Here is a 576,716-nt window from a genome sequence, read left to right as displayed (position 1 = left end):
TACTATTTATCCTATTACATCTCCTATCAGTGTCAAGTCCTAGTAACACTGTGATGGCCGCTCTGGATTACTATTCATCCTATTACATCTATTATCAGTGTCAGGTCCTAGTAATACTGTGATGGCGGCTCTGTATTACTATTCATCCTATTACATCTCTTATCAGTGTCAGGTCCTAGTAATACTGTGATGGCCGCTCTGTATTACTAGTCATCGTATTACATATCTTATCAGTGTCAGGTCCTAGTAATACTGTGATGGCCGCTCTGTATTACTATTCATCCTATTACATCTGCTATCAGTGTCAAGTCATAGTAACACTGTGATGGCCGCTCTGTATTACTATTCATCCTATTACATCTCTTATCAGTGTCAGGTCCTAGTAATACTGTGATGGCCGCTCTGTATTACTATTCATCCTATTACATCTCTTATCAGTGTCAGGTCATAGTAACACTGTGATGGCCGCTCTGTATTACTATTTATCCTATTACATCTCTTATCAGTGTCAGGTCATAGTAATACTGTGAGGGCTGCTCTGGATTACTATTCATCCTATTACATCTCTTATCAGAGTAAGGTCATAGTAATACTGTGATGGCCGCTCTGTATTACTATTCATCCTATTACATCTCCTATCAGTGTCAGGCCATAGTAATACTGTGATGGCCGCTCTGTATTACTATTCATCCTATTACATCTCTTATCAGTGTCAGGTCCTAGTAATACTGTGATGGCCGCTCTGTATTACTATTCATCATATTACATCTCTTATCAGTGTCAGGTCCTAGTAATACTGTGATGGCCGCTCTGTATTACTCGCCATCCTATTACATCTCTTATCAGTGTCAGGTCATAGTAATACTGTGATGGCCGCTCTGTATTACTCGCCATCCTATTACATCTCTTATCAGTGTCAGGTCCTAGTAATACTGTGATGGCGACTCTGTATTACTATTCATCCTATTACATCTCTTATCAGTGTCAGGTCATAGTAATACTGTGATGGCTGCTCTGTATTACTATTCATCCTATTACATCTCTTATCAGTGTCAGGTCATAGTCATACTGTGATGGCCGCTCTGTATTACTATTCATCCTATTACATCTCTTATCAGTGTCAGGTCATAGTAATACTGTGATGGCCGCTCTGTATTACTATTCATCCTATTACATCTCTTATCAGTGTCAGGTCATAGTAATACTGTGATGGCCGCTCTGTATTACTAGGCATCCTATTACATCTCTTATCAGTGTAAGGTCATAGTAATACTGTGATGGCCGCTCTGTATTACTATTCATCCTATTACATCTCTTATCAGTGTCAGGTCCTAGCAATACTGTGATGGCTCCTCTGTATTACTATTCATCATATTACATCTCTTATCAGTTTCAGGTCCTAGTAATACTGTGATGGCCGCTCTGTATTACTTGTCATCCTATTACATCTCTTATCAGTGTCAGGTCATAGTAATACTGTGATGGCGACTCTGTATTAATATTCCTCCTATTACACCTCTTATCAGTGTCAGGTCCTAGTAATACTGTGATGGCCGCTCTGTATTACTATTCATCCTATTACATCTCTTATCAGTGTAAGGCCATAGTAATACTGTGAAGGCCGCTCTGTATTACTATTCATCCTATTACATCTCCTATCAGTGTCAAGTCCTAGTAACACTGTGATGGCCGCTCTGGATTACTATTCATCCTATTACATCTCTTATCAGTGTCAGGTCCTAGTAATACTGTGATGGCGGCTCTGTATTACTATTCATCCTATTACATCTCTTATCAGTGTCAGGTCCTAGTAATACTGTGATGGCCGCTCTGTATTACTAGTCATCCTATTACATATCTTATCAGTGTCAGGTCCTAGTAATACTGTGATGGCCGCTCTGGATTACTATTCATCCTATTACATCTCTTATCAGTGTCAAGTCCTAGTAACACTGTGATGGCCGCTCTGGATTACTATTCATCCTATTACATCTCTTATCAGTGTCAGGTCCTAGTAATACTGTGATGGCGGCTCTGTATTACTATTCATCCTATTACATCTCCTATCAGTGTCAAGTCATAGTAACACTGTGATGGCCGCTCTGGATTACTATTCATCCTATTACATCTCTTATCAGAGTAAGGTCATAGTAATACTGTGATGGCCGCTCTGTATTACTATTCATCCTATTACATCTCCTATCAGTGTCAGGCCATAGTAATACTGTGACGGCCGCTCTGTATTACTATTCATCCTATTACATCTCTTATCAGTGTCAGGTCCTAGTAATACTGTGATGGCCGCTCTGTATTACTATTCATCATATTACATCTCTTATCAGTGTCAGGTCCTAATAATACTGTGATGGCCGCTCTGTATTACACGCCATCCTATTACATCTCTTATCAGTGTCAGGTCATAGTAATACTGTGATGGCCGCTCTGTATTACTCGCCATCCTATTACATCTCTTATCAGTGTCAGGTCCTAGTAATACTGTGATGGCGACTCTGTATTACTATTCATCCTATTACATCTCTTATCAGTGTCAGGTCATAGTCATACTGTGATGGCCGATCTGTATTACTAGTCATCCTATTACATCTCTTATCAGTGTCAGGTCATAGTAATACTGTGATGGCCGCTCTGTATTACTATTCATCCTATTACATCTCTTATCAGTGTCAGGTCCTAGCAATACTGTGATGGCTCCTCTGTATTACTATTCATCCTATTACATCTCTTATCAGTGTCAGGTTATAGTAATACTGTGATGGCCGCTCTGTATTACTATTCATCCTATTACATCTCTTATCAGTGTCAGGTCATAGTAATACTGTGAGGGCTGCTCTGTATTACTATTCATCCTATTACATCTCTTATCAGTGTCAGTTCATAGTAATACTGTGAGGGCTGCTCTGTATTACTATTCATCCTATTACATCTCTTATCAGTGTCAGGTCCTAGTAATACTGTGATGGCCGCTATGTATTACTATTCATCCTATTACATCGCTTATCAGTGTCAGGTCCTAGTAATACTGTGATGGCCGCTCTGTATTACTATTCATCCTATTACATCTCTTATCAGTGTCAGGTCCTAGTAATACTGTGATGGCCGCTCTGTATTACTATTCATCCTATTACATCTCTTATCAGTGTCAGGTCCTAGCAATACTTTGATGGCTCCTCTGTATTACTATTCATCCTATTACATCTCTTATCAGTGTCAGGTCCTAGTAATACTGGGATGGCCGTTCTGTATCACTATTCATCCTATTACATCTCTTATCAGTGTCAGGTCCTAGTAATACTGTGATGGCTCCTCTCTATTACTATTCATCCTATTACATCTCTTATCAGTGTCAGGTCCTAGTAATACTGAGATGGCCGTTCTGTATCACTATTCATCCTATTACATCTCTTATCAGTGTCAGGTCCTAGCAATACTGTGATGGCTCCTCGGTATTACTATTCATCCTATTACATCTCTTATCAGTGTCAGGTCCTAGCAATACTGTGATGGCTCTTCTGTATTACTATTCATCCTATTACATCTCTTATCAGTGTCAGGTCATAGTAATACTGTGATGGCCGCTCTGTATTACTAGTCATCCTATTACATCTCTTATCAGTGTCAGGTCCTAGTAATACTGTGATGGCCGCTCTGTGTTATTATTCATCCTATTACATCTCTTATCAGTGTCAGGACATAGTAATACTGTGAAGGCCGCTCTGTATTACAATTCACCCTATTACATCTCTTATCAGTGTCAGTTCCTATTAATACTGTGATGGCCGCTCGGTATTACTATTCATCCTATTACATCTCTTATCAGTGTCAGGTCCTAGTAATACTGTGATGACCGCTCTGTATTACTAGTCATCCTATTACATCTCTTATCAGTGTCAGGACATAATAATACTGTGATGGCCGCTCTGTATTACTATTCATCCTATTACATCTCTTATTAGTGTCAGGTCCTAGTAATACTGTGATGGCCGCTCTGTATTACTATTCATCCTATTACATCTCTTATCAGTGTCAGGTCATAGTAATACTGTGATGGCCGCTCTGTATTACTATTCATCCTATTACATCTCTTATCAGTGTCAGGTCCTAGTAATACTGTGATGGCCGCTCTGTATTACTATTCATCCTATTACATCTCTTATCAGTGTCAGGACATAGTAATACTGTGATGGCCGCTCCGTATTACTATTCATCCTATTACATCTCTTATCAGTGTCAGGTCCTAGTAATACTGTGATGGCCGCTCTGTATTACTATTCATCCTATTACATCTCTTATCAGTGTCAGGTCATAGTAATACTGTGATGGCCGCTCTGTATTACTATTCATCCTATTACATCTCTTATCAGTGTCAGGACATAGTAATACTGTGATGGCCGCTCTGTATTACTATTCATCCTATTACATCTCTTATCAGTGTCAGGACATAGTAATACTGTGATGGCCGCTCCGTATTACTATTCATCCTATTACATCTCTTATCAGTGTCAGGTCCTAGTAATACTGTGATGGCCGCTCTGTATTACTATTCATCCTATTACATCTCTTATCAGTGGCAGGTCCTACTAATACTGTGATGGCCGCTCTGTATTACTAGTCATCCAATTACATCTCTTATCAGTGTCAGGACATAGTAATACTGTGATGGCCGCTCTGTATTACTATTCATCCTATTACATCTCTTATCAGTGTCAGGTCATAGTAATACTGTGATGGCGACTCTGTATTACTATGCATCCTATTACATCTCTTATCAGTGTCAGGTCCTAGTAATACTGTGATGGCCGCTCTGTATTACTATTCATCATATTACATCTCTTATCAGTGTCAGGTCATAATAATACTGTGATGGCGACTCTGTATTACTATTCCTCATATTACACCTCCTATCAGTGTCAGGTCCTAGTAATACTGTGATGGCCGCTCTGTATTACTATTCATCCTATTACATCTCTTATCAGTGTCAGGCCATAGTAATACTGTGAAGGCCGCTCTGTATTACTATTTATCCTATTACATCTCCTATCAGTGTCAAGTCCTAGTAACACTGTGATGGCCGCTCTGGATTACTATTCATCCTATTACATCTATTATCAGTGTCAGGTCCTAGTAATACTGTGATGGCGGCTCTGTATTACTATTCATCCTATTACATCTCTTATCAGTGTCAGGTCCTAGTAATACTGTGATGGCTTCTCTGTATTACTATTCATCCTATTACATCTCTTATCAGTGTCAGGTCATAGTAACACTGTGATGGCCGCTCTGTATTACTATTCATCCTATTACATCTCTTATCAGTGTCAGGTCATAGTAATACTGTGATGGCTGCTCTGTATTACTATTCATCCTATTACATCTCTTATCAGTGTCAGGTCATAGTAATACTGTGATGGCCGCTCTGTATTACTATTCATCCTATTACATCTCTTATCAGTGTCAGGTCATAGTAATACTGTGATGGCCGCTCTGTATTACTAGTCATCCTATTACATCTCTTATCAGTGTCAGGTCATAGTAATACTGTGATGGCCGCTCTGTATTACTATTCATCCTATTACATCTCTTATTAGTGTCAGGTCCTAGTAATACTGTGATGGCCGCTCTGTATTACTATTCATCCTATTACATCTCTTATCAGTGTCAGGTCATAGTAATACTGTGATAGCCGCTCTGTATTACTATTCATCCTATTACATCTCTTATCAGTGTCAGGTCCTAGTAATACTGTGATGGCCGCTCTGTATTACTATTCATCCTATTACATCTCTTATCAGTGTCAGGACATAGTAATACTGTGATGGCCGCTCTGTATTACTATTCATCCTATTACATCTCTTATCAGTGTCAGGACATAGTAATACTGTGATGGCCGCTCCGTATTACTATTCATCCTATTACATCTCTTATCAGTGTCAGGTCCTAGTAATACTGTGATGGCCGCTCTGTATTACTATTCATCCTATTACATCTCTTATCAGTGTCAGGTCCTACTAATACTGTGATGGCCGCTCTGTATTACTAGTCATCCAATTACATCTCTTATCAGTGTCAGGACATAGTAATACTGTGATGGCCGCTCTGTATTACTATTCATCCTATTACATCTCTTATCAGTGTCAGGTCATAGTAATACTGTGATGGCGACTCTGTATTACTATGCATCCTATTACATCTCTTATCAGTGTCAGGTCCTAGTAATACTGTGATGGCCGCTCTGTATTTCTATTCATCATATTACATCTCTTATCAGTGTCAGGTCATAATAATACTGTGATGGCGACTCTGTATTACTATTCCTCATATTACACCTCTTATCAGTGTCAGGTCCTAGTAATACTGTGATGGCCGCTCTGTATTACTATTCATCCTATTACATCTCTTATCAGTGTCAGGCCATAGTAATACTGTGAAGGCCGCTCTGTATTACTATTTATCCTATTACATCTCCTATCAGTGTCAAGTCCTAGTAACACTGTGATGGCCGCTCTGGATTACTATTCATCCTATTACATCTATTATCAGTGTCAGGTCCTAGTAATACTGTGATGGCGGCTCTGTATTACTATTCATCCTATTACATCTCTTATCAGTGTCAGGTCCTAGTAATACTGTGATGGCCGCTCTGTATTACTAGTCATCGTATTACATATCTTATCAGTGTCAGGTCCTAGTAATACTATGATGGCCGCTCTGTATTACTATTCATCCTATTACATCTCCTATCAGTGTAAAGTCATAGTAACACTGTGATGGCCGCTCTGTATTACTATTCATCCTATTACATCTCTTATCAGTGTCAGGTCCTAGTAATACTGTGATGGCCGCTCTGTATTACTATTCATCCTATTACATCTCTTATCAGTGTCAGGTCATAGTAACACTGTGATGGCCGCTCTGTATTACTAATTATCCTATTACATCTCTTATCAGTGTCAGGTCATAGTAATACTGTGAGGGCTGCTCTGGATTACTATTCATCCTATTACATCTCTTATCAGAGTAAGGTCATAGTAATACTGTGATGGCCGCTCTGTATTACTATTCATCCTATTACATCTCCTATCAGTGTCAGGCCATAGTAATACTGTGATGGCCGCTCTGTATTACTATTCATCCTATTACATCTCTTATCAGTGTCAGGTCCTAGTAATACTGTGATGGCCGCTCTGTATTACTATTCATCCTATTACATCTCTTATCAGTGTCAGGTCATAGTAATACTGTGATGGCTGCTCTGTATTACTATTCATCCTATTACATCTCTTATCAATGTCAGGTCATAGTAATACTGTGATGGCCGCTCTGTATTACTATTCATCCTATTACATCTCTTATCAGTGTCAGGTCATAGTAATACTGTGATGGCCGCTCTGTATTACTAGTCATCCTATTACATCTCTTATCAGTGTCAGGTCATAGTAATACTGTGATGGCCGCTCTGTATTACTATTCATCCTATTACATCTCTTATCAGTGTCAGGTCCTAGCAATACTGTGATGGCTCCTCTGTATTACTATTCATCATATTACATCTCTTATCAGTGTCAGGTCCTAGTAATACTGTGATGGCCGCTCTGTATTACTTGTCATCCTATTACATCTCTTATCAGTGTCAGGTCATAGTAATACTGTGATGGCGACTCTGTATTACTATTCCTCCTATTACACCTCTTATCAGTGTCAGGTCCTAGTAATACTGTGATGGCCGCTCTGTATTACTATTCATCCTATTACATCTCTTATCAGTGTCAGGTCCTAGTAATACTGTGATGGCCGCTCTGTATTACTAGTCATCCTATTACATATCTTTCAGTGTCAGGTCCTAGTAATACTGTGATGGCCGCTCTGTATTACTATTCATCCTATTACATCTCCTATCAGTGTCAAGTCATAGTAACACTGTGATGGCCGCTCTGGATTACTATTCATCCTATTACATCTCTTATCAGAGTAAGGTCATAGTAATACTGTGATGGCCGCTCTGTATTACTATTCATCCTATTACATCTCTTATCAGTGTCAGGTCATAGTAATACTGTGAGGGCTGCTCTGTATTACTATTCATCCTATTACATCTCTTATCAGTGTCAGGCCATAGTAATACTGTGATGGCCGCTCTGTATTACTATTCATCCTATTACATCTCTTATCAGTGTCAGGTCATAGTAATACTGTGATGGCCGCTCTGTATTACTCGCCATTCTATTACATCTCTTATCAGTGTCAGGTCATAGTAATACTGTGATGGCCGCTCTGTATTACTCGCCATCCTATTACATCTCTTATCAGTGTCAGGTCCTAGTAATACTGTGATGGCGACTCTGTATTACTATTTATCCTATTACATCTCTTATCAGTGTCAGGTCATAGTAATACTGTGATGGCCGCTCTGTATTACTATTCATTCTATTACATCTCTTATCAGTGTCAGGTCCTAGTAATACTGTGATGGCGGCTCTGTATTACTATTCATCCTATTACATCTCTTATCAGTGTCAGGTCCTAGTAATACTGTGATGGCCGCTCTGTATTACTAGTCATCCTATTACATATCTTTCAGTGTCAGGTCCTAGTAATACTGTGATGGCCGCTCTGTATTACTATTCATCCTATTACATCTCCTATCAGTGTCAAGTCATAGTAACACTGTGATGGCGCTCTGGATTAATTTTCATCCTATTACATCTCTTATCAGTGTCAGGTCCTAGTAATACTGTGATGGCGGCTCTGTATTACTATTCATCCTATTACATCTCTTATCAGTGTCAGGTCCTAGTAATACTGTGATGGCCGCTCTGTATTACTAGTCATCCTATTACATATCTTTCAGTGTCAGGTCCTAGTAATACTGTGATGGCCGCTCTGTATTACTATTCATCCTATTACATCGCTTATCAGTGTCAGGTCCTAGTAATACTGTGATGGCCGCTCTGTATTACTATTCATCCTATTACATCTCTTATCAGTGTCAGGTCCTAGTAATACTGTGATGGCCGCTCTGTATTACTATTCATCCTATTACATCTCTTATCAGTGTCAGGTCCTAGCAATACTTTGATGGCTCCTCTGTATTACTATTCATCCTATTACATCTCTTATCAGTGTCAGGTCCTAGTAATACTGGGATGGCCGTTCTGTATCACTATTCATCCTTTTACATCTCTTATCAGTGTCAGGTCCTAGTAATACTTTGATGGCTCCTCTGTATTACTATTCATCCTATTACATCTCTTATCAGTGTCAGGTCCTAGTAATACTGGGATGGCCGTTCTGTATCACTATTCATCCTATTACATCTCTTATCAGTGTCAGGTCCTAGCAATACTGTGATGGCTCCTCTGTATTACTATTCATCCTATTACATCTCTTATCAGTGTCAGGTCCTAGCAATACTGTGATGGTTCCTCTGTATTACTATTCATCCTATTACATCTCTTATCAGTGTCAGGTCCTAGTAATACTGTGATGGCCGCTCTGTATTACTAGTCATCCTATTACATCTCTTATCAGTGTCAGGTCATAGTAATACTGTGATGGCCGCTCTGTATTACTAGTCATCCTATTACATCTCTTATCAGTGTCAGGTCATAGTAATACTGTGATGGCCGCTCTGTATTACAATTCATCCTACTACATCTCTTATCAGTGTCAGGTCCTATTAATACTGTGATGGCCGCTCGGTATTACTATTCATCCTATTACATCTCTTATCAGTGTCAGGTCCTAGTAATACTGTGATGACCGCTCTGTATTACTAGTCATCCTATTACATCTCTTATCAGTGTCAGGTCCTAGTAATACTGTGATGGCCGCTCTGTATTACTATTCATCCTATTACATCTCTTATCAGTGTCAGGACATAGTAATACTGTGATGGCCGCTCTGTATTACTATTCATCCTATTACATCTCTTATCAGTGTCAGGACATAGTAATACTGTGATGGCCGCTCCGTATTACTATTCATCCTATTACATCTCTTATCAGTGTCAGGTCCTAGTAATACTGTGATGGCCGCTCTGTATTACTATTCATCCTATTACATCTCTTATCAGTGTCAGGTCCTAGTAATACTGTGATGGCCGCTCTGTATTACTAGTCATCCAATTACATCTCTTATCAGTGTCAGGACATAGTAATACTGTGATGGCCGCTCTGTATTACTATTCATCCTATTACATCTCTTATCAGTGTCAGGTTATAGTAATACTGTGATGGCCGCTCTGTATTACTATTCATCCTATTACATCTCTTATCAGTGTCAGGTCATAGTAATACTGTGAGGGCTGCTCTGTATTACTATTCATCCTATTACATCTCTTATCAGTGTCAGGTCATAGTAATACTGTGAGGGCTGCTCTGTATTACTATTCATCCTATTACATCTCTTATCAGTGTCAGGTCCTAGTAATACTGTGATGGCCGCTATGTATTACTATTCATCCTATTACATCGCTTATCAGTGTCAGGTCCTAGTAATACTGTGATGGCCGCTCTGTATTACTATTCATCCTATTACATCTCTTATCAGTGTCAGGTCCTAGTAATACTGTGATGGCCGCTCTGTATTACTATTCATCCTATTACATCTCTTATCAGTGTCAGGTCCTAGCAATACTTTGATGGCTCCTCTGTATTACTATTCATCCTATTACATCTCTTATCAGTGTCAGGTCCTAGTAATACTGGGATGGCCGTTCTGTATCACTATTCATCCTATTACATCTCTTATCAGTGTCAGGTCCTAGTAATACTGTGATGGCTCCTCTGTATTACTATTCATCCTATTACATCTCTTATCAGTGTCAGGTCCTAGTAATACTGAGATGGCCGTTCTGTATCACTATTCATCCTATTACATCTCTTATCAGTGTCTGGTCCTAGCAATACTGTGATGGCTCCTCGGTATTACTATTCATCCTATTACATCTCTTATCAGTGTCAGGTCCTAGCAATACTGTGATGGCTCCTCTGTATTACTATTCATCCTATTACATCTCTTATCAGTGTCAGGTCATAGTAATACTGTGATGGCCGCTCTGTATTACTAGTCATCCTATTACATCTCTTATCAGTGTCAGGTCATAGTAATACTTTGATGGCCGCTCTGTATTACTATTCATCCTATTACATCTCTTATCAGTGTCTGGTCCTATTAATACTGTGATGGCCGCTCGGTATTACTATTCATCCTATTACATCTCTTATCAGTGTCAGGTCCTAGTAATACTGTGATGGCCGCTCTGTATTACTAGTCATCCTATTACATCTCTTATCAGTGTCAGGACATAGTAATACTGTGATGGCCGCTCTGTATTACTATTCATCCTATTACATCTCTTATCAGTGTCAGGTCCTAGTAATACTGTGATGGCCGCTCTGTGTTATTATTCATCCTATTACATCTCTTATCAGTGTCAGAACATAGTAATACTGTGATGGCCGCTCTGTATTACAATTCATCCTATTACATCTCTTATCAGTGTCAGGTCCTATTAATACTGTGATGGCCGCTCGGTATTACTATTCATCCTATTACATCTCTTATCAGTGTCAGGTCATAGTAATACTGTGATGGCCGCTCTGTATTACAATTCACCCTATTACATCTCTTATCAGTGTCAGGTCCTATTAATACTGTGATGGCCGCTCGGTATTACTATTCATCCTATTACATCTCTTATCAGTGTCAGGTCCTAGTAGTACTGTGATGACCGCTCTGTATTACTAGTCATCCTATTACATCTCTTATCAGTGTCAGGACATAATAATACTGTGATGGCCGCTCTGTATTGCTATTCCTCCTATTACATCTCTTATTAGTGTCAGGTCCTAGTAATACTGTGATGGCCGCTCTGTATTACTATTCATCCTATTACATCTCTTATCAGTGTCAGGTCATAGTAATACTGTGATGGCCGCTCTGTATTACTATTCATCCTATTACATCTCTTATCAGTGTCAGGTCCTAGTAATACTGTGATGGCCGCTCTGTATTACTATTCATCCTATTACATCTCTTATCAGTGTCAGGACATAGTAATACTGTGATGGCCGCTCTGTATTACTATTCATCCTATTACATCTCTTATCAGTGTCAGGACATAGTAATACTGTGATGGCCGCTCCGTATTACTATTCATCCTATTACATCTCTTATCAGTGTCAGGTCCTAGTAATACTGTGATGGCCGCTCTGTATTACTATTCATCCTATTACATCTCTTATCAGTGTCAGGTCCTACTAATACTGTGATGGCCGCTCTGTATTACTAGTCATCCAATTACATCTCTTATCAGTGTCAGGACATAGTAATACTGTGATGGCCGCTCTGTATTACTATTCATCCTATTACATCTCTTATCAGTGTCAGGTCATAGTAATACTGTGATGGCGACTCTGTATTACTATGCATCCTATTACATCTCTTATCAGTGTCAGGTCCTAGTAATACTGTGATGGCCGCTCTGTATTACTATTCATCATATTACATCTCTTATCAGTGTCAGGTCATAATAATACTGTGATGGCGACTCTGTATTACTATTCCTCATATTACACCTCTTATCAGTGTCAGGTCCTAGTAATACTGTGATGGCCGCTCTGTATTACTATTCATCCTATTACATCTCTTATCAGTGTCAGGCCATAGTAATACTGTGAAGGCCGCTCTGTATTACTATTTATCCTATTACATCTCCTATCAGTGTCAAGTCCTAGTAACACTATGATGGCCGCTCTGGATTACTATTCATCCTATTACATCTATTATCAGTGTCAAGTCCTAGTAATACTGTGATGGCGGCTCTGTATTACTATTCATCCTATTACATCTCTTATCAGTGTCAGGTCCTAGTAATACTGTGATGGCCGCTCTGTATTACTAGTCATCGTATTACATATCTTATCAGTGTCAGGTCCTAGTAATACTGTGATGGCCGCTCTGTATTACTATTCATCCTATTACATCTCCTATCAGTGTAAAGTCATAGTAACACTGTGATGGCCGCTCTGTATTACTATTCATCCTATTACATCTCTTATCAGTGTCAGGTCCTAGTAATACTGTGATGGCCGCTCTGTATTACTATTCATCCTATTACATCTCTTATCAGTGTCAGGTCATAGTAACACTGTGATGGCCGCTCTGTATTACTATTCATCCTATTACATCTCTTATCAGTGTCAGGTCATAGTAATACTGTGAGGGCTGCTCTGGATTACTATTCATCCTATTACATCTCTTATCAGAGTAAGGTCATAGTAATACTGTGATGGCCGCTCTGTATTACTATTCATCCTATTACATCTCCTATCAGTGTCAGGCCATAGTAATACTTTGATGGCCGCTCTGTATTACTATTCATCCTATTACATCTCTTATCAGTGTCAGGTCCTAGTAATACTGTGATGGCCGCTCTGTATTACTATTCATCCTATTACATCTCTTATCAGTGTCAGGTCATAGTAATACTGTGATGGCTGCTCTGTATTACTATTCATCCTATTACATCTCTTATCAGTGTCAGGTCATAGTAATACTGTGATGGCCGCTCTGTATTACTATTCATCCTATTACATCTCTTATCATTGTCAGGTCATAGTAATACTGTGATGGCCGCTCTGTATTACTAGTCATCCTATTACATCTCTTATCAGTGTCAGGTCATAGTAATACTGTGATGGCCGCTCTGTATTACTATTCATCCTATTACATCTCTTATCAGTGTCAGGTCCTAGCAATACTGTGATGGCTCCTCTGTATTACTATTCATCATATTACATCTCTTATCAGTGTCAGGTCCTAGTAATACTGTGATGGCCGCTCTGTATTACTTGTCATCCTATTACATCTCTTATCAGTGTCAGGTCATAGTAATACTGTGATGGCGACTCTGTATTACTATTCCTCCTATTACACCTCTTATCAGTGTCAGGTCCTAGTAATACTGTGATGGCCGCTCTGTATTACTATTCATCCTATTACATCTCTTATCAGTGTCAGGCCATAGTAATACTGTGAAGGCCGCTCTGTATTACTATTCATCCTATTACATCTCCTATCAGTGTCAAGTCCTAGGAACACTGTGATGGCCGCTCTGGATTACTTTTCATCCTATTACATCTCTTATCAGTGTCAGGTCCTAGTAATACTGTGATGGCGGCTCTGTATTACTATTCATCCTATTACATCTCTTATCAGTGTCAGGTCCTAGTAATACTGTGATGGCCGCTCTGTATTACTAGTCATCCTATTACATATCTTTCAGTGTCAGGTCCTAGTAATACTGTGATGGCCGCTCTGTATTACTATTCATCCTATTACATCTCCTATCAGTGTCAAGTCATAGTAATACTGTGATGGCCGCTCTGTATTACTATTCATCCTATTACATCTCTTATCAGTGTCTGGTCATAGTAATACTGTGAGGGCTGCTCTGTATTACTATTCATCCTATTACATCTCTTATCAGTGTCAGGCCATAGTAATACTGTGATGGCCGCTCTGTATTACTATTCATCCTATTACATCTCTTATCAGTGTCAGGTCCTAGTAATACTGTGATGGCCGCTCTGTATTACTCGCCATCCTATTACATCTCTTATCAGTGTCAGGTCATAGTAATACTGTGATGGCCGCTCTGTATTACTCGCCATCCTATTACATCTCTTATCAGTGTCAGGTCCTAGTAATACTGTGATGGCGACTCTGTATTACTATTTATCCTATTACATCTCTTATCAGTGTCAGGTCATAGTAATACTGTGATGGCCGCTCTGTATTACTATTCGTTCTATTACATCTCTTATCAGTGTCAGGTCATAGTAATACTGTGATGGCCGCTCTGTATTACTAGTCATCCTATTACATCTCTTATCAGTGTCAGGTCATAGTAATACTGTGATGGCCGCTCTGTATTACTAGTCATCCTATTACATCTCTTATCAGTGTCAGGTCCTAGTAATACTGTGATGGCCGCTCTGTATTACTATTCGTTCTATTACATCTCTTATCAGTGTCAGGTCATAGTAATACTGTGATGGCCGCTCTGTATTAATATTCATCCTATTACATCTCTTATCAGTGTCAGGTCCTAGTAATACTGTGATGGCCGCTCTGTATTACTATTCATCCTATTACATCGCTTATCAGTGTCAGGTCCTAGTAATACTGTGATGGCCGCTCTGTATTACTATTCATCCTATTACATCTCTTATCAGTGTCAGGTCCTAGTAATACTGTGATGGCCGCTCTGTATTACTATTCATCCTATTACATCTCTTATCAGTGTCAGGTCCTAGCAATACTTTGATGGCTCCTCTGTATTACTATTCATCCTATTACATCTCTTATCAGTGTCAGGTCCTAGTAATACTGGGATGGCCGTTCTGTATCACTATTCATCCTATTACATCTCTTATCAGTGTCAGGTCCTAGTAATACTGTGATGGCTCCTCTGTATTACTATTCATCCTATTACATCTCTTATCAGTGTCAGGTCCTAGTAATACTGGGATGGCCGTTCTGTATCACTATTCATCCTATTACATCTCTTATCAGTGTCAGGTCCTAGCAATACTGTGATGGCTCCTCTGTATTACTATTCATCCTATTACATCTCTTATCAGTGTCAGGTCCTAGTAATACTGTGATGGCCGCTCTGTATTACTAGTCATCCTATTACATCTCTTATCAGTGTCAGGTCATAGTAATACTGTGATGGCCGCTCTGTATTACTAGTCATCCTATTACATCTCTTATCAGTGTCAGGTCATAGTAATACTGTGATGGCCGCTCTGTATTACAATTCATCCTATTACATCTCTTATCAGTGTCAGGTCCTATTAATACTGTGATGGCCGCTCGGTATTACTATTCATCCTATTACATCTCTTATCAGTGTCAGGTCCTAGTAATACTGTGATGACCGCTCTGTATTACTAGTCATCCTATTACATCTCTTATCAGTGTCAGGTCCTAGTAATACTGTGATGGCCGCTCTGTATTACTATTCATCCTATTACATCTCTTATCAGTGTCAGGACATAGTAATACTGTGATGGCCGCTCTGTATTACTATTCATCCTATTACATCTCTTATCAGTGTCAGGACATAGTAATACTGTGATGGCTGCTCCGTATTACTATTCATCCTATTACATCTCTTATCAGGTCAGGTCCTAGTAATACTGTGATGGCCGCTCTGTATTACTATTCATCCTATTACATCTCTTATCAGTGTCAGGTCCTAGTAATACTGTGATGGCCGCTCTGTATTACTAGTCATCCAATTACATCTCTTATCAGTGTCAGGACATAGTAATACTGTGATGGCCGCTCTGTATTACTATTCATCCTATTACATCTCTTATCAGTGTCAGGTTATAGTAATACTGTGATGGCCGCTCTGTATTACTATTCATCCTATTACATCTCTTATCAGTGTCAGGTCATAGTAATACTGTGAGGGCTGCTCTGTATTACTATTCATCCTATTACATCTCTTATCAGTGTCAGGTCATAGTAATACTGTGAGGTCTGCTCTGTATTACTATTCATCCTATTACATCTCTTATCAGTGTCAGGTCCTAGTAATACTGTGATGGCCGCTATGTATTACTATTCATCCTATTACATCGCTTATCAGTGTCAGGTCCTAGTAATACTGTGATGGCCGCTCTGTATTACTATTCATCCTATTACATCTCTTATCAGTGTCAGGTCCTAGTAATACTGTGATGGCCGCTCTGTATTACTATTCATCCTATTACATCTCTTATCAGTGTCAGGTCCTAGCAATACTTTGATGGCTCCTCTGTATTACTATTCATCCTATTACATCTCTTATCAGTGTCAGGTCCTAGTAATACTGGGATGGTCGTTCTGTATCACTATTCATCCTATTACATCTCTTATCAGTGTCAGGTCCTAGTAATACTGTGATGGCTCCTCTGTATTACTATTCATCCTATTACATCTCTTATCAGTGTCAGGTCCTAGTAATACTGAGATGGCCGTTCTGTATCACTATTCATCCTATTACATCTCTTATCAGTGTCTGGTCCTAGCAATACTGTGATGGCTCCTCGGTATTACTATTCATCCTATTACATCTCTTATCAGTGTCAGGTCCTAGCAATACTGTGATGGCTCCTCTGTATTACTATTCATCCTATTACATCTCTTATCAGTGTCAGGTCATAGTAATACTGTGATGGCCGCTCTGTATTACTAGTCATCCTATTACATCTCTTATCAGTGTCAGGTCATAGTAATACTGTGATGGCCGCTCTGTATTACTATTCATCCTATTACATCTCTTATCAGTGTCTGGTCCTATTAATACTGTGATGGCCGCTCGGTATTACTATTCATCCTATTACATCTCTTATCAGTGTCAGGTCCTAGTAATACTGTGATGGCCGCTCTGTATTACTAGTCATCCTATTACATCTCTTATCAGTGTCAGGACATAGTAATACTGTGATGGCCGCTCTGTATTACTATTCATCCTATTACATCTCTTATCAGTGTCAGGTCCTAGTAATACTGTGATGGCCGCTCTGTGTTATTATTCATCCTATTACATCTCTTATCAGTGTCAGGACATAGTAATACTGTGATGGCCGCTCTGTATTACAATTCATCCTATTACATCTCTTATCAGTGTCAGGTCCTATTAATACTGTGATGGCCGCTCGGTATTACTATTCATCCTATTACATCTCTTATCAGTGTCAGGTCATAGTAATACTGTGATGGCCGCTCTGTATTACAATTCACCCTATTACATCTCTTATCAGTGTCAGGTCCTATTAATACTGTGATGGCCGCTCGGTATTACTATTCATCCTATTACATCTCTTATCAGTGTCAGGTCCTAGTAATACTGTGATGACCGCTCTGTATTACTAGTCATCCTATTACATCTCTTATCAGTGTCAGGACATAATAATACTGTGATGGCCGCTCTGTATTGCTATTCCTCCTATTACATCTCTTATTAGTGTCAGGTCCTAGTAATACTGTGATGGCCGCTCTGTATTACTATTCATCCTATTACATCTCTTATCAGTGTCAGGTCATAGTAATACTGTGATGGCCGCTCTGTATTACTATTCATCCTATTACATCTCTTATCAGTGTCAGGTCCTAGTAATACTGTGATGGCCGCTCTGTATTACTATTCATCCTATTACATCTCTTATCAGTGTCAGGACATAGTAATACTGTGATGGCCGCTCTGTATTACTATTCATCCTATTACATCTCTTATCAGTGTCAGGACATAGTAATACTGTGATGGCCGCTCCGTATTACTATTCATCCTATTACATCTCTTATCAGTGTCAGGTCCTACTAATACTGTGATGGCCGCTCTGTATTACTATTCATCCTATTACATCTCTTATCAGTGTCAGGTCATAGTAATACTGTGATGGCGACTCTGTATTACTATGCATCCTATTACATCTCTTATCAGTGTCAGGTCCTAGTAATACTGTGATGGCCGCTCTGTATTACTATTCATCATATTACATCTCTTATCAGTGTCAGGTCATAGTAATACTGTGATGGCGACTCTGTATTACTATTCCTCATATTACACCTCTTATCAGTGTCAGGTCCTAGTAATACTGTGATGGCCGCTCTGTATTACTATTCATCCTATTACATCTCTTATCAGTGTCAGGCCATAGTAATACTGTGAAGGCCGCTCTGTATTACTATTTATCCTATTACATCTCCTATCAGTGTCAAGTCCTAGTAACACTGTGATGGCCGCTCTGGATTACTATTCATCCTATTACATCTATTATCAGTGTCAGGTCCTAGTAATACTGTGATGGCGGCTCTGTATTACTATTCATCCTATTACATCTCTTATCAGTGTCAGGTCCTAGTAATACTGTGATGGCCGCTCAGTATTACTAGTCATCGTATTACATATCTTATCAGTGTCAGGTCCTAGTAATACTGTGATGGCCGCTCTGTATTACTATTCATCCTATTACATCTCCTATCAGTGTAAAGTCATAGTAACACTGTGATGGCCGCTCTGTATTTCTATTCATCCTATTACATCTCTTATCAGTGTCAGGTCCTAGTAATACTGTGATGGCCGCTCTGTATTACTATTCATCCTATTACATCTCTTATCAGTGTCAGGTCATAGTAACACTGTGATGGCCGCTCTGTATTACTATTCATCCTATTACATCTCTTATCAGTGTCAGGTCATAGTAATACTGTGAGGGCTGCTCTGGATTACTATTCATCCTATTACATCTCTTATCAGAGTAAGGTCATAGTAATACTGTGATGGCCGCTCTGTATTACTATTCATCCTATTACATCTCCTATCAGTGTCAGGCCATAGTAATACTTTGATGGCCGCTCTGTATTACTATTCATCCTATTACATCTCTTATCAGTGTCAGGTCCTAGTAATACTGTGATGGCCGCTCTGTATTACTATTCATCCTATTACATCTCTTATCAGTGTCAGGTCATAGTAATACTGTGATGGCTGCTCTGTATTACTATTCATCCTATTACATCTCTTATCAGTGTCAGGTCATAGTAATACTGTGATGGCCGCTCTGTATTACTATTCATCCTATTACATCTCTTATCAGTGTCAGGTCATAGTAATACTGTGATGGCCGCTCTGTATTACTAGTCATCCTATTACATCTCTTATCAGTGTCAGGTCATAGTAATACTGTGATGGCCGCTCTGTATTACTATTCATCCTATTACATCTCTTATCAGTGTCAGGTCCTAGCAATACTGTGATGGCTCCTCTGTATTACTATTCATCATATTACATCTCTTATCAGTGTCAGGTCCTAGTAATACTGTGATGGCCGCTCTGTATTACTTGTCATCCTATTACATCTCTTATCAGTGTCAGGTCATAGTAATACTGTGATGGCGACTCTGTATTACTATTCCTCCTATTACACCTCTTATCAGTGTCAGGTCCTAGTAATACTGTGATGGCCGCTCTGTATTACTATTCATCCTATTACATCTCTTATCAGTGTCAGGCCATAGTAATACTGTGAAGGCCGCTCTGTATTACTATTCATCCTATTACATCTCCTATCAGTGTCAAGTCCTAGGAACACTGTGATGGCCGCTCTGGATTACTTTTCATCCTATTACATCTCTTATCAGTGTCAGGTCCTAGTAATACTGTGATGGCGGCTCTGTATTACTATTCATCCTATTACATCTCTTATCAGTGTCAGGTCCTAGTAATACTGTGATGGCCGCTCTGTATTACTAGTCATCCTATTACATATCTTTCAGTGTCAGGTCCTAGTAATACTGTGATGGCCGCTCTGTATTACTATTCATCCTATTACATCTCCTATCAGTGTCAAGTCATAGTAATACTGTGATGGCCGCTCTGTATTACTATTCATCCTATTACATCTCTTATCAGTGTCTGGTCATAGTAATACTGTGAGGGCTGCTCTGTATTACTATTCATCCTATTACATCTCTTATCAGTGTCAGGCCATAGTAATACTGTGATGGCCGCTCTGTATTACTATTCATCCTATTACATCTCTTATCAGTGTCAGGTCCTAGTAATACTGTGATGGCCGCTCTGTATTACTCGCCATCCTATTACATCTCTTATCAGTGTCAGGTCATAGTAATACTGTGATGGCCGCTCTGTATTACTCGCCATCCTATTACATCTCTTATCAGTGTCAGGTCCTAGTAATACTGTGATGGCGACTCTGTATTACTATTTATCCTATTACATCTCTTATCAGTGTCAGGTCATAGTAATACTGTGATGGCCGCTCTGTATTACTATTCATTCTATTACATCTCTTATCAGTGTCAGGTCATAGTAATACTGTGATGGCCGCTCTGTATTACTATTCATCCTATTACATCTCTTATCAGTGTCAGGTCATAGTAATACTGTGATGGCCGCTCTGTATTACTAGTCATCCTATTACATCTCTTATCAGTGTCAGGTCATAGTAATACTGTGAGGGCTGCTCTGTATTAATATTCATCCTATTACATCTCTTATCAGTGTCAGGTCCTAGTAATACTGTGATGGCCGCTCTGTATTACTATTCATCCTATTACATCGCTTATCAGTGTCAGGTCCTAGTAATACTGTGATGGCCGCTCTGTATTACTATTCATCCTATTACATCTCTTATCAGTGTCAGGTCCTAGTAATACTGTGATGGCCGCTCTGTATTACTATTCATCCTATTACATCTCTTATCAGTGTCAGGTCCTAGCAATACTTTGATGGCTCCTCTGTATTACTATTCATCCTATTACATCTCTTATCAGTGTCAGGTCCTAGTAATACTGGGATGGCCGTTCTGTATTACTATTCATCCTATTACATCTCTTATCAGTGTCAGGTCCTAGTAATACTGTGATGGCTCCTCTGTATTACTATTCATCCTAATACATCTCTTATCAGTGTCAGGTCCTAGTAATACTGGGATGGCCGTTCTGTATCACTATTCATCCTATTACATCTCTTATCAGTGTCAGGTCCTAGCAATACTGTGATGGCTCCTCTGTATTACTATTCATCCTATTACATCTCTTATCAGTGTCAGGTCCTAGCAATACTGTGATGGCTCCTCTGTATTACTATTCATCCTATTACATCTCTTATCAGTGTCAGGTCCTAGTAATACTGTGATGGCCGCTCTGTATTACTAGTCATCCTATTACATCTCTTATCAGTGTCAGGTCATAGTAATACTGTGATGGCCGCTCTGTATTACTAGTCATCCTATTACATCTCTTATCAGTGTCAGGTCCTAGTAATACTGTGATGGCCGCTCTGTATTACTATTCATCCTATTACATCTCTTATCAGTGTCAGGACATAGTAATACTGTGATGGCCGCTCTGTATTACTATTCATCCTATTACATCTCTTATCAGTGTCAGGACATAGTAATACTGTGATGGCCGCTCCGTATTACTATTCATCCTATTACATCTCTTATCAGTGTCAGGTCCTAGTAATACTGTGATGGCCGCTCTGTATTACTATTCATCCTATTACATCTCTTATCAGTGTCAGGTCCTAGTAATACTGTGATGGCCGCTCTGTATTACTAGTCATCCAATTACATCTCTTATCAGTGTCAGGACATAGTAATACTGTGATGGCCGCTCTGTATTACTATTCATCCTATTACATCTCTTATCAGTGTCAGGTCCTATTAATACTGTGATGGCCGCTCGGTATTACTATTCATCCTATTACATCTCTTATCAGTGTCAGGTCCTAGTAATACTGTGATGGCCACTCTGTATTACTATTCATCCTATTACATCTCTTATCAGTGTCTGGACATAGTAATACTGTGATGGCCGCTCTGTATTACTATTCATCCTATTACATCTCTTATCAGTGTCAGGTCATAGTAATACTGTGATGGCCGCTCTGTATTACTATTCATCCTATTACATCTCTTATCAGTGTCAGGTCCTAGTAATACTGTGATGGCCACTCTGTATTACTATTCATCCTATTACATCTCTTATCAGTGTCAGGACATAGTAATACTGTGATGGCCGCTCTGTATTACTATTCATCCTATTACATCTCTTATCAGTGTCAGGTCCTAGTAATACTGTGATGGCCGCTCTGTATTACTATTCATCCTATTACGTCTCTTATTAGGGTCAGGTCATAGTAATACTGTGATGGCGACTCTGTATTACTGTTCATCCTATTACATCTCTTATCAGTGTCAGGTCATAGTAATACTGTGATGGCGACTCTGTATTACTGTTCATCCTATTACATCTCTTATCAGTGTCAGGTCATAGTAATACTGTGAGGGCTGCTCTGTATTACTATTCATCCTATTACATCTCTTATCAGTGTCAGGCCATAGTAATACTGTGATGGCCGCTCTGTATTACTAGTCATCCTATTACATCTCTTATCAGTGTCAGGTCATAGTAATACTGTGATGGCCGCTCTGTATTACTATTCATCCTATTACATCTCTTATCAGTGTCAGGTCCTATTAATACTGTGATGGCCGCTCGGTATTACTATTCATCCTATTACATCTCTTATCAGTGTCAGGACATAGTAATACTGTGATGGCCGCTCTGTATTACTATTCATCCTATTACATCTCTTATCAGTGTCAGGACATAGTAATACTGTGATGGCCGCTCTGTATTACTATTCATCCTATTACATCTCTTATCAGTGTCAGGTCATAGTAATACTGTGATGGCCGCTCTGTATTACTAGTCATCCTATTACATCTATTATCAGTGTCAGGTCATAGTAATACTGTGATGGCCGCTCTGTATTACTATTCATCCTATTACATCTCTTATCAGTGTCAGGTCCTATTAATACTGTGATGGCCGCTCTGTATTACTATTCATCCTATTACATCTCTTATCAGTGTCAGGTCCTAGTAATACTGTGATGGCCGCTCTGTATTACTAGTCATCCAATTACATCTCTTATCAGTGTCAGGACATAGTAATACTGTGATGGCCGCTCTGTATTACTATTCATCCTATTACATCTCTTATCAGTGTCAGGTCCTATTAATACTGTGATGGCCGCTCGGTATTACTATTCATCCTATTACATCTCTTATCAGTGTCAGGTCCTAGTAATACTGTGATGGCCACTCTGTATTACTATTCATCCTATTACATCTCTTATCAGTGTCTGGACATAGTAATACTGTGATGGCCGCTCTGTATTACTATTCATCCTATTACATCTCTTATCAGTGTCAGGTCATAGTAATACTGTGATGGCCGCTCTGTATTACTATTCATCCTATTACATCTCTTATCAGTGTCAGGTCCTAGTAATACTGTGATGGCCACTCTGTATTACTATTCATCCTATTACATCTCTTATCAGTGTCAGGACATAGTAATACTGTGATGGCCGCTCTGTATTACTATTCATCCTATTACATCTCTTATCAGTGTCAGGTCCTAGTAATACTGTGATGGCCGCTCTGTATTACTATTCATCCTATTACGTCTCTTATTAGGGTCAGGTCATAGTAATACTGTGATGGCGACTCTGTATTACTGTTCATCCTATTACATCTCTTATCAGGGTCAGGTCATAGTAATACTGTGATGGCGACTCTGTATTACTGTTCATCCTATTACATCTCTTATCAGTGTCAGGTCATAGTAATACTGTGAGGGCTGCTCTGTATTACTATTCATCCTATTACATCTCTTATCAGTGTCAGGCCATAGTAATACTGTGATGGCCGCTCTGTATTACTAGTCATCCTATTACATCTCTTATCAGTGTCAGGTCATAGTAATACTGTGATGGCCGCTCTGTATTACTATTCATCCTATTACATCTCTTATCAGTGTCAGGTCCTATTAATACTGTGATGGCCGCTCGGTATTACTATTCATCCTATTACATCTCTTATCAGTGTCAGGACATAGTAATACTGTGATGGCCGCTCTGTATTACTATTCATCCTATTACATCTCTTATCAGTGTCAGGTCCTAGTAATACTGTGATGGCCACTCTTTATTACTATTCATCCTATTACATCTCTTATCAGTGTCAGGTCATAGTAATACTGTGATGGCCGCTCTGTATTACTATTCATCCTATTACATCTCTTATCAGTGTCAGGTCATAGTAATACTGTGATGGCCGCTCTGTATTACTATTCATCCTATTACATCTCTTATCAGTGTCAGGACATAGTAATACTGTGATGGCCGCTCCGTATTACTATTCATCCTATTACATCTCTTATCAGTGTCAGGTCCTAGTAATACTGTGATGGCCGCTCTGTATTACTATTCATCCTATTACATCTCTTATCAGTGTCAGGTCCTAGTAATACTGTGATGGCCGCTCTGTATTACTAGTCATCCTATTACGTCTCTTATTAGGGTCAGGTCATAGTAATACTGTGATGGCGACTCTGTATTACTGTTCATCCTATTACATCTCTTATCAGGGTCAGGTCATAGTAATACTGTGATGGCGACTCTGTATTACTGTTCATCCTATTACATCTCTTATCAGTGTCAGGTCATAGTAATACTGTGAGGGCTGCTCTGTATTACTATTCATCCTATTACATCTCTTATCAGTGTCAGGCCATAGTAATACTGTGATGGCCGCTCTGTATTACTAGTCATCCTATTACATCTCTTATCAGTGTCAGGTCATAGTAATACTGTGATGGCCGCTCTGTATTACTATTCATCCTATTACATCTCTTATCAGTGTCAGGTCCTATTAATACTGTGATGGCCGCTCGGTATTACTATTCATCCTATTACATCTCTTATCAGTGTCAGGACATAGTAATACTGTGATGGCCGCTCTGTATTACTATTCATCCTATTACATCTCTTATCAGTGTCAGGACATAGTAATACTGTGATGGCCGCTCTGTATTACTATTCATCCTATTACATCTCTTATCAGTGTCAGGTCATAGTAATACTGTGATGGCCGCTCTGTATTACTAGTCATCCTATTACATCTATTATCAGTGTCAGGTCATAGTAATACTGTGATGGCCGCTCTGTATTACTATTCATCCTATTACATCTCTTATCAGTGTCAGGACATAGTAATACTGTGATGGCCGCTCCGTATTACTATTCATCCTATTACATCTCTTATCAGTGTCAGGTCCTAGTAATACTGTGATGGCCGCTCTGTATTACTATTCATCCTATTACATCTCTTATCAGTGTCAGGTCCTAGTAATACTGTGATGGCCGCTCTGTATTACTAGTCATCCAATTACATCTCTTATCAGTGTCAGGACATAGTAATACTGTGATGGCCGCTCTGTATTACTATTCATCCTATTACATCTCTTATCAGTGTCAGGTCCTATTAATACTGTGATGGCCGCTCGGTATTACTATTCATCCTATTACATCTCTTATCAGTGTCAGGTCCTAGTAATACTGTGATGGCCACTCTGTATTACTATTCATCCTATTACATCTCTTATCAGTGTCTGGACATAGTAATACTGTGATGGCCGCTCTGTATTACTATTCATCCTATTACATCTCTTATCAGTGTCAGGTCATAGTAATACTGTGATGGCCGCTCTGTATTACTATTCATCCTATTACATCTCTTATCAGTGTCAGGTCCTAGTAATACTGTGATGGCCACTCTGTATTACTATTCATCCTATTACATCTCTTATCAGTGTCAGGACATAGTAATACTGTGATGGCCGCTCTGTATTACTATTCATCCTATTACATCTCTTATCAGTGTCAGGTCCTAGTAATACTGTGATGGCCGCTCTGTATTACTATTCATCCTATTACGTCTCTTATTAGGGTCAGGTCATAGTAATACTGTGATGGCCGCTCTGGATTACTATTCATCCTATTACATCTCTTATCAGTGTCAGGTCATAGTAATACTGTGATGGCCGCTCTGTATTACTATTCATCCTATTACATCTCTTATCAGTGTCAGGTCATAGTAATACTGTGAGGGCTGCTCTGTATTACTAGTCATCCTATTACATCTCTTATCAGTGTCAGGTCCTAGTAATACTGTGATGGCCGCTATGTATTACTATTCATCCTATTACATCGCTTATCAGTGTCAGGTCCTAGTAATACTGTGATGGCCGCTCTGTATTACTATTCATCCTATTACATCTCTTATCAGTGTCAGGTCCTAGTAATACTGGGATGGCCGTTCTGTATCACTATTCATCCTATTACATCTCTTATCAGTGTCAGGTCCTAGTAATACTGTGATGGCTCCTCTGTATTACTATTCATCCTATTACATCTCTTATCAGTGTCAGGTCCTAGTAATACTGAGATGGCCGTTCTGTATCACTATTCATCCTATTACATCTCTTATCAGTGTCAGGTCCTAGCAATACTGTGATGGCTCCACTGTATTACTATTCATCCTATTACATCTCTTATCAGTGTCAGGTCCTAGCAATACTGTGATGGCTCCTCTGTATTACTATTCATCCTATTACATCTCTTATCAGTGTCAGGTCATAGTAATACTGTGATGGCCGCTCTGTATTACTAGTCATCCTATTACATCTCTTATCAGTGTCAGGTCATAGTAATACTGTGATGGCCGCTCTGTATTACTAGTCATCCTATTACATCTCTTATCAGTGTCAGGTCATAGTAATACTGTGATGGCCACTCTGTATTACTATTCATCCTATTACATCTCTTATCAGTGTCTGGTCCTATTAATACTGTGATGGCCGCTCGGTATTACTATTCATCCTATTACATCTCTTATCAGTGTCAGGTCCTAGTAATACTGTGATGGCCGCTCTGTATTACTAGTCATCCTATTACATCTCTTATCAGTGTCAGGACATAGTAATACTGTGATGGCCGCTCTGTATTACTATTCATCCTATTACATCTCTTATCAGTGTCAGGTATTAGTAATACTGTGATGGCCGCTCTGTGTTATTATTCATCCTATTACATCTCTTATCAGTGTCAGGACATAGTAATACTGTGATGGCCGCTCTGTATTACAATTCATCCTATTACATCTCTTATCAGTGTCAGGTCATAGTAATACTGTGATGGCCGCTCTGTATTACAATTCATCCTATTACATCTCTTATGTGTCAGGTCCTATTAATACTGTGATGGCCGCTCGGTATTACTATTCATCCTATTACATCTCTTATCAGTGTCAGGTCATAGTAATACTGTGATGACCGCTCTGTATTACTAGTCATCCTATTACATCTCTTATCAGTGTCAGGACATAGTAATACTGTGATGGCCGCTCTGTATTACTATTCCTCCTATTACATCTCTTATCAGTGTCAGGTCCTAGTAATACTGTGATGTCCGCTCTGTATTACTATTCATCCTATTACATCTCTTATCAGTGTCAGGTCATAGTAATACTGTGATGGCCGCTCTGTATTACTATTCATCCTATTACATCTCTTATCAGTGTCAGGTCCTAGTAATATTGTGATGGCCGCTCTGTATTACTATTCATCCTATTACATCTCTTATCAGTGTCAGGACATAGTAATACTGTGATGGCCGCTCTGTATTACTATTCATCCTATTACATCTCTTATCAGTGTCAGGACATAGTAATACTGTGATGGCCGCTCCGTATTACTATTCATCCTATTACATCTCTTATCAGTGTCAGGTCCTAGTAATACTGTGATGGCCGCTCTGTATTACTATTCATCCTATTACATCTCTTATCAGTGTCAGGTCCTAGTAATACTGTGATGGCCGCTCTGTATTACTAGTCATCCAATTGCATCTCTTATCAGTGTCAGGACATAGTAATACTGTGATGGCAGCTCGGTATTACTATTCATCCTATTACATCTCTTATCAGTGTCAGGTCCTAGTAATACTGTGATGGCCGCTCTGTATTACTAGTCATCCTATTACATCTCTTATCAGTGTCAGGACATAGTAATACTGTGATGGCCGCTCTGTATTACTATTCCTCCTATTACATCTCTTATCAGTGTCAGGTCCTAGTAATACTGTGATGGCCGCTCTGTATTACTATTCATCCTATTACATCTCTTATCAGTGTCAGGTCATAGTAATACTGTGATGGCCGCTCTGTATTACTATTCATCCTATTACATCTCTTATCAGTGTCAGGTCCTAGTAATACTGTGATGGCCGCTCTGTATTACTATCCATCCTATTACATCTCTTATCAGTGTCAGGTCATAGTAATACTGTGATGGCCGCTCTGTATTACTATTCATCCTATTACATCTCTTATCAGTGTCAGGTCCTAGTAATACTGTGATGGCCGCTCTGTATTACTATTCATCCTATTACATCTCTTATCAGTGTCAGGACATAGTAATACTGTGATGGCCGCTCTGTATTACTATTCATCCTATTACATCTCTTATCAGTGTCAGGACATAGTAATACTGTGATGGCCGCTCTGTATTACTATTCATCCTATTACATCTCTTATCAGTGTCAGGTCCTAGTAATACTGTGATGGCCGCTCTGTATTATTATTCATCCTATTACATCTCTTATCAGTGTCAGGTCCTAGTAATACTGTGATGGCCACTCTGTATTACTATGCATCCTATTACATCTCTTATCAGTGTCAGGTCCTAGTAATACTGTGATGGCCGCTCTGTATTACTATTCATCATATTACATCTCTTATCAGTGTCAGGTCCTAGTAATACTGTGATGGCCGCTCTGTATTACTATTCATCCTATTACATCTCTTATCAGTGTCAGGCCATAGTAATACTGTGAAGGCCGCTCTGTATTACTATTCATCCTATTACATCTCCTATCAGTGTCAAGTCCTAGTAACACTGTGATGGCCGCTCTGGATTACTATTCATCCTATTACATCTCTTATCAGAGTAAGGTCATAGTAATACTGTGATGGCCGCTCTGTATTACTATTCATCCTATTACATCTCTTATCAGTGTCAGGCCATAGTAATACTGTGAAGGCCGCTCTGTATTACTATTCATCCTATTACATCTCTTATCAGTGTCAGGTCCTAGTAATACTGTGATGGCCGCTCTGTATTACTCGCCATCCTATTACATCTCTTATCAGTGTCAGGTCATAGTAATACTGTGATGGCGACTCTGTATTACTATTCATCCTATTACATCTCTAATCAGTGTCAGGTCATAGTCATACTGTGATGGCCGCTCTGTATTACTAGTCATCCTATTACATCTCTTATCAGTGTCAGGTCCTAGTAATACTGTGATGGCCGCTCTGTATTACTATTCATCCTATTACATCTCTTATCAGTGTCAGGTCATAGTAATACTGTGATGGCTCCTCTGTATTACTATTCATCCTATTACATCTCTTATCAGTGTCAGGTCATAGTAATACTGTGATGGCCGCTCTGTATTACTATTCATCCTATTACATCTCTTATCAGTGTCAGGTCATAGTAATACTGTGAGGGCTGCTCTGTATTACTAGTCATCCTATTACATCTCTTATCAGTGTCAGGTCCTAGTAATACTGTGATGGCCGCTATGTATTACTATTCATCCTATTACATCGCTTATCAGTGTCAGGTCCTAGTAATACTGTGATGGCCGCTCTGTATTACTATTCATCCTATTACATCTCTTATCAGTGTCAGGTCCTAGTAATACTGGGATGGCCGTTCTGTATCACTATTCATCCTATTACATCTCTTATCAGTGTCAGGTCCTAGTAATACTGTGATGGCTCCTCTGTATTACTATTCATCCTATTACATCTCTTATCAGTGTCAGGTCCTAGTAATACTGAGATGGCCGTTCTGTATCACTATTCATCCTATTACATCTCTTATCAGTGTCAGGTCCTAGCAATACTGTGATGGCTCCACTGTATTACTATTCATCCTATTACATCTCTTATCAGTGTCAGGTCCTAGCAATACTGTGATGGCTCCTCTGTATTACTATTCATCCTATTACATCTCTTATCAGTGTCAGGTCATAGTAATACTGTGATGGCCGCTCTGTATTACTAGTCATCCTATTACATCTCTTATCAGTGTCAGGTCATAGTAATACTGTGATGGCCGCTCTGTATTACTAGTCATCCTATTACATCTCTTATCAGTGTCAGGTCATAGTAATACTGTGATGGCCACTCTGTATTACTATTCATCCTATTACATCTCTTATCAGTGTCTGGTCCTATTAATACTGTGATGGCCGCTCGGTATTACTATTCATCCTATTACATCTCTTATCAGTGTCAGGTCCTAGTAATACTGTGATGGCCGCTCTGTATTACTAGTCATCCTATTACATCTCTTATCAGTGTCAGGACATAGTAATACTGTGATGGCCGCTCTGTATTACTATTCATCCTATTACATCTCTTATCAGTGTCAGGTATTAGTAATACTGTGATGGCCGCTCTGTGTTATTATTCATCCTATTACATCTCTTATCAGTGTCAGGACATAGTAATACTGTGATGGCCGCTCTGTATTACAATTCATCCTATTACATCTCTTATCAGTGTCAGGTCATAGTAATACTGTGATGGCCGCTCTGTATTACAATTCATCCTATTACATCTCTTATGTGTCAGGTCCTATTAATACTGTGATGGCCGCTCGGTATTACTATTCATCCTATTACATCTCTTATCAGTGTCAGGTCCTAGTAATACTGTGATGACCGCTCTGTATTACTAGTCATCCTATTACATCTCTTATCAGTGTCAGGACATAGTAATACTGTGATGGCCGCTCTGTATTACTATTCCTCCTATTACATCTCTTATCAGTGTCAGGTCCTAGTAATACTGTGATGTCCGCTCTGTATTACTATTCATCCTATTACATCTCTTATCAGTGTCAGGTCATAGTAATACTGTGATGGCCGCTCTGTATTACTATTCATCCTATTACATCTCTTATCAGTGTCAGGTCCTAGTAATATTGTGATGGCCGCTCTGTATTACTATTCATCCTATTACATCTCTTATCAGTGTCAGGACATAGTAATACTGTGATGGCCGCTCTGTATTACTATTCATCCTATTACATCTCTTATCAGTGTCAGGACATAGTAATACTGTGATGGCCGCTCCGTATTACTATTCATCCTATTACATCTCTTATCAGTGTCAGGTCCTAGTAATACTGTGATGGCCGCTCTGTATTACTATTCATCCTATTACATCTCTTATCAGTGTCAGGTCCTAGTAATACTGTGATGGCCGCTCTGTATTACTAGTCATCCAATTACATCTCTTATCAGTGTCAGGACATAGTAATACTGTGATGGCCGCTCTGTATTACTATTCATCCTATTACATCTCTTATCAGTGTCAGGTCATAGTAATACTGTGATGGCGACTCTGTATTACTATGCATCCTATTACATCTCTTATCAGTTTCAGGTCCTAGTAATACTGTGATGGCCGCTCTGTATTACTATTCATCATATTACATCTCTTATCAGTGTCAGGTCCTAGTAATACTGTGATGGCCGCTCTGTATTACTTGTCATCCTATTACATCTCTTATCAGTGTCAGGTCATAGTAATACTGTGATGGCGACTCTGTATTACTATTCCTCATATTACACCTCTTATCAGTGTCAGGTCCTAGTAATACTGTGATGGCCGCTCTGTATTACTATTCATCCTATTACATCTCTTATCAGTGTCAGGCCATAGTAATACTGTGAAGGCCGCTCTGTATTACTATTAATCCTATTACATCTCCTATCAGTGTCAAGTCCTAGTAACACTGTGATGGCCGCTCTGGATTACTATTTATCCTATTACATCTCTTATCAGTGTCAGGTCCTAGTAATACTGTGATGGCGGCTCTGTATTACTATTCATCCTATTACATCTCTTATCAGTGTCAGGTCCTAGTAATACTGTGATGGCCGCTCTGTATTACTAGTCATCCTATAACATATCTTATCAGTGTCAGGTCCTAGTAATACTGTGATGGCCGCTCTGGATTACTATTCATCCTATTACATCTCTTATCAGTGTCAAGTCCTAGTAACACTGTGATGGCCGCTCTGGATTACTATTCATCCTATTACATCTCTTATCAGTGTCAGGTCCTAGTAATACTGTGATGGCGGCTCTGTATTACTATTCATCCTATTACATCTCCTATCAGTGTCAAGTCATAGTAACACTGTGATGGCCGCTCTGGATTACTATTCATCCTATTGCATCTCTTATCAGAGTAAGGTCATAGTAATACTGTGATGGCCGCTCTGTATTACTATTCATCCTATTACATCTCCTATCAGTGTCAGGCCATAGTAATACTGTGATGGCCGCTCTGTATTACTATTCATCCTATTACATCTCTTATCAGTGTCAGGTCCTAGTAATACTGTGATGGCCGCTCTGTATTACTATTCATCATATTACATCTCTTATCAGTGTCAGGTCCTAGTAATACTGTGATGGCCGCTCTGTATTACTCGCCATCCTATTACTTCTCTTATCAGTGTCAGGTCATAGTAATACTGTGATGGCCGCTCTGTATTAATCGCCATCCTATTACATCTCTTATCAGTGTCAGGTCATAGTAATACTGTGATGGCGACTCTGTATTACTATTCATCCTATTACATCTCTTATCAGTGTCAGGTCATAGTCATACTGTGATGGCCGATCTGTATTACTAGTCATCCTATTACATCTCTTATCAGTGTCAGGTCATAGTAATACTGTGATGGCCGCTCTGTATTACTATTCATCCTATTACATCTCTTATCAGTGTCAGGTCCTAGTAATACTGTGATGGCCGCTCTGTATTACTATTCATCCTATTACATCTCTTATCAGTGTCAGGTCCTAGCAATACTGTGATGGCTCCTCTGTATTACTATTCATCCTATTACATCTCTTATCAGTGTCAGGTTATAGTAATACTGTGATGGCCGCTCTGTATTACTATTCATCCTATTACATCTCTTATCAGTGTCAGGTCATAGTAATACTGTGAGGGCTGCTCTGTATTACTATTCATCCTATTACATCTCTTATCAGTGTCAGGTCATAGTAATACTGTGATGGCCGCTCTGTATTACAATTCATCCTATTACATCTCTTATCAGTGTCAGGTCCTATTAATACTGTGATGGCCGCTCGGTATTACTATTCATCCTATTACATCTCTTATCAGTGTCAGGTCCTAGTAATACTGTGATGACCGCTCTGTATTACTAGTCATCCTATTACATCTCTTATCAGTGTCAGGACATAATAATACTGTGATGGCCGCTCTGTATTACTATTCCTCCTATTACATCTCTTATCAGTGTCAGGACATAGTAATACTGTGATGGCCGCTCTGTATTACTATTCATCCTATTACATCTCTTATCAGTGTCAGGTCCTAGTAATACTGTGATGGCCGCTCTGTGTTATTATTCATCCTATTACATCTCTTATCAGTGTCAGGTCCTAGTAATACTGTGATGGCCGCTCTGTATTACTATTCATCCTATTACATCTCTTATCAGTGTCAGGACATAGTAATACTGTGATGGCCGCTCTGTATTACTATTCATCCTATTACATCTCTTATCAGTGTCAGGACATAGTAATACTGTGATGGCCGCTCCGTATTACTATTCATCATATTACATCTCTTATCAGTGTCAGGTCCTAGTAATACTGTGATGGCCGCTCTGTATTACTATTCATCCTATTACATCTCTTATCAGTGTCAGGTCCTAGTAATACTGTGATGGCCGCTCTGTATTACTAGTCATCCAATTACATCTCTTATCAGTGTCAGGACATAGTAATACTGTGATGGCCGCTCTGTATTACTATTCATCCTATTACATCTCTTATCAGTGTCAGGTCATAGTAATACTGTGATGGCGACTCTGTATTACTATTCATCCTATTACATCTCTTATCAGTGTCAGGTCATAGTCATACTGTGATGGCCGATCTGTATTACTAGTCATCCTATTACATCTCTTATCAGTGTCAGGTCATAGTAATACTGTGATGGCCGCTCTGTATTACTATTCATCCTATTACATCTCTTATCAGTGTCAGGTCCTAGTAATACTGTGATGGCCGCTCTGTATTACTATTCATCCTATTACATCTCTTATCAGTGTCAGGTCCTAGCAATACTGTGATGGCTCCTCTGTATTACTATTCATTCTATTACATCTCTTATCAGTGTCAGGTTATAGTAATACTGTGATGGCCGCTCTGTATTACTATTCATCCTATTACATCTCTTATCAGTGTCAGGTCATAGTAATACTATGAGGGCTGCTCTGTATTACTATTCATCCTATTACATCTCTTATCAGTGTCAGGTCATAGTAATACTGTGAGGGCTGCTCTGTATTACTATTCATCCTATTACATCTCTTATCAGTGTCAGGTCATAGTAATACTGTGATGGCCGCTCTTTATTACTAGTCATCCTATTACATCTCTTATCAGTGTCAGGACATAGTAATACTGTGATGGCCGCTCTGTATTACAATTCATCCTATTACATCTCTTATCAGTGTCAGGTCCTATTAATACTGTGATGGCCGCTCGGTATTACTATTCATCCTATTACATCTCTTATCAGTGTCAGGTCATAGTAATACTGTGATGGCCGCTCTGTATTACAATTCATCCTATTACATCTCTTATCAATGTCAGGTCCTATTAATACTGTGATGGCCGCTCGGTATTACTATTCATCCTATTACATCTCTTATCAGTGTCAGGTCCTAGTAATACTGTGATGACCGCTCTGTATTACTAGTCATCCTATTACATCTCTTATCAGTGTCAGGACATAATAATACTGTGATGGCCGCTCTGTATTACTATTCCTCCTATTACATCTCTTATCAGTGTCAGGACATAGTAATACTGTGATGGCCGCTCTGTATTACTATTCATCCTATTACATCTCTTATCAGTGTCAGGTCCTAGTAATACTGTGATGGCCGCTCTGTGTTATTATTCATCCTATTACATCTCTTATCAGTGTCAGGTCCTAGTAATACTGTGATGGCCGCTCTGTATTACTATTCATCCTATTACATCTCTTATCAGTGTCAGGTCCTAGTAATACTGTGATGGCCGCTCTGTATTACTAGTCATCCAATTACATCTCTTATCAGTGTCAGGACATAGTAATACTGTGATGGCCGCTCTGTATTACTATTCATCCTATTACATCTCTTATCAGTGTCAGGTCATAGTAATACTGTGATGGCGACTCTGTATTACTATGCATCCTATTACATCTCTTATCAGTGTCAGGTCCTAGTAATACTGTGATGGCCGCTCTGTATTACTAGTCATCGTATTACATATCTTATCAGTGTCAGGTCCTAGTAATACTGTGATGGCCGCTCTGTATTACTATTCATCCTATTACATCTCTTATCAGTGTCAGGTCATAGTAACACTGTGATGGCCGCTCTGTATTACTATTCATCCTATTACATCTCTTATCAGTGTAAGGTCATAGTAATACTGTGAGGGCTGCTCTGGATTACTATTCATCCTATTACATCTCTTATCAGAGTAAGGTCATAGTAATACTGTGATGGCCGCTCTGTATTACTATTCATCCTATTACATCTCCTATCAGTGTCAGGCCATAGTAATACTGTGATGGCCGCTCTGTATTACTATTCATCCTATTACATCTCTTATCAGTGTCAGGTCCTAGTAATACTGTGATGGCCGCTCTGTATTACTATTCATCATATTACATCTCTTATCAGTGTCAGGTCCTAGTAATACTGTGATGGCCGCTCTGTATTACTCGCCATCCTATTACATCTCTTATTAGTGTCAGGTCATAGTAATACTGTGATGGCCGCTCTGTATTACTCGCCATCCTATTACATCTCTTATCAGTGTCAGGTCCTAGTAATACTGTGATGGCGACTCTGTATTACTATTCATCCTATTACATCTCTTATCAGTGTCAGGTCATAGTAATACTGTGATGGCCGCTCTGTATTACTATTCATCCTATTACATCTCTTATCAGTGTCAGGTCATAGTAATACTGTGATGGCTGCTCTGTATTACTATTCATCCTATTACATCTCTTATCAGTGTCAGGTCATAGTAATACTGTGATGGCCGCTCTGTATTACTATTCATCCTATTACATCTCTTATCAGTGTCAGGTCATAGTAATACTGTGATGGCCGCTCTGTATTACTAGTCATCCTATTACATCTCTTATCAGTGTCAGGTCATAGTAATACTGTGATGGCCGCTCTGTATTACTATTCATCCTATTACATCTCTTATCAGTGTCAGGTCCTAGCAATATTGTGATGGCTCCTCTGTATTACTATTCATCATATTACATCTCTTATCAGTGTCAGGTCCTAGTAATACTGTGATGGCCGCTCTGTATTACTTGTCATCCTATTACATCTCTTATCAGTGTCAGGTCATAGTAATACTGTGATGGCGACTCTGTATTACTATTCCTCCTATTACACCTCTTATCAGTGTCAGGTCCTAGTAATACTGTGATGGCCGCTCTGTATTACTATTCATCCTATTACATCTCTTATCAGTGTCAGGCCATAGTAATACTGTGAAGGCCGCTCTGTATTACTATTCATCCTATTACATCTCCTATCAGTGTCAAGTCCTAGTAACACTGTGATGGCCGCTCTGGATTACTATTCATCCTATTACATCTCTTATCAGTGTCAGGTGCTAGTAATACTGTGATGGCGGCTCTGTATTACTATTCATCCTATTACATCTCTTATCAGTGTCAGGTCCTAGTAATACTGTGATGGCCGCTCTGTATTACTAGTCATCCTATTACATATCTTATCAGTGTCAGGTCCTAGTAATACTGTGATGGCCGCTCTGGATTACTATTCATCCTATTACATCTCTTATCAGTGTCAAGTCCTAGTAACACTGTGATGGCCGCTCTGGATTACTATTCATCCTATTACATCTCTTATCAGTGTCAGGTCCTAGTAATATTGTGATGGCGGCTCTGTATTACTATTCATCCTATTACATCTCCTATCAGTGTCAAGTCATAGTAACACTGTGATGGCCGCTCTGGATTACTATTCATCCTATTACATCTCTTATCAGAGTAAGGTCATAGTAATACTGTGATGGCCGCTCTGTATTACTATTCATCCTATTACATCTCCTATCAGTGTCAGGCCATAGTAATACTGTGATGGCCGCTCTGTATTACTATTCATCCTATTACATCTCTTATCAGTGTCAGGTCCTAGTAATACTGTGATGGCCGCTCTGTATTACTATTCATCATATTACATCTCTTATCAGTGTCAGGTCCTAGTAATACTGTGATGGCCGCTCTGTATTACACGCCATCCTATTACATCTCTTATCAGTGTCAGGTCATAGTAATACTGTGATGGCCGCTCTGTATTACTCGCCATCCTATTACATCTCTTATCAGTGTCAGGTCCTAGTAATACTGTGATGGCCGCTCTGTGTTATTATTCATCCTATTACATCTCTTATCAGTGTCAGGACATAGTAATACTGTGATGGCCGCTCTGTATTACTAGTCATCCTATTACATCTCTTATCAGTGTCAGGTCATAGTAATACTGTGATGGCCGCTCTGTATTACTATTCATCCTATTACATCTCTTATCAGTGTCAGGTCCTAGCAATACTGTGATGGCTCCTCTGTATTATTATTCATCCTATTACATCTCTTATCAGTGTCAGGTTATAGTAATACTGTGATGGCTGCTCTGTATTACTATTCATCCTATTACATCTCTTATCAGTGTCAGGTCATAGTAATACTGTGAGGGCTGCTCTGTATTACTATTCATCCTATTACATCTCTTATCAGTGTCAGGTCATAGTATTACTGTGAGGGCTGCTCTTTATTACTATTCATCCTATTACATCTCTTATCAGTGTAAGGTCCTATTAATACTGTGATGGCCGCTATGTATTACTATTCATCCTATTACATCGCTTATCAGTGTCAGGTCCTAGTAATACTGTGATGGCCGCTCTGTATTACTATTCATCCTATTACATCTCTTATCAGTGTCAGGTCCTAGTAATACTGTGATGGCCGCTCTGTATTACTATTCATCCTATTACATCTCTTATCAGTGTCAGGTCCTAGCAATACTTTGATGGCTCCTCTGTATTACTATTCATCCTATTACATCTCTTATCAGTGTCAGGTCCTAGTAATACTGTGATGGCCGCTCTGTATTACTATTCATCCTATTACATCTCTTATCAGTGTCAGGTCCTAGTAATACTGGGATGGCCGTTCTGTATCACTATTCATCCTATTACATCTCTTATCAGTGTCAGGTCCTAGTAATACTGTGATGGCTCCTCTGTATTACTATTCATCCTATTACATCTCTTATCAGTGTCAGGTCCTAGTAATACTGAGATGGCCGTTCTGTATCACTATTCATCCTATTACATCTCTTATCAGTGTCAGGTCCTAGCAATACTGTGATGGCTCCTCGGTATTACTATTCATCCTATTACATCTCTTATCAGTGTCAGGTCCTAGCAATACTGTGATGGCTCCTCTGTATTACTATTCATCCTATTACATCTCTTATCAGTGTCAGGTCATAGTAATACTGTGATGGCCGCTCTGTATTACTAGTCATCCTATTACATCTCTTATCAGTGTCAGGACATAATAATACTGTGATGGCCGCTCTGTATTACTATTCCTCCTATTACATCTCTTATCAGTGTCAGGACATAGTAATACTGTGATGGCCGCTCTGTATTACTATTCATCCTATTACATCTCTTATCAGTGTCAGGTCCTAGTAATACTGTGATGGCCGCTCTGTGTTATTATTCATCCTATTACATCTCTTATCAGTGTCAGGTCCTAGTAATACTGTGATGGCCGCTCTGTATTACTATTCATCCTATTACATCTCTTATCAGTGTCAGGACATAGTAATACTGTGATGGCCGCTCTGTATTACTATTCATCCTATTACATCTCTTATCAGTGTCAGGACATAGTAATACTGTGATGGCCGCTCCGTATTACTATTCATCCTATTACATCTCTTATCAGTGTCAGGTCCTAGTAATACTGTGATGGCCGCTCTGTATTACTAGTCATCCAATTACATCTCTTATCAGTGTCAGGACATAGTAATACTGTGATGGCCACTCTGTATTACTATTCATCCTATTACATCTCTTATCAGTGTCAGGTCATAGTAATACTGTGATGGCGACTCTGTATTACTATGCATCCTATTACATCTCTTATCAGTGTCAGGTCCTAGTAATACTGTGATGGCCGCTCTGTATTACTATTCATCATATTACATCTCTTATCAGTGTCAGGTCCTAGTAATACTGTGATGGCCGCTCTGTATTACTTGTCATCCTATTACATCTCTTATCAGTGTCAGGTCATAGTAATACTGTGATGGCGACTCTGTAATACTATTCCTTATATTACACCTCTTATCAGTGTCAGATCCTAGTAACACTGTGATGGCCGCTCTGTATTACTATTCATCCTATTACATCTCTTATCAGTGTCAGGTCCTAGTAACACTGTGATGGCCGCTCTGGATTACTATTCATCCTATTACATTTCTTATCAGTGTCAGGTCCTAGTAATACTGTGATGGCCGCTCTGTATTACTATTCATCCTATTACATCTCTTATCAGTGTCAGGACATAGTAATACTGTGATGGCGCTCTGTATTACTATTCATCCTATTACATCTCTTATCAGTGTCAGGACATAGTAATACTGTGATGGCCGCTCCGTATTACTATTCATCCTATTACATCTCTTATCAGTGTCAGGTCCTAGTAATACTGTGATGGCCGCTCTGTATTACTATTCATCCTATTACATCTCTTATCAGTGTCAGGTCCTAGTAATACTGTGATGGCCACTCTGTATTACTAGTCATCCAATTACATCTCTTATCAGTGTCAGGACATAGTAATACTGCGATGGCCGCTCTGTATTACTATTCATCATATTACATCTCCTATCAGTGTCAGGTCCTAGTAATACTGTGATGGCCGCTCTGTATTACTTGTCATCCTATTACATCTCTTATCAGTGTCAGGTCATAGTAATACTGTGATGGCGACTCTGTATTACTATTCCTCATATTACACCTCTTATCAGTGTCAGGTCCTAGTAATACTGTGATGGCCGCTCTGTATTACTATTCATCCTATTACATCTCTTATCAGTGTCAGGTCTTAGAAATACTGTGAAGGCCGCTCTGTATTACTATTCATCCAATTACATCTCCTATCAGTGTCAAGTCCTAGTAACACTGTGATGTCCGCTCTGGATTACTATTCATCCTATTACATCTCTTATCAGTGTCAGGTCCTAGTAATACTGTGATTACGGCTCTGTATTACTATTCATCCTATTACATCTCTTATCAGTGTCAGGTACTAGTAATACTGTGATGGCCGCTCTGTATTACTAGTCATCCTATTACATATCTTATCAGTGTCAGGTCCTAGTAATACTGTGATGGCCGCTCTGTATTACTATTCATCCTATTACATCTCCTATCCGTGTCAAGTCATAGTAACACTGTGATAGCCGCTCTGGATTACTATACATCCTATTACATCTCTTATCAGAGTAAGGTCATAGTAATACTGTGATGGCCGCTCTGTATTACTATTCATCATATTACATCTCTTATCAGTGTCAGGTCCTAGTAATACTGTGATGGCCGCTCTGTATTACTTGTCATCCTATTACATCTCTTATCAGTGTCAGGTCATAGTAATACTGTGATGGCGACTCTGAATTACTATTCCTCCTATTACACCTCTTATCAGTGTCAGGTCATAGTAATACTGTGATGGCCGCTCTGTATTACTATTCATCCTATTACATCTCTTATCAGTGTCAGGTCCTAGTAATACTGTGATGGCCGCTCTGTATTACTAGTTATCCTATTACATATCTTATCAGTGTCAGGTCCTAGTAATACTGTGATGGCCGCTCTGTATTACTATTCATCCTATTGCATCTCCTATCAGTGTCAGGCCATAGTAATACTGTGATGGCCGCTCTGTATTACTATTCATCCTATTACATCTCTTATCAGTGTCAGGTCCTAGTAATACTGTGATGGCCGCTCTGTATTACTATTCATCATATTACATCTCTTATCAGTGTCAGGTCCTAGTAATACTGTGATGGCCGCTCTGTATTACTCGCCATCCTATTACATCTCTTATCAGTGTCAGGTCATAGTAATACTGTGATGGCCGCTCTGTATTACTCGCCATCCTATTACATCTCTTATCAGTGTCAGGTCCTAGTAATACTGTGATGGCGACTCTGTATTTCTATTCATCCTATTACATCTCTTATCAGTGTCAGGTCATAGTAATACTGTGATGGCCGCTCTGTATTACTATTCATCCTATTACATCTCTTATCAGTGTCTGGTCCTATTAATACTGTGATGGCCGCTCGGTATTACTATTCATCCTATTACATCTCTTATCAGTGTCAGGTCCTAGTAATACTGTGATGGCCGCTCTGTATTACTAGTCATCCTATTACATCTCTTATCAGTGTCAGGACATAGTAATACTGTGATGGCCGCTCTGTATTACTATTCATCCTATTACATCTCTTATCAGTGTCAGGTCCTAGTAATACTGTGATGGCCGCTCTGTGTTATTATTCATCCTATTACATCTCTTATCAGTGTCAGGACATAGTAATACTGTGATGGCCGCTCTGTATTACAATTCATCCTATTACATCTCTTATCAGTGTCAGGTCCTATTAATACTGTGATGGCCGCTCGGTATTACTATTCATCCTATTACATCTCTTATCAGTGTCAGGTCATAGTAATACTGTGATGGCCGCTCTGTATTACAATTCATCCTATTACATCTCTTATCAGTGTCAGGTCCTATTAATACTGTGATGGCCGCTCGGTATTACTATTCATCCTATTACATCTCTTATCAGTGTCAGGTCCTAGTAATACTGTGATGACCGCTCTGTATTACTTGTCATCCTATTACATCTCTTATCAGTGTCAGGACGTAGTAATACTGTGATGGCCGCTCTGTATTACTATTCCTCCTATTACATCTCTTATCAGTGTCAGGTCCTATTAATACTGTGATGGCCGCTCGGTATTACTATTCATCCTATTACATCTCTTATCAGTGTCAGGTCATAGTAATACTGTGATGGCCGCTCTGTATTACTATTCATCCTATTACATCTCTTATCAGTGTCAGGTCATAGTAATACTGTGATGGCCGCTCTGTATTACTATTCATCCTATTACATCTCTTATCAGTGTCAGGTCCTAGTAATACTGTGATGGCCGCTCTGTATTACTATTCATCCTATTACATCTCTTATCAGTGTCAGGACATAGTAATACTGTGATGGCCGCTCTGTATTACTATTCATCCTATTACATCTCTTATCAGTGTCAGGACATAGTAATACTGTGATGGCCGCTCCGTATTACTATTCATCCTATTACATCTCTTATCAGTGTCAGGTCCTAGTAATACTGTGATGGCCGCTCTGTATTACTATTCATCCTATTACATCTCTTATCAGTGTCAGGACATAGTAATACTGTGATGGCCGCTCTGTATTACTATTCATCCTATTACATCTCTTATCAGTGTCAGGACATAGTAATACTGTGATGGCCGCTCCGTATTACTATTCATCCTATTACATCTCTTATCAGTGTCAGGTCCTAGTAATACTGTGATGGCCGCTCTGTATTACTATTCATCCTATTACATCTCTTATCAGTGTCAGGACATAGTAATACTGTGATGGCCGCTCTGTATTACTATTCATCCTATTACATCTCTTATCAGTGTCAGGTCATAGTAATACTGTGATGGCGACTCTGTATTACTATGCATCCTATTACATCTCTTATCAGTGTCAGGTCCTAGTAATACTGTGATGGCCGCTCTGTATTACTATTCATCATATTACATCTCTTATCAGTGTCAGGTCCTAGTAATACTGTGATGGCCGCTCTGTATTACTTGTCATCCTATTACATCTCTTATCAGTGTCAGGTCATAGTAATACTGTGATGGCGACTCTGTATTACTATTCCTCCTATTACACCTCTTATCAGTGTCAGGTCATAGTAATACTGTGATGGCCGCTCTGTATTACTATTCATCCTATTACATCTCTTATCAGTGTCAGGTCCTAGTAATACTGTGATGGCCGCTCTGTATTACTAGTCATCCTATTACATATCTTATCAGTGTCAGGTCCTAGTAATACTGTGATGGCCGCTCTGTATTACTATTCATCCTATTACATCTCCTATCAGTGTCAAGTCATAGTAACACTGTGATGGCCGCTCTGGATTACTATTCATCCTATTACATCTCTTATCAGAGTAAGGTCATAGTAATACTGTGATGGCCGCTCTGTATTACTATTCATCCTATTACATCTCCTATCAGTGTCAGGCCATAGTAATACTGTGATGGCCGCTCTGTATTACTATTCATCCTATTACATCTCTTATCAGTGTCAGGTCCTAGTAATACTGTGATGGCCGCTCTGTATTACTTTGCATCATATTACATCTCTTATCAGTGTCAGGTCCTAGTAATACTGTGATGGCCGCTCTGTATTACTCGCCATCCTATTACATCTCTTATCAGTGTCAGGTCATAGTAATACTGTGATGGCCGCTCTGTATTACTCGCCATCCTATTACATCTCTTATCAGTGTCAGGTCCTAGTAATACTGTGATGGCGACTCTGTATTACTATTCATCCTATTACATCTCTTATCAGTGTCAGGTCATAGTAATACTGTGATGGCCGCTCTGTATTACTATTCATCCTATTACATCTCTTATCAGTGTCAGGTCATAGTAATACTGTGATGGCCGCTCTGTATTACTAGTCATCCTATTACATCTCTTATCAGTGTCAGGTCATAGTAATACTGTGATGGCCGCTCTGTATTACTATTCATCCTATTACATCTCTTATCAGTGTCAGGTCCTAGTAATACTGTGATGGCCGCTCTGTATTACTATTCATCCTATTACATCTCTTATCAGTGTCAGGTCATAGTAATACTGTGATGGCCGCTCTGTATTACTATTCATCCTATTACATCTCTTATCAGTTTCAGGTCATAGTAATACTGTGAGGGCTGCTCTGTATTACTATTCCTCCTATTACACCTCTTATCAGTGTCAGGTCCTAGTAATACTGTGATGGCCGCTTTGTATTATTATTCATCCTATTACATCTCTTATCAGTGTCAGGTCCTAGTAATACTGTGATGGCCGCTCTGTATTACTATCCATCCTTTTACATCTCTTATCAGTGTCAGGTCATAGTAATACTGTGATGGCCGCTCTGTATTACTATTCATCCTATTACATCTCTTATCAGTGTCAGGTCCTAGTAATACTGTGATGGCCACTCTGTATTACTATTCATCCTATTACATCTCTTATCAGTGTCAGGACATAGTAATACTGTGATGGCCGCTCTGTATTACTATTCATCCTATTACATCTCTTATCAGTGTCAGGTCCTAGTAATACTGTGATGGCCGCTCTGTATTACTATTCATCCTATTACGTCTCTTATCAGGGTCAGGACATAGTAATACTGTGATGGCGACTCTGTATTACTGTTCATCCTATTACATCTCTTATCAGGGTCAGGTCATAGTAATACTGTGATGGCGACTCTGTATTACTGTTCATCCTATTACATCTCTTATCAGTGTCAGGTCATAGTAATACTGTGAGGGCTGCTCTGTATTACTATTCATCCTATTACATCTCTTATCAGTGTCAGGCCATAGTAATACTGTGATGGCCGCTCTGTATTACTAGTCATCCTATTACATCTCTTATCAGTGTCAGGTCATAGTAATACTGTGATGGCCGCTCTGTATTACTATTCATCCTATTACATCTCTTATCAGTGTCAGGTCCTATTAATACTGTGATGGCCGCTCGGTATTACTATTCATCCTATTACATCTCTTATCAGTGTCAGGACATAGTAATACTGTGATGGCCGCTCTGTATTACTATTCATCCTATTACATCTCTTATCAGTGTCAGGACATAGTAATACTGTGATGGCCGCTCTGTATTACTATTCATCCTATTACATCTCTTATCAGTGTCAGGTCATAGTAATACTGTGATGGCCGCTCTGTATTACTAGTCATCCTATTACATCTATTATCAGTGTCAGGTCATAGTAATACTGTGATGGCCGCTCTGTATTACTATTCATCCTATTACATCTCTTATCAGTGTCAGGTCCTATTAATACTGTGATGGCCGCTCGGTATTACTATTCATCCTATTACATCTCTTATCAGTGTCAGGTCCTAGTAATACTGTGATGGCCACTCTGTATTACTATTCATCCTATTACATCTCTTATCAGTGTCTGGACATAGTAATACTGTGATGGCCGCTCTGTATTACTATTCATCCTATTACATCTCTTATCAGTGTCAGGTCATAGTAATACTGTGATGGCCGCTCTGTATTACTATTCATCCTATTACATCTCTTATCAGTGTCAGGTCATAGTAATACTGTGATGGCGACTCTGTATTACTATTCATCCTATTACATCTCTTATCAGTGTCAGGTCCTAGTAATACTGTGATGGCCGTTCTGTATCACTATTCATCCTATTACATCTCTTATCAGTGTCAGGTCCTAGCAATACTGTGATGGCTATTCTGTATTACTATTCATCCTATTACATCTCTTATCAGTGTCAGGTCCTAGTAATACTGTGATGGCCGCTCTGTATTACTAGTCATCCTATTACATCTCTTATCAGTGTCAAGTCATAGTAATACTGTGATGGCCGCTCTGTATTACTAGTCATCCTATTACATCTCTTATCAGTGTCAGGTCATAGTAATACTGTGATGGCCGCTCTGTATTACTACTCATCCTATTACATCTCTTATCAATGTCAGGTCCTATTAATACTGTGATGGCCGCTCGGTATTACTATTCATCCTATTACATCTCTTATCAGTGTCAGGTCCTAGTAATACTGTGATGGCCGCTCTGTATTACTATTCATCCTATTACATCTCTTATCAGTGTCAGGTCATAGTAATACTGTGATGGCCGCTCTGTATTACAATTCATCCTATTACATCTCTTATCAGTGTCAGGTCCTATTAATACTGTGATGGCCGTTCGGTATTACTATTCATCCTATTACATCTCTTATCATTGTCAGGTCCTAGTAATACTGTGATGGCCGCTCTGTATTACTAATCATCCTATTACATCTCTTATCAGTGTCAGGACATAGTAATACTGTGATGGCCGCTTTGTATTATTATTCATCCTATTACATCTCTTATCAGTGTCAGGTCCTAGTAATACTGTGATGGCCGCTCTGTATTACTATTCATCCTATTACATCTCTTATCAGTGTCAGGACATAGTAAGGGTGCATTCACACTGAGTAAACGCTAGCTTATTCTGAACGTAAAACACGTTCAAAATAAGCGGCGTCTAAAGCAGCTCCATTCATTTCTATGGGAGCGGGGATACGAGCGCTCCCCATAGAAATGAATGGGCTGCTTCTTTCACTCCGTGCAGTCCCATTGAAGTGAATGGGGAGTGCCGGCGTGTACGCTCCGGCATGAGCAGAGCTTGCCGTATACGCCGGCACTCCCCATTCACTTCAATGGGACTGCACGGAGTGAAAAAACCAGCCCATTCATTTCTATGGGGAGCGCTCGTATCCCCGCTCCCATAGAAATGAATGGAGCTGCTTTAGACGCCGCTTATTCTGAACGTGTTTTACGTTCAGAATAAACTAGCGTTTACTCAGTGTGAATGCACCCTAATACTGTGATGGCCGCTCTGTATTACTATTCATCCTATTACATCTCTTATCAGTGTCAGGTCATAGTAATACTGTGATGGCCGCTCTGTATTACTATTCATCATATTACATCTCTTATCAGTGTCAGGTCCTAGTAATACTGTGATGGCCGTTCTGTATTACTTGTCATCCTATTACATCTCTTATCAGTGTCAGGTCATAGTAATACTGTGATGGCGACTCTGTATTACTATTCCTCCTATTACACCTCTTATCAGTGTCAGGTCCTAGTAATACTGTGATGGCTGCTTTGTATTACTATTCATCCTATTACATCTCTTATCAGTGTCAGGCCATAGTAATACTGTGAAGGCCGCTCTATATTACTATTCATCCTATTACATCTCCTATCAGTGTCAAGTCCTAGTAACACTGTTATGGCCGCTCTGGATTACTATTCATCCTATTACATCTCTTATCAGTGTCTGGTCCTAGTAATACTGTGATGGCGGCTTTGTATTACTATTCATCCTATTACATCTCTTATCAGTGTCAGGTCCTAGTAATACTGTGATGGCCGCTTTGTATTACTATTCATCCTATTACATCTCTTATTAGTGTAAGGTCCTAGTAATACTGTGATGGCCGCTCTGTATTACTATTCATCCTATTACATCTCTTATCAGTGTCAGGTCATAGTAATACTGTGATGGCCGCTCTGTATTACTAGTCATCCTATTACATCTCTTATCAGTGTCAGGTCCTAGTAATACTGTGATGGCCGCTCTGTATTACTTGTCATCCTATTACATCTCTTATCAGTGTCAGGACATAGTAATACTGTGATGGCCGCTCTGTATTACTATTCCTCCTATTACATCTCTTATCAGTGTCAGGTCCTAGTAATACTGTGATGGCCGCTCTGTATTACTATTCATCCTATTACATCTCTTATCAGTGTCAGGTCATAGTAATACTGTGATGGCCGCTCTGTATTACTATTCATCCTATTACATCTCTTATCAGTGTCAGGTCCTAGTAATACTGTGATGGCCGCTCTGTATTACTATTCATCCTATTTCATCTCTTATCAGTGTCAGGACATAGTAATACTGTGATGGCCGCTCTGTATTACTATTCATCCTATTACATCTCTTATCAGTGTCAGGACATAGTAATACTGTGATGGCCGCTCCGTATTACTATTTATCCTATTACATCTCTTATCAGTGTCAGGTCCTAGAAATACTGTGATGGCCGCTCTGTATTACTATTCATCCTATTACATCTCTTATCAGTGTCAGGACATAGTAATACTGTTATGGCCGCTCTGTATTACTATTCATCCTATTACATCTCTTATCAGTGTCAGGTCATAGTAATACTGTGATGGCGACTCTGTATTACTATGCATCCTATTACATCTCTTATCAGTGTCAGGTCCTAGTAATACTGTGATGGCCGCTCTGTATTACTATTCATCATATTACATCTCTTATCAGTGTCAGGTCCTAGTAATACTGTGATGGCCGCTCTGTATTACTTGTCATCCTATTACATCTCTTATCAGTGTCAGGTCATAGTAATACTGTGATGGCGACTCTGTATTACTATTCCTCCTATTACACCTCTGATCAGTGTCAGGTCATAGTAATACTGTGATGGCCGCTCTGTATTACTATTCATCCTATTACATCTCTTATCAGTGTCAGGTCCTAGTAATACTGTGATGGCCGCTCTGTATTACTAGTCATCCTATTACATATCTTATCAGTGTCAGGTCCTAGTAATACTGTGATGGCCGCTCTGTATTACTATTCATCCTATTACATCTCCTATCAGTGTCAAGTCATAGTAACACTGTGATGGCCGCTCTGGATTACTATTCATCCTATTACATCTCTTATCAGAGTAAGGTCATAGTAATACTGTGATGGCCGCTCTGTATTACTATTCATCCTATTACATCTCCTATCAGTGTCAGGCCATAGTAATACTGTGATGGCCGCTCTGTATTACTATTCATCCTATTACATCTCTTATCAGTGTCAGGTCCTAGTAATACTGTGATGGCCGCTCTGTATTACTATTCATCATATTACATCTCTTATCAGTGTCAGGTCCTAGTAATACTGTGATGGCCGCTCTGTATTACTCGCCATCCTATTACATCTCTTATCAGTGTCAGGTCATAGTAATACTGTGATGGCCGCTCTGAATTACTCGCCATCCTATTACATCTCTTATCAGTGTCAGGTCCTAGTAATACTGTGATGGCGACTCTGTATTACTATTCATCCTATTACATCTCTTATCAGTGTCAGGTCATAGTAATACTGTGATGGCCGCTCTGTATTACTATTCATCCTATTACATCTCTTATCAGTGTCAGGTCCTAGTAATACTGTGATGGCCGCTCTGTGTTATTATTCATCCTATTACATCTCTTATCAGTGTCAGGACATAGTAATACTGTGATGGCCGCTCTGTATTACAATTCATCCTATTACATCTCTTATCAGTGTCAGGTCCTATTAATACTGTGATGGCCGCTCGGTATTACTATTCATCCTATTACATCTCTTATCAGTGTCAGGTCATAGTAATACTGTGATGGCCGCTCTGTATTACAATTCATCCTATTACATCTCTTATCAGTGTCAGGTCCTATTAATACTGTGATGGCCGCTCGGTATTACTATTCATCCTATTACATCTCTTATCAGTGTCAGGTCCTAGTAATACTGTGATGACCACTCTGTATTACTTGTCATCCTATTACATCTCTTATCAGTGTCAGGACATAGTAATACTGTGATGGCCGCTCTGTATTACTATTCCTCCTATTACATCTCTTATCAGTGTCAGGTCCTAGTAATATTGTGATGGCCGCTCTGTATTACTATTCATCCTATTACATCTCTTATCAGTGTCAGGTCATATTAATACTGTGATGGCCGCTCTGTATTACTATTCATCCTATTACATCTCTTATCAGTGTCAGGTCCTAGTAATACTGTGATGGCCGCTCTGTATTACTATTCATCCTATTACATCTCTTATCAGTGTCAGGACATAGTAATACTGTGATGGCCGCTCTGTATTACTATTCATCCTATTACATCTCTTATCAGTGTCAGAACATAGTAATACTGTGATGGCCGCTCCGTATTACTATTCATCCTATTACATCTGTTATCAGTGTCAGGTCCTAGTAATACTGTGATGGCCGCTCTGTATTACTATTCATCCTATTACATCTCTTATCAGTGTCAGGACATAGTAATACTGTGATGGCCGCTCTGTATTACTATTCATCCTATTACATCTCTTATCAGTGTCAGGTCATAGTAATACTGTGATGGCGACTCTGTATTACTATGCATCCTATTACATCTCTTATCAGTGTCAGGTCCTAGTAATACTGTGATGGCCGCTCTGTATTACTATTCATCATATTACATCTCTTATCAGTGTCAGGTCCTAGTAATACTGTGATGGCCGCTCTGTATTACTTGTCATCCTATTACATCTCTTATCAGTGTCAGGTCATAGTAATACTGTGATGGCGACTCTGTATTACTATTCCTCCTATTACACCTCTTATCAGTGTCAGGTCCTAGTAATACTGTGATGGCCGCTCTGTATTACTATTCATCCTATTACATCTCTTATCAGTGTCAGGTCCTAGTAATACTGTGATGGCCGCTCTGTATTACTAGTCATCCTATTACATATCTTATCAGTGTCAGGTCCTAGTAATACTGTGATGGCCGCTCTGTATTACTATTCATCCTATTACATCTCCTATCAGTGTCAAGTCATAGTAACACTGTGATGGCCGCTCTGGATTACTATTCATCCTATTACATCTCTTATCAGAGTAAGGTCATAGTAATACTGTGATGGCCGCTCTGTATTACTATTCATCCTATTACATCTCCTATCAGTGTCAGGCCATAGTAATACTGTGATGGCCGCTCTGTATTACTATTCATCCTATTACATCTCTTATCAGTGTCAGGTCCTAGTAATACTGTGATGGCCGCTCTGTATTACTATTCATCATATTACATCTCTTATCAGTGTCAGGTCCTAGTAATACTGTGATGGCCGCTCTGTATTACTCGCCATCCTATTACATCTCTTATCAGTGTCAGGTCATAGTAATACTGTGATGGCCGCTCTGTATTACTCGCCATCCTATTACATCTCTTATCAGTGTCAGGTCCTAGTAATACTGTGATGGCGACTCTGTATTACTATTCCTCCTATTACACCTCTGATCAGTGTCAGGTCATAGTAATACTGTGATGGCCGCTCTGTATTACTATTCATCCTATTACATCTCTTATCAGTGTCAGGTCCTAGTAATACTGTGATGGCCGCTCTGTATTACTAGTCATCCTATTACATATCTTATCAGTGTCAGGTCCTAGTAATACTGTGATGGCCGCTCTGTATTACTATTCATCCTATTACATCTCCTATCAGTGTCAAGTCATAGTAACACTGTGATGGCCGCTCTGGATTACTATTCATCCTATTACATCTCTTATCAGAGTAAGGTCATAGTAATACTGTGATGGCCGCTCTGTATTACTATTCATCCTATTACATCTCCTATCAGTGTCAGGCCATAGTAATACTGTGATGGCCGCTCTGTATTACTATTCATCCTATTACATCTCTTATCAGTGTCAGGTCCTAGTAATACTGTGATGGCCGCTCTGTATTACTATTCATCATATTACATCTCTTATCAGTGTCAGGTCCTAGTAATACTGTGATGGCCGCTCTGTATTACTCGCCATCCTATTACATCTCTTATCAGTGTCAGGTCATAGTAATACTGTGATGGCCGCTCTGAATTACTCGCCATCCTATTACATCTCTTATCAGTGTCAGGTCCTAGTAATACTGTGATGGCGACTCTGTATTACTATTCATCCTATTACATCTCTTATCAGTGTCAGGTCATAGTAATACTGTGATGGCCGCTCTGTATTACTATTCATCCTATTACATCTCTTATCAGTGTCAGGTCCTAGTAATACTGTGATGGCCGCTCTGTGTTATTATTCATCCTATTACATCTCTTATCAGTGTCAGGACATAGTAATACTGTGATGGCCGCTCTGTATTACAATTCATCCTATTACATCTCTTATCAGTGTCAGGTCCTATTAATACTGTGATGGCCGCTCGGTATTACTATTCATCCTATTACATCTCTTATCAGTGTCAGGTCATAGTAATACTGTGATGGCCGCTCTGTATTACAATTCATCCTATTACATCTCTTATCAGTGTCAGGTCCTATTAATACTGTGATGGCCGCTCGGTATTACTATTCATCCTATTACATCTCTTATCAGTGTCAGGTCCTAGTAATACTGTGATGACCACTCTGTATTACTTGTCATCCTATTACATCTCTTATCAGTGTCAGGACATAGTAATACTGTGATGGCCGCTCTGTATTACTATTCCTCCTATTACATCTCTTATCAGTGTCAGGTCCTAGTAATACTGTGATGGCCGCTCTGTATTACTATTCATCCTATTACATCTCTTATCAGTGTCAGGTCATATTAATACTGTGATGGCCGCTCTGTATTACTATTCATCCTATTACATCTCTTATCAGTGTCAGGTCCTAGTAATACTGTGATGGCCGCTCTGTATTACTATTCATCCTATTACATCTCTTATCAGTGTCAGGACATAGTAATACTGTGATGGCCGCTCTGTATTACTATTCATCCTATTACATCTCTTATCAGTGTCAGAACATAGTAATACTGTGATGGCCGCTCCGTATTACTATTCATCCTATTACATCTGTTATCAGTGTCAGGTCCTAGTAATACTGTGATGGCCGCTCTGTATTACTATTCATCCTATTACATCTCTTATCAGTGTCAGGACATAGTAATACTGTGATGGCCGCTCTGTATTACTATTCATCCTATTACATCTCTTATCAGTGTCAGGTCATAGTAATACTGTGATGGCGACTCTGTATTACTATGCATCCTATTACATCTCTTATCAGTGTCAGGTCCTAGTAATACTGTGATGGCCGCTCTGTATTACTATTCATCATATTACATCTCTTATCAGTGTCAGGTCCTAGTAATACTGTGATGGCCGCTCTGTATTACTTGTCATCCTATTACATCTCTTATCAGTGTCAGGTCATAGTAATACTGTGATGGCGACTCTGTATTACTATTCCTCCTATTACACCTCTTATCAGTGTCAGGTCCTAGTAATACTGTGATGGCCGCTCTGTATTACTATTCATCCTATTACATCTCTTATCAGTGTCAGGTCCTAGTAATACTGTGATGGCCGCTCTGTATTACTAGTCATCCTATTACATATCTTATCAGTGTCAGGTCCTAGTAATACTGTGATGGCCGCTCTGTATTACTATTCATCCTATTACATCTCCTATCAGTGTCAAGTCATAGTAACACTGTGATGGCCGCTCTGGATTACTATTCATCCTATTACATCTCTTATCAGAGTAAGGTCATAGTAATACTGTGATGGCCGCTCTGTATTACTATTCATCCTATTACATCTCCTATCAGTGTCAGGCCATAGTAATACTGTGATGGCCGCTCTGTATTACTATTCATCCTATTACATCTCTTATCAGTGTCAGGTCCTAGTAATACTGTGATGGCCGCTCTGTATTACTATTCATCATATTACATCTCTTATCAGTGTCAGGTCCTAGTAATACTGTGATGGCCGCTCTGTATTACTCGCCATCCTATTACATCTCTTATCAGTGTCAGGTCATAGTAATACTGTGATGGCCGCTCTGTATTACTCGCCATCCTATTACATCTCTTATCAGTGTCAGGTCCTAGTAATACTGTGATGGCGACTCTGTATTACTATTCCTCCTATTACACCTCTGATCAGTGTCAGGTCATAGTAATACTGTGATGGCCGCTCTGTATTACTATTCATCCTATTACATCTCTTATCAGTGTCAGGTCCTAGTAATACTGTGATGGCCGCTCTGTATTACTAGTCATCCTATTACATATCTTATCAGTGTCAGGTCCTAGTAATACTGTGATGGCCGCTCTGTATTACTATTCATCCTATTACATCTCCTATCAGTGTCAAGTCATAGTAACACTGTGATGGCCGCTCTGGATTACTATTCATCCTATTACATCTCTTATCAGAGTAAGGTCATAGTAATACTGTGATGGCCGCTCTGTATTACTATTCATCCTATTACATCTCCTATCAGTGTCAGGCCATAGTAATACTGTGATGGCCGCTCTGTATTACTATTCATCCTATTACATCTCTTATCAGTGTCAGGTCCTAGTAATACTGTGATGGCCGCTCTGTATTACTATTCATCATATTACATCTCTTATCAGTGTCAGGTCCTAGTAATACTGTGATGGCCGCTCTGTATTACTCGCCATCCTATTACATCTCTTATCAGTGTCAGGTCATAGTAATACTGTGATGGCCGCTCTGAATTACTCGCCATCCTATTACATCTCTTATCAGTGTCAGGTCCTAGTAATACTGTGATGGCGACTCTGTATTACTATTCATCCTATTACATCTCTTATCAGTGTCAGGTCATAGTAATACTGTGATGGCCGCTCTGTATTACTATTCATCCTATTACATCTCTTATCAGTGTCAGGTCCTAGTAATACTGTGATGGCCGCTCTGTGTTATTATTCATCCTATTACATCTCTTATCAGTGTCAGGACATAGTAATACTGTGATGGCCGCTCTGTATTACAATTCATCCTATTACATCTCTTATCAGTGTCAGGTCCTATTAATACTGTGATGGCCGCTCGGTATTACTATTCATCCTATTACATCTCTTATCAGTGTCAGGTCATAGTAATACTGTGATGGCCGCTCTGTATTACAATTCATCCTATTACATCTCTTATCAGTGTCAGGTCCTATTAATACTGTGATGGCCGCTCGGTATTACTATTCATCCTATTACATCTCTTATCAGTGTCAGGTCCTAGTAATACTGTGATGACCACTCTGTATTACTTGTCATCCTATTACATCTCTTATCAGTGTCAGGACATAGTAATACTGTGATGGCCGCTCTGTATTACTATTCCTCCTATTACATCTCTTATCAGTGTCAGGTCCTAGTAATACTGTGATGGCCGCTCTGTATTACTATTCATCCTATTACATCTCTTATCAGTGTCAGGTCATATTAATACTGTGATGGCCGCTCTGTATTACTATTCATCCTATTACATCTCTTATCAGTGTCAGGTCCTAGTAATACTGTGATGGCCGCTCTGTATTACTATTCATCCTATTACATCTCTTATCAGTGTCAGGACATAGTAATACTGTGATGGCCGCTCTGTATTACTATTCATCCTATTACATCTCTTATCAGTGTCAGAACATAGTAATACTGTGATGGCCGCTCCGTATTACTATTCATCCTATTACATCTGTTATCAGTGTCAGGTCCTAGTAATACTGTGATGGCCGCTCTGTATTACTATTCATCCTATTACATCTCTTATCAGTGTCAGGACATAGTAATACTGTGATGGCCGCTCTGTATTACTATTCATCCTATTACATCTCTTATCAGTGTCAGGTCATAGTAATACTGTGATGGCGACTCTGTATTACTATGCATCCTATTACATCTCTTATCAGTGTCAGGTCCTAGTAATACTGTGATGGCCGCTCTGTATTACTTGTCATCCTATTACATCTCTTATCAGTGTCAGGTCATAGTAATACTGTGATGGCGACTCTGTATTACTATGCATCCTATTACATCTCTTATCAGTGTCAGGTCCTAGTAATACTGTGATGGCCGCTCTGTATTACTATTCATCATATTACATCTCTTATCAGTGTCAGGTCCTAGTAATACTGTGATGGCCGCTCTGTATTACTTGTCATCCTATTACATCTCTTATCAGTGTCAGGTCATAGTAATACTGTGATGGCGACTCTGTATTACTATTCCTCCTATTACACCTCTTATCAGTGTCAGGTCCTAGTAATACTGTGATGGCCGCTCTGTATTACTATTCATCCTATTACATCTCTTATCAGTGTCAGGTCCTAGTAATACTGTGATGGCCGCTCTGTATTACTAGTCATCCTATTACATATCTTATCAGTGTCAGGTCCTAGTAATACTGTGATGGCCGCTCTGTATTACTATTCATCCTATTACATCTCCTATCAGTGTCAAGTCATAGTAACACTGTGATGGCCGCTCTGGATTACTATTCATCCTATTACATCTCTTATCAGAGTAAGGTCATAGTAATACTGTGATGGCCGCTCTGTATTACTATTCATCCTATTACATCTCCTATCAGTGTCAGGCCATAGTAATACTGTGATGGCCGCTCTGTATTACTATTCATCCTATTACATCTCTTATCAGTGTCAGGTCCTAGTAATACTGTGATGGCCGCTCTGTATTACTATTCATCATATTACATCTCTTATCAGTGTCAGGTCCTAGTAATACTGTGATGGCCGCTCTGTATTACTCGCCATCCTATTACATCTCTTATCAGTGTCAGGTCATAGTAATACTGTGATGGCCGCTCTGTATTACTCGCCATCCTATTACATCTCTTATCAGTGTCAGGTCCTAGTAATACTGTGATGGCGACTCTGTATTACTATTCATCCTATTACATCTCTTATCAGTGTCAGGACATAGTAATACTGTGATGGCCGCTCTGTATTACAATTCATCCTATTACATCTCTTATCAGTGTCAGGTCATAGTAATACTGTGATGGCCGCTCTGTATTACTAGTCATCCTATTACATCTCTTATCAGTGTCAGGTCCTAGTAATACTGTGATGGCCGCTCTGTATTACTATTCATCCTATTACATCTCCTATCAGTGTCAAGTCATAGTAACACTGTGATGGCCGCTCTGGATTACTATTCATCCTATTACATCTCTTATCAGAGTAAGGTCATAGTAATACTGTGATGGCCGCTCTGTATTACTATTCATCCTATTACATCTCCTATCAGTGTCAGGCCATAGTAATACTGTGATGGCCGCTCTGTATTACTATTCATCCTATTACATCTCTTATCAGTGTCAGGTCCTAGTAATACTGTGATGGCCGCTCTGTATTACTCGCCATCCTATTACATCTCTTATCAGTGTCAGGTCATAGTAATACTGTGATGGCCGCTCTGAATTACTCGCCATCCTATTACATCTCTTATCAGTTTCAGGTCCTAGTAATACTGTGATGGCGACTCTGTATTACTATTCATCCTATTACATCTCTTATCAGTGTCAGGTCATAGTAATACTGTGATGGCCGCTCTGTATTACTATTCATCCTTTTACATCTCTTATCAGTGTCAGGTCCTAGTAATACTGTGATGGCCGCTCTGTGTTATTATTCATCCTATTACATCTCTTATCAGTGTCAGGACATAGTAATACTGTGATGGCCGCTCTGTATTACAATTCATCCTATTACATCTCTTATCAGTGTCAGGTCCTATTAATACTGTGATGGCCGCTCGGTATTACTATTCATCCTATTACATCTCTTATCAGTGTCAGGTCATAGTAATACTGTGATGGCCGCTCTGTATTACAATTCATCCTATTACATCTCTTATCAGTGTCAGGTCCTATTAATACTGTGATGGCCGCTCGGTATTACTATTCATCCTATTACATCTCTTATCAGTGTCAGGTCCTAGTAATACTGTGATGACCACTCTGTATTACTTGTCATCCTATTACATCTCTTATCAGTGTCAGGACATAGTAATACTGTGATGGCCGCTCTGTATTACTATTCCTCCTATTACATCTCTTATCAGTGTCAGGTCCTAGTAATACTGTGATGGCCGCTCTGTATTACTATTCATCCTATTACATCTCTTATCAGTGTCAGGTCATAGTAATACTGTGATGGCCGCTCTGTATTACTATTCATCCTATTACATCTCTTATCAGTGTCAGGTCCTAGTAATACTGTGATGGCCGCTCTGTATTACTATTCATCCTATTACATCTCTTATCAGTGTCAGGACATAGTAATACTGTGATGGCCGCTCTGTATTACTATTCATCCTATTACATCTCTTATCAGTGTCAGAACATAGTAATACTGTGATGGCCGCTCCGTATTACTATTCATCCTATTACATCTCTTATCAGTGTCAGGTCCTAGTAATACTGTGATGGCCGCTCTGTATTACTATTCATCCTATTACATCTCTTATCAGTGTCAGGACATAGTAATACTGTGATGGCCGCTCTGTATTACTATTCATCCTATTACATCTCTTATCAGTGTCAGGTCATAGTAATACTGTGATGGCGACTCTGTATTACTATGCATCCTATTACATCTCTTATCAGTGTCAGGTCCTAGTAATACTGTGATGGCCACTCTGTATTACTATTCATCATATTACATCTCTTATCAGTGTCAGGTCCTAGTAATACTGTGGTGGCCGCTCTGTATTACTTGTCATCCTATTACATCTCTTATCAGTGTCAGGTCATAGTAATACTGTGATGGCGACTCTGTATTACTATTCCTCCTATTACACCTCTTATCAGTGTCAGGTCCTAGTAATACTGTGATGGCCGCTCTGTATTACTATTCATCCTATTACATCTCTTATCAGTGTCAGGTCCTAGTAATACTGTGATGGCCGCTCTGTATTACTAGTCATCCTATTACATATCTTATCAGTGTCAGGTCCTAGTAATACTGTGATGGCCGCTCTGTATTACTATTCATCCTATTACATCTCCTATCAGTGTCAAGTCATAGTAACACTGTGATGGCCGCTCTGGATTACTATTCATCCTATTACATCTCTTATCAGAGTAAGGTCATAGTAATACTGTGATGGCCGCTCTGTATTACTATTCATCCTATTACATCTCCTATCAGTGTCAGGCCATAGTAATACTGTGATGGCCGCTCTGTATTACTATTCATCCTATTACATCTCTTATCAGTGTCAGGTCCTAGTAATACTGTGATGGCCGCTCTGTATTACTATTCATCATATTACATCTCTTATCAGTGTCAGGTCCTAGTAATACTGTGATGGCCGCTCTGTATTACTCGCCATCCTATTACATCTCTTATCAGTGTCAGGTCATAGTAATACTGTGATGGCCGCTCTGTATTACTCGCCATCCTATTACATCTCTTATCAGTGTCAGGTCCTAGTAATACTGTGATGGCGACTCTGTATTACTATTCATCCTATTACATCTCTTATCAGTGTCAGGTCATAGTAATACTGTGATGGCCGCTCTGTATTACAATTCATCCTATTACATCTCTTATCAGTGTCAGGTCATAGTAATACTGTGATGGCCGCTCTGTATTACTAGTCATCCTATTACATCTCTTATCAGTGTCAGGTCCTAGTAATACTGTGATGGCCGCTCTGTATTACTATTCATCCTATTACATCTCCTATCAGTGTCAAGTCATAGTAACACTGTGATGGCCGCTCTGGATTACTATTCATCATATTACATCTCTTATCAGAGTAAGGTCATAGTAATACTGTGATGGCCGCTCTGTATTACTATTCATCCTATTACATCTCCTATCAGTGTCAGGCCATAGTAATACTGTGATGGCCGCTCTGTATTACTATTCATCCTATTACATCTCTTATCAGTGTCAGGTCCTAGTAATACTGTGATGGCCGCTCTGTATTACTATTCATCATATTACATCTCTTATCAGTGTCAGGTCCTAGTAATACTGTGATGGCCGCTCTGTATTACTCGCCATCCTATTACATCTCTTATCAGTGTCAGGTCATAGTAATACTGTGATGGCCGCTCTGTATTACTCGCCATCCTATTACATCTCTTATCAGTGTCAGGTCCTAGTAATACTGTGATGGCGACTCTGTATTACTATTCATCCTATTACATCTCTTATCAGTGTCAGGTCATAGTAATACTGTGATGGCCGCTCTGTATTACTATTCATCCTATTACATCTCTTATCAGTGTCAGGTCATAGTAATACTGTGATGGCCGCTCTGTATTACTAGTCATCCTATTACATCTCTTATCAGTGTCAGGTCATAGTAATACTGTGATGGCCGCTCTGTATTACTATTCATCCTATTACATCTCTTATCAGTGTCAGGACATAGTAATACTGTGATGGCCGCTCTGTATTACTATTCATCCTATTACATCTCTTATCAGTGTCAGGTCCTAGTAATACTGTGATGGCCGCTCTGTATTACTATTCATCCTATTACATCTCTTATCAGTGTCAGGTCCTAGTAATACTGTGATGGCCGCTCTGTATTACTATTCATCCTATTACGTCTCTTATCAGGGTCAGGTCATAGTAATACTGTGATGGCGACTCTGTATTACTGTTCATCCTATTACATCTCTTATCAGTGTCAGGTCATAGTAATACTGTGAGGGCTGCTCTGTATTACTATTCATCCTATTACATCTCTTATCAGTGTCAGGCCATAGTAATACTGTGATGGCCGCTCTGTATTACTATTCATCCTATTACATCTCTTATCAGTGTCAGGACATAGTAATACTGTGATGGCCGCTCTGTATTACTATTCATCCTATTACATCTCTTATCAGTGTCAGGACATAGTAATACTGTGATGGCCGCTCTGTATTACTATTCATCCTATTACATCTCTTATCAGTGTCAGGTCATAGTAATACTGTGATGGCCGCTCTGTATTACTAGTCATCCTATTACATCTATTATCAGTGTCAGGTCATAGTAATACTGTGATGGCCGCTCTGTATTACTATTCATCCTATTACATCTCTTATCAGTGTCAGGTCCTATTAATACTGTGATGGCCGCTCGGTATTACTATTCATCCTATTACATCTCTTATCAGTGTCAGGTCCTAGTAATACTGTGATGGCCACTCTGTATTACTATTCATCCTATTACATCTCTTATCAGTGTCTGGACATAGTAATACTGTGATGGCCGCTCTGTATTACTATTCATCCTATTACATCTCTTATCAGTGTCAGGTCATAGTAATACTGTGATGGCCGCTCTGTATTACTATTCATCCTATTACGTCTCTTATCAGTGTCAGGTCATAGTAATACTGTGATGGCGACTCTGTATTACTATTCATCCTATTACATCTCTTATCAGTGTCAGGTCCTAGTAATACTGTGATGGCCGTTCTGTATCACTATTCATCCTATTACATCTCTTATCAGTGTCAGGTCCTAGCAATACTGTGATGGCTCCTCTGTATTACTATTCATCCTATTACATCTCTTATCAGTGTCAGGTCCTAGTAATACTGTGATGGCCGCTCTGTATTACTAGTCATCCTATTACATCTCTTATCAGTGTCAGGTCATAGTAATACTGTGATGGCCGCTCTGTATTACTAGTCATCCTATTACATCTCTTATCAGTGTCAGGTCATAGTAATACTGTGATGGCCGCTCTGTATTACTACTCATCCTATTACATCTCTTATCAATGTCAGGTCCTATTAATACTGTGATGGCCGCTCGGTATTACTATTCATCCTATTACATCTCTTATCAGTGTCAGGTCCTAGTAATACTGTGATGGCCGCTCTGTATTACTATTCATCCTATTACATCTCTTATCAGTGTCAGGTCATAGTAATACTGTGATGGCCGCTCTGTATTACAATTCATCCTATTACATCTCTTATCAGTGTCAGGTCCTATTAATACTGTGATGGCCGTTCGGTATTACTATTCATCCTATTACATCTCTTATCATTGTCAGGTCCTAGTAATACTGTGATGGCCGCTCTGTATTACTAATCATCCTATTACATCTCTTATCAGTGTCAGGACATAGTAATACTGTGATGGCCGCTTTGTATTATTATTCATCCTATTACATCTCTTATCAGTGTCAGGTCCTAGTAATACTGTGATGGCCGCTCTGTATTACTATTCATCCTATTACATCTCTTATCAGTGTCAGGACATAGTAAGGGTGCATTCACACTGAGTAAACGCTATCTTATTCTGAACGTAAAACACGTTCAAAATAAGCGGCGTCTAAAGCAGCTCCATTCATTTCTATGGGAGCGGGGATACGAGCGCTCCCCATAGAAATGAATGGGCTGCTTCTTTCACTCCGTGCAGTCCCATTGAAGTGAATGGGGAGTGCCGGCGTGTACGCTCCGGCATGAGCAGAGCTTGCCGTATACGCCGGCACTCCCCATTCACTTCAATGGGACTGCACGGAGTGAAAAAACCAGCCCATTCATTTCTATGGGGAGCGCTCGTATCCCCGCTCCCATAGAAATGAATGGAGCTGCTTTAGACGCCGCTTATTCTGAACGTGTTTTACGTTCAGAATAAGCTAGCGTTTACTCAGTGTGAATGCACCCTAATACTGTGATGGCCGCTCTGTATTACTATTCATCCTATTACATCTCTTATCAGTGTCAGGTCATAGTAATACTGTGATGGCCGCTCTGTATTACTATTCATCATATTACATCTCTTATCAGTGTCAGGTCCTAGTAATACTGTGATGGCCGCTCTGTATTACTTGTCATCCTATTACATCTCTTATCAGTGTCAGGTCATAGTAATACTGTGATGGCGACTCTGTATTACTATTCCTCCTATTACACCTCTTATCAGTGTCAGGTCCTAGTAATACTGTGATGGCTGCTTTGTATTACTATTCATCCTATTACATCTCTTATCAGTGTCAGGCCATAGTAATACTGTGAAGGCCGCTCTATATTACTATTCATCCTATTACATCTCCTATCAGTGTCAAGTCCTAGTAACACTGTTATGGCCGCTCTGGATTACTATTCATCCTATTACATCTCTTATCAGTGTCTGGTCCTAGTAATACTGTGATGGCGGCTTTGTATTACTATTCATCCTATTACATCTCTTATCAGTGTCAGGTCCTAGTAATACTGTGATGGCCGCTTTGTATTACTATTCATCCTATTACATCTCTTATCAGTGTCAGGTCCTAGTAATACTGTGATGGCCGCTCTGTATTACTATTCATCCTATTACATCTCTTATCAGTGTCAGGTCATAGTAATACTGTGATGGCCGCTCTGTATTACTAGTCATCCTATTACATCTCTTATCAGTGTCAGGTCCTAGTAATACTGTGATGGCCGCTCTGTATTACTAGTCATCCTATTACATCTCTTATCAGTGTCAGGTCCTAGTAATACTGTGATGGCCGCTTTGTATTACTATTCATCCTATTACATCTCTTATCAGTGTCAGGTCCTAGTAATACTGTGATGGCCGCTCTGTATTACTAGTCATCCTATTACATCTCTTATCAGTGTCAGGTCCTAGTAATACTGTGATGGCCGCTCTGTATTACTATTCATCCTATTACATCTCCTATCAGTGTCAAGTCATAGTAACACTGTGATGGCCGCTCTGTATTACTATTCCTCCTATTACATCTCTTATCAGTGTCAGGTCCTAGTAATACTGTGATGGCCGCTCTGTATTACTATTCATCCTATTACATCGCTTATCAGTGTCAGGTCATAGTAATACTGTGATGGCGGCTCTGTATTACTATTCATCCTATTACATCTCTTATCAGTGTCAGGTCCTAGTAATACTGTGATGGCCGCTCTGTATTACTATTCCTCCTATTACATCTCTTATCAGTGTCAGGTCCTAGTAATACTGTGATGGCCGCTCTGTATTACTATTCATCCTATTACATCTCTTATCAGTGTCAGGTCCTAGTAATACTGTGATGGCCGCTCTGTATTACTATTCATCCTATTACATCTCCTATCAGTGTCAAGTCATAGTAACACTGTGATGGCCGCTCTGTATTACTATTCCTCCTATTACATCTCTTATCAGTGTCAGGTCCTAGTAATACTGTGATGGCCGCTCTGTATTACTATTCATCCTATTACATCGCTTATCAGTGTCAGGTCCTAGTAATACTGTGATGGCCGCTCTGTATTACTATTCATCCTATTACATCTCTTATCAGTGTCAGGTCATAGTAATACTGTGAAGGCCGCTCTGTATTACTATTCATCCTATTACATCTCTTATCAGTGTCAGGTCCTAGTAATACTGTGATGGCCGCTCTGTGTTACTTGTCATCCTATTACATCTCTTATCAGTGTCAGGCCATAGTAATACTGTGATGGCCGCTCTGTTTTACTATTCATCCTATTACATCTCTTATCAGTGTCAGGTCCTAGTAATACTGTGATGGCCACTCTGTATTACTATTCATCCTATTACATCTCTTATCAGTGTCAGGTCATAGTAATACTGTGATGATGAAATCATTGCTGAATCAAGTGTCCTAAAAGGGACACATAAAAAAGTTAAATAAAAAGTGAAAAATAAATAAATAAAGCTTTTGAAAAAAATGAATAAAGTTATAAAGCCCCAAAAATCCCTTTTTTTCTATATAAAATGAGTTATGTAAAAAAAAAACAACTAAAAATTAATTAAATTCAATACATTTTTGGTATCGCCGCATCCGTAACAATCTGTACAATAAATCTGAAGTAATATTTAATGTATACGGTAAACGTCGGGGAAAAACATTGGAAAAAACCTGCTGAAAGTAGTGATTTTTCGCCATCTCACCTTAGAAAATATGCTATAAAAAGTGATCAAAAAGTCATATCCAACCCACAATAGTACCAATAAAAAGCGCACATTGTCCCGCAAAAAATAAGCCCTCAAGCAACACTGTCAACCGAAAAATTAAAATGTTACGTCTCTCAGAAGATGGCGATGCAAAAATCACTGATTTATGTCCCCAAATGTGTTTTTGTTCTGCAGAATTAGTATCGCATAAAAAAATACTATAAATGAGATATCACCGTTACCGTACCGACCCGCAGAATAAAGGTCACATGTTAATTATACTGTACGCTGCATGGCGAAAAATTTAAATGGGAAAATTCAATGCCAGAATTGATTTTATTTTTTTAAATCCAGCAAAAAGAGAGTTAATAAAATGTATTCAATACAGTCCTATGAAAAAGTTTGGGCACCCCTATTAATCTTAATCATTTTTTTGTTCTAAATATTTTGGTGTTTGCAACAGCCATTTCAGTTTGATATATCTAATAACTGATGGACACAGTAATATTTCAGGATTGAAATGAGGTTTATTGTACTAACATCAAATGTGCAATATGCATTAAACCAAAATTTGACCGGTGCAAAAGTATGGGCACCCTTATCATTTTATTGATTTGAATTCCCCTAACTACTTTTTACTGACTTACTGAAGCACAAAATTGGTTTTGTAACCTCAGTGAGCTTTGAACTTCATAGCCAGATGTATCCAATCATAAGAAAAGGTATTTAAGGTGGCCAATTGCAAGTTGATCTCCTATTTGAATCTCCTCTGAAGAGTGGCATCATGGGCTACTCAAAACAACTCTCAAATGATCTGAAAACAAAGATTGTTCAACATAGTTGTTCAGGGGAAGGATACAAAAAGTTGTCTCAGAGATTTAACCTGTCAGTTTCCACTGTGAGGAACATAGTAAGGAAATGGAAGACCACAGGGACAGTTCTTGTTAAGCCCAGAAGTGGCAGGCCAAGAAAAATATCAGAAAGACAGAGAAGAAGAATGGTGAGAACAGTCAAGGACAATCCACAGACCACCTCCAAAGAGCTGCAGCATCATCTTGCTGCAGATGGTGTCACTGTGCATCGGTCAACAATACAGCGCACTTTGCACAAATAGAAGCTGTATGGGAGAGTGATGAGAAAGAAGCCGTTTCTGCACGTACGCCACAAATAGAGTTGCCTGAGGTGTGAAAAAGCACATTTGGACAAGGCAGCTTCATTTTGGAAACAAAAATTGAGTTGTTTGGTTATAAAAAAAAAGGCGTTATGCATGGCGTCCAAAAAGAAACAGCATTCCAAGAAAAACACATGCTACCCACTGTAAAATTTGGTGGAGGTTCCATCATGCTTTGGGGCTGTGTGGCCAATGCCGGCATCGGGAATCTTGTTAAAGTTGAGAGTCGCATGGATTCCACTCAGTATCAGCAGATTCTTGAGAATAATGTTCAAGAATCAGTGACGAAGTTGAAGTTACGCCGGGGATGGATATTTCAGCAAGACAATGATCCAAAACACCGCTCCAAATCCTCAGGCATTCATGCAGAGGAACAATTACAATGTTCTGGAATGGCCATCCCAGTCCCCAGACCTGAATATCATTGAACATCTGTGGAATGATTTGAAGCGGGCTGTCCATGCTCGGCGACCATCTAACTTAACTGAACTTGAATTGTTTGTCCAAAATACCTTTATCCAGGATCCAGGAACTGATTAAAAGCTACAGGAAGCGACTAGAGGCTGTTATCTTTGCAAAAGGAGGATCTACTAAATATTAATGTCACTTTTCTGTTGAGGTGCCCATACTTTTGCACCGGTCAAATTTTGGTTTAATGCATATTGCACATTTTCTGTTAGTACAATAAACCTCATTTCAATCCTGAAATATTACTGTGTCCATCAGTTATTAGATATATCAAACTGAAATGGCTGCTGCAAACACCAAAATATTTAGAACTAAAAATGATTAAGATTAATAGGGGTGCCCAAACTTTTTCATAGGACTGTAGATTGTAGGCACCCAAAGATGGTGTCATTACAAAATGCATCTTATCCCGCAAACAACAAGCCCTTATATGGCTGCATCACCAGAAAAATAAAGAAAATATAGCATCTAGTAATGTGAAGACAGAAAAATCCCAAAATCGCCAAATCATTAGAACACAACTGGCTGCGGCAGGAAAGGAATATATAAGCTGTGCGAGCGAATATCAGGGGACACCCCATATTTACAGCTTATGAGGGAAAGGACACCAGAAGTGACCCCCAAAGTGACCCCCAGAGTGACTCCCGAATCATAGGAGCTCCTGGGACATAGTAGGGAATTTGGTGTCTGCAATGTCCTCCGCACAGCTTACATATTCCCTCTTCGCCATCCGCTGTGCAGTCACGTCTGGGATACTAATACTCACTACACCCCCTGATAAATTCTTTGAGGGGTGCAGTTTTCAAAATGGGGTCACTCCTTTGGGGAATCCACTTTTCTGGTACCTTACAGGCTCTACAAACATGACATGGCGTCCAGATACCAAACATCTGAATCTGTACTCCAAAAGCTGCTCCTTCCCTTCTGCGTCCTGCTGTGTGCCCAAACTGCAATTTATGCAACATATATGACACATGTATGACACTGGTGTACCCAGGATAATGGACGTAATGTCATATGTGAGTATTAACTGATATTAGGGCACAGCCGGACACAGAAGGGAAGAAGGGTTATTGAGTTTTTGGAGCACAGACGGTTTGGTTTTTGGATGCCATGACACTTCTGCAGAGCTGAAACGCCAGTAAAGTGGAATCCCCTGATATGAGACCTTATTTTGGAAACTACACCCCTGAAGGATTTATCCAGGGGTACAGAGAGCATTTTTAACCCCCAAGTGTTGCTATAACTTATTATCCATAAATGAATACGAAGCTGATTGTGAGAAGTGAAAATGACCATTTTTCCAGGAATCCGTCATTTCAGTGCCTAATATTTTGTGCCCAACTTGTATCAGAGATGAACGCTCTGAAAGCTGTTGTGCCCGGGATACCCGTTTACCAGTTTTTGGAGTGTCTCTGCTGACATAAGTTGGGCACAACATATCGGGCACTAAAATGGCGATTCTCTAGAAAAATTTCATTTTTAACTTCTCATTATCAGTTGCGATTTCATTTCTGGAAACTAAATAAATGCAACACTCAAGGGTTAAAAACACTCGCTACGCCACTTGATAAATCCAATGAGTGGGGTAGTGTCCAAAATGGGGTGACATGTCTGCAGATTCCACTTTATTGGCAATTCAGGGTCTTTGCAAAAGTGGCGTCCAAAAACCAAACTGTGCGCCAAAAGCCAAAATAGCGCTCCTTCCCTTCTGTGCCTGGCTGTGTCCAAATAGTCGATCCTACCCACATATGTCATTAAGTCTGTTATCCGGGGTACACCAGCGTCATACATGTGGGCATACACTGCCATTTGGGTACACAGCAGGGCGCAAATGTGAAGGAGCAATATGTGCCTTTGGAGTGCAGATTTAGATTGTTGGTGTTTGGACACCATGTCACATTTGCAGAGACCCTAAAATTGCCCCTACAAAATGGGGTCACTTCTTGGGGAATTCCAGTTTACTGGAACCTCCAGGGCTCTGCAAAAACATCATGGTGCCCAGAGGGTCCCTCTAAATCTGTACCCCGAAAGCTAAAAAGCGCAGTGCTCCTTCCCTTCTGAGCCCTGCTGTGTGCCCAAGCAGCAGTTTACACCCACATATATAATTTTTGGCCCCTCGGGATGGCCCCTTAATAGTTTTAGGAGTGAAGGTCTCTGACAACACAAAGTGGGTGCAACGTATTGGGCACCGAAATGGCAGATTTCTTTCAAAATTTAAATTTTCATTTTGTACATTAATTTTTGGGAAGCATTTTTAGGCTCAAAATGATAATACCCCTTGATACATTCTTTGATGGGTGTAGTTTTTAAAATGGGGTCACATTTGAGGGGTTTTCCATTGTATTGATACTTTAGGGGCTCAGCAAATGCGACATGGCACCAGAAAACTATTCCAGCAACATCTGCCCTCCAAAATCCAAATAGCGCTCTTTCCATTCTGAGCCCCACTATGTACCCATACAGCAGATTTTGGCCACATATGGGGTATTGCCGTGTTCAGAAGAAATTGTGTAACAAACTGTGGGGGGCTTTTAATTCTTAAACTATTTGCAAAATTAAAACTATGGCGCTAAATGGACGATTTATTGGGGAAAAAAGTAATTTTTCATTTTCATGTCCCAATGTTAATAAAATCTGTGAAACACCTGTGAGGCCAAAATACTCACTCTACCCCTAGATAAATTCTACGAGGGATGTAGTTTCCAAAATGGGGTCACTTTTAGGGGGTTTCCACTGTATTGGTACTTTAGGGGCTCTGCAAATGCGACATGGGACCTGAAAAATATTCCAGCAAAATCTGCCCTTCAAAAGCCAAATAGCCCTCTTTCCATTCTGAGCCCCGCCATGTTCCCATACAGCAGATTATGACCACATATGAGGTATTGCCGTGTTCACGAGAAATTGTGTAACAAACTTTAGGGAGCTTTTTCTCCTTTATCCTCTTGTGAAAATTAAAAATTTGGGGCTAAATTGACAGTTTATTGGAAAAAAAGTAATTTTTCATTTTCATGGCCCAATGTTAATAAAATCTGTGAAACAGCTGTAGGGTCAAAATGCTCACTCTACCCTTTGATATGTTCTGTGGGGGGTGTAGTTTCCCAAATGGGGTCACTTTTAGGGGGTTTCCACTGTATTGGTACTCTAGGGGCTCTGCTAATGCGACATGGCACCTAAAAATTATTCCAGCAAAATCTGCCATCCAAAAGCCAAATAGCGCTCCTTCCATTCTGAGCCCCGCCATGTTCCCATACAGCAGAATATGGCCACATATAGGGTATTGCCGTGTTCAGGATAAATTGTTTAACAAACTGGGGGGGGGGGGCTTTTACTCCTTTAACCCCTTGTGAAAATGAAAACTTTGGAGATAAAGTGACATTTTAGTAATTTTTCATTTACACATCCCAATGTTAGTAAAATCTGTGAAACAACTGTAGGGTCAAAATGCTGACTATACCCCTTGATGAATTCTGTGAGGGGTGTGGATTCTAAAATGGGGTCACTTTTGGGGGGTTTCCATTGTTTTGGTACTCTAGGGTCTCTGCAAATGAGGCATGGTGCCTGAAAATTATTCCAGCAAAATCTGCTGTTCACACACCCAGTGTCGCTCCTTCCATTCTATGTACTGCCGTGTGCCCAAAAATCAGTTTACACCAGTTTACATCAGTTTACACTCACATGCACGGGAGAAATTGCACAATAAACTGTAAGATGCATTTTCTCCTTTAACCCTTTTTGAATGTGTTAATTTTAGGTCTAAATGAATGTATTAGTGAAAAAAAATGAAATGTCTAAATTTCACTGCCATATTATTTTTATTCTTATGAAATGCTTAAAGGGTTAACAAACATCCCAAATGCTGTTTTGAATAATTTGAGGGATGCAGTTTTGAAAATGGGGTGATTTATGGGGGTTTATATTATATAGGTGTTTATAATTCCTTTCAGAACTGAAGTGGTCCCTAAAAAATTGGTTTGGGGAATTTTCTTGTAAATCTGGAAAATCGCTGTTACACTTGTAAGCCTTGTGATGTCCAAAATAAATTAAAAGACAATCAAAAGATGATGCCAATATAAAGCAGAGATATGGGAGATAATATTTATTTATGTATTTGGATGGTTGACTATCTGCCTGAAAAGTAGAGAATTTCACATTTTGAAAATTGCAATTTTTTTCAAATTTCCTAGTTTTTTTTAATAAATAAATACAAAAATATTGATTAGTGTTTACTAGAGATGAGCGAACACTAAAATGTTCGAGGTTCGAAATTCGATTCGAACAGCCGCTCAATGTTCGTGTGTTCGAATGGGTTTCGAACCCCATTATACTCTATGGGGAACAGATACTCGTTAAGGGGGAAACCCAAATCCGTGTCTGGAGGGTCACCAAGTCCACTATGACACCCCAGGAAATGATGCCAACACCTCTGGAATGACACTGGGACAGCAGGGGAAGCATGTCTGGGGGCATCTAACACACCAAAGACCCTCTATTACCCCAACATCACAGCCTAACAACTACACACTTTACACACTCAATACCACCTCTCTGACAGTAGGAAAACACCTTGAAACATGTGTATTTGGCACTTGCAGTGAGGAGAGCTTGTCACCAGCAGTGAATTTGGCCCTTGTAGTAAGTTGAGGTTGGCACCAACATTTGTTTTGAAAATCAGGGTGGATTGAGCCTCTAACCAGCAGAGTTTGGGCAAATTCATGGTGGAGGGAGCCTCTAAACACCCCAGTTTGGGCAAATTCATGGTGGAGGGAGCCTCTAAACACCCCAGTTTGGGCAAATTCATGGTGGAGGGAGCCTCTAAACACCCCAGTTTGGGCAAATTCATGGTGGAGGGAGCCTCTAACCAGCCCAGTGTGGGCAAATTCATGGTGGAGGGAGCCTCTAAAAAACCCAGTTTGGACCAATTCATGGTGGAGGGAGCCTCTAACCAGCCCAGTTTGGGCAAATTCATGGTGGAGGGAGCCTCTAAAAAACCCAGTTTGGACCAATTCATGGTGGAGGGAGCCTCTAACCAGCCCAGTTTGGGCAAATTCATGGTGGAGGGAGCCTCTAAAAAACCCAGTTTGGACCAATTCATGGTGGAGGGAGCCTCTAACCAGCCCAGTTTGGGCAAATTCATGGTGGAGGGAGCCTCTAAACAGCCCAGTTTGGGCCAATTCATGGTGGAGGGAGCCTCTAAACAGCCCAGTTTGGGCAAATTCATGGTGGAGGGAGCCTCTAACCAGCCCAGTTTGGACCAATTAATGGTGGAGGGAGCCTCTAAACAGCCCAGTTTGGACCAATTAATGGTGGAGGGAGCCGCTAAACAGCCCAGTTTGGACCAATTCATGGTGGAGGGAGCCTCTAAAAACCCCAGTTTGGACCAATTCATGGTGGAGGGAGCCTCTAAAAAACCCAGTTTGGACCAATTCATGGTGGAGGGAGCCTCTAACCAGCCCAGTTTGGACCAATTAATGGTGGAGGGAGCCTCTAAACAGCCAAGTTTGGACCAATTCATGGTGGAGGGAGCCTCTAAAAACCCCAGTTTGGACCAATTCATGGTGGAGGGAGCCTCTAACCAGCCCAGTTTGGGCAAATTCATGGTGGAGGGAGCCTCTAAACAGCCCAGTTTGGGCAAATTCATGGTGGAGGGAGCCTCTAACCAGCCCAGTTTGGGCAAATTCATGGTGGAGGGAGCCTCTAAACAGCCCAGTTTGGGCAAATTCATGGTGGAGGGAGCCTCTAACCAGCCCAGTTTGGACCAATTAATGGTGGAGGGAGCCGCTAAACAGCCCAGTTTGGACCAATTCATGGTGGAGGGAGCCTCTAAAAACCCCAGTTTGGACCAATTAATGGTGGAGGGAGCCTCTAAAAAACCCAGTTTGGACCAATTCATGGTGGAGGGAGCCTCTAACCAGCCCAGTTTGGACCAATTAATGGTGGAGGGAGCCTCTAAACAGCCAAGTTTGGACCAATTCATGGTGGAGGGAGCCTCTAAAAACCCCAGTTTGGACCAATTCATGGTGGAGGGAGCCTCTAACCAGCCCAGTTTGGGCAAATTCATGGTGGAGGGAGCCTCTAAACAGCCCAGTTTGGGCAAATTAATGGTGGAGGGAGCCTCTAACCAGCCCAGTTTGGACCAATTAATGGTGGAGGGAGCCGCTAAACAGCCCAGTTTGGACCAATTCATGGTGGAGGGAGCCTCTAAAAACCCCAGTTTGGACCAATTCATGGTGGAGGGAGCCTCTAAACAGCCCAGTTTGGGCAAATTCATGGTGGAGGGAGCCTCTAAACAGCAGAGTTGTGGGAAAGCAGGGTGGAGGGAGCCTCTAACCAGCAGAGTTGGTGGAAATCAGGGTGGAGGGAGCCTCTAACCAGCAGAGTTGGGGGAAATCAGGGTGGAGGGAGCCTAGTATTAGCAGAATTGTGCAACGCTTATGGTGGATGAGTATGAGGATGCGGAGGAATTGGAGAGGTTGAGTACAGACATGGAGTTTCATGTTGGGGTGCTTTACACAGGTGGGCACAAAAATGACGGCTCTACCCAGTGGTGGTTCATTTTTATCAAAGTGAGCCGGTCGGCACTCTCAGCTGACAGACGGGTGCGCTTGTCAGTGATGATGCCACCGGCTGCACTGAACACCCTCTCAGATAGGACGCTGGCGGCAGGACAGGACAGCACCTCCAAGGCATATAGGGCAAGTTCAAGCCACAGGTCCAACTTCGACACCCAATACGTGTAGGGCACAGAGGGGTCGGAGAGGACAGGGCTGTGGTCGGAAAGGTATTCCCGCAACATGCGCCTATACTTCTCACGCCTGGTGACACTAGGACCCTCCGTGGCGGCACTTTGGCGAGGGGGTGCCATCAAGGTGTCCCAGACCTTAGACAGTGTGCCCCTCGTTTGTGTGGACCGGTGAGAACTTGGTTGCCTACTGGAGGAACTGCCCTCCCTGCCGCCAACGTCACATGCTGGAAACATCTCCATCATATTCTGCACCAATTGCCTGTGGCAAGCATTGATGCGATTGGCCCTCCCCTCTACCGGAATAAAAGACGAGATGTTGTTTTTATACCGGGGGTCAAGGATAGCAAAGATCCAGTACTGGTTGTCCTCCATGATTTTGACAATACGCTTGTCGGTTGTAAAGCACCCCAACATGAACTCAGCCATGTCTGCCACAGTGTTAGTTGGCATGACTCCTCTGGCCCCACCGGAAAGTTCAATCTCCATTTCCTCCTCATCCTCCATGTCTACCCATCCGCGCTGCAACAATGGGACGATTCGAAGTTGCCCGGAAGCCTCCTGTATCACCATCACATCATCGGACAACTCTTCTTCCTCCTCCTCCTCCTCCTCCTCCTCCTCCATTAAACGCAGTGAAGCGGACAGATGTGTGGACCTACTCTCCAGCTGTGACGGATCGGATGCTATCCCTAACTCCTCTGTGTGATCTGAGTTATCCCTGATGTCAATCAGGGATTCTCTCAGAACACACAAGAGCGGGATTGTAAGGCTCACCATCGCATCCTCAGAGCTCACCCTCCTTGTGGACTCCTCAAAGACCCGTAGGATGTCACAAAGGTCTCTCATCCATGGCCACTCATGGATGTGAAACTGAGGCAGCTGACTTTGTGGCACCCTAGGGTTTTGTAGCTGGTATTCCATCAAAGGTCTCTGCTGCTCAACCACTCTATTCAACATCTGAAACGTTGAGTTCCAGCGTGTGGGGACGTCGCACAAAAGCCGGTGTTGTGGCACATGCAGGCGTTGCTGGAGAGATTTTAAGCTAGCAGCGGCTACTGTCGACTTGCGAAAGTGGGCGCACATGCGCCGCACTTTCACCAATAGCTCTGGAACATTGGGGTAGCTCTTTAGGAAACGTTGCACCACTAGGTTGAAGACGTGGGCCAGGCATGGAACATGTTGGAGTCCGGCAAGCTCCAGAGCTGCTACCAGGTTCCGGCCGTTATCACAAACGACCATGCCTGGGCCCAGGTGCAGCGGCTCAAACCATATTGCCGTCTCATCGAGGAGGGCATCCCTCACCTCGGAGGCAGTGTGCTGTCTGTCCCCCAAGCTGATCAGCTTCAGCACAGCCTGCTGACGTCTACCAACGCCAGTGCTGCAACGTTTCCAACTCGTAGCTGGGGTCAATCTAACAGCGGAGGAGGAGGCGGTGGCGGAGGAGGAGGCGGTGGCGGAGGAGGAGGCGGTAGAGGAGGAGGAGGAGGGGGGTGTTCTTCTCGTGTCCCTGCCAGGAATGTTAGGCGGGGAGACGAGGTACACCGGGCCAGTTTGGGAAGCAGTCCCAGCCTCAACTACATTCACCCAGTGTGCCGTCAGTGAAATGTAGCATCCCTGTCCGCATGCACTTGTCCACGCGTCGGTGGTCAAGTGGACCTTTGTGCAAAGCGCGGAACTAAGGGCCCGCCTGATGTTGAGTGACACGTGCTGGTGCAAGGCGGGGACGGCACACCGGGAGAAGTAGTGACGGCTAGGGACGGCATAGCGAGGTGCCGCAGTTGCCATCAGGTCCAGGAAGGCGGGAGTTTCAACAAGCCGGAACGCCAACATCTCCTGGGCCAGCAGTTTAGCGATGTTGGCGTTCAAGGCTTGCGCGTGTGGGTGGTTAGCAGTGTATTTCTGCCGCCGCTCCAATGTCTGAGAGATGGTGGGTTGTTGTAAAGAAACGCCTGATGGTGCCTTTGATGGTGCAGGAGAAGGAGATAAGACAGGACCAGGGGAGGATGAGGTAGAAGTCAACAAAGTGGCGGAGGCAGATGAAGTGGTGTCCTGGCTCGTCCTCTGGAGTGCATCGCCAGCACAGTCAGCAGTGGCAGTGGCAGAGGCAGAGGCAGTGGCAGAGGCAGTGGCAGTGGCGTGAACGGCAGGCGGCCTTTGTCCTGCCGTTGCTGCCTGCCACTGATTCCAGTGCTTGGATTCCAAATGACGGCGCATTGAAGTGGTGGACAGGTTGCTCTTCTCAGAGCCCCTAATCAATTTCGAGAGGCAAATTGTGCAGACAACACTATATCTGTCCTCGGCGCATTCCTTGAAAAAACTCCACACCTTCGAGAAACGTGCCCTCGAGGTGGGAGTTTTTCGGGGCTGGGTACGAACTGGAACATCTTGGGAGATTCCGGGTGTGGCCTGGCTTCGCCTAAGCTGCTGACCTCTGCCTCTGCCTCTAGCTACCCTTTTTGGTGCTGCACCTGCCTCAACATCCACACTACTTTCCCCGCTTGACATCCCCCCTGTCCAGGTCGGGTCAGTGTCCTCATCATCCACCACTTCCTCTTCCAACTCCTGTCTCATCTCCTCCTCCCGCACAATGCGCCGGTCAACTGGATGCCCTGACGGCAACTGCGTCACATCATCGTCGATGAGGGTGGGTTGCTGGTCATCCACCACCAAATCGAACGGAGATGGAGGAGACTCTAGTGTTTGAGCATCTGGACACAGATGCTCCTCTGTTAGGTTCGTGGAATCGTGACGTGGAGAGGCAGGTTGAGGGACAATGAAAGGAGCGGAGAACAGCTCTGGGGAGCAGGGACAGTTTGGGTTATTGTTCTGTAAAGCTTCGGAATTTTGGGAGGAAGGAAGACAAGACTGTTGGGTAATAGGAGGAGAGGAGGCAGAGTCTGACTGGCTGCTGGACAATGTGCTGTAAGCGTTCTCTGACAGCCATTGCAAGACCTGTTCCTGGTTCTCGGGCCTACTAAGGTTTGTACCCTGCAGTTTAGTTAATGTGGCAAGCAACCCTGGCACTGTGGAGTGGCGCAATGCTTGCTGCCCCACAGGAGTAGGAACGGGACGCCCTGTGGCTTCACTGCTACCTTGCTCCCCAGAACCATTCCCCCGACCTCGCCCACGGCCTCGTCCACGTCCCTTTCCGGGAGCCTTGCGCATTTTGAATTCCTAGTTAGAAATTGGCACTGTATACCAGTAGTAAAAATTGTGGGTGCACGTAACCCCAATATATTCTTTGAATTACCAGTCAGAAACTGGCACTATATGGCAGTAGCAAGAAATGAGGGTATTTATAACCCCAATATATTCTTTGAATTCCCAGTCAGACAATGGCACTGTATACCAGTAGTAAAAATTGTGGGTGCACGTAACCCCAATATATTCTTTGAATTCCCAGTCAGACACTGGCACTATATGGCAGTAGCAAGAAATGAGGGTATTTGTATTCCCAATATATTCTTTGAATTCCCAGTCAGACAATGGCACTGTATACCAGTAGTAAAAATTGTGGGTGCACGTAACCCCAATATATTCTTTGAATTACCAGTCAGAAACTGGCACTATATGGCAGTAGCAAGAAATGAGGGTATTTGTATTTCCAATATATTCTTTGAATTCCCAGTCAGACAATGGCACTGTATACCAGTAGTAAAAATTGTGGGTGCACGTAACCCCAATATATTCTTTGAATTACCAGTCAGAAACTGGCACTATATGGCAGTAGCAAGAAATGAGGGTATTTGTATTCCCAATATATTCTTTGAATTCCCAGTCAGACAATGGCACTGTATACCAGTAGTAAAAATTGTGGGTGCACGTAACCACAATATATTCTTTGAATTACCAATCAGAAACTGGCACTATATGGCAGTAGCAAGAAATGAGGGTATTTATAACCCCAATATATTCTTTGAATTCCCAGTCAGACACTGGCACTATATGGCAGTAGCAAGAAATGAGGGTATTTGTATTCCCAATATATTCTTTGAATTCCCAGTCAGACAATGGCACTGTACACCAGTAGTAAAAATTGTGGGTGCACGTAACCCCAATATATTCTTTGAATTACCAGTCAGAAACTGGCACTATATGGCAGTAGCAAGAAATGAGGGTATTTGTATTCCCAATATATTCTTTGAATTCCCAGTCAGACAATGGCACTGTATACCAGTAGTAAAAATTGTGGGTGCACGTAACCACAATATATTCTTTGAATTACCAGTCAGAAACTGGCACTATATGGCAGTAGCAAGAAATGAGGGTATTTATAACCCCAATATATTCTTTGAATTCCCAGTCAGACAATGGCACTGTATACCAGTAGTAAAAATTGTGGGTGCACGTAACCACAATATATTCTTTGAATTACCAGTCAGAAACTGGCACTATATGGCAGTAGCAAGAAATGAGGGTATTTATAACCCCAATATATTCTTTGAATTCCCAGTCAGACAATGGCACTGTATACCAGTAGTAAAAATTGTGGGTGCACGTAACCACAATATATTCTTTGAATTACCAGTCAGAAACTGGCACTATATGGCAGTAGCAAGAAATGAGGGTATTTATAACCCCAATATATTCTTTGAATTCCCAGTCAGACACTGGCACTATATGGCAGTAGCAAGAAATGAGGGTATTTGTATTCCCAATATATTCTTTGAATTCCCAGTCAGACAATGGCACTGTATACCAGTAGTAAAAATTGTGGGTGCACGTAACCCCAATATATTCTTTGAATTACCAGTCAGAAACTGGCACTATATGGCAGTAGCAAGAAATGAGGGTATTTGTATTCCCAATATATTCTTTGAATTCCCAGTCAGACAATGGCACTGTATACCAGTAGTAAAAATTGTGGGTGCACGTAACCACAATATATTCTTTGAATTACCAGTCAGAAACTGGCACTATATGGCAGTAGCAAGAAATGAGGGTATTTATAACCCCAATATATTCTTTGAATTCCCAGTCAGACAATGGCACTGTATACCAGTAGTAAAAATTGTGGGTGCACGTAACCCCAATATATTCTTTGAATTCCCAGTCAGACACTGGCACTATATGGCAGTAGCAAGAAATGAGGGTATTTGTATTCCCAATATATTCTTTGAATTCCCAGTCAGACAATGGCACTGTATACCAGTAGTAAAAATTGTGGGTGCACGTAACCCCAATATATTCTTTGAATTACCAGTCAGAAACTGGCACTATATGGCAGTAGCAAGAAATGAGGGTATTTGTATTCCCAATATATTCTTTGAATTCCCAGTCAGACAATGGCACTGTATACCAGTAGTAAAAATTGTGGGTGCACGTAACCACAATATATTCTTTGAATTACCAGTCAGAAACTGGCACTATATGGCAGTAGCAAGAAATGAGGGTATTTATAACCCCAATATATTCTTTGAATTCCCAGTCAGACACTGGCACTATATGGCAGTAGCAAGAAATGAGGGTATTTGTATTCCCAATATATTCTTTGAATTCCCAGTCAGACAATGGCACTGTATACCAGTAGTAAAAATTGTGGGTGCACGTAACCCCAATATATTCTTTGAATTACCAGTCAGAAACTGGCACTATATGGCAGTAGCAAGAAATGAGGGTATTTGTATTCCCAATATATTCTTTGAATTCCCAGTCAGATAATGGCACTGTATACCAGTAGTAAAAATTGTGGGTGCACGTAACCCCAATATATTCTTTGAATTACCAGTCAGAAACTGGCACTATATGGCAGTAGCAAGAAATGAGGGTATTTATAACCCCAATATATTCTTTGAATTCCCAGTCAGACAATGGCACTGTATACCAGTAGTAAAAATTGTGGGTGCACGTAACCCCAATATATTCTTTGAATTACCAGTCAGAAACTGGCACTATATGGCAGTAGCAAGAAATGAGGGTATTTATAACCCCAATATATTCTTTGAATTCCCAGTCAGACAATGGCACTGTATACCAGTAGTAAAAATTGTGGGTGCACGTAACCCCAATATATTCTTTGAATTCCCAGTCAGACACTGGCACTATATGGCAGTAGCAAGAAATGAGGGTATTTGTATTCCCAATATATTCTTTGAATTCCCAGTCAGACAATGGCACTGTATACCAGTAGTAAAAATTGTGGGTGCACGTAACCCCAATATATTCTTTGAATTACCAGTCAGAAACTGGCACTATATGGCAGTAGCAAGAAATGAGGGTATTTGTATTCCCAATATATTCTTTGAATTCCCAGTCAGACAATGGCACTGTATACCAGTAGTAAAAATTGTGGGTGCACGTAACCCCAATATATTCTTTGAATTACCAGTCAGAAACTGGCACTATATGGCAGTAGCAAGAAATGAGGGTATTTATAACCCCAATATATTCTTTGAATTCCCAGTCAGACAATGGCACTGTATACCAGTAGTAAAAATTGTGGGTGTATATAGCCCCAATTCTATTGCTAGGGGACTTGCAGGGTATTTCTGGGGTGAAGGTGGGGGGGCACACCGTTGGAACGGGTATCGGGGTATATATCGGGTATACGGGAATACACTGACAGTGTATTCCATTCAGGATCCTGGGAAAGCTGGGTTGCGGCGATTGAGCCCGTCAGTGCCACGTTACACTGACAAGCTTCTCCCTGGAATTTAGCTCTTACAAGAGCTGTTGGTTGTCTTCTCCTTCCTATCCTAGCCTGTCCCTGCCTACCCAGAATCTAAGCCCTAGCTAGCTGGACGGAAACCTCCGTCCTCGGTGAATTGCAAGCTCAGAATGACGCGAACCTGGGCGGCGCTGTTCTTTTAAATTAGAGGTCACATGTTTTCGGCAGCCAATGGGTTTTGCCTACTTTTCTCAACGTCACCGGTGTCGTAGTTCCTGTCCCACCTACCCTGCGCTGTTATTGGAGCAAAAAAGGCGCCAGGGAAGGTGGGAGGGGAATCGAGTAATGGCGCACTTTACCACGCGGTGTTCGATTCGATTCGAACATGCCGAACAGCCTAATATCCGATCGAACATGAGTTCGATAGAACACTGTTCGCTCATCTCTAGTGTTTACCACTAACATGAAGTATAATGTGTTACAAGAAAATAATCTCAAAATCACTTGTGTAAGTTAAAGCGTCTCAAAGTTATTGCCATTTAAAGTGACATGTCAGTTTTGAAAAAAAAGGCCTGGTCTTTAACATACTTTTGGGCCCGGTCCTTAACCGGTTAATCAGCAATTAATTATATAATAATAATAATATGCATGACTAGGCCCTATACGAGGGCACTGGAACCCCCCCCCCCCCCCCCGTGTGTTAATACAAGAGTATAAGATGAATAATAGGGAGGGAAGCCTTGTGCTGCTGTTATGACTAAGCCAAGCTGATGGCCTCTCTGACCCAACGCGAAATCGCAGATTTAGAAGCCTTCAGGCCCCTCGATTTCCCTGCTACATTAATCAGGAGATTTCCAGATCTCCTGAAAGCTTCCGTGTGTACTAGGTAGATGCGCAAGTACCTACCCAAATCAAGTGAATGAAGCCTTACCTCCTCAGGCGAGGAGGGAGCGGGAACAAAGACTGGCAAAGATATAAGCTGATTTAGATTTGCCAGTGAAAGGACTTTGGGTCTGAATTCCGGCAAAAACGTAATTGTACCCTGTCTTCAAAGAAAGAGGTATAGGGTTCCTCGGTAGAGAGCTCTTGAGAGCTTCACTCTCTTGGCTGAAGTAATTGCAAGCAAGAAGGTCGTCTTGTAGGCCAGGAATTTCAGATCTACCTGATCTAGCGGCTCAAATGGGGAGTCGCAAAGACCCGAAAGAACCGTCCCCAGGTCCCACTGCTGAATCGGAGCTGAGACAGCAGGTCTGATCTTCGTTGCGCCCTTTAGAAAAGTACTAACTAAAGGGTGTTGAGTTAAACGCCTCCCCAGATAGGCGGACAGGGCTGCCACAAGTACCTTTAGGTGGAGAGGGCTAGTCCTCTGTCTAGGCCGTCCTGTAGAAAGTCCAAAACTGACCCCGAGGGGTTAGTAGAAACAATCCTGCGTTCAGAGCACCAAGCTTCTAAGATCCTCCAGATCCTGCGATAATTCTTGTTGGTGGAATCCGCTCTTGCATGGGCAAGCGTTCTCAGGATGACCTCTGACAGTCCACTATTCGTTAATAGGGACTGGTCAACCTCCAGGCTGTCAGGTTGAATCTCACCAGATCCTGGCACCTCTGTCCACCTTAAGTGACCAGGTCTGGAAGAAGGGGAAGCCTCCAATAAATGCCTTGACTCATCTGTATGAGCTGGGCAAACCAAGTCCTTTTTGGCCAGAACGGAATGATGGCAATCGCCTGGACTTGGTCCTGTCTTATTTTCATCAATACGCTGGGTATGATGGGAACTGGAGGAAATATGTAGACCAGCCTGAACCTCCATGGGATGGACAGGGCATCCACTGCCAAGGGATCGTCCTCCTGATTCAGAGAGCAGAAACTTCTCTACCTTGGCGTTGAGTTGGGTTGCCCTGAGGTCGACTTCTGGATGCCCCCACATCTGGACAATACATTGGAACACCTCTGGATTGAGGGACCATTCTCCTGATATGGTAATAGCTCGACTCAACCGATCCGCTACTAGTTCAGAGAGCCCTTGATGTGAACAGCGGTCAACTGGGTTAGGTTCATCTCGGCCCAAGAAAATATCAGATTCGTCACTCTCAGGAGAAGTCTGGACCTGGTACCTCCCTGTTTGTTTAGGTACAACACTGACGTCATGTTGTCTGTTCGCACTTTGACAGCCTTCCCTTTGAGGTATGGGGCGAAGTGCACAAGTGCCAGGTATATCGCCTTGAGCTCCCTCTGATTGGAGGGTCCCTCTTTCGGGCTGCTCCAGTACCCTTGAACAGTCCTCACGTTCAGATGGGCTCACTATCCTGTCTGGGATGCATCCGTTGTCAACAGAGTCCAAACTGGTTGGACTAAGGACCTTCCGGCTTTCAGGTGTATTCACCATCTGAGGGAAAGACGGGTACCAGGAGAAAGGCAGATCTTTTGTGCAACCCCTGTGGAGACCTGGTCCAGGCGCTCAACACTTCCGTCTGGAGGGGTTGCATGTGCACTAAAGCCCAAGGGACTGCTCTGGTCGAGGATTACATTAGGCCGAGGCCTCTCCTGGCAGTTCTTTTTTTTTTTTTTTTTTAAATGTAGATTGTGAGCCCCACATAGAGCTCACAATGTACATTTTTCCCTATCAGTATGTCTTTGGAATATGGGATGGAAATCCATGCAAACACGGGGAGAACATACAAACTCCTTGCAGATGGTTTTATGCCCTTGGTGGGATTTGAACAGCAGGACTCCAGCGCTGCAAGGCTGCAGTGCTAACCACTGAGCCACCGTGTGGCCCCCTCTCTCCTGGCAGTTCTGACAGATACACGCCTTGTTTTGTAGAGAAAACGGGCATCAGCCTGAATTCTCAATCTCCTTGGGATGGAAAGTGAGATCTACAGAGTCTCTGTGTCCAGATGGAAACCTATAAACTTCCTCCGAGTGGATGGTGTCACCTTTAATTTCTCCCAGCGGATGAAATGCCGAAGGGTAGAGCGGCAAACTGCTAATGCTCCCTGTGACCAGGAATCTGAATGGCAATCCTGAAGAATTTCCTGTGTGGTTGAACAATGGGTACATGCAAGTAGAGATCTTTTGATCTAGTGTGACCCTCACCTCGCCTTTCCCAAAGGAGAGACCTTTTCCAAGGCGCCCTTCTGAATATACTCCCGAATGGAGTTCTCCAAGATGGACTGTCGAGCGACAGAGAGAGGGCGAGTTGACACAAAGCGGTCTAGAGGTGACTGAGATAATTTGATGGCGTAACCACTTTCAATGACTTGAAGTACCCAGGGGTCTTGAATGGACGTTTGCCATTAAGTGGGAGAGTCGGCCTCCGACAGGGATGTCGGCCACAGGGAGCGAGCACCCGTCAAAAGTTAGGCTTTTTCTTGGGGTCGTCTCTACCACGACCATGTCCAGAGTCTCTTGGCAGAATCTTGAACGCCTACCTGGCTGTGGTCTGGGACAGGAAGAGCCACAACCTCTACCAGAGGGCCCTCGTCTTCCTCTTGCAGCTTGGGGTAACAATTTGCCTTTGTTGTCCACCAAACATTCCATCAAATCATCCAGGGCATGCCCAAAGCCTGCAGGCTCAAATGGAAGGGCACGCAAGTCGAACTTCGAGGTTGTGTCTGCTCTCCAGGGCTTAAGCCAGAGGGGTCTCCAGGCGGCAGTGGATAGTGCTCCAGGGAGCTGACTTTGAGGAAGCCTTGGGTTTTGGAGATGGTACTCCATCAAAGGTCTCTGCTGCTCACACACCCTGCTCAACATATTGTATGTTGAGTTCCAGTGTGTGGTGATGTCGCACAACAGCCGGCGTTCAGGCAGATGTAGGCATTGCTGGAGGGTTTTCAGGCTAGCAGCGGCTACTGCAGACTTACGAAAGTGGGTGCACAAGCAACGCACTTTCACCAGTAGCTCAGGCACATTGGGGTAGATTTTTAAAAACTATTGCACCACCAAGTTGAAAACGTGGGCCAGGCATGGAACATGTTTGAGTCTGGCAAGCTCCACAGCCACTACCAGGTTCCGGCCATTATCACTCACGATCATACCTGGGCTCAGGTGCAGCGGCGAAAACCACATTGCTGTCTCATCTAGGATGGCATTGCTCACCTCGGGGGCAGTGTGTTTTCTGTCGCCTAAGCTGATGAGCTTCAGCATGGCCTGCTGACGTCTCTCCATGCCAGTGCTGCAGTGTTTCTAGCTGGCAGCTGGGGTCGATGTTACGGTGGAGGATGAGGAGGAGGGTTTGTGAAAACCTCTGCCAGAAATCTTGGATGGGGAGAGGAGGTAGGCCGCCCCAGTTTGCGACCTGGTCCCAGTCTCCACTACATTCACCCAGTGTGCCATGTGTGAGATGTAGCATCCCTGTCCGCATGCGCTTGTCCATGCGTTGGTGGTCAAGTGGACCTTAGTGCAAAGCACAGAACTCAGGCCCTGCCTGATGTTATGGGACACGTGCTGGTGCAAGGCAGGGACACGGAAGGCTTGAGTCTCCACAAGCCTAAACGGCAACATCTCCAGGGCCACCAGTTTATGAGATGTGGCCGTTTAAGGCTTGGGCATGTGGGTGGCTTGCGGTGCACTTCTGCCTGAGATCAAACGCCTTGGAGATGGACAGTTGCTGGCAAGAGGCACATGATGGTGCAGGTGAAGGAGCAGAGGCAGGAAAAGGGGAAGATGAGGGTGAAGTCCTCAAAGTGGCAGAGACAGATGTGGAGTTGTCCTGGCTTGTGGTCTGGACTGCAGCGCCAGCACTGGAAACAGTGGAAGAGGCAGTGGTGGCAACGATGGGCGACGATTGTCCTGCGTTTGCTCTCTCCCACTGAACTGAGTGCTTACCTTCCAAATGATGGCGCATGCCTGAGGTGGCTGAGATTGCTCTTCTCAGAGCCCCTACTCAGTTTTGAGTTCCACAGTGTGCAAACCGCACTCAGTTTGTCCTCTGCGCATATGTTGAAAAATCTCCACACCATCGAGGAACGTGGCCTCGATGGGTGAGCTTTTCGCGACTGGGTAGGACAGAGAACATCTTGGGCCTTGCTGGGTCTGCCCAGGCTTCTCTGAAGCCTCTGAACATGCCTCTGCCTCTAGACACCTTTTTTGGTGCTGCGCTTGCCTCCACATCTAGACTGCTTTCCCTGCTAGACATCACCGCTTTTCAGGTCGGGTCGGTCGCCTCGTTGTCCACCACCTCCTCTTCCAATTCCTCACTCTGCTCCTCCTCCTGCACACCACACAGAACAACAGCCTGCCCTGATGGCAACTGTGTCTCCTCATCATCACTGAGGACAGGTTGCGGGTCCACAACCACAAAATTGCCAGGAGATTGCGGATGCTCCAGTGTTTGGGCATCAGGACACAGAAATTCTTCTGTTAGCTCCTGGGATTCGGGAAGTGGTTGTACAAAGTCCAAGAGTGGAAAAGGACCCGAAAACAGCTCCTGGGTGGGGGCAAGGGTGGGATGACTCTGCTGGGAAGATTGGGCATGTTGGGAGGAAGGAGGGGCAGACTCTTGGGTAGGAACACGACTGGAGGTAGTGGCTGACTGGCTGCTGGAAAAGCAGCTGGAAGTATTATCCGCAGTAGTAGAACCGTGGTAGTTTTGGAAATAACAGCTTGTCCACACCGTGGTCTTTACCACAAAGTGGGCATGGGATTTGCTAGAATCCCATCCACTTTGCCCTGACTGTAAAACACGATTTTTCCCACAGCGTAAAATCACAGCGTTTATGCCTGTGAGGCCCCAGCCGTAGAGAGATTTTGAAAAAATCCATGTATAAAGAAACAACCCAAATAGATGTACCAAACCAAATTTCAGTGACAGAAATTTCTGCAGCAAATTTGTATATGTATATATGTAATATGTGAACATACCCTTGCCAATTGCAAAAATGGGCTGTCCATGCTCAGCGACCATCAAACTTAACTGAACTTGAATTGTTTTGTAAAGAGGAATGGTCCAAAATCCCTTCATCCAGGATCCAGGAACTGATTAAAAGCTACAGGAAGCGACTAGAGGCAAAAGGAGGATCTACTAAATATTATTGTCACTTTTCTGTTGAGGTGCCCAGACTTTTGCACCGGTCAAATTTTGGTTTAATGCATATTGCACATTTTCTGTTAGTACAATAAACCTCATTTCAATCCTGAAATATTACTGTGTCCATCAGTTATTAGATATATCAAACTGAAATGGCTGCTGCAAACACCAAAATATTTAGAACTAAAAATGATTAAGATTAATAGGGGTGCCCAAACTTTTTGCATAGGACTGTATACTTTACACAGTTTCTGTATTTGAGAGAAACAACTCCTCATTCTATATCACTTTGAATTATTAACTTTAATCTGCAAATAAGAAAAAAATACATCAGATTATGAGAAAATAAATTGAAAATTTATACTCATGTACACAATAAATCAACACACCAAGTTGTAAGTGATTACAATATTATAGCAAGAAGAGAATTTTATTAGTAAAAACTGTACAATTGATAGAAGGTAAGCTGTTGGGTTATTGGAATACAAGGTGAGATTATGATTGGTCATTTGTCCATAGATTTTACAGCTGGGCTTGTAGCTCATACATACTTGTAGGTTGCTGAAGCTGATGTCCTAGCTGATCCCATAAAAGCTGAATTGGTGATAAATCTGTAGATGGGGCAGGCCAAGGAAGTGTTGATATCTGGCAGATACATTCCTGTATAACCCTTGCTATGTTTGTGTGGGCGAGCATTATCCTACAGAAAAAGGATAGCTGAAAGCCCTGCCATGAGAGACAACAAATGTGTCTGCAGGTTGTCCTTCACATATCACTGAGCTCTTACTGCCTCGGAGTTATTAAAATACAATACCAAACAGGAAAACAATCGGGTGCCCCTGGTTGTCACATATAACCCACACCTGGAGATGCTGAGAGGAAACACACGCAAATTACATCCACTACTGCAAAAAGACAACCGTCTAAAATCCATAATTCCAGATCCCTCTCTCCTGTGCTATAGACAGCCACCAAACCTCAGGAATATGGTTATTAGCAGCTCACTGTCACCTCCAACTAACACAGAAACATTTCCATGTGGACAGATGAGGTGCAAAACCTGCCCTCACATACTGACCACGGGCAAAATAAAGATCCCGTCCTATGATCAACACTACAAGATCCCAGGTAACTTCACCGCAGCACACCTAATATGGTGTATTTAATAATGTGTACCAAGTGTCATTGGGGCCTGTATGTAGGTGAGACAGGACAGTCACTTAGGATGAGGATGAACTCACACAGACATACGATTAGAGAACAGAGAATGGACCTCCCTGTGCCAAAACACTTCTGCAATGAAAATCATGATATGACCAAGGATATGAAGATCCTGGTACTAAGAGGAAATTTCAGAAACAGAAAGGATCACAGCATATGGGAGATTAAACTCATGATGACCTTCAACACTCTCCAAAGGGGGTTAAATCAGGCCCAGGGTTTTATGACGTTTTACAACAACTAGACACCACGTCACTGATCAAAAGAAGCCATAAACCCAGAAGACTTTCCTGTGAACTGATATATATTTCTTTTAAACTGTGTATTTACATGCTCTGATTTCCATCTATTTTGCATCTAACACTCCATTCCTGTATATATATATATATATATATATATATATATATATATGCCTACCTTCAGAAATTGTGTTATACCATTCTGATGAAGGGACCTTTATAGCAGTCCCAAAAGCTCGATATCTCATCAAAAAAAAAATTTAAGTTAGCCATTAAAAAAAGTATCAACTACTGAGGACTTTTCTCAAAAAAATGTTTTAACTTTATTAGGACTGACAGTGTTGTACGTGATGCCTCCCCAGATCATCACACAAGCAGTTGAGAAGTATATTGCTCCTCAGAAAAGGCAGGATTGAAGCGCTGAACACAAGGCCACCATACTCGAGCCAGTCTATCGTTGAATACCAAACAGAATCTGAATTTGTTGCTGAAGATAATACAGTTTCTTGTTCATTACATCACTACAAATGAAGGCACTGGCGTCTGGCTGTCAATGACAAAACAATGATTGGGCACTATGACACCAATTTCCTTCTGCTAAACTCCTGAAAATTGTCCAGGCAGAGAGAGGGGTGAGTAGTGAGGCTGGCAAATGTGTCTTGATGGTGGACAAGGAAACCATGGGAGCTGCTTGTTCTTGTCAGGGTATCATATGATCCTTTCTACTGGTGGTCTATCTGGGTTGACCAGAGCATGTGTGCTGTCACATAAGCCCTGCTCCCAATACCTCTTAACAGTTAGGGTGCGTTCACACGGAGTAACGTGCCGCGTGATGTGGCACGTATACGGCGTGTGAGACTTTGTGCGCCGTAAACGCTCCCATTGATTTCCCATTGTACGCCGCGTTATTTTGCGGCCGTGATTTAGCGTAGCGCAGCGTATACGATCCAGGCTCCCATTGAAATCAATGGGAGTTTTTACATCGCGCTAAGTCTCACACGCTGTATACGTGCCACATCACGTGGCACGTTACTCCATGTGAACTTACCCTTAGGCCTACATGGCAAACTATTAGTTAAAAGGACAACCTTGCTAATCTCAGTCCAATGATTCTCCCCCTCATAAAGGCATGTCTAGCAGTCAACAATTTCTCACCCAAAAGTAGCCTCTGAGAGACCTTTTATAGGACAGCAGAAAAGTACTTTTTCAGGTGCGTTATTTTTTTGTGTTCATTATTTCAAATTTTTGGGATTCTGCTCAGCATTTTTAATACTGTTGATAAATCATCTGGTGGTTACGGCTGAGTATTTGCTCTTTTGCAGGACTGCCTTAATTTGCTTAGTAAGACCTGCCATGGCTTTGGGATGTTGGTTTTTGTTTTTAAATGGATGCAAAAGCTGGCCCATCTGAAAAATAAAAAAAAGTCACATGAAATGTTTTACATTCTATATGCAACTAACCAAAATCAAAGCTCTGAAAATTCTGACAATTTATTAATCTTACAATGTGCTGCTGTACAGATTCTGACGGACACCATGTGTACGAAGATATGTCAGTGCTTTTAGGGAAAATATGTTCATGTAGAGTCTGATCAAAAAAATCTTTTATTTGACGTAGTCATAGAGAATCCTACAGAAAATATAAATCTCTGTATGACCCTGTGCAATGGAGGCATATAATGGTAAGCTTAGGGTACGTCCGTAGGATTCCTATTACAGTTCAGTATCATAAGGAGCTGCAATATGACTGTGTGCCAGAGGAACTTAGAAATGTATTGTCATTGTAAAATATTTTTTAATATTTTAAACTTTTTTTTGTAAATATTAAATATTTTAGAAAGAAATATAAAGAGAGAAAAAATAAAGAAACCGAGTACAAGAGAGATTCGATAGTAGTAGTTCACGCTGCAATGCACGCAACCACTTTTCCACCCAGAATCATGATCTTCATGCCATACTATTATAGTAACTACCCCAGTTCAGAATCACTAAATATATTTAGACCCCTTATATTAATATTAGACCCCAAAATTAATTTTATACTCTTTACATGACCACAATTTACTTTCTCCTCCCCATATCACACCCACTGCAGTTAGGAAAAAAACTGCCGCCTGAGGCAAAGTGTACATGTATGCAGATTGTCCATGACTAAATAAACAGGCAAAATAGCGTTTAACTCCTGAAACAACCACCATATAATGTATTTTTGATGCACTGCCTTTTTACATAGGTGCTGCAGAAGAAAAAAGCAGTGTTATAGTTGCAGAATATTGATGCCCAGACTGCATGTAGTGAGTATAAGAGAAAATTCTGTATTCGGGCGTAATGTCTAAGGGAGCGTTCACACTACCGTCAGTGTCCGACAGGTAGTGTCCGCTCCTAGTGTCCGTTCAAAATCTGGCACGGACAGGGGCGGATCCAGGGCCGGGCGAGTCGGGCAACCGCCCGGGGCCCCGCGCCATACGAGGCACGACACAGGCCGGACAGGCCTCAGCCAAGCACACGCTGGAGCCGGCCTTCATGAGATCCGGGCCCGAGCCGGCCCTGAAGCGCCCTGCACCCTCCCTCCTCCACCTCCGAGCAGCCCGAGGCCCCGCGGCATCAGTCACTGACAGTCAGCTCATCAGCGCTGCCTGCAGATGCCCACCGTCGGCCCGCTCCAAGTATCTGATGCACAGCGATACCTAGAGAGGGGGGAGGTGGTACAGCACTGACTGCTGCCTCTTGTCTGTGTACGCGATAGGCTACACACAGTGACAGGAGGCATGTCATGCAGTGGCGTAACTACCACGGAGGCAGCAGAGGCAGCTGCCACAGGGCCCGGGACATCAGGGGCCCGGTGACAGCTGCTACTGCTGCTATCATTATTCTCGGGGGTCTTTTCGGACCTCCGAGTACAATGATCGGGCCCCCTGTTGGTGGAATACTTTCCACCAACAGGGGGCCCCGAAGCTGCAGCAATGACTGGCACACAGGAGCTGCAGGTCTGGCTCCTGTCAGCGCTTCAGGACGTTCCCCCTCTCTCCCCCCTCCCTTTCTCTGCCTGTCCTCTGCCCACCAATGAGAGGAGGAGGCGGGGCTTACCCCTGCCGAGCTCCTGCCGTCCTGCAAGAGAAGAAGAGGAAGAAGAAAGGAAGAAGGAAAATGAAACTGAAGAAATAAAACAGGTCCACAGGTACATTCTGGGGTTACTATACTTATTAATATCAGGCATTTGGGGTGATTACTTTTGTTTTAGTAACTCCATGTGCCTCATATTAATAGCAGTTAACCCCATCATCTCCCTCACATTAACCCCTGTTTGCCTCACCATAAGAGTTACTGATATGTGAGACATATAGGGGTAATAGTAATGAAGATACTTTATTATTACCTCCATGTCTCTCACATATCAGTAACTCTTATGTGAGGTACACAAGGGTTAATGTGAGGGACATGATGGGGTTAACTGCTATTAATATGAGGAACATGGAGTTACTAAATTGTAATGCACATTACCAGATTTTTTATCCACAATTGTCCTGGTATAGCGGTCAGTGGGTGACGTGACAGTATTTAGTCCTGTAGGGGCCACTATGGGACATAATACTGTGTGCAGGGGCCACTATGGGGGATAATACTGTGTGCAGGGGCCACTATGGGGGATAATACTGTGTGCAGGGGCCACTATGGGGCATAATACTGTGTGCAGGGGACACTATGGGACATAATACTGTGTGCAGGGGCTACTATGGGACATTATACTGTGTGCAGGGGCCACTATGGGGCATAATACTGTGTGCAGGGGCCACTATGGGACATAATACTGTGTGCAGGGGACACTATGGGACATAATACTGTGTGCAGGGGCCACTATGGGGCATAATACTGTGTGCAGGGGCCACTATGGGGCATAATACTGTGTGCAGGGGCCACTATGGGACATAATACTGTGTGCAGGGGACACTATGGGACATAATACTGTGTGCAGGGGACACTATGGGGCATAATACTGTGTGCAGGGGACACTATGGGACATTATACTGTGTGCAGGGGCCACTATGGGGCATAATACTGTGTACAGGGGCCACTATGGGGCATAATACTGTGTGCAGGGGCCACTATGGGACATAATACTGTGTGCAGGGGCCACTATGGGACATAATACTGTGTGCAGGGGCCACTATGGGACATAATACTGTGTGCAGGGGCCACTATGGGACATAATACTGTGTGCAGGGGCCACTATGGGACATAATACTGTGTGCAGGGGCCACTATGGTGCATACTACTGTGTGCAGGGGCCACTATGGGGCATAATACTGTGTGCAGGGGCCACTATGGGACATAATAGAGCGCGCAGGAATGCGTAGGAGGGACTCGGTCGAGATCTTCGGTGTCAGGGGCCCCTATGTCAAAAGTTCGCCACGGGGCCCCGCCATTCCTAGTTACGCCACTGTGTGGATCGCTCACTAAATAACAGGGAATCCGATTTGATTCCCTGACAGTGAGCGGATCGCTGCTGTGCTTTCAGTTCTATGCACAGACATAGAACTGAAAGCTGTCAGTGTAGCCAGGCCGACGCAGGTGCAATGATGTCATCGCTCCAGTCCTGCAGTGCAGTCTGAAGGAGGAGGACGCTCGGCTGTGGCCTGTGGCTCTTCACATGGGTAAGTCAGTGTATGACAGTATGATGTGTTTGTTGTACTGAGGACTGGAGTATATAATACAGTGGGGGGTACTGAGGAGTATATAATACATTGAGGGGGTACTGAGGAGTATATAATACAGTAAAGGGGTACTGAGGAGTATATAATACAGTGAGGGGGTACTGAGGCGTATATAATACAGTGGGGGGGGGTACTGAGGTGCATATAATACAGTGGGGTGGGGGGGTACCGTACTGAGGAGTATATAATACAGTGAGGGGGTACTGAGGCGTATATAATACAGTAAAGGGGTACTGAGGAGTATATAATACAGTGAGGGGGTACAGAGGCGTATATAATACAGTGGGGGGGGTACTGAGGAGTATATAATACAGTGGGGTGGGGGGGGTACCGTACTGAGGAGTATATAATACAGTGGGGGGTACTGAGGAGCATATAATACAGTAAAGGGGTACTGAGGAGTATATAATACAGTGGGGGGTACTGAGGAGTATATAATACAGTGGGGGGTACTGAGGAGTATATAATACAGTGGGGGGTACTGAGGAGTATATAATACATTGAGGGGGTACTGAGGAGTATATAATACAGTAAAGGGGTACTGAGGAGTATATAATACAGTGGGGGGGGTACTGAGGAGTATATAATACAGTGGGGGGTACTGAGGAGTATATAATACAGTGGGGGGTACTGAGGAGCATATAATACAGTGGGGGGGGGGGTACTGAGGTGCATATAATACAGTGGGGTGGGGGTAAAAAAAAGCCTCAAAAACGCATTTATAGGGCTAATTTTTTCAAAAAATCCTGGGGGAGGACCCCCAGACCTCCCATTGCCCTAGACCCCCCGGTAACTAGGGCCCCGCAAAAGTCAATTGCCCAGGGCCCCGCAAAGCCTGGATCCGCCACTGGGCACGGACATTTGGAGCGGACACTAGCTGTGTCCGTGGCACTTGTCATTCACTTAAATGGCGATCGGGTGCGTTCTTTTGCACTCCGTGCCTGTCCTTCACTGTCCGCATGTAAAGTTGTCCGACTTTTCAAGCAAACCTGACATGTCGGGTTTTTCTGTCCGCTTGAAAAGTCAGACATCTTTACATGCGGACAGGGAAGGACAGGCACGGAGTGCAAAAGAACGCACCCGATCGCCATTTAAGTGAATGACAAGTGTCACGGACACAGCTAGTGTCCGCTCCTAATGTCCGTGCAAGATTTTGAGCGGACACTAGGAGCGGACACTACCTGTCAGACACTGATGGTAGTGTGAACGCTCCCCAACAAAACAAGATGCTAAGAATATTCAAAACACACATAGTACATACCTTATATTGTGAAGTTCTAATAAATGGGTTTTCATTACCTCCATCAAATCCATTACAGCGATATCAATGTTCTTTCTTGCCTAAATACATATTATTGGTTTTATTTTTTATTTTTTTACAATTTTACAAGTACTAGTCATCTTTATATAGTAACAGCCTATTTCACAGTGCTTCGCAATAGGGGCAATTGAAAATACTAAAATGACAAGTAACCAAGGTATGAACAAAAAAAATGAAACTAAAGGTGAAAAATTCCTGCCCAAAAGAGCTTACCGTCCGAAAAGGATTGGATTTTTTTTTTTTTTTAATGTAGATTGTGAGCCCCACACAGAGATCACAATGTACATTTTCCCCTATCAGTATGTCTTTGAAATATGGGATGGAAATCCATGCAAACACGGGGAGAACATACAAACTCCTTGCAGATGGTTTTTTGCCCTTGGCAGGATTTGAACACCAGGACCTCAGTGCTGCAAGGCTACAGTGCTAACCACTGAGCCACCGTGTGGCCCCTCGAAAGGATTGGATTTTTATACAGTAGATAGATAAAAATAAAGCTGTATGAAACACCCAGCTAGTATCCAAGTCAACACAGATATAAAGTGGAGAGCGATGCGACAAGGGTAGCTATGTCATTCAGGATGGAAAGTCTATGGCCTATCTGATTAGTGGGGGCCAACAAGCAGACCCCATACCAATCAGATTCATGGGGCCAATTCTGATTCCCATACCATACTTAACATGGAGCCAGAAGCAGTTGACTGAATGCCCTGTATAGTAGCTGAGCGCTAGTACCGCAAACCAGCTGCCATTGACTATCTGCTCCATGGTCTGTATGGTATGGGCACTGAAAGCGCTCCTGTATAGTGCGTCATGTGGAGACCCTCTGTCGGCTCCCACTGATCAGATGTTTAGGTATAGGTCATATATTTAGATAGGTCATAAAAATAAATCCTAGAAAACCCTTTAAAAATAGTAATAATAGGAGTAAGTCTAATGAGGGAGAAAGTTGTAGGTCATGAGTGGGTGAATCAATGATAGTGACGTCAGAGAGTCATAGGCCATGGTGCGGTGCTAAAGTCAAGGAAAGGAGAGAGGACCCTGCACCCAAGGACTTACAATCTTTAAAGGAAGGTGGAAGGAAACAGTAGTGTGGGGTAGCAGCTGGTGGATGGTGTAATGGCAGCAGAGTTATTGAAGGTTTTCTGAGGAGGTGGGATTTCAGGATGCTTTTGAAGGATGCAACTGTGATTTACAAAATATAGGAGGTGAATGGGAAAATTCAGAGAGGGAAAGTAGTGGGGAGAGGAAGATGAGAAAAAAGATGTGGATTAACCATGCAGCAGAGTTTAAGATGGATTAGAGAGGAGCAAACATGTTACATGGAAGGCCACAGTATGTTGCAGTAGTCTAGGCAGGAGAAGAGTGCGGGTGCGTGGACTAACATGTTTGTAGACTCTGTAATGAGGTAAGGGTAAATTTGATAAATGTTTTTAAGTTAGAGGTGGCAGGAGGTGATAAGGACTTGGGTGCGTTTTTGAAGGACAGGGCAGGTAGAGGGCAAGTAAGATGAAGGAAAGATATCTTCTCCATATCGAGTTTGTGAACGTAAGAGGAGAAGAAGCAGCTGGATAGCAAATAAGTAATATCAGGGCAAGAGCAGCATATTTGAGTATCCTCAGCATCACAATTGTTTTGAAAGCCATGGGAGTGTAGAAGTTGACCCAGGCAGAAGGTAAAGATGGAGAATAATAGGGGTTGCAGGAAATAACCTTGTGGGACAGACGGAGGGCACAGTGAGGGGCTGGTGTGTTAATGTGCAGTTGTTAAGGTAGGAGGAGATCCTGGAGAGCCAAGTCTTTAATGGCAAGGGAGTAAAGAGTTTGTAACAGGAGGGAGTGATCAAAGGTCTATACTATCTGTTTGTGCTGTATGCAGAATCTCCAGTGTATTCTCCAGTGCTGTCCTCTCCCTTCTGCTTGAATTATCTGAAAAAGTGTAAATGAGTAATAATTACCAGTTGTTTTGCAAGATTCACGTCAGTCTGGTTGTATGCTGGTATAAGAATGTGCTTTCTCAAGATAATCTTCTTACTTTCTTTTAAGTATTTTTCAACTGTATTTCCATTGATTGGTTTAATCTGCCGGCCAATATACCTGCATAAAATTGAATATAAATGTCAGTCCACTCCGACAGTGAATTTTTATTATAAATTCAATTGTAGTTCATGTTTATCTAAGTTATTAGCAAAATCATAAAGACTTTTTTTTTTATAACTGTGGTAACTCAAGTTTACAGCTTAATACAAGCTATTTGTAGCCAAAATCTTGTTTAGAATGACAGTTGTCTCCCCAGCAGTTTCCATATCCTCCTCTCTTGGGACAGGGTCACAATGAGACATTTTGTAATGACTGGTTTTTATACGTGTCCACCTTTACCTTAGAGGAGATTTCATTAAAGGTTTACTGAGTAAATATCACAACATATTAGAGAAATTCTCGACAAACTGCAATTTACAACACAACAACTGGATGACAATGGCACATGTACAGGGCTCCAGATGGCGACCGAAATGACAAAGAATTTGCAAATGGCACCAAAACATTTTAGTCTTGCCACCATTTGCGACTTATCAGCATGTATTGATGTTTGTGAATAAAATGGTGAAGCAGGAAGGCTTCACTTTCTTGTTCCATCATTCAGGTAGCATCTAGTAATGTCTGTGACTGAGTACAGGCCTGCTAGATCAAGCCAAAGACAAGAATAGACCTGCAGAAAACTATGTGAGAACGGGACCAGGTAAATATTATGTTTTTATGTATATATTACTACTATGGGAGCAGGGTATGGGGGCACTCGTCCACATTAGGGAGAGTGTTCGCCTACATAGGCAGTACGGAGACTTACAAGTCATTCCTGCTCCGCTAGGGATTATGGGTAAAAAATATGCAATTACTACTATGGGAGCATCATATTTACTATGGGGTGGCCACTGGGGATTGCATTATAAAGGGTGGGGACCACTGTAACTCTGTGTTTAGCAGAAGCGTAACATGGAGATCCTAAACCAGAATGCAGAATCTCTACTGTAGCTCCCAACTATAATGTATTGTATATAGTACTGGTCTCCTCTGTATTGGGAACAGATACCGTATGGGCCCCATTAAGGTTCCTGGGCCCTATGGCAACTTCACCCTGTGCTCCCCTTCAAGTTAGGCACCTAATGGTTAACACTGTTGCCTTGCAGTGCTGGGGTCTTGGGTTCAAATTCAGCTAATATCTGCCTAAATAGTGGGGGCTACTGGAGACAGCATTATAAAGGGTGGGACCACTGGCAAGAGCATTATAAAGAGTGGGGGCAACTGGAGAGAGCATTATATATACTGTGGTGGGAAACTGGGTAAAGCATTATATGTACTGTTGGGAGAACATTATACTGTGTGGGGGGAACTGGGGGTAGCATCATACTGGGTGGGTGGGGGTTGGGGAGAGCAATATACTGTGTGGGGGGAACTGGGGGTAGCAGCATACTGGGTGGGTAGGGGTTGGGGAGAGCATTATACTGTGTGGGGTTTTACGACTAAAAATGTTTCTGGCTCCTAAATCGAGCGTAGGAGACAATTTAGATTGGATCACTCATATAGAATCGATATCTTGTGACAGAATGTTGCCAGATTATGTGATTTGAAATGCTATCTTAGGATAGATATATATGAACATGTGTAACTTTTCTGTAAAGGGTCTATATGCTAACATAGTGCCACTTACTTAGCAGTGCTCTTTCCACCACTATGCTTTTTCATGACAATTGCTGGCCACTGCTCCCCAGTTCTGCTTGACCTCTGTCTTTTTGCACTTATCTAGTCCATAATATGGCAGCCGATGGAGGAATACTGACTGCAGAAGTCAGTGTCTCCTCCATTGTGCTTGTGCTTCTTTCCAGAGCGCAACAGGGTACTACAGAGGAACATATTATCTTCAGCTGCTGCCATGTTATGAGCAGGAGCAATGGCCATCCACAGAAGTCATGGGACTGGCAAAATGCTGGGGGAGCATCAACTGTAATGAAAAGGCACAGTGATGGATGGAGCACTGCCAGGTAAGTGGCACTACATTAACATATAAACCCATTAGAGAAAATATACAGCAAACCAAATGGAGGATCAATGGACCTACAACCTAAATATATCCAAGCAAAGTCAATGTAAATAGTCTGCAAAGATAGTCAAAAATAAAAATTTACATGTATTAAATATGCGTTAAAAAAACAATAATTAGGCTATTACTAGAGATGAGCGAACAGTACAATGTTCGAAGTTTGATATTCGTTTCGAGTAGCCCCTCAATATTCGACTACTCGAATCGAATATCGAACCCTATTATAGTCTATGGGGGAAAAAATGCTCGTTTCAGGGGTAGGCAACATTCGATTAAATTACACTTACCAAGTCCACGAGTGAGGGTCGGGCTGGATCCTCCGAGCAGTCTTCTCCTTGCAGCGTCCCTGCGGCATCTTCCGGCTCTTCATTCACTCTGCCAGGCATCGGGCCTGGGCAGAGCCGACTGCGCATGCCGGCACTACAAGCACTACAAGCGGACATGCGCAGTCGGCTCTGCCCAGGCCCGATGCCTGGCAGAGTGAATGAAGAGCCGGAAGACACCGCGGGGAAGCTGCACGGAGAAGACTTCTAAAGGTAGGAGAAGAACCAGCATTGATTGGCCAACTGTATAGCATTCGGCCAATCAATGCTGGTTCTGCATCGAACTTTTACATTCAAACAGCGAGTGGTACTCGATCGAGTACGAGTATTTCGAATACCGTAGTATTCGATTGAATACCTACTCGATTGAGTACTACTCGCTCATCTCTAGCTATTACCATACACGCATATATATATATATATATATATATATATATATATATATATGTTGTAAACCTGTTCAAGGATATACATAACTCATGTCTTGAAATATCCTCTTGTACTACACAGGCAACTGATGAATTACATAGAAAAAGGAGCGATCTTTCCACCACGCTGAGCGTGCAGCAATTAGGGTAACAGGAACTGATGTTGCCAACTAGCCCTATAGAAACCCTACAAACAATCCAAATATCTCCTGCCCTTGCAAGGGTAGTCCAAAGCTAGCCCCATGGAAAAGCCCTGTTAGTCCCTATATGCCTTTCTTCTTGAGGGCAAATAAGATTCTTCAGGGGACAAAGTGGCTAGCTGTATTCTGAAAAGCTAATGCTACCCAAGCCAAAAACAAAGATACATTATCAAAAGTTGCCTGAAGCTGTCTGCTACTAACTGTTGTGAATCTTGTGGTAACTCATGTGCTGTGCTTTTCTACACCCTTGAAAATGACTAATACTAATCAGAAATGGAAAACGTGGTTTGGAGAAATAGATATGTTAGCACAAGTCATATAGGTGTGATGTTATGCGTTTCACCCGTGTAGCATTCCCATGTGACCAATGGACATGATGTCATTTCCTGAGACGAGAAAGTGAAGCTCATTATCATCATCTTAGATACCTCTTATAATGGCAACATCCAATACCATATGAGCACATTGCTTATACCTAAAGTGGTTGTTAACACAACTTTCACTATGTATGCACTCCCCTATAACTTTGTATAAGCCTCAACATTTAATGGCTCTCGGGGCCTATAGGACTTTTTATATGGTCATGTCTTGATTTATTTGGTTTTGATATGTCTGCTCATAGCTTATTGTATGTAAATACCTGCTGTATATTAGTGACTTCCATTGGGATATACATATTGTTTTGTAGATATACCAATTGTTTCTTGTTACATTTACCATTGCTGAGCCTCGGTGATCACATCTTGAATGGACTGTCTAACAAAAATCTTTGTATCAATGTTTTTGTATCCGCGTATTTCAAGCACAGACTTCAATTCTTGGGCAAACAGTTCAATTACATTTATCTGAAAGAAAATGAGTATGTATTATACAGTACCATAGCAGATGAGGTTAAATAAAGACCCAAGTCCATCAAGTCCAACTTATACACCTACCAAGTTCATCCAGGGGAAGGTAAAAAAGCCCACAAGGCTGACGCCAAGTACCCTATCAGATGACAACATTTCTTCCCAATCCAAATATAGCAAATAAGTCCAACTTTCTATCCCAAAAAATTCTAGCTCTCATAACCTATGATATTCTTACTTTCAAGAAAGGTCCCTATTGAACTTTTACAAGTTATCATTCAATAGCATATCAGGTGTCAGTGAGAACAATAGTCTCACCCCTCTTACTGCAAAGAAGCCTGTCTAGGACTATGGGATTATCTTTAGATGTAAAGGAAGAAAGATCTCTCTACTGTCCATTCATATATATGTACACAACAATTAGGTTACCCCTAAGCGAAGTTATTGATAGATTTATAATTTACTTAAATGGGTTGTATAGGAATTGGAGCAACCGTTGTGGAGGCCAGGGGAGGTGCAAGAAAGCAGTGACATATGTGAATGACGTCACTGGTCCCTGAATATCAAACCCTATTATAGCCTATTGGGGGAAAATGCTCGTTTCAGGGGTAGGCAACGTTCGATCAAATTATACTTACCAAGTCCACAAGTGAGGGTCGGGCTGGATCCTCCGAGCAGTCTTCTCCTTGCAGCGTCCCCACGGCGTCTTCCGGCTCTGAATTCACTCTGCCAGGCATCAAGGCCTGGGCAGAGTCAACTGCGCATGCCCGCACTACAAGCGGACATGCGCAGTCGGCTCTGCCCAGGCCCGATGCCTGGCAGAGTTAATGAAGAGCCAGAAGACGCCGCGGGGGCGCTGTAAGGAGAAGACGTCTAAAGGTAGGAGAAGAACCAGCATTGTTTGGCCGACTGCAGCGCCGCACCTCCCATGAGGCGACCTGAAGCGACCGCTTCAGGCGGCGCTATGCCAGGGCCCCGGGGAGGGCGGCATTTTTGCTGACCTAAGCCAGTCCAAGACAAGCTGTCCTGGACTGGCTTAGGGTCACTGTCACTGAGCGGTGGATTGGGGAGGCCGCTGGAGCAGCGCTGCTCCAGCGGCCGCCCCTCACGCTCAGGCAGAGAGCAGGTCCTCTCCGTGGCTGCTCTCTGCCTGCTAAAGACGCTTGCTCCGCTTGGCCCCGCCCCCTCCGTGCGGCCCACCCCACCCCCTTCCGCTCGGCCCCACCTCCTCCGCTCTGCCCCCTCCTGCGGGGGGGGGGCAGCTTTCTGACGTCCGCCCCAGAAACCAATGGTTCACCCCTGGCCGACTGTATAGCATTCGGCCAATCAATGCTGGTTCTGCATCAAATACTGTATAGTCAACATACAATGGTCTTCTCTGGACCATTATACTTTGTAACCATACACAACATACAATGCTTGGCTGGAGTTTCTACTAAATTTAGCATGGACATTTCAATGATAAAACCCCTGTGTTAGTGAGGTGCAAATTCACCACCAAATTCTATCCAGATCTGCCACCCACTACTTTGAATGGATCCCTTTAAAAAGAAAAAAAAAATCTTAATTCATATGTCATGTATTGGACCAGTGGAAGGAGCCTTTTTTTCTTTGTTTGTTTTTTGCTGTTGCCATCCAAAAGCAATAACTTTTTGCACCACTTTTGCTGATATAGATGCTTAAGGGTTTATTTTTAGCAGGATGTGTTGTATTGTTTGTGTATATGGGGGCTATTGTAAATGGAGTTCACTGTCTGGTATAAATAATATTTCAACTTTCTTTTATTAGTAATTGAGAGTATGACAATGTCCAATCTTTTTTTTACAAACACATCCCTTTACGCACACACACATACACACTGTCATAAACATGAATATATATATATATATATATATATATATATATATATATATATATATATATATTCAGCCACACACAAACCCTGTGTCTCATGTACTGCATCTACACATGTACTATACAGTTACATGCACATGCACAGACCTGAAACGCGTAGCTCCTACATGACATAATCAAATCCACTAGTTAAGCTGTAACTTTTTTACTAGTATGGAATAAAAACTATATTTTATATTCACTCTTGAATGCATGCAGATGCTTTCTGTCGGCCGCAAAATAGCGCAGCGCATAAGATCCCCGCACCCATTGAAATCAATGGGAGCGTGTACGGCCCGCAAAAGTTCCCGCGGTGTAGACGTGCCACATCATGCGGCACGTTGCACCATGTGAACCCGGCCTTATAGCAAAGCACTTTGCACTTGCGTTTAGTATTCCATTCGGGGGGGTCCCCATGCGGACTCCCCTGGACGGAATCTAAATGCTGATGTGAACGAGGCATAAGTGTTCCCTTTATTTTTTTTGGGCAGCGTATGTATCACACACACATACACACTTGAGATTTCTCTCATGGAGTGGAGACAGCAGGAATAGCTGTTCTAGACAACAGTGATATGACGATATGGGAGCTGTAGGTTCTTCAAATCTTTCTTCTCTCCATCTAGATTTCCATCTGGTGGTGAAAAGCGAACATGGACGATGTGATGTTCACTTTTAATAGCTGATAGTAGAGAACCATTATTAGGGAAGACAGTAGCGAAGATGAGCCTGGCAGAGTGAGGGCATGGGGATGAAGTTTTAACACTATATGCTATCCTGCTCTTCCAAGGTGTATGCTCTTGAGATGAGTGCAAGATAAATAAAGTCAATATATTTGCAATGTTTCAGCAATGATACCGGACGTGTCTTTAATTCTACTGCACCATTGGGAAAATGACATAACAACATGCCTATTCAAATCAATGGCTGACTACAGTATGTAACTCATAGATGTGCCACCGGTGCTTATTGTAGATGTGTCAACTATAGTTACTAGATAAATGTGCTGAACAGAAGTTTCCTTACAAGTAACTTAGATTTCACTTATCTAAGAAATAGAATATATTATTTACAGATATCTAAGGTGTAAACAGACAAATAACCAAAAGGGTTAATACTCACTTTAAATAATTTTAGCAGTTCAGCTATTTTCACCTTAAGAAATGCAAAGATTTCAGATCTTAACTTTTCTGTGTCGTTTAAAATAATCTTGGATAATTTCATCTGAAATAAAATTGAAAATATATCCGAAAAATAAGACTAGCAATTCACATAATAGTTAATTTTAACAAATCTGACAGACTTCAGTAGCCATTCATTCAGCATAGGCTACAAGCAGGCAATGGGAAAACTGGATGCAGTAATACATTCTACAAGCCATATAGTCATAAGAAAAGCAAAGTACACACTATGAATTCTATGGTTGTTATGTATAAGGAAATATTGCAAATAAAAGGTCCTTATAAGGTCATAAAAATAGGAAAATACATATGTGAAAAACTAAGTCCACTCCATGAATCAATAGCTAGTAGAAGCAGCTGTAGCAGCAATAACTAAGTATTGATTTTCTATATGACTTTACTATTCTGTATGTATTTTTGCCAATTCGTCTTTACAACATTGCTTCCGTTCATCGAGGCTTGTGGGCATTGTGTGCACAGCTGTCTAATGGCCCACCAGAGTATTTCAATTGGGTTGAGGTATGTACTTCGACTGGCCATTGCAGCACCTACAATGTGTTCTTTATTAGCCGTTCCGTTAAAGTGCTGCTGTGTTTGGGCTCATTGCCATGGTGCAGTTTTGGCCAAGCTTGAGCTGTTGAATCGATGGACTCAGATTTGATTCAAAAATTATTTTTTTTTATTAATGTAGATTGTGAGCCCACATAGAGCTCACAATGTACATTTTTCCCTATCAGTATGTCTTTTTTGGAATATGGGATGGAAATCCATGCAAACACGGGAGGAACATACAAACTCCTTGCAGATGGTTTTTTGCCCTTGGCAGGATTTGAACCAAGGACCCCAGCGCTGCAAGGCCACCGTGTGGCCCCTTGATTCAAAAATACTTTGTTATGGTTGGCTCAATGACTGCAATCACTGTGCTTGACAGTGGGTAGGAGATGTTTGTGCTGATAGGCTGGTGCTGTGCAATATTTGCAAACTTAACGGGGTTTTCCAGGCAAAATAAATAAAAAAAAAAATATATATATATATATATATATATATATATATATATTAAAAAAGGTCTGTTACTGCTATTAATGGGTTAAAAGTGCACCCATACACTTTTAGCAGTGTTTTGATTGATTTCTAGGTGTCCGTTGGAGCTCCTGATATCTTCTGCATTTGTTTACATGTTGTTAGCTTCCTAATATGTAACTTTCTGTGTACCTTCCAAGTTACCTTCCTGTCTCTCCTCCCCCCTCCTCTCTCAATGCGTTACACCCCCCTCCCTTCTCACTAGCTAAATTACGCTAAGCTATCCAACTGACTACTAGGCCCCACCTCTCCCTTCCTATCTCCCTAGCTAAGCTATGATAAGCTATCCTGCCCACTGCTAGCCCTTCTCAAGTAACTAAGCCCACCCCACCCCCATCCCCACCGTTGCATCATACTTGCCTAGCTTCCAATCTATGACACAACTCCTCCTTTCCACTTCACTGTGCACAGGCTAGAGACGCTGCATACAGACAAGAAGGACCTGTGAGGCCTGTGCAGTAGAGGTGGAGTGCCATTTCTACTGTGCATGCCTTGCAGTCACCTCCAGACAGCACAGGTGCTTCAAGAAAGGAGGAGAGGAAGAGCCATCCCGGACACAGGAAGACATGTAAGTATTGATGCGATTGGGGGTGAGAGTACTGGTGACATTCTGTTTTGGAAGCGGTGAAACGGAACATCACCGGATTATCAGAAACTGTACCTGGAGCGGTCACATGACCTCCTCAAGGATTGAGGTAATTATACAATTTTTTTTAATACAAGTAAATTAGAAGTTAGGCAAGGGAAGGGGGTTTAGTTTAGGGGAAGAATTTAAGTTCATCCCTTTAAGCTGATTTGTTATTTTAGAAAGCAGAGGCTTCTCCTGGAAATCCTTCCAAACAAGACATAATTGTTTGCCTACTTTTCTAATGGAAGAAAATGTCCTGCCTGCATGACTTTGTGTTCTGCCAAAAAAGTATAAAACATGATGGAAGTAAGATTCTGTCCTGTTTTTTTTATACTGTGGTGAATTCAGGCGGATCTCCAACGGCGGGGTGCTTAGTCTGGATCTGTCATTTAAAGTCTGTTGCCCTAATTTTGTTACGGATAAGAGCAACAGACATTAAATAACAGTAGTGTGAACCTGGCCTAAGGCTGTACTTTGTAAACATTTTTATTAATGTAATAACAACACAGCATAATCTGTCATGTGTCTGAGGTCATATTTGCCTAATTTTAAATTATTAATTGAAAATTATTATTATGTCCTGATATGTAAAATGTATCAGCTGAATAATTAATGTGAATTAAACAAGACTGAGCAACATGGACGTCCCTTTGCTTGCTACCCCAGTCATGTTCTTCTAGATATATCAAAAAGTAATGGGGTTACATACATGTGCTTGGATAGCACACAGGACACATCCATGGGATAGTTAATAGAACCAATGGTGGAAACAGGTCTTTATTATAACTTCAATGTATCTGTATTGATGTTGTGGCCTGTCTCTAAAAAATATAAAAAAATATCAACAAAACAATGGAGACTCAAAGCATGTAAAAACTGCTTTTCCATACACAATGACAGACGTAATATTGCTGTAGTAATATTGTACATACACTGACAAACATGATGATGAAAAGCTACTATAGTAGTAATGCAGGGCCGGCCTCAGCGCATGGCATAGTCGGGCAAGTGCCGGGGACCACAGAGCCTCTCCGACGGACGCCGATGAGCTGAATACATAGGCGATTAAAGCAGGAGCTGTGATAGCTCAGCTCCTGCTTTAACACTGCAGCGTGTGTAGGCGCGATGTGATGACGTCACATCGCGCCTACAACTATGTGAATGGCGTGAGAGCAGAGGGAGGAGTGGCGGGGGAGCGATGGAAGGTGAGTGTAAGTGTTTGTTTTTTGTGTTAAACATTATCCCACATTTTATCCCTCTTTCTACTCTTCAAAAGTTGGGAGGTATGGCGTTGGTGACGCCACACTCCTGCGTGACGTCACTCACTTCATCTGCGACGTGCAGTGTCCCGACTCCCCCGCCTCCTCCACAAGGGGGCCCACTGAGGCTCTGTCGCCCAAGGGCCCATAAAAACCTGGAGCCGGCCCTGTAGTAATGTATATACACTAACATGCATGAAGATGAAGTGCAACTACAGTTGTTCTATGTACCTTTGGCTCTTCAATAAACTGCTATTCACCTGTAATATATCTGGACAGTTAAATGAATTCACATGACAATTGTGAGGGTCACTTCAAACAAGCAATGGAAAAAGTGGATAAGCAGCCAATGGGACAACTAGAGGCACAAATACATTCCATAAGCTATGTAGATAGATAGATTGATCGATCGATCGATCGATCGATAGACAGACAGTTAGATAGATAGATAGATAGATAGATAGATAGATAGATAGATAGATAGGAGAGTTACCTGATATGAGGGGTGATTGCCTGAATAGTAGGGATTAAACACACCAATTGAAGTGATGCATTCTTCACTTTTATCCCACATTTGTAGTGCCTCTTTTGACATTTCAGCAACAATATTTGCTACCTGTTAAGGTTAATAGAATAATAGAACATGTTTTATATGCACAAATAACATATGGTTGATCCTGAGCGTAATGCACTGATTAAGCTTTTAAAAAGTCCCAAATGAAAAAATAACACCAAAACACTTCATGAAATACTCTTTCTACCCCACTGCTGCTATGGTGCACTTGAGATGAGTGAGTAGTATTCGATCAAATACCTCCCCTGCATAGATATTGGTGTACTCAGTCAAATACCACGCGGTAAAAGCAGTAAAAATTCGATTCCCCACTCACCTTCCCTGGAGCTTGTTTTACCCCAATATCTATGCAGGGGAGGTATTTGATTGAATACCACAGTGTCTGAACATTATTGTAAAGGATACCACCTCACCAAAGCCGCTTTGGCTCACCTGGCCATCACCCTTCTTCCTTACTTTCCACTCATGCCTTGTGAGTTTGTCCAGGTGTTATAGAATAATACAAAAGGAGCTTTATACATTTTATATATTTATTAACCTGAGTGGGTTGGTAGTAGCCACTTAACATATACAAAAATATATATCAGTGGATGACAAGCGAATACAGTTAAAAGCATAATATAATACATAAAATAAAATGGAAATAAAAGATAGAAAAGGAACAATACCAACAAGAATCTGTAGTTGGTTCGCTGGGACCTCGCTTCAAGGCCTCAGGGAACATGTCAGTCAGTAAGGAGGAGCTCCAATCTGCTCACATGGCATCCAGAAGTACAACTATCTCTGTCTCCTTAGGTGAGACGATATAACTCTCCATAGACTCCTCCCAGAGTGATATCATTAATGATAGAAGTCCCACCCTCCATCCTTGAAAACAAATAACTAAGAACAGTCATACTCCCTTGCCAGATGATCATATTGTCAAGCCAGTGGATAATTCTGCTAGTGGAAAAAAGCTAGTAGAACCCATTGAAATCAATAGGAGGCTTTTTTTATAGTGTGGAAAATTTCACACCAAATTCCTCACCATTTTCCTCCGTGTGAATGGACCCTTTATCTGCATGGGAGGTATTTCTGTACTCCGCATGAATTGCTTGGAGTGTCAAACTGTGGGTTGCATTTTCTTCTTCAGCCCCTTGTGAAAATAAAAACATTGGGGCTAAAATGATGTTTGATTGAAAAAAAGTAATTTTTTATTATCATATGCCAATGTTAGTAAAATCCACGAAACAACTGTGAGATCAATATGCTCACTATACCCCTTGATAAATTCCTTGAAGGGTGTAGTTTTCAATATGGAGTCACTTTTTGGGGTTCGCCATTGTACAAGTACTTTATGGGTTCTGAAAATGCACCATAATAGAAAGTCTCTAATTTGGATTTAAATAGCTCTTGTGAAGGTGGTGCATATTTTTCATGGAGTTGAGGAAACAGAATAATAGATTGGTTGTAGATTATATTTTTGACATGGCGTATTCCACAGACGGACCATGAAGATAGGGAGATGTTACGGATATGGTGTGACAGGGCTTGGATGAGGATCATAAAGTTTATCTTGGGGAGGGAGAAATTTTGAGATACGGTGGAACATCCCACCTTCCAGGTTTCAATGGAGTTCCAAACTGAAGGGTGAGTCAACGCAGATGATGAGATTAGTTTAGAAGGATATAACAGGAGTGCTTTGAAGTTGGAGATATAAGCTACGCAAGCTTCCAGAGGTGGCCAAATTTTGGCATAGGAAACGTTCTACCAGTATTTTACATAGCTGAGGATAAAAGCTAAATGATAGTAATGTAGATTAAGGAGTCCCATTCCTGCGTGGCTGGGAAGCTTTGCCATGGTGGTGAAAGAGACGCATGGTCTCATACACTGCCAAATAAATGCATTCATCTGTTTGTGTAGGGATCAGAAGATCTTTTCAGGAATAGGGATCGTTAAGGATCGTTAAGGAAAGACAAAATGCATGGAAGGATGAGCATTTTATAAATAACTATCCTGCCCATCCAGGAATGTTCAAACTTGGCCAATCTAGTTAATTCAGTTTGGATAGAGGAGATTAAAAGGGGGGGAAGTTGGCCGAAACTAAAGATTTCACTGAAGGCGTTAGTTTGATGCCTAGATAACGAATGGAGTTATTGTTCCATTAGAAGGGAAATTGACTGTTTGATAGATGTCGGGTTCGAGGAGAAATGTGTATATCTAGTATCTAGGATTTGGATTCATTTATTTTATAGGAAGAAATTTGGCCAAAGCAGTTCAGTACATCCACCAAGAAGGCGGGTCAGCATGAGAATCCTATCGTCTGCAAAGAGATTCAATTTATGGGAGTGGTGGCCATCGTGAAGACCATATATTCCCGGGTTTGATCTAACACTTTTGGCCATAGGTTCCATAACTATAGAAAAAATTAGAGGGGAAAGTAGGCATCCCTGGCGAGTACCATTTGTTATTGTAAATGGTTCTGAAGGAAAGCCATTAACTAAGACAGAAGCTGAGGGGACCAGGTATAGGGCAGAAATCGCTGAAAGGATAAGTCCAGAAAAGCCAAATCTCCGGAGAGTTTCAAAGGCATAACCTCAATGTACCCTATCGAACGCCTTCTCCGCATCCAGAGATAAGAGCAGTGAAGGCGTTCGACGGGACTCTGCAAGAGCGATTAGGTCAATCAATCGTCTTGACTGGAAGAAGAAAGCATGGTAGCTGGAGGAGTAGTGCCCATAGTAATTGACAGTTGAGTTATATCAGCTGGAGGATGAAGTAAGTCTGTAAGTTATTGGGTGGACCTCTCTTTTCCCTGCGGGCTATAGTCTTGAAGGTTATAGGATGTGAGCAACAAGAGGAGCTGGAGCTGAAGTCAAGGATTGCAGGGTGCCGCTTATGGCAGGATGGATGTGTGTTCAGGTTGATAGCATCAAGAAATCTAGCCGGGCATTGCCTGGCTCAGGAAACTGTGCTGTATGTTGTAAGTAGAGCCAAGTGAGGCACAGCTTCTCGTCAACAAGTATATATAATGCAATCACCTCTCAGATGGATAAAGCCAGGCACAGCAAGTACCTGGGAGGTTGTCGCTTCCAGAGTGACCACCGGAGAGCCTCATAGGGGTAAAAGATAGCAGATTAATGGCAGTAGTTCCTTTGATAGCAAGAGAAGGTCAAAGGGAGGGTGGGGAAACCCCCCTGATGGTAGTGTAGGAGCTCAGCATTCTCCTCCCCTAGACCATTGCCAGGAGGTGCACCAGAGGCACAGAGGGCACAAGAGGTTAGGGTTGGTATAGGAGGTGATGTTCTGCTGCTGGGGGATGATAACCAAGGGGGGCAGAGGGTAAGGCCCACAGAGCAAAGTCACTGATTTGACGAGAGATTAGCAGCCAGCTAAGATTACGGGCTGTGAGTTGAGATTTATTCACCCAAGATGGTGGACTCTAGCCCAGGGGCACAGAAGATCTCAGTCTCAATCTATATCTCCTCATTCACCACCTCCTGTCTCCCAGAGCCCGCAGCTGGTAAAGCGTTACCCACCTCAGTCCTTCCTTCCTCCAGAATGGCTCCAATTTCTTACCCATCCTCTAGTGGATGAAGTTACAGAAGCCTGCCTTAGGGAAATTTGTACGGAAATTCGTGCTGAGATCTCTGCACTGTGGCAGATATTCATCACATTGCAATTCGAGTAGATACGTTGGAGGATGACCATGATCAAACCAGGGCCTATGTTACCAGCTTATAGGACTCGGTTTTGTCTCAGCATCATTTGTCTCTGGATCTTCAGCGCCATGTGGAGGATTTGAATAACGAGGCAGACGGAACAATATTAGGGTTAGGGGGCTCCCTGAGGCTACCCAAGATGCAGATCTTCATGTCAGTCTGGAGGCCATCTTCAATTCTATTCTTCAAGAGCCTCCTACTCATAAAATCAAATTGGACCGTGTGCACAGAGTGTTGCGCCCTGCAGGCTCTGGGCCCTCTCCATGGGATGTTATCTGTTGCATGCATAACTTTGCTCTCAAGGAGACTATTTTATCTAAGGCCAGATCAATAAGGGAAATTGACTTTGATGGGGCGAAGATCCAGCTCTACCAAGGTCTTTCCTGGATCACTCTGCAGAAACAACGTCATCTCTGCCCACTTCTTCAACTTCTATGTGAGCGTCAGATCCCTTACAGATAGGGTTTCCCCTTTGCTTTGACCACTTGATCTAATGGTTGATCTGCTACCCTGCGCTCCTTCTCGGATTTACAATCCTTCTGCTCCATGATGGATATTGCTGCTCCTCCTCCGCATCTCTCTGATTGGGAATTGTCTACCCCTCCTCTACCGCCTGTGTGGTCCCAGCAGAAGGCAAAGAAACGTCCGTCGCCCTCCATTGGTGAAACCTCGGGATGCCACAGAGCGGTTCCTCCACCCCAACGTTACTGAATTCCCTGTCTTCTAATTGACTTATTTCCTCAGGTTTCGTTTTGGAAGCCCCCCCCCCCCCCCCCAGTCTTTCCTATGAGTGGTTTATCTTCCTTATGATTTCTGTTGCAGTAAGTTACTGGTCTGTCTACTAATGATCTCAGCCCTCCTTTCTATGGTTGGGGCTTTATCCAGTTGTGGGTCCTGGTTTTGGACTCTTTTGGTTGTTATGTTAATGTAGGTTTCAGTCTTTGCATTTTGCGCCCAGGCAGGAGAGTTAGTCCTGTCCATGATACATTTTTCGTTTTTCATTATGGTTTTGCTCACTGGTTGTATGTATTTTGCCCTCCCTCCCCCTCCCTTCCCCTCCCTTCCCCTCAGGTCCAAAGTCCATCAACTTCTGTGGATGTCTACCAGGATTTCTTGTCCACCTTTGCTCCTTCCGGATTGGGTGAGATCTGCATTTGTTTGTCCCCTTGCTCATTTGCTGGTTTATTTAATCTTGCTTCCCCATGTGGGTACTCAGGTCACCCAACACCTTCTTCTGTATAGCCGTCAATGCTACTATGAAAGGGGTAATAAGGCTCACACCATTCTTGCCAATACACTGCGGGACCACCAAGCTTCATCCACCCCTCATGCTATCCAGGACCCTCATGGAGTAGCTTCATTATCACCCTGATTCCATAGCGTACCTGTTTAAATATTATTACACTAAACTATATAACCTCCCTTCCCGCTCGGGTGTTGACCTGTCGTCGCGGGCTGCTGCTTTGCGCTCATAGTTGGTGGATTGCCCCCTCCCTAAACTCCCTTCCTCAGCAGTAGCCTCTTTGAATGCTCCTATCAAGGTGGATGAGATTAGCACTACCCTCAAGGTACATTACCTAATGGTAAGACCCCTGGCCCGGACGGATTAACATATCTTTACTATAAAGCATTTCAAGATGACCTGCTCCCTCATATGTATTGCCTCTTTAACACTAGCAGAACAAGGACCAACCCGAAGACCAGGTAAAAGACACAGCGCTCACCCAAGCAATTGAAGGCAGTCTTCTTTATTGTAATTTGTAGGCACAACGTGTTTCGGACAGAAGCATGTCCTTTTTCAAGTGCACAATCACCTTGCCTGTGTTTCAGCGCCTGAGCCAGTGATGTCAATGATCAGCCCCATTGACTAGTCATCTTTAACACTCTGATGCAGCAGAGCTGAGTGTGCAGCAGGGTTCAGTGCACACTCAGCTCTGCTTCATCTCCGGTGTAGCAATGCTGAGCGCACGGCCAGCACTGCTACATCTCGGCATAGGAATGCATTGACCAGCGCTGATTGGCCAAATGCCATACAGAGTACAGCATTCGGCCAATCAACGCTGGTTCTGCCGGAGGAGGTGGAGTCTAAGATCGGTACACAGCAGTCTCCATTCTGGTCCGATCTTAGACTCCGCCTCCTCACAGACGAGCCTCCGGCAGAACCAGCGTTGATTGGCCGAATGCTGTACACTGTATGGCATTCGGCCAATCAACGCTGGTCAATGCATTCCTATGGGAAAAAGTCAGCTCGCACCTATCGCAAGCTGACAGGGATCCCAATCAGATAGAGCCCCAAAGAGCTGGGTGAGTAACATTCCCCCCTAAATAAAGGTAATCCCTAGCTAACCCTGCCTGTACATCTATCCCTGTCTCACATTCATATAGTTCACAGTCTCATATGAACCGGATATTAAATCCACTGTTCGTATAAATCGGAGGTCACCTGAATTAGCCAGCCAATTAGTTTTTCTGATTTTTTTTCGATGCTCTCATTGTTGTAGTTCCTGTCCCACCTCCCCTGCGCTGTTATTGGTGCAAAAAAGCACCAGGGAAGGTGGGAGGAGAATCAAATTTTTAGTGAGTTAGCCACCTGGTGTTCAACTTGAATCGAACATCTCCTAATGCACTCCTGTGGTCCCGTACTCCCCCTTCCTCCCATTCCTCTTTTAGGGCCTATTCGCTTCACGCGAGCTATTTGGCTTACTTGCTCTAAATTCTTTCCCTTGGATTCCCAGTGTTCTTCTATGATTTCCATTTTGTATAATCCCCTCCTCCCGGAGGGACTCACATCGGCTATGGCGTGGCCCTGGAGTAAGCTGGGTCTTTTTCACATTGCTGAGACCTGATTGACCCGTTGACCTTGGAGCTCAGGCCTTTTGATTATTTTATGACTGATTTACACTTACCTGCTTCTGAGTGGCTTCATTACCAACAAATTGTTCATTTTGAATTTACCCAGTTTGGCTTCCAGAAGGTGTCCACACCAACTGCTTTTGAAACACTCTGTTGAGTGGGCACCTCCACGGCTGGCCTCATATCTGGCATTTATAAGCTCCTCTCATCCCCTGAGAAATGGAGCCTCCTTTCTCATAAGTATATGAATAGATAGTCTGGGGCGCTGAATAGGCAGATCTCATCGGGTCAATGGCAAATTATTTGGTCTCAGGCAGCCAAATCCTCCACCTGTGTCACGTTTTGCGAGACCCAATATAAATTGCTTACGCATTGGTACCACACTCCTGCCTTGCTTCTTTCTCTTTTATTATTTGCATTTATAATCTATAATCCTAGTCTATAATCCTAGTCCCCATTGTTGGCGTTGCCGGGCGGGGGTGGGTACCTTGTATCATATCTTTTGGGAGTGTCCGGGGATCTGTCCTTTCTGGTTAGAGGTTATGTCCCTCATCAACGCTCGTTTTATCCAAGGGGTTCCCCTGGATCCTCTCACTTATTTGCTCAATCTTCCTCCTACGCACTTAGGCAAGAAGTCCTCTAAATTGTTTCTTTATCTCTGTACTGCCGCTAAGACGCTTATTGCCCTTCATTGGAAGAGAGCCTCACCTCCTTCTTGCCCAGGTCTCATGGCTCAGGTAAGGGATGTAAGTAGTATGGAGAACTTGATGGCCTTGCTTAATCATACCATTGAGGCATTTCAAGCTGTGTGGTCACCCTGGGATGCATATTGCATCTTAAATGGTCTCTGACTCCTTTCCCTTCCTCCCCTCCTTGTACCCCTTACCCATATTTGGTGCTGTGTATATGTGCCCTGATTGTTTGGTTGTGTATGCACTGCTATCTCTTGGTGTATTTTATGCCTGTTATGTTCTATTGTTCTGTATTTTGTGAAATCTTTCAATAAAAATTACAGTTTAAAAAAAAAAGATGGTAGGCGGCAGCTATATTAGGGGTAGGCTGCAAGAGAGTTCGTACCAGTTATTGTTGCGGAGCGCAGCAAAGAGCCATTCAGCAGATGTCAGAGGGATGGTGAGAGATGTCTCAAGCCAGATGGAGAAGATATGTTGGGGATTATCGGATTCGGCCGAGAGAGCACAGGATGGTCTGTCCACTTGCCTGGCCTGCTAGTCATGCCCTCCTTATTAGGTATTTTCATGTTAGGGATAAATTGTGTTCCAAACTGTGGAGGTGCCCTTCTCTTTTAACCCTTTGTGAAAATGAAAAATATAATTTTTCATTTTTCACATCCTAATGTTAAAAAAAATCTGTGAAACATCTGTGGAGGCAAAAGGCTACCATATACCTTGACATGTAAAGATTGAGAGTCTTCAGTAGTTGATATCTTTTTTTAATGGCTAACCAAAATGATGACAGATTGCAAGCTTTCGAGACTACTAGATATATTTCATTTCCACTGGCTAATACGGTACAAAGATATATTTTTCCTTATACATATATCTTGATAAATTCCAAGTCTCGCCATGTATCCATACAGCAAACAAACTTTTCTTGGAGTCACCATATTCTGACATCCGTAACTTTTACACACATGGACAAAATTGTTGGTACTTCTCGTTTAATGAAAGAAAGCCCCCACAATGGTCACAGAAATAACTTGAATCTGAAAAAAGTAATAATAACCAAACTACATGTTGACAAGTCAAAAAGCTTCTGGGAGAATGTCCTATGGACAGATGAGACAAAAATCAAACTTTTTGGCAAAGCACATCCGCTCTATGTTTATAGATGGAAAAATGAAGCATATCTTGAAAAGAACACTGTCCTTACTGTGAAACATGGAGGAGGCTCTGTTATGTTCTGTGACTGCTTTGCTGCATCTGGTATAGGGTGTCTTGAATCTGTGCAGGGTACAATGAAATCTCAAGACTATTAAGGGATTCTAGAGAGAAATGTACTGCCCAGTGTCAGAAAGCTTGGTCTCAGTCGCAGGTCATGGGTAATGTAACAGGATAATGATCCAAAACACAGCTAAAACCACCCAAGAACGGCTAAGAGGAAAACATTGGACTATTCTGAAGTGGCCTTCATAGAGCTCACAATGTACATTTTTCCCTATCAGTATGTCTTTTTTGGAATATGGGATGGAAATCCATGCAAACACGGGGAGAACATACAAACTCCTTGCAGATGGTTTTTTGCCCTTGGCAGGATTTGAACACCAGGACTCCAGCGCTGCAAGGCTGCAGTGCTAACCACTGAGCCACCGTGTGGCCCCTCATTGTGGGTTTTTCTTTCATTAGATGAGGGGGACAACAATTTTGTCCACGTGTGTATATTCCGTGTACAGGGATAAATAAGGCGTCTGTTTTTGCAGGGTCAGATATGCTTTTTTTTATACCATTTTGAGCAATGCCTATTGCTTTGATAGCTTTTTACGCAAATTTTTATGAGAGGCGAAAAACAAGTTTGTAGAAAGGTTTTTTTTTCCAGACACGGGAATATCAGATGTTTATGTTTTTACTTTATTTAAGTACTTTTATGTGTGTTCTAAGGAAAGGGATTTGAATTTTTTTTAAAAAAATTTTCAAACATTTCAAATATTTTTTTCGCTTTTCTTTTTTACTATTGTGATTTTTAGTTAAGTAATTGTAAAAATACCAGTACTTCTACTACAGGCTGCATAGTTAAGCCTTCGATAGAAGATATACAATGACAATCCTGAAAACCTTCAATAGGCTCCCGGCTTTCATTGTCAGAAATTGCCAGCCCAAGTATCACTCCCTGGCCTGGTGATCCATCCTAAAATGGTGATGCCCATGGGACACAAGGCAAATGGTGCCTTAGTCAGCTTTGACTGAAGTGTCGGGGGGGGGGGGGGGGGTTAATGCCCAAGATAAGATTTTGGGTATTACCACCTTACAGCACTGGAGTCCTAGGGTTCATTCAAACAGAGTTTTTGGGCGAGGATTTTGGTGCTGAAAATCCACGTGGAAAAAAAAATCCTTCTATTGACTTCTATGAGTTCTTTTTTCCGCTAGCAGAAAAAGGAACCCATTGAAGTCAATGCGAGGCTTTTTATCCACGTGGATTTTCAGCACCAAAATCCTCGCCCAAAAACTTAGTGTGAATGGACCCCTAAGAAAATATTTGCAAGGAATTTGTATGTTTTTCCTGTGTCTCCGGGGACTCCCATTTCCTCCCACACACGAAAGAAATTCTGATAGGGAATTTGGATTGTGCGTCATACTTGGGATAGTGTTGACAATATAACTGTAAAGAATATAATGGCAATATATACCGTAACTAAACAAAATAAAAATTAATAATGTTTAAATATCCAACATTGGCCACAATAATATGGTGGATGATGGGAAAGGGATAAAAGAATATTTTCTTGAGGCACCACAACCAAATAATTTTTATCAAAAGAAAAAAAAATGTCCTAAGGCCAGAGACAATGTTGCAATAAGGTATGCAGTCATCTTCCCAACCAGAGTGCTGTGGTCCCCTGGCTTATTTCTGATATTTAAATTGTTCAATTTCTGGTAAAAATATCTGAAAAGTAAATGTAGGCATTTGTTCTAGTAGAGATATAATTTTGAAATACCATATACATTACACTTACCTGTCTATCAAGTTCTCTTCCATAAAGTGATTCCAGACTATGAAGCAGATTATTTAAGTGACCATCATATTGACGACAGACTGTATTTTCCCGAATGGCTTTCACTCTGAAAGTAAAATATAGGGTTTCAAGTGTTTACCGCAGCAGAAAATGGATACAATTGCAACAAATCTGATGCACAGCTCTGTAAGGAGTCTGCACTGAAACTGACCCCATAGAATAGGTGGTACAGAAGAATAATAGAACAAAAGGGAGGGGGGGGCAAAAAAATTATATATATATATATATATATATATATATATATATATATATATATATATATATATATATATACAGTGACAATTGGGGGGTAGTTTAGCATCAAAGGTAGCAGTTTCCTGGACTTAACAGAGGTTTTGGTGGCACTGGGTGCCAAATAAACAGCAGATCAGGTAATACTACCCAAAATAAGTGGTTTTATTCAGATTATACAGGAACAAAAATAACAAACCTGCCTAGCCCCCACACAAGGCACTACCTCACTTCTTGAACCTTGTCTATTCTACCAAGGGCAAGATACTCTACTGAGGTTTCTTCTCACCAGCCTGGCTCGCACTGAGCTTAACCAAGTCCCTTTAGGATTCCAGTTCTCTTGGAACAGACCTCCTATCTGTCTCTAACTGGTCCAAGATCAATCTGCTCCTGCAGGTCACCAGCAGCCCCTTCCTCTCCGGTATGGGTGTGGTCAGGGTCCTTTTCAACCCTGTTTTTGCTCGCTCTACAGTGCCCTCTAGGTTCACACCATATATATATATATATAATATATATAGGACTTTAATGATTGGTTACTTATTTGATAATGTAAACTTGTTAAATTGATACAAATTTAGTTGGTAGATATGATGTTATATAATTCAGTTCACACGAGGGCAAAGATTGGCAAACATTAAGGCTGGGTTCACGCAGAGCATTTTGGACCAGAATTTGACACGGAGGCCGCCTCAGATTCTGGTTCAAAATACGGGTAGCCACGACTGGATGCCGGCCCAAATGAATGGGCCTAGTCGGGAGGAAGGTGTCTTCAGGCGGATGTCGCAAGGCAAATCCGCCTGCAGAATGAGCATGTCGCTTCTTTTTTTCTGGAGCCTCAATATCCCGATCAAAATACTCTGTGTGAACTCAGCCTTTATTCGTCGTTTCCTAAAGTTTCAAAAATACAAACTGGTGATTCCCATCCACACATTGCAGAAAAATACCCAAAACGGAATTGCTGCGATTTTCAAAACCGTCACGTTTTTTGGAAATCGCAGCATGTCAATTATACCTATGGAAACGCAGAAAGCGGAAAGTCAGCAGGGGAAAACTCTGCGGGCTTTCTGTGAAAAGCAATGTGGGGAAAAAAACTTTTTTTCTGCAGCCCGCTATGTTGGGCCTGAGCCATAAAGCTTTGAGGTAGTGCCACAAGTGCAGTAATCCAGTAAATTTAGGAAATTCAAGTGTGACCCTTTAGCTCTGGCCTATTCACAAGTATATTTTTAGGGCTCGTGCACACTGAGTTACCGCGAGCGTATTTTAGCATAATACATGTGTATAGAATACACGTGTAAAAATAACACTCCCATTGACTTCAATGACATCTTTTACACGTGTAAAAAAAACGCGCCTTTTTTGACGCGTTTTTGCACATGTATTATGCTAAAATACACTCTCCTTAGCCCTAATTCTGCTTATACTATAGGATTCTTAGAACCAAATTACACAATACAATAACACAACACTTACTCTCGATTTTGATACATTTCAAAGAGTGCTTTGGCATGGTTTGCCAATAAGTCATTAGTCTCATTTAAAGTCAGTGTTTTTTGCACCTGCATGTGTTAAAAAAAGAAAGCAAAATTAAAACCGTAACTGTAAAGACAAATGTATGATTATATATAAATTTATGTGTAATTTTCCTTTTAATTACTGTAATTTTTTTATGGAATAAAATTGGAGATTTTACATAATATACACACATGGGTAAAATTCTTGGTTCATTTAATGAAAGAAAAACCCACAATGGTCCCAGAAATAAATTGAATCACTCACGTCTCCCCTCCCAGTACCCGCCCACACTCTCCTAAGCCCCCCCTTCTCTATAATACTAGTCAGGGGAGAGGGGGCAGGGCACTCTGAAGACCGGACAGAGGACCGGACCGGACCAAGAAGATCAGGGAGCTGCAGGTAAGTGGACACCGGTAGGGGGGAGGGGGTTAATCACTACACAATGTAGGGTCCAAAAATTTAAACAATTTTTGGGCTACATGCTGTGTAGTGAATAGGATCATCTTTAAAATCCCAGCTCTGCTTCATCTTCAATGTATTAGTGTCCGATGTCTGATGCTACACACTCAGCTCTACTGCATCAGACTGCTACATCGGACACTGCTACATCGCAGATGAAGCAGGGCTGGGCGTGCGCTCTGCTTGGCTGCATCTCTGGAGTAGTTGAGCTGAGCGCACGGCCCGATGTAGCAGAGCTGGCAGATGTAGCAGAGTTGGCCGATGTAGCAGTCCGATGCAACAGAGCTGAATGTGTAGGTTGAATGAGTGGCAAAAAAATACTGCCTGGCCCACATGGAATTTGATACAAAATATTAGGAAATTTATTGGCGGATTCAACAGTGGATTTGGTAAAGTAGAAAAATTCTGCCCCTGAATTCCTGAAGCAGAATAGATCAGCTTCTACAATCTGACCATAACCTAATTATTCCAGACATTTCAGTTACAATAGGGTAAAGTTATTTGCAGAGACAGTAGCTTTACTGCATCATTGATTGACGTGTAAGTATTGATAGAGAATAACTTACTCGCTTAAAGTCCGTTTTCCTCGAGGAAGAAATAAATTCATCAAGATGAGAAATCAGTTTATGTATTCCAGTGAATTTCAGAAAACAATCATGTTCATGAATGACTTCATGTGGTGCCCCCTGGGGAAAAAATGGCAGTTTGTAATTTATGAGAATGAAATAATTGTAGCTTTATTAGCATGACCTTAAATTGACTCTATGGCCTCCCACAAGTATATTCCACCGTCACCACCGCATCACAGAGTATATTACAGTGGGAAGATCAAGTATGACTGCACAGAGTGGCACAGAGAAGAGATGATAGGGGTGCTGCCAGAGCTGAAGGCCCACCCCCAGTGCACCGACTGCCTTATTTGCATAAGATTTCTAAATCTACAAAAGTGATATAAATAACAAAGGTTTGATGGATCACTGTTATGTTCTCTGTAACATAATTGTGACAGTTAAATGGGTTGTCCAGGCTAGAATTTTATTTTATAATTAGGCCTGTGGAGGTGAACAAAATAAATCAAAATCATACTGACCTGTCCCCAGTGCTCTGATGCCTCCCAGTGCGGTCCAATTCTCCCAGCAGGATTACCCACTGCAATGAATGGACTCAGCAAAGGACATGGAACTGTGATTTCCCCGGGTCCGTTCTTCAGGCCATGAATTGGCTTCAGTCATCTGACCGCTGAGGCCAAGCAGTGACTTCAAGGTAAGGGAATTGGGGACATCACAGCTGCAAGGAGTTCCACTGCAAGAAGACAGCGGAGCGACAGGACCGGACCTTGCTGGGAGGACATCGGTGCACTGGGGCCAAAAGAGTAAGTTTCATATATATATATATATATATATATATATATACAGTATATATATATATATATATATATATATATCAATCTATCTATCTATATATGTATACATCACCTCTCCTGTCCTAATTAAAAAATGTAATTTAAGCCTGGAAAGCCTCTTTAACCACTTCAGTACCGGGCCAATTTGTGGTCCAGGACCAGACACATTTTAGGTTTATTTTGTATGTGCGGTTTTGAGGTCTGTAACATTTTTCTCGTATGTCTCAGTCAACTAATTTTTGCGTCTTTTTTCGGGGACACGGGGCTCTATTTTTATCATGTTTTTATTTTCAAATGTGTTTTATTTATTTTTTATATCTGGGAAAATATAAACAAAATAGGAGGGAAATTTTGTCTGGTTTTCAGTTTATTATCTTTTTTTTTATTTAATAACACAAAGTGTCACTGAAAAACTTTATAATATAGTTTTTCCTCTCCGTTACGGTAATTTTTATTTTGTATGGTGTTGTCGGGGGTGGGGCTATAACCTTTAATAACGGTGTTTTATTAGCGTATTATTTATTTATTTTTTATTATTATTTTATTTACATTTTTTAAAAACTTTTTTATTATATTTTTATTTTATATTTTTTCCAGATTGTGTCCCCATAAGGTGATAAGAGACCTTTGGGGACATCTGATCACTTATTTTTTTGTACTTGAGGCTGATTTCTCCTATAACTGAGGCTGCTACATTTAACCCCAGTTGCAGGAGAAATACAGCCTGCACACTGTATACACAGCTTACTGAGCTGATCTGAGTCCTGTAGGACCCAGCAACTCTGGTAAGACTCTGCTCCCGGTGGATCACGTGTCCGCCGGGTCAGAGGGCAGCTGAATTATGGCTGCGTCCATAGCCGTGTATACAGCACTCATTGAGCACTGTATTATACACAGCGATCGAGATAGCAGGGGAGGTAATAAATCTTCCCTGCCATCTCTGTGGGAGCTCTGGCTGAAGTTACAGCCAGCTCCCAGCTTCAGTAGTTGCACGATCTCCGTGCAGCTGCTGTGTTCTGACTGGACGTACAGGTACGTCCTGTCAGAACTAGGCAACCACTTCCAGGACGTATATAGTCTATGGGCGGTCCGGAAGTGGTTTAATATACTTGGAGGACGTTGGTAAACTCTCTTTTAAAGGAAGTCTGTGAGGTGATTTATAGCTACAGGGCAGGGAACTAAAATACATGTGCAGACATACCTTTGAGGCTGCAGACAGACATAGCAGTGTAGAGAAAAATATTCTTTATCTTTTATAAAAATTAGGTCATAAGTGCCTCAAGGGCATTCCAAGCGCTGCTAAGTGTAGGTCTCCTGAGTAAACCCAAAGAACTTGCAGAATAGTGAAGTTGTCGATCAAGACAAAGGAGATATTTGGCAAGGTGTGGCCATGACAGGTAGGGTAATAAAACTAAGGTTATAAGGGTGATGAGTTGGGAGGTCGTGGTTTGTAGTAATCTGAAAAAAAAAGTCCTGATTCTACAATGTCTCTTCAAGAATGACAGAGAATAATTTTGGAAATTAAGTTAAAATTTAGATCACTGACAAACATCATAGTAAATTGCCCCCAAAGAGTCACTTAAATGTATATACTTAAACTGAGCCAATTCTCTTTAATATCATGTGGGTGGGATAGAAAGTTAATTGTCAGTGTTTGCCAATGATACAAATGGTATAGAATACTTAAAACTGAAGTTAATAGGAAAATATTACAGGATGACCATGATAAGCTAACAATATGGCCAAGAACATGGGAGAAGGATTTTACTGTTGTTAAATGCAAAATGATTCTCTTTAGGTCTCAGTTTTGGTATTACTGCATTTACTGAGCAAGACAATCACTTGGCTGTTCTTATTACAAGAAAGCTGAGTAGGAGTAGTCAGTGTTAAAGGGGTATTCCCATGTCCCTTGCTCACCAGTCTTCACTGCTACAAAGACTTCTTTCTTCCTGGTTTTCGACATCAATTGGTGGGCGGGGTTTCATATGCAAAGCCATACTGTCCGACTACCTCCAGTTTAGCTCTGCCCCTAAATTAGTGTGTAGCTCCGCCCACCACAGCGTGATTCTATGGGACGACTGAAAGGCCTGTGATGTCATTAAAGGTCCTATAACACTTGGATTTAGCTTGTTCTATATAGAGTCGGCTAAATCCTAGTGGGCTAAGGGAGCAGGTCCTTCTATCCACTAGCTTTCAGCCTGCTCTATATAAGAAAGCTCAATCCTAGTGAGCAGAGGGACAATGTCCTTTAGCCCACTAGGATTTAGACTGTTTTATATAAGAAAGCAGCACTCATTTCCCCCCTCCTTTATCTGAGAGCAGGAAGCTAGGTCACGTGTGGTGCAGACATAGGAACAGCTACAGACACAGGCTCGCTCCCATGCACTTAGCCCCTCCACCCTGAGAGCAGGAAGCTAGGTCACATGTGTGGTGCAGACACAGGAACAGCTACAGACACAAGCTCGCTCCCATGCACTTAGCCCCTCCACCCTGAGAGCAGGAAGCTAGGTCACATGTGTGGTGCAGACACAGGAACAGCTACAGACACAAGCTCGCTCCCGTGCACTTAGCCCCCCCTCCCTCCCCCCCTGAGAACAGGCAGCTAAGCCACTTAACATTTGAGCAGATAATCCCAAGGGCCATAGAAACACTGTGTCAACAATGAAGTGAATAAATTAAGATAGTGGAAAAACAAAGCAGTTTTGCTGAAACAGAGTATTTAGGAAAAGTATTAAATCCACATTAGCAAGCAGTATAGATAGGATTCTTGTTATGGGAGAACCCCTTTAGCATCAGCTGCAAATGTTAGATTTCTATTGTCAGTAGTTGTTACAATGATGGGTCATTGGTGTTATCTTCTATTGTAACTCTGTTTATGATGTCAATGAGGTGACTGCAGAAAAGAAAAACCCCTACTAGGCTTCACAACTGCCCTGAGTCCCCTATGTGAATGGATGGGTGGTGTGTACAGGTGTGGCTTATGCTCTAGGTTTCTAGAAGGCAGGCAGAGTTTAGTGGTTTGACCCCAGGCTTCAGCCCGTGAGTTACAGGCAAGCGCTGGCTTAGGATCTGTAATAGCATTTGATGATTGCCAATAACAACTGTGACCAGGGTAGCCATCATCTTAGGCATTTACCAACTCTGCCATCTCCACACTGCTGTGTCACGGGCCATTGTAACTACATTCTCATTGGGCACTAGGGATACTTTCATCTGACTACTGGGACCCCTAGCAAACAGGCACTTTTCCCTATACTGTGGTAGGGAATAAGTCTCTATACTGGGAAAAACCCCTTGAACTCCGTTTTTACAGAAAACTTTGATAAAAGTAAGGATGACCAAATGTTAGTATGGTCCATGTTAGATGGTTACTAATTATTATATAATTTAGAGAGGAATTTCCATTTGTGTAATTCATAAAGATAGATAGATAGATAAAAGATAGATAGATAGATAGATAGATAGATAGATAGATAGATAGATAGATAGGAGATTAGATAGGAGATAGATAGATAGATAGATAGGAGATAGATAGATAGATAGATAGATAGATAGATAGATAGATAGATAGGAGATAGATAGATAGATAGATAGATAGATAGATAGATAGATAGGAGATAGATAGATAGATAGATAGATAGATAGATAGATAGATAGATAGGGAAAGTCTGATCTGACGAAAAATTACAATTGTGGCATTGTCAAAAACAAAAAAGTAAATTTGTCATTTAGTATATACTGTCATTTCTACTGAATGGAAATTAAAAAAAAAAATTCAAATTTCTTTACCTCTTGAGCATGGATGGATGTATGTAGAACTGGCAGTATATAAGAAGTAAATATTGCAGAGTCCATGTTTTGTGGCAGCGATTTCTAGAGGAAGCACAACATTTTGTAAAATTAGTTCTGGAACATCAGAAGCAACACAGTGAAAACCCAAGCAGAGCAGCTTTAAAAACAACCTCCCATGATAAAACAACTTTCCATAAATAGTACAAATGAATATAACAAAAAACAGAAACATATGTTATTTAAGAAAAATGCCTCTTTCTCCATTTATCAAGCAGCTTTCCTCCTCCCTCCAATTTCTTAAAAGGATATTCCCATCTTACACATTTATAGCATATCCACAGGATAAACAGTATAATATTCTCCACAGAAGCCCCCACACAGTATAATATGTTCCATATTGGACCCACACAGTATAATATGCTCCACTGTGGCCCCCATACAGTATAATATGCTCCACTGTGGCCCCCATACAGTATAATATGCTCTCCTCAGACCCCAGAGTATTGGTACAGGCCTAGGGGAGGTGATTAAAAATAACAAACACATACTCACCTTGCCTCACCTCCCTCTCTGTCCAGCTCTCTTCTACAGTCTTCTTCTGCCTGCGCATGTGCTGACGTCATTATGCCAGTGTGAACCACTTGACCGCCAGAAGATCCCCAAAAAGGATGGTGGGGATCATCAGAAGCCCAGGAGAGATATGTATAAGTATTTCCTACTTTTAATCATCTCACCTGGGCAGACTTCTATTGGCCCAGTTGCATGTACAGACATCACATAACGCCTTTCCATTGAGAAAATATATAGTGGTTGGGGAACCAGGCTTTCCCCAACCACAATCAAGGTGGTCCGGGGCCCTGGCTATCTCAATTCCCCTCTGTATCCAGTTGCAACCCTGAAACCACGATCGTTACACCCGATTCTTAATTTGTCATTGACAGAGCTGTAGGAAGAGCTTGTTTTTTGTGTCAAATCTTGCAAGATTCCATTTTTTCATGGGAATGGTCAGCTACTTTGTCAAACCCATACCAAGGAATGAAACAATTCTATATACTGTATACCATTGTCAATATTTATGACTCCAATACCAGAGACGCCCATTTGCTTCATTGTACAATGAAACAAGGAAATTTCATAATCTGTGATTTTAACAACAACATTGAGGATAGTGTCCATGACACTACTATCCCTAGAGAACAATCGTCTCATACAATCTCCTACTTTATTTAGAGAGACAAATTGTTTGAAGATTGGTAGGGATAACATGGTTCCGAGAGAGACTTCAACTTTTTTTTCCATAGTCAATTGTAAATACTCACATATTAACGTATTTTTGCTGAACGGAATATGATATTTCAAGCCAAATCCCCGACTATTGAATGAATCAAGTGGTTGGACCATGCAGCCATCACTCTAGAGCAGGGGTGCCCAACCTTTAGTTGACTATGACCTGAAAGTCAGTACTATAGGAAGGAAACCAATCACTGACTTGTAGATAATGTATCCTCTTAGCTCAAACTAGATTCACTGACTCCAAAAAGCTAGAAGGTTCAAATACTGTATAAAACAGTACCTCCGCGCCGCCGTTCAGTATATAAACCGGTTTTTTGTCTGTATGCAAATGAGTTCTCTCAGAGCACTGGGGGCGGGCCACAGTACTCAAACAGCAATGGGGGCGTCCCCAATGCTGCGAGAGAACTCTCCAGCGCCGCCTCCATCTTCTTCAGGCATGGGTCTGCTTCGCGTCTTCTTCTGGCGCTTCAAACTTCTAGGCCTCAGGCCTAGGGCAAAGCCGTCTGCGCATGCCCACTAGCATCAAGCAAATGGCCGCTTACACAGTATTGTAAGCGTTCATTTTCTTGTGGCCGCCGGCATGCGCAGTCTGCTCTGCTTGAGGCCTAGAAGTTTGAAGCCACAGCCAGAAGAAGACGCAAAGAACATGCGTTCCTGAAGAAGATGGAGGCGGTGCTGGAGAGTTCTCTCACAGCATTGGGGACACCCCCAGTGCTGTTTGAGTACTGAGGACCACCCCCAGTACTGCGAGAGAAATCATTTGCATACTGTCGAAAACAGGATTATATACCAAACGGTGGCGCTGAGAAAACATCTAAAGGTAGGAGAGTAGCCTTTCATAAGGCTATTCCTACGTGTTAGGCAGAAAAAAAAAATTGTTTTAATGATAGAATCCCTCTAATGTTGCTGGATCAATGAAACTCTTCCTATGTAGTAGTGTTAACCTGACTTTCTACAGTCATTTTTTCATTGACTTTTCACTGGTGTTTGTGGTCTTCTGAGATTAGAGATATGCTTCTGGTTCTCTATTATAAAGTATAACCATGTTGTTGCCGTACTCATTTGTATAATGTTGATGTTCACTCGTATCTACTTTTATTTATACCATTTAACAAAACTTAATAAAGATCACTAAAACAGAGAAAGCTATTTTTCATAGATTTGTAAATTTTTGCAGAAAAGGGCAATGCTTAGTGATATAAATTTGATATGTAACACGTCTTACCATTCCAATCAATTTACATAACTCTTTCAACTCAGCTGATCTTTTCTTCTTCTCTGTATTCTCCAAGATTCCGATTTTCTCTCTCTCTCCATTTCTAAATTGAAATTGTAAATCCTTGGAAAAACGATATCGTAATATAAATGTCCAAGTTGCAAGGTGAAGTAAATTCAGTTTCTTAGCTGCTTTGTTAGTCTTACAAGATTTATTACATTGGAACATAGGCATGGTCTGCCTGCTGGAATCTTTTGCAATCGGCTGATGTTTTTCATTAAAGGGGCTCTATCATTGGAAAACTTCATTTTTAGCTAAGCACATACCTGTAAAGCCTTTAGAAAGGCTATTCCACACATGCTGTACCTTTTGTATGTCAATTGCCTCAGTAGTTTTTGAATAAGTCTGTTTTTATTCATATGCTAATTAGCCTCCGGAAGTGTCTGTGTGCACCCTCTGCTATTCTCTGGGGCTCCCCATTGCAGAAACACGGCTTTTTTTGTTGCAGATTTATTTATTTATTTGATTCAAAGCCAGGAGCTTCCTATATATTTCCTATTGTAGCCATTCTTGGCTTTGGCTCAAAAAACCACAAATGTTTAACAAAAAAACAACATGGTGCCTTAACCTTAGGGTAAGTTCACACAGAGTTTTTTGGTCAGGATTTTGAGGCCGTATTCAGGTTCCGGTCCAAAATACCCCGTGTGAACCCGGCTTTAGAGTTACTGTTTCACCTGCACAAATCTGCTTTAACTATCCTGCTCAGCATCAAGTAAAGCTTTGTTCACACCTGCACTCCTCCTGGGGATTCCGTTCCCATTCCTCTTGAAAAATGCAGAGAGGAAAAAGCTGCAAGGTTTTGAAGGTAACCAGTTTTTAAGAAGATTTAAGTGGACCCCCCTGAAGAGAAACCGAATGCAAGTAACACTAAGGGTGCATTCACACGGAGTAAACGCAGCGCGCAATGCGCCGTGTTTACGGGACGTTTGCGCCGCGTTTTTGACGGTGCATGTTTGCGTTCGCGTTAACGCTGCACCCTTAGTTTAAAACTTCATCTGAAACTTATGCAACAAATAAACTTCTTGAATTATCTTTACTGTCCATGAGAGATTTCTCAGTGGTTTATAGTTAGTTACCTTCTCTGGATATGCAAGAAACATTAAAGGGAAACTTTCAGGAAATTTCTTCCATTTCTTTAGGAAATCACTGTTGACCAGAATATCTTTGACTTCCTTTTCACCAATGTTGAAGGCAAAATCACTCAATACAAATACACCATCAACCTGGAAACAAAGAGTCATTTTCATTTCAAATGGAAATTGCAATGTAAAAAAACAGTGACAATGCCCAAATACATAGAAATGTATGTCCATGGTACACGCAGCAATTTTTTTGCAGTGTGGCAATTACTCAGCAGCAGATACGAGTGCCATAACTGTATTACACAGCAGAGATTTGTCAGTAATGCCCAAAATGAGAGTTCTCTCTGATAGCCCCTCTGCCTTTGCCCCGGTATAGCTGACGTGATAAAACCATATGAGCCGTCCAGTTTATTTGGCAGCCGGGAGCCTTGTGAAGGCTTCCATGCCTGTTAAAGTAATATAGCAACTGTTAATTCACAAGTGTCAGTAGTTATACAAGAATTCTAAATTGCTGATTGGTGTGGGTAAGACCCCCATGGCTCCTAAGAACAGGGGTGGATAGGGGATAAATAGTTGAAAGATCACTCTTACTTATTCATTTCAGGAGGGGGGGAGGGGATAATGTTATATACACTCCAGACACTGTATTGTTTGCACAATGTAGGTTGTAATCACATTCTGGTGAAGTTGTTCCAGGGAGAGAAGGTTGTCCAACCAGAAGGTCCACGGGGAGTGCAGCAGGATGCTCTTGCAACAGCTCCAGGTGATGGTTCAAGTGCAGCTGCTTGTCGCTCTCTGCCTTCAGCTCCCGCCGGCACGGACCCATGGAGAGTGCCATCTTCCTGTGGACCCCGGCAACATCGTCCCTTAACTGCACAGAGTCAGCAGTTTTGGCGGCATGGTCCAGACCCACGCGGAGCACCATCTTCCTGTGGACCCCGCCAGCATTGTCACTTAACTGCGCAGAGTCAGCAGTTTTGGCGGCAAGGTCCACGGGGAGTGCAGCAGGATGCCCTCACTGTCCGGCTCCTGCGGCAGCTCCAGGCTGGTGATGGTTCAGGTGCAGCTGCTCCTCGCTCTCTGCCTTCAGCTGCCGCCAGTCCAGACCTGCGGGGAGCACCATCTTCCTGTGGACTCGACACCGAAACTGCTGACTCTCTGCGCAGTTAGTGACGATGCTGGCGCTCCCCGCAGGTCCGGACCGGCGGCAGCTGAAGGCTGAGAGCGAGGAGCAGCTGCACCTGAACCATCACCAGCCTGGAGCTGCCGCAGGAGCCGGACAGTGAAGGCATCCTGCTGCACTCCCCGTGGACCTTCTGGCTGGACAACTGCAGTAGAATGTGAGTGCAACCTACACCGTGCAAACAATACAGTGTCTGGAGTGTATATAACAATATCCCCCCTGCACTTGACTTGAGTATAAGACGAGGGGGACTTTTTCAGCACAAAAACTGTTATAGTCGAGTATATACGGTATTTGAGTCGAATCCTCCTTATAAAAAAATTGGTTTGCTCATCTCTTACAGTAACAAGAGTTCAGATTTAATTTCTAAAAGTACACTAAGATACAGAAAACGGGAAATTGCTTGGACAAATTTGTAGTGAAACGGTTTCAATCTAGCAGGCCCATTGAGATTGCCAGATATTATATACAAAAAATGATATATACAATGTAATAATACAATGTTTCCTCCTACTTGTACACTACCTACATTTTGCACTACCTGTAATTTACCCTTACCCTTTCCAACTTACCATGTTGAGAGCCTTATTGATAAAATCCAAAGCAAGAGGGTCTGAATCATCTGTTCCTGGCATCTCCAGTATTTCTTTCCCGCCATACAGAAATTTGCTTGGTACATACACTACAATTTTTTTTACTGCAGCAACTTTGTATTTCCAGTTGCCCTTTTTACTGTCTGAATTCTGAGGACTTGTTAAATCTTTCAAAATAGCCTGTAATACAGAAGAGTAAAACCTCAGATAATTCTGATGTCAGTTCACTGGGTATACGAATGTGACAAATGTAGCAACTACCATAGATTTAAGTTCAAGACGTAATGGGGGAGTTTACTAAGGTAACCTCTTAGGCTGAAGTGCCACGTTGTGAAAATACTGCATTTTACAATAACTGCAAAAGTGAATGGGATTCTGGCATGTCAATTATGTCAAATATATCTGTGGATGTGTTGGCATTTTCCAAATAGTATAATAAGGGCAGATGAAAACTCTGTGAAAATGCAAGGAAAAAACTGTTTCACTACATGGGGCCTTAGCCTTAGACACATTTATGACTTGCATGGCATTTTATGGGCATAGCATACTGGAAAGTGGTAGCAAAAGGGAGATTGTGGGTCCATTGTATAAAATGACTGGAATGTTGTCATGCCATCAGTAATAAATCAAATTGCTCTATATCTTAAAGTAAGCAATTCCAGTACACATACCTCCTAAACATCCCGATTTCCAGGGGACACTTACGATTTCGGTGTCCTGTCCCGCGGTCCCGGTCGGCGGGAGGTATGTGCCGATTTCAATACACAGGCAAAGAGGTATGTCCCGATGAGCTAAATACATTTGGCAAAGAGGACCTTTCATGGTCGGGGCACAGGCAGTTCTATATACTGCTGGAAAGCCGACAGTGCGCTGAATTCAGCGCACTGTCGGCTTTCCCGATCTGTGCCTTGGTTAAAGAGCTAGCGGTCCCGGTACCGTAGCGCTTTACAGTCAGAAGGGCGTTTCTGTCTGTAAGGAACGTCTTTCTCCACAGCAGCGCCTATCGCGCTGTACAGTGTGAGCAGGGAGGAACACCCCCTCCCCTCCTGATAATACTCGTCTATGGACGAGCACTGTGAGCAGAGGAAGGGCGTTCCTCCCCGCTCACACTGTACAGTGCGATAGGCGCTGCTGTGGAGAAGGACGTACCTGACTAACTGTCAGTGACGCCCTTCTAACTGTAAAGAGCTACGGTACCGCACCGCTAGCTCTTTACCCGGGGCACAGATCGGGAAAGTCGACTTTCCAGCAGCATATAGAACTGCCTGTGCCCGACCTTGAAAGGTCCTCTTCAAAGCAGGAGCTGTCACAGCTCAGCTCCTGCTTTAACGCTGCGCTCCGGCATTTGTAGCCACGATGTGATGATGTCACATCGCGCCTACAACTATGTGTATGAAGGAGCGAGCAGCGGGGGAGCGATGGAAGGTGAGTGTTTGTGTTAAACATTAAGGTGGAACATAATGTAGGGGGCCCATGAAACTGGGGGCAGATGAAGGGTGGGAGAACGGCATGACACTGAAGCAGATGAAGGGGGGGGAGAATGGCATGACACAGGCGCAGATGAAGGGGGGGAGAACCACATGATACTGGGGCATATGAAGGGGGGAGAACAGCATGACACTTGGGCAGATGAAGGGGGGAGAACAGCATGACACTGGGGCAGAGACAGGGGACATGAAGCTGTGGGCAGATGAAGGGGGGGAGAACGGCATGAAACTGGGCAGAGACGGAGGGACATGAAATTGGGGGGATATGAAACTGGGGACAGAGATGGAGGGGGGACATGAAACTGGGGACAGAGATGGAGGGGGGGACATGAAACTAAGGGCAGATGAAGGGTGTATATGAAACTGGGAGAGAGATGGAGGGGGACATATAATTTACGGGTGACTGTAGGAGTATTATACTGTGTGGGGGCACATGAAAAATGAATGATAATGGGTGGAGTCAACATAAAAGTGGGTGGGGCTTAATTTGCCACAGCACGCTGCGCTCGCTGCACATTTTGTCCCTCTTTATGCTCTTCAAAAGTTGGGAAGTATGAGTACATGTTATACATTAGAGAATTAGCACAGCTCTTTAATATGATTTAACGTATAAAGTGATTAGAAGCTTCTGTACTGCCATATTTTAGAATACTTAAAGAAAACTAATTTGATTACTTTAATAGCAAGACGATCCTCAGTTGAATTTCTCCCAGATCCGAAATATAACTCCGTTCTCCCTGCAAACTGCTCTACTTCCTGGCACAGTTCAATATCACTGTATTTCTTAAAATGTTGAAGAACCTTCAAAAAAGTAAAATTAAATTAATAACATATACTAAAAGTACATTGTGCATAGCTTTAAATCAGACAAGTGTACAATATACTAAAAATAAATCCTTTTTTTCCTTAAAATTTGTATAACAATTGGACTAGATTTTAAATTTTAACTGAAAAAAAATACACAACATGTTCTGTTATACATGTATATACATAAATATATAATGGAACTCACATTGTACTTTTGTACCCATCTGGAAGCTGCATCTGCTTTCTTTGCAATTTCACCAGTAAAGTCCCACCATTTGTTTAACTGCAACTGATGTCTCCTACTGATAAGGTCAAAGCCGTGTTTATGACTAAATGACCAATAACCCTGGGTAACTGTCCTCATCCTAATTAATTAGGCTGAGTGCCAGCAGTAAGGAAATGACACCAGGCACACAATGTTGGTATTAGTTCCTCTCTCAGAGGAAGAGAAAGTACTGACAAACTTCTATTTAAGACAATGGGCGTTAAATAGTAGCACAGAAAGGAAGAAAGGTAACAACACTGTAAGTTTTCCTATTCATTCCTGATTGGTATGATACATCTCAATCTAACAGAAAAAGTTTAAGGAGTTCCATATATAGCCAGCTACTCCCGGTCCTGCGTGGTAACCTTGGGGCGCTGTTGGGTTACAACAACTACTAGACTACTACCTTGCTCAGTGACAACAACCAGGCCTTGCTGTGCAGCACTGCTTTGGCACTGTAGTTCTCAAGGTCTCTGTCTCTAGCTCATATCCTTGTTCTCATGGAGGCTACTTGCCAGGCTTCATTGCGTTGATTTGCCCATACTCACAGTCACTTGCTTTTGCTATTTGCTCACAGGCATGCTTTAAGAAAATACATTTTTTCAAAGTGGCATACACACAATTTTACCAAGAAGGAGTAATATAAAGTTCACCCAACTACAAGAATGAAGAATATTACACATATGTGTTAAAAATATGCAAATCTATTCTCCGGGATGTAATTAGAAGAACAGTGCACTCTGTGTGCCGCCCTCTAGAGGGCAGCATCCTTAACATCATGCATGACTCAGTTAAAAAGTCTACTATCATGATGCAGATTTAATTGCCAAATTAGTATTTCTATTCCAAAAGGAACAGATTCCCAGCTATGGACAGCGCTGTTTCGGTCTATTGGGCCTCCTCAGCATAGCGCAGGGATACTGATTTGGCAGAGTGAGAGACTATAGACCAGGGTCAGGGGATAATCATACACATTAGGGAGAGTGTGTGCCAACATAGGCAGTACGGAGACTTACAAGTCATTCCTGCTCTGCTAGGGATTCTGGGTAAAAAATATGCAAATCTATTCTCTAGGATGTAATTAGGAGAACAGTGCACTCTGTATGCTGCCTTCTAGGGAGAGCCCCCTTAACATCATGCATGACTCAGTTAAAAAGTCTATTTAATCATGATGTGGATTTAATTGCCAAATTAGTATTTCTATTCCATAAGGAACAGATTCTCAGCTATGGACAGCGCTGTTTCGGCCTATTGGGCCTCCTCAACATAGCGCAGGGATACTGATTTGGCAGAGTGAGAGACTATAGACCAGGGTCAGGGGATAAAACTAACATATGTGTTAGTAAGCGATATGCACTTTGCCCCTATTTTTTAAAATTGCTCAATTGCCCCTATTAATGGGCTTTTTTCACTGCGCATTTCCTGGAGTAAGTCATAAGAATAGAGTGAAAAGGGTATCTACCTTGGCCATACCTTCTTTAATTCAACAAAAAGAAAAAGTGGCAAGAGAAGCCTAACATTTGAAAAAAAAAAGACATAAATGTGTCATAAGTAAAGTGCAGAGCTCAAGTAACTTAACAAATGTGTCCCAATGGGAAGACAGTACAAGACACAGGAACTTAACATACAAAGCAGGATTAAGGATAAAAGGACACAGAGCAGAATTCTACGCTAACTGTACAGGTAAGGATACAGAATCTGGATTCGGAGAAGGACACAGACTTAAACAATAATTTACCTTATTATTGTCAGAGATGTCATAATCTGTCAAAATGGCAAATCTAGCCTGTAAACACTTTATCTGCTCACTGATTTTTTTTTCATCATCCTTTGCAACGATATCTGTACAATAAAGTGAATAAATTATATAGCCATTTATTCATTTTTTTAAAACTGTAGATTGTGAGCCCCATATAAGGAACAAAATATAGAGCTCACAATGTACATTTTTTGTAGAATGGGAGGAAATCCATGCAAACACGGGGAGAACATACAAACTCCTTGCGGATGTTCCTGGCAGAATTCGAACCCAGGACTTCAGCGCTACAGTGCTAACCACTGAGCTACTGTGTTGTCCCACCAATTATTAATTTTTGTCTAACAGTGAGTGGTTTTTATGGTTTTCTCCAAAAAATGACCTGTAAATACAAATCCTCCATTTGTCATGCTGAATTACAGAACTTATGACTAGAAAAAGATGAGCAAATAACATGGCTGCCATTATACAATAGTTGACATCTTCCTGGCACCCTTAGTGGCTGCCTCGATACAGGGCTCCAAGCTGGGAGCAATCTCTATCTTTCCTTTCTCACTCTTTTTCTCTGTATCTTCAAGAATCGTGTAACTAAGCAATCTAGCACTATGAATTAGCAACTATAAATCGAATGGAAGACCCTGTGGAGTATTTTGTTTCTATTGTAAAGCATGGACAACGACAAGACCTGGTTCAGCTGGTTTCCACATGTGCCTGTTACCATCCCCCCAGCTAGGACAGCATGGCTCACCATGCGGCAAGGAGGAGAAACCTACATGGAAATGTGAACTTCTTCCTTCAAGGAGATGATTTTTGGAGTCTATTGCTGGTGTGTGAAGATGCTACAGCTGACTGGTATTTCTATCTAATACTGTGGACACGTGGGACTCTGCTACAGCCTGGAAACCTACCATCACCCACCTACCCCAGGAGTTATGGAAGCTTGGCAAGAGAGCAGCACCATGTATACCTGGATGGCTTCAGACCTCTCTGGGCAGTAGAACACAGTGGTAAGAAGAACGGAGGAGGAGGGCTTGTGATGAAGGACATTTGGGGCATTTTTTGTGGTTAATGGACAATAGCGCTGATACAAGATACCAAACTATCAGCTGTGAGCAGGAGATCTCACCACCTACCAAAGGAACTACCACATGTTATCATGATAGCTGCATATGTCCCCCACCTCTGCAAAAATGTTTTCTGCTTGTTATATCCACATGCTGTGACCCCTCCTCATGTCCTCCAACCATGGTCGGGCTGTATTATTATTATTAACAACACTCCACACAGAGAACTAAATGATCCTGCAGTGTGTCTGTGTTTCTTTCCTTTTTAGTTGCTATGATTCCTAGGATTTCTCTATCTGCCATGAGCTTGTATGTGTTTCTCTCTTGCTATATACTACTGTACCATCTATGAAACTGTATCACTGAAATTTCCCCATTGTGGGACTATTAAAGGATTATCTTATCTTATCACTAAAGAGGGTTTTCAAGGGTAACCACAAAACACAAAGGGAGGTGTAATATAATATTAAGAAACATTATGTTCACCTACCCCAGTCCTCAATTTGAGGGGCGCCTTCCCTATTCCCTGGGTGTTAGCCCAAGGCTGGTAATGGTAAGGACACTATGAATCTGCTGCAAATCCTTGGCCTCAATTGTGTAGGGTACCAATGATGTATAAGCATTCAGGACATAAGAAGGTATGGCTACTATCATTACTAATGGGGCACTGGAAGCGATAAGTTACTTTGTTTGCTACCACTTCACTGAAAAACTGTGCCAGTGTGGGGAGTACTGCTGAGTGGGCACAGATGGCTTGCAACAGTGCAGTTTAGGACACCAAACCCCTGCTCCATATGGACCTATGTTCCCAAATTGTTCTGACTGGTTCCCTTTAAACAAAATAATTATGAATATTCTATTTACCGATTTTGCTCAATGAGACAAGTTCATACAATTGTTGTTTTAAATCTTCACTGCTAAAATAATCCACTTTTATCTGATAACATGTCCCATATCTCAGATGTATGATGCATTTTGTTGTAGATTCATAGCTGTGTTCCAGATGTTTCCTTGTAAGAAAAAAAAAATACAGAATACATCTACAATCCACTGCTAAATAATACAAAGCTTAATTATGGCATCTCAGCCAGAAATGGGAAAACCTTTATATAAAGTATACTCAGGGGTATCCGGCACTATGCTTCATCTTATGCTATGGTTATGATAATGTTATGAATCTGGTTCCTCATCAGCACAATTAAATTAGAGGGGACCAGAGTTTTCATGAAAAGTTGAAAAATGCGCAGAGTTTTGCTTGGCAGCCTGTTCTAAGACTGTACAAGGCTTCATACAAGGTGTCCTATCAGGTTTTTTGCTGCTAAGAAATACATTATGGCTAGAACACATTTTACACTTGTCTCTGAGGCTGTGGACAGGTATGACAAGGAGGAGTCTGCTCCCTGATCCATTACTGATAGGCTCCTCCCGGGGGTTATGGAGCACTACCAATGCGGTGGGCAGTCATGAAGGGGTTAAATGAATGTGGGCTGGCTGCTGATTGGCTGCGTGCATGGCATTATGGGTGATCCCGCATTCCCAGAGTTCCTAACATGTCGCAGCCATTTTATAAAAAAAAATGTGAAAAAAAGCATGAGGAAATCTTTATTGGATGCAAATCGAATATTTCCTGAAATCTGAATTGAATTCCGCTTCATCGGCTTCGATTCGCTCACCTCTCATCACAATCTTCAACAGAATGTAAGGTATCGAAATGTGAAAAAAATCAAGGGATATGAATACTTTTGCAAGCCACTGTACTTTGCAAGTAAGGCCAAGTTGTGCCCTTTGCATATACGTTTCCTTTCCCCTCTTTTTTCGCCAAGCAGCAGCTGCCTGTGTTACAGACCTGATAACCCTTGATGCATAATAATTAGTATTAAGAATGTTGCAGATTCTACCATTCCTGAACCTACTGTAACTAATCCCATGTACTTACTGTGGCAGTATATATGGCTCAGCATTCATTCTTACACCATACTTGAAATAATTTGGCCAAGTTAAAAGCTGTTTTTTTGACTGTTCTGCAGCCTGTGCACAAGAGGGAGAACAAGTCAGATTACCTTAAGTGGAGAAAATAACCTTAAGTAGTTTGTTTATTGCTACATTGGTACTTACATGAGGGTCAACAGACTTCAGCGGAATACACACGGGCTCTATTAAGGCTTTGAACTTCTTTTGTGTATTTTGATACGTTTTAAGAAAGTCTTTTACCTATAGCGAAAAAGAAGAGTGTTTCTTAATATTAAGGCTAAGGCCCCACGGGTCAAAACCGCCAGGCTAAAGCGCTGCGGGAACAACCGCGGCGTGATCGCATTGCAGTTCTTCCCGCAGCACTTTGAACAGAAAGTTCACAGAGTTTTCCTCCGCGGACTTTCTGTTAAAATTATATCTATGGGAAAGTTGCTGGCGTTTTTGTAGATATAATTGACATGCTGAGATTTTCAAAACCGCAACGCTTTTGGAAATCGTAGCATGTCCACGCTGCGATTTTTTTCCGCAAAGTGTGCCTGGGATTCACATGAATCCCATCCACTGTCCAAATCGCGGCATTTGCGGCAAGTGGGGCCCCGGCCTAAAAGTAATTTTTTTCGTGCTTAAGGCTAAAGTCCCACGTTGTGGAAACAGCTTTTTTTTTTTTGTTGCAGATTTTGTTGCGGCTTTCGAGCCAAAGCTAGGAGTGGATTGAGCAGAAGGGAGAAGCATAAGAACTTCCTGTATTGTTCCCATTCCTTTTGTAGCCACTCTTGACTTAGGCTACATTCGGGTTTTCATTCAGGGTGTTCACTTGTACCGGTACGTCCTGTCAGAACTAGGCAACCACTTCCCGGACGTAAAAAGTCTATGGGCGGTCCGGAAGTGGTTAAATATTTTTCTAGATCCTTGGAACTATCACTATGCAGTATGTGTTCTCAGGAATTTCCGCTGAACTGGATTTCTAAATTCATACTAACCCCACAGGTGGAGGTCAAAGAGAATTTTTACAATAATTATCAAACATTACAAGGCCACATATCAGCTTTACCGTATAGTACTGTACATTAACATAGAGTTCTTACCACATCTGGAAGTTGATTTATAGCATCTCCAAGCTCTTCAATGGTTGGATCTCCAGTAATATCCTATCACAACATATTATTATATATCAGTAAAAAGAAATTGTATTCAATTCAGAGATATAAGTATTTCATCATGTCAATATCAGATAAATAACGTATATATATATTGCACCTTACTATATTAGCAAACTAATGACTCACAATGCTGTCTAATTGGGAATATAATAAAACATGTTCCATAATTCTAGATGACTGAAATTACAGATGGACCATAGGAATGATACTGTTAACTTCACTTGTAAAAAATATTATTAAAACTGCCCCTGACCAATTCTAAGGATAATATATTTTCCAGAATTTTTCTGGATTGTTTAATTGCTGTGGGTATCCCACTGAAATTACCATTTGCATTTCACGGGGTGGAAGCAGTGATGAAAACCTGCAGTAGATATTGACATGCTGAAGCTTAAGACCACACGTTGCAGAAACGCAGCTTTTTTTGTTGCAGATTTTGTTACGTTTTTTTGAGCCAAAGTCAGAAGTGAGTTGAGCAGAAGGTAGAAGTATAAGAGCCTCCTATATATTCCCCATTCCTTTTGTAGCCGCTCCTAGGTTTGGAGAAAAAAAAATGCAGCAAAATCTGCAACAAAAGAAGCTGCTTTTCCGCAACATGGGGCCTCAGCCTGAAAACCTTCACTGTGGGCTCATTTGTGCTGCATAATTTTTGTGGAGAGTGTAAACGAGATCTGTCTAAAGCTCAGAAACTTTCTAACTAGTGGTATGTTTTGTTTGGACCTATCCTTAAAGTTAGGCTATACTAAGTTCAGCTTAAAGTTAGGCTTTACTAAGAAACTAGCTGCCATTGGCTGGTTTAGATCAGGTATACTCTTAGTCACTGAAAGTAGGTAAATGACTGATAGTATTGGCCTTTTCACATGGTTTAATACCACCTGTCCAAAAATATCTAGTAGCAAATCTGGGTCACTGACCTATAGGGTAGAGCGATCGGGATCGGAAAAGATCGGATTTCGATCGGCGATCGAGTAAATTTCATGATCGCAATCGGAATTCCGACCCGATCTTTTCCAGTGGGATCGAGATCGGAGGTTATCTCAAGATCGGCTCAACCCTAAAAGTGACTTTTTCCCATAGAGAAGTATTGACTAGGGTTGAGGATCGGGTTCGGAAAGGATCGGATTCCGATCGGCGATCGAGCAAATTTCACGATCGCGATCAGGATCGAGATCGGCTGGAAAATGATCGGAAATCGGATTTTAAAATCGATCTTGAAATCTCAAGATCGGCTCAACCCTACTGACCTACTTTCAATTGAGGTTAACCCATATTGCATGATCTAAACCAGCCAATTAGAGTGGCCTAGAACTTACACGCCACCCCTGGAAGAAGACACGGTGAAAAGCTTGTTGCAGAAGAAGATGGAGGCGGTGCTGGAGAGTTCTCTGTCAGCATTGAGAACGCCCCCAGTGCTATTTGAGTGCTGGGGCCCGCCTCCAGTGCTGCGAGAGAACTCATTTACATACCGACAAAAAATGGATTTTCAAGCAAACGGCAGCGCGGAGAAGACAACAAAAGGTAGGAGAAGAATAGCCTTTCTTAAGGCTATTCTGACGTGTTAATGAGAAAAAATTGTGATTGAATGATAGGATCCCTTTAAGTTTTCCATAGCCTTGTACTGTTGGGGGGCATTCCTCATAGACCATCGATGACGCTAGGTTGTAAGGTCCGCCCTTGTCACCACTGAAAGCTGACTGTGCGCTGAACTCAGTGTAGTCAGCTTTCTAATATGTGTTAGAAATGTATTGTCTATAAATCAGTACATACCTTTGGTAGTTTTAGTTTTTTGTTGTTGTTCTGATATTCCTCTTCATTGTCAATTGTCAAAAGGAACAGCAAATTAAGCAAATAACTTTTTCCTTTCCCTGAAATAATAAAATACAGCATGGAATTCCAAAATGACAATCAATATCTTTATTAAAATGAATACATTAACTAGGTGTAGGTTTTTAACACTCTCAGGCTAAAGCCCTAAGTTGTGAAATGCAGCTAACAAAAAAACTGCAGTGAAAACGCGTTGTGTATTTTTTTCGCATCGTTTTTCATTGCATTTTTACTGAGAGTTTCCCTGCGTACTTTCTAATCTTATTATACTTGTAGGGAAAACTGCAGCATTTTAAGGGCTCGTTCACATCTGCGCCCGGGACTCCGTTCTGCAGGTTTCCGTCTCCTGCACAAAACAGGGGCAGGAGGCGGAAACCTGCCGGAATGTTTCAAGCCCATTCATTTGAATGGGCTTGAAAAGTCTCCGGCCGTGTGTGCCGGTGAGCGTTTTATGGCGAAACCGTTTTTTTAAAAAACAGGACACAGAGTCGGACATGCAGTACTCTGTTTCCGGTTTAAAAAAAACGGTTTCGCCGCGGAGCGCATAAAATGCTCACCGGCGTTCACAGCCGGACTCGGCATGACAAGTTTCCATCTGCTGCATGCAGAAGACGGAAACCTGAAAACGGAGTTCTGGCGCTGGTGTGAACGCAGCGTCACAGGTATAAATGAAATGCTACAAAAATGCAGCTTTTCCGCAGTGGATTATTTTCTGCAATGTGTCGGTATAAATGCAGCATTTCTTGCTGTAATGTTTCCGCAGCAGCAAAAACACTGCGTTTTCGCAACGTAGGGCTTCAGCCTAGAAGTATGTACATGGCCATGAGTATAAGACCTTAGAGTACATGCACACAACAATAAAAAACCGACCTTAAAAACTAATGAAATTGTTAAATTCCAGATTATCATTCTACAACATGGAGTGGCCTGTGAAAGCAAATGAACATACCATTTTGGGAGAGTATGGCGATCTTTGTGCGTTTTTCTTTAAATTCATCCAACATTTTCTTAAGGTTATCCTTTATGAAGGACACTCCATCTGCTTCCTCCAAGTCTGGCTGGGTCTTAGAAAACATCTTGTAACATGACTCCAGATAGTGAATTTCAAAGTCAGGTTCTGAAAAAAAAGAATATATATATAGCTGTTTTTTTGAGCGACGCAGTTTTTGACTCGTTTTTTGACAAACTACTGGTGTCATCCTACAATAATAAATGCTTTCCCCTCCAAGCTGTCTTGGCCACTGCAGCCCTGGTCCCTGTTTGAGCTCTGTCCTTTCCATTCACTTCCTTGTTAGCTAGGTCTGCCTAAGGTAATGCCACGGTGACATGGTCATGCCATCTATGCCCGTGACTTGCAGCAGACAACCACTTTGAGAGAGCATGTAGTGTGTAATGTGGATGATTTGTTGTGATGTACTTGCACTATATTGAATGCTTATGTCACTTTAAAGGGGCTCTATTAGCATACGCAGGTGCATGCGCAGTAGCAGTAGCAGCAGTAGTAGTAGTAGCAGCATACTACTGTGCATGCACCCGCACCATTTTTTATCAATGGCAGTTTGCGAGCACCGGAGGAAGACGGGACCCGAGGACATCGCTGGAAGAGGAGAAGTGGCTGAAGATGACGTTGGACCTTGAATACCCACCCACCGTGCACGATAGATAAGATTAACATATTCTTTTTTTAGGGTTTTACTTTAAATCGGGGGGGTAGTTTAATATAGCTTTAACGGTGCCTGAATAGTCTTTTTAAAGGCTATTCATGCATATGTAGGGATCTATCAGCATAATTTTGCTGATAGAGCCCCTTTAATAGTCGGCTTGACAACCTCAGGTCTAGATTTCTTGCCAGGGGTTACCCGATTATGTGTTACGCCAGGCATATCAATTTGCCCTATAGAGTGATCATATACAACTGTTGACTCCTAAGAACAAGACCCCCTCTGAAGGCCTCATAGGACTTATTGCTACCTTTGATGGGGCCGCCAGGGTAGTAAGAGATATCATTGACAAACATTGGGGTATTCTCTTAATGGACCCAGATATTGCTCCAGTGGTGGGTCCGAGGTCACAGATCACGTTTGGGACCCTGTGGTTAGTAGCCATTTTGCTGAACCACCTACAGTCTCTGATTGGCTCTCGCCTTAGACCACGGGTTGTTTTTGCTGTAGTGGCTGTGTTGCTCGTCCACATGTGATTTGTGGGAAGAACTTCACCAGCAATGTTACTGGTACCACTTATGACAATCAGCATTTTACCAACTGCCGCACCAGAGGTGTGACTACAGGGATTAGAATATATAGGCAAAACAATTCAGGAGTTCAGACAGCGGGTGGGTGAACATCTGGGGGACACCCGCAATACACGTGATACCCCTATTGCACGGCACATAGGCACGGTACATGCGGGTGACTCATCTGGCTTGAGATTCATGTGTATTAGGTCTCCCATGCGGAAAGGTGATTGGGATCAACTTGTGACACAGATAGAGACCAAATGGATTTTTCGCTTACAAACTGCGAATTTTGGTCTCAATGAACAATTAAGTTTCACATCCTTTATTTAAGTTTTCTGTGGGTGGTATAGTTTCTCATTTATTATTTTGTAATTAGTTTGTCAGAATGGTGTATGACCTCATTGGTTGGCTCATTGATTGTCAGTGTCCTCGTCCATTTGTAGGATTATACTGGTTTGAATATCTACTTATTCCCACTTTATTATTCATCTATGTTCATATGGTGCGTTTTATTGTAGCGGTTTTTATGGGATTGTCCTACCGCTCCCGATCGTGTCATTGTGCCAGTGGTATTGGTGTGCACTTGGACACTTTTTGGGCTTTGCTAGTTAGTAGAGATGAGCGAGTAGTGTTCGATCGAGTAGGTGTTTGATCGAATACTACGGTATTCGAGATACTCGTACTCGATCGAACACTACTAGCTGTTCCAAGTTTAAGGTTCGATGCAGAACCAGCGTTGATTGGCAGAATGCTATACATTCTGCCAATCAACGCTGGTTCTTCTCTTACCTTTAGAAGTCTTCTCCGTACAGCGTCCCCGCGGTGTCTTCCGACTGGAATTCACTCTGCCTAGGCATTCGGCCTAGGCAGAGCCGACTGTGCATGTGCGGGCATGCCCTCACATGCGCAGTCGGCTCTGCTCAGGCTCCGGGCCGGGCAGAGTGAATTCCCACCGGAAGACGCTGTGGGGGCGCTGCGTCGGGAGAAGACTTCAAGGGGAATCCAGCCCGACCGTCACTCGAGGACTTGGTAAGTATAATTTTATCGAATGTTGCCTACCCCTGAAACGAGCATTTCCTTCCCATAGACTATAATGGGTTTTGAAATCCGTTCGAACAGCCGAACAGTGTGCGGCTGTTTGAATCGGATTTCGAACCTCGGACATTTTAGTGTTCACTCATCTCTACTAGTTAGCTTTGATAATGATTGCTGACGTTTTTGGAGATATACTTACCTTTCCGTGGCTCCTGTATGTATAGAAGAAGCGCTGGTGTGGAGATGGTATCGCGCGCATGTGCTCTACATGCTCATTTACCCTGGTTAAATCACACATGTGCGGATGTAGCTAGGGAGTGTGTGTATACAGGGAAAACTTTAAAAGCCCTCATTTGGTGCGAGACAAGTGTGGAGATTACAACAGATAGGTGGGCACTTGCAGGCACTCCGGAGTGCGCCGACCGGGCAATGGTAACAGTGGCCTTAGTCTTTTTTATGCCTATCACTATCACTTCGCTTCAGTCTCCTGTAATAGTACTTGGGTTGTATGCCTGTAATATGTGAGCAGGATGTGACTGATGAGTTCTTATTACACTTTATCCCTACACCTCGAATGCTTGATGTAAATGCCGTATTAAGGGCATTTTTTGTATGTGTGGCATACAGTCATGGCCAAAAGTTTTGAGAATGATACAAATATTAATTTTTACAAAGTCTACTGCTTCAGTTGTTCTAATGGCAATTTGCATATACTCCAGAATGTTATAAAGAGTGATCAGCTTAACAGCAATTACTTGCAAAGTCAATATTTGCCTAGAAAATGAACTTTATCCCCCAAAACACATTTCAACATCATTGCAGCCCTGCCTTAAAAGGACCAGCTAACATCGTTTCAGTGATTGCTCCATTAACACAGGTGTGGGTGTTGATGAGGACAGGGCTGGAGATCAATCTGTCATGATTAAGTAAGAATTACACCACTGGACACTTTAAAAGGAGGCTGGTGCTTGGCATCATTGTTTCTCTTCTGTTAACCATGGTTATCTCTAAAGAAACGCGTGCAGTCATCATTGCACTGCACAAAAATGGCCTAACAGGGAAGAGTATCGCAGCTAGAAAGATTGCACCTCAGTCAACAATCTATTGCATCATCAAGAACTTCAAGGAGAGAGGTTCCATTGTTGGCAAAAAGGCTCCAGGGCACCCAAGAAAGACCAGCAAGTGCCAGGACTGTCTCTTAAGTGTTTCAGCTGCGGGATCGGGCTACCAGCAGTGCAGAGCTTGCTCAGGAATGGCAGCAGGCAGGTGTGAGTGCATCTGCACGCACTGTGAGGCGGAGACTCTTGGAGCAAGGCCTGGTCTCAAGGAGGGCAGCAAAGAAGCCACTTCTCTCCAGAAAAAACATCAGGGACAGACTGATATTCTGCAAAAGGTACAGGGAGTGGACTGCTGAGGACTGGGGTAAAGTCATTTTCTCTGATGAATCCCCTTTCCGATTGTTTGGGACATCTGGAAAACAGCTTATTCGGAGAAGACGAGTTGAGCGCTATACTGGCCTATGAATTATTTGTCTTTCATTACTGAATCACGGTAAGTCCCATTGGTTTTGATACATGGGACCGCCATGTTACATTTGTTGTATTTGGTCGGTTTTTTACATTGGCGTATTTGTTTGATTCAATTGGCCTTTAGCATTTTCTGAGGGACTTTTTAATATTTATGGTATATGTGTTTTATCATATCTTAGTAAAAGTTATATTTTATATTTTTTGCTCTTTTGGAATTTATTGGTTTGCTTGAGCAAATTTTCCACTTTTTGTGTGGTTGTTTTGGATTACACTTTAATAGTTACATGTCATTGTGTCAGCAGTATTCTACTCTTTTCTAGAAGCTGTATTGCACGGTAACTCCTTAGAGTCAGAACATAGTTGCAGAAGAAGTTGTTGTTGCTGACCCATAATGTTACCGAGGTGTTGCCCAGGTTATCCAGGACAGGAATGGCTCCCTATTTAAGGGTTCATGGTAAATTGGCTTCCTGTGAAACAACTGTCCCTTGTGTGTTTTGAGGATGAGCGCCTGTATACAGTGGCGTAACTAGGAATGGCGGAGCCCCGTGGCAAACTTTTGACATGCCCCCCCCTCCAACCGACACCGACGCCGAAGACCTCGACCGACCCCCTCCTATGCATTTCTGCGCATTCTATTATGCCCCATAGTGGCCCCTTAACACAGTATTATCCCCCATAGTGGCCCCTGCACACAGTATTATGTCCCTTAGTGGCCTCTACACACAGTATTATGTCCCTTAGTGGCCCCTACACACAGTATTATCCCCAATAGTGGACCCTTCATACAGTATTATCCCCCATAGTGGCCCCTGCACACAGTATTATGCCCCATAGTGGACACCCATAAACAATCATTATACTCTGGGGTCTTTTCAGACCCCAGAGTATAATAATCAGAGACCTGGGGGAATAAAAACATAAAAAACTACTGTTACTTACCTGTCCCCCAGCTCCTACGCTGCCTTCTCCGCTGCTGTCCTTGTTCAATGACGTCGGACGTCACATGACCCGGGACGCAGGTCGGGTTCATGTGACGTCAGAGACGTCAGGAAGGAGGCCTGGCAGGATCGTGGCGACGTAAGTAACATGTTTTTTATGTTTCTTACCTCTCCCGGTCCGCCAATCATTATACTCGGGGGTCCGAAAAGACCCCCGAATATAATGATAGCAGCGGGAGTGGCTTTCACCGGGCCCCCAATGTCCCAGGCTCTGTGGCAGCTGCCTCTGCTGCTATGGCGGTAGTTACACCACTGCCTGTATAGCAACCACTAACTCCCCTACTCCACAATGCTCCCTGCGCTTTAAGCCCCTGTGCAAATGTTTGTCATTTCATTTCAAGGAGGGACCCTTGTAGGAATGGAGGACAGCTAAGAGTAAGAGTATTTGTTTATTTAGCACTGATTCTGCAGCACTTTACAGATATTAACACTAGATAGTAACACTGTCCCTAGTATGGCCCACAATCTACATTCCATATCAGTATGTCTTGAGATAGGAGTGAACTGGATATCCTGAAGGAAACCTACACAAACACTGGGTCTCCCATTTTGTTTGTGAGGTATCTTTTCCCTTTCTATAATTATTTCCTCTTTCTACATTTAATGTGCATATATGTACAAAACCTGACACATGTTAATAGAGTGTACATGACCGTTGTATTTGTCCAAATTTCCTATTAGTCAGTCAATTCTTTGACCTCATTCTATTGTCAAACTTTGGCGCGTATGTGATAGTCTTTCCAAAAGCCTCACTCCACAAGTATATTGGGATGCTTGTCTCGTGAGGACTAGAGGTATATGGGACACACAATAATACGTTTAAGAGAAAGAGTCAATAAACATCGCTCTAATATAGGTAACGAATATTAGAAACACAGTGTGTCTAGGCATGTAGTGGTCACACAAAATAGTGACATGCAGTGGCATAACTGGTCTTGTGGGCCCCGGAGCAATCTTTTGTCCGGAGCCCCCTACCTCTTGATCGTGATGGTTACGTGTGCTAAGGAGTTTAAACCTCCTTATTGTGGTTAGGGGTAATCTGTGGGTCTCCTTGGCTTATGGGCCAGATGGAAGCTGCAATCTCAATACTGATGCCAGTGTTTATGGGCCCCCTAAGGCACATGGGTCCTGTTGTGTCTGCACCCTCTGCAACCCCTCAAGTTACGCCCTTGGTGTCTTGGGTAGTAGTCATTATTAGTAAGGGTTTCAACATCATCACAATTGATGAAACCTATATTTATTTATTATGTCTATGTCAATTTTATATTTCTGAGCTATGACCATTCACATTATATTATTACATTTAATTGTATTTTAATATTATGTATTTTTTACTATATCAACTATTTGTGTACTTGGTATAATTTTAATAAGTCCACCCCTATTTATATATGCCAGAGTAAATCTCTAGTATCTTTTTAGCACTTACCCCCTTGTTAAATATATTACTTCTGCTCTACATAGAAATAGCAGTACTGACCATGCAGGGCACATGTGTGCTCGTGTGTACGCATGGCTGCTCGGTCTGCCAATCAGAGCCACCTGCGCATGCGCAGACTGGGAAACCATTTTTCCATTGAATTCTAGCTCTCAAACTTGTGGAATTTAAACTAAACATGTGCATTTGCTACCAAGCGGACGCCAAAGAAATCAGCGCAACATTTAGTGTTTAATATTTACGCCCTGAATTTTCAAATACTATTATTGATCATCTAAGCCTATATTTTTATGTTTGACTAGAGACACGCCCAAGGGTGTGTCTCCTTGAGTTATGTGTAATTTTAAACTCTTGCGAGCAGGGCCGTCAGTCCCCTTGTGTGAAATGACTTTCTTTTTATAGGGAAAATGTTTGTTCTCGTACCGTGTTAGCCAGTGGGTAAGAAATGTAAAAATAAAACTTGATAGTCTTCACATACTGACCACTGACAGGATAGAGATACCAAACTCTAAGGGCCCCTTCACACGGAGTAAACGCGCCGCGCATTGTGGCGCGTTTACGGCGCGTGTACGCCGCGTTTTTTTCACGGTGCGCGATTACGCCGCGTTATCGCCGCGTAAACGCGGCGTTAACGCGGCGTAATCGCGCACCGTAAAAAAACGCGGTGTACACGCGCCGTAAACGCTCCACAATGCGCGGCGCGTTTACTCCATGTGAAGGGGCCCTAAGAGGGAATATCAAATCCCAGGTACGTTCACCTGTAACACACCTAATGTAGTGTATTTAATAATGTGCGACAAATGTCCCACTGAAAATCTGTATGTTAGAGAGACCGGACATCAGCTTAGAACGCGGATGAATTCATATCGCCATACAATTAGAGAACGAAGAATGGACCCACCCGTATCAAAACATTTCTGCAATGAGAATCATAATATCACCGATCTCATGAAAATTTTGGTTTTAAGAGGGAATTTTAAATCAAAGAAAGAGCGACGGATTTATGATTATAAACTTATGACCCTGCCTCAAACTCTGGAGAAGGGGTTAAATCTGTCACATGGGTTTATGGCATATTACAGAAATCACTGACCTGAGACCCTGAGAACTGATAAGAACCTGGAATTGTTTACATTGTTCTTATATTGTTTCTACCAATTACTAATAAGCCCCTACCCCCCTTCCTCCTAGAATTCTATCCCTTTGCGTCCTTTTGTACATAAATAGGCATCCTTCAGAAACGGTTTTTAAATTTACTTGAGAAAGGAGCCAAGAGTTCCGAAACGTTGTAATCTCTAATAATTATTAGTTAGCCATTAAAAAGGTATCAACTACTGAAGACTATCAAGTTTTGGGGGTTTTTTTACATTTCTTTTTATAATGTATCTTTTTGTCTGTATTTGAAGCCTACAAATTGTACAGCGCTGCGGAAAATGTTGGCGTTATATAAATAAAATGTATTATTATATTATTATTATTTAAAGCTTGTGTAACATCTCTGCCTGTTCGGGCCTCTGCGCCACCCTCTGATCGCATGCTGCGGCGCCGGAGGCGTGTGCAGTTTGACAATTTGCTTAAGGTTTTTAGTTGCACTGTGTGAACACGGCTCTAGTCCTTAATTGGATTTGCACCACACCCGTCTTCTGCCAAGGTTGCCTCTGTTCTTTAAGTGGTTAATCTGTCTTGCCTGTGATTGACAGCCTTTCTTCCTGTCAGGTTCTGGGCGGGTTCTTCCTTCCCTATTTAGTCTTGGCTCACAGTCACACTGGTGCCGGTTATTGCCCTTGCTTTCTGGTATCGCTTGCTGTTATTTACTTGTATGCTAATCCTTGACCTCTGGCTTTCCTACTGACTATTCTCTTGACTCCGATTTGGCACTGCATCATTCTCTTGTTACCGAACCCTGGCTACCTGACCTCCCTTTGTTGTTGTCCGTCTTGTCTGCGTTTTGTGTTTCACGTATTCAGGGAGGGATTGTCCTCGTGGTTGTCGCCTATCACCTAGGATAGGGTCTGGCAATAGGAAGGGAAAGCGGGGGGCTTCAGTTTAGGGCTCACTGTCCCTTGTGCCCCTCCCTCCAGGGTTCACCAGCAGCTTCTGGGGAATTATCATCTGGCTATTCCCTAACAGAATAACCGGCCTAAAACCTACATCCATTGCTTCCCTACAGATAAGCATGGATCCTATCCAGTGCTTTGCAGCCAAGTTGGAGGGATTGACAGGCCTGGTAGCTGAACTTGCTAAACAGGTTCAGACCCTAACTGAGGCTGCTGCACCATCCCCAGCTGTTTTGGCACCTTATAAGGTCAAGATGCTACTCCCAGACCGTTTCTCAGGGGACCGTACAAAATTTGAAACTTTCAGGGAGTCTTGTCGCCTGTACTTCCATGTGAATCCACATGCTACTCAGGCCCAAATGGTGGGAGTGGTTATATCTCTGCTACAGGGGGACCCACAAGCTTGGGCCCTTAAACTCCCTGCTGAGGCTGAGGAGTGGGTGGATCTGGAAAAATGTTTTAAGTCCCTGGGCTCTATTTATGCTGAACCAGACCACATTGCGCTTGCGGAAACTCAACTCCTCACCATGCGGCAGGGCAAACGCTCTGCAGAGGAGTATTGCTCTGAGTTCCGTAAGTACAGTGTAACAGCAGGTTGGTGTGAGTCCGCGCTAAAGGCTCACTTTAAGCAAGGCTTGTGTGATCGTGTTAAGGAGCTCTGGGTTGGTCACCCAGATCCCCCGACTCTTGAGAAGGCCATGACTTTGGCGGTCCGTATTGACCGCAAGATCCGAGAAAATTTAAAAGAGAGAGTAGGGTCTGTTGCCTCCAAGTTTTCTGTCTCTTCCTCCCTCTCCTCTGAAAAACCTACCTTTCCTCCCATCACTTCTGGTGAGGAACCCATGCAACTGGGAGCTATGGACGCCAAGACATGACGAGAGCATCGTCTCAGGAATAACCTGTGCCTGTACTGTGGTTCCTCTGGTCATGTCATCCGAGACTGCACTATCAGACCCCTGACACCTGCGCAAAGACTTCAGTGCCTGAGTGGTAATCGGAAGAACCACTCAGGCAACCAGGTATTTGGTGGAAATAACAATAAGATGATGTTATCTGTGTCTCTGTCCTCTGGGGACAGATCTGTTTCCGGCAAGGCCCTAGTTGACTCTGGGTCTGCAGCAAATTTTATTAAATATTCAGTTGTTGAATCTTTGGGCATTGAGCTTTTGCCACTTGACACACCTATGTCTGTTACTGGAGCGGATTCTACTCTACTGGCCAGGGGTAAAGTCAGTTTTAAAACCCCCTTGATCTCTTTGCAAGTGGGTTCTTCACATTCAGAGGTCATAAGCCTTTTTGTTATGGAGAATCTCTCTGCTGATGTTATTTTGGGGTTCCCCTGGCTGAAGCTCCATAACCCTATTTTTGATTGGGGTAAAAAGGAGTTGGTAAAGTGGGGAGATCAGTGCTCATCCCACTGTATTGCTTTACAGTCTGTTGATTGTGTCAGTGAGGAGAAGGTCTCAGCTACTAAAAGTTGGGAACGCCCCTCTGGTATTAAAACCTGGTGGTATCAGAAATGCCAGGTGAATAAAAAATGTTTGCCTGGTTCTCAAGCATCTGTGGTTCAAGCAGAACCAAAATACAAGGCAGGGAAAACTCAGAATCCCTCTAGAACTGGTTTGTCTGGTGAGGGTCCGGTGGCCCCTCATAAAAGGGGGGGTACTGTAACATCTCTGCCTGTTCAGGCCTCTGCGCCACCCTCTGATCGCATGCTGCGGCGCCGGAGGCGTGTGCAGTTTGACAATTTGCTTAAGGTTTTTAGTTGCACTGTGTGAACACGGCTCTAGTCCTTAATTGGATTTGCACCACACCCGTCTTCTGCCAAGGTTGCCTCTGTTCTTTAAGTGGTTAATCTGTCTTGCCTGTGATTGACAGCTTTTCTTCCTGTCAGGTTCTGGGCGGGTTCTTCCTTCCCTATTTAGTCTTGGCTCACAGTCACACTGGTGCCGGTTATTGCCCTTGCTTTCTGGTATCGCTTGCTGTTATTTACTTGTATGCTAATCCTTGACCTCTGGCTTTCCTACTGACTATTCTCTTGACTCCGATTTGGCACTGCATCGCTCTCTTGTTACCGAACCCTGGCTACCTGACCTCCCTTTGTTGTTGTCCGTCTTGTCTGCGTTTTGTGTTTCACGTATTCAGGGAGGGATTGTCCTCGTGGTTGTCGCCTATCACCTAGGATAGGGTCTGGCAATAGGAAGGGAAAGCGGGGGGCTTCAGTTTAGGGCTCACTGTCCCTTGTGCCCCTCCCTCCAGGGTTCACCAGCAGCTTCTGGGGAATTATCATCTGGCTATTCCCTAACAGCTTGCATGTACTCCTTATCACATCACCCCACAAGATGTCTTGGTGACAGCAATCCAGCAGCTGCTACAAACCCACCGCTATGTTATATAATTTCTGCACTTCATAGAGTTGGGGAAAGGGCAGGTTAGCAGCCATTTATATTAAATCTGTTTATCTCGATCACACGAGGTGCTGTTTGGTGCAGGTTTTTTCGTATTTTGTTATATTAGTACTCTAATAAGGGAACCTTCACACGGAGTAAATGCGCGTGTATTTTTGCAAAATACACGCATGTTTACTCCATGTGAAGGCTCCCAATACTGCAAAGGGATATAGCCCTACTGACCAAATACCATGCCAATGGGCTTAGCCTCCAGGAGAGTAGACCAGGCAGATGAACCAACAGCTAAAAAAGAACCATATGTGTTTCTATAAGAATATAGATCACCATTGGTCCGATAGACAAAACACACATCACTAGCTATACATAGCTAAGAATCAGTAACATGGCATCCACATTGATTTCAAACAACACACTATCCAGGTTTCAATAGGGTCGGATGCTCCTGATACCAATTAAGAGAATGTGGCCTCCTCTCCTGCCCAACCAGAAACTGCCACGTCAGTAAGGCAATGGCTTTCCCCAGATAGGCAACTGAGGTCATCACGTGCGTCAAGGGTCACATGGCCCTTGAGCCAATTGGTAAGCAGAGGCATGGTAATCACTATGGAAGCAGCTATAAGGAATCAGGACAGGTGGTACATACTGTCAAAAAAAGGATCCAAAAAACATATGGATGGCGAGATCTATTTATCTATTAGAGTTCATAAATGGAGCACAAACTGTAGCAGTAGAGACTGGCATATATTATTGTCCTCCCATACAAATTCCTACATATAAAATAATTATTTGCTAGTCTAATATTTTGACGCCTGACCTATATGACATTATTAATAAACATATCTAATACAGTCACATTTTTCTTACCTGAAACCATCGGCTGTGGGATAACATCTTCTGTACCACGCACTCGGTCAACTGAGATATTTCTCACTGTTGTATTCTTAGATAAGTAGAATCTGAGTCTTTCCCTAAAACGGTTCAGTTTTTCTTCATTGATGACATCAGGAGATACGCAGCGAATAAACAGATTGTCTTGCACATATTTTGTAGATGATTTCAATAATTTCATCTCTTGTGTTTTCATTCCAGTTTCATGGGATACTTTATGTAAAATATTCCTAAGAGTTCTTTCTTGTAGCGTGTAGAGCACACGGATTGAGGATTCAGCTGTGATGATAGGACAAATAAGATTTCCATCAGTGCGGATAAATGGATCGCACAGTCGTAACCAGACTTGGTGTTCAGTCTTCAACCTTTTAGATGGAGTAGCCATAATAATTAACCCTTCTCTGTTCTCCTGAGGTCCATTAACAGCTATAGGGTATTAGATTTTTTGTAGTTAGCCGTTCACTACAGTAATTCTTCGCAATGTTGTATGTATCCAAATAGAATGAAGTTTTAACACCTGAATCACTATTATAGCAAGCAAAGACATGGGAGTGTCTGTAGCCAGAGAGGAGGAAAAGAAACAGGTATGAGAAAACGAAACTTACTTGAAGAAAGGGCTCAGCCTGGGGCTATTCTGTTTATCTTTGAAGATTTATAGCAGTGCACGGAGACTTGTTCAGGTAATGTCCCCTGCTAAGAAAAATATGCAAAATAATTCATACCAGCTAAACTAGGGACACCGGTTTGTAAAGAGTTGTCTCAGGGTTGTTGGCCCTCACTAATAGAGAGCAGGGTTACTGGAGGTAAGAGAAACACTGGTGTGTGGAGACTTATTTTTTAGGCAATGCTATTTAAAAACCCTAAAAACGAATGCAGGAATATCAATTAGAGCATATTCAAATGACTGTGTACATCCTCTGTGTAGTGCCCAAGATCCCTGAAAAAATGCTTTATTTGCTTCACAAATAACCATCGGGACCATCGGGTGAATGGGTCCTTGAAAAATACAGGTGTTGCACATATACGACTTGGCCGTGTCTTGGGTCAGTTATGTGAAAAGAGTGTAAGGGTAAGTTCACATGGGGTTTTTTGGTCCAGAACCCGAGGCCGCCTCAGGATTCGGACATATGGGTAGCTGCAACTGGATGCCGGTGCGGTTGCGCACTCCGCTCCGGATTAGGCCCAAATGAATGGGCCTAGGGGGAGGGAGTGTCTTCAGGCGGATGTCACGAGGTGAATCGGCCTGAAAGAATGAGCATCTCGCTTTTTTTTCCTGGAGCCAGAAGAAACAGTTCCCGGAAAAAAGAACTGACCGGCTCCCGTCTTTTTGGTCAGGATTTTGAGGAGGATAACGCCTCAAAATTCTGACCAAAAAAACCCCATGTGAACTGAGGGTTGGTTCACACTAGTTCATGTATTCCGTCCGCAAGGAGTCCGCATGGAGACCCCCCCGGACGGAATGCAATCACAATTGAAAGCGATGTGCTTGCAAAGCACATGGAGCCTATTGACTATAATGGGCTCCGTGTGCTTGCCGCGCACTGTCCGCACGAATGAATTGTGCGGGCAGTGCCCGGCGAGCACACGGAGCCCATGATAGTCTATGGGCTCCGTGTGCTTAACTGCACAGCACTTGAATTAGCGTTGGTATTCCTTTCGGGGGGGTCTCCATGCGGACTCCTTGCGGACGGAATACAAGCGATAGTGTGAACCAACCCTTACCCTAACACTTGGTAGATTTTCACATCTTTTTCAGCATCCAGTTCAAATTCTCAAATAATTCCATTAAAAGTCCATTTTTTTAAACTTTGTGATGATTTAAGCAGGGTTCACACTAGCGTCGGTGTCCGAAAGCTAGTGTCCGATGCTAATGTCCACGCAAAATCTTGCTTGGACATTAGCATCGGACACTAGCTGTGTCCATTACATTTTGCATTGATTTAAATGGGACATCATGTGTGTCCTTTACAGTCCGTGTCTGTCCTTAACTGTCCGTTTGCAAAGATGTCCGATTTTTCAAGCGGACAGCTAAATCCTACATGTAGGACACCGACACTAGTGTGAACGCCCCCTTACTTAACGATGAAAGTTGTCTTGTGGTAATTCAGTCCACTGAAATAGGAGAGTGTTTAGAAAACAGGGGTCCAGAATAAAAAAGGAGCATTCCTCACAGATTTCCAAGTGCCTGAGTAAATTCTATGGCTTGGAACCTGTCTATGAACAGCCATTAGACTCTTCCACATATATAGAAAGAATGAAAATTCAATTAGCACTACAGTGGTTATCAGAACAAAGATAAGATAAGACAAAGAGATAAACAGACAATATCAATATGAGGTCTCTGATAAATTTGGAATTAGCACAAGATCCTAGATCCTCCTCCAATTATGTCTCTTCAATTAAGACACAAAATTGACACTCACACAAGACTCAAGATACTTTCTTCCTTTCGATATTGCATATTAACTCCAAACCACTGCCTAGATTAAAGGGGTTCTATCATTGGGAATGCATTTGCAAAATGCATTTTTGCATTTTTAACTAAGCACATACTTGCATAGCCTTTGGAAAGGCTATTCCACATGTACCTTTTGTATGTAAATCGTAAATCGCCTCAGTGTTTTTGAATGAGCCCCTTTTTTATTCATATGCTAATTAGCCTCTTGGTGCACCCTGGAAGTCTCATTGTGCACCCCGTGCTATTCTTTCCTATGTATGTGTACAGCACAGTCTGCACAGCACAGCACAGCACAGGCAATCTCCAACGACGCCTCTATCTTCTGGAACGCCCTCTCCCTATGTTTTCTTCCGTCCTGGGATTCAATCTTCTAGGCATGAGCAGGCATGAACAGTCGGGTCAGCCATCGGGCCTCAGGCAGAGCCGACTGTGCATGCCGGCAGCCCATAGCTTGCTTATTTTCTCTATGTTGGGTTTGAGAAAGTGGGAAGAGAGAAAGGAGGCAACAGCCGTTAGACACTTTGGAACTCTGGACAACAGAGAGGTAACGTCTGGTCCAGAGAGATTTGAATGTTGTCAGCATAGCAATGGTAATGAAAACCATGAGATTCTATGAGTTGGCCAGGCCGAGGAGGGGTTCTAGGATGGAGCCTTGTGGGACACCTACAGAAAGAGGGTGTGTTGAGGAGGTGGTATGTGAGTTGTAGACGCTGAATGTGCGGTTGGTGAGGTATGAGGAGATCCAGGAATGGGCCAGGTCTGATATACCAAGGGATGAGAGCGTTTCTCATAAGAGGAAGTGGTCAACTGTATCAAAGGCAGAGGAGAGGTCAAGGAGGAGGAGGACAGAGTAATGGCGCTTGGCTTTGGCGGTTAGCAGGTCATTAGTGACTTTTGTTAGGGCAGTTTCAGTGGAGTGCCAGGGTCTGAAGCCTGACTGTAGTCTGTCAAAGAGCAGGTTGGATGAGAGATAGGAGGAGAGTTCTGAGTGGACGTGTTGTTCAAACAGTTTTGAGGCATATGGGAGCAGTGAGATGGGACGATAGTTGGATGGAGAGGACGGGTTGAGGAACAGTTTCTTAAGTATGGGTGTGACTGTGGCATGTTTGAAGTCAAAAAATTACATGCGTTATACGCCTGTAACAATACATTGAAATGAATGGGATCTGTTTTGAGCGCTCACATTCTGACACGTGTATACGTGCCAGAATGCGCACGCGTTAACTCCGTGTGAACTCGCCCTTAAATATGAAACGTTTTAAATGAAAACATTTTATAGATAAGAATGTCATTTTCCATTTTCATGGCCCAGTTCTGTGAAGGACTTGTAAGGTCAAAGTACTCACTGTACCCCTTGATAAATTCCTTGAGGGATCTAGTTTTGAAAAAGGTGCAATATTGTAGGGTTTTCCACTGTTTCTTGTGACCTCAAGGGCTCTACAAATGGGACATGGTACCTGGAAATTATTCTGGTAAAATCTGTCCTCCAAAAGCAAATTAGCAATCTTTTCGTTCGAAGCACTGTCATGTACCCGTTCATCAGCTTACCAGCACATATGGAGAATTGATTATTCTTTCAACCTTTGTGAAGATGAAAAATATGGCGCTAAAACGATATTTTATTGGAAAAAAATTTCATGAAAAACCTGTAGGGTCAAAATACTCACTATACCCCTTGATAAATTCCGTGAGGGGAATGGTTACCAAAATGGGGTCACCTTCTTTGTGGTTAGTACTGTTTCATTACCTCCATTTTGTCTTGACTACTTAAAGGGGTTGTCCCATCACAAGGATCCTATCTATACTGCTTGTTAATGTGGATGTAAGACTTTTCCTAAATACATTGCTTCAGCAAAACTGCTTTGTCTACTATCTTACTTTATTCATTTTTTTTTGACACATCCCTTGACTTATCTGGTCAAAAGTCAAGTGATGTATCTATTCAGTGACCCAGAGCGGCCACTGATAGTGAGTTAGGGCCCTTGTGCGCCTGTGGCCAGTAGCTTACTCCTGGGCACTGCTTCCCAGCACCTCTGTGGCACCCCTGTCAGTATTTAGGCAGATGTATCTCTTTTATATAGGTTCTGATGTACTTTGCATTATAAATGTATTGTTATGTACTGTCACTTTAAGTTTCCTGTGTCTGCTAAACATGTGAGTTGTGAGCACCAATCCCTATCCAGTCCTCTCCCTGGGAGGAGCTTCCTTCCTCTCAGGCCTGCAGTCTAGACCTAGAGTCTAGGGAAGGCAGACACACCTGCCACCAGCTCTTAGCTCCTGTGTAGGCCTCGAGCCTGAGGTCTAGGCCTACTTGTCTTCTCTGAAGTTGCAGTGAGACTGCAGGTCTCAGCCGAGACCCCTGACAAGCTGAAATCCGGGTCTGGAAGATATAGCCCGCCGGTACAGCTGGGCTGAAGTGCCTGCACCCCTGAAATCTACTCCTGCACCTTCTACCTCTTCGGACAGAGCCCCGCGAGCTGCGGAAACTCTCCAAGGTCTCCTACCTCCCTAAAGTATTGTGCATACTGTTTGCCAGGAGGGGCAACTACTTCAAGGACCCTCCTGCCTTGCTAGTGGCCTTTCATCGGTCCCCGAGCCACTGCACCCCAACATCACCAAACGTGAGTCTTTATCCGTAACGAGCCAAGTTATGAAGCCGCAGTTATCGTTGTCTCCCACAAGGGCTGGCCTGTCCTATCATCTACTCTCCTACTGTATTTGTACACCTTCACATTGCTAATAGCAACCGTCCTCCCAACTACTGCTAAGGGACATAAGGATTGGTGATTGGTGCCTCTCTTAACTCTTCAGTGCCTGTACTGGACTCTGTCACGTTGCACTGTGAACCTGCTGCTGCTGCAAAGCACTGTAAGATTGTCGGCTTCTTCAGTAAAGTTAACCTGTTCACCCTAACCCTGTGTGGTCGACTGTTATCCTGCACATCGCACCTGGGTGAATGGAAGAGTGGAAAGGGTTGTGGATAATCAGGGATACACCGGGACCCCACTCTGCCCAAACGTGACAACACTGCATTGCCCGTTGCCCCTGGTTACCACAAGACCCCTTTTTCTGGCGTCACGAACAGGATATGAACTTTGTGAAAATTGGGCCCCAATTTATTGCTGGACATTATACTCCATCATCGCTACCCCTCCTGTGGACTACCAGCCATTTCAGAGTGAGTAACGAACTGTTGTGTATAAAGGGGTACTGTGCTTTTAAAACCGCCGCCATTGCTGTGTGGCCGGCGTGTCTGTGGACTGTATTGCCGCGGGCGCCAAAATCCTCAGGCTGCCCCAAAATCGCCCCCTGGATTGGCGCCAAAAGCCACAGAGTGTCGCCGCCCCCTCCACAGACTGTGTACTTGCTTTCTGCCGACTCCTCCTCTTGTGGCCTCCGCTCCGGCCACCATCTTGCTGAAGCCCTGGGCTTCCCCTCTAGTGTCGGGAGGCGTGCCTTCATCTCAGCCGGCCGCAGTGCACTCCTGGGAAAGGAGTGACGTCAAGACCAACCGCCGACTGCTCCGGAGCTCCGACCAGCTACAGGGACCACACCGGAGCGTCCACACCTGCCTCTGCATCCGCGCAGTGAGTAAGCCAGCAGCGCTGGTGAGAGGGAGAAAGAGTGAATTGATTGACCACCCGGCGCAGCGCCGCAAGCACGAGAATAATTTAAAGAGACAGTACCACATTAACCTACTATCATGTCTGACGCGGACAATGCTCAATTAAATGTTATTCCTGATGATGGATCAGCTGCTGCAGCTACCGGATTGAACTTTCTTCTGGGGGCTCCACACCTACCCAGTTATCGGGGGGACCCCCACACTATAACAGACTTTAAGGAACAAATACTCCGGGCTTTTCACTTGTTACCTTTATCCCCAGTGCATCAGGTGAATATGCTGCTGGGCCAGCTGGATGGAGTCGCCTTCCAAGAAGCTCGCTCCTGGCCCACAGCTGATAAAGACTCTGTTGAAAAGATCTTCACCCGGCTCAAGCGGGAATTTGAACCAAAATCTTCTACAGAGGTGAGACTGGGATTCTTCAATAGAAGACAACAACCAGGTGAGACGTTGAGAGACTATGCCTTAGCCCTGCAAACTGCTTTCCGGGCTGTACAGCAAATTGATTCCATTAGTGCGGTTGAAGCTGATAAGATGCTCAAGGACAGATTTATTGAAGGCGTAGACTCCCGGCTAGTGCAAAGCCAACTCCGCATGCTAGCGGTGCAGAATCAGGACGTTTCATTTGCAGATTTCAAGTCGCTAGCCATCCAAGTCTTAGGGACTGAGTCACCTTACAGCCCCCTCCTGTACTCTCACCCTTCCAACTTAGAAAGTGGACCGGTTGTCGCACCTACACCTCTGTTACCTGCCGCTCCAGCTGTTCCTGCTGTTGCTCAGGCGGCCCAAGTTTCTACACCTGATCTGGTGGCCTGTCTGAAAGATTGCATGGACAGAATAGTTGAAAGTGCTGTTAAAAAATTAGCGGGACTGACAGTGCAAGCCGCACCTCCCTCCAGGGAGCCTTCCCTGTCCCGCTCTTCCTCACCTGAGCCACGACAGTACTATCCACATCCCAGGCGTCCTCCGCCTGACAGGCCACCACCTGCTAATAGAACTGTTTGCTCTTATTGTAAGAAATTTGGCCACCATCGCAATCAATGCTTTCAGTTAAATGGGATGCCCCCGAGGCAGAGGACCAACCCTCGGGAGGAATATACAGAGGTCCCTCCAAGGCGCCCAAATTCATCGCCCCCTGTCCATACATCACTGTCCAAATCAATGGAGTCCCGTTTGAGGCCCTTATAGACACTGGCTCTCAAGTCACTACCCTAAAGAAGTTTGCTTATGTTCAACACTGGGACCTCAGAGACATATCCAAAGACATTGGCGGCCAAGGATTTAATCTCTTAGCAAGTAACGGTCAGCCTATTCCTCAAGTGGGTTATTGGGAACCCACCATCCAGATTGGCGACTGCCGTCTCCCTCAACAAGGTGTCATTGTCACAGGGGTAGAAGAAGAGGGCTCCGCTGCCTTAGTGCTAGGCATGAATGTCCTTAAGAACTGTTTTGATGAAATAATCAGTGCCTTGCACGTGTCTCTCTCCACTGCTTCTTCTTCCCACAGGAAAGCCATACAACACCATGTCAAGGTGCTGGTGGCACACCAATGGTTCGCTAACCGCAACGGAGAGATCTGCCGTGTCTGGATCCGGGACACTCACCCTGTGACTCTGTCTGCCAACTCTGAGACGATCGTCTGGTGCCACGCACGCCCCGGTGTAAAGAACGAAGATTATCAGGCTCTTCTGGAACCCATCCATCTGGAGACTCAAGCTCTGGTGAAAGCTGCACGCAGTCTTGTGACTGTCACCAACGGTAAGATACCAGTACGCCTCATCAACATGAGTGACACACCTGTGAGCCTTTACAAATTCACACCGGTCGGCCAATTGCACCAGCTGTGCCCTGCAGATATCCTTGCTGACACAGCTACGGCAAAACAATGGGCTGCTATCACCACACCTTCCACAGATAGGACCAGCCCTTCACCCTGGTGGATGGAGCTTAACGTGGGAGATGCTAACACACCTCCAGAATACATCAACGGTGTCATCAACCTGGCCAAACGTCATCACCACGCTTTCAGCAAACACCCCTCTGATTATGGAAAGACCTCCTTAATTCAGCATCGCATCATCACTGGCGATCATCCTCCCATCAAAGAGAGGCACCGGCCTGTTCCTCCTGCAATGTACCAACCTGTCAAGCAGCTGTTGCGGGAAATGAAAGAGGCCAATGTCATCCGAGAAAGTCAGAGCCCCTGGGCCGCTCCTCTTGTGCTAGTCAAAAAGAAGGATGGGACTATCCGATTTTGTGTGGACTATAGAAAATTGAATGCTGTGACCCATAAAGATGCGTACCCTCTGCCACGTATAGAGGAATCCTTGACTGCACTGGGCTCTGCTGCTTACTTTTCCACTCTGGACTTGACAAGTGGCTACTGGCAGGTCCCCATGGCTCCGGAGGACCGTGAAAAGACTGCCTTTACTACTCCCATGGGCCTGTATGAGTTCAATAGCATGCCATTCGGGCTTTGCAACGCACCAGCCACCTTCCAGAGACTGATGGAGAGATGCTTAGGGCATGTGAACTTCCAACATGTGTTGCTCTACTTGGATGACGTCATCATCTATTCCAAGTCTTACAAAGACCATCTACACCACCTTGCTGAAGTGTTCCAGGTGCTCACAGAGCACGGTCTCAAGATCAAACCCTCCAAGTGTCACCTCCTGAAACCTCGTGTCAATTACCTAGGCCATATCGTCAGCGCAGAAGGCGTATCACCTGACCCGGACAAAGTCTCCGCTGTCACGGATTGGAAGACACCCTCTACTGTCAAAGAAGTCAGAAGTTTTCTGGGTTTCGCTGGCTATTATCGCCGCTTCATCCCCCACTTCGCACAGATTGCTGAGCCTCTGACAGAGCTGCTTCGGGGGGTGCCCCAAAGAAAGTTACAACAGAAAGCTGCCAGTAGAGTGGTCCCAGAGACAAGAAACCGCCTTCCAGGCGCTGAAGGCCTTGCTCACCCAGCCTCCTATACTAGCTTACCCGGACTACAGTCAACCCTTCCGGCTGTATACTGATGCTAGTTTCCAAGGACTTGGTGCTGTGCTGTCTCAGGTGCAAGACAACTGTGAAAGGGTGATCGGCTATGCCAGTCGAAGTCTCCGAGGAGCTGAGAAAAACGATAACAATTATAACTCCTTCAAACTCGAACTCCTGGCTCTTGTGTGGGCTATCACTGAAAAATTCAAGGACTATCTTGCTGCATCGTCCTTCGTAGTCTACACTGACAACAATCCCCTGGCGCACCTGAACACCGCACGGCTGGGTGCACTTGAACAAAGATGGGCTTCTAGGCTGGCGAACTACTCCTTCACTATAAAATATAGAAGCGGAAAGACGAACACAAACGCAGATGCCCTGTCACGACTCCAAAATGGAGAAGAGTCTGCTGTCCCAGATGAATGGGAAAAAGTCGAGATGCCGCCTAGCTATAACAGATTCGCCCAGCAAAACGTCATTACCGCTGCTGTAGAAGCAGAAGCGTCACCATCTAACTCAATTGATCCTCTACAGGAACCTTTCAAATGGCTGCTGTTGCAGGAAGAGCCACAGCCTAGGTGAGATACACAACTACCTGCTCACCGGAAGAACTCCTGTCCGCCTACGTCAATCTTGTCCAGACCTCGAACTCCTTCGTTTGTGGCGGCAAAGAAAGCGTCTCTTCCTCCAAAAGGGGCTGATCCTCCGAAACACTCTAGATCCAGTGTCCAACCAACGACTTCATCAAATTATTGTCCACAGGAGAGATGCCAACATGGTGCTGGACGCCTACCATGACCAGTCTGGTCACTTCGGGGTCTATAAGACCGAAGCTACAATCCGCCGCCGATTCTATTGGATTGGGATGACATTCGACATCGAAAAGTGGTGCCAGGAGTGCACCGCCTGCAACTTGACCAAGGCAGGAAGAAGAGACCAGCGTGCACCACTTCACCCCATCCAGACTCAAAGGCCTAACGAACTCGTTGCCCTGGACCATGTAAAATTGGCCCCTACTAGGTCTGGCTACTCCCACGCTCTTATAATGGTAGATCACTTCTCCAAATGGACCGCAGTTGTCCCTGTCAAGGACCTTACTGCCCGCACAACAGCTGCTGTCTTCTACCATGAGTACGTGAAGCACTATGGCTGCCCGGAGAAAGTCCTGACAGATCGTGGTTCTGCCTTCGAATCCCAGCTGTTCCAGGAGTTATGCCAGTACCATGAGTGCAAGAAGTTGCGGACAACTGCCTACCATCCCCAAGGCAATGGGCTGTGCGAAAAGGTTAACCAGGTGTTCATCAACATGCTGCGCACAGCCTCAGTGGCGAAACAACAAGAGTGGCCTAATCTCCTTGCTGAGCTGGTGGAAATCTATAACAACACCGTCCACTGTTCCACTGGCTTCACGCCCTTCTACCTGATGTTCGGGCGACAAGGACAACTCCCAAAAGACTGAGCTCTTGGGATACAGATACCCGACTCTACAAATCCCCTGCCAAGGGATGACTGGGTTACAGAACATCAGAGGAGAATAACAGAGGCACAAGAAATTGTTAATCTCCGAATGGAAGAAGCTCGCCGACGTCAGGAAGAAGATTTCAACCAGCGAGCGCATGCTGTTCCCCTCCAGATTGGAGACAAGGTCTGGCTGAAGAAGGAGCACCGTAGCCACAAGCTAGAACCTCTGTGGGAACCAGAACCATATATCCTCACAGCTGTGCCTTACCCTGATGTATGTGAAATCTTTAAAGAAGGAAGAGCTCCCCAAGTCGTTCACCGAAACCGGCTAAAGCCCTGTCACAGGGAAGAACTGTACATTGCACCGGTGCTGCCACCGAGTGAAGTTCCTATCAGGTACCCTCTTCCTGCTCCAGAGGTACCTCCTCCTCATCCTCCTTCTACCGCCTTTAGAACTATCATTCCCATCAGTGAGCTGTGTCAGGAAACCCCTTTTCTCCTGACAGGGTACTACCCATCTGCTCTACAGCCTGCAGCCATGCCTCCGGCTGCACCAACCTTGCCGGCTACACAGCCACCTCTGCCTGCTCCAGAACCTCACGGACTTCCCCCTGCTGCGGAGATTGCTCTCAGGAGGTCTGAGAGAAGCACGAGAGGTGTGCCTCCTGCCCGTTTCAAGGATTAAATTCTTTATCTCCTGCATGGACTCTAATGCATCTGAGCCTGCAAAGACTTGCCCTTGTTATGGACCGTTTCTTTTTATGCAACGTTTAAGCTGTGTGCCTGGCTCTGCCATGAACGTTATACATCTACTTACCTTGCCCCCTTTTACACGGACTCTAAAGACTATGAGCCCCCTTGGATCGGCACTTTCATTCTTATGTTTTTATGTATTTTTCTATTGTTTACACATCTATGCCAATAGGTATATTTTTGATATTTAAAGCTGTATACCTTGTTTGCGCTACACCTGTTTACATATATTTGAGTGCCTAACTTCTTCCCTCCTCAGGTTCTCTTAGGCCTAGCCTGCAGGACCCCTAGGGGCCTGATGGTTGCAGTAAATCCTGAGCCGAGGTGACCCAGAACCCCTACCTTCTAGTTTGGGGACTAGACTGACCACTAGTCGCCCTCGAGCCCTGCGCCGAGGCCGGCTTTTGTCAAAGCCCGGGGGTGTGCAGTGACCCAGAGCGGCCACTGATAGTGAGTTAAGGCCCTTGTGCGCCTGTGGCCAGTAGCTTACTCCTGGGCACTGCTCCCCAGCACCTCTGTGGCACCCCTGTCAGTATTTAGGCAGATGTATCTCTCTTTTATATAGGTTTTGATGTACTCTGCATTATAAATGTATTGTTATGTACTGTCACTTTAAGTTTCCTGTGTCTGCTAAACATGTGAGTTGTGAGCACCAATCCCTATCCAGTCCTCTCCCTGGGAGGAGCTTCCTTCCTCTCAGGTCCTCAGTCTAGACCTAGAGTCTAGGTAAGGCAGACACACCTGCCACCAGCTCTTAGCTCCTGTGTAGGCCTCAAGCCTGAGGTCTAGGCCTACTTGTTGTCTCTGAAGTTGCAGTGAGACTGCAGGTCTCAGCCGAGACTCCTGACAAGCTGAAATCCGGGTCTGGAAGATATAGCCCGCCGGTACAGCTGGGCTGAAGTGCCTGCACCCCTGAAATCAACTCCTGCACCTTCTACCTCTCCGGACAGAGCCCCGCGAACTGCGGAAACTCTCCAAGGTCTCCTACCTCCCTAAAGTATTGTGCATACTGTTTGCCAGGAGGGGCAACTACTTCAAGGACCCTCCTGCCTTGCTAGTGGCCTTTCATCGGTCCCCGAGCCACTGCACCCCGACATCACCAAACGTGAGTCTTTATCCGTAACGAGCCAAGTTACGAAGCCGCAGTTCTCGTCGTCTCCCACAAGGGCTGGCCTGTCCTATCATCTACTCTCCTACTGTCTTTGAACACCTTCATGTTGCTAATAGCAACCGTCCTCCCAACTACTGCTAAGGGACATAAGGATTGGTGATTGGTGCCTCTCTTAACTCTTCAGTGCCTGTACTGGACTTTGTCACGTTGCACTGTGAACCTGCTGCTGCTGCAAAGCACTGTAAGATTGTCGGCTTCTTCAGTAAAGTTAACCTGTTCACCCTAACCCTGTGTGGTCGACTGTTATCCTGCACATCGCACCTGGGTGAATGGAAGAGTGGAAAGGGTTGTGGATAATCAGGGATACACCGGGACCCCACTCTGCCCAAACGTGACTACACTACATTGCCCGTTGCCCCTGGTTACCACATCTGCTGCTCTCAGGGGGAGGGAGGAGGGGCTAAGTGCAGGGAGCGAGCCTGTGTATCTAGCTATTCCTGTGTCTGCACCATGTGACCTAGGTCCTGCTGTCAGATAGAGGAGAGGAGCTGCTTTCATTTCTGAACTCTTCTTCTGTTCTCCCAGTTATCAGGCTAGCTAATTCAATTGTGTTCATTATGGCAGAGACAGGCAGTCTCTGTATGTAACACAGAATGGAGTTGCTGCTGCTTGTACTTCATAGTCCAATATTGTGCATATAGTGTTGTTTGAAGACCTTTGATGACATCACAGGCCCTTCAGCCGCCCCAAAGGATCACGCTATGTGGTGGGCGGAGCTACACGCTAATTTGGGGTGGAGCTAAATGGCAGGTTGCATGTGAAACCCTGCCCACAAAATGACGCTAGAAACCAGGAAGAAAGAAGATTTTACAGCAGTGAAGACTGGTGAGTATGCGACGTGGGAATACCTCTTTAAGGTCCTGAATGCGTTTATATACATCCCTCAATGAGAGTCTTTAAACCTTTGCATGGTGTTTTGCACCAGAGCTCCATAGCCACCATAACATTTCAGATGTTACTCTCACATTCAGTCTCCTGTTTGGTTATGGGTCAGCTCTCCCAGAGGGAGATGATTGGAGCCATTCCATTACTATGACAGTCAGGACCCCCTGAATGGACAACTGAACGCATTGGCTAGCGGAGTGCAGTGAAAGCACACGGACCCCATAGACTATAATGGGGTCTGTGTGCTTTCCGCACAGTCTCCGCACAGAACATGCGAACAGAAAAGTAGTTCACAATCTACTTTCCTGTCTGCATGACTCGGTCCCCCTATGGACTCCCCCAAATGGATTACCGACGCTGATGTGAACCAGGCCTGAGAATGAAATGGCTGTGCATGTGTGAACAAAGAGGTGTGAGCTACCAACAAATGCAGATGCTTGTTATGTAAATTGTCACCAGAATGGGTTGGAGTCTCCTCTTCTAAAGACGCACAGAACCTGCATCTATCAGATATTTATGGCATATCCAATGGATATACTACTGTATAAATGCTTAAGGTGGGAATAATCCTTTAAAGGGAATTAATCACCTATATTTCTATACTAATTAAAACCAGATACTGATAAATATTCTTTTTATAATCTGTTTTTATTTTATGATTATAATTTTTCCCATTCTATGTACTGTACATGAATTTAAGGGCACCATAATGGGTCAATCCCCAGTTAGCAGCATTCGGAGATATGCTTTATAGCAGCCATCCAGACCAATGGAACCCATAGTTTGAAGATATCCATTGAGTTGTATGAAAAAGTATTCTGGGTACGCTCTGTCTGCTGTGCATATTTAGGTCATTGTGCAAGTAGATGGAGAGATTGCAACTGGGCTTGTGATGGTAATAAGATGACTGGTAAGTAGGGTTGAGCGATCGTGTTCGGAAAAGATCGGATTCCGATCGGCGATCGAGAAAATTTCACGCCAAGCATTGTGGGAAAAGCTAACAATGTTAGCCTTCACACTGAGAATATGCTCCACTCATTCTGAGTGGAGCATATACTCAGTGTGAAGGCTCCGCTGCGGTTCCATAGGAATAAGTGGAAGCAGCTGGCACACAGCCTTAACCCCCTGCACGCCAGCTGCATCCATTCATTCTAATAGGATACTAGCTAACATCTCTAGTAGTTACTTACCTGCAGAGATGGCTGGTCTGGTGCCCAATGTTCTCGTTCTTCTTCGCCTTGCTGCCCCCGCCTCCTGGGTTAGTGTTTAAAGAGCTAGGAAGAAGGTGGGGCTTGTGGCTTAGGAGAGTGTAGGCGGGTACAGGGCGGGGAGACGTGATGTCTCCCCTCCCAGTACCCGCCCACAATCTCCTAACCTGGGAGGCAGGGGGCAGCGAGGCAAAGAAGAACGAGAACAACGGGCACCTGACCAGCCATCTCTGCAGGTAAGTGGACACCAGGGGGGACTAAGTAGCCAGAGGATTAATAAAAAAAATCCTCTGGCTACTTAGTGATTAAAAAAAAATCACTACACAGCGTGGATTCTAACAATTATAGCGTTAAATTCTTAGATTCCATGCTGTATAGTAAATAGGATTGTTTTTAAAAATCCGATCTCTGATTAGTAAAAAAATCCCATTGACTTGCACTGGGATCGGAATTGGGATCGAGATCGGGTTTGAATGAAAAATGATCGGAAATCGGATTTTAAAATCAATCCTGAAAAGTCAAGATCGGCTCAACCCTACTGATAAGAAGTAATCACAACAGAATTGGATGTGCCAGTCTACTATGAGGCTCAGTGCCCAGGATGAAAATGTGTAATTTCTTCAATATGTGTAACATAAAAACTTGAAGGAGAACTGAAGGAGACTGTTGCATACCACAGTAGAAGGAGAGATAACCCTGAGGTGATAAGCAGTACTGGGTGGGGTAGCTTGGTGTTATGTTGAAGACCAGAGGCTATAGGGCCATAATATGCACTTATTTACTTGTGATAGTTTGTAAATGAAAAATCGTGGGGAAAGTATGACTCAGTGATCACAAGGAATTGGGTGAGGTAAATCTTGTTCTTTCTGTTTTTTCTCGTTGCTCTTTTCAGGTGTGGGAAGTGAAACTGTGACACTTATTTACTACCTCATACTTGTCAATAATTGTTAGGAGTGGTATCTTGGTGACATTTACTATTAAGCTACTTTCGATATCTATTCCTTCCAGCAATCTTGTACAACAAAATATGCATAGTAGAGAGCTGAGGACTTGGTAGTGAAAAATAGAAAATATTTCGGGTGTAATGTTACCTAAAGCAGTTAAAGGTGTTTTCCCATGATAGCAAATGATCCTCGTCCTCTGTTCTTGGTATCAATAGGGGTCTCAGCAGTTGGTCCTCCACTGATTTCACGTTATCCCCTATTGTATTAATAGGAGATAAATTATTGCTTACATGGGAAATCCCCTGAAATAAAAAAAAATGGAGACAAATGGCAGACTGGACAGATATTTAAACCCCTGTATTAAGAATGGCAAGACCAGGACAAAAATTGACCAGCACAATTGGGCAGATTTATCATGAGGTGTATTCCAGCTTTCTGGTGTACAAGGCATAAAAAGTTGCAAATTTTGGTGCAAATTGAATGTTTGAGCTAAAAATTTGCAACAATTCTGCGTCATTCTCGTCATTTCATTAAAAGGTGGAGTGGAAAGGGCACGAGGGGAGGCAGAGCCATTGGACCAGCCAGATTTATTATCTGGTGTAAAAAGCTATGAACTGGTGTAGGTTTCACTCCAGGCACATGGCCAACCATGGCAGCGATGGGGCTATGAAGATTGGTGCTAATAATGCCAATCTCCATATATTTGCCCCAATATTTATAATCTTTTGAAATCTTCTATTACCTTTAAAGTAAACATGCCTTCAGTTAAGTCCTGTTTTTATCTAGACTATTAAATATAAGGATTAAGGATAAAGTAGTTATTATTCCTGTTACAAGGATATTAAAAGTGTGACTGGTCAAATATTGAGAAAAAAGAATATTCAAAATACACTGCTCAAAAAAATAAAGGGACCTCTCCAATAACACATCCTAGATCTGGATGAATGGAATATTCTCATTGAATACATTGTTCTGTACAAAGTTGAATGTGATGACAACAAAATCAGACAAAAATCATCAATGGAAATCAAATTTATTAACCAATGGAGGCCTGGATTTGGAGTCACTCCCAAAATTAAATTGGAAAAACACACTATAGGCTGATCCAACTTTGATGTAATGTCCTTAAAACATGTTGTCAAAATGAGGCTCCGTAGTGTGTGTGTGGCCTCCATGTGCCTGTATGACCTACCTACAATGCCAGGGCATGCTCGTGATGAGGTTGCGGATGGTCTCCTGAGGGATCTCCTGCCAGACCTGGACTAAAGCATCTGCCAACTCCTGGACAGTCTGTGGTGCAACGTGACGTTGGTGGATGGAGCGAGATATAATGTCCCAGACATGCTCAATCAGATTCAGGTCTGGGGAACGGGTGGGCCAGTCCATAGCTTCAATGCCTTCATCTTGCAGGAACTGTTGACACACTTCAGCCACATGAGGTCTGGCATTGTCCTGTATTAGGAGGAACCCAGGGCCAACCGCACCAGCATATGGTCTCACAAGGCGTCTGAGGATCTAATCTCAGTACCTAATGGCAGTCAGGCTACCTCTGGCGAGCACATGAGAGCTGTGCAGCCCTCCAAAGAAATGCCACCCCACACCATTACTGACCCACTGCCAAACCGGTCATGCTGAAGCATGTTGCAGGCAGCAGATTGCTCTCCACAGCATCTCCATACTCTGTCACGTCTGTCACATGTGCTCATTGTGAACCTGCTTTCATCTGTGAAGAGCACAGGGCACCAGTGTCAAAGTTGCCAATCCTGGTGTTCTGTGGCAAATGTCAAGCATCCTGCAAGGTGTTGGGCTGTGAGCACAACCCCCATCTGTGGATGTTGGGCCCTCATACCATCCTCATTGAGTCGGTTTCTATCCGTTTGTGCAGACACATGCACATTTGTGGCCTGCTGGAGGTCATTTTGCAGGGCTCTTGCAGTGCTCCTCCTGTTCCTCCTTGCACAAAGGCAGAGGTAGCGGTCCTGCTGGTGGGTTATTGCCCTCCTACGGTCCCCTCCACATCTCCTGTCTCCTGGTAGCCCCTCCAGCCTCTCTGGATGCTGACAGACACAGAAAACCTTCTTACCTCAGCTCACATTGATGTGCCATCATGGATGAGCTGCACTACCTGAGCCACTTGTGTGGGTTGTAGAGTCCGTCATATGCTACCACGACTATAAGGGTAACAATGGTTAGAACTTGTGACTTTCAGGCTTCATATCTCACCATCCACTTCAGCTTACAAAGGGAGACTACCATCATTTTATAGACAATCATATTGCATATCTCATACATAAACCTGACTTGCAACTATTTAGCATATGATTATTTATGCAGATACTCCTCATGTAACTACATTGTTACTGTTTTGCTCCTGGTTGTGGAAAAATCTTTTTCTTTTTGTATGCTACAAATTACAGCCTGGTCTCACATTCCCTAATAGATTAGTGTGTTATGAACTGGATTCCTAAGTGGAAGGTCACTGGTTCAGATTAAGTATCAGCCATGAAGAAGATTCCCAAGAAAAAAAAAACAGCATCTTCCAACTCATCGATAGCGGTCTCTCAGCCAAGAAAATTGCCAAACTGTATCATGTGAGTGCTATGACAGTTATGAAATTAAGTTTGTCCATTAATTCAAATGCCAAGAGGTGGATGTCCAGGCAAAATATCAGAATCAACAAGTTGGCTCATCACAAGGTCTATCAGCTCTAAGCATGACAAACAAGGCAGTGGAGGTGGCTCATATGCTTTGTGATATTGTGAGATCACAGACATCCATTCAAGCACTGTGTAATGCACCTTAAAGGGACTCTATCATTAGAATCCCATTTTCCACAAACACGTCAGAATAGCCTTTAGAAAGGCTATTTTTCTCCTACCTTTCTTGTTCTGCTCCAGCGCCGCTACTTCTGAGAATTTTTGTTTTTCTTCTTTATGGAAATGAGTCTTCAGAAAGCACATGGGACTTCCCCTATGCTCAAAGAAGATGCTCTTCCAAAGATACAGCGCTGCCTCTCTCTTCTTTTGCAGACGTCTCTCCACCGAGTCATCAGCAGCCGAGCCTCTGTTTGGATTCCAAATCCCATGCATGCTCAGTCAGCTCTGCCATGTCGCATTGGCCAGAGCCAACTGCACATGTCCATTCAGCCATTTTCCTGTGGCCTCTTACATGAGAATACTGCACCAATGTCCTAATCATCCTCCTCCAGTTCAGTCCCCACAGGGCTCATGTGGCCATGAGGTGCCACATCTCCAGTCCGGAGATTGAAAAGCATCTTTACCAGGAAATGAATAATTGGAATGATGTTGTTCAGATTGAATATATGGCCAAGTTCACCTCCCCCGGCGTTGTATCAAAAAATGGATGCAGGTCACTGATTTTGTCAACAGTCTCTGAACCAGGAGCCTGACCACTTGCAACATCAGCTCCCACATCACTTTCCTCATCATTACTTGCCCGCCTAACAGAGGAAGAGGTGGATGTCTCCTCCAGATCTTGGCTGGGCAGTAGCTGCTGACTGTCTTGTAGTAGCTCATTCTCACCGTATAGTGGATCTGAGCCCACAGCATAGAGTACTTCTCTAGCTGCAGGAACATAAAAGGACAAAGGCAGGTTCGGGACACCTGAAGGTACAGGGCGTTCTCCCAGGAACTGCCAACTAAGTGTCGTGTCTGATGAACCCAACCACTTTTGGCTCGGGGTGCTTGATATAACTTGAGATGAAGTGGATGATCGAGTTAATCAGTCTACAACCGTTGGGTTATTGGTCAAGACACGACCGTTACTTGACACTAGGAGCTCAGGCCTCTGTAAGTGACCCCTGATGCCATGCCCTCTTACTCTGCTGCGACCTGTTCCTGCACCATAAACATTTAAGCCTTTGCCTCTCCTCTGTACATGGCCTGTTGCTTCTCTGTCTGACATACTGTTAGATCAAAAAATGTGATTGCAAAGGAAATTAATACAGAGAAAAATGCCTGTAATTTTCTACTTTGAAAAGAATGGCAAATAAGCCCCTTATTTGTTTCCCCACTAATGAACACCTTTAAAAAAGCATGATAAAGGCAGAGATTACTGAATAAGAGTTATGATTTTTTTGGCAGTACTGTACTGTAAAATGGCCTGTAATTTTATACTTGGAACAGAACGGCGAATATGCCCCTTATCTCTTATCCCCACTAATAAACACCTTTAAAAAGGCGTTATAACAGATGACTGTAGAGATTTCTAGATAAGAATTCGGTTCTCTTTGGCACAGTAGTACCGAAAAATGGCCTGTAATGTTGTACTTTAAAAAGAACAGTGAATAAGCCCTTTATAATAAACGCCTATAAAAAGGCGTTCTAACAGATAACTGCAGATATTAGTGAATGAGAATTCAGTATTTTTGCTCTACTGCACTGTAAAAGGCTTGTTGTGTTCCACCTTGAACACACAGGTATGAGTAATGAGCAGCAGTACAATGGCAGCGAGCGCTGCAATGTGTTATGATTCTTGCTCTTAACAACACTGCAACCACCCCAAATTCTTCTCTAAATTCCTCCCTATCCTTTCTCTACACTTGTAATGCTCTTTCCCTGAACTTCTAACAGTTTTGAAATGTTTTCTGTTTTCCTAGGGCCTGCAGACATCTATCCCTGCAGTAAGAGCGATGTGAACTGACTGTACCTAAAACGGCCGAGGGTTTTTATAGGGCTGTGACATCACAGGGTGGCTGGCTGATGATTAGCTGCAGAGTGATCCCACGTTATCAGAGTTCCCTGCCACTTCTAACATGTGCAGCAGTCATTTTATTTTATTGTTTTAATAACTTGATTTGATGCATCGAAGCTTGAAGAAATCCAGCTTCTTGGCGAATGAAAGATATCCTGAAATTCAGATCAAATTCCACGTCTGCAGCTTTGAATTGCTCATGTCTAATGCAAAAAATAAATATATATATAGGCATTGGGAATGTGATAACTTTAATGTTACGCCTTTTGAAAAATGTTTTATCTTCAATTTGCTTAACTGTTCACAATAACAGTCATTTTGACCAGGGGTGTCCAAAATTTTGCATGTCACTGTATCAAACAATAGGAGTGAGGGCCTTGCTCTTTAAATAAAGGATCATGCAGAATGCATGACTGATGCTGGGATCACACTAGCGTTCAGCAGTCCATTCTCTGGTTTCTGTCTTCTGCATGCAGAAGACTGAAACCTGTCATGCCGAGTCTGGCCGTGACATGGGTTTGAAAGAGTCCTGCAGGTTTCCATCTCCTGCCTCTGTTTTGTGCAGGAAACGTAAACCTGCAAAACGGATTCCCAGGTGCAGATGTGAACGAGCCCTAAGTGGTAATAAGGAATTTGAGGTAATACTTTTCTTTCAGATTTTTGTTGTTGCTGTTACTAGGTGTGGTGAATGGAAATGTTTAGACTTGTTTAATACCTACAGTACATTCTTGTCAGTAATCTTTAGGAGTGGCCTCTTTACACAGTATTTTGTAACATGACATTGACTTTTGGTGACTTTTGCTTTAAAACTACTTACTATATCTATTCATTCCAGCAATCTTGAACAACAATACATGCTTAGTAGAGAGCTGAGGACTTATCAGATTGGCAGTGAAAAATAGAAGATCTGTGGGTGTAATGCAATCTAAAACAGTTTAGGCTGAGGCCTCGTTGCGGAAACGCAGCTTTTTTTTTTTTTGTTACAGATTTTGTTGCTGTTTTTTGAGCCAAAGCCAAGAATGGCTACAAATGGAATCGGAAATATATAGAAAACTCTTATACTTCTATACCTTTTGCTCAATCTAGTCCTGGCTTAGGCTCAAAAAAACAGCAACAAAATCTGGAACAACAAAAAGCTGTGTTTCTGCAACTTGGAGCCTTTGGCTGAGGCCCCGCATTGCGAAAAGGCAACTTTTTTATTGCCGATTTTAGCTGTGTTTTTTTGAGCTGAAACTAAGAATTTACAAAAGGAATGGGGAATATATAAGACGCTCTTATACTTTTCCAATCTGCCCAATCCACTCCTGGTTTTGGCTCTAAAAACCACAGCAAAACCTGCAGCAAAGAAAGCTGCGTTTCCGCAACGTGGGGCCTCAGCCTTACAGGGGCTTTCCCACGAAAGCAAGTATTTTCAACTTGCCACTTGAAAAATAAAAGCCCTCCATTCTTGGTATAAATGGGGCTTTCAGCAGTGGGACGTCCACTGATGGTCTGCAAGTTATCCCCCATTTTATGTTTCCAGCAAGCCCCTCTTTATCATTTGGAAAGTTGACATACAATAAAACAAAATTCTGTATTATAGTTAAAATAATAGATATGCTTTTAAAAATAGCAAAAAGTAGAACTGTAAGGGAAAAGTATAGCATCATTTTGGGTCACGTTCTAAAGAAGAGAGGAGACAAAAGTACAGGAGAACGCTAAAACTCTATTTTTATTTAATAATGAAATTCTTTGTATGCATGATATCTAGATGACATGAAATGCATATGGATATAATCAAATATCAAAGCATATATGAAAATGTGGCTATGGTTTGAAAGAACTATATACTGTAATGATGATATAAAAGACTATGAAAGTAAAGCTTAACAATTCCAGTTATACTTGTTTTTTTGTCATTTTTTGTGTACACATATAGTATATTATTATATATAATATTTTGCGCATATAGTAGTTCTTCAGGCGTTTTTAATGGCATGTTTATTTACCTAGAAAGAAGTCTATAGGAAAACGCCTAAAAAAGGTTAGGCCAGAAAATGCTGCATTTTGGAAAGAAAAAAGCCAAGGGAACAGAAAGGCAATATACTGCATATGTAGACATTATATGATTATTTACAGATTATTGACTGTCCTGTAACAAAAGGAGACTGTCTATTTGGCAAGAATGGGAGAAAAAAAGTGTCAATGCTACAAAAATGAAGAGTATACGTCTGTAGCCTTTATCTGTAGTCTCTTTAGGGCTCATAAAGACTTATTTAAATGGTCACTAACTTTTCAGACAACTCTCATTAGATAGAGCGTGTGATTCTGGATCACAATATTACGTTCTTTAATTAAAAATATGGATGTTCTCTGCTGGAAAAACCTCTCTGAATTCCTGCCAGTATGTGTCTCCCTTCAGTTCTGTCTTCAAACAGTGATGTACGTAGCTCATTCTCATTGCTGCCTCCACAAACATCTGCAAACTTCTTTTTCTATGCATTGGACTGAACATTCTGCACATATAACATCTTAAAATTTAAGAAAACAGGTGGGATATTATTCACAGACAACAAGCAACTTTATTAACTCCACTAATAGATGCTCTTTTCCTGTGCCAGGAGTCTTTTTAACTGCATGCCTGCATATATTTGTCCTATATTTGAGTGTTCCTGGACCTCCTCTATTATTCTCACTTAGGTTCTTCGTAGCTATTCTACAGTTACTCCTGGCAGAATTATATGGAAATAAACCAGTAGTAATTATAATGGATAGGAGAGGGGGTAGTCTGATCCTTATTGTACATACACATGTGAGGGAGAAATATAGAATGTGCTGCAGATATAATAATATCAGCAGCAGCAGAAATGCTGATAGGACACAATGTATGAAGGCTGCCCAGCAGATATTTCAACTTTTCAAGAAAACTCAGGTCGCCTTTAAGCTAAATTCTTACTAATGTAAATACTATTGCTTAGGTTGATTAAACTGTGTTTTTGCTGAATTTTACACCATGCTAAAAAAAAAAAAAAACGAAAAGGAAAGTGCACAAGTGTATCAAGCTGTCAACTGCTAGAGTATATGTATACAAATGCAGGAGGAATCTATGACGGTTCAATGTATCTTGATGAGGTTTGCAAAATCCACATACAATACGCAGAAACAACCCTGATTAGGCTGTATTCTCAATCGGCGGGTGAAACGGTGCTGCACAGATGACCTTTTTCATCTTCTTGATTTTTAAAGCACCTGGGTCTGTCGTCTTCTTTATGTAACTTCAATAGTAGCGGTCCATTTGTCCACTGATCAACTACTATGTTGTACCAGAACATCAGCTCAACGCAAGTGTGAATTTAACATTAGATGTATGGAACCAATGCTCAGTCATAGAAATGTCTGCAACTAATCTGCCACATGTGAATATACAGTCCTATGAAAAAGTTTGGGCACCCCTATTAATCTTAATCATTTTTAGTACTAAATATTTTGGTGTTTGCAGCAGCCATTGCAGTTTGATATATCTAATAACTGATGGACACAGTAATATTTCAGGAGTGAAATGAGGTTTATTGTACTAACAGAAAATGTGTAAAATGCATTAAACCAAAATTTGACAGGTGCAAAACTTTGGGTACCCTTATCATTTTATTGATTTGAATACTCCTAACTACTTTTTACTGACTTACTGAAGCACAAAATTGGTTTTGTAACCTCACTGAACTTTGAACTTCATAGCCAGGTGTATCCAATCATGAGAAAAGGTATTTAAGGTGGCCAATTGCAAGTTGTTCTCCTATTTGAATCTCCTCTGAAGAGTGGCATCATGGGCTACTCAAAACAACTCTCAAATGATCTGAAAACAAAGATTGTTCAATGTAGTTGTTCAGGGGAAGGATACAAAAAGTTGTCTCAGAGATTTAACCTGTCAGTTTCCACTGTGAGGAACATAGTAAGGAAATGGAAGACCACAGGGACAGTCCTTGTTAAGCCCAGAAAAATATCAGAAAGGCAGAGAAGAAGAATGGTGAGAACAGTCAAGGATAATCCACAGACCACCTCCAAAGAGCTGCAGCATCATCTTGCTGCAGATGGTGTCACTGTGCATCGGTCAACAATACAGCGCACTTTGCACAAGGAGAAGCTGTATGGGAGAGTGAAGAGAAAGAAGACGTTTCTGCAAGCACACCACAAACAGAGTCGCTTGAGTTATGCAAAAGCACATTTGAACAAGCCAGCTTCATTTTGGAAGAAGGTCCTGTGGACTGATGAAACAAAGATTGAGTTGTTTGGTCATACAAAAAGGCGTTATGCATGGCGTCCAAAAAAAAACCCAGCATTCCAAGAAAAACACTTGCTACCCACTGTAAAATTTGGTGGAGGTTCCATCATGCCTTGGGACTGTGTGGCCAATGCTGGCACCGGGAATCTTGTTAAAGTTGAGGGTCGCATGGATTCCACTCAGTATCAGCAGATTCTTGAGAATAATGTTCAAGAATCAGTGATGAAGTTGAAGTTACGCCGGGGACAATGATCCAAAACACAGCTCCAAATCGACGCAGGCATTCATGCAGAGGAACAATTACAATGTTCTGGAATGGCCATCCCAGTCCCCAGACCAGAATATCATTGAACATCTGTGGGATGATTTGAGGCGGGCTGTCCATGCTCGGCCACCATCAAACTTAACTGAACTTGAATTGTTTTGTAAAGAGGAATTGTCCAAAATACTTTCATCCAGGTTCCAGGAACTGATTAAAAGCTACAGGAAGCGACTAGAGGCAAAAGGAGGAGCTACTAAATATTACTGGCACTTTTCTGCTGAGGTGCCCAGACTTTTGCACCGGTCAAATTTTGGTTTAATGCATATTGCACATTTTCTGTTAGTACAATAAACCTCATTTCAATCCTGAAATATTACTGTGTCCATCAGTTATTAGATATCAAACTGAAATGGCTGCTGCAAACACCAAAATATTTAGAACTAAAAATGATTAAGATTAATAGGGGTGCCCAAACTTTTTCATAGGACTGTACTCTTGCATTGTAATATGTATGCTTTTATGTAAATAGGTAAAATATTAGCTAGTAGTTATCTTACACAGTTTCTGTATTTGAGAGAAGCAATTCCACATTCCTTATCACTTTGAATTGATCTACAATAAGGAAAAATAATATACATCAGATTATTACAGAATAAATTGTAAATATACGAAATATACATGCAAAAATAAAACAACAAAGTAACAAAAAAGGAGTTGTTAGGGTCTATTCACGTGGAGGAAAATAGTGAGGAATTTGGTGTGGAATTTTCCATGTGGAAAAAAAAAGCCTCCCATTGATTTCAATGGGTTCTGCTAGCTTTATTTTCCACTAGAGGAATTTTCCACAATGTGTTACGCGCGTATCGCATTGAAAGCAATAGGTAAAAAAGCCTCCCATTGACTTCAATGGGTAGCGCGCGTAAGAACGAACCCATTGAACTCAATGGGATTCTGTTTTACTGCGCTCACTCTGACACATGATTACGTGTCAGAATGAGTGGAGCATTACTCCATCTGAAAGCAGCCTTAAGCCTACATGGCGGACAATTAGTCGAAAAGACCATCCTGCTTCTCTCAGTCCAGTGATGTGCCCCTTTCTCAAAGTCTTTCATATTGGTAAAACGTCTTTGAGTGCATCATAGAGGCATGTCCACCAGTCTTTAATATTCCGTCAAAGGTACACTGCCCAAAAGTAGCCTCTGAGAGCCATTTTATTGGGCATTGGGGAAAGCACTGTTAGGGTGCATTCACAGGGAGGAAAATGGCGCTAAATTTTCAGCACTGAAAAAAGCCTCCCATTGACTTCAATGGGTGCCGCTAGCTTTTTTTTTTTTTTTTCACTAGAGGAATTTTCTGCTAGTGAAAAAAAGTTAGCAGATCCCATGGAAATCAATGAGGCTTTTTTTTCAGCGCTGAAAATTCAGCGCCAAATAAAGCGCCGTTTTCCTCCATGTGATTGGAACCTTATGCTCATTAGTCTAATCAGACCACACATGCAATGATTTACATATCTGCCTAAGATATACATACATGGAAAGTTTTTTAGGTGCACTATGGTGCATTATGTTTTTTGTCAATGAAAGAAATTGTACAAGAGTTTTTGGAATTTTACTCACCATTTTTAATACCGATATTTTGATAAGTCATCTTGTGGGGACGGCTGAGTGTTTGCACTATTGCAGGACTTCTTTAATTCACTCAGTAAAACCTGCCATAGCTTTGGGATGTTGTTTTTTGAATTTAAATGGCTGCAAAAGCTGTCCCATCTGGAATATAAGAATAAGAATCTAACATAAAATGATTTTTTACGATTTGTGTACGTACTATATGCAACTAACCAAAATTAAAGCTTTGAAAATTCTGTCAATTTACTAATGTTACAATGTGCTGCTGTACAGACGGACACCAGATGTATGAAGATATGCCACAATTTTTTGTTAGATTGTTACAGAATCCCACAGAAAAATCCTTGGGACACATTTATTAAGATACTTGTGCTTTTTTTTTTTTTTGGGTGTATATTGCGCCTTTTGTGGTCTTTTTCTGCTCTACAGTTTATTTATGAAGCACTAGCTTTTACCCGCGACTTCGTCTGCGGTGAGTTGAGTATTGGGCGGACACAGACGTGTGAAACTGTAAAAGTGCTTTAAAAAGTTTGGTGGGCTAGCAAATGTGATTTGATGTGTTATATTGTGTATGTTGTGATACAGACAATGTGATGTGTTATACAGCCTGTGTACAGGAGTATATATGTATCAGGTACTGTATATAGCAGTGATAGGAGATACATGTAATATATAGTATATACAGCCTGTGTACAGGAGTATATATGTATCAGGTACTGTATATAGCAGTGATAGGAGATACATGTAATATATAGTATATACAGCCTGTGTACAGGAGTATATATGTATCAGGTACTGTATATAGCAGTGATAGGAGATACATGTAATATATAGTATATACAGCCTGTGTACAGGAGTATATATGTATCAGGTACTGTATATAGCAGTGATAGGTAATACATGTAATATATAGTATATACAGCCTGTGTACAGGAGTATATATGTATCAGGTACTGTATATAGCAGTGATAGGAGATACATGTAATTATATAGTATATACAGTCTGTGTACAGGAGTATATATGTATCAGGCACTGTATATAGCAGTGATAGGTAATACATGTAATTATATAGTATATACAGCCTGTGTACAGGAGTATATATGTATCAGGTACTGTATATAGCAGTGATAGGAGATACATGTAATTACAATGTGATGTGTTGTATTGTGTATGTATAGTGGAAAGCTATATGTAAATGTGAGTGAGTAGAGTGAGGGCTACTCCTGAGGAGACAGTAAGGAGTGTGCAGGCAGGTTGAGGCAGGAAATGCCAGGCAGTGTGTGAGTCTATAGCTGGGGCTAGGAGTCCTGCTTTTGTGAGTCTCCTGCTAGGAAGCCATGTTGTTTAGTGGCACCAAAAGTAGCCTGTGACTCAATCCTAAGGGAAAACTATGTTTGTGGAAAATTGCATGCAAATCCGTCCAGGCGTTTTAGCGTGATTGAGGAACAAACAGCCAAACTCACAAACATCCAAACATCCAAACACACAAACTTTCACATTTATAATATTAGTAGGATTTGCCTCTTTTTTTATATTTACTTTTTTCTTGCTTTTTGTCGGGAAATCCGGGCGTGGCCATAATGGGAAATCGTTTTCATGCTGTATTTAAGACTAGTGCATTTTTAAAAAGGGCCAAAAAAAGTGCATTTCAGTGTGAAAAAGTCTGACAGGTCAGTTAGTATTAAAAAGGGGCAATTACACTTTTTTAAAAAAAAATAAAAAAAAAAAAGGGGGGGGGGGCAAAGTGCACATAGCTTATTGAGGTGTACCTAAAGTACCTAACACATGTACAACATCTGTCACGGAGGTGCACCCACATTGTAAATAGACACCACAGTAAAAGTAGTTTAAAAAAAAAAAAACACCCGTGAGAAATATGGCCAAAAATGAGACAGGTGCAAAATAACCCCCTGTAGGCCTCTGTGTAAAACTAAGTCATAGGGTGGTAAAGTCAGGGTACACCTGTGGGAGCCCTACTACAGTTCAGTACCAAAAGGAACTATAATATGACTGTATGTCATTGGAAAAAAAAGATTGCAATGTAACATTTTTTTAAAAATTAAAAATATTTTTGAAAAGATTTTTGTTATTGCTGAAAGATTAAGAAATATAAAGAGACAGAACCAGAGAAACAAAGAGAACTAAGGGGCAAGCAAGAGTTTAGTTTTTGTTTTTTTTAATAAAGAGTGATTTTTTTTTTTTTTTTTTGCATGTGTTTGTGCCTGAGTATACAATACATGGCATACACTGACCAATAGCAGTGCAATGCACACAACCAAGCAGAAACATGTTCTTCATGCCATACTATTATAGTCAGTGGCATAACTAGGAATGGCAGGGCCCCATGGCGAACTTTTGACATGGCCCCCCCCCTCCTGACCGACGCCAAAGACCTCGACCAACTGACCCCTCCCCACCCACAAGCACATTTCTACGCACACTATAATATCCCACAGATGCCCCTGCACACAGTATTATCCCCCATAGTGGCCCCTGCATACAGTATTATCCCCCATAGTGGCTCCTGCACACAGTATTATCCCCCATAGTGGCCCCTGCACACAGTATTATGTACCATAGTGGTCACCCATGAACAATTATTATATTCTGGGGTGTTTTCAGACCCCAGAATATAATAATAGGAGACCCAGAGGGATACAAACATAAAAAACACTGTTCCTTACCTATCTTCTGGCTCCCCTGCATTCTCCGCCACTGTCAGCCATCTTCCGGGACGTCATGTGACCGAGGGCCTGCGTTGCAACGCACATGGACGCAAGTCCCGGGTCATGTGATGTCACGCAAGTTGGCCCTAAGTAGGCCCGGATCGCGGAGAGGTAAGTAACACAGTTTTTTATGTTCCCTTACCTCTGCCGGGCCTCCGAGTATTATACTCGGGGGTCCGAAAAGACCCCCGAGTATAATAGTGCTTATGGGGCCCACAGCGTCACTTACCGATCTCGGTCCCTGCCAGGATCGATAAGTAAATAGTGCCCGTTAACGACTGGTAACGGCCTATTAAAAAAAAAATGTAGCGGTAATGGCTGTCGCCGGGCCCCCTAATGTCCCAGGCCCTGTGGCAGCCGCTACCCCTGCTACCCAGTAGTTACGCCACTGATTATAGTAACCACCTACCTCAGTTCAGAACTGTAAATACATTCACGCCTTACATTAATATTAGACCCAATATCAAACCCCTACATTTAATGTATATCACACACATGACTCCAATCCCCTTTGTATGTAAAAAAACAAGATGCTAAAAATCTACAAAAAACATAGTACATACCTTGTCCTGTGAAGTTTTAATAAATGTTTTTTCATTTCCTTCATCAAATCCATTACAGCGTTATAAATGTTCTCTCTTACCTAAATACATATTATTAGTTTTTATTTTTAATATCAGCTTTAGAAATTTTTGAAGTAAATATTAATTATCTTTATATAGTGCCAGCCTATTTCACAGTGCTTTACAATAGGGGAAATTGCAAAACATTAAAAAGACAATTAACCAAGCATGAAGAAAAAATAAAATAAAAATTACCAAAGCATGTACAAAAAAAAAAAAAAGAAACAATGGAAGAAGATGTCTGCCCAAATGAACCTACAGAATAATTTTATATTTTTATTAGCTATATATATATGGGGAGAGAGGGAGAGAGAGAGAGAGAGAGAGAGAGATGGTATCCAGGCCAAAATGAGTATAAAGTGGAGATATTTGTGACTAGGGTAGTTATGTTGTTGAGGACAGAAGAAAGTGCAGCTATCTGTCTGGTTGTATATGGGCAGTTAATATAGTTATATGACCTGCAGTCAACTGCAATCTGACTATCTGATCCTCCAGGAGGAGGAGGTGTGTAGGGAAATCAAGAAGATTAAAGCAGACAAGGCCGGAAGACCTGATGGTATAAGCATAAGAGTTCTTAAAATGTGCAGTGACCAGCTAGGTGGTATTATTACGCACATGTACAATATGAGTCTAAAGCTGGGAGTGGTACCTCAACTGTGGAAAACATCTTGTGCGGTACCAGTCCCAAAGAAACCCAACCCAATGGGCTACAATGACTACCGACCTGTAGCACTGACATCCCACCTGATGAAGGTCCTAGAGAGACTGGTCCTGACACATCTACGCCCCCTAGTGAGCTCCGCTCTGGACCCCCTCCAGTTTGCCTATCGGCCGGGCATTGGGGTAGATGACACCATCATCCACCTTCTTCATAGAGTTCTCTTTCATCTAGAGAAACCCGGGAACTCTGTGAGAATAATGTTCTTTGACTTCTCCAGTGCATTCAACACAATTCAGCCAGGGCTACTGAGGGAGAAGCTGAACCTTGGTGGTGTGGACCATCACCTGTCCAACTGGATACTAGACTATCTGACAAACCACCCACAGTATGTGAGAGCCCGGGCCTGTGGTGTGGACCATCACCTGTCCAACTGGATACTAGACTACCTGACAAACCAACCACAGTATGTGAGAGCCCGGGCCTGTGTGTCTGACACTGTGATCTGTAGTACTGGGGCACCACAAGGTACAGTTCTTGCCCCATTTCTCTTCACACTATACACTGCTGACTTTAGGCACAACTCATCCAGCTGTTACTTACAGAAGTACTCCGATGACTCTGCTATAGTAGGCCTTATCACTGATGGCGACGATAGGGAATACAGAGACTTAAACCGGGATTTTGTTGAATGGTGCCAGCAGAACCAGCTCAGGATTAATGGAAGACCAAGGAGATGGTGGTGGACTTTAGTAAACGGAGAAGTGCCCTGACCCGGGTGGAGATCCAAGGAACATGTATTGAGATAGTCAGGACCTATAAATACCTGGGTGTGCTCCTCAACAATAAACTAGACTGGGCTGATCACCTGGAGGCACTGCACAGAAAGGGCCACATCAGGCCCTACCTGCTCAGGAGGCTGAGGGCCTTCGGAGTCCAGGAGCCACTTCTTAGGGCCTTCTTCAACTCTGTGGTTGCTTCAGCCATCTTTTTCGGTGTGGCCTGCTGGGGGAGCAGTATATCAACCAGGGACAGAAATAGACTTGACAGGCTGATCAGAAGGGCCAGCTCTGTCCTGGGGAGCCCCCTGGATCCAGTACAGGTGGTGGGTGACAGAAGGATACTGTCTGTGGTGACCTCCATGCGGGAGAACAAATCCCACCCCATGTATGGGACCTTGATGGGACTTGGAAGCACTGTAAGTGACCGTCTGCTTCACCCCAAGTGTGAGAAGGAGCGCTATCGCAGGTCCTTCCTTCCAACCGCGACCTGGCTGTATAATCTACATCAGACCAAGCGAAGATCACTCTGCACAGAAAACTAATGATTATGATTATGAAGTCTTCCTTCTTTCTCTTCCGTTCCTTAGCTGCTATGGACTCCTAGTATATCTTCTCTTCTCAGCATATCTGTGCCTATGTCTGTAATATATTACTGTGTATTATCCTGTATCTGTATTACTATGCTGCTGTAACATACTGAAATTTCCCCACTGTGGCACTATTAAAGGATTATCTTATTTTATCTTATCTTATGACGTAGACTTCTGGAAGAAATAAGTTATTAAGACATGCTTAAAGGGGTTTCCAGGATTTAGTTTTTTTATGGTCTATCCTTAGAATAGGCCATAAACATGTGGTTGGAAGCTAGGCAAATAGTGAGTTAGGTGAGAGATGGTGGACTTGTTAAGATGGACATGTTACTTGACATAATGGGGAGTAATGAGATTGGGTGAGTTTGACGGAGAATATAGTCGAGGGATGGATTTTTAAGGATGGGTGTGATGGTAGTGTGGATGAAGGAAAGGTGTCACTGGTTAGAGATAGGATGAAGAGGTGAGGTAGGGCTGAGATAAGCCAAGCACACAGGAGTGAATATGAGTTTCAGTCGGGGAGCTTTTTAATGGTAATGGTAAAGAAACAGGTGATGGGGACGTGCACTGAAAAATTGAGTACAGTGGTTGAAGGAGTGTAGGCTGTAGATTTGATCTCTGTATACTGTCCTCAAACATGTGTACAATGTATTATATACTATATTCAGTGTAGACACTATTATATTCACTGTATATTGTCCTCAATGTGTGTACTGTATATTCTCTGTATGTAGGGAGAACAGTATATACAGTGAGGTACAGTATACAGTGAATATAACAGTATCAAACTTCACATCTGCATTGTTAGGTCCCTCTGTCTCAGATTCCATTAGAAAAGCCAATAAAACAGAGATTATAATCAGTAGGGTCCACCTGTCATTGTTGGTAGATGTGAATCAAACCTTATATTATCTCCTATCAAATTGCTTCTGGAAGTTCTCAAACCCTTCTCCATCCCATCAAGGTCCACCCTACTTCTTTCTATGACTACAGTACTGCTAAAGATAATAATTCTGTTTTATCTAGGGTACTAAAAGTGCAGTGATCCTACTAATATTACAAATGTAAAAGTTTGTGTGTTTGTTACGCAAAAACGGCTGATCCAATTTGGATTAAATTTGGCACATAGATAGTTTGTAACCTCGATTAAAACATAGGCTACTTTTTATCCCGGTAAATGACATGTCTTCACAACTGTTATGAATTTATGTTCACATACTATATTACACTGCACTTGGAAGCAGGCTGATAAAGCCAGGACTGTTATCTCTCTATGTAAACACACAGATAACACCGAGTCCATTGATAACAAGTATGTGCATATTATCTGATCTGCTCTAGTGCTGACACACTGGATGGCATAACACCTCTAATCCAAATTGGCAGTTTGCCAATTTTAAACATGCTGAGAAAAAGAAAATTAAATTTGTCCCAATATTGTAAAACACAGACTTCTCTCAAACAGAGCTCAGGAGGATTGAGCAAGCTAGGCGTCAGGTGGCTCTTAGAGCAGCCAGATCATCGATGCCAAAAACATGCTCATCATATGGCATCCCAGCCAGCTGCTCAGATGCTGGAACAATCACAAGAACGGCGCGAGGAACAAGTTCAGCAGCAGGACAGCTTGAGAACTGCCGAAATACCGGAGCAGGTGAATCATCGACACCAACAACACACTCATTTTATGGTGTTCCAGCCAGCTGCTGAGATGCTGGAACAATCACAAGCACGGTACGAGGAACAAGTTCAGTAGCAGGGCAGCTTGAGAACTGCCAAAACGCTGGAGCAGGCAAACCATCAACGGCAACAATTTGCTAAATATAGGCAGATCATCGATGCCAACAACATGCAGATGAAGTCGCGGGCAGAGGATAGTTTAGTATAAATCTACCACTGACATTGGCTGTCTATAATATTTGTGTGTGCTGTGTGCAGAATCTCCAGTGTATTTCTTTGAGCAGCAGCTTTATACATTCTGCTTTCATTCTCTGGAAAAAGTATAAATCATTAATAATTACCAGTTGTTTTGCATAATTCAGGTCAGTCTGGGTGTATGCTGGTATGAGAATGTGCTTTTTCAATATAACTTTTTTACTCTGTTTTAAATATTTTTCAACTGTATATTCAGTGATTGGTTTCATCTGTCTGCCAACGTACCTGCACAAAATCCAATATAAAATGTCAATCAATAGGTATATGCTTTTGTGAATTTTTTTAAAGCAATTCAATTGCAGTTGCAGTTCATGTCTTTCCACGTCATTAGCAAAATCATGAAGAGGTTTTTTGATGAGTGTGTTAGAGCAAACCCAAGAAGATTTGTTTCATCCTGTGTTTGGACGAAGCAAGCCCTCGGTTTTTGTCCAAACTTGTTGAAATAGAACCGGAACAACATGCATTTATGTTCGCTGTTTCTTTTTTTTAGAAAGTAACATATAACTACTGCAACTACTTGGGTGCATAATGTATACCCCAGAGTGGCCACTGAGGATAGCATTCTAAACTTATAAAGGGTGGTGGCCACTAGGGAGATCTTTGTATGTACTGTGGCAGCCACTGGGCAGAGCGTCATGTTTGTACTATGGGGAGCAACTGGGAAGAACATTTAAAATACTTTAGGGGGCCACTAATATCTATGGGGAAGGAGGACTAGGGATAGCTAGTGGGAAAAGCACTATATTATGTGGGAGGGCACTGAGGAGAGCATTATACTGGGTGTGGGCACTGCAGAGAGCATTATACCAGGTTGTGGGCACTTAATAGAGCATTATGCTGTGCCTGGGGAAACTGGGAAGCATTATATGGTTTGGCAATTAAAAATTAGTTTTTGCTCCTAAATTTTTCACTTTAGGAGCCAATGGATCCAAGATTTTATTATTATTTATTATTTTAATTTTGAAGAACTTGTATAGAATAGACATCTCATGACAGTAATTTATGAAAAGCTGGCCATCTCATGACATATATGAACATGTTTAGCCTTAAGGAAAGTTAAGAAAGCACACATTTGTTTACTGAGTGAGAGCTAGCCCACAAGATTGCATGCAAATCAATACAATTCTTAAATACAATTAATTATTTGAGTTTTGGATCAGTGCTAAAATTATTATTTCTTTGGCAATTATAACCTTTCTAGTAAGTAGGTCTATTCAAATTATATTTTGATTTCTTTATAATAGTTGTCAATTTGTTGTTCTGATGCAAATTTGCTGCAGTCACCACTAGATAAAGCTTAGGATCTAACTGCATACTGTTATCTGCAATGGACATGCTGGAAACTTGCATTCTCTAAGCCACAACATATTTGGCACTGACTAGACTTTGGTCTTCACCCTTTATCTCTGCAACTACCAGGATGGAGCTGGAGGATGGGGCTAGTAGTAGCTGTGTTGTCAATGTCATAATGTTAGATCAAGGACTTGTTTCGTGCCAAGTACTTCAATATTTACCATTGCTGAGCATTAGAGATGACATCTTGGATGGACTGTGTAACAAAAATCCTTGAATCAATGCTTTTATATCCCCGTATTTCAAGTACAGAATTCAATTCTTGGGTAAACAAGTCAGTTACATTTTTCTGGAAGAAAAGAAATATGTATTGATATTTTCATGTTTTATAGGTAATGATTAGGGATGAGCGAACAGTAAAATGTTCGAGGTTCGATATTCGTTTCGAGTAGCCCCTCAATATTCGACTACTCGAATCGAATATCGAACCCCATTATACTCCATGGGGGGGAAAATGCTGGTTTCAGGGGTAGGCAACATTCGATCAAATTACACTTACCAAGTCCACGAGTGCGGGTCGGGCTGGATCCTCCGAGCAGTCTTCTCCGTACAGCTTCCCTGCGGCGTCTTTCGGCTCTGAATTCACTCTGCCAGGCATCGGGCCTGGGCAGAGCCGACTGCGCATGTCCGCACTACAAGCAGGCATGTGCAGACGGCTCTGCCCAGGCCCGATGCCTGGCAGAGTGAATTCAGAGCCGGAAGACGCCGCAGGGAAGCTGTACGGAGAAGACTTCTAAAGGTAGGAGAAGAACCAGCGTTGATTGGCCGACTGTATAGCATTCGGCCAATCAATGCTGGTTCTGCATCGAACTTTTCCATTCGAATAGCGAGTGGTACTCGATTGAGTACGAGTATTTCGAATACCGTAGTATTTGATCGAATACCTACTCGATCGAATACTACTCGCTCATCTCTAGTAATGATTGCATATTTTACTTTGTTTTATTATTATTGTATATTTCTCCACCTTCACCCCATTCTGATTTTTTTCCAGCTTCCCAGAACATTGTACAGAATATTGAATGTTACCATTGCATAAGGTAAAAATTATAACTATGTGGCTCGGTTTCCAAACCTTGAAATTTTGTGTTCATGGCAAGAAAACTCCTTTGATCTGAATCCCATTTGAGAACCTGTGGTCAATCCTAAAAGCAAGTGGACAAATGAAAACGCAGAAAGTGTGATAACGCAAAGCATTGGTTAGACTAGAATGGATTGTCATCGATCCGGATTTGGCTGATATCCAGTATGCCAGGGTGAATTGCAAAAGTCTTGAGAAATAAGGGTGAACTCTGGAAATATTAGTATTTACATAAATTTGATGTATTTAACGTATTACATTAATGAATGTAACTCAATATACCATAGAAACATCTGACTAAATATCAAAAAACACCCTGAAAACCAAAATTAGTTTCAGGCTCAAAATACAGTCCTATGAAAAAGTTTGGGCCCCCCTATTAATCTTAATCATTTTTAGTTCTAAATATTTTGGTGTTTGCAACAGCCATTTCAGTTTGATATCTCTAATCACTGATGGCTAGCTCTGCTCCTTCAGAGCCGTACACGCGGGCACTTTCCATTCACTTCAATGGGAGTGCTCGTAGTGAAAAAAGCAGCCCATTCATTTCTATGGGAAGCGTTCGTATGCCGGCTCCCATAGAAATGAATGGGAACTGCTTTATACGCCGCTGATTCTGAACGTGTTTTACGTTCAGAATAAGCTGGCGTTTACGTAGTGTGAATTCACCCTTAGTCAGTAAAAAGTAGTTAGGAGTATTCAAATCAATAAAATGATTAGGGTGCCCAGACTTTTGCACCGGTCAAATTTTGGTTTAATGCATTTTGCACATTTTCTGTTAGTACAATAAACCTCATTTCAATCCTGTCCATCAGTTATTAGATATATCAAACTGAAATGGCTGTTGCAAACACCAAAATATTTAGAACTAAAAATGATTAAGATTAATAGGGGGGGCACAAACTTTTTCATAGGACTGTACAGTATTTGGCCATGACTTAGGCTAAGGCTCCACCTTTTTTTTTTTTTTTTTTGCTGCAGAATTTGTTGCATTTTTTGAGCCAAAGTCAGGAGTGGATTGAGCAGAAGGTAAAAGTGTAAGAGTTTCCTATCTATTTGCCATTCCTTTTGTGGTAACTCCTAGGTTTGGCTCAAAAAAACGCAGCAAAATTTGCAACAAAAGGAGCTGCATTTCCGCAATGTGGGGCTTCAGTCTAAATGCTTGGGGGGTTATTTATAGCAGGAAGTGTAATTGTCAGTGTTAGTTCTTCTGGGGATTTGGGTTTCAATTATATTCATGACAAAATGTAGCAATTCTTTTATTTTTTGTGTATGTGGGGGTTAATATTAATGGTGTTTACTGTCTGGTATATATAACACTTGAAGTTTACTTTACTACTCATTTACTTTATTCACTTACAATGTCCAATTTTGTTATAAATCTATACACACACACAAACTGTATAAATACTACAGTACATAAACACATTTATTCATCCATACACTGTCACACATACTGTACACATATGCATACAACCATGTGTGTGTGTATGTCTATATATATATATATATATATATATATATATATATATATATATATATATATATATTGCTAGGTGGGGTGGCATAGACACACAAGTCCAGTTTCTTTAGTCCAAAACAAAGGTAGAGTTTATTTTCACTCAAAAATATAGTGCAGCTACAAAAGGAAACAATACAAAAATAAATCCCTGCCCGGCTAGGCTCTAATTAATCATAGAATAGGTGACCTCACCTAGAATAACAGAAATCAAAAGCCAGTAGAATCATTCAGGACACAGCTCCAAAAATATGACCTCTCTGTTGGCTCTCCAGCCAAGCTCTGCCCAAAGTCTGCTGCTGGAGCTGGCTTCTTAAAGGAGCCCCACATATGCGTGAATAGCCTTTAAAAAGGCTATTCAGGCACTGTAAATGTTATATTAAACCCCCGTCCCGTTTTTAAATAAAAGCATTAAAACATATATGCAAAACTTACCGAACGTGCACCATGGGCGGGGATGCACGATGCGATGTCAGCTTCGGGCACGCCTACCTCTTCTGTCTTCTTGTAGTCACGCCCTCTGGTTCCATGTCTTCTTCCGGCTTCTTCTCTTCAAACCCTGCGCCTGCGTAGTAGTGCTTCCCTCTGGAGCGCTACTGCACAGGCTCACTCACGAACTGCCATTAAGTTAAATGGCGAGTGAGCCTGCACAGTAGTGCTCTGGAGGGAAGCGCTACTACACAGGCGCGGGGTTTGAAGAGAAGAAGCCGGAAGAAGACATGGAACCAGAGGGCGTGACTACAAGAAGACAGAAGAGGCAGGCGTGCCCGAAGCTGACGTCGCATTGTTTATCCCCGCCCATGGTGCACGTTCAGTAAGATTTGCATATATGTTTTAATGCTTTTATTTAAAAACGGGATTGGGATTTAATATAACATTTATGGTGCCTGAATAGCCTTTTTAAAGGCTATTCACACATATGTGGGGCTCTATTAGCATAATTTTGCTGATAGAGCCCCTTTAAGCCTCCCTTGATGAGCAGACTCTCTGTAGCTGAGTCGCTGCCGGAACATCCCCAAAGTGTGGACTGGAGGGGGGTGGACTGACAGGTCCCACTACCAACCTACCTGCCATTCCTAAAAATCCAGCCCAGTAACTGGAATTTTGAAATAACTCTCAGCAGACAATAGTTATCTGCTGAGAAATGTTCTTTCTGGAGTTTTCTCATCTCACCCACTTTAGTAGTCTGGGTGAAATGTACACCCCCTCCATTACCTGACCAGCTATCGGCTTACAATATATATATGTATGTTATGGGGAAGATAGCTTTGTAGCACCAATGTTACTTACTCAATCAGTCATAGACAGGGACACAAATTTGTAGCAAAACAGGTTTATTTAGAAAAAAAAAAACAGGATAAGGGGGCATTCACACGGAGTAACGCCAGCGTGTATCACAGCCGTACACGCCGGCGTTACAGCAGGGCTGCTGAACACTTCCCATTCATTCCTATGGGAGCCGGCATGCGAGCGCTCCCCATAGAAATGAATGGACTGCTTCTTTCACTGCGAGCAGTCCCATTGAAGTGAATGGGAAGTGCCGGCGTGTACGGCTCGGCATGAGCAGAGCTTGCCGTATACGCCGGCACTTCCCATTCACTTCAATGGGACTGCTCGCAGTGAAAGAAGCAGTCCATTCATTTCTATGGGGAGCGCTCGCATGCCGGCTCCCATAGAAATGAATGGGAAGTGTTTGGCAGCCCTGCTGTAACGCCGGCATGTACGGCTGTGATACACGCTGGCGTTACGTAGTGTGAATGCCCCCTAATAAATAAACCTTTACTTCGGGCACAAAATGAGCAAAATAAAATACAGCCTTAACTTCAGGCAAAAGGAGTGAAACAAAACCCTGCTCATCTGAGCACTAGCTTAAGAATAGAGTACTAACTGTACATGTGGCTTGCTACCAGCCACATGAATCAACAAAAAGAGCACAAAACATGCTCACCAGACTCACAGTGTCAGGACAGACCCAGGCACTTCTCACTCCCAGGATCTGCCCTGAAGTGCAGGCTCTGCAGCCTTTTATGGTCCAGGTAACAAGCTCAGGACCTGGGGCTGAAACTTACTCCAGACACACCCTGGACCACGTGATTCCAGCACTCTGCCTGTCACCTTCCCACAATATACATATATATAGATCTTATTCACATGTCAATGTTTTGGTCAGTGATTTGCATCAATGATGTTGTACCAAAATCAGGAGCAGAGAGAATACATATAAACAGGTGCAAATTATTGTATTATTGTCTACACTGGATTTGGCACACAATCACTGATGCAAATCACTGACCAAAACACTGATGTGTGAATATGCATACAAACTTGAGATTTCACTCATAGAATGGGCTGGACACATCTGGACAAGCTATTCCAGGAAGAAGAAGTGACAAGAAGATTTGGGATCTGTATCCCCCCCCCCTAGATTTACATCTACAAGTGATGTTCACTTGTAATAACTGATGGGAGAGAACCCTTATGTATATATACTAGGACGACAGCAACAATGATGAGCCTGGCAGAATGAAGGGATGGGGGTGCGGTTTTAACCCTCCACACTACTGTCCCCTTACAAAGTGTATGTCTTAGTCTTGAGTGCAAGATAAGTAAAGTCATATAATGTTACAGCAATGATCTGTAATCTGATGCTGGAAGTGTCTTTAATTCCACTGCAGCACCGCCATGGGGAAAATGACCCTACAACGTGCCTATTGAAATCAATGGCTGACTACAGTATTTAAGGACTTCCTAATTACATCATGGAAGACAGATTTGCATATTCTTCCCACGGTCCCTTGCAAAGTGGAGTGCTAAAGACTTAATAAGTCTCCACATACCTATATGGTGGTCTCTCCCCAAGGAGTGACGATATCCCCTTAACCCTGTCTTAGCCTCTCACCTCTACCAGGTTAGTCTTCTCTACACCGGGCTGACGAGATGCAATAACATCGAAACAGCCGTCCTCGGTTGAGAGACTATACCTGGTAATACTCCCAGCATCATTGCAAAACAAAGGCCTCTTGGAAGGTCGAGCATGATGTTAAAGGGGACAGCCTTTATTGGGCTATTTCACTGAGATTCTATCTTCCTAATTACATCAGGGAAGACAGGCTTGCACATTCCAGTGAGCGCCCTCTATTGGTTTGCAACACTGAGGCACCTGACTTCCTAATTACATCATGGAAGACAGATTTGCATATTCTTCCCATGATACAGTATGTAACTCATAGATGTGCCACAGGTGCTTATTGTAGATGTCTCAGCTATAGTTACTAGATACATATGCTGAACAGAAGTCTCCTTACAAGTAACTTAGAATTCACTTTTCTAAGAAATAGAATATATTATCCACAGTGTAATCAGATAAATAACCAAAGAGCAAAGGGTTAATACTCACTTTAAATACTTTTAGCAGTTCAGTTATTTTCATCTCAAGAAATGCAAAGATTTCACGTTTTAAATCTTCTATGTTGCGTAAAATAATCCTGGATATTTTCACCTGAAATAAAATTGTAAGCATACATATGAACAATAAAACTGTCAATTTACAGTTTTATAATAATCCATTTCTCAAATTCAACAGGTTTCAGTTTGGGAATGTACTCAAAATTTATAAAGTGTGTGCGGATCGGTCAGAAAGTCACTGACGCAATATTTATACAGTATTTTACACCATAAAAACACTTTGACAAGGGGCAACACAGTGGATCAGTGGTTAGCATTGCAGCGCTGGAGTCCTGGGTTCAAATCCCACCAACAACATCTGCAAGGAGTTTGTATGTTCTCCCCGTGTTTGCGTGGATTTCCTCCCATTCTACAAAGACATACTGATAGGGAAAAATGTACATTGTTTTGGTCACAATTTTTCAAATATCAAATGTTTTTGTAAAAATGACAGTGAGTGAAAAATCTGAGAGAGGGGGAGCGGTCTTCTTGTCACAAAGTTTATATTTTAACTCTTTTCTAGCTAGACGGGAGTCCTGTGTTTGTTTAGGTGGATAAAAGACGAGTTTTGTTTACACATACAAATGGCCATAACATTTAATTTTTATGTTGAACCATTTTCCTTTTATATAACTGTATGAGGCAAGCTGTATTATTTTTATTACTAAGTTCACTAATTACCATAATTAATATTTCCAGTAAGTTCAGAATGTTTCCTAGAAATCTCAAGAAGTATCATCAAGGTTAGTGGTTAGGGGAAAATAAGGAGGGACAGGGTTTATGAACGAGAAAGAAACCAACCTAAGAACCAAGAAAGAAGAGAGGAGCCATGCTTATGTCCAGGAGGTGGACCATACCTAAGAACCAAGAAAGAAGAGAGGAGCCATGCTTATGTCCAGAAGGAGGACCATACTCAAAGGAGTGGTTCCCTGTTCTTCAACTACAAGAAGTACTTTTCCATTGGGCTGATGGCCATTGCTGATCGTTTTTTGGCTGTGGACATTGGGGCATAGGTTGAAGCAACTCCAGAATTTTCACAGAGTGTGACAAAAGACAGAGAATATACTCTGGAAAATTTGGATTGCCAGCACCAAAGCAGTTTCCTGGACTGATTGACCTCCTAAACAGTTTCTGGTTGTTGGCGATGAGGCCTTCCAGATCTGTAGAAACCTTCTGAAACCATACTCCAGCCATGAACTTAACTAAAACAAAAGAATCTACAACTATAGACTGTCAAGAACCAGGTGACTTGAGTGTTCATTTGGGATCTTCACTTCAAAATGGTATATTTTCAACACTGTAATCCAGCTGAAGCCAGAATCTGGTGAATTTTTTGCTGACAAAAACGAACCCCTGCCAGTTGACACCCAGGAACTGAGGTCTGCGTTACATGGTCTGGACTCATCTGGCCCAAAATGAAAGGTTGCTGTCAGCCACATAAGGGACAATTTTGCAGCATTTTTCTCTTTCCAATGCAAGTTCGGGTTTTTTTTGACACTTGACTGTCCAAAAAAAGAGAAAAAATGTGAGATAATGTGAGAGGAACTGTGCTAAGGACCATGATTTAAAGGCATACCATAATGGTGACCAGGAATTATTTATTTTAACAAATTATTAATCCAATTAAGACCAATTAAGTCACATCAGTTTATTATATCAAAATCCACTCTCCAAAAAATATATTTCTTTAACCATTCTCCGCACCCTTTATATAATTCTTCAAGTAGGAAAGTCTAAACCAATCATTTCTCCCTACCTCCCATGAATCCTAGTACTGGATTTTCTAACATGATTTTCTAACGCTGTACGATGCTTAAACGTCTCAATGTTTAAAGTCCTAGGCACTGAAAATGAGAGACTTTATTCCTCAGCATGCTGACTGCTCCATTTTTGATGCTTGTAACAGCCACAGCTTTTAAAGAAACCATAATAGCCACCTCTGCCTCTGCTTGTGTTTCGTACAAGGTTTCTTTACAGAGGAGGATCAGTGGCGTAACTAGGAATGACGGGGCCCCGTGGCGAACTTTTGACATGGGGCCCCCCCGACCAACACTGAAGACCTCGACCGACCCCCTCCTATGCATTCCTGCGCGCTCTATTATGCCACATAGTGGCCACCACACACAGTATTATGTCCCTTAGTGGCCCCTGCACACAGTATTATGTCCCTCAGTGGCCCCTCCACACAGTATTATTGCCCTCCACACAGTATTATCCCCCATAGTGTCACCTGCACACAGTATTATGTCCCATAGTGTCCCCTGCACACAGTATTATCCCCCATAGTGGCCCCTGCACACAGTATTATCCCCCATAGTGGCCCCTTCACACAGTATTATGTCCCTCAGTAGCCCCTACACACAGTATTATGCCTCATAGTGTCCCCTGCACACAGTATTATCCCCCATAGTGGCCCCTGAACACAGTATTATGTCCCACTGTGGACACCCATAAACAATTATCATACTCTGGGGTCTGGACCCATCCTGTGCTGCTAACTATCGACCCGTCTCTAACCTCCCCTTCATCTCTAAACTCTTGGAACGCCTGGTCTATTCTCGTTTAATCTGCTAACTCTCTGCTTGACCCCTTACAATCTGGTTTCCGCGTTCTGCACTCTACAGAAACGGCTCTCACAAAAGTCTCCAATGATCTCCTAATGGCTAAATACAATGGCGACTTCTCTCTTCTTATTCTTCTGGACCTCTCTGCAGCTTTTGACACTGTTGACCATCATCTCCTCCTCACTATGCTCCGCTCAGTTGGCCTCAAGGACACTGCGCTCTCCTGGTTCTCCTCTTATCTCTCAGACCGCACTTTCAGTGTATCATTTGCGGGCTCTGTTTCCTCCCCTCTTTCCCTTGCTGTGGGGGTTCCTCAGGGCTCGGTCCTAGGCCTCCTGCTCTTTTCTCTCTACACAGCCCCCATTGGATAAACCATCACCAGATTTGTTTCAGGTACCATCTTTATGCTGATGACACCCAATTATACACATCTTCCCGTGACATCACCCCTGCACTCATACAGAACACCAGCGACTGTCTCTCTGCTGTCTCTAATATCATGTCCTCACTCTATCTGAAACTAAATCTCTCCAAGATTGAACTACTACTGTTTCCACCATCTAATAGATCTGTCCCTGATATATCCATTGTAGTCTCAGGCTTTACTATAACTCCTAGGCAGCATGCCCGCTATCTCGGGGTCATGTTTGATGCAAACCTTTCCTTCACCCCTTATATTGAATCACTCGCACATTCATGTCACCTCCACCTCAAAAACATCTCCAGAATACGCCATTTCCTTACCAGAGATACACTAAAGACACTTATTGTCTCTCTGATTCATTCTCGCTTTGACTACTGTAACTCCTTACTAATCAGTCTTCCCCTCACTAAACTCCCCCCTCTACAATCTATTCTGAATGCAGCGGCCAGGCTCATCTATCAGGCTAGACGCTACAGCGATGCCTCTGGTCTGTGCCAGTCGCTACATTGGCTGCCTATTCATTATAGAATAAAATATAAAGTTATCACCCTCATCCACAAGTCTCTCCATAATGCTGCACCTCCCTACATTTCCTCCCTCATCTCTGTCTACCGCCTAACCCGTGTTCTCCGTTCACTCAATAACCTAACACTTACATCCTCTATTATCAGAACCTCCCACGCTCGTGTACAAGACTTCTCCCGAGCTGCACCACTTCTCTGGAATGCTCTACCCCGGACAATCAGATTAACTCCCAATTTCTACAGTTTCAAACGCAAACTAAAGACACATCTTATCAGACAGGCCTATCACAATTTCTAACGTAGACCCTTCCATACTATAATTAGAATCCCCAAAATTTAACCCTCCTCTGTCGCCGCTCCCACATTTCCCCACATATGATGCCATATCAGGATAACTTTATAGGTCCAAGCTCCATCCACATGTTAAAGGACACGACTAGTGACGGCTCATAAAGTTTTATGTTTGTGTAATGACAGTAACCTCTATTACAAAAGTGTCTGACCACTGTATAAGCAATGCTGCCCCTGCTACCTCTTGTGTCACCCCCAATACCTCATAGATTGTAAGCTCTTGCGAGCAGGGCCCTCAGTCCCAGTGTGTGAAATGACTTTCTTTTGTAATGTATCTTTCTGTCTGTATTTGAACCCTACAAATTGTACAGCGCTGCGGAATATGTTGGTGCTATATAAATAAAATTTATTATTATTATTTTCAAACCGGACGCAGGCCAGGGTCATGAGATGTCAGACGACTAGGCCGAAGCCTGCCCGGATTGTGCAGAGGTAAGTAACAGTGTTTTTTATGTTTCTTACCTCTCCCGGGCCACCAATCATTATACTCGGGGGTCTGAAAAGACCCCCAAGTATAATGATAGCATCGGTAGCATCTGTCACCGGGCCCCTAATGTCCCAGGCTCTGTGGCAGCTGCCTCTGCTACGGCGGTAGTTACATCACTGAGGAGGATATTGGAGGGAATCTTGGTGGTCAAGGTGCATGTCAATACTTTAACCAACTGAGGACGCCTCCCTTAACACTAATTTTTATAATTATTTGGGTGTTCAGCTAATAGGTTTGACTGTAGATATATAAATACTAGCATCTGCCGGCGACTTCGTCTGCGGGTTGGTGTTGGCGCTGAGCTGCTTATATTTAGCCAATTGCTGTTGTGGATGATCAGCTTGCTCCCGCTTCTCGGCTCTGCTACATCGCTGCATATGCGCAGCATACTCAGTTGTATGTATATCTCTGCATATGGAGAGCGTTCTCAGCTGTACTACAGCGCTGCCTAAGCTCTGCTACATCCTATCTGAGAATGGCTCAAGGACCTGTGATGACGTCATCACAGGTCCTTTAGTGTTGTTTGAACCTAAATTCCTTCACTGCGGTCGTGTAGTGAAGTCGTTTACCGGGATTAAAAGTAGCCTATGTTTTAATCGGGTTCCTATCTATGTATGTGGAAAATTTCATGCATCCATTTTTGCGTGATTGAGGAACAAACATCCACACTCACAAACATCCAAACCCACAAACTTTCACATTTATAATATTAGTAGGTTATTCAACGAAAGAGAGAGATTTGAGACTTACCTTATATGTGGGGTGATTGCCCGAAAAGTAGGGATTGAACACACCAAGTGTAGTGATGCTTCCTTCATGTAAATCCCACATTCCTAGTGATTCTTGTGCCATTTTAGCTAGAGTATGTGCTATCTGTTAAGGTTAATAAAATAATAGAACATGTTTTATACATTATAAATACACACATACCGTATAGTTTGCCTTTAGCCTTAAATTGATCACAATAAAGTTTTATCAGTCAAAAATAGAAAAATAATAACTCAGCCGTGAAGCTCGGTCCATGTTTGAGCCGAATTTACCGCCCCGAACAGTTTGCTGGGAGATGAACTTATAGTATAATAAGTATATATGATACTAGGAGTCCCTGCCTCCCACAGACATATTGTCCTATACTATAATTGGTAATGCACAGTATGTTGCTGGGAGGCAGAGTCTCCACCTGCTTGGAGTCCCTATTACAGCATATTGTTCAGTCCAATAAATCCAGCCAACATACAGACCGAGTTTCACAGATAAAACTCAGTTACATGAATGCAGGGTGAGGGTAAGGTCACACAGAGTAATTTGGTCAGGATTTTGAGGCCATAAAGACGGCTCCCATTGAAATCAATGGGAGCCACTCAGGTCTTTTTTTCCGGGAGCCGTTTCTTCCAGCTCCTGGAAAAAAGAAGCGAGGTGCGGATTCCGCCTGAAGACACACCTTCCTCCAGACTAGGCCCATTGATTGGGCCTAATCCGGAGCGGAGTGCATGGCTGGATGCTGATGCAGTTCACCGGCTTTTAGTTGCGGCTACCCGGCTTTTGGTCCGGAACCTGAGGCGGCCTCCATCTCAGGTTCCGGACCAAAAGACTTTTCGTCTGAACTTACCCTAAGTTTTCTTTCACTATGGCCAGACTATTATGTACCCACTTCTACTACAGTGTACTCTGTGTGTACACATTAGAAAATCATTAAAAATGTCACAGAAATAAAATGGGGACAATTTACTAAACTAAATACTACAAAATAGATGCAGTACTCACCAGAGCAACTCTGCCACTTCAAACAACTGATCTGTAGGGGTCCTGGGTGTTGGATTTCTACAGATCTAATATTAATGTCCTATCCTAAGGATTGATCATCAATATTTTAAACCTGAGAAAATCCTTTAAAAATTGAGTTAATGCTACATTTAGAGATTGAACTTGTTCCATATCTGGCAAAAATAGACAAACTGAAAAGTAAATGTAAGCCTTTGTTCTTCTATAGATATTCTTTTGAAATACCATATACATTACACTTACCTGTCCATCAAGTTTTCTTGAATAAACCAATTCCAGGTTGTTTTTCAGATTATATAAGTACTGATCATATTGACGAAAGACTGTGCTTTCCCGAATGGCTTTTGCTCTGAAATTAAAATAAAAAAATTTGTGTATGTATTAGGGTACGTCCACACAGGCTGGATACACTGTATTTTCTGCAGTTTAATTGCAGATAGAAAATCTGCAGTGTTTACAGTAGCAGAAAATGAATATCATTTTACCAAATCTGATTTACACTCTGTAGACAAAATTTGGAATTTGCAATGAAATTGACAATAAAACAGAAGAGGCGGTTAGCTATTTTAGAATGTAATCCAGATCTAGAGAATCCAGAGAATGACAAAAATGACTTTTGGTACATGAATTTACAAAAAATCGTAACTGGTGAGGAATTATGTCATGGTTGTAAGTATTCAGGTAGTGTAATGGTTGCACTAATCCAGTAACTCTACGAAATTCAAGTGTAGGGTTGAGCCGATCTTGAGATTTCAGGATCGATTTTGAAATCCGATTTCCGATCATTTTCCATTCAAACCCGATCTTGATCCTAATGCAAGTCAATGGGATTTTTTTTTTCTAAGATCGTTTTCAAAAGCTATAAAAAGTTACCAAAAAAATACATAGAATGCATAGAAAGAGCAAGGGAACACTTAAATGGCCATTTTTTAATCACTTTGTGAGGACGACGGGGCACTCGCCATATAATAAGCCATAGCTGAAGTTCAGGAGTAGATAGATACTATCTACTCTTCTGTTTCCTCCTTGCTATGCCGTATACTGGACTCTGCTACATCTTCATTACTGTACATTGTAGTAGTAGTAGATAGAGATGAGCGAGTACTATTCGAATCTGCCATTTCGAATAGCACGCTCCCATAGGAATGAATGGACACAGTCAGCATGCAGGGGGTTAAGCGGCCGGATGCCGGCACAGGCTGTGTGCTGGCTGCATCCATTCATTCCTATAGGAGCGTGCTATTCGATACGGCAGTTTCGAATAGTACTCGCTCATCTCTACTAGCTAACATTGTTAGCTTTTCCCACAACCCTTGGCCAGTAGCAAAGCATTGTGGGAAATAACCTGTGACCTCGATCCCACCTAAAAAGATCGGGATCGGAATTCCGATCGTGATCATGACTTTTACTTGATCGCCGATCGTAATCCGATATTTTCCGATTACTCAACCCTATTCAAGTGTGACCATTTAGCTCTGGCCTATTGATACTTATATATATTCTAATTCTGATTATACTATAGAATTTTAACAAACAAAACTTCACATTGCAATCTTCTCAATTTTCTAGCCCTCCAGTAGAAAGCCGAAGCAGAATTTTGGCTCTTCGCAGTGGCTTTTAGTTGTAGATTAGCCCCAGATGAATGGGACTGAACAGGCGAGTGTCTCATGCCGCAGGTTTTATGGCTGACCAAGCATGGAATCCACAGCAAGATTGAGCAGGACACTTACTTATTCAGTATCTTGCTTTGATCTCTGCCTCCCATTGAAAACAATAGGAGGCAATTTCTCAGGACACACTTTGCCGCTGATTTTGGGGAAGACTCCAACTGAAAATCAGCGCCAAATTCCCCTGTGTAAATATACTATAACACAATACTTACTCTCGAATTTTATGTAATTGAATGAGTGCTCTGGCGTGTTCTGCCAATAAGCCATTAGTCTCCTTTGTTGTCAGCGTGTCTTGCACCTGTGTAAAAAATTTAAAAAATTAAATAAAACTTAAAGCAGTTTAAATGAAAGATATTGAAACAGCCAAATACATGGTTATATGTCAGTTTATTTTTTTTTTTCTTAATTTTAATAAATTTAATAAAAATTTAATAAAACAAAATGTGGAGAGCTTCATTACCCAAAAAATGTTATTATAGCCTGTGTTCTCCTCAGACCCCAGAGTATGGTAAGTGAAGTTCCAGGGGAAGTGAGTAAATATTAACTCAATGCTAGTAATACTCACCTTACCTGCACTTCCTTGTGGCATCTCACAATCCCCCAATTTCTTATACGGGCCTCTTCCAACCTATGGTTGAAGTTACATGCCCTGAGGACACAATCAGGGCATGTGATTGGGTTTAAGTGTCTGTCAGGACTTGAACCCAGGGACTTTGGTGTCCTAAGCTGTAGCTTTTCCAACTGAGCTATTCAGACTCCTGGGCAGCTCCTGGGCAGCTCCTGTGCAGTTCTGAAGCCTAGTTCCAAGTGCCTCTAGTTTCAGTTCCTGCCTCTCTGGTTTGCTCCATGTTCCTTGATTGAACTTCCTATTTAAACCCAGCCTTGCACTTACTCTTTTGTGAGATTACTGTGCTCTTTGCCTGTAATCTAGAGAGTCTCTGCTGCTGATACTGATGATATCTTGTGCAATGACCCCTGGCTTCCTCCTGACTATGACCTCCCCTCCTTGATCTCTGATTTTGTTACTGTGTGACCTCCTGATACTGACTCGGCTTGATGACTACTCTCTCATCTGACCCCTTTGCACTGCAATATCTCCTGTTGCTGACTAGGACCATACAACTATGTTATATTGGACCACTGCCACCTCCAGGAAACTACCTACTATTGCATCTTCCTCTGCTTCTGGATTTCCATCAGCCTCTGCACTTGCTCAGACAATTTCCCCAAGTAAGTTGCCGTAAAAGACTCTGCACCTGACCCAGACTATTACAGTGTCAATACATTAACGCACTGCTTGTGATCACTGAAGCCCAATCACAGGAGTCATAGGTGACCCTGGGGTGTATGACAATAGCCACAGATCACTGCTAGATGCCGAAAGGATGCTGAGGTATAGAATTGTTTGGTATTATTAATCACCTCTCCTGGGCCTCCACTGTAGGTTCTGAATAGCCTTCAAAGTATAATAATAGAAGTTTGGCCTGAAACGAAACAGAGGGCCGAACCTCTCTCTCTCTATATATATATATATATATATATATATATATATATATATACATATATATATATATATATATATATATATATATATATATATATACAGTCCTATGAAAAAGTTTGGGCACCCCTATTAATCTTAATCATTTTTAGTTCTAAATATTTTGGTGTTTGCAACAGCCATTTCAGTTTGATATATCTAATAACTGATGGACACAGTAATATTTCAGGATTGAAATGAGGTTTATTGTACTAACAGAAAATGCGCAATATGCATTAAACCAAAATTTGACCGGTGCAAAAGTATGGACACCCTTATCATTTTATTGATTTGAATACTCCTAACTACTTTTTACTGACTTACTGAAGCACAAAATTGGTTTTGTAACCTCAGTGAGCTTTGAACTTCATAGCCAGGTGTATCCAATCATGAGAAAAGGTATTTAAGGTGGCCAATTGCAAGTTGTTCTACTATTTGAATCTCCTCTGAAGAGTGGCATCATGGGCTACTCAAAACAACTCTCAAATGATCTGAAAACAAAGATTGTTCAACATAGTTGTTCAGGGGAAGGATACAAAAAGCTGTCTCAGAGATTTAACCTGTCAGTTTCCACTGTGAGGAACATAGTAAGGAAATGGAAGACCACAGGGACAGTTCTTGTTAAGCCCAGAAGTGGCAGGCCAAGAAAAATATCAGAAAGGCAGAGAAGAAGAATGGTGAGAACAGTCAAGGACAATCCACAGACCACCTCCAAAGAGCTGCAGCATCATCTTGCTGCAGATGGTGTCACTGTGCATCGGTCAACTATACAGCGCACTTTGCACAAATAGAAGCTGTATGGGAGAGTGATGAGAAAGAAGCCGTTTCTGCACGTACGCCACAAATAGAGTTGCCTGAGGTATGAAAAAGCACATTTGGACAAGGCAGCTTCATTTTGGAAACAAAAATTGAGTTGTTTGGTTATAAAAAAAAGGCGTTATGCATGGCGTCCAAAAAGAAACAGCATTCCAAGAAAAACACATGCTACCCACTGTAAAATTTGGTGGAGGTTCCATCATGCTTTGGGGCTGTGTGGCCAATGCCGGCATCGGGAATCTTGTTAAAGTTGAGAGTCGCATGGATTCCACTCAGTATCAGCAGATTCTTGAGAATAATGTTCAAGAATCAGTGACGAAGTTGAAGTTACGCCGGGGATGGATATTTCAGCAAGACAATGATCCAAAACACCGCTCCAAATCCTCAGGCATTCATGCAGAGGAACAATTACAATGTTCTGGAATGGCCATCCCAGTCCCCAGACCTGAATATCATTGAACATCTGTGGGATGATTTGAAGCGGGCTGTCCATGCTCGGCGACCATCTAACTTAACTGAACTTGAATTGTTTGTCCAAAATACCTTTATCCAGGATCCAGGAACTGATTAAAAGCTACAGGAAGCGACTAGAGGCTGTTATCTTTGCAAAAGGAGGATCTACTAAATATTAATGTCACTTTTCTGTTGAGGTGCCCATACTTTTGCACCGGTCAAATTTTGGTTTAATGCATATTGCACATTTTCCGTTAGTACAATAAACCTCATTTCAATCCTGAAATATTACTGTGTCCATCAGTTATTAGATATATCAAACTGAAATGGCTGTTGCAAATACCAAAATATTTAGAACTAAAAATGATTAAGATTAATAGGGGTGCCCAAACTTTTTCATAGGACTGTATATATATATATATATATATATATATATATATATATATATATATATTTTTATATATATTTTTTTTGAGGTTTGCTCATCTCTAGTTATCAGTTGGAAGTGGAAAAAATGGCAGCACTCCAACATTTAGAAAAAGTTATCAGTTGGAAATAATTTTTTTAGTATGATGGAGCTAGCATAGCAGGAGGACAGGAGTAATGTCAAGACGCCTTGACATTACTCCTGTCCTCCTGCTATGCTAGCTCCATCATACTAGATCGCACCCACCCCGTGCTTTTGCCTGAAATTCTACCTCTACACCATATAGATCATTTCTGAGGAAGGTCTAAGGACCGAAACGTCAAATGAGATTGCAGATCTAGTTCATTATCAGCATTCTTTTGCAATGTGTCAATGGCGTTAGCAATTTTTGTATAAATAAAACACTATTCTTTTCACGAATCCAAATAGTGTGTGCAACAAATTTATTCCTTACAGTCGTGAGAAGTTATCCAAACTTAGACTTTGCACCAGGGTCCATGAGCCTTTATTTACAGTGTAAGAAATAATTATTTGGTCCCTTGCCAATTTTATCATTTTGCCCACTGACAGAGACATGAACAGTATAATTTTAAGGGTAGGTTAATTTTAAGAGTGAGAGATAGAATATCAAAAATAAAATCCAGAAAATCACATTGTATAAATGTTATGAATTTATTTGCATTTTGAAGAGACAAATAAGTATTTGATCTCTCTGGCAAACAAGACTTAATACTTGGTGACAAAACCCTTGTAGGCGCGCACAGCAGTCAGACGTTTTTGTAGTTGATGAGGTTTGCACACATGTCAGGATCGAATTTTGGTCCACTCCTCTGCAGACCATCTCTAAATCATTAAGATCTTGAGGCTGTTGCTGGGGAACTCAGAGCTTCAGCTTCCTCCATACATTTTCTATGGGATTAAGGTCTGGAGACTGGCTAGGCCACTCCATGATCTTAATGTGCTTCTTTTTGAGCCTACTTTGTTGCTTTGGCTGTATGTTTTGGGTCATTGTCCTGCTGGAAGACCAAGCCACGACCCATTTTTATGTCCTGGCGGAGGGAAGGAGGTTGTCACTCAGGATTTTACGGTACATGGCTCCATCCATTCTCCCATTGATGTGGTGAAGTAGTCCTGTGCCCTTGTTTAGGGTGTGATGTAGTAAACTGTCAGTAACTAACTTTGGTCAGTAGGTGGCAGCCAATTGATAAATGCTCATAGGGAATTAATGCAATTAATTCTTGAGAATGTAAATATTGTTCTAGGTTGCATTAGAGGTAAGTACTGGGACATTTTGGATTCCTACAAGCCTGGCAGTGTGCTGGGATTGCAGTTTCGATGCCTCGCACTGGAGATAGGAGACTGCATCATCACTTAGCTGAAAACAGGTAGTGGGCTTTGTGTGAAGGAGGGTCCTGTGCTGCAGCAGGAGGAGATGTGCTGTGCTGGACGGAGGCCTGAGCTGGGCTGAGCTACTGGAGAAGCGGACATGCTGGCTGTGGAGTCTGGACATCCCTGAAGCTCAGAAGGTAAAGGAGACCACATGAGAGAAAGGCCTCAAGGACTTGTAAGTACGGCTTTGCCACGTCTACATGTTCTGCGTGCTGATATATAAGGGACTCTGACATTGACACCTTATCATCCGAGAAATTGGCCTGCCTGTTAAGTGGAGAGCTGGAACAAAGGATATAACTGTACTCTTAGTGAAGACACCATTTTCCTACGGATTACAAATAGTATAGCGCAATACTTAGAGTGCACCCCAACGAGGGACCGATCCAGGAGAACCGTGTTCTTAAAGGACTTGTATCTGTCACCTGTTAAAGGGATTCTACTATTAAAACCTTTTTTTTTTGTGGATAAGACGTCGGAATAGCCTTTAGAAAGGCTATTCGTCTCTTACCTTTAGACATGGTCTCCGCTGTGCCGTTCCTTAGAAATACGGGTATTTACCGGTATGCAAATGAGTTCTCTCACAGCGATGGGGGCGGGCTCTAGCACTCAAACAGCGATGGGGCCATTCCCACCACTGCCAGAGAAGTGTCTCCAAGCGCCGCCCCCTTTTTGTTCGCAGCGTCATCTTCAATGTCTTCTTCCGGCGCAGGCTCGTAACTTCTAGGCCTCAGGCAGAGCAGACTGCGCAGGCGCACAGGTCACGGGAAAATGGCTGCTTACACAGTATTGTTAGCAGCCATTTTCCCGTGGCCTGTGTGCCAGTAATTACATCTAATGCAACCTAGAACAATATTTACATTCACAAGAATTAATTGCATTAATTCCCTATGAGCATTTATCGATTGGCTGCCACCTACTGACCAAAGTTAGTTACTGACAGTTTACTACATCACACCCTTACAAGGGCACAGGACTACTTCACCACATCAATGGGAGAATGGATAGAGCCATGTACTGTAAAATCAGTGGCGGATCCAGGGTTTGCGGGGCCCTGGGTAATTGACTTTGGCGGGGCCCTACGCGCAGCACACCGCAGCAAATTAGGCCCCGCCCACTTTTATGTTGACTCCGCCCATTATCATTCATTTTTCATGTGATTCCACACAGTATAATCCTCCTACAGTCACCCGTAAATTATATGTCCCCCCCTCCATCTCTCCCCATTTTCATATACACCCTTCATCTACCCCTAGTTTCATGTCCCCCCCCTCTATCTCTGTCCCCAGTTTCATGCCATTCTCCCCCTTTATCTGCCCACAGTTTCATGTCCCCCCGTCTCTGCCCCAGTGTCATGCCATTCTCCCCCCCTCTATCTCTGTCCCCAGTTTCATGCCATTCTCCCCCTTTATCTGCCCACAGTTTCATGTCCCCCCGTCTCTGCCCCAGTGTCATGCCGTTCTCCCCCCCTCTATCTGCCCCAGTGTCATGCCATTCTCCCTCCGTTCATCTGCCCCAGCGTCATACTGTTCTCACACACACTCACCTTCCCTCGTTCCCCCGCAGCTCTCTCCCTCATACACATATTGTAGGCGCGATGTGACATCATCACATCGTGACTACAAATGCCGGAGCTCAGCGTTAAAACAGGAGCTGAGCTGTGACACCTCCTGCTTTAAACGCCTATGTATTCAGCTCATCGGCGTCCGTAGGGGCTCCACCCACTTTTATGTTGATTCCACCCATTCTCATTCATTTATCATGTGCTCCCACACAGTATAATCCTCCTACAGTCACCCGTAAATTATATGCCCCCCTCCATCTCTCCCCCAGTTTCATATACACCCTTCATCTGCCCCCAGTTTCATGTCCCCCCCTCCATCCCTGTCCCCAGTTTCATCACGTTCTCCCCTTCATCTGCCCACAGTTTAATGTCCCCCGTCTCTGCCCCAGTGTCATGCCGTTCCCCCCTCCCCTTCATTTGCCCCCCAGTTTCATGGGCCCCCTTTATTATGTTCCACCTTAATATTTAATACAAAACAAACACTTACACTCACCTTCTATCACTCACCTTCCATCGTTCCCCCGACGCTCCTCTCTCCCACTCCAGTCACATACGCTATGCAGGAGCTGTGAGATCAGCTCCTGCTTAGCTGCGGCCTGGCTTGCGTGTGTAGGCGCGATGGGATGACGTCATCGCGCCTACACACGCAAGCCGGGCCGGAGCTTTAAAGCAGGAGCTGATCTCACAGCTCCTGCATCGCGTATGTATTCCAGCTCATCGGCGGACGGACGCCGATGAGCTGAAATCGTGACAGGCAAGTGCCGGGGAGTCCCCAGAGGCTCTGTGGGCCCCGGCACTTGCCCGACTGCCGAGCTGACCGGGACCATTTTGTTAGGGCCAGGCCGCGGGGCCCCGCTAAGCGCAGGGCCCCGGGCGGTTGCCCGGCTCGCCCGGCCCTGGATCCGCCCCTGCGTAAAATCCTGAGTGACAACCTCCTTCCCTCCGCCAGGACATTTAAAAATGGGTCGTGGCTTGGTCTTCCAGCAGGACAATGACCCAAAACATATTGCCAAAGCAACAAAGTAGGCTCAGAAAGAAGCACATTAAGGTCATGGAGTGGCCTAGCCATAGAAAATTTATGAAGGAAGCTGAAGCTCTGAGTTCCCAAGCAACAGCCTCAACATCGTAATGATTTAGAGATGGTCTGCAGAGGAGTGGAGCTCTGCTCTGCTGGACGTTACGAGCCTGCGCCGAAAGAAGACATTGAAGATGACGTGGCGGACGAAGAAAGAGGCAGCGCTGGAGACACTTCTCTGGCAGCGGTGGGGACGACCCCATCGCTGCAAGAGAACTCATTTGCATACCGGTAAAAAACGGTATTTCTAAGGAACGGCGCAGCGGAGACCACGTGTAAAGGTAAGAGACGAATAGGCTTTCTAAAGGCTAGTCCAACGTCTTATCCACAAAAAAAAAAAGGTTTTAATGGTAGAATCCCTTTAAGTAACTGTGGGAACTAGGGGTATAGGGTTAGTACTTTGTACTATATTATTTTGTATTTCTTCTCTGTTTATACCTTGTTACATATTTTCCCAGATTTCTCTTCATTGATTTATTCAGTAAACTTTTTCCTGGGAATTAAGACGCTGTGTGTGTCTGTGTGGCTTCGTGTACCTTCTGAACCTGTGGGCCCAGCCCTTGGTGAAACACCCTCCAAACATAAGGTTTCCCCCTCCATGCTGGGCAGTGGGGACGGTGTTCTCTTTGGGTCATTGGTAGTATTTCTCTTCCTACAAACACAGCAGGTTGAGTTAATGCCAAAGAGCTCAATTTTTGTCTCATCTGACCACAGCACCTTCTCCCAATCACTCTCAGAATTATTCAGATGGGTCAGATGAGACAAAAATTGAGCTCTTTGGCATTAACTCAACTTGCCGTGTTTGGAGGAAGAGAAAGGCTGCCTGTGACCCAATTCTAACATCTGTAACTTTTTTATATTTCCATGTATGAGGCATCATAAGATGTCTTTTTTTGCGTGTCACAATGTACTTTTTATTTCCATCATTTTTGAGAATGTTTTAATGGTTTGTTATGAGAGGCGAAACAGCAAAAAAAAAAAATGGTGGCTCTGCTCTTATGATTTTTTTCCTGTTATCATGCTCACTGAATTGGAATAGTTTAATTTTTTTTATAGGTTTGTATAGGTTTGTATAGGTTTTATAGGTTTATAGACTAGGTGTTTTCAAACACATGGATGCCTAATATATACATTATACACTGTTTATTTATTTTGTTATGTGATCTAGGGAAATACGGATGATTTAACCCTTTTCTGTCATCTGCTGTAACAGTACAGCGGATGCCGGGGGTCTTTAAAGATGGCAGCTGCTCTCTAGCAGCATGACCGCCATAGCCAAATCCGCCACAACATTACACCCGCATATGGCTTTGAGAACCTGAAAAATAAAAAATAAAAATTATGGGGTTTGGAAGGTGAAATGCAAAAATTAAAACTTTGCAAATGTCACTGGCAGGAGAGGGTTAAACTTTTTTTTTTTAATTTATTTTTTTTTTAAAGTTCACTAATAGAGTGCTTTACAATGCATTTTAAAAACCCTATACCAGTGGTTCTTAACCGGGGTTCAATCGAACCCTAGGCCATATGCACGGTTCATTTTGTGTACCAGTGAAAAAACATATACCTGTGTCTTGAATTTGGAAAAAAATCATATTTGATTTATTACTAAAGAAGGGTTCGGTGAATGTGCATGGTGCATGGTGGGTTCGGTACCTCAAACAAGGATAGGAACCACTGCCCTATACTTTACTTACAGGCTATAATAGAAATCTGTTAGTGATAGGCCTGGGAGGCTTCAAAACAGTCAATGCCCGCGATCAATGATTCCAATAGAGAATAAGTAGTAAATATTAAACAAGAAGAAGTCTAAAGTGTGCAAGGTGCATACACTGCAATTCTACCTGAGACCTCCTCTTGAAGGAATAGTAAGCCGAAAAATACCACCTTGTCAGCATGGATTTGGTAAAATGAAATAATTCTGCTTCTAAAATCTTTAGGGAACCTTCACACGGAGTATACGCTCCGCTCATTCAGAACATAAAAGTCGTTCAGTCGTTCAGAACGTAAAAGTCGTATTGGGTGCCGGCAATACGAGCGCTACCCATGGAAATCAATGGGAGGCTTTTTTCCCTATTGCTTTCTATGTGATACGTGCATACGCCGGCACCCATTCCAGTCAATGGGAGCTGGTTTTTATGCGCTCATTCTGAATGACTTTAACGTTCAGAATGAGCGGAGCGTAACTCCGTGTGAAGGCTCCCTTAAGTAAATTTTTCAACCTCCACAAATTTTGCCATGTAAAAATACTCAAATTATGCCATACATTTCAGTTTCAATGGGGTAAAGTTATTTTCTCAGACACAATTGATAACTGTAAGTAGTAACAGAGAAGAACTCACTCGCATAAAGTCCGTTTTCCTTGAGGAACAGATAAATGCATCAAGATGAGAGATCAATTTATTTATTCCAGTTTTTTTCAGAAAAGCATTATGTTCATGAATGACTTCATGTGGTGCCTCCTGTGGATAGACAAAGCAATGCAGGGAAAAATAACTTAGCTTTTATGCAAATGATATCACAAGTACCTCGAGGGCAATCCGAGGTGGTATTAGACCATCAGATCAACAGCAAAAGGGTTCCGACCAACGAGAAACGCATTGTTCACTCATTTGCATCAGTATTAATAAGCAGACCAATGCTGCGAGTGTTCCTCCCCTATTTAGCTGCAATGCTTTGACTACATAGGGCAATGTGCTGCTTAACATGCTTAAGGCTACATGCACCCGTGGTGCAAAACTGCCATGAAAATCAACCTTTTACACAGCCATTTTGAATCCAAAGGGCGCCTTTTTCATGGATCCCTCATACATTTCAGTGTATTGAGGGATTTGTGAATATGGAACAATAACATGCACTACTTTTTGATTAAAAACACCATTGACATGCAATGAATTTAATGCAGACGTGCGATGGATGTGTCTAATGGAGACTCCAACGCATATGTGAACTTAGCTTTACGTGCGATTCACCTGAGTGAAACCATAGAACTTGCAGAATAACAAAGCTGTCAATCCTCCAGGTTTGCCCATGACAGATAAAGTACTGTTGTAGCTTTTATTTTTAGACTCTCTTAAAACAGGTTTATTGCCACAGTATGTTGTACCAACATTTATGAACGGTAAAAAGACAAAAATCTGCACTTATTGTCTGTGTGGTATGTAAAATATTCAAAAGCATTTTAAGAAATCAACTACAAGAGTATATACCATGTTTCCCCAAAAATAAGACACCCCCCCTTCACCTCCTGGACCACCTACAACCGGCAGTCATGCCAGCGCTCCAGCCGCTGCATAAGACATCCCCCGAAAATAAGACGGGTCATATAAGACACTGTCTTATTTAAGGGGAAACAGGGTATCAGCAAAACAATTCAGACCTGATAACCAGCATGGATTCCTGGAAATACAGGATGTGTAAAATAACATGCTTGGTTTCTATGAGGTGGTAAATGCACATCATGTTAGTCATCATGACTAGAAATGGGCAAACTTTTCAAATTTAGCTTCATGTAGGGGCCACACGGTGGCTCAGTGGTTAGCACTGCAGCCTTGCAGCGCTGGGTCCTGGTGTTCAAATCCTGCCAAGGGCAAAATACCATCTGCAAGGAGTTTGTATGTTCTCCCGTGTTTGCATGGATTTCCATCCCATATTCCAAAAAGACATACTGATAGGGGTAGAAAATGTACATTGTGAGCTCTATGTGGGGTTCACAATCTACATTAAAAAAAATAAAATAAAAAATTAGTTTCATGTTCGAGTTCTGCGGATTGGGTCCCTGACTCGTTGCATGTAGAACAAGTTTGGTACAAACCACATATTAAATTGGCTTAAGGCTAAAGGCCCCAAATAGCAAGCTGATACCAAAAAGAGCTACGGGAAAAACCACATTGCATTTTTTACCACAATGCTTTTCACAGAAAGTCCATAGAGTTTTCCTCTGCAGACTTCTTGTTCTTATTACACCTATATGGAAGATGGCAACGTTTCCACTGCAGATTTTTTTTTCTGCAATGTGTGGATGGGATTAGCCAGAAACCTATCCGTTTTGTAGGTACTGTGCTACATGGGGCCTTGGCCTCAAACATAATGTACGAACCTATCTAACCTATTTAACAACTATCCACACATAAATGCCAGTCACAGTGGGTCTGATTGCTGGAACCCTAATCAATCAGTACAACTAGGGTTCACAAGTTCCCTATGTGAACGGAACGGTGGTGTGTGCAGGTGTGTCTTGTACTCTAGGTGGGTGTAGTTCAGTGGTTTCTAGCAGACTCCATGCTTCAGCCAGAGAGTTACTTCCTATTCTACTGTTACCGTAGTTAGCCTTAGGGAGGGTTCACACGGTGTAACGTGGCGCGTGATGTGGCACGTAGACACCGCGTGAGCTTTTGCGGGCCGTTCACGCTCCCATTGATTTCAATGGGAGCGGGGATCGTATGCGCCGCGCTATTTTGCGGCCGTGATTTTGCGGTGAGATGCAATAGGATTGGAACGTCTTTACCTTTTGAGCGTGGATGGATGTGTGAAGAACTGGCAGTATATAAGAAGTAAATATTGCAGATTCCATGTTTCGTGGCAGCGATCTCTAGATGAAGCACAACATTTTGTAAAATTAGTTCTGGAACATCAGAAGCAAAATAAACGGAAAAGCATACGGATCAGCTCAACCTCTGATAATAAACAAAGTTCCATAATAGTACAAACAAAGATCAAAAAAGACAACTTATGTTATTTAACCCTTTCACTGCCAATCACGTAGCTCTACGTCCTCCCAGGGTGTCACTTGCATAGCCGAGGACATAGAGGTACGTGCTTAAATTCTGATGCCCATATCTCAGGAATCGTTTGGCCTATGAAGATAATTTTAGATTCATTTTAAAGATGAGAATCTCATCTTTAAAATGACACCAAGATCTTCATGTTAACCCTTACTGTGCCAAAGCGATTCATTGTTGAAAACGCTATTGGGGATTTAGATCTCATTGAAGATCTCAATTCCCGACAGCGTTTTTAACAGCAATTCGCTAAAAATCTGTAAGGGCTATTATGAAGATCTTGGTGTCATTTTAAATATGAGATTCTCATCTTTAAAATGAATCTAAAATTATCTTCATAGGCCAAACAAGTCCTGAGATACAGGACTTTAAAGTGCCCCCCCCCTCCTGTCTCGGGAAGTATTAGTGAAACAGGAAGGGGAGAAGGACTTGCAGCTGCAGCAGCTTGCACGGAGACACAGACAGAGAAGCTTTTTCTCTAATCTTTGTGGACAACCTCTATGTGACCCTAGGAGGAGGGGGGAGGAGGGATTTAGTCCCTATTTCCCCCCTCCTGTCAATCAGATAGCATACTGATTTGCTGTCTGTTTGTCACATACAGGTATAATATAATTCCCCCTGAGCTTTACTAGTGCGGTAATCTTATGTTATACCTCCTGAACACAACCAGGAAGGTTATTGGCGCTGAGACCCAGACATTTACTATTGTCCAGGTCGCAGCGCCAAAAAAAAAGTCGCACCAAACACTTACACAACACATACAAAGTCATGAATAAAGTTTACATTTCACCCAATCCCTGTCCATATCTGAGCTTTCTAGAGTAAAATATGCCTCAAGCGATATCCGTTACATGCTAAAATAATAGTAAAAACTATTATCACTAGAGATGAATGTATAGTTTGCTAAAATTTTTATAGGGGGATGGAAAATAATATTTTTATGTAAAGTCCTATTTAATTTGCATGCACAAAATGGAATGGCGCATTTCTGAGATTTTGGCGTTTCTTTAACACCCGCCCCTGTAAATATATACATGTGTGGTATGTATGAACTCCTCACATATTGCAGTTTTATGGACAGTACATTATGTTTGCAGAAAGGGATTGCTTGAGCCGCACTTTAGTGGCAAATTTGAATTTTTGTGCAATTTTTGCTTGCAATCTCTGTTTGCCGCAACATTGCATGAAGGTGGTTGTATATATGAACTATTAAATTGTGTTTTTATATACGGTATGCTGTGTAATCTGAAAAAAGTTAGATTTTGGTATCACAGTCACAGTTTGGTAGGTGCAGTATAGCTTTATAACATATTAGTGAATAACAGCAAAATCCTGCCTATCTTCTGTATTAGGGTTTTTGGGAGTCCGAGCTCTTGTTGTAGTTGATGTTTGCGGTACATATAGTATATATACACATTGTATACACCTTAACTATTTTAGATGTATTTTGTATATGAATCTGAGATTGAACATGAGTTTTAGGTGCAAATATGTGTTTTAGTGCATTTTAAAAAAAAAATGTTTTGTGTTTGTCACTAAGTTGCATGTAGGTGGCTGTGGCTATTGATGACCCATTGAGATATATTGTCTACTTTCAAAAAATATATAGGGTTTAGGGGTTCACTTACTTTTCATGGTGTGTAATCCCTAGATTTTATAGGATGATACTTTTTTAGCATTTCCAGCTTCAAAGCAGATTTTTGTTCCTTCCAGTTCTAGCAATTTTCTGAAGACATGTGCATGCGGGTGCAGGCCATAGTGATATGAATGAACTCTGCACATGTTGAATTCTTATTTTTAGGAGGTTTGGTGCATATAATTTATTGTTTGGTTTCCACTTTTAACAGCTAATATAAATTAATTTGCTTTTTTTCATAAAACATTCACTTTAAATCAAAATTGCATGAAGGTGCCTGTTCGTATACAGTACCAAGTTGCATTGAGACAATGCTGCAGGTGTCTACTTTAAGAAAATATATAGGTATGGGGGGGTTGGATGCTTTTTTAATGTTGCAATTTAGCTTCGATTTATCCATCTTAAAACTGTGAAAATTGCTCTGGCTACTGGAGGTGCAAAATTTCCAGAGACCCTTGGCAGCGAAAAGGTTAAGAAAAATACCTCTTTCTCCACTTATCAAGCTGCTTTACTTCTCCTTCCACTTTCTTAAAAGGGTATTCCTATCTTATTTATATATTTATATTTATTAGAATCATATCTTTCTTACTTTGTTGCTTGTCTTGGCTTATTTTTTGTGTCAAAGACATCTTTTTATTGCTTATATTTCAAAATATATTTAATATTTTAAGATAAATGATTTTATGAATTTATATGGTTTTCCAAAATGGTACCATATGTACCCCAAATGGAAACATTTGTGGGGGAGGCTTGTATAGTAACATTTTTTAAAGATGAGAATGAATGGTTTGTGATCACACATCACTGCGAACTGGGGACCAAACAGGTATGGATAAAAATTGACGGCATTCCCATACATCAACAGTTTCTCTATGTTGTGAATGCTGTTCTGCCTCTGTTAGTTTCTTACTGACTGACACTGGGTTCACACTAGCGCCCGGAGTCCGTTCTCAGGTTTCCGTCTTCTGCATGCAGAAGACAGAAACCTGTCATGCAGAGTCTGGCCGTGAGCGTCGGTGAGCGTTTTATGCTCTCCGCGGCGAAACCATTTTTTTTTTAAACCGGACACCGAGTACTGCATGTCCGACTCTGTGTCTGTTTAAAAAAAAAACGGTTCCGCCGCGGAGCGCACAAAACGCTCACCGGCGCTCAAGGTCGGACACCTTTCAAACCCATTCAAATAAATGGGTTTGAAAGAGTCCTGCAGCTTTCCGTCTCCTGCTCTGTTTTGTGCAGGAAACGGAAACCTGCAAAACTGACTCCCAGGCGCAGATGTGAACGAGCCCTTAGGAGATAGTAGAGATACTTTCAGTTTTAGACACCTCACTTAAAATTGTACCAAGGGCTACTGGACTGGAATCATCTACAAGGTCTGTAGACTTCAAAAGGTCAAAATGGGCCATGACTACATCACGTCAGGCTGGACTTCAGTGTGTTAAATGCTGATTGATGTTCACTAACCCATGACCAATAGTGGACTGATCAGGTATGAAACATCCTAAGTATGAGAACTGTCCAAGAAAATTTAAAATATCTGACACATTTTGGGGCTAAAAAAAAAATAAAAAAATTATATCCTGCCATTTTGATGGCTTTAGGGTAAGGCCCCACGGGATGATTCACAGCGCTAAAGCGCTGCAGGATCAACTGTGGCAGGAACACTTTGTGGTTCTTCCTGCAGTGCTTTGAACAGAAAGTTCACAGGGTTTTCCTCTGCGGACTTTCTGTTACCATTATACAGTCCTATGAAAAAGTTTGGGCACCCCTATTAATCTTAATCATTTTTAGTTCTAAATATTTTGGTGTTTGCAACAGCCATTTCAGTTTGATCTATCTAATAACTGATGGACACAGTAATATTTCAGGATTGAAATGAGGTTTATTGTACTAACAGAAAATGTGCAATATGCATTAAACCAAAATTTGACCGGTGCAAAAGTATGGGCACCTCAACAGAAAAGTGACATTAATATTTAGTAGATCCTCCTTTTGCAAAGATAACAGCCTCTAGTCGCTTCCTGTAGCTTTTAATCAGTTCCTGGATCCTGGATAAAGGTATTTTGGACAAACAATTCAAGTTCAGTTAAGTTAGATGGTCGCCGAGCATGGACAGCCCGCTTCAAATCATCCCACAGATGTTCAATGATATTCAGGTCTGGGGACTGGGATGGCCATTCCAGAACATTGTAATTGTTCCTCTGCATGAATGCCTGAGGATTTGGAGCGGTGTTTTGGATCATTGTCTTGCTGAAATATCCATCCCCGGCGTAACTTCAACTTCGTCACTGATTCTTGAACATTATTCTCAAGAATCTGCTGATACTGAGTGGAATCCATGCGACCCTCAACTTGAACAAGATTCCCGATGCCGGCATTGGCCACACAGCCCCAAAGCATGATGGAACCTCCACCAAATTTTACAGTGGGTAGCATGTGTTTTTCTTGGAATGCTGTTTCTTTTTGGACGCCATGCATAACGCCTTTTTTTATAACCAAACAACTCAATTTTTGTTTCCAAAATGAAGCTGCCTTGTCCAAATGTGCTTTTTCATACCTCAGGCAACTCTATTTGTGGCGTACGTGCAGAAACGGCTTCTTTCTCATCACTCTCCCATACAGCTTCTATTTGTGCAAAGTGCGCTGTATTGTTGACCGATGCACAGTGACACCATCTGCAGCAAGATGATGCTGCAGCTCTTTGGAGGTGGTCTGTGGATTGTCCTTGACTGTTCTCACCATTCTCCTTCTCTGCCTTTCTGATATTTTTCTTGGCCTGCCACTTCTGAGCTTAACAAGAACTGTCCCTGTGGTCTTCCATTTCCTTACTATGTTCCTCACAGTGGAAACTGACAGGTTAAATCTCTGAGACAACTTTTTGTATCCTTCCCCTGAACAACTATGTTGAACAATCTTTGTTTTCAGATCATTTGAGAGTTGTTTTGAGTAGCCCATGATGCCACTCTTCAGAGGAGATTCAAATAGGAGATCAACTTGCAATTGGCCACCTTAAATACCTTTTCTTATGATTGGATACATCTGGCTATGAAGTTCAAAGCTCACTGAGGTTACAAAACCAATTTTGTGCTTCAGTAAGTCAGTAAAAAGTAGTTAGGGGAATTCAAATCAATAAAATGATAAGGGTGCCCATACTTTTGCACCGGTCAAATTTTGGTTTAATGCATATTGCACATTTTCTGTTAGTACAATAAACCTCATTTCAATCCTGAAATATTACTGTGTCCATCAGTTATTAGATATATCAAACTGAAATGGCTGTTGCAAACACCAAAATATTTAGAACAAAAAATGATTAAGATTAGAGATGAGCGAACACTAAAATGTTCGAGGTTCGAAATTCGATTCGAACAGCCGCTCAATGTTCGTGTGTTCGAACGGGTTTCGAACCCCATTATAGTCTATGGGGAACAGATACTCGTTAAGGGGGAAACCCAAATCCGTGTCTGGAGGGTCACCAAGTCCACTAAGACAACCCAGGAAATGATGCCAACACCTCTGGAATGACACTGGGACAGCAGGGGAAGCATGTCTGGGGGCATCTAACACACCAAAGACCCTCTATTACCCCAACATCACAGCCTAACAACTACACACTTTACACACTCAATACCACCTCTCTGACAGTAGGAAAACACCTTGAAACATGTGTATTTGGCACTTGCAGTGAGGAGAGCTTGTCACCAGCAGTGAATTTGGCCCTTGTAGTAAGTTGAGGTTGGCACCAACATTTGTTTTGAAAATCAGGGTGGATTGAGCCTCTAACCAGCAGAGTTTGGGCAAATTCATGGTGGAGGGAACCTCTAAAAACCCCAGTTTGGACCAATTCATGGTGGAGGGAGCCTCTAAAAACCCCAGTTTGGACCAATTCATGGTGGAGGGAGCCTCTAAAAACCCCAGTTTGGACCAATTCATGATGGAGGGAGCCTCTAAACAGCCCAGTTTGGGCAAATTCATGGTGGAGGGAGCCTCTAAAAACCCCCAGTTTGGACCAATTCATGGTGGAGGGAGCCTCTAAAAACCCCAGTTTGGACCAATTCATGGTGGAGGGAGCCTCTAAAAACCCCAGTTTGGACGAATTCATGGTGGAGGGAGCCTCTAAAAACCCCAGTTTGGACCAATTCATGGTGGAGGGAGCCTCTAAACAGCCCAGTTTGGGCAAATTCATGGTGGAGGGAGCCTCTAAAAACGCCCAGTTTGGACCAGTTCATGGTGGAGGGAGCCTCTAAAAACCCCAGTTTGGACCAATTCATGGTGGAGGGAGCCTCTAAACAGCCCAGTTTGGGCAAATTCATGGTGGAGGGAGCCTCTAAACAGCCCAGTTTGGGCAAATTCATGGTGGAGGGAGCCTCTAAAAACCCCCAGTTTGGACCAATTCATGGTGGAGGGAGCCTCTAAAAACCCCAGTTTGGACCAATTCATGGTGGAGGGAGCCTCTAAACAGCCCAGTTTGGGCAAATTCATGGTGGAGGGAGCCTCTAAACAGCCCAGTTTGGGCAAATTCATGGTGGAGGGAGCCTCTAAAAACCCCAGTTTGGACCAATTCATGGTGGAGGGAGCCTCTAAAAACCCCAGTTTGGACCAATTCATGGTGGAGGGAGCCTCTAAACAGCCCAGTTTGGACCAATTCATGGTGGAGGGAGCCTCTAAAAACCCCAGTTTGGACCAATTCATGGTGGAGGGAGCCTCTAAACAGCCCAGTTTGGACCAATTCATGGTGGAGGGAGCCTCTAAAAACCCCAGTTTGGACCAATTCATGGTGGAGGGAGCCTCTAAAAACCCCAGTTTGGACCAATTCATGGTGGAGGGAGCCTCTAAACAGCCCAGTTTGGGCAAATTCATGGTGGAGGGAGCCTCTAAACAGCCCAGTTTGGGCAAATTCATGGTGGAGGGAGCCTCTAAAAACCCCAGTTTGGACCAATTCATGGTGGAGGGAGCCTCTAAAAACCCCAGTTTGGACCAATTCATGGTGGAGGGAGCCTCTAAAAACCCCAGTTTGGACCAATTCATGATGGAGGGAGCCTCTAAACAGCCCAGTTTGGACCAATTCATGGTGGAGAGAGCCTCTAAAAACCCCAGTTTGGACCAATTCATGGTGGAGGGAGCCTCTAAACAGGCCAGTTTGGGCAAATTCATGGTGGAGGGAGCCTCTAAACAGGCCAGTTTGGGCAAATTCATGGTGGAGGGAGCCTCTAACCAGCCCAGTTTGGACCAATTCATGGTGGAGGGAGCCTCTAAAAACCCCAGTTTGGACCAATTCATGGTGGAGGGAGCCTCTAAACAGCCCAGTTTGGACCAATTCATGGTGGAGGGAGCCTCTAAAAACCCCAGTTTGGACCAATTCATGGTGGAGGGAGCCGCTAAACAGCCCAGTTTGGACCAATTCATGGTGGAGGGAGCCTCTAACCAGCAGAGTTGGTGGAAATCAGGGTGGAGGGAGCCTCTAACCAGCAGAGTTGTGGGAAAGCAGGGTGGAGGGAGCCTCTAACCAGCAGAGTTGGGGGAAATCAGGGTGGAGGGAGCCTAGTATTAGCAGAATTGTGCAACGCTTATGGTGGATGAGTATGAGGATGCGGAGGAATTGGAGAGGTTGAGTACAGACATGGAGTTTCATGTTGGGGTGCTTTACACAGGTGGGCCCAAAAATGAAGGCTCTATCCAGTGGTGGTTCATTTTTATCAAAGTGAGCCGGTCGGCACTCTCAGCTGACAGACGGGTGCGCTTGTCAGTGATGATGCCACCGGCTGCACTGAACACCCTCTCAGATAGGACGCTGGCGGCAGGACAGGACAGCACCTCCAAGGCATATAGGGCAAGTTCAAGCCACAGGTCCAACTTCGACACCCAATACGTGTAGGGCGCAGAGGGGTCGGAGAGGACAGGGCTGTGGTCGGAAAGGTATTCCCGCAACATGCGCCTATACTTCTCACGCCTGGTGACACTAGGACCCTCCGTGGCGGCACTTTGGCGAGGGGGTGCCATCAAGGTGTCCCAGACCTTAGACAGTGTGCCCCTCGTTTGTGTGGACCGGTGAGAACTTGGTTGCCTACTGGAGGAACTGCCCTCCCTGCCGCCAACGTCACATGCTGGAAACATCTCCATCATATTCTGCACCAATTGCCTGTGGCAAGCATTGATGCGATTGGCCCTCCCCTCTACCGGAATAAAAGACGAGATGTTGTTTTTATACCGGGGGTCAAGGATAGCAAAGATCCAGTACTGGTTGTCCTCCATGATTTTGACAATACGCTTGTCGGTTGTAAAGCACCCCAACATGAACTCAGCCATGTCTGCCACAGTGTTAGTTGGCATGACTCCTCTGGCCCCACCGGAAAGTTCAATCTCCATTTCCTCCTAATCCTCCATGTCTACCCATCCGCGCTGCAACAATGGGACGATTCGAAGTTGCCCGGAAGCCTCCTGTATCACCATCACATCATCGGACAACTCTTCTTCCTCCTCCTCCTCCTCCTCCTCCTCCTCCATTAAACGCAGTGAAGCGGACAGATGTGTGGACCTACTCTCCAGCTGTGACGGATCGGATGCTATCCCTAACTCCTCTGTGTGATCTGAGTTATCCCTGATGTCAATCAGGGATTCTCTCAGAACACACAAGAGCGGGATTGTAAGGCTCACCATCGCATCCTCAGAGCTCACCCTCCTTGTGGACTCCTCAAACACCCGTAGGATGTCACAAAGGTCTCTCATCCATGGCCACTCATGGATGAGAAACTGAGGCAGCTGACTTTGTGGCACCCTAGGGTTTTGTAGCTGGTATTCCATCAAAGGTCTCTGCTGCTCAACCACTCTATTCAACATCTGAAACGTTGAGTTCCAGCGTGTGGGGACGTCGCACAAAAGCCGGTGTTGTGGCACATGCAAGCGTTGTTGGAGAGATTTTAAGCTAGCAGCGGCTACTGTCGACTTGCGAAAGTGGGCGCACATGCGCCGCACTTTCACCAGTAGCTCTGGAACATTGGGGTAGCTCTTTAGGAAACGTTGCACCACTAGGTTGAAGACGTGGGCCAGGCATGGAACATGTTGGAGTCCGGCAAGCTCCAGAGCTGCTACCAGGTTCCGGCCGTTATCACAAACGACCATGCCTGGGCCCAGGTGCAGCGGCTCAAACCATATTGCCGTCTCATCGAGGAGGGCATCCCTCACCTCGGAGGCAGTGTGCTGTCTGTCCCCCAAGCTGATCAGCTTCAGCACAGCCTGCTGACGTCTACCAACGCCAGTGCTGCAACGTTTCCAACTCGTAGCTGGGGTCAATCTAACAGCAGAGGAGGAGGCGGTGGCGGAGGAGGAGGCGGTGGCGGAGGAGGAGGCGGTAGAGGAGGAGGAGGAGGGGGGTGTTCTTCTCGTGTCCCTGCCAGGAATGTTAGGCGGGGAGACGAGGTACACCGGGCCAGTTTGGGAAGCAGTCCCAGCCTCAACTACATTCACCCAGTGTGCCGTCAGTGAAATGTAGCGTCCCTGTCCGCATGCACTTGTCCACGCGTCGGTGGTCAAGTGGACCTTTGTGCAAAGCGCGGAACTAAGGGCCCGCCTGATGTTGAGTGACACGTGCTGGTGCAAGGCGGGGACGGCACACCGGGAGAAGTAGTGACGGCTAGGGACGGCATAGCGAGGTGCCGCAGTTGCCATCAGGTCCAGGAAGGCGGGAGTTTCAACAAGCCGGAACGCCAACATCTCCTGGGCCAGCAGTTTAGCGATGTTGGCGTTCAAGGCTTGCGCGTGTGGGTGGTTAGCAGTGTATTTCTGCCGCCGCTCCAATGTCTGAGAGATGGTGGGTTGTTGTAAAGAAGCGCCTGATGGTGCCTTTGATGGTGCAGGAGAAGGAGATAAGACAGGAACAGGGGAGGATGAGGGAGAAGTCAACAAAGTGGCGGAGGCAGATGAAGTGGTGTCCTGGCTCGTCCTCTGGAGTGCATCGCCAGCACAGTCAGCAGTGGCAGTGGCAGAGGCAGAGGCAGTGGCAGAGGCAGTGGCAGTGGCGTGAACGGCAGGCGGCCTTTGTCCTGCCGTTGCTGCCTGCCACTGATTCCAGTGCTTGGATTCCAAATGACGGCGCATTGAAGTGGTGGACAGGTTGCTCTTCTCAGAGCCCCTAATCAATTTCGAGAGGCAAATTGTGCAGACAACACTATATCTGTCCTCGGCGCATTCCTTGAAAAAACTCCACACCTTCGAGAAACGTGCCCTCGAGGTGGGAGTTTTTCGGGGCTGGGTACGAACTGGAACATCTTGGGAGATTCCGGGTGTGGCCTGGCTTCGCCTAAGCTGCTGACCTCTGCCTCTGCCTCTAGCTACCCTTTTTGGTGCTGCACTTGCCTCAACATCCACACTACTTTCCCCGCTTGACATCCCCCCTGTCCAGGTCGGGTCAGTGTCCTCATCATCCACCACTTCCTCTTCCAACTCCTGTCTCATCTCCTTCTCCCGCACAATGCACCGGTCAACTGGATGCCCTGACGGCAACTGCGTCACATCATCGTCGATGAGGGTGGGTTGCTGGTCATCCACCACCAAATCGAACGGAGATGGAGGAGACTCTAGTGTTTGAGCATCTGGACACAGATGCTCCTCTGTTAGGTTCGTGGAATCGTGACGTGGAGAGGCAGGTTGAGGGACAATGAAAGGAGCGGAGAACAGCTCTGGGGAGCAGGGACAGTTGGGGTTATTGTTCTGTGAAGCTTGGGAATTTTGGGAGGAAGGAGGACAAGACTGTTGGGTAATAGGAGGAGAGGAGGCAGAGTCTGACTGGCTGCTGGACAATGTGCTGTAAGCGTTCTCTGACAGCCATTGCAAGACCTGTTCCTGGTTCTCGGGCCTACTAAGGTTTGTACCCTGCAGTTTAGTTAATGTGGCAAGCAACCCTGGCACTGTGGAGTGGCGCAATGCTTGCTGCCCCACAGGAGTAGGCACGGGACGCCCTGTGGCTTCACTGCTACCTTGCTCCCCAGAACCATTCCCCCGACCTCGCCCACGGCCTCGTCCACGTCCCTTTCCGGGAGCCTTGCGCATTTTGAATTCCCAGTTAGAAATTGGCACTATATACCAGTAGCAAAAATTGTGGGTGCACGTAACCCCAATATATTCTTTGAATTCCCAGTCAGACAATGGCACTATATACCAGTAGTAAAAATTGTGGGTGCACGTAACCCCAATATATTCTTTGAATTCCCAGTCAGACAATGGCACTGTATACCAGTAGTAAAAATTGTGGGTGCACGTAACCCCAATATATTCTTTGAATTCCCAGTCAGAAACTGGCACTATATGGCAGTAGCAAGAAATGAGGGTATTTATAACCCCAATATATTCTTTGAATTCCCAGTCAGACAATGGCACTGTATACCAGTAGTAAAAATTGTGGGTGCACGTAACCCCAATATATTCTTTGAATTCCCAGTCAGAAACTGGCACTATATGGCAGTAGCAAGAAATGAGGGTATTTATAACCCCAATATATTCTTTGAATTCCCAGTCAGACAATGGCACTGTATACCAGTAGTAAAAATTGTGGGTGCACGTAACCCCAATATATTCTTTGAATTACCAGTCAGAAACTGGCACTATATGGCAGTAGCAAGAAATGAGGGTATTTGTATTCCCAATATATTCTTTGAATTCCCAGTCAGAAACTGGCACTGTATACCAGTAGTAAAAATTGTGGGTGCACGTAACCCCAATATATTCTTTGAATTCCCAGTCAGACAATGGCACTATATACCAGTAGCAAGAAATGAGGGTATTTATAACCCCAATATATTCTTTGAATTCCCAGTCAGACAATGGCACTGTATACCAGTAGTAAAAATTGTGGGTGCACGTAACCCCAATATATTCTTTGAATTCCCAGTCAGAAACTGGCACTATATGGCAGTAGCAAGAAATGAGGGTATTTATAACCCCAATATATTCTTTGAATTCCCAGTCAGACAATGGCACTGTATACCAGTAGTAAAAATTGTGGGTGCACGTAACCCCAATATATTCTTTGAATTACCAGTCAGAAACTGGCACTATATGGCAGTAGCAAGAAATGAGGGTATTTGTAACCCCAATATATTCTTTGAATTCCCAGTCAGAAACTGGCACTGTATACCAGTAGTAAAAATTGTGGGTGCACGTAACCCCAATATATTCTTTGAATTCCCAGTCAGACAATGGCACTATATACCAGTAGCAAAATTTGTGGGTGTATATAGCCCCAATTCTATTGCTAGGGGACTTGCAGGGTATTTCTGAGGTGAAGGTGGGGGGGCACACCGTTGGAACGGTGATTTGGGGTGTATATATGGGGTATACGGGAATACACTGTCAGTGTGTTCCATTCAGGATCCTGGGAAAGCTGGGTTGCGGCGATTGAGCCCGTCAGTGCCACGTTACACTGACAAGCTTCTCCCTGGAATTGAAGTTATATGTAAGCCCAATATATTCTTTGAATTCCCAGTGAGACAATGGCACTATATGGCAGTAGCAAAAATAGTGGGTGTATATAGCCCCAATTCTATTGCTAGGGGACTTGCAGGGTATTTCTGGGGTGAAGGTGGGGGGGCACACCGTTGGAACGGGTATCGGGGGTATATATCGGGTATACGGGAATACACTGACAGTGTATTCCATTCAGGATCCTGGGAAAGCTGGGTTGCGGCGATTGAGCCCGTCAGTGCCACGTTACACTGACAAGCTTCTCCCTGGAATTTAGCTCTTACAAGAGCTGTTGTGGTTGTCTTCTCCTTCCTATCCTAGCCTGTCCCTGCCTACCCAGAATCTAAGCCCTAGCTAGCTGGACAGAAACCTCCGTCCTCGGTGAATTGCAAGCTCAGAATGACGCGAACCTGGGCGGCGCTGTTCTTTTAAATTAGAGGTCACATGTTTTCGGCAGCCAATGGGTTTTGCCTACTTTTCTCAACGTCACCGGTGTCGTAGTTCCTGTCCCACCTACCCTGCGCTGTTATTGGAGCAAAAAAGGCGCCAGGGAAGGTGGGAGGGGAATCGAGTAATGGCGCACTTTACCGTGCGGTGTTCGATTCGATTCGAACATGCCGAACAGCCTAATATCCGATCGAACATGAGTTCGATAGAACACTGTTCGCTCATCTCTAATTAAGATTAATAGGGGTGCCCAAACTTTTTCATAGGACTGTATCTACGGGAAAGCTGCTGGCGATTCCGAAGATATAATTGACATGCTGTGATTTCCAAAACCGGTTTTTGAAATCTCAGCATGTCCGCGCTGCGGTTTTAAATGCAAAATCGGCATGGGATTTGCATGAATCTCATCCACTTTGCAAGTACTGTAAAACGCAGCGATTTTTCCCGCGTCGGCAAATAGCAGTGTTTCCGGCCCGTGGGGCCCCAGCCTTAGAGTTAAATCACAGGTTTTCAGTCTCTGAAATACTTGTTCTAAATGATTGTCATGTTCTTCTTGTCTTGGGTTATAACTAGAGATGAGCGAGTAGTACTCGATCGAGTAGGTATTCGATCGAATACTACGGTATTCGAAATACTCGTACTCAATCGAGTACCACTCGCTGTTCGAATGTAAAAGTTCGATGCAGAACCAGCATTGATTGGCTGAATGCTATACTGCACAGAGAAGACTTCTCGGAGGATCCACCCGACCCTCACTCGTGGACTTGGTAAGTATATTTTGATCGAACATTGCCTACCCCTGAAACGAACATTTTCCCCCCATAGACTATAATAGGGTTCGATATTCGATTCGAGTAGTCGAATATTGAGAGGCTACTCGAAACGAATATCGAACCTCGAACATTTTACTATTCACTCATCTCTAGTTATAACAACTCTTAAGATGCCATCACTGATATTGAGGACCCAGGTATTCCTGAAAGAACCTGTCTAATAACATTCTGAAATATCTCTGCAGCTGACGAAATGTTCAAGCTTTTGAATCTCCCAGGCCCACATGAGTGCTAAACATTGTGATATACCTGGAGTATAGATCTAACTCTTGCTGATGAAAACCAGATTTGAGACCAATTTTAGAAAATATTTTTGCCCAGGGGCGTAACCTGAGGGGGTACAGAGGGTGCAGTCGCACTGAGGCCCATGTAACATGTCTTACCATTTCAATCAATTTACAGAACTCTTTCAAATCAGTTGATCTTTTCTCCATCTCAGTATTCTCCATGATTTCTATTTTTTCTCTCTCTCCCTTTTTAAACTGAAAATTTGCATTCTGGGGACAAAAATAAAACATTGTAATATTAAAGTTCAAGAAGAGTGTTCTGCCATGTAACATATAACAAGGAGAAGTACATTCATTCATTTTTTTTAGCTGCCCCTTTAGTCTAACAAAGATTAGATTTATAAAATTAGAACTTGTACAGTTTTAGGATAAGGCCCCACGTAGCAAAAGACAGCTAAAAAAAAGCTGCGGAAAAAAAATGCAGTGGAAACGCATTTTTCATTTTGTTTTTCTTGAGTTTTTCCTCTATGGATTTTCTTCCAATGTTAAAATTATAGGGAAAATGCGAGTGTTTCCAAAAGGTATAAGTGACATGCTGCGATTTTCAGAAATGAAGGCTTTTTTTTCTGCAATAGAAACAATCCAGGCTGACTATCACTCAGTCACCTTTTCCAAATGCCAACATCTTATTTCTTTAATAATTCTTTTCAAATATAGCATGTTGTCAAAATAAAAATCTGAATTGTCGCCAGTCATTATTATATAGGCAGTGAAGTAAAACGATTGGATAAAACAGGGCAGGGGAAAGGCTAAAGCTGAAGAGGGAGGAAATAACTGTGCTGCTATCACTCTATCCACCAATGCAAGTACTAACAATAAGAAAGTGGGTGGCAGCAACAACACCACCATTTCTGGTCGTGACAGTAGCTGCAGGGTTGCTGGACTTACTAATTATGAAGCTTTTGATTACTATTCTTGCTCAACCTCATTCACAGCAGTATATAATATCTGACAGCAGTTAAACACATATGTTAGGTCAGGGTTATGTATGTTTCTTCTCCTCTGATATTGTAACAGATAATGCAGGGCCTCCAGCACTGTCAACCATGTTGTCTGTGGTGATGTTTTAGCCCAAGGTTTTCTGTTATTGCTCTTCTTGATGACTTTGAGAAAAACAGACAGTGTTTTTGGATGTAAGTAGAGATGAGCGAGTAGTATTCGATCGAGTAGGTATTCGATCAAATACTACGGTATTCGAAATACTCGTACTCGATCGAGTACCACTCACTATTCGAATGGAAAAGTTCGATGCAGAACCAGCATTGATTGGCCGAATGCTATACACTCGGCCAATCAACGCCTGTTCTTCTCCTACCTTTAGAAGTCTTCTCCGTGCAGCTTCCCCGCGGCGTCTTCCGGCTCTGAATTCAATCTGCCAGGCATCGGGCCTGGGCAGAGCCAACTGCGCATGTCTGCTTGTAGTGCGGGCATGTGCAGTTGGCTCTGCCCAGGCCCGATGCCTGGCAGAGTGAATTCAGAGCCGGAAGATGCCGCGGGGACGCTGCACGGAGAAGACTTCTCGGAGGATCCAGCCCGCCCCTCACTCGTGGACTTGGTAAGTATAATTTGATCGAATGTTGCCTACCCCCGAAACGAGCATTTCCCCCCCATAGACTATAATAGGGTTCGATATTCGATTCGAGTAGTCAAATATTGAGGGGCTACTCGAAACGAATATTGAACCTCGAACATTTTACTGTTCGCTCATCTCTAGATGTATGCAGAGGTAGAAGATATGACTGTGGTCCTAGCATAAAAAAACTGCCCAAGGTAGGTCTAAGGCAAGTTTGGGCCATGGTAATGCAGATGGTGGCACTTGCAGACACTTTTCCAATGCTTCTGGTGTTGACAGGAGAATTTTTGACATGGAAATGTTTGTATATTTCCAAATTACAAATCCTTGACAAAATCTGCCAACAGAAATCAAGCCATGGATATGCAAGCATGCATGTAGGAACTAGGCCTCTCCATATTTACATAAAATGGTGTCACCAACTCATTTCGCAAAATAGAATTGGCCAGCGGCATTGGCAGGCAAAGTGGGCAAGACTGTCCTACTTCTTCTCTCCATTATCTTTATTGAGATGCCACATCTATACCTAGCACAAGTTCTTCTTCGTAATCATCATCTCTGTGTTAATTCTCCTCCTCCATGCCAACATCAGTCATCCATTTGTGTCCAGGAAACTGCAACTTTATGTCCAGTGCTGTACCACTTAGAGAATTCCACTGCATTTGGCCAACTGATAACATTCTCCATAATTTCTCTAGAAAAGTTGTCATTGCTTTATATTGCATGGGGCTTCTCTTTGGATATATTCATGTGGAGAATGGTGCACACTACCATTGATATGTAGAGCAGAAATTATGGGCAAGGACAATACATATCTTTCATGACAAACTAGGTCAATGTATTGAGCAGCAGTGGCCATAGTCCAGAAATGCAACAAGGCCTGGTGCTAGTACTGACAACAACCTGTGGATGTAGGCTTAGTTCCAACACCAAGCAAGACCCATCTGCCTCCTCTGGTTCCTTCTCAATGGACCATTTCCTGCTCCCAACTCCACCAAGGCAAGTCTTTGTTTTAACTCCCCCCTCCTTAGTTTCATGGCTGTAAGGTAAAGTGCACATGGCATTGCACATGCTGGAGTGACTGTTTGAATGATTACTGCATGCATCAAACCACAGGAACAATGTCTTATTTTGAAACCTGCCTCTGGAAACTCATGAAAGTGTGTCACTTTCTAAAGTCCTTTAAGGAGGCCAACAAATGTATCAAAGGGACAACTGCAGTATCAGTGAGGTCACCCCTTTAATATGTATCTTACAGGAAACACTCACAGTCAGACAATGACCGATGGAAGAATAGTAAAAGCTTCTATGTATTCGTCACCATCCTAGGGCGGTGCAAGAGGAACTGGTAGAGGATAAAAAAAACTGGGTCTGGTAGTGGAAGACCTGGGACTCATAGACTGGAGGAGGAAGACTTTCTTTTTGATGCAAAGGGGTGTCCTTGATATTTCACAGCTGGTGAGGAAGGCTGACATTTGTTTTTCTTGAAATTCTGCAAATTGTCATTCCACTGCCATTTTGTTGCGCCATTTTTTCCCACAAAGGGATAATAGACAGTATAATCCAGGTTATTTTCTGGCTAACCAAGTGCTTTTCTCAGGATCAGAGAACCCTTTTCATTGCTGACAGAGATGGGCCAGATGAAGTCATAGGAGCCCTGAGAGTGCTATAAATTATGCATTAAAGCAATTTAAACTCTGGATTGTGATTAGGTTATTTGACCTGAACCTGAAACGAAACAAATCTTCAGACTGATGCCCCACGTGGCATAAACACCGAGGTTTGGTCACTTTGGAAATGCTGCAGCAAAAACAGCAGTGTTTTAGTCACTGAAAAGTGGCTAGGATTCTATTCTATTTCTATTCTATTTCTATTGCAGAAAAATATGCATAGTGGAAATGTTGCAATTTCCAAAACCGGCACATTTTTAGAAATTGACGCATGTGAATTATACCTATAGAAACCCTGGAGGTTTCCCTATAAGTATAATAGAAGTAGAAAGCACTATGGGAAAATCCACAATGCTCTTCCGGATTTTCCTGCAGTGCTTTTTTTGGCTTAGCCTCAAAGTTTTACCCATCTCTACTCCTATTGTGTGTGAAATCTCTTAATCCATTACAGAAATGAGTAGGGTGAGCAGAGAACATGATATATGAAAGATAAACTCTTCTGTATAAGATGTATATTTATATATATTAGGTAGGTTAAAAACTAAAAAAGCATGTATGACATTGCAGAATCTTCAACACAATCAATATGTCAAAGGAAATATTGAAAACTTTCCAGTCTTCTTTGTGCCACAATCCTGTTTATGTCTAAAATGATGTACTGGAGAACAGATCTCCTTAATGTGATATTCAAATAAACATATTAAGTTATCTTTACTGTCCATGAGAGATTTCTCAGCGGTTTATAGTTAGTTACCTTCTCTGGATATGCAAGAAACATTAAAGGGTAACGTCCAGGATATTTCTTCCATTTCTTCATGAAATCACTGTTAACCAGAATATCTTTGACTTCCGTTTCAGCAATTTTGAGGGAAAATTCATTCAATACAAATACACCATCAACCTGGAAACAAAGAGTCATATGGAAACTACAACATAAAAACAATGTGCCCTTATTGCCTACATGAACCAGAATTCAGATTCATTTCTTACAGTCCACTAGGATACAGAAAGATGAGCTCCATTTGTTTGAATCTTTCAATGTAGCATGTGCTTTGAGATTGTATATAGCGTATATACTCGAGTATAAGCCGACCCGAATATAAGCTGAGGCTCCTAATTTTACCACAAAAATCTGGGAAAACTTATTGACTCGAGTATAAGCTGAGGGGGGGGAAATGCAGAAGCTACTGGAAAATTTCAAAAATTAAAATGGTCGGAGTTTTTGGGTGCAGTAGTTGCTGGGGGAGGGGAGGGGGTGTTTTGGTTGTGTGTCTGCCCCTTCCCTGAGCTTGAGGACTGAGTTTTTTTCCCCCACTTGAAATTCAGTCTGGCTGAATATAGGGGATCTGCAGTGCTCCTATTAACCCCTTCCCGACGGAACAGGAGCACTGCAGATCCCCTATATTCAGTAGACATAGGGATACCTAATGTGTTTGTGTGTCACAGTCATTTTCTACTTTTATATATATTCTAGGGAAAGGAGGGATTTAGAACTTTTATTTACTTTATTTTTTTATTATACTTCTTTGAAAGCTTCTTTTTTTCACAATTTTTTGGGGGGATTCTATACATTACTATTGCGACTGTGCTGAAAAATCGAGTATATACGGTACATATGACAATGGTTTCTCATCCTGATGCATCACATATTTCACAATACCTGTAATTCACCCTTACCCTTTCCAACTTACCATGTTCAAAGCCTTATTGATAAAATCTAAAGCAAGAGCGTCTGAATCATCTGTTCCTGGCATCTCCAGTATTTCTTTCCCGCCATACAAAAATTTGCTGGGTATATACACCACAATTTCTTTCACCGCAGTAAGTTTGTATTTCCAATTGGATTTTTTACTGTCTGAATTCTGTGGACTTGTCAGACCTTTCAAAATAGCCTGTAATACACAAGGATAAGACCAGTAATGTATTTTAGGTAAAGTAGAAATTCTTCAGATAAGGCTGATGCCAATTCACTAGGTATAATAATGTGAATGTGAACGAAATAAGCAACTAACATAGACTTAAAGGGGTTGTCTAGGATAACTGGAAATCTCTACACTAATCTAAACACCCTCCCTCCTCCTACTTTCTAAATAACATAATTAATCAAAAATGTATACTTGTCCACATTTTTTGATTGGAAAGTACTACTCCCTCCTCCCATTCACCCCATTATACTTACCCTCCACACCTCTTCCTGCGAGATGGATCCTCCTTCCTTACTGATTCGGCAGAGGCGCCCTCTTCTCCGACCGCTGCTCTGCGCACTGCTGCCGACAATCCACCTCTACTATGCAGCTTCCGCAGGGAACAGAGCAGCAGTGGAGGAGCGCGCGCACTGTCTCGCAGGAAGGTAAGTATACTGTACAATGGGGTCGGGGCCGGAGTAGGTAGGAAAGGGCGAGATAGCTAGAGAGACAGGGAGGGAGTGAGGAAGAAGAGGGGAGTTAGGTGAGAGAGTTTAGTGAGGAAGTTACATAGCAGGAAGCTGAAGCACGTAAAAATGCAGAAGATGCCAGGAACCCCCAGCGACACCCAGAAATAGCTGAAAACACGGCTAAAAGTATATGGGTTCATTTATTCACCCATTAATAGCTCTAACAGACATTTAAAAAAACAATTTTTGCTCGAAAAACCCCTTTAAAGTTCATAATTGTAAACATAATGTGACAGACAGTTTCTTGGCACGAGTTACACTGGAATTCTAACATCTCTTGTACCACATATCAAGTGTTTTCTACACTTTTTTAGATATATTTAAGACTTGCATAAAAAAGAGTGTTGAATATTGGAAAGTGGCATCAAGAAGAAAATATAGTAGTTATAGCAGGACGACTAAACAGGAGAAGAGGTTACACAGGCTCTACAGCTGCAAAATGGTGGCAAAATTTAAACAGTTATTTAATTTTGCATGGATGGAACATATGATAAATAAAAATTTTCAGTTCAGGTGTCCCATAACCTTTCAAAATACAATACATTGACAAATATAAGGTCAAAAGTGTCTCATAAATGTACAATAAAAAGGGATTTTTGTGTACTCACCTGTAAAATCCTTTTCTGGTTGTTTCACTGGGGGACACAGCACCATGGGTATAGACCTGGACACTAGGGAAATGAAAGAAGTTGGCTCCGCCCACACAGGCTATACCCTCCCACTGACCGTGCACTCTGGCAGTTTTGTACCACAGCAGTAGTGAATTCGTAAAGAAATCAAACAAAAAATCCCGTACAAATAAATACAACGGGTTACTGGCCTTGTGCCACGCCAACCAAGGGGGGAGGGAGTCACTGGCTTAGTCCCTGCTCAGACCTTTGCTAGTCAGAGCGGCGGTCCTGCTGGCGGTCAGCATATCAACCGCCCACACTATCAGACAAACAAAGCAGTTATTACTGCTATTATTTTGAGAAAAGAAAAAGGCAAAATAAGAGACCCCTGATGAGTTGAACGAAACGCGTAGGGTCAGAATTCTAGTAAGCATAGCGGTAACTGACCTCACATAGCAATGGTCTGAGCAGGGACTAAGCCAGTGACTCCCTCCCCCCTTGGTTGGCGTGGCACAAGGCCAGTAGCCTCCAAGTGGTGGGGATTAAGACACTGAGCTTTAAACAAATACAGTCCTGTTAACAGACCTCTATGGGGAGTGATAACCGCATTGTTACTATGTAGGGAGTTAGTTGCTATTAGGGAAAATATCAGCAATGGTAGCAACTTCCTAGTTGTAAATATTTTCTCAAATTGGGTATGTGTTGTATTGTGAAGCACCAAAGTTTTAAAAGGATTTAATAAAAGTTATTTTTAATTTTTTCATTTCCTATGAAAGGTCTGATCAACTTTTCCACTGTGAATATAGGATTGTAGGAATTTATAGATATTGTGCAAACAAACTACTCCAGACTGAGAAAAACCTGGATCCTGGGCAAAGAAAAGGACCACAAACTTCAGCTCCGCACCAGCGGACATAAGACTACCAAAAGTGATGGAACCAACTTTAGCTGATTGTGGCTCTCTGGCCTAGAGAGTAGACTGCAATAACAGTCTCAGAAAAGACTTGCCCTCAACAGCCTCGTCATTAAACGTGGTAAACGTAAGGTGGAGTGTAATCTTTGAGAGAGCAGATCCTCTCGCAGAAAAGCAAGCCCGGGGAGTCTGCCAACAGAACCATGAGGACTGTGAACTAGCCTAGACAAGGTCAGACTGGAGCTACCAGGATATCAGGAACCCCTCATCTTGAGTTCCTTGAGGACCTCAGAAAGGAGGGGGAGAGGGAGGAACAGGTACAGAAGCTGAAAACCTCCACCAGGAAGTCCAAGGGTGTTGGCACAAACGCCTCAGGATCCTTGCGCCTGACCATGTACAGAGGACCTTGTGGTTAAAAAATTGGTAGCCTGAATTGCTGAGGGAGCAGCGACTGAAAATTCTGCCCAGTTTGGAGTGGGAGACCTCCAGAAGCCGCCAGGCGCTTGGTTCCGCCCTGGGGATTCAAGAAGGCGCCGGCGGTGTAATATCCGAACTGTGAAGCAAGCCGGACGACCCTCAGGGTGCAGATCTTGAAAGATGCCCCCCCCTCCCGATTCAACAGATTGATTGGAGGGAGGATCCCCTGGACCATCGTTCCAGAACATTCTGGATTTCGAACCCTGCCTCCCCCAGAAAAGCTGGCATTGGTAATGACAACTGCCAGTGGATAGAAGACAAGCCTTCCCCAGGAAACCTCCCGGGAGGAGCACCATCCATGTAGCTTGAGACAAACTTGAGTGACAGGAAAGTTGGGTGCCCAAGGCTGGGCTGGCACTGGCCCCAACGTGCCAAGATTGCCAGCAAAAAAGACAGCTATTGGAACTGGGCAAGGGTGACGGCTTCAAAGAAGTGACCATCAAGCCACTTCCACAAATGCGACATACTGGTCTAAAGAGATCGAATCTCGGCTATTGGAGGAAATGTTTTATCCTGATGGATATCCAAAATCATATCCAGAACCTCCATGCTCTAAAAAGAAAGCACAAGGCAGGACTTTCCCTCGTCGATGAGCCAGCTGGACCGCTGAAGAAGATCCAGAGTTATCTGTAACTGGAGAGATTGTCCGTCCTGGAAAAGGCTTCGCCTGAGGATCCCTGTTGCCCAGGGATCCTCCAGGTACGGGACAACAGCCACACTTCTGGGGCAGAAAAAAACAATGAGAGAGGCCAGCACCCTGAAAACAACAATCGGGGGGCGAAGGCCAACCCAAGGGGAACGCGACAACATAGGAAAGCCACAAATGGGTCAACACAATGCACACTAGCAATGTGGAGTAAACGTCCCAGATAACGAAGGACAACAGAAATACGTCTGGTCCCATAAAGGTAACCACGATATAGCAGAGATTCCAAATGAAAGATTTGCACTTGAACAAAACCTGTTAAGAGACTTCAGATCCAGAAAAGGACAGGGAGAACCGTCCCTCCTTTGAACAGTAAACGGACTGGAATAGAATCCCTAGCCAATTTGGTGCCAGGCACCAAAGGGACAGCCCTGCTCACCAAAAAATGTAGATCAACCATAATCCTCTTAGGATCAGGTTCAATGTTCCAGAACGGAACAACAGTGTGACGCATAGCCACAACATCAGCAGTGGCTTTAGCCAAACGTCGAGCCGCTTAGACAGAAACATCACATAGGAAATTAGGAGCATATTTGATCTACTCCCCAGCAGCTGGAAGTCCTGCAGAGCTCACCCATCAACAAAAACAGCCCTCAGCTGTTTGCCCCAGGCAAAACCATTAATCCAGGATGCACAGAACCAGCCACAACGAAAGGCCATTTAGCCAATGAATCTAGCCTTCTAACAGAGGAATCACGGAGAGAGGCAGAGTTACCTAGAGGCAAAGTGCAGCCCTAGAAAAACTGGCAATGGCCGGACCCCACAAAGGACACGGTCCACCTAGAAATGCATAAATTCGGAAAAAGAACCTGGAAACAACCAGGGGACAGACCAGATGAAACCAACAGCCCTCCGTATCTGAAGAGTATCACAAACTGCATGGGCAAGCTCCTGCATAGTAGTCAGAGGCATCTTCCGAAAAAATAGAGCAATCAGGAGGAGACATCCTCCTGAGCAACAGCCCTAGAGTTCTCCGTTTCTGAAGAGAATCACAAACAGCACAGGCAAACTCCTGCATATTAGTTGCTACCGATGTTCCTGTCTAGAACTCCGGCTAGGAGTCAGTGGCGTCCTCAGAAAAAAACAGAGCAAGCAGGAGGAGATATCCTCCTGAGCCATAGCCCTAGGGTTCTCCATTATTTGAAAATATCACAACTTGCACAGACAAGCTCCTGTGTAGCAGCTGCTACCAATGTGCCTGACTAGAACTCTGATTCGGAGTCAGAAGCGTCCCTAAACTAAACAGATGTAAGCAGGAGGAGAGCCAGATCCAACTGTCCTAAAGGGACCGTGCACAGATCCTCCGTCTGACCTAAAGGATTTCCTAGCCCTCCTTCGAGAGCGGCCCCTGAGAGTGAAAACTTCTTAGGGCCTCAACCACAGCTGCTGACTGTGCAGACCGAGGCAGCAAACTGGCGGACAGCCGCTCCAAAATACCGCCATAGACTAATAAGTCTGGCTAAATTACCCAAGCCTGGGGAAAAAAATGACCAAACTGGCGAGGGGGAACAAAGAGTGCAGGGGAGTCCCACAGGCTGAGCAGAGTTACAAAAAGAACATATAGATACAGCCTGTCCACAAGGACATTTTAGCTAGCAGCTGGAGCATGCATAAACGTGACAACAGCGGGGCGCAAGGACCCAGGGAGACACTTAATGAAAAAAACATGGCAGTAAAAACAGAAAAAATAACCCCCAAGGGGGCTCCTACCAAACCACTGGAAGGAGACGATCCCCAACCGCTGCGGATGAGCTGCACAAGAAGAATCACCAGGCTGCACCAGAGCTGCGATTGCAACAGACAAACAGGCCTACAGTGTTCCTGCACAAAGAGGCAGGAAAAAACAACCAGGCCTGGCCCCAGTCCCCCAGTGAAATATTGTGAGAAATTGATGGTTATTATATACTTGTCACTAAGGAAAGAAGAGCAAGTTCATTGTAGCTAGCTGTGATGCTCAATCTGGATCAAATTACTCTCTTTCTTTAAAGAGGCTCTATCATTGGGAAAAGTCATTTTTAGATAAGCACATCCCTGCATAGCCTTTAGAAAGACTATTTCACACCTACCTTTAGTATCTAAATTGCCTCAGTAGTCTTTGAATAAGTCCGTATGAATTCACATGCTAATGAGCTTCCATTGTGCATCGGAAGTGTCTGTGATCACAGTCTGCTCTATGTGTATGTATAGCAGAGACGAGTCATCAGCACAGCAGCCTCTGCTATACATACACATAGAGCAGACAGTGCACACAGACAATTCCGGTGCACGGTGGAAGCTCATTAGCATGTTAATAAAAACGGACTTATTCCAAATCTACTGAGGCAATTTACATACAGAAGGTAGGTGTGGAATAGCCTTTGTAAAGCCTATGCAAGGATGTGCTTATCTACAAATGACTTTTCCCAATGATAGAGCCCCGTTAAGTAATTCTGGTCCTTGTTATACATGAGAATTAGCAGAGCTCTTTAATCTACTTATAATCTTCTGTACTGCAGCATTTTAGAATACGTAAAGAGAAAGATTTTGATTACCTTTAATGCAAGTCGATCCTCAGATGAATTTTTCCCAGATCCAAAATATAACTCAGATCTCCCGGCAAACTGCTCAACCTCCCGACACAGTACAATATCACTGTACTTTTTGTACTTTTGAAGAACCTTAAAATATAATAATATGAATGAATAATATATATTGTAAGATATGTGTATAAGATATGTTAAAACTAAAGATATTTTTTTTTTTTTAATTTGTAAAATAGGATACATTTAAAATTTTAAGTAAAAGATACAAGGCACATTCTTTTATACATATGTATCAGTTTCATTATATTAACTAAAAACTAAAATACCAGTATCCGATCCAGTGATCCATATGACAAACACAATCAGATCCCAGTGGATCACACTGACTATAATGGGATCTATTGTGTTTCTTTTTACCATTTTATCAGGCAAAAGAGATTTTCTTTTCTGATTTTTGTCAGTTTGGACTGCCATGGATGAGACTGCCATTATTTGCCCCTTCCTACAGTGCCACTGTGGGTCTCTGGCTGCTTTCTGTAATAGCCCGGTTCAACTGAGCACTTCTTGCACGCGTTGCAACGGTCACCTTATGTGGAGCTGTCCTGCTTCTCCATGCATCCTTCTGACTGCTAGGCTGTTACCTTGCTCAGTGACAGCAATCAGGCCTTGTACAGCATTCTTCTTGTACTATAGTTCGCCAGGATTATGTCTTTTGCTCACATCATCACCCTCATGGTGGCTAAATACAGACTTTGCTGCACAGCTTTGTTCATGTCCACCCGATCATGACTGACTCCTCCCCCCCCCCCCGCACAAACCACATTCCTGCACACACTATTATGCCCCATAGTGGCCCCTGCACACAGTATTATGCCCCATAGTGGCCCCTGCACACAGTATTATGCCCCTTAATGGCCCCTGCACACAGTATTATGCCCCATAGTGGCCCCTGCACACAGTATTATGCCCCATAGTGGGCCACCCATGAACAATTATTATACTCTGGAGTCTTTTTCATACCCCAGAGTATAATTATTGGAGACCCAGGAGAGGTTACAACCATGAAAAAAACCCACTCTTACTGACCTCTCCCAGGCTCTGGCACACTCCCTGCTGATTTCAGCCATCTTTAATGTTGGTACAGACGTCACATGAGCCAGGCCTGCTTCGCGATGCATAATGATGCAGGCCCAGCCCACGTGATGTCTGGGACGTCACCAAATAGACCCAAAACCTGCTGGAGCGCAGGAGAGGTAAGTAATACTGTTTTTTATGTTCCCTCACCTACCCTGGCCCTCTGATCATTATACTCTGGACTCTGTATACTCAATACTATTAGCCCCAGAGTATAATGAATGCAGTGTTTGTGGCGTTCGTGGGCCTGTGGCCTCATTACCAATCCCTTCTCCTGTTCACAGCCACCTCCGCATCCACAGAAGGAGAAGCACAGGCATCTGTGAGCAGGAGCAAGGATCGGTAAGTAAATATACATAATGTATTTACTCCAGCAAGTAACAGTCTATAAAAAAAATCCACATCAGGGGACCACCAGGCCACCTAATGTCCGAGCCCTATGGCACACAGCTACCCTGGTAGTTACGCCACTGATTCAGGTGAAAAATGGTGAAGAATTCTGGTGATCAGGGTACGGAGTGTAATTCAGGCATGACTCTGGCAATAAACATACCTCTGTCATAATCGTACAGGTTAGGATACAGGCAATCTGGAAGTAAAGCCGGACACAGACTTAAATATTAATTTACCTTCTTAATGTCAGCGATATTACAGTTTGTTAAAATGGCAAATCTATTCAGTAAACACTCATATGCTTTGTCCCTGATCTTCTTATTGAGCCCAATTTCAACATCCTCATTAGCTGTATCTGTAAAATAATGAGAATAGATGATGTAGCCAATCGTTAATTTCCATCTATCGAATTTGCATGGTCGTACCCCTCCCCCAAATAACCTGTAAGCACAAATCCTTCAGTTATGCTGAAAAATTGTTATAAATGTTATGTAGTGCTAGCATGACTGGAGAAAGTGAAGCAATGAACATGGCGACCATTATACAATGGTTGTCAGTCTACAAGGAAAAGTGTTTTTAAATTAGGTTTTTATATTAAACATATTTTTAAGTAATTTTTAGTAATGTTGTTAATTTTCCACTTTATTATCTACATTAAGAAAAGATTCTACAATTCCAATTCTCTTGCGACTAATCCTAAAATAGTTTTGACTTCCTCTCCACCAGAGACCTTAGGCCATAGACACAATGTTCTATAGCAAACGCTATTACCTTCTATGGGAGAGTTTAGTAGACATTGCTCTGTGATCTTTGCGGAGGTCATTGTACGGGGGAATGGAGTAGATAAGAGGTGAAATCACCTGATGTGACTGCTGGATTCAGTGATCACTGTGAACACTCAGTGTTCCGGGCCAGATTCGGCAAGTGACACCGCGGGCCCCACAAATCCTATCATTATACTCGGGGGTCTTTGCAGACCGCCGAGTATAATGATCGGCGGACCAGAAGAGGTAAGGAAACGTAAAAAAACACTGTTACTTACCTGTCCACGATCCTGCCAGGCCTCCTTCCTACTTGTCTGACGTCTCTGACGTCACATGAACCCGGCCTGCTTCCCAGGTCATGTGACATCTAACATCATAGAAAAAGGACGGCATCGGAGAATACAGCGTAGGATCCGGGGACAGGTAAGAAACAGTAATTTTTTATGTTTTTATCCCCCCAGGTCTCCGATTATTATACTCTGGGGTCTGAAAAGACCCCAAAGTATAATAATTGTTTATGAGTGTCCACTATGGGCTATAATACTGTGTGCAGGGGCCTCTAATGGACATAATACTGTGTGCAGGGGCCACTAAGGGACATAATACTGTGTGCAGGGGCCACTAATGGACATAATACTATGTGCAGGGCCACTAATGGACATAATACTGTGTGCAGGGGCCACTATGGGGGATAATACTGTGTGCAGGGGCCACTAAGGGACATAATACTGTGTTCAGGGCTTACTAAGGGACATAATACTGTGTGCAAGGCTTACTAAGGGACATAATACTGTGTGCAGGGGCCACTAAGGGACATAATACTGTGTGCAGGGCTTACTAAGGGACATAATACTGTGTGCAGTATTTTGCAAAAATACACGCGCGTTTATTCCGTCTGAAGGCTCCCTTAGGCTACCATGGGCGCAGACCCATCAGAGATTGCTGGAAGAAAAAAAATCCCGCAAGCACGTCTTGTCCAACTATTTTTTGTGTCTGTCAGTTCCCGATCCGTCATTATCCATTTGTCAATTCTTCTGGTCCTGCAGCAGACCAGAAGAACAGATAGGACCCCACAGATGAGTATGTAGCATTATTTTGTTTGCCACGAGTGCTTTCCTCTGCTACCTGGGAGATGATCTAACTTATATACTAAAAATTGTTGGTCTCCCCCACTTTAAAACAAGAATTGAATAGAAAACAACATAGAGAAGGTGTTTGTCAATGTGCAAGACTTTCTGAAAGGATCCTATTTCCTCCATTCCTCCACTGTTTAATGCCTCCAAAGATTAAGTCTTAGTTAATCATGTACACTAGGCTTGTGTATTAGTCTGACAGTCAAAAAAAATGTGTGCAAATTTTTAAGTCTTAACCCTGGAATTATTTCCTTTGGTGTGATTGTAACATACACAAATTTCGTATAATTGAAACTGGTGGCTCAATCATCACGAAACTAACAATTATTTGTAATGAATGATTTGTAGAAAAGTAAATGAAAAATTTTAAAGCGGTTTCACAACTTCCCTTTTTTTTGTGAAACACACTTTTATTTGGTTTCTGGTCTTCTTGAGTGTTCTTGAGAGACTCTGAATAAAACAAATTTTTATTTTTTCTATAGAAAGCATTTTCACCCTAGTGTGCATGTTTATTTTAGGTGGATGAAAGACATGTCTGACAATGGACTCTGTCTGGGCAGAACAAACTATGTTGAAACCCAGCACTCTTGATTTCTGATTCCTTAGATATCTGTTTACTAAACATTAGAATAATATTCGATCTCACACATTCCAGTGGAATCCATTGAAATAATATAGTCTGCGCAGGCAACTGGATAAAGGAGATTCCTATAGCATTAAACAGTTTCATAGCCACATATTATTCTGATCTGAAGTCTTTGAGAAGAGTGGGGAGACAGAATAGATACCTCCAAGATCACAGAAGATTTTCAATTATTTTCACTGCTTGGATTTTGAATTGGATTGTCAATTTTACTTACCATTTTTGCTCAATGAGACAAGTTCATACAATTGTTGTTTTAAATCTTCACTGCTAAAATAATCCACTTTTATCTGATAGCATGTCCCATATCTCAGATGTATGATGCATTTTGTTGTAGACTCATAGCTGTTCTGTAGATCTTTCCTATAAGAAAAAAAAAAAAATACATCCTACTAATATTATAAGTGTGAAAGTTTGTGTGTTTGGATGTTTGTGAGTTTGGATGTTTGTTCCTCAATCACGCTAAAACGCCTGGACGGATTTGCGTGCAATTTTCCACAAACATAGTTTTCCCTTAGGATTGAGTCACAGGCTACTTTTGGTGCCACTAAACAACATGGCTTCCTAGCAGGAGACTCACAAAAGCAGGACTCCTAGCCCCAGCTATAGACTCACACACTGCCTGGCATTTCCTGCCTCAACCTGCCTGCACACTCCTTACTGTCACCTCAGGAGTAGCCCTCACTCTACTCACTCACATTTACATATAGCTTTCCACTATATAAACAAATCACATTGTCTGTATGACGACATACACAATACAACACATCACATTGTCTGTATGACGACATACACAATACAACACATCACATTGTCTGTATGACGACATACACAATACAACACATCACATTGTCTGTATGACGACATACACAATATAACACATCACATCACATTTGCTAGCCCACCAAACTTTTTAAAGCACTTTTACAGTTTCACACGTCTGTGTCCGCCCAATTCTCAAATCGCCGCAGATGAAGTCGCGGGTAAAAGCTAGTAATAACTAAAAATAAAGATGAAATCTGGTGCCTCAGCCAGGAACGGGAAAACCATTTGATCTAAAGTATATTCAGGGGATAACCAGTGCTAAATTAAATTTTATGACCAAAGTCATTTTTGGTTTCTCATCAGTAGTAATGAGTGAACCGGTTTGGATCAAACCAGAGTTAAACCGCATTTTCCAAAAGATTTGGGTTACACATGATGCGTTGAAGGTTAGTTACCTGCAAACTAGAAGTGAAATTATTATACTTTGGGATATCTTCAGACCCCAGATTATAATAGGCAGAGGCCCAGGGGAGTTGTAAAAATATAAAATAATATTTAGACTTACCTTCCCTCACCTCTTCTGGGCCTACTTGGGACATCCAGCACTTTTTCTGGGTCCTCCTCTGGCCTGCTCCAGCCTCCTGGGTGATGTCATGCATCTGTGATCACATGGGGAGCTTCAATGTTATGAGACTTGGCACGCCCCATTCAATCATTGAGGTTTGTAATCCTGGGATGCATTATGTCCACCATGGGGCCAGAAGATGCCAGGAGAGGACCCATAGAGACTGTTGGAATTCACAAAAAGAGGCCAGCGTCACAGGTGCTTCCATTCATTTCTATGGGAGCGTGCTGTTCGGATCGGCTGATCCGAACAGAGCTTGCTCATCTCTAATGAGTATAACTAATTTTTTTATACCTACCCTGGGCTTCCACCTATTATACTCAGGGGTCTGAAGAGATCCAGGAGTATAATAATTTCACTTTCAGTGTATGGAGAACTTGTTCAGACTGAAACCAATCTCTAAGGTGAACCATCAGAACCTGAAAGAAATCTATCATAAGGTTCGCTCATCTCTACTTTGCAGGACAAAGATGCTAAGATGGTAATGTCCTGTTCTTTCCACCAGGTTTCATTGTGAGTAGCATGGGACCAGATTACCGTTAATTACTGTTACCAATGTATCCACCAGGGGTGTAAATTGATGGGGCGCAAAGAATGCAGGAGCCTAAGAGGACCATAAGGTATATCATATTTGGGGCCTAGTACAAATTTTGCATTTGGGCCCAGGAGCTTCATGTTATGCATCCGGTCTCCATGCTTAATTTAACCCCACATTGGTTAAGGATTCAATTTTGTCATGAAACTATTTCAATACAATTTCACAAAACCTTTGATATACTTCAATTCATACACAAACTACTGGTGTGTAGTAGGTTATTGGTTGTTAGGAAAAATGTTAGCACTTTCCAGTTGTTTTCTCTTCTCCCTCCCTCCTGACTCAATTTATTTTTCTGAATTTGAAAATCAGGTTCTGGGAAAAAAGAATATATTTAAAATCCACATATTATAGATAGACATATTCTCTAGGGAAAGGATAACCACCTAGCAACCGCTTATGGGTACAGGCGACTGATGTAACATCACAGCAACTTGGAATATGACATATAAAATAATAAAGAACAATGATACCTTTGCTGTGCCTGTACTTAACAATACATATAAGCTTCATGAGCATATAGTGATTACATAAGTGGATGCAATTCTGAGAGTCATGGCAGGTCCGAGGGATGAGCACTGTTAGTTGGATTGGAGACACTGGGGCAGACAGTTTACTGGCATACGAGACATAAGTCACAATTTTGTGTGCAAATTGCTGAAAATTTTAGACTTTTTTTTTATCATCTTCTGCGTTGCCTTTGCCATTCTCACCTTTCACATACAATACATGCTTCATGTACTAGTGACTGAGTAAATTCTATGCTAGACCCACATCTCAGCAGTACAGACTTTCTATCATGCTTGATATGTTTGTTTTTTGTTTTTGTTTTTTATTTGAAGGTACAAATAGTTGTTTCTCCTCAGTATACAGTCACATATCAGAGGCACAGGGCCCATGTCACCTCAGTATACAGTCACATATCAGAGGAGCAGGGCCCGTGTCACCTCAGTATACAGTCACATATCAGAGGAGCAGGGCCCGTGTCACGTCAGTATACAGTCACATATCAGAGGAGCAGGGCCCGTGTCACGTCAGTATACAGTCACATATCAGAGGAGCAGGGCCCGTGTCACCTCAGTATACAGTCACATATCAGAGGAGCAGGGTCTGTGTCACCTCAGTATACAGTCACATATCAGAGGAGCAGGGCCCATGTCACCTCAGTATACAGTCACATATCAGAGGAGCAGGGCCTGTGTCACCTCAGTATACAGTCACATATCAGAGGCACAGGGACCATGTCACCTCAGTATACAGTCACATATCAGAGGAGCAGGGTCTGTGTCACCTCAGTATACAGTCACATATCAGAGGAGCAGGGTCTGTGTCACCTCAGTATACAGTCACATATCAGAGGAGCAGGGTCTGTGTCACCTCAGTATACAGTCACATATCAGAGGAGCAGGGCCCGTGTCACCTCAGTATACAGTCACATATCAGAGGCCAGGGTCTGTGTCACCTCAGTATACATGAGTCCCCCTTTGACAACAATAACAAAGGATTATGTCCCGCCCTTCCTATTTCCGGTCGAAGATCTCTTTCCGGTTTTGAGAGTTTGCCATGTCTAGCAGGGGTATAGGCATACTGTTTCGTGGTTACGACGAGCCTGCTGCAGAACCTCATTTGCTGAATGCTATACAGTATATATATTCATTTGCCAAATGCTATATATATGTATAGCATTCGGCAAATGAACACTGATTCTGCAGCAGGCACGTCCTTGCTATGGGCAGGCAAGAGTTTTTCTCATTGGAATGAATAGTCCGATGTTAGACTCCGCCTCCTCAGACGAGCCTCTGGCAAAACCAGCGTTGATTGGCCAAATCACTGGCCACTGGCCAATCAACGCTGGTCTATTCATTTCAATGAGAAAAAGTCAACTGCTAACAGCATACTTACCTGCTCGTAGCAAGGACGAGCCTGCTACACAATCAGCCTTCATTTGCCGAATGCTATACACTGTATAGCATTCAGAAAATGAGGTTCTGCAGCAGGCTCGTCGTAACCCGAGGACCATACCCTGAAGTACATACCCAACCCTGGTTAATTCACTAAGGAACCGGAAGTTTTCTTGCCGCCCTTCCATTGCGCATGCGTCAACCGGAAGTTCGCAGGGGGACTCATGTATACAGTCACATATCAGAAGAGCAGGGCCCTTGTCACCTCAGTATACAGTCACATATCAGAGGAGCAGGGCCCGTGTCACCTCAGTATACAGTCACATATCAGAGGAGCAGGGCCCGTGTCACCTCAGTATACAGTCACATATCAGAGGAGCAGGGCCCGTGTCACCTCAGTATACAGTCACATATCAGACAAGCAGGCTCCGTGTCACCTCAGTATACAGTCACATATCAGAGGAGCAGGGTCTGTGTCACCTCAGTATACAGTCACATATCAGAGGCCAGGGTCTGTGTCACCTCAGTATACAGTCACATATCAGAGGAGCAGGGCCCTTGTCACCTCAGTATACAGTCACATATCAGAGGAGCAGGGCCCGTGTCACCTCAGTATACAGTCACATATCAGACAAGCAGGCTCCGTGTCACCTCAGTATACAGTCACATATCAGAGGTGCAGGGCCCGTGTTACCTCAGTATACAGTCACATATCAGAGGCACAGGGCCCGTGTCACCTCAGTATACAGTCACATATCAGAGGTGCAGGGCCCGTGTTACCTCAGTATACAGTCACATATCAGAGGTGCAGGGTCTGTGTCACCTCAGTATACAGTCACATACAAACTAGGATATCTTAAAAAAAAACTAGCCATCTCCTGATTCAGATATCTGGATATTTCTAGCCAAATAGAAACCTTTTATACGTTATCGGCAGTTGTATGTTTATCAGCATATTTAATTATGTTTGTCCCAACTTTTCCAGATTACTACCAGTACTATGTAAAGCTATAATTCAGTTATAACAAATTGGATATAAAACATAATTCTGGGTTCCAAAATGGCCCAATTCATACACAAACTACTGGTGTGTAGTAGGTTATTGGTTGTTAGGAAAAATGCTAGCACTTTCCAGTTGTTTTCTCTTCTCCCTCCCTCCTGACTCAATTTATTTTTCCTTCCACTATCAAGATAGCAATTCTCCTCCAAACTCCTTCCTATAGTCTAATATTGAGACTCAATCTTCCATTCAAGCAATTTGCAAGCAAGTACAATTTGAGCCCCTATGATTTTCTATGATTTTGCATAATAGCATACTAGCAAAATACTACCATTCATTACCATTTATTCCCCTACAGGGGCCTCATTAATCTCATGCACTTACTCTGGCAGTATATATGGCTCAGCTTCAATTCTTGCACCATATTTGAAATAATGTGGTAAACTTGAAAACAGTCTTTTTGATTGGTCTGCAGCCTGTGCATAGGAGAGAGAACAGATAAGTAATAAGTATTTTGTATATAGCTACTGTATATACTCAAGTATAAGCCGAATTTTTCAGAACAGTTTTTGTGCTGAAAAAGCCCCTCTTGGCTTATACTTGAGTCAAGCAAAAAAAAAAAAATATTTTTTTTTGGGAGGAGGGGGGGTCTATGACCAACCACAATAGTAATGTATAGAATCTCCCATAAAATAGTGAAAAAAAAGCTTAAAAATATAATAAAAAATAAAGTAAATAAAAGTTGTAAATCCCTCCTTTCCCTAGAATACATATAAAAGTAGAAAATGACTGTGAAACACAAACACATTAGGTCTCCCTGTGTCTATGAATATAGGGGATCTGCAGTGCTCCTGTTCCGTCAGGAAGGGGTTAATAGGAGCACTGCAGATACCTTATATTCGGCCAGGCTGAATTCTAAGTGGGGGAAAAAAACCTCAGTCCTCAATTTCAGGGAAGGGGCAGACAGACAATCAAAACACCCCCTCCCCTTCCCCAGCATCTACTGCACCCAAAAACTCCGACCACTTTAATTTTTGAAATTTTCCAGTAGCTGCTGCATTTCCCCCCTCGGCTTATACTCGAGTCAATAAGTTTTCCCAGTTTTTTTGTGGTAAAATTAGGGGCCTCGGCTTATATTCGGGTCGGCTTATACTTGAGTATATACGGTACATTTCAGTCTTCTTAACACTTACAGGAGGGCCAGCATACTTCAGCTCATAACAGATGGGGCCCAGTACGGCTTTGAACTTCTCCTGTGTATTCTCATATGTTTTAAGAAAGTCTTTAACCTATGGTGAAAAATAAATCCATTTCATGATTTTAAAAGAGCTGTATTTTTTGTGCTAAAAGCAAATTAACAGTTTCCTAACGTAATCTTTGATAACAATCTACATTTCGAGTGAAAATTGTCAAAATAATGGTCACACCTGCAATATGAAAGATTATGCAAATAAATTTATCTTGATGGGGAAAAGAAAACCGTTTCTCTAGCTCTGCCTTTGAAAAGAAAGCTCCCTATAGATTAGTGGCCGGTTTATGAGAAGCCTATTGACATGACCTGGGATTAACGTCATAGTGGAATATCTCCTCTGCACGCATAAAAACGTGATCTGCAAATGCAGTATCCTTAAGGAAACATAGTACCCAGTGGCGTAACTAAAGTCTTATGGGCCCCAATGGAATCTTTTGTCCAGGGCCCCCTACCTCATTCCTACAGTGAATTCTTGATAGTGATGGTTACGGGTGCTAAGGAGTTTAATCCACCTTAGTGTGGTTAGTGTTATCTGTGGGTCTCCTTGGCTTATGGGCCAGATGGAAACTGCAATTTCAATACTGATGCCAGTGTTTATGGGCCCCCTTAGGCTCCTGGGCCCAGTGCGGCTCCATACCCTCAAGTGACACCCCTTATAGAACCCCTTCTGGCCCATGTCTATGACTTCGCACCTTGCCGACCAGAACCCTGCTTCACACAGATGAAGAGCAGTGTAACAGAAACAGTTATTTGTGGATGGGATTTTCTTTTTTGGAGGCCATATTCTGGTTTGGAACACATCTGTGTATAGGTTTCCATTCGGGGTCTCCCCAAGTGGACTCCCCAAATAGAATACCAAAAGCAGATGTGAACTGGGCCTGACTGCTGCACACATTTCTTTGGTATGGGTGACGCCTTATGTTTCCATCACATGGGTTCTTGCTTGGTCTCAGGATCATGGTAGTGGATCCATGTTTCATCACCCTTAAAAATCCAAGAATAGAAATCTCCTGTATTTTCTCTAAGCCTGTCTAAATTTTCTTGGCTAAATTGCTGGTGACATGTTTCTGCTCAGACATCAACGTCTGTGACGTCCACCAGGAACCTATCTTTGAAATTATTAAAACATCATGAATGATACTGGAAATTATGCCAACTGAAAAGCCTAATTCATAACCTATAACGCAGGGGTCGGGGGGTTGGGAACCTTTTTGGCTGAGAGAGCCATGAACGCCACATATTTTATAATGTAATTCCATGAGAGCCATAACCCCCCCCCCCCGCATACCTGCACGCACTCTTAAAGGAGTATTCCCACGAAGCATACTCACCAGTATTCACTGCTATAAAATCTTCTTTCTTCCTGGTTTCTTGCATCATTTGGTGGGTGAGGTTTCACATGCAGCCTGCCATTTAGCTCCGCCCCCAAATTAGTGTGTAGCTCCGCCCACCCATATTGTTACATACAGAGACTACCTGTCTCTGCCATAATGAACACAATTGAATTAGCTAGCCTGATAACTGGGAGAACAGAAGAAATGCAAGCACCTCCTCTCCCCTATCTGAGAGCAGGAAGCTAGGTCACGTGGTGTAGACACAGGAATAGCTAGAAACACAGGCTGGCTCCCATGCACTTAGCCCCTCCTCCCTCCCCCTGAGAGCAGGCAGCTACATCACTTGACTTTTGAGCAGATAAGTCAAGGGCTGTGTCCACAATGAATTGAATAAAGTAAGATAGTGGACAAACAAAGCAGTTTTGCTGAAGCAGTGTATTTAGGAAAAGTCTTACATCCACATTAACAAGCAGTATAGATAGGATCCTTGTGATGGGACAACCCCTTTAATAGTGGCCCCTGAACACAGTATTAAGCTTCATTGTGGACACCCATGAACAACTACTATACCCAGAGTATAATAATCGGAGACTCAGGTGGGATAAAACCATAAAAAACACTGTTACTTACCTCTTCCAGGCCCCGCTGCACTCTCTGCTGCTGTCGACCATTTTCAATGACGTCCAGAACGTCATGTGAACGGAGCTTTGAGGCGCGACGCATATAGACGTAGGCCCCGGTCATGTGACATCTTGGACCTCACGCAAGTCGGCCCGAAGCCTGCCCAGAGAGGTAAGTAACATTGCTTTTTTATGTTCCCTTACCTCTCATGGGCCTCTGATCATTATACTCGGGGGTCCGAAAAGACCCATGAGTGTAATAGTGTTTGTGGGCCCGCGGCCCAGTAGTTACGCCCCTCCTGTCTGCGAGCCAGATGCATCCAGATCCATCAAAAGAGCCACATCTGGCTCGCAAGTCATAGGTTCCCGGCCTCTGCTATAACACTACCTTCAATTTAGGGCACATTACCTGCTTTGAGAGATTGCCTTGAATAGGGGTTATCTTCAGCTGATTCCTTGCCCCCATTTAAAAAGCTTGGACCAAAACTTTACTTAGTAGTAAGAAGGTGCATCATCATCATATATTGCAAACATCTTTCCATGGATTTCTTTACGTTTCTTTCTTCCTTTGTAAATAATTTAATCACAGACGAGCGCTCCTAATGCCTCACTTCCTTTGTAGACCTGCACTATACTGCGCTTGCCATGCTGTCACTTCCAGTGCTCTCATCAGACTAAACTACTACTGTGTGTGTTGCATGTCTAGATAAGTCTCAATCTACACAGACAAGCTCAGCTTTCTAACAGTGACAGAACAAACTTAGATAGATTATTGAAAGCCCCTTGAATATAATCAAACACTAAATCGAAGTTAAATTACTAATAGTAACTAAAAATGTGTAATATTTTTTAAAGCAAGACATTTAGAACCTTAAACACTTTTCCAAATCTTTGGAACTATTGCTATATAGTATATATATTCTCAGGGATTTATACTTTCTATATGTTCACACTTCTATTAGCACAAGTGGTGGTTATAACACCTTACAAAAGTTATCAAGCATTACATGTATATATAACAGCTTTACCGTATAGTACTGTACATAAAAGTTATGTCCTTACCACATCTGGAAGTTGGTTTATAGTTTCTCCAAGCTGTTCAATGGTTGGATCTCCAGTAATGTCCTATCACAACATATTATTATATATCAGTCAACTGAAATTTAACTCAATTCAAGTATTTTATTTTTTTTTCTGTATGTAGATTGTGAGCCCCACATAGAGCTCACAATGTACATTTTTCCTTATCAGTATGTTTTGTTTTTTTGGAATATGGGATGGAAAACCATGCAAACACGGGGAGAACATACAAACTCCTTGCAGATGGTTTTTTGCCCTTGGTGGGATTTGAACACCAGGACTCCAGCACTGCAAGGCTACAGTGCCAACCACTGAGCCACCGTGTGGCCCTTTCAATTCAACTATTTCATTAGGTCATTAGTATGATATACATAACATACTATGCAAAATTTGCACACTGCCATATTATCTTCAAACCAATGACTCACAATACTGTTTAATTGGGATTATATTATAACGTTCCATCGTTCTAGTTTACTCAAATTGCAAGGGACTGTAGGAACGGTACTATTAACTTCATTTGTAAAATGTATTATTTGACAATATACAATATATGATATGCAAGGAATTTATGGGCTGATTTCCACCTCTTCAACGAATTTCAGTTTAACCCTATATTGACCGGTCTGTTGGCCTTGACAAAACCAGGACAAGCCCTAGAGCTTTATTTTCTGTCAATGTAACTGTATAAGGACATGTTTTTTGCTGGACAGGTGGTAGTGTTTATTGTCATTATTTGGGGGGTACAAATACCTCATTGATTAAGTTTTGTTAACTCTTTCTGGTATGGAATAGAAAAAAACTAAAACTTTGCACATTTTATGCTATACATTGTGTACCATTCATCTTGTGGCCTAAATAACCTGATTATAATATTCACTTGGTTTATGTCATTAAATTGATACCAAACGTGGTACCAGATGTCCAACTTGAAAAGCTCCTAGAATTACTTCACACTGTGGCTATTAGTAGTGCCAAATCACTCCTTTCCCTAGAATACATGCAAAAGTAGAGAATGACTGTGAAAACAGTCCTCAAGCTCAGGGAAGGGGCAGACAGACAACCAAAACACCCCCTCCCCTTCTCCAGCATCTACTGCACCCAAGAACTCCGACCATTTTAATTTTTGAAAATTTCCAGTAGCTGCTGCATTTCCCCCCCCCTTGGCTTATACTCGGGTCAATAAGTTTTCCCAGTTTTTTGTGGTAAAATTAGGGGCCTCGGCTTATATTCGGGTCGGCTTATACTCGAGTATATACGGTAAGTTCATATGTTATAGCGATGTATCATCTGTTAGTCAGTACATACCTTTGGTAGTTTTAGTTTTCTATTGTTGTTCCAGTATTCCTTTTCATTATCGATTGTCAAGAGAAACAGCAAATTAAGAAAAAAACTTTTTCCTTTTCCTGTAATAGTAAAACATAGTAGTTAGTAGTTAGTTAATTACAAGGAAAGTCCTTATTAAAATGAATAAATTAACTAGGTGGAATTTTTCTTTCGCCTGAAGACACTCCCTCCTCCCGACTAGGCCCAGTCATTTAGGCCTAATCCAGAGCGGAGTGCATTGCATCGGCATCCAGTCGCAGCTACCCGTATTTTGGACTGGAACCTGAAGAGGCCTCCGCGTCAAATTCTGGTAGAAAATACCCCGTGTGAACCTGGTCTTATTGTTCTGAAAATCGACATGCAAAGGGGCATTAGCGTGCCTGGACTATACCCTATACCTAGTAACCAATTATATGCTGGGCCAGTAGACAGAGAAAGTAACAATGAGGCGTCCCTGTAGATGCATTTGAGTAGTATTTTTTATACTTAATGGTCTGTTTTAGGTATAGGTTTTAGATTGGATTTTTAGTATCAAAATATTTATTTATATTCCCAATGCATGACAATTGGAGTAGATACACTGTTTGCTTTCATATTTGCTGGAAACTTCAGTATCTGCTAGAACAGAAAACCAAGGACATAAACCTGCTTTATTAGCCTTCAACATGGAATAAACTGGAGGTTTGGGGCCCTGGTTATAACCATACAAAGGATTGGCCCTATTATACACATCAGTTACCTCCCATTTAATGGCATTCCATCCAATAGCCTGACCTTGAACATAAAACTTACTGGAGGTTACAGTTACAAGTCATCTAATATGTTCCAAATTACTTTTCACGACATGGAGTGGCCTGTGAAAGCAAATGAACATACCATTTTGTGAGAGTATGGCGATCTTTGTGCGTTTTTCTTTAAATTCATCCAACACTTTCTTAATGCTGTCCCTTATGAAGGACTTTCCATCTGTTTCCTCCGAGTCTGGCTGGGTCTTAGAAAGTGTCTTGTAACATAACTCCAGTTTGTGAATTTGAAAATCAGGTTCTGGGAAAAAAGAATATATTTAAAATCCACATATTATAGATAGACATATTGTCTAGGGAAAGGATAACCATATAGCAACAGCTTATGGGTACAGGCGACTGATGTAACATCAGAGCAACAGCAGCTTGGAATATGACATATAAAATAATAAAGAACAATGATACCTTTGCTGTGCCTGTACTTAACAATACATATAAGCTTCATGAGCATATAGTGATTACATAAGTGGATGAAATTCTGAGAGTCATGGCAGGTCCGAGGGATGAGCACTGTTAGTTGGATTGGAGACACTGGGGCAGACAGTTTACTGGTATACAAGACATAAGTCACAGGGCCCGTGTCACCTCAGCCTGCAGTCACATATCAGAGGAGCAGGGCCCAAGTTACCTCAGTGTACAGTCACATATGAGAGGAGCAGGGCCCGTGTCACCTCAGTATACAGTCACATATCAGAGGCACAGGGACCATGTCACCTCAGTATACAGTCACATATCAGAGGAGCAGGGCCCGTGTCACCTCAGTATACAGTCACATATCAGAGGCACAGGGACCATGTCACCTCAGTATACAGTCACATATTAGAGGTGCAGGGCCCGTGTCACCTCTGTATACAGTCACATATCAGAGGAGCAGGGCCCGTGTCACCTCAGTATACAGTCACATATCAGAGGAGCAGAGCCCGTGTCACCTCAGTATACAGTCACATATCAGAGGCACAGGCTCTGTGTCACCTCAGTATACAGTCACATATCAGAGGAGCAGGGCCTGTGTCACCTCAGTATACAGTCACATATCAGAGGAGCAGGGCCCGTGTCACCTCAGTATACAGTCACATATCAGAGGAGCAGGGCCCGTGTCACCTCAGTATACAGTCACATATCAGAGGAGCAGGGCCCGTGTCACCTCAGTATACAGTCACATATCAGAGGCACAGGGACCGTGTCACCTCAGTATACAGTCACATATCAGAGGAGCATGGCCCGTGTCACCTCAGTATACAGTCACATATCAGAGGAGCAGGGCCCGTGTCACCTCAGTATACAGTCACATATCAGAGGAGCAGGGCCCGTGTCACCTCAGTATACAGTCACATATCAGAGGCACAGGGACCGTGTCACCTCAGTATACAGTCACATATCAGAGGAGCATGGCCCGTGTCACCTCAGTATACAGTCACATATCAAAGGAGCAGGGCCCGTGTCACCTCAGTATACAGTCACATATCAGAGGAGCATGGCCCGTGTCACCTCAGTATACAGTCACATATCAGAGGAGCAGGGCCCGTGTCACCTCAGCCTGCAGTCACATATCAGAGGAGCAGGGCCCAAGTTACCTCAGTGTACAGTCACATATGAGAGGAGCAGGGCCCGTGTCACCTCAGTATACAGTCACATATCAGAGGCACAGGGACCATGTCACCTCAGTATACAGTCACATATCAGAGGAGCAGGGCCCGTGTCACCTCAGTATACAGTCACATATCAGAGGAGCAGGGCCCGTGTCACCTCAGTATACAGTCACATATCAGAGGAGCAGGGCCCGTGTCACCTCAGTATACAGTCACATATCAGAGGAGCAGGGCCCGTGTCACCTCAGTATACAGTCACATATCAGAGGAGCAGGGCCCGTGTCACCTCAGTATACAGTCACATATCAGAGGCACAGGGACCGTGTCACCTCAGTATACAGTCACATATCAGAGGAGCAGGGCCCGTGTCACCTCAGTATACAGTCACATATCAGAGGCACAGGCTCTGTGTCACCTCAGTATACAGTCACATATCAGAGGAGCAGGGCCTGTGTCACCTCAGTATACAGTCACATATCAGAGGAGCAGGGCCCGTGTCACCTCAGTATACAGTCACATATCAGAGGAGCAGGGCCCGTGTCACCTCAGTATACAGTCACATATCAGAGGAGCAGGGCCCGTGTCACCTCAGTATACAGTCACATATCAGAGGCACAGGGACCGTGTCACCTCAGTATACAGTCACATATCAGAGGAGCATGGCCCGTGTCACCTCAGTATACAGTCACATATCAGAGGAGCAGGGCCCGTGTCACCTCAGTATACAGTCACATATCAGAGGAGCAGGGCCCGTGTCACCTCAGTATACAGTCACATATCAGAGGCACAGGGACCGTGTCACCTCAGTATACAGTCACATATCAGAGGAGCATGGCCCGTGTCACCTCAGTATACAGTCACATATCAAAGGAGCAGGGCCCGTGTCACCTCAGTATACAGTCACATATCAGAGGAGCAGGGCCCGTGTCACCTCAGTATACAGTCACATATCAGAGGAGCAGGGCCCGTGTCACCTCAGTATACAGTCACATATCAGAGGAGCAGGGCCCGTGTCACCTCAGTATACAGTCACATATCAGAGGAGCAGGGACCGTGTCACCTCAGTATACAGTCACATATCAGAGGAGCAGGGCCCGTGTCACCTCAGTATACAGTCACATATCAGAGGAGCAGGGCCCGTGTCACCTCAGTATACAGTCACATATCAGAGGAGCTGGGCCCGTGTCACCTCAGTATACAGTCACATATCAGAGAAGCAGGGCCCGTGTCACCTCAGTATACAGTCACATATCAGAGGCACAGGGCCCGTGTCACCTCAGTATACAGTCACATATCAGAGGAGCAGGGCCCGTGTCACCTCAGTATACAGTCACATATCAGAGGAGCAGGGCCCGTGTCACCTCAGTATACAGTCACATATCAGAGGAGCAGGGCCCGTGTCACCTCAGTATACAGTCACATATCAGAGGAGCAGGGCCCGTGTCACCTCAGTATACAGTCACATATCAGAGGAGCAGGCTCCATGTCACCTCAGTATACAGTCACATATCAGAGGAGCAGGGCCCGTGTCACCTCAGTATACAGTCACATATCAGAGGAGCAGGGCCCGTGTCACCTCAGTATACAGTCACATATCAGAGGCACAGGGCCCGTGTCACCTCAGTATACAGTCACATATCAGAGGAGCAGGGCCCGTGTCACCTCAGTATACAGTCACATATCAGAGGAGCAGGGCCCGTGTCACCTCAGTATACAGTCACATATCAGAGGCACAGGGCCCGTGTCACCTCAGTATACAGTCACATATCAGAGGAGCAGGGCCCGTGTCACCTCAGTATACAGTCACATATCAGAGGAGCAGGGCCCGTGTCACCTCAGTATACAGTCACATATCAGAGGAGCAGGGCCCGTGTCACCTCAGTATACAGTCACATATCAGAGGAGCAGGGCCCGTGTCACCTCAGTATACAATCACATATCAGATGAGCAGGCTCCATGTCACCTCAGTATACAGTCACATATCAGAGGAGCAGGGCCCGTGTCACCTCAGTATACAGTCACATATCAGAGGAGCAGGGCCCGTGTCACCTCAGTATACAGTCACATATCAGAGGAGCAGGGCCCGTGTCACCTCAGTATACAGTCACATATCGGAGGCACAGGGCCCGTGTCACCTCAGTATACAGTCACATATCAGAGGAGCAGGGCCCGTGTCACCTCAGTATACAGTCACATATCAGAGGAGCAGGGCCCGTGTCACCTCAGTATACAGTCACATATCAGAGGAGCAGGGCCCGTGTCACCTCAGTATACAGTCACATATCAGAGGAGCAGGGCCCGAGTTACCTCAGTATACAGTCACATATCAGAGGCACAGGGCCTGTGTCACCTCAGTATACAGTCACATATCAGAGGCACAGGGCCCGTGTCACCTCAGTATACAGTCACATATCAGAGGAGCAGGGCCCGTGTCACCTCAGTATACAGTCATATATCAGAGGAGCAGGGCCCGTGTCACCTCAGTATACAGTCACATATCAGAGGAGCAGGGCCCGAGTTACCTCAGTATACAGTCACATATCAGAGGAGCAGGGCCCGTGTCACCTCAGTATACAGTCACATATCAGAGGTGCAGGGTCTGTGTCACCTCAGTATACAGTCACATATCAGAGGAGCAGGGCCCGTGTCACCTCAGTATACAGTTGTCACGGGGTGACTAATGCTATACAGTCTCAGAACACTTCTCACTGACAAGTGTGTGATGTGATAATAGCAGTGGTAAAAGGAGATGTTTCTGTAATGAAAAATTCTATTGTAGTAATTCTTTTTGACCACAAGATGCCGCTGTGTTAGGTAAAGGAAAAACCAGGAAGTGACGAGTTCAGGAAGTGGACTGCTGTAGTGGGGGAGAAGAAGCTGGCTGTGAGCAGTGAGAGATCTGAGGGACAATCCATTGCCATCCGCTGCCCTGCAACGCTTGTTTCAGGCCAGGGCCAGCTCTGGAGAAGCCCGAACCTGTTGCTGGTTCCCATGTCAGGAGAGTTGGAGACGATTGCTGTGCAGACGCCGCGGAGCGGATGACAAGAAGGACCAGCCCTTGTGACACCGTGTTCCAGTTGCCTGGAGGCAAAGAAATTCCTGTTTCCTTCGGAAAGTCCATCTGACTGTTCGCCCCCTTGCTAACCCGGGTAAGCGGAGCTCCGATTCACCTTTCATAAGGGTGAATAGTGTATACACGCAGTAAATAGTTTTTTTTTTTTTTGGCGCCAAAAACCTAGCATAGACTGGTTCCGGCCATTTTGCTTTAAAGCGAGTTCTATCCAAACGGAGATACAGCACGTGTTGTCCTGCTATTCAAAAGAGACACTATATCCTGGATTATAGTACCAGAAGTATGTCATAAGAGGAGTTATTTGTTTCACTAAGACTTGTGCAGCTAAGCACCAACTTCTGATAAAACAAAACCGGTTGCTGAAGTCTTCCCTGCAGGGTTGGGGTAGTGTGTTGAAATGTGGATATTGGGGAGTGGGTAAGTTAAATAGTAAACTGTGATATTGTTAACCCCAGTGTGACACCGCAGGTGATCTTCCTCTGCATACTTACATTGTTTTGTTAGCTTGGTATTAATAGGTAAATTGCAGCTGCTATATATATGTAGCCGCTAGTTAAAGGCATAGTTCACTAGTTCTGACATATTAGGTCACGGTGCAGTGTCACTCAGGGGTCTCAGCCCTCGGCTGAGTGTCTTGTAATTATTGATTTCATCAGGCCTGTTAGCCTGGAGTTCACCCCAAAAGGGTATAGAGTAAAATTTATATTTCTTACTTCGTGTCTGGTGTGGTTGTGCCTGTCCGTGGAACCGCTGTATCCTAAAAGTTCCTGCAAGAGCCCCGGTAGCCAGTCGGCTGCCGTGTCTTTCCCTTCCTCCTCCCCCCTTACATTTTTGGCGTAGTCGGCAGGATACGGTGCCACCATGGACATGGACAACGCATCTGGGGACGCGCCCTTGGTGGACGCGGACCGTGTGCCTAATGGCGGGGTGGCTGTAGGTGCTGTCCTCCCGCCTGTTGCACCTACCCTTGCACCGACAGCCCCAGTCAGGTGTTTACCAGCAGGTGCCATCTTAAACCAACTGACTAAATTTGACGGACATAACATGTTGCTGACCGATTGGACTGAACGACTGAGGAGTGCGATTAAACTGTGTAATCTAGCCCCCGAACTCCAACCGGAGGTAGCGATAAATGCTCTGGAAGGGAATGCCCGACGGACAATCACATTACTGCCAGAGTCCCAGAGGAGTACGGTGACAGACATAGTAAACAGGTTGGAGAAGGTTTACGGGAACCGTGCCCCGTCAGTTGATTTACTTGCCCGGTTTGTTAATCGGAGACAGGGGGAGGGGGAGACCGTCCCTGAGTATGCTAATGAACTACAGGGGTTGTTAGCTGATGTCCGGAGGGCCGAATCCCACGCCCAGCGTGCCCCTGAGGAAGATGACGAGCTGTTGAGGGACTATTTTATTCGGGGATTATGTTTGAGTACGGTGAGGCGGGAACTACAGAACCGCGTGCTGGCGGACAAGACCCTGACCTTTGTCCAGATTCTGGAGGAGACCATCGCCAGGACTCAAATGGAGGAGCCAGAGGTGGGTCAGGTCGCCATGCAGAGAGCTGGAAGGGTGATGACCAATGCTGTAGGGGGTGAGACAGAGGCCCAGATGAGAGAAATGCAGCGTACTATAGATGCGCTAACCCAACAATTGAGCCAGGTGCAGAGTAGGGTACAGACTCCTGCTGCTGGGAACCCGTTACCAACTCCCTCAGACGGGCCCCCATGTCAATGCTCAGCAAGACCCCCCATGTGGCAAACAGAGGAACCACAGGGAAGGCCATCTCCATCACGGCCGTGGTATCGCTCTCCTCCTGACCCCCAACTGCGACAAAGGCCACCACCTCGGGAGTGGGACTATAGCAATGTTCAATGTTGGCAATGTCAAGAGTTCGGGCATATCTCAAGGAACTGCCCAGGACCGAGAAGGGCCAGGCCCAGCAACTCACCGCCGTTAAACGGGAGACCTCCGCGATAAGAGGGCGCACCGCGGGGGTATCAGGGGGCCCAAGTGCTCCAAAAAGCCCACATGATTTGATCGCAAAAAGCCCCGTGCTGGAAGTGAGTTTTGAGGGAAAGAAGGTCCCCTGCCTAGTGGATACGGGTTCTGAAGTAACAACAATGCCCTTAGACTATTTTGAACGGCATCATGGCCACCTTATGCGACCAAACACCGGAATGGTTATCCGACTGAGAGCGGCAGATAATGGAACTATCCCTGTACATGGAGTAGTCTGGATGCGGCTTCGGGCCTGTGGCCAAGAATTAGGAGTCAAGGGAGTTATCCTTGTCAAGTCTACCTACTTGCCGGAGGTCCCGGTGATTCTAGGCATGAATGTGTTGCGAGACCTGAACCACGTGCTTTTCACCAAGAAAGGACCGGAGTACTGGAAGCGGACTACGGCACATAGGCCAACACAGCAAGTTTTCCGGCAAATTGTCCAGACTTGCCGAATCCAGAAGGGACTCCCTGAAAACCACCGGCTGGGGGCGGTGTATACCCCGAATGGTGCGCCCGTAAAAATACCTCCCCGGCAGGAACGGACATTGATGTTGCCTGTGGGGACCAATCTGAATGTGGACGGATTGGATGTCGAGCTGGAACCGGTAGAGCGGTGTGAAGAGATAACTGGTGTGATGTTTGGGCGAGTGGTGGCCACAGTCCGAAACGGGCGAGTGCCGGTGCGGTGCGTGAATCTACAGGATCATGAAGTGACCCTACCAAGGAGAGTCAAGGTCGCCAGAGTCTTCCTACACCAGGGTGAGACAGCCCGGAGAAGACCCTTTACTCTTAGGGAAGAGAGAGGGGACGTTTGGACCTTGGCGGTACAGATGGATCAACCTGAAAAACCCACGCCCGAGTGGAATGGGAGGAAGATCCTGGAAATGATGGGAATAAACCGTCCCTCTTTGAGTCCAGACCAAGTACGGCTAGTGGAAGAGACCCTATGGGAGTTCCAAGCTGCATTTTCTAGGCATGACGAAGACTTTGGCTGTACGTCTGCTATCGAGCACCGAATACCGACCGGGAACACGGCCCCAATCCGTGAAAGGTATCGACAGATCCCACCAAACATGTACCAAGAAGCGAAGGAGATGTTACATCAAATGTTGGATAATGGCGTGGTACAACCAAGTCAGAGTCCGTGGGCTGCCCCGGTGGTGCTGGTCCGAAAAAAAGACGGCACCTTACGCCTCTGTGTCGACTACCGGAAGCTGAACGCAAAGACAGTGAGAGACTCTTATCCCTTGCCGCGGATCGAGGAATCCTTATCCGCATTGGGAAAGGCGAAATACTTCTCATCCCTAGACCTGGCGAGCGGATACTGGCAAGTGCCAATGGCAGCAGAAGACAGACAGAAAACAGCGTTCATCTTGCCGATGGGCTTGTATGAGTTCAGAAGGATGCCCTTTGGATTGTCCAATGCCCCCGGCACGTTCCAAAGACTCATGGAGTATTGTCTTGGTGACCTAAACTTTGAGTCAGTGCTCATCTATCTGGACGATATTGTGGTCTTCGGATCGTCCTTCGAACAACATCTTCAGAGGCTGAGACAAGTCCTGAAGCGCCTGATGGAGCATGGGCTCAAGGTCAAGCCCAAGAAGTGCCAGCTGTTCCAGACACAGATTGAGTACCTGGGGCATATTGTCTCTGCTGAGGGGGTGCAACCGGCAAGCAGCAAGGTGGAAGCGGTACAACGCTGGCCTGTCCCAAGAACCCTCAGGGAACTTCGCGCATTCTTGGGCCTAGCTGGATATTACCGGCGCTTCATAAGAAATTTTTCAAAAAAGGCAGGACCGCTGAACGAATTGCTGAGGGGGACCTCCCGGGGGCCAAAGAACCAGCCCATTCCATGGGGAGAGAAACAACAACAGGCGTTCGAGGAGTTGAAGGAAGCCCTGACGAGTGCACCAATACTCGCCTATGCGCAGTTTGACAAGCCCTTCATGTTATACACAGATGGGAGTCTCCATGGCCTAGGTGCGGTGCTCGCCCAAGAACAAGATGGCCGTGAGAGGGTCATAGCCTATGGAAGCCGGTCCCTGAGGGAGACAGAGAGGAACTTTGACAACTATAGTTCATTCAAGCTGGAACTACTGGCCCTAGTGTGGGCCATGACGGAGAAATTCTCAGAATACTTGACAGGAGCGGAAGTGACTGTTATGACCGACAACAATCCCTTGGCGCACCTAGACAATGCAAAGTTGGGTGCTTTGGAGCAGCGATGGATGGCCAGGTTGTCCAGGTACAAGTACAAGATCAAGTACCGATCCGGTAGAGAAAATGCAAATGCGGATGCCCTGTCTCGAGTGACGCCGGATGACTCCGGACGAGATAAGGATGGAGAGTTGGAAGACTCAGAGGTTCCCCACTTGGGTAGAATACCCTTGTTTGTGATACTGGCACGGACAAGTGGGGTGGTGACAGACCGACCAGTGTTGCTTGGGAAAACCCATGGAGATTGGGTATATGCTCAGAATGATGACGTGACCCTAAGAAAGATCAAGCAGTGGGTGATGGCAAAGGAGTGGCCTACCCCGATGGAGCGCAAACGCTTGCCACCTATGGGGGCAAGAGTAATGCAACAGTGGGATAGACTGAAGTGTGAGAATGGGTTACTGTACCGTAAAGTATATTTAGAGACTGAGTTGGAGGTGAGATGGCAACTAGTAATACCAAGTACCAGTGCCAGGGAAGTTGCCCGTGAGGCTCATGTGAGAGGGGCCCACTTTGGTCCTGATAAAACGTTCAAGTGGCTCCAGCGATTTGTCTATTGTCCTGGTCTTGAGCAGACAGTGCAGGACGTGTGCCAAGCCTGCAGGGCCTGTGAGCTCGCTAAACCCCCAGAACAAAGGGCCCCCACTCAGACGATTAGGACCACTGCGCCGTTGGAGGTGCTGATGATTGATTATGTCCTGATAGGACACTCCAACAGCGGACATCAGTACTGTTTGGTAATGACCGATCACTTTACCAAGTTTGCAGTAGCAGTAGCTACGAAAGATCAGACTGCCGAATCTGCCGCCAGGGCTGTGTGTAAGCACTTCATCCAAGTGTATGGGTGCCCCACTCGTATTCACTCAGATCAGGGGGCATGTTTTCAGGGGCGGCTCATGTCGGAGTTGTATCGGGTGTATGGTATCCACAGATCCCGGACGACTCCTTATCACCCAGAGGGGAATGGGGCCTGTGAGCGATTCAATCGCACCCTCCTTCAGATGTTGCGAACGTTGGAGAAAGATCAAAAAGCTCGGTGGCCAGAGAGCTTAGCTGAGTTGCTCTGGGCCTATAATAATCGGGTCCATAGTACCACCGGCTACACGCCATACCTGATGCTGTTTGGGCATCCCGGACGGGAGATTGAAGAATTGAACTTGACAAATCCTGAGAGAGAGGGCGCTCGCTCGCCCGATGACTGGGTAGAACTACACCGTCGAAAACTGCAGACCATACACCGATTGGTGATTGACAAAACCCGACTGTCCAGTCACCCAGACAAGACTCCGGTTCAACATGAACCCTTCCAACCTGGGGACAGGGTGTTAGTAAGGGCCAAGAGACCCTCGGGAAAGTTGGATGATCGGTGGGAGGCAATGCCATATCGAGTAAAACGAAGGGTCATCCCTGACGGACCAGTGTATGAGATAGAGCCTGAAAGGGGTGAAGGAGTTACCCGGACTCTTCACCGTAATATGCTCAGACCTTGTAATTCAGAGACTCCCACAACGGAGACTGAGGTGCATCGGTTGAATCCGACAGCCCCAACCTTCACACCTGCTGCACAGATTGATCCCGATGAGTGGTGGGATGTACCAGTTCCCATGTCTGAAACGGTTCCAGCCGTGGTGATCTTACCTCCACGGGAGGGGACGACACTAATGGCTGCTCCTGTACAGGAACCTGAGCCGACCTGTGGGAATGAAGTGACTGATGCCCCGACTTTACGCAGAACGCCAAGGTCTAATGCTGGGGTTCCCCCACAGCGATACGCCCAGGATGAGTTTGTCTGGGGAGGTCTGTCGAGGACGCCGACCTCTAGTGGAGTGGTGTGTCACGGGGTGACTAATGCTATACAGTCTCAGAACACTTCTCACTGACAAGTGTGTGATGTGATAATAGCAGTGGTAAAAGGAGATGTTTCTGTAATGAAAAATTCTATTGTAGTAATTCTTTTTGACCACAAGATGCCGCTGTGTTAGGTAAAGGAAAAACCAGGAAGTGACGAGTTCAGGAAGTGGACTGCTGTAGTGGGGGAGAAGAAGCTGGCTGTGAGCAGTGAGAGATCTGAGGGACAATCCATTGCCATCCGCTGCCCTGCAACGCTTGTTTCAGGCCAGGGCCAGCTCTGGAGAAGCCCGAACCTGTTGCTGGTTCCCATGTCAGGAGAGTTGGAGACGATTGCTGTGCAGACGCCGCGGAGCGGATGACAAGAAGGACCAGCCCTTGTGACACCGTGTTCCAGTTGCCTGGAGGCAAAGAAATTCCTGTTTCCTTCGGAAAGTCCATCTGACTGTTCGCCCCCTTGCTAACCCGGGTAAGCGGAGCTCCGATTCACCTTTCATAAGGGTGAATAGTGTATACACGCAGTAAATAGTTTTTTTTTTTTTTGGCGCCAAAAACCTAGCATAGACTGGTTCCGGCCATTTTGCTTTAAAGCGAGTTCTATCCAAACGGAGATACAGCACGTGTTGTCCTGCTATTCAAAAGAGACACTATATCCTGGATTATAGTACCAGAAGTATGTCATAAGAGGAGTTATTTGTTTCACTAAGACTTGTGCAGCTAAGCACCAACTTCTGATAAAACAAAACCGGTTGCTGAAGTCTTCCCTGCAGGGTTGGGGTAGTGTGTTGAAATGTGGATATTGGGGAGTGGGTAAGTTAAATAGTAAACTGTGATATTGTTAACCCCAGTGTGACACCGCAGGTGATCTTCCTCTGCATACTTACATTGTTTTGTTAGCTTGGTATTAATAGGTAAATTGCAGCTGCTATATATATGTAGCCGCTAGTTAAAGGCATAGTTCACTAGTTCTGACATATTAGGTCACGGTGCAGTGTCACTCAGGGGTCTCAGCCCTCGGCTGAGTGTCTTGTAATTATTGATTTCATCAGGCCTGTTAGCCTGGAGTTCACCCCAAAAGGGTATAGAGTAAAATTTATATTTCTTACTTCGTGTCTGGTGTGGTTGTGCCTGTCCGTGGAACCGCTGTATCCTAAAAGTTCCTGCAAGAGCCCCGGTAGCCAGTCGGCTGCCGTGTCTTTCCCTTCCTCCTCCCCCCTTACACAGTCACATATCAGAGGAGCAGGGCCCGTGTCACCTCAGTATACAATCACATATCAGAGGAGCAGGCTCCATGTCACCTCAGTATACAGTCACATATCAGAGGAGCAGGGCCCGTGTCACCTCAGTATACAGTCACATATCAGAGGAGCAGGGCCCGTGTCACCTCAGTATACAGTCACATATCAGAGGTACAGGGTCTGTGTCACCTCAGTATACAGTCACATATCAGAGGAGAAGGGCCCGTGTCACCTCAGTATACAGTCACATATCAGAGGTGCAGGGTCTGTGTCACCTCAGTATACAGTCACATATCAGAGGAGCAGGGCCCGTGTCACCTCAGTATACAGTCACATATCAGAGGCACAGGGCCCGTGTCACCTCAGTATACAGTCACATATCAGAGGAGCAGGGCCCGTGTCACCTCAGTATACAGTCACATATCAGAGGCACAGGGCCCGTGTCACCTCAGTATACAGTCACATATCAGAGGAGCAGGGCCCGTGTCACCTCAGTATACAGTCACATATCAGAGGAGCAGGGCCCGTGTCACCTCAGTATACAGTCACATATCAGAGGAGCAGGGCCTGTGTCACCTCAGTATACAGTCACATATCATAGGCGCAGGCTCCGTGTCACCTCAGTATACAGTCACATATCAGAGGAGCAGGGCCCGTGTCACCTCAGTATACAGTCACATATCAGAGGAGCAGGGCCCGTGTCACCTCAGTATACAGTCACATATCAGAGGCACAGGGCCCGTGTCACCTCAGTATACAGTCACATATCAGAGGAGCAGGGCCCGTGTCACCTCAGTATACAGTCACATATCAGAGGAGCAGGGCCCGTGTCACCTCAGTATACAGTCACATATCAGAGGAGCAGGGCCCGTGTCACCTCAGTATACAGTCACATATCAGAGGAGCAGGGCCCGTGTCACCTCAGTATACAATCACATATCAGAGGAGCAGGCTCCATGTCACCTCAGTATACAGTCACATATCAGAGGAGCAGGGCCCGTGTCACCTCAGTATACAGTCACATATCAGAGGAGCAGGGCCCGTGTCACCTCAGTATACAGTCACATATCAGAGGTACAGGGTCTGTGTCACCTCAGTATACAGTCACATATCAGAGGAGCAGGGCCTGTGTCACCTCAGTATACAGTCACATATCAGAGGAGCAGGGCCCGTGTCACCTCAGTATACAGTCACATATCAGAGGAGCAGGCTCCATGTCACCTCAGTATACAGTCACATATCAGAGGAGCAGGGCCCGTGTCACCTCAGTATACAGTCACATATCAGAGGAGCAGGGCCCGTGTCACCTCAGTATACAATCACATATCAGAGGAGCAGGCTCCATGTCACCTCAGTATACAGTCACATATCAGAGGAGCAGGGCCCGTGTCACCTCAGTATACAGTCACATATCAGAGGAGCAGGGCCCGTGTCACCTCAGTATACAGTCACATATCAGAGGCACAGGGCCCGTGTCACCTCAGTATACAGTCACATATCAGAGGAGCAGGGCCCGTGTCACCTCAGTATACAGTCACATATCAGAGGAGCAGGGCCCGTGTCACCTCAGTATACAGTCACATATCAGAGGAGCAGGGCCCGTGTCACCTCAGTATACAGTCACATATCAGAGGAGCAGGGCCCGAGTTACCTCAGTATACAGTCACATATCAGAGGCACAGGGCCTGTGTCACCTCAGTATACAGTCACATATCAGAGGAGCAGGGCCCATGTCACCTCAGTATACAGTCACATATCAGAGGAGCAGGGCCCGTGTCACCTCAGTATACAGTCACATATCAGAGGAGCAGGGCCCGAGTTACCTCAGTATACAGTCACATATCAGAGGAGCAGGGCCCGTGTCACCTCAGTATACAGTCACATATCAGAGGTGCAGGGTCTGTGTCACCTCAGTATACAGTCACATATCAGAGGAGCAGGGCCCGTGTCACCTCAGTATACAGTCACATATCAGAGGAGCAGGGCCCGTGTCACCTCAGTATACAATCACATATCAGAGGAGCAGGCTCCATGTCACCTCAGTATACAGTCACATATCAGAGGAGCAGGGCCCGTGTCACCTCAGTATACAGTCACATATCAGAGGAGCAGGGCCCGTGTCACCTCAGTATACAGTCACATATCAGAGGTACAGGGTCTGTGTCACCTCAGTATACAGTCACATATCAGAGGAGCAGGGCCCGTGTCACCTCAGTATACAGTCACATATCAGAGGTACAGGGTCTGTGTCACCTCAGTATACAGTCACATATCAGAGGAGAAGGGCCCGTGTCACCTCAGTATACAGTCACATATCAGAGGTGCAGGGTCTGTGTCACCTCAGTATACAGTCACATATCAAAGGAGCAGGGCCCGTGTCACCTCAGTATACAGTCACATATCAGAGGCACAGGGCCCGTGTCACCTCAGTATACAGTCACATATCAGAGGAGCAGGGCCCGTGTCACCTCAGTATACAGTCACATATCAGAGGCACAGGGCCCGTGTCACCTCAGTATACAGTCACATATCAGAGGAGCAGGGCCCGTGTCACCTCAGTATACAGTCACATATCAGAGGCACAGGGCCCGTGTCACCTCAGTATACAGTCACATATTAGAGGAGCAGGGCCCGTGTCACCTCAGTATACAGTCACATATCAGAGGAGCAGGGCCCGTGTCACCTCAGTATACAGTCACATATCAGAGGAGCAGGGCCCGTGTCACCTCAGTATACAGTCACATATCAGAGGAGCAGGGCCTGTGTCACCTCAGTATACAGTCACATATCATAGGCGCAGGCTCCGTGTCACCTCAGTATACAGTCACATATCAGAGGAGCAGGGCCCGTGTCACCTCAGTATACAGTCACATATCAGAGGAGCAGGGCCCGTGTCACCTCAGTATACAGTCACATATCAGAGGCACAGGGCCCGTGTCACCTCAGTATACAGTCACATATCAGAGGAGCAGGGCCCGTGTCACCTCAGTATACAGTCACATATCAGAGGAGCAGGGCCCGTGTCACCTCAGTATACAGTCACATATCAGAGGAGCAGGGCCCGTGTCACCTCAGTATACAGTCACATATCAGAGGAGCAGGGCCCGTGTCACCTCAGTATACAATCACATATCAGAGGAGCAGGCTCCATGTCACCTCAGTATACAGTCACATATCAGAGGAGCAGGGCCCGTGTCACCTCAGTATACAGTCACATATCAGAGGAGCAGGGCCCGTGTCACCTCAGTATACAGTCACATATCAGAGGTACAGGGTCTGTGTCACCTCAGTATACAGTCACATATCAGAGGAGCAGGGCCCGTGTCACCTCAGTATACAGTCACATATCAGAGGAGCAGGGCCCGTGTCACCTCAGTATACAGTCACATATCAGAGGCACAGGGCCCGTGTCACCTCAGTATACAGTCACATATCAGAGGAGCAGGGCCCGTGTCACCTCAGTATACAGTCACATATCAGAGGAGCAGGGCCCGTGTCACCTCAGTATACAGTCACATATCAGAGGAGCAGGGCCCGTGTCACCTCAGTATACAGTCACATATCAGAGGAGCAGGGCCCGAGTTACCTCAGTATACAGTCACATATCAGAGGCACAGGGCCCGTGTCACCTCAGTATACAGTCACATATCAGAGGCACAGGGCCCGTGTCACCTCAGTATACAGTCACATATCAGAGGAGCAGGGCCCGTGTCACCTCAGTATACAGTCACATATCAGAGGAGCATGGCCCGTGTCACCTCAGTATACAGTCACATATCAGAGGAGCAGGGCCCGAGTTACCTCAGTATACAGTCACATATCAGAGGAGCAGGGCCCGTGTCACCTCAGTATACAGTCACATATCAGAGGTGCAGGGTCTGTGTCACCTCAGTATACAGTCACATATCAGAGGAGCAGGGCCCGTGTCACCTCAGTATACAATCACATATCAGAGGAGCAGGCTCCATGTCACCTCAGTATACAGTCACATATCAGAGGAGCAGGGCCCGTGTCACCTCAGTATACAGTCACATATCAGAGGAGCAGGGCCCGTGTCACCTCAGTATACAGTCACATATCAGAGTTACAGGGTCTGTGTCACCTCAGTATATAGTCACATATCAGAGGAGCAGGGCCCGTGTCACCTCAGTATACAGTCACATATCAGAGGCACAGGGCCCGTGTCACCTCAGTATACAGTCACATATCAGAGGCACAGGGCCCGTGTCACCTCAGTATACAGTCACATATCAGAGGAGAAGGGCCCGTGTCACCTCAGTATACAGTCACATATCAGAGGAGCAGGGCCCGTGTCACCTCAGTATACAGTCACATATCAGAGGTGCAGGGTCTGTGTCACCTCAGTATACAGTCACATATCAGAGGAGCAGGGCCCGTGTCACCTCAGTATACAGTCACATATCAGAGGCACAGGGCCCGTGTCACCTCAGTATACAGTCACATATCAGAGGAGCAGGGCCCGTGTCACCTCAGTATACAGTCACATATCAGAGGCACAGGGCCCGTGTCACCTCAGTATACAGTCACATATCAGAGGAGCAGGGCCCGTGTCACCTCAGTATACAGTCACATATCAGAGGCACAGGGCCCGTGTCACCTCAGTATACAGTCACATATCAGAGGAGCAGGGCCCGTGTCACCTCAGTATACAGTCACATATCAGAGGCACAGGGCCCGAGTTACCTCAGTATACAGTCACATATCAGAGGAGCAGGGCCCGAGTTACCTCAGTATACAGTCACATATCAGAGGAGCAGGGCCCGTGTTACCTCAGTATACAGCCACATATCAGAGGCACAGGGCCCGTGTCACCTCAGTATACAGCCACATATCAGAGGCACAGGGCCCGTGTCACCTCAGTATACAGTCACATATCAGAGGCACAGGGCCCGAGTTACCTCAGTATACAGTCACATATCAGAGGAGCAGGGCCCGTGTTACCTCAGTATACAGCCACATATCAGACATACCTCCCAACCGTCCCGATTTCCGCGGGACATTTATTCCGCTCCTCCGCTCCCCCCCCCCCCCCCCGAATAGCAGCATCGCTCCTGCCGCTGCTGGCTTCATGCAGGGCAGGAGCATAGCAATGTTGCAGGCATCTGTGCTGGCGTCTAACTGTCCCTGGCATCCGCCTCTCTATTACAGCGGATGCCAGATGCAATCTGTATTGGCGGCCCCTTCCCCCCAAAGGGTAACCCCCCCCTCCAGGTTCGCTCCTGTGCACTTAGCCCCTCCTCCCTCCCCCCTCAGATGAGTCAAGGGATGTGTAAAAAAAAAAAAAAAATGAATAAAGTAATATAGTGGACAAACAAAGCAGTTTTGCTGAAGCAATGTATTTAGGAAAAGTCTTACATTCACATTAACAAGCAGTATAGATAGGATCCTTGTGATGGGACAACCCCTTTTAAGGAGTTAAAATGTAAATAAATCTATATAAATTTGGCATCCCTAGAATCATACTGAAAGATAGAATACAGGTGACATGTCATTTTGGCTGCACAGTGAATGCCACAAAATTGAAGTCCATAAGAATGTCACTAAAATACACTTTTTCTCCAATTCTACCCCATTCTGATTTTTTTTTTTCCTCCTTCTGGCACAGAATGTCACATACTGTAAACCCACCTCTGCCCACATGCGCAATCAGCCGGCTGGCAGATGAGAACTAAGAGTCTAAGGATGGCTGCTGAGGGTGTAGCGGGCAGGCAAGCTGGGGAAACAGGAAAGGAAGTGTGTTTGTATTCCGTCTGGGGGAGTCCGCATAGAGACACCCCCCCCTCCCCCCGAACGGAATACCAAAAGCAATTGCAAGCGCTTTGCAGTAAAAGCACATGTATCCCCAAAGACTATAATGGGGTACTTGTACTTGTCGCCAGATCTCCGCATAGAACATGCGGACAGGAAAGTAGTTCACAATCTACTTTCCTATCAGCATGATACGTGCAGGCAGCGCCCGGCAAGCACATGGACCCTATTATAGTCTATGGGGTCCGTGTGCTTTTACTGCAAAGCGCTTGCAATTGCTTTTGGTATTCCGTCCAGGGGGTCCCAATGTGGACTTCCCCGGACGGAATACCAACGCAGATGTGAACGAGGGGTGAATGAGTGAGTGAGTGAGTGAGTGAGTGAGTGAGTGAGTGAGAAAAGAAAAGGATATTGATTCAGCTGTGAGTCTAGCCCAAGGAATCATAAACAAATACAGAGGATGCCAAAAGCTCTCAGAGAACCCAGAAATCACTTCAAACACTGCTAAAGTTATTTGGGTGCACTTATTAACCCATTAATAGCACTAAGACCTTTTTTTGCAAATGAATCCTTTGCCCAGAAAACCCCTTTAAGCCCTCATATTACTCTGAAAATAAGTATAAAAAAGTTGTGGGGTTTGGAGGGTGGAAGAATTCAAAATGGAAAAATTCCACCAGCAAGGAAGGGGTAAGGGTGCATTCACACTGAGTAAACGCTAGCTTATTCTGAACGTAAAACACGTTCAGAATAAGCGGCGTCTAAAGCAGCTCCATTCATTTCTATGGGAGCGGGGATACGAGCGCTCCCCATAGAAATGAATGGGCTGCTTCTTTCACTCCGTGCAGTCCCATTGAAGTGAATGGGGAGTGCCGGCGTATACGGCAAGCTCTGCTCATGCCGGAGCGTACACGCCAGCACTCCCCATTCACTTCAATGGGACTGCACGGAGTGAAAGAAGCAGCCCATTCATTTCTATGGGGAGCGCTCGAATCCCCGCTCCCATAGAAATGAATGGAGCTGCTTTAGACGCCGCTTATTCTGAACGTGTTTTACGTTCAGAATAAGCTAGCGTTTACTCAGTGTGAATTCACCCTTAGGCTGTATTCACACAGAGTAACGCCAGGCGTTTTTTGTGTGTTTTTTGCACATAGCGCCGCGTTTACGCCGCGTAGCGCCGCGTTAACGCCGCGCTATTTAGCGGTGGCGTTGCCCGGCGTTAACGCGGCGTATACGCGGAGTTAACGCGGCGTTAACGCGGCGTAAACGCGGCGCTATGTGCAAAAAACACACAAAAAACGCCTGGCGTTACTCTGTGTGAATACAGCTATATTTTTGCTTTCCAGGAAAACCCTTTGAGGCTAAGGACCCTCATAGCAAACTGATACCTACCAATTTTTTAAGAACTGAAAGAGAGACAAAGTGTGCGCCCCGCCCACTTTTATGTTGACTCCGCCCATTCTCATTCATTTTTCATGTGCCCCCACACAGTATAATCCTCCTACAGTCACCCATAAATTATATGTCCCCCATAAATCTCTGTCCCCAGATTCATGTCCCCTCCATCTCTGCCCCTAGATTCATGTCCCCCCATCTCTGCCCCAGATTCATGTCCCCCCATCTCTGCCCTCAGAATCATGTCCCCCCCCATCTCTGCCCCCAGATTCATTCCCCCATCTCTGCCCCCAGATTAATGTCCCCCTATCTCTGCCCCCAGATTCATGTCCCCATCTCTGCCCCAGATTCATTCCCCCATCTCTGTCCTCAGAATCATGTCCCCCCATCTCTGCCCCCAGATTAATTCCCCCATCTCTGCCCCCAGATTAATGTCCCCCTATCTCTGCCCCCAGATTCATGTCCCCCCATCTCTGCCCCCAGATTCATTCCCCCACCTCTGCCCCAGATTAATGTCCCCCCATCTCTGCCCCCAGATTCATGTGCCCCCATCTCTGCCCCCAGATTAATGTCCCCCCATCTCTGCCCCCAGATTCATGTCCCCTCCATCTCTGCCCCCAGATTCATGTCTCCCCATCTCTGCCCCCTGATTCATGTCCCCATCTCTGCCCCCAGCTTCATGTGTCCCCCATCTCTGCCCCCAGATTCATCTTTCCCATCTCTGCCCCCAGATTCATGTCCCCCCATCTCTGCCCCCAGATTCATGCCCCCCCCTTCATCTGCCCCCAGTTTCATGGACCCCCTTCATTATGATCCACCTCGATGTTTAACACAAACAACCACTTATACTCACCTTTTCCTCGTTCCCCCGCCGCTCTCTCCGCAGTTGCACTCACAGAGTTGTAAGGGCGATGTGACGTCATCACATCGCGCTTACACAGCCACTAGTTGGAGCGCCGCGGCAAAGCAAGGAGCTGAGATATGACAGCTCCTTGTTTTAGTCGCATATGTATTCAACTCATCTTAGTAGAAATCGGGACATTAATCCTGCCGACCGGGACCACGGGACAAGACACGGAAATCGTGAATGTCCTGCGGAAATCGGGATGGTTGGGAGGTATGGCAAACTACAGCCAAAAAGCGCTGTGGAAAAGAACGTGGCTAAAACACATCACGTTTTTTTCCACATTATAAAAAAAAAACACCCCCTGACGAAGACCTAGCGGTCGAAACGCGCATCGGGTGCCCGGCCCGGAGCACTAGACATCTGGTACACCATATTACTCCATCATCGGTGAGCAGTGAACAGTAAGCACTTTATTTGGGTGTAGATATTAGGTTCCTTGACACTTTCAGGTCTTACTCCATCTGCTAGCTTAATTTATGTGTTTTCTCTTGCTTTATACATGCATTCATGGCTACTAGGCACATGCCAATATACTTTGTTTATAACCATATGAATGCATGTTGATGGTGATGAATATACAGTGGAGCAAAAAGGTATTTAGTCAGACACCAATAGTGCAAGTTCCACCACTTAAAAAGATGAGAGGCGGCTGTAATTTACATCATAGGTAGACCTCAACTATGAGAGACAAAATGAGAAAACAAATCCAGAAAATCACATTGTCTGATTTTGTAAGAATTTATTTGCAAATTATGGTGGAAAATAAGTATTTGGTCACCTACAAACAATCAAGATTTCTGGCTCTCACAGACCTGTAACTTCTTCTTTAAGAGTCTCCTCTTTCCTCCACTCATTACCTGTAGTAATGGCACCTGTTTAAACTTGTTATCAGTATAAAAAGACACCTGTGCACACCCTCAAACAGTCAGACTCCAAACTCCACTATGGTGAAGACCAAAGAGCTGTCAAAGGACACCAGAAACAAAATTGTAGCCCTGCACCAGGCTGGGAAGACTGAATCTGCAATAGGCAACCAGCTTGGATTGAAGAAATCAACTGTGGGAGCAATAATTAGAAAATCGAAGACATACAAGACCACTGATAATCTCCCTCGATCTGGGGCTCCACGCAAAATCTCACCCCGTGGGGTCAAAATGATCACAAGAACGGTGAGCAAAAAACCCAGAACCACGCGGGGGGACCTAGTGAATGAACTGCAGAGAGCTGGGACCAATGTAACAAAGCCTACCATCAGTAACACACTACGCCGCCAGGGACTCAGATCCTGCAGTGCCAGACGTGTCCCACTGCTTAAGCCAGTACATGTCCGGGCCCGTCTGAAGTTTGCTAGAGAGCATTTGGATGATCCAGAAGAGTATTGGGAGAATGTCCTATGGTCTGATGAAACCAAACTGGAACTGTTTGGTAGAAACACAACTTTTCGTGTTTGGAGGAAAAAGAATACTGAGTTGCATCCATCAAACACCATACCTACTGTAAAGCATGGGGGTGGAAACATCATGCTTTGGGGCTGTTTCTCTGCAAAGGGGCCAGGACGACTGATCCGGGTACATGAAAGAATGAATGGGGCCATGTATCGTGAGATTTTGAGTGCAAACCTCCTTCCATCAGCAAGGGCATTGAAGATGAAACGTGGCTGGGTCTTTCAACATGACAATGATCCAAAGCACACCGCCAGGGCAACGAAGGAGTGGCTTTGTAAGAAGCATTTCAAGGTCCTGGAGTGGCCTAGCCAGTCTCCAGATCTCAACCCTATAGAAAACCTTTGGAGGGAGTTGAAAGTCTGTGTTGCCAAGCGACAGCCCCAAAACATCACTGCTCTAGAGGAGATCTGCATGGAGGAATGGGCCAACATACCAACAACAGTGTGTGCCAACCTTGTGAAGACTTACAGAAAACGTTTGACCTCTGTCATTGCCAACAAAAGATATATAACAAAGTATTGAGATGAAATTTTGTTACTGACCAAATACTTATTTTCCACCATAATTTGCAAATAAATTCTTACAAAATCAGACAATGTGATTTTCTGGATTTGTTTTCTCATTTTGTCTCTCATAGTTGAGGTCTACCTATGATGTAAATTACAGATGCCTCTCATCTTTTTAAGTGGTGGAACTTGCACTATTGGTGACTGACTAAATACTTTTTTGCCCCACTGTATATCAATATACATGTACTTGTTAAAAAAGATATTTTGCATGGCTGGGAGCAGGGCCGGCTCCAGGTTTTTATGGGCCCTTGGGCGACAGAGCCTCAGTGGGCCCCCTAGTAAAGGAGGTGGGTGAGTCGAGACACTGTGCGTCGCAGATGAAGCGAGTGACGTCACACAGGAGTGTGGCGTCACCAACGCCATACCTCCCAATTTTTAAAGAGTAGAAAGAGGGGCAAAATGTGCGGCGTGCACTGCGGGCTACGGCAAATTTGGCTCCACACACTTTTATGTTGACTCCGCCCATTATCATTCATTTATCATGTGCTCCCACACAGTATAATCCTCCTACAGTCACCCGTAAATTATATGCCCCCCCTCCATCTCTCCCCCAGTTTCATATACACCCTTCCTCTGCCCCCAGTTTCATGTCCCCCTCCATCTCTGTCCCCAGTTTCATCACGTTCTCCCCCTTCATCTGCCCAGTTTCATGTCCCCCGTTTCTGCCCCAGTGTCATGCTGTTCCACCACCCCCATCTGCCCCAGTGTCATGCCATTCCCCCCCTCCCCTTCATTTGCCCCCCAGTTTCATTGGGCCCCCTCCATCTCTGTCCCCAGTTTCATGCCGTTCTCTCCCCACCCCCTTCATCTTCCCCAGTGTCATCCCATCCCCCCCCTCCCCTTCATTTGACCCCCCCCCCCCCCCGTTTCATGGGCCCCCTTCATTATGTTCCACCTTAATATTTAATACAAAACAAACACTTACTCACCTTCCATCGCTCCCCCGACGCTCCTCTCTCCGCTCTCTCACTCCGTTTACATAGGCGATTAAAGCAGGAGCTGTGAGCTCAGCTCCTGCTTTAAAGCTGCGGCCCGGCTTGCGTGTGTAGGCACGATGTGATGACGTCATCACGCCTACACACGCAAGCCGGGCCGCAGCTTTAAAGCAGGAGCTGAGCTCACAGCTCCTGCTTTAATCGCCTATGTATTCAGCTCATCGGCGTCATGAGCTGAAATCGGGACAGGCAAGTGCTGGGGCGGGCAAGTGCCAGGGGGGGCCCCCAGAGGCTCTGTGGGCCCCGGCACTTGCCCGACTATGCCGTATGCTGACGCCGGATGGACAATAGTTATTTCATACTCACATCTTTGTTCAACTCTACTGCTCTAACTATGCATTCAGTTTGTGTAGTACCCATGCCACCTAGTGGTGAATTCGTATAACCGCAGCAAATCATTTATATGTACTACGATTTTTTACATCTTGACATTGTATTCGGTTAAACAAGGAGATAATTTATTAGTATCTAGATCTGGGCGTCGGATGTTGGGATCAGGGCAGCACCTCTAATGAGGCGATGTGAAGCGCCCGCTTCGGGCGGCGGTCCCGAGGGGGCGGCAGCCTGGGCGTTTTTTTTTTTCCCCCTCACAACCAGCGCAAGGAGAGCTGCCACTCTCCTTGTGCTGGTTCAGACATCCAGTGGAGGATCCAGGGTTTGCGGGGCCCTGGGCAATTGACTTTGGCGGGGCCCTACGCGCAGCGCGCCGCAGCAAATTAGGCCCCGCCTACTTTAATGTTGACGCCGCCCATTCTCATTAATTTTTCATGTGATTCCACACAGTATAATCCTCCTACAGTCACCCGTAAATTATATGTCCCCCCTCCATCTCTCCCCATTTTCATATACACCCTTCATCTACCCCTAGTTTCATGTCCCCCCTCTATCTCTGTCCCCAGTTTCATGCCATTCTCCCCCTTTATCTGCCCACAGTTTCATGTCCCCCCCGTCTCTGCCCCAGTGTCATGCCGTTCTCCCCCCTTCATCTGCCCCAATGTCATGCCATTCTCCCCCCTTCATCTGCCCCAGTATCATGCCATTCTCCCCCCTTCATCTGCCCCAGTGTCATGCCATTCTCCCCCCCTTCATCTGCCTCAGTGTCATGCCGTTCTCCCCTCCTTCATTTGCCACAGTGTCATGCTATTCTCCCCCCTTCATCTGCCTCAGTGTCATGCCGTTCTCCCCCCCTTTCATTTGCCACAGTGTCATGCCGTTCTCCCCCCCTTCATCTGCCCCAGTGTCATGCTGTTCTCTCCCCCTTCATCTGCCCCGGTGTCATGCTGTTCTCCCCCCCTTCATCTGCCCCAGTGTCATGCTGTTCTCCCCCTCCATCTGCCCCAGTGTCATGCCGTTCTCCCCCCTTCATCTGCCCCAGTGTCATGCTGTTCTCCCCCCCTCCATCTGCCCCAGTGTCATGCCGTTCTCCCCCCTCCATCTGCCCCAGTGTCATGCTGTTCTCCCCCCCTCCATCTGCCCCAGTGTCATGCCGTTCTCCCCCCTCCATCTGCCCCAGTGTCATGCTGTTCTCCCCCCCTCCATCTGCCCCAGTGTCATGCTGTTCTCCCCCCTCCATCTGCCCCAGTGTCATGCCGTTCTCCCCCCTTCATCTGCCCCAGTGTCATGCTGTTCTCCCCCCCTCCATCTGCCCCAGTGTCATGCCGTTCTCCCCCCTCCATCTGCCCCAGTGTCATGCTGTTCTCCCCCCTCCATCTGCCCCAGTGTCATGCTGTTCTCCCCCCCTCCATCTGCCCCAGTGTCATGCTGTTCTCCCCCCCTCCATCTGCCCCAGTGTCATGTTGTTCCCCCCTCCCCTTCATTTGCCCCCCAGTTTCTTTGGGCCCCCTCCATCTTTGTCCCCAGTTTCATGCCGTTCTCTCCCCACCCCCTTCATCTTCCCCAGTGTCATGCCATTCCCCCCCTCCCCTTCATTTGCCCCCCAGTTTCATGGGCCCCCTTCATTATGTTCCACCTTAATATTTAATACAAAACAAACACTTACACTCACCTTCTATCACTCACCTTCCATCGTTCCCCCGACGCTCCTCTCTCTCACTCCAGTCACATACGCAATGCAGGAGCTGTGACCTCAGCTCCTGCTTAGCTGCGGCCCGGCTTGCGTGTGTAAGCGTGATGTGATGACGTCATAGCGCCTACACACGCAAGCCGGGCCGGAGCTTTAAAGCAGGAGCTGAGCTCACAGCTCCTGCTTTAATCGTGTATGTATTCAGCTCATCGGCGGACGGACGCCGATGAGCTGAAATCGTGACAGGCAAGTGCCGGGGGGCCCCCAGAGGCTCTGTGGGCCCCGGCACTTGCCCGACTATGCCGAGGCTGACCGGGACCATTTTGTTAGGGCCGGGCCGCGGGGCTCCGGCCCTGGATCCGCCCCTGCAGACATCTACGTATCAGCGTAGGCGGCGTTATCGCGTGGTCGGTCGGTAAGTATAATAACTCTTTTTTTGGTTTATAATAGGCCGCTGCCTGCTGGAGTATCTACCAGCAGGCAGCGGCCTATTTACCAACCCGGACCTGTTCACTGCCGCCCCCACTTCCCCTTGTACTTTAGGCCGCGGCGGGCCGTAGTGAATAAGCCCGGGCCAGGCCGCGATCCCACTGCCGCTATTATTGTATTCGGGGGATTTTTCAGACCTCCGAATATAATAATCGGAGCCCCAAGGGAGGTGAGAGAACATAATAAACATTGATACTCACCTTTCCGGGATCCGGTGTTAATCCAACCAGGCTTCGGGGCTATATGGTAATGTGTCAGACATCATGTGGTCTGGGATACTACCATATAGGCCCGAAGCCTGTGCTAGTAGTAATAGCCTGTTACTGCTAGCACAGGCTTTGGGCCTGTATGGTAACAGGCTGTTACTGCTAGCACAGGCTTTGGACCTATATGGTAATATCGCAGACAACGTGACGTCTGACACATTACCATATAGGCCCGAAGCCTGCTAGGAGTAACATCAGATCCCGGAGAGGTGAGTAACAGTGTTTATTATGTTCCCTCACCTCTCCTGGGGCTCCGATTATTATACTCAGGATCTGAAAAGACCCCTGAGTATAATAATAGTTCATGGGTGTGCAACTGTGGCACATAATAGGACACATGTAATGGTTTTTACATGTGCAAAACCGAGCAAAACCACAAACACACATTTATTTTAAAAATATAATAATTTTATTCAGAATACCAAAACACAATACATATTATTACAATGTTAACCACGCTTGCTGTAATAGTGGAAAAGTTCTCACTTTAGGTAATAAAGTCGCATGGGGCAGACCCGAGGCTGTGGGTGATGAGGGGGAAATGGGGGTTCTGGCCCGAGGTAGTTCTGAATTTGAGGGGTGAGTCAATTTCATTTTTAAACGCTCCAGATTTTCCCTTCTGGTAGGATTACCTACCACACTGGAGGGGATATTAAATACAGGCCCTTTTTACAACATAACTTTTGAGCATAGCGTTTAATAGGTACAAAATGCTAAGAATCATTACTTTTTAAATGTGAACTAAAATGATTTTATATGTCTCTAAATGGGACGCCCCTGCTAAGCCAATACAGTATGTATATGCAATAATGAGCGCAGTAAGCAGAGTCTACACTTTGTAGTTGTCTATTCTGATAAACATAGCTGGTAGAGTTTTGTTGTAAGAAAGAAAGAAATTCTTTAGGAAATACAGCGTTCGATGGGGCTATCCCATAACTGTCAAAGAATATAGCCTTTTCCCCATCACATAGTACAATTAAGATCCAGTGGGTCCCCGGACGAGTAGAACCATCGGTATTGACAACAAATGCAGCAGGGTGTTCTTGTATATCACTGATATACGCCTGAAAATATTCTCCGGGTGTAGGGATCTGAATTCAGAATATTTGTAATCTGTAAAGTATTCATCATCGGTAGCTGTTGTACAATTTTCTTCTGATAGCCGGATCTATTTTTTCTTGCAAAATTCAGATTTCAGATTTTCAGATTTATTTACAATCATGTTTAGCGCATGAGGCGCTGGAACTGCAAATCTTATTTCAGCACACAGGTTTCCCGTTTTAACTAGGGAGAAATGACCACCACCTTCTTAGTCGGGAATTAGATCAAAAGCAAATAATGTATACCCACGCAAGAATTCTTCACGATCTATGGATAATCCGCTGTCCGATTGCCAGCGATGTGCACAAGAGCCATATACTCTCTTACAGCCAGCTCAGAGGCGAAATCGGGTTGAAACGGCCGCGAATGTACTCGATGTCCAACATAAAGTGATGCTAATGATATATTGAAATGATCAAAGCATAAAGAGTTTTTTGTAGGGGTCCCAGAAAAGGCTTCGTTGTCCACAAACCCCAATATTACAGTTTTGGAGATTTGTTCTAGGAATAGGTTTTCATGATTTCAAACCCGTGTGCCTTGAGGTATACTGTAGACTTTCAGAGAGGCCTTATCACTACTATACTTGGCGGGGTTTGTTAGAAGGGCTTGGCTGTGGCCTATTCTGACTGCAGGAGAGACCTGAACACGTTTGACATAGAGTCCAGCCTGGAGAATCTGTATCTTGTACGGTTCAGCATCAGCCGACATGAGACAGAAAGTGTCTTTATTCCTCGAGAGTTTTATCTTCAGATCCAGACCATTAAGTAACAGCTTGGGTTGATTATAAATATCAGCAAAAATTGTTCCTAACAGCTCTACAGGCCTAGGGCGTGCGGTTGCTCGAGCTCTTTTGATAAACCCCAAATTTTCACCATCAAAAGTATGGGTGTGATGGTGTCCCGCGGTATCTTTATAGAACAGGCCGGCTGTAAATTGCGATTCGAGGGCGTGGTAGCTGTAGATCAGCAATGTCTCAAGTTATGCCCTGTAACTATATAGATTACCGGTGTACAATTAAGACCTGATGAAATTGAAGTAAACTCCGCAAAAAGACAAATCTCCAAACTTTTTCTAAATTCATTATGGGGGAAGTTTGGTCAAAAACCAAATTTACCAACAACTAGTTTGGTCACAGACCCTGATGTGCTCTTCAATTATGTCTTCCTCCCCTACTATGAAGTCTCAGAGCTAAATTTTATAGACGATGAAAGGGCCAGTGTGAAATGGAAATATGTGAAAGATCACTACACGGTCAACAGAAACACAAACATCTTTATAGCGTGCTTTACTACCGCTTATGCCAGACTTGAACTGTACAAGTTACTAGACAGACTGCAGGAACGGTGTCTCTACCACGACACAGACTCTGTCATCTTCATCCAACGTGATGGTGAATGGTGTCCGCCTTTAGGTGACTATCTGGGTGAATTAACTACTGAAGTACCCGATGACTCCTACATAACTGAGTTTGTATCTGCAGGCCCGAAAACATACGGGTACAAACTGAACACTGGTAAGACTGTCTTGAAAGTTAAGGGGATAACACTGAATGTCGCCAATAGCCAGATTATTAATTTTGACAGTTTAAAAGATTTAGTTTTGGACTACCCCCGCAATTCAGACGCTCACACCCAAAAATCTTTATTTGTTAAAGAGGACCTTTCATCAGATCGGGCACATGCAGTTTTATATACTGCTGGAAAGCTGACAGTGCGCTGAATTCAGCACACTGTTGGCCTTCCCGATCTGTGCCCGGTGTAAAGCGCTATCGGTCCCGGTACTATAGCGCTTTAGTGTCAGAAGGGCGTTTCTGACAGTTAGCCAGAGACGCCCTTCTGCCCAGCAGCGTCTATCGCGCTGTACTGTGGAGCGGGGAGGAACGCCCCCTCCCTCTGCTCACACAGCTCGTCCATAGACGAGTATTATCAGGAGCGGGAGGGGGGAGTTCCTCCCTGCTCCACAGTACAGCGCGATAGGCGCTGCTGGGCAGAAGGGCGTCTCTGGCTAAGTGTCAGAAATGCTCTTCTGACTGTAAAGCTCTACGGTCCCGGGACCGATAGCGCTTTATACCGGGCACAGATCGGGAAAGCCGACAGTGCGCTGAATTCAGCGCACTGTCAGCTTTCCAGCAGTATATAAAACTGCATATGCCCGATCTGATGAAAGGTCCTCTTCAAACAGCCTGGCATTGTTCGTAATAAGAAATACTGGTGTATTGAGACTCATCCTCTGAGTAAAATACAGAGATGTGTTTACACAAAACGTCATCTGCTAGATGATTTTACAACACTGCCTTTCGGGTATTAGTCTTGTTACAGTAACCCATTTTTTCACGTGTTTTTACTAGATTTGTGGAACGCTCTTGTGAGACACATGCACATTAGAGATGAGCGAGTAGTGTTCAATCGAGTAGGTTTTCGATCGAATACTACGGTATTCGAAATACTCATACTCGATCGAGCACTGCTAGCTGTTCGAAGTTTAAGGTTCGATGCAGAACCAGCGTTGATTGGCAGAATGCTATACATTCTGCCAATCAACGCTGGTTCTTCTCTTACCTTTAGAAGTCTTCTCCGTGCAGCTTCCCCGCGGCATCTTCCGGCTGGAATTCACTCTGCCTAGGCATCCGGTCTAGGCAGAGCCGACTGTGCATGCGCAGGCATGCCCTCGCATGTGCAGTCGGCTCTGCTCAGGCGTCGGGCCAGGCAGAGCCGACTGCACATGACCGCACATGCGCAGTCGGCTCTGCCTAGGCCCCGATGCCTAGGCAGAGTGAATTCCAGCCGGAAGAAGACGCGAGGACGCTGCGCTGGGAGAAGACTTCAAGGAGAATCCAGCCCGACCGTCACTCGTGGACTTGGTAAGTATAATTTTATCGCATTTTGCGTACCCCTGAAACGAGCATTTCCCCCCATAGACTATAATGGGGTTCGAAATCCGTTCGAACAGTCGAACAGTGTGCGGCTGTTCGAATCGGATTTCGAACCTCGGACATTTTAGTGTTCGCTCATCTCTAATGAACATTGAAATACACGGGCGTGGATCAAGAGAAGAAACAGGGCGTCTACAGCGCAGTCTACGGCGGTTGCGCCGATTAGAAACATGGTTTGACCTAGAATATAATTGGATGCATTTTGGAAGCCGCCGGCAATATTATTGAAATTATGCACCCCTGGTTACAACACCCCTTCTCTTGCATTTTAGCAGGGCCAAGTAGTTCAGGGAAAAGCTATTTTGTAAAACAATTGTTACATAACGCTGACACTCATTTATCACACAAACCCGAAAATATTGTCTGGTTTTATGCATGTTGGCAAAAATTATACGATGATCTGTCTCGCACCATTCCTAACATACGTTTTATTGAAGGTCTACCGGCAACTTTTATAGATGACGAGCTTTTTCCCCCTGACAAGGTAAATTTGACAATTTTTGATGATCTCACGGAGAGCGCTAGCCAAAATGGCGAGATAGAGAAGGCTTTCACCAAGTACGTACATCACAGAAATCTAAGCATTTTCTATTTAGTTCAGAACATATTTTGTCAGGGTAAAAAGAGTAGAATGATAGCTTTAAACACAAAGTACATGGTTCTCTTTAATAATCCTCATGATAAATTTCAAGTTATGACTTTAGCACAACAGATGTACCCGGGGAAAACACGCTTCTTTTTAGAAGCTTTTGAAGACGCGACACGTAACCCTTACGGTTATTTGTTAGTAGATTTAAGAGGATCTACTCCTGAGGATATGCGGTTAAGAGCGGGTTTGTTTCCACCAGATTTACCAGTTGCCTATGTTCAAAAGAAAATCAAAGGTTAATAAGTGAAATTTACAGCTCTAGTCGCATTCTATGTCCTGCGCATAGTATCGACAAGATGTCTGAGAGAATACGCCGTAACTGGCACCCCTTAAAAACTCTGGTGAAAGCACCCCCGCCAATCAGGACTTTGATTTTACACAATGCCAGTAGAGATTTAATATTGGCCATAGGTGAAATTGCTTTAAATATTTTGAAAGGTAGAATTCCTCTAAAAGAGAGACAGAAGAATATACTCAAGAAATGGCGTAAGGCTATAAGACAGCTGGGAGATAAGTGTATTGATGCAAAGAAAAAGAAGCGCATAGTGAAACAGCGCGGCGGATTTATAGGACCTCTGCTGAGTTTTACTATACTGCTAATAGCAAGTCTTATTGCTAACAAGTAATGGAACACACAGAGAAAATGTACCCGGTGCCTAAAAGTGACCTTAACAAACTAAAACAGCCTAATACATCAACCCCCACTATGCGCCAAAATACCCTGCATACTCTTGAGGTGGAGCTTAACAACATTTTACAGCGTAGAGATCTCCCTGATGATGTGAAAATTATGAAATACACAGAGGTGCTAGCGAGGTACTTGAATCTTGTAAAACAGGAGACGACCGAGTTATCTAGTCTGAACCTGATTCTGCCAACTCTACCCGAACACCAGCAATTGTCAAATACATTACCTGATAAAAATGCTTCAATCTGTGAAATTGTGGACAGTGTCAGCCCACGCTTTAAAAGGAGCGCAGAAATTATACTAAGCAAAATGGATCAGAAATCTGATGTCACAGCCGGGAATGACAAAGGTGAATTTATTTACAGAGGGGGTCCGATCCCTGGATCTAATATGTTGAATCTCATTAAACACGCCACGCAGAGTCACAGATTGGTGAAAAAGAATACGCCTCCCGGCTGGGACATATTTTTCAGTTCGATGGCCGAATTAAATATCCCCTCCAGTGTGGTAGGTAATGTCCCACTTCATCTGCTATTAATTTATTGTCCCCCTCCAACTACCCCCATTGCTAATGTCCCCTCCAGCTGCCCCAGTTTCATGTCCCCTCTAGTTTCCACCAGTTTAAACTGGGGCACCAGGAGAGGGACTTAATACTGTGGGGCAGTTGGAAGGAAACATTACAATGTGGAGACATATAATGTATGGGTGACTGTAGGAGGATTATACTGTGTGGGCACATGAAAAATGAATGAGAATGGGGAATCAACATAAAAGTGGGCGGAGCCAAATTTGCCGCAGCGCGCTATGCAAACCACACATTTTGTCCCTCTTTCTGTTGTTCAAAAGTTGGGAGGTATGATCACATAATATATTTGTATATGACAAAATGTTCAGAATTATCTTTTTCAATATGCAGATGAACAGCAGACTAGATTAAGCAGTTAGCCATAACTGCAGCTAAGGGTAAGTTCACACTAGGGCTCAGTTCAGGGATTCCAATTTCCATTCCGCTTGAAAAATTCAGAGAGAAAAGCCCTGCAAGCAAGACTTTTCTCTCCACATCTTGTGAGTGGAACCCACGCAGAAACAACAGGTAACAGTTTTTACGCGGAATAGGTTTTTTTTACGGGGGGATCCCCACATGGACCGGAAGAATGGAAACCCGAACACTAGTGTGAACTTATCGTCAGACTACTTTTTCACTGCATTTTGTAGTGTCTATTGTAAGATTACTGGTGAGGCCATAGGATCTTTAATGTATACCTTCAACACACAGCACTGCGCAAAATTTTAAACAAAGCTGCAGAGAAAGAATGCTTTCAAAAATTGAAGGGTTAATAGTTTATTTTTGTCAATTAGCAAAATGAATTGAATGAAGAAAAGAGAAATCTAAATCCCATCAATATTTGGTGTGACCTTTGCCCTGTAAGTGATGTAGAGCCCTGATCCATCATCACCCAGTCTGTCTGGGATGACATGAAGAGACAGAAGGATTGGAACAAGCCTACATCTACAGAAGATCTGTGCTTAGTTCTCCAAAACGTCTGGTACAATGTCCCTGCCAAATTCCTTCAAAAACTGTCTGCAAGTGTACGGAGAAGAATTGATGGAAAGCAAAGGGCAAAGGTCACACCAAATGTTGATGGAATTTAGATTTCTCTTTCGTTGATTTACTTAGTTTTGTTAATTGACAGAGTGAAAATATGAACATTTCTATTTTCGAATGCATTTTTATTTTGTAGCAAATTTTTTTGTACACCTGCCTAAAACTTTTGATAACTAAGACATTCAGTGTCAACCCTTTCCACTCTTGGACTTTGCAGATGTCTGTGTAATCTGTCTGTACATAGTTATGTTGTTTTGGGAAAGAAACCCAAAGAGTATCTCATGTATATTGCTGGCCTTACACTGTGTAACTCTTCAAAGTGGCACATTTGCTCCAAGCTCTGACCTTTGTGCATCCCTAAGTGGTGCATAACATAATGGGAAACTAGTAAGTAGAGAGCGGGAGTGCCACGGTATCTTTTCTGCCATGCAACACATCCCCTCTCCTGTAATGCTTTCCTGGACAGTCCATTTTTTTTTCACTATTAACCAAATATTGTTATGTTAATTTTTGAAATGAGAGATTTTAAAACATAAACCAGATGCAACATTTACAATCTAATATTTTGATGCCTGACCTATATGACATTATTAATAAACATATCTAGTACAGTCACATTTTTCTTACCTGAAACCATCGGCTGTGGGATAAGATCTTCTGAACTATGCACTCGGTCAACTGAGATATTTCTCACTGTTGTATTATTGGATAAGTGGAATCTGAGTCTTTCCCTAAAATGGTTTAGTTTTTCTTCATTGATGACATCAGGAGATACGCAGCGAATTAACAGATTGTCTTGCAAGTCTATATCAGATGGTGACTTGTACAATTTCATCTCTTGTGTTTTCATTCCAGTTTCACGGAATACTTCATGTAAAATACTCTTAAGATCTTTCTCCTGTAGCGTGTAGAGCACACGGATTGAAGATTCAGCTTTGATGATAGGACAAATAAGATTTCCATCAGTGCGGATAAATGGATCGCACAGTCGTAACCAGACTTGCTGAGTAGATTTCTCTTGAATCTTCGGTCTTCTAGAAGGAGTAGCCATAATAAAGTAGAGAACTAACTCTTCTTTGTTCTCCTAAACTTTGTTAACAGCTGCCAGGTAGATTAGATTTTACTACAAACCACTAAAATACCTCGGTACTGATGTCTTCAGTTCTGTATGAATACTAACAGACTCTAAAGAGAAATGAAGCCTTAGGATAAAAGCACAGCATGTAATGACATGGGTGTGTCCAAAGGTCGAAAAAGAGAAAATGAAACTTAACTGGCTTTACAATAAGTAAGAACTATACAAAACCAAAGCTGGGCGTGCCCATATGTCCAACATTCCTAGTCTTCTCTCTAGTGTGTAGTCTTCATCACCAAGACCATTTCCACACACAGTATTAAATCACCTTTCTATTGTTTTTGTCTGTTTTTTTACCAACTAAATTGGTGCATCCAGATGTTTTGTTGCAAGTCTATAAAAATCCTTGACTCGGGGAGGAAGAATATAGTTCTACTCCGCTTGAACATGCCATAGGTGCCATAACCATTTCCACCCCACTCGTCCACATCATCTGGATTTAAATTAACCTATGCATGCCGATTTATTGACCCCTTAAGAACACAGCCCAAAAGTGAGTTAAAAGGGTTGTCCCATCACAAGGATCCTATCTATTCTGCTTGTTAATGTGAATGTAAGACTTTTCCTAAATACACTGCTTCAGCAACACTGCTTTGTTTGTTCACTATATTACTTTATTCATTTTTTTTTTTGACACATCCCTTGACTTATCTGGTCAAAAGTCAAGTGATGTATCTGCCTACTGCCAGGGCGGAGGGAGGAGGGGCTAAGTGCACAGGAGCAAGCCTGGAGGGGGGGGGGGGTAGTTTACACTTTGGTGGAAGGGGCCACCAATACAGACCCGGCATCCGCTGTAATAGAGAGGCGGATGCCGGGGAGGGTTAGCCGCCAGCACAGGTGCCTGCGACATTGCTACGCTCCTGCCCTGCACGAAGCCAGCAACGGCAGGAGCGATGCTGCTATTCTGCAGGGGGGAGCAGAGGAGTGGAATAGCAGCATCGCTCCTGCCGCTGCTGGCTTCATGGTGGTCTCACCATCTATGAGCGTGCACGCAGGGCCAGCGGCATCTCGTCGCTGGCTTTGCATATGTAACCCCGCCCACCAATGACACAACAAAGCAGGAAGACAAAAGATTTGACAGCAGCGAAGACTGGTGAGTATGCGACGCGGGAATACCCCTTTAATGGCTTGAGAATCTGGTATCTAACGTGATTTTATGTGACATTGAAACAAATGATTGGCCTGAGTGTCATGGCCTCTGAAATACATACCATTATACGAGAAACCAGTTTGAGCCACCTGTGGTGGTCTTATATGACATTAGACAATACATCTTTAAGTTAATGGCTTGAGAATCGGGGGCTTCAACTTCAACTAACTCACAAACACACAATAATTATTTAAAAAGGCTTTATTCAGATTGTCACAACACAATAAACTTAATCAAATGAACAGGCTCTACATAAAGGGCTTTTCGTAGGGGTCCTGGAAAAGGCTTCGTTGTCCACAAACCCCAATATTACAGTTTTAGGGATTTGTCCTAGGAATAGGTTTTCATGATTTACAACCCGTGTGCCTTGAGGTATACTGTAGACTTTCAGAGAGGCCTTATCAATACTATACTTGGCGGGGTTTGTTAGAAGGGCTTGGCTGTGGCCTATTCTGACTGCAGGAGAGACCTGAACACGTTTGACATAGAGTGCGGCCTGGAGAATCTGTATCTTGTACGGTTCAGCATCAGCCGACATGAGACAGAAAGGGTCTTTATTCCTCGAGAGTTTTATCATAAGATCCAGACCATTAAGTAACAGCTTGGACTGATTAAAAATATCAGCAAAAATTGTTCCTAACAGCTCTACAGGCCTAGGGCGTGCGGTTGCTCGAGCTCTTTTGATAAACCCCAAATTTTCACCATGAAAAGTACGGGTGTGATGGTGTCCCGCGGTATCTTTGTAGAACAGGTCGGCTGTAAATTGCGATTCGAGGGCGTGGTAGCTGTAGCTCAGCAATGTCTCAAGATATGCCCTGTAACTATATAGATTATTGGTGTACAATTAAGACCTGATGAAATTGAAGTAAACCCCGCAAAAGGACAAATCTCCAAACTTCTTCTAAATTCATTATTAAGTCTCAGAGCTAAATTTTATAGACGATGAAAGGGCCAGTGTGAATTGGAAATATGCGAAAGATCACTACACGGTCAACAGAAACACAAACATCTTTATAGCGTGCTTTACTACCGCTTATGCCAGACTTGAACTGTACAAGTTACTAGACAGACTGCAGGAACGGTGTCTCTACCACGACACAGACTCTGTCATCTTCATCCAACGTGATGGTGAATGGTGTCCGCCTTTAGGCGACTATCTGGGTGAATTAACTAGTGAAATACCCGATGACTCCTACATAACTGAGTTTGTATCTGCAGGCCCGAAAACATACGGGTACAAACTGAACACTGGTAAGACTGTCTTGAAAGTTAAGGGGATAACACTGAATGTCGCCAATAGCCAGATAATTAATTTTGACAGTTTAAAAGATTTAGTTTTGGACTACCCCCGCAATTCAGATGCTCACACCCAGAAATCTTTATTTGTTAAAGAGGACCTTTCATCAGATCGGGCACATGCAGTTTTACATACTGCTGGAAAGCTGACAGTGTGCTGAATTCAGTGCACTGTTGGCTTTCCCGATCTGTGCCCGGTGTAAACCGCTATCGGTCCTGGTACCGTAGCGCTTTAGTGTCAGAAGGGCGTTTCTGACAGTTAGCCAGGGACGCCCTTCTGCCCAGCAGCGCCTATCGCGCTGTACTGTGGAGCGGGGAGGAACGCCCCCTCCCTCTGCTCACACAGCTCGTCCATAGACGAGTATTATCAGGAGCGGGAGGGGGGAGTTCCTCCCCGCTCCACAGTACAGTGCGATAGGCGCTGCTGGGCAGAAGGGCGTCCATGGCTAACTGTCAGAAATGCCCTTCTGACTGTAAAGCGCTTTTCAGACCCCAGAGTATAATAATTGGAGACCCGGGGGAATAAAAACATAAAAAACTACTGTTTCTTACCTGTCCCCCGGCTCTTACGCTGTCAGCTTCCGCTGCCGTCCTTCTTCAATGATGTCGGACGTCACATGACCCAGGACACAGGCTGGGTTCATGTGACATCAGAGATGTCAGAAAGGACGTCAGGAATGAGGCCTGGCAGGATCGTGGAGAGGTAAGTAACAGTGATTTTTATGTTTCTTACCTCTCCCGGTCCGCCAATCATTATACTCAAGAGTCTGAAAAGACCCCCGAGTATAATGGTAGCGGCTGTCACCGGGCCCCTAATGTCCCGGGCCCTGTGGCAGCTGCCTCTGCTGCTATGGCGGTAGTTACGCCACTGCTACTAATACTTGACTATGGATGAAAACACACATGAAGTTTTTGGTGCAATTTTTTGAGCCAAAACCGGTATAGCGCAGAAATAGACATGTCCTTTCTTTATTTGTCCCATTCCATTTGGATTCATTCCTGTCTTTGACTGAAAAAAAAAAAAAACACAGTAAAAACTGCTTCAAAACTTCATGTGTGATTGTAGCCATAGACTTAATTGTGAAAGCCCCTCCATAGACCCGGGAAAGAGGATCCAAATTGTACAAACACAAGTGACGGGAACATGACAATTATTGTGGAAGCTTCTTAACTAGAAATGAGCGAGTAGTTCGAGATTGAGTAGGTATTCGATCGAATATTACGCTGTTAGAGTCAAATCCTCCATCTTTGTATTTCGTCAGTCATCTTGTAACCTTTCACACATAAACTGTATAAGTAAGTCGCAGCTGGCTATTTGTATATCTCTTATCTTCATGGTATATGGAGGTCACTGAGACTCATTTAGCACCAACATGACATCTTATCTCTGTTTCCATGATATATGCATATAGACATAGTGTAAGCTGTTAGTTCACACATAAGTGTTTTTGAAACTTTCTTTGTTTAAGGACAAAGTACAAAGTCCATCAAGCTGTAATGAGATGCAAATCACATGAGGCCTCAGCCAATAGTCATGTGCCAGGTTTATCTTATAACCAATCATTTTATGCCAACCATGTTAGAATAGTCCAACCTGCTCTTGTCTGTATTGTATTTAAACCACCTTTGTGCACCATTAAATTAGAACTCACTTGACACACCATCAGCTGTGTGTGTGTGGCTTCTCCAGACCTGAAAATGGGCGTAATTACTTCAGGCCTGATATTTAATTTGGAACTCAGCAACATACTCTATCATGGGGACCCCTTAATGTCCCCAACAACGCTATTCAAAATATTCGTACTCGGTCGAATACCATGCAGTAAACACAGTAAAGATTCGATTCCCCTCCCACCTTCCCTGGTGCTTTTTTTTACACCAATAACTATGCAGGGGAGGTGGGACAGGAACTAGGACAACGTAGGAATTGAAAAAAAACAAAACGTGTACAGTCATTGGCTGGCTAAATCAGGTGACCTCCACTCTATAAGAATAGTGGGTGTCAGTTTTGGTTCAGATGCGACTGTGAAATGGACAGGGATAGACGTTCTGCCAGGGTTAGCTAGTGATTAGAATTATTTAGGCAGGAATATTGCACCAACAGCTCTTATAAGAGCTAAACTTAGATCTACCACTGCTTGAAGATTGTATATACACCATCAGTACACCATCAGTATATACAATCTTTTTGCTAATAATTTTCATATATACATATATACATAGGTTTGTGCGCCCAATATACCTTTCCCATCTCCTGTCCTATACCTGTTATAAGCAAGGTGTATACTTGCTATACAGTACGCTTGTATACATCTAGAAATGCGTAAGGCTAGCGCAAAGGGACGAGGACGTGGAAATGCAATTTGGAATTGGACGTCCAATGCCTACTAGTCCTACTACTGCGGATAATGCTTCCAGCGGCAGCTCCACCAGACAATCAGCCACTACCTCCAGTCGTCTTCCTACCCAAGAGTCTGCCCCTCCTTCCTCCCTACATGACCAATCTTCCCAGTAGAGTCATCCCACCCTTGCCCCCACCCAGGAGCTGTTTTCGGGTCCTTTTCCACTCTTGGACTTTGTTCAACCACTTCCCGAATCCCAGGAGCTAACAGAAGAATTTCTGTGTCCTGATGCCCAAACACTGGAGCATCCGCCATCTCCTGGCGATTTTGTGGTTGTGGACCCGCAAACCGTCCTCAGTGATGATGACGAGACACAGTTGCCATCAGGGCAGGCTGTTGTTCTGTGTGGTGTACAGGAGGAGGAGCAGAGTGAGGAATTGGAAGAGGAGGTGGTGGACAACAAGGCGACCAACCCGACCTGGAAAGCGGTGATGTCTAGCGGGAAAAGTAGTGTAGATGTGGAGGCAAGCGCAGCACCAAAAAAGGTGTCTAGAGGCAGAGGCTTCAGAGAAGCCAGGGTAGACTCAGCAAGGCCTAAGATGTTCCCCGTCCTATCCACTCGCCAAAAACTCCCCCATCAAGGCCACGTTCCTCGATGGTGTGGAGATTTTTCAACATATGTGTGGAGGACAAACTGAGAAGAGCAATCTGACCACCGCAGGCATGCGCCATCATTTGGAAGGCAAGCACTCGGCTCAGTGGGAGAGAGCAAACGCAGGACAATCGTCGTCCGGCATTGCCACCAGTGCCTCTTCCACTGTTTCCAGTGCTGGCGCTACAGTCCAGACCACCAGCCAGGACAACTCCACATCTGCCTCTGCCACTTTGGGGACTTCACCCTCATTCTCCCCTTTTCCTGCTTCTGCTCCTTCACCTGCACCATCATGCGCCTCTTCCCAGCAACTGTCCATCTCCCAGGCGTTTGATCACATGCAGAAGTGCAGCGCAAGCCACCCACATGCCCAAGCCTTAAACGGCCACATCTCCAAACTGCTGGCCCTGGAGATGTTGCCGTTTAGGCTTGTAGAGACTCAGGCCTTCCGTGACCTGATGGCAGCTGTGGCACCTTGCTATGACGTCCCTAGCCGTCACTACTTCTCCCGGTGTGCTGCTGCGTCCCTGCCTTGCACCAGCATGTGTCCCATAACCTGCCTGAGTTCCGCGCTTTGCACTAAGTTCCACTTGACCACCGACGCATGGACAAGCGCATGCGGACAGGGATGCTACATCTCACACATGGCACACTGGGTGAATGTAGTGGAGGCTGGGACTAGGTGGCAAACTGGGGCAGCCTACCTCCTCTCCCCACCCAAGATTCTTGGCAGGAGTTCTCACAAACGCTCCTCCTCTGCTGTAACATTGACCCAGCTACGAGCTGGAAACACTGCAGCACTGGCGTGGGGAGATGTCAGCAGGCCGTGCTGAAGCTCATCAGCTTGGGCGACAGAAAACACACTGGCAACAGAAAACAAACTTCCCCAAGATGTGAGCAATGCCATCCTAGATGAGACGGCAATGTGGTTTTCGCCGCTGCACCTGGGACCAGGTATGATCGTGTGTGATAATGGCCAGAACCTGGTAGCGGCTCTGCAGCTTGCCAGACTCAAACACGTTCCATGCCTAGCCCACGTTTTCAACTTGGTGGTGCAACGGTTTTTAAAAACCTATCTCAATGTGCCTGAGCTACTGTTGAAAGTGCTTGTGCACCCACTTTCGTAAGTCTACAGTAGCCGCTGCTAGCCTGAAAACCCTCCAGCAACGCCTACATCTGCCTGAACACCGGCGGTGTGTTGTGCAACGTCGCCACACACTGGAACTCAACATACCACTTCTTTGATTCTTCTGCCTAGGGAAGAAATGAGAGAAGAAAGTTCAGTTTTGCGGGCTGCCTATCTGGTCAGTTAGCCGCAGTGCGGCCTGGTCCATTTAGGCTTCTGCCCGCGTTTTTGCGGCCTTGTTTTGGCCGCGCTTGCGGCCTTGGTTGGGCTGTGCTTGTGGCCTTGTTTGGACCGCGCTTGCGGTCTTGTTAGCCGCGCTGCGGCTTGTTCCTGCCGCACTTGCGGCCTAGTTCCAGCCGTGCTTGCAGCCTAGCCTGGCTTACTTGCCACTTACCTTAGTGGCAGGATCTTGCGGCCTACTTCCAGTCACTTGCTCCACTTCCAGTCTACTGCTAAGCCGTCTGTCTGGTGAGGGGCGGGCCTTGGGCGGTGTTGGTTAGCTCCCCGCCCCTTGCGGCCAGCTCCTTGCTTGTGGGGCAAGATTTTTATTTTAACCCTACTTTTCTTGCAGGGTCTCAAGGTTCGGAGCCCCTTTTTTGTTCTCATTATGTTTTGGAGTGCAGAACTCTGTTGGCAGCGGGTGGCCACGCCCCTTCCGGCCCCTTTCCTATAGGAGATTCCTCCTCTGGAGGCTCTGGGCCTTACTAGTTACTAGTGGGGCTTACGGGCACTAGCCTGTATTTGTGTAGCTGTTGCTTCATTGGTTTGGAGCTTCTTGTGTTATTCAGCTCAACTATTCAAGCGCTGGGTGGCCTTTTCCGTGAGTATGCAGGTCTTGCTATTAATTTTCTATGGTCATACACTAACGTGTTTGTTTTCACGTAGAGTGAGTGGCTTGTAGTCCAGTATGTCTTCTACTACCCCTCTTCCGGAAGACCATAGAAGACGGAACCTCCTCTAAGAGGAGGCATCAAGTGAATGCGAAATGCAAAATTCCCCTGCCTCATAGTAGGTTTTTTTCTCACTGAAAAAAAAAACAGAGGGAAAATAAATATTTTTCCTTCCCCTTTGGCCCAGGCTATGCATGGGTCCGCTGCTGTTCTAGCAGAGGCCCTCCTCCTGAGAAAATTTCTACTCGAGATTTTATTGTCTGGGTAAAAGACTTCATGGTGAGTTGTTTTTTTTTTTTTTTTTCCTGACCGTCCAGCCGTTGGACGCCCTTTTTTCTCTCTGTTTCCATTACAAGAACAATCCCTTAAGGACATTAGGGATTCCATTTCCCACATCGCCAAGAAACAGCGCACTGATAGGCGCTCTTTGTCCTTGCCATCGCTGGTGCGATTAACCATGGACGACCAAACTGTTTCTTTGGACGAGGATGTCAATTCCAGCAGACCCATACTCCCCATGTTTAAGATGGGGAAACTGCTGAAGTCCATCCAGTCAGGGCGACCAGGATGTTGATGGGGAAGCCTCCTCATCCACCTCTGGGGGGCGGAGGGCCTTCCATGTGGCTGCAGCCCTAGTGAGGCTGATGGAAACGGAATGGAAACATTCAGAAAGAGCTCATCTAGCCTCCAGAGTATTTAGAACCCTGTATCCGATCTCCTCATCCCAGCTGGATCGATGGGGCCCTCCACCTAAGGTGAATATGGCTGTGGTGAAGCTCTCCCGACGTACAGTAGTACCTCTGGAGGACAGCTCTAAATTGCAAGACCTGCTGGGCCGACATGTGGACGGGACCCTCAGGAAATGTTATTGGGCCTGCTCTGCGCAGTCTTCAGTGGCTATATCCTCCACCGTTGTGGCTGACAGTCTTCGTTCCCTACTTCAACAACTGGAACGAGATATCGATTCCGGGGTCCCTAAGGGTGAGATTCTCTCTCATCAATGTCCTCCCTGTGCACTGCTGCTGATTATCTGGGCATGGCTTCCCATCAACAGTTAAAGGTAGCTTCTAAAGGCATGGCACTATCCACTGCCGCCCAGAGACCCTTCTGGCTTAAGCCCTGGAGAGTGGACACAGCCTCGAAATTCGCCTTGTGTGCCCTTCCATTCGAGCCTGCAGGCTTTGGGTATGCCCTGGACAATTTGATGGAAGGTTTGGCGGACAACAAAGGCAAATCGTTACCCCAAGCTGCAAGAGGAAGATGAGGGCCCTCTGGTAGAGGTCGTGGCTCTTCCTCTCCCAGACCACAGCCAAGTAGGCGCTCAAGATTCCACCAAGAGACTCTGGACATGGTCATGGTAGAGACGACCCCAAGAAAAAGTCTAACTTTTGACGGGTTTTTGCTCCCTGTGGCCGACATCCCTGTGGGAGGCCGACTCTCCCACTTTATCCTGCGTGGCAAACGTCCATTCAAGACCCCTGGGTACTTCTAGTCATTGAGAGAGGTTACGCCATCAAATTATCTCAGTCACCTCTAGACCGCTTTGTGTCAACTCGCCCTCTCCCTGTCGCTCGACAGTCTATCTTGGAGAACTCCATTCGGGAGTATATTCAGAAGGGCGCCTTGGAAAAGGTCCCTCCTTTGGGCAAGGCGAGGTGAGGGTCACACTAGATCAAAAGATCTCTACTTGAATGTACCCATTGTTCAACCACACAGGAAGTTCTTCAGGATTGCCATCCAGATTCCCGGTCACAGGGAGCATTACCAGTTTGCCGCTCTACCCTTCGGCATTTCATCCGCTCCTTACTCCTTCACCAAGGTCAGGGCTCCAGTCGCCGCCACTCTCATGCTTTAGGGCCTGTTCATAGTTCCCTATCTGGACGACTGGCTTATAAAAGCTTGGTCACTCCCAGTCCTCCAACGTCATCTTCTATTAGTCACCTCCTTCCTGCAGAGGTTACGGTGGCTAATCAATTGGGAGAAATCAAAGGTGACACCATCCACCTGGAGGAAGTTTCTAGGTTTCCATCTGGACTCAGAGACTCTGCAGATCTCACTCTCCATCCCAAGGAGATTGAGAATTCAGGCTGCTGCCCATTTTCTCTACAAAACAAGGTGTGTAACTGTCAGAACCGCCAGGAGAGGCCTCGGCCTAATGTCATCCTCAACCAGAGCAGTCCCTTGGGCTTTAGGGCATATGCGTCCCCTCCAGACGGAAGTGTTGAGTGCCTGGACCGGGTCTCCACAGGGGTTGCACAAAAGATCTGCCTTTCTCCCGGTACCCATCTTTCCCTAAGATGGTGAATACACCTGAAAGACGGAAGGTCCTTAGTCCAACCAATTTGGACTCTGTTGACAATGGATGCATCCCAGACAGGATGGTGAGCCCATCTGGACATGAAGACTGTTCAAGGGTATTGGAGCAGCCCAAAAGAGGGATCCTCCAATCAGAGGGAGCTCAAGGCGATATACCTGGCACTTGTGCACTTCGCCCCATACCTCAAGGGGAAGGCTGTCAAAGTGCAAACAGACAACATGATGTCAGTGTTGTACCTAAACAAACAGGGAGGTACCAGGTCCAGACTTCTCCTGAGAGTGATGAATCTGATATTTGCCTGGGCCGAGATGAACCTGACTCAGTTGACCGCTGTCCACATCAAGGGCTCTCTGAACTAGTAACGGATCGGTTGAGTCGAGGTATTACCATATCAGGAGAATGGTCCCTCAATCCAGAGGTGTTCCAATGTATTGTCCAGATGTGGGGACGTCCAGAAGTCAACCTCAGGGCAACCCAACTCAACGCCAAGGTAGAGAAGTTTCTGCTCTCTGAATCAGGAGGACGATCCCTTGGCAGTGGATGCCTTGTCCATCCCATGGAGGTTCAGGCTGGTCTACATATTCCCTCTAGCGTATTGATGAAAATAAGACAGGACCAAGTCCAGGCGATTGGCATCATTCCGTTCTGGCCAAAAAGGACTTGGTTTGCCCAACTCATACAGATGAGTCAAGGCATTTACTGGAGGCTTCACCCTTTCCCAGACCTGGTCACTTAAGGTGGACAGAGATGCCAGGATCTGGTGAGATTCAACCTGACAGCCTGGAGGTTGACAAGTCCCTATTAACAAATAGTGGACTGTCAGAGGCCGTCCTGAGAACACTTGTCAATGCCAGAGCGGATTCCACCAACAAGAATTATCGCAGGATCTGGAGGATCTTAGAAGCTTGGTGCTCTGAACACAGGATTGTTTCTACTAACCCATTGGGGTCAGTTTTGGACTTTCTACAGGACGGCCTAGAGAGAGGACTAGCCCCCTCTACCTTAAAGGTACACGTGGCAGCCCTGTCCGCCTATCTGGAGAGGCTAGCGCCACACCTCCCATGAGGCGACCTGAAGCGACCGCTTCAGGCGGCGCTATGCCAGGGCCTCAGGGAGGGCGGCATTTTTGGTTACCTAAGCCAGTCCAGGACAAGCTGTCCTGGACTGGCTTAGCACCGAGCGGTGGTTTGGGGAGGCCACTGGAGCAGCGCTGCTCCAGCAGCCTCCTCTCACGCTCAGGCAGAGAGCTGGGGGTCTCCGTGCCTGCTCTCTGCCGGCGAACGGCGCTAAGCCCCGCGGCCTGCACTTCGCCATGCCCCCTCCGCTCCGCCATGCCCCCTCCACTCCGCCCCCTCCTCCCGGCGGGGGGGGGGGGGCAGCTTTCTGTAGTGCGCCTCGGGCGGCGAAAGGGGCAGGTTCGCCCCTGCTAGGCCCTATAAGAGGGCATAGGGACCTCCCCCCACGTGTTAATACAAAAGTACAATATTAATCAAAAATAGGGAGGGAAGCCTTGTGCTGCTGTTATGACTAAGGGAAAACAGATTATCCACATAATCAACGATTCCCTGTTGTCATACCAGCAGCACAATATGGGGAGAAGACAAGTAATCCCCCTAGGGAGGGTTTCCTCGACTTACAGAGCTTAACACCAACCGCCCGAAGGCAGTAGCATCCGAAGCATGAGAGCTCAATCTGTAGTGCTTCACAAATGTATGATGTGAGGACCATGAAGCTGCAGCGCAGATTTGTTCTAAAGGCACCGCCTTTCTCTCCGCCCATGAAGTCAAAACCGCCCCTGTAGAGTGCGCCCTAAGGCAAGCCAGAGGAGGCAATCCCTATGTAGAGAATACCACATTTATGGCCTCTCTAACCCACCAAGAGATGGAGGGTCCAGAGGCTCCCAGGCCTCTGAACCTTACTGTCAGATCTACCAGAATATTTTCCGTTCTTCTGAAGGACCTCGTACGCTCTAAGTAAAGCTGAAGGCATCTACCCAGATCTAGCCTGTGGAGTTTTACTTCCTCTGGAGAGGAGGCATCAGAAAAGCAGACTGGTAACGAAATCAGTTGATTTTATCTTCAACAAGGAAGGAACCTTGGACCTAAATTCCGGAAGAAAGCGTAACTGTACTCTATCCTCGAAGAAGGAGATGTAAGGCTCTTCTGAAGACAGAGCTTTAAGCTCTCCTTCGCTTTTGGCCGAAGTGATGGCCAAAAGAAAAGTTGTTTTATAAGGCAGAAATTTTAAATCATCCTCTACTAGCGGCTCGAACAGAGAGTCGCAGAGGGCTGACAGGACTGTACCAAGATCCCACTGTTGTACAGGGGCTGACACCAAGGATTTAATTATCATGGCCCCCTTTAGCAATCCAGATACCAAAAGGTGATCAGTCAAACGCCTCCCTGACAAGCGGACAAAGCGGCAACATGTACCTTCAGGGTGGAAGGAGATAGCCCTTTGTCTAGACCGTTCTGAAGGAATCCAGGATCGTCCCTACCGGGAAATCAGAGAAAGTCATATCCTGTTCAAGGCACCAAGACTTGAAGATTTCCCAAATCCTTTAGCACTTTTTGTTTGTAGATACTGCCTTGGCACAGGAAAGGGTCTTCAGAACATCTTTTTACAGTTCGCTATTTAGGAATAGGGACTGGTCAACCTCCAGACTGTCAGGTTGAATCTCACCATATCCTGGCATCTCTGTCCTCCTTGAGTGACCAGGTTCTGGGAGGGGGGAAGCCTCCAGTATACGCCTTGACTCATCTAAATGAGCTGGGCAACAAAGTCCTTTTTTTTTTTAAATGTAGATTGTGAGCCCCACATGGAGCTCACAATGTACATTTTTCCCTATCAGTATGTTTTTGGAATATGGGATGGAAATCCATGCAAACACGGGGAGAACATACAAACTCCTTGCAGATGGTTTTTTGCCCTTGGCGGGATTTGAACACCAGGGCTCCAGCGCTGCAAGGCTGCAGTGCTAACCACTGAGCCACCGTGTGGCCTCTAACAAAGTCCTTTTTGGCCAGATCAGGATTATGGCAATCGCCTGGACTTGGTCCTGTCTAATTTCCATCAATACCTTGGGTATGATGGGAATTGGAGGGAATATGTATACCAGCCAGAACCTCCATGGGATGGACAGGGCATCCACTGCCAAAGGATCGTCCTCCTGATACAGAGAGCAGAACTTCTCCACCTTGGCATTGAGTCGGGTTGCCATGAGGTCGACTTCTGGAAGCCCCCACATCTGGACAATACGTTGGAACACCTCTGGATTGAGGGTCCATTCTCCTGATATGGTAATACCTTGACTCAACCAATCAGCTACTATGTTCAGGGAGCCCTTAATGTGAACAGCGGATAACTGGATCAGGTTCTTCTCTGCCCAAGAAAAATCAGATTAGTTTCTTTAAGGAGTGCTTTGGACCTGGTTCCTCCCTGTTTGTTCAGGTAAAACACTCTGATCATGTTGTCCGACCAGCCTCTGACAGCCTTACCCTTGAGGTACGGGGTGAAGTGCAGCAATGCCAGGTATACCGCCTTGAGCTCCCTCTGGTTGGAAGATCCTACTTCCAAGCTACTCCAATGACCTTTCACAGTCCTCTCGTCCACATGGACTTCCCATCCTGACTGGGATGCATCTGTTGTCAACACAGTCCAAACTGGTTGGACTAAGGACCTTCCATCTTTCAGGTATATCCACCTTCTGAGGAAAAGATGGATACTGGGAGAAAGGCAGATCCTCTTGTGGAATCCTCCTAGAGACCTGTTCCATTTCTTCAATACTTCCATTTGGAGCGGATGGGAATGCCATAAAGACTAAGGGATCGTGCTGGCTGAGGATGACATTAGGCCTAGGACTCTCATGGCAGTTCTGATGGATACACACCGAGTTCAGTGTAGAAAACGGGCGGCCGCCTCTATTCTCAGCCTCCTTGAGATGGACAATGAGATCTGCAAAGCCTTTGAGTCCAAGCCAAAACCCTAGAGCTTCCCTCTGGGTGGATGTTACTACCTCGGATTTCTCCCAATTGACCAGCCAGCCTAGCCTCTGGAGAAAGGAGATGACTATCTTGTGGACGTTGTTGGAGGACTGGAACTGACTGAGCTTTTATGGGCCAGTCGTCTAAATAGGGAACTCTGAACAGACCTTGAAATCTGAGGGCAGCAGCGATGGAGCCACCACCTTGGTGAAGGTGTGAGGAGCGGAAGAGATGCCGAAGGGTAGGGCGGCAAATTGGTAATGCTCCCTGACCGGAAATTTGGATGGCAATCCTGAGGTATTTTCTGTGTGGCCGGATGGGTGCGTGCAAGTATACGTCCTTCAGGTCTAGTGTTACCATGACCTCACCTTGTTGGAGAAAGGATGTTACTGAGTCAATAGACTCCACCCTGAAGCGTTTTTTCTTATAAAGCGATTCAGATATCTTAACTCTATGATCATTCTCCAGTCTCCTAATCCTTCCGCTGAAGGAAAATGTCAAGGACCAAAAACAAGGGACTGCGCTTCACCCAACAGATTTCGATCAATTTCACACAGCTTTATTGAACTATGTAGGAATAGGACAAGCAAAAGGTACATCTCAGCATAAAACATTTGAAATTATTAGTAGCAAATAGTACGTAAGAAGAGTGAAATCACAGCTATTGATGTATAATCTTATGCATACATATTGACATGGTGGAGCACAAAAATTGAAAGAACAAATCTCTAGTGAGGGTTATACTGATTAACTGTGGTAAGACACCCCCGGAGCCATAAGCAAAGGGGGACATGACTTTGGGATGGGGGAACCAATAACTCCTGCAGTTTCTTCTTCGTGCAGTAGTTGAGTAGATTTATACAGACTGGGTCAGCTTTAAGAATATATCGGTGTATATTCAGCTTTAGGAGTATATATCAGTGTATATTCAGCTTTAGGAGTATATATCAGTGTATATTCAGCTTTAGGAGTATATATCTGTGTATATACAGTGTCAGGATTCGGGGACGCCGTGGCATTCCTGCTATGCGGCGCATGCCCGGGAGGCGTGTCAGTGACTCTTCTGGCTGTTTTTAGTGCACTAAGGGGTTAAGTAGCCTCCTTGGTGTCAGTTTGACTGGCAGGCTGTCTGGCCAGTCATTCCCATCTGTGATGGGTGGGGTTGTAGCCCTGTTCCTATTTAACTCCACTTGCCCATCTTCATTTGCCTGCTATAGGTTCTATATAGTTTGGTATTGCCAGTGTCTGTATACTTATACACTTGCTACAAACACTTAATCTTTGTTTTCCCTTCCTGTTCCTTGCCTGTTTAGTTTTCCTGTTCATTTCAGTATTCTACTTCTTACCTATTCCTACTACTGGTCTAGCTTGAACTCTGTACTGCTATTGTTCTCTGTTACCTGCCGCTACTAGTAATTCTCTGTTTACATCTCAGGCCACTGGTAGGGTGATCATAGGGAATCTATTTATGTTCCTGTGAGGGGCGCCCTTGTAAGGACGTTACTCTGACGCTAGGCAGGTTCAGTCAGGGGTTCTCATAGGGAAAGTTTCCCAACCTGTTTCCGCCCACGTTCCAGGACTTGCACTCAGCCGTCACCAATCCAGGTCAGTGTCTTACATACAGCTTTAGGAGTATATATCTGTGTATGTTCTGCTTTAGGAGTATACATCTGTGTATATTCAGCTTTAGGGGTATATATCTGTATTTTCTGCTTTAGGAGTATATATCTGTGTATGTTCTGCTTTAGGAGTGTATATCTGTGTATTCTGCTTTAGTATATGGTGCTTAGTGTGTTACTGTAGGGAGGGAGGAGTTAGGAATAGATGTCACTTCCTGTCTCCTCCATCTTCATCCTCTTTCTCATCACAAGACCTGGAGTAACAGACCCCCTGGTTACACCAAACTAATTAAATTTAAGAAGACCCTGTTAGGGTAAGTCCCTAGGGTCATGGCTGTCATTTTTCACATGCCTGTGCACTAACTTGAGCCCTCCGAGCTGGAGCTGGTTGCGGCTGGAGGGAGAGAAAAACATTTTATTTAAAATGTTTAAATAAAAAAAAAAAAAAAAAAATGTTTTAATAAAAATCTAATGGCTTCAAGGACTTTTACTGATGATTTGTACTTTTCTTAGTGAAGATATATGACCGCTTATATTGACCAACTCATGTTTCTCTTCATGTTGCTGACAGTGTGATACGGCCATAGCTGCAGTACAGTGTCTATCGCAGCCAGCTAGTGAATGGAGCCCAGCACTGCTTACCATGATAACCTCATGCTTTGTGTGCAGGAGTTATATAGGCCTATGCCCCCCCCCCCCTTCCTTGTGGAACGGGCAGCATCAGCATGGTGCTAGTCCATGTCCAGCAAAGATGAAAATTTCAGCTTCTACTTTCAGTCTTGGTGCCCTTGGGCCAGTGCATGCGGCTAAGGGTAAAGGTCATCAAGTGTTCTGAAAATGATTGAGAGATGACATTACAGCCTTCTCACTGCCTTCAGAGACTATTGTATCTCCAGCAAATCATGGGCTTCTTCTCATCATGCTAAGCATCATTTAATGGCTTGTTTAGCTGTTGATGTGGTTGTGACCCATCAAACAACAATGGAGGGTTATTTCACTATAGTAAGTGCCCTGGGGTTGCTGTAATATCTGGAGAAGCCGCAGCACCACAAGTGCTTATCTCTTCCCTTCTTTATACTCTCTATGTCTTTCCTTGCAGTATACGTGGGTATAGGGTTGCCAATGGATGTAAATCCACAGTTCTAGTTTTTAGTGGGAGAGGTATTCCTTGAAGAGGTGTTATCTTGTACATGGTATATACATCTGTATCATGTGTATACAATTACCACCATAAGTGGGACTTCGCACCTCATAAGTGGGCAGTAGGCACTTCTGTGCATATATGGTTGGCAATTACATGTTTGTGGTATGGCGATATCCCCATGTATACTGGTTTATGGCAATTTCAGTGTTATAGTCTATTTCTCTTTACTAGTTTCTGACTACAGCCAGATCACTTTTGTTGCATTTTCAGCCACATTCATAGCTTGGTATTGTCGGGCAGGTAGTATGGGGACTTGTAGTATGTAAGGTTTCTAGAGGCTAGTGCATTCCTACTCAGTTTGGTGGCGGTCGATGTCCATTTAAGGTGTCAAATGGCCTCTTCTGTGGCGGTTGAGGAGTCAGGTGAAAGTTGCAGGCAAGTTATTGTGGACTTATTTTAACTAATAGAGGAGGTTATACCTCATGGTGGTGACAGGCTGAGCTTTAGAAATGGCCAGCCTGAAGGATGTGGTAATAGTAACGTCATCCAGGGGCGGGCACAGTGGTTAAGCACAGGGTCGTTGGTGCCCTTAAAGTGTACTGGCTCTGCTAGAATTGCAAGCCGGAGCGTGCCGCCCCCCTTTATTTATTTATTGCGGTCTGGCCGGGTGCTGTATGTCAGACAACTGGGGATCTCACAGTATTCGGGAATCCCAATGGTCTAGCACTTCACCTGACTCCTTCTGTCATTATTTTACTTCTGTGAGTTTAGTAAAGCTGTGGCCATTTTGACAACCAAAATAAAGTGTTTTGTGCATTTATTCCCAAGTCATTATTTACCGTAGTTTGGGTGGTTTTAGGAAGGAGTGAGGGACATCCCATATCCAAAGTCAAGGATAATCAGTCCTGGAATATATCAAATACCAGCAGTATGAAAATAGTTTTCGTATCACAATAGTGATTTTAAGGCTAATATCCCACACTGATCCCAGGGATCATGTTATATCAATTGTAAATATGGCCATTGCAACCTTGTAGGGAATCATGGTTTACATCTCTTACCTGCCGCTGTAGGCTGGATGCGTGCAAGCCACACTAGTGCAGGCACATTTAAGCCATTGGTGGGAGTGGCATAGTGCTTCCCGGACTTCCAGGAGCGATGCACGTGCATTGCATTGCACGTGAGTCAGCTCCTGGCAGACATCGGCGTCTGTTGGAATTAATGGCGCATTCGTGGGTGAGCCGGCCCGCACATGCTCCTTTGCCTAGTGATAGGATGCCAGTATCAGAGCGCTTAGAGTGGGTGTGCTTGCGCACTTATTTGCCAACTCGCGTCTCTAATACAGTTAAGGTGAATGACATGTACTATTAAGGTGCAACGTAATCTTGGCTTAGTAATTAAAGGAGCTTGGAGAGGATATTATGAAAAAAAAAATAAAAATTACTGGTGGGTAGGTCAATATTTCTAGGAGCTCACCAGTAAATGGCTTGTTACATATAGAAGCTTTTGATGGGTATACATCAATATGTAAATAAATAAATAAAGCTACAGTGTTGGCCAAAAGTATTGGCACCCCTGCAATTCTGTCAGATAATACTCAGTTTCTTCCAGAAAATGATTGCAATCACAAATTCTTTGGTATTATTATCTTCATTTAATTTGTCTTCAATGGAAAACCACAAAAAGAATTGTCAAAAAGCCAAATTGCCCTGCGCACTTGCTCCTTGCTTTCCAGACGCGGCTGCTGGGAGGTAGCGGACGGCGCGTGCGCGGGTTAGTACTCGTGCGCATGCGCGGTCCGCTCGCTAGAACACCGAGTCTCGGCAGTGAAGCGACCGCACGTGTAATCCACTGAGCGTGCGTCGCTGAAACAGTGCGGGAAGCACTGTAACCACTCCCACCAATGCTTTATAGATGCCGGCCTCCAGACGGCTGACATTTGAACAGCTGTCTGTCTGAAAGAGGTAAGCTAACTACAGCACAGGAACAGTGAGTATTATCTCTATTCACCTGTTATCCATATACTTATCGCTAGCCCTACAGGCTCCCTGAACATAGTTGAATAAGCCAAACCTCTAATACGAATACAGCTTATATAATGTCTCTATAAAACTACATGTATGCCTATATGTTTACATGAACACTAATAACTTTATGGTATGTTCAAGTTGTCCAATACACTATCTATGTTTAAACGAATACCTGACCGCTCCTACCTCTTCTTCCATATAGTTTTTTTATATATAAATTTGGATCTTAGAGATATGACACTTACAGTATCATGCAAGACTCTATGTGGCGTATATTTCCTGTACTCATAACTCCCCCCAATTGGGTGTACATATGAATGTAACAAACAAGAAAATAACCGAAAACTTTTTTTTATTTATTTGCTTTATATATTTTTTTATTTCCATCAATGTTAACAAAAGGGAGCTGAAATGTATTTTTGTGTGTTGTTTTTATATTTTAACAGTTCTTATGCACTTGAGAAAGGGTCTTTTGACTTGAAACGCGTTGTGTGTGAACTATAATATAATAAATCTGTTTATCTAACCAAATCAAACGGGTGAAGCGCAGTCCTTGTTCCTCGGTCCCCTACATTTACTTCTACACCATTGGTGATTGGGCACTGCAGCTGGACATCCCCCAGGGAGGAACCCCCCAGCAAACAGTTCTACTGCCTATTGATAGTTGTGATCTTTCACAACCTAAAAAGGTGAGAGTAACCACTGTACTGAAACTAGTTACTAATATACTAAGCTTACTACACCATATACAGCGCGGTGCTGTCTATTTTTTGTTTTCGATAGCAGCTAGGGAAGAGAAGAAAGAAGGAAGACTTCAGGATCATTTAGTTCTCTGTGCGGAGTGATCTTCGCTTGGCCTGATGTAGATTATGTAGCCTGATCACGGTTGAGAGGAAGGACCTATGATAGCTCCTTCTCACACTTGGGGTGAAGCAGTCAGACACTTACAGTGCTGCCAAGTGCCATCAAGGTCCCATACATGGGGTGGGATTTGTTCTCCCGCATGGAGGTCACCACGGACAGTATCCTTCTGTCACCCATCACCTGTACTGGGTCCAAGGGACTCCCCAGGACAGAGCCGGCCCTTCTGATCAGCCTGTCAAGTCTATTTCTGTCCCTGGTTGATATACTGCTCCCTCAGCAGGCCCAACCGAAAAAAATGGCTGAAGCAACCACAGAGTTGAAAAATGCCCTAAGAAGTGGCCTCTGGACTCCATAGGCCTTCAGTCTCCTGAGCAGGTAGAGCCTGCTGTGACCTTTTCTAAGCAGTGCACCCAGGTGATCGGCCCAATCCAGTTTATTATTGAGGCGCACACCTAGATACTTATAGATCTTGACTATCTTAATGCATGTCCCTTGGATCTCCACGGGGATCGAAGCACTTCTCTGTTTACTAGTTAAATATGAACAGCTTGTATGTGCTCCCCATCCACTGCTCCAGTTTCCAGTGCCTGCAAGGACCCCACAGATTACATTCTAATGACCTATACTATGCATAAGTCATCAGCATGGAATGGCACAGTCCTGATGTAGGTGACGTAAGTTGTACATGTACAGTACAGTGTGCCTCGCACTTCAGAACTTCAAAGACTCAGGAGCAGGTGGGGAAAGCTCCGCTAACCTGGGAGGGGGAAAGAGCAAGGACATCAGGGGTGGATCCAGGGCCGGGCGAGCCGGGCGGCGCGGCTGGGACCTAACAAAATGGTCCCGGTCGGCATGTCCCGATTCCAACTGAGCTCAGCGTTAAAGCAGGAGCTTACAGCTCCTGCTTTAAACGCCTATGTATTCAGCTCATCGGCGGTAGGACGCCGATGAGCTGACAACATAGGCGTTTAAAGCAGGAGCTGGCATTTGTACCCGCGATGTGATGACGTCATCACATCGCGGCTACAATATGTGTATGAGGGAGAGAGCTGCGGGGGAACGAGGAATGGTGAGTGTGAGTGTGAGAACAGCATGACACTGGGGCAGATGGAGGGGGGGGAGAACGGCATGACACTGAGGCAGATGAAGGGAGAGAGAACGGCATGACACTGGGGCAGATGGAGGGGGGAGAACAGCATGACACTGGGGCAGATGAAGGGGGGGAGAACAGCATGACACTGGGGCAGATGGAGGGGGAGAACGCATGACACTGGGGCAAATGAAGGGGGAGAGAACAGCATGACACTGGGGCAGATGAAGGGGGGAGAATGGCATGACACTGGGGCAAATGAAGGGGGGAGAACGGCATGACACTGAAGCAGATGAAGGGGGGATGGCATGACATTGGGGCAGATGAAGGGGGGAGGGGAATGGCATGACATTGGGGCAGATGAAGGGGGAGAACGGCATGACACTAGGGCAGATGAAGGGGGAGAACAGCATGACACTGGGGCAGATGAAGGGGGGATGGCATGACATTGGGGCAGATGAAGGGGGAGAACAGCATGACACTGGGGCAGAGACGGGGGAGAAATGAAACTGTGGGCAGATAAAAGGGGAGAATGGCATGAAACTGGGGACAGAGATAGGGGGGGGGACATGAAACTAGGGGTAGATGAAGGGTGTATATGAAAATGGGGGGGGAGATATAATTGGGATATAATGGGTGGAGTCAACATAAAAGTGGGCGGGGTCTAATTTGCTGCCGCACGTTTTATTCCCTCTTTCTAGTCTTCAACAGTTGGGAAGTACAGGTTAGAAGTGCGAGACCCCCAGTAAGTAGGGCCCCGACAAAGTCAATTGCCCAGGGCCCCGCAAACCCTGGATCCGCCACTGGAGGACATGATCTAGCAGCAATACTCAGCCACTGTAAAATGAGCCCACAGAGCGCTCTTAGGTTATTTTTATAATAATAATAAGCAATAGATTTACATGAGAGTGAACCAGTGATTCTGCAAATAAAGTATAGCACTGTGCTAATGGCTCTGGATACTATAAGGTAGAGTGGCTGGATTAAGGATGTTTTTCCTGCTTACAGATTCCCTTCAAGGACCAAGATCTCTGCTGATCACAATTTGTGACTTGTCTCTAGAAGATGTATAAGAAGTTATGAGAATGATAAGCACACTTCAAAATATAGCCATATAGTTAGCGGAATAAGAAAAAAGTCAAGGCATTAAGATTAGGTCACATATACTCTAGGAGTAGGACAAGAAAACTGGAGAAATAAAGCAAAGATGCATAAAATGTTTATAAAGGTTATACTTGTATTTTTATTAGATAATGAAATGAGAATATTACACAGGACTTTTGTTTAATATCCAATGTATATGAATAAAATCTATATCAAAATATAGGTATGATCTGAAACTTCTATAAAATAAATGAAATAAAAGATTTATACTAATAAAGCCTGTCACCGAATACAAATGCTAAACGACATAGAGTTGTAAGAGTCGCCAAATGAACATTTATCTTGTTAACCCTTTCGCTGCCAGGCACGTACACTGTACGTGCTCCCAAGGTGGCACTTCAGTAGCGGAGGACGTAGTTACTACGTCCTCCCTACTAATGCCGATATCTCTGGACTGCATCAACATATCTTGATGCTTTAAAATGCATTTTAAAGAAGAGAATCTCATGATACCAGGGACTTGATGATTTTACTTACAGTTTTGGAGTGATTCACTGTTGAAAACACTATTTGGCATTGAGATCCAACTGCAGATCTCAATTCCCGACAGCGTTTCAACAGTGAATCACTCCAAAACTGTACATCCAATCATCGAGTTCTTGATATCATTTTAAAGATGGGATTCTCCTCTTTAAAATGCAATTGAAAGCATTAAGATATGTTGATGCAGTCCAAAGATATAGAGCTCCAACGTGTCCCCCCCCCTCCTGTCTAAGCAAGCAATTTGCGATCTAACAAGAAAGGAAGAGGGACACGGAGCAGTTCAGCAGAGAGAGAGATAGAGAAACGATCTGTCTCTCTGCTTAACTTGTATGTGACAGCAGGAGGGGGGTGGCAGGGACTCTATTGTCCCTATTAACCCTTCTCCTGCCAATCAGAGCGTATACTATACATTTGTCTCTGATTGTCACATACAGTTATAATGTAATTCCCCCCTGAGCTTTACAAGTGGGGTATTCTTATGTTATACCTCCTGAACATAACCAGGAAGTTTGTTGGCGCTGTGACCCAGACGTCTACCATTGTCCAGGTCGCAGCGCCAAAAAAAAAAAAGTCGCACCAAACACTTACACAACATATACATAAAGTCGCAAATAAAGTTTACATTTCACCCAATCCCTGTCCTGTCTATACGTGAGCTTTCTACAGTAAAATACGTCTCTAGTGATGTCCGTTACACACTAAAGTAATAGTAATAACGATTATAACTAGAGATGAACGTATAGATTGCTAAAATTATTATAGGGGGATGGAAAATAACATTTTTATGTAAAGTCCTATTTAATTTGCATGCACAAAATGGGATGGCGCATTTCTGCGATTTTGGCGATTCTTTAACACCCGCCCCTGTAAATATATACATGTGTGGTATGTATGAACTCCTCACATATTGCAGTTTTATGGACAGTACATTATGTTTGAAGAAAGGGATTTCTTGAGCCGCACTTTAGTGGCAAATTTGAATTTTTGCGCAATTTTTGCTAGCAATCTCTGTTTGCGGCAAAGTTGAATGAAGGTGGTTGTATATATAAACTATTAAATTGTGTTTTTATATACGGTATGCTGTGTACTCTGAAAAAAGTTAGATTTTGGTATCACAGTCACAGTTTGGTAGGCGCAGTATAGCTTTTTAACATATTAGTGAACAGCAGCAAAATCCTGCTTGTCTTCTGTATTCGTGTTTTTGGGAGTCCGAGCTCTTGTTGTAGTTGATGTTTGCGGTACATATAGTATATATACACATTGTATACACCATAAGCTATTATTTTAAAAGTATTTTGTATATGAATGTGAGATTGAACATGAGTTTTAGGTGCAAATATGTGTTTTAGCGTATTTTTTCAAAAAATTATTTGTGTTGGTCGCAAAGTTGCATGAAGGTGGATGTGGCTATCGATGACCCATTAAGACATTTGTAATCTTCAGGTTGTCTACTTTCAAAAAATATATAGGGTTTAGGGGTTCACTTACTTTTTATGGTGTGTAATCCCTACATTTTATAGGATGATACTTTTTTAACATTTCCAGCTTCAAAGCAGATTTTTGTTCCTTCCAGTTCTAGCGATTTTCTGAAGACATGTGCATGCGGGTGCAGGCCATAGTGATATGTATGAACTCTGCACATGTTGAACTCTTATTTTTAGGAGGTTTGGTGCATTTAATTTTTTGTTTGGTTTCCGCTTTTAACAACTAATATACATTTATTTGCATTTTTTCATAAAACATTCACTTTAAATCAAAATTGCATGAAGGTGCCTGTTCGTATACAGTACCAAGTGGCATTCTGACAATGCTGCAGGTATCTACTTTAAGAAAATATATAGGTATGGGGGGAGGGATGCTTTTTTAATGTTGCAATTTAGGTTTGATTTGTCCATGTCAAAACTGTGAAAATTGCTCTGGCTACTGGAGGTGCAAAATTTCCAGAGACACTTGGCAGCGAAAAGGTTAATGAACGTTCTTTTCACAATTTCTATTCTGCATCCTATTCAGAATGCATGGGCATGTTGTGATACAAATGTTCTTTCCGCAGCTGCTACATCTGTACATCATGTGATTATTGTTGTGTCCCTGATCAATTTGGTCCTTTTTTTAAAATTTTTTTCAAAAAGCAAAGGTCCAAATAACAAAGTTAATCAAATATGTAATAAACAAAGCGAGTAATAATCACCATAACCTTCCACCCAATTTTCCCTGTCTTATTACCTCTATTTAATAGTGTAAAGAGATCGGTGTAAATCCAATAACATGTTGTAGAGCAATTACATATTTTCCCCAATTTCTGTATTTCAGAGAAGAAATTTCTCATTTCACATTACTTTGGATTCTTAGCTGTAATCTATAAATAAAAAATGAAACATATTACATATTAAAATTTATAACATATTGAAGTGTAAAAATTGTAGAAGAATTCTTGGAATTTTGCTCACCATCTTTAGCACCTCTAATAAGTCTTCATCTGGTTGCTGCTGTGGGGTGTTTTCAGTTTTGCTGGACTTCCTGATTTTAGCAAGTAAAACCTTCCATGGCTGTGGGATAGTTGTGTTTCCTTTTGAGTGGTGTTGAAAACTTTTCCATCTGAAATATGAGAATCTCACATGAAATTATACATTTCGTAAAATTCCATGACTGTATGCTTGAGTACAGGCTCTGTACTTTTGCCTTATATACATCTAAAAAATATTTCCAAACATACATAGTCCGATGGCAAATGGCACAGTCTTATTATTTTGTCGGAATCGTACTGAAACTCACAGAAAAAAACCTCTGTATGAATCGGTATGAAATTGGAGGCATGGGGGGTAAACTTATGTCCCTAAGTACCTATGTAGGAGTCCTATTAAAACTCTGTGGAAAACAAGATATTAAAAGGGTTATCTAGTTTCTAACATTGCTGGCCTAACCTTAGTTTAGGGCAACAATATTAGATCTGTGGGGGTCCCGGGACCAATGCAGAAAACCGATACCCAGACAGCATGGCTCTCTGTATTGTTTAGAGTGCTGCAATACCTACATTTGCTACAGTTTGCATGGTATACAAACTGCAATCTGCCAACATTGTGAACGTGCAGAAGAGATCTGGGATTAAATTTTGGTCAAGACATACTTGAATCTGATTGAGAGCATGCCCAGAAGGATTCAGGCAGTGTTGAAAGCCAAAGGTGGTGTTATAAAATACTAAGATTAAATTAAAATTTAGATATTTAGGAGCAAAACAGTAACAATGCAGTTACATGACAAGAATCTGCATAACTAATCCTATGCTAAATAGTTGCATGCCAAATTTATGTATGAGATAGCCAAGATGATTGTCTATAAAATGATGGTAGTCTCATGTTCACAGCTGTAGCGGATGGGGAGATAAGGAGCCTGAAAGTCACAAGTTCTATACATTGTTATCCCTTTGCTCACCAGTGTATGTGTGTATTGTGTGTGGTAACGTACAACTCTGGAAAAAATTAAGAGACCACTGCAAAAATTTCAATTTCTCTGATTTTTCTCTTCATTGGTATATTTTTGAGTAAAATGTACATTGTTCTTTTATTATATAAACTACTGGAAACCGGTCTCCGAAATTCAAAGCAAAAAATTGTGTATTTATTTACAGCAAATGAGAAATCGTCAAAATAATAAAAAAGAAACAGTTCTGTCAGACCTCAAATAATGCGAAGAAAACAAGTTCATATTCATTTAGAATCAACAATACTAATGTTTTCACTCAGGAAGAGTTCAGAAATCAATATTTGGTGGAATAACCAGGATTTTTAATCCCAGCTTTCATGTGTCTTGGCTTTCCACCAGTCTGTCACACTGCTTTTGGGTGACCTTATGCCACACCTTGCACAGAAATGTAAGCAGTTCTTCTTTGATGGTTTGTGACTATCCATGTTCTTCTTGATTACATTCCAGAGGTTTTCGATGGGGTTCAGGTCTGGAGATTGGGCTGGCCATGACAGGGTCTTAATGTGGTGCTCCTTCATCCACACATTGATTGACCTAGCTGTGTGGCATGGTGCATTGTACTGGTGGAAAAACCAGTCCTCAGAGTTGGGGAACATGTTTGGCACTGTTATATGCACATGGCATGACACTTTATATTTTTTGGTGTATGGCCTATATTCATCTTTAGTAGAACCCTCTTCTCTATTTCTGTGCTGCTCATGTATTTTAAAACAGTTCCTGTATAAATCATATCCAATGTATACATTTTGCCTGCTACATTCTGCTCTTATTTAGCAACTTTGTGAAACTTAATAATTGTTAAACTATCTAAAAGGCATAGATATTGATAATTCCAGTCTATACATGTATGATTTATTGCTTAAATGGAGGAAGGCCCCTCGGGATCTAAGAAAATCCAGTTTTGCCACTGTCCCTTTCTGAAGAATCATGAATTTTCCTGAATTCTAATGTGACATTTATTTACTTAAGGGTATGTTCACATATTTTTTTGCAGACGGATTTTGACGCGGAATCTGCCTCAAAATCCGCCTCCCATTCATTTCAATGGGAATCTCTAACAGTTTTTCTTTAGTTATGCCCTATCTTCATGCAGATTTCACGTCTGAGACTCAATCTTTTATTAGGCCCATTCATCCGGGCCTAATCAGGAGCCTTGCATTGTATCGGCATCCTGTCGCGGCTAGCCGTGCGAAAATCCAACATGGTGGAAACCTTTTCCGCCATGTGAACTTACCCTTATATCCAGGTCTAATATCAAACAAAACAAAATGCTGACTATACAAATTTGCGACATACGGATACTGTGCCCCATACCTTGTTTCATGAATTTCTAATAAAGAATTCTTGAAGTCCTCCTTCACAGCCATCAAAGTTTGAGGAATTTTCTTTTTTGCCTAAATAAAGACAGATTTATATTGTTGAGATGATTTAGTTGATGACAAAAGTACTTATATAGCACCAACCTTTTTAAGGCTAGGCTCACACCTCCGCCTGGTCTCTGCTGGTGGATTCCTCTCCCCATTCCACTTTAAGTCTAAGGCCGGGTTCACACGGAGTATTGTGGCTCGTCATTTGGTACGTACACGCCGCAGTATCTTTTGTGGGCCGTATACACTTCCATTGTTTTCAATGGGAGCCAGTACCGTACACGCGGCGCTATTTTGCAGCCGTGATTTTGCGGCGGCCGCAAAATAGCGCCGCGTGTACGGTACCGGCTCCCATTGGAAACAATGGGAGCGTATACGGCCCGCAAAAGATCCCGCGGCGTGTACGTACCAAATGACGAGCCACAATACTCCGTGTGAACCCGGCCTAAGGCCCCACATTGCAAAAACGCATTTTTTTTATTTATTTTTTTTTTTTTGTAGCTTTTGCTGTGGTTTTTTGAGCCAAAGACAAGAATGGCTACAAAAGGAATGGGAAATATATAGGAAGCTCTAATACTTCTACCTTCTGCTCAATCCACTCCTGGTTTTGGCTCAAAAAACTGCAATAAAATCTGCAACAAAAAAAAAGCTGTGTTTCCGCAATGAGGGGCTTTAGCCTAAAAATGTTTTAAGAGGATTAGGTTTCCATTCGTGTGGCCCCCAAGAGGACCCCACAAATGGAAACCTGAACACAAATGTAAACCTAGCGTCACAGTGCTTTACAATAGTAAAAATATTACAAACAAGTAATATGACAGGCAATCAAAACATGAACAAAAATAGACAAACAGAGAAAGATTCCTGCCCAAAAAATACAATCTAACCGGAATTAGATTTGGCATACGATAAGTACACGGTGTGTTAAGTTTTATATACAGTCCTATGAAAAAGTTTGGGCACCCCTATTAATCTTAATCATTTTTAGTTCTAAATATTTTGGTGTTTATAACAGCTATTTCAGTTTGATATATCTAATAACTGATGGACACAGTAATATTTCAGGATTGAAATGAGGTTTATTGTACTAACAGAAAATGTGCAATATGCATTAAACCAAAATTTGACCGGTGCAAAAGTATGGGCACCTCAACAGAAAAGTGACATTAATATTTAGTAGATCCTCCTTTTGCAAAGATAACAGCCTCTAGTCGCTTCCTGTAGCTTTTAATCAGTTCCTGGATAAAGGTATTTTGGACAAACAATTCAAGTTCAGTTAAGTTAGATGGTCGCCGAGCATGGACAGCCCGCTTCAAATCATCCCACAGATGTTCAATGATATTCAGGTCTGGGGACTGGGATGGCCGTTCCAGAACATTGTAATTGTTCCTCTGCATGAATGCCTGAGGATTTGGAGCAGTGTTTTGGATCATTGTCTTGCTGAAATATCCATCCCCGGCGTAACTTCAACTTCGTCACTGATTCTTGAACATTATTCTCAAGAATCTGCTGATACTGAGTGGAATCCATGCGACTCTCAACTTTAACAAGATTCCCGATGCCGGCATTGGCCACACAGCCCCAAAGCATGATGGAACCTCCACCAAATTTTACAGTGGGTAGCATGTGTTTTTCTTGGAATGCTGTTTCTTTTTGGACGCCATGCATAACGCCTTTTTTTTATAACCAAACAACTCAATTTTTGTTTCCAAAATGAAGCTGCCTTGTCCAAATGTGCTTTTTCATACCTCAGGCAACTCTATTTGTGGCGTACGTGCAGAAATGGCTTCTTTCTCATCACTCTCCCATACAGCTTCTCCTTGTGCAAAGTGCGCTGTATAGTTGACCGATGCACAGTGACACCATCTGCAGCAAGATGATGCTGCAGCTCTTTGGAGGTGGTCTGTGGATTGTCCTTGACTGTTCTCACCATTCTTCTTCTCTGCCTTTCTGATATTTTTCTTGGCCTGCCACTTCTGGGCTTAACAAGAACTGTCCCTGTGGTCTTCCATTTCCTTACTATGTTCCTCACAGTGGAAACTGACAGGTTAAATCTCTGAGACAACTTTTTGTATCCTTCCCCTGAACAACTATGTTGAACAATCTTTGTTTTCAGATCATTTGAGAGTTGTTTTGAGTAGCCCATGATGCCACTCTTCAGAGGAGATTCAAATAGGAGATCAACTTGCAATTGGCCACCTTAAATACCTTTTCTTATGATTGGATACATCTGGCTATGAAGTTCAAAGCTCACTGAGGTTACAAAACCAATTTTGTGCTTCAGTAAGTCAGTAAAAAGTAGTTAGGGGAATTCAAATCAATAAAATGATAAGAGTGCCCATACTTTTGCACCGGTCAAATTTTGGTTTAATGCATATTGCACATTTTCTGTTAGTACAATAAACCTCATTTCAATCCTGAAATATTACTGTGTCCATCAGTTATTAGATATATCAAACTGAAATGGCTGTTGCAAACACCAAAATATTTAGAACAAAAAAATGATTAAGATTAATAGGGGTGCCCAAACTTTTTCATAGGACTGTATATACACTAGTAGAATACCCGCGGCTTCGCTCGCAGAAAATATGTTAGATTGTTGGTTATGCTAAAGTAAAATTTTTCAGTGTCACACTAAAATTGACATTTTCAGAGCTACAGCAATTCTTTTTCCTCTTTAAATTTGAATTATTTTGTCATTTTCCTAATTTGTTGTAACACTGATGTGAAGAACAATTTTTTTTTTTTTTTTTAATTTCAACATTTTTATTGATTTTATATATTAAATACGTATTATATGTAGTATAAACTGTTACAACTATTTTTTAACTTTTTTTTTAAATAAAAATAAAAATTTATGCCCCTTACACAAAAATATAAAACCTTTACACCCAATTAACAATACAGTGAAACTGTTCCCCCCTCCCTCCAGTGTAATCTATAAGTAGCTCACAGACAAGAGTAAAATTGGTTTACAGTCTCAAGCGGAGGCCGCCTCAGGTTCCGGACCAATAAACGGGTAGCCGCGACTGAAGGACGGTGCACTGCATCGGCATCCAGTCCTGCACTCCACTCTGAATTAGGCCCAATGAATGGGCCTAGTCGGGAGTGTCTTCCGGCCGAATCGCAAGGCGAATTGGCCTGAAGAATGAGCATCTTGCTGCTTTTTCCGGGAGCCGGAACAAACGGCTCCTGGAAAAAAGACCTGACCGGCTCCTATTGACTTCAATGGGTGCTTTCTTTTTATTCAGGATTTTGAGGCCACATCCGTATCCTCAAAAAACCCCGTATGAACTTACCCTCAGAGTCCGGTCCAAAAACGGGTAGCCGCAACTGGATGCCAATGCAGTGCATCGGCGTCCAGTAGCGGCATTCTGCTCCGGATTAGGCCCAAATGAATGGGCCTAGTTGGGTGGGAGTGTTGCGCTGCGAACATCTGCGGCTGATTCAGCTGCGGAATCTGTGTCAAGAAAGGGCATGTCGCTTCTTTTTTTTCCGTGAGCAGGAACAAACTACTTGCGGAAAAAGGAACCCATTGAATTCAATGTGAGGTGTTTTTTGTTTTTTTTTAGCCAGATTTTGCCGCGGATTCCGTGTCATAATCCGGACCAAAAAACCCCATCTAAACTCAGCCTAAGTGATAATACAGACAGCGCTAGATTAAAGGGCAATCCTAATGCTGAATGAGCTGTGTGCCCTCCATCTAAAAGAGTGGCCACAATCCCAGATGATGCAACAGCCAAGGCAATGTCATTGTTTAAGCCAATTTTTGCAAGCAGCAAATTAATTAAAAATGTTTTACCAGAACCTCCTGGTGCATCTAGGAAAAATAGTCCCCCATTTCCACTGGAAATCTGAGCCATAATTGCCAAAATTCACAGCTTTGTGCACAAATATATCTATGGAACCGCCAAATCCATGGCCTGGAGGCCCGTGACAAATACTGTAGTGTGCAAACAGCCACTAAGGATACCAGACGTGCAGTGGCGTAACTAGGAATGGCCCCCTCCTCTGCACTCTATTATGTCCCTTAGTAAGCCCTGCACACAGTATTATGTCCCTTAGTGGCCCCTGCACACAATATTATCCCCCATAGTGGCCCCTGAACACAGTATTATCCCCCATAGTGGCCCCTGCACACAGTATTATCCCCAATAGTGTCCCCTGCACACAGTATTATCCCCAATAGTGTCCCCCTGCACACAGTATTATCCCCTATAGTGACCCCTGCACACAGTATTATCCCCCATAGTGTCCCCTGCACACAGTATTATCCCCTATAGTGGCCCCTGCACACAGTATTATCCCCAATAGTGTCCCCTGCACACAGTATTATCCCCCATAGTGGCCCCTGCACACAGTATTATCCCCCATAGTGGCCCCTGCACACAGTATTATCCCCCATAGTGGCCCCTGCACACAGTATTATGCCCCATAGTGGCCCCTGCACACAGTATTATCCCCAATAGTGGCCCCTGCACACAGTATTATCCCCAATAGTGGCCCCTGCACACAGTATTATGCCCCATAGTGGCCCCTGCACACAGTATTATGTCCCATAGTGGCCCCTGCACACAGTATTTTGTCCCATAGTGGCCCTGCACACAGTATTATCCCCCATAGTGGCCCCTGCACACAGTATTATCCCCCATAGTGGCCCCTGCACACAGTATTATGTACCTTAGTGGCTCCTGCACACAGTATTATACCCCATAGTGGCCCCTGCACACAGTATTATCCCCCATAGTGGCCACTGCACACAGTATTATCCCCCATAGTGGCCCCTGCACACAGTATTATCCCCCATAGTGGCCCCTGCACACAGTATTATGTCCCACTGTGGACACCCATAAACAATTATTATACTCCGGGGTCTTTTCAGACCCCAGAGTATAATAATCGGAGACCCGGGGGAATAAAAACATTAAAAAAACAGAAACAGTTGCTTACCTGTCCCCCGGCTCCTAGGCTGTCGGCCGCTGCTCTTGTCCTGCTTTAATGACGTCGGACGTCACATGACCCGGGAAGCAGGCCCGGGTCATGTGACGTCAGACACGAGTGACGGAGGCCTGGCAGGATCGTGGAGAGGTAAGTAACAGTATTTTTTAGGTTCCCTAATTACCTCTCCCGGACTGCTGATCATTATACTTGGGGATCTGCAAAGACCCCCGAGTATAATGATAGTATTTGTGGGGCCCGCGGTGTCACTTGCCGATCCCGGCCCAGCCAGGATCGGCAAGTGAATAGGGCCCGTAACGGCCTATTAAAAATAAAAAAAAAACGCAGTGGTAGCGGCTGTCACCGGGCCCCTTAATGGCCTGGGCCCTGTGGCAGCCGCCTCTGATGCCTCTATGGTAGTTACACCACTGCAGACGTGTTTTGTCAGTGCATGTCATGTGTGTGTGCACACATGTGATCCATGTGGTATGTTTGTGTGTGTACATGCACGTGTGGTCCGTGTATATGTATGCGTGTGTGCACGCGTGTGATCCATGTGTATGTATGTGTGTGTGCATGCACGTGTGTGGTCCGTGTATATGTATGCTTGTATGTGTACGTGATCCATGTGTTTGTGCGTGCACAGTGCAAGCGTCCATCCGTGCGGTAGTTGTGTGTGAGTACGCATATGCTCCGTGGCAAATTTAGCTCCACCCACTTTTATGTTGACTCCGCCCATTCTCATTCACTTTTCATGTGCCCCCACACAGTATAATCTTCCTACAGTAACCCGTAAATTATATGCCCCCCTCCATCTCTCCCCCAGTTTGATATACACCCTTCATCTGTCCCCAGTTTCATGTCCCCCCTCCATCTCTGTCCCCAGTGTCATGCCGTTCTCCCCCCTTCATCTGCCCCGTGTCATGCCGTTCTCCCCCCTTCATCTGCCCCAGTGTCATGTTGTTCTCCCCCCTTCATTTGCCCCGTGTCATGCCGTTCTCCCCCCTTCATCTGCTCCAGTGTCATGCCGTTCTCCTCCCCCTTCATTTTCCCCAGTGTCATGCCGTTCTCCCCCCCTCCTCCACACATTTTGTCCCTCTTTCTACTCTTCAAAAGTTGGGAGGTATTGGGCCTAATTCAGAGTGGAGTGCACCCTTAATGGTGGGGGCTGTTGGATTTCCCTTTGCCTATGCCATCTGTGGTTGTCATGGGCAACGTGATTTAAAGGGGTGCATGCTAATGTTTCTTTAGCTTAAAATTTAGCTTTCTGTCCATACTAATGTAGAGGAAAGAAGGTTTCCAAGTATTTTTCCACTTTCTGTGTAAAGAAGGGTCCTGGCTGCAGCAGGGGGAGATGTGCTGAAGGGAGTGGAGACCTGACATGCTGGAAGGCAGCCTGTGCTGTGCTGGATGGAAGAACTGCCATGCTGGCTGTGGACTGAGTCTGGAGACACAGAGTTTGTGGTGCTACTTTTGGGACTGAGTCTGGAAAGCTAAGAAGCTCAGAAGGTAAAGGAGACCACATGAGAGAAAGGCCTCAAGGACTTGTAAGTACGGCTTGGCCGCGTCCACGTGTTCCACGTGCTGATATATAAGGGACTCTGACACTGACACCTTATCATCCGAGAAATTGGCCTGTCTGTTAAGTGGAGAGCTGGAGCAAAGGATATAACTGTACTCTTAGTGAAGACACCATTTCCCTGTGGATTACAAATAGTATTGCGCAATACTTAGAGTGCACCCCAACGAGGGACCGATCCAGGAGAACCGTGTTCTTAAAGGACTTGTATTTGTCACCTGTTAAGTAACTGTGGGAACTAGGAGTACAGTGTTAGTTTGCTGCAATATTCTGTTCCATATTAGTTTGTATTTTTTCTCTGTTTATACCTTGTTACATATTTTCCCAGATCTCTATTCTGTGACTTATTCAGTAAACTTTGTCCTGAGAATTAAAACACTGTGTGTGTCTGTGTGGCATCGTGTACCTGCTGAACCTGTGGGCCCAGCCCTTGGTCCTCTTTCAGAACTGCAGTGAAGGTGTCGGGCCGCTATACAGTGGACGGGTGATGAAAGATGCTCCGTACTGAGGATCGCTCCAGATGCCGGGTTGTCAGACCCCTAACATTTTATATGTTTATAGCCTGAGGATAGGACATTGAAAAAAAAAAAAAAAAAGTCCAGATAACCCCCTTTACATGAGCCAAAGCAGTGAATGGGCGGGAGACCTGTGAATGGTAAGTGAGAGTGAAATCTCCTCTTACTACTCGCTCTCTGTAAAGTGTGAGGGGGATGGGAGATCAGGCATAAAGGGGTACTTCATTGTATGGCAATGTGAGGGGGGATTATAGGAAAGAATAAAGGGACACTGCACTATATACAGTAGGTGCATAAAAGAGTATTATATGTAGGAATAAATGGACACTGTACTGTATTGGGGCATAAGGAACCATTACATGGGGGAATAAAGAAACACTTTACGGTATGGAGTCATGAAGGATCTAGGAATGGGGGAATAAAGAGTTACTGTATGGGGGCATGAGAGACCATTTTATGGGAAAGTAAAGAGGCACTTTCTGACGATTTCCCTGTGAACTATAATTTATATTTTGTGTATCCTCTACTATTGGACTTCTCATTATTTTCTGGACAGTGTTCTTTTCCTGTGTGGCTTGATACCTGTTCTGGTACAATTTGCACAATGACACACTGCTCACTCTTCGCTCACCAAGATTGTGTTGTCCTCTAAAGAACCTCAAATGACAATCACTGTACCATGTAGGAATACCAATGATACAGTGTTAGAGTTAGTTCACATCTGCATTGGTATTCCGTACGGTGAAGTCTGCATGGGGACCCCCCTGAACGGAATACCAAACGCAATTGCAAACGCTGTGCAGTAAAAGCACACGGATCCCCATAGACTATAATGGGATCCGTGTGCTTGCCGCCAGATCTCCGCACCGACCATGTGGACAGGAAAGTAGTTTACAAACTACTTTCCTCTCCACATGATTCATACGGGCAGCGCGCGGCAAGCACCCGGACCCCATTATAGTCTATGGGGTCCAGGTGTTTTTACTGCACAGCATTTGCAATTGCATTTGGTATTCCATTCTGGGAGGTCCACATGCAGACTTCACCGGATGGAATACAAACGCAGATGTGAACGAGGGGTTAGACTGAGGTCCCTTTGGACCAAATAAAATGATTCTGGATGCTCACTCTTGAATAAACCCTTGGAAATAGATCATAGTACCCTTTAAAATTAGATGTGTTCTGCTGGATATTATTGTGTTTGAGCATGGGCTAACCACAGGATCGTCTGCTATTCTGTTGGGCCAGTCCAACACTGACTGTCTTACTGTCTGTCTATCATCATGCTACATAAGTCTACCAACATAGCATGAATATACCCACTATATTTCATTGTATTATGTGACGAAAACTCCTCTCCTTATGTGCGTAATGTAGGTGTTTTACAAAATGACTAGCTTTCCAAATAATATTATTTGGTGATATTGTGCCCTGAGATATCAATCCTATATGTGCCTAGTTGCGTCCAGTGGTTGTGTTGTCACATGCAGGCTGTCAAGGTTTTTACTATCGTGTTACAATAGTGTATTGAATTGGTTTGGTCCTTAACCAAATTTGACATTAGGAAAAGGTAGACACATTTGCCCTTCTTTTGCGGAAGTCATTAATAATTACCAGATTTTTTGCAATATTCAAATTAGTCTGGTCATATGCTGGTTTAAGAAGGTGCGTTTTCAAGATCTCTTTTTTACTCTCTTTCAGGTATTTTCCAACTGTTTTTTCATTGATCGGCTTCTTTAACCTTCCAAAGTACCTGCACAAAATTCAATATAATTGTTAGTCCATCCAGTAACAGGTTAATGCAGTATTATTATCAGTGTAGCAGTACATTTTAATATAATTTCATATGCAGTTCATCTCTTTACATATTATTGGCAAAATCATGAAAAGGTTTTCTGAGATTTTCTCAGTACATCTAAAAAAAAAAAAAAAAAAAAAAAAATCTAAAACAGTTATCCCTAGTAGTCCCTTTACTATCTTCATTTAAGGTGCTCTCGCACTGAACAAGAACCTGTATACTGTCTTTCTGCTGTTTTCAGTTCAAATATGTTTATTAAAAGTGAATAATGCAAACTAAATTTGTTTCACTGTGATTTTCTTCCCTTATAAAACCTATAGGGAAAACACAAGAATTTCCGCAGGTACAATTGACATGCAAATGTAGCTTTTCCGCAGCTGATTTTTTTTTTCTGCAATGTCTGGTTGGGATTAGCCAGAATTGAACTTTTGTGTTTTTTATATATTTCGTCTTGTATTCCAGTGGACCAGTCCCACATTGACAGCACGTAATAGAACCAATGTAATGACAAGCCTGTGAGCCTTCAATAGACTCCTGACTGTCATGGCAATGATCATTGCCCTACAATGATGTTCCAGAGGGTGGCGATTGGGAAAAGAAGGTGGCTTCCAATGTGCTTGTGTACTTTAGATGCCACAGTCACGTTTACACTGCAGCATCTAAAGTGTTGACAGTGTCCGCACCAATTGAAGCTGTTAGCGGCGGGTGCTGGCTGTATTATACAACCGGCATCAGCCGTGTAAGGAGAGAGTTCAGCTCCTTTGCCTTCTCCATACAGCCTGTTTCTATCAATGATGTACATATAAGTCCTTGGTCATTAAGAGGTTAAATAACATGGATTATCTTGTTACACCTGTGAAGGTGTGGGGTAAATAATGAAGCAAATGAACAGTAATCTCTAGCTAACAATGCCAGTACATTTATCCCTGTCTCGCAGTCACATAGTTCACAGTCTCATATGACCCGGATATTAAATCCACTACTCGTATAAAGTGGAGTTCACCTGATTTAGCCAGCCAATTACTCTTTCCGATTTTTTTCGATGCCTCCGTTGTTGTAGTTCCTGTCCCACCTCCCCTGCACAGTTATTGGTGCAAAAAAAGCACCAGGGAAGGTGGGAGGGGATACGAATTTTTAGTGCGTTTGCCACGTGGTATTCGATTGTAATCGAATACCTCGAATGGCCTGATATTCGATCGAATATCTGTTCAATCGAACGGTGTTCGCTCATCTCTAATAGGATCCCTTTAAGGGATGATATACACCTATACAGGGCAAAAAAGTATTCCCCATACGTCAAACAGTAGCGCAACAACTGGGGTATTCCTGCCCCTGCGAGCAATTAGGACAGGTGGAACTTTTCCTTAATCAAAGAGGACCCTCCCCTATAAGAGGTCAGCCGTCCCCCCCCCCCCCCCGTCCCCTTGTGTTTTTTTCTGTCCTGCTGGCAGGACAGGTGGGGGGGGAGGGGGTCGGTCCCCTCTCTCCCCTTATAGATGATACTGTTCTTTCATCTTGATTCCCCCTTTCCTGTGGGAGTGATTTAGTGTTGCCACTTACGTCTTCCTAGGGCCGTCCGGGGGAGCTGTCAGGACTTCTCTGGGGGGATTCCCCATTCCTATGGTCCGACGCTGCGGCGTCCCTGGCTTTCCCGGGCTCTTGTACGGAGCTCTCGGACTGCTGCGCATGTGCGGTTGTTTGACTCGCGTGCTTCTCTCTCTCGTACTTGTACGCTCCCACCCTTCAGGCATGCGCAGTACCCTGCTTCTTCCCAAGTACGGCGTTTTTTTCTCCCCTACGTCCTAGAACTTGGACGGGGGGAGGAATTGGAGCCCTAAAAGCATATGGAGACCCCACCGTTGGGGAAGGTGGGAAATTGGGGGTCTGCAGGCTCTTGTTTCAGCCCTGACCTCTTTTGGGGTGGGGCTTATTCTACTCCTTCCTGCGGGAGGGGTATATAAAGATGTTGCCTCTACCTGACAGGTGCTGCTCAGGCGTTGCAGAGGCTTGCTCAGCTCCTTTTTCTGCTCTATATAGCTGTATATATATCTCTCTTAAGAGTATATGAAAGGTATTGATGGTGCATCCGGTTGGAACCCTGGCTCATGTAGTATAGTGGACTTTAATGGTATTTATTTTCTTTTAGATGTCTTCTTCAACTTCTTCAACTTCTTCTTCCGACGAAGGGAGACGAAGAAAGTCTGTGTCCGTACGCAGGTATGCACCATGTAGGGATTGCAATATCCCGTTACCTGATGGATATGATAACGCTCGATGCCGCCAATGTAGGGTCCCACGGGCGGAGGAGTCGCAGATTCATGAGGTCATCTCCTGGTTGAAAGGCTATGTGGAAGAATCTATGCAGGAGATGAAGGATTCTATCGCCCATCTCACTAAAAGACCACGCTTGGAGTCCACTTCCCACCCTTTTCCTCTGGATGAGGAATTTCAGATAGTGGACGAAATATCCTTGGACGAGGAGTCGGTGGTCGCAGGTCCATCTTTTTCCTTAGAAAAAATTCCGAAGCTTATGAAGCTAGTCCGTCCGGAGCGCGATGGGCACCCAAACCAGAAGGGACAGAGGTCCTTTAAAGTGGAACCGTCGGTATCCAAATGTATGAAGGCGGAATGGAAGCGCCCAGAGAGATCTTTTCAGGTCTGTAAAAGATTCAGGACCCTCTTTCCTGTGGAAGACTCACAGTTTGACCGTTGGGGTCCTCCCCCAAGAGTCGACATGGCCGTTTCGAAACTGTCGAAACGCACTGTAGTGCCGTCAGAGGACGGTTCTAATTTACAGGACGCCATGGACAGGCGCACAGAGGGATCGCTGTGCCGGATTTACACCTCAGCCGCCGCACAGGCCTCTGTGGGAATTTCGACTACCGACGTCGCCCAATTTCTGAAGTCAAACATTTCAACTCTTCTGAGAGATATTGACTCGGGAGTTCCCACGAGACGATTTACTATCCTTTCTGTCATCCACTTCTATGGCAGTGGATTACTTGGCGGAGGTGGCTTTGTACCAAGTTAAAATTGCGGCGAAGGCTATGGAATTAGCCACAGCGGCTAGGCGACCCCTATGGTTGAAGCCCTGGAGGGCGGACAACACCTCAAAATATAACCTCTGCTCTCTCCTGTTCGAGCCTGGCAGGCTTTTCGGGAAGGAGTTAGACTCCATCATGGAAGGTTTGGCAGATAGTAAAGGGAAGAGTCTTCCCCAAGGGGCCCGAGGAAGAGCGGGGCCTTCCTTTCGAGGTCGGGGATTTAAGTCCTTCCCCACTAGGGGTTCATACCAAAGACGCCCAGGGAAGAGGTACCGGTCGGCGCCTCACTCGTGAGGCAGATAAGATGAAACCAATCTTCTGACATTTACTTTCCCCCCTCCTCCTCCGTCCGTCCCCGTTCCCGTAGGAGGGCATTTATCCCATTTTTTTGCAGCTTGGGTTCGGCATATTCAGGACCCGTGTGAACTTTCGGAATGGTATACTTTATAATTTACACAGGGGGGAGTGGGTCGACTGACCTCTTATAGGGGAGGGTCCTCTTTGATTAAGTAAAAGTTCCACCTGTCCTAATTGCTTGCAGGGGCAGAAATACCCCAGTTGTTGCGCTGCTGTTTGGACTATGGGAAAACAGATTATCTACATAATCCTCCATTGTGCTTTGAGGAGTGAGGGGAAAGTGTGCTCTAAAGCCTTGATGTGTTCTGTCCGTGAAATCCCATCTTTGTACAGAATCTATTTTCAAAATTGACCACAGTCATGTGAATAGATGTCACTGCATTATAGTAATCTCTTGAACGGCCAAAGTGATACAGCATTGAACTGAACTGCAGCAAAGTTTGCAACAATAACGCTGTGTTTACGCAATGTGGGGCCTTAGGGCTCATTCACACGGGCCAAGAGGGGGCAGATTTTGACACCAAATCCACCTCAAAATCTGCCCCCTCACAATAGAGGTCTATGTAGACCACTAGCGTACTTTTTTTCTGAGAGTGGTTTGTTCCCGCTCACGGAAAAAAGAAGCGAGCTGCCCTTTTTCAGGTGGATTCCGCGGCTGATTCAGCCCCGGCGTCTGCCTCGCAACAGCACACTACGGACTAGGCCTATTCATTTGGGCCCAGTACAGAGCGGGAAGCCGCGACAGGCGCATTTTGGTCCTATTCTGATGTGGCTTCCCGCGTCAAAATCAGGACCAAAATACGCGGTCCCTAGCCCCGTGTGAACTAGCCCTCAGCCTAAAAGTGTTTAAAAAGAATCTGCACGCTTTTGCATGCCAAGTGCTTCAACATTTACCATTCCGTAGCATTAGACAACACATCTTGGATGGACTGTTGCACAAAAGTCTCAATTCTTGTATCTCCCTCTCTTCCAAGCACAGAACTCAGCTCCTTAGAAAACAATTCAATTACATCTTTCTGGAAGAAAAAGAATATTTATTGTGAGTTGATAAATGTCTATATTAATAAGTAATGTCTAAATAAAACATATTAGTATTTAATACAATGCTATATATCAAAACACTGTCTATTGAGGACAATATAGGGCTGTATAGAGACATTAGATGGCTGCACACAGAGCACCTAAGACTCTGTAATCTACTTGCTGCCGTATGCATATCTCCCAACATTGCAATAGGACTACAGAATTATAGGAGGTGGACTTGTGGAGCATACAGTGAAGGAAAGAAGTATTTGATCCATTTGCTGATTTTGTAAGTTTGCCCACTGACAAAGACATGAACAGTCTATAATTTTAAGGGTAGACTAGTTTTAACAGAGAGAGATAGAATATCAAAAATAAAATCCAGAAAATCACATTGTATAAATGTTATAAATGTATTTGCATTTTGAAGAGACAAATAAGTATTTGATCCCTCTGGCAAACAAGACTTAATACTTGGTGACAAAACCCCTTGTTGGCGTGTACAGCAGTCAGACTTTTTTTGTAATTAATGAGGTTTGCGCACATCTCATGAGGAATTTTGGTCCACTCCTCTCTGCAGATCATCTCTAAATCATTAAGATGGCAATTTGGAGCTTCAGCTCCCTCCATAAGTTTTCTATGGGATTAAGGTCTGGAAACTGGCTATGCCACTCCATGACCTTAATGTGCTTCTTTTTGGTGTCCTTAGCAGAGAAACTTGTCCAAAACATAATGTTTCCACCTCCATGTTTGGCAGTGGGGACGGTGTTCTCTTTGGGTCATTGGCAGTATTTCTCTTCCTCCAAACACGGCAAATTGAGTTAATGCCAAAGAGCTCAATTTTTGTCTCATCTGACCACAGCACCTTCTCCATTATCAATCACTCTCAGAATCATCCAGGTCTTCACTGGCAAACTTCAGACGTGCCTGCACATGTGCCTTCTTGAGCAGGGGGACCTTTGCGGGCACTGCAGGATTTTAATCCATTACGGTGTAATGTGTTACCAATGGTTTTCTTGGTGACTGTGGTCCCAGCTGCCTTGAGATCATTAACAAGTCCCCGTCCCCCCCCCCCCCCCGTGTAGTTTTATGCTCATCTGTTACCTTATTCATGATCAAGAATACCCCACAAGGTAAGATTTTGCATGAGTCCAAGATCGATGTCGATTGATAGTCATTTTATATTCCTTCTATTTTCTTACTATTGCACCAACAGCTGCTACCGCTGCTACCCTGGTAGTTACACCCCTGGTTTTTCCATAAACATACATATCACATTAACTTTGCCATAACTTTGGCTATATTTGCCTGAAACAGCTACAAATGGAGTCCTAGGAGCTGTAAGCCAATTTAAGCTATGGTTTGTGATGAACTTATTCAACCCAAAATAAATCATACGACTGAACCACCCAAACCTAAAACAAAACAAATCTTCACCCATCTCTGTTCTCTATCAATGATTAATACTCACTTCAAATGCATTTAGTAGTTCAGATATTTCCTTCTTTAGAAATTCAAAGATTGTAGATTTTAGTTGTTCTGTGTCTTCTAAGATAATTCTGTATATTTTCACCTGAAATAAAATTTTAAACAGATATGAACAATAAGACCAACAATTATCATTTGGATAAAAATCAATGAACAGTAGAGATGAGCGAGTAGTGAAATATTCGATATTCGTTTTGAGTAGACCCTCAATATTTGACTATTTGATCGAATATCGAATCCCATTATAGTCTATGGGGAAAAAATGCTAGTTTCCGGGGAAACCCAAATTCGACTAAGGAGAGTCACCAAGTCCACAATGACACCCCAGGAAATGATGCCAACACCTCTGCAATGCAACTGGGACAGCAGGGGAAGCATGGCTGGTGGCATCTAACACGCCCAAGTCCCAGGATTACCTCACTGTCAAAGCCTATCAACTAGACAATTTCCACACTCTATGAAAGTGGAAAAATACTTGGAAACCTTCTTTCCTCTACATTAATATGGACAGAAACACAAATTTAAACCTATCCATCATCTCCTGCCGATTTTGTGGTTGTGGACCCGCAACAAGCGTTTCTCGGCCTCAGTGATGATGACGAGACACAGTTGCCATCAGGGCAGGCTGTGGTTATGTGCGGTTTGCAGTAAGAGGAGAGTGAGCAATTGGAAGAGAAGGTGGTGGACGACAAGGCCACCAACCCAACCTGGACAGAGGTGATGTGTAGCGTGGAAAGCAGTGTAGATGTGGAGGCAAGCGCAGCACCAAAAAAGGTGGCTGGAGGCAGAGGCATGTCCAGAGGCAGAGGACAGCTGCTTTACAGAAGCCAGGCTAGAGCCAGAAAGCCCCAAGATGTTTCCTGTACTAGCCACTTGCCCAAAAGTCACCCATCAAAGCCACGTTCCTCGATGGTGTGTGGATTTTTCAACGTATGCACGGAGGACAACCTGAGTGCAATTTGCACACTGTTCAACTTAAAACTAAATAGGGACTCTGAGAAAAGCAACCTGACCACCTCAGCCATGTGCCGTCATTTTTAAGGCAAGCACTGGGCTCAGTGGGAGACAGCAAACATAGGACAATCGTCGCCCGGCGTTGCCGACACTGCCTCTTCCACTGTTTCCAGTGCTGGTGCTGCAGTCCAGACCACCAGCCTAGACACCTCCACATCTGCCTCTGACACTTTAGGGAGTTTACCCTCATCTGCCCCTTTTCCTGCCTCTGCTCCTATTGCCTGCACCATCATGCGTCTCTTCCCAGCAACTCCCAATCTCCCAGGCGTTTCATTGCAGGCAGAAGTACAGCACAACCCACCCACATGCCCAAGCCTTCAATGGCCCAATCTCAAAACTGCTGGCCCTGGAAATGTTGCCGTTTATGCTAGTGGAGACTCAGGCCTTCTGTGACCTGATGGCAGCTGCGGCACCTCGCTATGCTGCCCCTAGCCGTCACTACTTCTCTTGGTGTGCCGTCCCTACCTTGCGCCAGCACGTGTCCCATAACATCAGTCGGGCCCTGAGTTCCACGCTTTGCTCTAAGGTGCACTTGACCATCGATGCATGGACAAGCGAATGCGGTCAGGGACGCTGCTTCTCTATAATGATAGGCTGGGTGAATGTAGTGGAGGCTGGGCCCGGGGTGCAGGCGCAAGGGCGGCCTATCTCCTCTCCCTGCCAAAATTCATGCCAGGGGTTCTCAGAAAGCATACTCCTCCACTGCAACATTGACTCCACCTGCGAGCTGTAAACACTGCAGCACTGGCGTATGGAGACGTCAGCAGGTCGTGCTGAAGCTCATCAGCTTGGCCGACAGAAAACGCACTGCCGCCGAGGTGAGGGATGCCATCCTAGTTGAAACGGCAATATTTTTCTCGCCGATGCACCTGGGCCCAGGCATGGTCGTGTGTGATAATGGCCGGAACCTGGTAGCAGCTCTGGAGCTTGCCAGACTCAAAACAAACACGGTCCACAGATGGCCCACGTTTTTAACTTGTTGGTGCAAAGCTTTTTAAAATCCTACCCCATTGTGCCTGATATACTGGTGAAAGTGCCGCCATTTTCGTAAGTCTAAAGTAACCGCTGCTAGCCAAAAAAACATTCAGAGCACACTCCTGTCATCTTCTGACTGTTGGATGACGGAGGAAGAGGAGGAGGATAAAGTGGCATTTGATGTCACTGTCCCACACAAGGCTAGCGGGAAGTTCAGTGCATCCCATTGCTTCAGTGCGGATGGTGTGAAGGGGAATTGAAAGTGGAGGAAATGGAGAGTGACCCTTCTGGTGGGGGCAGCAAAGTCATGCCAAGTAACACACTGGCACACATGGCTGACTTCATGTTGGGCTGCTTTTCCAGAGACAAAGGCATTGTTCACATCATGGAGAGCAATCAATACTGGATTTTTGCAATCCTCAACCCCCGGTATAAAAATAACATCTCGTCTTTTGTTCTGGTAGGGGAGTGGAACAATCGCATAAATGATTACCACAAGAAACTGATGCAAAATATGATGGAAATGTTTCCATCAACCCTCGCTGGCGGCAGAGAGGAGATTTCCTCCAAGAGGCTAACAACTGCCCTCCAGTCCAAAACCACCAGGGGAACATTCTCCAAGGTGCGGGACACGTTAATGCTCCCCCTACCGCCACTGAGGGGCCTAGTGTCACCAGGAGGGAAAAGTATAGGCGCATGTTGCGTGAGTACCTGGCCAACCACAGCCCTGTTCTCTCCCATCCCTCTGCTCCTTACACGTATTGGGTGTAGAAGTTGGACCTGTGGCCCTTGGGGTGAGTGGAGGCTTCCCCCAGCTGAGGTTTGGGTGAGTTTGGCGAGGGGGTGCAAGTACACCCCCCAGTTAGCCTTTTTGGTGGCATAGAGTGTACACAATGAACCCCAACTGTCACTTGCTGAGCCACTCTTCTACTTGTAACTGCATGATAGAACCTGCGTGTCTATGCTTCTTTTCAGTTATAGATAGATTGGGGCACCTGCATTTTAAGTTTATGCCCCATTCTGTTGCTTCATCCCACAAGCAGAGTTCTTATTTGTGCCCCTTTGTGCCAATTCAGCCATGCCACCCCCAGTAGTAATTCTTTCACCTCTATCTTGAAGTTGTGACTTGCCCCAGCATCATTTAGAGCAGGGGTCCTCAAACTGCGGCCTGCCAAGCACATTTGTCCGGCCCGTTGGCAAGCATGCATTTATAATGAAGCTCTTAGGGAGATCGGGCCAGGCCATGGAGCGCACGTCACTTTACCTAATGGAGGGCACCGCTCCCGATGTTTGTGCGACCTGCTCTGCCTCCAGGGCCGGCGTTAGAGGGGGGGCAAGCGGGGCAATTGCCCAGGGCCCCAGCACTTGGCTGCAGCATCAGCTAATATAAAGCAGCCGACGCAGGAGCTGCAGCGCTCTCATAACTCTTCCCACCCCACCCCCCTCTCTGGCTGCCCTCTGCCCACCAATGAGAGGGCTGAGGAGAGCCCAGGTGGTGGGGCTTATGGCTATACAGCACAAGGACCCTGCCTAGCTCCTACCATTATAGCTTGCATAGAAGAGAAGGAGCAGAGGAGAGCTTAGCAATGTGACAGTAAAAAAAGAAAACACAGGTACATGCTGGAGTTTTATGTCTATTAATGTCAGGCATTTGGGGTAATTAATTTAGTGTTAGTAACTCCATGTGCCTCACATTAATGGCAATTAACCCCATCATGTCCCTCACATTAACCCCTGTGTGACTCATATAAGGGTTACTAATATGTGAGACATATGGATGTACTAATAATGAAGATACTTATTATTATCTCCATATGTCTCAAATATCAGTAACCCTTACATGGGGCACACAGGGGTTAATGTGAGGGACATGATGGGGTTAAGTGCCATTAATGTGCGGCACATGGAGTTACTAAACTGTAATGCACATGACCATATTTTTTATCCTCAATTGTGGTGCCTTCCAATAGGTAAAGTGAAGCGCGATGTCTCCATGGCCTGGCCCAATATAGTCAACTGTGCCCCTCCGTCACTTCGTCAGTCAGGTCACCCTAGCAACGTGACCTGACCTGACGCAGCCCAAATTACAGTGGGCAAAGCCACTACCGTCCTACAGTTTGCTGTGCCGCTCAGCAGTGGTCTCACTGGTCAGGTTTAGTGCCTGCTGCCTTCCTGCACGGACCCTACCTGTGCCCCCTGAAGTAAGCAGTATAATATCTTACTGTAGGATAAATAACACCTCAGAGGGCGTTCACACTTGTGCTCGGTGTCTGGTGTATGCATTCCGTCGGGTTTTCATCTTTAGTCCCAGCGAAACTGGACAGGGGACAGAAACCCGGCAGTCACCTTTAAAACCCATTCAATTGAATGGGTTTGTAAATGTGACCACCAGTGTCCGCCTGTGGCCTGTCTGCGGGGAAACCGATTTTTTTTTTTAGCCGGACACAAAGTCCTGCATGTCTGACTTTGTGTCCGGCTAAAAAAAAACGGTTTCCCCGTGGACAGGCCACAGGCGGACACTGGTGGTCACATTTACAAACCCATTCAATTGAATGGGTTTTAAAGGTGACTGCCGGGTTTCTGTCCCCTGTCCAGTTTCGCTGGGACTAAAGATGAAAACCCGACGGAATGCACAAACCAGACACCGAGCACAAGTGTGAACGCCCTCTGAGATTGAAAATTGAGTGTCCCCCTCCACCCCACGGTTGCATTCATCTCCATTTTTTCCTCAATAACACATAGGAATAGCCTTAAGAAAGACATCTAAAGGTAAGAGAAGAATAGCCTTTCTTAAGGCTATTCCTACGTGTTATCGAGAAAAAAATGTCATTTTAATGGTAGAATCCCTTTAAACTATATTTCGGCCCTCCAATGGTCCGAGGGACAGTAAACTGGCCCACTGTTTAAAAAGTTTGAGGACCCCTGGTTTAGAGTCTCAGGCCCATTCTGTTGCTTCAGCCCACAAGCAGAGATTTTTTCTTCTGCCCCTCTGTGCCAATTCAGCCCTGCCAGCCCCAGTAGTCATTCTTTCACCCCTATCTTGGAATTGTGACTTGCCCCAGCAGCATTTAGAGTGTCAGGCCCATTCTATTGCTGCAGCCCAGGTATATACTGTATACCAGCGCTACGAAATTTCAGCCCTAAAACGTGAGAAATTTCTGCAGGATGAGCCTATAAGCTGATGGTGTTTATAGACTTATCAAGCAGTGTTGCTGTTTTCAGAATATTTCCTGCCCAGCCGAAGCTAAAATTTCTCTCTGACCTTCAGCACGATGTCTCTCCCTATCCCAGCCGCAAAAGACACAAACATGGCTGCCACTATTCTTCTAGATCCGAGGTCACCTGATTTCACCAGCCAATGACTTTATCCTCATTTTTTTCGATGCTTACGTTTTCCTCTTTCCTGTCCCACCTCCCCTGCACAGTTTTATTGAGATTTTCAGTGATAGACCTACACAAAGTAGCAAATAATTGTGAAATGGAAGGGAAATAATACAAGGTTTTCACAATTTTAATCAAATAAAAATTCTGAAAAGTGTGACCTGCAATAGTCTTCAACCCCCTATATCAGTACTTTGTAGAGCCTACTTTCTCTGCAGTTACAGCTGCAAGTCTTTCGGGGTATTTCTCTAATCAGTTTTGCACATCTAGCAACTGAAATTTTTGCCCATTCTTCTTTGCAAAATAGCTGAAGCTCAGCCAGATTGGATGGAGACGTCTGTGAACGGTGATTTTCATGTCTTGCCACAGTTGCTCAATGGGATTTAGGTCTGGACTGTGACTGGGACATTCTAACAGCACCCAACATGTAAACAAATTCTGGGAGCTGCATGTTTTGGTAAAAGACTGATCTGGGCCCCTGTCAATCTGATAGCCCTTTTTTGACAGCTAATGTTTTTATTTTCAATTTTTTTTTATTTTTTTTTACAAGAGCCATAACTTTTTATTTTTTTCACAGGCTTAATTTTTGTGGGACAAATTGCGCTTTGTAATGGTACCATTTAATATTCTATACATTGTCCTGGGAAACTGGAGAAAAATTCAGAATGGGGTGGAATTGGAGAAAAACTGCATTTGCAGTCACCTTATTCTGATACCCTTAACTTTTTCACATTAACATGGCCGGGATGTACAGTATCTCACAAAAGGGAGTTCACATCTGTTATCTCTCTTCTGTCCTAACATTAAACTTCCCAATAGCCCACACTTTATTATCTACCGTATATACTTGTGTATAAGCCGACCGGAATATAAGCCGAGACCCCTAATTTTACCACAAAAACCAGGGAAAACTTATTGACTCGAGTATAAGCCGAGGGGGGAAAATGCAGCAGCTACTGGGAAATTTCAAAAATTGGTCGGAGTTTTTGGGTGCAGTAGATGCTGGGGAAGGGGAGGGGGTGTTTTGGTTGTCTGTCTGCCCCTTCCCTGAGCTTGAGGACTGTTTTTTTCTTCCCCCACTTGGAATTAAGCCTGGCTGAATATAGGGGATCTGCAGTGCTCCTATTAACCCCTTCCTGACAGAACAGGAGCACTGCAGATCCCCTATATTCAGTAGACACAGGGATACCTAATGTGTTTGTGTTTCACAGTCATTTTCTACTTTTGTATGTATTCTAGGGAAAGGAGAGATTTACAACTTATTTTTTTACTTTTTTTAAATCTGCTTTTTTTATTTTTATTTTTTTTTTGCACACCCCCCCCCCCCCCCTAAAAGGAAAAAGAAAATGTTTTTTTTTTTTTTATTTGCTGACTCAAGTATAAGCCGAGGGGGGCTTTTTCAGCACAAAAACTGTGCTGGAAAATTCGGCTTATACTTGAGTATATACGGTATGTTTTACTTTCTATCTCTCTTAGTCTGACTGTCTGATACCTTACTATTAGAGATGAGCGAACACTAAAATGTTCGAGGTTCGAAATTCGATTCGAACAGCCGCTCAATGTTCGTGTGTTCGAACGGGTTTCGAACCCCATTATAGTCTATGGGGAACAGATACTCGTTAAGGGGGAAACCCAAATCCGTGTCTGGAGGGTCACCAAGTCCACTATGACACCCCAGGAAATGATGCCAACACCTCTGGAATGACACTGGGACAGCAGGGGAAGCATGTCTGGGGGCATCTAACACACCAAAGACCCTCTATTACCCCAACATCACAGCCTAACAACTACACACTTTACACACTCAATACCACCTCTGTGACAGTAGGAAAACACCTTGAAACATGTGTATTTGGCACTTGCAGTGGGGAGAGCTTGTCACCAGCAGTGAATTTGGCCCTTGTAGTAAGTTGAGGTTGGCACCAACATTTGTTTTGAAAATCAGGGTGGATTGAGCCTCTAACCAGCAGAGTTTGGGCAAATTCATGGTGGAGGGAGCCTCTAAAAACCCCAGTTTGGACCAATTCATGGTGGAGGGAGCCTCTAACCAGCCCAGTTTGGACCAATTCATGGTGGAGGGAGCCTCTAACCAGCCCAGTTTGGACCAATTCATGGTGGAGGGAGCCTCTAAAAACCCCAGTTTGGACCAATTCATGGTGGAGGGAGCCTCTAAACAGCCCAGTTTGGACCAATTCATGGTGGAGGGAGCCTCTAGAAAACCCAGTTTGGACCAAATCATGGTGGAGGGAGCCTCTAAAAACCCCAGTTTGGACCAATTCATGGTGGAGGGAGCCTCTAAACAGCCCAGTTTGGGCAAATTCATGGTGGAGGGAGTCTCTAACCAGCCCAGTTTGGGCAAATTCATGGTGGAGGGAGCCTCTAACCAGCCCAGTTTGGACCAATTCATGGTGGAGGGAGCCTCTAAAAACCCCAGTTTGGACCAATTCATGGTGGAGGGAGCCTCTAAACAGCCCAGTTTGGACCAATTCATGGTGGAGGGAGCCTCTAAAAACCCCAGTTTGGACCAATTCATGGTGGAGGGAGCCTCTAACCAGCCCAGTTTGGACCAATTCATGGTGGAGGGAGCCTCTAAAAACCCCAGTTTGGACCAATTCATGGTGGAGGGAGCCTCTAACCAGCCCAGTTTGGACCAATTCATGATGGAGGGAGCCTCTAAACAGCCCAGTTTGGACCAATTCATGATGGAGGGAGCCTCTAAACAGCCCAGTTTGGGCAAATTCATGGTGGAGGGAGCCTCTAAACAGCCAAGTTTTGGGAAATTCATGGTGGAGGGAGCCTCTAAAAACCCCAGTTTGGACCAATTCATGGTGGAGGGAGCCTCTAAAAACCCCAGTTTGGACCAATTCATGGTGGAGGGAGCCTCTAACCAGCCCAGTTTGGACCAATTCATGGTGGAAGGAGCCTCTAAAAACCCCAGTTTGGACCAATTCATGGTGGAGGGAGCCTCTAACCAGCCCAGTTTGGACCAATTCATGATGGAGGGAGCCTCTAAACAGCCCAGTTTGGACCAATTCATGATGGAGGGAGCCTCTAAACAGCCCAGTTTGGGCAAATTCATGGTGGAGGGAGCCTCTAAACAGCCAAGTTTTGGGAAATTCATGGTGGAGGGAGCCTCTAAAAACCCCAGTTTGGACCAATTCATGGTGGAGGGAGCCTCTAAAAACCCCAGTTTGGACCAATTCATGGTGGAGGGAGCCTCTAACCAGCCCAGTTTGGACCAATTCATGGTGGAGGGAGCCTCTAACCAGCCCTGTTTGGACCAATTCATGGTGGAGGGAGCCTCTAACCAGCCCAGTTTGGACCAATTCATGGTGGAGGGAGCCTCTAGAAAACCCAGTTTGGACCAATTCATGGTGGAGGGAGCCTCTAACCAGCCCAGTTTGGACCAATTCATGGTGGAGGGAGCCTCTAACCAGCCCAGTTTGGACCAATTCATGGTGGAGGGAGCCTCTAAAAACCCCAGTTTGGACCAATTCATGGTGGAGGGAGCCGCTAAACAGCCCAGTTTGGACCAATTCATGGTGGAGGGAGCCTCTAACCAGCAGAGTTGGTGGAAATCAGGGTGGAGGGAGCCTCTAACCAGCAGAGTTGTGGGAAATCAGGGTGGAGGGAGCCTCTAACCAGCAGAGTTGGTGGAAATCAGGGTGGAGGGAGCCTCTAACCAGCAGAGTTGGTGGAAATCAGGGTGGAGGGAGCCTCTAACCAGCAGAGTTGTGGGAAAGCAGGGTGGAGGGAGCCTCTAACCAGCAGAGTTGTGGGAAAGCAGGGTGGAGGGAGCCTCTAACCAGCAGAGTTGTGGGAAAGCAGGGTGGAGGGAGCCTCTAACCAGCAGAGTTGGTGGAAATCAGGGTGGAGGGAGCCTCTAACCAGCAGAGTTGTGGGAAAGCAGGGTGGAGGGAGCCTCTAACCAGCAGAGTTGTGGGAAAGCAGGGTGGAGGGAGCCTCTAACCAGCAGAGTTGTGGGAAAGCAGGGTGGAGGGAGCCTCTAACCAGCAGAGTTGGTGGAAATCAGGGTGGAGGGAGCCTCTAACCAGCAGAGTTGTGGGAAAGCAGGGTGGAGGGAGCCTCTAACCAGCAGAGTTGTGGGAAAGCAGGGTGGAGGGAGCCCCTAACCAGCAGAGTTGTGGGAAAGCAGGGTGGAGGGAGCCTCTAACCAGCAGAGTTGGTGGAAATCAGGGTGGAGGGAGCCTCTAACCAGCAGAGTTGTGGGAAAGCAGGGTGGAGGGAGCCTCTAACCAGCAGAGTTGGTGGAAATCAGGGTGGAGGGAGCCTCTAACCAGCAGAGTTGGGGGAAATCAGGGTGGAGGGAGCCTCTAACCAGCAGAGTTGGGGGAAATCAGGGTGGAGGGAGCCTAGTATTAGCAGAATTGTGCAACGCTTATGGTGGATGAGTATGAGGATGCGGAGGAATTGGAGAGGTTGAGTACAGACATGGAGTTTCATGTTGGGGTGCTTTACACAGGTGGGCACAAAAATGAAGGCTCTATCCAGTGGTGGTTCATTTTTATCAAAGTGAGCCGGTCGGCACTCTCAGCTGACAGACGGGTGCGCTTGTCAGTGATGATGCCACCGGCTGCACTGAACACCCTCTCAGATAGGACGCTGGCGGCAGGACAGGACAGCACCTCCAAGGCATATAGGGCAAGTTCAAGCCACAGGTCCAACTTCGACACCCAATACGTGTAGGGCGCAGAGGAGTCGGAGAGGACAGGGCTGTGGTCGGAAAGGTATTCCCGCAACATGCGCCTATACTTCTCACGCCTGGTGACACTAGGACCCTCCGTGGCGGCACTTTGGCGAGGGGGTGCCATCAAGGTGTCCCAGACCTTAGAGAGTGTGCCCCTCGTTTGTGTGGACCGGTGAGAACTTGGTCGCCTACTGGAGGAACTGCCCTCCCTGCCGCCAACGTCACATGCTGGAAACATCTCCATCATATTCTGCACCAATTGCCTGTGGCAAGCATTGATGCGATTGGCCCTCCCCTCTACCGGAATAAAAGACGAGATGTTGTTTTTATACCGGGGGTCAAGGATAGCAAAGATCCAGTACTGGTTGTCCTCCATGATTTTGACAATACGCTTGTCGGTTGTAAAGCACCCCAACATGAATTCAGCCATGTCTGCCACAGTGTTAGTTGGCATGACTCCTCTGGCCCCACCGGAAAGTTCAATCTCCATTTCCTCCTCATCCTCCATGTCTACCCATCCGCGCTGCAACAATGGGACGATTCGAAGTTGCCCGGAAGCCTCCTGTATCACCATCACATCATCGGACAACTCTTCTTCCTCCTCCCCCTCCTCCTCCTCCTCCTCCATTAAACGCGATGAAGCGGACAGATGTGTGGACCTACTCTCCAGCTGTGACGGATCGGATGCTATCCCTGACTCCTCTGTGTGATCTGAGTTATCCCTGATGTCAATCAGGGATTCTCTCAGAACACACAAGAGCGGGATTGTAAGGCTCACCATCGCATCCTCCGAGCTCACCCTCCTTGTGGACTCCTCAAACACCCGTAGGATGTCACAAAGGTCTCTCATCCATGGCCACTCATGGATTTGAAACTGAGGCAGCTGACTTTGTGGCACCCTAGGGTTTTGTAGCTGGTATTCCATCAAAGGTCTCTGCTGCTCAACCACTCTATTCAACATCTGAAACGTTGAGTTCCAGCGTGTGGGGACGTCGCACAAAAGCCGGTGTTGTGGCACATGCAGGCGTTGCTGGAGAGATTTTAAGCTAGCAGCGGCTACTGTCGACTTGCGAAAGTGGGCGCACATGCGCCGCACTTTCACCAGTAGCTCTGGAACATTGGGGTAGCTCTTTAGGAAACGTTGCACCACTAGGTTGAAGACGTGGGCCAGGCATGGAACATGTTGGAGTCCGGCAAGCTCCAGAGCTGCTACCAGGTTCCAGCCGTTATCACAAACGACCATGCCTGGGCCCAGGTGCAGCGGCTCAAACCATATTGCCGTCTCATCGAGGAGGGCATCCCTCACCTCGGAGGCAGTGTGCTGTCTGTCCCCCAAGCTGATCAGCTTCAGCACAGCCTGCTGACGTCTACCAACGCCAGTGCTGCAACGTTTCCAACTCGTAGCTGGGGTCAATCTAACAGCGGAGGAGGAGGCGGTGGCGGAGGAGGAGGCGGTGGAGGAGGAGGAGGAGGAGGGGGGTGTTCTTCTCGTGTCCCTGCCAGGAATGTTAGGCGGGGAGACGAGGTACACCGGGCCAGTTTGGGAAGCAGTCCCAGCCTCAACTACATTCACCCAGTGAAATGTAGCGTCCCTGTCCGCATGCACTTGTCCACGCGTCGGTGGTCAAGTGGACCTTTGTGCAAAGCGCGGAACTAAGGGCCCGCCTGATGTTGAGTGACACGTGCTGGTGCAAGGCGGGGACGGCACACCGGGAGAAGTAGTGACGGCTAGGGACGGCATAGCGAGGTGCCACAGTTGCCATCAGGTCCAGGAAGGCGGGAGTTTCAACAAGCCGGAACGCCAACATCTCCTGGGCCAGCAGTTTAGCGATGTTGGCGTTCAAGGCTTGCGCGTGTGGGTGGTTAGCAGTGTATTTCTGCCGCCGCTCCAATGTCTGAGAGATGGTGGGTTGTTGTAAAGAAGCGCCTGATGGTGCCTTTGATGGTGCAGGAGAAGGAGATAAGACAGGAACAGGGGAGGATGAGGGAGAAGTCAACAAAGTGGTGGAGGCAGATGAAGTGGTGTCCTGGCTCGTCCTCTGGAGTGCATCGCCAGCACAGTTGGCAGTGGCAGAGGCAGTGGCAGGGGCGTGAACGGCAGGCGGCCTTTGTCCTGCCGTTGCTGCCTGCCACTGATTCCAGTGCTTGGATTCCAAATGACGGCGCATTGAAGTGGTGGACAGGTTGCTCTTCTCAGAGCCCCTAATCAATTTCGAGAGGCAAATTGTGCAGACAACACTATATCTGTCCTCGGCGCATTCCTTGAAAAAACTCCACACCTTCGAGAAACGTGCCCTCGAGGTGGGAGTTTTTCGGGGCTGGGTACGAACTGGAACATCTTGGGAGATTCCGGGTGTGGCCTGGCTTCGCCTAAGCTGCTGACCTCTGCCTCTGCCTCTAGCTACCCTTTTTGGTGCTGCACCTGCCTCAACATCCACACTACTTTCCCCGCTTGACATCCCCCCTGTCCAGGTCGGGTCAGTGTCCTCATCATCCACCACTTCCTCTTCCAACTCCTGTCTCATCTCCTCCTCCCGCACAATGCGCCGGTCAACTGGATGCCCTGACGGCAACTGCGTCACATCATCGTCGATGAGGGTGGGTTGCTGGTCATCCACCACCAAATCGAACGGAGATGGAGGAGACTCTAGTGTTTGAGCATCTGGACACAGATGCTCCTCTGTTAGGTTCGTGGAATCGTGACGTGGAGGGGCAGGTTGAGGGACAATGAAAGGAGTGGAGAACAGCTCTGGGGAGCAGGGACAGTTGGGGTTATTGTTCTGTGAAGCTTGGGAATTTTGGGAGGAAGGAGGACAAGACTGTTGGGTAATAGGAGGAGAGGAGGCAGAGTCTGACTGGCTGCTGGACAATGTGCTGTAAGCGTTCTCTGACAGCCATTGCAAGACCTGTTCCTGGTTCTCGGGCCTACTAAGGTTTGTACCCTGCAGTTTAGTTAATGTGGCAAGCAACCCTGGCACTGTGGAGTGGCGCAATGCTTGCTGCCCCACAGGAGTAGGCACGGGACGCCCTGTGGCTTCACTGCTACCTTGCTCCCCAGAACCATTCCCCCGACCTCGCCCACGGCCTCGTCCACGTCCCTTTCCGGAAGCCTTGCGCATTTTGAATTCCCAGTTAGAAATTGGCACTATATACCAGTAGCAAAAATTGTGGGTGCACGTAACCCCAATATATTCTTTGAATTACCAGTCAGAAACTGGCACTATATGGCAGTAGCAAGAAATGAGGGTATTTGTAACCCCAATATATCCTTTGAATTCCCAGTCAGACAATGGCACTATATACCAGTAGCAAGAAATGAGGGTATTTGTAACCCCAATATATTCTTTGAATTCCCAGTCAGACAATGGCACTATATGGCAGTAGCAAGAAATGAGGGTATTTATAACCCCAATATATTCTTTGAATTACCAGTCAGAAACTGGCACTATATGGCAGTAGCAAGAAATGAGGGTATTTGTAACCCCAATATATTCTTTGAATTCCCAGTCAGACAATGGCACTATAAACCAGTAGCAAAAATTGTGGGTGCACGTAACCCCAATATATTCTTTGAATTACCAGTCAGAAACTGGCACTATATGGCAGTAGCAAGAAATGAGGGTATTTGTAACCCCAATATATTCTTTGAATTCCCAGTCAGACAATGGCACTATATACCAGTAGCAAGAAATGAGGGTATTTGTAACCCCAATATATTCTTTGAATTCCCAGTCAGACAATGGCACTATAAACCAGTAGCAAAAATTGTGGGTGCACGTAACCCCAATATATTCTTTGAATTACCAGTCAGAAACTGGCACTATATGGCAGTAGCAAGAAATGAGGGTATTTGTAACCCCAATATATTCTTTGAATTCCCAGTCAGACAATGGCACTATATACCAGTAGCAAAAATTGTGGGTGCACGTAACCCCAATATATTCTTTGAATTCCCAGTCAGACAACGGCACTATATACCAGTAGCAAAAATTGTGGGTGCACGTAACCCCAATATATTCTTTGAATTCCCAGTCAGACAATGGCACTATAAACCAGTAGCAAAAATTGTGGGTGCACGTAACCCCAATATATTCTTTGAATTACCAGTCAGAAACTGGCACTATATGGCAGTAGTAAGAAATGAGGGTATTTGTAACCCCAATATATTCTTTGAATTCCCAGTCAGACAATGGCACTATATACCAGTAGCAAAAATTGTGGGTGCACGTAACCCCAATATATTCTTTGAATTCCCAGTCAGACAATGGCACTATATGGCAGTAGCAAGAAATGAGGGTATTTATAACCCCAATATATTCTTTGAATTCCCAGTCAGAAACTGGCACTATATACCAGTAGCAAGAAATGAGGGTATTTGTAACCCCAATATATTCTTTGAATTACCAGTTAGAAACTGGCACTATATGGCAGTAGCAAGAAATGAGGGTATTTGTAACCCCAATATATTCTTTGAATTCCCAGTCAGACAATGGCACTATATGGCAGTAGCAAGAAATGAGGGTATTTATAACCCCAATATATTCTTTGAATTACCAGTTAGAAACTGGCACTATATGGCAGTAGCAAGAAATGAGGGTATTTGTAACCCCAATATATTCTTTGAATTCCCAGTCAGACAATGGCACTATATGGCAGTAGCAAGAAATGAGGGTATTTGTAACCCCAATATATTCTTTGAATTCCCAGTCAGACAATGGCACTATATACCAGTAGCAAGAAATGAGGGTATTTGTAACCCCAATATATTCTTTGAATTCCCAGTCAGACAATGGCACTATATACCAGTAGCAAAAATTGTGGGTGCACGTAACCCCAATATATTCTTTGAATTCCCAGTGAGACAATGGCACTATATGGCAGTAGCAAAAATAGTGGGTGTATATAGCCCCAATTCTATTGCTAGGGGACTTGCAGTGTATTTCTGGGGTGAAGGTGGGGGGCACACCGTTGGAACAGGTATCGGGGGTATATATCGGGTATACGGGAATACACTGTCAGCGTATTCCATTCAGGATCCGCGGAAAGCTGGGTTGCGGCGATTGAGCCCGTCAGTGCCACGTTACACTGACAAGCTTCTCCCTGGAATTTAGCTCTTACAAGAGCTGTTGGTTGTCTTCTCCTTCCTATCCTAGCCTGTCCCTGCCTACCCAGAATCTAAGCCCTAGCTAACTGGACGGAAACCTCCGTCCTCGGTGAATTGCAAGCTCAGAATGACGCGAAGCTGGGCGTCGCTGTTCTTTTAAATTAGAGGTCACATGTTTTCGGCAGCCAATGGGTTTTGCCTACTTTTCTCAACGTCACCGGTGTCGTAGTTCCTGTCCCACCTACCCTGCGCTGTTATTGGAGCAAAAAAGGCGCCAGGGAAGGTGGGAGGGGAATCGAGTAATGGCGCACTTTACCACGCGGTGTTCGATTTGATTCGAACATGCCGAACAGCCTAATATCCGATCGAACATGAGTTCGATAGAACACTGTTCACTCATCTCTACTTACTATATCTTTCTAATCTTTCTCCAAAAAATGGACACCTTCCTCTTTGTTTCTAAGCTTTTTATATTGTCTATGGTCCCTCATGATTGGCTGTCCCCCGTCATGAGGGCTGCTTGCATGGAATTATAAGGAAGTCCATCAGATCCCTGTGATTTTATTTGGAAAGTTCATCTCTACTTCTCTACTTATGTACCATTAGAAACATTCTGAATATGTGATCAATACTCTCAGAATGTACAGTCTCAAAATGCAAGTATGTGCTATCATGTTTCTGTATATATTAGTTACCGTATCTGAGCGGTGATTTCCAGCGTAGTATGGGTTGAACAAACCAAGTGAAGTTATCTTATTTTCATTTAAATCCCATTTTCGTTGTGCTTCTGTTATCTCTTCACCAAAGGAAACTGCTACCTGTTAAAGTTAATCATAGAACATGTTTTAATAAGATCATCCTTTAATAGTCCCACCATGCGAAAATTCAGTGTGTTACAGCAGCGTAGATAACACAGTAGTATTACAGTAATATTACAAAGAAAAAAAAATAGTGTCCCTTCTCTCCCTTAGGGTGAAGCAGTCGGTCGCTGACAGTACTGCCCAGTGCTGTCACAGTCTCATACATGGGGTTGGAGTTATTCTCCAGCATGGAGCTCAACAGTATCCTTCTGTCACCCACCACCTGTACTGGGTCCAGGGGGCTCCCCAGGACAGAGCTGGCCCTTCTAACCAGTCTGTCAAGTCTATTTCTATATCTGGCTGGTTTGCACCACATCTCTGTATGTCTGATATAAGCCTAACACTGATTATATCTACAATGACTTGAAATTTAAAATCCAAAAATAATTGAATGGGTTTTTTTAAAAAGCAATAAGCAAATAAATAAAAATGAAACAGATAGCACTAGGCTACGACTAAGGAAGTTTCCATTCCGAAACGTGTAAGCTAGCTAGTCACTCATGTGGCTGCACTGCATAATTCCATCTATGCATAATGCTTGCTTAATTTTAAATTGTATTTTCATTAAAAGTTAAATTTTATGGAAGAAGTTTTTGCTGGACTTTTTACACTTTGAATTTCTTGGACATATGTCTTCGGGCCGTGACGATTTTCCGTGCATTGGCTGTCTCCAGGAACGTGAGTTGGAAACATCTTTTGTTAATATCTGCAATTGAACCTGAATTTCCCCTCCCCCATCCCTCTTACATAGACTTCCTTTTATGTTTATGTTCAGTTTATGTTTTGTACAGCATGGAACAGTGAGGGGTAAAAGCCAAACCAGAACATTTATTCTGAAAGGAAGGGAGACCCATCTGCAGATAACTGTTTTGAGGTTATTGCCATAGTTATGTCTCAGAAGGGGTACTATGTCTCCTTATGGAGATGTTGCCATTCCAGGCCATCTTGAGGTGTGTAGAGTTTCACAGACCATGCATGCTCTACTAGGAATTCTGGGAAAAGAATACGCAAATAACTGATCCAGGGTAAATATGAGCCACATTCAGATAATTTCTATGATGTTGTTATTTATGGATGTCAAAAAGGCATTTGATAGGATGAAATGGTCCATTATTGAGGTAACATCGTAGCTAGAGATGAGCAAATTTCCCGAATTAATTTGCAGCAAATCGCGTTGACCCCTTCCCGACATCTGCCCTAATAGTACAGCACTGTACTATTTCCTTTAAACCAGAAACTGTGTGCGCACCCTGCTTTGCAGGTGTCAGCTGTATGTAATGGCTGACACTGTCCTCTAACATTCCCAGTCGGAGCTGAGCTCCAAATGTGGGTGTTAACCCCCGAGATGCCACTGTCAAACATGATCACAGCATCTCAGGGGTTTTATTATATATAGGGACCCCCAAATGTTTCCAGTCACCGACCGGAAGAGCTCCGGAGTGGATGCTGAGACCAGGACAGGTGAGTATCAATATTTTTTTATTTAATCGCAAAGGCACTCCCTGATCTCGTGCCGAGGGGAATATGTAGCATGGTGGAACCCCATGTTTGACTGCGATATTCAAAGGGTTAAAACCCCTGATTGGAGCTGTGCAATTTGTTACCACGGAGTGTGAGGAAATCTGGATTCAATGCTAATCAAATTTCCTGAAATTCGGATCAAATTCCACTTCGTCAGCTTCGATTCACTCATCTCTAATCGTGGCACTTGGGACCTGGTAAAATATACTGTTGTAAGTTCTGTCCCTTTAGTCTTAAAGGGATCCTATCATTAAAACTCAAATTTTTTCTCACTAACACGTCAGAATAGCCTTATAAGAAAGAATATTCTTCTCCTACCTTTAGATGTCTTCTCTGTACCGCCGATCGGTATAAATCCCGGTTTTCATCGGTATGCAAATCAATTCTCTCGCAGCACTGGAGGCGGGCCCCAGCGCTCAAACAACCCTGGGGGCATCCCCAATGCTGCAAGACAACTCTCCAGCGCCGCCTCCATCTTCTTCAGGAACGTCCTCTTCACACATCCTCTTCACGTGTAGGCTTCAAACTTCTAGGCTTCAGGCCTAGGGTAAAGCCGACTGCGTATACCCGCCAGCCACAAGAAAATGGCCACTTAAACAGTTGCTAGGATCCCTTTAAGTAATCCTGTATGTTCAAAGGGTAGGGAGAACTTTTTTGATATGCTAGTTATTGGAACTTCCTTTTACAGCATTTTATCCAAGAATTCAGTATCTTCTTCTGTAAATGGGTACTTCATTTTAAAAGATTCTGAAACTGGGGCAACAAGGTGGCTCAGTGGTTAGCACTGCAACCTTGCAGCGCTGGAGTCCTGGGTTTGAAGCCCACCAGGAACAACATCTGTAAGGAGTTTGTGTGGATTTCCTCCCATTCTATAAAGACATACTGATAGGAAAAAAAAGTACATTGTGATCTCTATATGGGGCTCACAAGCTACAGAAAAAAAAAAATTCTGAAATTGATATTTTTCTTTCTTGCGCCTTCCACTCTTTAGTATTTAATGTCTTAATATTAGAATGGATAGGGAAGACTCTTCACCACCTATCCCCCAAGAACTGGAACATCTGATCTTGTACTGACAGAGGCTCCTTAGCATCCTCAATATTCATGGTAAGGAAATAGTCTTAAGGAGGGACTCCGTATCTTCTGACTGACAGAGAGGACAACCAGATAATTCAAAAGATGAATCAGAATCGGATAGAATCTCTCCTTTGTTAGAATCTGAGGCCAGTGATCTGTCACACATGCCACCCTTTAATTGGGCAGATTTAACCACCTTAAAGGGGTCCTATCACTCAGACACTATTTTTTTTTAGCTACCACATTGGAATAGCCTTAAGAAAGGCTATTCGTCTTCTACCTTTCGTCATCTTCTCCGCGCCGCCGTTCGCCTACAATCCCGGTTCTTGTCGGTATGCAAATTAGCTCTCTCGCAGCACTGGGGGTGATCCCCAGGACTCAGACAGCACTGGGGGCATCCGTAATGCTGTGAGAGAACTCTCCCCAGCGCCACCTCCTCTTCTTCAGCAGCGTCATCTTCAGCCTCTTCTTCCGCTGGTGGCTTGTATCTTCTAGGCCTTGGGCCTTGGGCAGAACAGACTGCGCATGCTCATAGGCCACCAGAAAATGGGCGCTTACAATACTGTGCAAGCAGCCATTTTCTCGTGGCCTGTGGGCATGCGCAGTCTGCTCTGCCCAAGGCCCAAGGCCTAGAAGTTACAAGCCACCGCCAGAAGAAGAGGCTGAAGATGATGATGCTGCTGAAGAAGACGAGGCGGCACTGGAGAAGACGACGAAAGGTAGGAGACGAATAGCCTTTCTTAAGGCAACGTGGAATAGCCAGAGTAATGCTGGGTGAGAAGGATGAGTCCTAGGATGGATTCCTCGCTTACCATGAAAGACAGGAAACAACTGTTGAACTATTGGAAGTGGAGCTAAATATATATATATATATATATATATATATATATATATATATATATATATTCAATGCTTTTTCCTGTCCCTATGGTACAGTGTTGGCCAAAAGTATTGGCACCCCTGCAATTCTGTCAGATAATACTCAGGTTCTTCCAGAAAATGATTGCAAGCACAAACTCTTTGGTATTAATATCTTCATTTATTTTGCTTGCAATGAAAAAACACAAAAGAGAATGAAAAAAAAAGTCAAATCATTGATCATTTTTCACAAAACTCAAAAAATGGGCCGGACAGAAGTATTGGCCCCCTCAGCCTAATACTTGGTAGCACAACCTTTAGACACAATAACTGCGCACAACCGCTTCCGGTAACCAGCAATGAGTTTCTTACAAGGCTCTGCTGGAATCTTAGACCGTTCTTCTTTGGCAAACTGCTCCAGGTCCCTGAGATGTGAAGGGGGCCTTCTCCAAACTGCCATCAAGAGATCTCTCCCCCTCCCCCACAGGTGTTCTATGGGATTCAGGGCTGGACTCATTGCTGCCACTTTACAAGTCTCCAGGGCTTTCTCTCACCACCATTTTCTAGTGCTGACCTGAAGTGTGTTTTGGGTCATTGTCCTGTTGGAAGACCCATGACCTCTGAGGGAGACCCAGCTTTCTCACACTGGGCCCTACATTATGCTGCACAATGTGTTGGTAGTCTTCAGGCTTCATAATGCCATGCACACGGTCAAGCAGTCCAGTGCCAGTGGCAGCAAAGCAACCCCAAAACATCAGAGAACCTCCACCATGTCTGACTGTAGGGACCATGTTCTTTTCTTTGAAGGCCTCTTTTTTTTTTTTTTCCTGTAAACTCTGTGTTGAGGCCTTTTCCTACTTTTGTCTCATCTGACCAGAGAACATTCTTCCAAAATGTTCTTGGCTTTCTCAGGTAAGTTTTGGCAAACTCCAGCCTGGCTTTTTTCTGTCTCTGGGTAAGAAGTGGGGTCTTCCTGGGTTTCCTACCATACAGTCCCTTCTCATTCAGATGCTGACACTGGATAGTACGGGGTGACACTGTTGTACCCTCGGACTGCAGGGCAACTTGAACTTGTTTGGATGTTAGTCGAGGTTCTTTATCCACCATCCGCATAATCTTGCATTGAAATCTCTCGTCAATTTTTCTTTTCTGTCCACATCTAGGGAGGTTAGCCACAATGCCATGGGCTTTAAACTTCTTGATGACACTGCGCACGGTAGACACAGGAACATTCAGGTCTTTGGAGATGGACTTGTAGCCTTGAGATTGCTCATGCTTCCTCACAATTTTGCTTCTCAAGTCCTCAGACAGTTCTTTGGTCTTCTTTCTTTTCTCCATGCTCAATGTGGTACACACAAGGACACACGACAGAGGTTGAGTCAACTTTAATCCATTTCAACTGGCTGCAAGTGCGATTTAGTTATTGCCACCACCTGTTAGGTGCCTCAGGTAAGTAACAGTTGCTGTTAATTACACAAATTAGAGAAGCGTCACATGATTTTTCAAAAGGTGCCAATACTTTTGTCCACCCCTTTTTTATGTTTGGTGTGGAATTATATCCAATTTGGCTTTTTGACAATTCTTTTTGTGGTTTTCCATTGAAGACAAATTAAATGAAGATAATAATACCAAAGAATTTGTGATTGCAATCATTTTCTGGAAGAAACTGAGTATTATCTGACAGAATTGCAGGGGTGCCAATACTTTTGGCCAACACTGTAGGAGGGGAAACCTCCTAATACATGTCATTGCGATGGCTTAAGAAAAAGTACTTTTGTAGTTCTTACTTTTCCTACTAGTTTTGGAGAGAAAAGACAAATATCTCACATTTTTGCACAATTTTGCACAATTTTGGCACAGATCTTGATGATATGGAACTTATTCAGTTTCTGGAATAAAGTAAGTGGTAAATGTATAATTTAGAAATATTACACCCACCTCATTTTCAAGCTTACTTGCATAAACTGCCTTCAGTTTCTTATTCAGAGCAGTCATCAGATTGTCATAGTCGTAAATCAGTACATTTTCCCGGGTGGCTTTCAGTCTGAACGTGAAAAAAGGAATGTGACAATGTATTCAATGTATTCCTAGAAATCTTGTTTTAGACAATAACAACGGTACCAGGGGCAACACACACTAATGGCCCATGTACAGGAACAGTAATGAGTCCCTTGTTTTGCAGTATCTCAGTATAGAGCTAATTCCCCCTTGTATGTCTAGCAATCTTCCAGTAATGGGAAATTCACAGAATTTTTTGCAGGCAGAATTTCAGGCAGAATCTGCCTCAAAATCTACATAAAAAATGCCTCCCAAGCCCACCATGCCTCCCAATGCCTACTACCATTCAGGCATAGTGTTTTTTTGCAGAGGTTCTTAAAAGAGGGAAAGTGGAGTAAACATGTAATGTTTTTAATAGGGCTTTAATGAAGTGTTATTACTATTTTGTAATGTAATTGTTTTGAGTTGACCTAAAATTGCTTAATAATGTCATGTAATCCAGACTACCGGGGGCATAGCTCACGGGAGGGCAGGAAGGCCAGCGGCCTCAGGGCCCACTGATTCAGGGGGGGGGGGGGGGCACTGACTTAGGGGGGCCACCTCGGGGACGTTGCAATCTTGGTTAATCTCACACATCAACTGCATTGGCGTCTGTATGACACTGATGCAGTTGAAATACATAGTAGAGAAGTAAGCCACTAGCTTACTTCTCTGCTAGTAAATAGCTCATAAGCCACAAGCCACTTCAGGTCTTTGGTGGCCTACAAGCTGCCTTAAGACATCTGTGTCTCGGCACAGATGTCTTTGTGATGATGTCACTGTCCTGAGAATCCGTGCCAGGACGCAGAAGTCCTTATACTTCAAGTAAGCTACTGCAGTACCAGCGGCGGAGGCTCGTCCTCGGGAGATCGGAGGTAGGTGAGCATCAACTTTTTTAAAACATTAAAAAAATACTCACTTGTCCCTGTGCTGCCGATGTCCACAGCCTTCTGCTACTGTCTGTTCGGGCACATGCACACCACTTCCCTGCAAAAAGTCCTGCCCGTGATTGGCCTCAGCGATGGCTGGAAAGGACTCGGTGATGCTACTCATATACATCACTGGGTCCTTTCCTGCCAATGCTGAGGCCCCTAATGGCCTCAGCAGTCACATGTGACTTGTGTTGAAACAGACAGTAGTGGCAGACACCAGAGCTCTGGAGATAAGTAACGCAGGGTTCACACTAGTGCTCGGCTTCAGTTTTTCAGGTCCACATAGACACCATAAACTATAATGGGGACCGCCGGGTTTCCATTCAGAGGGAAAAGTCCTACTTGCAGGACTTTTCTTTCCGTATTTTTCAAGTAGAATGAGGGAAAGAATCCCTGAATGGAGCCCAAGCGCTGGTGTGAACCCAGCCGGAGTTTGATTTTTTCATGTTTCACCTACTCCACCTGCACTGTGATTTGTCGACTTCCTGGACAACCCCTTTAATACAAAGGGGTCAGTAATAGGCATTATTAATACAAGAGGGGCATTTATGTAAGAGGCACCTGGGTCATAATTTATAGAAGGAGACATAAGAGGGTATAATTAATAATAGGGAAATTGGGCAATATTAATTTTAGGTGGCACTCGGGCATTATTGATTTAAGGAGGCACATGGGGCGTTATTAACTCAGGGGAATTATTCAGCGAGAATCAAACAATGTAATAAACTACAAGATAATACAATACTTACTCTCGATTTTTATACATTTTAATTATTTCTTTGGTATCTGATGCTGACAAGCCTTCAGTCGTCTTTGGTGTCAACATGTTTTGCAACTGCATATGTAGGGAAAAAAAAAAGAAGAATGTTACATTCAAATGGAAGCTTTAATCTATATTTAATTCTATGCTGTATTTTACTGTAAAACTACTCTATATAACAGATGGCAGGATCTTACATATAACATGATTTACTTTTCTCTGGATTATTAAATTGCTGTAACTTTATGTGATGGTTACCTGAACAAAGAAAAAACATTATGGCTTTAGCGTTAGGCTAGGGACCCGAACGATGAAGAGCCTGCCACTAAAACAGCTGTTAACCCGTCAAGTTTCTGCTGTTTTTATACTGAAATTGTGCAGGACGTTTCTCTCCACCGATTTTCGGTAGGATCTGAAAGATAGCCTCCTACAGAGACTTTGACTTAGATGTGAACAAAGGATTATGGAGATAATCTTGTTTCCCTTAGTCCTAACAGTGGCACAATGTGGGGTACTTTCTGCCCCTGTGTGCTGGTAGGACAGGCGGAATTTTAATTAGCCAGTATTTACTTCACATGGCATGGCTACTTTATGAGGGCACAGATACCCCCCCCCCCCCCCTGCGTGTCAATAACAAGTAATCACTCTATACAAAATAGAAAAGTAATATTGGGGGGGGAGCCTTGTGCCGCTGTTAGGACTAAGGTAAACAAGATTATCTTCATAATCCTTTGTTCCCTGTCTTCCGTACCAGCGGCACAATGTTGAGAGATAGCGAGTAATTTCCCCTAAGGGTGGGCACTTAAACACAAGCTGAGTGTAACACAGTGCGGCCAAAGACAGTAGCCTCCGAGAAATACTGCTTAAGTCGGTAATGTTTTACGAAGGTCGACTCAGAGGACCAGGAAGCTGCTGCACATATCTGATCCAAGGCAGAGCCTTGTCTTCCGTCCACGAGGTTGACACTGCCCGCGTTGAGTGGGCTCTTAGGACAGTGGGCGAAGGTAAACCCTGACTTGTGAATGCGGTTTTAATCGCTTCCTTCACCCAGCGTGGCATGGTTGCCTTGGAAGCCTTGCGGCCTTTATGACCGCCTATGTAATTCATCAGCAGGTTCTCTGATTTCCTAAAGGCGTGAGTACGCTATAGGTAGATATGGAGATTCCTGTCCAGATCCAAGCTGTGCCACCTTTCTTCCTCAGGAGAAGTGGGAGACGGGTAGAACACTGGTAAGCAAATTAGCTGCCCTATATTTGCCCTGGATGAAACTTTAGGTCTAAATCCTGGCAGGAATCTCAGCTGTATGCGGTCTTCAAAGAAGGCAATGGATGGAGCCTCCGAGGAGAGTGCTTGAAGTTCTCCCACTCTCTTCGCTGAAGTGAGGAGGAATGTCACCTTGCAGGTCAGCCATTTCAGATCCACCTCCTCCAGGGGTTCGAAATAAGCGATACAAAGTGCCGTTAGGACCGTGCTGAGGTCCCACTGGTGGACAGGAGCAGCTACTGCTGGTCTCAGGCTAGTTGTCTCTTTAATAAAGGTGCCCACTAAAGGATCCTGAGACAAACGCCTCCCCAGATAGGCGGAAAAAGTGGCTACATGTACCTTCAGGGTAGAAGCAGAAAGCCCTCTGTCTAGGCCATCCTGCAGGAAATCCAGGATAGCCCTCACCGGGGGATCGGAGGAGTCCACTTCGTGATTCGTGCACCAAGTGTTAAAAATATTACCGATTCTATGGTAATTCTTATTTGTAGAGTCGGCTCTGGCGCTGGCTAAAGTCCTCAGGACGCCTTGAGACAGTCCACTATTCCTTAATAAGGTCTGGTCAACCTCCAGGCTGTCAGATTGAATCTCCTCAGATCGTGGTGTCTCAGCTCTCCTTGTGTCACCAGATCTGGAAGGGGGGGAGGTATCTGTGCCCTCTTAAAGGAGCCAAGCCATGTGACGTAAATACTGGCTAATTAAAATTCCGCCTGTCCTACCAGCACACAGGGCAGAAAGTACCCCACATTGTGCCGCTGGTACGGAAGACAGGGAACCTATTTTCACTGTGAGACCAATTACTCAAATAATCTAACAATTCACTGAGAAGAGTAATACACAATTACTCCTTTCAGTGAATTGTGAGGGTAAGTTCACATGGAATTTTTTGGTAAGGGTTTTGAGGCCATATCTGCCTCAAAACCCTGACGAAAAAGATGGGTCCCATTGAAATCAATGGGAGCCGCGCAGGCGGTTTTTCCGGGAGCTGTTCCTTCTGGCTCCCGGAAAAAAGAAGTGAGGTGTTCTGAAGACACGCCCTCCTCTGGATTAGGCCCATTCAGCTGGATGCTGGTGCCGTGCACCAGCTTTGAGTTCCACGACACGTTTTATGGATTGGAAACTGAGGTGGAGGCCGCCTCAGGTTCCAATCCAAAAAACTCTGTGTGAACTTACCCTTAAGTAGATGTGAACCTAGCCTTACCCACCAATTCTTGGATAGTATTGGTTGCTGTATACCTTGTATTGTAAACTGATGCACTACAGTAGGTGTATATGCAAATATACTGCCTGCTGCCACATTTGCATGGACACATTTCTCAGGGAGTCCATTACTATGGCGACATTTTCAGTTGCACAGGACACCAGAAACCACACAAAAAGGGAGGCACAAATGGGTGAGGTGTAGATAGTGAGTGCCTACCTACACTACTAGCTATCCCAAGTAGCTACTTCTCACTGACAAGCCACCGAACCCACCTGGTGCCTGGATAGAAGACAGGAAGAATACAGTGCAAAAAACCTATCTTCCTCAGTTTGCACCAGTAAGTGCAGCAATGTGTGTGGAAGGCACAGTAGCTGTCTAATAGAGAAAAGTCCTAATCAATTACAGACTTCGGGCTTTAGGTTGTTGTATGCTGGACCTGATGGTCTAAAGAGGATAATAGTAAATGGGCAGCAAATTAAATGCCACCCTGGTACACTTTTCCCACTTATTGCCCCTTTATTGTCCCCTTGATAAATTGCCATTTATACCGCCTTTAGTGTTCTGTGAGAAAAGGTAATGAAGGGGCAGTAAATGGCAAATGGTCATCAAGCAGATACTAACCAAAATGTTACATGGCAGCTTTTAATTTCATGGTCAGTGAATAGGGGCTATTGACATGATCGTTATTTTCAAGGTTGTCATAGAGCGTCAAAATATAGGTCATATCTAGGGATGAGCAAATTGATGCTGCAGAAGTGAAATTCAATGCGAATTTCAGGAATCTTTGATTTGCCCAGAATCCGGATTTCTTCATGTTTCGATGCATCAAATCACATTTTTTAATAAAATAGCTGCTGCAACATGTTAGGACAAGGGGCAGAGAACTCTGGGAACATGGGATCACCCATAATGCCACTTGTGCAGCTAATCAGCAGCCAGCTGCCCCGGTGATGTCCCAGCTCTATAAAAACCAGATGCAGTCATTTCACATTGTTTTTAGGGGCAGTTCACACGGAGAAAACTGGCGCGCTATCTGGCACGCATACGCTTGTCAGATTTTGCACGCTCAAAAAAGATCCCATTGATTTGAATGGGGATTATGATCGTATAACGCGCGTTATTTTACGCCTGTAATTTTGCGGCTGGGGATGAAGCAGAGCTGGCTCCAGAGATGCAGCCGAACTGAGCGCATGGCCAGCACTGCTACACCGGAGATGTATACCAGAGCTGAGTTTGCGCTAAGCTCTCCTAGGGAAGGTGGGAGGGGATACGAATTTTTAGTGCGTTTTCCTCGTGGTATTTGATTGTAATCGAATACCTCGAATGGCCTGATATTCGATCGAATATCTATTTGATTGAACAGTGTTCGCTCATCTCTATTAATAATGCCAAATGTTTTAGATGCAATAGAGTACAGTGATTTATACAGACAGTAGCTTTACTGAAGTAGGAATAGATCTGTAAGTATTAATAGAAAATAACTCACTTTCTGAATTTCTATTTTCCTTAAGGATGAAATAAATGCATCAAGATGAGTGATCAGTCTATTTACTCCAGTAAATTTCAGGTAACAATCCTGTCTCTGAATGACTTCATGAGGTTCCCCCTGAGGAAGAAATAGCAGTTTATAATTGTATGTGAATAAAATAATTGTATACTTATTAATATGGCCTTACAGACGCACTCCAACTGCTTTATCAATTGGCTGGTTAGTCTAACCATGCATTACTTATCAGTACCATGTTTTGACTGAGGGCCATATTTGTAGTGCATCTCCTGTTCACCTCTTTAACGCGCTTCTCCTGATGCTGCTTCAGGCCATGCAACATCGAGGGAGGAGTAAAAATAAATATATAAAAATTCAGTAGGCAGGAGGTAGTGGGTCATAGTGCTACCCCCTACCTACAACAAATTCACCAGTCACTCACAAGCAGTGGCGGATCCAGGGTTTGCGGGGCCCTGGGCAATTGACTTTGGCAGGGCCCTACGCGCAGCGCGCCGCAGCAAATTAGGACCCGCCCACTTTTATGTTGACTCTGCCCATTCTCATTAATTTTTCATGTGATTCCACACAGTATAATCCTCCTTCAGTCACCCGTAAATTATATGTCCCCCCTCCATCTCTCCCCATTTTCATATACACCCTTTATCTACCCCTATTTTCATGTCCCCCCCTCTATCTCTGTCCCCAGTTTCATGCCATTCTCCCCCTTTATCTGCCCACAGTTTCATGTCCCCCCCGTCTCTGCCCCAGTGTCATGCCATCCCCCCCCTTCATCTGCCTCAATGTCATACCGTTCTCCCCCCCTTCATTTGCCCCAGTGTCATGCTGTTCTCTCCCCCTTCATTTGCCCCAGTGTCATGCCGTTCTCGCCCCTTCATCTGCCCCAGTGTCATGCTGTTCTCCCCCCTCCATCCACCCCAGTGTCATGCTATTCTCCTCCCTTCATCTGCCTCAGTGTCATGCCGTTCTCCCCCCCCTTCATTTGCCACAGTGTCATGCTATTCTCCCCCCTTCATCTGCCCCAGTGTCATGCCGTTCTCTCCCCCTTCATCTGCCCCAGTGTCATGCCGTTCTCCCCCCTTCATCTGCCCCAGTGTCATGCCGTTCTCCCCCCTTCATCTGCCCCAGTGTCATGCCGTTCTCCCCCCTTCATCTGCCACAGTGTCATGCCGTTCTCCCCCCTCCATCTGCCCCAGTGTCATGCCGTTCTCCCCCCTTCATCTGCCCCAGTGTCATGCTGTTCTCTCCCCCTTCATCTGCCCCAGTGTCATGCCGTTCTCCCCCCTTCATCTGCCCCAGTGTCATGCCGTTCTCCCCCCTTCATCTGCCCCAGTGTCATGCTGTTCTCCCCCCTCCATCTGCCCCAGTGTCATGCCGTTCTCCCCCTTCATCTGCCACAGTGTCATGCCGTTCTCCCCCCTCCATCTGCCCCAGTGTCATGCCGTTCTCCCCCTTCATCTGCCCCAGTGTCATGCTGTTCTCCCCCCCCTTCATCTGCCTCAGTGTCATGCCGTTCTCCCCCCTTCATCTGCCCCAGTGTCATGCCGTTCTCCCCCTTCGTCTGCCCCAGTGTCATGCCGTTCTCCCCCCTCCATCTGCCCCATTGTCATGCTGTTCTCCCCCCCTCCATCTGCCCCAGTGTCATACTGTTCCCCCCTCCCCTTCATTTGCCCCCCAGTTTCATTGGGCCCCCTCATCTCTGTCCCCAGTTTCATGCCGTTCTCTCCCCACCCCCTTCATCTTCCCCAGTGTCATGCCATTCCCCCCTCCCCTTCATTTGCCCCCCAGTTTCATGGGCCCCCTTCATTATGTTCCACCTTAATATTTAATACAAAACAAACACTTACACTCACCCTCCATCACTCACCTTCCATCGTTCCCCCGACACTCCTCTCTCCAGTCACATACGCGATGCAGGAGCTGTGACAGCTCAGCTCCTGCTTAGCTGCGGCCCGGCTTGCGTGTGTAAGCGTGATGACGTCATCGTGCCTACACACGCAAGCCGGGATCCGCTAAGCGCGGGGCCCCGGGCGGTTGCCCGGCTCGCCCGGCCCTGGATCCGCCCCTGCTCACAAGAAGTCAGCATGGTACCATGAAAGAGGAGCTAGGGAAATATTAATATCACAAAATATAGGGGCTGAACAGATATCTCATAGAAGAATAAACTTTTTTATTGGAGTGGTTCTTTAACCACATAAGGACCGCCGTACGTAAATTTACGGCCTGCGGTCCTGGTACCTAAAGACCGGACTATTGTCAAAATACGTCCGGTCTTTCGGTACCTTCCTGGCGGGGGGAGGGGTGCGGGGGGGGGGGCAGTTAGTTAGTAACACCTAACCCCTTCCTCCAAAGATCCGCCGCAGATTTAACCCGATCGGCACCCCCCGCGGCGAGATCAGGGGGTGCCGATAGCAGTAAAAGGTAGTCTGGGGTCTGGCCAGTGACCCCAGACTACCGGAGCCCCCTACTTACCTGGTGATCCTGCCCGGGCGGTGGAGGAAGTGAGCGATGTGTCTCACTTCCTCTGTAGCTTGCAGGACACTGAATGCTCGTGTCTTGCAAGCTACTGTGCAGAATCAGTTGATGCTTTCATCAAAGCATCAACTGATTCAAGTGTCCTAAAGGGACACATGAAAAAGTAAAAAAAAAAAAAAGTGAAAAAATAAAATAAAGTGTATAAAAAAAAAAGTAATAAAGTTATAAAGCCCCAAAATCTCTTTTTTTCTATAGAAAATGAATTATATTAAAAAAAAACTTTCAAAATTAATAAAAACAATGCATATTTGGTATCACCGCTTCCGTAACAATCTGTACAATAAAAGTGTAATAATATTTAATGTACATGGTGAACGTCGGAAAAAACCCCCGAAAAAAACTCGCCAGAAGTAATGATTTTTCGCCATCTCATCTTACAAAATATGCTATAAAAAGTGATCAAAAAGTCATATGCACCCACAATAGTACCAATAAAAAGCGCACGTTGTCCTGCAAAAAATAAGCCCTCAACCAACACTGTCAACCGAAAAATAAAAATGTTACGCCTCTCAGAAGATGGCGATGCAAAAAACATTGTTTTATGTCCCCAAATGTGTTTTTGTTCTGCAGACTTAGTATCGCATAAAAAAAAATAACATAAATGAGGTATCGCCATAACCGTACCGACCCGAAGAATAAAAGTCACATGTTACTTATACTGTACGCTGCATGGCGAAAAATGTAAAAGGTAAAACTCAATGCCAGGATTGATTTTTTTTTTTCTTTTAAATCCAGCAAGAAAGAGTTAATAAAAATGTATTCAATAAGTTGTAGGCACCCAAAGATGGTGTCATTAAAAAATGAATCTCATCCCGCAAACAACAAGCCCTTATATGGCCGCGTCACCAGAAAAATAAAGAAATTATAGCTTCTAGCAATGTGAAGACAGAAAAATCCCAAAATCGCCAAATCATTAGAACAGAACTGGCTGCGGCAGGAAAGGAATATATAAGCTGTGCGAGCGAATATCAGGGGACACCCCAGATTTACAGCTTATGAGCCAAAAGACACCAGTAGTGACCCCCAAAGTGACCCCCAGAGTGACTCCCCCAATCATAGGAGCTACTGGGACATAGTAGGGAATGTGGTGTTCCCAATGTCCTCCGCACCGCTTATATATTCCCCTTCGCCATCCACTGTGCAGTCATGTCTGGGATACTAATACTCAATAGACCCCCTGAGAAATTCTTTGAGGGTGCAGTTTTCAAATGGGGTCACTCCTTTGGGGAATCCACTTTTCTGGTACCTTACAGGCTCTACAAACATGACATGGCGTCCAGATACCAAACATCTGAATCTATACTCCAAAAGCTGCATCGCGCTCCTTCCCTTCTGCGCCCTGCTGTGCGCCCAAACTTCAGTTTATGCCACATGTATGACACATGTATGACACTGGTGTACCCAGGATAACGGACGTAATGTCATATGTGGGTATAAACTGATACTAGGGCACAGCTGGACACAGAAGGGAAGAAGGGTTATTGGGTTTTTGGAGCACAGACGGTTTGGTTTTTGGATGCCATGACACTTTTGCAGAGCTGAAACGCCAGTAAAGTGGAATCCCCTGATATGAGACCTTATTTTGGAAACTACACCCCTGAAGGATTTATCCAGGGGTACAGAGAGCATTTTTAACCCCCAAGTGTTGCTATAACTTATTATCCATAAATGAATATGAAGCTGATTGTGAGAGGTGAAAATTACCATTTTTCCAGGAATACGTCATTTCAGTGCGTAATATGTTGTGCCCAACTTGTATCAGAGATGAACGCTCTGAAAGCTGTTGTGCCCAGGATACCCCCTACCAGTTTTTGGAGTGTCTCTGCTGACATAAGTCGGGCACAACATATTGGCACTGAAATGGCGAATCTCTGGAAAAATTTCATTTTTAACTTCTCATGATCAGTTGCGATTTCATTTCTGGAAACTAAATAAATGCAACACTCAAGGGTTAAATATGCTCGCTACACCACTTGATAAATCCCATGAGTGGGGTAGTGTCCAAAATGGGGTGACATGTCTGCAGATTCCACTTTATTGGCAATTCAGGGTCTTTACAAAAGTGACATCCAAAAATCAAACTGTGCTCCAAAATAGCGCTCCTTCCTTCTGTGCCCAAACAGCCATTTCTACCCACATATGGCATTAAGTCTGTTATTCGGGGTACACCAGTGTCATACATGTGGGCATACACCACCATTTGGGTACACAGCAGGGCGTGAAGGAGCGATATGTGCTTTTGGAGTGCAGATTTATATTCTATGTTTTTGGACACCATGTCACATTTGCAGAGACCCTAAAATTGTCCCTACAAAATAGGGTCACTTCTTGGTGAATTCCAGTTTACTGTCACCTGTGTAGTTTCTAAAATGGGGTCACTTTTGAGGGGTTTCCATTGTATTGATACTTTAGGGGCTCAGCTAATGCGACATGGCACCAGAAAACTATTCCAGCAACATCTGCTTTCCAAAAGCCAAATAGCGCTCTTTCCATTCTGAGCCCCACCATGTTCCCATACAGCAGATTATGGCCACATATGGGGTATTGCCTTGTTCAGAAGAAATTGTTTAACAAACTGTGGGGGGCTTTTAATTCTTTAACTACTTGCAAAATTAAAAATATGGCGCTAAATGGACGATTAATTTGAAAAAAAAAAGTAATTTTTCATTTTTACGTCCCATTGTTAATAAAATCTGTGAATCAGCTGTGAGGCCAAAATGCTCACCAAACTCCTAGATACATTCTATGAGGGGTGTAGTTTGCAAAATGGGGTCACTTTTAGGGGGTTTCCACTGTATTGGTACTTTAGAGGATCTGCAAATGCGACATGGGACCTGAAAAATATTCCAGCAAAATCTGCCCTTCAAAAGCCAAATAGCCCTCTTTCCATTCTGAGCCCCGCCATGTTCCCATACAGCAGATTATGACCCCATATGGGGCATTTCTGTGTTCAGGAGAAATTGTGTAACGAATTTTAGGGAGCTTTTTCTCCTTTATCCTCTTGTGAAAATTAAAAATTTGGGGCTAAATTGACAGTTTATTGGAAAAAAAGTAATTTTTAATTTTCATGGCCCAATGTTAATAAAATCTGTGAAACAGCTGTAGGGTCAAAATGCTCACTCTACCCTTTGATATGTTCTGTGGGGGGTGTAGTTTCCCAAATGGGGTCACTTTTAGGGTGTCTCCACTGTATTGGTACTCTAGGGGCTCTGCTAATGTGACATGGCACCTGAAAACTATTCCAGCAAAATCTGCCATCCAAAAGCCAAATAGCGCTCTTTCTATTCTGAGCCCCGCCATGTTCCCATACAGCAGAATATGGCCACATATGGGGTATTGACGTGTTCAGGAGAAATTGTTTAACAAACTGTGGGGGGCTTTTACTCCTTTAACCCCTTATGAAAATGAAAACTTTGGGGATAAAGTGACATTTTAGTAATTTTTCATTTACACATCCCAATGTTAGTAAAATCTGTGAAACAACTGTAGGGTCTAAATGCTGACTATACCCCTTGATTAATTCTGTGAGGGGTGTAGATTCTAAAATGGGGTCACTTTTGGGGGGTTTCCATTGTTTTGGTACTCTAAGGGCACTGCAAATGAGGCATGGTGCCTGAAAATTATTCCAGTAAAATCTGCTGTTCACACACCCAGTGTCGCTCCTTCCCTTCCATGCACTGCCGTGTGCCCAAAAATCAGTTTACACCCACATGTGGGGTATTTCTGTGTACGGGAGAAATTGCATAACAAAATCTGAGATGCATTTTCTCCTTTAACCCTTTGTGAATGTGTTAATTTTAGGTCTAAATGAATGTATTAGTGAAAAAAAATGAAATGTCTAAATTTCACCTCCATATTATTTTTATTCTTATGAAATGCTTAAAGGGTTAACAAACCTCCCAAATGCTGTTTTGACTCATTTGAGGGGTGTAGTTTTGAAAATGGGGTGATTTATGGGGGTTTCTATTATACAGGCCTTTATAATTCCTTTCAGAACTGAAGTGGTCCCTAAAAAATTAGTTTGGGGAATTTTCTTGTAAATCTGGAAAATCGCTGTTACACTTGTAAGCCTTGTGATGTCCAAAATAAATTAAAAGACAATCAAAAGATGATGCCAATATAAAGCAGAGATATGGGAGATAATATTTATTCATGTATTTGGGTGGTATGACTATCTGCCTGAAAAGCAGAGAATTTCACATTTTGAAAATTGCAATTTTTTCCAAATTTCCATCAAATTTCCTAGTTTTTTTTTTTTTTATATAAATAAATACCACTAACATGAAGTATAATGTGTTACAAAAAAAACAATCTCAAAATCACTTGTGTAAATTAAAGCAACTCAAAGTTATTGCCATTTAAACTGACACATGTCAGTTTTGAAAAAAGAGGCCTGGTCCTTAATGCACTTCTGGGCCTGGTCCTTAACCGGTTAAAGGGATTCAATCATTAAATTGCTATTTTTTCCCAGTAATACGTATAATTTGTATAATATGTTAAGGTTATATACACAAGTGGCAAATCTGTTTATAGGCACTATTAGAAAAAAAACTATAAATGTGGTTATATTGTCATTTATAGTGCATGAAAATAAAATTCTGTATGAGTATTTACCTCTTGAGCGTGGATGGATGTGTGAAGAACTGGCAGTATATAAGAAGTAAATATTGCAGCGTCCATGTTGCTTGGTAAAGATGGCTAAATGTAAAAAAACATTATGTAGAATTAATTCCAGAATATCAGAAACAATATAGCTATGAAATAACATAGAATTACTGTTCACATAGATTAGAGTGACATTTAAGGCCTCATTCACATGACAATTGCACATAAAAGTATGGTCCCATCCATTTCTATGGTCCAGAGACATGACAACAATTTTTGTGGTCGTGTGTGATTGCCATATTCAACAGCAAATTATGAAGCATACCCTATTTTTGGCTGCATGTGGAGTACAGACCAGTGTAGGGAATCATACAAGATCCGTGATTGTGGATGACCTACTGATGCAATGTGGATATGTTTTTTTGCAAAAAAAAATGTTATGCTGCCTCTCAGAAGATATCAATGCAAAAGCAATATATTTTTTTCACAAATGGATTTTTCTTCCACTGTATTTCTATAATCTTAATAAGAATAAAAGAACAAATGTACCATGTGTAAGCCAATGGCTGGTCAGGTAATGGAGGGGGTGTACATCTCACCCAGACTACTAAGGTGGGTGAGATGAGAAAACTCCAGAAGGAATGTTTGTTCTCAGCAGACAACTTTCGTCTGCTGAGCATTTTAGTAAATGCTCAGTACTGGGCTGGATTTTTCGGAATGACAGGTAGATTGGTAGTGGGACCTGTCATTCCACCCCCCTCCAGTCCACACTTTGGGGATGTTCCGGCAGCGACTCAGCTACAGAGAGTCTGCTCATCAAGGGAGGCTTAAGAAGTTGCTCCAGCTGCAGACTTTGGGCAGAGTTTGGCTGGAGAGCTGACAGAGAGGTCAGATTTTTGGAGCTGAATGACTCTACTGGCTTTTGGATTTCTGTTATTCTCGGTGAGGTAACCTATTCTATGTTTAGTTAGAGCCGGGCAGGGATTTATTTTTGTATTGTTTCTTTTGTTACTGCACTACCTTTATGAGTGAAAATAAACTCTATCTTTGTTTTGGACTAAAGAAAATGAATTTTTGTGTCTATGCCACCCCACCTAGCAACCCCAGACCCTGACTATTTATGCTGTACGGTGAACAGAAAAAAAAAAATTTAAATGTAAAAAATTAACAAGAGGGGGTACAACAATAACAAAAACTCCACGGACTCTGCATGGAACATGCGGACAGAAAAGTAGTTCACAATCTACTTTCCTGTCCGCATGACTTGTGTGGGGACTGTACGGAAAGCACATGGACCCCATTATAGTCTTTGGGGTCATTGTGCTTTCGCTGCACACCGCATGGTGCATTTGGTAGTCTGTTCGGGGGGGTCCCTATGTGGACTCCCCCGAAGGGATTACTGACACAGATGTGAACCAGGCCTAAGGGTGGAGTCTGTCAGCAACCACTAAACTCCACCCACCTTCTAAAAACCTCAGAGCAGAAGCTGATCTTGTATATACAGCAGCACAGAAATAACTTCTTAACTCCTGTGTATCCAGCACTGCATACAGTGTTGGCCAAAAGTATTGGCACCCCAGCAATTCTGTCAGATAATACTCATTTTCTTCCACACGGAGGACAATGGTGAGGAATTTGGTGTGGAATTTCAGTACTGAAAAAAAAGCCTCCCATTGACTTCAATTGGTTCCTTTTTCTGTTAGCAGAAAAAGGAACCCATTGTAGTTAATGAGAGGCTTTTTTCCGCACTGAAATTCCTCACCGATTTCCTCTGTGTGAATGGACCCTTATACTATCCTGCCACTGTACCCCCCATGCTGGTGCAGTTCTTCACTGAGCCAGAAGAGTACACCTCAGCCTCAGTGTGCGTGCCCCATAACATCCTCGAGTTCACTGAAGAACTGCGCAGGCATTGCACCACTAGGTAAGTATAACTGTTCATTTACAACAGGGAGATTTGGAACACTAAACCCCAGGTCTATAAGGACCAGTGGGTGGTTTAGTGTCCCAAATCGTCCTTACAGGAAATAAGGGTCCACTCACACGGAGAAAACGCACACTCATTCTGGCAAAATACACGTGTAAAGAATACACGTGTAAAAATAAGACTCCCATTGACTTCAATGACATTTTATGCGTGTATTTTGTGTGTTTTTTTACAAATGTAAAAAAATGTAATTGAAGTCAATGGGAGTCTTATTTTTACACGTGTATTTTGCCAAAATGAGCGCGCGTTTACTCGGTGTGAATGGACCCTCAAATCCATATTTGATGTGACCAACTTTTGGAGGAGACCTGGAAGTGATGATATGGGTTCCACAGAGCCCTGATCTCACCATCAGACAGTCTGTCCGGGATGACATGAATAGACAGAAGATTGGAGCAAGCCTACATCTACAGAAGATCTGTGCTTAGTTCTCCAAGATGTCCAAAACCTGTCTGAGGCCGAGGCCCCACTTAGTGTAACCTCCTCAGTGTTTTACATTTCCTGCAAAGTGGATGAGATTGTTGATAACCCCTTCCACACATTGCAAAAAAATATCCGCAGCTGAAATGCTGTGATTCATTTCAGCCATGTTTTTTTTCCACAGCGCTTTTTGGCTGCGGCCTGCTACATGATACGTTAGCTTGGAAGTGTAACTAGAAGAAATAAGGGAAGGCAAAGGGCGGTCACACCAAATATTGTTGGGAATTAGATTTCTCTTTTCCTCATTCACTTCTTAATTTATTAAACTAAACTGTTAACATTTGTAACACTGAAAACATTCGTACTTTTCCACACCTACCTAAAGCATTTGCACAATACTGTAGATGTATTAATGGAAAAATAAAAATGTTATGGCTTTTGAAAAGAGAAAAGGAAAAAAACATTGCCTACATATTAAGGACTAAAATAGCGTCTTTGTTAATAAGTTAAAATGTCTTACCATTCCAATCAACTGACAGAAGTGTTCAAGCTCGATTAACCTTTTCTCTCCTTCTAGAGGATTAATTGTTTCTACATTATTTATGTCTCCATCCTTAAACTGAAATATTGCATCCTTGAAAAAAGAAATAAAATAAAATAAGAAATTTCAAGATGTACAGTATATATTACACATGTATAAAGGCTCTCTCACTTCAGTTTATTAGCTGGTACAAACATATGTTTATTAGAGATGAGCGAACAGTAAAATGTTCGCGATTCGATATTCGTTACGAGTAGCCCCTCAATATTCCACTACTCGAATCGAATATCGAACCCTATTATAGTCTATGGGGGGAAAATACTTGTTTCAGGGGTAGGCAACATTCGATCAAATTATACTTACCAAGTCCAAAAAGTGAGGGTCGGGCTGGATCCTCCGAGAAGTCTTCTCCGTGCAGCGTCCCCACGGCGTCTTCCGGCTCTGAATTCACTCTGCCAGGCATCGGGCCTGGACAGAGCCGACTGCGCATGCCCGCACTACAAGCACTACAAGGCCCAATGCCTGGCAGAGTGAATTCAGAGCCGGAAGACGCCGCGGGGAAGCTGCACGGAGAAGACTTCTAAAGGTAGGAGAAGAACCAGCGTTGATTGGCCGACTGTATAGCATTCGGCCAATCAATGCTGGATTCTGCATCGAACTTTTACATTCGAACAGCGAGTGGTACTCGATCGAGTACGAGTATTTTAAATACCATAGTATTCGATCGAATACCTACTTGATCGAGTACTACTCGCTCGCTTGTCTATTTCTTTTACTATGCTGTATATACTCGAGTATAAGCCGACCCCCCTAATTTTACCACAAAAAACTGGGAAAACTTATTGACTCGAGTATAAGCCGAGGGGGAAATGCAGCAGCTACTGGAAAATTTCAAAAATTAAAATGGTCTGAGTTTTTGGGTGCAGTAGTTGCTGGGGAAGGGGAGGGGGTGTTTTGGTTGTCTGTCTGACCCTTCCCTGAGCTTGAGGACTGTTTTTTTTTTTTTTTTCCCCCACTTGGAATTCAGCCTGGCTGAATATAGGGGATCTGCAGTGCTCCTATTAACCCCTTCCCGACGGAACAGGAGCACTGCAGATCCAGTGATCAGGGATCAGATCAGTAGACACAGGGATACCTAATGTGTTTGTGTGTCACAGTCATTTTCTACTTTTGTATGTATTCTAGGGAAAGGAGGGATCTAGAACTTTTATTGTTTTATTTTTTTTTAAAGCTTCTTTTTTTTCCCCACTATTTTATGGGAGAGTCTATACATTGATATTTGACCCCCCCAAAAAAAATAAAAATAAAAAAAAAATTATATAATATATATATATATATAATTTTATTTTTTTTTTGCTGACTCGAGTATAAGCCGAGGGGGGCTTTTTCAGCACAAAAACTGTGCTGAAAAATTTGTCTTATACTGTAATATATACGTATAGCACCATTATAGCCTGCAGTGCTTTACAGACATTGCCAGTCTTATGCCCTGCTCACATCTGCTTTTGTATTCCATCCGGGGGGAGTCCGCATGGAGACCCCTCAGATGGGATACAAACGCAATTGCAAGGGCTGTGCTGTAAAAGCACATGGACCCCATAGACTATAATGACCCCCTCACACAACATCGCAGAAAGTATTGTGTGAGAACATAACCTATATTTTGACAGTCGGACTGCAGACCATCAAAATAACAGCCATGTGAATAGCCCCATTCACTGACATTGAATGGAGTGCTGTTGTGTGATGTTGGTTAAGAAAATGGGCATCATACGGCCATTATTCATTGATGTGCGAATATAGTTCTATGCTACATTCAAGCAACCAAAGTGCAAAACAGTCATGAAAAAATGTCCATTTGACACAGCTGTCTTGCACCCAAGGGGAGGTAATTACTGTCTTTACTGTCAGGGGTGTAACTTGACTTAGTCTATGAGTTTTAGGAGGTTCATATGGTGTCACTTCCCAATATGTGGAGACCAGTACAATAAACAATACATTATAGATGGTGGGACTGGTACAGATTTGGCATTGGGGTCCAGGAGTCTCATGTTGCACCTCTGCTATGTGTCATTTCTAAGTGCTGTATTTTTAGTTACCTTCTCTGGATATGCAAGAAACATTAAAGAGGAAGATTCAGGAGATGTTTTCCACTTCTGCAGGAAATCACTTTTCATCAGGATATCTTGAACTTCTCTTTCACAAATCTTGAAGGAAGATCCACACATTACAAATACAGCATCAACCTAGAAAGAAAAAAAGTTCAACTTTTTTTTTCTGAGATTGTAGCATGTTATGTTAGGTTCACACCTGTGTTCAGGTTTCCATTTTTCGGGTGGAAACCTAATCCACTTAAAAAGCGGTTACCACCCAATTTCCACTTGAAAAAGGCAGAAAAATGCAGTGAGAAAAGTCCTGCATGTTTTAAGCGGATTAAGGGACGGAAACCCCGAATGTATAGCAGTCACATATGTGAACCTAACCTTACAGGGATTATCTGGATCTTTAAATGGTGCCTACCATCTGCTTAATGGTCTATCAACTAGATATAGTAGCTTGTAGCACACTCTACCACAGGTGATACTGTGTTTTTGCAGAAAAAGTAGATTTTAAAAATATGCAAATGATGGTCTTAGCGCACTGGGGGGAGATCCTTCTGCTACTGGTGCACTATTTTTATATACTTAGATGCTCAGAGCTCTGTGAAGCTGGCTTTGGCCAAGAAAAAGGGTTGTATGAACAAGGAGCGGGCTCTAAAGGTTAGGAGTTAAAAAAATAGGAATGAAAAGGTATGAAATTGTCGTTTCTGCCACTACTATAAGGGTAAGTTCACACAGGGTTTTTTGGATCAGAACCTGAGGTAGAGGCCGCCTCAGGTTCAGATCCAAAAACCGGTAGCCGCGCACTCTGCTCCGGATTAGGCCCAATGAATGGGCCTAGTCCGGAGGAGGGAGTTTCTTCAGGCCGAATCACGAGGCGACCCGGCCTGAAGAATGAACATCTCGCTTCTTTTTTCCGGAAGAAACGACTCCTGGAAAAAAGACCTGAGTGACTCCCATTGATTTCAATGGGAGCCGTCTTTTCGGCCAGGGTTTTGAGGTGGATACGGACTCAAAACCGTGACCAAAAATCTCAGTGTGAACTTACTCTAAGTATTAATCTGTGGCCTATTAGTTTAAAAAACAAACAAACAAACAGATAATTCTTTTTTCTTTCCAACTTACCATGTTAAGGCCCTTATTAATAAAATCTAAAGCAAGAGCATCTGAATCATCTGTTCCTGGCATCTCCAGTATTTCTTTGCCACCGTACAGAAATTTGCTGGGTATATACACCACGATTTGTTTTACTGCAGCAACTCTGTATTTCCAGTTCCCAATTTCATTGTCTGAATTTTGTGGACTAGTTAGACTTTCCAGGATATTCTGTAATAAAAAATAATAACTTTCTACATAAGAATTATGGCACACAAAGTATTTACATCACATATGGATATCCAATAGGATATTTTATGTAAGGTGGTTACATCAGATCTCTACTTAAAAGAAGTTGAATGTGAAATAATTTACGCTAAGTTCACTCTAGAGTTCAGGTTTCCGTTCTTTGGTTTCGCCTGGAAAACGAAAACCCTATCTTCTTAAAAAGGGGTTACCTACAGAAACCTGTGGACCCCGTAGACTACCCGGTTTCTGCCCAAAATCGGTGCAGAGAAAAGTTCTGCTTTTTTCTCCATATATTAAAGAGGACCTTTCATGTCTTCAGGTACATGCGGTGCAATACATCGCTAGAATGCCAACAGCTATCCAGTTATGTGCCCCTGCTGAAGAGCTATCGGTGCCGGTACTGTAGCTCTTCAGTGTCAGATGGGCATTTCTGACAGTCTGTCAGGAACGCCCCTCCTCACAGTACTGTCTTAATGCCCAGCCATGATGCTGAGCAGTGAGTAACGCCCCCTCCCCCTCCTGACAATATTTGCACATAGACTAGTACTGGGGGGGGGGGGGGGGGGGGGGCAGCGCTACAGACAGTACTGTGAGGAGGGGCATTCCTGACAAACTGTCAAAAACGCCCTTCTGATACTGAAGAGCTACAGTACCGGCACCGATAGCTCTTCAGCAGGGGTACAAAACAGGAAAGTTGGCGTTCTAACGGTGTATTGCACTGCATGTGCACGAGGACATGAAAGGTCCTCTATAAGCAGAAAGGGCAACGAAGCCCTCGAACGCTAGTGTGACTGCAGCCTTACCGTCAATGAGTGATCTAAGTTCTAAACATAATGAGAAAAATTCTTGATCCGACAAACTTGTGGATGAAGCTTTCAGTATGTATATAAAAATCTTTCAGTGTATCTGTTGGTCATTTCTTGTAAAGTAGAACAGCACTCGTCTACTAATTTTATTTGGGCTAATAACGTGCCACAAGAAATATGGAAAACAATAGGCAGATTTATTAAAGTAATCTATTAAAGTCATTTTTTAAAGATCACACTTGCATTCGGGTTTCTGTTCCCAAGCGGACCCCACGAGCAGACACCTAATCTGCTTAAAAAGTGGCTACCCACAGAAATCTGCAGATCCCATAGACTATAATGGGGTCCACCATGTTTCCGGCCAATTTCTACTTTAAAAATTTGGAGAGAAAAGTCCTGCTTGTGAATCTAGCTTCAGTTACCCATAGGAACCAATCACAACTTAACTTTCATTTTGAATTCTGCTCCTGAAAAACAATAACTGCATTTTTATTTGGTTGCTATGGGAAAAATATGCAAATCTATTCTCCAGGATGTAATTAGGAGAGCAGTGCCTCTGTATGCCGCCCTCTAGGGGCAGCCCCCTTAACATAGAGGGCAGCAAACAGAGACACTGTTCTCCTAATTACATCCTGGAGAACAGATTTGCATATTTTTCCCATAATCCCCCAGTGGAGCAGAAATGGTTTCTAAGTCTCCATTCGCCTGTGAATGTGCACACTCTCCCTAAGGAGTGTTATTATCCCCTAATCTTGGTTGCTATAAGCAACTTAGGGTATGTTCAATTTAGGGTATGTTTTTTGAGGGTTTTTTTTAAGTTGAATCCGCCTCAAATCCACCTCAAAAAATGTCTCCCGTTAAAAGGGAGTCAGTAGCAGTTTTTTTTTTGTTTGTTTGTTTTTTATCAGCTACAGGGAAAAATAAGAGATGTGACCTATCTTCAGATGGATTCCGCCTTCAAAAAATCATTAGAAATGAATTGGAGGCGGAAAAAACACCTCAAAAACAGACTGCATTCACGTGTGGAAACCGCGTCAGATTCAGCGCTGAAAAATAAAGCCTCCTATTGACTACAATGGGTTCCTTTTTCTGCTAAGGATTCCACAGCAAATTCAGCGCCATTTCCCTCTGTGTGAATGCACCCTTAAAGGGGTATTCCCATGTACATAATCATATCTATATTTGTAGATAATTAAAAGTTAAACATTTTTGCAAATATAAGTAATTAAAAATTCTGCAAAGTGTTAAAGATTTTCTCTAACCATTTTAGTGGTGACAGTCTGTTTTCTTGATCAGTCGCCAATGGATAGGACCACTAATGCAGAAACTTTCTATGGTCTGGGACTTGTCAGGAACCCAGCTATGATTTTCTTATTGTAGCCGGGTTATCAGGCCGGGACACTACATGTATCAGAAGATATCCCGGCCACAATAAAGAAATCATAGCTTATTTTCTGACCTTAGAAAATTTCTGCATTGGTGGTCGTATCCACTGGCAACCGATCAAGACAACAGACTGTGACCACTAAGAAACTTAGAGAAAATCTTTAAAACTCTGCAGAATTTTTAATTACTTACATTTGCAAAAATGTTTAACTTTTAATTATCTGCAAATTTAAAAATAATTATGTAGATGGAAATAACCCTTTAAAGTGAAGTCTCCAGGTCCATACAGTGTGCTGGATTAGGCCCCGTTCACACGGGGCAAGAGGGGGCAGATATTGGTGCGGAATCCACATCATAATCCGCCCCCTCACAATAGCGGTCTATGTAGACCGCTAGAGCTCTTTTTTTTAGGCGACTGCTTTAACTGCAGCGTGCCCCTTGCGGCAGCACACTCCGGACTAGGCCCATTCATTTGGGCCTATGCTGGACTGGAGTGCTGCGACTGTGTTTGGCCTTGTTCTGACCCGACTTCCCACCTTTAAAAAGCTGCATGAAAAACTGCAACAAATACCACATTAAAAAATTAATTAAAAAACGCGGCAAAAAACGCATCATGTAAAAATGCATCATGTAAAAACCATTCATTGGGCCTAGTCTGGAGCGGAGTGCGCGGCTGGATGCCGCTGCAATGCACTGACTTTTAGTCATGGCTTCCCAGTTTTTGGTCTGGAACCTGAGGCGGCCTCCGCCTCAGATTCCGGACCAAAAAACCCCATATGAACTTACCCTTAAAGTGCACCTATTTAATGATTGCTCACATGGAGCTTTTGCAACTTTTTTGTACTTTTAAAAAAAAGTGCAAGTTAATAAATACGGTATGAAAAGAAACGCCACTCCACTAATAGTATAATAAATTATATCTGCAGAACCTTTTCTTCTGTTTGAGCACCTACAAACATGATGGATGAAAGTTTCTGTAATGTTTTTTACATTAGAGTGAATGGGAATCAACACAGACAGCGGAGGCTCCATCTGCATTAGTCACTCAATCATTGTTAAAGGCCATTGCCATCATACTACGATGATATGTGAATACATCCTTAACCCTTTCCCAACATTAACCGTAATAGTAATATACAGCGGAAACCCAGTGGTAATGCCCACAATCAGTGCCTGCTCTGACTATGGGCATTATCCTCCCCTGCACCTCAATCAAAACTGACAGACGTGCCATTTTCCCAGCACTGCTTTAGCTCCGCCATTTTGGGGCGAAAGTCGGGGCTGATTTACGCAACCTGTAATAGAAGTGCCACAATTTTACAAGACATTGCAATGTATTAGCATTGCAATGCTTTGTATTAGTGATCAGACCCCCTGGGGTTCATGACCCCTAGGAGGTCTAGAAATTACAGTAAAAAAAAGTGTAAAAAAACTAAAACTGCAGATCACACCCTATCCCTAGAAGACATACACTCACCGGCCACTTTATTAGGTACACCTGTCCAACTGCTCGTTAACACTTAATTTCTAATCAGCCAATCACATGGCGGCAACTCAGTGCATCTAGGCATGTAGACATGGTCAAGACAATCTCCTGCAGTTCAAACCGAGCATCAGTATGGGGAAGAAAGGTGATTTGAGTGCCTTTGAACGTGGCATGGTTGTCGGTGCCAGAAGGGCTGGTCTGAGTATTTCAGAAACTGCTGATCTACTGGGATTTTCACGCACAACCATCTCTAGGGTTTACAGAGAATGGTCCGAAAAAGAAAAAACATCCAGTGAGCGGCAGTTCTGTGGGCGGAAATGCGTTGTTGATGCCAGAGGTCAGAGGAGAATGGCCAGACTGGTTCAAGCTGATAGAAAGGCAACAGTGACTCAAATAGCCACCCGTTACAACCAAGGTAGCCAGAAGAGCATCTCTGAACGCCGCACAGTACGTCCAACTTTGAGGCTACAGATGGGCTACAGCAGCAGAAGACCACACCGGGTGCCACTCCTTTCAGCTAAGAACAGGAAACTGAGGCTACAATTTGCACAAGCTCATCGAAATTGGACAATTGAAGATTGGAAAAACGTTGCCTGGTCTGATGAGTCTCGATTTCTGCTGCGACATTCGGATGGTAGAGTCAGAATTTGGCGTCAACAACATGAAAGCATGGATCCATCCTGCCTTGTATCAACGGTTCAGGCTGGTGGTGGTGGTGTCATGGTGTGGGGAATATTTTCTTGGCACTCTTTGGGCCCCTTGGTACCAATTGAGCATCGTTGCAACGCCAAAGCCTACCTGAGTATTGTTGCTGACCATGTCCATCCCTTTATGACCACAATGTACCCAACATCTGATGACTACTTTCAGCAGGATAATGCGCCATGTCATAAAGCTGGAATCATCTCAGACTGGTTTCTTGAACATGACAATGAGTTCACTGTACTCCAATGGCCTCCACAGTCACCAGATCTCAATCCAATAGAGCATCTTTGGGATGTGGTGGAACGGGAGATTCGCATCATGGATGTGCAGCCGACAAATCTGCGGCAACTGTGTGATGCCATCATGTCAATATGGACCAAAATCTCTGAGGAATGCTTCCAGCACCTTGTTGAATCTATGCCACGAAGAATTGAGGCAGTTCTGAAGGCAAAAGGGGGTCCAACCCGTTACTAGCATGGTGTACCTAATAAAGTGACCGGTGAGTGTATACAAGTACATAAATAAAGTGAAACACATTACACATTAGCGAAAACACCCAGTCTACAAACTTATAAAAATATTTTTCCCATATGATGAATGCTGTAGTGGAAAAAAAATCAATAGAGCCCAATCGCCATAAAAATTTGGACAAAAAGAGATTAAAGCATAAGGGGCCACACGGTGGCTTGGTGGTTAGCACAGCAGCCTTGCAGCGCTGGAGTCCTGGTGTTCAAATCCCGCCAAGGGCAAAAAACCATCTGCGAGGAGTTTGTATGTTCTCCCCGTGTTTGCATGGATTTCCATCCCATATTCCAAAAAAGACATACTGATAGTGAAAAATGTACATTGTGAGCTCTATGTGGGGCTCACAATCTACATTTAAAAAAAAAAAAAAAAAAAAAAGAGATCAAAGCATAAACATGCTTCAAATTGGTGTAAATACAAAGTATATCTGGCATCACAAAAAAACATTTAATCCATCTTCATACACAGAAATATAAAAAAGTTCAGTGTCAGTCAGTGTGACTCAAAAAAATGTGTTTTTTTGCAATATTTTAGATATTTTGAAGGCGTTAAAATGATATATATATATATATATATATATATATATATATATATATATATTATATACACACACATTTGGTGTCCCTGGAATTGTACTGACAAGGGTTGAGCCGATCTTGAAATTTCAGGATCGTTTTTAAAATCCGATTTCCGATCATTTTCCATTCGAACCCGATCCTAATCCCAATTCCGATCCCAATGCAAGTCAATGGGATTTTTTTTTAATAATCGAAGATCTGATATTAAAAACGATCCTATTCAATACACAGCATGTAGTCCAAAAATTGAAACAATTGAAACCATTTTTGGACTCCACGCTGTGTAGTGATTAAAAAAAAAATCCCCCTGGTGTCCACTTATCTGCACAGATCCGCTGCCGCTCTCAGTTCTTCTTGGTCCGGTCCGGTCTTGGTCTCTATTTCACAGGACTTCAGAGCGTTGCCACCTCCCTAGGCTAGTGTTAGAGATGATGGGTGTAGGCGGTGCTTGTTGTGGCTTAGGAGAGTGTGGGAAGGGAGACATCTCCCCTCCCAGCACCCGCCCACACTCTCCTAAGCCACAAGCCCCGCATCTCTATAATACTAGTCTAGGGAGGCAGGGGGGGTGCAGGGCGCTCTGAAAGCATGTGAAGGAGAGAGGACTGGCAGCGGCAGCACTTCTGTGCAGGTAAGTTGAGCGAAGTTCGCGAGTAGATAGATATTACTGTACATTGACTTGTCTAGTAGATAGACAAGTCAATGTACAGTAGTATCTATCTACTCGCAAACTTTCCTCGTCGTCCTTACAGCAGCGCAGCACACAGTGACTTACCATGGCCTGCCACTCTTCTGCTTCGTCCCTGTTTTACCGTATATTCAGCTGAGTATATGGTAAAACAGGGACGAAGGAATGAATGGACACAGCCGGCACACTGGGGGTTAAGTGGCCGGCCGCTTTCATTCATTCCTATGGGTGCTAAGCTTTTCCCACAATGATTGGCCAGTAGCCAAGCATTGTGGGAAATACCCTCTGATCTCGATCCCACCCGAAAAGATCGAGATCGGAATTCCAATTGTGATCGTGAAATTTACTCGGTAGCCGATCGCTCAACCCTAGTACTGGCCCATAGACTACAGGTGACATGTAATTTTGGCTGCACAGTGAACACCTTCATAATAAAAACACAGTTTTCTCCAATTCTACCCCATTCCGAACAGGGTGTGCCTCATTTAGGAGCAGGCCTGCACCTTGTCATATATGAGGCATACCCTCCGCCACCTCTGGGGCTATGAAGACTGGTGTGAGTAACGCCAGTCTTCATAAATAGTGGAAACAATTCTAATAGCATTACATATAAGAGAATTAGCACAGCTCTTTAAAGTGACTAGAAGCTTCTGTACTGCTGAATTTTAGGACACTTATAGCGAAAAATTTTGATTACCTTTACAGCAAGACGATCTTTAGTTGAATCTTCCCCAGATCCTATGTATAACTCTGTTTTCCCTGCAAACTGCTGAACCTCGTTGCACAGTACAATATCACTGTACTGCTTCAAATTTTGAAGATTCTGCAAAGGCAATATAAAATGAAAGAAATGTGTATCATTAAATATGAATAAATCCCTTCCAGATCATCCTGCACAATAACATAATGATTAACTAATTAATACTATTATAAAGGTGATGATACTCTTATTTGCATCCTGTCCCCGTCTACTGGAGTTATAGTTCTCTGTAAGTGAAACAGATTAATTTCAGTTGCATATTATTGCTGGCAATGAGGTTTGGCTGCTATAATGATATCCAGCTGAAATGAATCACTTATACACAGAAGTGAAACCCCATTACCCATGAAGTGGACGTGGATATAACCGCTTTCCACAGTTAGATTCCGTAAAACGAACCCTCCACTGTTCACGCTCCTGCACTACCCCACAGGATATGATACTGTATTGGACTGTACAGTGGCGTAACTAGAAATGGTGGGGCCCTGTGGCGAACCTTTGACATGGGCTCCCCCCCAAAGACCCTGACCAACCGTTCCCCCCCCCCCCGCATTCCTGCAGACGTTGGCCCCTGTACACAGTATTATGCCCCATAGTGGCCCCTGCACACAGTGCTATGTACTGTAAAGCATAATACTGTAATAAGTTTGCTGCCTGGGGAAGAAGAGGTTACAATGCCACATTCAGTGTCAGTGAAAGGCATTCTCATAGTTCTCCATTAAAACACTCTTGACAGACCCTTTGGCACTTTAACACTTGTAACCCCTTCTTCCCCAGGCAGCAAACTTATTATAATTTGGAAAGGAAAAAGAGAGGCAGCATAGTACTGTGTGCTGTACAGCCTGCCCTGCATGCATGGGTTAACCTCACCAGTCTCTACTCACTCTTTAGAAGTCCTCAGCACTGCTGCACTGCTCACGCTATAAAATGAATCCCCCGCACAGCTTCATCTTCTTCCTGCAGGATGTCTCCGCCCCCTCCCCCATTGTTAGGATACACGCTGAGGCTCTCCCCTGCTTGGAACCCAACACCTTAGGTGGCCTCGGACCTCAAAAAGTAAAATTTCTTTTTTATTTCTTTTTTTTGGCATACTAACTAGTGAGGGGGCCTGTGCTCCCTAAGGTGACGGACCCTGTGGCAGCTGCTACCACTGCTACCGTGGTAGTTACGCCCCTGGGAGTGTAACTTTATATGTCCAGGCACCATCTGCACATTAAAGGACATGACTGGTGATGGCTCATATACTTTTATTTATGTATAATGAAAGTAACTTCTATCATATAAACGTCTTCTCCACATCCGATGCCGTCCCTGCTACCTCCTGTATCACCCCCTCTACCTTATAGATTGTAAGTTCTTATGAGCAGGGCTCTCAGTCCCATTGTATGAATTGATTTATTACTTTGTAATGTCTCTTTCTGTCTTTATTTGAACCATACAATTTGTAAAGTGTTGTGGAATAGGCTGGCACTATACAAATAAAATGTATTATTATTGTTATCCCAGGTAAAATCTGTGTTACTACCCTAAGGCCAGGGCCCCACGGGACGGAAACACCACAATTTTCCCACAGCGGAGACGCTGCGGGAAAAATCGCAACGTTTTACAGTAAGAGCAAAGTGGATGGGATTATAGCGAATCCCATACTTATTTTGAGGTAAAAACCGTGGTGCAGACACGCCACGTTTTTGGAAATCGCAGCATGTCAGTTATATCTACAGAAACGCCGGCAGTTTCCCCATAGATATAATTGTGACAGTTAGTCCACAGAAGAAAACTCCATAAACTTTCTGTCTAAAGCGCTCTGGGAAGAACCGCGATGTGTTGTCACCACGTTTTTCCCATAGTGCTTTTTGGCTGTCCCGTGGAGCCTTAGCCTAAGGCCTCGTTCACATCTGCGTTTGTATTCCATCTGGGGGAGTCTGCATGAGGACCCCCCGAACAGAATACCGAATGCAACTGCAAGCAGTGGCCAGTGAAAGCACAAGGACCCCATAGACTCCGTAGGGATCATGCGGACAGGGAAGTAGTTCACAATCTACTTTCCTGTCCGCATGATTCATGCGGGCAGCACGCGGCAAGCACACAGACCCTATTATAGTCTATGGGGTCCATGTGATTTTACTGAACACCCACTGCAGTTACGTTCGGTTTTCCATTCGGGGGGGGTCCCCATGCAGACTCCCCAAACAGATGTGAACGCAGATGTGAACAAAGGGTAAGAGTGCTATTAGGTTAATGCCAAACAATGTATCTGAGGTGGCTATAGCTGCATCCAGTCTCCAGGGCAACAATGCTTTCACTTCTCAGTCAGTGAAACGGCGACTAATATCACAGATGAAACTAAGAAATGCTTCACTTAAACTGGGTTTACACAGCCTTTTATTACTGAAAACTTGCAAGTTTTTAACTGCAGTAATGAATAGCACATGTTCGGCTACATTCATATGTGTGGTGGAGTCTTCATTCTGTCACAGTGACACACTGATTAATTCCAGGCTTTTTTTTCATTACTGACTGTAAGGGGGTGACATACTATGTACCTGGATGTAGTTATAACTGCACTCAGTTCAGGGGCCACAGGTTACATCACAAGGAAGTGACACTGATGAATTCCAGACTATTTATCCTTACTGACCTTGTTAGCAGCAAAGCTTCACAGTCAGTAATGAGAAATAGGTTGAAATTCATCAGTGCATATCTCCCAACTGTCCCGATTTCCGCGGGACATTCACGATTTTGGTGACGTGTCCCGCGGTCCCGGTTGGAGGGAGGTATGTCCCGATTTCAACTCAGATCTGCGTCTGGAGGACTCAGATCTCAGTTGAATACATACGCGACTAAAGCAAGGAGCTGAGTATAGGGATACAGTTGTTTTTCCCTCTGGAGTAAAGTAAGGGTTCCAACCCGTAGCTTGGCATCAAAGGAGAACTTCACACTCAAATGTTGCTTCAATCACCAAAGTGGCAGCATTTCACTCTTGCCTTCGGCAACTTCCCAGCAGCTGTATCTCTTTTTCTTTGCAAAGAACCGGAGGGTTATTGCGGGCCTGGATCGGCATACAGTGGAGATTCAGTTCACTTACCACACTTAGGCACACGCTCCAGCATACTCAACTGTTTTCCACTCCCCAGAAATACCAGAGTCTGAAGAAGGTCTTTCTGACCAAAAACGTTCATGTATCTGTGCTCTACAAATTAAAACACTTTGGTGATTGAAGCAACATTTGAGTGTAAAGCACGGAGCTGTCACAGCTCAGCTCCTTGCTTTGCCGTTGCACTCTGGCTAGTGGCTGTGTAGACGCGATGCGATGACGTCACATCGCGCCTACAACTTTGTTAACGAGACTGCAGAGAGAGCGGCAAGGGAGCGAGGAAAAGGTGAGTTTAAGTAGTTTTTGTGTGTACACATTGAAGTGGAACATGAAACTGGGGGCAGATGAAGGAGGGGATGGTATGACACTGGGGGCAGAGATGTGGGGACATGAATCTGAGGGCAGAGATGGAGGGGACATGATTCTGGGGGCAGAGATGGAGGGGACATGAATCTGGGGCAGAGATGTGGGGACATGAATCTGGGGGAAGAGATGGGGGCATTAATCTGGGGGCAGAGATGTGGGAACATGAATCTGGGGGCAGAGATGTGGGGACATGAATCTGGGGGCAGAGATGGGGGGATATGAAACTGGGGCGGAGATGGAGGGGACATGAAACTGGAGGCAGAGATGGAGGGGGGAAATAAAACTGGGGGCAGATGAAGGGTGTATATGAAACTGGGGGAGAGATAGAGGGGGGGACATATAATTTACAGGTGACTGTAGGAGGATTATACTGTGTGGGGGCACATGGAAAATGAATGAGAATGGGCGGAGTCAACATAAAAGTTGGTGGGGCTAAATTCGCCCTAAATTTTGTCCCTCTTTCAGTTCTTCAAAAGTTGGGAGGTATGTCAGTGTGTTACTTATAAGGAAAAGTACCTGTGGCCCCTGAATTGCACTGCACAAGCGTGCCCATGTTACTGCTGATGGCTCAATCACAGACCTCAATGGTGTTAGAGTTAAGTCCTCCATCTTTGTATTTTGGCAGCCATCTTGTACTCTTTCACATATAAACAGATTTTTCTGCTTAAGTCAAGGAGGCCCTTTGTTAGACTTTAAGGAATGTGATAATGAACGTTAATGCATAGGTTGCTAATCCTTATCTCTCAAGGGCCTCATTTTGAGAAGATGCAGCTGACTTTGTATATCTCCTACCTCCTTTACATGATGTATGGACACATAACCAACAAAAGTATTAATTTTATGGTATCTGGGTACTCTGTCATATTTTATGGTATATGAAGGTCACTTAGAGTGTATAGACACAGGGTCTATGGAACGTGTCATCTTATCTCTTTTGCCATGATATATACATATAGACAGTCTGGGATGTTAGCTCACACATAAGTATTTTGAATCCTTCTTTGTTTCATGGGAAAGTCCATCCCAGTGTGGAAAGCTATAATGAGATGCAGATTATATCAGGCCTCAGCCAATAGCCATGTGCCAGGCTTTTCTTATATCTCTATAACCAATCATGTTGTACTGATTAGAATAGCCAAGCCAGCTCTTTGTCTGTAATGTATTTAAACTACCTTTTTCTTATAATAAAATCAGAACTCTTTTGATACACTACCATCTTGTGTCTTTAATCAGTTCTCCAGGCTTAAAGAAGATGGCTGCAGTCCATCTAGGCCTGTTAATTAATTATCTAATTAGGACCTCTACAACATACGGAGGGATCCATATGTCCCTAACAAATCTGGCGTCCCTGGGTGGGCTTGAGAGATAAGGAGAAGGTTTGCTGATCTCCCGGACAACCAGTGATTACAGAAGTTCCTGGAACCGCAGATCTAAAAAGTCAGCAGCTGCAAGGTAAGAGCTTTTATCTTACCAATTTGATCTGTGTTTCTAAGGACTTTGTTTTCCTGTCCGAGTGTGAGGTAAACACATATGTTCCTTATATAAATATCTCAAGCTTTTTGCAAGAACCTAAGAGCAGTATGTTGTATGAGTGTTAAGAAGATGGAAACTTGGGCTGAAATTGTTCTGCTGACTTGTTGTGGTTGTGCATTCATTGTATTTCTCATTTGTGTTCTGTGGAAAGTAAGTAGTCACGTGACAAAAGGACATAGTGATCCCTAAAAACCCTCCATCTGACCTTAATTAGTCACTTTTGATTTAGATACAGTAGTATCTTGGAAAAAAGGGCAGGAAAAAGGCAGAGGGATCTTAAAAGTCACTTTTGATTTAGATACAGTATGTATAGTGTGCTGTATCTTGGAAAAAAGGACAGGAAGGGAAGGGGGGAATCCTCTAAACTGATCTTTAAAGTCTCCATTGAATAAGATACAGTATATGTTGTACTGAGGAAGTCTTATAGGAATTTGGGGCAGGATAAGACAGTGGGAAGGAGGAGAGAAGAGAATTCACACAGAACAGAATGAGAGGGATACAGAGTCAGTCAGTTTGTAAATAAGCTCAAGTGATAGTAGAAGAGATAGAAGTAGAGCTGTGGAGAAAGGCTGTAGCAAATTGTTGAAGTCAGAATGTGGTTGTAATGGACTTCTGAATAGTAGTCATTGGTCAGGAACTGGCTCCACTCATGGATAGTTGGATAAAATTAAGTAAGGATGGTTTCAGAAATAAGGTATTAAGTGTTTGTATATTTTCCTTAGTATAAGGGACTGTATAGTGAGCACCCACTCACAGTCCAGCTGAAGGGTCAATGTGGTCTGCATTGTGTTGTTAGCAGCTATATATGAGTGGTAACTAGATAAAGATATAGGGAGAGTCCGCTGAAGTATATTGTGGCAGACTACTCACCAAGGTAGTAGATTCTGGGTGAAATCAGGTCTATAATGCTTTGAAAAACACCATGATTGTTGAAGCATTTATGCAAGGAAAAAGAATGTCTGGAAAGATCAGAAACTCTTATGTGTCTCCTCCCCCCACCTCCTATTGTTCTCGGTATATCCACAGCAGAGGTATATAGTATATACGGGTTTGGTAGAAATCAGCAAGAAGGGGGAGAGGAAGGGGAGACAGCAGGTGGCTAAGTTGTCAGCTATAAGTGAGATTGTAACAATGTAACACCATTGGTATAATGTATGGAAAATTATGAATATATGGTTTAATAATTTGTAACTGTATAGGGTAAGCTGTTTTTCGCAATGTATGGATTGATCTTTAAAGGACTTGTGTAAGGTTATTGTGATGTGTTACAGTGGTAAAAACTTTGATTGGAATCTTGTAAAGGAAAGTGTTAAAAAGTTTGGCCCTCAAGGCAAATCTCAGATATAGTGTAAGAGGTTCTGAGCATTTGTGGTAATTAGATGAGTGAGTCATATTTAATGTCTTTAGAATTGGATTAATGGCATAAATTTTAGATAATCATTATTATGTTTATTTTTCAGTGATACACACATTGATAAGAAGACGAAGCCATCTAATGACATGTTTTGTTTATTTTTTTCTTCAATATTCAGCTGTGCAGGAATTATAACTAACTCTGTGATTATTTGTAGGAAAAGAGACAATAAGTGATCACTGTACAAAATATATGAAAATTGACAAGTTCTCTATGATTCAATGGATGTGTGTTGTCTGGAGCTCCAGTGTGACGTTTGCATGTATGTATGGAAGTGAATGGGACCATATGTGTTACATGTATTTGCTATATGCACATGCTCTGTTTGCCTATGTCTGTATTGTTACATTTTCAGTCTCCACAGGTAACCCCATAGAGGGTGGTGACAAGTAGATATGAGTTCCTTTCCATCGTTGAATATATATATATATATATATATATATATATATATATATATATATATATCTTCTGGTGAATATGAGATGTACTTAATATAACATGTACATGTATTCAGTGTTTATTGGTGCTTGTGTGTATCAAGTATATCACATAGGCTTTATACTGGTAATATAAATATTGGTTATGGGTTTATACTATAAATCTATGAATGTTAACAATCAGGAATTATTTTGAGAAAAAAAGTTGAATCTAATACTTGTACAATGTTATTGGTCATTGTTATTCAGATGATCCTTCTGGTATGGGATCAGGTAATACATGTGAACTTTCTTACCACAAGGGGCACAGAACACCCCTAACATGTACACGCAGGTAAAGATAAATTGAAGTTCTGCAAAACTAAAGTGGTGTTTCTGGAACATTATTTGTGATAAGGTGCTAGATAGCTGTCTAAGTAAATCAGAAGTCACTCACATATCTGCTCTGTAATGTTCTTTGTGTGTACTTCTGATGTGATCCTTTGTTCAGTGTTTCTGCCTTGTCTGCTAATGAGATTATATGAATGTGTCTCTGTTCCATTAGGAAGTGTGCCCTGGAGCTTGCTGAATTCTGTAGTCCTACGCACACACAGAAGTCAGAGGGAGGGGGGCAACAGCCATGTGGGCTGTAAAGCTTGCTTGCAGGAGAGGCAGGGGTCGTATATCTTGTATTGCAGACAGAGATAACAGTGGCTGCTGTGATGGTTCCTCATGTAACCTTTCCACCCTGCTCTACAAGTCACTTCTAACTGGTTAACTATTAGGCCCTGAGTTGTTTGTGTAAACTTATTTGTTTTCTAGCACACCCCATCCTGTTTACTACTGTTTGTAGTGTTAACAATAGGTTCAAGGGGGGAGTAACTGAAATATACAAGTATTTTCTGCTGACAATATAGAATAGAACAACATGATTGTATGTTACAAGAGATTGTTAGTTATTTGAATGATGAATCTATTGTTAACTTTGACTTTTTGAGTTCTTTTATTTTAGATGATTCTCGATTTGGGAATGATGGTGGATTCTGCACCAGATATGTCATGGTCACTGAATATGAGGTAAACCAAGGGTAAAACCAAGCACAAGTAGAACCATTATGGAACTGTATGGGTCTCAGCTCATGAAGCTGAACTAGAAGCCATCACTGAGACAGGGTACAAGGCCTGAGGGTAGGTGTTTGATATAGTGGGACTATGGTCCAATCTGGAGAGCGAGAGCTTTCTGTAGGGTTAATGTTAAGCCTAAAAGGATTTCCAGGCTGTTCAGATAGTGATGGACCCTGCTGCTGCCCCCACACAGGTGGGTATAGTCAGAAGTTAAGGCACACACCAAGGCTGATATGAAAGAAAGTAGAGGTAACATGTGGGCAGACACTGCCACTAACCCAGCTGCAGAGGCCTAGGGGATATGCTTTACTGATAATTGGTCATTATACTAGGCCCAAACCCGTTTTAGCTCTCTTTTCAGGTTTTACAACACTGAGGCACCAAAATGGTTCAGGAGGAAAGAAGCTTTGGAAATAGCAAGGATCAAAAGAGAATGAATAACTCCTGGTGTCTGGTGGTAAGAGAGTATGTACTGAGAGCATCGTCCCCACTGATGGCATAAGCAGATTATTATTATTAAGTGCACTGTTTAGTAGTAGCCATGTGTGACCTGGTGAGCGGAGGATGGGCAGTGGCAGGATTTAGCATCACTATAGTAAGATATGTGTGAGCCTGCATGACGTGTTAAACACAATATAGTAAGAAGTGAAAAGTTTCTGTGAGCCATGCCCGGAGCCCTTGTACCTGTTCCAGAGATTGCAGGTTAACTATATGATATAACTAGAACTTTAGTAACTACTAAAGGTGAGACGGTATAAGTACGTGCTTGTGTGTATAGTTATTTCTCTTCAGGATGGCCTGGGGCATATCTGGTGAAGAAATCTATCATAAACAGGACTGCAGATAGACAGCTACTAAAGAAGTAGTGTGTCACTTGTATTTGTATTTTCTGTAAGGTACCCTCCTGACAGGAGAATTGGTTTTAGCCCATATCAAACTTACTTTGGGTCAGCCCCTAGGTTAGAGTTGTATTATGGTGTACTGACTGACTATGTGATGTCTTGGAAAAAACATTTGACTAATGTATAGCTTTAAGTTTTCTCCTCCCTCTCAGATTTTAAGTTAGTGGACGGGACCTATTCATTTGAGACAATGGATTGATGGTGATAAAGAGACACATGAGAAAAACCTTGGACCCAAGAGTTGATGGTCCTTCCAAGTGCTGCTGATAACCAGTGTTTCTATGAAGCTTGAAGGAAAACCTAACTGTATCCATGCTTCACATTGCAAGGAAGAATCTACACAAAAAGCGATGAAGATTCTCCTGATGTTACTGTTACAGATGGTCCTGGCAATAAGCCTGCATAGAACATTTGACAATGAGTGGGACAATAAGTTTCTTGAACATCATACGATCTTGAAGGAAGATTTGAATGTGTCAGATTGTAGGATATGTACTCATAGCCCCATATTAGCCTCATTCATGTTATATATAGCTGTTTTCATGACACAACAGGAAATGTTTGAAGTATGTAGTTAAGAAGATACCACCTTATATTTTAGGAATGATACATAGTATCAGCAAGTCCCAGTAATAATCTTATGTTTCTTTTGTTTGTTTAAACTATTACAATACTTATGCAACCGGATGACAAATACAAAACTTGAGAGGCCAGACCCCTAAGAAGGATTTTTTGAGATGAAGGTTGAAATGCAGAAAAACACATGTAGGGAATCTGGGAAATCCAGCAGTGGACATTAGGTCACTGAAGTACTTACATGTTAATTTCTGTATTCAACCATCTCAAAATGGGGGAAATGTTAGAGTTAAGTCCTCCATCTTTGTATTTTAGCAGCCATCTTGTACTCTTTCACATATAAACTGATTTTTCTGCTTAAGTCAAGGAGGCCCTTTGTTAGACTTTAAGGAATGTGATAATGAACGTTAATGCATAGGTTGCTAATCCTTATCTCTCAAGGGCCTCATTTTGAGAAGATGCAGCTGACTTTGTATATCTCTTACCTCCTTTACATGATGTATGGACACATAACCAACAAAAGTATTAATTTTATGGTATCTGGGCACTCTGTCATATTTTATGGTATATGAAGGTCACTTAGAGTGTATAGACACAGGGTCTATGGAACGTGTCATCTTATCTCTTTTGCCATGATATATACATATAGACATAGTCTGGGATGTTAGCTCACACATAAGTATTTTGAATCCTTCTTTGTTTCATGGGAAAGTCCATCCCAGTGTGGAAAGCTATAATGAGATGCAGATTATAATGAGCCTCAGCCAATAGCCATGTGCCAGGCTTGTCTTATATCTCTATAACCAATCATGTTGTACTGATTAGAATAGCCAAGCCAGCTCTTTGTCTGTAATGTATTTAAACTACCTTTTTCTTATAATAAAATCAGAACTCTTTTGATACACTACCATCTTGTGTCTTTAATCAGTTCTCCAGGCTTAAAGAAGATGGCTGCAGTCCATCTAGGCCTGTTAATTAATTATCTAATTAGGACCTCTACAACATACGGAGGGATCCATATGTCCCTAACAATGGTGATCATGGGTGCATGACATCACCAGAAGAGCGCCACATGCTGTGGGCAGGTCCAAAAGAGGTAACAGAAAGTATTAATGTTTTGTTTTTGTTTTGTTTTTTTACCTCCCCTGAGCCTCCACCTATTATGTCCTGAGATCTGAAAACTTACCTTATCAATGTCAGAGATATTAGAGTCTGTTAAAATGGCAAATCTGGTTTGTAAGCACTTAATTTCTTGGTTTCTTGTGTGCTGATTGAGTTCATTATTAGTTCCCACAGCAGCTGTAAAATAATGAGAATATGTTATATACCATTATATGCATTTTCTCTACAAAACCACCTGTACATATAAATTCTTTGGTTATCCTGTAAAATTCTTACACATTCTTAGTAGTAGTTGCTAATTATAACTATCTGTGTCTGTAAAAACAGAGTATTCCCTGACGTCCAGCAGCACAATAATATTTCTTTTTGTTATGTACTGTAGATTATGAGCCCCATATAGGGATCACAATGTACTTTTTTTTTTCCTGTCTGTTTGTCTTTGTAGAATGGGAGGAAATCCACGCAAACACGGGGAGAACATACAAACTCCTTGCAGATGTTGTTCCTGGTGTGAGTTTGAACCCTGGACTCCAGTGCTGCAAGGCTGCAGTGCTAACCACTGAGCCACCCTGTTGCCCTAATAATGGGGTATTTTTGTCCCTATGTGCTGGTAGGACAGGCAGAATATTTAATTTAAATAGTTAATTAAACATTACCCCACCCTATAAAAGGTCAAATGAGACTTCCCCCACGTGATTCTTTATGGTGGGACAGGTGGTGGGAGATCTCTTTTGGCTCTTATTTTACCCTTTTTATTTACCCTTTGGAGTCTTTTTCTTGGTCCTTTTTTCTCTCTTTCTGAGCCTGGTATTGGCTCTTCCTCTGTATGCTTCTCTGTTCATTAGGCCGCATAGCCATCTTCCTAGCTCTGTGCGAACCAGAAGTGAAGTTTCTTTACTTCTGACAGCGTCAGTATCAATGTTCTAGATGCCTGTTTCCGGCTGGACTTCTATTTTTAGTTACATCATCCTGTTAGAAGTGGTATTTTTGTGGGGGGGAGGGGGCAACATGGTGGCTCAGTAGTCAGCACTGCACCCCCGCAGCGCTGGGGCCCTGGGCCCAAATCCCACCAGGAACAACATCTGCAAGGAGTTTGCATGTTCCCCCCGTGTTTATGTGGATCTCCTCCCTTTCTACAAAAGACATAATGATAGGGGAAAAAAAGTGCATTGTGATCCCTATATGGGGCTCACAATCTACATAAAAAAGTGGTGTGTTTTGTTACTGTAAGCGGCTTTATTTTGCATTTTCTTTGCAGAGGGGGTTTGTTGTCTTTTGATGTTAGCTTAGCATATTGTTCTTTAAAAAAATGAAAAAATTGGATTGGATTAAAGGGGTGGTTTGATTTGTTGATTAAGTTACTGAAAGTGATATTTCACCATTCTCAGCTTTCTTTTTTCATCAGGCCTGGTTGGATGTCATTCTAGATTCTTGGGTTCTTCAAGTAATCCAATATGGTTACGCGATCAACTTCATGCAAGACCAATGTAGTAGAATATGAGTGAAATCATATATTGGTATGTGCCCCCTTTAAAATGAATTGTAAAAGATAGAGAAACACCGAGCACACTTTATAGTGTAGATAGTCTATTCACCTTTTTAGATAATTGTAATGAATGTATCAGACCTGGTGGCCTCTCACCTGGTTTGGTTGTGACAGCGTTCACAACTCCGTACTAAGGTGTATATGATACCAGGTATGGGGAGCAGCACGTCTCAAAGGCACCGATTGTGTCAACCGGGGAATCAGCAGAGGAATAGGGCAGGATGGCGCTCACAGGTCCAATAGATTTTATTAATTAGAAGAATTGCTCGCAATTGCGGCCTCAGAACTATAGCCGCACATGCGCAGTTGGCTCTACTAGTGTAAGAGCCGACAGAGGTGACGCTGCTGAAGAAAGTAGGGGAGGATCCAGCAGAAGACAAAGGTGGCGCAGGATGCTGTTCTCGGGCAGCGGTGGGGACGCCCTCATCGCATTTTCAGCGCTGGGGCCCGCCCCCATCGCTGCCAGAGAACTAATTTACATACCGGTAAAAACGATATTACTAAGGAACGGCACAGCGGAGATCCCATCTAAAGGTAGGAGACGAATAGCCTTTCTAAAGGCTATTCCGATGTGTTAGCCAAAGAAAAAAGCTTTTTAATGGTAGAATCCCTTTAACAAAGATGACCATGATCTGTGCCAATGTGAAGCCATCTTGTTTCCTGTTTGGGCCTATTTATACCCATGAGGCAGGTCAGCCATTGCTCAAGTATTGTGACTTGTTCCAGTCTTCTGCTCCTCAGAGCTGTCTTTCCCAGACTGTTCTACTCTTCACTAAATTATCACCTGGCGATCCACACTTAAAGCAGTACCCTGGATTACAACTTTGCTATTCCTAACTGCGCCTGGCTTATTCCATCTGGCTACCAGATTCCAGCCATGTCTACCAGAATCGTAACACCTAATGTCAATTTCTTTGCCTCCAAGCGAGAAATGAGAGAATAATTGCAACAGCACATTTTATCCCTGTTACTCGTCTGACATCTATATTTGAATAGCTATGAAAGTCTTAGGACTCCTGGCAGAAGCTTTATGGCACCTTCATCCCCTCTAGAAAGAAGTTCTTGAGGTATGGAACCGCAGCCCGCTGGGCCTTGGCAAGAGCATCTTCCTGTTCCACAAGACCCATCTTTCCCTCAAATGGTGGGTACATCTGAAAAACGGAAAGTCCACAGCTCAACCTTGTTGGAAACTGTTGACCACCAATGCCTCCATATGGGGTTTGGGAGCCCACTTCGATTATGTACTAGTTCAGGAAATCTGGAAAGGAACATGTCCTCCAACTGATGGGAACTCAGGGTTGTACATCTGGCACACCTCCATTTTTCCCCTCAGCTGAGCGGGAAGGCAGTCAGGATTCATTCAGACAATATGATGAAATCCTTTATATAAACAGGCAGGTACCAAATTTCAACCACTCCGCAGAGTAATAGGGTTGATTTTTGCCTGGGCAGAGGAGAATCTGTTCCATCTATCAGCTGTCCACATCAAGGGGTTGCTCAATACTATAGCAGACCAATTGAGTCTCGGTCTCACTGTTACCAGAGAGTGGTATCTAAATCAAGAGATTTTTTTTTCATCAAATTACCCTGAAGTGGGGTTTCCCAGATGTAGACCTTATGGCAACCAGAATCAATGCCAAGGTGGAGAAGTTCTGTTCCCTTTATCAGGAGGACAATTCCTTGGCAGTGAATATCCTGGCCTTCAAGGAGGTTCAGGCTGACTTACATCTTCCCTCCAGTTTACATGAAACCAAGGGTATTGACGAAAATTAGACAGGACAAAACGACAGTAAAGCAATTTCCCCTGACTATAGAAATGCCCCAAGGTTTTCGGAGGACAGATTTTGCAGGAATTACATTCAGGTGCCATATTGCATTTGCAGAGCCCCTTCATTTTGGAAACTGTGCCCCTCAAAGGGTATTAGTGATCATTTTGATCCCAAAGATGCAAAAAAAAAATAAAATACACAGCAGATGGTAAAAAATGAAAATAGACATTTTTCCAGATGGGTCATTTCAGTGCCCAATAGGTCATGCCCATACCATGGTGTTGTAAAAAGTCAGCTCTCCAGTTATTATGCTCCGTTTCCTGATTTTGGAAACACCCTGCACGTGGCCCTAATCTTTTTCCTAGCTATACGGAAAGGTTCAAACATGAAGACGCACCATGTGCATTTGAGGCCTAATTTGGTGTTTTACACTATATTGGTGACCCGCTATTTTAGAAACTTCTCCCTTCAAGAAATGTATCAAGGTGCATAGCGAGCATTTTTACCCCTTGAGTATTGCATTATTTTAATTTATAGAAATAAATGTGCAGTGGAAAGTTAAAATTGCAATTTTTCCAGACATATACCCTTATAGTGCCCAATATGTTAAGTTCAGCATGTATTAGTAGAGAAAAAGTCTAAAAACTGTTAAGAGTGTTTGTCTCTGACACAAGCTGAGTACGACATATTGTCCACTGAAATTATGTATTTCTGGACAAAAAATATATTTTCACTTTGAGCATCTGATGGTGATTTCTGGTAAATACACCATCAAATGCAAAACATGGGGGGGGGGGAGGTGTAAAAATGATGATTGTACCCTGGGATACAGAATTTTTCTCTTGATGTGGCCGTATGAGGGCTCACTTTTTGCGGGATGCAAAGTACTTTTTGCGCACCATGCTTCCGCTGTAATAGTATGGCAGTTTGAAAGAAGTCCTTCCTGGCTATTCCATACTATTACGGCGGATGTCAGGAAGGGATTAAGAAGCTGACCCCAGAGTATAATCTGAGTTGACTGTACAGAAAGACAGCATGGTAAACGACACAAAACCCTCACTCACTATTTGTGGTTCTCCGCTCTCAAAAACGTCTTTATTCTTAATAAATACAACACTGTGACTACTGACAGGGCTATCAAGACCAGAAGTACTGTTGCTGAGACTGTTACCATCCATATTCTTTATTGTTAGTACTTGACTGGCTTCTGTACTGTTTTTTCCTGTCATTTTTTTTACTGCACAGACTGATTAATTTAATTATATGATTGGTAACAATTCTGACACTGTGTTTCTTTCTTGTTTTTTTTTACAAATAAGTATTTTTGGAAAAGTCAGCTTTAGGCCGAATTCCCACATGGTGTTGAATCACAGACTCTACACTATCTCCACCATTACTTCAACCAGCTTCTAATGATGTTTTCAGCATCTTATGTACTGCATATGACATCAGCACTGTAAGGTTTCCACCTACCACTGTCTATTGGCTGAGAGGCTATCAGTTGATGTTGATGGTTCTAGGATGCCAGAGTCTGAGTCACACACGTGTCTCTTCTGCTCGAACATGTGGCAGTGGTCATTTTAGTTTGGGATGAATCACCGTTTGTTCAGTTTTGTTAAAAACCAAACTACTTGGAATATTCAGGTCAAATCTAGTTTGTTACAAAGTAGTTCACCCATCTCTAGTGTTAATATATTTGTTGCCTGTAGTTGTCTCCCATATACATATACAGTAGGTTTGTGGTTTCTGTGTACTGCACATGGTATAAAGGCAGGGTCGAACTGGCCTACCGGGGGGGGAATCTGTGAATCCCCCGGTGGGCCCCGTACCTTTAGTGGGCCCTTCCAGACCACCACTGCTTTTTTTAATTGGCAGTGGAGGTGCGGTAAGGCCCCTATGCACTTACCTCTCCACCGCCCCTGGCTGGGGTCCCCCCCCATACGCTGCGCATTACATCATCGCTTATAAGCTAAGCCCCAATACTTACCTGTCTGCTCCTGCTTCATGCTCCGGGCGCATATAACGTCACATCAGTGCGCCTGAAGCAAGAAGGAGCAAAGGAGCATTGGGAAGCAAACAGGTAAGTAATCACTCAATACTGCTATAGAGGGACGAGTGAAGAGGCTACTGTATGGGCCATACAGTGGCCCTTCACTATTTCCCCCCCCCCATACAGTGGCCAAGTCACTTGCCCCCCCCACTCCCCATACAGTGCCCTCTTCACTATTCCCCCCATACACCCCCCCTCATACAGTGGCCCTTCACTATCCCCCCCATACAGTAGCCAAGTCACTCCCCCCCACTCCCCATACAGTGGCCCCTTTACTATTCCCCCCCCCCATACAGTGGCCCCTTCACTGTTCACCTATACTGTATGGGGCCATTATATCGTGGGGGGGGGATCAGTGATGGAAGCCAATATCCTGGGGGACATTAAAGGGGTTGTCCAGGCAAAAATGGACAACCTTTTTAAAGTTTTAATAAGCAGGGGGACAGTGGGAAAAAAAAAAAAAGGATACTCACCTGTCCCTGTTGCTCCGGTGTCCTCCCGCACCTCCCAGTTCTTTTGCTGTGGTAGCATCTTCCGGTGTTGTGCAGAAAACGCTGATTGACCTCAGTGGTCACATGACCACTAAGGCCAATCAGCGAAGGGCCTGAGCATCACTACCTGTGACATCATGGGTCCTTTTCCTGCTGAGGCCTGCTGAGGTCAATCTGCATCTTCAGCACAATGCTGGAAGAGACCCGGGAGAGCAGACGAACTAGGAGACACAGGACGAGAATGGAGCAACTGGTACAAGTGAGTGTTTTGGGTTTTTTTCACTGCCCCCAGCAGATTTAAACTTTAAAAGTTTAGCATGGACAGCCTCTTTAAGGTCAAGACCCCACATTGTGGAAACACAGCTTTTTTTTGTTGCAGATTTGGTTACAGTTTTTTGAGCCAAAGCCAAGAATGGCTACAAAAGTAATACAGTGGGGCAAAAAAGTATTTAGTCAGTCACCAATAGTGCAAGTTCCACCACTTAAAAAGATGAGAGGCGTCTGTAATTTACATCATAGGTAGACCTCAACTATGAGAGACAAAATGAGAAAACAAATCCAGAAAATCACATTGTCTGATTTTGTAAGAATTTATTTGCAAATTATGGTGGAAAATAAGTATTTGGTCAGTAACAAAATTTCATCTCAATACTTTGTTATATATCCTTTGTTGGCAATGACAGAGGTCAAACGTTTTCTGTAAGTCTTCACAAGGTTGGCACACACTGTTGTTGGTATGTTGGCTCATTCCTCCATGCAGATCTCCTCTAGAGCAGTGATGTTTTGGGGCTGTCGCTTGGCAACACGGACTTTCAACTCCCTCCAAAGGTTTTCTATAGGGTTGAGATCTGGAGACTGGCTAGGCCACTCCAGGACCTTGAAATGCTTCTTACAAAGCCACTCCTTCGTTGCCCTGGCGGTGTGCTTTGGATCATTGTCATGTTGAAAGACCCAGCCACGTTTCATCTTCAATGCCCTTGCTGATGGAAGGAGGTTTGCACTCAAAATCTCACGATACATGGCCCCATTCATTCTTTCATGTACCCGGATCAGTCGTCCTGGCCCCTTTGCAGAGAAACAGCCCCAAAGCATGATGTTTCCACCCCCATGCTTTACAGTAGGTATGGTGTTTGATGGATGCAACTCAGTATTCTTTTTCCTCCAAACACGAAAAGTTGTGTTTCTACCAAACAGTTCCAGTTTGGTTTCATCAGACCATAGGACATTCTCCCAATACTCTTCTGGATCATCCAAATGCTCTCTAGCAAACTTCAGATGGGCCCGGACATGTACTGGCTTAAGCAGTGGGACACGTCTGGCACTGCAGGATCTGAGTCCCTGGCGGCGTAGTGTGTTACTGATGGTAGGCTTTGTTACATTGGTCCCAGCTCTCTGCAGTTCATTCACTAGGTCCCCCCGCGTGGTTCTGGGTTTTTTGCTCACCGTTCTTGTGATCATTTTGACCCCACGGGGTGAGATTTTGCGTGGAGCCCCAGATCGAGGGAGATTATCAGTGGTCTTGTATGTCTTCCATTTTCTAATTATTGCTCCCACAGTTGATTTCTTCAATCCAAGCTGGTTGCCTATTGCAGATTCAGTCTTCCCAGCCTGGTGCAGGGCTACAATTTTGTTTCTGGTGTCCTTTGACAGCTATTTGGTCTTCACCATAGTGGAGTTTGGAGTCTGACTGAGGGTGTGCACAGGTGTCTTTTTATACTGATAACAAGTTTAAACAGGTGAGTGGAGGAAAGAGGAGACTCTTAAAGAAGAAGTTACAGGTCTGTGAGAGCCAGAAATCTTGATTGTTTGTAGGTGACCAAATACTTATTTTCCACCATAATTTGCAAATAAATTCTTACAAAATCAGACAATGTAATTTTCTGGATTTGTTTGCTCATTTTGTCTCTCATATTTGAGGTCTACCTATGATGTAAATTACAGACGCCTCTCATCTTTTTAAGTGGTGGAACTTGCACTACTGGTGACTGACTAAATACTTTTTTGCCCCACTGTATATAGATAGTTACATAGTTGCATAGTAGATGAGGTTGGATAAAGACATCAGTCCATCAAGTCCAACCTATAACCCTACAATCCCTACAGTGTTGATCCAGGGGAAGGCAAAAAAAAAAACATGAGGCTCATGGGAAATATATAGGAAGTTCTTAGGCTGCCTTCACACGGAGTAAAGCCAGCGTGTATCACAGCCGTACACGCCGGCATTACAGCAGGGCTGCCGTACACTTCCCATTCATTTCTATGGGAGCCGGCATGCGAGCGCTCCCCATAGAAATGAATGGCCTGCTTCTTTCACTGCGAGCAGTCCCATTGAAGTGAATGGGAAGTGCCGGCGTGTACGGCACGGCATGAGCAGAGCTTGCCGTATACGCCGGCACTTCCCATTCACTTCAATGGGACTGCTCGCAGTGAAAGAAGCAGTCCATTCATTTCTATGGGGAGCGCTCGTATGCCGGCTCCCATAGAAATGAGTGGGAAGTGTACGGCAGCCCTGCTGTAACGCCGGCAGGTACGGCTGTGATACACGCTGGCGTTACTCCGTGTGAATGCAGCCTTATACTTCTGCCTTCTGCTCAATCGACTCCTGGCTTTGGCTCAAAAAACCATAGCAAAATCTGCAACAACAAAAGCCGCATTTCCGTTTTTTTTTTTTTTTGTTTTTTTTTTTTTTTTTAATTAGGCCAGTTGTGCAACACTCAAAAAAAAAAAATTAAAAAAAAAACCCATAGAACTTTCCCTCCTGTCCCCACTGTCACCCAACATGGTTCGGTCCTGCACCTCTGTTGGATTCTTCCAGCAGAAGTTCCCTCTGCCAATCAGCTGCCTAAGGGAAGGGACCTGGGACATCACAGCCAGTGCGGACTTCTGGCAAAAGAAGACAGCAAAGGTTCAGGAGCGGACCATGCTAGGAGGACACCTGAGCATCGGGGAAAGGCGAGTATATTTTTTTGTTTGTTTGTTTATTTTTCCACTTCCCCTGGATTACTAAATATTATATATATATATATATATATATATATTGGACAACCTCTTTAAAGTGTGGGACATTAGTAGATTATATTAAAGGGGTTGTCCAGGGATAATTTTTTATGGTTTATCCTCAGGACAGACCATAAATACCTATCTGTAAGGAGCCGATAGCCGGGCATCAGACCGATCAGCTATATGGAGTCATTTCTGGCACCTGTCCTGTACATAATACGGGTCGGAAGCAGAAAACTCTGACCACTGTATATCAGTTGGCACCTTCACTGTATCTCAGCACATATTGAAGTCAGTGGGAGCTGAGCTGCAGTGAAGCTCCAGGCATCTATACAGTGGATGAAGCTTTCTGCTTCTGGCCTTCTGTTGTGCACAGAACGGGTGCTGGAAATGGCTCCATACAACTGATCTGCAGGGGTTCTGGTGGTGGGTCCCTTGGAAGAATTCCACGGGTGGGCCTTAGACACCTCAGTCTGACCCTGTATAGAGGTGTATCGTATGCATGAGTCTTTATATGTACACATAAGTGGTCAGCTACTTTATGTAGCTTCTGTTATCAGGGCAGACCAAGGAAATGATGTAATGTTAGAACATATGGTAAATACATTATTGGCCACATTTGCTGGGCTGCCAGGAGGGATGTGGAAAAAACAAACAAACTATGCCCTCTATGTAACCTATGTTGTATACTGATGTCATGTTTATATAGCTTTGTCACATCTATATTGTTTGTAAAGTGTTTTTACGTATGAAGTATTGGCGAAGGTTGTATGATACTCCTGTGGTGTATGAAGGACTAGAGTGTGTGAATATGGAAAACAGCACATAGTAAGGTGGCTGTACAGAAACCAAGGAAACGACCGAGGAACCGAAGAAAGGGGTAAAAGACAGATATACTCAAATTAACCCTTTTTCAGTGTGCAACTTAGTGTGATTACAGTTACTATTGTGGGACATGGGAAGAATATGAAAATCTGTCTCCCAAGATGTATATAGGGAGACAGTGCCTCTGTTATGCTGCCCTCTATAGCAAGCAACCCTGAACAACATGCCCAACTTCCCAGAAGTCTTCACTGCATGATGCGAGGTTATAGACGTTATCCCCATATTGTGGGACACTGAAGCATCTGAAAAAGGAATGTGCATATAATTTGCTCCACTTGCCTTCCCCTATTCTCTTCTTAGATAATCTAACTTGGCTTCACAAAATGTAGATCAAATGCTAAAATGTGTAATGCTCCTGCTTTAAAAGTGCCTTGTTCCTTCAGTACTGTATTGGGAATTAGAATATGAGATTCATTTTTTTTAGGGTGGTGATAAACCTAAGGTTTAAGGACTCATACACATTAGAATAATTTTTGATCTCACAAATTTCAGTGGAATCTATTGAAATCAATCTAATCTGTATGGGGGTCTGTATTCTACAATTGCTAGGAGAATGGGTTCTTGCTGCATTGAAGGGTTCCTTGGTCTGATCTGAAATCTGTGAGCAGAGAAACTAAAAATGGATGCCTCCTGGAAAACACATGATTTTCAACACTTGCATTTGATTAGATGATTATGATTAGAGATGAGCGAATAGTATTCGAAACTCTAGTTTCGAATACCTCGCTCCATAGGAATGAGTGGAAGCGGCCGGCGCTTAACCCCTTGGTGTTCGGCCGCTTCCATTCATTCCTATGGGAGCGAGGTATTTGAAACTAGAGTTTCGAATACTATTCGCTCATCTCTACAAATGATTTAAGTACGTTTGAAATTTTCCATTTTTTTTTTAAGTATTCTCAATATTCCACCTACCATTACTTTTCAATGAGACAAGTTCATACAATTGTTGTTTCAAATCTTCATTGCTAAAATAATCCACTTTTATCTGATAACATGTCCCGTATCTCAGATGTATGATGCATTTTGTTGTAGACTCATAGCTGTGCTTTAGTTTTTTCCTATAAGAAAAGAATTACATAAAAAACATACAATAAACCACTAAAATAAGCAAAGATGACATTTAACCACTTCAGTACCGAGTCAATTTGTGGTCCAGCACCAGACACATTTTAGGTTTATTTTGTATGTGCGGTTTTGAGGGCTGTAACATTTTTCTCGTATGTCTCAATCAACTAATTTTTGCGTCTTTTTTCGGGGACACATAGGGCTTTATTTTTATGTTGTTTTTATTTTCAAATGTGTTTTAATTTTTTTTATCTCCGGGAAAATATAAACAAAATAGGAGGGAAATTGTGTCTGGTTTTCCATTAATTATTATTTTTTTATTTAATAACACAAATTGTCACTGAAAAACTTTATAATATAGTTTTTCCTCTCTGTTATGGTAATTTTTATTTGGGGCTATAACCTTTAATAACAGCGTTTTATTAGCGTATTTTTTTATTATTATTATATTTAATTTTTTTTTTCTTTAAATATATTTTTATTTATTTTATTTTTTTTCAATTTGTGTCCCCATAAGGTGATATGAGACCTTTGGGGACATCTCATTACTTTTTTTTGTACTAGAGGCTGATTTCCCCTCTAACTGGGGCTGTTACATTTAGCCTCAGTTGCAGGAGGAATCCAGTATACAGTATACTGAGCTGATCTGGGGTCCTGTAGGACCCAGCAGCTCTTACAAGACACTGCTCCCGGTGGATCACGTGACCGCCGGGTCAGAGGGTGACCGAATCATGGCAGCATCCATAGCTGTGTATACAGCGCTCATTGAGCGCTGTATACACAGCGATCGAGATGGCAGGGGAGGTAATAAATCTTCCCTGCCATCCAGTGGTGTAACTAGGAATGGCGGGGCCTCGTGGCAAACATTTGCCCCCCCCCCCAACTGACACTGACGACCTCGACCGACCCCCTCCTCTGCACTCTATTATGTCCCTTAGTAAGCCCTGCACACAGTATTATGTCCATTAGTGGCCCCTGCACACAGTATTATGTCCATTAGTGGCCCCTGCACACAGTATTATACCCCAATAGTGGCCCCTGCACACAGCATTATGTCCATTAGTGGCCCCTGCACACAGTATTATGTCCATTAGGGGCCCCTGTACACAGTATTATGTCCCTTAGTGGCCCCTGCACACAGCATTATGTCCCTTAGTGGCCCCTTCACACAGTATTATCCCCATAGTGTCCCCTGCACACAGTATTATGTCCCTTAGTGGCCCCTGCACACAGTATTATCCCTATAGTGTCCCCTGCACACAGCATTATGTCCCTTAGTGGCCCCTTCATACAGTATTATCCCCATAACCTACCTCCCAACTTTTGAAGAACCGAAAGAGGGACAAAATGTGCGGCGCCCACTCGTTAATTTTTCATGTGCCCGCACACAGTATAATCCTCCTACAGTCACCCGTAAATTATATGTACCCCCTCTATCTCTCCCCCAGTTTCATATACACCCTTCATCTGCCCCCAGTTTCATGTCCCTCTTCCATCTCTGCCCCCAGATTCATGTCCTCTCCATCTCTGCCCCCAGTTTCATGTCCCTCTTCCATCTCTGCCCCCAGATTCATGTCCTCTCCATCTCTGCCCCAGATTCATGTCCCTCCATCTCTGCCCCCAGATTCATGTCCCTCCATCTCTGCCCCCAGATTCATGTCCTCTCCATCTCTGCCCCCAGATTCATGTCCCTCCATCTCTGCCCCCAGATTCATGTCCCTCCATCTCTGCCCCCAGATTCATGTCCCACATCTCTGCCCCTAGATTCATGTCCCTCCATCTCTGCCCCCAGATTCATGTCCCTCCATCTCTGCCCCCAAATTCATGTCCTCTCCATCTCTGCCCCCAGATTCATGTCCCCCATCTCTGCCCCCAGATTCATATCGTCTCCATCTCTGCCCCCAGATTCATGTCCCCCATCTCTGTCCCCAGATTCATGTCCACTCCATCTCTGCCCCCAGATTCATGTCCACTCCATCTCTGCCCCCAGATTCATGTCCCCACATCTCTGCCCCCAGATTCATGTCCCACATCTCTGCCCCCAGATTCATGTCCCCATCTCTGCCCCCAGATTCATGTCCTCTCCATCTCTGCCCCCAGTGTCATGCCGTCCTCTTCATCTCTGCCCCCAGTGTCATGCCGTCCTCTTCTTCATCTGCCCCCAGATTCACGTTCCATCTCCACATTAAACTTACCTTCTCCTCCGCTCCCTTGCTGCTCTCTGCCCGCCTCTCTCGCTGACACATGCGGCTGAAGCTGCTCACGTGCTCGCTTCGCCGCTGCGTCTCTCTCTCGCTGACACATGCGGCTGAAGCGAGGAGCTGACCTGTGTCAGGTCCTCGCTTCGCTGCTGCCGCCGGCTCCTGGCTTCAGCCGCATGTGTCAGCGAGAGATAGACGCAGCGGCGAAGCGAGCACGCGAGCAGCTTCAGCCGCATGTGTCAGGGAGAGAGGCGGGCAGCGGCGAAGCGAGGAGCTGACCTGTGTCAGATCCTTGCTTCAGCCGCATATGTGTTCAACTCAGATCTGCGTCCTCTGGACGCAGATCTGAGTTGAAATCGGGACATACCTCCCTCCAACCGGGACCGCGGGACATGTCACCCAAATCGTGACTGTCCCGCAGAAATCGGGACGGTTGGGAGGTATGCCATAGTGTCCCCTGCACACAGCATTATGTCCCTTAGTGGCCCCTGCACACAGTATTATGCACCATAGTGGCCCCTGCACACAGCATTATCCCCCATAGTGTCCCCTGCACACAGTATTATGCACCATAGTGGCCCCTGCACACAGCATTATCCCCCATAGTGCCCCCTGCACACAGTATTATCACAGGATTGGCAAGTAAATAGGGCCCGTAACGGCCTATTAAAAAAAAAAAAAAAAAAAACGCAGCGGTAGCGGCTGTCACCGGGCCCCCTAATTACCCGGGCCCTGTGGCAGCCGCCTCCGCTGCCTCTACAGTAGTTACGCCTCCGCTGTCATCTCCTTGAGAGGTCTGGTTGAAGTTACAGCCGGCTCCCAGATTCAGTAGCTGCACGATCTCCGTGCAGCTACTGTGTTCTGACTGGACGTACCGGTACGTCCTGTCAGAACTAGGCAACCACTTCCCGGACGTTTATAGTCTATGGGCGATCCAGAAGTGGTTAACTACCTCAGCAAACAAAGTGAAAACCAGTTATTGTAAAGTGCACTCACTCACAAAAAATATTGTACCCATTATATGCCCTGCCATTGCAGATTATGGGTGTGCCCATCTCTAGTCTTTAGTCGATTGTACTTGCTTTTGTATTTGTGCATTTTCTGTTTTGTATGTAATGTAAAGCGCCATGGAATTAATGGGGTTCTAAAAATACAGAATCTCAAAGAAGCTAAAGAAAATTGTGGAAACTCCCAGAGCTAAATTTCAAGTGTTATAGAAAATGATCTGAATACTTATGTCTACGCAAAATTTTAGTTAGTTTAGTTTTTATGAAATTCGCAAATGTTTCTTGTTCTCATTATGGTGTATTGAAAGCAGATCAATGGGGAAAACTTTTTTTTTTTTTTTTTTTTTAGATTATTTTTTAGAACTCATTGTACTTACTGTGGCAGTATATATGGCTCACCACCAATTCTTCCACCTTCAAAATAGTTTTGTAAGCTCCTAAACAGTTTTTGAGATTGCTCCATAGCCTGTACACAAGAGAAAACAGTCACTTTATCAGTTGACAGAATGACCTAACGTAATATTGGCAGGATGTTACAGAGAAGGGGAAGCTAAGCAGACGGATATATAGTTTTGTGGGACAAGATTCACTAAAACTTTTCATTCTTTATTGCTAAGAAACAGTAATTGGGTCAAGGGGGCAGTGCTGTTAGTGACTATCAACCCTCCATGTATGTGTATGCAGAGACAGCTGTCAGTCACTGATATTACTGCCTTCCTGACTCAATCATCCCTGGTTCACATTAGCGTTTGGATTCAATTCAGGGGAGTCCGCATGAAGAATACCAATGCAACTGCAAGCGCTGTGCTGTAAAAGCACATGGACCCCATAGACTATATTGGGGTCCGTGTGCTTGGCGCGTGATCTTTGCACTAAACATGTGGAGAGGAAAGTAGATTGAGAAGTACTTTCCTGTGTGCATGTTCCCTGCAGAGATCATGTGCCAAGCACACGGACCCCATTATAGTCTATGGGGTCCATGTGTTTTTACAGCACAGAGCTTTGCACTTGCGTTTGGTATTCCGTTCGGGGGGGTCCCCATGCAGACTCCCCCAGACGAAATCCAAATGCTAATGTGAACGAGGGCTTACTGTTTCTATGCATAGAAAAGTAAATATATTAACAAATACTTTACAAGTTGTAGTGAATATTTTCCCACAAAACTTTATATCAGCCTGCTCAGCTCCCCCTGCTCTATAACATCCTGCCTGCAGATTATACTTTGACCAGTTCCCTTTGAATACTGTACTTACAGAAGGATCAGCAGGCCTTAGTTCAGCACAAGTAGACTCCATTAATGCTTTGAATTTCTCCTGCTTATTTCCACATGTTTTGATGACGTCTTTTACCTATATAGTAAAAAAGAGGAACATATTCAGATTCCTGACCTTTCTCAGAATCATCCTTACTCCTCAAGGCGAGATCTTGCATGTAGCCCTGGTCTGCGGACAGTCATCTTGTGTTTCTTACATTTTCTAATAATTGTGCCAACAGTTGTTGCCTTCTCACCAAGCTGCTTGCCTATTGTCCTGTAGCCCATCCTAGCCTTGTGCAGGTCTCCCAGTTTTTTTCCTTGGTGTCCTTAGGCAGCTCTTTGGTCTTGGCCATGGTAGAGAGGTTGGAGTGTGTGGACAGGTGTATTTTATACAGGTAACAAATTCAGACAGGTGCCATTAATAAAGGTAATGAGTGCAGAATAGGAAAAACTAACATCTGTGAGATCCAGAATTCTTGCTGGTTGGTAGGTGATCAAATACTTATCTCATGCAATACAAATTAATTATTTAAAAATAATGCAAATTAATTATTTACATATCATTTAGATTTTGTCTCTCACAGTTGACGTGTACCTACAAGATTACAGACGTCTCCATTCTTTGAAGGTTTCAAAGCTTGCAAAATTGCCAGTGTAGCAAATACTTATTTTCCCTACTGTAAATGAATAGTGTTGTGCTTGGTGAGTGATATTGAGGCTGCATCCCATGTCAGAGACCTGTAATCCCTTCAAATAGGTGATATTTATGGTCTATAGAATTTAGTAATGTCCTTACCACATCCGGAAGTTGGTTTATAGTTTCTCCAAGCTCTTCAATGGTTGGATCTCCAGTAATATCCTATGATGAGATATTTGTTCTAGATTAGTAAACTGAAATTGAGCTCAATAGTTGCACATTGCTGTTAGATACAAGCAAACAATTTATAATACTTTTTAACACAGACTTCATAGTAATATATAACATATATTTAGTAATACTAAGTTAATGAATTTGCAGATAGACTTTAGGAACGATTCCTTTAATGTTTTATATGTAAAGTAATTATTATTGTTTATTTATATAAAACCATTAATTCCCTGGTGCTGTACATTATTACATTAATTACATGATGCTGTACATTATTATATTAATTACATGACGCTGTACATTATTATATTCATTACATGACGCTGTACATTATTATATTACATGGTACTGTACATTATTATATTACTTCTATGGTGTTGTACATTATTATATTATTTCCCTGGTGCTGTACATTATTATATTAATTACATGATGCTGTACATTATTATATTATTTCCCTGGTGCTGTACATTATTATATTAATTACATGATGCTGTACATTATTATATTAATTCCCTGGTGCTGTACATTATTATATTACTTCCATGGTGCTGTACATTATTATATTAATTCCATGGTGCTGTACATTATTATATTAATGCCATGGTGCTGTACATTATTATATTACTTCCATGGTGTTGTACATTATTATATTAATTACATGATGCTGTAGATTATTATATTAATCACATTATGCTGTACATTATTATATTAATTACATGATGCTGTACATTATTATATTAATCACATTATGCTGTACATTATTATATTAATTACATGATGCTGTACATTATTATATTAATTCCCTGGTGCTGTACATTATTATATTACTTACAGGGTGCTGTACATTATTATATGAATTCCATGGTACTGTACAATATTATATTAATTCCATGGTTCTATACATTATTATATTAATGACATGGTGCTGTACATTATTATATTAATTCCATGGTGCTCTGTACATTATTATATTAATTCCATGGCACTCTACATTATTATTTTAATTACATGGTTCTATACATTATTATATTAATTCCATGGTGCTGTACATTATTATATTAATTCCATAGTGCTCTGTACATTATTACGGTATATTAATTCCATGGTGTTGTACATTATTATATTAATTCCATGATGCTGTACATTATTATATTAATTCCATGATGCTGTACATTATTATATTAATTCCATGGTGCTTTACATTTGGGGGTTACATACAATACACAAAATATACAGATAGATATAATACTAACAGTGACCAACTGGCACAGTGGGATAAAGGGCCCTGCCCGCGAGGGCATGCAATCTATGAGTGAAGAGGGATAGAGACAGAAGGAGAGGGGGAGACTGTTCAGATGATGGTACGCTGAAAGTAGTGTTATTGGAGGGTGTAGGCCTTCCTGAATAGGGGAGTCTTCAGGGCCTTCTTGAAGTCTGTGATTGTGGGGGTCAGTCTTATGTGTCTTGGTAAGGAGTTCCAGAGTATGGGGGATGCACAGGGGAAATCTTGGAGACAGTTGTGTGAGGAGCGGATGAGAGCAGAGCGGAGCAGAATAGGGGGTAATGGCATTTTATCACTTTTATCAAATACAACTTTAGTTTAGGTCACAAAGTAACCCTGACATGAATTCAGTGATGACTTAAACATACCTCCCAACTTTTGAAGAACAGAAAGAGGGACAAAATGTGTGGCAAATTTATCCCTGCCCACTTTTGTGTTGACTCCGCCCATTCTCATTAATTTTTCATGTGCCCGCACACAGTATAATCCTCCTACAGTCACCTGTAAATTATATGTTCCCCCTCTATCTCCCCCCAGATTCATGTCCCCTCCATCTCTGTCCCCAGATTCATGTCCCCCATCTTTGCCCCCAGATTCATGTCCCCTCTATCTCTGCCCCCAGATTCATGTCCCCTCCATCTCTGCTCCCAGATTCATGTCCTCTCCATCTCTGCCCCAGATTCATGTCCCTCCATCTCTGCCCCCAGATTCATGTCTCCACATCTCTGCCCCAGATTCATGTCCTCTCCATCTCTGCCCCCAGATTCATGTCCCCCAATCTCTGCCCCCAGATTCATGTCCTTCCATCTCTGCCCCCAGATTCATGTCCTCACATCTCTACCCCCAGATTCATGTCCTCTCCATCTCTGCCCCCAGATTCATGTCCCCTCCATCTCTGCCCCCAGATTCATGTCTCCACATCTCTGCCCCCAGATATATGTCCTCTCCATCTCTGCCCCCAGATTCATGTCCCCCATCTTTGCCCCCAGATTCATGTCCCCTCCATCTCTGCCCCCAGATTCATGTCCCCCCATCTCTTCCCCTAGATTCATGTCCCCTCCATCTCTGCCCCCAGATTCATGTCCTCTCCATCTCTGCCCCAGATTCATGTCCCTCCATCTCTGCCCCCAGATTCATGTCTCCACATCTCTGCCCCCAGATTCATGTCCTCTCCATCTCTGCCCCAGATTCATGTCTCCACATCTCTGCCCCCAGATTCATGTCCTCTCCATCTCTGCCCCCAGATTCATGTCCCCCAATCTCTGCCCCCAGATTCATGTCTCCACATCTCTGCCCCCAGATTCATGTCCTACCATCTCTGCCCCCAGATTCATGTCCCCACATCTCTACCCCCAGATTCATGTCCTCTCCATCTCTGCCCCCAGATTCATGTCCCCTCCATCTCTGCCCCCAGATTCATGTCTCCACATCTCTGCCCCCAGATTCATGTCCTCTCCATCTCTGCCCCAGATTCATGTCTCCACATCTCTGCCCCCAGATTCATGTCCTCTCCATCTCTGCCCCCAGATTCATGTCCCCCAATCTCTGCCCCCAGATTCATGTCTCCACATCTCTGCCCCCAGATTCATGTCCTTCCATCTCTGCCCCCAGATTCATGTCCCCTCCATCTCTGCCCCCAGATTCATGTCCCCTCCATCTCTGCCCCCAGATTCATGTCTCCACATCTCTGCCCCCAGATACATGTCCTCTCCATCTCTGCCCCCAGATTCATGTCCCCTCTATCTCTGCCCCCAGATTCATGTCCCCCATCTCTGCCCCCAGATTCATGTCCCCTCCATCTCTGCCCCCAGATTCATGTCCTCTCCATCTCTGCCCCAGATTCATGTCCCTCCATCTCTGCCCCCAGATTCATGTCTCCACATCTCTGCCCCCAGATTCATGTCCTCTCCATCTCTGGCCCCAGATTCATGTCTCCACATCTCTGCCCCCAGATTCATGTCCTCTCCATCTCTGCCCCCAGATTCATGTCCTCCAATCTCAGCCCCCAGATTCATGTCCTCCAATCTCAGCCCCCAGATTCATGTCTCCACATCTCTGCCCCCAGATTCATGTCCTTCCATCTCTGCCCCCAGATTCATGTCCCCACATCTCTACCCCCAGATTCATGTCCTCTCCATCTCTGCCCCCAGATTCATGTCCTCTCCATCTCTGCCCCCAGATTCATGTCCCCTCCATCTCTGCCCCCAGATTCATGTCTCCACATCTCTTCCCCCAAATTCATGTCCTCTCCATCTCTGCCCCCAAATTCATGTCCTCTCCATCTCTGCCCCCAGATTCATGTCCCCCAATCTCTGCCCCCAGATTCATGTCCCCCAATCTCTGCCCCCAGATTCATGTCTCCACATCTCTGCCCCCAGATACATGTCCTTCCATCTCTGCTCCCAGATTCATGTCCCCTCCATCTCTGCCCCCAGATTCATGTCTCCACATCTCTGCCCCCAGATTCATGTCCTCTCCATCTCTGCCCCCAGATTCATGTCCTCTCCATCTCTGCCCCCAGATTCATGTCCCCCAATCTCTGCCCCCAGATTTATGTCTCCACATCTCTGCCCCCAGATTCATGTCCCCTCCATCTCTGCCCCCAGATTCATGTCCTTCCATCTCTGCCCCCAGATTCATGTCTCCACATCTCTGCCCCAGATTCATGTCCTCTCCATCTCTGCCCCCAGATTCATGTCTCCACATCTCTGCCCCCAGATTCATGTCCTTCCATCTCTGCCTCCAGATTCATGTCCCCACATCTCTGCCCTAGTGTCATGCCGTCCCCTCCTTCATCTGCCCCCAGTTTCAGTTTCCACCTCAGTGTACACATTACACATACCTTCTCCTCGTTCCCCCGCTGCTCTCTGCGCGCCTCTCTCACTCGCACACAGTTGTAGACGTGATATGACGTCATCACATCTCGTCTACACAGCTAGTAGGCGGTGTGCAGTGGCGAAGCAAGGAGCGGAACTGTGACAACTCCTTGCTTTAGCCGCGTATGTGTTCAACTCAGATCTGCGTCCTCTGGACGCAGATCTGAGTTGAAATCGGGACATACCTCCTTCCAACTGGGACTGCGGGACACATCACCGGAATCGTGAATGTCCCACGAGAAATCGGGACGGTTGGGAGGTATGCTTACATGACTGAAACCACAAATAAAACTAAAACTCTGAGAGGGAAATTTATCACACCCTGCCCTCTACAGTAAAATGTCACAAAACAGGGATTTGCAACTTTTTTCAGTTTATGTGCACAAAACTTTTTATATTTTTACACCACTCACTCCAGATTTATCAACTGCGACTTTTTAATGCATTAAATGTAGAAAGTGGGGAAGGGCGTTTCTGACAGTAAGTTAGGAACGCCCTTCCTCACAGCAGCGTCTATAGCGCTGTACTGTTTAGAGAGGTGAGGAATCATAGCTGGGCAGTAAGGAACGCCCCATCTCACAGTACAGCACTATAGACGCTGCTGTGAGGAAGGGCGTTCCTGACTGACTGTCAATAATGCCCTTCTGACAGTGAAGAGCTATGGTACCAGCACCGATAGCTCTTCACCAGGGACACAAAAAGAGAAAGCCAAAGTGCAATGAATTCAGCGCACTGTCGGCTTTCTAGCGGTATATTAACCCTTTCCCGACATCCACCGTAATAGTACGGCGCATGCCAGGTGTGTAACTTTGGCGACCTCCCGGGAGCCGGGCGGCCGCCATTGCTGCTGGGTGTCTACTGCTTTACGCAGTAGACAACCGGCGCTAATGTCTCCGTTCGCTAATGTCTCTGACGCTAATGTTTCCGGTGATTGCCGGCACCTGGAGCAAGCTCCAGGGCCGACGTCGCGTTTCCATGACAGCCGAGAGCCTTGTAAAGGCTTCCTGCCTGTCTGCAGCCTCTTTCTTTTGCAGGCTGCTCTATGCAGCCTGCAAAAGAAATGATGATTTTTTTCAATGCATTGCAATGCATTGCATTAGTGATCAGATACCCTGGGGTTCAAGACCCCAAGGGGGTCTAATAAATGCAAAAAAAAAAAAAAAAAAAAAGAAAGAAAAAAATATATAATTTTTTTTAACAGTATAAAAAATTAAAATCACCCCACTTTCCCTAGAACACATATAAAAGTAGTTAAATACTGTGAATCACATACATGTTAGGTATCCCCGTGTCCAAAATTGCCTGCTCTACAAATCTATAAAAATATTTTTCCTGTACGGTAAACATCGTAGCGGGAAAAATAGTCAAAAGTGCCAAACCGCCGTTTTTTCACTGTTTTGATTCTGATAAAAATTTGAATAAAAAGTGATCAAAGTAATAGCATTTCCCGAAAATGGTAGAACTAAAAAGTACACCCGTCCCCGCAAAAAAAGACGCCCTATGCATCCCTATGCATTTTTTCTTCAAATTCACCCCATTCTGAATTTTTTTCCAGCTTCCCAGTACATTCTACAGAATATTTAATGGTGGCATCATGAAGAAAAATTTGTCCCGCATAGATTAAGACCTCATATGGCTCTGGGAGCGGAGAAATAAAAAAGTTATTGGGTTTAGAAGGAGGGGAGTCAAAACGAAAAATGAAAAATGTCATCGGCGGGAAGGGGTTAAACCGCATATGCCCCAGATGGTGAAAGGTCCTCTTTACTATTGTAACCAGCCAACCCTCAAGTTAACATTTGCTACTTCTGTAATATAAATAAGTAAATATCTAAAGTTTACACAATTATAGAACTGTATAATTTCTATAAATCAGTACTTACCTTTGGTAGTTTTAGTTCTTTGTTGTTGCTTTGATATTCTTCCTGATTGTCGATTGTCAAAAGAAACAGTAAATTAAGCAGAAAGCTCTTCCCTTTTCCTGAAAGAGTGATTCACAATATGAGGTTTAAAAATCAAATAAAACAATTGATCGAATAGAGCCATGACTCTGGCACAAATCACTGGGTCAGTTAGCCTTAACCAAGTGTCAATGCTGGTAGCAATGGTCGGAAACTGAAATGGGCAGAGACTGTTTGGTCTGTATCCTTGCTTTGGGAGCACCTCAGAGCCGGTATGTCATTATCTGCTTGATTAAAAGGCTAAGGCAGTGCCACAGACTAAAAGTAAATATACTTAAAGTCCACAGCCAGCAACTGAAGTATATAATACAAGGATACCAATATGCACGGATAAAGCCTCCAGGATGAGGACAAAAATTCTGATGCATCCAAAAAAGGGTATATATCCTGCACAGCGAAATCGCTATGACTAAGGAGCATCGCCTTGAAACGCGTCAGCGGTTCAGCATGTAGTGTTGGCCTTGTCATTTTTTGTTGTATGTTTTTGTGATTTTTATCTTACCTTCACACTCGGTGTCTTGTGATGTTTTTTATATGGACTTTATTTTTTCACCATTAAAAGCTAGATTTTAAATGTATTGGATTTCTCCTCTGTGCTGGATATATACCCTTCTTTGCAGTGCCGCACACTCACCTAGCTTTCCATTGTTGTATATGCTTATGACTAGGGCTGGGATGAGGTGTAGGTAGAGGTACAAACTATGACCTCTTGGTTAAAAATGGGGGGCTTCACATCCCGCTATACATCTTTACATAAGGGGAACATTATATACCATGGTTTTGTCACAAAAAAACCCCAAAAATATAGGTGATCATCTGACCAAAACATCTAGTCACAGCAACATGAACACTCTGGATATGAGAAGAATCTTGAGGAAAGAGCCAGATTATGCAGTCTTGTAATGTTGATATACTATGCTTAGGATTGGTGGTCAATAAGAGATCATGGGGTCTGACGCCCGGCACCTGATCACAGCAGCTGCTGCCATTGGAAAGACAAATTGGATGGAGTTCAAAGCAAATGGCTTTTTACATTTTGTAGAGTATGACCACTACACGATGTTTGGAGAAGTTTGTTTAATCTACTGTGTAATTGTGACACTAGAAACTGTTGCCAACAGGCTTTTAGGTGGAGTGAGATCCCCATCCAGTCTGATATTGATGGCTTATTCAAATGCTAGACATTCCCCCTGCACACTGTTTGTAGGCTTTGCCTAGGCTTCCATACCTGCTGGATTTCTAACTATTCTAAGAGTCTATGAGCTGCAGAGTCCTCTAAGTGTGTGTTGGTACCCAGAAGATAAACCTGCCCACTTATTTTCTGACCTGTAGAAAAATGCACCCATTCATTGGGTGTTTCCAGCCTTGATTATTGTCAAATGAAGACATGGACCTGTTATAGAGACCCACTTCAGCTACTCTTATCAATGATACACCATTGAATAATATGCCTGAAGTGGAGAAAAGTCTAACTTTCAACTTTGGATATGTGTTCTAAGTTATATTGTGAATAATGAACGATTATAAATGATAATCTGTTTTCCCTTAGCCCAAACAGCAGCACTACTGGGGTATTCCTGCCCCTATGAGCTGTTAGGACAGGTGGAATTTTTAATTACCTAACAGCTTTTGACCCCTATAAGAGGCCGGAAGGCCAACTCCCTCTTGTGTTAGTAGCAAGTATAATAAACAAGTACAAGTTATGCAAATAACACAAATAGTACAATAGTACAAATAGTACAGCATAGGGAGGGAGCCTTGTGCTGCTGTTTGGGCTAACGGAAAACAGATTATCATTCATAATCTTTCATTCCCCCTACTCCCAACAGCAGCACAACTGGGGATTTAGCAAGTATCGGTTTACCCTAGAGTGGGTAATCCTGGCAGGCTGACGCTAAGACAGAGTGTCCAAACGCTGTAGAGTCCGTCATCTGCCAGTCCAACCTGTAATGCTTGGCAAAAGTTAGATGCGAACTCCAGGAAGCAGCGGCACATATCTGCTCCAAAGAAAGGGAACGTCTTTCAGCCCAAGATGTTGCCACTGCTCGAGTGGCATGGGCACGGATGAAGTCCGGAGCCGGAAAGTCCTGGGCACATAGGGAGCAGGTGATGGCTTCCTTAATCCATTTTGATAGGGTTGGTTTTGATGCTTTGGCCCCTCTATTGTGGCCAAATACGTTAATTAGTAGATTTTCTGACTTCCAGAAATGCGCAGTGCGCTCCAAGTAAATACATAATACTCTCACCAAGTCCAATTTGTGCATCTTCTCCTCCCACTCAGAGGTGGCAGAGGGAAAAAAGGCCGGTAAGACAATTACCTAGTTGATATTCTAAGGAGTGGGTACCTTTGGCAAGAATCCTGGAACAAACCTCAGCTGGACTCTATCTGGAAAAAAGGTTATAAAGGATTCGGAGGCCGCTAAGGCCTGTAGCTCGACAACTCTCTTGGTGGAGGTTATTGCCAGCAGGAAAGTTACTTTGTACGACAGGTACTTCCAGTCCACTTCAGATAGGGGTTCGAAGGGGGGCGCACAGAGCCCCTGTAGAACCGCAGCTAGGTCCCAGGTAGAGACAGGAGGCTGTACCTGAGGGCGAAGTCTAGTAGCCCTTCTTAGAAATTGTTTGATTAGAGGATCTAGTGATAATCTGGTCTCCACGAGAGCAGACAGAGCTGAAACTTGAACCTTCAGGGTAGCAGGTGCCAGCCCTCTTTCCAGGCCGTCTTGTAGGAACTCCAAGACTGCATCCCTGCTAGGGTCGCGCTGGTTACTCGTACACCAGTTCTGGAATATTCAGGCGACCCTCTAGTAGCTCTGGTTAGTTGATTCTGCTCTTGAGTGCGCCAAAGTCCTTAGCATTCCCTGAGATAATCCTCTTTCGCCACTTATGGGCTGATTAACCTCCAGGCAGTGAGGTTGAATTTGTCCAGGCCTTGGCAAGGCTGACTGTTCCGGATTACCAGATTTTGCACTGGTGGAAGCCTGCAGTAGTTCCCCTGACTCATAAGGATGAGGTTGGTGAACCATGCCTTTTTTGGCCAGAACGGCATGTTCCCTATTGCTGATGTCTGGTCCTGCCTGAGCTTCGTCAATACCTTTGGAATCATCAGAATGGGAGGAAAAACGTTTGGCAGTTTGAACCTCCAAGGTATTGACAGGGCATCCAACACCAAAGGGTTGTCTTCCCTGTACATGGAGGAAAACCTTCTTACTCTGGTGTTGTATTTGGTGGCCATCAGATCCACCTCGGGGAGACCCCACATCTGGGTAAGATGGTGAAAGGTACCCTGGTGTAGGGACCTCTGCTGAGTTGGTCCGCTAGTATGTTTAGGCAACCTGGGATATGAACCACCGACAGCTGGGAGATATTCTGTTCTGCCCAGGCGAAGATCAAGTTGGTGACTTGTGGAAGAGAGGGGAACCTGGTTTCCCCTTACTTGCTGATGTGGTGGACTGCCGTGAGGTTGTCGTCCAAATCTTGACTGTCTTCCTCCACGGAAGTGGCGCCAACGTCAGAAGTACCCAGTGAACTGCCATAAGCCTTCGCCAGCTGGATGAGCGCATTCTCCCCAGGTAATTCCAGATGCCTTGTACCGGGGTCTCCCCCAGATGAGCTCCCCATCCTGTGAGGGAGGCATCTGTTGTCAAAAGGGTCCAGGTAAACCTGGCCGAGGACTTCCCATCACGAAGATGGGCCCACCGGGCTAGTAATTGTCGGGTGCTGATGGTTATCTGGAAAGGCTTTTGTAGTCCCGCAGGACAGTGATTCCGGACTCTCAAGATCTTGTTCTGTAGTGAGCTCCTTTGCTACCGGGCCCAGGGAACTGCTCCTATGGGGGCGGACATCAACCCTAGAGCCTCCATGGCCATCCTGACTGTAACCTTCCTGGTAATGGAGAGATGATGAACCGCACGAGCAATCTTTCCTCAGCGAGGAGTGGGCAAAGAGATCATCCTGGTGAGAGAGTCTATGATTTACCCCCGAGCAAACCACCAGGATTATATTCTCAATAGAGAACAGGTATCTTGCACGTAGGAGCTTTTCAGCAGCAGTAGCAACATCCAATACCTCCAGGAGGTGACGTGAACACGAAAAGACAGACCAATGGATGAAAAAGAACTGCGCTTGCTCCAGACCCGTAAATTCAACACGTTCTTTATTATGGTTCTTAATACACACGTATTGTATTGTATTGTGTATTAAGAACCATAATAAAGAACGTGTTGAATTTACGGATCTGGAGCAAGCGCAGTTCTTTTTCATCCATTGGTCTGTCTTTTTATGATTTACCCCCGGAACTGGATTCATGCTGATGGAATCACCACTGACTCTGGCCAGTTTATTAGCCAGTCAAGCTGGCTCAACCAAGCTACTACGGTCTGCACCTGCGTGGTAAGGACCTCTTTGGATTGTGATTTGAGAACCCAGTCATCCAGATAAGGGATTCTCCAGATTCCTTGAGGGCGCAGGGTAGCAGCGACCGGAGCTCTTACCCTTAAGAGTCAGTGTTGATGCGCCTGCCTAGAGTGTGGCTGCATGTGTTTACAGCTGCTGAAACTAAACTGATCTTTCTCTATCCCGTCCTTTTTTCTTCACTTTTTTCTATTACTATAAGGAGTATTAGTATAAGAACTTACCATGGGCTGGAATTTGATGCAGAAACTCTTATAAAGAAATCCTTTTTGAGCCTTTTTGTCTGAAGCATGCCTCCACACAGACAAGGAAGACTGGTTTACACTAAGGAGACACTATTACACCTTAGAAGCATGCTGCAGGACAAGCTGGACAAGCATGCTCTTACCATCCCCCACGAACTAATAAGGAGACTTAGAAAACGCAGAAAACGCGGAAAACGAGCCGGCATACTGAGACGCGAAGGAAGAAAACGCAAAAAGCATGTGATCCCGTCCATCATTATGGGGAATGTGAGATCAATTGTGAATAAGATGGATGAACTGACAGCACTGACCAGACATCAACAGGAGTTTCGTGAGTGCAGTATGATGCTGTTTACAGAGACTTGGCTTACTGAAATCACTCCGGACATACTTGCCTCCGTGGAGGGCTTCAAACTTCTTCGGGCGGACAGAACACTGGAGAGCGGTAAGCGAATAGGCGGAGGAATTGCAATATTTGTCAATGAGAGATGGTGTAATCCAGGACATATTGTGGTTAAGAAACAATTGTGTGGAAAGGATATTGAACTGCTAGCCGTGGGCATGAGACCTTTTTACCTGCCAAGGGAACTATCACATGTTATTGTACTAGCTGCCTATGTCCCCCCCTCTGCTAAAGCTGACGCTGCCTGTGAAGTCCTCCATGCTGTTGTGAGTGAGCTGCAATCATCTCACCCCCATGCCCTGCTCCTAGTGTCTGGAGACTTCAACCATGTCTCAGCATCCACTCTACCAGGCTTCACACAGTATGTAACCTGCCATACAAGAGACAACAAGACGCTGGACTTGCTCTTTGCCAATGTAAGGGATGCATATAACTCATCTGCCCTACCACCCCTAGGCAGATCAGATCACAACCTGGTACATCTGCGACCCACATACATTCCACTGGTGCGCAGAGAACCGGCGGTTACCCGTACCGTGAAGATTTGGTCAGAGGGAAGTGTCGAGTCTCTAAGGGACTGCTTTGATATAACTTTATGGGAAGTGTTTCAAGACTCATTTCCAGAGGACATTGAGGGACTCACACATTGCATAACGGACTACATTAATTTCTGTGTGGACAGCACGGTACCAACTAGGAAGGTGAGGTGTTTCTCCAATAACAAACCATGGATTAACTCTGAGATTAAAACTCTCCTCAAGCAAAAAAAGAGAATTTTTAGATCTGGGGACAAAGATGGCCTGGGGGCGGTTCAAAAACAGCTGAGACAATTGATCAGGGAAGGGAAAGCCAACTACAGACGGAAGATGGAGCTACAGATGGGGGAGGGTAGAATCTCTGAGGTGTGGGACAGCCTTAAGGCAATTTCAGGACACAAGGAAAAGACAAGGCACCGAACAGCAGGGGACAGGAAGTGGCTTAACGAGCTTAATCTATTCTTCAATAGATTCGACTCCAAGCAAATGCTCCCTCCACCAGCATGTCAGCCAACCGCCCTCCCCTCACACACCAAGACCCAACCCCCACCGACCTGCGGTCAACTGCAATCTGACTATCTGATCCTGCAGGAGTCTCAAGTGTGTAAGGAAATGAAGAACATTAGAGCGAACAAAGCAGGGGGACCTGATGGTATAAGCGCAAGAGTTCTTAAAATGTGCAGTGACCAGCTGTGTGGTATTATAACGCACATGTACAATATGAGCCTGAAGCTGGGGGTGGTACCTCAACTGTGGAAAACATCTTGCGTGGTACCAGTCCCAAAGAAACCCAACCCGATGGGCTACAATGACTACCGACCTGTAGCACTGACATCACACCTAATGAAGGTCCTAGAGAGACTGGTCCTGACACACCTACGCCCCCTAGTGAGCTCCGCTCTGGACCCCCTCCAGTTTGCCTACCGGCCAGGCATTGGGGTAGATGACGCCATCATCCACCTTCTTCACAGAGCTCTCTCTCACCTGGAGAAACCCGGGAACACTGTGAGAATAATGTTCTTTGATTTCTCCAGTGCGTTCAACACCATTCAGCCAGGGCTACTGAGGGAGAAGCTGAACCTTGGTGGTGTGGACCATCACCTGTCCAACTGGATCCTAGACTACCTGACAAAACGCCCTCAGTATGTGAGAGCCCAGGACTGTGTGTCTGACACTGTGATCTGTAGTACGGGGGCACCTCAAGGTACAGTTCTTGCCCCATTTCTCTTCACACTGTACACTGCTGACTTCAGGCACAACTCATCCAGCTGTTACTTACAGAAGTACTCCGATGACTCTGCTATAGTCGGCCTTATCACTGATGGCGATGATAGGGAATACAGAGACTTAAACCGGGATTTTGTTGAATGGTGCCAGCAGAACCAGCTCAGGATTAATGCTGGGAAGACCAAGGAGATGGTGGTGGACTTTAGTAAACGGAGAGGTGCTCCGACCCCGGTGGAGATCCAAGGAACATGTATTGAGATAGTCAGGACCTATAAGTACCTGGGCGTGCTCCTCAATAATAAACTAGACTGGGCTGATCACCTGGAGGCGCTGCACAGAAAGGGCCACAGCAGACTCTACCTGCTCAGGACGCTGAGGGCCTTCGGAGTCCAGGGGACACTTCTTAGGGCCTTCTTCAACTCTGTGGTTGCCTCAGCCATCTTTTTCGGTGTGGCCTGCTGGGGAAGCAGTATATCAACCAGGGACAGAAATAGACTTGACAGGCTGATCAGGAGGGCCAGCTCTGTCCTGGGGAGCCCCTTGGACCCAGTACAGGTGGTGGGTGACAGAAGGATACTGTCTGTGGTGACCTCCATGCGGGAGAACAAATCCCACCCCATGTATGGGACCCTGATGGGACTTGGCAGCACTGTAAGCGACCGTCTGCTTCACCCCAAGTGTGAGAAGGAGCGCTATCGCAGGTCCTTCCTTCCAACCGCGACCAGGCTGTATAATCTACATCAGACCAAACGAAGAGCTCTCCGCACAGAGAACTAATGATTATGAGGATGACCATGAGGTCTTCCTCTTTCTCTTCTGTTTTTCCTTAGCTGCCATGGACTCCTAGTATATCTTCTCTTCTCAGCTTATCTGTGTCTACGTCTGTAACATATTACTCTGTATTATCCTGTATCTGTATTACTATGCTGCTGTAACACGCTGAAATTTCCCCAAGGTGGGACTATTAAAGGATTATCTTAAGCAGGTATGGCGGGCTGAAGATCTGCCATATGGGAGGGTGGAGAATTGAAGATGCCGCATCTTTCCGTCTGGATGTACGGCAATTCAAAGAAACTTCTTGTGCGCAGTGGAGTTGGTAGGGTGAAGATCTTGGTGTCTCAGGTCCAGGGTAATGGAAAGATCTCCGGGCTGTAGGAGGGGTAACACTGACCTGATGGATTCCATGCGGAACTGGATTCTGCGGATGAAATTATTCAGGCTTCTGGAATCGATGCTCATACGCCCTTCGCCTGATGTACCAAGAGGACCGGCGAGTCAATACCCTGACACTGCACTGCTTGAGGGAGGGGCTCTAGGGCGGCTCCTCATAGATGAAGTTGTTTGGTGCCCTGAAGAGGGCGAGTTGTTATAAATCTGCCCGCAGGAGGGGCGGTGAAACCTGTTCTGTACCCGTCCTGGGTAGTTTGGATGACCCAGGGATCCTGAATGTACTGGCTCCGGGCGTCTAGATGGTAAGAGGGATGCCCGCCTACCTCTGGACTTGAAACATGGGGGGGCTAGTCAGAGGCCCTTCTTGCGCTCGCAGGAGACGCCGTGCCCCCTTTCGGGCGGCTGTGGGAGATTCTTCGACTTTGTATCCGCCAGATTCTCCATGATTTTATCAAGCTCCCTGCCAAAGAGCCTCCCTGGCTCGAACAGAAGTGCACAAAGCCCAAATTTTGAGGCATTGTCGACCCTCCATGGCAATGGACGCCTGGCTACGGTGGAGAGGGCCATAGCCTTAAAAGCTAGCATCACCTGCGTCTGTGTAGCCTCTGCTAGGCGGTCCACCATAAAATTGATGTTGGATATAGCTGACAGGAGGTCGTCATGGTGGACCCCGGTGTCTATGTCCCTAGATAGGGACGCCAGCTCAGCCTGTAGGCCTGAGACCACCTCATTGGCTGCAATGGCTACTGAGGCTTGAGAGGAGGCAGTGGAGTATGCCCGCCTTAGGGAGCCTTCCACTCGGCGGTCCAATGGGTCCCGCAGACTTGAGCCATCCTCTACGGGAAGCACTCTTCGGCGGGACAGCTTCGCCACCGCGATATCCACCTTGGGCGGTGGCCCCAGTCCCCTTGCTGGGACTCTGTTACTGGAAATAGAGCTCTAAACCGAGTCAATGGTGTAAAAGCTCTCTCTGGGTGCCTACACTCTCCTTCCATCACGCGGACCAGGTCCGAATTGGCTCTAAATGTTTTCGAATTGCGGCTAGGTCCCTCACCGGCTTCCCGGCCTCTGGGCTGAATGGCCCTAAAGAGTCTACCCAGGGGAAAGATCTCTTTCTCTGTCTCCTCTATGTCCTCGTCCGAGGACTCCACCTCCCCGATATGTAATCTTTCTAAGGGGGGGAGGGAGGGTTTGGCCACATCTAGTCGGGGTCTTTTTGCTAGATGAGAAATGGTATCATCTACCTTTCTCATTGACTGGGAGACAAAGTCCTTGACCCATGAGACTACTTCCCTAATAGGGGTAGCCTCAGAGGGGGGAGCCCTACATCCCTGACAGAATCTATACTCGGAGGCGTCTGGGAGGGGGATTCTGCATTTGGCGCAGGCCAGATGCTTTCTTTTTGAGGTGGTCTTCGTGGAAGGGCGGATGAAGACGAGGAAGACATGCTGCAAAAAGGGGAGAAAGAGAGAATACACAGATGCAATAAGAAAGGTCCTCTATCTCCTAAGGTGCAAGCCCCCACTCCCTCCCCCTCCACCAGACCTTTACAGAAAGGAAATCCAACTCTGTACAGCGGATGTGTCTTCTGAGGCAGCAGTACTCAGATACTATGCCTGTAACTGGAGCGACAGGCAAAACTAAATGGTGGAGGGGGGTTTAAATAGGAGACCTGTGGAGGGAGGGGAGAACCTATACACGCCTCCTCACTGAGGAATCACCTGTTTTAGGTAAAAAAAAAAAAAAACGATACCCCCCCCCCTGATACACCCTACAGGAGGGGGGCACCACAGGTAAGATAACACCTCTCTGACTTTCTGGCAGAACTAGTACAAAAAATAGCGGCAGCCGTGGTCTTCCACGGAACCCGCGGATTACTCATGCGCGGCATACCCGGAAGCGGTCCCCGACCCGGCCGGAACCTTGAAGCCACAGACAGGTTCCTAGGGCCGCCGGAACACAAAAAGTCCCCCCCCTCCCCATATAGCAGCCGGCGCCCAAACAGAGCCGAGCGCCGGCCAGCGCGCGAGCCCGAGGGTCATCCCCACCGGAATGCAGCTCCCCAAGCCACGAGGAGAACCCTCAGCAGAGAGACAACGTGGGAGGAGAAGGTAAGAGCACATAACACCGCTCCCCGGGCCAGCGCCGCAGAGGGGGAGGATCAGCCACGCATCTCAGAAGGTAACTAGAGGGGGGAGAGGGGACTCTATAGGAGGTCAGAGCACCTCTCCCCCAACCACCTGTCCTGTACCACAGGACAGAAAAAAACACAAGGGGAGTTGGTCTTCTGGCCTCTTCTAGAGGTCAAAAATTCCACCTGTCCTAACAGGTCACAGGGGCAGGAATACCCCAGTTGTGCTGCTGTTGGGCGTAGGGGGAAAATATGATTATATCAGATTTCCAAATTATTGCCTTCTTATTTACTTGACATTTTACACAGCATCCCAACATTTTTGGGAATTGGAGTTGTAATTTTAACTTAAACCCATGGCAGGTGACAGTTTATAAGAGAGTGGCATGTGAATAAAAGAAATTCTAAAAGATAAACAGTAATGAAACATACCATTTTGTGAGAGTATGGCAATCTTTGTGTGTTTTTCTTTAAATTCTTCCAGCATATTCTTCATGCTATCTTTAATATAGGATGCTTCGTCTGACTGGATTTCAGAAAGCGCCTTGTAACAAAGTTCCAGTTTGTGCATTTCAAAATCAGGTTCTAAAAAATAAAAATCAATTTTACACTTTTTAATGTATATTGTGAAAAGGTGACATGTAAAGTGTTGGAATTACGCTATATCTCCCCCAGATTTCTAACATATGTGTGGTCCAGAGTGGGTCTAGAATAGGCCTCAGCCCCAGGTGTGGGTCCCGGGCTCATTACTGGGCCATAAAAAACTGCAGAGCCGGCACTTCAGGGCAAATCCAGGGAGTGGGAGGAGGTGCCTGAGTCTGTCCTGACACTGTGAGTCTGCTGAGACGATATTATGGTCTTTTTGGTTGATTTATGTGGCTTGTAGTAAGCCACATGTATAGTAAGTATCTATTGGTTAGTTAGCGTTCAGACAAGTAGGATTTTGTTTCACACTATTTTTGCCTGGAGTTAAGGTTGTATTTTATTTTGCTCATTTTTGTGCCTAACGTGAAGGTTTATTTATTTAGCGGTTTTCTTTTAAAGGGATTCTACCATTAGAATCACATTCACTCGTAGGAATAGCTTTAAGAAAGTCTATTCTTCTCCTACCTTTAGATGTCTTTGCTACAAATTTGTTTCCTGTTGCTTTATTATTATTTTTTTATTTTTTTTGGTTTTATAATACTTTTATTGAACAAAATTCAAACATACAAAACAAGTACTAGTAAGTATGAAGAAAACAGGAGTACAAAATATGGTAGGGTAAATATGTAAAACATCAAACTTACATACAATTTCTATTAATAAAGCTAGTGCTGAGTAGCAGGTAAGTTCAATGAAAGGTCTAATGTAAGAGTAATCATTAAGGATGAAGGAATACCCAATAATATGAAAAAATAATATAGAAAACTTTGGTATGGCTTCACATCCAAGATCGTGTGACACTTAGGGGGAAAAGATTATACAAGGGGGAAAACAGAAAAGATATAAAGGGGGCGAGGTAAGTTAAGGAAGGGAAAGAAAAATGGAGAGGGGGGGAGGGGGAGGATGAAGCAGGTGTTGTAAGGGGAGGGGAGTAGAGAGATGAGTATAGAGAATAGTGGGAGCTAAATTCTTCTCCCTATTTGTATTAGAGAAGAGAGAAGAAGGTAAGGGGGGGGGGGGGGAATGGCAAGGGGGAAGGGGAGCAAGGGGAAAGGGCATAGGCGTCCGGGTATATGTGCCCGACCACCGCAGTCGCAAGTCTATCTTATTGGAACAAAGTCTTACAAGTTAAGATCTTTCCAGGGGGTCCAGATCTTTTGGTATTTATCATGTTTTCTAGCTTTCCAGCTTGACAACTCCTCAAAACGGGCTATTTGGTGTACCTTGCTAATCCATTCCGCTAATGTTGGTGGGTCAGTGCTCAACCATTTTAGTGGAATTATGGAGTTCGCGGCAGAGAGGAGGAAAGATATCAGATTTGTTTTTGATGGTTTGTATTCTGGAGTGTGGATTGAGAGAATGAGCATTTCAGGGCTTAATACAAAGGCAGGAGAGGTAAGACGTCTGAGTATAGATTGAGTCTCTAACCAGTATTTTTGAATGTCGGGGCATTGCCACCATATGTGTAGAAGAGATCCAGTATGAGTCTTGCAGCGCCAACATAAGTCCGTGTCAGATAAACTTTTGGAGTGTAACCACTGAGGTGTACGGTACCACCTGGTAAGCAATTTGTAGTGTGCCTCCTGCAGTCTGACACATGGTGAAAAGCCATGTGAATGTGCGAGAATTTGTTTAACTTGTTCATCAGTAAGAGTTATTTCCCATGAGGCAAGAAAAGCGGGTTTGTAGACTTTAGGAGGACTAACCAGAGACGAGAGTATGTATGAGGTCTTTTTTAGTAATTTGTTTCTAGCCAAGGTGGTTCGTTCGAATGGCGTGAGATTTGTGCGAATCTGATATAATGACTTCCAGTGGTCAAAATTCCTGAGCAAGTGTTGTCGGTGTAGGAAATTTAATTGTAGGGTCGAGGTCAGTTGTAACAGTTTGTCCGTGTCTAGACAAGCCTTGTCATCCATAATATCAAGGAAAGTGTAGTGGCTCAATTGCGACCAGAGAGCATTGTAAGTGGTAGTAGATTTATTAGACCAGTAAGGAATGAGCCCCAGTGTCATTATAGGGGAATAGGTTGGGGTCTTTGCTACAAATTTGTGTCCCTGCCTCTGACTGGTGCTACCGAGCTACCTTCCCCACATATGATGCTTCGAATGCTGGTATACCCAATTTTAACATGTCTTAAAGAGGCATACACCCATTTTTTTCCTCTCCTATGTCCTAGGTGAAGGCTGCAGAAGAGATTAAAAGGAGACCACCAGCATGAAGGACTTTGTGAAGCAGTTTGGGCAGGTCATCCTACAACAGCAGCAATCCCAGGCACAGCAGAAGGAGATGAACTTCCTGCTTATGGAGAGCCACCGAGGAACTACTGCAGACGGCTCCCAGATCTGTTACTTCCAAAACGTGAAAGACTGTACTGACTACTGTGGGGGTGAGGAAGGTTGTGATGAGAGGACGCTCAGAGGGGAAACAGGTAGCGGGGACTGTAAACTTTAAATCCTGGTCTCAAAATGGAGACCCATACTGCCTCAGGTGTTGGTTGTGCCATGAGCTAGGTCATGTAGCTGCAAACTGTCCCTTGACGACTGAGCCCATGGACTGCAGCAGCTCCAGGTATTCCTATTTGCTCAACCCGCTTGTTCGGTAGAAACTGCGACTGAACTGCAGATATGCACTGTGACAATGGCAGGGCGTGCTATACTGGCTCTTTCTAGCAGCCTGGTAACCCTGGTGCACCATGATCTGGTTGATCCTGCACTGTACAGTGGACAAACTATTGCATACATGGTGAAACTAGAGCATATCCTATTGCAGAGGTAACCATTAGGTCGGATTAGGCCCAAATGAATGGGCCTAATCGGGAGGGAGTTTTGCAAGGAGGACATCAGCCCAAGGAAAGGGCATGTGGCTTCTTTTTTCTGCGAGCGAGAATGAATAGCTCGAAGAAAAAGGAACCCACTGAATTCAATGGGAGGTTTTTTTTTGAGCTTTTGAGCTTTAGTGCTCTTCTGTCCTCCTGGGTGATGTTACACAGCAAAAAAGCAGTGTGGGAAAAACTGTGGTGGCAATGCATCGCGGTTCTGCCTGCAGGTCTTTAGACAGAAAATTTGCTGAGTTTTCCTCTGCTGACTTTCTGTTACAATTATACATATGGGGAAACCGCCAGCGTTTCCGTATAATTGACATGCTGTGATTTCCAAAACCGCGCCGGTTTTGGAAATCGCGGCTTGTCATCTGCACCCCGGCTTTTCCCGCAAAGTGGGCATGGGATTTGCTAGAATCCCATCCTCTTTGCCCTTATTATTATTATTTATTTATATAGCACCATTAATCCCCTGGTGCTTTACATTTGGGGGTCACATACAACACACAGAATATACAGGTAGATATAATACTAACAGTGACCGACTGGCACAGTGGGGTAGAGAGCCCTGCCTGCGAGGGCTTACAATCTATACTGTAAAACACCACAATTTTTCCTGCGGCGTATCTGCTGCGGGCAAATTGCGCCATTTCCGTCTCATGGGGCCCCCGGCCTTAGGTTAAGGTCCCACAATGCAGAAACACTGATTTTTTTTTTGTTACAGATTTTGCTGTGGTTTTTTGAGCCAAAGTCTGGAGTGGATTTATTAGATGAAAGCAGTCTAAGAGCTTCCTTTATCATTTCCATTCCATTTCAAGACACTCCTGAGTTTGGCACAAATAAACAAAGCAAAATCTAGAACAAAAAAAGCTGCATTTCCACAACATGGGGCCTCAGCCTAACAGGGTTTTCTGACTCCAAAAAGATATGTCATACTGCTGATTTTTCAATCTGCTCCCATTCAAGTAAAACCAGTGGCTTCCGTAAACTTGAATAGCAGCAGCCTACACAACCTGGAAGCTGGTGAGTTAGCTGATTTGTGTGGGGTCTGCTTGTCGGGTGTGACAAATCCTTTTAGGCCCAATATCCCCTTTAGGTATCATATTTGGCATAAATATGACCCATAAAAATTAAGATATATCACACATACCTCCCAAGTGCTCTGCAATTGGCGGGACAGTCCCGCTTTCATACCCCTGTCCTGCGGTTCCGCGTAGCTCCCTATATGTCCCTCTATGTCCCTTTATTGTTTTACTGAACAATCATTCCTCCGATCACTGCCCGCTCTTATAACAGATAAAAGGCTCTGGTGATCGGAAGAATGCTTCACTATGGTTCAAGGACCTTGTGTGACATCACACGGTCACGTGACTAGGTGGGCGTGTCAGTGTCCAGTGCAGTGGAGAGATGAAGAGATACATGTAAGGTAATGAGAAGGGAGGGGGGATGTGAGATGCAGGATGGAGAGTGTGTGTGTGTGTGTGTGTGTGTGTGTGTGTGAGTATGTGTCTGTCTGTGTGTGTTTGTCATTATACTGGGGGCTGAGATGGAGGAGAGGACATGAAATGGGGCAGATGAAGGGGGCACTTAAACTGGGGGACATTAAACTGCAGACAACTGGAGGGGAGCATTAAACCGTGGGAGTAGCTGGATGGGGATCTGTCTGCCTCTAGTTGTCCCCAGTGTAATGTCCCCCTCCAGCTACACCTACGGTTTAATGTCTGCTTCTAGCTGCCCGAGTTTAACGTCCCACTTCATCTGCCATTAATTTATTGTCCCCCTCCAACTACAAAATGTTCAGAATTATTTTTTTTCAATATGCAGATGAACAGCAGACTAGATTAAGCAGTTAGCCATGACCTGCAGCTAAGGGCAGGTTCACACTAGTGCTCAGTCTCCGTTCGGGGATTCCATTCTCCATTCCACTTGAAAAATTCAGAGAGAAAAGCCCTGCAAGTAAGAGTTTTCTCTCCACATCTTGTGGGTAGAACCCACGCAGAAACCACGGGTAACAGTTTTTTAAGCCGAATAGGTTTTTTTTTACGGGGGGATCCCCACATGGACCGGAAGAATGAAAACCCGAACACTAGTGTGAACTTATCATCAGACTACTTTTTCACTGCATTTTGTAGTGTCTATTGTAAGATTACTGGTGAGGCCATAGGATCTTTAATGTATACCTTCAACACACAGCACCGCGCAAATTTTTAGACAAAGCTGCAGAGAAAGAATGCTTTCAAAAATTGAAGGGTTAATTGTTTATTTTTGTCAATTAACAAAATGAATTGAATGAAGAAAAGAAAAATCTAAATCCCATCAATATTTGGTGTGACCTTTGCCCTGTAAGTGATGTAGAGCCCTGATCCATCATCACCCAGTCTGTCTGGGATGACATGAAGAGACAGAAGGATTGGAACAAGCCTACATCTACAGAAGATCTGTGCTTAGTTCTCCAAAACGTCTGGTACAATGTCCCTGCCAAATTCCTTCAAAAACTGTCTGCAAGTGTACGGAGAAGAATCGATGGAAAGCAAAGGGCAAAGGTCACACCAAATATTGATGGAATTTAGTTTTCTCTTTTGCTCATTCACTTAGTTTTGTTAAAATATGAACATTTCTATTTTTGAAAGCATTCTTATTTTGTAGCGAATTCTTTTGTACACCTGCCTAAAACATTTGATAACTAAGACATTCAGTGTCAACCCTTTCCACTCTTGGACTTTGCAGATGTCTGTCTAATCTGTCTGTACATCGTTATGTGGTTTTGGGAAAGAAACCCAATGAGTATCTCATGTATATTGCTGGCCTTACACTGTGTAACTCTTCAAAGTGGCACATTTGCTCCAAGCTCTGACCTTTGTGCATCCCTAAGTGGTGCATAACATAATGGGAAACTAGTAAGTAGAGAGCGGGAGTGCCACGGTATCTTTTCTGCCATGCAACACATCCCCTCTCCTGTAATGCTTTCCTGGACAGTCCATTTTTTTCACTATTAACCAAATATTGCTATGTTAATTTTTAAATGAGACATTTTAAAACATAAACCAGATGCAACATTTACAATCTAATATTTTGATGCCTGACCTATATGACATTATTAATAAACATATCTAATACAGTCACATTTTTCTTACCTGAAACCATCGGCTGTGGGATAAGATCTTCTGAACTATGCACTCGGTCAACTGAGATATTTCTCACTGTTGTATTATTGGATAAGTGGAATCTGAGTCTTTCCCTAAAACGGTTTAGTTTTTCTTCATTGATGACATCAGGAGATACGCAGCTAATAAACAGATTGTCTTGCAAGTCTATATCAGATGGTGACTTGTACAATTTCATCTCTTGTGTTTTCATTCCAGTTTCACGGAATACTTCATGTAAAATACTCTTAAGATCTTTCTCCTGTAGCGTGTAGAGCACACGGATTGAGGATTCAGCTTTGATGATAGGACAAATAAGATTTCCATCAGTGCGGATAAATGGATCGCACAGTCGTAACCAGACTTGCTGAGTAGATTTCTCTTGAATCTTCGGTCTTCTAGAAGTAGCCATAATAAAGTAGAGAACTAACTCTTCTTTGTTCTCCTAAACTTTGTTAACAACTGCCAGGTAGATTAGATTTTACTACAAACCACTAAAATACCTCGGCACTGATGTCTTCAGTTCTGTATGAAAACTAACAGAATCTAAAGAGAAATGAAGCCTTAGGATAAAAGCACAGCATGTAATGACATGGGTGTGTCCAAAGGTCGAAAAGAGAAAATGAAACTTAACTGGCTTTACAATAAGTAAGAACTATACAAAACCAAAGCTGGGCGTGCCCATATGTACAACATTCCTAGTCTTCTCTCTAGTGTGTAGTCTTCATCACCAAGACCATTTTCACACCCAGTATTAAATCACCTTTCTATTGTTTTTGTCTGTTTTTTTTACCAACTAAATTGGTGCATCCAGATGTTTTGTTGCAAGTCTATAAAAATCCTTGACTCAGGGAGGAAGAATATAGTTCTACTCCGCTTGAATATGCCATAGGTGCCATAACCATTTCCACCCCACTCGTCCACATCATCTGGATTTAAATTAACCTATGCATGCTGATTTATTAACCCCTTAGGGACACAACCCAAAAGTGAGTTAAAAGGGTTGTCCCATCACAAGGATCCTATCTATTCTGCTTGTTAATGTGAATGTAAGACTTTTCCTAAATACACTGCTTCAGCAACACTGCTTTGTTTGTTCACTATATTACTTTATTCATTTTTTTTTTTGACACATCCCTTGACTTATCTGGTCAAAAGTCAAGTGATGTATCTGCCTGCTGCCAGGGCGGAGGGAGGAGGGGCTAAGTGCACGGGAGCGAGCCTGGAGGGGGGGGGGGGGGTAGTTTACACTTTGGTGGAAGGGGCCACCAATACAGACCCGGCATCCGCTGTAATAGAAAGGCGGATGCCGGGGAGGGTTAGACGCCAGCACAGGTGCCTGCGACATCGCTACGCTCCTGCCCTGCACGAAGCCAGCAGCGGCAGGAGCGATGCTGCTATTCTGCAGGGGGGAGCAGAGGAGTGGAATAGCAGCATCGCTCCTGGCCGCTGCTGGCTTCATGGTGGTCTCACTATCTATGAGCGTGCACGCAGGGCCAGCGGCATCTCGCCGCTGGCTTTGCATATGTAACCCCGCCCACCAATGACGCAACAAAGCAGGAAGACAAAAGATTTTACAGCAGCGAAGACCGGTGAGTATGCGACGCGGGAATACCCCTTTAATGGCTTGAGAATCTGGTATCTAACGTGACCTTATGTGACATTGAAACAAATGATTGGCCTGAGTGTCATGGCCTCTGAAATACATACCATTATATGAGAAACCAGTTTGAGCCACCTGTGGTGGTCTTATATGACATTAGACAATACATCTTTAAGTTAATGGCTTGAGAATCGGGGGCTTCAACTTCAACTAACTCACAAACACACAATAATTATTTAAAAAGGCTTTATTCAGATTGTCACAACACAATAAACTTAATCAAATGAACAGGCTCTACATAAAGGGCTTTTCGTAGGGGTCCCAGAAAAGGCTTCGTTGTCCACAAACCCCATTATTACAGTTTTGGGGATTTGTCCTAGGAATAGGTTTTCATGATTTACAACCCGTGTGCCTTGAGGTATACTGTAGACTTTCAGAGAGGCCTTATCACTACTATACTTGGCGGGGTTTGTTAGAAGGGCTTGGCTGTGGCCTATTCTGACTGCAGGAGAGACCTGCACACGTTTGACATAGAGTGCGGCCTGGAGAATCTGTATCTTGTACGGTTCAGCATCAGCCGACATGAGACAGAAAGGGTCTTTATTCCTCGAGAGTTTTATCATAAGATCCAGACCATTAAGTAACAGCTTGGGCTGATTATAAAGATCAGCAAAAATTGTTCCTAACAGCTCTACAGGCCTAGGGCGTGCAGTTGCTCGAGCTCTTTTGATAAACTCCAAATTTTCACCATCAAAAGTACGGGTGTGATGGTGTCCCGCGGTATCTTTATAGAACAGGCCGGCTGTAAATTGCGATTCGAGGGCGTGGTAGCTGTAGCTCAGAAATGTCTCAAGATATGCCCTGTAATTATATAGATTATTGGTGTACAATTAAGACCTGATGAAATTGAAGTAAACTCCGCAAAAAGACAAATCTCCAAACGATTTCTAAATTCATTATGGGGGAAGTTTGGTCAAAAAACAAATTTACCAACAACTAGTTTGGTCACAGACCCTGATGTGCTCTTCAATTATGTCTTCCTCCCCTACTATGAAGTCTCAGAGCTAAATTTTATAGACGATGAAAGGGCCAGTGTGAATTGGAAATATGCGAAAGATCACTACACGGTCAACAGAAACACAAACATCTTTATAGCGTGCTTTACTACCGCTTATGCCAGACTTGAACTGTACAAGTTACTAGACAGACTGCAGGAACGGTGTCTCTACCACGACACAGACTCTGTCATCTTCATCCAACATGATGGTGAGTGGTGTCCGCCTTTAGGCGACTATCTGGGTGAATTAACCAGTGAAATACCCGATGACTCCTACATAACTGAGTTTGTATCTGCAGGCCCGAAAATATACGGGTACAAACTGAACACTGGTAAGACTGTCTTGAAAGTTAAGGGGATAACACTGAATGTCGCCAATAGCCAGATAATGAATTTTGACAGTTTAAAAGATTTAGTTTTGGACTACCCCCGCAATTCAGACGCTCACACCCAGCACCCAGAAATCATTATTTCCCTGTCGTCAAACAGCAGCACAAGTGGGGTATTCTGCCCCTGTGCTGGTAGGACAGATGGAATTTTTAAATCATTAACCAGCCACAACCTGGCCCTATAAGAGGGCACAAGGACCTCCCACCTGCGTGTTTTTTTCTGTCCTGTGATGGTGGGACAGGTGGAGGAGGACTGTGTGGTCTCCTGTATGGTTTGGAAGAAGGTGTTTGCAAACCTTCTCTTCTTTTCCTTTTTCTTTCCTTCGGAGAAAGATTGAGGTTTATATTGCAGTCATATTTTCGGCTGCTGCAGTTTGATTCATTGCCAGCAGTAAGGTAAGCTGAATCCCCTTTCAGCTTTTCCTTTTGTTTTAGTGCAGCTTGCACTAATATCTATTACTGTGGTTGTTCTGTCAACACCTGTTATGTTGTGTTTGTCAGTGCCTGTGCACACTTACCAGGGCTGCAGCTGTGGACATTGTGGGCAGCTTTTAGCTTTTCTCTGTGTTTAGTGCAGAAACTAAAGCACTAAATGTCTATTGCTATGGGCAGTCTGTCAACTCCCTTTCTGTTGTGTTTGTCAGTGCCTGTGCACTTACCTGGGCTACAGTCACAGCTGGGGGTGAGGGGAGTTTCTCTTCCCTCATCAGGCTCTGTGGTCTCGCTCGGCTGTTAAGCTGAGCCGCTGCCACTGCCTTAAATCGCAGCTAGTGTGAATAGCAGCCAGTCTTATGTCAGTGAGGAGGATCTGCCTTTCTCCCAGTACCTGTGTTTCCCTCAGAAGGTGAATACTCCTGAAAGACAGAAGGTCCTTAGTCCAACCAGTATTGGACTCTGTTGACAACAGATGCATCCCAGTCGGGATGGGGAGCCCATGTGGACGTGAGGACTGTGCAAGGTTGTTGGAGCAGCCCGGAAGTAGGATCTTCCAACCAGAGGGAATTCAAGGTGTTATGCCTGGCATTGCTGCACTTCACCCCATATTCTCAAGGGGAAGACTGTCAGAGGCCGGTCGGACAACATGACCACAGTTTTGTGCCTGAACAAACAGGGAGGAACCAGGTCCAAAGCTCTCCTGAAAGAATTGAATCTGGGCAGATTAGAGTCTGACCCATTTATCCGCTGTTCACATCAAGGGCTCCCTGAACATAGTGGCGGATCGGTTGAGTCAAGGTATTACAATATCAGGAGAATGGTCCCTCAATCCAGAGGTGCTCCAACAAATTACCCAGAAATGGGGCCTTCCAGAAGTCGACCTCATGGCAACCCGACTCAACGCCAAGGTGGAGAACGATCCCTTGGCAGTGGATGCCCTGTCCATCCCATGGAGGTTCAGGCTGGTTTACATATTCCCTCCAATACCCATCATACCAGAGTACTGATGGAAATAAGACAGGACCAAGTCCAGGCGACTGCCACAATACCATTCTGGCCCAAGAGGACTTGGTTCACCCAGGTCATAGGCATGAGTCATGGCGTATATTGGAGGCTTCCCCCTCTCCCAGACCTGGTCACTCAAGGAGGTCAGAGATGCCAGGTTCTGAGGAGATTCAACCTGACAGCTTGAAGGTTAACCAGTCCCTATTAAGTCATAGCGGGCTGTCAGAGGCCACCCTGAGAACTATCTCCTGCGCCAGAGCGGAATCCACAAATAGGAGCTACCGCAGAGTCTGGAATGTCTTCAGAACCTGGGGGTCGGAGCATGGCATAGGAGTGACCAACCCCTCTGTGTAATCAATACTCGAGCTCCTCCAGGACGGCCTAGACAAAGGGTTATCTCCAGCAACCTTGAAGGTACAGGTAGCCGCTTTGTCTGCCTATCTGAGGAGGCGTTTATCACAACACCTCTTTGTGAAATGGTTCCTTAGGGGTGCAACGAGAATTAGACCTTCGGTGTCAGCCCCCGTTCCCCAATGGGACCTTGGGATCGTGTTGGCGGCTTTATGTGACCCACCGTTTGAGCCACTGGAGGAAGTGGATTTAAAGCTGGTAGCATTTAAAGTAGCTTTTTGCTGATGATGACCTCAGCTAAGAGGGTTGGGGAGCTCCAGGCCCTGTCATCAGAGGAGCCTTATGCCTCCTTATTCAGTGACAGGGTTCAACTCCGTTTTTTGCCAGGGTTTATACCCAAGGTACCCTCTTTGGCAAACCTGAACTAACTCATTTCGTTACCAACCTTTGTACCGGAGCCTTCCTTCCCGGAGGGAGTTAGGCTGCACTCCTTAGACCTGGGCAGATGTCTCCGGATCTACCTCGACTGTACCCTGCATTTTAGGAGGTCAAAACACCTCCTGATCAATCTAGCTGGGAGGTTTAGAGGTCAGAAGGCCTCAAAGGCCTCTATTTTCTGTTGGGTGAGGGGGGCCATCAAGATGGCCTTATCAATTCAGAGTTTGCCCCCTCCTGAGTGCCTAACAGTGCATTCGACCCGGGCGGTGTCTTCATCTTGGGCGGAGAGGTTGGCAGTTCCATTGGAGCACATCTGTGCAGCCGCCTCTTGGTCCTCTCCTCTCACCTTTGGTTTTTTTTTGTTTTTTTTTAAATCTCAATTTTATTAATTTTCAAAGCAAAATTACAGTCTGGAACAAAGATACATATGGAAAACAGACAAGAAAATAGTAAATATCCGTAGATACATCTTAACTGAAAGCTAAGAGAGCAGAAGTAAGCAAACAGTGCACTCGATGAAAACGTCAAAGAGAGTTCAAAGGAGAACAGTTGGTAAGAACCTCTTTCCAGTAGGGAAGGGGAGGGGGGGAGGGGGGGGTGTAGAGGGGGCAATACATGGGTAGACACATGGGTGGGTGGGGAGACCAAACAGGAAGGTCTCCTCCCAACCACCAAGAAAGTAGTAGGCATCAGTGGTCCGAGTTGAGGAGCAAGTTTCTGTCAGAGAGCCACGGTTTCCACAGTTTCAAGAAGCGGTCATGTGAAGCATTGGTCCAGCTCAACAGTTCCTCAAAGTGTGCCACCTGGGACACCTTCTCAATCCAGAGGGAAATGGGTGGCGCCGTCGGTTGTAGCCAAAAACAAGGGATCAGGGACTTAGCAATCTCAAGGAGATGGGTCACCAAATTGTTACGCCTTGGTTTGAGATCATCAGAAGGGAGAGAGAGGAGGACAACCCCGGGTGTCAGATCAATCGGGCAGTCAATTAAACGTTGTATATGAGTTTGGACTTGAGACCAGTACATTTGGATCACTGGGCAGCTCCACCAGAGGTGCAGGTGGGTGCCTCTCTCGGATCTGCAGCGCCAGCACAGAGGGTCGTCAGAAAGGTCATGTGTGGACAGCCAGTCAGGAGTTCTGTGCCATCGTGTGACAACTTTGTAGTGCATTTCCTGAAGCCTGACACACCTGGAAAAACCATGCGAGTGTTTCAAAATGCATGCAACATCATCATCAGAGAACTGAGTACCAAAGTCCTTTTCCCATGCCGTGATAAAGTGGGGTTTCTCTAAGGAGGACGAGAAAAGGAGCAGTGATTTACAGGCTGACAATTTCCTCCCAGCTCTCGAAGAAGTCGAGATCAACTGTTCCAGTTTCGTGGGGTGGCGAAACAACAAACCTCGATGAGGCAGGGAGGCAGCACACCATCGGAAATGATTGTAATGTAGGTGGGTAACAACAGTCTTGGGGAGACGAGACTGAAGCTGTTCCAGGGTTAAAGGGACCAAGTTAAAGTTATATAGTTCCGACAGAGTGATATGGCTGAGGCTGTCCCAAAAATCCGAATATCCCGCAATAGGATGTGGCAAAAGTTTTGGTAAGACTGAGGCGGGGCATAATCTAGACGGGGGAGGGGCCAGTTTTGTATTCCATTTCGCCCACATCTCACAAGGGCCTTTAAGTAGGACATCACAGTTGGGGTGTTTCAAAAAGGAAGAGCTTGGTGCCCCTAGGTGATCTAGGAGTCGAGCGCCATATTGTAAGTCCAGCATATCTCGGATCAAGGAGGTTCTCCCTGGCGCAACCAGAGAAAGCCATCGGGAGAGCAAGTTAGCATAATAATACAATTCGATGTCTGGGAGTTGTATACCCCCCTCTCCCTTCTTCCTTTTAAGAATAGCATAGGAAAGTCTTGCTGACCCTCCCCTCCAGACGAAGTTTGTGAAAAGCGATCTCACAGCTCTAAGGAATTTCGAAGGCAGCGCTATAGGAAGCATCTGAATCTTATAGATCAGTTTCGGGAGAACGTACATCTGTAGGAGGTTACGCCTCCCAAACCATGACAAAAAGGGTAGATCCATATTATGTAACGAATGTTTCAAATCCTGTAACAATGGTGTAAAGTTCTCCTTATACAAGTCAGATAGATTGCTAGTTAACTTAACTCCTAAATAGGTTATGCAATGGGATTTGATAATATATGGAGAAGATTGAGCTAAGAGTCGCCTTTCCTTTAGCGGTAGCGAAATCACCAAGATCTCAGATTTAGAGATGTTGGGTTTGTAATTAGATAAATTACCATAGTGGTTCATTAAAGAAGTGATGATGGGCAGGCTTCGCAAAGGATCAGAAACCAAAAATAAGACATCATCTGCGAAAGCTAAACTGTGCAACGCTCCAGGTCCAATTTGAAATCCAGTTATGTCGGGGTGAAGTCGAACTGCACTCAAGAGGGTCTCCAAAGTTAAAATAAAAAGGGATGGAGAAAGGGGGCAGCCCTGCCGAGTACCATTCAGGATCGCAAAGGCAGGGGAGAGAGTACCGTTAATTCGAAGCCTGGCGTGAGGCGCAGAATAGAGGGAAAACACCATATCAATGAATATAGGGGGGAAGCCAAAGGCTCGCAAAGTCGCAGCCATAAAGGACCAGCTGACCCGGTCAAAGGCCTTCTCGGCATCTACTCCGAGAAGGACCAATGACCGGCCAGTAGACTTTGCGAGGGAGATAGCATGTAACAGTTTGTGCGAATTGTCCTTGCCCTCCCTACCCTTTATAAATCCAGCTTGCTCCTCGTGAATGATACTCGGCAGGATACGACATAACCTGAGAGACAACAACTTGGCCCAAATTTTTATATCAGAATTGAGGAGAGATATAGGGCGGTAGCTACCGCAGGAAAGAGGGTCCTTACCCTCCTTGGCTATCAAGGTAATGAAAGCCTCTTGTGATTGTTTCGGAAGAGATTCACCAGACATAAGAGCGTTGCACAGGGTAGCCAGCTGAGGAAGTAATACATCTTGAAACTTTTTGAAGTATAGATTTGTAAGTCCATCTGGACCGGGGCTCTTCCCTAAAGGAAAGGTGCTCAATACATCTCTTAGTTCCTCCGAAGTGACAGGGGAAATCAGTTTTTCAGCGTCAGCAGACGACACGATAGGGAGTTGGAGAGACTGTAAGAAGTCTTCCGTAGCAGCCAGTCTGTCTGCGTCAGTGCCAGGGTTCTCAATACTGTATAATTTTTTGTAAAAGGCCTTAAAGATTCGAGCAATATCCGCCGTCTTCTGATGGGTAACACCTAAATCGTCCTTAACTGCATGTATAAATGATTTTGCTCGGGCCTTTTTTATAAGAGCTGACATCATCTTACCCCCCTTGTCCCCATGGGAATATGTACGTAGCTTATAGTAAAAATGGTGTTTGGTAGTTTGGTTATGGAAGATGCGCTTAAGCTTAGCTCTCAGCAAGAGCAAATCTTCCTGTAACGATGCCAAACGTGATCTTTTATGTGCTCTCTCAATTGAAATTTGGGACAGCAGCGAATCCACCTCCTTCTGTCTCTCTCTCTTAAGGAAAGTGCCTCTAGAAATTAATATATCCCGGACGAAAGCCTTATGGGCTTCCCAAACTGCGCCCATGGATACCTCTGGGGAATTATTAATGCGGAAAAATTCAGCAAGCTTCAGCTTAAGATCATCTACAAAAACCACATCGTTTAGCAGCTTTTCATTCAATTTCCAGTTCCATTCTGTAGGGGTGAGTTCCGGGATGACAAAGGAGGTGGAAACAGGAGAATGGTCCGAGAGGGTCGCTACGCCTATACTAGTTGAGACACAGGATTGCAATAATGAGGTTGAGCAAAGCACATAATCGAGACGTTGGTGGGACCTATGATGGCAGGAGAAGTGCGTATAATCTTTAACCGACGGATTAAGCACTCTCCAGGTATCTACCAGGTGTAGATTCTGAATCGACTTAATCAGAGAACTAAGTGCTATTTGGGAAATGGCCGATCTGCCGGTGGACGCATCCAATAATGGATTTAAAGAGACATTCAAATCTCCTCCCAGAATAATATCACCTTCTGAGAAGAGCTGAAGATCTGAGAGGGTCTGCTTGATCCAGGAGGTTTGATTTTCATTCGGAGCGTAGATACACGCCAATGTAATAGGTCTTGTTGCCAATAGCCCTTTAATAAAGACATAACGTCCCTCAGAGTCTGTCTGAGTTTGTTTGCAGGTAAAAGGGGTGGAGCGTCTAACAGCAATGGCCACTCCCTTAGAAGCGGATAGAGGGTGGGAACTAAGGAACCACTGATCAAAGTATCTTTTAGGGAGGGTGGGTATTCTAGAGGCCTTAAAATGGGTCTCCTGTAACATTAAAATGTCCGACTTCAATTTATGTACCAACCTAAGGATGCCATGACGCTTCTGTGGGGAATTCAGGCCGTTCACATTAAAGGAAGTAACGGTGACGGCTGCCATAATTCTCCGCAGAGGGTATGCACAGCCCCAGCCGAGCCCCTGATTTATTACCTGTCTCTTCGGAGGAAGATGAGCTGTAGAAAAATGGGAACGGGCAGCAAGAAGGGACCAGAAGAGCCTAGAGAAAGTAAAGGAAAAGGAAAATAGAAAAAAGGGGGGAGAAGAAAGGATAGGGGGAAGGGAACAAGGGAGAAGGGAGAGAAGACGAGAAAGAAGGAGAAGGAGGGAAGAAAAGGGAAGGAAAGAGGCGAGATGCGGGAGAAGGTTAGATGAAAAACAACGTTATTGACGAGTATAATCGAGTGCAGTATTAGCAAAAAACCTGAAGGCTATTCACAAAGGAGATAACAGGGACGGGAAATTACACTATTACTATAGCCTAACCTATATAACTAACCTGCTCCAGCTCCCTACTCCTATGCATATATAGTATAAATCTCACAACCCGTATAAGGTAGAAAAACAAAAACAACTTATTAAGGGCAACTCAGCAAAGAGCAGATAAATAACAATTAACTGCGAGGACAATTTATGGTTGTAATGAGAGACTCAGGCATAATAAGTCCTCCTACAGTGTTCAAACTAAAAGCAACCAGAAATGTCACTGAGACCGAGGGTCTCAACAGAACAATTATAGGTAAACCAACCAGGTCCACACCTCCAGCTATGAAACAAAATATACTGGAGTGAAAGGATGCAGATTTCAGGGAATCCGAATAAAGGAGAAGAAGGATATGTAGGAACTTCTCAACGGGGACGAGAAATCGATTTCTTCCTCTTAGGCGACTTGTTGCAGCTACGGTGAAGCCATTGCTCACAATCCGGGAGGTCTGGTAGGTCCGGAAGAGGCGGTGTGGGCAACCAAGATGGAATATCCAGCGGGTCCATTCGTAGAAGAGCCCAGAGAGACGGGAGGTCAGCTGGTGAGTGTATCGCAAGTCTTTTGCCTCTATACATGACCGCCAGGCCGAAGGGGTATAGCCATGCGTACTTAATGTCCTTCGCCCTCAGAACGTCTAGCAGGGGCTTTAGCAATCTGCGTTTAGCAAGTATTGAGGGTGCAATGTCCTGGTAAATGGATATTTCAGCCTCTCCAAAGGGCAATGAGTGTTTGTTTCTCACTGCAGCCAAGATTTCGGCGACATCAGGGTATGCCAGGAAGCCACATATGACATCTCTTGGGGGTTCTCCATTTTGTGGCTTCGGTCTGAGAGCTCTATGGATTCTCTCGATCTTGATACTACTTGCACGCTCGGCACCAAGGATATCAGTGAAAATCTGTAATGCCGTTACACGTAGGTCCTCGGTGTCCTCCTGCTCAGGGACCCCTTTGATTCTCAAGTTCTTACGTCTGCTTCTATTTTCTTGGTCCTCCACTAGGACCAAGGAGCGGTCTATATAGTCTTTAAATAAGCACAGCCTAGCTGCCATGGAAGTAGAGTGATTAGTGATGGCGACTGTGCTATTTTCTAGCTGCGACACTCTCTGTGAAGTGGCCTGCATGTCTGCTCTTATTGCTGCCAATTCGGACATGACTGGGGAAAGTGCTTTGGTTAAGGCTTTCTGCAGGGTGGCCATAGACACTGTAGCATGGCCGGAGTTACCTTGGGCAGGCTGCTCTGTGTCCTCCATCGCCTCTGCTTCCGACTCGTCCTCCGTGTCCTGTTCCTTCCTGGGCGCGGGCGCCATCTTGGAAGGGCCTGCGGGTGAGTAGCTGGGTTTCTTCCTCAGAAATTTTTGCAGGTCCCCCTGTGTTTTGCTCTTTCTGGGGGTGCCTGGTGGGTCTAGGCTGTTATCTCTGCCAAGTTTTCCCATTTCGAGGGTTGTGGGTGCTGAAAAGGAGCTGGATGCGGGTTAATAGTGACGGAGCTCAGCAGTGTTGCATCCTTCACTAAGCGCGGTTAGACTCCGCCCCCCTCCTCTCACCTTTGTAAGGCATTACCGCCTAAACTCCCGGGCGTCTGTCGCGACGGCTTTGGGCGGTCAATCCTGACCTCTATGGGCCGTGGAAACCCTCCCTGAGTGGGGGGATTACTTGCTACCTCCCCACTTGTGCTGCTGTTTGACAACAGGGAAGCTTAGATTATAAAGGATAATCTGTTTTCCCTTAGTCATAACAGCAGCACAAGGCTCCCTCCCTATTACTTTTTGTAAATTATTGTTATGTGTGTTGTATAGATTATGTACTCTTGTATTAACACGCAGGTGGGAGGTCCTTGTGCCCTCTTATAGGGCCAGGTTGTGGCTGGTTAATGAATTAAAAATTCCATCTGTCCTACCAGCACACAGGGGCAGAAGACCCCACTTGTGCTGCTGTTATGACTAAGGGAAAACAGATTATCCTTTATAATCTAAGCTTGTTCAACAGCCTGGCATTGTTCGTAATAAGAAATACTGGTGTATTGAGACTCGTCCTCTGAGTAAAACACAGAGATGTGTTTACACAAAACGTCATCTGCTAGATGATTTTACAAGACTGCCTTTCGGGTATTAGTCTTGTTACATTACCCCATTTTTTCATGTGTTTTTACTAGATTTCTGGAACGCTCTTGTGAGACACATGCACATTGAAGTACACGGGCGTGGATCAAGAGAAGAAACAGGGCGTCTACAGCGCAGTCTATGGCGGTTGCGCCGATTAGAAAGACGGTTTGACCTAGAATATAATTGGATGTATTTTGGAAGCCGCCGACAATATTATTGAAATTATGCACCCCTGGTTACAACACCCCTTCTTCTCTTGCTTTTAGCGGGGCCAAGTAGTTCAGGGAAAAGCTATTTTGTAAAACAATTGTTACATAACGCTGACACTCATTTATCACACAAACCCGAAAATATTGTCTGGTTTTATGCATGTTAGCAAAAATTATACGATGATCTGTCTCGCACCATTCCTAACATACGTTTTAATGAAGGTCTACCGGCAACTTTTATAGATGACGAGCTTTTTCCCCCTGACAAGGTAAATTTGACAATTGTTGATGATCTCATGGAGAACGCTAGCCAGAATGGTGAGATAGAGAAGGCTTTCACCAAGTACGTACATCACAGAAATCTAAGCATTTTTATTTAGTTCAGAACATATTTTGTCAGGGTAAAAAGAATAGAATGATAGCTTTAAACACAAAGTACATGGTTCTCTTTAATAGAGATGAGCGAACACTAAAATGTTCGAGGTTCGAAATTCGATTCGAACAGCCGCTCACTGTTCGAGTGTTCGAATGGGTTTCGAACCCCATTATAGTCTATGGGGAACATAAACTCGTTAAGGGGGAAACCCAAATTCGTGTCTGGAGGGTCACCAAGTCCACTATGACACCCCAGGAAATGATACCAACACCCTGGAATGACACTGGGACAGCAGGGGAAGCATGTCTGGGGGCATAAAAGTCACTTTATTTCATGGAAATCCCTGTCAGTTTGCGATTTTCGCAAGCTAACTTTTCCCCATAGAAATGCATTGGCCAGTGCTGATTGGCCAGAGTACGGAACTCGACCAATCAGCGCTGGCTCTGCTGGAGGAGGCGGAGTCTAAGATCGCTCCACACCAGTCTCCATTCAGGTCCGACCTTAGACTCCGCCTCCTCCGGCAGAGCCAGCGCTGATTGGCCGAAGGCTGGCCAATGCATTCCTATGCGAATGCAGACTTAGCAGTGCTGAGTCAGTTTTGCTCAACTACACATCTGATGCACACTCGGCACTGCTACATCAGATGTAGCAATCTGATGTAGCAGAGCCGAGGGTGCACTAGAACCCCTGTGCAAACTCAGTTCACGCTAATAGAATGCATTGGCCAGCGCTGATTGGCCAATGCATTCTATTAGCCCGATGAAGTAGAGCTGAATGTGTGTGCTAAGCACACACATTCAGCACTGCTTCATCAAGCCAATACAATGCATTAGCCAGTGCTGATTGGCCAGAGTACGGAATTCGGCCAATCAGCGCTGGCTCTGCTGGAGGAGGCGGAGTCTAAGGTCGGACCTGAATGGAGACTGGTGTGGAGCGATCTTAGACTCCGCCTCCTCCAGCAGAGCCAGCGCTGATTGGCCGAATTCCGTACTCTGGCCAATCAGCACTGGCTAATGCATTGTATTGGCGTGATGAAGCAGTGCTGAATGTGTGTGCTTAGCACACACATTCAGCTCTACTTCATCGGGCTAATAGAATGCATTGGCCAGCGCTGATTGGCCGAATTCCGTACTCTGGCCAATCAGTGCTGGCCAATGCATTCTATTAGCTTGATGAAGCAGAGTGTGCACAAGGGTTCAAGCGCACCCTCGGCTCTGATGTAGCAGAGCCGAGGCTGCACAAGGGTTCAAGCGCACCCTCGGCTCTGATGTAGGAGAGCCGAGGGTGCACTTGAACCCTTGTGCAGCCTCGGCTCTGCTACATCAGAGCTGAGGGTGCGCTTGAACCCTTGTGCACACTCTGCTTCATCAAGCTAATAGAATGCATTGGCCAGCGCTGATTGGCCAATGTATTCTATTAGCCTGATGAAGTAGAGCTGAATGTGTGTGCTAAGCACACACATTCAGCTCTACTTCATCGGGCTAATAGAATGCATTGGCCAGCGCTGATTGGCCAGAGTACGGAACTCGACCAATCAGCGCTGGCTCTGCTGGAGGAGGCGGAGTCTAAGATCGCTCCACACCAGTCTCCATTCAGGTCCGACCTTAGACTCCGCCTCCTCCAGCAGAGCCAGCGCTGATTGGCCGAATTCCGTACTCTGGCCAATCAGCACTGGCTAATGCATTGTATTGGCGTGATGAAGCAGTGCTGAATGTGTGTGCTTAGCACACACATTCAGCTCTACTTCATCGGGCTAATAGAATGCATTGGCCAATCAGCGCTGGCCAATGCATTCTATTAGCGTGAACTGAGTTTGCACAGGGGTTCTAGTGCACCCTCGGCTCTGCTACATCAGATTGCTACATCTGATGTAGCAGTGCCGAGTGTGCATCAGATGTGTAGTTGAGCAAAACTGACTCAGCACTGCTAAGTCTCTGCATTCGCATAGGAATGCATTGGCCAGCCTTCGGCCAATCAGCGCTGGCTCTGCCGGAGGAGGCGGAGTCTAAGGTCGGACCTGAATGGAGACTGGTGTGGAGCGATCTTAGACTCCGCCTCCTCCAGCAGAGCCAGCGCTGATTGGTCGAGTTCCGTACTCTGGCCAATCAGCGCTGGCCAATGCATTCTATTAGCCCGATGAAGTAGAGCTGAATGTGTGTGCTTAGCACACACATTCAGCTCTACTTCATCAGGCTAATAGAATACATTGGCCAATCAGCGCTGGCCAATGCATTCTATTAGCTTGATGAAGCAGAGTGTGCACAAGGGTTCAAGCGCACCCTCGGCTCTGATGTAGCAGAGCTGAGGGTGCACAAGGGTTCAAGTGCACCCTCGGCTCTCCTACATCAGAGCCGAGGGTGCGCTTGAACCCTTGTGCAGCCTCGGCTCTGCTACATCAGAGCCGAGGGTGCGCTTGAACCCTTGTGCACACTCTGCTTCATCAAGCTAATAGAATGCATTGGCCAGCACTGATTGGCCAGAGTACGGAATTCGGCCAATCAGCGCTGGCCAATGCATCCCTATGGGAAAAAGTTTATCTCACAAAAATCACAATTACACACCCGATAGAGCCCCAAAAAGTTATTTTTAATAACATTCCCCCCTAAATAAAGGTTATCCCTAGCTATCCCTGCCTGTACAGCTATCCCTGTCTCATAGTCACAAAGTTCACATTCTCATATGACCCGGATTTGAAATCCACTATTCGTCTAAAATGGAGGTCACCTGATTTCGGCAGCCAATGACTTTTTCCAATTTTTTTCAATGCCCCCAGTGTCGTAGTTCCTGTCCCACCTCCCCTGCGCTGTTATTGGTGCAAAAAAGGCGCCAGGGAAGGTGGGAGGGGAATCGAATTTTGGCGCACTTTACCACGTGGTGTTCGATTCGATTCGAACATGGCGAACACCCTGATATCCGATCGAACATGTGTTCGATAGAACACTGTTCGCTCATCTCTACTCTTTAACAATCCTCGTGATAAATTAATAAGTTATGACTTTAGCACGACAGATGTACCCGGGGAAAACACGCTTCTTTTTAGAAGCTTTTGAAGACGCGACACGTAACCCTTACGGTTATTTGTTAGTAGATTTAAGAGGATCTACTCCTGAGGATATGCGGTTAAGAGCGGGTTTGTTTCCACCAGATTTACCAGTTGCCTATGTTCAAAAGAAAATCAAAGGTTAATAAGTGAAATTTACAGCTCTAGTCGCATTCTATGTCCTGCGCATAGTATCGACAAGATGTCTGAGAGAATACGCCGTAACTGGCACCTCTTAAAAACTCTGGTGAAAGCACCCCCGCCAATCAGGACTTTGATTTTACGCAATGCCAGTAGAGATTTAATATTGGCCATAGGTGAAATTGCTTTAAATATTTTGAAAGGTAGAATTCCTCTAAAAGAGAGACAGAAGAATATACTCAAGAAATGGCGTAAGGCTAGAAGGCAGTTGGGGGATAAATGTATTGATGCAAAGAAAAAGAAGTGCACAGTGAACCAGTGCGGCGGATTTATAGGACCTCTGCTGAGTTTTACTATACCGCTAACAGCAAGTCTTATTGCTAACAAGTAATGGAACACACAGAGAAAATGTACCCGGTGCCTAAAAGTGAACTTAACAAACTAAAACAGCCTAATACATCAACCCCCACTATGCGCCAAAATACCCTGCATACTCTTGAGGTGGAGCTTAACAACATTTTACAGCGTAGAGATCTCCCTGACGATGTGAAAATTAAGAAATACACAGAGGTGCTAGCGAGGTACTTGAATCTTGTAAAACAGGAGACGACCGAGTTATCTAGTCTGAACCTGATTCTGCCAACTCTACCCGAACACCAGCAATTGTCAAATAAAATTAGTGTTTTGTTGTAAGAAAGAAATAAATTCTTTAGGAAATACAGCGTTCGATGGAGTAATCCCATAACTGTCAAAGAATATAGCGTTTCCCCTGTTACATAGTACAATTAAGATCCAGTGGGTCCCCGGACGAGTAGAACCATCGGTATTGACAACAAATGCCGCAGGGTGTTCTTGTATTCTGTTTTGTGGTAAGAAGTCGCACGGATATACGCCCGAAAATATTCTCCGGGTGCAGGGATCTGAATTCGGAATATTTGTAATCTGTAAAGTATTCATCATCGGTAGCTGTTGTACAATTTTCTTCTGATAGCCGGATTTATTTTTTCTTGCAAAATTCAGATTTCAGGTTTTCAGATTTATTTATTCTTAATAATCTAATATCATGAAAATTACAAGAAAACAGAAGAGAGAGCACCGCGCGGCACCTTGTGCATTACCCTTTTAAAGTGATTCCACAAAGTATTATTCAACATATAATCACCTTTAAGCGCTGTGAAGTGATCACAGCACTCAAATATCACTTCATAGACAAAATGGCTAGTAGCTGGCAGATCTTAACCGTGAAAACACGTATGCATGGTACTATACAGAAAAGGACCTATCCAACCAACTTCTACAGAAGTATCAAATGGATAAAAGGATCCGCGCTTACCAACCGTAGTTCTTGTTGCATTCGTTTATTAAAGCCTCACACACAACGCGTTTCGAAACCGGAAGCTGGTTTCTTCTTCAGGTGCACAAAGTCCTTATCTTATTTCAGCACGCAGGTTTCCCGTTTTAACTAGGGAGAAATGACCACCGGCTTCTTGGTCGGGAATTAGATCAAAAGCAAATAATGTATACCCGCGCAGGAATTCTTTACAATCTATAAATAATCCGCTGTCCGATTTCTGTTTGCCAACGATGTGTACAAGATCCATATCCTCTCTTACAGCCTGCTCAGAGGGGAAATCGGGTTGAAACGGCCGCGAAGGTACTTGATAAGGTCCATCATAATAAAGTGATGCTAATGATATATTGAAATGATCAAAGCATAAAGGGTTTTTCGTAGGGGTCCCGGAAAAGGCTTCGTTGTCCACAAACCCCAATATTACAGTTTTGGGGATTTGTCCTAGGAATAGGTTTTCAAGATTTACAACCCGTGTGCCTTGAGGTATACTGTAGACTTTCAGAGAGGCCTTATCACTACTATACTTGGCGGGGTTTGTTAGAAGGGCTTGGCTGTGGCCTATTCTGACTGCAGGAGAGACCTGCACACGTTTGACATAGAGTGCGGCCTGGAGAATCTGTATCTTGTACGGTTCAGCATCAGCCGACATGAGACAGAAAGTGTCTTTATTCCTTGAGAGTTTTATCTTCAGATCCAGATCATTAAGTAACAGCTTGGACTGATTAAAAATATCAGCAAAAATTGTTCCTAACAGCTCTACAGGCGTAGGGCGTGCGGTTGCTCGAGCTCTTTTGATAAACCCCAAATTTTCACCATCAAAAGTACGGGTGTGATGGTGTCCCGCGGTATCTTTGTAGAACAGGCCGGCTGTAAATTGCGATTCGAGGGCGTGGTAGCTATAGCTCAGCAATGTCTCAAGATATGCCCTGTAACTATATAGATTATCGGTGTACAATTAAGACCTGATGAAATTGAAGTAAACCCCGCAAAAGGACAAATCTCCAAACTTTTTCTAAATTCATTATTAAGTCTCAGAGCTAAATTTTATAGACGATGAAACGGCCAGTGTGAATTGGAAATATGCGAAAGATCGCTACACGGTCAACAGAAACACAAACATCTTTATAGCGTGCTTTACTACCGCTTATGCCAGACTTGAATTGTACAAGTTACTAGACAGACTGCAGGAATGGTGTCTCTACCATGACACAGACTCTGTCATCTTCCTCCAACGTGATGGTGAGTGGTGTCCGCCTTTAGGCGACTGTCTGGGTGAATTAACCAGTGAAATACCCGATGACTCCTACATAACTGAGTTTGTATCTACAGGCCCGAAAATATACGGTTTGATTCATTGCCAGCAGTAAGGTAAGCTGAATCCCCTTTCAGCTTTTCCTTTTGTTTTAGTGCAGCTTGCACTAATATCTATTACTGTGGTTGTTCTGTCAACACCTGTTATGTTGTGTCTGTCAGTGCCTGTGCACACTTACCAGGGCTGCAGCTGTGGACATTGTGGGCAGCTTTTAGCTTTTCTCTGTGTTTAGTGCAGAAACTAAAGCACTAAATGTCTATTGCTATGGGCAGTCTGTCAACTCCCTTTCTGTTGTGTTTGTCAGTGCCTGTGCACTTACCTGGGCTACAGTCACAGCTGGGGGTGAGGGGAGTTTCTCTTCCCTCATCAGGCTCTGTGGTCTCGCTCGGCTGTTAAGCTGAGCCGCTGCCACTGCCTTAAATCGCAGCTAGTGTGAATAGCAGCCAGTCTTATGTCAGTGAGGAGGATCTGCCTTTCTCCCAGTACCTGTGTTTCCCTCAGAAGGTGAATACTCCTGAAAGACAGAAGGTCCTTAGTCCAACCAGTATTGGACTCTGTTGACAACAGATGCATCCCAGTCGGGATGGGGAGCCCATGTGGACGTGAGGACTGTGCAAGGTTGTTGGAGCAGCCTGGAAGTAGGATCTTCCAACCAGAGGGAACTCAAGGTGGTATGGCTGGCATTGCTGCACTTCACCCCATATTCTCAAGGGGAAGACTGTCAGAGGCCGGTTGGACAACATGACCACAGTTTTGTGCCTGAACAAACAGGGAGGAACCAGGTCCAAAGCTCTCCTGAAAGAAACGAATCTGGGCAGATAAGAGTCTGACCCATTTATCCACTGTTCACATCAAGGGCTCCCTGAACATAGTGGCGGATCGGTTGAGTCAAGGTATTACCATATCAGGAGAATGGTCCCTCAATCCAGAGGTGTTCCAACAAATTACCCATATATCCACATGCTGTGACCCCCCCCCCCCTCCTCGTGTCCTACAACCAAGTCGGCTGTATTATTATTATTATAATTATTATTATTAACATCAATCTGCACAGAGAACTAAATGATCCTGCAGTGTGTCTGTGTTTCTTTCTTTTTTAGTTGCTATGATTCCTAGGATTTCTCTATCTGCCATGAGCTTCTATGTGTTTCTCTCTTGTTATATACTACTGTACCATCTATGAAACTGTATCACTGAAATTTCCCCATTGTGGGACTATTAAAGGAATATCTTATCTTATCTTATCTTATCTTAGAAATGGGGCCTTCCAGAAGTCGACCTCATGGCAACCCGACTCAATGCCAATGTATGAAAACTAACAGAATCTAAAGAGAAATGAAGCCTTAGGATAAAAGCACAGCATGTAATGACATGGGTGTGTCCAAAGGTCGAAAAGGAGAAAATGAGAGAAAAAGAAAAATACGGCACCGAGCCGACCCTAGTGTAGTAAATTCAGCACAAGTATGAGTAAAGGTAAGCAAATGGAAAGCCGCTCACCTTAGGGGGTTGTGTAGGACACAACAACCCCAACAATTAAAAAGATGTTAGAAACCGAGAGGGAAGCAGCTGGAAGAAATGTCACTGGGATGTAGAGGCATCAACAGACTGGGACCAAAATCTTCAGAAGGTTTGGCAAGGAGAAGCGCTCACCCAATTGGATATGTTTATTAAGGCACGACGCGAGCCTGAACTCGGAACCACTAAGACTCCCAGCTGCTCTGGGAAGGTGATTTATTGCACTTGATAAAGGGCCTAAGTGCCTGAAACGCGTCGTGCCTTAATAAACATATCCAATTGGGTGAGCGCTTCTCCTTGCCAAACCTTCTGAAGATTTTGGTCCCAGTCTGTTGAAAAGGAGAAAATGAAACTTAACTGGCTTTACAATAAGTAAGAACTATATAAAACCAAAGCTGGACGTGCCCATATGTACAACATTCCTAGTCTTCTCTCTAGTGTGTAGTTTTCATCACCAAGACCATTTTCACACACAGTATTAAATCACCTTTCTATTGTTTTTGTCTGTTTTTTTACCAACTAAATTGGTGCATCCAGATGTTTGTTGCAAGTCTATAAAAATCTTTGACTCGGGAAGGAGGAACATGCCATAGGTGCCATAACCATTTCCACCCCACTCGTCCACATCATCTGTATTTAAATTAATCTATGCATGCCGATTTACTGACCCCTTAAGGACACAGCCCAAAAGTGAGTTAAGGATCAGGCCTCGTTTTTCAAAAATGACATGTGTCTCTTTAAATGGCAAGAACTTTGAGACACTTAAACTTACACAAGTGATTTTGAGATTTTTTTTTGTAACACATTGTACTTCATGTTAGTGGTAAACAATATTTTTGTATTTATTTATAATTATTTATTTATTATGCTTACTTATGTAGCACCATCATATTCCGCAGCGCTTTACAGACATTGACAGACACTATCCCATATAGGGCTCACAATCTACATTCCCTATCAGTATGTTTTGGAGTGTGGGAGGAAACCGGAGTACCCAGAGGAAACCCACGCAAACATGGGGAGAACATACAAACTCCTTGCAGATGTTGTCCTTGGCAGGATTTGAACCCAGGATTCCAGCGCTGCAAGGCTGCAGTGCTAACCACTGAGCCACCGTGCTGCCCATTTATAAAAAAAAAAAAAAAATAGGAAATTTGATGGAAATTTGGAAAAAAAAATTCCACCCACACTTATTTTTGAAAAGCCGCCTCCGCCATGGTCATTCTGGGCCCTATCGTTCTCTAGGCATACATTGATCCTAGTAGTTCTATCCCATTCAAACAGCCATTCCGATCACGTGCCTCCACCATGTAATCCTTATATACTATTTAGATGGACATAGGTTATTCCCCATAAGAGTCCTGACATGCAGGAATCACATGTTAATAAATACCCATGTGATATTGTCACATGACAATGTTAGAATCAAATCCTCCATCTTTGTACTTTGTCAGCCATCTTGTAACCTTTTATATATAATACTGTGTGCAGGGGTCACTATGGGGCATAATACTGTGTGCAGGGGCCACTGTGGGGTATAATACTGTGTGCAGGGGCCACTATGGGACATAATACTGTATGCAGGGGACACTATGGGGCATAATACTGTATGCAGGGGACACTATGGGGTATAATACTGTGTGCAGGGGCCACTATGGGGCATAATACTGTGTGCAGGGGCCACTATGGGGCATAATACTGTGTAGAGGGGCCACTATGGGGCATAATACTGTGTGCAGGGGCCACTATGGGGGATAATACTGTGTGCAGGGGCCACTATGGGGGATAATACTGTGTGCAGGGGCCACTATGGGGGATAATACTGTGTGCAGGGGCCACTATGGGACATAATACTGTGTGCAGGGGACACTATGGGGTATAATACTGTGTGCAGGGGCCACTATGGGGGATAATACTGTGTGCAGGGGCCACTATGGGGGATAATACTGTGTACAGAGGCCACTATGGGGCATAATACTGTGTGCAGGGGCCACTATGGGACATAATACTGTATGCAGGGGACACTATGGGGCATAATACTGTATGCAGGGGACACTATGGGGTATAATACTGTGTGCAGGGGCCACTATGGGGCATAATACTGTGTGCAGGGGCCACTATGGGGCATAATACTGTGTAGAGGGGCCACTATGGGGCATAATACTGTGTGCAGGGGCCACTATGGGGGATAATACTGTGTGCAGGGGCCACTATGGGGGATAATACTGTGTGCAGGGGCCACTATGGGGGATAATACTGTGTGCAGGGGCCACTATGGGGTATAATACTGTGTGCAGGGGCCACTATGGGGGATAATACTGTGTACAGAGGCCACTATGGGGCATAATACTGTGTGCAGGGGCCGCTCTGGGGGATAATACTGTGTGCAGGGGCCACTATGGGGCATAATACTGTGTGCAGGGGCCACTATGGGGGATAATACTGTGTGCAGGGGCCACTATGGGGGATAATACTGTGTACAGAGGCCGCTCTGGGGGATAATACTGTGTGCAGGGGCCACTATGGGGCATAATACTGTGTGCAGGGGCCACTATGGGGCATAATACTGTGTGCAGGGGCCACTATGGGGCATAATACTGTGTGCAGGGGCCACTATGGGGGATAATACTGTGTGCAGGGGCCACTAAGGATTAGGCCCTACTGAGCAAAACACAGTTAACGCTGGGTTCACACCAGCGTCTGGTCTCCATTCTGAGGTTTTCATCTTCTGCATGTAGAAGACGGAAACCTATCGGTTCGAGTCCGGCCGTGAGCGCCGGTGTTTTATGCTCTCTGCGGCAAAACCGTTTTTTTTTAAAACCAGACAGAAAGTCCTGCATGTCCGACTCTGTGTCTGGTTAAAAAAAGAAACGTTTTGCCGCGGTGAGCACAAAACGCTCACAGGAGCTTACGGACGCACACTTCATTTGAATGGGTTTGAAGAATGCCTGCAGGGCAGAGACCCCAGGCGCAGATGTGAACGAGCCCTTAAAAACACTTTCTATTTTTTTAAGCACACTGCCGATCAGAGTGTGCAGGGGGAAGTCTGCCTGTCCCAGTGTCTCCCAGTGCGGTCCAGTCCGGCATGTAACTACCAGCAGAATTGCAGGACCGGAGCACTGGGAACAGATGATTGGGGTTTTTTTTATGTGTACTTTGTTTTTCACCTCCCAGGACTAATTATAAACAAAAAAAAATAAATTATGCTGGGCAACCTCTTTAAAGTGTGGGGCATTTTGGGGGAAAATTAAAGGGGTTGTCCAGGCATAATTTTCTATGGTTTATCGTCAGAATAGGCTATAAATGCCTGATCTGTATGGGGCCCACACCCAGGCCTCAGACCGATCAGCTGTATGGAGCCACTTCTGGTACCAGTCCTGTACACAATACGGAGCCTGAAGCAGAAAGCTCTGTCCACTGTATATCAGCCGGCACCTTCTCTGCATCTCTGCACTTATTGAAGTCAGTGGGAGCTGAGCTGCAGTGAATCTGCCAAACAACTATACAGTGGATGAAGCTTTCTGCTCCCAGTCCTGTGTCGTGTACAAAACGAGCGCGGAAACGGAAACCTCTGTGGAGTTCTGCAAAAGTGCTGCAGGAAAAACTGATGTGTCGGCGCCGGGGGTTTTCCCGCAGCGCTTTTTGGCTGTGGGACGCTGTGTTAGGCCTTATCCTTATAGTGTGATGTACAGTATATTGAGATGGTAAAGAGGAGCTCTCACCTCCTGGGGCAGGTGCGGTTTAATACACCGCTAGAGAGCTGACAGTGTGATGATTTCAGCGCACTTTCAGCTTTCCCATTCTATGCCCCCGGTGAGGAGCTATCAGTCCGTAGCTCTTCACTGTCAGAAAGGTGTTTCAGACAGTCAGTCAGGAACGCCCTTCCTCACAGCAGCGCCTATAGCCCTGTACTGTGAGAGCACTATAGGTGCTCAGCGTCATCGCTGGCTGGTAAGCAACGACCCCTCTCATAGTACAGCGCTATAGACACTACCGTGAGGAAGGGCGTTCCTGACTGACTGTCATAACGCACTTCTGACGATGAAGATCTACGGTACCGGCACAGAACGTGAAAGCCAATAGTACACTGAATTCAGCGCACTGTTGGCTTTCTAGCGGTGTATTAAACCTCATGTGCCCCAGATCGTGATAGGTCTTCTTTAAGGATTAGGCGCAACAGCAAGATGCAGCTAAAAAAACATTGTGGGAAAAAATTGCAGTGAATCCCAATATATTTTTTTCCACAGTGTTTTTCATTGAGCTTTTGTCCCCAACACCCCGCTGTCCCTGCCTGTGTCTGTTAGATACAGGATTTCCAGAAATGAGACCTAATTGGTTTCAGAGGTGCAGGACTCCCAGCATGGAGGCATCGGTGCGAGACTGAATGGACACTGGCAGCGGACAACGGAACAACAGGAACAGGTGAAGGTGCTTTTTATTTATTTTTTTATTTTACACCTCCCTCCCAGCACAATTCCTGGACAAATCTTTAAAGGGTTTATCCATCTTTGTAATATTGATGGTCTGTCCTTGGGATAGACCAGGGGTAGGGAACCTTTGGCTCTCCAGCTGCTGTGAAACTACAACTCCCAGCATGCTCCATTCACTTCCATGGGAGTTCCCAGAACAGCAGAGCCAATATGCATGCTGGGAGTTGTAGTTTTGCAACAGCTGGAGAGCCGTACGTTCCTTACCCCTGGGATAGACCATCAATATTACATCTGTGATGACACAACAGCCAGGACCTCTGCAGATCAGCTGTTCCAGGACAGCGCGGCTATAGGTAATGGTAACATTTCTAGGAGCCATGCTGTTCACTTTCCATACAGTATGTAGCAATAGGTTTAGGTAGTGCAGTGTTGCACATTGTATGGCGGGTGAGCAGCATGGCTCCTGATATGTTATTACCTTCAACCGCCCTGTCTTGGTATCGCTGGTTTGCAGGGATCCTGATGGTGGGCCCCTAGAAATAATTCCACTGGTGGGCCCTAGACACCCCAGTCCGACACTGCCTATATCCCTATGTCAGTACTTTGTAGAGCCACCTTTCACTGTAATTACAGCCAGGGGTGATCCTTCCTCTTTCGCCGCCTGAGGCAAACTACAGAAAGCCGCCCCCCCCCCCCCGCCGGGGAGGGGGCGGAGTGGGGGAGTGGCTTAGCGGAGGGGCATGACAAATTGAAGGGGGCGGGGCTTAGCGCTGTTCACCGGCAGAGAGCAGGCCCGGAGACTGCCTGCTCTCTGCCTGAGCGTGAGGGGAGGCTGCTGGAGCAGCGCTGCTCCAGTGGCCTCCCCAAACCACCGCTCGGTGCTAAGCCAGTCCAGGACAGCTTGTCCTGGACTGGCTTAGGTTAGCAAAAATGCCGCCCTCCCTGAGGCCCTGGCATAGCGTCGCCTGAAGCGCCCACTTCAGGTCGCCTCATGATTACAGCTGCACGTCTTTCGGGGTATTTCTCTACCACTTTTGCTCATCTATAGACTGAGATTTTGGCCCATTCTTCTTTGCAAAATAGCTGAAGCTCAGCTAGATTGGATGGAGACGTCTGTGATCAGCAATTTTCATGTATTGCCACAGATGCTCAATAAGATATAGGTCTGGATGTGACTGGGCCATTCTAACACATGAATATTCTTTGATCTAAATCATTCCACTGTAGCTCTAGCTGTAGGTTTAGGGTCATTGTCTTGCTGGAAGGTGAATCTCCTTCCCAGTCACAAGTCTTTTGCAGACTCCCAACAGGTTTTCTTCCTGGATTGCCCTGTATTTAACTCCATCCATCTTCCCATCAACTCTGACCAGCTTTTCTGTCCCTACTGAAGAAAAGTCTCCTCAGCCTGATGCTGCCACCACCATGTTTCACAGTGGGAATGAACAGTGCTTCTTTTCTACCACACATAGTGCTTTGCATTTAGGCCTAAAAGTTCAACTTTGCTCTCATCTGACCAGAGCACCTTCTTCTACATGTTTGCTGTGTCCCCTATAGGGCTTAGGACAACCTGCAAACAATACTTCTTATGTCTTTTTTGCAACAATGGTTTTCTTCTTACCGCTCTTCCATAAAAGCCAGATTTGTGGAGTGTACAACTTATAGTTGTCCTGTGGACAGATTCTCCCACCTGAGCTGTGGATTTCTTCAGCTCCTCCAGAGAGACCATGGACCTCTTGGTTGCTTCTCTGACCAGTGCTCTCCTTGGTCGATCTGTTAGTTTAGGTGGATTTCCATGTCTTGGTAGGTTTGCAGTTATGGGATACTTTTTCCATTTTTGAATGATAGAACAGTGCTCAAAGATTAGGATATGTTTTTATAACCTAACTCTGCTTTAAACTTTATTTATGACATGTCTGGCATGGTGTGTTCCTTGGTCTTCATGATGCTGTTTGTTCACTAGTGTGCTCTAACAAACCTTCACAGAACAGGTGTATTTATACTGACACTAAATAACACACAGCTGTTAACTAAGTGACTTCTGAAGCCAATTGGTTGCAAAGAATTTTATTTAGGGGTATCAGAGTATAGAGGGATGAATACTTTTGCACATCACACTTTTTTATTTGATTAAAATCTTGAAAACCATGTATCATTTTTGTTCCATTTCTAATTATCTGTTACTTTGTGTTGGTCTGTCACTTAAACTCTCAATAAAATACATTTAAGTTTGTAGTTTTCAGGTGACAAAATGTGAAAAAAAAAGTTCAAGGGGTATGAATATTTTTACCGCTGTATTTCTTTTATACTACTAGACATGCACAAAATTCTGTAATCTGTCATAGGGTTGACAGGTCTGACTGGCACGGTTTTTGAGATGAAAATTTTGGACAAACTTTATGAAATCTGTTTATATGATTTTTATGCAAATGGGAATTGTTAGCGTTATTGTTGATATCTGTTTCAAATTTTATTTCAGGTGAAAATATCCAGAATTATCTTAGCCAACATAGAAAAACTAAAATCTACAATCTTTGAGTTTCTAAAGGAGGAAATATCTGAACTACTAAATGAATTTGAAGTGAGTGTTAATCATTGGTAGAGAACAGAGATGGGCGAATCACTTAAGATTTGTTTTGTTTCAGATTTGGGTGGTTCCGTTCAAAGATTTTTTTGGGTTGAATAAGTTCATAACAAACTATAGCTTAAATTGGCTTACAACATAGGGAATAACACTGTTAGGATAAGTTCACACAGGGTTTTTTGGTCCGGAACTTGAGACGGAGGCCACCTCAGGTTCCGGACCAAAAAAACAGGTAGCCGTGACTGAATGCCGGTATACTGCACCGGCATCCAGTTGCGCACTCCACTCCAGATTAGGCCCAATGAATGGGCATAGTCGGGAGGAGGGAGTATCTTCAAGCTGAATCACTCAATGAGAGCTAGTCTAGGGATTACCATTATTTAGATGGGAATGTTACTCAAACAGCTCTTTGGGGCTCTATCTTGTCGGGATTCCTGTCAGCTTGCGATATGCGGGAGCTGACTTTTTCCCATAGGAATGCATTGACCAACATTGGTTGGCCAAATGCCATACAGAGTACAACATTCGGCCAATCAACGCTGGTTCTGCTGGAGGAGGCGGAGTCTAAGATCGGTCCACAGCAGTCTCCATTGTGGTCCGATCTCAGATGTAGCAGTGTTGACACAGCTGTGCTCCATCTGAGGTGCTGAACCCTGCTGCATGTCAGATGTAGCAGAGTTGACTATGTGCTGAACCCTGCTACACCTGAGATGCAGTAGAGCTGACTATGTGCTGAACCCTGCTGCATGTGAGATGCAGCAGATCTGACTGTGTGCTAAACCCTGCTACATCTAAGATGTAGCAGGGTTCAGCACACAGTCAGCTCTGCTGCATTTCAGGTATAGCAGGGTTCAGCACACAGTCAGTTCTGCTACATATGAGATGGAGCAGGGTTCAGCACATAGTCAGCTCTGCTGCATCTGAGATGCAACAGGGTTCAGCACACAGTCAGCTCTGCTGCATCTCAGATGGAGCAGAGCTGTGTCAACACTGCTACATCTGAGATCAGACCACAATGGAGACTGCTGTGGACCGATCTTAGACTCCGCCTCCTCCAGCAGAACCAGCGTTGATTGGCCGAATGCTGTACTCTGTATGGCATTCGGCCAATCAACACTGGTCAATGCATTCCTATGGGAAAAAGTCAGCTCCTGCATATCGCAAGCTGACAGGGATCCCGACGAGATAGTGGCGTAATACAGGTACTTGGGCATGTTAGATGCCCCCAGACATGCTTCCGCTGCTGCCCAGTTGCTGGGGTGTCATAGTGGACTTGGTGACTCTGCTGAGTCGAAGAGTGGCTTCCCCTGAAATGAAGCATTTTTCCCCATAGACTATATTGGGGTTCGATATTCATTTGAATAGTCGAATATTGAAGGGCTATTCGAAACAAATATCGAATATTTCACTGTTCACTCATCTTTAATAATTAGCAAGTAAAAACTCCCAATAAATATTTTTTTTTCTTCCAGGAAGATGCAATTGACTTGTTTTCTAAAGAACTGTGTGTTTTGCTCAAAAAAAAGGAAGATGGAATTGAGACTTTTGTGCAACAGTCCATCCAAAATGTGTTGTCTAATGCTACACAATGGTAAATATTGAAGCACTTGGCATGCAAAAATGTACAGATTCTTTTCAAACACTTTTAGGCTGAAGCCTCATGTTGTACCCTGTTTCCCAGTGTCTTATATTAATTTTTGCTACATCTTATTTTCAGGGGATGTCTTATTTTTTTCAATGAAAAAGAATTAACATTTAATTCTGAACAAAAAAAAAAAAAAAAAAGAACATTCCTGCATGCACTATTATGCCCCATAGTGGCCCCTGCACACAATATTATATCCCAAAGTGACCCCTATACACAGCATTATGCCTCATAGTGGCCCCTGCACACAATATTATATCTCACAGTGGTCCCTGAACACAGTATTATCCCCCATAGTGGCCCCTGCACACAGTATTATGCCCCATAGTGGCCCCTGCACACAGTATTATGCCCCATAGTGGCCCCTGCCCACACAGCATTATGCCCCACTGTGGACACCCATGAACAATTACACTGGGGAACACAATTTTTGTTGACTTAGATCTGACACTTGTTTCAGACTTACTTTTAGCTCTTGGTTCCAAAAATGACCCCCATTTTTCTCTAGCACGTCAAGTTTTTAAGATACAGGATACCCTCCATTTTTCGTGAGAATCTTACAAAATATACACTTACATGACAATGAAGCAGAAATGAATCTGAATATACTATAGTTATTTTCTTCCTACAATTGCTATTTATTGCTCAGTTTGGTCCATTGTTTTAGAAGTAGTAAAGTTTTGACTTGGAATGGTGAAACTGCCACAGATGTAACAAAACGAATCAGGGGTGTTGAGGCGCTTACGACGAGAAGATGAAGCCGCAGACATGATCGAATGGAAAGCAAAAAAGTACTTATGTCTATAAAAGAATAAATTCTGTTAACTGCTTGTCTATAAACAAGAACTCACAACAAAATTCGGAAAACGATAGCTATCTAGACCAGGGGTGGGCAATTTTCCCATGGGGCCACATTAGAAATTGGAATGGTTTCAGAGGGCCGGACTAATATACTTAAGGATTCCCGCACACGACCGTGAAAAGAGATCCGTGTGCGAGGCCTGCTCTGTTCTATTCTGTGGTAGTAGACTAGAACAGGACACAGGATGTCTGGAGCGCAGGGCACAAAGCCTGCCCATTGCTCCATCACAATCACATTCCCCATTGCAGCCCCCCTACACACACAGTGCAACATTGCAGCCCCCTACACACACAGTGCAACATTGCAGCCCCCCTACACACACAGTGCTACATTGCAGCCCCCCTACACACACAGTGCAACATTGCAGCCCTCTACACACACAGTGCAACATTGCAGCCCCACTACACACACACAGTGCAACATTGCAGCCTCCCTACACACACACAGTGCAACATTGCAGCCCCACTACACACACACAGTGCAACATTGCAGCCCCCCTACACACACACAGTGCAACATTGCAGCCCCCCTACACACACAGTGCAACATTGCAGCCCCCCTACACACACAGTGCAACATTGCAGCCCCCTACACACACAGTGCAACATTGCAGCCCCACTACACACACAGTGCAACATTGCAGCCCCACTACACACACAGTGCAACATTGCAGCCCCCACTATACACACAGTGCTACATTGCAGCCCCCCTACACACACAGTGCAACATTGCAGCCCCACTACACACACAGTGCTACATTGCAGCCCCAATACACACACAGTGCAACATTGCAGCCCCCCTACACACACAGTGCAACATTGCAGCCCCCACTACACACACAGTGCAACATTGCAGCCCCCCTACACACACAGTGCAACATTGCAGCCCCCACTACACACACAGTGCAACATTGCAGCCCCAATACACACACAGTGCAACATTGCAGCCCCCCTACACACACAGTGCAACATTGCAGCCCCAACTACACACACAGTGCTACATTGCAGCCCCACTACACACAGTATACTGCCTATCGCACCCCCGCCCGCACAGTATAATAACCATGGCGCTCCCCACAGCCCGACACTGAGTACTCACCTCTCAGTGTCTTCTCCCAGTCAGTCGGGACAGTTATGACGTCACCACGCGCGCGGGAGACGGGTGCACAACCTCCCACCACCTTGTCGCATGTGTTACTAAATAGCCTAGCGTGGTCACATCAAGATACACTGTAGAGAAAAAACTTGACGTGATAGAAGAAAAGTAACTGCAGATTTCAGTTTAGCATGTCAATTTCAGCATTAAACAGCTCAAAAATTTAACTCAACAGAATTTATTTATTTTTTTGTTCCCCTGCGTTATTATACTCTTTTCAGACCCCAGAGTATAATAATCGGAGACTCAGAGGGGGATACCAACATAAGAAACACTTTTACTTACCTATCCCCAGCTCAGCTGCAGTCCTCAGTGGTGTCGGCTATCTTCGATGACATCCGGGACGTTACATGACCCGGGACACAGGCCCCGGTCATGTGACATCAGGGACATCACACAACTAGGCCCAAAGCCTGTCTGGAGTCCAGAAAGGTAAGTAAAAATGTTTTTTTATGTTCTCTTACCTCTCCCGGGCCTCCGATCATTATACTCGTAGGTCTGAAAAGACCCTCAAGTATAATAATAGTCTTTGTGGGGCTCGTGGCACAAATGTCTCCTAATGTCCCGGGCCCTGTGGCAGCCGCTACTGCTGCTACCCCTGTAGTTGGGCCCCTGCAAACGAAAACTACTATGTCTTACTTTCAGGGGGTGCCTTATATTAGGCAATTCAACAAAACCCCTGCTATGTCTTACTTTCGGGGGATGACTTATTTTCAGGGAAACAAGGTAGAAATGCAGCGTTTTCGTTGCAGATTTTGCGGCATTTTTTTTTTTTTTTAGCCAAAGTCAGGAGTGGTTGGAAAAGGAATGGAAAATATAAAGGAAGTACTCAGATGTTTCCCTTCTGTTAAATCCAATCGTACATTACAAGAGAACATACATATACAGTCATAGCACATACACATACATAACTCACAACATACATATGTAACCCCCTCACAGGAGTTACTAATGGTTATTTGGCCATATAAGTGCCTTACATGTTATGATAGTTTGTATATGTTGCCATGTTTATTCTGTATTCATTTGTGTAATGTTGTTAAGCTGTTGTTCTCTGGTTTCACTTGTCCTAGTGAGCTGTGGTCTCCATAGCAACACACACTATAGTGAATGGATCTGTAGCTGGAACAGGAAATAGTCATAGCAGAGACAGGAAGTAGTATTCTGTAAGAGCCAGGGAAGAAGAAGTGTGGCAGTGGCCATCTTGTGTTTCAGACACTGTGCTGTGAGGATTTCCACAGCAACAGCAGGACAGAGAAGCTGTGTGACAGCGCCCCCATCACTATCAGTAAGAGGACAGGAATTACATCAGGCTGAGCAGAGCTATAACCCTGGCAGCCTGCACCTACCTCTACAAGGTAACTGAGCCCCTGCAGTAGACCAGAAGCTGGATCTGCAGACATCTCAGACTCTCTGCTAATACATGGGAAGGTGTCAGCCAGCTACAAGCCACTGTGCCACAGCTCACTGCTACAGGACAAGTGAACCAGCAGATGCCTGTTACAATAAAGCAGTGAGCACTTCTACTGATCCTGGCCTGGACATTGCCTTCCCTGTAGCTAAGCCCTGGGCTAAAGCTCTTTGTTGGAGTAGAGCACTGGCACCCACATCACCATCTCAGCCCAGGGACCAGCGGGTGTCTCCATACTCCAACTGGCGTCACAACTAACTGACTCTGCCTATTTCCCTGTGCACCTCTCCTGGGAGTTCTGGTGCCTATAAGGTCACCGTGATAGTCCAGCCTCCTGCACGGTTCTCCCGGGGTGGTCGCAGTTGGCGTCACGAACAGGATTGCTGTGCCATTGAAAAAAAGAAGGGAGGCACTTGAGCTGCTGGCAGGAAAAAGGATCTGTGACTGCGACACTGTGCAATATCGCCATCTTGGCCCTGCATCGCACGCTATACCTGAATCTACAGCACAGGCAACAGCAGGTGAGCCACGTACTGCCAGTATGTTTAGGAACAAAGAAAAAAGGGATTTTGTCAGTTTTAAACACCAAGGGTCCAGTAGTGAGGATGAGGAAGAGGGGTGTAGTGTTTCAGCCCCCACAGCTGCAGTAATGCCAATCACAATGCCTTATTACCCAGGCGTGCCATGGCTGCCACTCTATGTAGGCGAGCCAAATACCCTAAAGGACTTTAAAGAAAAGATGCAAGCGACTTTCAAAGTTTATCCCCTCACTGCTGAGCAGAAGGTTGCTATGTTAATGGGTCAGATGGGAGGAGCAGCCCTCCGTGAAGTTAAGTCCTGGGATGTTAAGGAGAAACAAACTGTTAAGCAAATATTTGATAAACTGCGTGCCATATTTGAAACTAAGACTCTGTCAGAACTAAAAGCTCGGTTCTTTAGCCGCAAGCAGAACACAGGTGAAAGTCTTAGAGACTATGCTCTGAGCTTGGATGAAGCTCTCCGCCAGGTTGCTCAACTAGATCCTCACGAGCGTCACAATTATGATTGCACGCTGAAGGAGCAATTCATCGAGGGTGCTACACCTGATGCAGTTAAAATGCAACTACGTATGCTTAACTCTCAAGACCCTGACCGACCCTTCAACCTATTTAAAGAGACAGCCATCCAAATCCTTAAAGTGGACACAATGCCAGAGGAGCAGCATAATGTGCCCTCAGCTTCTACAGCACCTCCGCCCTGTGTAATCCAACAATCCATTGCTCAGTGCGCACAGATCCAACCTTCTGACTCCAACCTTGAACTCCAAGGACAAATCGCTGAACTTTCAAAGAATCTAATTAAGCTTTGCAAAAAAGTGGATGACCTTCAGCTGACACCACCGAGGTCTCCCTCATCCCGGCACTGGCAGCGACCTTCGCCACGTCAGTATTCACGCAGACCGTTATTCCGACCCGGTCGCAGGGTCACGGACCAGTTTGATTCATCCGGAAGGCCCATCTGTCGAAGTTGTCATTTACCAGGACATGTTGAACGAGAATGCCAGCCTTTAAACTAGGCCGTCCTGGGGCAGAGGACCTACCCCCAGGAGACAACCACCACCATGGTCCACTATCACCTGAATGGGGCCGACATTTCATTGGAGACCGTCCTATCCTTTCCATCAATATGAAAAACATCCCACTGACTGCTCTCTTGGATACGGGATCACAGATGACTACCATGCCCCTTGCCCAGTTTGAAAAATATTGGTCTCGAGATCAGCTACAACCATACAATCCTCATGAGCAGGTGACTCTAATTGCCAGCAATGGACAAGAACTTAAACAGGTAGGATACTTCCTAGCCACCCTTAAGATTGGCAAAACCGAACTGAAGGATCAAGGGATTGTCATTGTGGACGTTGCCAAAGACAGAGACACTCCCTCCATCATCATTGGGACCAATGTCCTAGTTAATTGTTTTGATGAAGCCATTGCTGCCTTGTCTGACACTCTTCAAATAGCCGCTCCAAAAGAGAGATACATCTACCATAAGGCCATTAAGGTTTTGGTCCAACAACAACAGGTCCAACTTTCCCAAGGTGAGATCGGAAAAGCTAGGGTGACTGACGCTAGACCCATCATCTTACCACCTGGTCATGTGATGATGGTCTGGTGCCAGGCCAGGTTTGGTGTCAAAGGCAGGGATTACTCTGTGCTCATCGAGTCAATGCCTACGGATCGTACAGTTATTGCTGCCCGTAGTTTGGCTAAGGTGACTCATGGACGAGTCCCTGTACAATTGTTGAATTTTGGGGATTCTGAAGTTACACTACCACGGTATACAGTGGTTGCCAAATTATCCAGAGTTCAGGATGCTGATTGCCTCCAGAGAGTCCATTGTGGAGCTCAGACCACCAATTCACAACCCACATGTAACCCCACTGGGGAGCAAAAAGAATGGTGGCAAGAGATTCACCTTGGAACCCCTGAGACGCCTTCATCTCAGCTGGAAGGGTTATTGCGGGTAGTTCACGAATTCGAACACATTTTCAGCAAGTCCCCTATGGACTTTGGGCATGTCACTGCAGTAGAACACACAATTCAAACTGGTGATCATCCTCCCATCAAGGAAAGACATAGGCCCATTCCCCCAGCACAATACCAACAAGTAAAAGGCTTACTCCAAAACATGAAGGATTCCGGTGTTATAAGGGACAGCCGAAGCCCTTGGGCTGCTCCCTTAGTACTCGTCAAAAAGAAGGACGGTACTATTCGCCTTTGCGTGGATTACCGCAAATTGAATGATATCACTCACAAGGATGCATATCCGCTGCCCCGGATAGAGGAGTCCCTTGCAGCTCTTCAGTCTGCAGCCTACTTCTCTGTCCTGGACCTTACCAGTGGATACTGGCAGGTCCCTATGTCCCCAACTGATGCTGAAAAAACTGCCTTCACAACACCAATGGGTCTGTTTGAATTTGACCGGATGCCATTTGGGTTGTGCAATGCGCCTGCCACATTCCAACGGCTCATGGAGTTCTGTTTAGGTCATCTAAACTTTGAGTCTGTCCTGTCATATCTGGATGATATAATTGTTTACTCCAGAACATATGCAGAGCATTTGGATCACCTTGCGAGAGTGTTTGAGTCTTTGGATCGCTATGGTCTGAAACTCAAACCTTCCAAATGCCATCTCCTAAAATCTGAAATCCAATACCTGGGACACATTGTGAGCGCTGATGGGGTGTCGCCAGATCCTCAGTACACTGAACGGATACGCGACTGGCCAACTCCTGAAACGGTAAAAGACATCCGTAGATTCCTTGGGTTCGCCGGTTATTACCGCCGATTTGTAAAAAACTTTGCCCGGATTGCTGCACCCTTACAGGCTGTACTGATAGGTCAGTCTACCACCCGATCTGGTAAGAGTCCAACTATCCAATGGACCCCTGAAATGCAAAAAGCATTTGAGGAGTTAAAAGCGGCCTTAGTCGGTCCAAATGTCCTTGCTTACCCTGATTACAGTAAACCGTTCATTCTGCAAACAGATGCAAGTAAAACTGGACTTGGTGCTGTCCTTTCCCAGAAACAAGAAGGTTTGATTAGACCCATTGCATTTGCCAGTCGATCGCTTCGGGCGACTGAACGTAATGACTCTAACTATAGCTCCTTTAAGTTGGAGTTTCTGGCCTTGGTTTGGGCGGTTACCGAAAAATTCCATCATTATCTCACCGCCACTCCTTTTGTTGCATACACAGATAATAATCCTCTGACCCATCTTAGCACTGCCAAATTGGGAGCAATTGAGCAGCGTTGGGCTTCACGTCTTGCCAATTATCAGTTTACCTTAAAATTCCGTGCAGGGAGGGAGAATGTTAATGCTGACATTTTATCTCGGTTACCCCAAGAGTCAATTAATGACCTAGATGACCCTGACAAATGGGAAGAAGTTGAACTCCCTGACTTCTATGACAAAGTCACTCAACGTGTTAATCAAAATGTCCGGACCAAATATTGTAACCTTCAGACCATGCGGGTTGAGTCCCTCCATCATATGGATTGGGAACAAGTCCAAAAACAAGATCCAACATTGCAAAGATTAAAAGACCTTTTAAAAGATTCAAATTCAATAGGTCCAGATAACAATGCAAGCCCTGAACTTCAAAATCTCTGGCGAGAGCGCGGTCGTTTAACTTATCTGCAGGGAAAACTGGTCCGCCGTTATGTAAATCCTCGTACCCATGAGCGAGTGTTTCAGATTGTGATACCAAGACAAGACGCTCCTTTGATCTTGGATGCGTATCATAATCAGTCAGGACATTTCAATGCCCAAAAGACAGAACGAACCATTAAGGATCGTTTCTACTGGGTGGGAATGCGCCCTCAAATTGAACAGTGGTGCCGGGATTGTGCACAATGTGCTTTGCGGAGAGGATCTAACCAACGGGCCCCTCTACAGGGCATTGTCACAGTCAGACCACTAGAGTTGGTAGCGCTTGACCACGTCAAGTTGACTCCAAGTCGGTCAGGTTACACTTATGCACTAACAATGATTGATCATTTTTCAAAATTCATGGTTGTAGTCCCAGTAAAAGATCTCACTGGTAAAACAGCAGCTCGGGAATTCCAAAGACATTTTGGGCGACCCTACGGTTATCCTGAAAAGATCCTTACTGATCAAGGTCCTGCATTTGAGTCAGAGCTTTTTCAAGAGTTCTGCAACCTCTATGGGTGTCAAAAGATCCGCACTACAGCCTACCATCCCCAGGGTAATGGGCTTTGTGAAAAAGCCAATCAAATCATTATCAACATGCTGAGAACAGTTGCCCGTGAAAAACGATCTGAGTGGCCAGAGCTATTGCCAGAGATCACTGAGATCTATAATAACACCAGACAGGATTCCACAGGGTACACTCCTGCATACCTCCTTAGAGGACAGTTAGGACAGCTCCCCGCTGATCACCAAATGGGAGTGATTACAGAGGTTAGGTCCCCACCTTTACCAAATGACACTTGGGTAGCAGAAAGACTAAGGGTTAATAGAGAACTTCAGGAACTTGTGTGTAAATCTCTGGACCAGGCTAGACACAAACAGGCTCTCCAGTATGACAAAGGAGCAAATGCTCAACCATTGCAACCTGGAGATAAGGTCCTAAAAAGGCGACATGTTAGGCATCATAAGTTAGAGGATCGTTGGGAAGACAACGCCTATGTTGTCCAAGAGGCACCACATGATAACTCTAAAGTGTGTAAAATTGTTCCAGAGGATGGAGAAGGTCCATCCCAGCTAGTGTCTCGAGATGATCTCAAAGTCTGTCCCTCCTCTTATACAAGTCCTAGAGTGACCCGTCGGTTACCGGCTACTCCACACGCTCTGTCACAACCAAGACGGACATTACCCTGTATACCCATTCCTGGCCAACATGGTACAGAATTAGGACTTGCTCTGGCTTCCCCTAATTTATACTTCTTTGTGAGACCTACGGTTACACCGTTGCAAAGAGAGATTCCTTCTGTGTCAAGGGAAACAAGTGACTCCATTTCCTTAGAGGACTTTGTATCAGAGACTCCGGATACTCAAGTACTCCCTGACAGAGAGGAGGCCTCAGAGCCTGAAACAATTTCTCAAAGGAGATCCCAAAGGGTAAATAAGGGTAAACCCTCAGTTCGCTACAGCCCTTAAAGGAGCATGCCCAGATCAGCCATAGTAGACTGTGCATTTCAGCTGATCATCTGCCTTGGAAACTTATCTTCATTTCAACAAATAAGCCATATACCTGGTGCCATAGTGGCGACACCATGCTTGGACTGCCCAAAGTTCTACCTCTATTTCTCTTATTTGGTTCTAACCCATTTAACGTTTAATCCATTTACTTTGGACTATGGGATATTTAAGCCATTGACTGTTTTCTGTGTTATTGGTAGCCCGAGGACGTGCTACATTCAAGAAGGGAGGGATGTAACCCCCTCACAGGAGTTACTAATGGTTATTTGGCCATATAAGTGCCTTACATGTTATGATAGTTTGTATATGTTGCCATGTTTATTCTGTATTCATTTGTGTAATGTTGTTAAGCTGTTGTTCTCTGGTTTCACTTGTCCTAGTGAGCTGTGGTCTCCATAGCAACACACACTATGGTGAGTGGATCTGTAGCTGGAACAGGAAATAGTCATAGCAGAGACAGGAAGTAGTATTCTGTAAGAGCCAGGGAAGAAGAAGTGTGGCAGTGGCCATCTTGTGTTTCAGACACTGTGCTGTGAGGATTTCCACAGCAACAGCAGGACAGAGAAGCTGTGTGACAGCGCCCCCATCACTATCAGTAAGAGGACAGGAATTACATCAGGCTGAGCAGAGCTATAACCCTGGCAGCCTGCACCTACCTCTACAAGGTAACTGAGCCCCTGCAGTAGACCAGAAGCTGGATCTGCAGACATCTTAGACTCTCTGCTAATACATGGGAAGGTGTCAGCCAGCTACAAGCCACTGTGCCACAGCTCACTGCTACAGGACAAGTGAACCAGCAGATGCCTGTTACAATAAAGCAGTGAGCACTTCTACTGATCCTGGCCTGGACATTGCCTTCCCTGTAGCTAAGCCCTGGGCTAAAGCTCTTTGTTGGAGTAGAGCACTGGCACCCACATCACCATCTCAGCCCAGGGACCAGCGGGTGTCTCCATACTCCAACTGGCGTCACAACTAACTGACTCTGCCTATTTCCCTGTGCACCTCTCCTGGGAGTTCTGGTGCCTATAAGGTCACCGTGATAGTCCAGCCTCCTGCACGGTTCTCCCGGGGTGGGCGCACATACACACACACATATTCATATGCATATGTCTACAAGACTGCTGTGGTCACTTAGGGGTAGTTCACACGGGCACAGAGGGGGCGGATTATGGCGCGGAATCCACGTTATAATCCGCCCCCTCACAATTGTGGTCTATAGCAGGCATGTCAAACTCAGGGTACGCCGAGGGCCACATGAGTAACAAGAGGTTGTTGCGAGGGCCGCACACAGCAGCTAATGTCACACACGTATTTTAACAGCAGTCATGAAAACAAGATATGAAGTAGTAATATGTAACAGCAACATATATTTGCAGTGCGCAACAGCAACTAATATATTTAACAAAAATACAGCAATTAAAAACTAAACATTTATTTGCTATCATTTTTTTCAATCTTTTTTAGATTATAAGTGGTGATCAATTAGCCTTGTTATCTGAGAAGATTTTGTTAGTTTCATAAAAGAAAATTATCTGTTTACATATACACCCTTCATCTGCCCCCAGTTTCATGTCCCCCCTCCATCTCTGCCCCCAGTTTCATGTCCCCTCCATCTCTGCCCCCAGACTTATGTCCCTCCCATCTCTGCCCCCCAGATTCATATCCCCCCATCTCTTCCCCCCAGATTCATATCCCCCCCATCTCTGCCCCCATATTCATGTCCTTCCCCATCTCTGCCCCCAGATTCATGTCCCTCCTCCATCTCTGCCCCCAGATTCATGTCCCCCCCATCTCTGCTCCCAGATTCATGTCCTCCATCTCTGCCCCCAGATTCATGTCCCGTCCATCTCTGCCCCCAGATTCAAGTCCCCCATCTCTGCCCCCAGATTCATGTCCCCCATCTCTGCCCCAGATTCATGTCCCCATCTCTGCCCCAGACTCATGTCCCCCATCTCTGCCCCAGATTCATGTCCCCCATCTCTGCCCCAGATTCATGTCCCCCATCTCTGCCTCCAGATTCATGTCCTCTCCATCTCTGCCCCCAGATTCATGTCCCCTCCATCTCTGCCCCCAGATTCATGTCCCCTCCATCTCTGCCTCAGATTCATGTCCCCCATCTCTGCCCCAGATTCATGTCCCTCCATCTCTGCCCCCAGATTCATGTCCCCTCCATCTCTGCCCCCAGATTCATGTCCTCTCCATCTCTGCCCCCAGTGTCATGCCCCCCATCTCTGCCCCCAGATTCATGTCCCTCCATCTCTGCCCTTAGATTCATGTCCCTCCATCTCTGCCCCCAGATTCATGTCCTCTCCATCTCTGCTCCCAGTGTCATGCCGTCCTCTCCATCTCTGCCCCCAGTGTCATGCCGTCCTCTCCATCTCTGCCCCCAGTGTCATGCCGTCCTCTCCATCTCTGCCCCTAGTGTCATGCCGTCCCCTCCTTCATCTGCCCTCAGTTTCACGTTCCACCTCTATATGTACACACATTAAACTTACCTTCTCTGACGACTCCGAGTCCTCGCTCCCCCGCCGCACTCTCCCTCTCTCTCTCTCGCGCTAACAGTTGTAGACGCGATGTGACGTCATCACGTCACATCACGTCTACACAGCAGCGTGTAGCAGCGAGTAGCCGCATGAGTATTGCACCTCTGCGGCCCGCACAAAAGTCTCAAACTTTGTCTCTAAACGTTAGAGACAAAGTTTGAGACTTTTGTGCGGGCCGCAGATATGTCTGTAAAGGGCCGCATGCGGCCCGCGGGCTGCATGTTTGACATGCCTGGTCTATAGCGTTCTGCTGCCCTTTCTTCAGGCGGCAGTAACCTCAGGCCCATTCATTTGAGCCTACTCCGGAGGGGAAAGCCGCGACTGGAGTCCGGAATCCGCGTCAGTTGTGGCAGCTGTATTTTGGCCCGAGAGTGTTCGTTTCCGTTAGAAGAAATGTAACTAAATGTGTAACCCATAATTAGTGGTAATGTAGGTGGCTGGTAGTAGAGTGAAGTAACATTATGTACCTGGATGCTGCATCTCCGGCCACCGATACTTTAACTTTTTTGTAAGTGAAACGCTGATTAATTTCAGCCACTTATAATTCCTGGCGATGCAGCAACAGCAAAACCACAGCCAGGAATTAATGGGTGTGATACTTACAAAGTGACAGCACTGGGGCCTGGATTTGGCTATAGCCACATCTGGCTACACAGTAGGTCACAATAACCATTCCCTAGCGGCACAATATGTTGGTATTTTCTGCCCCTGTGTGCTTGTAGGACAGGCGGAATTTTTAATTAGCCAAGTTAAAGACCTGGCTGGTCCCTATAAGAGGGCACCAAACCCCTCCCTCTGCATGTTTTATTCTGTCCTGTGTGTGGACAGGTGGGGAGAACTTGGTGTCCTCCTAGAGGGCTCAGGTTGCTACTTACCTGCTCCTGTAGTCCCTCTTTGCATCTTCCTTGTCTTTTCTCCTTCTGCTCCTGCTAAAGAAGAAGAGTGAACATGGTTTCACTTTCCCTTCCCCCTCCTCCTCCCTCCCTCTGGCTGGTGGTCGGTTACGTGCTCTACTGCTCCGGGTGGAGGTGGCAGAATCGTGGGAGGAGAGTCTGCGCTGCACTCTCTCCTTGCTGGGGAGCTGCTGCAGCGCTCCTGCGCTCCTAGCAGGTTTTCACGGGCTGCGCGTACGGCGGCCGGGAGGCGGAACCCATTTTCAGGGTCCAGAGGTAGGGGGGGCGAAGTTCGCGGCCACACACTTCCGGTGCCGCCCGTACTTCCGGTCGCACTGGCGGCTGGAGAAGACGATTTTAATGCATTTTAATGTATTTTTAAGCCTATTTTACCTGTGAGGCAGGGGAGGGGGATGTAGAGGAGTTCCCCCCCTCCCTTTTTTTTTCTCCTTCAGAGTTCTGGGGGGGGGGGGGGGGGAGTTTGGGGGCGGTCATCTGTGGCTCTTCCTGGCAGCAGCTTTAAAAGGGAGCTGCAAGGGTTGTTTCTTACCTCTCTGGATCTTCTGGTGAAGCTCCTAGTCTAAGTTTTACAGACACTACGGTTCAGCTATCTATGGTCAGTTTGACTCGGTTTGTCTGTCGCCAATTCTGACGTTTCGCTCAGACCCTGCTCCCAGGTAAGAAATCTATTACTATGTTATTGGTGTCGGTACTCCTCTTTACCCAGTAAAATTTGGCCTTAGGTGTGTGTAGCGGTTGCTACCTTGCGCCACTATGTTTTCCTCTACTACTCCTCTGGGTGCCCAGAAGAGAAGGAAGTCCTCCGCAAAGAGGAAACACTTTGCTTGCCAAGAGTGTGACATCCCTCTCCCGGATGGTAAACTTAAACAGGGGTGTTTAATGTGTGGTCCTTCCCAGTCGGGGTTTGGATAGACCTTTATGTTGGGATGAAATGGGATAATGGGATGAAACTAAAGGGAAAGAGATACAGATTAGACAGATTAGACATTAGGAAAAACTTTCTGACAGTGAGGGTTGTGAGAGAGTGGAATAGGCTGCCACGGGAGGTGGTGGGCGCTCCATCAATGGAAATCTTCAAGCGGAATCTGGATAAACATATAGCTGGGATGATTTAGGAAGACCTGCACTCGCAGGGGGTTGGACCCGATGGCCCTTGAGGTCCCTTCCAACTCTACCGTAAGAAGAAGAAATAAGAAGAAATGTTCTCAGGATACGATTGGTCCCGCTGCCGTTCCTGCAGAGGGCCCCCTCCTGAGGAACACTCCCCTAGAGACATAGTGATTTGGGTAAAGGAGTATAGGGTGAGTACGGTACAGAAGAACAAGTGGAAAGGTGGTTTCCTCACTTCTGGTAAGCTCCTCCTCCTTTCTTCTAGGATGAGTCATTAAGGGATATCCATACCTCCATCACCCAGCTCTCTAAAAAGCAACGCACTGAGAGGCAGTCTGCTTCTCTTCCCTCCCTGGAAAGACTACACATGGAGGATGACTCCTGCCCCTCTGAGGTGCAGTCGAGCATTGCCAGCAAGTCCATTTTTCAATGGGATAAAACTTCGGTTTTGCTGAAGGCCATCCGGTCAAGGGACCAGGATGGAATGGGGGAAGTCTCCGCGTCTACCTCTGGGGGCAGAGGGCCTTCCATGTAGATGCTCTATCTGGAATCATGGAGCAGGAATGGAAATTCCCAGAGAAAGCGCACGTTGCCTCCAGGGTATTTAAAAAATTTGATCGGGGGGCGTGGCTAGCCGCGTATGAGAGCGGACGCATCTCCCAGAGCTCTCCGTGTTCTCGCTCTCCATCCTGAGTTTACCGGAGCCATCCTGCTGCACATACCCTGGGCTGCCCTGAGGCTCTCCCCCAAGCCTCCGTCTGCCGTATCTGGGCGCCGTCTGTCAGGTATTGCGTGGTCCCGGGCGGTTGAAAACACTGCGGCCTGCTGCACTGCCCGAGTCCGGCCGCCATCTTGGCCTCGCGGCCTACCCGGCTCCTTTAACCCTGCGCTGTGGCCTGATTGCAGCGACTTACCTGCCGGACCGTCCGGTCCCTCTTTATCCCGGTGGAGATCCTCTGGTGCCTCCTGGTGTCCTCCGCCTGCCGGTCTCCTCGTCTGCAGCGCTGCCTCCTCTTCATACCGCTGCGGCCGCCATCTTGGATTTGCGGCCTACATCCCGGCTGGCTTCCCTGTGGGTGGCTGCCTCCATTTGATCCTGCCTGCTGCTCTGCGGTGACTCCTGGCTCGGCGAGGTCCTCTGGTGTCCCTCCTCTGGTCTTCCTGCAGCGTCTGTGGGGGTATGCAGCTTGCAGCTCCCTGAAGGCTTCACTGTGTTAGGCCCTTGCTCTACCTGCTGCCTGGCCTCCCTGCATTGCCTGAAGTGGAGACACCTCTCCCCCCCCCCTGCTGTTTTGGCTCCCATCCTGACACTTTCTACTGGGACATTCTGCTAACTCTGTGAGTACTCCCTGCTGTTTTTTTTTGGACTTTCTTACACTCTTCAGAGTCCTTTCTAGCAGGGAATTTTTTTTTTTTGTTGCTGTGGACTACAGTGGTGTGAAGGGAGTGCTGAGCCCCTACTCCACCATCAGGGGGGGCTCCTCACCTTCCTCCACTTGCTGTGTGTTATATGCTCTGCAGTGTATCCCCACGGAACTAGCACTTCTCCCACTGCTCTATTGGCACCTCACGGGTACCGGGTTTGATTATGGAACTGTGTGACCGCCTCATGTAAGGCCTGATGATACTGCGAGTGTACCTTCATTACCTTCTATGGTCGCTTCTCATTGTGATATGTCCAGAAGATGTCCTAACACCTCTACTGCTCCTTCCCGCACGCCGGGCCGCTCTCTTACTCACTCACCGTCAATCTCTACCTTCCTGTCCCGATCTGGAACCTCGGCTACTGGGTCTGGCACTGATGACATGGCTCCTCCATCTTCTCCGCTTCGTCAATCGCAGCCACCTCCTTCCATGTCTGCCACCCCCTGGACATGACATGCAATCCTTGGATTCAGCCTCCCTGCCCTGCTCGGCAGCTCATATTGCCTCTGTGGACTTTCAGCTACTTCGGGACCTTATTCAAGCTCTGCCCACTAAACAGGACCTGGATGCTGTAGTTTCCTGAATGGAACAATCCCAGGCACAGGCCCTCGGTGCGATCCAGTCTGATGTGTCTCAACTTACTACTAGGGCTGACGCTACTGATCAAACACTGTCCTCCTTGGAACAACGCCTGTCTGCAGTGGAGAGCAATCAAACCCACTCTAAGGCCCGCCTTCAACAAATTGCTTTGCTCCTGGATGACCAGGAGAACCGGGGTCGCAGAAATAATATTCGACTACGAGGAGTGCCAGAAAAAGGCCCTCAGGATGATTTGATCAGCCGTATTAATACCATTTTCAATATGGCGACTCAACGCCCGCTGGATGCTACCTTCATGATGGACCGTGTGCATAGAGTCCAAAGTTCTGGCCCGCTTGACCCTGCTAACCCTAGAGATGTTCTGTGTAGACTACATTACTTCACGGACAAGGAACACATCCTGAGGTGTGCCTGGGATTTGGGATCGGTGCCTTTTGAGAATGCCTCTGTCACGCTCTACCCAGACGTCTCATCCCGCACATTGGCTATGCGCCGTGCCCTTCAGCCGGTGTTAACTCTGATTAAGGACTGTGGAGGTTCCTATAGGTGGGGTCATCCCTTCCATTTGATTGTTCGTGTTGGCTCGTCTTCGATTGTTGTCCGTTCCCCGGCGGACTTGCCTGATTTGTTTGCCTCCCTGGATGTGCGCCCTGTCTCAGTCCCGAACTGGCTTGCTCTGCATTCCTCCCGCCCTACTATATCCAGGCGCGGCCGCGGTTCCAGGCGTTCTTCTTCGGCTGCTTCTAGAGAGAGACCTCGGCGAAACTCATCTCCACGACGTCTTCCAATACCGGATCCGCCTGGGTCTCCGCTCCGTCAACCAGATCTCTCAGCTCAGCTTCCCATTGAAGCATGATCCCTCATGCCACCGGTCTTTGATCTGCCCACAGGACAGTGTTGATATCCTTTTATGTTGAGTGGTCTTGGACTTGTTTCGCGGTTGTTTTCACTATGTTTATTTTATTTTGTTCTGTGACTACTCTGTTCCTCTTGATCCTGTGCCTGCTGGGCTTTATAGATGGCCCTTGTTGATATTGCTGTGTTTTTATACAATGTTGTTATTTGGACCTTAGAGTCACTTTGTAGCCCTGTGCTTCCTATCCCTATACATTTTGTTGGGGGTGGGGGCATAGGGTTTTCCTTACCAGGTACACTCGTGGTGCTTGCGGGCCCACTTCTCCCCCCCATCTTTTCTTACTCCCTCACTCCTTCCTGTCTGTTGTTGTGCCCCTGGCCCATTTGTCTAGGGGTAGTTAGATTTGTTCTACTCTTGGTTCTTTTTCCTTTCTTCCCCCCCCCTCTTTCTTTACTGCTCCCCTTCCTCTACCCTGTTACTTTCCTCTCTTTTTTCTTTCCCTCTCCCTTTACCCTCTTCAACTCTTCGCCCTCTCCCCCCCCCTTTTTTTTTTTTCCTCTGCTCCTAGGGTGTGAGCTGGGAAAGCCCGTCTCCCTCCATGCCTCCGCTTGATCGCCTTTCCTCCATCACCGTTGGCTCCCTCAATGTGAGAGGCCTTCATAGTCCAGAGAAGCGCTCCGTACTCTTCAATCTGCTCAAAGGTAAGCGCCTTCATGTTGTATTTTTGCAGGAAACTCACCATTGCTCTACCAAGCCATACAAGTTGACTAATGCTTGGTTTCCTCATGCATATCATAGCTCTTCTCCTGACCCGAAATCCAGAGGGACTAGTATCTTGATTTCTCGCTCCCTGCCTTGGGAACATTTGGAGACTCGCACTGATTCTGAGGGGAGACTTGTTATGGTAAAGGGTCGTATCTCCTCTCAACTTTTTACTTTTGTTTCTTTGTATTTACCTAACTCAGGGCAGGGTCGTGCCCTTAGTTCTTACTTAGGGCTGTTGGACGGCTTTGTGGAGGGCTTCCTGGTGGCGGGGGGTGATCTTAATCTGGTCCTGGACCCTTCATTGGACTCTTCTGCTGGATCTCTTCTCACCCTTACTCACTCATCAGGAGGGTTAAGAGGGACCTTCATTCCCACCAGCTTGTGGACTCCTGGAGGTTACTCCACCCATTGGATAGGGATTACTCCTATTACTCTCCGGTCCATCACCGATACTCTCGTATTGACTACCTCTTTATCCGTCACCAACATCTCCATTCTTTGTTGGCTGCGGAAGTCGACAACATTACTTTCTCCGACCATGCTTTAGTTACTTTGTCTGTTTCCTTGTCCTCTCCTATTCCCTTCCAGCGTCAGTGGAAGCTTAACGCATCACTTCTTGATGATGTAACCATCCTGGATGACATTAAGACCCGTTTGGGGGAATACTTTGAGAGGGAGGAATTGTCGGGGATTGCTCCTCCTATGGTGTGGGAGGCTCACAAGTGTTTTATCCGGGGTATTCTGTTGCAACATGGTTCCCGCTTAAACAAGGAACGCCGGGCTTGTATTGAATCTCTGCTGCAGCGGATCCGCTCGTTGGAACTCCTTCATGAGCGCCAAATCACTCCTGATGTTTATTCCCAGCTTGCCAGCGCCCGAGAAGAATTGCGTACGCTCGTCACTGATAGGGTGAAGGGTACTCTAGCTAAATGCAGACGTCATTTTTATGAGTTTGGAAATAAGAGCGGGCGTTCCCTAGCTAGGGCCCTTCGGGTTCAGTAGTCCTCCACCTACGTTCCATGCATCGGTTCCGCCCAGGGTACTCGATTACACATGCCCCTTGATATTGCGGCTGCCTTTCGGGACTACTATGCCTCTTTGTATTCTGTAGACTCTGGCCCTTCTCCTCTCCCTGACACGGAGTTCCGAGATCGCATTCGTTCTTATCTCTCCTCCTCTGGTCTCCCGTCGTTGTCTCTGGAGGACTTGACAGCCTTGGAATCTCCTATTGTTGAAGAGGAAATTTCTTTAGCTATCTCCAGTATGGCAACGGATAAGGCCCCAGGTCCAGACGGCCTTACCTTGGTATACTATAAGAAACTTGGCCCTGAACTCCGCCCCAGACTGTTGAAAGTTTTCAATTCTCTCACCGATGGCTCAGCCCTTTGTCGTAACTCCCTGCGTGCTCACATAGCGGTTATCCCCAAACCGGGAAAAGACCCTCTTCTGTGCTCTAACTACCGCCCCATTTCGCTAATCAATGTTGACCTAAAAATTTTAGCCAAGATCCTGGCGACCCGTTTATCGCCCTTGCTAGGAAATATTATTCACCCGGATCAAGCTGGATTTTTACCCGGCCGTGAGGCTCGAGATAATACTACCAAGGCTATCAACCTCATGTATGGGGCTAAACAGTCGGGCTCTCCTCTCATGCTTCTTTCAACTGACGCCGAGAAAGCCTTCGACAGGGTCAACTGGCGGTTCATGGAAGAGACCTTGTTACATATTGGTCTTGGACACCGCATGATGAGTTGGATCATGGCTCTTTACTCTCTCCCCACAGCGATGGTCAGGGTGAACGGTTTACTGTCCCAGTCCTTCCCTAGCCGAAATGGCACTAGGCAAGGTTGCCCCCTTTCGCCTCTCATTTTCGTCTTGACTCTTGAACCCTTCCTCCGCCAGGTTCGAGCCGATCTGAATATCTCAGGCGCTGCTCATTCTTCCCGTTTATATAAAGTGGCGGCGTATGCAGATGACTTGCTATTTTTTCTCTCCTCCCCGCATGTCTCTCTTCCGGCTCTGATGCTCGCCTTTCAGGCTTATTCGACCCTTTCAAACTTTAAAATCAACTTTTCGAAGTTGGAAGCCCTTAATGTGACCCTTTCCTCCTCAGCGGCCACCTCATTGAGTCAATCTTTCCCTTTTCATTCACATTCCTCTGTCTTTTCTTAGATCCCTCACTTCCATCCAACTGAAGTTCATCTGGTCGGGCAGACCCGCCCGAGTGAGTAAGGCTTTTCTCTTTTGTCCCAAGAGATGTGGTGGTTTATCGCTTCCGGACCTGAAGTCCTATTATTTGGCTACCCACCTGACTCGTGTCGTGGACTGGTGTAGGCATGCTGTTTCTAAACCTTGGGTCTACATCGAACAGGCATTCTCTCCTATCCCTTTGCAGGTTGCCCCATGGTTGGACTCCTCCTCATTGTCATCTCTCTTTTCTCACCCTACCCTTGGTCCCACGCTTCGGATTTGCTCCAGGGGCCTTGTTCGCTCCACTCTCCTCCCTAAGGATTCTGCTTTTTTCCCAGTGCTGGGCAATCCTGCCTTTTCACCTGGAATGTTTGATCGAGTTTTCCGTAATTGGCGCCGTCATGGGATTTTTCGTGCCTGTCACTTCCAAGATGCAGGGGGATGGAGTACACTTCTGAACTCCCAGGCCCCTCCTGAGTTGCCCCCTTTGGATGCTTGGCGGGGGATGCAACTTCGTCACTTTTTGCATTCTCTCCCTGCTCCTACTGAGTTCCGTGTCGAACCTACCCCCTTGGAGAAGATTTGTGTTGGCGCTGGCCCCCTCCGCCACTCCCTCTCGCTCACTTACCAGATCCTGGTTGAACCTCCGGAGGACTTTGTTCCGCCGTTCTTGCTGAAATGGGAATCTGACTTATCCCTTTCCCTCTCTCAGGAACAGCGTAGGCGTATTTTTTGCCTTTCTGATACTGCCTCCATCAGCATTCGCCACCAGGAGGCCAGCTACAAACTCTTGTCCCGATGGTATAGGGTTCCTACAAGACTCCATGATATGTTTCCTCAGGTCTCCCCACTATGTTGGCGCTGTGGCGACGTGGAAGGCACGTTGCTACACATTTTTTGGTCCTGTCCTGCCCTTTCGTCCTTCTGGGAGGGGGTCAAACGGATAACCCTCCAGCTTACTGAAACTTCTCACCATTTGGGCCCTGCCTTGTTCCTCCTTAATCATTGTGAGTCTTCTGTAAAGGTCTTTAAGCGTTCCCTGCTCAGATTCCTGATCCTTGCTGCCCGGGCTTGTATTCCCCTTTTTTGGAAACGAGTGGATCCTCCTCCTCTCTCCCTCTGGATTTCGAAGGTCAACGAGATAATGCACATGGAAAATCTCACGTCTTTCCTGCATGGTACGACTGAGGCGTACATCAAAACCTGGTTCTACTGGTTCAGGTTTCAACAGTCTGCAGAGTACCGGACGCTCCTGGGCTCTGACCCCTCCTCTGATTGATACTCTTGTTGTTCATTTCAAGTATTTGACCGGTGGTTGCTCCCGAGCCCTTCCTAACTGGCTGTGGTATGGTTGACCTGACGAGCGCTCTCGCTGGTTTCCTGACTGCTCACACTCACCCCTACCTACCCTTTCACCCTCTATGTTTAGTCCTCTCCCCCACCCACCTGTCCCACTAACCCCCTCCCTTCTCCTCCCCCCCCTTTTTTGTTTTGTTTTTTCTCTATGTTGCTTTCTTTGTTTTTATTTTTTCTTGTGTTGCATTGTGTGTTTTTTTTGTTCGCAGGGCGGGTGTTCGCCTTGTTACTTGTACTTGTCTTTTCTTATTGTATAAAATAGAAAAAATTTTCAATAAAAATTTGAGTTACAAAAAAAAAATAAAAAATTTGATCCCTGTTGACTCGGCCCAACTCGACCGCTGGGCTCCTCCACCCAAGGTGGACCTCGCTGTGGTGAAGCTGTCCCGCCATACCATCGTCCCCTTGGAAGACGGGTCCAACCTGCAAGATCTGTTGGACAGGAGGATTGACTCTACCCTGAAAAAGGCATATTCCACCGCATCGGCGCAGTCGGCGGTTGCATTATCCTCGGCCGAGACTTCGGATTTTCTCCGTGCCCGCCTAGCACAACTGGAGCAGGATATCCATGCGGGAGTGGGTAGAGACGAGATACTGGCATCCATGTCGTCCATTTACCTGGCAGCTGACTTCCTGGGGGAAGCTTCAAGGCAGCAGCTAAGGTTGTCTTCCAAGACGATGGCCCAGACGACGGCCGCAAAAAGGCCCCTATGGCTCAGACCCTGGAGAGCAGATTTACCCTCCAAGTATGCGCTCTGTAGCCTGCCTTTCCAACCTGGCAAGGTTTTTGGGCGCGGGTTGGATGACCTGATGGAGGGTTTGGCAGAAGATAAGGGCAGATCCCTGCCACAAGCCTCCAGGAGTAGGAGACCCCTCCAGTGAGGGGTCGGGGGGCCTCTCCCAGAGCTCAACCTCAGAGGCGATCCAGGTTCCGATCTAGAGGTGCAAGCCGGGGGCGCGTTAGGGAGGAGCCAAAAAGAAAGCCGACTTTTTGAAGGTGCGCCGCTCTCTGTGGCCGAACGTCCCGTGGGAGGCCGTCTTGTCCACTTTGCCACCCCGTGGAATCAACACATTGGAGATCCTTGGGTATTGCGGGTGGTGAGCCAGGGCTATGCCCTGGAATTCAATCATTACCCCAGCGACAGGTTTATCGCTACTCGTGCCTTGCCTGCTACCCAGCAAAACATCCTAGAGGCAGCTGTCCTGGAATACAGGTCAAAAGGGGCCCTGGAGAGGGTCCCCTCTCTCTCTCTCGAGATGGAAACTATAGATTCCGTGACATCCTTCCTTCAACAGGACGAGGTGATGGCAACCCTGGATCTCAAGGACGCTTACCTACACGTATCTATCTTCCCGCCACACAGAAGATATCTGAGAATAGCCATCCAGATATCTGGCCACAGAGGGCACTTTCAGTTCACCACCCTCCCTTTCGGCATATCATCAGCCCCATAAATAAAAATTATCGAAGAATCTGTAACATATTCAATTCCTGGTGCCGGGAACACGAAGTGGACTCCTTGGATCCCCCGGTGGAGGTGATCCTGGATTTTGTTCAGGATGGCCTAGACAGGGGGCTCTCAGTCGCTACCCTGAAGGTACACGTAGCCGCCCTGTCCGCCTATCTGGGGAGGCGCTTAGCTCAGGACTCTCTGGTAAGCACCTACTTAAAAGGTGCCAGGAGGTTGAGACCAACAGTAACTGCTCCCGTCCACAAGTGGGACCTCAGCACGGTCCTGTCAGCACTATGTGAAGAACCAGTCGCGCCTCTAGAGAATGCAGATTTAAAGTTCCTCACCTACAAAGTGGCTTTCCTCCTGGCCATAACATCGTTCAAGAGGGTGGGTGAGTTGCAAGCATTCTCTTCCGAAGAACCCTATACCATCTTCTTCGACGATGGAGTTCAACTAAGGTATCTCCCAGGTTTCTGTCCCAAGGTCCCCTCTGTCTCCAACAGGTGCCAGTTGGTTACATTTCCAATGTTTCACTCATCCCCCTCCTCCAATAAGTTGCACTCATTGGACCTATCAAGATGCTTAAGAATTTACATAGAACGCACTCACTCTTTTAGGAGAGCTGAGAATCTGTTCATTAATTTCTTAGGCTAAAGGGGTTAGGTGCTTCTAAACCCACTAAATCTAGGTGGGTAAAGGAGGCTATTTAAGGTTTTGTTCGCCTCTCAAAATCCACCTCCACCAGCCTTCCTAAAAGCGCACTCCACGCGGGCAGTGGAAACCTCGTGGGCAGAAAGGTGTGCTTTGCCGCTGGAACAGATTTGTGCGGCTGCAGCATGGAGCTCAGCCTCCTCCTTTGTCAGACACTATAGGCTGTCTGGCCGTGCTGCGGAGGCCTCTGCGTTCAGCCTCACAGTATTGAGCTCGGTAGAGCGCCAAGATCCACCCTAAGGGGAATTACTTTTTATCTCCCCATATTGTGTCGCTGGTGGGACGATAGGGAATGATGGGTTATGTAGATAACCTGTTTTCCCTTAGTCCCAACAGCGGCACAAATCTCCCTCCCTAGAGTTTTTCCTGGAGGTGAGCAAGGGAAAAGATATATGTATATATGTGTTGTATACATGTGGTTCTTGTTGTAAAAGTTTGTATAAAATCAACATCACCGCTGGTGATTGCACATGCTTACGTGTAAAGAGCTATCCTATGTTACTTTGTAATAACATGCAGGGGGAGGGGATTGGTGCCCTCTTATAGGGACCAGCCAGATGTTTAACTTGGCTAATTAAAAATTCTGCCTGTCCTACCAGCACACAGGGGCAGAAAATACCCCCATTTTGTGCCGCTGTTGGGACTAAGGGAAAACAGGTTATCTACATAACCCATCAAAAAATAGAGTCAGAAAAATCTTAAAAAATACAAAAATATTTATTGAATATTCAAACATAAAAACACAAAATAACAAAGGAATGTCCACTAGAAGACAGCGGACCAATAACGCAAACCCTCCCACTTACAGGTGAGCAGGGAATCCCCACACAATATCCATGCTAAATATGGGAAGTGCCAGAAGGTAATTAACCCCTTAAGGACCAGGCCATTTTTCGGTTTCGCATTTTCGTTTTTCCCTCCTCACATTTCAAGAGCCATAACTTTTTCATTTTTCAGTTCACAGAGTCACATGATAGCTTATTGTTTGCGGGACAAATTGTACTTTGTAATGGCACCATTCAATATGCTGTGCAATGTACTGGGAAGCTGGAAAAAAATTCAGAATGAGGCGCAATTGGAGAAAAAATGCATTTGCGCCATTTTCTTATGGGTTTAATTTTTACAGCGTTCACTGTTTGGTACAAATGACATGTTACCTGTGTTCTACGTGTCAGTACAAACGCGGTGATACCAAATTTATATAGTATTTGAAATTTTTTGATACTTTTAAAAAAATGATAAACTTTGCAAAATAGAAAAAAAAATTTGTGTCATCATGTTCTAACACCTGTAACTTTTTCATATTTCCATGTATGGAGCTGGTTGTGGTGTCTTTTTATGCGGGACAAGATGACGTTTCTATTGATACCATTTGGGGAAAGATCCGATGGTTTGATCACTTTTTATTCAATTTTTTATAGGAGGCAAAGTGTTGAAAAAAACGCTTTTTGGCTGTTTTTATTTTTTTTGCCGCTACGCCGTTCGCAGTACGGGATAAATGTTTTAATATTCTAATAGTTCAGGCATTTTGGAGCGCAGGGATACCTAATATGTTTATGTTTAATGTTCTTTAATTACTTTTATAGCTGATCTAGGGAAAGGGGGGTGATTTGAACTTTTATATTTTATTTATTTTTTTAATACTTTTAAAAACTTTTTTTTTTCTTCTGTTACATTTATGATCAGACCCCTTAGGTACCTTGAAACCTAGGGGGTCTGATCGCTCATACTATTCACTGCAATACTACAGTATTGCAGTGAATAGGAAAATCGCAGCACTTCTATTAGACGATGCCTCTGGCATCGTCTAATAGATCTAGTGCAGAGACAAGCCTGGAAGCCTTCAATAGGCTTCCGGCTGTAATAGCAACCGATCACCGCCCTCTTGTGACGTTCAGGAGGGCGGCGATCGGCGAAACATGGCGGCGCCCATGCCGCCGGCGCCGTTTACACACTGTGTAAACCGCAGTGTTTGACCGCAGTGTGTAAAGGGTTAACAGCAGCGATCGGCTCGGGCACCGACCGCTGCTGTTAGTGGCAGGTCCTGGCTGTATTATACAGCCGGCATCTGCCGTGTATGGAGCGAGCTCAGCGTGTGAGCTCGCTCCATACATCCCCATGCGACCCATGACGTACAGTTACGTCAAGGGTCGCTAAGGGGTTAAATAGTGATAGATATAAATGAATAATCAGCATAAGAATACATGTATGACCAGCTAACGATAAACGGTAGTATGTATAAACAGCTAGCCAGCATAAAAACACATATATCACCAGCTAAAGATACATACCCACAGATATCATAGCAATTAGCCACCAAGAGGGATCCTCGGCACACCACAAGTGAGACAAACAATTAGACGCTTGACACGCGTTTTGTCGAAAGTAGCTTCATCAGGAGGCAGTGGGTCACAACCTGAAAAGAAACACCCTGAGGCTGAGTGCACACAGGGTATTTTGGTCTGGTACCTGAGGCAGAGGCCTCCTCAGTTTCCGGTCAAAAAAACGGGTAGCAGCAACTGAATGCCGGTGCACTGCACCGGCATTCAGTCGCGCACCCCCCTTCGGATTAGGCACAATGAATGGGCCTAGTTGGAAGGAGGGAGTGTCTTCAGGCTGATTCGCGAGGCAAATCGGCCTGAAGCATGAGCATGGCCGTTCTTTTTTCCGGGAGCCGTTTGTTTGATCTTTTGAGTCATTTGAGACGTTTGTTTGCTTGTTTGAGGCACCACGTTACGGAAATACAGCTTTTTTGTTGCAGATTTTGCTGCATTTTTCTGAGCCAAATCAAAGAGTGGATTGAGCAGAAGGGAGACATATAAGAAGCTTTCTAGGTATTTCCCATTCCTTTACTAGCCATTCTTGACTTTGGCTCAAAAAAACGCAGCAAAATCTGCAACAAAAATGCTGCATTTCCACATCGTGGGGCTTCAGGCTTTAGGTCTCCTGCACACAAATGGCACGGATGTGATTATTACTGACTGGTGCATTTGAGGTGCAGTTTTTAGTTCAAACCTCCACTTTGCAAAAACGCAGAATTTTGCCACAGCGGAAATGTTGCAGGAAAAAAACACTGTGTTTTACAGTACCTGCAAGGTCAATGAGATTCTTGCTAATCTCATACACACATTGCAGAAAAAAATCCATTGTGAAAAAGCTGAGTTTTTGCTATAGGTTTAATAAGGGTGCATTCACACTGAGTTTTTTGGCGCTGATTTTGCCACAATAACTCGAGTAAAGAATCAGCGTTGAAAAAAAGACTCCCATTGACTTATAGCGCAGATTCTTTACACGAGTCATTGTGGCAAAATCAGCGCCACAAAACTCCGTGTGAATTTACCCTGAGGGGGAAAAAAAAAACACAGAAAAGAACTCTGAAAAATGCAATGAAAAATTCAGCAAAAAAAATGCTGATGCATTTCAGCTGTGTTTTTTTTTTCTGCAGGACTTTTAGGCTACGGCCCCACATTGCGGAAAAGCAGCTTTTTTTTATCACAGATTCAGTTGCATTTTTTGAGCCAAAGCCAAGAGTGGATTGGGCAGAAGGGACAAGTATATGAACTTCTTAGATATGTCCCATTCCTTTTGTAGCCATTGGCTTTGTCTCAAAAAACTGCACCAAAATATGCAACAAAAAAAGCTGCGTTTCCACAATATGGGGCCTCAGCCTTAGGGTAAGTTCACATGGGGGTTTTTGGTCCGGAACCCGAGGCAGAGGGAGGTATTAATTAGTGACTAAATGGACTGACAATTGTATTGATTTTTGTGCAGGTACTTTGGAAAGTCAAAGAAGCCGATCAATGAAAAAACTGTTGGAAAATACCTGAAAGAGAGTAAAAAAGAGATCTTAAAGAAAATTCTTAAACCAGCGTATAAGCAGACTAAACTGAAAACTGCAAAACATATGGTAATCATTAATGACTTCCCGCATAAGGGGGGCAAATGTGTCTACCTTTTTCTTATGTCAGATTTTGTTAAAGACTCTATAATTTTTCATGAAACCAATTCAAAACATTATTGTAACATGATAGCAAAAACCTTGACAGGCTGCATGGGACAAAACAACCACGGGAAGCAACCAAAGACACTTATAGAATAGAACTCTCATGGCACAATGTCACAAAATCATGTTGTTTTGAAAAGCTAGTCATTTTGTGAAACACCTACATTACGCACATAAGGAGAGGAGCTTCCTCACATAATATAATGAAATATAGTGGGTATATTCATGCTATGTTGGTAGACTTTTATTGCATAATGTTACACAGTCATTGTTGAACTGGCCCATCAGAATACCAGACGATCCTGTGGTTAGCCCACACTCAAACACAATTATGATCCAGCAGAACACATCTAAATTTAAAAGGTACTATGGTCTATTTCCAAGGGTTTATTCAAGAGTGAGGATCCAGAATCATTTTATCTGGTGGTCCCAAGGGACCTCAGTCTGACACTGTATCAGTGATTATCATGCAAGGTTCTTTAGATAACTTCACAATCATGTGGAGTGGGCAGTTATTCCTTGTGCAAATTATACAAAGCCACACAGGATAAGGACATAAAGTTAACAGTAGTCCAGTAAAGGAGTATATACAAAATATATATTATGGTCCTCAGAGAAATCTTCAGGGTGCTGGCTGTAACAATACAGTGCCTCTTTCCCCCATATAATGGTCCCTCATGTCCCATACAGTACCTCTTTATTTCCCCATACAATGGTCATTCATGACCTCATACAGTACAGTGTCTCTTAATCCCCCCATATAATGGTTCCGTATGCCCCAATACAATACTCTTTATGCACCTATATAGTTCAGTGTCCCTTTATTCCACCCTATAATTGTTAGGGGTCTAACAACCCGGGCACTGGACCAATCCTCAGTACGGAGTGTCTTTCAGAACCCCTCCACTGTATAGCAACCCGGAAACCTCACTGCAGCTCAACTCAATGGGAGTGAAATTTGCACTTACCACTTGGCTATGTCAGGGCAATGGGCACTTCCATCTATATTCCATCACTCGTAGGAAGAATACAATTGGGCTTATGGGGTGCCTTTTTTTTTACTGAAAAAATACATGTAGTTTTTAATTGCAGTAATGAGTTGCACGTGTTACTATGGACATTACCTGTATGCCAACCACCAGTAAATTGCAAACTTTTGGTGTGAAATGTATAGTAATGTGCTAAGCATTATTAAAGACCACATGCAGTTCTTTGCCAAAAAAGTGCAGGTTCTATGATGTACTGGATACTGCTATAATTTTATTATTGGCTGCACAGTAACAAGTTAAATGCACAGACCATAATCATAATAAGTTGAAATTAATCAGCATTTCACTCATTGAATTGAAAGCATCGGCGACCCCATTACTGAATGATAGAGGTATCCAGTACATTGTGTAACACTACCCTGGGAAATCCTTGTGTCTTGATACTTTACACATCTACTGCTTTTTTGTGTGTCAACAAGCAAGCTTTTGTTTTCCAAAAACACTTCACCCCCATAACCCAACCACGACAGCTCCAAGAAAGTTTAACTATGGAGCCAACTGTGGTGTAAACCACTTTTGTGTCTCTAGATATAGAGTAAGGGCAGTGAACTGAACCTTTGCCATTATTGAAGGAAAGTCTAACTACAGCTTTAAAGCTAGCATATTCTCAAGAGCATGGAACAGATGCCAAGCCATTACAAAATAAGAGCCAGACAGGGCTGTAGAAATGCATAAAATCCAGAAGCAGAACTGGCATCTGATCCTCTGTGCAAGGAGTAATAGGAAAAAACAAACCTACATGCAGCGGGCTACTGGTGAGCATGTTCCTGGCCAAACTGTCAGAAACAGACTCCATGAGGGTCCAACATCCCTGCCCAGTCCTTTGCAGCTTAATTACCACTCACCACAGAAAACGTGCATGTCTGCCATTAGTAGCATTGATTATGAAGATAATCTGTTTTCCCTTAGTCATACCAGCAGCACAAAGTGGGGTATTTCTGCCCCTGTGTACTGGTAGGACAGATGGAATTTTTAATTAACAATTAATTAATAACAGGGCACAAGGACCTCCCACCTGCGTGTTAATACAAGAGTACATAAATTATACAGTTCATATAAACAATAGAAACATAACAATAATAATAGGGAGGGAAGCCTTGTGCTTCTGTTATGACTAAGGGAAAAGAGATTATCTTCATAATCAACGCTTCCCTGTCGTCATACCAGCAGCACAAAGTGGGGAGATGTCAAGTAATCGCCCTAGGGAGGGTTTCCTCGGCTTACAGAGCTCAAGACCGACCGCCTGAAGCACGAGAGCTCAGACGATAGTGCTTCAAAAAGGTGAGGGGTGAAGACCAAGAGGTGGCCGCACAGATCAGCTCTAGTGGGACCGCAGACCTCTCTGCCCAGGAAGCCGAAACCGCTCTGGTAGAATGAGCAGTTAGGCAAGCTGGAGGGGAAAGGCCGTGGGACGAAAAAGACGTTCTGATGGTCTCCTTTACCCAGCGAGAGATGGAGGCCTTTGAGGCCTTCTGACCTCTAAACCTCCCAGCCAGGTTAATGAGAAGGTGCTCCGACCTCCTAAAAGACAAAGTTTGATCCAGGTAGATTCGAAGGCATCTGCCTAAATCCAAAGAATGTAGCCTTACTTCCTCCAGGGAGGAAGGGACAGGCACAAAAATTGGTAAAGAGATCAGCTGGTTCAAATTCGCCAGGGAAGGCACCTTGGGAGTGAACCCTGGAAGAAAACGCAGCTGAACCCTGTCACTAAAAAAAGAGATATAAGGCTCTTCAAATGACAGGGCCTGAAGTTCACCAACCCTCTTGGCCAAGGTGATGGCCAGCAAAAAAGTTACTTTAAAGGTTATGAACTTCAGATCCACCTCTTCTAACAGTTCAAATGGAGAGTCGCAGAGAGCCGCCAGAACAACCCCAAGATCCCATTGTGGGACTGGGGCTGACACTAAAGGTCTAATGCTAGTAGCACCCTTAAGAAATCCATTTATTAAAGGGTATTGAGATAAACACCTCCTCAGATAGGCGGACAAAGCGGCTATCTGTACCTTCAAGGTTGCAGGAGATAGCCCTTTGTCTAGGCCGTCCTGGAGGAACTCCAAAATCAATTCCACAGGGGGGTTGGATACTCCTATTCTGTGGTCCAAATCCCAGGTTTTAAAGATATTCCAAATTCTGTGGTAGTTCCTATTAGTGGAATCAGCCCTGGCACAGGAAATTGTTCTCAGGACGACCTCTGACAGTCCACTATGGCTTAATAGGGACTGATCAACCTCCAGGCTGTCAGGTTGAATCTCCTCAGATCCTGGCATCTCTGGCCTACTTGAGTGACCAGGTCTGGAAGAGGGGGAAGCCTCCAGTATACGCTATGACTCATGCCTATGAGCTGGGCGAACCAAGTCCTTTTGAGCCAGAATGGAAATCGCTTGGACTTGGTCCTGTCTTATTTTCATCAGTACCCTGGGTATGATGGGTATTGGAGGCAAAATGTAAACCAGCCTGAACCTCTACGGGATGGACAGGGCATCCACTGCCAAGGGATCGTCCTCCTGATACAGAGAGCAGAACTTCTCTACCTTGGCGTTGAGTCAGGTTGCCATGAGGTCGATGTCTGGAAGACCGCACATCTGGACAATCTGCTAGAACACTTCTGGATTGAGTGACCATTCTCCTGATACGGCAATACCCCGATCCGCCACTATGCTCAGGGAGTCCTTGATGTGAACAGTGGATAACTGGGACATGTTCTTCTCTGCCCAGGATAACATTTGTTTCATCTCTTTCAGGAGAATTCTGGATCTGGTTCCTCCCTGTTTGTTCAGGTACAACACTGTCGTCATGTTGTCCGACCGGACCTTGACCGCCTTCTCTTGGAGGTAAGGGGCGAAGTGTGGTAACGTTAGGTATACTGCCCTGAGTTCCCTCTGGTTGGAAGAACCTACTTCCGGGCTGCTCCATCGGCCTTGCACAGTCCTCTCGTCCACATGGGCTCCCCATCCCGACTGGGATGCATCTGTTGTCCAGAATCCACACCGGTTGGACTAAGGACCTTCCGTCTTTTAGGTGTAACCACCATCTGAGGGAAAGACAGACACTGGGAGAAAGGCAGATCATCTTGTGGAATCCTCTGAGAAACCCATCCCAAGCCTTCAGTACCTCCGTCTGGAGGGGATGGGAATGTCATAAAGCCCAAGGGACCGCCCTGGCTGAAGATGACATTAGGCCTAGGACTCTCATGGCAGTTCTGATGGAAACCCGCCGGTTCTTGAACAAAAACCGGGCGCCTGCCTGAATTCTCACCCTCCTTGGGCTGGATAGAGAGATCTGCAGAGTCTCTGAGTTCAAATGGAACCTCAGGAACTTCCTTTGGGTGGATGGTGTGACCTCTGGCTTCTCCCAATTGATTAGCCAGCCTAACTTCAGCAGAAAGGAGGTGGCAATCTGAAGATGTTGCTGGAGGACTGGCACTGATTGAGCTTTTATGAGCCAATCGTCTAAATAGGGAACTATAAACAGAACCTGAAGTCTGAGTGCGGCGGCGACAGGGGCCACCACCTTGGTAAACGTGAGAGGAGCAGAGGAGATGCCGAAGGGAAGAGCGGCAAACTGATAATGCTCCCTGTGGTCGGAGATCTGGATAGCGATCCTGAGAAATTGTCTGTGTGGCTGAAAAATTGGTATATGCAGGTAAGCGTCCTTGAGGTCTAGCGTGACCATGACGTCGCCCCGCTGAAGAAAAAAAAAAAGCTACTGAGTCGATGGACTCCATCCGAAAATGCTTTTTTACGATAAAACGATTCAAGCACCTGAGGTCTATGATCATTCTCCAGCCCCCTGATGCTTTTGGCCACCAGGAAGACTGGAGAGTAGACCCCGCCTCCTTCCTCCGAAGGAGAGACCTTTTCCAAGGCTCCTTTCTGGATGTATTCGAGGATGAAAGACTCTAGGATGGTCTGATGTGCAGCGGGTAAAGGGCAAGTAGTCATAAATCGGTCTGGAGGAGACTGGGTAAACTCGATCGCATACCCACGTTCAATGACCTGAATCACCCAAGGATCGTGAATAAGGGTACGCCACACGGTTAGACAACAACAGAGACGACCTCCCACTGGAATATCGGCCACAGGGAGCAGAGTCCCGTCAAATGTTCAGCTTTTTCTTCGGGTCTTCTCTTGTGCGACCACGGCCAGGGCCTCTCGGATGGAATCTATAACGCCTCTGCATCTGGGAACTAGGACAAGAAGAACCACGTCCTCTGCCAAAGCTCTCCCGTCTGCCTCTTGAGGCCTGAGGGAGGTTCTTCCCCTTGGTATCAGCGAGTCCCTCCAACTCATCTAGTCCCCGGCCGAAAAGTCTTCCTGGTTCAAATGGCAATGCGCAGATTGCAAACTTGGAGGAGGCATCCGCCCTCCAAGGTTTCAGCCAAAGGAAACCTAGCTGCGGTGGTCAGAACCATACTCCTAGAGGCTAGTTTGAGTTGCTGATGGGAGGCTTCATCCAAATAATTTACAGCGGTAAACATGGAGGACAAAGAGGATAAAATATTGTCTCTGGGGACCCCGGAATCCACATCCCGTTCCAGCTGGGAAAGACGAGAGCATAGGCTATCGGCTACGGAGGTGGAAGCTATGGCCACCGACGCCAGGGTCCCGTCTGCGTGTCGGTCCAGAAGGTCTTGCAAGTTAGACCCATCCTCCAAAGGGACTATCATCCAGCTAGATAGTTTAGGGACTGCCATGTCTACCTTAGGAGGTGGGCCCCACTGTTCCAGTTGAGAAAATGCTATAGGGTACAGTGCCTTAAACACTCTGGAGTTGAGGTGAGCTCTCTTGGGGTGTTTCCATTGCTCCGTCATCAGCTTGGCCAGAGCTGCGTCCACTTGGAAAGCCCTCCGGCCCCCAGAGGTGGATGGGAGGCTTCCCCATCAACATCACAGTCGCCTGACCGGATGGACTTCTTCAGACTTCACATCTTATCTATGGCAAAAAAAGGTCTGCCGGAATGAGCATCCTCTTTCTCAGATGAGATGGAAATTTCATCTACATGAAGGCACTCCAAAGAGGGAAGAGAAAGAGAGCGTGTATCCGTACGCTGCTTCTTAGAGATGTGGGATATCCTTCAGAGATTCCTCCATGAATTCTTTAACCCAGACCATCACCTCGCGGGTGGATAATTCCTCTGGAGGAGGACCCCTGCAGGAGCGACAACAGGAGTCGCCATAGCCCTCAGGAAGAGGAATCTCACAGTCAGCGCAGGCCAGGTGTCTCCTTTTAGAGGAGGACTTTCGGCATCTTTGATCGCCCGGAGGAGGGGTAGATGAGGACATAGCAGAGCTAGTTAGACCTCTCGACTCTACGGGAAATTCAAACTTCAAGGAGATACAGGAAAAACCTTGCAAGACCTGACGCCATACTTACGGAGTGAGACAGTGTTGATTTAGGACAAAACACAACCAGAAAGTTTTGGCAAAAGTGCACAGGAGAACTATAAGATAGCCCCACTACAGAGTAGGAAAGCAATGAGAGAGGAGAGGGCTGTAGCTTAAATAGCTCACCCCCAGGAAGGGATGTGGCTACTCTCTGCCGCCAAGATCCTGCAGAGAAATTTTAGGGGGGAGGGGGGGTTTGTTTGTTTTTTTTAACCCCGACCTAACTTCCCTCCCCAAGGAGGGCAAGAGCCTGTATGGGGGAAGGTAGGGGGGGCGAACGGACCCCTAAGAAATAAAAACCCGACAGACCGGAACCGGAAGTAGGCCCCGGTCCGTCGAGCATTGAGTCCCCAGTGAGGGAGAAACAAGAATCCCCCTCCAAAGGCTCCCAGGGGTGCCCAGCAGAACAAAGAGCAGAAGAGAAAGGCCACTTCAGCCTAGTGCCAATGCGTGGCCTCCGTAACACTAACGGAAGTTGCGCCAGAAGTTTCGGCCGTCAGGTCGGAAGTGCGTGGCAAATCCACGCTGGCCAACCAGCCCACTAACCAAGACGAGCCGGAAATACGCGTCGGAGAGAAAGGCCAGCTGCCAGGCACCAGGACCGGCAACAATTAGACCCGCAGCTGGATGCAAGACCCAAAGCAGGCTGAAAAGAGAAAGAAAAAAAAAGGACAGGAGGTACGTAACCAAAAACCTGCCCAGAGAGGACACAAGGTCCTCCCACCTGTCCTACCATCCACAGGACAGAAAAAAACACGCAGGTCCTTGTGCCCTTTTATAGGGCCTAGCTGTAATTAATTAATTGTTAATTAAAAATTCCATCTGTCCTACCAGGACACAGGGGCAGAAATACCCCACTTTGTGCTGCTGGTATGACGACAGGGAAACTGTTTTATTCCAAAAATAGACCAAATTCACACTGAACACATGTGAAAAAATGTCTTGAAACGCCATGGTGAATGTTATGCTGCTTGCAATATCAACCAGTATGATCGGTTTGACGGTGGGTCAGCAATAGTACCCTAACTGCTCAGAGTCATTGTCACACATTATACTGTTGCAGTGTACCCTGGGTTCCTCTGGGTGCAGGACAACGTCTGGTCTCTTGTGGCCCAAATATGTAGGCAGTTTCTGGATAATGAAGGAATGGTTGGTCCTCACATTTGGCAGACCTGAATTCAGTTGGGAACCTCTAAGACATAATAAATTAGGGCATCCATTCAGGTAACCTCATGAACTGATCCATGTCTGGGAAGAAATCCCAAGGGATTGTCTGATTTTTCATCAGAAGTATATCTAGATGCTGTCGACAGTGCATTTAGGTTTGTAGTGGCCATATACGCAACTGAATTACATTATGAGTTGCTGTGATGATATTCGAGCAAATTGAATCCGCCTGAAATAGAGAATTGAACACACCGTGTACCTATCATATCCCAAATCTGATTCCAGATTGACTGAATTTGGTGGGCAGGAATCTTTGTCTTTTTTTTCAGGTTTTAATTACTTGTCATATTACTTATTTCTTATTTTTGTACTATTGTAATGCACTGTGAAAAAGATTGGCGCTATATAGATAAAGATTCTAAGTACTTCTAAATCATCTCAAACATATAAATATATTTAGGTAAAAATGAAAATTCCTTATGCTGTGAAGGCTGTGAAGAAAGACTTCAAGAATTCTTTATTAGGAATTCATGAAACAAGGTATGGGGCACAGTATCCGTATGTCACAAATTTTGTTTTGTTTGATATTAGACTTGGATATAAGGTTTCCCTTTTTAACTTCTAAATGTTAGTGACAGAACTGAAGTGTAAATAAATGTAACATTAGAATGCATGAAAATTCACAATGCTTCAGAAAGGGACAGTGGTAAATCAGTTTTTTCATGGACCCACCCAAAAAATGGATTCTGAGAGCCCATCCTCCATCTAAGCATAAATCATACATGTATAGTCTGGAATTATCAATATCTATGCTTATTGTAAATATTACAGCACTCATTAATCACACATACATTGAGAAAAAGGTAACAATGTTTTGACCTTGCAATTTTCAGGCTCCATATCTCACCATCCACTACAACTCCTAATGTGAGACCACTATCAATCTTGGCTATCTCATACATAAATTTGGCTTGCAACTACTTAGCATGTGATTAGTCATATATATTCTTATCATGTAACTGCATTGTTACTGTTTTGCTCCTAAAAAAAAAAATCTAAATTTTAGTTTTTAATATTTTTTTAATATTTTGTAAATCCACCTTTGACTTTCAACATTGTCTGAATCCTTCCTGGCATGCTCTTGATCAGATTCAAGTATGTCTTGACTGAAATCTTATCCCAGGTCTCTTCTACACATTCCCAATGTTGGTGCATACTTGGGTACAAATACTGCTTTTTCTTCAACTCTACCCACAAATGTTCGATTGGGGTGAGGGCTGGGGACTAGAGGGGCAGACCTGCTCCACTACTTTATTGTTAACTTTATTTCTTCACTGATCTCGGCGTATACTTCAGGTCATTGGAACACTATGTCGTCCTCTTCATACCTATAGTACTCAATTGTACTAAGCAATTCATCTTGTAGGATAGCTCAGAGACCACCATCAATCCAGATCAAATTTGCAATGCCTTTGGCTGTGAAACAATCATATATCAGACCCATTTGCACCAATCAAAGCCCACTCTTTTTACTTTCATCTTATCGTTCCAAATCACCCGTTTGTAATGCAGATTTCTTCACACTTTGATACATCAAATCGCATTTTTTAATAAAAATGGCTGTTGCACATGTGAGGACAAGGGGCAGGGAACTCTGGGAACACGGAATTACCCATAATGCCAATCGTGCAGCGAAGCAGCAGTCAGCCACCCCGGTGATGTCACAGCCCATTTTAGGTGCCATCATTTCACATCGCTCTTACTGATGGGATAGACATCAGCTAGTGATAGTGATAGAAAATAGATAGAAGTTCAGGGAAAGAGGATTACAAGTGTAGGGAAAGTATAGGGAGGAAATCAGAGAAGAATTTGGGGTGGTTGCAGCGTCATTAACAGAAAGAATCTTAATGCATATTGCAGCGCTCACTGCCGTTATACTGCTGCTCATTACTCATATCTGTGTGTTCAAGGTGGAACACAGCAAGCCTTTTACAGCAAAAAACAGTGAATTATCATCCAAACATAGCTGCACTCATCTTTTCTCACGCCTTTTTAAGGCGTTTAATAGTGGGTTACGAAATTAGGGGATCATTAGCTATTGTGTTCTGAGTATACAATTACAGGCCATTTCTCATTACAGTTGTGGCAAAAATCAAGAATTCATAGCCACTAGAGATGAGCGAACAGTAAAATGTTCGAGGTTCGATATTCGTTTCGAGTAGCCCCTCAATATTCGGCTACTCGAATCGAATATTGAACCGTATTATAGTCTATGGGGGAAAGTGCTCGTTTCAGGGGTAGGCAACGTTCGATCAAACTGAACTTACCAAGTCCACGAGTGAGGGTCAGGCTGGATCCTCCGAGAAGTCTTCTCCTTGCAGCGTCCCCGCGGCATCTTCCAGCTCTGAATTCACTCTGCCAGGCATCGGGCTGGGCAGAGCCGACTGCGCATGTCCACACTACAAGCACTACAAGCGGACATGCGCAGTCGGCTCTGCCTAGGCCCGATGCCTGGCAGAGTGAATGAAGAGCCGGAAGATGCCGCAGGGAAGCTGCACGGAGAAGACTTCTAAAGGTGGGAGAAGAACCAACGTTGATTGGCCGACTGTATAGCATTCAGCCAATCAATGCTGGTTCTGCATCGAACTTTTACATTCGAACAGCGAGTGGTACTCGATCGAGTACTCACTCTTATTTTAAAGGTGGGCAAAGAAATTAGGGGCTCATTAACGGCATTTATGCTAAATGTATCATTTCATGTGAGATTCTCATATTTCAGATGGAGAAGCTTTCGCTGTCATTCAAAAGCAAACAAAGATATCCCACAGCCATGGAAGGTTTTACTTAGTGGAATCAGGAAGTTAAGCAAAACTGCAAATACCCCACAGCAGCAACCAGATGATGATGATGATGACTTCACAGAGGTGCTAAAGATGGTGAGCATAATTCCAAGAATTCTTATACAATTATCTTCACTTTAATCTGTTATAAATTTTAATATGTAATATGTTTTGGGGGTTTTTTGTTTATAGATTACAGCTAAGAATCCAAGTAATGTGAAATTTCTTCTCTGAAATAAAGAAATTGAGGAAAATATGTCGTTGCTCTGCAGCATGTTACTGGAGGAACACTGATCTCTTTAGACCAAGATAAGAATTGTGATGAGGTAATAAGAGAGATGAAAATTGGGTGGAAGGTTATGGAGATTATTACTCACTTTGTTTCTTACATATTTGACTATTTTTGTTATTTGAACCTTTGCTTATAATTTGCCTATTGTTTGTCATTTGTAAAATGTATAAGATTTCAAAAAAATATAAAATATTATAAAAATAAAACAAATAATAAAACTTTATAATAATAAAAAATTATAAATATAAAACAATTTTCTGTGAAAAAAATAAAAAGGTTACCACCCAGTTGGAAAATACAAGGTCATTTATAAATAACCTTCCAGGGCAGATATCTTCTGAATTTTTTTTTAAAAAAGACCAAATTAGTAGCAGCTGCGGAATAAACATTTGTATCACAACTAGAGATGAGCGAGTACTGTCCGGATCAGCCGATCCGAACAGCACGCTCGCATAGAAATAAATGGACGTAGCTGGCACGCGGGGGGTTAAGTGGCCGGCCGCCGTCAAAGCGGGAGTACCAGGTGCATCCATTCATTTCTATGGAGCGTGCTGTTCGGATCGGCTAATCTGAACAGTACTCGCTCATTTCTAATCGCAACATGTCTATGCATTTTGTATAAATCTTTTATGTCATGACTATATAGAAGTCTCAAATCATACCTACATTTTGATATAGATTTTATACATATACAATGGATATTAAATAAATGTCCTGTGTAATATTCTCAGTTCATTATCTGATAAAAAATATGTTTATGTAATAAAAATAAAGAGTTTAACACTGATAAACATTTTATGCATCTTTGCTTCATTTCTCCAGTTTTGTTGTCCTACTCCTAGAGTATATGTGCTTAGTAATGTGACCTAATCATAATGCCTTGACTTTTTCCTTATTCTGCTAACTACATGGCTATATTTTGAAGTGATCCATCATTTTCATAACTTCTAGACCTAGGTCCTTGAGGAGAATCTGTTAGCAGGAAAAACATCCTTAATCCAGCCATTCTACCTTATAGTGTTCAGAGCCATGAGCACAGTGCTATACTTTATTTGCAGAATCACTGCTTCACTTTCATGTAAATCTATTGCTTATTATTAGAGATGAGCGAACACTAAAATGTCCGAGGTTCGAAATCCAATTCGAACAGCCGCACACTGTTCGAACGGATTTTGAACCCCATTATAGTCTATGGGGGGAAATGCTCGTTTCAGGGGTACGCAAAATTCGATAAAATTATACTTACCAAGTCCACGAGTGACGGTCGGGCTGGATTCTCCTTGAAGTCTTCTCCCAGCGCAGCGTGCCCGCATCTTCTTCCAGCTGGAATTCACTCTGCCTAGACATCGGGGCCTAGGCAGAGCCGACTGCGCATGCGCGGTCATGTGCGGACATGCGCAGTCGGCTCTGCCCGGCTCGACGCCTGAGCAGAGCCAACTGCGCATGCGAGGGCATGCCCACGCATGCGCAGCCGGCTCTGCCTTGCCAGATGCCTAGGCAGAGTGAATTCCAGCCGGAAGACGCCACGGGGACGCTGCACGGAGAAGACTTCTAAAGGTAAGAGAAGAACCAGCATTGATTGGCAGAATGTATAGCATCGAACCTTAAACTTCGAACAGCTAGTAGTGTTCAATCGAGTACGAGTATTTCGAATACCATAGTATTTGATCGAACACCTACTCGATCGAACACTACTCGATAGAACACTACTCGCTCATCTCTACTTATTATTATATAAATAACCTAAGAGCGCTCTGTGAGCTCATTTTACAGCGGCTGAGTATTGCTGCTAAATCATGTCCTCGCTCTTTCCCCTGGAGACTGGGAGGTTCTGAAGTGCGAGGCACACTGTACTGTACATGTACAACTTATGTCACCTACAACAGGACTATAATATTCCATGCCGATGACTTATCCACAGGATAGGTCATTAGAATGTAATCTGTAGGGTGCCTGCAGGCACTGGAAACTGGAGCAGTGGATGGGGAGCACATACAAGCTGTTCTTATATAAAGGGGCTCTATCAGCAAAATTATGCTAATAGAGCCCCACATATGCGGGAATAGCCTTTAAAAAGACCACTCAGGCAGCGTAAATGTTATATTAAACCCCGGTCCCGTTTTTAAATAAAAGCATTAAAACATATATGCAAATCTTACCTGAACATGCACCATGGGCGGGGATAAACAATGCGACGTCATCTTCGGGCACGCCTGCCTCTTCTGTCTTCTTGTAGTAATGCCCTCTGATTCCGTGTCTTCTTTCGGCTTCTTCTCTTCAAATCCCGCGCCTGCGTAGTAGCGCTTGCCTCCGAAGCACTACTGCGCAGGCTCACTCGCCATTTTACTTAATGGCAGTTCGCAAGTGAGCCTGCGTAGTAGCGCTCTGGAGGGAAGCGCTACTACGCAGGCGCGGGATTTGAAGAGAAGAAGCAGGAAGAAGACACGGAACCAGAGGGCGTTACTACAAGAAGACAGAAGAGGCAGGCGTGCCCGAAGCTGACCTTGCATCATTTATCCCCGCCCATGGTGCACGTTCGGTAAGATTTGCATATATGTTTTAATGCTTTTATTTAAAAATGGGATGGGGGTTAATGTAACGTTTATGGTGCGTGAATAGCCTTTTTAAAGGCTATTCACGCATATGTGGGGCTCTATTAGCATAATTTTGCTGATAGAGCCTCTTTAACTAATAAGAGAAGCGCTGCAGCCCAGTCTACCATATAGCAGTGGTTCTGGAAACTAGATAGGTCATCAATGTGAAAAAAACTCCTTTAGGTCAGGGCCCCATGGGCCGGAACGCGATTTGCCTGTGGCGGAAATGCCGTGGGAAAAATCGCGGCATTTTACAGTACGGGCATAGTGGATGAGATTCCAGTGAATCCCATGCCCATTTTGCGTTAAAAAGCACCATGTGGACACACTGCGATTTCCAAAGCCGACACGGTTTGGGAAATTGCAGCATGTCAATTATACCTATGGAAACTCCAGCAGTTTCCCCATAGGTATAATTGTAACAGAAAGTCTGTAGAGGAAAACTCTGTACACTTTCTGTCTAAAGTACAATGGGAAGAAACACTAAGTGCTGCCGCCGTGGTTTTTCACGTAGCGTTTTTTTGTTGCGGGACTTCCCGTGGGGCTTTAGTCTTAAGTTGAGACCCCACTTTTTTGTTGAACATTTTGCTGTGTTTTTTGAACCAAAGTCAGGCGTGGCCTCAAAAGGAACTGAATATACAAAGGATGCTCTTGGATGTTTTCCTTCTATTAAATCCACTCCTGACATTTGCTCTGCAACAAAAAACACTGCGTGTCCGCAATGTGGGACCTTAACCTTAAACCCTCAAAAATCACTAGTCAAAGCCATGGTGCTTCAGTCAAAGAAAGACCTAGTCTTTCTATGATGTGGTTGGTATGACCTGTTAAATGGTGGGAATTTCCTGGGACATTGTAGGCTCCTGGTACGTCAGTCCTGCTGTACTTTGTATTCTAGCTGCATCTAAATTCTGGCAAATTGTACATTGAAGTCAGGCACATATTGCATCTTATTTTAGGACGTATGTATTAAGTGAATGTGGATAAAAAGAACAGTTGGTTCTGACAACTGCAACACTTTCCTAAAGTGCCTACATTCCAACTAAATGACTGCCACTTTGTTCTATTGTTTCATTGGTATCTAAAGTCAAATGAAAACTACTCTTTAATCACACTACATTTCTGAGCTACAGTCCTTCAGAGGAATACATTTGGATAACAAAAAAAAAGTTTGAAGAACTATAATATGAAATACACATAAGTTTCTTAGGGTCTAAAACTGTATACGGATACAATTCTCAACTTGGTGTGAAGTCTATAGAAGCTGCTGTCACATTCACCGTTCACAAAATCCATCTGGCATGGACCTCCCTACCATGGACCTCCATGGACCTCCATGACCTACCTAAATGCATCTGAACAGGTCCCACCCCTCGATGCCGGGACAGCTGATATGGAACCTGCCACACTCTTCATGAGAATTAAACACTTGTTCTTAGCTGAAGTGAAGCAAATTCACTTAATTCACTTAATGTATGATGTTGCTGAAACTCTTGAAGGAAATAAAACTCGTCTGGATGACTATGATTAGAAACTAGAGTCTATGGAACTCAAATAGGAAGATCTGAAAATCAGGTCTAGAGCAAATATACGGATAACAGGTATTTTTGAAGAAAACAGTATCCCACTCATTTTCAGGCCTCCTTCAACAAGTTGATCCTGCTTATCTACACATGAACTGTATCCACAGAATCCTTGGCTGTCCCAAAAATCCTAGATTCATTATCCTATGACCAATTTCTCTTTTGTGCCTGAAATGTTGAACCCCTGCCTGACATGCCTCCCACTGTCCAAATATTTGCCGACTTGGCACAGAGTTGCAGGGTTATGCACCAGGTTACATTGGCTCGCCAGAAAGCTCAAATCTGGTATTGCTGGGGATTCCCCTTGCTCCCTCAATGACAAGAAATACCTTTTCTGTTCCCAAAAGGAAGGTCTTACAATCTTCAAGTGGGAAGGGCTCCAGGTGGATGATACAGAAGGCATGGATCCTCTACCTCAGAGACTGCAACATACAGTCCTATGAAAAAGTTTGGGCACCCCTATTAATCTTAATCATTTTTAGTTCTAAATATTTTGGTGTTTGCAACAGCCATTTCAGTTTGATATATCTAATAACTGATGGACACAGTAATATTTCTGGATTGAAATGAGGTTTATTGTACTAACAGAAAATGTGCAATATGCATTAAACCAAAATTTGACCGGTGCAAAAATATGGGCACCTCAACAGAAAAGTGACATTAATATTTAGTAGATCCTCCTTTTGCAAAGATAACAGCCTCTAGTCGCTTCCTGTAGCTTTTAATCAGTTCCTGGATCCTGGATGAAGGTATTTTGGACCATTTCTTTCTACAAAACAATTCAAGTTCAGTTAAGTTTGATGGTCGCCGAACATGGACAGCCCGCTCTCAAATGATCTGAAAACAAAGATTGTTCAACATAGTTGTTCAGGGGAAGGATACAAAAAGTTGTCTCAGAGATTTAACCTGTCAGTTTCCACTGTGAGGAACATAGTAAGGAAATGGAAGACCACAGGGACAGTTCTTGTTAAGCCCAGAAGTGGCAGGCCAAGAAAAATATCAGAAAGGCAGAGAAGAAGAATGGTGAGAACAGTCAAGGACAATCCACAGACCACCTCCAAAGAGCTGCAGCATCATCTTGCTGCAGATGGTGTCACTGTGCATCAGTCAGCTATACAGCGCACTTTGCACAAATAGAAGCTGTATGGGAGAGTGATGAGAAAGAAGCCGTTTCTGCACGTACGCCACAAATAGAGTTGCCTGAGGTATGCAAAAGCACATTTGGACAAGGCAGCTTCATTTTGGAAACAAAAATTGAGTTGTTTGGTTATAAAAAAAAGGCGTTATGCATGGCGTCCAAAAAGAAACAGCATTCCAAGAAAAACACTTGCTACCCACTGTAAAATTTGGTGGAGGTTCCATCATGCTTTGGGGCTGTGTGGCCAATGCCGGCATCGGGAATCTTGTTAAAGTTGAGGGTCGCATGGATTCCACTCAGTATCAGCAGATTCTTGAGAATAATGTTCAAGAATCAGTGACGAAGTTGAAGTTACGCCGGGGATGGATATTTCAGCAAGACAATGATCCAAAACACCGCTCCAAATCCTCAGGCATTCATGCAGAGGAACAATTACAATGTTCTGGAATGGCCATCCCAGTCCCCAGACCTGAATATCATTGAACATCTGTGGGATGATTTGAAGCGGGCTGTCCATGCTCGGCGACCATCAAACTTAACTGAACTTGAATTGTTTGTCCAAAATACCTTTATCCAGGATCCAGGAACTGATTAAAAGCTACAGGAAGCGACTAGAGGCTGTTATCTTTGCAAAAGGAGGATGTACTAAATATTAATGTCACTTTTCTGTTGAGGTGCCCATACTTTTGCACCGGTCAAATTTTGGTTTAACGCATATTGCGCATTTTCTGTTAGTACAATAAACCTCATTTCAATCCTGAAATATTACTGTGTCCATCAGTTATTAGATATATCAAACTGAAATGGCTGTTGCAAATACCAAAATATTTAGAACTAAAAATGATTAAGATTAATAGGGGTGCCCAAACTTTTTCATAGGACTGTATAGTGTTGGCCAAAAGTATTGGCACCCCTGCAATTCTGCCAGATAATACTCAGTTTCTTCCAGAAAATGATTGCAAGCACAAATTCTTTGGTATTAATATCTTCATTTATTTTGATTGCAATGAAAAAACACAAAAGAGAATGAAAAAAAAGTCAAATCGTTGATGGGCCGGACAAAAGTATTGGAACCCTCAGCCTAGTACTTGGTAGCACAACCTTTAGACAAAATAACTGCGAACAACCGGAACTCAACATACCATATGTTGAGCAGGGTGTGTGAGCAGCAGAGACCTTTGATGGAGTACCATCTCCAAAACCCAAGGGTTCCTCAAAGTCAGCTCCCTCAGTTTGTCAACCATGAGTGGCCATTTATGGCAGACTTATGTGAAATCCTACACGTCTTTGACGAGTCCACCAAGAGGGTCAGCTGTGACAAAGCATTACTGAGTGTAACCATCCCACTCCTCTGTGTGATGCGAGAATCCCTCATCGCAATCAGGAATAACGCATTCCCTGTCGGGAATAACATGAAAACGATGGCGAGGAAATGAAGGTAGGTAGCAGCACAATGTGGGGTATTTCTGCCCCTGCGTGTTGGTAGGAGAGATGGACTATTTTAATCAGCAATTAATTTAAATATGCACGACTAGGCCCTATAAGAGGGCACTGGAACCTCCCCCCGTGTATTTTTTTCTGTCCTTCGGACGGTAGGACAGGTGGGGAGGACTTTGTGTCCTCCTTGACTGGGTTTTGGGAGTTTTGTTACCTCTCCTCGGCCTGTTTTCTTTTGTTCATCTTCTTTGATTTTTCTGCCTTGGGGAAGAAATGAGAGAAGAAAGTTCAGTTTTGCGGGCTGCCTATCGGGTCAGTTAGCCGCAGTGCGGCCCGGTCCGTTTAGGCTTCTGCCCTCTTGCGGTTAAACCGCGTTTTTGCAGCCTTGTTTGGACCGCCTTGTTAGCCGCATTTTGTGGTCTGGCCGCGCGGTGGCTTGTTCCGGCCGCACTTGTAGCCTAGTCTGGCTTACTTGCCACTTACCTTAGTAGCAGGATCTTGCAGCCTACTTCCAGTCACTTGCTCCACTTCCAGCCTACTGCCAGGCGTCTGTCTGGTGAGGGGCGGGCCTTGGGCGGTGTTGGTTAGCTCCCCGCCCCTTGCGGCCAGCTCCTTGCTTGTGGGGCAAGATTTATTTTTTTTTTAACCCTACTTTTCTTGCAGGGTCTCAAGGTTCTGAGCCCCTTTTTTGTTCTCATTATGTTTTGGAGTGCAGGGCTCTGTTGGCAGTAGGTGGCCACGCCCCTTCTGGCCCCTTTCCTATAGGAGATTCCTCTTCTGGAGGCTCTGGGCCTTACTAGTTACTAGTGGGGCTTGCTGGCACTAACCTGTGTAGCTGTTGCTTCATTGGGTTGGAGCTTCTTGTGCTATTCAGCTCAACTATTCAAGCACTGGGTGGCCTTTTCCGTGAGTATGCAGGTCTTGCTATTATTTTCCTATGGTCATACACTAACGTGTTTGTTTTTCTGTAGAGTGAGTGGCTTCTAGCCCAGTATGTCTTCTACTACCCCTCCTCTGGAAGACCATAGAAGACGGAAATCTCCTCTAAGAGGAGGCATCAGGCCTGCGCTGAATGCGAAATTCCCCTGCCTGATGGTAGGTTTTTTCTCACCGAAATAAAAAAAACAAAAAACAGTGGGAAAATAAATATTTTTCCTTCCCCTTTGGCCCAGGCTATGTATGGGTCCGCTGCTGTTCTAGCAGAGGCCCTCCTCCCGAGAACATTTCTACTCGAGGTTTTATTGTCTGGGTAAAAGACTTCATGGTGAATTTTACCTTTTTTCCTGACCGTCCAGCCGTTGGACGCCCTTTTTTCTCTCTGTTTGCATTACAAGAACAATCCCTTAAGGACATCAGGGATTCCATTTCCCACATCGCCAAGAAACAGCGCAATGATAGGCACTCTTTGTCCTTGCCATTGCTGGTGCAATTAACCATGGACGACCAAACTGTTTCTTTGGACGAGGATGTCAATTCCAGCAGACCCATACTCCCCATGGATAAGATGGGAAAACTGCTAAAGTCCATCTGGTCAGACGACCAGGATGTTGATGGGGAAGCCTCCTCATCCATCTCTGGGGGGGTGGAGGGCCTTCCATGTGAGAACCCGATCCAGTCACATCTCATCCCCAAGCTCACTGAAGTCATTACTCCAGCCCTAATTCATCTCTTCAACCTATCCCTAGCCAATGGATCCTTCCCCTCTGCCTTCAAACATGCCACTGTCACTCCTATACTTAAGAAACCGTCCCTTGACCCATCCTTTCCAGCCAACTATCGTCCCATCTCACTGCTCCCTTTCACCTCAAAACTGCTTGAGCAACACGTCCACTCCTAACTCTCCTCCTATCTCTCGTCCAACCTGCTCTTTGACAGACTTCAGTCAGGCTTCAGACCCCGGCACTCCACTGAAACTGCCCTAACAAAAGTCACCAATGACCTGCTAACTGCCAAAGCCAAGCGCCATTACTCTGTCCTCCTCCTCCTTGACCTCTCTTCTGCCTTTGACACAGTTGACCACTCTCTCCTGTTAGAAATTCTCTCATCCAGGGGCCACACGGTGGCTCAGTGATTAGCACTGCAGCCTTGCAGCGCTGGAGTCCTGGTGTTCAAATCCCGCCAAGGACAGAAAACCATCTGCAAGGAGTTTGTATGTTCTCCCCGTGTTTGCATGGATTTCCATCCCATATTCCAAAAATGACATACTGATAGGGAAAAAAATGTACATTGTGAGCTCTACGTGGGGCTCACAATCTGCATTAAAAAAAAAAAAAAAAAATTCTCTCATCCCTTGGCATCTCAGACCTGGCCCTTTCCTGGATCTCCTCAACTTCACCGACCACACATTCAGTGTCTCCCACTCGCACACCACCTCCTCTCCACACCCTCCCCCCGTAGGTGTCCCCCAAGGCTCCGTCCTAGGACCCCTCCTGTTCTCCATCTACACCCTTGGCCTGGGCCAACTCATAGAATCTCATGGCTTTCAGTACCATTGCTATGCCGATGACACCCAAATATACATCTCTAGACCAGACATTACCTCCCTGCTGGCCAGAGTTCCAGATTGCTTAGCAGCCGTAGCCTCCTTCCTCTCCTCCCGCTTTCTCAAACTGAACATGGAGAAAACGGAGTTCATAATTTTCACCCCACCCCATATGGCCCCTCCACCTGACCCATCTATCAAAGTTAACAGAAACCCACTTTCCCCAGTCCCACAGGCACGATGTCTTGGGGTTACCCTGGACTCCGACCTATCCTTCAAGTCACACGTTCAAACCCTCAACACCTCCTGCCGCCTCCAGCTCAAGAACATCCACTGAATCCGCTCCTTCCTCACCCCTGAAACTACCAAGATGCTCGTCCAGGCCCTCATAATCTCCCGCTTAGACTACTGCAACACCCTTCTCCATGGACTGCCAGAAAACATCCTCACCCCCTCCAGTCCACCTTAGGGTGCATTCACACTACGGAACGCCAGCGTGTATCACAGCCGTACACGCCGGTGTTACAGCAGGGCTGCCGGACACTTCCCATTCATTTCTATGGGAGCCGGCATGGCGGCTCCCATAGAAATGAATGGGAAGTGTCCGGCAGCCCTGCTGTAACGCCGGCGTGTACGGCTGTGATACACGCTGGTGTTCCGTAGTGTGAATGCACCCTTAAACTGCGCTGCTCACTTAATTCACCTCACCCCCCCCCCGTTCTTCATCGGCTGCTCCCCTCTGCCAGTCCCTCCACTGGCTACCTACAGCCCAGCGACTTGAGTTCAAGCTACCGTACTAACATTAACATACAAAGCCATCCACAACCTGTCCCCTCCAAATATCTCTGAACTAATCTCCCACTACCTGCTCACATGTAACCTCAGACCCTCCAATGACTTCCTACTCCGCTCTTCTCTCATCCGCTCCTCACACAACCGCCTCCAAGATTTCTCCCGTGCATCCCCCATACTCTGGAACTCCTTACCAAGACACATAAGACTGATCCCCACAATCACAGGATTCAAGAAGGCCCTGAAGACTCCCCTATTCAGGAAGGCCTACAACCTCCAATAACACTATCACCGCACTGCCATCTGTACAGTCTCCCCCTCTCCTTCTGTCTCTATCTCCTTCCCCCATAGATTGTAAGTCCTCGCGGGCAGGGCCCTCTACCCCACTGTGCCAGTCGGTCACTGTTGTTATTATATCTACCTGTATATTCTGTGTATTGTATGTAACCCCCAAATGTAAAGCACCATGGAATTAATATAATAATGTACAGCACCATGGAATTAATGGTGATATATAAATAAACAATAATAATAATAATAATAATAATAATAATAACACCTCTTTCTTTGAAGACAGGGTACAATTATGTTTTTGCCGGAATTCAGACCCAAAGTCCTTTCACTGGCAAATCTAAATCAGCTTATATCTTTGCCAGTCTTTGTTCCCGCTCCCTCCTCGCCTGAGGAGGTAAGGCTTCATTCACTTGATTTGGGTAGGTGCTTGGACATCTACCTAGTACACACGGAAGCTTTCAGGAGATCTGGAAATCTCCTGATTAATTTAGCAGGGAAATCGAGGGGCCTGAAGGCTTCTAAATCTTTGATTTCGCATTGGGTCAGAGAGGCCATCAGGTTGTCTTTCTCCTCCCAAGGTCTTTCTCCTCCAGGTTATCTAAGAGCTCACTCCAAAAGGGCTGACGCAACTACATGGGCGGAGAAGAAGGTAGTACCTCTGGAACAGATTTGCTTGGCAGCTTCATGGTCATCTCATAACACCTTCGTGCACTATAGGCTAAACTCACGTGCTTCGGATGCGACGGCCTTTGGCCGTTCTGTCTTGAGCTCTGCAAGTTAAGTTGAGGAAACCCTCCCTAAGGGGATTACTTGACATCTCCCCACATTGTGCTGCTGTATGACAACAGGGAATGGTGGTTTATGTACTGTATTTTACTGTTTTCCCTTAGTCATAACAGCAGCACAAGGCTTCCCTCCCTATTATTCATCTTATACTCTTGTATTAACACATGGGGGGAGATTCCTGTGCCCACTTATAGGGCCTAGTCATGCATATTTAAATTAATTGCTGATTAAAATATTCTATCTGTCCTATCAGCACGCAGGGGCAGAAATACCCCACATTGTGCTGTTGTTATGACTAAGGGAAAACAGTTTATCTACATAAACCACCATTGCACACTAAGGAGTCCGGGATAGGAGCAGACCCATCACAGCTAGATACTCAGAGCACACTACTGTCAGCTTCTCAGTGTGGAATGACAGAGGAAGAGGAGGAGTATGAATTGGCAGATGATGTCATTCTCACACACGAGGCTAGTGGGGAAGTTCAGTGCGTCCCATTGCTTCAGGGCGGATGTGGCGAAGGGGTGGAGGAAGAAGAGGAAATGGACAGTGACCCTTCTGGTGGGGGCAGTGAAGTCATGCCGATTAACACTCTAGCACACATGAAAACCAAAAACAGAGATATATAGGATGGCACTGCTGAGTATGCAAATAAGAGTCCAAATAGACTGGAGGTGAATATGAGGATTACAACCTTATATATTATGAGCACCCCAACGACCAGAAAAAGCACTATGAAAATAGAACAATTGTAGAAAAATTGGAAGGGCACTCACCCACACCGAGGCTCATCTTCATAAAAGACTTCTTTTATTAAGGTAGCACATCTTTAAAAACAATTCGTGCAGGGAGGGAAAAACAGCATAGATTGGCAAGTAGGCAACAGCCGTTTCGCGCAGCTATGTGCGCTTTCTCAAGCCTCAGAATGCATTTGCTGGTACAAGGCTCAACTCACCTCAAGGGCCTAGTACTCTGCTACTACAAGGCTCAACTCACCTCAAGGGCCTAGTACTCTGCTACTACAAGGCTCAACTCACCTCAAGGGCCTAGTACTCTGCTACTACAAGGCTCAACTCACCTCAAGGGCCTAGTACTCTGCTACTACAAGGCTCAACTCACCTCAAGGGCCTAAAACTCTGCTGGTACAAGGCTCAACTCACCTCAAGGGCCTAAAAATCTGCTGGTACAAGGCTCACCTCACCCCAAGGGCCTGAAGCTAAGTTTGGGAGGGCTCACCCTAAGGACCCGAAAAGTGATTTTTGTATGGCTCAGCTTAAGGGCCCCTAACTTAATTTGGAAGGGCTATTTCAGGTCACTACCTCTTGAAGCTCATCAAGAGAATGCCAAGAGTGTGCAAAGAAGTAATCAAAGCAAAAGGTGGCTACTTTGAAGAACCGAGAATATAAGACATATTTTCATTTGTTTCACACTTTAAGTATATAATTCCACATATGTTAATTCATAGTTTTAATGCCTTTAGTGTGAATCTACAATTTTCATAGTCATGAAAATACAGAAAACTCTTTGAATGAGAAGGTGTGTCCAAACTTTTGTTCTGTACTGCATAAGGCCCGGTTCACATCTGCATTTGGGTCATTCCGTTTCCCTCTCCGCATTAAAACCCTGCAAACAGTACTTTTCTCTCTGCATTTTTCATGCAGAAAACGAGCGGAAACCACACAGACCCCATTATAGTCTATGACGTCCACGGGTTCCCTTAGGTAACTGCTTTTTTATGCAGATTAGGTTTCCGTTCGTGGCCCCAAGCGGACCCTTTGAACGGAAACCCATGCGCAGATGTGAAACGGGCCTACGAGAAAGAGATTTGTAATGTTTTGATACCTTTTAAAAAATGAAAAACTTTGCAAAATACAAAAAAAAACACATTTTTGTCGCCATGTTCTAACACCTGTAACTTTTTCATGTTTACAAGTATGGAGCTGGGTATTGCATCCTTTTATGTGAGACAAGATGATGTTTTTAACATTTGGGGAAAAAATGGTACCACCGTCCTTGACTCATTTGAGTCTCAATACAAAGTTTTCAAAAAACCCAATTACCGTGGTATAAGACAACAGTGGCAGATCCAGGGTTTGCGGGGCCCTGGGCAATTGAATTTGGCGGGGCCCTACTTACCGAGGGGTCTCGCACTTCTAACCTGCACCTCCCAACTGTTGAAGACTAGAAAGAGGGAATAAAATGTGCGGCGCGCGCACCACGCTGCGGCAAATTAGGCCACGCCCACTTTTATGTTGGCTCCGCCTATTCTCATTAATTTTTCATGTGATTCCACACAGTATAATCCTCCTACAGTCACCCGTAAATTATATGCCCCCCTCCATCTCTCCCCCATTTTCATATACACCCTTCATCTACCCCTAGTTTCATGTCCCCCCTCTATCTCTGTCACCAGTTTCATGCCATTCTCCCCCTTTATCTGCCCACAGTTTCATGTCCCCCCGTCTCTGCCCCAGGGTCATGCCGTTCTCCCCCCCCGTCATCTGCCCCAATGTCATGCCATTCTCCCCCCTCTTCATCTGCCCCAGTGTCATGCCATTCTCCCCCTTCATCTGCCCCAGTATCATGCTGTTCTCCCCCCTTCATCTGCCCCAGTGTCATGCCATTCCCCACCTTCATCTTCCTCAGTGTCATGCCGTTCTCCCCCCCCCCTTCATTTGCCCCAGTGTCATGCTGTTCTCTCCCCCTTCATTTGCCCCAGTGTCATGCCGTTCTCCCCCCTTCATCTGCCCCAGTGTCATGCCGTTCTCCCCCCTTCATCTGCCCCAGTGTCATGCCATTCTCCACCCTTAATCTCCCCCTTCATTTGCCCCAGTGTCATGCCGTTCTCCCCCCTTCATTTGCCCCAGTGTCATGCTGTTCTCTCCCCCTTCATCTGCCCCAGTGTCATGCCGTTCTCCCCCCCTTCATCTGCCCCAGTGTCATGCTCTTCTCCCCCCCTCCATCTGCCCCAGTGTCATGCCGTTCTCCCCCCTCCATCTGCCCCAGTGTCATGCTGTTCTCCCCCCCTCCATCTGCCCCAGTGTCATGCCATTCTCCCTCCATTCATCTGCCCCAGCGTCATACTGTTCTCTCCGCCTTCATCTGCCCCAGTGTCATGCCGTTCCCCCCCCCCCATCTGCCCCCAGTTTCATGAGCCCCCTACATTATTTTCCACCTAAATGTTTAACACACAAAAAAAAACACACTCACCTTCCCTCGCTCCCCCGCAGCTCTCTCCCTCATACACATATTGTGATGACGTCACATGCTACGCTACAAATGCCGGAGCTCAGCGTTAAAGCAAGAGCTGACAGCTCCTGCTTTAAACGCCTATGTATTCAGCTCATCAGTGTCCATAGGACGCTGATGAGTTGAAATCGGGACATACTGACCGGGACCATTTTGTTAGGTCCGGGCTCATCCGGCCCTGGATCCGACCCTGTGAGACAATGTTTTTGATAAACATTTTATTTTTTTTAAAAAAGTCAAATTACTCAAAAAAGTATTATTCAAAATGTTTATTGATCAAAAATCAGAATTTCACAGCATTTAATACTCTATATTTTTGAAAAGCACCAAAAGTAGTGAAGACACAATGAATAACAAAGTAGAATGTTACAACATTGATTACATACAACAGATATCAAATAAGCACAAACTAGGGGAAAGGCGTGTGTGACCTTACAAATGATAGGATTTTATTTCTTTGAACTTTTTAATAAGTTGTACACCCCATCAATGAACAGGCTGAGTCATTTCCTAAGGAGAGCACTATGGCATTAATGAATGAAATGTTATTTAGTCCAAAGGTCCAATCTACAGTATGTTGAAGAGAAATTACAGGATTCATTAAAACAAACCCAACCTCAGTGAAGAAATTAAAGGGGTTGTCCATAGGTCATGACTAGAGATGAGCGAACAGTAAAATGTCCGAGGTTCGATATTCGTTTCGAGTAGCCCCTCAATATTCGACAACTCGAATCGAATATCGAACCCTATTATAGTCTATGGGGGGAAAATGCTCGTGTCAGGGGTAGGCAACATTCAATCAGATTATACTTACCAAGTCCATGAGTGAGGGTTGGGCTGGATCCTCTGAGAAGTCTTCTCCGCGCAGCGTCCCCGCGGCATCTTCCCGCTCTTCATTCACTCTGCCAGGCATCGGGCCTGGGCAGAGCCAACTACACATGTCCGCACTACAAGCGATGCCTGGCAGAGTGAATGAAGAGCCAGAAGACGCCGCGGGGAAGCTGCAAGGAGAAGACTTCTCGGAGGATCCAGCCCAACCCTCACGGAGAAGACTTCTAAAGGTAGGAGAAGAACCAGCGTTGATTGGCTGACTGTATAGCATTTGGCCAATCAATGCTGGTTCTGCATCGAACTTTTCCATTCGAACAGCGAGTGGTACTCGATAGAGTACGAGTATTTCGAATACCGTAGTATTCGATCGAATACCTACTCGATCGAATACTACTCGCTCATCTCTAGTCATAACAATCTGATGGTGGGGGGCAGACAGCCAGCCCTGCACAGATAAGCTGCTCTAAGGTGCATTCAGTCTGTGCAGTGCACAGAAACAGAAGCAGTTGGCTCTGAGGACGGTATAGCAGCCTGGCGTCGATACTACAGCTCCGATCTCATTGAATTCCATGGGAGTTGAGCTGCAGTAATAATGACTGACAATCCAGTTAAATAAATTTAAAAAAAGCTCTTCAATTCCCTGTTACTCCATCATCGCTGCTTCAATGGTTCCTAGTAGTCTCTGCTTCCTTCCTTCAATGCTGTACATCATTCATGTGACCACTGCAGTCATTTGTTGGTCTCGGTGATCATATACCGTACAAGCCAGTATCACCGCTGAAGCAGGGATTGGTTGCAGTGATCCAATGAATGATGCACATGAAAAAGACCACCGGAGCAACGGAGCTAGAGCAACAGGGGAATGAAGAAGTGAGAATACTTCAATCTAGGGATAATATCACTCCTTAAGGAGAGAGCACCTTTGCAGGTGTATGAAGACTTACAAAGCCATTTTCGCTCCACAGCTGGGATTCTGTTCCTTTTGGGATAAATTTATTGGTTTGGCTAAACCTCCTATCATAGCATTAGGCTTATAGAAAAAGTAATGCATGATGTTTAAGAGGGATGTCCCTAGAGGGCAGCAAGCAGAGGCGTTGTTTTCCTATATTACATCCTGGAAAACAGATTTTGCATATTTCCCATAATCCCCCAGTGGAGCAGAAATGGCTTTGTAAGTCTCCATACGCCTGCAAAGGTGCTCTCTCCGGAGTGATATTCTCCCCAGAACCTGGTCTAGAAGTCTCTCATCTCAGCCAAACCAGTTTTCCCTACGCTGTGCTGATGAGATCCAACAGATCAAAACAGCGCTGTCCACAGCTGGGATTCTGTTCCTTTTGGGATAGATTTACTGGTTTGGCTAAACCTCGCATCATAGCATTCGGCTTGTTGAAAAAGTCATGCATGATGTTTAAGGGGGCTGCCTGTAGAGGGCAGCAAGCAGAGGCGTTGTTTCCTAATTACATCCTGGAAAACAGATATGCATATTTCCCTAGGCCCTAGAGCCTGGCAGAACAGGGACATAAATATCGATTGTATCGCTTCATTCCAAAACCTAAATACAAGATCAGTCTTCAAATCCATTAAGTAAATACTTGATATGGTCGTTTTCACAGCTGAGAAGCAGTGAACTACCCTTAAAGGGATCCTATCAGTCAGACACAATTTTTTGTAGGTACCACGTCGGAATAGCCTTAAGAAAGGCTATTCGGCTCCTACCTTTCGTCGCTTGCACAGTATTGGAAGCGGACATTTTCTCGTGGCCTGTGGGCATGCGCAGTCTACTCTGCCCAAGGCCTGAGGCCTAGAAGTCGGAAACCTGCGCCGGAAGAAGAGGCTGAAGATGATGCTGCTGAAGAAGAGGAGGCGGTGCTGGAGAGAGTTCTCTCGCAGCATTGGGGCCGCCCCCAGTGCTGTCTGAGTGCTGGGGCCTGCCCCCAGTGCTGCGGAAGAACTCATTTACATACCGACAAGAACCAAGATTGTAGGCGAACGGCGGCGCGGAGAAAACGACGAAAGGTAGAAGACGAATAGCCTTTCTTAAGGCTATTCCGACGTGGAACCTACAAAAAATTGTGTCTGACTGATCCCTTTACGTGTACCCTCTAATTTCTTCTTGCCAGTTATGACCAAATACAGCAAGCTACACATATCATATAATAGTCTTTCCAAATACCTAAACAATTCTTACAGGAAATGTGTGAAACCTAGATTTATAATAATGTGATCAATTGTAGGACATCAACATCCACTGAGCTCCCCCTGGTGGTAGCTGCAGGCTAGGAGTTAAAGGGAATGTGTCATGAGAAAATGACGAGTTGTTTAATTCATGTTTTTTTTAAATTTTTGGTGATGCTGTTTTTAATATCAATTATGATCTTTATTTAAAATAAATCCTAAAAATCTTGCCATTCCAACTCTTACCACTAAGCCTAAAATAATCTGTTTCCTGGAGATGGATCTGTGATGCTGCTTTTGGTGCCATATGAAAGAGGAGATTCTCTTCTTTCATAGTACACTATGGTTGCAATGCTCTCTATATTATTTCCAGAGATATTACTGGTTGAAAACACAATCGGGATTAGGATAGTTATATCATGTATTACCCTATATTTATATGCAGCTGCATAATATATCATCTAAATATCCTAATCCTGAATGTGTGATATATAATACAGATAGCAACCTTAGCATCATGTGAAAGAAGAAAATCCCCTCTTTTATAAGGCCTCTTTCACATCTGCGTTGATATTCTGTCCAGGGGAGTCCACATGGGGACCCCCCGAATGGAATACCAAACGCAACTGCAAGTGGTGTGCAGTGAAAGCACATGGACCCCATAGACTATAATGGGGTCCATGTGCTAGCCGTGCGGTGTCCGCACAAGTCATGCGGAGAGGAAAGTAGTTCACAATCTACTTTCTTGTCTGCATGACTCATGTGGGCAGCACACGGCAAGCACATGGACCCCATTATAGTCTATGGGGTCCATGTGCTTTCACTGCACACCGCTTGCAGTTGCGTTCGATATTCCATTCAGGGGGTCCCCATGCAGACTCCCCGAATACCGAACGCAGATGTGAATGGTTAGTCATGATTATTATCTCCTTATGCCTCTGCCTACTGCATCCCTAAGCATGAAAAAGTAGGAATTTCAATGAGAAATTTGGAAATTATGCAATTTTTCCCTACAAAACTATGTATCCTCCTGCTCTATAACATGACGCCTGCAGATCAGCCTGCATTTTTATTGTGATAGGGATCTATTAACTCCGTGAAGGGAAGTAGGTGGTTTAGAACCCTGTATCAGATCCCCAAAAAGATAGATAATGAAAATAATCAGAACAGAATTTTAGATTCAAGGGGGGGGGGGGAAATCCAATAGTATATATATATATACGCATGAAAAAGTGCATGTGCAGGATACGCAGATTAACGCCACATCAAATGATTCGTGTTTGATTTATCCACATATGCAAAATCTCAGGCAGGGGAGCCTCGGACTCGTGGATACGGCTTGCTAGGAGTCTGCTTTATTCTGTCTTCCAAGAAATTCCCCAACCAGCATCATATATATTATCTTATCGGTTATAATAATATCCTGGCAACAAATTCTAATGACAGATCTGTTTTAAAATGTATTACAACAGCACTAGATTCTACAATTATAGACAATATAGTCATTGTTAGCTAAAGTTTGTATATAAGGTTATGTCACCTTGTCTCAGGCTAGGTTCACATCTATGTAGGAGACTGCCGCAGATTCCATCTAAAATCGACCATGAACAGAGGACATTTCTCTCCACCGGTTTCAGTATAAAACCAGGGGAACACAGACAGACACCCTGCAGATCCCATTATAGTCTCTGGGGTCCAATGGTAAATGCTTTTTTAACGGACAGGCTCTACGCCGTTCTGGTCCCCATGTGGACCCAAATGACAAGGAGCCACATGCAAGTGTGAACCTAGTGTCAGATCAACTACCAAGATTTCAAATGTATTGTAGGTCCCACGGATCACTAGGACTGGGGTCCCCGGCCCTCCAATTTCCCTCACTGCATGACCACGGTGAAGAGGAGTTTGCATGGGAGTGTTGTCTGCTGCTCCTCTCATAGTCTATGGGGCAGCAAAAACAGCTCTAGGATAGGGGACAAGTAATTGTCCTGACAAAACCCTTTTGAGAACCTGAAATGTCATATATCCTATCTAGATAGAACTAGGCCTGCACCTTCAGGCAACCTTAGCATGTATCCTTCATTGCAATGCCATATAGTCTAGTGCAGGGGTAGGCAACCTTCGGCACTCCAGCTGTTGTAAGACTACAACTCCCAGCATGCATACTTGCTTTTCTTTCCTTGGAACTCCCATGGAAGTGAATGGAGCATGTTGGGAGTTGCAGTTTCACAGCAGCTGGAGAGCCGAAGGTTGCTGACTCCTGGTCTAGTGTATGTGGAAAAAAACACCAGTGGTTGCCAACCTGTGGTCCTGTATCTGGGGCCTGGTGTCAAGGTGTGGTAGTTTTGTAATATTTCATGGCTTGAGACTTGATACAGAATATGAATTACTGTTACTAAAATCATATACCCGGTACCGAGGATGGCTTGGTAGTCCATTTACTGTAGGATTCATTAGATATTAGCAATGTTCCTGGATTCTGTAAACCGTAGATGAGTTGACACTGATGATTTTAGAGGTGACCACAACAGACATGATGATAATGGTCCAGACTATTGTGCATTGTTTCACTGCTGTACTGTATTTTGCATTTATTTAACAAAATGTCACATGTCATCACACATACGTATGGACTGTAGGCAAAATAGTTCTTTATTTTCAGTCTGACGGACTCATTTCTGACACATTTGCTTCCACAATCCCTTAGATTCTGCTTAGCCCCTTTCTCTAACCACATGATAAGACACCATCCCCACCCGATCCTGCACTACACACCATACCGATCATGAAACGCACATTATTATTAGAATTCTCTTACAAAATCAATATAAAGTACATTAGTAATGTTCACAATATAGTAATAAAACACACTATAAACATCCGCTAACTAAATAGTCATTCACATTTTGACAATGAAGGTCTGAGGTACTTTGGAGAACATATGAAGCACCACTGACGTTGACCGATTCAGGATGGACACATTTCACACACAAAGCCATTTAGAATCCTAAAGGAGAAAACGTATGGGAATTATCTATAGGACACATTTCACACATGTCCTCACACTGGAGCACGCTACTTTCTAGGTATCTGTTCAGTCACTCACTGGTCGAAGCGATGACCGACTGGGGTTAATCACTACGCAGCATGGGGTCCAAAAATTGAATACATTTTTGGACTACATGCTGTGCAGTGAATAGGATTGTTTTTAAGATCCGATCTCCGATTATTTAAAAAATCCCATTGATTTGCATTGAGATCGGGATCAGGTTCGAATGGAAAATGATTGGTAATCGGATTTTTAAAAACAATCCTGAAATTTCAAGAACGGCTCAACCCTACTTGTAACATTTCCTGTGTGTTGACAGGGAAACCGGACATCAGTGGATTGGAAGCAGCAAGGATCGGTGAGTTAGGGCGGGTTCACACCTGCGCCCAGTCTGTTTTTCAGGTTTCCGTCTTCTGCCTGAGAAACTGGACAGGAGACGAAAACCAGCAGTCAGTTTTCAAACCCATTCACTTGAATGGGTTTGCAAAGTGACCGCCTGTGAGTGTCTTCTGCCTCTTCGCAGCAAAACCGTTTTTTTTTTACCCGGACACAAAGTCGGACATACTGGTTAAAAAAAAAACATTTCGCCTTGGAGACCAGAAGACGCTCCCGGGCGGACACTGACTGCTGGGTTTCCATCTCCTGTCCAGTTTCTTGGGCAGAAGACAGAAACTGACAAAGCGGAGACCGGGCGCAGGTGTGAACCCGCCATTACATTGCTTCTACTATGAATTTAGAAGGAATCTATCCTGTTCAAAATATCAAACCAAAAAGAGTGCTTAGTAGGTGTGTTTAATGGGAGCAGAAGCATACCTATTGTGGCCGTAAACTGATAAAATCATCATTTTTATGGATATGTAAATCAGTCGGCAAGTGCAATGGAGGCGGGCACGATTTTCCAGATTTGCCTACAGTCACAAGTACTCCAGCTCTGCTCTGCAATCCTAGCCAACACTATATTGGTATTATCAGATGTCTGTAGGCAAATCAGGCCCGACCCCATTGAACTTGCAAGTTCATATTCATATCCGTATCTGCATTACTACATCGGTTTGTGGCCATGACAATATGCTCAGTTGGTCATTCTTCATCTCTGACATTCTTCACAGATTCTAGCATTAAATCTTTGTTTTTTACCTGCATGAATATTCACATATATCCCTGCTACAAATAAAGATAATAAAAAAACTATGTTTTTAGTTTTTATTTTGATTTATTGGGTATATCCTCATTCCAGCAAGACGTTCGTCTCCTTCATATCGCTGCCGCTGCATCTTTATGTGCTTAACATAGACAGCTCAAGACGCTGACTACGATTTAACTTACTTGGTGTTCCACTTCTTCGTGGAGACGGGCTGCGACTTCTGGATGCCTGTAAATAAATTAGCATATTAGCATCGTGAGGCCAGGTTGATATTCATCTAATGTGTATGGTCAACTTAAGTAAAGCTTCCGTGTCCCATGACAAGTGTGGGCATTTTGGCCTGTAACACAGTGTTTTTAACACTGTAGAGTGGATCACGAAATTTATCTTAAAGAGGACCATTCATGTCCTCTAAGGTCGGGAGTATTATAGACCATAACAAAGCTGATGAATTCAGTGAACTTCCAGTTTTGCCGACATCTTCCCCCATTGCAGAGGTAGCAGTGCCGTTAGTTTCAGCTACTGAAATCACTGCACCGTCAGAGGAGCCCGCTTCAGAGCTCAGAGCCATCGCTGGGCAGTGCGGACGCCTTCCTTACTATACAAGGCTGTAGAAGTGTACTGTCACGAGAGTACTGCAATGACGCTGAGCTTTGAGGCTAAGGGTCCATTCAAACAGAGGAAAACGGCGCTGATTCTGCCACGATGACAGCTCTGATAAAAAGACTCCCATTGAGTTCAATGGGTTCCGTCTTCTGCGCAGAACACATTGAACTCAATGGGAGTCTTTTTATCAGCGCTGATTCTGCCGCGAGTTATTGTGGCAGAATCAGCAATAACTTCCTAGGTGTAAATGACCCCTAACTATTAAGAAATTAAGAGCACCGATTAAATGCAGGTAAGTAAATAATCTCTTTACAATGTACCTGTGCAGTGGTGAGTTCGGGTACTTACCAAGGTCCTGCCTGGGCTGACTGATCGAGAACGTAGAGGGCTACAACTTCTACTTCTGCTCTTGCGGGGACTCCACTGAAAGTAATTTATGCAAGAATCTGTGATTTCACATATATCCCATAGTTATATACATAGATCTTCAGTGTATAAATATATTATAAACCAGGGCTCTGCAACCGTCGGCACTGCTGTGAAACTACAACTCCCAACTTGCTCCATTCACTTCCATGGGAGTTCCAAGAACAGCAGAGCAAGTGTGCATGCTGGGAGTTGTAGTTTTACAACAGATAGAGTGCTGAAGGTTGCAACTGTTATAAACAGTACTCAGGCTATAACACATATCACTAATTCAGATGTTCTATACTTATAATGAAAGTTCAGTACTGTCTACTAGAGATGAGCGAGTAGTACTCGATCGAGTAGGTATTCGATCGAATACTACGGTATTCGAAATACTCGTACTCGATCGAGTACCTACTCGCTGATCGAATGTAAAAGTTCAATGCAGAACCAGCATTGATTGGCCGAATGCTATACAGTCGGCCAATCATCGCTGGTTCTTCTCCTACCTTTAGAAGTCTTCTCTGCATTCGGCTCTGCCCAGGCCCGATGCCTGGCAGAGTGAATTCAGAGCCCTGAAGACGCCGCAGGGACGCTGCACGGAGAAGACTTCTCGGAGGATCCAGCCCGACCCTCACTCGTGGACTTGGTAAGTATAATTTGATCGAACGTTGCCTACCCCTGACACGAGCATTTTCCCCCCATAGACTATAATAGGGTTTGATATTCGATTCGAGTAGTCGAATATTGAGGGGCTACTCGAAACGAATATCGAACATTTTACTGTTCGCTCATCTCTAACGTCTACTCTTTACCTTGTATGATTTATACATAAGGAGTACTATATACAAGTTCACTGTAAAAGATGCGTGAAGAAGCTAAGAATGGATGTTGAAGAAGACTTTAGACTTACAAGAGCGCCTCTCTTTGTTACAGCTTCTCCCTTCACAACAACAACATCACTTTCCATCAGAGTTGGCCACACATGGTAAAAGACCAATGGAGCAGTGAGCTCAGAGTCATAGGTTCGACGATATCTAAATGCAAAAAAAAAAAAAAACATTGTAAAATTATTATAATAATACATATGGTAGATGGGAGCCCCGCTACACATTGTCCATTACAGCTCAGAAGCTATGAGTTATACCTTTATTCTATAGTTGGCTGCCAGTCCTGTCCACTATGGTGCGACTTATGGAAAGAGCCGAGTGGTGCTGCTACACACTGTTTCCATAACACACATAGAGGTGAGATGAGCTACACTGTTTCTGTAGCTTCACAGTTGTGAAAACAGCATTGCTGAATGTGCTACACTGTTTCTGTTCCTCCTATTCACGTCTATTGTAGTTAGATGAACAGCATAAAGTAACACAACCATAACTGTAAGTCCAGGCCTGGTGGCACAGACCTGCGGCCAGCTATTCAGGTCTCAGCAATGAATGGTTGAGATGGGATAGCTGGCTCATAAAGACAGCCCCTGTACATATGAACAACTTGAGCCCATGGACCTCATAGCTCTTGGGGTAGCCCCTTATATAAACCAGAATGAGGCGCTAAGCCTCGGGCCTTGGGCAGAGCAGACTGCGAAGGCGCACAGGTCACGGGAAAATGGCCGCTTGCACAGTATTGTTAGCAGCCATTTTCCTGTGTCCTGTGCACCTGCGCAGTCTGCTCTGCTCTGCTAGAAGTTATGAGCCTGTGCTGGAAGAAGACATTAAAGATGACGCGGCGGACGAAGAAGGAGGTGGCGCTGGAGACACTTCTCTAACAGTGGTGGGGACGGCCCCATTGCTGTTTGAGTGCTAGGGCCCGCCCCCATCGCTGCGAGAAAACTCATTTACATACCGGTAAAAATCGCTAAGGAACGGCGTGGCGGAGACCACGTCTAAAGGTAAGAGACGAATAGCCTTCCTAAAGACTATTCCGACGTCTTATCCACACAAAAAAAAAAGTTTTAATGGTAGAGGCCCTTTAAAATAATAGGATTTCACTCCTTAGACTTTTCCTTACTTGGTTTCACTAAATAATTCTCCGTCGACGGCAAATGCAATGTCCAATGGGGCCTCAAGGGTTTGCATGGCAAAGGCGACCCGACACACTTCCCGGATAAAGCTACTGATCAGAATGAAGTCCACCTCAGCGGGGAATGAGATTTTAGGATTGACATTCATTGCACTGATCACCTCCTACAATAAAATGTGAAATGTAAAATTACAATCATCTTAATATTTAGATTTTGTTTTGAATAGCACTTTTTGCTTTAAAAAAAAAAAAAAAAAAAAAAAAAAAAACATGAAAAATGTGAAAAACAGACACATCTCCCTTTTGGTTTATATTTTCTCAGATATTAAAACAAAGAAAAAACATGGGAAAATAAAAACAGAAAAATAAAGCCCTATTAGTCACAAAAAAAATTACTTAAATTACCCAAAGGAAAAAAAAAATACCGTATATACTCGAGTATAAGCTGAGTTTTTCAGCACAGTTTTTGTGCTGAAAAAGTCCGCCTCGGCTTATATTCGAGTCATTACAGTAATACCGTAGTAACAGACCCGGCATACAGGCTTATACTCGAGTCAATAAGTTTTCCCAGTTTTTTGTGGTAAAATTAGGGGGTCGGCTTATATTCGAGTCGGCTTATACTCGAGTATATACGGTACAACCCACAAAACCGCATGTATGGAATAACCACAAAAATGCATCAGCTATTGAACCAGGAAAAATAGTCTGGTCCTGAAGTGGTTAATCATTCAGAAGTAGTGATGAGCGAGTCGTATTCGTCGAACACCTCACCGGCATAGGAATGCGTGTAATCGGCCGAACACCAAGGGGTTAAACGCATCGAATCTTCAAAGCGTTTAACCCCTTGGTGTTCGGCCGATTACACGCATTCCTATGCCGGTGAGGTGTTCAATGAATACGACTCGCTCATCACTATTCAGAAGTCGTAGGCCATAATATATACTGCGTGTATCATAGGCCGCCCCATGCAATATTTTTTTTAAAAGGAAAGTCATACGTTAACACTTGACTGAACATCATAGAGATCCAAATTGCGGACAATATAGTCTATCACGGCATCTTCCAAGGATTCTGGTCCCATGTGAGATGGAGACAAGGACTTTCGTACTCGCAGTTTAAACTGTCTGAACGCCATTTTGGCAGCATGGAAAGACTCCTGCGTACAATAGAAAGGTAAATGTTATTTTTTTAAAACTTGATATTGCCATAAATCCATCCTGAGATGTATCTGAATCGTCACCTACCACAGTAGCTATGAAAATGATCCTCTGCACCATCTCCAGGTCTTCAATGTAACGTCTCAGTAAGTTCTGCGCATCTAGGCGATCGTTGGCATAGATGTCATTAAAACGAGATATCAGCCGACTGTGGCGAGAGGAATTGGTGAGCTGAGCAGTGGTAGGTGACTCGCTTCTGGTAAATGGACTGGCCGACCTGCTGGAGTGGCGGATTGGACTAGGAGAACGGCTTCTGGAAAGCCTGCAACATGAATATATATGTATATATACACGTGGATGGTAACTATATTAGAACATCCTTGATTCATCTTTTTATTCACCTTAAAGGGGCTCTATCACTGGGAAAAGTCATTCTTAACTAATCACATCCTTGCATAGGCTTTAGAAAGTCTATTCCACACCTACCTTTAGTATGTAAATTGCCTCAGTGGTTTGTGATTAAGTCCGTTTTTATTCATATGCTAATGAGCTTCCAGCCAGCACAGGAAGTTCCCAGCAGCACTCGTCTCTGCTATTATCTCCTATGTGTGTGCAAACAGGAAGCTGAGTCATCAGCAGCAGCAGCCTCAATAGGAAAACAATAGCAAAGAGGGTGCACGATGCATCATGCACCCAGTCTAATTAGCATATGAATAAAAACGGACTTATTCAGAAACCACTCAGACAATCTACATACTAAAGGTAGGTGTGGAATAGCCTTTCTAAAGCCTATGCAAGGATGTGATGAGTTAAAAATGACTTTTCCCAATGCTAGAGCCTCTTTAAGATTCACCTCCTGACGTTAGTATTACAATAAAACAATTCTAGTTCTGTTTCCATATAGGATCATACATCTGATGACTGCAGTGCTCATCATCACTATTGTTTCATTACAGCTCCCAATAAATAATTTAAAGGGTTTGCCCAGCAATGGAAATATTTTTCAAGAATGGTATAAAATAATAAAAGAGCTAAAAAAAATAAAAGACCTAATATCCATCTTATCCCAATATTCAAATTCTGACACTTCCCGGTTGCCCACTGGTATTCTAGCTTTCAGCAAATGTTGTGATAGACATGTGACCGGAGGAGCCAATCACTATCAACACCACTGAGGACAATGCTGTGACCACTTCCAGTGACTGGCGGCAGTGGTCACATATCCATGTGGTGATGTCACTTCCTGGAGGCCATACAGAACCATGTGGTGATGTCACTTCCTGGAGGCCATGATACAGAACCATGTGGTGATGTCACTTCCTGGAGGACATGATACAGAACCATATGGTGATGTCACTTCCTGGAGGACATGATACAGAAATAGGAAATTAAGGGACTGGAAAGCATTGGAACCGGCGTGGAAAGGGAGCGGTATGCTTATTCAGGCAACAATGTACCATGCACTTGGCTGTGATAAAGTATTTTTCACACAGACGATTGGAATCAGCTTTCATGGATACTTCATAGATTTTAGTCAATTGAGGGATCGATGAAAAAGCCCAAGAAATGGACAGCACATGGCTGTGAAAATCTGTCATGTGAACAAGATTTAATATAGACCTGACTAGAGATGAGCAAGTACTATTCGAAACAGCTGTTTCGAATAGCATGCACCCATAGGAATGAATGGACGCAGTTGGCACGCAGACTTTGCTGGCGGCCGGCCGCTTAACTCCCTGCGTGCCGGCTGCATCCATTCATTCCTATGGGTACGTGCTATTTGTAACGGCCGTTTCGAATAGCACTCGCTCATCTCTAGACCTGACTTCTAGTATTTCACAACAATGCTAAAATATCTGGCTGGACAATTGCTTTAGGTTTACGGGTTGGATACGTAGTCCAATTCCACTTTGCCCCTCACATCAGCTACTATGTGCACTTGTATAAATTGGCTGTCAATAGTGGGCTCAAATCCAGTATTCAGTGTATTATTTATAAAGGGTTTTTAGAGCAAGCTATTTTTTGCCAGCCTTTTTGCAAAGCAACCTATTGCCGCTAGACTTATAATATATTGCCTTTAATTGCTGTGTCTTTTTCGCCAGCAAGACATCAGCCCTATGCAATAAACTACAACTGGAAGTCAAGGAAGACTATTTATTCTGGTCTGAAAAGAATGAGCAAATTCAACTACCAAGCTCAGTGTCCCGCTTACCTTCCATGTAGTATACTCTTTTCAGCTGATAAAATGGAGATCTCGTCCTTCAGCAGTCGTACCTGGCGCTGATAATCCTCCTCTGTGTCTAGTTTCCTTAGTTCAAGTTTCTCATGAGCTGCCCTCAGACTGAAAGAAAGAAAAAAAAAAAAAATCACATTTAGGTTTATGCCCCATGTTGTGGAAAAGCTGATTTTTTTGTTGCAGATTTTGCTACGTTTTTCTGAGCCAAAGTCAAGAATGGCTACAAAAGGAATGGGAAAAATATGTAGGAAGTTCTTATACTTTTCCCTTCTGTTCAAGCCACTCCAGGCTTTGGCTCAAAAAACCGCGGCAAAATCTGCAACAAAAAAAGCTGCTTTTCCACCACGTGGAGCCTCAGCCTTGTAGTCTCTCATGACAAATCTATGTAGAGCAATAAAGATGCCCATACAAATATGACAAAAATTGTGGCGAGTTTCTCTTACTCTGCTCTCAGCTGCAGTATCTCATCCTCGGAGGCTAGAAGAGTAGTTGCAGACTTGGTTTTGGTTTCCTCAAGTTCCAATCGAGCTTCAAGAAGGCTATGGAGAAAAAAGAGTGAAATATTTCTTACCACTGAATCTCTTAAATCATAATATTAAGGCTAAGTCTCCATTGGGCGTCTCTGCAGCACTAAAGCGCTGCGGAAAGAACCGCTGCGTGAACGCATTGCGGTTCTTTCCGCAGCACTTTGAAGAGAAAGTTCACAGAGATTTCCTCTGCGGGACTTTCTCTTAACATTAAATCTACGGGAAAGCTGGCGGCGTTTCCGTAGATATAATTGACATGCTGTGATTTGCAAAGCCGCAACGGCGTGTCTGCGCTGCAATCTTTTCTGCAAAGTGAGAATGGGATTCGTATGAATCCCATCCACTTTGCCTGCACTGTACAATGCCGCGATTTTTCCCGCAGCGGAGAAATCACGGCGTTTTCGCCCAGTGGGGCCTCGGCCTAAAGAAGACTTTTCACCACCTCCATAAACTGTAATGGTCGCTGAGCTGCTGATTCCACTGCAGTTAGAACTATTTCTCTAGTTCCCTATGGAGTAATTAGTACTGTTACTTTCAGCTCCCAATATGCTAATTAGACTCTCCACTGTCAGGTGGGTGGTCCCTGTCTGTCTGCCGTAACCCAGGAGCCACCTACTTGACAGTAGAGAGCCTAATTAGCATATTGTGTGCTGAAACTAACAGCACTGATTGTTTGGGAATGGCGGGGACTAGAGAAATAGAATTCCAACTGTGCTAGAAACAGTGAAGAAGAGACAACAAAATAGTGTGATAACGTACTCTTGTCTCACGGAGTTCAGCTCCATCCGTGTAGACGCTAACTGAGCCTCCAACTTGTGCAGTTCTTTATCATGAGAGGATGACAATTCCCTCATTCGTTTGTCCCTCTCCAGAGATTCCTGAAACATAAAGTAAATCCATTTAGTTTCTCAAGCAAAGATTTCCCAAATTTAAAGTCTGAGCAGTTGCAGGACATGGTCTTTATGTCCAAGTTAAAACAGCCTGGGGCCATGTTAAGCCACTGTACTGTATATTACTCTAAAAAAAATAACCATCGCCTACATCAAATTTTATAGCCAAATGCAGTCGAATGAGACTAGGATGACATCCAACTGTCAAGTAAGTGCCCTCCGTTCCCCATTGACTTTAATAAGGGGGGTCCATTCCATTACGATGTTACGGTGCAGTACAGGACCTGCTCTATAATCATCAGAACGGAGGATCAAATCTCCAATGGAAGAGCTTCAGCCTGTACAATTAGTCGTGTGCACACGGCCTAAATGCCACAGAGGTATCAGAATATAGTCCCTGACAAAAGTTCTGTCGCTTATCCATATTGTGGAATCAAAAGCTTATAACCTGACTTTAGATTCCTCCATTGGTTTTAGAAATGACTCCTATGAAAGCTGAAACCCTCCCAAATGTGTTTTTTATTAAGAAAATAAATTGGCTTCAATGGCGAAATATTGATCATTTAATGATCACAGAAAGGTCAGATTTTGGCAAGACAAAAGTTTTGTCACCTTGTCATGTGATGCCCCCAATCCTAGTGTACAGCCTCGCCGGTGCTCACTAATTGATCGGTTAATTAGCGGGTGTGTATAAGAAGAACTCCAGCACCCCAGACCTTCACTTCAACTGCAACTTCACCTCGGACAACATGCCAAAAATCAACCCTGTGACCAAAGCCTTGATTATCAAGAGGTTGAAGACCAGATCCACTGCAGAGGTGGCTGCACCTTTAATGTGTCTCAGAGTCAAGTACAAAGAATTAAAAAAAGATTTGACCAGACTGGAGATGTTTTTGACAAGCCCAGGTCCATCAGACCCCGCAAGACAACGGCTCAGGAGGAACGTTTGTTGGTTAGAAAATCAAAAGCCATCCCCTCTTACACTGCAGCAGAGCCCCAACAGGCTTGGTCACCTCAAGTCCCTGTGTCAACTAGAACAGTTTATAGGATTCTGTCTCGAAATGTCCTCCATGGTGGAGTCAGTGCCCAGAAGCCATCACTAAACAAAAGGCAATTAAAGGCCCACAGCCTGCTAAACGGATGGACGCTGGAAAAGTGGCAGAAGGTGGATTTCTCAGATGAATCTTCAGTTGAATTACATCACAGCCACCACAAATACTGCAGGAGACCTACTGGAGCCCAATGCAATATTTTGGTCAATATTATGTATGAGTATTTATAGGCCAGAACCAAAGGAAACTATAATGGAACGATCTGCACCTGTTCCATGTTCTGGACCCACTTTTAGTATTAACTTACAAATATGTATAAAAAATACAGACTTTCATGTCCTGAGGAATGTGCAGTTTTATACACTGATAGAAAGCCGACAGTACTCTGAATTCAGCGCGCCGTCAGCTTTCCCATTATGTGCCCCAGTGGTGGAGATATTGGTGCGATGGCGCTAGGTTGTGAGATAAAAACTCCTGACAGTGGGGAGATATAGGTGCCGAAATTAACAGCATTGATATCTCCACCACTGGGGCACATACCGGGAAAGTGCGCACTGTCGGCTTTCTAGTGGTATATAAAACCGCACATTCATGAGGACACGAAATGTCCTAAAAAAAAAGTGAAAGACGTGGACATAGATTTAGCTATAAATTCATCTTGAGACTCATTTAGCAAAAGTAAAAAAAAAATAAAAAATAAGTATTGTGCAGCTATAGCAGGCAATAACAAGAGATGTAACGTTTTTATCAATTATCCTCTAAAATGTCACTTTTTCAAAATACTTCTAGCATTATAGAAAACATAATGTAATATTAATAAAATACCGCCATAGAGTACACCTGTGAACTAAATGTTATTATTGGTTTTATGAATGAGTTGTTACTCTGCACCAATGATAATAGTGATTCACCTGGAGAAGAGCGAAGCTGCTGTCGGCGCAGGAAGAGTTGGAGAAGCAGGTGCCAAGCCATGGCAGAAAGCGACTCTTAAGTGTTTCAACTCCTGCGTACTGACCACCTTCAAGAGAAGAAAATAGGTTATAACGTGGATAAAAAAAATGATATCTTTGTTTGGAAAGGTCAAAGCACAAGTGTTATAAGAATTAAAACAATGTGTAATAAGGAAATGGTGGCTCTATTAACAGACGTGAGCAATCACAGAGCATGTCCACAACACTCTCCCATAGAAATCAACATGTATTTTTTATGTTATTTCCAGTTGCCTGTAAATGTCTACTGGTTCCACAACCCAGGTAACCCCTCGTTCACATCTGTGTTGTATTTTGTTCATTGGAGTGTCCACATGAGGACCCCCCGAATGGAATACCCAACGCAATTGCAAGCGGTGTGCAGTGAAAGCACATGGACCCCATAGACTAAATGGGGTCCTGCCCGTACGAATCATGCGGACAGAAAAGTAGATTGTGAACCACTTTCCTGTCCGCACGTTCTGTGCGGAGATCTGGCGGCAAGCACATGGACCCCATTATAGTGTATGGGGTCCGTGTGCTTTCACTGCACACCGCTTGCAATTGCATTTGGTATTCCATTCGGGGGGGTCCCCATGCGGACATTCCCATGAACAAAATACAACACAGATGTGAACAAGGGGTTACCTGGGCTGTGGAAGCAGTAGACATTTACAGTTCCCTGGATGGAATACCAGCGCAGATGTAAACGAGGGGTAAGATGGCTGCTCTCAAGTGGCGTAATGGTGCGCACCAGCTATTGGACTGTTTCCCCCGATGTGTAATGAATAGAGATGAGTGAGTACTATTTGAAACGGCCGTTTCGAATAGCACGCACCCATAAAAAGGAATGGAAGCGGCTGGCACGCCGACTTTGCCGGCAGCCAGCCGCTTAACCCCCTGCGTGCCGGCTGCGTCCATTCATTCCTATGGGTGTGTGCTATTCGAAACAGGAGTTTCGAATAGTACTCGCTCATCTCTAGTAATGAAGTTTCTTTCAGCTCCTTACCTTCTCTTGCTGTGAAGTTGAGGATTGTGAACAGTTGTCCCTGGATTCTTGAATTCAGTTCAAGAAGTTCGCAGCAAGTGTTCAGATTTCGATCACATGAATTAATCTGTAAATGCAGAAATAAGATATATTTGTGTGAACTGAAGCCAATGAAGAATATGCAGCAAGAGCAGTTCATGGACATAAACCTACTAATATGTTACATAACTAGGGATCCTCTATGGATATAACATAGTACTGTACACGGAGCTTCTATGGGAGTGCAAGGAGGTGGTAGGGCTCCTGTGGATTCCATATGTATGGAGCGTGCCCCTTTGAAATAAGAGACATGTAGAGGAATGATATACTAGATCTCTATGGCAGCCTTATTATGGTTCAATACAAAATAAAGCTGTAGAATGGCTGTACATAGGAGCCTTTACTCTAATGGCTTTAAGCATGTAACACAAAACAGGAATATGGTAGAAATGAAACAGGTTTCTTGGGATTATGTTACAGATGACCAATACTTGTGATAGACCATCAATGTGCAACACTTGCACCATGCAGCAACCGCTATATATCGCCCACAACTGGCGATGGGTGGATCGAAGACGTGGTTCTCAGGTCAGTGACAGCATATCCATAGCCATTGTACAATGCATGGTAAGCAGTGATGAAGCCACAGCATTTGTTCAAATACCGCAGCCCGTTCTATCAGCTGATCTGTGAGGGTTCTGCATGTTTGACCCCACCAATCTCACATTGATGACTTGTCCTAGGAACAAAAACCTGCCTATTCGGGCAGAACCAGCCAACATGTAACGTGCATGGGGTGTCCTATCTTGACAGTAAAAAGAAGGATCAAACATGTCCTCAAGAAAAGCTGTAGCAGAATAGTACGGGAGAGATTTACTCCACACTACCTAGTACAATGGCTCCCTCGCCAAAGACGCCATATATGTGCCTAAGGGGTCAACCGAACAAGCAGACAGCAACCTAAAGTTTATGGCAAGCATTAGTCAAACTCTGTCCCTGCCCTGTTGTGGCATCAAATATGGCATGGGTGGCCATTGCAGGTTTTTTACTAATTCGGAAAATATTATAGAAGTAAATGTTTCAATATTATGCAACTGTATATTGCAAGTTATATTGCAAGTTCCCATTGTATTATCTTACAAATGGCATTTATGAAATGTGCAATCAATGAAGACCTCTATAAGGGGCAAATACTTTTCTTATCTATGTTTACACTTAAACATGTGGTTTCTCCTAGCGTGGCCATTACATTGCGTGGCAACCATTCTGAATGGCTTTGACAGATCATCCATAGAAAGTGGCAGCGACCTGGCTCTATCTCTGTTTACAGTAACAACGAGAATCAGATCAAAAGCAAGCAAGCGGCTGCAAGTCCATTCATGTCAGCAAGCAAAAGACAGAAAGACAATAAAGACTGGCTGGGTTTACTATAAGCTGTTTCCTTATAGTAAGAAACGTCAGTACTTACTGATAAGCCGGCTATACACACGACATAGCTGCTGCGGTCAAGAAGGTAAGATTGTCTTCATTGAGGACAGAGGCGGCCAGTGCCAGACCTATCGCTTATCTCCTGCAGGAATGAAGGCTTGGCCATGCTGAATTACAACATGACCAATCTTTCTATCACCTAACATCTAATCCAAAGGGGTAACGCTAGGAGTCCCCAAAAATATTGTCAGACAGTAGAGATGAGCGAACACTGTTCGGATCAGCCGTTCCGAACAGCACGCTCCCATAGAAATGAATGGAAGCACCTGGCACGTACACTTTGCCGGCGGCCGGTCGCCGTGCCAGCTGCTTCCATTCATTTCTATGGGAGCGTGCTGTTCGGAACGGCTGATCCGAACAGTGTTCACTCATCTCTATCAGACAGTTCTGCCAACATCAGTAGTCTCAGCCAACTTTTAATTCCTGCGTCACTTTTTTTGAAAATTCGCACCAAAAACCATCGTACGCTTATTTCTCCACCACCATTCATTTTAATGGACTTTGCAAGCCGACAGAAAATAAGTCATGACGCTTTTCTTTTTTTTTAAAAAAAAAAACCTGTAATTTTTAGTAATTTTTTTCACAGAACATGACATGCCTGTCTGCCACTGAAAGGAATGAGAGAGTTGTGAGGCGTTTTTTGAGGTGGATCACGTGACCAGCCAGAGGACCTGTTGTGAATGATAAGATGGCTGAGTGGTCTCATCATTCACTGTACATTAGTATGTCCTGTATTACAGGGCTAGAGGATAATAAAACTGGCCAGTGTGGGGCTTTAAACCTATTTTAGGGAGCCTTGAGGGCTTTTTCACACGGAGTAAACACGCGTGTATTTTGGCAAAATACACATGGAAAAATGAGACTCCTATTGACTATTGATATTTTTTACACGTGTAAAAATACGCTTGTAAAATGTCATTGAAGTCAATGGGAGTCTTATTTTTACACGTATATTTAGCAAAAATACACACGCATTTACTCTGGGTGAAGGCTCCCTTATAGTTTACATAACCTACAAAATCTCTTTACGGTAATTACTTAAAGGGTTAATACTACCAAAGCAAAATATGATTAATGCCCATTGCCGTTCCATTCATTCACTATGGGGCTTCTAGAGACTGATTCCGATCTACAGTAGTCTCACAGAGAATGAATGCAGCGCCAAAGTGCATATGCAATTTCCCAAACCATTAATATGGGGAAGGAGGATCCCTTTTCAGAGATCACTGGGGATTTCAGTGGTCAGATCTGTGGATAGGTCATAACTTGCTTTGGTATTTGTGCATATTCTGTCGCGGCTTTCTTCTCCGGATTAGGCCAAAATGAATGGGCCTAGTCCGCAGTGTGTTGCTGCGAGGCAGATGCCACGGCTTATTCAGCTGCAGAATCCACCTGAAGAAAGGGCAGCTTGTTTCTTTTTTCTGCTAGCGGCAAAAAAGACAGGCGATAAGGGGCCGATTGGTGGAGAGACCAAATGCCAGCTCCCCTAGTGATCAGTTGGACAAGGGATCGAAAATTCCCCTAAAGCCACTTTGTGAATGAAGTTCCAGTATACTTACATAACCAGCAATCCATTCATTTCAATTTGCTTGCCAGGACTTCGGCAGCACCTGCATCTCCATAGAAATGAATGGAGCACAAATCATACAAGCACACTGACGCTTCATTCACAGGGATGCTTTAGGAAGACTTTTGGTCTCCCTTCCTACTTATCACTGTAGAACCCAGACACTTATCCCCTGCCCTGTCCTGTGGATAGAATATAAGTGTGCATAACAGTACAACCCCTTTTAGGGTATGTTTACAAAGAGTTTTTCGCAGGCAGATTTTGACTCAAAATCCGCCTGAAAAAACGCCTCCCATTCATTTCAATGGGAGTCACTCGCAGTTTTTTTCCACTAGCGTTTTTTTTCAGCTAGTGGGAAAAAAATGCAACATGACCTATCTTCACACGGATTCCAGGGCTGAGTCAACCACGGCATCCGGAGCTTAAGACTCCCTAATGATTAGGCCCATTTACAGCGTGACGGAATACTGATGCACTGCATCCCGTTGCAACCAGCCATCCGAAAAAGCTGGCGGTGGAAAGTGAAGAGGAATTTCCTCTTCACTTTCTGCCATGTGAACTTACTCTAAAAGGGTTATCCCCATGAACATAACAATATCTATATTTGTAGATAAGAAAAACTTAAACATTTTTGCAAATATAAGTAATTAAAAGTTCTGCAGAGTTTTAAAGATTTTCTCTAACCATCTTATTCTAATTCATTGTGTCCCCAGCCAGTACTCCCCTCATTACTTCCAGATGTGCTCTCTTCCCCTGTTCCAGGCACACATATGTCACAAGAAAGCAGGAGGTGGCGGAGAGCGGAGTGTTGTAGGTAAGTACACTGGAGCTGCCCCAAGCTTGTAGATTGTAGGTCTGCGGCGTACAAGATCGGAAAGCTTTAGATTTGAGTTGGGGGTTCTTTTCTGCCCAGTTCTGCTGGTCCAGGCGAACCAGGGAAGAGGCAACGGGTTACAGATTACAGCCTCAGTGCCACCAGGGCACACAGTTTTTGAGACCCCTGCTCTATAGGCACGGTCATTATTTCTGGATCATGTGCTGTCTGTGGTTTATCCATTTCTTTAAACTTATGTGAAAAACATCAATTTATTTATTTAACTATGTATGTCTGCAGGTTTCCAACAGAATCAGTGAGTGCATAAGTATAGGGTTGGGGGGATAACGTCACTCCATAGGGAGAGACCACCATTTAGGTGTGTGGAGTCTTATTAAGCCATAGGCGCTCCACTGTGCAAAGGATCATGGGAAGAATATGCAAATCTGACTTCCATGATGTAATTAGGAAGCCAGTGCCTCAGTCATGCACACCAATAGAGGGCGCTCACTGAGGATGTGCATGATGGGTTGCATGACTGAGACGCTCTCTTCCTAATTACATCATGGAAAATAGACTTGCACATTCTCAGTGAGCGCCCTCTATTGGTGTGCATGACTGAGGCACTGACTTACTAATTACATAATGGAAGTCAGATTTGCATATTCTTCCCATGCATAAGTATAATGAGTCAGTGAGTGTATATGTATACATCCGCATCACACATCTGCTGAAAGTAGATCCGAGTACAAGCCGTAAGACGTCTCTATCACAACAACACAGTCTTTCCATGATCTGATCTCTATGACCACCAGGTATGAAATGTTATCCTTTCTATACCCCAGACCACGGAAAAGGCAGATATTAACCCTTTAATAGCCCTATACCGTAAAAGGATTTTGCAGGCCCCGACAGCGTTTACTAGTCAGAAAAAAATAAGTCCAGATAACCCCTTAAATAATATAAGAATATAAATGCAGGTCCCCAGTCACTGCAATTTTTGGATTTTCCAAGCACAGCAGGGTAGGGCCATCAGAACCTAATCATTGGAAAGCCAACACCCAATCCCCATACCGATCAGCTTTTCCGACTGCCTCTGGTGCCGCTGTGGTCGAGATTGGGACCAGCTGCAGTCCTGCCCACTCAATGGTGAAGGTGCCAAGGTACTGCAGTTATATTGGCATGTGCCCTTGACCAATGTAACTCTATTCCTCAAGGACTCCCAATAGCGTACAAGTTCTGGATCTCCTGCACAGATAATAGAACTGAGAGTACCTAAGCAAAATATGTTCTCTGTATGGGATTTATTATTAACCCCTTCAGCACCCTAGACCATAAAGGAATTGGGGAACAAGTCATTCACTTAGGTATAGCAAAATGAATCCCTTCATTCCCAGGGAGAAAGCCCAGGGTAGGGCAAGCTGGGCCCATTAACATTTGAGTAGAGCTAAAATAAAACAGTAGTGGGTAAATAAAGTAATAAAGTAAAGCTCAAAACTATCTCTGCAAGGGGCCACACGGTGGCTCAGTGGTTAGCACTGTAGCCTTGCAGCGCTGGAGTCCTGGTGTTCAAATCCCGCCAAGGGCAAAAAAACATCTGCAAGGAGTTTGTATGTTCTCCCCGTGTTTGCATGGATTTCCATCCCATATTCCAAAGACATACTGATAGGGAAAATGTACATTGTGAGCTCTGTGTGGGGCTCACAAAAAAAAAACAAAAAAAAAAAAAACCTATCTCTGCAGATGCTACAGCCCAAAAACTAGTATGCTGCCACATAGAAAGGTATCTCCCTAATGCTTTATAGGCTAGCAGAGCTTTTCTCCTTACAGTCTACAGATTGGTGAATGGGTGGGGGGTGAATAAGGAGCGATGACGTGCCTGGGTCATTGTGATGCCATGTTAGGCTGGTGCCATAGTAACTGACTTAGGAACAAAAACTGCAAAAGCACTGCACGTTTTTTGGATTCGAGAATAAAACTTTCTAAGGCTAAGGGCCCACGGGCCGTAATCGCAGCGCAAGAACCGCTACGTGAATGCATTGCGGTTCTTTCCGCAGCGCTTTGAAGAGAAAGTTCACAGAGTTTTCCTCCGCGGACTTTCTCTTCTCATTATATCTACGGGAAAGCCGCCGGCGTTTCCGTAGATATAATTGACATGCTGCGATTTGCAAAGCCGCAACGGTTTTGCAAATCACAGCGTGTCCGCGCTGCGATTTCTTCTGCAAAGTGGGGATGGGATTCGCATGAATCCCATCCCCTTTGCTTGCACTGTAAAACGCTGCGATTTTGCAAATCGCGGCGTTTACGTCCCATGGGGCCCTGGCCTAAGCCAATATTAGGGGCTTATTCCCGCAGTTCTATCACAGGTTATAATACTTAGATTGAAAGTCACATCTAAAACTGCATTTTTTTGTAGGACTCACAATTGTGTTATTTATTATTGAAAGATAAAAAGCAATGGCACGTTAAAGGGGTTAGATAGGGTAGAGCGCTCATTAGTGCATCAGGTTACTTAAAGGGGTTCTTCATAAATAAGTGATTGTTAGCGGACTGACACTGGCCTCATCAGCTGGACAGAGCCGCTACGGGCGCCCATACTGTAAACCATACAGGCCAAAAGCATAAAGCTCCATCTGCAGCCTGGCACCATGACTGCAGTTCGTCTCCATTGAATTCAATAGGAGATGATCTGTAATGAAGGCGCTGGGCCACAGGACAATGGGCGGAGCTTTCTGCGTCCAGTCCCGTATTGTATACTGGCCGATGCCGGAAGTAGCTCCATACAGATGATTGGTCCGGGGGGCAAGGTGTCAGCTCCCTATCAATCATATATTGATCATATAAAAAAAGTAAGCCCAGACCCCAGACATCCCCTTTAATAATATAAATGCAGGTCCACTGTCGCAGTGATTTTTGGATTTTCCGAGTGCAGCAGGGAAGGGGTGACACTCTTGCTCTTGGCCACATGATAAACTCCATTCTAGACTATGGCCCTAGAGCTGGGTAAAGCAGAGTCAGTGACATGACACTCAGCTTGAGCAGCGGAAGTGAAGGCTGAACACAAAAACATCTGGGAAGCTGCCCCAACCTGCAAACTAAAGGCAGTTGTACATGACCATGTGCTAACCGGCTGCCATGAATGAACGGCACTGGCGGCGCACCAGGGACACACAAATGTCACCAGTATGCCGCCCATGCACCGGCCGTGCTTCTGTGGCCCCTTTCATTCAATTAATACGAACTGCAAAATCAGATAGGAATAGAACCTGTTCCATATTTTGCGGTCCTGACTGTTGGCCAGCACACGTGACCGTGTAATTCACAGCCAGATCCTTAGAAATTAATGGGTTAATGTAGTATGCAGGAAAAATCTTGGAAAGCACCCTGACCATTCATGCGGTCATCTGCAAGGGGGCTAAGAATGGGGGTGACAGAAGACCTTAGTATAGACATTACTAAGTAAGCTTATCCAGTGAGGGAATGCCCTGATCAACTTTTCATAGCCCGTACAACCCTTTTTAGGGTCACATGTTCAGGAAAAAGCATTTTTGGCTATTGTGGAAAGAAAGCAGAAAAAAATCTGTTTTACAGAGATTTCATTTAATCTCAATAACAAATTGCAGAAAAAAATAATGCAAAAAAAGACAAAATGCACACTTTTTTTTGCACCATAATAATTTTCCCAGGGGAAATGACAACTGCAGCAAAAAAACTAAAAAATGCATTTTTTTTCTGCAGCTGTCAGACATCCCACTGATCTGACAGTTATCTCCTATCCTGTGGATATGGCATAACTTGCTTTGGTGGGAGAACCCCTTTAAATAAAGGCAGCCTAAAACTAGAAAATCTAAGCTCAAGGTGCACCAAATACATCACTGAGATGCACACTGTGACACATCTTCACAAATGACTATTCACTTTTTCACTTCCTGGCACATTTTTTTTTTTTTTTTTTAAATGTAGATTGTGAGCCCCACATAGAGCTCACAATGTACAGTTTTCCCTATCAGTATGTCTTTTTTGGAATATGGGATGGAAATCCATGCAAACACGGGGAGAACATACAAACTCCTTGCAGATGGTTTTTTGCCCTTGGCAGGATTTGAGCGCCAGGACCCAGCGCTGCAAGGCTGCAGTGCTATCCACTGAGCCACCGTGTGGCCCCCTTCCTGGCACATTTTGTGACTATACAAGCGGCGAGCATCTTATCATACAGACACGTAGCAGCGTTACCCCGAACTTCTGCAGCGTGATACCTGATCACAAACTACAAGAAAAAACTATGAAAAGTTAGTGGAAAAACATATTTCAATAACTTTTCCCTGTTTTTTGTTGTCTTCTGTGATAAGATATCTTGCTGCAGCAATTTAACCAATTGCAGAAGTTCAGGGTAACTCTGCTACATTTGTATCCATGTATATAAAATACACCAAAAATGTGAAGCATCATCAGCCCTGATAAGGAGCAACAACGCTGACAAATCACCTCAAAACTCAAGGTCAAGGTTTTGTGTCAGCTCCTGGGGTAGTCAATGTGGATGAAATGAAATCTGGATTATGTGATGTGATATACATCTGAACTGACATGATATGTTTTAGAGATAGATAGATAGATAGATAGATAGATAGATAGATAGATAGATAGGAGATAGATAGATAGATAGATAGATAGATAGATAGATAGATAGGAGATAGATAGATAGATAGATAGATAGATAGGAGATAGATAGATAGATAGATAGATAGATAGATAGATAGGAGATAGATAGATAGATAAGAGATAGATAGATAGATAGGAGATAGATAGATAGATAGATAGATAGATAGATAGATAGATAGATAGATAGGAGATAGATAGATAGATAGATAGATTGATAGATAGATAGATAGATAGATAGATAGATAGATAGGAGATAGATAGATAGATAAGAGATAGATAGATAGATAGATAGGAGATAGATAGATAGATAGATAGATAGATAGATAGATAGATAGATAGATAGATAGATAGGAGATAGATAGATAGATAGATAGATAGATTGATAGATAGATGATAGATAGATAGATAGATAGATAGATAGATAGATAGATAGGAGATAGATAGATAGGAGATAGATAGATAGATAGATAGATAGATAGATAGATAGATAGGAGATAGATAGATAGATAGATAGATAGATAGATAGATAGATGATAGATAGATAGATAGATAGATAGATAGATAGATAGATAGATATGTGTGTGTGGTAGTGTATTATTATTATTATTTTATAGTATATGTACTGTAATGCAGCGTGCATGTATATAGTATTATGCCCTATAGACTATACAGGTCCCCCCTCTCCTGCTCTGGGCACTACAAGGCGCAGGCTGACTATACAGTGCCCTGGCAGTAGGTTCTGCCTTGCATTCGGTTCCTGTCTCCATGACAGCCAGCGTCCTTGGTTACCGCTTGCTTTCCCTAGTCAGTGACAGGCCGGGATTGTGTACAGGGCTCTAGTAATACTGCGATATAAGAGCAGTAATCCCATTACCCGGCACTGTCCCTCCACAGCACTGCATGCAATAGATTGTATACTGCACATATGCATGAGATGGTGCAGATATACATGCACATACGTGTGCTTGCACATGCCAGCAGTATTACACTCTATGCCCAGGATGGCTAGTGCACAACTCACATGGTAGTCCTTGTACCAGTCCTCCAGCTTGTCCTGCAGCAGTTTGCACGTCTCGCTGTTGCTGAGCCTCCTCAGAGTGTCTGCCATGGCTCTGCTCGCCCACGATGGCTCCCGGACTACAATGCCGCTGCCCCGTGCCCCGCACTGCTTATATACCGGGGCGCGTCCTGCAGTCTTTGGGCCACTGTTGCCCTGCCCGGGTGTTAGGGACGCCAATGTGTCAGCCCGGAGGCTTTTTAGTTGTAGCAACGGCTTTATCCGGGCCTGCCCACCCCTCAGCTCTCCTCCCCCGGCTACTATGGGGCACAGGCTGGATAGACTGGTTCATGGTGACGTCACAGTGTGGTTGTCATAGGAGATTATAGCAGGGGATTGGAATGGTACAGAATACTGTGTGCCCTGATACAACGAGCAGGCGGATGGGACAGTTTTTCACAAGTTTTAACCAGTTTTTCATATTTTTTTTAACTTTTCCATGCTCTGGCAGGGTTATTTGTAGTTTTGATGTGACAGATATTTCAGCACTTTATAGATTACAGTCTGTCAGTACATTAATTTATATATAACATACTATATACATATATCTAACACTGAGACAATTATAATAAGGGAGCCTTCACACTGACTAAACTCACGTGTATTTTTGCAAAATACACGTGTAAAAATAAGACTCATTGACTTCAATGATATTTTTTACACGTATAAAAATATGCCTGTAAAATGTCATTGAAGTCAATGGGAGTCTTATTTTTACACGTGTATTTTGTAAAAATACACGCACGTTTACTCCGCGTGAAGGCTCCCGTATTTTGCAAAAATACACACGCGTTTACTCCGTGTGAAGGCTCCCGTATTTTGCAAAAATACACGCGCGTTTACTCCGTGTGAAGGCTCCCGTAGGGTTAGACTAGGTTCACATCTGCGCCATTCAGGTCCGCCAGGGGAGAGCCAGACCACTAAAACAGCGGGTAGCTGTGGACACCAGCAGACCCCATGGAATATACTGTATAGTCTTCCATACAGGACTTTTCTCTCCACCAATTTCTTAGGGTCCATTCACAGGGAGTAAACGCGCGCTCAATTTGGCAAAATACACATGTAAAGAATACACGTGTAAAAATAAGGCTCCCATTGACTTCAATGACACGTGTAAAAAAAACACATCTAAAAACACGCATTTTTTTACACGTGTAAAAAATGTCATTGAAGTCAATGGGAGTCTTATTTTTACACGTGTATTCTTTACACGTGTTTTTTGCCAAAATGAGCGCGCATTTACTCCGTGAATGGACCCTTCGGCTGGTCTTACACAACCGTATTGGATGTACGGGTCCGCAAGATGCCAATCAGCAACACTAGTTGCTGATTGGCAACATAGACTCTGCAGACGTCCGTGTCCTGCCGCACTCGCTCATAGAGTTGTATGGGTGAGTCCGTGCAGTGCCGCAATTCACAGCCATTACGGACATGTTGTATAAATTGCGGACCACGGTTGCGGCCCGGCCACACCATGGATAAAATATCCGGTGGTGTAAGAGGCCACATTGAATATAATGTGTCCGCAATTGAAAATCCTCATTTGCAGACTTACATTACGACCGTGTAAGACCAGCCTTACAGTCTCTGTGGCGGAGACTCTGATGCAGACTAGAGATGAGCGAGTAGTGAAATATTCGAGATTCGTTTCGAGTAGACCCTCAATATTCGACTACTCGATCGAATATCGAATCCCATTACAGTCTATGGGAAAAAATGCTTGTTTCAGGGGAAACCACTATTCGACTAAAGGAGAATCACCAAGTCCACGAGTAGCAGGAGGAGAGTGTTTAGGAGGAGCGCTGTGCAGTTAAAGCGCACGGACCCCATAGACTATAACGGGACCGTGCGCTTTAACTGAACAGCACTTGCAGTTGCACTGATATTCCGTTCAGGGGGGTCCTCCTGCGGACTCCTTCCAAACGGGAGGCAAGCGCTAATGTGAACTTACTCGTCCTGTAGAACCAGCATTGATTGTCCAAATGCTATACAGTGTACAGCATTTTGCCAATCAACGCTGGTTCTGCCGGAGGCTTGTCTGTGACGAGGCGGAGTCTAAGATCGGACCACAGCAGTCTCTATTATGGTCCGATCTTAGACTCCGCCTCCTCACAGACGAGCCTCCGGCAGAACCAGTGTTGATTGGCCGAATGCTGTACACTGTATAGCATTCGGTCAATCAATGCTGGTCAATGCATTCCTTTGAGAAAAAGTCAGCTCCCGCATAACGCAAGCTGCCAGCTCTCCCGACTAGCAAAGAAGAGCCTGCTGCAGAACCAGCGTTGATTTGCCGAATGCTATACAGTGTATAGCATTCAGCCAATCAATGCTGGTTCTGAATCAAATCTTTACTGCGAATAGGAGTAGTATTTGAACAAGTACGAGTATTTCGAATTCAGTAGTATTCTATCGAATACCTACTTGCTCATCTCTAATCCAGACGTGAATTTAGCCTTGTTCCTATCTTGGCAAATTGCTGCAGAGAAAGGGATAACTGTAGGTAAGTTCTGACCACCAGGACAGGATTTACGGTAATAGGCGAGCAGCGCTGCTTTACATTCACATGTAGGAATCTGCCTCCAAATCCACAGCATGAACCAGGCCAAATCTGCCTCCCACTGTTTTCATTGGGAGGCAGAGATCGCAGCAGGATGCAGAAAAAAAAAATCAGTGTCCTTCTCGATCTTGCTCGAGGCTCGGGAGCTGATTTACCTCCATCTGACTCTAGCCTTAGGCTGAGGCCCCATGTTGCAGAAATGCAGCTTTTATTGTTGCACATTTTGCTGCAGTTTTTTGAGCCAACGGCATGGCAAATATGTAGGAAGCTTTAATGCCGGGTTCACACAGAGTTTTTTGGACCGGATTTGACGCGGGAAGCCGCATCAAAATCCGGTCCCAAAAGCAATTGTCGCGGATCCCGACAGTCACAGCATTCCACTCCAGTTTAGGCCCAAATCAATAGGCCTAGTTGGGAGGGATTGTCAAGAAAGAAGAAAGGGCAGGTTTGCTTCTTTTTTCCACGAGTGGGAAAAAAACGCTCGCAGAAAAAGGAAATGACCGGCTCCTGCTGAATTCAATGGGAGGCGATTTTTTTTTTATCCGGATTTTGACGCATTCCGCATCAAAATAAGGTCCAAAAAACTACGTGTCAACCCGGCATTGTATTTCTCCCTTCTGCTCAACTCACTCCTGACTTTGCCTCAAAAAACTGTAGCAAAAAAAGGTGCATTTCCACAAAATGGGCCTCAGCCTTGCTCTGTTTCCTATACTCCCATGGAAGTGAATGGGAGCTACAGAAACAGTGTAGCACATTCAGCTACGCTGTTTCTGTAACTATGGGGCTATGGAAATAGGTAGATAAGCTGTGTTTGAACGCCCTTTTTCCTCTTCCAACGTTAGGGAAACAACATAGATCAGCACCGCATGGTTGTCTTTTTATAAGTCCTATTAGGAGGTGAAGACTGACCAACTCAGTTAAAGACAACCTTTTTATCACCTCCACCGACTTCAGCTCTTTGCAGCCGCCGCAAAATCACGGCCGCAAAATATCGCCGCGTGTACGGTACCGGCTCCCATTGAAAACAATGGGAGTGTATACGGCCCACAAAAGATCCCGCGGCATGTACTTACCAAACGACGAGCCACAATACTCCGTGTGAACCCGGCCTTAGGGTGCTTTCTCATGAAGGAAAATGGTGCTGAATTTGGTGTGGAATCTGCGTCAGATTCAGCCCTGAAATAAAAGCCATCCATTGACTTCAATGGGTTCCTTTTTCTGCTAGCACATCTGTGTTCGGGTTTCCCTTCTGGGAGTTCGCTTGAGGACCCCCGAACGGAAACCTATCCGAATCAAAAAAAGCAATCACCTAAGGAAACCCGCGGACCCCATAGACTATAATGGGGTTCATGTGGTTTTCGTTTGATTTCTGCACGAAAAATGCAGAGAGAAAAGTGCTGCTGTTGAAAACTGCAAGGACATACCGGTATGTATATTAAGTTGCACCACTTCTCTGGAATGCTCTACTCCAGACAATCAGACTAACTCAATTTCTACATCTTCAAACGCAAACTAAAGACGCATCTTTTCAGACAGGCCTATCACAAGTCCTAATGTAAACCCTTTCGTAGTTAAAATCTCTAAAACTTTTTTTTCCCTGTTTCGCTTCCCATAAAAATTTGAATAAAAAGTGATCATAATAATAGACATTCCTCAAAATGGTATGAATAAAAAGTAAATTTCAACAAGGAATAAAAGTCATCATCTCTCTGAAGTCATAATAAAAAAATTTGCTGTCCTACTGTCCCAAGTCCAAAGAAACTCCGTGCACCCTGGGGTTGATCTTGTTGTGATACTGCATCTATGGTGAGCTAAAAACGCACTCCTTTTCTTGTTGGTTATAAATAAAATCTTTGTTTCTTTTCAAATTTTTGGATTTTTTTAAATAGTTAAATTGTAAAAAAAAACAAAAAACCAACCACATAAATTTGGTACCATTGGAAACACACAGAAAACAGGTGACATTTCATTTTGGCTACACAATGAATGCCAAAAAACTAAGCCTATAAGAAAGTCACACACACACACAGTTTTCTCCAATTGAACCCCATTCCGGGTTTTTTTTGTTTTTTTTTACAGCTTCCCAGTACATCATAGGAAAAATACATAATACCATACTAAAATATGATTTGTCCTGCAAAAATTAAGCTCTGTGAAAGGAAAAATAAAAAAGTTATGGCTATAATAAACGATTTGCTGCATTCCGGTGACAGACTCCCTTTAACCCCTTAGTGACCAGCCTATTTTAGACCTTAATGACCAAGCCAAATTTTGGAAATTTGCCCTGTGTGACTTTATCAGTGAATAATTCTGTAAAAGTATAGCGCATCCAAGCGATTCTGATATTGTTTTTTCGTGACATGTTGTACTTTACTGAGAAGGTAAAATTAGACTGATATAACTTGTGTAAATTTATTAAAAAATTCGCAAATGCTGAAAATTTTGAAATTTTTACAATGTTTTCCATTTTCAGCTGCGATATCTCACATATGCACAATAATACAGGGCAAAAAAGTTGCTAGTTATATATTTCCAAATGTTCCTTTTGTGTTTCAAGCATATTTGAAATAATTTTAGCATATTTGAGTAATTTAGACAATTTAGAAGTTTATCAAGTTTATAAGCAAATTTTGGAAATTTTGAGTTTGTGATTTTTTCCTGTACCAAGCTATGTTTGCAGACAGGAATAGGTGACATAATGACAGAACCTCCCATTAAATGACCCAATTTGTAAAACTAGACCCCTTCAGGTATCTTTGAGCGGTTTAGTGAGCATTTTGATCAAACAAATATTGTTTTGCAAGAATTATTACAAATTATGAAAAAAATTACATTTTCATTTTCTTCAAATATGTGTCATTTTAAAACCAGTTTTTTTGCACACAACACATCAAAAAGAAGAAACACACCCCAAAATATATCACCCCACTTCTCCTGTGTTAAAAAATGTACACTTTGTGGCCTTAGTCCTATATACGCACGTACAGTAGGGCCTAAGAGGTAGGGAGGGCCAAATGGATTTCAAAGCACAAATTTTGCTTGCAGATATTTTAGGCCCATTGCACATTTGAACAAGATTTGAGTTACCAAAGCAATTGAAACCCCCCATAAATGACCCCATTTTATAAACTAGACCCCTTAAGGTATTCATTGAGGGGTATAGAGAGTACTTTGACCCCATATGTTTTTAGAAAATTTGCGTCAAACAAAAAAAAATGTCATTTTGTTACACAAAAGTGTCATTTTATAGGCAGTTTTTTTGCACATAACACATGAAAATGAAGAAAAAACACTCCAAAATAGATGACCCCATTTCTCCTGTGTTCAAAAATGTACACTTTGTGGCCTTAATTCTATGTACGGACGCCCGGTAGGGCCCAAAAAGAAGGGAGCACCAACTGGATTTCAAGACACAATTTTTGCTTCCAAATGTTTCAGGCCCATTATGCATTCAAACAAGATTTGAGTTACCTAAACAATTGAAACCCCCCATAAATGACACCATTTTATAAACTAGACCCCTTGAGGTATTCATTGAGGGGTATAGTGAGTATTTTGACCCCATAGGTTTTAAAAGAATTTGTGTCAAACAAAAAATTGTCATATTCTTTACACAAAAGAGTCATTTTAAAGGCAGTTTTTTTTGCACACAAGGCATGAAAATAAAGAAAAACACCCCAAAATAGATGGCCCCATTTCTCCTGTGTTCAAAAATGTACACTTTGTGGCCTTAATCCTATGTACGGACGCACGGTAGGGCCCAAAAAGATGGGAGCACCAACTGGATTTCAAGACACAAATTTTGCTTGCAGATATTTTAGGCCCATTGCACATTCAAACAAGATTTACGTTACCAAAACAATTGAAAACCCCCATAAATGACCCCATTTTATAAACTAGACCCCTTAAGGTATTAATTGAGGAGTATAGTGAGTATTTTGACCCTATAGCCTTCTCACAGATTTTACTAACCTTGGGATGTGTAGGTTAAAAATTACTAAAATGTCCCTTTATCCCCAAAGTTTTCATTTTCACAAGGGGTTAAATGAGAAAAAGCCCCCACAGTTTGTTACACAATTTCTCCTGAACACAGCAATACCCCATATGTGGCCATAATCTGCTGTATGGGAACATGGTGGGGCTCAGAATGGAAAGAGCGCTATTTGGGTTTTGGAGGGCAGATTTTCCTGGAATAGTTTTCAGGTGCCATGTCGCATTTGCAGAGCCCCTAAAGTACCAATACAATGGAAACCCCTCAAATGTGACCCCATTTTAAAAACTACACCCATCAAAGAATGTATCAAGGTGTATTATCACTCTGAGCCTAAAAATGCTTCCCAAAAATTAATGTACAAAATGAAAATTGAAATTTTGAAAGAAATCTGCCATTTCGGTGCCCAATATGTTGCACCCACTTTGTGTTGTCAGAGACCTGCACTCCTAAAACTATTAAGGGGCCATCCCGAGGGTCAAATATATATGTGGGTGTAAACTGCTGCTTGGGAGCACAGCAGGGCTCAGAAGAGAAGGAGCAGTGCGCTTTTTAGCTTTTGGGGTACAGATTTAGAGGGACCCTCTGGGCGCCATGATGTTTTTGCAGAGCCCTGGAGGTTCCAGTAAACTGGAATTCCCTAAGAAGTGACCCCATTTTGTAGGGGCAATTTTAGGGTCTCGGCAAATATGACATGGTGTCCAAACACCAACAATCTAAATCTGCACTCCAAAAGCACATAGCGCTCCTTCACATCTGCGCCCTTCTGTGTACCCAAATGGCAGTGTATGCCCACATGTCTGACGCTGGTGTACCCCAGATAACGGAATTAATGCCATATGTGGGTAGAATCGGCTGTTTGGGCACAGCCGGGCACAGAAGGGAAGGAGCGCTATTTTGTTTTTTGGCGCACAGTTTGGTTTTTGGACATCACTTTTGCAAAGACCCTGAATTGCCAAAGTGGAATCTGCAGACATGCTACCCCATTTTGGACACTAGCCCACTGATGGGATTTATCAAGTGGTGTAGCGAGCATTTTTAACCCTTGAGTGTTGCATTTATTTAGTTTCCAGAAATGAAATTGCAACTGATAATGAGAAGTTAAAAATGAAATTTTTCCAGAGAATCGCCATTTCAGTGCCAATATGTTGTGCCCGACTTATGTCAGCAGAGACACTCCAAAAACTGGTAGGGGGTATCCTGGGCACAACAGCTTTCAGAGCGTTCATCTCTGATACAAAGCAGGCACAACATATTACGCACTGAAATGACGGATTCCTGGAAAAATTGGTATTTTCACTTCTCACAATCAGCTTCGTATTCATTTATGGATAATAAGTTATAGCAACACTTGGGGGTTAAAAATGCTCTTTGTACCCCTGGATAAATCCTTCACGGGTGTAGTTTCCAAAATAAGGTTTCATATCAGGGGATTCCACTTTACTGGCGTTTCAGCTCTGCAAAAGTGTCATGGCATCCAAAAACCAAACCGTCTGTGCTCCAAAAAACCCAATAACCCTTCTTCCCTTCTGTGTCCAGCTGTGCCCTAATATCAGTTAATACCACATATGACATTACGTCCGTTATCCTGGGTACACCAGTGTCATACATGTGTCATATATGTGGCATAAACTGCAGTTTGGGCGCACAGCAGGGCGCAGAAGGGAAGGAGCGCTATGCGGCTTTTGGAGCACAGATTCAGATGTTTGGTATCTGGACGCCATGTCATGTTTGTAGAGCCTGTAAGGTACCAGAAAAGTGGATTCCCCAAAGGAGTGACCCCATTTTGAAAACTGCACCCCTCAAAGAATTTATCAGGGGGTGTAGTGAGTATTAGTATCCCAGACGTGACTGCACAGCGGATGGCGAAGAGGGAATATATAAGCTGTGCGGAGGATTTTGCAGACACCACATTCCCTACTATGTCCCAGTAGCTCCTATGATTGGGGGAGTCACTCTGGGGGTCACTTTGGGGGTCACTTCTGGTGTCTGTTCCCTCATAAGCTGTAAATCTGGGGTGTCCCCTGATATTCGCTCGCACAGCTTATATATTCCCTTCCTGCCGCAGCCAGTTGTATTCTAATGATTTGGCGATTTTTGCGGGTTTCTGTCTTCACATTGCTGGATGCTATATTTTCTTAATTTTTCTGGTGACGTGGCCATATAAGGGCTTGTTGTTTGCGGTATGAGGTGTAATTTGTAATGACACCATTTTTGGGTGCTTACAATCTATTGAGTACATTTTATTAACTCTTTTTTTGCTGGATTTAAAAAAATAAAATCAATTCTGGCATTGAGTTTTCCCTTTTAAATTTTGCGCCATGCAGCGTACAGTATAAGTAACATGTGACCTTTATCCTGCAGGTCGGTACGGTTACGGCGATGCCTCATTTATAGTATTTTTTTATGCGATACTAATTCTGCAGAACAAAAACACATTTGGGGACATAAATCAGTGATTTTTGCATCGCTACCTTCTGAGAGGCGTAACATTTTTATTTTTCCGTGGACAGTGTTGGTTGGGGGCTTATTTTTTGCGGGACAACCTGCGCTTTTTATTGGTACTATTGTGGGGTGTATATGACTTTTTGATCACTTTTTATAACACATTTTCTAAGGTGAGATGGTGAAAAATCACTACTTCCGGCGGGTTTTTTCCGTTTTTTTCCCCCGACGTTTACCGTATACATTAAATATTATTTCAGTTTTATTGTACAGATTATTACGGACGCGGCGATACCTAATATGTATTGTTTTTATTAATTTTTAGGGTTTTTTTTTACATAACTCATTTTCTATAGAAAAAGGAGACTTTTGGGGCTTTATAAATTTATTCATTTTTTTTCAAATGCTTTTTTTATTTATTTTTCACTTTTTATTTCACTTTTTTATGTGTCCCTCTTAGGACACTTGATTCAGCAATGACTTCATTGCTGAATCAGTATTACAGGCTGGAGACACAGGAGACACAGGCTGCACGTGTCTCCAGTCTGTAACAGGAAGCCAAGCGATGTAGACGCATCGCTTGGCTTCCTGAGTACTGGGGGCAGGATCAACCAGGTAATGGAGGCTCAGGCAGTCTGGGGTCACTGGCCAGACCCCAGGCTGCATGTTTTGTATATCGGCACCCTCCGATCTCGCCGCGGGGGGTGCCGATCTGACCGGCACCATTACGGAACCGCTTCAGTTCCGTGATCATGTTTGATCACGGAACTGAAGGGGTTAAAACCCCCACATCGGAGACCCCTCCGATGGGGGGTTATGGAGCAGGGTCTTAGCTGTAAGATACAGCTAAGATCCGCTCCAGTTACGTCGGCACTGACAGGGAATCCTTCCCTGACTGCCCGACGTAGTTTTCCTATAGGGCAGTCAGGAAGGACCTGTCAGTGCCAACGTAGATTCCCTATGGGCCGGTCGTTAAGGGGTTAAAAATCTTGGAGAACCCCTTTAAGCTGCAACCTCTTAGGGCTACATGGCAACTTTAGCTGCGACAGCACTTGCTCAGCCATAGTGTAAAGCAATGAAGGTAAGTATGGTTGTGTTGCAATTTACAAGTTGCCATGACTGATATGAACATCCATTGTGGAAAGGCCGTGTTTTTTGCTGCGGTTTTTAGAGCCAAAGTCAGGAGTGGATTGAGCAGCAGGTAGAAATATAAGAACTCACTAGATATTTCCTAATCCTTTTGTACTATTCTTGGCTTTAACGCAAAAAAAAAAAAAAAAAAACGCAGAAAAATCTGCAACAAAAAAAGCTGTGTTTCCACAATGTGGGGCCTCAGCCTTACATGGATTAGTAAATTCCCCCATTATCATTACTTCTTGTGACCGATGTATTACACCAGCTGGTACTATTCCGTTATCGGGCCAGCAGAGCTGATCAGCACCAGCATCGGGACAGCAGCAGTCAGCATTTCAGCATCGGGAATGACATCCGAGGACTGACTGCTGGCGCGATGCTTGTACTCGGCTCTCCTTCCATCTGCCCCGTACCCCTCTCTGGCCCGCCCCAAGGACTGACTGCTGGACCGATGCTGGCGCCCTGTCTCTAGTAGCCAGTATATTGATGCCCCCATCCATCCTCCCATTGCTGCCCCCCAGCTCTTTTTACATCTGCCCAGTACCCCCTCTCCCCACCACACGACCTCGGTGCTCTCAATTTGGCCATTCGCGTTCAGGAGGAAAGAAAGATGCTCGCACTGGAAGCCATGGCCGGTACAGAGAACGGAGACCGGAAGGAAGAAAACAGCACACACCGGGGCTCAATAAAGGGTCCTGAAAGTGGCGGCAGAGTTTCAGGGACGCACCGACCATAGTAACGGCGGGGAGCTATGGCGACCCGGAGGGACAAACTTCCTGCAGTGTCCTGGCCACTAGTAATGTCGGTAAGGCCTAGTTGTGTGGCAGGGAGAGGGGTACGGGGCAGATGGAAGGAGAGCTGGACCAGAGAGGGGTACGGGGCAGATGGAAGGAGAGCTGGACCAGAGAGGGGTACGGGGCAGATGGAAGGAGAGCTGGGCTACAGAGGGGTACGGGGCAGATGGAAGGAGAGCTGGACCAGAGAGGGGTACGGGGCAGATGGAAGGAGAGCTGGACCAGAGAGGGGTACGGGGCAGATGGAAGGAGAGCTGGGCTACAGAGGGGTACGGGGCAGATGGAAGGAGAGCTGGACCAGAGAGGGGTACGGGGCAGATGGAAGGAGAGCTGGACCAAAGAGGGGTACGAGGCAGATGGAAGGAGAGCTGGGCTACAGAGGGGTACGGGGCAGATGGAAGGAGAGCTGGACCAGAGAGGGGTACGGGGCAGATGGAAGGAGAGCTGGACCAAAGAGGGGTACGAGGCAGATGGAAGGAGAGCTGGACTACAGAGGGGTACGAGGCAGATGGAAGGAGAGCTGGACCAAAGAGGGGTACGGGGCAGATGGAAGGAGAGCTGGGCTACAGAGGGGTACGGGGCAGATGGAAGGAGAGCTGGACCAGAGAGGGGTACGGGGCAGATGGAAGGAGAGCTGGACCAAAGAGGGGTACGAGGCAGATGGAAGGAGAGCTGGGCTACAGAGGGGTACGGGGCAGATGGAAGGAGAGCTGGACCAAAGAGGGGTACGAGGCAGATGGAAGGAGAGCTGGGCTACAGAGGGGTACGGGGCAGATGGAAGGAGAGCTGGACCAAAGAGGGGTACGAGGCAGATGGAAGGAGAGCTGGGCTACAGAGGGGTACGGGGCAGATGGAAGGAGAGCTGGACCAGAGAGGGGTACGGGGCAGATGGAAGGAGAGCTGGACCAAAGAGGGGTACGAGGCAGATGGAAGGAGAGCTGGACCAAAGAGGGGTACGAGGCAGATGGAAGGAGAGCTGGACCAAAGAGGGGTACGAGGCAGATGGAAGGAGAGCTGGACCAGAGAGGGGTACGGGGCAGATGGAAGGAGAGCTGGACCAAAGAGGGGTACGAGGCAGATGGATGGAGAGCTGGGCTAGAGAGGGGTACGGGGAAGATGGAAGGAGAGCTTGGCCAGAGAGGGGTACGGGGCAGATGGAAGGAGAGCTGGGCTACAGAGGGGTACGGGGCAGATGGAAGGAGAGCTGGACCAGAGAGGGGTACGAGGCAGATGGAAGGAGAGCTGGACCAAAGAGGGGTACGAGGCAGATGGAAGGAGAGCTGGACCAAAGAGGGGTACGAGGCAGATGGAAGGAGAGCTGGACCAGAGAGGGGTATGGGGCAGATGGAAGGAGAGCTGGGCTAGAGAGGGGTACGAGGCAGATGGAAGGAGAGCTGGACCAAAGAGGGGTACGAGGCAGATGGAAGGAGAGCTGGGCTACAGAGGGGTACGGGGCAGATGGAAGGAGAGCTGGGCTACAGAGGGGTACGGGGCAGATGGAAGGAGAGCTGGACCAAAGAGGGGTACGAGGCAGATGGAAGGAGAGCTGGACCAAAGAGGGGTACGAGGCAGATGGAAGGAGAGCTGGGCTAGAGAGGGGTACGGGGCAGATGGAAGGAGAGCTGGACCAAAGAGGGGTACGAGGCAGATGGAAGGAGAGCTGGGCTAGAGAGGGGTACGGGGAAGATGGAAGGAGAGCTTGGCCAGAGAGGGGTACGGGGCAGATGGAAGGAGAGCTGGACCAGAGAGGGGTACGGGGCAGATGGAAGGAGAGCTGGACCAAAGAGGGGTACGAGGCAGATGGAAGGAGAGCTGGACCAAAGAGGGGTACGAGGCAGATGGAAGGAGAGCTGGACCAAAGAGGGGTACGAGGCAGATGGAAGGAGAGCTGGACCAGAGAGGGGTACGGGGCAGATGGAAGGAGAGCTGGACCAAAGAGGGGTACGAGGCAGATGGAAGGAGAGCTGGGCTAGAGAGGGGTACGGGGCAGATGGAAGGAGAGCTGGGCTACAGAGGGGTACGGGGCAGATGGAAGGAGAGCTGGACCAGAGAGGGGTACGAGGCAGATGGAAGGAGAGCTGGACCAAAGAGGGGTACGAGGCAGATGGAAGGAGAGCTGGACCAAAGAGGGGTACGAGGCAGATGGAAGGAGAGCTGGACCAGAGAGGGGTATGGGGCAGATGGAAGGAGAGCTGGGCTAGAGAGGGGTACGAGGCAGATGGAAGGAGAGCTGGACCAAAGAGGGGTACGAGGCAGATGGAAGGAGAACTGGACCAGAGAGGGGTATGGGGCAGATGGAAGGAGAGCTGGGCTAGAGAGGGGTACGAGGCAGATGGAAGGAGAGCTGGACCAAAGAGGGGTACGAGGCAGATGGAAGGAGAGCTGGGCTACAGAGGGGTACGGGGCAGATGGAAGGAGAGCTGGGCTACAGAGGGGTACGGGGCAGATGGAAGGAGAGCTGGACCAAAGAGGGGTACGAGGCAGATGGAAGGAGAGCTGGACCAAAGAGGGGTACAAGGCAGATGGAAGGAGAGCTGGGCTAGAGAGGGGTACGGGGCAGATGGAAGGAGAGCTGGACCAAAGAGGGGTACGAGGCAGATGGAAGGAGAGCTGGGCTAGAGAGGGGTACGGGGAAGATGGAAGGAGAGCTTGGCCAGAGAGGGGTACGGGGCAGATGGAAGGAGAGCTGGACCAGAGAGGGGTACGGGGCAGATGGAAGGAGAGCTGGACCAAAGAGGGGTACGAGGCAGATGGAAGGAGAGCTGGGCTAGAGAGGGGTACGGGGCAGATGGAAGGAGAGCTGGACCAGAGAGGGGTACGAGGCAGATGGAAGGAGAGCTGGGCTAGAGAGGGGTACGGGGAAGATGGAAGGAGAGCTTGGCCAGAGAGGGGTACGGGGCAGATGGAAGGAGAGCTGGGCACAAGCATTGGGCCAGCAGTCAGTCCTCGGATGCCATTCCCGATGCTGGTGCTGATCAGCTCTGCTGGCCTGATAACAGAATAGTACCCACCAACTTGCCAGTCACAACACAAATGCATACACTTTGGTTACTTGGCGGGCTACACTGCACTCATTGCCCCCGTAAGGCTCACACCAGCCTTTCAACTATGTTTGTAGTTTCTGCCCCCAAATCCACTTGAAAAATGTGTAATTTTGGGGCGTAAACCTGGTGCGTCCCATTATAGTCTATGGGGGTCAGCCGTTTCCACTTTTTAAGCGCCTCAGCTTTCCGGTTTTTTGGGTCCCCACAGCCAAACACTGGTGTGTACCTAGTTTTTTTGTTTTGGATGACTATTAGCGGTCAGTAGAAGCGACTACAGTGGTGTGCATGTAGCCTTATTAGTAAGTGGCACTATTTCTCCACCCTATGACTGGTCAGGCCATCTGTACGCCACTCACAGACTCCCAACGCTATTTATATGATGTCCCCACCAAGGACTAAAATAGTCCCGAGCCCTCGTCTATGAGCAGCGTCTCCCACCACTACATTCCTATGGACCACAGGAACAAACCACACGCAGAGGAGGGGGGGCCGCGATAAACAATTCGGATTTTTTTATTTACACGTCTTCGTTAAACTGATTTCTTGTACCGGTGTAGTGACAGTTTTCCGTTGGTTTTACAAATAACTCTATACCCTATATATTATACATACGCTCGTGAATGTGTTCCCCCGTGTGAAAGTGGTACAGTCCGTCGCCGCCTCTGTGTGTTCCTGCTGTCAGAATCAGGGCGGAGGGAAGATGGCGGCGGCCGAGCAGGTCAGTCCTTAGCTGACTGCATGCCGGTGATTGTCAGGGGGCTTAGCGGCTCAGGGGGATGGCAGAGCTGCAATAAATAACTGCAAAGCCTAGTGTCCTGTGTGTATATATGGCGGGGGTAGCCATAAGCTATAACAGGGGGCTTATAGGAAAGTCATAGCTGCAGGGGGGGAGCAACTTCACTGTATACAATGTAACTAATACTAGGGTTACTGCAATGTAATGAGACTAGGCTCCATGACCTATAGCTATATATACCATGCTCTTATCCCCATATCTGGCATAGTATCCCCACTATAAGGAGACCAGGCAGGTTATTCTCTAGTATAACATAGGGATAAGCAGCTGTCCGCATCTATGGCGCCGCTTATCATCCCTCTATAATGCTTTCCTCTATTTACATGGCCAAAGTAAACACAACGTGATCAATAGAAAAGCTTGATCTGCATGAAACACCGTCTATAGATCCAGTGGAACAAGCACAATGTATAGTATGGAGAGTTTGACATATACAGCATAATATACGAATGTGTTCACACACTCCCATAGTGCGCCACTTGCTCAGATGTAACTGTGGTTCCTTTAAAGAGGACCTTTCACCATATCTGGGCACAGGCAGTGTTATATACTGCCAGAAAGCTGACAGTGCGCTGAATTCAGCGCACTGTCGGCTTTCCCGATCCGTGCCCGGTGTAAAGCGCTATCGGTCCCGGTACCGTAGCGCTTTACAGTCAGAAGGGCGTTTCTGACCATTAGCCAGAGACGTCCTTCTGCCTCGCGGCGCCAATCGCGCTGAGCTGTGGAGCCGGGAGGAACTCCCCCCTCCCGCTCCTGATAATGCTAGTCTATGGACAAGCTGTGTGAGCAGAGGGAGGGGGCGTTCCTCCCGGCTCCACAGCACAGCGTGATTGGTGCCGCGAGGCAGAAGGACGTCTCTGGCTAACAGTCAGAAACGCCCTTCTGACCATAGAAGAGCTACGGTACCGGGCCGTAAGCTCTTCACACCGGGCACAGATCGGGAAAGCCGACAGTGCGCTGAATTCAGCGCACTGTCAGCTTTCTGGCAGTATATAGAACTGCCTGTGCCCGGATATGGTGAAAGGTCCTCTTTAAGTGGCCATACACTTAACCACTTCAGTACCGGGCCAATTTGTGCTCCAGGACCAGACACATTTTAGGTTTATTTTGTATGTGCGGTTTTGAGGTCTGTAACATTTTTCTCAGACGTCTCATTCAACTAATTTTTGAGTCTTTTTCGGGGACACATAGGGCTTTATTTTTTACATTGTTTTTATTTTCGAATGTGTTTTAATTTTTTTTTATATCCGGGAAAATATAAACAAAATAGGAGGGAAATTGTGTCTGGTTTTCAATTTATTTATTTTTTTTATTTAATAACACAAAGTGTCACTGAAAAACTTTATAAAATAGTTTTTCCTCTCCGTTACGGTAATTTTTATTTTGTATGGTGTCGTCGGGGGTGGGGCTATAACCTTTAATTTTTTTTATTATTATTTTATTTACATTTTTTTTAAACTTTTTTTTATTATATATATATATATATATTTTTTTTTTTTTTTTCAGATTGTGTCCCCATAAGGCCATAAGAGACCTTTGGGGACATCTCATCACTTTTTTTTTGTTTTTGTACTGGAGGCTGATTTCTCCTATAACTGGGGCTGGTACATTTAGCCTCAGTTGCAGGAGGAATCCAGCCTCCTGCACGCTGCTATACACGGTATACAGAGCTGATCTGGATCCTGTAGGACCCAGCAGCTCTTGCAAGACACTGCTCCCGGCGGATCACGTGACCGCCGGGTCAGAGGGCGACTGCATCATGGTGGCGCCCATAGCTGTGTATACAGTGCTCATTGAGCACTGTACACACAACGATCGAGATGGCAGGGAAGGGAATAAACCTTCCCTGCCGTCTCTGTGGGAGCTCTGGCTGAAGTTACAGCCGGCTCCCAGCTTCAGCAGCTGCACGATCTCCGTGAAGCTGCTGTGTTCTGATTGGACGTACCGGTATGTCCTGTCAGAACTAGGCAACCACTTCCCGGATGTTTATAGTCTATTGGCATTCTGGAAGTGGTTAAAGGGAATATGTCACCCGAACCCAATATATCAGTTAGATACAGTGTTTCCATTGCCGAGATATCGCTATTTTTGTCACTATACCATGATGTTGCCATTGCTCCAAAGAGGTGATTGACAGAGCTAGGCGGTATATACCTAATCTCACTCAGTTCTGTCACATTCACCATTTGTCATATTCTCAGTGCATGTACAGTACATGGAACTTGGGTCAAGCAAGTATCACAGCAGAACTGCGCATGCGCCAAACATATGTGACAGAACTCGGGGCCAGGAGAGGTTAGGTATAAACTACCTGGTTCTGCATATTGACAAAATAGCAATATCTTGACAATGGAGGCCCCAATTCACAAGGGAATAACTCTGTTTGATTCAGGTGACCCTAACCTGCCTCTCTATTGGGCAGGGTTGATATACTGGGTGCGGGTGACAGACTCCCTTTAAAATAGTTGTCAGGTGAATGAGCATCCAGCTCTTCCAATTCCCCCATAAACATGCTTGATTTACAGTGGGAACAGAGGGATATCCCACTGTCAGATACTTCTGCCAAAAAAATACATATTAAAATCCAGAATGTCCAGTTCTAGAGATGAGCGAACACTAAAATGTTCGAGGTTCGAAATTCGATTCGAACAGCCGCTCACTGTTCGAGTGTTCGAATGGGTTTCGAACCCCATTATAGTCTATGGGGAACATAAACTCGTTAAGGGGGAAACGGAAATTCGTGTCTGGAGGGTCACCAAGTCCACTATGACACCCCAGGAAATGATACCAACACCCTGGAATGACACTGGGACAGCAGGGGAAGCATGTCTGGGGGCATAAAAGTCACTTTATTTCATGGAAATCCCTGTCAGTTTGCGATTTTCGCAAGCTAACTTTTCCCCATAGAAATGCATTGGCCAGTGCTGATTGGCCAGAGTACGGAACTCGACCAATCAGCGCTGGCTCTGCTGGAGGAGGCGGAGTCTAAGATCGCTCCACACCAGTCTCCATTCAGGTCCGACCTTAGACTCCGCCTCCTCCGGCAGAGCCAGCGCTGATTGGCCGAAGGCTGGCCAATGCATTCCTATGCGAATGCAGAGACTTAGCAGTGCTGAGTCAGTTTTGCTCAACTACACATCTGATGCACACTCGGCACTGCTACATCAGATGTAGCAATCTGATGTAGCAGAGCCGAGGGTGCACTAGAACCCCTGTGCAAACTCAGTTCACGCTAATAGAATGCATTGGCCAGCGCTGATTGGCCAATGCATTCTATTAGCCCGATGAAGTAGAGCTGAATGTGTGTGCTAAGCACACACATTCAGCACTGCTTCATCACGCCAATACAATGCATTAGCCAGTGCTGATTGGCCAGAGTACGGAATTCGGCCAATCAGCGCTGGCTCTGCTGGAGGAGGCGGAGTCTAAGATCGCTCCACACCAGTCTCCATTCAGGTCCGACCTTAGACTCCGCCTCCTCCAGCAGAGCCAGCGCTGATTGGCCGAATTCCGTACTCTGGCCAATCAGCGCTGGCCAATGCATTCTATTAGCCCGATGAAGTAGAGCTGAATGTGTGTGCTAAGCACACACATTCAGCTCTACTTCATCGGGCTAATAGAATGCATTGGCCAATCAGCGCTGGCCAATGCATTCTATTAGCTTGATGAAGCAGAATGTGCACAAGGGTTCAAGCGCACCCTCGGCTCTGATGTAGCAGAGCCGAGGGTGCACAAGGGTTCAAGTGCACCCTCGGCTCTCCTACATCAGAGCCGAGGGTGCGCTTGAACCCTTGTGCAGCCTCGGCTCTGCTACATCAGAGCCGAGGGTGCGCTTGAACCCTTGTGCACACTCTGCTTCATCAAGCTAATAGAATGCATTGGCCAGCACTGATTGGCCAGAGTACGGAATTCGGCCAATCAGCGCTGGCCAATGCATCCCTATGGGAAAAAGTTTATCTCACAAAAATCACAATTACACACCCGATAGAGCCCCAAAAAGTTATTTTTAATAACATTCCCCCCTAAATAAAGGTTATCCCTAGCTATCCCTGCCTGTACAGCTATCCCTGTCTCATAGTCACAAAGTTCACATTCTCATATGACCCGGATTTGAAATCCACTATTCGTCTAAAATGGAGGTCACCTGATTTCGGCAGCCAATGACTTTTTCCAATTTTTTTCAATGCCCCCAGTGTCGTAGTTCCTGTCCCACCTCCCCTGCGCTGTTATTGGTGCAAAAAAGGCGCCAGGGAAGGTGGGAGGGGAATCGAATTTTGGCGCACTTTACCACGCGGTGTTCGATTCGATTCGAACATGGCGAACACCCTGATATCCGATCGAACATGTGTTCGATAGAACACTGTTCGCTCATCTCTATCCAGTTCTACATTCCCTAACATCTGTTTTTTTGGGTAGAGTCAGGAGACCCCCATACACACTCATATCTACACTGAATGCAAAAAGTGGGTGGTCAGCAGACCATCGCTCCTAGAGTAAGGCCAGCCAGTGTTATTTTCCCTTTCTCGGTGTTGTCATAAAAGTGAGTTAGGCTTTTTAGCGGTGTATAATACCGCATGTGCCTGAGGACATGAAAGTTTAAGTTGCAACTCCGTGTGCCAAGAACTTTTAAGACATCTAATAAGCGGTGAAATGTTACATCTAACAATACACCAGATTTATCAAACGTCATCAGACACTTTGGTAAAGCTGAGCCAGATTAAGTCTGTCTTGTTGCACTCTCTAACATTTAGACACTATTAGTAAACCTGCCCTGTTGTGCTTTTTAATCTCTACATAGGTGTTACAAGGACCATTTTGTACTGTAGCATTGCCATGGTGTTGGCTTGCTAAGACAGAGTCATATTACAGTCACTCCAGTCTGATGGCTCTGATAAGTATAGGGCTGTATATAACAGGTGCTTGAGACTGCACACCTTTATATATCGTATATATAAGCCAAGGCCCCTAATTTTACCACAAAAAACTGGGAAAACTTTTTGACTCGAGTATAAGCCGAGGGGGGAAATGCAGCAGCTACTGGAGAATTTCAAAAATTAAAATGGTTTTTGGGTGCGGTAGTTGCCAACTGCATATATTATACTTTGCTATACTCAGGACTAATTAGTCATAAACTGACAAGTACAGCCTAATAGGTCTATATTGCCATGGCAGGCCCAGGGATCTTTGCTAAGTCCCTAGCTGCCATTGCAATAAATCAGTTTAGCTACTTTTTAAACGCGAGTTGCATCATAAATTGTTGCAACCGGTGTTTTTGCATCGCCCACACCACTTTTAAAAAAATGAGAGAGCTGTGGGCAGAGACATCAGCCCTGCCAGATTTGTGATCACCACTCTCTCCCAGTATGTCAGGTCAGTTGAGTTGTGTTGGAGATGGTAAATCCAAATAATACAAAGACCGTCACCGGACTCCACTGAAAATAGACAAAAGAAAAGTCCTGCAGTATAAAACCCAGCAGACCCCATTACAATCTATGGGGTCCGTGAGTGTCTGAGGGTAAGCGCTGTTTTACCGGACTGGCTCTCTGTTGTTCGTGTCCCCCGCCGGACGCGAACGACGGAGAGCCCAGCACTAGTGTGAAGCTACCCTTACACTTTTTTTTGTCATGAGGTACAAACTCTTTCTATTACCATGGGAACATTATACTCGAGTATAAGCCGAATTTTTCAGCACAGTTTTTGTGCTGAAAAAGCCCCCCTCGGCTTATACTCTAGTCAAGGGAATTTTTTTTTTTTTGGGGGGGGAGGGGGGGGGGTCTATGACCAGCCGCAATAGTAATGTATAGAATCTCCAATAAAGTAGTGGGAAAAAAAATTCTAAAAAAATAAATAAAAGTTGTAAATCCCTCCTTTCCCTAGAATACATATAAAAGTAGAAAATGACTGTGACACACAAACACATTAGGTATCCCTGTGTCTACTGAATATAGGGGATCTGCAGTGCTCCTGTTCCATCAGGAAGGGGTTAATAGGAGCACTGCAGATCCCCTATATTCAGCCAGGCTGAATTCCACGTGGGGGGAAAAACCCAGTCCTCAAGCTCAGGGAAGGGGCAGACAGACAACCAAAACACCCCCTCCCCAGCAACTACTGCACCCAAAAACTCCGACCATTTTAATTTTTGAAATTTTCCAGTAGCTGCTGCATTACCCCCCCTCGGCTTATACTTGAGTCAATAAGTTTTCCCAGTTTTTTGCGGTAAAATTAGGAGAGTCGGCTTGTATTCGGGTCGGCTTATACTCGAGTATATACGGTAAGTTAAAATGAGTACACTAAATCTTCAATACCTTAAAGGGATTGTCCAGGTTATTTTTTTTTTTTATAGCCTATCCTCAGGTTAGGCCATAAATATATGATCAATAAGGGGCTAACACCTGGCCCCTTGGCCGGCCACTTCCGGCGCCCATCCAGTACGCTATACAGGGCCAGAAGCAGAAAGTTCCTTTTATTGATTGTCTATTGGCCAGGCACCTTCACTGTAGCACATTTCCCTTTGAAAAATAACCCTGACAATCCATTTAAAGACAACCCACCCTTACAGATTCCTGATTTAACCCAAACCTATCCTCCGTTCTTATGTATCTGTGAAAGGGGTGACGATATAGTATGGGTTAAATGTCCATTTTTGTCTGTTATCCTAGAGCTCCAATGGGCCAGTGAAGAAGTCAATGCGTGAGAAGGCAGTAGAACGCAGAAATGTGAATAAAGAGCACAACAGTAACTTCAAAGCTGGATACATTCCCATCGATGAGGATCGCTTGCATAAAACTGGACTGAGGGGCAGGAAGGGCAACTTGGCCATTTGTGTCATTGTCCTCCTGTTTATCTTGGCCGTCATCAACTTAATTGTAAGTACAGGTCATTGTAACAATGAAAGCTAGCGCTCATGTCCTCTGCTGCTATGGTGTGCATGGCCAGCCTCAGAGACAACACAGCACTAACCATTGCCTTAGAAGAAGAAGTTTAAGGCTCCGTTCACATCTGTGTTGTTTCTTTTATTCTCTCTGCTAGGCCTGGTGCATGATGGACAACAGTGACCCCTGGCAAACTCCTTTAACTTATAATATGGTTTTGCCAAGATGTCTATCACTATGTGCTATTTTTCCGATCACAAGTTACACAAATGTCTCCGACACAGATGTCAGCACAGCCTTTAGGGCTCGTTTACACGGGACAAGAGGGGGCGGATTATGGCGCTGTATCCACGTCAGAATTCGCCCCCTCACAATGGAGGTCTATGTAGACCGCTAGCTTACTTTTTTCCACTAGTGGTTTGTTCCCGCTCACGGAAAAAAGAAGCGAGCTGCCCTTTCTTCAGGCGGATTCTGCGGCTGATTCAGCCCCGGCGTCCGCCTCGCACCAGCACCGTCTGGACTAGGCCCATTCATTTGAGCTTACTCCGGAGCGGGAAGCCGCGACAGTCGTGGCAGGTGCATTTTGGCCCTATTGTGACGTGGCTTCCCACATCACTCTCGGGACCTAAATCCGCCAATCTGCTCCCCGTGTGAATGGGGCCTTATTGTTCAGTAAAATTAGGATAGGCTGTGAATATCTGGACCAGTGGCACAGGCAGAGCCAGTACAGATTAGGGCTCGTTCACATCTGCGCCCGGGTCTCTGTTCTGCAGGTTTCCGTTTCCTGCACAAAACAGAGGCAGGATACGGAAACCTGCAGGACTCTTTCATACCCATTCATTTGAATGGGTGAGAAAGCTGTCCGGCGGTGAGCGTTTTATGCTCTCCGCCGCGAAACCGTTTTTTTTAATCCGGACACAGAGTCGGACATGCAGTACTCTGTGTCCGGATTTTAAAAAAACGGTTTTGCCGCTCACGGCCGGACCCGTTCTGTGGTTTCCGTCTTGCATGCAGAAGACGGAAACCACAGAACGGAGTGCCGAACGCAGGTGTGAACCTAGCGTTAGCTGTTCAGGGCCACTTTGACACCCGTAGTATACATGCTATGGAGTAGGAAGCAATATTGCAGCTCTGCTCCCATTGACTTAACTGCACAGATATCTGTCTTAAGGATAGGCCATAAATAGAAATTCCTGGACAACCTCTTTAACATGACAAACGAAGTCTGGGTTCACACAAATAGCCATGTGACATGCGGCATTCACTACTAGGGGTCCATGAGCTTGTCCGCATGCAGTCTATTGTAGACATGGACCCTGCACATGGTTATTTTGTGAGCCACTGTGTTCCCTTTAGCAGGCAATGCTGTTACTTTAGGATGAGTGTAATGAGCCAGTCATGTGTTTTATTTGTAGATCACATTGGTTATATGGGTTGTCATCCGTATTGGTCCTAATGGCTGTGAAAGCATGGAATTTCACGACAGTGGCTTACTCCGCTTTAAGCAAGTTTCTGACATGGGAGTAATCCATCCGTTATACAAGAGCACCGTGGGAGGTCGACGCAGCGAAGATCTGGTGATCACTGGCAACAATCAGCCTGTAAGTTACATGTATATACTGTATCCTACATTAGGATTGTTCTGTGAGCAGTACTGTATGGACATTTCCAATAACATGTCCAATATCTGCTATTTTTTTTCTTACTGTCAGAATTTGATAAGGTTAATAGATTAGCACAATTCTGCCCATTATTGATACAATCTGATGCTCTTATATTTTTAGTACGTACCCCCAGCATACAGTACGTCATTTGGAACATATTCATTGTGTCTTCTGTTTTAAGGTGATCCTTCAACAAGGCTCGACGGTATTAAAAGTGGACAAGAACAAGACGTCTATTACCAGTGACATCGGCATGGAGTTTATCGACCCTCGCACTCAGAACACTTTATTCAGCACAGATTACGAGAAACATGAATTTCATTTGCCAAAAGGAGTAAAAACACTGAATGTGAAGAGAGCATCGACAGAAAGGGTAATGGCATTTATTTTATTTTTTTTTTGGTTTTTATTTTTATGTTAACCATTTAAAGACCAGCTTGGTTTTTATTTTTATATGTTAACCATTTAAAGACCAGCCCATTTTGGGCTGAAGGGCAAAGCATTTATTTTTAATTTTTTTATGTCTCCTTCCAAAAACCTTGACATTGTAAATTTTTTCATCTAATTGTCCATATGAGGGCTTGCTTTTATTAATTACTTAATTAGTTATTTTATTTATTTATTTATTTAGTTAACAAAAGGAAGATACAACAATAGTGTGCTTACTTTGAACCAGAATTTAATATAAAAATTTTGGTGCAGTTTTAGTGCACATCCTTTTTCTGGCAAGCCACATTCACATATCTCGCAAGTCATAAAAATGTTAGCTTGGAATACGGGCACCACATTTACATCTGTCTTAACTCACTACATCCAGTAAATCTGGGCTGTATTTTTCAAGGGTACATATAACTAATTGGTTAACTGGTGTTAACTCTGTGGAGACATAAGTCGGTGTCCCTCAGTGAACTCATTTCAGTGGCCCCCATGCCTCCTCAAACTTTGTTTTATACGAATGCCAGCAGAATGGTAACAATGTTTGTTCATTAGGGGCATCCATTTATATGTCCTTTTCAATATCCCAATCAAAGTTGAGTTTTATTAGGAGTATTTTTGAATATCCAGACTACCGTATATACTTGAGTATAAGCCGACCCGAGTATAAGCCGAGGCCCCTAATTATACCACAAAAAACTGGGAAAACTTATTGACTCGAGTATAAGCCGAGGGGGGAAATGCAGCAGCTACTGGAAAATATCGAAAATTAAAATGGTCGGAGTTTTTGGGTGCAGTAGTTGCTGGGTGCTGGGGAAGGGGAGGGGGTGTTTTGGTTGTCTGTCTGCCCCTTCCCTGAGCTTGAGGACTGGGATTTCCCCCACTTGGAATTGAGCCTGGCTGACTATAGGGGATCTGCAGTGCTCCTATTAACCCCTTCCTGACGGAACAGGAGCACTGCAGATCCCCTATATTCAGTAGACACAGGGAGACCTAATGTGTTTGTGTGTCACAGTCATTTTCTACTTTTATATGTATTCTAGGGAAAGGAGGGATTTACAACTTATATTTACTTTATTTTTTATTATACTTTAGTAAAGCTTCTTTTTTTTTTCTCACTATTTTATGGGAGATTCTATACATTACTATAGAGGCTGGTATCTCACTATGACCCTGCTCATAGTGAAATTCAGGCTGTCCTCAATGGTCGGGTATATGGACACAGCGTGGCTTTCTGAAGATGTGAATGGGAGTTGTTTTCATAACTCCCATTAATTTCTATGGGAGCTCAGAAATCTACACTGTTTCCATAAAGTCAGTGAGGTTGCAGTGAAATAGAGGTGGGGACGTCGGGCTGGGGCTCAGTATACCAAGTCTCCCAGTGTAAAAATTGCTTTTATTTTAACTTACGTTGAAGAGGTTGAGTATATTTTGTAAAACGCATGCTTAGTAACTAGATAAGAAATATTATTCACTTAACCAGTGACTGATCCTTGTATATTGTATTACAAATCTACTGCTATTCTTCTTCTCTTTATTTGTCAGATCACCAGCAGTGCCAGCAGTGATCTTAAAATAAACGTTGATGGACAGATCACTGTGCGTGGAAATGAAGGCGTCTTTATAATGGGAAAGACTATAGATTTCCGTACTGGTGGAAACATTGTACTGAAAGCAGTAAGTAGATGCGATTGTATAACAGCTTTACAGCATTACTCAGATTGTGCTCCACCTTCTTATATGTTGGCCATACTGAGTTTGAATTCTGTGGTTTTTTTGAAGTTACTTTCTAATGCTACAAGATCTGGAATCTTTAAAGGGATTCTACCATTAAAAACCTTTTTTTTTTGTGGATAAGACGTTGGAATAGCCTTTAGAAAGGCTATTCGTCTCTTACCTTTAGACGTGGTCTCTGCTCCGCCGTTCCTTAGAAATAAAGTTTTTTACCGGTATGCAAATGAGTTCTCTCGCATCAATGGGGGAAGTCCCAGCGCTCAAAAAGCAATGGGGGCGTCCCCACCACTGCCAGAGAAGTGTCTCTAGCGCCGCCTCCTTCTTCATCTGCAGCGTCATCTTCAATGTCTTCTTCTGGCGCAGGCTTGTAACTTCTAGGCCTTGGGCAGAGCAGACTGCGCAGGCGCACAGGTCACGGGAAAATGGCCGCTTGCACAGTATTGTTAGCAGCAATTTTCCTGTGGCCTGCGCAGTCTGCTCTGCCCTGCTAGAAGTTACGAGCCTGCGCCGAAAGAAGACATTGAAGATGACGCAGCGGAAGAAGAAGGAGGTGGCGCTTAGAGACACTTCTCTGGCAGCGGTGGGGACGCCCCCATCGCTTTTTGAGCGCTAGAGACCACCCCCATCGCTGTGAGATAACTCATTTGCATACCGGTAAAAACTGGTATTTATAAGGAACGGCGCACCGGAGACCATGACTAAAGGTAAGAGACGAATAGCCTTTCTAAAGGCTATTCCGACGTCTTATCCACAAAAAAAAAAAAGTTTTAATGGTAGAATCCCTTTAAAGATCTGTGAATGAGCATGGATATTTTGCGGTGTTTGTACAGAATACACTATCAATATAGATTATATATTAAAACCCAATAACCTAATATGTGTTTCTCTTCCTAGGAAAACAGCATAGTCCTGAATGGCAGCGTGATGGTCACTCCTTCCCGGTTACCTACCTCCACTGGAGAGCTGATGTACGATGACGGGACGGAGCGGTACAAGCTGTGTATGTGTGCAGACGGGACTCTGTTTAGAGTATTAGTAGAGAGTCGTAACATGGGTTGCCAAACTTCAGTGAACCCTTGTGGAGCAACATTTTAAAGAGCTAAACCAAGCCAGTAATCCGTACAGTATTTTACTTCATTCAGTATTTGTTTTGCGTGTGATCCGTTTGGGATAATGTGCTATATCGCGTCCTGTTTTCACAGTATTAACTGCCTGTGCCATAAATTGGAATATTACACCACATGTAAGCTTCCAGGAATCTGCAGGTGCTTCAGCCAGGTAGTGTAACTCTAGGATGTGCCCTTATTGCACCTCTTAAGAAGGTCCCCTAATACCGCCAGACTTGTTTAAGCACTTCTGTAAAGGGCATGAGAGCGCCACACACTACAGACGTCTTATTGCGTTTTGTTACCTAAGACGGCATAGTTGGGAAAGTTATTCCCTTTTTATTAGAATATCTTATGCGTCCCTACTAAATATATACAATGTTTTACAAAAGTCTTAAGGTACCTATACACCTTCAGGTGCTGTTACCGCCTTCCTCCCCCAACTTTCCTCCTATATACAAATATTCTTTATTTGGCCGAGTATGCATGTGATCTGAAAGGAGAGTTTACAGTAAGTAACTGATAGACATCTCTGGCTTCAAGGAAGCAAAAGATTGATAAGATGATAAGATTCATTATGTCCGATCCTTCTTCTGATATCATCTCCGGGTAGGGCATCTGGAGGTTCACACCAACATGAGTTGGCCAGGGCTCTGTAGCACAAATGAAGCCCTGTTGATACATTTAGTGCCCAGTGTAATTCCAGCCATATACGCCGAGATGTCGAAGAGTTGCACTATATATATAATGCATTTGCGCCTTCATTCCCCTGTCTGCTTTGTTATCAGGGCTAGGTGGTTATGACTTAAAAGCCATATGTATATAGGAACCTGGTGAAATGTACTGATGTCAGCAGCAGTAGATCATTTACAAGGAGTGACTTACGTGAAGGCCACACTAAGCAAAGCTACTCTGTGTCTTTTCAGATATTCATGTCTTTTACAGTTTTCGCACTGAGATTATGTATGGCTAGGTTCACATCTGCATACGGGTTTCCGTTTGGGGCGTTTGCTTAGGGACCACCCGAACGGAAACCTAATCCGCATAAAAAAAGCAGTTACCTTAGGAAACCCACGGAACCCATAGACCAGGAGTGCTCACACTTTTTCAGCATGTGAGCTACTTTATAACATGACCAAGTCCAAAGATCTACTACCCACTTCTTGGGGGTGGGGGCGGGGCGTGTCTGTGGCGGAGTCGGGCATGTGGGCGGGGCCGGGCAGAGCGTGAGAGCAGGAGACAGCGGCATTCTGTGGCCGCCCAGGGATCCCCGGTGTCTGCTTGTTCACAGCGCAGGCTGAGAGTCATTTCTGGACACTGGCAGGCCGGGGCCTTGCACTCGTTCGCAGTCAGGGCTGCGGCAGCCCCGCCTGCCAGTGTCCGGAGATGACTCTCAGCCTGCGCTGTGAACAAGCAGCACCCCGGCTCCCTCCATCCCTAAGAGCGGGGAGCTGCTGTTGCCCGGCCTGCAAGTGTCCAAAGTGCTTGTTCACAGCGCAGGCTGAGAGTCGACTCTCAGCCTGCACTGTGAACAAGCAGACGTCGGGGATCCCTGGCTGCATCCCGCAATCGACCCATACGTCCATTGCGATCAACTGGTAGATCGCGATCGACGTATTGGGCACCCCTGCCATAGACTATAATAGGGTCCATGTGGTTTCTGCCTGAAAAGGGCGAAAAATGCAGAGCAAAAAGCGCTGCTTGAGTTATTGATGGCACTGTTAGTATCTGGAGATAAGTGAGTACTATTTCGAACAGCACGCACCCATAGGAATGAATGGAAGCGGTCGGCACGCTGACTTTGCCGGCGGCCAACCGCTTAACCCCCTGCGTGCCGGCTGCATCCATTCATTCCTATGAGTGCGTGCTATTCGAAACGGGAGTTTCACATAGTACTTGCTCATCTCTATTAGTATCTATTCATAATACATTCAGAGACATGTCATAGGTATATCAGGAGATCCTCCGATGGAAGGCTGCACTGTATCCTACTATATAGGCACACAGTCAAATATTGTGCTATTGGCTCCCATCGTAAAACAAAAAAAAAAGTATACTTTTATACTGAATGCCTTTCTATGGAATACTCCACAAAATAAATAAATGATAGATACTGGCTACCAGAGGTAATATGGTATATCCTATACATATGGAATGGACTGTGGATTAGGATTGAGTTGGTATAGTTTATTCTCCTCCACGTAGGTGTTGTCAGAGTAGATGATGTCATATACAGATAACTAATATGACTCAAACGTGTTATCAACGCTGTATCATAGAGGGTTATCTCAGTTCTTTCAATGGCTGTATCCTGTGATAGGATATCAAGGCGCTTAAATTTATTACGTCACATTAAACAGTGCGACATCTGGCGGTGTCCATAGAGTTATGGCTATATGTATCCTCTGGCTACTAAGATTATTCATTTCACACATTTTTTGAACCATTTCTACAAAATTAATGTTTTACAATGTAACAACATACTGTATGTCAATGGAACACTTGCTAGAGGCAAGAAAAAAAAAAACAAGTTGGACATTGATGGTATATTTGATCAGGGGTTGTCTGGGGGGCGGAATTTGGAAAATAGGCTCATAATAAGAGAAAAATAAAAGAAACACTATTTTACTGATTCCCCTCTGCTCCCATTTGGACACTTGCTGGTCCCTCTTGACCACTTAGCTGATCACTACCTACAAAAGTGACCCATCCCAGCCAGTGTCGAGAGAGAATCCAGAATCATTGTCATAGTAGTGGCAGGGGATCAGTAAGGTGGGTATTGTTTCTTTTATACCTCACCCCCATTATGAACCTGTTGTCAAAAGTTTTTTAACATTGAATTCAGGAGGCAATAAATAATGAATCAGTCATATCAGAATTCTGACGCTAAGTTTGCACTAGCACTGTGCTAAAACGATGGTTATACACAGTCCAGTCACATTAATGTGACCACCTGTCAAAATCCAGAATAACCCCCTTTGGCAGAGCGGACCGCTGAGAGACGTGCAGGAAGAGAGGGGATGTTGTGATGATGATCACTGGGATGTTGAGCCATGCCGACTCCAGTGCCGTGTCCAGCTGCGCTAGGTTATGCGGTTGAGCATCCATGGCGCGAACAACCCGATCGAGGTGATCCCACAAATTCTCGATTGGGTTCAAGTCTGGGCAATTTACTGGCCAAGGGAGTACAATAAACTCATCCTGGTGCTCCTCAAACCACACATGTACACTGCGAGCTTTATGACACGTCGCATTGTCCTGCTGGTAGATGCCATCATCCTAAGGAAAAACAATTCACATGTAGGAGTGAACCTGGTCCGCAAGGATAGGTGCATACTTGTGTTGATTAGAGATGAGCGAATAGTATTCGATCAGAAACCTCACTCCCATAGGAATGCGTGTAAGTGGCCAAACACCACGGGGTTAAACACATTGAATGTTCACTGCACTTAACCCCTTGGTGTTTGGCCGCTTACACGCATTCCTATGGGAGCGAGGTATTCGATCGCATACTATTCGCTCATCTCTAGTGTTGATCCATCGTGCCTTCCACAATGATGAGTGCACCCAGATGGCTGATGACACGTGCCTTCTGCCATCGGTTATTTAACGTTGACGTCAAAAGTAGGCGGTGGTCACATTAATGTGATTGGACTGTGTATAAGGACACCGGTGAACCCTATTAACTATAATGGTATCCATTGGGGATTCGTCACATCCAAACTGAAAGTGGTGGAGAGAAAAGATCTCCGTGCAGGACTTTTCTCTCTGCCAATTTTCAGCATTGTCTACAACAGGGCCGTGGTCCCAATCTGAATTCTGCGCCCGACCACTAAGGATAAAACCGTAATATCCGGACACCCCTTTAATCAAATGCAGTTATTGAGTTTCATCAAGAATGATCCTTCACATATAAAAGCCCTGGTGGTCTATATCATTACATTATACTGTAGCTTCTAATCTTGTTTGGCTTGGAAACACTAATATCTCTTAAACAAGGTGCACTAATAAACCAATACAGTATTATCTATGGATGTGTGCTGCTGGTGCTGAAATATTTATTTGTTCTATGTCAGAACTTGAGTGTTTTTCCATATTGCTGTAAAAGAAATGACAATGGAAAAATAAAAATGAGACTTGTACAAAAACGGGCTCCCGTGTGGCATTGTGTGTTTGGTTTCTTAGTTGTATTAAAGGGTTGTCCTATTAAGGTAAATGGATATAGCGGAGGTGATCCTGCGCGTGAGCCCTCCCGTATTCATCCCATACAGATTGTTCGCACGTAAGATAATATGTCGCACAAATGACAAGCCTGAAATTGTTGTAAATAGCAGCGATATCAAAGTTAATAAGTAGCCGAGGGAAGCCGCTGGTGACAGCCTATCAGCACTTGTAGCCGTAGATTTAGGGTTACTATACACCCATGCTTATCACTAAAGAATGCAGGGAATTTCAGCTACGTCATATCTTATATTAAGAAAAGCAAAGAAATGTACAATATACATAACTGTATCCGTATAAAGTACAGTAAAGGTGATATAATGGTCATGCATGACTAGCTTACATTCAGGCTACTTACACGGGTTCAGAGTCTATAAAATGATTTCCTTGTAGGTGTTTTTCCAGCGGCATTAGATCCCGCACTTTGGCATTAGATCCCGCACTTTCCCTGATAAAAAGTTATTGGACATGAACGGTACAAGATAATTAAAAAAAAAAAAAAATTGCAAACATACTCAACTCTCTTTTTGTCTATGAAAGTATTTAAATTATTATCCATGCCGAAAATGGTCAAGACTAGTATTCGCCGGCATAGGAATGCGTGTAAGCGGCCGAACACCAAGAGGTTAAACGCGTCGATTATTCAAAGTGTTTAAACTCTTGGTGTTCGGCACACATTCCTATGCCGGAGAGGTATTCGATCGACTACTACTCGCTCAACACTAGTCGAGACCATAGAAAGTACAAAAATCCTTAAAAAGTTAAAGGAGTTGTCCCACATCGCATACTCACCAGTCTACGTTGCTGTAAAATCTTCTGTCTTCCTGCTTTGTTGCGTCATTGGTGGGCGGGGTCACATATGCAAAGCCAGCGGCGAGATGCCGCTGGCCCTGCGTGTGCGCTTATAGATGGTGAGACCAGTCTAGCCTTCACAATGCGAATACAGACCCGGCATCCGCTGTAATAGAGAGGCGGATGCCGGGGAGGGTTAGACGCCGGCACAGGTGCCTGCAACATCGCTATGCTCCTGCCCTGCATGAAGCCAGCAGCGGCAGGAGCTCCTGTTATTGCGCTCCTCCTCCCCCCCCTTGTAAGAATAATAGATGTTATAGATGGGTGTTTCGTCTATTTATACCTGTCTAATATATCTCTTGATATTTGCCCCAACCATACCAGAAAACACTGTCCGATTAAAAAGCAGTTGCGCGCAGAAACTAGCACACCCCATAGACTAGAATGGGCTCAGCCGAGTTTCCACTGATTTTTATACTGAAATTGTCAAAGAGAAAAGTCCTCAGCTGTTTTTTTTTTTTAGCTAGAATTTGGGACAGTGACAAAGGCTGGAGGATACCTTATATTTCTATAACCCCTGTATTTTGTAACAAGTGAATGATGTTCTTGTTGCCTTCCTATATTTCTTCTTGGAGAGCACATTGTTACTCTACATGTAATGGACCTGGTATCTGTACTTTCTCTTGATCAAATTGATATGTGGGTTCATATATTTTATTGATTTTACTATTAAAAGTTGGTTTAGCTTTTTTCTTTTTCTTCTTCTATAAACTTTCACTGACTTTTCATATTTCTTTCTTAGAAGTATCACTCAGTGACAGAAATTTGTAGAGCTGAGGCAGTTGTCAGAGGGTGGATGGTCACTTCAGTGGCTGTATCTTCAGCATTATGCCACCTAGAAAGGTAGCAGAGACAGCAGTCAGGAATATATTTAACCATTTTCGGACTGCCCATAGAGTATAAACGTCCGGATAGTGACTTCCCTCTTCTGTAAGGATGTACCAGTACATTCAATCAGTTTTCAGCAACTGTGCAAAATTGTGCTGCTGCTAAAACAAGGATCCGGCTGTAACTTCACCCAGAGGTCCCAGAGAGAAGGCAATGAGCGCTCAATGAGTGCTGTATACACAGCTATGGGCACCACCATGATGCAGCTGCCCTCTCACCCAGCGGTCATGTGATCCTCTGGGATCAGTGCCTGTGAGAGCTGCCTGGTCCTACACAACCTAGATCAGCTCCATTAGTCTTATAGTAACGGTCAGGAGGCTGTATTCCTCCTGCAACTGGGGCTAAATTTACCAGCCCCAGTTACAGAGGAGATCAGCCTTCCCCACAAAAGAAACAGTGATTAGATGTCCCCAAAGGTCTATTATGACCTTATGGGGACACAATGTGAAAAAATAAATAAATAAAAAATAGAAAAGTTAAAAAAAATTAATAATTAAAAAAACTAAAAAACGCACCCTTATTGCAGGTTTTAGCCCAACCTGACAACACCATACAAAATAAAAAAAATTACTGTAATGGAGAGGAAAAACTATTTAAATTATTTTTTTTTTTTAATAGCATTTATGCTATTAAATGAAAAAAAAAATGAAAATTGAAAAACAGACATGTTTTCCCTTCTTTTATTTATATTTTCCCAGATATAATTAAAAAAAAAAAAAAAACTTGCAAAATTAATAACAACATAAAAATAAAGCCCTAGGTGTCAACGATAAAAGTTGCAGAAATTAGTTGAATAACCCAATTGATAAAAACAGCCCTCAAAACCGCACATACAAAAAACCCGAAAATCCATCTGGTCCTGGACCAGAAATAGGTCCAGTATTGAGGTGGTTAAGGACTCTGTGGACATGTATGTTGTGCTGGACTCCTGTGGTGCCCAACGCTAAACACTGAATTGCCAGCAAATTCACAATTTTCTCCAATGTACATCTTATCCTACTTCTGGCTCATTTTACCTTTTCATTTTCATAGACTTGGCCATGGTAGTGGAGTTCAGTCGATCAGTGGAGCTGCTGGGTATCGGACCCCCACCAATCTGATATTGATGACTTATCATATGGATAGGTCAACAATACCTTCATTCCCGAAACCCTTTTAATAAATGAGTTATATGAATCTCATGATGCTGAATTTTGTACATTTTTCACTTGTTCCTTTTCCCAGTAAATCGTTGCAATAGTATTTTTTAGAAGCAGAACAAAAACACTACAAGTGAAGTAGAGAAAAATGAACATGTAGAAAACAAGTAACTTGGGTGAAGGGAAGTATAGTTGAAAAAAAGACATCAAGTTCATCCAGGGGATGGGAAAGGGCAGACATATTGTATATGTTACAGACAATGTATGAAAAGCATTGTATAGAATGCCCGGTGTTTTTAGGCAATGTATGACATGGGAGAATTGTTACGTACTTTCCCTAGGCATTGTACAGAATTCCAAATGCTATTTAGGCAAAGTATGAAAAACCAAACATGGAATGAGAGTGCCAATTCCCAAAAATGTATTAAAATACAATGAAAGTTGTACAAAACCCAAAATTTATTAAGGGTCATTTTCATGGACGTTTATGAACAAAACTAAATCTAAGCCCTGAGGCAACGGCAGAGACCGTTGCAATGCGTGTGCGTGGCTGGCGGGTTCATGCTAGAAGCGCGCGATTGGAGATGCTGCTAGTGCCTTGCCGAAGCGAGATTGTCAACTGTTTCATATTTGCCGCTTTGTCATTTGGTATTCTCCAGACTAAACAGATTCAACTCCTGAAATCTCTACTCATAACTGAGATCCTTTTTGTCCTTTATCAGTTTTGTGGCCCAACTCCTGGGACATCCTTTGTATGAACTGGTGCCCAAAACTGAACTGCATAATCCAGATGGGACTGCACCAATAATTTATAAAATGGTAATATTACATCCATACCCCTAATAATACAATACAGTATCTTGTTAGACTTAGAAGCAGCTGATTTGCATTGTATGCTGTTATGTAATCTATGATTTACAAGGACACTCATTTTCTTCTCCACCAGTGATTCTCAGCTTTACTCCCTCTAGGACATGCAGGTTATTTTTACCCAGATTATATCTATCCACATTGAACCTCAATTGCCATGTGCATGCCTAAGTACTCAGTGTGTCCAAGTCTGCTTGTAACCTCCATCCATCCACCATAGACGTCACTGTACATCCACCAGCGCCGCACCTCCCATGAGGCGACCTGAAGCGAGCGCTTCAGGCGCCGCTATGTCAGGACCCCAGGGAGGGCGGCATTTTTGATTAACTAAGCCAGTCCAGGACAAGCTGTCTTGGACTGGCTTAGCACCGAGTGGTGGTTTGGGGAGGCCACTGGAGCAGCGCTGCTCCAGCATCCTCCCCTCACGCTCAGGCAGAGAGCAGGTCTTCTCCGTGCCTGCTCTCTGCCTGCGAACGGCGCTAAGACCCGCCCCCTTCGCTCGGTCACACACCCTTCGCTCGGCCACGCCTCTTCTCTCCGCCCCCTCCTGGCTTTCTGTAGTTCGCCTCGGGCGGCGAAAGGGGTAGGTTCACCCCTGACATCCACCATAGACTTCACTGTACTACATAGCTTGGTGTCATCTGCACAAATAGAGACAGTGGTATTAATCCCATCCTCTGTATCATTCAGAAAATTTCAGCGAATAGAACTAACCAGCTCCACAGACCCATTTACAACAATGGGTGAATCAGGTTCGTGTAAACAGTCCGAACAGTCTGAGCTCTGGTGCCACTGTGCTCAGTCATGTGAATAGGCTTTAAAGGGATTCTATCATTGGGAAATCTCATTTTTAACTTAGAATATATATATACATAGCCTTTTAAAGGCTATTCCTTTTGTTATACCTTTTGTTTGTTAATCCCCTCAGCCATTTTTGAATTAGCTGAATTGGCCGCTTTTATTGATATGTTAATTAGCCAGCAACGAGCACCAGAATTTCAATGAGCACTGCCTGCTGTGTGTACACGGGGGAGGCTGATAAGTCATCGTCAGCAGCAGCAGCAGCCTGTGCTGTACACACAGCAGACAGTGCTCACTGAACTTCCGATGCACGTTGCTGGCTAATTAGTATATCAATAAAAGCGGGCACATTCATAAACAGCTAAGGGGATTAGCAAACAAAAGGTATGTCTGGAATAGCCTTTCTAAAGGCTATGCATATATATGCATAGTTAAAAATTAGTTTTCCCACCAAATGCCTTCTAAGCCACTTCTATGATTCTGTAGGGGCAGCTAGAGATATAGTGCACATTAATTTTTGCATCAAAGTGCAGCTTTGCTGGTAATAAAAACTACTTTTAATATGTAAGCAAATGAACTGACTGGGGCACCTGACTCTGCCACAGCACCTGTTTTAACCTCTGGTTGCCAGAGGTTAAAACAGGCCTAGAAGTTTCACACCAGCACCTGAAGAAGATGGAGAGTTCTCTCACAGCATTGGGAACGCCCCCAGTGCTGTTTGAACGCTGAGGACTGCCCCCAGTGCTGCAAGATAACTCATGTGCATACAGAATAAAACCTGTATTTTTACTGAATGGCGGCGCGGAGAAGACATCTAAAGGTAGGAGAAGAATAGCCTTTCTTAAGGCTATTCCTACGTGTGAACGAGAAAAATTTTTGGATTTTAATGGTAGAATCCCTTTAAGTCCTGTCAGTACTTAAAGGGGTTGTCCCATCACAAGGATCCTATCTATACTGCTTGTTAATGTGGATTTATGATTTTTCCTAAATACACTGCTTCAGCAAAACTGCTTTGTTTGTCCACTATCTTAGTTTATTCAATTCTTTGTGGCCACAGCCCTGACTTAGCTGCTCATGAGTCCAGTGATGTATCTGCTGCTCTCAGGGGGGGAGGGAGGGAGGGATAAGTGCAGGGAGCGAGCCTGTGTATCTAGCTATTCCTGTGTCTACACTACGTGACCTAGCTCCCTGCTCTCAGATAGGGGAGAGGAGCTGCTTTCATTTCTTCTGTTCTCCCAGTTATCAGGCTAGCTAATTCAGTTGTGTTCATTATGGCAGAGACAGGCAGTCTCTGTATGTAACACAGAATGGAGTTGCTGCTGCCTGTACTTCATAGTCCAATATGGGTGGGCGGAGCCACACGCTAATTTGGGAGCGGAGCTAAACAGCAGGTTGCATGTGAAACCCCGCCCACCAAATGAGGCAAGAATCCAGGAAGAAAGAAGATTTTACAGCAGTAAAGACTGATGAGTATGTGAGGTGGGAATACCCCTTTAAAGGGGTTTGCCACTTTCAGAACAATATTGAAAAACAGATGTTATTATTTGTACAATAAAAAAAATATAGAATTTTCCATTATACTTTCTGTATCAATTCCTCACAGATTTCTAGATTTTGGCTTGCTGACATTCATTCTGTTACTTCTAGTGGATATAACAGTCCATGGTCATGTGATTTACAGTCCATGGTCATGTGATGAGCACACACATGCACAGCTGATTACCAGGCAGATGTCTGATTACTGGGCTGTGACTGTAACGAGCTGTGCACCTGTGTGCTCATCACATGACCATGGACCACTGGGGTTCTGTTAAGTTCTCTTTGATGGAATAGGGAAAACTCGCTCTAGTGCCATCTTTTAGAAGGTAGCTCCTTATAGATCAATGGTTTTCAAGAAACCTAGATGACATGATTCTAGGGTTAAAACCAAACTAGAATTTCTCCTACAAAAATACCAGAGGTCCTTTCACAGACGGCTGCTTTGGGGTTATTACGTGGCTGGGTGAACATGTATCGTATGTAAAACTGCCAAGGAAATCTGTCCTGCAAAGGCAGTCTCCTTAAAGAACCAGAGTACCCCTTCTGTCACACTGGGATACCCAAAGATCTTCCACATAAGCAGTTTATGCTTCTCTTTGCAATTGAGCAACACAATGCAATGCCAGTGACGTATATCGGATACTCGATATAACACCAAGCACCTTGCGCCATAACAATTCGACCACCTATATGTAAACACGACTCTAAACTGTCACCTTATTCACCCCAAGCAGCCATGTGTCTAGTAATAATTACCTGCTAGTATTGCAATTTATTAGCCAAAACTATGTGATTGATAACATATTAGATACGATGTATATTCTCAGCTATTATTGCCGTAGACTTTGTCCAGTCATAAAACAGGCAGGAAGAGACGGAGCCAGCAAGCATTCCTGAGACGGGGAAGTCACCAGACCTGAGCAGGAGCCCACAACTCTCCAGGCAAAGGGATACGCTCTAGGACTATCCTCGAGGAAATTAAGTAACTCTGGATCTTACCAAACTTCATATAGAGAGAGAGTAGGAAAAGGAAGATGGAGAATCAACCTCAATAATCTGGTAGTCTGGATCTGGTGCGCACTACAGATAACGACTCTAACGTTCAGGTACCGCTGTCTAAATCTTACCATGCTTTGATACAGATAGTTGTTATGACTGATACAAACAAACGCATATATATATATATATATATATATATATATATATATATATATATATATATATATATATACATACACATAATCTATCATGCTAACCAAATATTCCTATACACATATTATTGTTTGCACAGATGAAGCATGTAGATGATATGTATGTCCGGCACTAAGCACCCACTAAGTATGACGGTCATACAGTAATTATTCTATATGTACATAGACCATTCCGTTTCAGACATATGTGTAGTATTTTGCATCACTATTGGACTGGGACCACTTCCTGGCACTCGTAATGCCACCACACCCATTGTGGTGATATCACTTAATGGCCATTTAGCTCGATCAACCAGTCCACCCCAGTGTCAAAGTCTACAAATATGAAACCTGTGATACATTAGGGAAGTACGTCATCCATAATAACACAGATGCCAACGTAACGCCTCTACTTACCCATCTCCTCCCAAGCTGACTGTCACAGGGACTGACTAAGAGCTAACATAACCCTTATATAATAGCCTAATAGAACAAGATTTTGAATGCACAATGTTATTTTCCTATGGACAATGGCAGCACCAGGGTTAAATGGATTCTATCATTGGTATTGGTGGTTTTGGGATAAAGACATGCCTGGATAGCCTTTAAAAAGGCTATTCTACTACTACCTTCTTTTTTTCGATTCTCCCTACCGTTCTATTGTGATCCTGGTTGATTGCTTTATGTAAATGAGCCCACCGAGCACCCAGGGCCTCTGAGCACCCCCCCCCCCCTCCCATGTCATACCTTTATTCAGTAATTCGGCTTTACGAGCGCTCCCATTGAAGTGAATGGGAAGTGTTTAGAAGCGCTCGCGTGTATGGCTTGGAATGAGCCGAGCGCTTACGTCGTGTGAAGGGGCCCTAACCCCAGTTCTCAGTTGTGTCTGCGCTGGTTGTGTTAGAAGTAATGTTGCCAATCAATGTCTTCAGCAGTCACATGTTGGGGATGTTGCGACATATTAGCACTGGTACCCAACATGTGTTCAATGAGGCCAGACATTGGCCTCAGCAGTCACCTGAGCAGGGGCGTAACTACCATAGAAGCAGCAGAGGCGGCTGCCACAGGGCCTGGGCCATTAGGGGGCCCGGTGACAGCCGCTACCACTGCATTTTTGTTTTTTTTCCTTATAGGCTGTTACGGGCCCTATTCACTTGCCGATCCTGGCTGGGCCGGGATCAGTAAGTGACACCGCGGGCCCCACAAATACTATCATTATACTCGGGGGTCTTTGCAGACCCCCGAATATAATGATCGGCAGACCGGGAGAGGTGATGAACATAAAAAACACTGTTACTTACCTCTCCACGATCATGCCAGGCCTCCTTCCTGACGTCCTTTCTGACGTCACATGAACCCGGCCTGTGCTGTTTTGGGGTGCATATGACTTTTTGATCACTTTTTAGAGCATATTTTGTAAGGTGATATGGCAAAAAAATCATTATTTCTGTCAGGTTTTTTCCATTTTTTTTTCCTGACCTTCACCGCGTATGTTAAATATTGTTTCAGTTTTATTGTACAGGTTGTTATGGATGCGGCAATACCAAATATGTATTGTATTTATTAATTTTTAGGGTTTTTTTTAATATAATTTTCTATTTTAAAAAAAAAAGGAATTTTTGGAGCTTTATAACTTTAATAATTTTTTTCATACACTATTTTTTTTCACTTTTTAAAATTTTTTCTTGTGTCCCTTTAGGATATTTGAAGCAGTGATAATCTGATTGCTGATCCAATACTATAGACTGCAAGACACAGCATGCACATGTCTTGCAGTCTATAGAGGAAGTCAGCCTATGCAGACACCTAGGTTGACTTCCTGAGGTCCCTGAATGATCAACCAGGTAACGGGGGCTCCAGGAAGCTTGGAATCACTGGCCAGACCCCGGGCTGTAGATTATACATATCATCACCCCCATGATCTCGCTGCGGGGCGGTGCCGGGGATGCGGCAACATGACGGAACCTTTTGGATGCCGCGGTCAAACATGACCACGGCATCCAAAGGGTTAAAACATCCCATCAGAGCTCAGCTGTGACGGGAGGTTATGAAGCAGGTAAAAAAAAAAATGCAGTCAGTACCCGGCAGCCTAGTGGGCCCCCATAGGAGCTTGGGGCCCCGGCACTTGCCCAGGTTTGAAGGGTGCTGACACCGGCCCTGGTCTAGGATCATATAGTAGCATATCATTTTGACTTTGCCCTTTAAAAGCATATTCCTATCATTATGGCATAACCACAGTGTGACCATATTTTCTATTTTATGAAGGCGTTCTTCCCCACAGAAGGAATGGCCAAGTGGTCTCATTTCCATGACTCTCTCCATTGAAGTATACAGCTGTTGCACCTCAGTAAGCCAACCGTACATGATCATGAAGAATTCTGAATACGGGTGCAGATAATACATATACACAGCTTGGACAAACCGCCTAAATCAAAAGTTTTTCCGTTTCCGTTTATGGTTAATATGTATTATGGTTGTAAGGGTGGACAATATAGTCCATGTTGTGATGAAGATCTCACCATTTTGTTTCTGGTCTCTTAAGGTAACATGGAGAATACATGGATATTTGTGGTGTCATCTCTTCTTCTTGCTGGACCTCTAAGTGGACGGGAAACCAACTTGACTTCTGGATGCCTCTGGGACAATGCGTATTCCTTGAGGTGCACTTCAGCTGGAATCATGGATCTTCATGATATAGGTCAAGAAAGCAAAAAATTGCCTTCTTGGCCCCGTTCGCCAAGATTATTGAAGACCATAAAGAACATTAACTTGAGCAATAACATGATGACATCATTACATTTGGACTTTTTATACAAGTTCTCGTCTTTGGAAACATTGAACATCAGCGATAATTATATCTCCATGGTGTCAATCAATAATGATCAGGAGGGAAAAGATGTAATTATGGCTTATTTACATACCCTGGTGATGAAAAGGAACAGACTTACCTTTGTCCCAAGAGGTAAGACCACCTTCCTTAGTAGCAAATGTATAGGCGCCTATTTATTGAGAAATTAAGAAACCTGAGCTTGCCTATTTTGGCATGAACCAATGACCAGCTAATGTGTATGGTGTCCTGGCTATCCTATAGGGCAAATAGGAGGGACCTGTATCTGCTGTTGACATACAAGATACTAACCCTATAGGAAGGAAGTGTTCATTTTGCTGAAGGTATCAAATATAAAGAAGGGATGGTTTAATTTAAAGGGATTCTACCATTAAAGCAACCTCTTTTCTAATTACCACGTCGGAATAGCCTTAAGAAAGGCTATTCATCTCCTACCTTTAGATGTGGTCTCCGTCACGCCGTTCCTTAGAAATATCGGTACTTACCGTTATGCTAATGAGGTCTCAGCAGCAATGAGGGCGTCCTTCTTCTTCATCTGCCTCCTCCCCTTGTCTGTCGTCTTCTTTCTTCGTCATGTCTGACGCCTGCGCAGTCGGCTCTGACAGCGAGACCCTGTTAGAGCCAACTGCGCATGCCAGCCGGTGGCCATATTTCCAAGGCTGCAATTGCGCGCATGCGCAGTACGCTCCTCACATCTTCGCCGAACAGAGTGTACTGCGCATGCTCAGTAAGGTCCGTACAGCCCTCCGACGCGCGAGTGAACTCATCCAGGCGTCGGAGGGCTGTACGGACCTTACTGAGCATGCGCAGTACACTCTGTTCGGCGAAGATGTGAGGAGCGTACTGCACATGTGCGCAATTGCAGCCTTGGAAATATGGCTGGCATGCGCAGTCGGCTCTAACAGGGTCTCGCTGTCAGAGCCGACTGCGCAGGCGTCAGACATGACGAAGAAAGAAGATGACAGATAAGGGGAGGAGGCAGATGAAGAAGAAGGACGCCCCCATTGCTGCTGAGACCTCATTAGCATACCGGTAAGTACCGGTATTTCTAAGGAACGGCGCGACGGAGACCACATCTAAAGGTAGGAGACGAATAGCCTTTCTTAAGGCTATTCCGACGTGGTAATTAGAAAAAAAGTTGCTTTAATGGTAGAATCCCTTTAAGGCTAAGACCCTACTGGGCGGATATGCAGCAAAAAAAAAAAAAA

At 44.2% G+C, this 576,716-nt stretch overlaps 5 protein-coding genes across 7 annotated transcripts; 1 reads left to right on the top strand and 4 right to left on the bottom strand.

The window, feature by feature from the left end:
• Positions 1-88,933: 88,933 nt before the first annotated feature.
• On the bottom strand, positions 88,934-131,966 carry LOC142183254 (uncharacterized). The gene is made up of 15 exons (XM_075258316.1): positions 131,808-131,966; positions 131,471-131,596; positions 129,288-129,488; positions 127,527-127,673; positions 126,400-126,513; positions 123,879-123,962; positions 119,254-119,373; positions 118,187-118,272; positions 116,426-116,531; positions 106,103-106,225; positions 102,584-102,685; positions 99,438-99,565; positions 95,629-95,767; positions 93,612-93,691; positions 88,934-89,045 (listed from the first exon to the last, which is right to left on the bottom strand). The coding sequence occupies exons 1-15, from the start codon at positions 131,964-131,966 to the stop codon at positions 88,934-88,936; spliced, it is 1,827 nt and encodes a 608-aa protein (XP_075114417.1).
• Positions 131,967-177,493: 45,527 nt separating this feature from the next.
• LOC142187260 (uncharacterized) lies at positions 177,494-426,390 on the bottom strand. 2 transcript variants are annotated; one of them, XM_075261500.1, is made up of 23 exons: positions 425,919-426,390; positions 419,754-419,906; positions 409,119-409,216; positions 403,006-403,068; positions 247,846-247,941; positions 247,037-247,128; positions 241,984-242,129; positions 239,463-239,581; positions 237,709-237,834; positions 231,728-231,928; positions 230,791-230,937; positions 226,890-227,003; positions 212,865-212,948; positions 210,700-210,819; positions 201,309-201,394; positions 199,670-199,775; positions 198,395-198,517; positions 193,248-193,349; positions 187,412-187,539; positions 185,984-186,122; positions 181,876-181,955; positions 178,577-178,726; positions 177,494-177,572 (listed from the first exon to the last, which is right to left on the bottom strand). In XM_075261500.1, the coding sequence occupies exons 1-22, from the start codon at positions 426,337-426,339 to the stop codon at positions 178,582-178,584; spliced, it is 2,889 nt and encodes a 962-aa protein (XP_075117601.1). In that variant the 5' UTR covers positions 426,340-426,390; the 3' UTR covers positions 177,494-177,572; positions 178,577-178,581. The 2 variants fall into 2 exon arrangements, with proteins under 2 accessions (XP_075117601.1, XP_075117600.1); XM_075261499.1 differs by lacking the exons at positions 403,006-403,068; positions 409,119-409,216; positions 419,754-419,906; positions 425,919-426,390 and adding exons at positions 250,921-250,983; positions 252,247-252,344; positions 253,141-253,308; positions 286,492-286,999.
• Positions 310,631-392,261, bottom strand: LOC142196839 (uncharacterized). The gene is made up of 16 exons (XM_075267195.1): positions 392,243-392,261; positions 387,005-387,117; positions 369,243-369,443; positions 368,118-368,264; positions 365,998-366,111; positions 363,080-363,163; positions 355,913-356,032; positions 351,952-352,037; positions 350,172-350,277; positions 344,613-344,735; positions 328,719-328,820; positions 327,119-327,240; positions 322,640-322,778; positions 313,944-314,023; positions 311,597-311,744; positions 310,631-311,505 (listed from the first exon to the last, which is right to left on the bottom strand). Exons 1-16 carry the CDS (start codon positions 392,259-392,261, stop codon positions 311,482-311,484), a joined length of 1,728 nt encoding a protein of 575 aa, XP_075123296.1. The 3' UTR covers positions 310,631-311,481.
• Positions 426,391-512,604: 86,214 nt separating the features above from the next.
• On the bottom strand, positions 512,605-534,681 carry SPATA18 (spermatogenesis associated 18). 2 transcript variants are annotated; one of them, XM_075266486.1, is made up of 13 exons: positions 534,553-534,681; positions 524,986-525,091; positions 523,920-524,026; positions 521,826-521,944; positions 520,983-521,078; positions 520,516-520,644; positions 518,391-518,625; positions 518,144-518,302; positions 517,135-517,310; positions 516,038-516,161; positions 515,065-515,139; positions 514,293-514,338; positions 512,605-512,924 (listed from the first exon to the last, which is right to left on the bottom strand). In XM_075266486.1, the coding sequence occupies exons 1-13, from the start codon at positions 534,637-534,639 to the stop codon at positions 512,917-512,919; spliced, it is 1,467 nt and encodes a 488-aa protein (XP_075122587.1). In that variant the 5' UTR covers positions 534,640-534,681; the 3' UTR covers positions 512,605-512,916. The 2 variants fall into 2 exon arrangements, with proteins under 2 accessions (XP_075122587.1, XP_075122579.1); XM_075266478.1 differs by lacking the exon at positions 512,605-512,924 and having other exon boundaries at positions 514,215-514,338.
• Positions 534,682-549,216: 14,535 nt separating this feature from the next.
• Positions 549,217-565,308, top strand: SGCB (sarcoglycan beta). The gene is made up of 6 exons (XM_075261437.1): positions 549,217-549,271; positions 556,009-556,215; positions 557,637-557,822; positions 558,067-558,258; positions 559,866-559,997; positions 560,949-565,308. The coding sequence occupies exons 1-6, from the start codon at positions 549,254-549,256 to the stop codon at positions 561,147-561,149; spliced, it is 936 nt and encodes a 311-aa protein (XP_075117538.1). The 5' UTR covers positions 549,217-549,253; the 3' UTR covers positions 561,150-565,308.
• The last annotated feature ends 11,408 nt before the right edge of the window (positions 565,309-576,716 follow it).

The sequence above is a fragment of the Leptodactylus fuscus genome, chromosome 1, assembly GCF_031893055.1.
Source record: "Leptodactylus fuscus isolate aLepFus1 chromosome 1, aLepFus1.hap2, whole genome shotgun sequence".
NCBI lineage: Eukaryota > Metazoa > Chordata > Amphibia > Anura > Leptodactylidae > Leptodactylus > Leptodactylus fuscus.
Note: the sequence above shows the minus strand (reverse complement) of the source record. Positions and strands in the feature narration are given on the sequence as shown.

What these genes read in the sequence shown, in the direction of transcription:
- LOC142196839 (XM_075267195.1), bottom strand. An exon ending in TTCTTGCATATCCAGAGAAG is followed by an intron (nt 366,112 to 368,117) that starts GTAACTAAAAAT and finishes TCTTTTTTCAAG; the next exon opens with GATGCAATATTTCAGTTTAA. An exon ending in TCTGTCAGTTGATTGGAATG is followed by an intron (nt 363,164 to 365,997) that starts GTAAGACATTTT and finishes TTTTACATTTAG; the next exon opens with CCATCTTTACCAAGCAACAT.
- LOC142183254 (XM_075258316.1), bottom strand. Translation starts at nt 131,966, where the DNA reads ATGAGGACAGTTACCCAGGGTTATTGGTCATTTAGTCATAAACACGGC. An exon ending in TTCTTGCATATCCAGAGAAG is followed by an intron (nt 126,514 to 127,526) that starts GTAACTAACTAT and finishes CGTTTTTCCAAG; the next exon opens with GATTTACAATTTCAATTTAG. An exon ending in GGAAAACGGACTTTAAGCGA is followed by an intron (nt 118,273 to 119,253) that starts GTAAGTTATTCT and finishes TAACACATGCAG; the next exon opens with GTGCAAAAAACACTGACTTT.
- SGCB (XM_075261437.1), top strand. An exon ending in TGGCCGTCATCAACTTAATT is followed by an intron (nt 556,216 to 557,636) that starts GTAAGTACAGGT and finishes TTTTATTTGTAG; the next exon opens with ATCACATTGGTTATATGGGT. An exon ending in GAAACATTGTACTGAAAGCA is followed by an intron (nt 559,998 to 560,948) that starts GTAAGTAGATGC and finishes TTCTCTTCCTAG; the next exon opens with GAAAACAGCATAGTCCTGAA.
- LOC142187260 (XM_075261499.1), bottom strand. Translation starts at nt 286,915, where the DNA reads ATGGCTACTCCTTCTAGAAGACCGAAGATTCAAGAGAAATCTACTCAG. An exon ending in TCTGTAAATTGATTGAAATG is followed by an intron (nt 212,949 to 226,889) that starts GTAAGACATGTT and finishes TGCTTCATCTAG; the next exon opens with AGATCGCTGCCACGAAACAT. An exon ending in GCAATCACCCCACATATAAG is followed by an intron (nt 193,350 to 198,394) that starts GTAAGTCTCAAA and finishes ATTTTATTTCAG; the next exon opens with GTGAAAATATCCAGGATTAT.
- SPATA18 (XM_075266478.1), bottom strand. Translation starts at nt 534,639, where the DNA reads ATGGCAGACACTCTGAGGAGGCTCAGCAACAGCGAGACGTGCAAACTG. An exon ending in GCAGCTTCGCTCTTCTCCAG is followed by an intron (nt 521,945 to 523,919) that starts GTGAATCACTAT and finishes TTTATGTTTCAG; the next exon opens with GAATCTCTGGAGAGGGACAA. An exon ending in AAGAGTATACTACATGGAAG is followed by an intron (nt 518,626 to 520,515) that starts GTAAGCGGGACA and finishes TTCATGTTGCAG; the next exon opens with GCTTTCCAGAAGCCGTTCTC.